The sequence below is a fragment of the Suillus plorans genome (assembly GCF_016647745.1).
Source record: "Suillus plorans strain S12 chromosome Unknown HD556scaffold_8, whole genome shotgun sequence".
NCBI lineage: Eukaryota > Fungi > Basidiomycota > Agaricomycetes > Boletales > Suillaceae > Suillus > Suillus plorans.
This window is the reverse complement of record NW_024537392.1, coordinates 1-465,657: the sequence shown is the minus strand read 5'-3', so window position 1 is coordinate 465,657 and position 465,657 is coordinate 1. Positions and strand designations below refer to the sequence as shown.

General features: G+C 46.8%; 151 protein-coding genes and 1 non-coding gene across 152 annotated transcripts in view; 71 read left to right on the top strand and 81 right to left on the bottom strand.

The window, feature by feature from the left end:
* Window positions 1-1,057, bottom strand: part of HD556DRAFT_1438879 (uncharacterized protein) — a gene marked incomplete at both ends in the record, with an annotated part of 3,534 nt that extends 2,477 nt beyond the window's left edge. The window contains 4 exons of the mRNA XM_041305892.1: window positions 1-10; window positions 70-441; window positions 493-705; window positions 764-1,057. The exon at window positions 1-10 is cut by the window's left edge and continues 184 nt beyond it. Of these exons, the coding sequence (XP_041164622.1) occupies window positions 1-10; window positions 70-441; window positions 493-705; window positions 764-1,057 (889 nt within the window). The remainder of the gene's footprint in view (window positions 11-69; window positions 442-492; window positions 706-763) is intronic.
* Window positions 1,058-1,227: 170 nt separating this feature from the next.
* Window positions 1,228-1,667, top strand: HD556DRAFT_1304865 (uncharacterized protein; the record flags this gene model as incomplete). Its single annotated transcript, XM_041299717.1, has 2 exons — window positions 1,228-1,482; window positions 1,530-1,667. The coding sequence occupies 2 exons, from the start codon at window positions 1,228-1,230 to the stop codon at window positions 1,665-1,667; spliced, it is 393 nt and encodes a 130-aa protein (XP_041164621.1).
* A 346-nt stretch (window positions 1,668-2,013) lies between these two features.
* HD556DRAFT_1438877 (uncharacterized protein) lies at window positions 2,014-2,816 on the top strand (the record flags this gene model as incomplete). The annotated part of the gene is made up of 3 exons (XM_041305891.1): window positions 2,014-2,041; window positions 2,107-2,638; window positions 2,693-2,816. 3 exons carry the CDS (start codon window positions 2,014-2,016, stop codon window positions 2,814-2,816), a joined length of 684 nt encoding a protein of 227 aa, XP_041164620.1.
* Window positions 2,817-2,851: 35 nt separating this feature from the next.
* HD556DRAFT_1438876 (uncharacterized protein) lies at window positions 2,852-3,336 on the bottom strand (the record flags this gene model as incomplete). The annotated part of the gene is made up of 2 exons (XM_041305890.1): window positions 2,852-3,235; window positions 3,292-3,336. The coding sequence occupies 2 exons, from the start codon at window positions 3,334-3,336 to the stop codon at window positions 2,852-2,854; spliced, it is 429 nt and encodes a 142-aa protein (XP_041164619.1).
* Window positions 3,337-5,799: 2,463 nt separating this feature from the next.
* On the top strand, window positions 5,800-8,968 carry HD556DRAFT_1304863 (uncharacterized protein; the record flags this gene model as incomplete). The annotated part of the gene is made up of 10 exons (XM_041299716.1): window positions 5,800-5,913; window positions 5,966-6,123; window positions 6,345-6,390; window positions 6,452-6,513; window positions 6,705-6,826; window positions 6,908-6,990; window positions 7,023-7,441; window positions 7,493-7,728; window positions 7,786-8,836; window positions 8,932-8,968. The coding sequence occupies 10 exons, from the start codon at window positions 5,800-5,802 to the stop codon at window positions 8,966-8,968; spliced, it is 2,328 nt and encodes a 775-aa protein (XP_041164618.1).
* Window positions 8,969-15,711: 6,743 nt separating this feature from the next.
* Window positions 15,712-18,383, bottom strand: HD556DRAFT_1304861 (uncharacterized protein; the record flags this gene model as incomplete). Its single annotated transcript, XM_041299715.1, has 8 exons — window positions 15,712-15,755; window positions 15,833-16,381; window positions 16,427-16,831; window positions 17,036-17,219; window positions 17,271-17,558; window positions 17,610-17,970; window positions 18,025-18,046; window positions 18,284-18,383. 8 exons carry the CDS (start codon window positions 18,381-18,383, stop codon window positions 15,712-15,714), a joined length of 1,953 nt encoding a protein of 650 aa, XP_041164617.1.
* Window positions 18,384-18,725: 342 nt separating this feature from the next.
* HD556DRAFT_1304860 (uncharacterized protein) lies at window positions 18,726-19,226 on the top strand (the record flags this gene model as incomplete). The annotated part of the gene is made up of 1 exon (XM_041299714.1): window positions 18,726-19,226. One exon carries the CDS (start codon window positions 18,726-18,728, stop codon window positions 19,224-19,226), a length of 501 nt encoding a protein of 166 aa, XP_041164616.1.
* A 7,674-nt stretch (window positions 19,227-26,900) lies between these two features.
* Window positions 26,901-27,954, bottom strand: HD556DRAFT_1304859 (uncharacterized protein; the record flags this gene model as incomplete). The annotated part of the gene is made up of 2 exons (XM_041299713.1): window positions 26,901-27,093; window positions 27,197-27,954. The coding sequence occupies 2 exons, from the start codon at window positions 27,952-27,954 to the stop codon at window positions 26,901-26,903; spliced, it is 951 nt and encodes a 316-aa protein (XP_041164615.1).
* Window positions 27,955-29,534: 1,580 nt separating this feature from the next.
* HD556DRAFT_1430227 (uncharacterized protein) lies at window positions 29,535-32,253 on the bottom strand (the record flags this gene model as incomplete). The annotated part of the gene is made up of 6 exons (XM_041304888.1): window positions 29,535-29,908; window positions 29,974-30,214; window positions 30,236-31,210; window positions 31,373-31,714; window positions 31,753-32,064; window positions 32,113-32,253. The coding sequence occupies 6 exons, from the start codon at window positions 32,251-32,253 to the stop codon at window positions 29,535-29,537; spliced, it is 2,385 nt and encodes a 794-aa protein (XP_041164614.1).
* Window positions 32,254-32,524: 271 nt separating this feature from the next.
* Window positions 32,525-33,531, top strand: HD556DRAFT_1304857 (uncharacterized protein; the record flags this gene model as incomplete). Its single annotated transcript, XM_041299712.1, has 4 exons — window positions 32,525-32,638; window positions 32,723-33,058; window positions 33,114-33,426; window positions 33,479-33,531. 4 exons carry the CDS (start codon window positions 32,525-32,527, stop codon window positions 33,529-33,531), a joined length of 816 nt encoding a protein of 271 aa, XP_041164613.1.
* A 457-nt stretch (window positions 33,532-33,988) lies between these two features.
* HD556DRAFT_1304856 (uncharacterized protein) lies at window positions 33,989-37,417 on the top strand (the record flags this gene model as incomplete). Its single annotated transcript, XM_041299711.1, has 9 exons — window positions 33,989-34,063; window positions 34,113-35,036; window positions 35,084-35,587; window positions 35,644-35,995; window positions 36,534-36,658; window positions 36,789-36,933; window positions 37,064-37,126; window positions 37,179-37,358; window positions 37,407-37,417. The coding sequence occupies 9 exons, from the start codon at window positions 33,989-33,991 to the stop codon at window positions 37,415-37,417; spliced, it is 2,379 nt and encodes a 792-aa protein (XP_041164612.1).
* A 3,206-nt stretch (window positions 37,418-40,623) lies between these two features.
* HD556DRAFT_966750 (Alpha/Beta hydrolase protein) lies at window positions 40,624-42,027 on the top strand. The gene is made up of 6 exons (XM_041312150.1): window positions 40,624-40,975; window positions 41,033-41,051; window positions 41,107-41,234; window positions 41,290-41,572; window positions 41,632-41,648; window positions 41,699-42,027. Exons 1-6 carry the CDS (start codon window positions 40,807-40,809, stop codon window positions 41,995-41,997), a joined length of 915 nt encoding a protein of 304 aa, XP_041164611.1. The 5' UTR covers window positions 40,624-40,806; the 3' UTR covers window positions 41,998-42,027.
* Window positions 42,028-42,056: 29 nt separating this feature from the next.
* HD556DRAFT_1230098 (PP-loop family-domain-containing protein) lies at window positions 42,057-43,951 on the bottom strand (the record flags this gene model as incomplete). Its single annotated transcript, XM_041297321.1, is given in 5 exon segments — window positions 42,057-42,799; window positions 42,854-43,039; window positions 43,059-43,200; window positions 43,253-43,797; window positions 43,852-43,951. The coding sequence occupies 5 exon segments, from the start codon at window positions 43,949-43,951 to the stop codon at window positions 42,057-42,059; spliced, it is 1,716 nt and encodes a 571-aa protein (XP_041164610.1).
* A 413-nt stretch (window positions 43,952-44,364) lies between these two features.
* HD556DRAFT_966706 (SRP40, C-terminal domain-containing protein) lies at window positions 44,365-45,599 on the bottom strand. The gene is made up of 4 exons (XM_041312149.1): window positions 45,296-45,599; window positions 44,663-45,246; window positions 44,487-44,609; window positions 44,365-44,431 (listed from the first exon to the last, which is right to left on the bottom strand). The coding sequence occupies exons 1-4, from the start codon at window positions 45,432-45,434 to the stop codon at window positions 44,399-44,401; spliced, it is 879 nt and encodes a 292-aa protein (XP_041164609.1). The 5' UTR covers window positions 45,435-45,599; the 3' UTR covers window positions 44,365-44,398.
* Window positions 45,600-46,191: 592 nt separating this feature from the next.
* On the top strand, window positions 46,192-47,215 carry HD556DRAFT_1502411 (6,7-dimethyl-8-ribityllumazine synthase; the record flags this gene model as incomplete). Its single annotated transcript, XM_041308975.1, has 2 exons — window positions 46,192-46,397; window positions 46,446-47,215. 2 exons carry the CDS (start codon window positions 46,192-46,194, stop codon window positions 46,870-46,872), a joined length of 633 nt encoding a protein of 210 aa, XP_041164608.1. The 3' UTR covers window positions 46,873-47,215.
* Window positions 47,216-49,768: 2,553 nt separating this feature from the next.
* Window positions 49,769-50,194, top strand: HD556DRAFT_1304852 (uncharacterized protein; the record flags this gene model as incomplete). The annotated part of the gene is made up of 2 exons (XM_041299710.1): window positions 49,769-49,915; window positions 49,967-50,194. The coding sequence occupies 2 exons, from the start codon at window positions 49,769-49,771 to the stop codon at window positions 50,192-50,194; spliced, it is 375 nt and encodes a 124-aa protein (XP_041164607.1).
* Window positions 50,195-51,148: 954 nt separating this feature from the next.
* HD556DRAFT_965861 (uncharacterized protein) lies at window positions 51,149-52,181 on the bottom strand. The gene is made up of 4 exons (XM_041312148.1): window positions 51,997-52,181; window positions 51,895-51,940; window positions 51,445-51,843; window positions 51,149-51,390 (listed from the first exon to the last, which is right to left on the bottom strand). Exons 1-4 carry the CDS (start codon window positions 52,018-52,020, stop codon window positions 51,380-51,382), a joined length of 480 nt encoding a protein of 159 aa, XP_041164606.1. The 5' UTR covers window positions 52,021-52,181; the 3' UTR covers window positions 51,149-51,379.
* Window positions 52,182-53,281: 1,100 nt separating this feature from the next.
* HD556DRAFT_1229973 (GTP-binding protein) lies at window positions 53,282-54,333 on the bottom strand (the record flags this gene model as incomplete). Its single annotated transcript, XM_041297315.1, has 5 exons — window positions 53,282-53,424; window positions 53,481-53,687; window positions 53,749-53,831; window positions 53,879-54,082; window positions 54,161-54,333. 5 exons carry the CDS (start codon window positions 54,331-54,333, stop codon window positions 53,282-53,284), a joined length of 810 nt encoding a protein of 269 aa, XP_041164605.1.
* A 916-nt stretch (window positions 54,334-55,249) lies between these two features.
* Window positions 55,250-56,340, top strand: HD556DRAFT_1229740 (Gtr1/RagA G protein conserved region-domain-containing protein; the record flags this gene model as incomplete). The annotated part of the gene is made up of 4 exons (XM_041297302.1): window positions 55,250-55,296; window positions 55,345-55,774; window positions 55,829-56,198; window positions 56,255-56,340. 4 exons carry the CDS (start codon window positions 55,250-55,252, stop codon window positions 56,338-56,340), a joined length of 933 nt encoding a protein of 310 aa, XP_041164604.1.
* A 234-nt stretch (window positions 56,341-56,574) lies between these two features.
* Window positions 56,575-58,626, bottom strand: HD556DRAFT_1229706 (Sodium/calcium exchanger protein-domain-containing protein; the record flags this gene model as incomplete). Its single annotated transcript, XM_041297299.1, has 15 exons — window positions 56,575-56,689; window positions 56,744-56,790; window positions 56,846-56,885; window positions 56,938-56,984; window positions 57,033-57,122; window positions 57,172-57,251; window positions 57,307-57,350; window positions 57,409-57,519; window positions 57,574-57,724; window positions 57,771-57,792; window positions 57,902-57,954; window positions 58,001-58,058; window positions 58,109-58,134; window positions 58,188-58,308; window positions 58,363-58,626. 15 exons carry the CDS (start codon window positions 58,624-58,626, stop codon window positions 56,575-56,577), a joined length of 1,269 nt encoding a protein of 422 aa, XP_041164603.1.
* Window positions 58,627-61,442: 2,816 nt separating this feature from the next.
* HD556DRAFT_1229811 (uncharacterized protein) lies at window positions 61,443-62,314 on the bottom strand (the record flags this gene model as incomplete). Its single annotated transcript, XM_041297306.1, has 4 exons — window positions 61,443-61,775; window positions 61,829-61,987; window positions 62,042-62,104; window positions 62,153-62,314. The coding sequence occupies 4 exons, from the start codon at window positions 62,312-62,314 to the stop codon at window positions 61,443-61,445; spliced, it is 717 nt and encodes a 238-aa protein (XP_041164602.1).
* An 854-nt stretch (window positions 62,315-63,168) lies between these two features.
* Window positions 63,169-64,339, bottom strand: HD556DRAFT_1304847 (uncharacterized protein; the record flags this gene model as incomplete). Its single annotated transcript, XM_041299709.1, has 7 exons — window positions 63,169-63,200; window positions 63,260-63,374; window positions 63,451-63,711; window positions 63,780-63,807; window positions 63,842-63,999; window positions 64,056-64,118; window positions 64,208-64,339. The coding sequence occupies 7 exons, from the start codon at window positions 64,337-64,339 to the stop codon at window positions 63,169-63,171; spliced, it is 789 nt and encodes a 262-aa protein (XP_041164601.1).
* A 555-nt stretch (window positions 64,340-64,894) lies between these two features.
* Window positions 64,895-67,136, top strand: HD556DRAFT_964734 (uncharacterized protein). The gene is made up of 7 exons (XM_041312146.1): window positions 64,895-65,244; window positions 65,295-65,384; window positions 65,449-65,554; window positions 65,613-65,894; window positions 65,942-66,205; window positions 66,258-66,548; window positions 66,598-67,136. The coding sequence occupies exons 1-7, from the start codon at window positions 65,038-65,040 to the stop codon at window positions 66,981-66,983; spliced, it is 1,626 nt and encodes a 541-aa protein (XP_041164600.1). The 5' UTR covers window positions 64,895-65,037; the 3' UTR covers window positions 66,984-67,136.
* A 1,883-nt stretch (window positions 67,137-69,019) lies between these two features.
* HD556DRAFT_1430216 (uncharacterized protein) lies at window positions 69,020-69,753 on the top strand (the record flags this gene model as incomplete). The annotated part of the gene is made up of 4 exons (XM_041304887.1): window positions 69,020-69,161; window positions 69,227-69,321; window positions 69,385-69,669; window positions 69,721-69,753. The coding sequence occupies 4 exons, from the start codon at window positions 69,020-69,022 to the stop codon at window positions 69,751-69,753; spliced, it is 555 nt and encodes a 184-aa protein (XP_041164599.1).
* A 139-nt stretch (window positions 69,754-69,892) lies between these two features.
* HD556DRAFT_1229935 (CTLH/CRA C-terminal to lish motif domain-containing protein) lies at window positions 69,893-71,307 on the bottom strand (the record flags this gene model as incomplete). Its single annotated transcript, XM_041297313.1, has 6 exons — window positions 69,893-69,959; window positions 70,013-70,167; window positions 70,218-70,656; window positions 70,712-70,812; window positions 70,860-70,991; window positions 71,047-71,307. The coding sequence occupies 6 exons, from the start codon at window positions 71,305-71,307 to the stop codon at window positions 69,893-69,895; spliced, it is 1,155 nt and encodes a 384-aa protein (XP_041164598.1).
* A 119-nt stretch (window positions 71,308-71,426) lies between these two features.
* HD556DRAFT_1502339 (uncharacterized protein) lies at window positions 71,427-73,077 on the top strand (the record flags this gene model as incomplete). The annotated part of the gene is made up of 5 exons (XM_041308974.1): window positions 71,427-71,597; window positions 71,650-71,786; window positions 71,838-72,356; window positions 72,413-72,492; window positions 72,553-73,077. 5 exons carry the CDS (start codon window positions 71,427-71,429, stop codon window positions 72,837-72,839), a joined length of 1,194 nt encoding a protein of 397 aa, XP_041164597.1. The 3' UTR covers window positions 72,840-73,077.
* An 854-nt stretch (window positions 73,078-73,931) lies between these two features.
* On the top strand, window positions 73,932-77,553 carry HD556DRAFT_964621 (telomere length regulation protein-domain-containing protein). The gene is made up of 6 exons (XM_041312145.1): window positions 73,932-74,645; window positions 74,694-75,152; window positions 75,205-75,288; window positions 75,346-76,035; window positions 76,084-76,213; window positions 76,269-77,553. The coding sequence occupies exons 1-6, from the start codon at window positions 73,991-73,993 to the stop codon at window positions 77,308-77,310; spliced, it is 3,060 nt and encodes a 1,019-aa protein (XP_041164596.1). The 5' UTR covers window positions 73,932-73,990; the 3' UTR covers window positions 77,311-77,553.
* HD556DRAFT_1340300 (Aldo/keto reductase) lies at window positions 77,549-79,263 on the bottom strand. Its single transcript, XM_041302067.1, has 10 exons — window positions 79,033-79,263; window positions 78,879-78,983; window positions 78,720-78,827; window positions 78,512-78,669; window positions 78,337-78,462; window positions 78,192-78,281; window positions 78,072-78,139; window positions 77,926-78,017; window positions 77,856-77,869; window positions 77,549-77,808 (listed from the first exon to the last, which is right to left on the bottom strand). Exons 1-10 carry the CDS (start codon window positions 79,075-79,077, stop codon window positions 77,616-77,618), a joined length of 999 nt encoding a protein of 332 aa, XP_041164595.1. The 5' UTR covers window positions 79,078-79,263; the 3' UTR covers window positions 77,549-77,615.
* HD556DRAFT_1438848 (uncharacterized protein) lies at window positions 79,259-81,572 on the top strand (the record flags this gene model as incomplete). Its single annotated transcript, XM_041305888.1, has 11 exons — window positions 79,259-79,435; window positions 79,485-79,683; window positions 79,833-80,010; window positions 80,067-80,193; window positions 80,405-80,592; window positions 80,644-80,731; window positions 80,787-80,862; window positions 80,915-81,074; window positions 81,122-81,230; window positions 81,282-81,405; window positions 81,457-81,572. The coding sequence occupies 11 exons, from the start codon at window positions 79,259-79,261 to the stop codon at window positions 81,570-81,572; spliced, it is 1,542 nt and encodes a 513-aa protein (XP_041164594.1).
* An 886-nt stretch (window positions 81,573-82,458) lies between these two features.
* HD556DRAFT_1286466 (NdufV2, NADH dehydrogenase 24 kd subunit) lies at window positions 82,459-83,602 on the top strand. Its single transcript, XM_041299341.1, has 6 exons — window positions 82,459-82,539; window positions 82,588-82,617; window positions 82,673-82,896; window positions 82,957-83,167; window positions 83,217-83,348; window positions 83,400-83,602. Exons 1-6 carry the CDS (start codon window positions 82,537-82,539, stop codon window positions 83,439-83,441), a joined length of 642 nt encoding a protein of 213 aa, XP_041164593.1. The 5' UTR covers window positions 82,459-82,536; the 3' UTR covers window positions 83,442-83,602.
* On the bottom strand, window positions 83,530-85,520 carry HD556DRAFT_1438846 (Bestrophin, RFP-TM, chloride channel-domain-containing protein; the record flags this gene model as incomplete). Its single annotated transcript, XM_041305887.1, has 15 exons — window positions 83,530-83,602; window positions 83,652-83,685; window positions 83,734-83,760; window positions 83,810-83,975; window positions 84,046-84,085; window positions 84,134-84,155; window positions 84,213-84,286; window positions 84,337-84,830; window positions 84,879-84,936; window positions 84,984-84,989; window positions 85,041-85,063; window positions 85,121-85,246; window positions 85,300-85,338; window positions 85,388-85,420; window positions 85,476-85,520. The coding sequence occupies 15 exons, from the start codon at window positions 85,518-85,520 to the stop codon at window positions 83,530-83,532; spliced, it is 1,260 nt and encodes a 419-aa protein (XP_041164592.1).
* A 280-nt stretch (window positions 85,521-85,800) lies between these two features.
* HD556DRAFT_1340242 (uncharacterized protein) lies at window positions 85,801-87,723 on the bottom strand. Its single transcript, XM_041302066.1, has 2 exons — window positions 87,134-87,723; window positions 85,801-87,083 (listed from the first exon to the last, which is right to left on the bottom strand). Exons 1-2 carry the CDS (start codon window positions 87,336-87,338, stop codon window positions 86,056-86,058), a joined length of 1,233 nt encoding a protein of 410 aa, XP_041164591.1. The 5' UTR covers window positions 87,339-87,723; the 3' UTR covers window positions 85,801-86,055.
* A 122-nt stretch (window positions 87,724-87,845) lies between these two features.
* On the top strand, window positions 87,846-91,608 carry HD556DRAFT_964196 (uncharacterized protein). The gene is made up of 12 exons (XM_041312143.1): window positions 87,846-88,027; window positions 88,076-88,300; window positions 88,355-88,379; window positions 88,440-88,543; window positions 88,617-88,696; window positions 88,748-88,782; window positions 88,833-89,067; window positions 89,121-89,238; window positions 89,289-89,522; window positions 89,574-89,699; window positions 89,755-89,779; window positions 89,832-91,608. Exons 1-12 carry the CDS (start codon window positions 87,914-87,916, stop codon window positions 91,349-91,351), a joined length of 2,841 nt encoding a protein of 946 aa, XP_041164590.1. The 5' UTR covers window positions 87,846-87,913; the 3' UTR covers window positions 91,352-91,608.
* A 1,428-nt stretch (window positions 91,609-93,036) lies between these two features.
* HD556DRAFT_1229679 (uncharacterized protein) lies at window positions 93,037-93,228 on the top strand (the record flags this gene model as incomplete). The annotated part of the gene is made up of 1 exon (XM_041297296.1): window positions 93,037-93,228. A coding segment is annotated over one exon (192 nt), but the record flags the coding sequence as incomplete, so codon positions are not given.
* Window positions 93,229-98,102: 4,874 nt separating this feature from the next.
* Window positions 98,103-101,764, bottom strand: HD556DRAFT_1430209 (uncharacterized protein; the record flags this gene model as incomplete). The annotated part of the gene is made up of 10 exons (XM_041304886.1): window positions 98,103-98,437; window positions 98,485-99,122; window positions 99,174-99,290; window positions 99,359-99,943; window positions 100,000-100,148; window positions 100,200-100,365; window positions 100,416-100,609; window positions 100,660-101,034; window positions 101,083-101,295; window positions 101,348-101,764. 10 exons carry the CDS (start codon window positions 101,762-101,764, stop codon window positions 98,103-98,105), a joined length of 3,189 nt encoding a protein of 1,062 aa, XP_041164588.1.
* A 281-nt stretch (window positions 101,765-102,045) lies between these two features.
* HD556DRAFT_1304836 (uncharacterized protein) lies at window positions 102,046-102,815 on the top strand (the record flags this gene model as incomplete). Its single annotated transcript, XM_041299708.1, has 4 exons — window positions 102,046-102,121; window positions 102,171-102,278; window positions 102,330-102,633; window positions 102,689-102,815. 4 exons carry the CDS (start codon window positions 102,046-102,048, stop codon window positions 102,813-102,815), a joined length of 615 nt encoding a protein of 204 aa, XP_041164587.1.
* A 100-nt stretch (window positions 102,816-102,915) lies between these two features.
* On the bottom strand, window positions 102,916-103,670 carry HD556DRAFT_1438841 (uncharacterized protein; the record flags this gene model as incomplete). The annotated part of the gene is made up of 3 exons (XM_041305886.1): window positions 102,916-103,315; window positions 103,366-103,461; window positions 103,591-103,670. The coding sequence occupies 3 exons, from the start codon at window positions 103,668-103,670 to the stop codon at window positions 102,916-102,918; spliced, it is 576 nt and encodes a 191-aa protein (XP_041164586.1).
* A 2,288-nt stretch (window positions 103,671-105,958) lies between these two features.
* Window positions 105,959-108,229, top strand: HD556DRAFT_1304834 (uncharacterized protein; the record flags this gene model as incomplete). The annotated part of the gene is made up of 7 exons (XM_041299707.1): window positions 105,959-106,192; window positions 106,249-106,646; window positions 106,705-106,833; window positions 106,889-106,992; window positions 107,044-108,015; window positions 108,063-108,153; window positions 108,211-108,229. The coding sequence occupies 7 exons, from the start codon at window positions 105,959-105,961 to the stop codon at window positions 108,227-108,229; spliced, it is 1,947 nt and encodes a 648-aa protein (XP_041164585.1).
* Window positions 108,230-109,698: 1,469 nt separating this feature from the next.
* On the top strand, window positions 109,699-113,818 carry HD556DRAFT_1340221 (uncharacterized protein). The gene is made up of 20 exons (XM_041302065.1): window positions 109,699-110,009; window positions 110,060-110,354; window positions 110,405-110,653; window positions 110,704-110,806; window positions 110,860-110,978; window positions 111,033-111,068; window positions 111,116-111,225; window positions 111,277-111,329; window positions 111,378-111,391; window positions 111,447-111,468; window positions 111,571-111,701; window positions 111,760-111,796; window positions 111,852-112,021; window positions 112,072-112,321; window positions 112,371-112,556; window positions 112,621-112,718; window positions 112,775-112,893; window positions 112,943-113,039; window positions 113,090-113,181; window positions 113,233-113,818. Exons 1-20 carry the CDS (start codon window positions 109,723-109,725, stop codon window positions 113,441-113,443), a joined length of 2,679 nt encoding a protein of 892 aa, XP_041164584.1. The 5' UTR covers window positions 109,699-109,722; the 3' UTR covers window positions 113,444-113,818.
* A 749-nt stretch (window positions 113,819-114,567) lies between these two features.
* HD556DRAFT_1230181 (guanine-N(7)-methyltransferase) lies at window positions 114,568-115,969 on the top strand (the record flags this gene model as incomplete). The annotated part of the gene is made up of 6 exons (XM_041297327.1): window positions 114,568-114,793; window positions 114,842-115,069; window positions 115,122-115,407; window positions 115,471-115,650; window positions 115,709-115,872; window positions 115,935-115,969. 6 exons carry the CDS (start codon window positions 114,568-114,570, stop codon window positions 115,967-115,969), a joined length of 1,119 nt encoding a protein of 372 aa, XP_041164583.1.
* Window positions 115,970-116,258: 289 nt separating this feature from the next.
* HD556DRAFT_1430206 (uncharacterized protein) lies at window positions 116,259-119,265 on the bottom strand (the record flags this gene model as incomplete). The annotated part of the gene is made up of 9 exons (XM_041304885.1): window positions 116,259-116,286; window positions 116,339-116,653; window positions 116,705-116,995; window positions 117,045-117,338; window positions 117,391-117,494; window positions 117,519-118,702; window positions 118,767-118,900; window positions 118,961-119,149; window positions 119,243-119,265. 9 exons carry the CDS (start codon window positions 119,263-119,265, stop codon window positions 116,259-116,261), a joined length of 2,562 nt encoding a protein of 853 aa, XP_041164582.1.
* A 724-nt stretch (window positions 119,266-119,989) lies between these two features.
* HD556DRAFT_963580 (uncharacterized protein) lies at window positions 119,990-121,125 on the bottom strand. Its single transcript, XM_041312142.1, has 6 exons — window positions 120,926-121,125; window positions 120,798-120,866; window positions 120,723-120,741; window positions 120,617-120,669; window positions 120,209-120,553; window positions 119,990-120,164 (listed from the first exon to the last, which is right to left on the bottom strand). The coding sequence occupies exons 1-6, from the start codon at window positions 121,037-121,039 to the stop codon at window positions 120,030-120,032; spliced, it is 735 nt and encodes a 244-aa protein (XP_041164581.1). The 5' UTR covers window positions 121,040-121,125; the 3' UTR covers window positions 119,990-120,029.
* Window positions 121,126-122,126: 1,001 nt separating this feature from the next.
* Window positions 122,127-123,821, top strand: HD556DRAFT_1438836 (uncharacterized protein; the record flags this gene model as incomplete). The annotated part of the gene is made up of 8 exons (XM_041305885.1): window positions 122,127-122,144; window positions 122,196-122,321; window positions 122,389-122,679; window positions 122,731-122,959; window positions 123,016-123,066; window positions 123,119-123,318; window positions 123,382-123,594; window positions 123,648-123,821. The coding sequence occupies 8 exons, from the start codon at window positions 122,127-122,129 to the stop codon at window positions 123,819-123,821; spliced, it is 1,302 nt and encodes a 433-aa protein (XP_041164580.1).
* Window positions 123,822-124,416: 595 nt separating this feature from the next.
* HD556DRAFT_1438835 (uncharacterized protein) lies at window positions 124,417-125,079 on the bottom strand (the record flags this gene model as incomplete). Its single annotated transcript, XM_041305884.1, has 3 exons — window positions 124,417-124,759; window positions 124,824-124,940; window positions 124,997-125,079. 3 exons carry the CDS (start codon window positions 125,077-125,079, stop codon window positions 124,417-124,419), a joined length of 543 nt encoding a protein of 180 aa, XP_041164579.1.
* Window positions 125,080-125,156: 77 nt separating this feature from the next.
* On the top strand, window positions 125,157-127,587 carry HD556DRAFT_1340130 (HEC/Ndc80p family-domain-containing protein). The gene is made up of 7 exons (XM_041302063.1): window positions 125,157-125,516; window positions 125,573-125,984; window positions 126,035-126,224; window positions 126,276-126,370; window positions 126,429-126,573; window positions 126,626-127,179; window positions 127,239-127,587. Exons 1-7 carry the CDS (start codon window positions 125,248-125,250, stop codon window positions 127,371-127,373), a joined length of 1,800 nt encoding a protein of 599 aa, XP_041164578.1. The 5' UTR covers window positions 125,157-125,247; the 3' UTR covers window positions 127,374-127,587.
* Window positions 127,588-128,748: 1,161 nt separating this feature from the next.
* Window positions 128,749-131,341, top strand: HD556DRAFT_962789 (uncharacterized protein). Its single transcript, XM_041312140.1, has 11 exons — window positions 128,749-128,778; window positions 128,832-129,245; window positions 129,303-129,489; window positions 129,545-129,589; window positions 129,644-129,935; window positions 129,988-130,102; window positions 130,155-130,316; window positions 130,364-130,472; window positions 130,526-130,649; window positions 130,700-130,953; window positions 131,012-131,341. Exons 2-11 carry the CDS (start codon window positions 128,992-128,994, stop codon window positions 131,012-131,014), a joined length of 1,545 nt encoding a protein of 514 aa, XP_041164577.1. The 5' UTR covers window positions 128,749-128,778; window positions 128,832-128,991; the 3' UTR covers window positions 131,015-131,341.
* A 40-nt stretch (window positions 131,342-131,381) lies between these two features.
* HD556DRAFT_1524668 (ribonuclease H-like domain-containing protein) lies at window positions 131,382-132,808 on the bottom strand (the record flags this gene model as incomplete). The annotated part of the gene is made up of 6 exons (XM_041309237.1): window positions 131,382-131,528; window positions 131,600-131,698; window positions 131,755-131,853; window positions 131,929-132,105; window positions 132,160-132,312; window positions 132,380-132,808. The coding sequence occupies 6 exons, from the start codon at window positions 132,806-132,808 to the stop codon at window positions 131,382-131,384; spliced, it is 1,104 nt and encodes a 367-aa protein (XP_041164576.1).
* A 246-nt stretch (window positions 132,809-133,054) lies between these two features.
* On the top strand, window positions 133,055-134,155 carry HD556DRAFT_1438831 (U3-containing 90S pre-ribosomal complex subunit-domain containing protein; the record flags this gene model as incomplete). The annotated part of the gene is made up of 5 exons (XM_041305883.1): window positions 133,055-133,270; window positions 133,327-133,477; window positions 133,533-133,607; window positions 133,657-133,926; window positions 133,977-134,155. The coding sequence occupies 5 exons, from the start codon at window positions 133,055-133,057 to the stop codon at window positions 134,153-134,155; spliced, it is 891 nt and encodes a 296-aa protein (XP_041164575.1).
* HD556DRAFT_1340088 (mitochondrial 54S ribosomal protein YmL31) lies at window positions 134,135-134,719 on the bottom strand. The gene is made up of 4 exons (XM_041302062.1): window positions 134,646-134,719; window positions 134,476-134,590; window positions 134,301-134,420; window positions 134,135-134,247 (listed from the first exon to the last, which is right to left on the bottom strand). Exons 1-4 carry the CDS (start codon window positions 134,693-134,695, stop codon window positions 134,215-134,217), a joined length of 318 nt encoding a protein of 105 aa, XP_041164574.1. The 5' UTR covers window positions 134,696-134,719; the 3' UTR covers window positions 134,135-134,214.
* A 71-nt stretch (window positions 134,720-134,790) lies between these two features.
* On the top strand, window positions 134,791-137,533 carry HD556DRAFT_962661 (Pre-mRNA splicing factor PRP21 like protein-domain-containing protein). Its single transcript, XM_041312139.1, has 5 exons — window positions 134,791-134,977; window positions 135,032-135,338; window positions 135,390-135,709; window positions 135,759-136,184; window positions 136,239-137,533. Exons 1-5 carry the CDS (start codon window positions 134,842-134,844, stop codon window positions 137,381-137,383), a joined length of 2,334 nt encoding a protein of 777 aa, XP_041164573.1. The 5' UTR covers window positions 134,791-134,841; the 3' UTR covers window positions 137,384-137,533.
* Window positions 137,534-137,805: 272 nt separating this feature from the next.
* HD556DRAFT_1200781 (uncharacterized protein) lies at window positions 137,806-138,096 on the bottom strand (the record flags this gene model as incomplete). Its single annotated transcript, XM_041296383.1, has 1 exon — window positions 137,806-138,096. A coding segment is annotated over one exon (291 nt), but the record flags the coding sequence as incomplete, so codon positions are not given.
* Window positions 138,097-138,237: 141 nt separating this feature from the next.
* HD556DRAFT_1340076 (UBC-like protein) lies at window positions 138,238-139,806 on the bottom strand. Its single transcript, XM_041302061.1, has 8 exons — window positions 139,630-139,806; window positions 139,497-139,573; window positions 139,413-139,424; window positions 139,212-139,361; window positions 139,137-139,158; window positions 139,040-139,081; window positions 138,886-138,988; window positions 138,238-138,827 (listed from the first exon to the last, which is right to left on the bottom strand). The coding sequence occupies exons 1-8, from the start codon at window positions 139,655-139,657 to the stop codon at window positions 138,500-138,502; spliced, it is 762 nt and encodes a 253-aa protein (XP_041164571.1). The 5' UTR covers window positions 139,658-139,806; the 3' UTR covers window positions 138,238-138,499.
* A 72-nt stretch (window positions 139,807-139,878) lies between these two features.
* On the top strand, window positions 139,879-140,740 carry HD556DRAFT_1286426 (uncharacterized protein). The gene is made up of 3 exons (XM_041299340.1): window positions 139,879-140,026; window positions 140,089-140,219; window positions 140,275-140,740. The coding sequence occupies exons 1-3, from the start codon at window positions 139,984-139,986 to the stop codon at window positions 140,344-140,346; spliced, it is 246 nt and encodes an 81-aa protein (XP_041164570.1). The 5' UTR covers window positions 139,879-139,983; the 3' UTR covers window positions 140,347-140,740.
* Window positions 140,741-141,130: 390 nt separating this feature from the next.
* Window positions 141,131-142,508, bottom strand: HD556DRAFT_1230190 (uncharacterized protein; the record flags this gene model as incomplete). The annotated part of the gene is made up of 5 exons (XM_041297328.1): window positions 141,131-141,266; window positions 141,317-141,582; window positions 141,631-142,183; window positions 142,231-142,372; window positions 142,430-142,508. Coding segments are annotated over 5 exons (1,176 nt in total), but the record flags the coding sequence as incomplete, so codon positions are not given.
* Window positions 142,509-144,634: 2,126 nt separating this feature from the next.
* On the bottom strand, window positions 144,635-145,390 carry HD556DRAFT_1229829 (uncharacterized protein; the record flags this gene model as incomplete). The annotated part of the gene is made up of 1 exon (XM_041297309.1): window positions 144,635-145,390. A coding segment is annotated over one exon (756 nt), but the record flags the coding sequence as incomplete, so codon positions are not given.
* A 1,304-nt stretch (window positions 145,391-146,694) lies between these two features.
* Window positions 146,695-147,270, top strand: HD556DRAFT_1229738 (limkain-b1-type NYN domain-containing protein; the record flags this gene model as incomplete). The annotated part of the gene is made up of 3 exons (XM_041297301.1): window positions 146,695-146,734; window positions 146,782-147,009; window positions 147,062-147,270. Coding segments are annotated over 3 exons (477 nt in total), but the record flags the coding sequence as incomplete, so codon positions are not given.
* A 2,971-nt stretch (window positions 147,271-150,241) lies between these two features.
* HD556DRAFT_962555 (S-adenosyl-L-methionine-dependent methyltransferase) lies at window positions 150,242-151,700 on the top strand. The gene is made up of 5 exons (XM_041312138.1): window positions 150,242-150,468; window positions 150,525-150,608; window positions 150,659-150,872; window positions 150,926-151,026; window positions 151,077-151,700. Exons 1-5 carry the CDS (start codon window positions 150,401-150,403, stop codon window positions 151,435-151,437), a joined length of 828 nt encoding a protein of 275 aa, XP_041164566.1. The 5' UTR covers window positions 150,242-150,400; the 3' UTR covers window positions 151,438-151,700.
* A 755-nt stretch (window positions 151,701-152,455) lies between these two features.
* HD556DRAFT_1213251 (limkain-b1-type NYN domain-containing protein) lies at window positions 152,456-153,030 on the top strand (the record flags this gene model as incomplete). The annotated part of the gene is made up of 3 exons (XM_041296608.1): window positions 152,456-152,495; window positions 152,551-152,775; window positions 152,843-153,030. Coding segments are annotated over 3 exons (453 nt in total), but the record flags the coding sequence as incomplete, so codon positions are not given.
* Window positions 153,031-154,892: 1,862 nt separating this feature from the next.
* HD556DRAFT_1340038 (YebC-like protein) lies at window positions 154,893-156,255 on the bottom strand. Its single transcript, XM_041302060.1, has 8 exons — window positions 156,096-156,255; window positions 155,964-156,035; window positions 155,884-155,905; window positions 155,725-155,831; window positions 155,595-155,671; window positions 155,477-155,542; window positions 155,257-155,422; window positions 154,893-155,205 (listed from the first exon to the last, which is right to left on the bottom strand). The coding sequence occupies exons 1-8, from the start codon at window positions 156,186-156,188 to the stop codon at window positions 154,966-154,968; spliced, it is 843 nt and encodes a 280-aa protein (XP_041164564.1). The 5' UTR covers window positions 156,189-156,255; the 3' UTR covers window positions 154,893-154,965.
* A 363-nt stretch (window positions 156,256-156,618) lies between these two features.
* Window positions 156,619-160,491, bottom strand: HD556DRAFT_1502235 (uncharacterized protein; the record flags this gene model as incomplete). The annotated part of the gene is made up of 5 exons (XM_041308973.1): window positions 156,619-156,974; window positions 157,034-158,463; window positions 159,507-159,784; window positions 159,837-160,127; window positions 160,192-160,491. The coding sequence occupies 5 exons, from the start codon at window positions 160,489-160,491 to the stop codon at window positions 156,619-156,621; spliced, it is 2,655 nt and encodes an 884-aa protein (XP_041164563.1).
* Window positions 160,492-161,697: 1,206 nt separating this feature from the next.
* On the top strand, window positions 161,698-164,066 carry HD556DRAFT_1304817 (uncharacterized protein; the record flags this gene model as incomplete). Its single annotated transcript, XM_041299706.1, has 11 exons — window positions 161,698-161,722; window positions 161,786-161,824; window positions 162,034-162,135; window positions 162,199-162,291; window positions 162,406-162,536; window positions 162,622-162,711; window positions 162,781-163,182; window positions 163,237-163,383; window positions 163,502-163,696; window positions 163,745-163,914; window positions 163,976-164,066. The coding sequence occupies 11 exons, from the start codon at window positions 161,698-161,700 to the stop codon at window positions 164,064-164,066; spliced, it is 1,485 nt and encodes a 494-aa protein (XP_041164562.1).
* Window positions 164,067-164,719: 653 nt separating this feature from the next.
* On the bottom strand, window positions 164,720-165,517 carry HD556DRAFT_1304816 (uncharacterized protein; the record flags this gene model as incomplete). Its single annotated transcript, XM_041299705.1, has 1 exon — window positions 164,720-165,517. The coding sequence occupies one exon, from the start codon at window positions 165,515-165,517 to the stop codon at window positions 164,720-164,722; it is 798 nt and encodes a 265-aa protein (XP_041164561.1).
* Window positions 165,518-171,646: 6,129 nt separating this feature from the next.
* Window positions 171,647-173,237, bottom strand: HD556DRAFT_961031 (uncharacterized protein). Its single transcript, XM_041312136.1, has 2 exons — window positions 172,092-173,237; window positions 171,647-172,033 (listed from the first exon to the last, which is right to left on the bottom strand). The coding sequence occupies exons 1-2, from the start codon at window positions 172,901-172,903 to the stop codon at window positions 171,997-171,999; spliced, it is 849 nt and encodes a 282-aa protein (XP_041164560.1). The 5' UTR covers window positions 172,904-173,237; the 3' UTR covers window positions 171,647-171,996.
* Window positions 173,238-173,571: 334 nt separating this feature from the next.
* HD556DRAFT_1438820 (sulfate transporter family-domain-containing protein) lies at window positions 173,572-176,304 on the bottom strand (the record flags this gene model as incomplete). The annotated part of the gene is made up of 10 exons (XM_041305882.1): window positions 173,572-173,913; window positions 173,971-174,052; window positions 174,112-174,913; window positions 174,965-175,219; window positions 175,277-175,428; window positions 175,481-175,773; window positions 175,822-175,884; window positions 175,935-176,017; window positions 176,073-176,127; window positions 176,188-176,304. 10 exons carry the CDS (start codon window positions 176,302-176,304, stop codon window positions 173,572-173,574), a joined length of 2,244 nt encoding a protein of 747 aa, XP_041164559.1.
* A 1,097-nt stretch (window positions 176,305-177,401) lies between these two features.
* On the bottom strand, window positions 177,402-180,443 carry HD556DRAFT_1339992 (sulfate transporter family-domain-containing protein). The gene is made up of 11 exons (XM_041302059.1): window positions 180,367-180,443; window positions 180,015-180,208; window positions 179,906-179,960; window positions 179,772-179,854; window positions 179,659-179,721; window positions 179,318-179,610; window positions 179,114-179,265; window positions 178,802-179,056; window positions 177,949-178,750; window positions 177,812-177,893; window positions 177,402-177,759 (listed from the first exon to the last, which is right to left on the bottom strand). The coding sequence occupies exons 2-11, from the start codon at window positions 180,135-180,137 to the stop codon at window positions 177,418-177,420; spliced, it is 2,250 nt and encodes a 749-aa protein (XP_041164558.1). The 5' UTR covers window positions 180,138-180,208; window positions 180,367-180,443; the 3' UTR covers window positions 177,402-177,417.
* Window positions 180,444-181,188: 745 nt separating this feature from the next.
* On the top strand, window positions 181,189-183,028 carry HD556DRAFT_1339984 (WD40-repeat-containing domain protein). The gene is made up of 6 exons (XM_041302058.1): window positions 181,189-181,215; window positions 181,265-181,664; window positions 181,727-181,993; window positions 182,048-182,406; window positions 182,471-182,476; window positions 182,533-183,028. Exons 2-6 carry the CDS (start codon window positions 181,411-181,413, stop codon window positions 182,604-182,606), a joined length of 960 nt encoding a protein of 319 aa, XP_041164557.1. The 5' UTR covers window positions 181,189-181,215; window positions 181,265-181,410; the 3' UTR covers window positions 182,607-183,028.
* On the top strand, window positions 182,887-184,594 carry HD556DRAFT_961622 (NAD(P)-binding protein). Its single transcript, XM_041312137.1, has 6 exons — window positions 182,887-183,702; window positions 183,756-183,881; window positions 183,939-184,066; window positions 184,121-184,270; window positions 184,326-184,394; window positions 184,445-184,594. Exons 1-5 carry the CDS (start codon window positions 183,226-183,228, stop codon window positions 184,357-184,359), a joined length of 915 nt encoding a protein of 304 aa, XP_041164556.1. The 5' UTR covers window positions 182,887-183,225; the 3' UTR covers window positions 184,360-184,394; window positions 184,445-184,594.
* Window positions 184,595-185,005: 411 nt separating this feature from the next.
* Window positions 185,006-187,293, top strand: HD556DRAFT_1430193 (uncharacterized protein; the record flags this gene model as incomplete). The annotated part of the gene is made up of 6 exons (XM_041304884.1): window positions 185,006-185,018; window positions 186,185-186,627; window positions 186,690-186,815; window positions 186,870-186,997; window positions 187,051-187,200; window positions 187,260-187,293. 6 exons carry the CDS (start codon window positions 185,006-185,008, stop codon window positions 187,291-187,293), a joined length of 894 nt encoding a protein of 297 aa, XP_041164555.1.
* Window positions 187,294-188,170: 877 nt separating this feature from the next.
* Window positions 188,171-191,995, top strand: HD556DRAFT_1230121 (uncharacterized protein; the record flags this gene model as incomplete). The annotated part of the gene is made up of 6 exons (XM_041297322.1): window positions 188,171-188,280; window positions 188,348-189,172; window positions 189,224-189,898; window positions 189,954-191,241; window positions 191,292-191,865; window positions 191,916-191,995. The coding sequence occupies 6 exons, from the start codon at window positions 188,171-188,173 to the stop codon at window positions 191,993-191,995; spliced, it is 3,552 nt and encodes a 1,183-aa protein (XP_041164554.1).
* A 491-nt stretch (window positions 191,996-192,486) lies between these two features.
* Window positions 192,487-193,166, bottom strand: HD556DRAFT_1430191 (nucleoside diphosphate kinase; the record flags this gene model as incomplete). Its single annotated transcript, XM_041304883.1, has 5 exons — window positions 192,487-192,550; window positions 192,600-192,690; window positions 192,743-192,895; window positions 192,954-193,068; window positions 193,125-193,166. 5 exons carry the CDS (start codon window positions 193,164-193,166, stop codon window positions 192,487-192,489), a joined length of 465 nt encoding a protein of 154 aa, XP_041164553.1.
* A 177-nt stretch (window positions 193,167-193,343) lies between these two features.
* HD556DRAFT_1339962 (cytochrome b-c1 complex subunit 7) lies at window positions 193,344-194,110 on the top strand. The gene is made up of 4 exons (XM_041302057.1): window positions 193,344-193,508; window positions 193,562-193,590; window positions 193,645-193,764; window positions 193,820-194,110. Exons 1-4 carry the CDS (start codon window positions 193,373-193,375, stop codon window positions 193,910-193,912), a joined length of 378 nt encoding a protein of 125 aa, XP_041164552.1. The 5' UTR covers window positions 193,344-193,372; the 3' UTR covers window positions 193,913-194,110.
* Window positions 194,111-197,183, bottom strand: HD556DRAFT_1339955 (Transketolase, thiamine diphosphate binding domain-containing protein). Its single transcript, XM_041302056.1, has 16 exons — window positions 196,987-197,183; window positions 196,881-196,926; window positions 196,764-196,829; window positions 196,707-196,712; window positions 196,535-196,656; window positions 196,352-196,480; window positions 196,205-196,293; window positions 196,136-196,151; window positions 195,982-196,084; window positions 195,802-195,932; window positions 195,219-195,745; window positions 195,100-195,169; window positions 194,588-195,045; window positions 194,504-194,533; window positions 194,376-194,451; window positions 194,111-194,327 (listed from the first exon to the last, which is right to left on the bottom strand). Exons 1-16 carry the CDS (start codon window positions 197,081-197,083, stop codon window positions 194,242-194,244), a joined length of 2,052 nt encoding a protein of 683 aa, XP_041164551.1. The 5' UTR covers window positions 197,084-197,183; the 3' UTR covers window positions 194,111-194,241.
* Window positions 197,184-197,426: 243 nt separating this feature from the next.
* Window positions 197,427-197,772, top strand: HD556DRAFT_1229640 (uncharacterized protein; the record flags this gene model as incomplete). Its single annotated transcript, XM_041297294.1, has 3 exons — window positions 197,427-197,457; window positions 197,512-197,624; window positions 197,680-197,772. 3 exons carry the CDS (start codon window positions 197,427-197,429, stop codon window positions 197,770-197,772), a joined length of 237 nt encoding a protein of 78 aa, XP_041164550.1.
* Window positions 197,773-198,076: 304 nt separating this feature from the next.
* On the bottom strand, window positions 198,077-201,854 carry HD556DRAFT_1517871 (OPT oligopeptide transporter protein-domain-containing protein; the record flags this gene model as incomplete). Its single annotated transcript, XM_041309100.1, has 21 exons — window positions 201,675-201,854; window positions 201,234-201,620; window positions 201,091-201,172; window positions 200,933-201,027; window positions 200,677-200,880; window positions 200,471-200,624; window positions 200,401-200,423; window positions 200,102-200,342; window positions 199,889-200,048; window positions 199,687-199,836; window positions 199,482-199,633; window positions 199,344-199,429; window positions 199,186-199,288; window positions 199,063-199,131; window positions 198,952-199,011; window positions 198,784-198,896; window positions 198,661-198,731; window positions 198,537-198,610; window positions 198,397-198,483; window positions 198,270-198,342; window positions 198,077-198,215 (listed from the first exon to the last, which is right to left on the bottom strand). The coding sequence occupies exons 2-21, from the start codon at window positions 201,387-201,389 to the stop codon at window positions 198,077-198,079; spliced, it is 2,292 nt and encodes a 763-aa protein (XP_041164549.1). The 5' UTR covers window positions 201,390-201,620; window positions 201,675-201,854.
* Window positions 201,855-201,944: 90 nt separating this feature from the next.
* On the bottom strand, window positions 201,945-204,342 carry HD556DRAFT_1502130 (pyridoxal phosphate-dependent transferase; the record flags this gene model as incomplete). Its single annotated transcript, XM_041308972.1, has 9 exons — window positions 201,945-202,447; window positions 202,507-202,533; window positions 202,588-202,785; window positions 202,832-203,289; window positions 203,341-203,790; window positions 203,844-203,947; window positions 203,998-204,179; window positions 204,240-204,275; window positions 204,328-204,342. 9 exons carry the CDS (start codon window positions 204,340-204,342, stop codon window positions 202,304-202,306), a joined length of 1,614 nt encoding a protein of 537 aa, XP_041164548.1. The 3' UTR covers window positions 201,945-202,303.
* Window positions 204,259-205,139, bottom strand: HD556DRAFT_960346 (uncharacterized protein). Its single transcript, XM_041312135.1, has one exon. The coding sequence runs from the start codon at window positions 204,957-204,959 to the stop codon at window positions 204,492-204,494; it is 468 nt and encodes a 155-aa protein (XP_041164547.1). The 5' UTR covers window positions 204,960-205,139; the 3' UTR covers window positions 204,259-204,491.
* A 650-nt stretch (window positions 205,140-205,789) lies between these two features.
* Window positions 205,790-208,203, top strand: HD556DRAFT_960331 (DNA polymerase alpha/epsilon subunit B-domain-containing protein). Its single transcript, XM_041312134.1, has 6 exons — window positions 205,790-205,996; window positions 206,053-206,246; window positions 206,301-206,422; window positions 206,473-206,732; window positions 206,789-207,014; window positions 207,065-208,203. The coding sequence occupies exons 1-6, from the start codon at window positions 205,977-205,979 to the stop codon at window positions 207,809-207,811; spliced, it is 1,569 nt and encodes a 522-aa protein (XP_041164546.1). The 5' UTR covers window positions 205,790-205,976; the 3' UTR covers window positions 207,812-208,203.
* A 168-nt stretch (window positions 208,204-208,371) lies between these two features.
* Window positions 208,372-208,847, bottom strand: HD556DRAFT_1304805 (uncharacterized protein; the record flags this gene model as incomplete). The annotated part of the gene is made up of 2 exons (XM_041299704.1): window positions 208,372-208,507; window positions 208,657-208,847. 2 exons carry the CDS (start codon window positions 208,845-208,847, stop codon window positions 208,372-208,374), a joined length of 327 nt encoding a protein of 108 aa, XP_041164545.1.
* Window positions 208,848-209,233: 386 nt separating this feature from the next.
* HD556DRAFT_1339883 (high-temperature-induced dauer-formation protein-domain-containing protein) lies at window positions 209,234-213,081 on the bottom strand. The gene is made up of 14 exons (XM_041302055.1): window positions 212,850-213,081; window positions 212,755-212,787; window positions 212,644-212,701; window positions 212,054-212,591; window positions 211,540-212,005; window positions 211,368-211,491; window positions 211,287-211,321; window positions 211,141-211,231; window positions 210,926-211,086; window positions 210,675-210,877; window positions 210,092-210,626; window positions 210,015-210,034; window positions 209,793-209,967; window positions 209,234-209,745 (listed from the first exon to the last, which is right to left on the bottom strand). Exons 1-14 carry the CDS (start codon window positions 212,961-212,963, stop codon window positions 209,524-209,526), a joined length of 2,775 nt encoding a protein of 924 aa, XP_041164544.1. The 5' UTR covers window positions 212,964-213,081; the 3' UTR covers window positions 209,234-209,523.
* Window positions 213,082-214,009: 928 nt separating this feature from the next.
* HD556DRAFT_1339875 (regulator of chromosome condensation 1/beta-lactamase-inhibitor protein II) lies at window positions 214,010-215,463 on the top strand. Its single transcript, XM_041302054.1, has one exon. It carries the CDS (start codon window positions 214,188-214,190, stop codon window positions 215,439-215,441), a length of 1,254 nt encoding a protein of 417 aa, XP_041164543.1. The 5' UTR covers window positions 214,010-214,187; the 3' UTR covers window positions 215,442-215,463.
* Window positions 215,464-215,786: 323 nt separating this feature from the next.
* HD556DRAFT_959949 (WD40-repeat-containing domain protein) lies at window positions 215,787-217,493 on the bottom strand. The gene is made up of 6 exons (XM_041312131.1): window positions 217,339-217,493; window positions 217,161-217,282; window positions 216,845-217,101; window positions 216,485-216,792; window positions 215,996-216,426; window positions 215,787-215,949 (listed from the first exon to the last, which is right to left on the bottom strand). Exons 1-5 carry the CDS (start codon window positions 217,396-217,398, stop codon window positions 216,178-216,180), a joined length of 996 nt encoding a protein of 331 aa, XP_041164542.1. The 5' UTR covers window positions 217,399-217,493; the 3' UTR covers window positions 215,787-215,949; window positions 215,996-216,177.
* HD556DRAFT_959973 (P-loop containing nucleoside triphosphate hydrolase protein) lies at window positions 217,120-219,487 on the top strand. The gene is made up of 3 exons (XM_041312132.1): window positions 217,120-217,656; window positions 217,717-217,966; window positions 218,017-219,487. The coding sequence occupies exons 1-3, from the start codon at window positions 217,590-217,592 to the stop codon at window positions 219,119-219,121; spliced, it is 1,422 nt and encodes a 473-aa protein (XP_041164541.1). The 5' UTR covers window positions 217,120-217,589; the 3' UTR covers window positions 219,122-219,487.
* HD556DRAFT_960009 (uncharacterized protein) lies at window positions 219,194-220,278 on the bottom strand. The gene is made up of 5 exons (XM_041312133.1): window positions 219,974-220,278; window positions 219,865-219,922; window positions 219,725-219,813; window positions 219,539-219,670; window positions 219,194-219,487 (listed from the first exon to the last, which is right to left on the bottom strand). Exons 1-5 carry the CDS (start codon window positions 220,092-220,094, stop codon window positions 219,267-219,269), a joined length of 621 nt encoding a protein of 206 aa, XP_041164540.1. The 5' UTR covers window positions 220,095-220,278; the 3' UTR covers window positions 219,194-219,266.
* A 967-nt stretch (window positions 220,279-221,245) lies between these two features.
* HD556DRAFT_1524646 (autophagy-related protein 8 precursor) lies at window positions 221,246-222,283 on the bottom strand. The gene is made up of 5 exons (XM_041309236.1): window positions 222,091-222,283; window positions 221,969-222,024; window positions 221,835-221,903; window positions 221,625-221,761; window positions 221,246-221,566 (listed from the first exon to the last, which is right to left on the bottom strand). The coding sequence occupies exons 1-5, from the start codon at window positions 222,122-222,124 to the stop codon at window positions 221,491-221,493; spliced, it is 372 nt and encodes a 123-aa protein (XP_041164539.1). The 5' UTR covers window positions 222,125-222,283; the 3' UTR covers window positions 221,246-221,490.
* A 75-nt stretch (window positions 222,284-222,358) lies between these two features.
* HD556DRAFT_1339845 (uncharacterized protein) lies at window positions 222,359-225,164 on the bottom strand. The gene is given in 16 exon segments (XM_041302053.1): window positions 222,359-222,379; window positions 222,394-222,406; window positions 222,427-222,814; window positions 222,866-222,949; window positions 223,001-223,089; window positions 223,143-223,301; window positions 223,351-223,432; window positions 223,486-223,507; window positions 223,562-223,609; window positions 223,662-223,817; window positions 223,871-223,939; window positions 223,994-224,213; window positions 224,264-224,417; window positions 224,475-224,504; window positions 224,560-224,994; window positions 225,060-225,164. The coding sequence occupies 13 exon segments, from the start codon at window positions 224,833-224,835 to the stop codon at window positions 222,488-222,490; spliced, it is 1,716 nt and encodes a 571-aa protein (XP_041164538.1). The 5' UTR covers window positions 224,836-224,994; window positions 225,060-225,164; the 3' UTR covers window positions 222,359-222,379; window positions 222,394-222,406; window positions 222,427-222,487.
* A 56-nt stretch (window positions 225,165-225,220) lies between these two features.
* Window positions 225,221-228,536, top strand: HD556DRAFT_1339843 (glycoside hydrolase). Its single transcript, XM_041302052.1, has 14 exons — window positions 225,221-225,444; window positions 225,496-225,693; window positions 225,746-225,831; window positions 225,884-225,956; window positions 226,009-226,125; window positions 226,181-226,390; window positions 226,442-226,766; window positions 226,814-226,864; window positions 226,916-227,544; window positions 227,598-227,654; window positions 227,705-228,042; window positions 228,101-228,165; window positions 228,220-228,257; window positions 228,319-228,536. Exons 1-14 carry the CDS (start codon window positions 225,252-225,254, stop codon window positions 228,336-228,338), a joined length of 2,400 nt encoding a protein of 799 aa, XP_041164537.1. The 5' UTR covers window positions 225,221-225,251; the 3' UTR covers window positions 228,339-228,536.
* On the bottom strand, window positions 228,514-231,098 carry HD556DRAFT_1339830 (cytochrome P450). Its single transcript, XM_041302051.1, has 14 exons — window positions 230,978-231,098; window positions 230,821-230,917; window positions 230,635-230,768; window positions 230,450-230,575; window positions 230,145-230,394; window positions 229,967-230,092; window positions 229,811-229,913; window positions 229,668-229,754; window positions 229,576-229,610; window positions 229,473-229,519; window positions 229,301-229,423; window positions 229,218-229,247; window positions 228,887-229,163; window positions 228,514-228,821 (listed from the first exon to the last, which is right to left on the bottom strand). Exons 1-13 carry the CDS (start codon window positions 231,001-231,003, stop codon window positions 228,968-228,970), a joined length of 1,380 nt encoding a protein of 459 aa, XP_041164536.1. The 5' UTR covers window positions 231,004-231,098; the 3' UTR covers window positions 228,514-228,821; window positions 228,887-228,967.
* Window positions 231,099-232,050: 952 nt separating this feature from the next.
* HD556DRAFT_1339815 (uncharacterized protein) lies at window positions 232,051-234,235 on the bottom strand. Its single transcript, XM_041302050.1, has 10 exons — window positions 234,176-234,235; window positions 234,019-234,127; window positions 233,916-233,965; window positions 233,733-233,868; window positions 233,237-233,678; window positions 233,054-233,186; window positions 232,803-233,001; window positions 232,492-232,752; window positions 232,341-232,432; window positions 232,051-232,284 (listed from the first exon to the last, which is right to left on the bottom strand). Exons 1-10 carry the CDS (start codon window positions 234,203-234,205, stop codon window positions 232,219-232,221), a joined length of 1,518 nt encoding a protein of 505 aa, XP_041164535.1. The 5' UTR covers window positions 234,206-234,235; the 3' UTR covers window positions 232,051-232,218.
* Window positions 234,236-234,553: 318 nt separating this feature from the next.
* Window positions 234,554-235,966, bottom strand: HD556DRAFT_1229902 (uncharacterized protein; the record flags this gene model as incomplete). Its single annotated transcript, XM_041297311.1, has 2 exons — window positions 234,554-235,005; window positions 235,144-235,966. 2 exons carry the CDS (start codon window positions 235,964-235,966, stop codon window positions 234,554-234,556), a joined length of 1,275 nt encoding a protein of 424 aa, XP_041164534.1.
* Window positions 235,967-236,134: 168 nt separating this feature from the next.
* On the top strand, window positions 236,135-238,168 carry HD556DRAFT_958158 (beta-lactamase-like protein). Its single transcript, XM_041312127.1, has 7 exons — window positions 236,135-236,344; window positions 236,394-236,507; window positions 236,561-236,655; window positions 236,703-236,976; window positions 237,027-237,336; window positions 237,463-237,655; window positions 237,683-238,168. Coding segments are annotated over exons 1-7 (1,176 nt in total). The 5' UTR covers window positions 236,135-236,343; the 3' UTR covers window positions 237,872-238,168.
* Window positions 238,169-238,715: 547 nt separating this feature from the next.
* On the bottom strand, window positions 238,716-239,776 carry HD556DRAFT_1304794 (uncharacterized protein; the record flags this gene model as incomplete). Its single annotated transcript, XM_041299703.1, has 4 exons — window positions 238,716-239,200; window positions 239,256-239,569; window positions 239,622-239,713; window positions 239,765-239,776. 4 exons carry the CDS (start codon window positions 239,774-239,776, stop codon window positions 238,716-238,718), a joined length of 903 nt encoding a protein of 300 aa, XP_041164532.1.
* A 2,526-nt stretch (window positions 239,777-242,302) lies between these two features.
* Window positions 242,303-244,496, top strand: HD556DRAFT_958938 (kinase-like domain-containing protein). The gene is made up of 7 exons (XM_041312130.1): window positions 242,303-242,719; window positions 242,821-243,020; window positions 243,148-243,231; window positions 243,286-243,634; window positions 243,687-243,880; window positions 243,932-244,118; window positions 244,170-244,496. Exons 1-7 carry the CDS (start codon window positions 242,617-242,619, stop codon window positions 244,301-244,303), a joined length of 1,251 nt encoding a protein of 416 aa, XP_041164531.1. The 5' UTR covers window positions 242,303-242,616; the 3' UTR covers window positions 244,304-244,496.
* On the top strand, window positions 244,497-246,939 carry HD556DRAFT_958492 (WD40 repeat-like protein). Its single transcript, XM_041312128.1, has 3 exons — window positions 244,497-244,934; window positions 244,994-246,544; window positions 246,600-246,939. The coding sequence occupies exons 1-3, from the start codon at window positions 244,689-244,691 to the stop codon at window positions 246,750-246,752; spliced, it is 1,950 nt and encodes a 649-aa protein (XP_041164530.1). The 5' UTR covers window positions 244,497-244,688; the 3' UTR covers window positions 246,753-246,939.
* A 687-nt stretch (window positions 246,940-247,626) lies between these two features.
* Window positions 247,627-249,257, bottom strand: HD556DRAFT_1502074 (Extradiol aromatic ring-opening dioxygenase; the record flags this gene model as incomplete). The annotated part of the gene is made up of 5 exons (XM_041308971.1): window positions 247,627-248,255; window positions 248,310-248,448; window positions 248,523-248,746; window positions 248,787-248,932; window positions 248,987-249,257. 5 exons carry the CDS (start codon window positions 249,255-249,257, stop codon window positions 248,079-248,081), a joined length of 957 nt encoding a protein of 318 aa, XP_041164529.1. The 3' UTR covers window positions 247,627-248,078.
* Window positions 249,258-249,685: 428 nt separating this feature from the next.
* HD556DRAFT_1339729 (uncharacterized protein) lies at window positions 249,686-250,771 on the bottom strand (the record flags this gene model as incomplete). Its single annotated transcript, XM_041302049.1, has 8 exons — window positions 249,686-249,957; window positions 250,009-250,048; window positions 250,096-250,185; window positions 250,235-250,284; window positions 250,337-250,443; window positions 250,499-250,546; window positions 250,599-250,651; window positions 250,707-250,771. The coding sequence occupies 8 exons, from the start codon at window positions 250,766-250,768 to the stop codon at window positions 249,949-249,951; spliced, it is 459 nt and encodes a 152-aa protein (XP_041164528.1). The 3' UTR covers window positions 249,686-249,948.
* Window positions 249,689-249,785, top strand: HD556DRAFT_t36. The gene has a single exon. It is a non-coding gene; the product is annotated as a tRNA-Leu (tRNA).
* Window positions 250,772-251,129: 358 nt separating the features above from the next.
* On the top strand, window positions 251,130-251,915 carry HD556DRAFT_1230178 (COQ7-domain-containing protein; the record flags this gene model as incomplete). Its single annotated transcript, XM_041297326.1, has 3 exons — window positions 251,130-251,396; window positions 251,452-251,651; window positions 251,708-251,915. 3 exons carry the CDS (start codon window positions 251,130-251,132, stop codon window positions 251,913-251,915), a joined length of 675 nt encoding a protein of 224 aa, XP_041164527.1.
* Window positions 251,916-252,007: 92 nt separating this feature from the next.
* On the bottom strand, window positions 252,008-252,448 carry HD556DRAFT_1438794 (uncharacterized protein; the record flags this gene model as incomplete). Its single annotated transcript, XM_041305881.1, has 5 exons — window positions 252,008-252,061; window positions 252,115-252,225; window positions 252,281-252,313; window positions 252,364-252,374; window positions 252,436-252,448. 5 exons carry the CDS (start codon window positions 252,446-252,448, stop codon window positions 252,008-252,010), a joined length of 222 nt encoding a protein of 73 aa, XP_041164526.1.
* A 56-nt stretch (window positions 252,449-252,504) lies between these two features.
* On the top strand, window positions 252,505-255,497 carry HD556DRAFT_1339701 (uncharacterized protein). Its single transcript, XM_041302048.1, has 12 exons — window positions 252,505-252,733; window positions 252,785-252,994; window positions 253,054-253,123; window positions 253,190-253,641; window positions 253,697-254,006; window positions 254,058-254,267; window positions 254,329-254,372; window positions 254,428-254,499; window positions 254,556-254,744; window positions 254,824-255,164; window positions 255,216-255,324; window positions 255,397-255,497. The coding sequence occupies exons 1-12, from the start codon at window positions 252,602-252,604 to the stop codon at window positions 255,418-255,420; spliced, it is 2,163 nt and encodes a 720-aa protein (XP_041164525.1). The 5' UTR covers window positions 252,505-252,601; the 3' UTR covers window positions 255,421-255,497.
* On the bottom strand, window positions 255,486-256,726 carry HD556DRAFT_957868 (phosphatidylethanolamine-binding protein). The gene is made up of 6 exons (XM_041312126.1): window positions 256,397-256,726; window positions 256,191-256,349; window positions 256,052-256,133; window positions 255,894-256,002; window positions 255,815-255,841; window positions 255,486-255,761 (listed from the first exon to the last, which is right to left on the bottom strand). The coding sequence occupies exons 1-6, from the start codon at window positions 256,626-256,628 to the stop codon at window positions 255,552-255,554; spliced, it is 819 nt and encodes a 272-aa protein (XP_041164524.1). The 5' UTR covers window positions 256,629-256,726; the 3' UTR covers window positions 255,486-255,551.
* Window positions 256,727-256,825: 99 nt separating this feature from the next.
* On the bottom strand, window positions 256,826-262,351 carry HD556DRAFT_1230122 (cytokinesis protein sepA; the record flags this gene model as incomplete). The annotated part of the gene is made up of 14 exons (XM_041297323.1): window positions 256,826-257,278; window positions 257,329-257,618; window positions 257,671-257,797; window positions 257,846-257,929; window positions 257,979-258,047; window positions 258,101-258,268; window positions 258,318-258,448; window positions 258,506-258,565; window positions 258,623-259,553; window positions 259,605-260,732; window positions 260,782-261,105; window positions 261,169-261,235; window positions 261,285-261,368; window positions 261,420-262,351. The coding sequence occupies 14 exons, from the start codon at window positions 262,349-262,351 to the stop codon at window positions 256,826-256,828; spliced, it is 4,848 nt and encodes a 1,615-aa protein (XP_041164523.1).
* A 1,411-nt stretch (window positions 262,352-263,762) lies between these two features.
* HD556DRAFT_957828 (uncharacterized protein) lies at window positions 263,763-264,523 on the bottom strand. Its single transcript, XM_041312125.1, has one exon. It carries the CDS (start codon window positions 264,277-264,279, stop codon window positions 263,812-263,814), a length of 468 nt encoding a protein of 155 aa, XP_041164522.1. The 5' UTR covers window positions 264,280-264,523; the 3' UTR covers window positions 263,763-263,811.
* A 1,054-nt stretch (window positions 264,524-265,577) lies between these two features.
* Window positions 265,578-267,939, bottom strand: HD556DRAFT_1430168 (uncharacterized protein; the record flags this gene model as incomplete). The annotated part of the gene is made up of 12 exons (XM_041304882.1): window positions 265,578-265,652; window positions 266,103-266,387; window positions 266,438-266,575; window positions 266,683-266,761; window positions 266,809-266,879; window positions 266,925-267,013; window positions 267,192-267,246; window positions 267,302-267,352; window positions 267,402-267,437; window positions 267,507-267,595; window positions 267,650-267,729; window positions 267,773-267,939. 12 exons carry the CDS (start codon window positions 267,937-267,939, stop codon window positions 265,578-265,580), a joined length of 1,215 nt encoding a protein of 404 aa, XP_041164521.1.
* Window positions 267,940-273,837: 5,898 nt separating this feature from the next.
* Window positions 273,838-274,035, bottom strand: HD556DRAFT_1229680 (uncharacterized protein; the record flags this gene model as incomplete). Its single annotated transcript, XM_041297297.1, has 1 exon — window positions 273,838-274,035. One exon carries the CDS (start codon window positions 274,033-274,035, stop codon window positions 273,838-273,840), a length of 198 nt encoding a protein of 65 aa, XP_041164520.1.
* Window positions 274,036-276,637: 2,602 nt separating this feature from the next.
* HD556DRAFT_1229814 (uncharacterized protein) lies at window positions 276,638-277,153 on the bottom strand (the record flags this gene model as incomplete). The annotated part of the gene is made up of 1 exon (XM_041297307.1): window positions 276,638-277,153. A coding segment is annotated over one exon (516 nt), but the record flags the coding sequence as incomplete, so codon positions are not given.
* A 976-nt stretch (window positions 277,154-278,129) lies between these two features.
* Window positions 278,130-279,723, bottom strand: HD556DRAFT_1304785 (uncharacterized protein; the record flags this gene model as incomplete). Its single annotated transcript, XM_041299702.1, has 7 exons — window positions 278,130-278,270; window positions 278,334-278,477; window positions 278,511-278,813; window positions 278,869-278,997; window positions 279,071-279,263; window positions 279,320-279,445; window positions 279,506-279,723. The coding sequence occupies 7 exons, from the start codon at window positions 279,721-279,723 to the stop codon at window positions 278,130-278,132; spliced, it is 1,254 nt and encodes a 417-aa protein (XP_041164518.1).
* Window positions 279,724-280,269: 546 nt separating this feature from the next.
* HD556DRAFT_1533987 (myosin 5) lies at window positions 280,270-286,188 on the top strand. The gene is made up of 15 exons (XM_041309555.1): window positions 280,270-280,507; window positions 280,576-280,705; window positions 280,756-280,993; window positions 281,053-281,074; window positions 281,123-281,317; window positions 281,365-282,048; window positions 282,096-282,149; window positions 282,203-282,996; window positions 283,049-283,476; window positions 283,530-283,617; window positions 283,668-284,823; window positions 284,881-285,412; window positions 285,466-285,587; window positions 285,640-285,741; window positions 285,789-286,188. Exons 1-15 carry the CDS (start codon window positions 280,367-280,369, stop codon window positions 285,993-285,995), a joined length of 4,893 nt encoding a protein of 1,630 aa, XP_041164517.1. The 5' UTR covers window positions 280,270-280,366; the 3' UTR covers window positions 285,996-286,188.
* On the bottom strand, window positions 286,189-287,405 carry HD556DRAFT_1339677 (uncharacterized protein). Its single transcript, XM_041302047.1, has 4 exons — window positions 287,036-287,405; window positions 286,659-286,989; window positions 286,533-286,604; window positions 286,189-286,479 (listed from the first exon to the last, which is right to left on the bottom strand). Exons 1-4 carry the CDS (start codon window positions 287,344-287,346, stop codon window positions 286,342-286,344), a joined length of 852 nt encoding a protein of 283 aa, XP_041164516.1. The 5' UTR covers window positions 287,347-287,405; the 3' UTR covers window positions 286,189-286,341.
* Window positions 287,406-287,521: 116 nt separating this feature from the next.
* HD556DRAFT_1430165 (vacuolar sorting protein DID4) lies at window positions 287,522-288,456 on the top strand (the record flags this gene model as incomplete). The annotated part of the gene is made up of 5 exons (XM_041304881.1): window positions 287,522-287,533; window positions 287,584-287,748; window positions 287,796-287,951; window positions 288,008-288,223; window positions 288,277-288,456. The coding sequence occupies 5 exons, from the start codon at window positions 287,522-287,524 to the stop codon at window positions 288,454-288,456; spliced, it is 729 nt and encodes a 242-aa protein (XP_041164515.1).
* A 98-nt stretch (window positions 288,457-288,554) lies between these two features.
* HD556DRAFT_1502040 (COG4-domain-containing protein) lies at window positions 288,555-291,414 on the bottom strand (the record flags this gene model as incomplete). The annotated part of the gene is made up of 12 exons (XM_041308970.1): window positions 288,555-288,647; window positions 288,699-288,830; window positions 288,880-288,981; window positions 289,030-289,209; window positions 289,262-289,432; window positions 289,484-289,762; window positions 289,811-290,047; window positions 290,094-290,273; window positions 290,329-290,534; window positions 290,586-290,817; window positions 290,867-290,992; window positions 291,049-291,414. 12 exons carry the CDS (start codon window positions 291,412-291,414, stop codon window positions 288,555-288,557), a joined length of 2,304 nt encoding a protein of 767 aa, XP_041164514.1.
* A 40-nt stretch (window positions 291,415-291,454) lies between these two features.
* On the top strand, window positions 291,455-292,271 carry HD556DRAFT_1339662 (uncharacterized protein). The gene is made up of 6 exons (XM_041302046.1): window positions 291,455-291,723; window positions 291,774-291,821; window positions 291,877-291,914; window positions 291,968-292,049; window positions 292,100-292,164; window positions 292,221-292,271. The coding sequence occupies exons 1-6, from the start codon at window positions 291,549-291,551 to the stop codon at window positions 292,242-292,244; spliced, it is 432 nt and encodes a 143-aa protein (XP_041164513.1). The 5' UTR covers window positions 291,455-291,548; the 3' UTR covers window positions 292,245-292,271.
* Window positions 292,272-292,375: 104 nt separating this feature from the next.
* Window positions 292,376-293,837, bottom strand: HD556DRAFT_1430162 (uncharacterized protein; the record flags this gene model as incomplete). Its single annotated transcript, XM_041304880.1, has 6 exons — window positions 292,376-292,671; window positions 292,726-293,389; window positions 293,442-293,541; window positions 293,589-293,651; window positions 293,703-293,774; window positions 293,824-293,837. The coding sequence occupies 6 exons, from the start codon at window positions 293,835-293,837 to the stop codon at window positions 292,376-292,378; spliced, it is 1,209 nt and encodes a 402-aa protein (XP_041164512.1).
* A 145-nt stretch (window positions 293,838-293,982) lies between these two features.
* HD556DRAFT_1502028 (carbon-nitrogen hydrolase) lies at window positions 293,983-295,643 on the bottom strand (the record flags this gene model as incomplete). Its single annotated transcript, XM_041308969.1, has 11 exons — window positions 293,983-294,294; window positions 294,351-294,406; window positions 294,456-294,484; window positions 294,540-294,609; window positions 294,658-294,736; window positions 294,789-294,863; window positions 294,916-294,964; window positions 295,023-295,093; window positions 295,147-295,215; window positions 295,274-295,433; window positions 295,479-295,643. 11 exons carry the CDS (start codon window positions 295,641-295,643, stop codon window positions 294,209-294,211), a joined length of 909 nt encoding a protein of 302 aa, XP_041164511.1. The 3' UTR covers window positions 293,983-294,208.
* A 339-nt stretch (window positions 295,644-295,982) lies between these two features.
* Window positions 295,983-297,211, top strand: HD556DRAFT_1430160 (uncharacterized protein; the record flags this gene model as incomplete). The annotated part of the gene is made up of 2 exons (XM_041304879.1): window positions 295,983-297,035; window positions 297,083-297,211. 2 exons carry the CDS (start codon window positions 295,983-295,985, stop codon window positions 297,209-297,211), a joined length of 1,182 nt encoding a protein of 393 aa, XP_041164510.1.
* A 412-nt stretch (window positions 297,212-297,623) lies between these two features.
* HD556DRAFT_957355 (uncharacterized protein) lies at window positions 297,624-299,314 on the top strand. Its single transcript, XM_041312123.1, has 6 exons — window positions 297,624-297,914; window positions 297,974-298,086; window positions 298,144-298,319; window positions 298,381-298,765; window positions 298,822-298,932; window positions 298,989-299,314. The coding sequence occupies exons 1-6, from the start codon at window positions 297,789-297,791 to the stop codon at window positions 299,218-299,220; spliced, it is 1,143 nt and encodes a 380-aa protein (XP_041164509.1). The 5' UTR covers window positions 297,624-297,788; the 3' UTR covers window positions 299,221-299,314.
* A 704-nt stretch (window positions 299,315-300,018) lies between these two features.
* HD556DRAFT_1230034 (fungal-specific transcription factor domain-containing protein) lies at window positions 300,019-302,260 on the bottom strand (the record flags this gene model as incomplete). Its single annotated transcript, XM_041297318.1, has 12 exons — window positions 300,019-300,147; window positions 300,195-300,299; window positions 300,352-300,449; window positions 300,504-300,645; window positions 300,694-300,798; window positions 300,848-301,021; window positions 301,073-301,096; window positions 301,149-301,687; window positions 301,742-301,914; window positions 301,964-302,008; window positions 302,064-302,128; window positions 302,180-302,260. 12 exons carry the CDS (start codon window positions 302,258-302,260, stop codon window positions 300,019-300,021), a joined length of 1,680 nt encoding a protein of 559 aa, XP_041164508.1.
* A 1,230-nt stretch (window positions 302,261-303,490) lies between these two features.
* HD556DRAFT_956420 (uncharacterized protein) lies at window positions 303,491-304,812 on the top strand. Its single transcript, XM_041312122.1, has 2 exons — window positions 303,491-304,081; window positions 304,140-304,812. The coding sequence occupies exons 1-2, from the start codon at window positions 303,842-303,844 to the stop codon at window positions 304,791-304,793; spliced, it is 894 nt and encodes a 297-aa protein (XP_041164507.1). The 5' UTR covers window positions 303,491-303,841; the 3' UTR covers window positions 304,794-304,812.
* Window positions 304,813-304,895: 83 nt separating this feature from the next.
* On the bottom strand, window positions 304,896-305,716 carry HD556DRAFT_1339554 (uncharacterized protein). Its single transcript, XM_041302045.1, has 2 exons — window positions 305,607-305,716; window positions 304,896-305,548 (listed from the first exon to the last, which is right to left on the bottom strand). The coding sequence occupies exons 1-2, from the start codon at window positions 305,670-305,672 to the stop codon at window positions 305,183-305,185; spliced, it is 432 nt and encodes a 143-aa protein (XP_041164506.1). The 5' UTR covers window positions 305,673-305,716; the 3' UTR covers window positions 304,896-305,182.
* A 20-nt stretch (window positions 305,717-305,736) lies between these two features.
* HD556DRAFT_1339545 (P-loop containing nucleoside triphosphate hydrolase protein) lies at window positions 305,737-308,858 on the bottom strand. Its single transcript, XM_041302044.1, has 17 exons — window positions 308,644-308,858; window positions 308,515-308,592; window positions 308,322-308,458; window positions 308,142-308,270; window positions 308,036-308,094; window positions 307,759-307,978; window positions 307,621-307,706; window positions 307,428-307,560; window positions 307,327-307,380; window positions 306,894-307,283; window positions 306,772-306,840; window positions 306,640-306,717; window positions 306,565-306,586; window positions 306,269-306,519; window positions 306,127-306,221; window positions 306,045-306,077; window positions 305,737-305,995 (listed from the first exon to the last, which is right to left on the bottom strand). Exons 1-17 carry the CDS (start codon window positions 308,798-308,800, stop codon window positions 305,947-305,949), a joined length of 2,040 nt encoding a protein of 679 aa, XP_041164505.1. The 5' UTR covers window positions 308,801-308,858; the 3' UTR covers window positions 305,737-305,946.
* A 17-nt stretch (window positions 308,859-308,875) lies between these two features.
* HD556DRAFT_956262 (uncharacterized protein) lies at window positions 308,876-309,771 on the top strand. The gene is made up of 5 exons (XM_041312121.1): window positions 308,876-309,117; window positions 309,166-309,250; window positions 309,299-309,502; window positions 309,549-309,619; window positions 309,668-309,771. The coding sequence occupies exons 1-5, from the start codon at window positions 308,953-308,955 to the stop codon at window positions 309,740-309,742; spliced, it is 600 nt and encodes a 199-aa protein (XP_041164504.1). The 5' UTR covers window positions 308,876-308,952; the 3' UTR covers window positions 309,743-309,771.
* HD556DRAFT_1339511 (Gar1-domain-containing protein) lies at window positions 309,666-310,640 on the bottom strand. Its single transcript, XM_041302043.1, has 4 exons — window positions 310,576-310,640; window positions 310,465-310,527; window positions 310,073-310,411; window positions 309,666-310,018 (listed from the first exon to the last, which is right to left on the bottom strand). Exons 1-4 carry the CDS (start codon window positions 310,610-310,612, stop codon window positions 309,801-309,803), a joined length of 657 nt encoding a protein of 218 aa, XP_041164503.1. The 5' UTR covers window positions 310,613-310,640; the 3' UTR covers window positions 309,666-309,800.
* Window positions 310,641-310,689: 49 nt separating this feature from the next.
* HD556DRAFT_1339502 (AAA-domain-containing protein) lies at window positions 310,690-314,832 on the top strand. The gene is made up of 14 exons (XM_041302042.1): window positions 310,690-311,011; window positions 311,064-311,598; window positions 311,655-311,785; window positions 311,833-311,909; window positions 311,957-312,271; window positions 312,323-312,525; window positions 312,580-312,773; window positions 312,828-312,984; window positions 313,031-313,188; window positions 313,251-313,420; window positions 313,473-313,714; window positions 313,768-314,146; window positions 314,196-314,419; window positions 314,470-314,832. Exons 1-14 carry the CDS (start codon window positions 310,778-310,780, stop codon window positions 314,685-314,687), a joined length of 3,237 nt encoding a protein of 1,078 aa, XP_041164502.1. The 5' UTR covers window positions 310,690-310,777; the 3' UTR covers window positions 314,688-314,832.
* Window positions 314,833-331,494: 16,662 nt separating this feature from the next.
* HD556DRAFT_1229931 (uncharacterized protein) lies at window positions 331,495-331,920 on the top strand (the record flags this gene model as incomplete). Its single annotated transcript, XM_041297312.1, has 1 exon — window positions 331,495-331,920. A coding segment is annotated over one exon (426 nt), but the record flags the coding sequence as incomplete, so codon positions are not given.
* A 641-nt stretch (window positions 331,921-332,561) lies between these two features.
* Window positions 332,562-336,842, bottom strand: HD556DRAFT_1430154 (uncharacterized protein; the record flags this gene model as incomplete). Its single annotated transcript, XM_041304878.1, has 15 exons — window positions 332,562-332,924; window positions 332,987-333,184; window positions 333,240-333,419; window positions 333,478-333,583; window positions 333,625-333,785; window positions 333,840-334,041; window positions 334,096-334,292; window positions 334,351-334,530; window positions 334,669-334,825; window positions 334,865-335,279; window positions 335,440-335,538; window positions 335,620-335,763; window positions 336,347-336,369; window positions 336,562-336,629; window positions 336,840-336,842. 15 exons carry the CDS (start codon window positions 336,840-336,842, stop codon window positions 332,562-332,564), a joined length of 2,496 nt encoding a protein of 831 aa, XP_041164500.1.
* Window positions 336,843-345,134: 8,292 nt separating this feature from the next.
* Window positions 345,135-346,463, bottom strand: HD556DRAFT_1438761 (uncharacterized protein; the record flags this gene model as incomplete). Its single annotated transcript, XM_041305880.1, has 2 exons — window positions 345,135-345,710; window positions 345,774-346,463. The coding sequence occupies 2 exons, from the start codon at window positions 346,461-346,463 to the stop codon at window positions 345,135-345,137; spliced, it is 1,266 nt and encodes a 421-aa protein (XP_041164499.1).
* An 11,868-nt stretch (window positions 346,464-358,331) lies between these two features.
* On the top strand, window positions 358,332-359,102 carry HD556DRAFT_1197282 (uncharacterized protein; the record flags this gene model as incomplete). The annotated part of the gene is made up of 3 exons (XM_041296305.1): window positions 358,332-358,565; window positions 358,621-358,791; window positions 358,842-359,102. Coding segments are annotated over 3 exons (666 nt in total), but the record flags the coding sequence as incomplete, so codon positions are not given.
* A 283-nt stretch (window positions 359,103-359,385) lies between these two features.
* On the top strand, window positions 359,386-361,232 carry HD556DRAFT_1304770 (uncharacterized protein; the record flags this gene model as incomplete). Its single annotated transcript, XM_041299701.1, has 9 exons — window positions 359,386-359,550; window positions 359,631-359,856; window positions 359,911-360,002; window positions 360,048-360,347; window positions 360,389-360,565; window positions 360,613-360,774; window positions 360,832-360,923; window positions 360,969-361,061; window positions 361,115-361,232. The coding sequence occupies 9 exons, from the start codon at window positions 359,386-359,388 to the stop codon at window positions 361,230-361,232; spliced, it is 1,425 nt and encodes a 474-aa protein (XP_041164497.1).
* Window positions 361,233-366,882: 5,650 nt separating this feature from the next.
* HD556DRAFT_1304769 (uncharacterized protein) lies at window positions 366,883-368,085 on the top strand (the record flags this gene model as incomplete). The annotated part of the gene is made up of 4 exons (XM_041299700.1): window positions 366,883-367,228; window positions 367,293-367,467; window positions 367,491-367,853; window positions 367,959-368,085. The coding sequence occupies 4 exons, from the start codon at window positions 366,883-366,885 to the stop codon at window positions 368,083-368,085; spliced, it is 1,011 nt and encodes a 336-aa protein (XP_041164496.1).
* A 248-nt stretch (window positions 368,086-368,333) lies between these two features.
* On the bottom strand, window positions 368,334-370,271 carry HD556DRAFT_1304768 (uncharacterized protein; the record flags this gene model as incomplete). The annotated part of the gene is made up of 11 exons (XM_041299699.1): window positions 368,334-368,435; window positions 368,472-368,540; window positions 368,670-368,881; window positions 368,938-369,028; window positions 369,081-369,127; window positions 369,326-369,351; window positions 369,487-369,621; window positions 369,679-369,763; window positions 369,817-369,860; window positions 369,946-369,997; window positions 370,187-370,271. The coding sequence occupies 11 exons, from the start codon at window positions 370,269-370,271 to the stop codon at window positions 368,334-368,336; spliced, it is 948 nt and encodes a 315-aa protein (XP_041164495.1).
* Window positions 370,272-373,470: 3,199 nt separating this feature from the next.
* Window positions 373,471-374,490, top strand: HD556DRAFT_1229992 (uncharacterized protein; the record flags this gene model as incomplete). The annotated part of the gene is made up of 2 exons (XM_041297317.1): window positions 373,471-373,884; window positions 373,945-374,490. 2 exons carry the CDS (start codon window positions 373,471-373,473, stop codon window positions 374,488-374,490), a joined length of 960 nt encoding a protein of 319 aa, XP_041164494.1.
* Window positions 374,491-378,996: 4,506 nt separating this feature from the next.
* Window positions 378,997-379,857, top strand: HD556DRAFT_1438753 (uncharacterized protein; the record flags this gene model as incomplete). The annotated part of the gene is made up of 2 exons (XM_041305879.1): window positions 378,997-379,371; window positions 379,426-379,857. 2 exons carry the CDS (start codon window positions 378,997-378,999, stop codon window positions 379,855-379,857), a joined length of 807 nt encoding a protein of 268 aa, XP_041164493.1.
* Window positions 379,858-383,068: 3,211 nt separating this feature from the next.
* HD556DRAFT_1229833 (uncharacterized protein) lies at window positions 383,069-383,803 on the top strand (the record flags this gene model as incomplete). The annotated part of the gene is made up of 1 exon (XM_041297310.1): window positions 383,069-383,803. One exon carries the CDS (start codon window positions 383,069-383,071, stop codon window positions 383,801-383,803), a length of 735 nt encoding a protein of 244 aa, XP_041164492.1.
* Window positions 383,804-384,343: 540 nt separating this feature from the next.
* HD556DRAFT_1438751 (uncharacterized protein) lies at window positions 384,344-386,334 on the top strand (the record flags this gene model as incomplete). Its single annotated transcript, XM_041305878.1, has 5 exons — window positions 384,344-384,421; window positions 384,472-384,675; window positions 384,707-384,748; window positions 384,808-385,322; window positions 385,620-386,334. The coding sequence occupies 5 exons, from the start codon at window positions 384,344-384,346 to the stop codon at window positions 386,332-386,334; spliced, it is 1,554 nt and encodes a 517-aa protein (XP_041164491.1).
* A 2,740-nt stretch (window positions 386,335-389,074) lies between these two features.
* Window positions 389,075-390,172, bottom strand: HD556DRAFT_1304764 (uncharacterized protein; the record flags this gene model as incomplete). The annotated part of the gene is made up of 5 exons (XM_041299698.1): window positions 389,075-389,161; window positions 389,596-389,666; window positions 389,823-389,889; window positions 389,957-390,005; window positions 390,099-390,172. The coding sequence occupies 5 exons, from the start codon at window positions 390,170-390,172 to the stop codon at window positions 389,075-389,077; spliced, it is 348 nt and encodes a 115-aa protein (XP_041164490.1).
* Window positions 390,173-390,429: 257 nt separating this feature from the next.
* HD556DRAFT_1304763 (uncharacterized protein) lies at window positions 390,430-391,291 on the top strand (the record flags this gene model as incomplete). Its single annotated transcript, XM_041299697.1, has 5 exons — window positions 390,430-390,517; window positions 390,565-390,666; window positions 390,715-390,875; window positions 390,911-391,067; window positions 391,089-391,291. 5 exons carry the CDS (start codon window positions 390,430-390,432, stop codon window positions 391,289-391,291), a joined length of 711 nt encoding a protein of 236 aa, XP_041164489.1.
* A 1,018-nt stretch (window positions 391,292-392,309) lies between these two features.
* On the bottom strand, window positions 392,310-393,799 carry HD556DRAFT_1304762 (uncharacterized protein; the record flags this gene model as incomplete). The annotated part of the gene is made up of 9 exons (XM_041299696.1): window positions 392,310-392,574; window positions 392,612-392,676; window positions 392,707-392,804; window positions 392,858-392,932; window positions 392,990-393,013; window positions 393,076-393,243; window positions 393,297-393,459; window positions 393,518-393,573; window positions 393,595-393,799. 9 exons carry the CDS (start codon window positions 393,797-393,799, stop codon window positions 392,310-392,312), a joined length of 1,119 nt encoding a protein of 372 aa, XP_041164488.1.
* A 3,910-nt stretch (window positions 393,800-397,709) lies between these two features.
* Window positions 397,710-398,808, bottom strand: HD556DRAFT_1438747 (uncharacterized protein; the record flags this gene model as incomplete). Its single annotated transcript, XM_041305877.1, has 4 exons — window positions 397,710-397,826; window positions 397,881-398,013; window positions 398,314-398,423; window positions 398,473-398,808. The coding sequence occupies 4 exons, from the start codon at window positions 398,806-398,808 to the stop codon at window positions 397,710-397,712; spliced, it is 696 nt and encodes a 231-aa protein (XP_041164487.1).
* A 13,813-nt stretch (window positions 398,809-412,621) lies between these two features.
* HD556DRAFT_1438745 (uncharacterized protein) lies at window positions 412,622-414,478 on the bottom strand (the record flags this gene model as incomplete). Its single annotated transcript, XM_041305876.1, has 4 exons — window positions 412,622-412,882; window positions 412,964-413,971; window positions 414,024-414,366; window positions 414,420-414,478. 4 exons carry the CDS (start codon window positions 414,476-414,478, stop codon window positions 412,622-412,624), a joined length of 1,671 nt encoding a protein of 556 aa, XP_041164486.1.
* Window positions 414,479-414,745: 267 nt separating this feature from the next.
* On the top strand, window positions 414,746-416,328 carry HD556DRAFT_1304758 (uncharacterized protein; the record flags this gene model as incomplete). Its single annotated transcript, XM_041299695.1, has 6 exons — window positions 414,746-414,941; window positions 414,991-415,323; window positions 415,389-415,464; window positions 415,587-415,774; window positions 415,984-416,019; window positions 416,075-416,328. 6 exons carry the CDS (start codon window positions 414,746-414,748, stop codon window positions 416,326-416,328), a joined length of 1,083 nt encoding a protein of 360 aa, XP_041164485.1.
* A 472-nt stretch (window positions 416,329-416,800) lies between these two features.
* HD556DRAFT_1438743 (Endonuclease/exonuclease/phosphatase) lies at window positions 416,801-417,800 on the bottom strand (the record flags this gene model as incomplete). The annotated part of the gene is made up of 3 exons (XM_041305875.1): window positions 416,801-417,223; window positions 417,269-417,628; window positions 417,693-417,800. The coding sequence occupies 3 exons, from the start codon at window positions 417,798-417,800 to the stop codon at window positions 416,801-416,803; spliced, it is 891 nt and encodes a 296-aa protein (XP_041164484.1).
* Window positions 417,801-418,440: 640 nt separating this feature from the next.
* HD556DRAFT_1438742 (uncharacterized protein) lies at window positions 418,441-419,433 on the bottom strand (the record flags this gene model as incomplete). Its single annotated transcript, XM_041305874.1, has 2 exons — window positions 418,441-418,741; window positions 418,793-419,433. 2 exons carry the CDS (start codon window positions 419,431-419,433, stop codon window positions 418,441-418,443), a joined length of 942 nt encoding a protein of 313 aa, XP_041164483.1.
* Window positions 419,434-427,246: 7,813 nt separating this feature from the next.
* On the top strand, window positions 427,247-427,987 carry HD556DRAFT_1438740 (uncharacterized protein; the record flags this gene model as incomplete). Its single annotated transcript, XM_041305873.1, has 1 exon — window positions 427,247-427,987. One exon carries the CDS (start codon window positions 427,247-427,249, stop codon window positions 427,985-427,987), a length of 741 nt encoding a protein of 246 aa, XP_041164482.1.
* A 591-nt stretch (window positions 427,988-428,578) lies between these two features.
* On the top strand, window positions 428,579-430,132 carry HD556DRAFT_1438739 (uncharacterized protein; the record flags this gene model as incomplete). Its single annotated transcript, XM_041305872.1, has 4 exons — window positions 428,579-428,989; window positions 429,053-429,784; window positions 429,840-430,032; window positions 430,089-430,132. The coding sequence occupies 4 exons, from the start codon at window positions 428,579-428,581 to the stop codon at window positions 430,130-430,132; spliced, it is 1,380 nt and encodes a 459-aa protein (XP_041164481.1).
* Window positions 430,133-431,330: 1,198 nt separating this feature from the next.
* HD556DRAFT_1208245 (uncharacterized protein) lies at window positions 431,331-431,612 on the bottom strand (the record flags this gene model as incomplete). The annotated part of the gene is made up of 1 exon (XM_041296513.1): window positions 431,331-431,612. A coding segment is annotated over one exon (282 nt), but the record flags the coding sequence as incomplete, so codon positions are not given.
* Window positions 431,613-434,104: 2,492 nt separating this feature from the next.
* HD556DRAFT_1438737 (uncharacterized protein) lies at window positions 434,105-435,036 on the top strand (the record flags this gene model as incomplete). Its single annotated transcript, XM_041305871.1, has 4 exons — window positions 434,105-434,133; window positions 434,197-434,257; window positions 434,309-434,496; window positions 434,787-435,036. The coding sequence occupies 4 exons, from the start codon at window positions 434,105-434,107 to the stop codon at window positions 435,034-435,036; spliced, it is 528 nt and encodes a 175-aa protein (XP_041164479.1).
* Window positions 435,037-436,360: 1,324 nt separating this feature from the next.
* HD556DRAFT_1438735 (uncharacterized protein) lies at window positions 436,361-437,645 on the bottom strand (the record flags this gene model as incomplete). The annotated part of the gene is made up of 3 exons (XM_041305870.1): window positions 436,361-437,185; window positions 437,235-437,363; window positions 437,412-437,645. The coding sequence occupies 3 exons, from the start codon at window positions 437,643-437,645 to the stop codon at window positions 436,361-436,363; spliced, it is 1,188 nt and encodes a 395-aa protein (XP_041164478.1).
* A 4,636-nt stretch (window positions 437,646-442,281) lies between these two features.
* Window positions 442,282-443,199, top strand: HD556DRAFT_1438734 (uncharacterized protein; the record flags this gene model as incomplete). The annotated part of the gene is made up of 2 exons (XM_041305869.1): window positions 442,282-442,686; window positions 442,744-443,199. The coding sequence occupies 2 exons, from the start codon at window positions 442,282-442,284 to the stop codon at window positions 443,197-443,199; spliced, it is 861 nt and encodes a 286-aa protein (XP_041164477.1).
* A 3,001-nt stretch (window positions 443,200-446,200) lies between these two features.
* On the top strand, window positions 446,201-446,624 carry HD556DRAFT_1438733 (uncharacterized protein; the record flags this gene model as incomplete). Its single annotated transcript, XM_041305868.1, has 4 exons — window positions 446,201-446,317; window positions 446,371-446,442; window positions 446,488-446,547; window positions 446,598-446,624. The coding sequence occupies 4 exons, from the start codon at window positions 446,201-446,203 to the stop codon at window positions 446,622-446,624; spliced, it is 276 nt and encodes a 91-aa protein (XP_041164476.1).
* Window positions 446,625-446,812: 188 nt separating this feature from the next.
* Window positions 446,813-448,571, bottom strand: HD556DRAFT_1430152 (uncharacterized protein; the record flags this gene model as incomplete). Its single annotated transcript, XM_041304877.1, has 5 exons — window positions 446,813-447,561; window positions 447,616-447,829; window positions 447,953-448,057; window positions 448,079-448,204; window positions 448,254-448,571. The coding sequence occupies 5 exons, from the start codon at window positions 448,569-448,571 to the stop codon at window positions 446,813-446,815; spliced, it is 1,512 nt and encodes a 503-aa protein (XP_041164475.1).
* A 1,107-nt stretch (window positions 448,572-449,678) lies between these two features.
* Window positions 449,679-451,689, bottom strand: HD556DRAFT_1304750 (uncharacterized protein; the record flags this gene model as incomplete). The annotated part of the gene is made up of 9 exons (XM_041299694.1): window positions 449,679-449,839; window positions 449,888-450,268; window positions 450,325-450,432; window positions 450,487-450,705; window positions 450,980-451,045; window positions 451,118-451,166; window positions 451,213-451,296; window positions 451,339-451,373; window positions 451,614-451,689. 9 exons carry the CDS (start codon window positions 451,687-451,689, stop codon window positions 449,679-449,681), a joined length of 1,179 nt encoding a protein of 392 aa, XP_041164474.1.
* A 584-nt stretch (window positions 451,690-452,273) lies between these two features.
* Window positions 452,274-452,722, bottom strand: HD556DRAFT_1438730 (uncharacterized protein; the record flags this gene model as incomplete). Its single annotated transcript, XM_041305867.1, has 3 exons — window positions 452,274-452,425; window positions 452,477-452,515; window positions 452,563-452,722. 3 exons carry the CDS (start codon window positions 452,720-452,722, stop codon window positions 452,274-452,276), a joined length of 351 nt encoding a protein of 116 aa, XP_041164473.1.
* A 10,559-nt stretch (window positions 452,723-463,281) lies between these two features.
* Window positions 463,282-465,478, bottom strand: HD556DRAFT_1339447 (uncharacterized protein; the record flags this gene model as incomplete). Its single annotated transcript, XM_041302041.1, is given in 11 exon segments — window positions 463,282-463,633; window positions 463,699-463,783; window positions 463,834-463,922; window positions 463,971-464,358; window positions 464,408-464,504; window positions 464,571-464,599; window positions 464,744-464,800; window positions 464,832-464,858; window positions 464,904-464,932; window positions 464,952-465,097; window positions 465,177-465,478. Coding segments are annotated over 11 exon segments (1,521 nt in total), but the record flags the coding sequence as incomplete, so codon positions are not given.
* Window positions 465,479-465,657: the final 179 nt, after the last annotated feature.

The following is a 465,657-nucleotide window of genomic DNA, read 5'->3' as shown; positions in this document are numbered from 1 at the left end:
AGTACCGATCCTGCATAAGACAATTATTTGTCAGTAAGATTTACGAACCAAAATCATATTGGAACTTACTTTGATAGGGGAAAGTCCAGTGTTATCACTGCGCCTGGCTAGACTGTGGTAGAATTCGTATGCCGACACCTTGGATTCAAAGGAGAGGAGGTGGTAATGCTCAAGTACATTAAATGTAGCAGCTGTCTGTGGGTCGGTTGTGGTTGCGGGGTACCAGCGTACTCGTAGCAGCTGCTTGAAGCGAATCTGTGCACTCTCACAGCCGCAAAAATCCAGTGCAATCTCTTGAATACCACTGACGTCGATGACGACAAAGTTGTTTCCAGACGAGGGACGTGGATTATGGCACCGATGACCAGGATTGTGACCCAGCTGGACTCGCATACCCAGAGACTTGAGAGTTGTGCGCCGGAAAAAACTCCCAGTCCACTCCTGCATTCAGGCTAGATAAGAGACACTTCACTGACACAAAATTAAGCTTACTTCGATTCTATGCAATGGCAGGCATGCGTGTTGTTGGACAATACAGGCACGACAGAACATCCCAGGTCCGAAACAATCCTTGCACCGGTAATTTTTATCGGAATTGCCGCAGTGACAGAGTGAGCAAATAGCTTCGTGTCCACGCCCTTCCAAAAAAATAGTTTCATCAAGAAATGTTTGGCGTTCAGGTATCCAAGCAAGGAGAGGATTATCCTGTGCGATCCAATTCTTATCAGATCAAATACTCAATTTTGACTGGATCACTGCTTACTGCTGCAGTCCGTCTGTGCTTTGCAGGTGGAAGGTCATATGCGATGGCATCTGTGTCCGTATCCAGAGGGACTTCATTGAAGAAGTCGTAAACCGGCCACTGAGTCTTGGGTGCTGACAATTCATCGATCTCCCCTTCCAGAGGGGCCTCATTATGTCGTGGTATATATGCCATTTGCAATGTAGTGCGCCTGGTTGTCAGTGTGTATTCGCGAACACGTTGAGGAGGTGTGGCTGAGGGCTGCTGGACAAAACACTCAAAATGCACCTGAAGCTTTTTGGTAGCTCGTGTCATGTCGGATGCACGGAAAGGCGCCTCATGAGAATGGTTATTACAATGCGGATCCCTCTGGAAATATATACATAAGGTTCTGAACGCACAACTCTGACTAACAACTGAAACTCACACCCGCTCTCAAATCTAAGACCGCAGGGTATGTGTAGCCTTGTCCCGCTGTAGACATCATGTCTAACATAATCCACTGTGTCCAGATGGACAAACAACAGGCCGAATTCCTGTGTACCAAAATTCCTGAATTCAGGAAACTTAAGCCAGGGTTTGTGGAAACAGACCTATTTATTGATGTTCTACACGAGGAGTATGATGAGATGTGGCCGTTGCGGGAGTTCCTCTGGCCAGGTTTTGATGAGGAACAAGACGTCCCGATCACATATTCAATGGCTGTGCAACTGTGCTGGGCACTGGAAAAACGTTGTGTAGTATGTGCTCGGGCTCGGGCTCTCCACTTGCTGACACGCGATGACAGGAAATCAAGTGTTTCTTCTTGTGGGAAATGCGACGTATCGTCAAGCGTGAGCTCCGAGAGACCGGTGTAGAGCCCGCTGACTATTGGACGTACTGGGGAGTGGGACGTGCATCGGATTGGACATACTGGGGGGTATAATACGGAGTACTCACCTATAAATGTAAGGCTGTCAGCCATGTGAAGACAGTTGGCAAATCAGCGCAAATCAAAGTTGGAAGAGAAGAGTTTGTGCTTGCTTGTTTTTGTTTGTCATATCAGAGAATGCATTCAATGATTCTGAATGCCTTTACTAAGTAACTAGCAACTTGGCCGAATTTCTCATTATTATCAAGACTTGAGCGTCAGCTCCAAGATTCTCTAGTCCGCAGATGCCTGTATGGATAAAAGGGCAGTTTTTCAATTCCTGCATCTCTTACACTCATACACCAGTACTGACCACTCTGAGACACTCATACACCAGTACCGACCGCTTCAAGCATTAATTATGTCCGCTATAACCAGTGACACAGTTGGTATGTCTAACGAGTCTGGTCTCCATGTTGTGTTCGTCCTACCATACTGACCAGGTTCAATTTAGCGGCTGTTGCCATGCTGCTATCAGCACTTCAACTCTCCTCCGCCGACCGCGCAAAACTGGCTTCCAGCCTTCTCTCTGACAACTTTGGTGCTGCTTCAACAGATTTGCAGGCCAAGCCCAAGTCCGAGTCCTCCATCTCCCGCCTTCTCTCCGACAACCTTGTTGCTTCAACAGATTCGCAGGCCGAGCCCGAGTCCAAGTCTTCCATCAGCAGTGATGAGGAGGCTCATGATGACGAAGAGCCTGCTGCCGCCATCACCACCACCAGCCTGACTGCCGGCATCAACACCAGCACCGCCATCACCACCACCACCAGCCTGACTGCCGGCATCAACACTAGCATTGCCCCCACCAACATTATCACTATTATAGATGAAACAGATGGCTATGCTAATGCAGATGCCGCTCTTGCCTTTGGCAGTATCCTCAATGTATACAAGGGAGTGTACTTCAATGTCCCAATCGCTCCTCCAGATGGCATAACCGTCTACTATATCACCAGGGGCTGCAGGATTGGAGTGTTCTCTGAATGGTAAGCTTCTCTGTTGTCCCATCTTCCTGACTTCTCTAATTTGACCGCCGACAGGAGCAGTGTCGGTCCCTGGGTCACCGGTGTTAGTGGTGCTCTCTACGCAAAGGCAAAGACTGTGGACATGGGAATCGAGATTGTCATCGCTGCGATTAACGCTGGTGCTGCTGTGAGGGTATGATATATTGTCTGATGTGTATCTATCTAGCATAGCAACTACGAACACTGCCAGACAAGCTTGTCCTCGAAGAGAGCTTGATTGAGTACCTCCGGCCCTTGGTCCATCAATGCAATTATCTGTTCTTCTGCCGCAACCCATAGCTGCATTCTGAAAAGAATTTGAGCACAATCAGTTTTGAGCCGATCTGAGTATGGACCCTCAAGATTAGTGACAGATTGCACAAGTGCCTCGGCATCCCTGGCTAACACTCGTGCTTCCAACAACTCTTTTTCACAACCAGGTCTAACATCATCCCACCCTATGATATCCACCTCCTGGAGGATAGCAATAACGTGGTCTTGATATCCTGCATTGGTACGGCAGCCGGTGTATGTACTAGCCCACAATGAATCTAGATTCTCGTAGGCGTTTAATGTAGCCTGTGAAGTAAAGTAGCATAAGGACAGTCAAGTGGTGATAATTTAAGCACACATACCTTGTTAGCACCCCGATTCTTTCGCCATCTCTGTCGAGATTTCATATGTTCTTGTCCTACATGACTACTACATGTTAATGCACGAAGAGCAAAAAGGCAAATAGTGTTGATAACAATAGATACTCACCGAAAATAATGCAGGTCTTTTGATTGTTTGCGTGCATTCTGACACTCTAAGGAAGACTTGCATTTCCGTCCCATAAGTGCAAGACTAAGTTGCAGCCACTTTGGGACAGTTATACGTCAATGCTTCACAACACAGTTTAGACTTCGGGACAGTTATTCAGCACGTCTTTTCTGACTCCCGTTTATTGTCTTCAAATACTTGTTATTCCACATCTGACCAGCCTCGCAAATTCAACCTTTCGACGTCTGTTTAGGTTGTGCTTGGAGCGAAGTGAGTTTTTCAAAAATTTCTTCAAGTCCCACGTTACAGCTTGTACTTACTACTACTCACGCTATGACAGCCCGCAACTGCATCCATCATCTGGGGTGCGTTTACTAGTCTAGTACCCCGAGAGTTAATACCCCGACTGTCATATCCCATATATTCACACTTCTCTTCCGGACTTCGGACCCTTAGATCCGGTCCGGCCCGATGCATAGATCCGCGTCCGATCCGATATCCGATAAGCTTCTTAATTCATTTCCTGTTCATATAATGTTAAACACAGCCTATTCGGTATTTCCTCTTCCCGGTGTCTCGGTTATACTTATTACCGGTATGATTACTGATCCATTATCCTATGCTTCATTTCCGACTCGCGTTTGATAAGCTTTGCATATGCTTCATACATAGCCTCAGACCTTTGCTTATTGATCCTTCCATTATCCTCTTAGTATATAAACCCATGTATATTTCCTGTAGTACCTCAGTTCGAATATCATCTTAGTTTGTCCTCTTTCTGTCCTCCGGACTTGAGTCTAAACAACTCTTGTCAATCTCTGAGACTTCGGATCGATTCCGATAGTCTACGTCTCCGCCTCTATCTTCGGATAGTCTATACTCTGTTTGTTTCTAGTCCGGATCCGTCCGGATTAGTCTTATACGCGTTTCCGATATCCGGAAGTCATCCGGTGTAGGACACGAGCTGGCCCTGGGCTCGTATCGAGCTATTTTACAGTACACGTCAAATACCCGTCACATGCTAATCACTTCCCGATGTTATCCGACGCTAACCCGCCAACCCGACGTTTAGGCCGCATCGGACCCGATGTTTTCCCGCGCACTTGTCCTATCCGTGTCCCGTCCTGTCTTGCTAGCCCCACTAGGTGTGTAGTTCATTATTTTGCACATTGCTCACGTCGTAGCCAGCGCTATTACATGTTTTCCCATAGTCCGCAGCGCCTCATGTTTATTTACATGTACTTTGGATCCGAAATACTCTGCCGCTACTTTCGCCTACGGGTTCCGCATTTCTACGTACTTACATATATATTGGACTGACCTCGAGCATTATTCATTATCCAAGTAGAGGGGAGCAGTCCCCTGACGCTTAGTGGTCAAACCCGATATTTCGTAGTTCTTAGTTGATATTGCGAATATCATCGCTCTTTCATTATCCATATCAGTCATTGTTATTATCGCGCACACCGCTCGCTCTTCCGACGCTCGCTATAGTGTTACTATTAATTTCCAACATCCCGAACCCGAACCCGATATCCCGAAACCCCGAAAACATCGGACCCGACGCTTTTGCGTCGGACATCGTAATTATACCTTTGGACATTGTTTCCCGCGCTCGGACTATTGACCCCACATCACTCACTTACCCCCAAGACTATTCCCAGACCGCAGACCCCTGGGTCGAACGCACTTGTCAGGCAAGTATAGCAGACTAGGCAGTGCAAAGACCACAACACAAATATATCAGTTTGGAGCCATCTTTGTTTTGTTCCTCTCAGTATTGTTGTTTCTACACCGGATATAACTACGAGACTCGTCTGGACCTTCGGACACATTATCGTTAGTCTCTGAAATAAGGGACAGTACTTGGGAAAGGGGCACAGTGTACGAGCTGAGGCCGAAGTCCTTCGGATCCGACCCTACGAGAGTACAACCTTAACACCGACACTTTGTATACTTCAAGTCCTATACTCTACTCTACTCTACCCCCACCCTGTCTAACCCCATGAGCTACAGGAAGGCATTAGTGGTGACTGCTCAACCACTCATCACCGATCAAGTGGCATCTTTGTGAGAGAAGCACGTTAATGTTGACTGCATGTCTTCCCTAAGGACCGTAGACGACTCTTGGGACGTCATGCGTCACCTTCGAAGCTAGCAAAAACCCGACATTTGCTATATCACTCCCAAAAAGCTACGCGAGAGCGATGCCATGCAAGATATTCTAGCCTAACTGTATGAAGAAAAGAAGCACGATCAATTCACTCTGACGAACAGGTGTGATTGGCCCAGAATGTTTGTTTAGTTCTGGGCAACCGGAGCATCCATATCCGGAGGAGCCGCGGACACTGACCTTTTCACCTCAATTGTTGGCGTTGACTATGGTGAGCTTGTACGCTCTGCCGCTGGTCTTTCTCATCGCTCTCGCCTTAGATGAAATTGACGAAGACGACGACAATGCTCATGCATTCGAGATTGATGATGCAAAAATTGACGTCAGTGTCTAGAAAAGATAGCTTCTTGTGGATCTCTCACGGATTCTTTCAGGACGTCAAGAAGCGGTGGAATGAGTTGGAATATCCAATGCTTGAGGAGTATGACTTCAGGAATGACACAGTCAATGCGAATCTGGACATTGACCTTAAACCGGCGACCGTCATTCGCCCATATCAAGAGACGAGCTTGAGCAAGATGTTCGGAAATGGGTATGTTGCGATTCTTAGTTGTCTAGGTACCTTCTGACCTGTGGACTTAGCTGCGCACATTCTGGAATTGTTGTTCTTCCATGCGGGGCGGGAAAAATCCTCGTCGGCATTACAGCTGCCTGCACGATTGAAAATCGTGTCTAGTACTGTGCACTTCTTCGTATGTCTGATAGCACTGATGCTGTGCCTAGAAACCTTCTCATGAAATCTTTTTCTTTCAGCGTGTCTCGCCAAATCGCCGTTTTTACAGCAGACCAGATAGAGAGAGTGAGTCTTGGCTATGATTTGTGCCTTTCCTTGGAATCTGATGATAATGACTTACGTGTAGTTCGCTAGAGAGAGTGGTATCGTCGTATCGACGTATTCCATGGTGGCAAACACGCACAATAGGTCCCATGAGTCCAAGAAGATGCCTCCGCAAAACTTATGTACCCAGAGTCGCATTAGAGTCAGCACTGCGCACGCAATATATCTATTTCTGTCACCCAATATCCAAAATTAACATTGCACAGAACTTGAAGCAAGACAGAAGTACTTACATAGTGACTGAGGGTGAAATTTTCACTGCCCTTTTCATGTAGTTGTCGCGCAGACGGGACTGTCAGACATAACCCCACCCACATAATTAAGATGGCCCCACGCAGCAAATATTCTGCTGAGCAGCTCGCATTCATGCAAACCTACCGGGAGCAATTTCTCCAGTGTAAAGCGGACCGAAACTATGAGCCATTATGGGCTCCATTCTATGAGGAATGGTCTAAGATGTTCCCAGAATGACTTGAAGTCTTCAAGGACATTCCTCTTGATCAGCCTTTGACCCCGGAACAATCAATAATTGAAGCGGAAGCGTGGAATTTACGAAAACAGGTGCGTTCATTAACACTCATTACCTCCATTAGACAATCCAAGACTTACATGCCATAAAGCGCTTGTTAGAGAAATTTCGTAATGACTACAGTGGTTCAAAGGCTGGTCGAGTTGCAAACTCCGCGAACACTGGAGCTATCAACAAGATGCTAGGTCGCATCTTGAAGAAAGGATCTGGCAAAAAGACCTCCCGTGTATTAAAGCCATGGGAGATGTATTCGAAAACTCACTACACAGCTAAGGTCAAGGATGGAGTCATGGCAGAACACTCTTCTCAGCCAGTCGGGAAATCATCTATCCATCTCATCATGCAACGCACTAAGAAAGCCTTCGAGGAAGAATCAGAGGAAGTTAGAGCGGCAGTTTTTGCAGCTGTGGAGGCAATGAAGGAGAAAAAGTGTGCCGAAATAGAGGAGGTAAAGGAACAGAGTGACACTGTGAGCAAGGACATGTGAGTTGTATGGTCTTCTTATGCATATCAATTTATTAACACATCACGCAGCTATGTATCCAAAATCGCTTTAATTCTCTCTCAGTTCTTCGAAGAGCTACATGAGATGACGGATTGGGTATTCACTGTTCTGATGGGTGGTCCGGACCCTGCCATGGGAGGCGCTTTGGACATTAGCAGCTTCCATGTTGGTACAACAAAAATTGGCAATCGGTTCAGCCAAACATATCCCGACTTTACAAAGGGTGTTATGGTTCCTTATACTCAATTTGTAGAGCGCGTTTTTCGTGAGTTTCGGTTCAGTGGTTCAGGTAGTATTGAATTCTAATATTTGAATTTACCAGCCAAAGCAGCGGTGGTTGCCAGGGCACAAGGTTCACTACCATCCACTCCATCTTCTTCAGAGCCACCAAGGACCACAGCTATGACCCCATCACGCACTAATCCTGAAACTATAGGCGCTGATACATCACCTATGTTTTCCTGGCCATCTGCCACTGCATTATCTGCTCCGCAATCAGATGCTCCTACAGCTATTATTCCTGATATACCACCCGTCTTTTCTGGGCTCACACCAGTGCCTACACTCAATACAGCCAGCCAAGTACCATTATTCAACCACAATTTTATGTTCAACCCTAACGATAATCATCCGGCTGCGGTGCCTGAGGCTCCCGATCACTCTATGTATGACGTCAACTTCTTCTCCAACTTTCCCCCCAACCCGGTTGACACAGATGAGGACATGGAGTTAATGCGACCCTTACTTCCCATGCCGCCTCAATCTCCCAATACAATGTCTGCTTCGCCATCCTTGCTCCAGTTCCTTCAAGATCCAACTTTGGAACCACACCTTGAGCAAGACCTTGCATTGCGCCATAGTTTGTCATCGCCTCCTCGTATCTGCTACCAATTCCAGAATCTGGATGGGATGACCACTGGCCATGAGGATGTCTCAATGGGGGCCACTCGTCTTCCATCATCAGCTTCTGTCCATGCACAAACTGCACCATTTCCCGCCCTTCCTTTGGTTCCTTCCCTGTCAGTTTCAGTTCCTGAACAGACTGCACCACTTCCCGCTCTTTCCCCAGCATCAGTCTCTGTTGTTCCCCCCCAGCAGACTCCTTTATGTCTTCCCACCCAAGCTCAACAGGCCACAGCTCTTGAAGGGCCATCCAACATTGCGAATCCTCTCGAACAACCACATAGGCCGTCAAAACGTCAAAAGACAAAGTATGCTGTGACCGAGGGAGATGGCAGACTGCCACCCATTGAAAACGGCCCAGAGTTGGAGGGAGGTTGTGGGAAACGCCAGTGGTTCCAGTCAAAACGTGCAGCAGCAGCCAACAATATCAGTCAAACTCAGGCTTCACGCAAAGGAAAGTCCGCACGTCAGTAAGTAGCAGTCTGGGTTGGGTTCATTTTGGTCGTATATCATTGTTACATGTATTTAGTCAATAATATGTGAATCACGATCCATTATCTTGCAGCTTTTGGGACGTGGTTGGAGACTCAGAGGTGGTGTAAGGATCTTCGTGGGGGCTCATGAAATTCTGAACATGCCAATGCCTTATTAAATAGCTATTCAACGCAACACACAATGAAGGACTCTGCTAATACTATGCCCGCTCGAAGGGGAAAATTTCAAAGAACTAACTAATTACAAGGGATCATTGTGAGTGTACGACAAGCAAAATTTCACTAAGTCCAAAAATTCCTAATTGGTGCAGGAAAAGTGATGACGTCACTCGAGGTCGACAAGCAAAATTTCTTCAAGTCCAAAATTTCCTAATTGAGAAACTTTCACACCACCGGTCCAGGATTCGAGTGCAAAAGTGATGACGTCACTCGATGATGTGACTTTGATGTTCAGAATTTGACCAATCGGATGTGGCTTGCATCATGTGACCAATCTTCGATACTTCTAAATTGCAAACGGTCTAGGTCAAGTCTAGGTGAGCCATTGTTTCGGATGATGTTGATCAGATTAGTAAGCTTATTTGACAGCCCCACTCAAAACCCCCAGGGACCGAATCAGAAAGAAGGATTGATGGGTGACAAGAAGCAAGGAACCAGGTCCAAAGAACCAATCCAGCTGACAGCAGGCTTCCAGGTAGGATCCTCCACTGATATATCAGCCCTACAGATTATAGGTGCTTATGGATTATGGTAAAATATGTATCACACATTTTCCACAACTTGTAATTCATTGATGTATCATTATCACAGTATGGCCTGATTGGCATGCATTCATCTGCGCTACTACTACTATTAACAATCAATACTACGCGAACTCTGTACTAAATGTATGATAACTTTCTTTATCTGCAAAGTTATTCAGAAAAAACCGGTCATAGGACTCCAAACACGTCGTCGCAGAAATGTCCTTGTTGACCTTCTCACCATATTCTGGTATCAATTCAACAGCATGTGTTACATCTGTCAATAACACCACAACCACCATGCCTATAGCGTTTGCCATGTTGGTCCACCACATATGACCGCTGTAGAAACAACAATACAGAGAGGAACAAATGAGGCTCCTGACTGTATCTATAAGAGCTAGTTCGGAAACTCGATATTGGCCAATATTCACTTTGGCAATGTTTGCAGAATGTTCATCGGCATCATTCCGAGATGTCAGAGCTTGAACCTTGCTTCTCTCCTTACTGTACATATTATCGATGGATGTCTACCCTCATCTTACACTAGAACGGCGCAAGAGGCTTTTTGCTGGTGCTGTTGCGATCACTGCGATCTGTGCCCAATACACTACTCTTCTCATGGCCCAACCTGGAGTTAATGCTCCCCCTCAGTTCAAAGCCCCCCCTGCCCAGTGGAATGACGCTGAGACCGCAGCCCTTGTGGACTATCTATATGATCATTGCTCAGAGGCTGAAGGGGCAGGCAACTTCAAGCAACAGGTTCTTAGCTCTGCTGCAGAGTACATCAACAACCATGAGGCACTTCAATCCACTCGGGCAGGCCCACTGAAGACAGCTAAATCCACTCGAAACAAGTGGACTTCAGTATGTCTGATCTGATCCAATTTGATCTAAGCTGATGAGTCCTCTAGCTCAAAACCACTTTTCATGCCATTGAGAAGTATCGCAATCAGACAGGGGTCCACTGGGACAATGAGACTGGAGGTGGAATTGAAGGACCTTCGGCTGCGACTGTATGGACATTGTATATCAAGGTATTTCCCCTCATTTTTATATTTATTTGAGAATTAACATCCTGTTAGACAAACAATCTCATGCGTCCATTCCGCAACAAAGGATGGGAGCATTACGAAAAAATGCAGACCATTATTCCATTGGGTGGCGCTAGAGGACGTCATGTTTTCCGTCCAGGTGGCGCTGCTCCCTCCATCACCAATCCTGACAGCGACCTCACGGATACTGCCCCACAGGCTGCTGGCTCATCAAGTGCTGCTGCTGGCCCATCAAGTGCTGTTGCTGGCTCATCAAGCACTGCCCCCACCACTACTTCCATCGCTAGCTCCACTCCTGCGTGTTCCACCGCTATGTCTGCCTCTACTGCTGCTGGCTCTAATGCCAGCAAGCGATCGTATTCAGATGTGATGGGGGACGTTGAGACAACGTCAATCGCCTCCACTCACATGTCGTCCATGCAACTTCCTTCTACCACATTGGTGTCATCCCCCCCATCCAAGAAACCATGGACGCCGGTGGTGTCCCAGAACAGCCGCATCACCAAGATCAGCAGTGCCGCCAAGGCTGCGAAGATCACACCGGCAGCGGCAGTTGTGGGGATGCAGGGCACCATTAATTGGCTCACAGACGTCTTCGAATGGTTCGTTAGAGGAGGGCCTGATGGTGCGCAAGTGTTAAGAACGTGCTCAAAGGTCAGATCCGAAGGGCTTGGCTTCAGCTCGTGCGCTGTGCCCCTTACCCGAGTACATGCCCCTAACTTCCGAGGGCTGTCGAACGATGTCCGAAGGTTACTGGACGATGTCCGGAGGGCGTCGGGCGATGTCCGGAGTCCGATGTCCGATGCGTGGGAATTCCGGCGGACGTTCGGGAACAAGAGATAAGACTAATCCGGACGAAGTCCGAACTAGAAAGGAAACAGCGGAGGACTACCAGAGGTAGAGGCAGAGGTGACAAGTCTATAGGAATCAATCCTAAGACGAGCGGAGGTCGACAAGAGAGAAACTCAAGTCGGATGGAGGAGGGAATGAGCAGAGTCTAAGATGATATTCGAACTAAGGATGTACATAGATTCTACAGGGTTTATATACTACTGAGGGCTTATTGGAGAACAGAGATGCGCAGTCCGAAGCTATACAAAGCTGTGGACGGAGCGTATAGAAAAGTCAAACACTAGTCTATCGGAAAATAGTAAATGAACCCAGAGATTAGAACAGATGAAAATAAAGGCGGTGAAGGTACAACAATTCAGAGAGTGAGTCTGAACAATGTTGGGTCTTGCAGAACCTAGCTGCTATTCGACCCTAAAGGGTTTCTGGACCAGGCTCAAGGCTCAGAGGAGAGGAAATGTCATAAAAACTGCTCAAGACTCAGACTCATACTGGTAACTGGTGAAAAGGTAACTTGCTTATGTAAGCTACAAAAGTGCCAACATAAGGTAAGGTAAAAACAGTCTCTACAAGCCCAGCCAGAAATGAATCCCTACAGCGGAAATGAAATGAGGTACGGAAAATGATATAGTCTAACTGGAGTAGGAACGTACAAAGGGATAAGGCACGGAAGTTAGATGCGGGTCGGATCTGGACTTCCGGAAATGATGTGTGTGATAGGTCTGGGTCCGGAACGTGGGATATGACAGCAAGGTAGTGAGGACTTGGTCATGTGAGCCATCAAAATCTTGGAAGGCGAAGACTCTGACATACCGCCGGACCAGCAGGCCGATTTGATCGCTATCATTGGCTCAAAGGGCAACGAACACTACCTCAAGTTCTACGTGACTCTCCAGGAGAAGCAGAGGAGGCGTGCATTTGTGGAGAAGCTGATTGGCGAGTCAGTTGCTGCTGGTGATGCTGCTGGTCCAGCGCGTGCTGATGCTGAAATGACGGGCTGAGTCGTCTCACTTGGACAATGTTTGTTTGTTTCCAATCATGCTGTGTTCGCTCGTTACTTGTTTTGCTATACTTTGTACTACTAGCTGTGACCGAATATCTTTTGTTTTGTGGCAATAACAAAGTGCTTTGTTCATTGATTTGGAGCAGACTAAGTACTAAGTATAACTACACATCACTAGCAGCATCCTCATTGTCATCAGCAATGTCCTCATCTTCATCGCCGTCCATGATATCAAGTCCTTCTAAACTACATTCCAGTACAACACGCTGATACTGAGTCCACATCGCTGCTGCAATGCGATCACGCATTGCAGCTCCTTGATGGAATTCATCCTCGTCATCCTCTTCAATAGCGGCCACATCATCTTCTGCAACCACGTCAGCATCAAGACCATCCTCAAAAAAGCCGTCTTCATCGTCTTCGTCATTAGCGGGTGGCTGACCATCACTAGGGTCATTTATATGTATGTAGTTATGCATGGCGCACAACGCGGCTGGAATTTGCACTTGAATCTCCATAGCGTATGCAGGTGGTAGGAGTAGTATGCGATATCGTTTCTTGAGAACACCAAAGATGCGCTCAACGATGTTTCGTGCTGACGCGTGACGCAGATTGAACAATTCTTCTTTATTTGAGGGCCTGTAAAATGTAGAACTTAGCACAACGTTTGCAAATCAATTGAGAACTTACCGTGTATTTGTGCGGCCCCATTCGGCAAGATGATAACACACACTTCAGTAGGGCACAAGTAGCCCGCGACGTAGAGGATATCCTGCGTCAGCAAGAAAAACTTTCCAGCGGGAGTGTGAAAGTCGAAAGAGCACGCATCCTCGTAGACACGCGCATCAGTGGCCGACCCTTCCCAGCCCGTGAGCGTGTACGTGAAGTTCAGATCAAAATCGCACGCGAAGAGGCAGTTCTGGGATACAAAGCCTTTGCGATTACGATAGACAGGACATTCGATGGCCTTAGGCGTGACGTGGATATGAGTGCCGTCAAGCGCCCCAATAGTGTCCTTGAAAAAGGGCCACCATTTGGGGTTCTTCCGAACTTTGCGAGAGACTGAACCATCTGGAAAGCGTACGTATTTTGGATAGAAAGGGTCAGACGTGAAAATGATAAGCATCTTGTGGAAATAACTGCATAACATCAAATACTGTCGCTCAAATTAAAATTAAAAACTTACCGTGAAATCATTTCGTTTGAGCATTGGAATCTCTCAGCAACGTGCCTGATTGATAGGCCAGTCACGGAGGTGTAGAGAAAAATCGCAAGTTGTTCCTCAAGGGACATGAACTTGGAGTCTGAATGGCCCATGGTGCGAAGCTCGGAGATAAGCTCCACAAAAGCATTGGCATGCATGCCAAGCTCACACCTAATGTGTTCTGGGTGACCTGTCAGCAACTCGATAACCCAGTCTTGCCCGGATAGAGCTGAAGTATGGTAGGGTTCCGGGTCTTTAGGATATATGGTCTGTAGTACACTATGGGTGGCAGCAACAACAATGCTGATGACTAGTACCATACATTTCAGTAGTCGTTCCCGGACCTCTGGCCGATTATTTGTCACGAGCGCAGCTAGGTGTTGACGATTCATTGCGAACCCCGGTGGTTGATCCATGAGTCAATAAAGGTATCAATACCCTCGCTATCACTTATCATATCGATAAGCGGCCAAATTCAAGCTCTGACATCTCGGAACAATGCCGATGAACATTCTGCAAACATTGCCAAAGTGTATATTGGCCAATATCGAGTTTCCGAACTACATTGCGCGGGAAAGCTGCGCCTCATAAGGGAATAGCTGCGGATAGCATACAGAGTGATGCTGCAAGTTTGTGCTGTGTACTCCCTAGTGAAAACTTCCATATCACACAATGAGAGGCATGAGTCTCTACACCGCTCTACTGTCCACATCGCGAGTTCAGGACGATCATTGGGATTGGCGACAAAGTCGAAATATTGTATGTAGAGGAGCGGACTGGAAAGGTATGTTGGAAGAACCAGGTTGGAAGCACGTGGAACCTTGGGCTGAAAAATAAGTTGAACTTGGGTGACACGACTTGCTGAATATCACCTTGTTAGTGTTAGAATATGACAGCAAAAAATATACGTACTAATTTGGCCGTCATCACCCGTAACATCGACAAGGACGGTATCACAGTTCCCGAGGGGAAATATGTCACTGGGCGGTGTAGAAACAACAATACAGAGAGGTACAAACAAAGATTGCTCCAAACTGGTATATTTGTGTTGTGGTCTTTGCACTGCCTAGTCTGCTATACTTGCCTGACAAGTGCGTTCGACCCAGGGGTCTGCGATCTGGGAATAGTCTTGGGGGTAAGTGAGTGATGTGTGATCAATAGTCCGAGCGCGGGAAACAATGTCCGAAGGTATAATTACGATGTCTGATGCAAAAGCGTCGGGTTTGTCGGGTCGGGTAGTCGGAAACGGGTCGGGTATGCGGAAACTAATAGTGACGCGTTATGCGAGCATCGGAAAAGCGAGCGGTATGCGTGATGACAACGATGACTGATACGGATAATGAAAGAGCAATGATATTCGCAATATCAACTAAGAACTACGAAATATCGGGTTTGACCACTAAGCGTCGGGGAACTGCTCCCCTCTACTTGGATGATGAATAATGCTCGAGGTCAGTCCAATATATATGTAAGTACGTAGAAATGCGGAACCCGTAGGCGAAAGTAGCGGCAGAGTATTTCGGATCCGAAGTACATGTAAATAAACATGAGGCGCTGCGGACTATGGGAAAACATGTAATAGCGCTGGCTACGACGTGAGCAATGTGCAAAATAATGAACTACACACCTAGTGGGGCTAGCAAGACGGGACGGGACATGGATAGGACAAGTGCGCGGGAAAACATCGGGTCCAATGCGGCCTAAACGTCGGGTTGGCGGGTTAGCGTCGGATAACATCGGGAAGTGATTAGCATGTGACGGGTATTTGGCGTGTACTGTGAAATAGCTCGATACGAGCCCAGCGCCAGCTCGTGTCCTACAGCGGGTATGATTGGATCACTCTGCTTGGCATGATCACTCGAGGCTGGAAGGCAGAGTGAAGTTGCAATCGAAATTTGTTCCACGCGTAAAAGTGTCCATGTTTGTGGTCCCAGTGAGTATTCTCGCCACTGGAGAGGGAAGAACACTGGATGAACTGGGAGACTGCGTGATCAAAATCAACGAGTGCGTATTTGGTGAGAATATCGATGGGCGACAGGGACTTGAGATCTGGTGTTGAAGTTGAATGGAAGGCAGTGAGAGTGTCTCCAGAAAGAATGCCCTTGTGAAAATGATTACGGACTCGTTGAGGTCCATGGACAGAATATGCTTCATCAGGGAGTATACGAGAAACCCAGGAGAGTGCTGGGTTGACAGTCGTCACTTCCTCATCTTCAAGGCTTATGGCGTTGATGAGCGATGCACCATGGGAAGTGATCAGCGCATACAGGTTGAACAATTCCATTGACTCCTGGCGATTGAGAATCCGTATGCACTGCTCCATGAAATCATTCACTCGTCGACTTGTTCGGGCAAAGAGATCCTTGCAGTGAGTGATGAGCAAGCACTCCGTCATATTGGCTGAAAACTGCATCAAGGTACCCAGTCTCTCAATTGTGCCTCTGAAGCTTTGGAGTAACTCGAGCTTGGGGATAAAAAAGTCTTCTTTGGCGCCCTTCTTCCCCCTCCTCGCCTTGGCCTCGATGATAGCATCCTTGAATGCATGAAAATCAGAGAGTGCCTGCACCATCGACTGTAAGGATTCGGGAGAATGGACTGGATTTTGAGCATAATAGATAAAATCTATGAGAGCGCGGATTGCACGAACGAATCTAGGTGGAGCAGCGCCTGCAATTGAAGCAACAATGGTGTGTTGAATATCATGATGCTCACACCCAGTCATTTGGTTGACGTGCATGATGCCTTTAGTAAAGTGGTGCGTCCCTACCTGTTTGTGCTGAATAATGAAGCGGGTGTCGAGCTCGGGTTTTCCTACTATCTCCTTGATCCATTTGAGTGGATGATCTGCAAAAAACTTATGAAGGGTATGTAAAACTTCGCCAGTGAGAAAGACAGATGGACACGAAAACAACCAATCAAGCCAATATGGCATGTGGACCCCAGACAGATGGGCAGCTTTTGCTGCCTTCTGAAATTTGTCGAGATCCCAAGGATCAATCTCTTTGGCGATCCCGTGTATAAGTTGTAGTGTGTGCTTCCCAGTATGAGGAGGATAGAGAATTCCATCACCAAAATTGTCTTGTGTCGCCATAGTGACAGGAGAGACATTCTTGCTGACTGCAGCGATCATGGAGGCCTCGGGAAGGTCGCATACATGGGCGATAAGTGGTGTAAAGACATATCAAATATGTCGGGAAGGATCAGGCATAAAATAGCCATCACTTGCTGCAACCTTCAGGTTGGCGCAGACGAGATCAACGCACTTATGCCATAGCCGCGCCTGAAGAATGGTCTGATAGTCAGGATGCACGCGAAACTTACTAACAGGCATGTAGGCGATACAGCACCAAGCTCGTAGGGTGGCCTTGGAGTGAACCTCCGAATCGATGTTACCGATGGTGATAAAAAGTGGGTGCATCTCGAGCCCTCCAGTAATCCGCGTGACAGGGGTCTTATTGGATCCCAAGATGATAGGTACTTGCGTAGCACCTACTGGCAGATAGTCCTAGGTATATAGAATTAACTTCACGTAGTAGACTAAAAGGGCCAAACTAACCTGGATTTTCCATGCCATATTGGCACTCATATAATCTCCATACTCGCGTTGACTTCCTGTATTGACTACGTGTGGCTGGAAGGTAATGTGATTGGCGAAAACCGGATCACTGAAAAGTTGTTTGACAACCTCTAGAGCATTGCGCAAAATAAGTTGCACGGGATAAGTCGTCTTGTAGCCCGTAAACTCTAGGTTCGAAACTTTCCATGGCACGAAAGAGGGCAGTGCATCGGTCCAATCTAGAAGTTGCTTCTTGGAGGTGAAGGATGGTTTTGGGCGAGTGTGAAACTGGAAACAACGGAGTCAGGCCTGTCGAGCAGCACTCAAAGTTTCTCCTACCCATTTTAACTTTAAAAACTTGTCAATCTGAGCTTGAGTTAAGTTTTCAACCAAGAACTTCGCCAACTCCCATTCTCCTTCATCATGGAAAGGGTAATACATATTTATTTCTCGCCGATAATTATACTGATCGTCTTGCAGCCTGTCAAACAGGTTCTTGCCAACACCAAAGACATATCCCGAGTGCGGATGACAATAACCAGTAGTGGTAGAAGGTTTTGATGATTGGGAACCTCGCAACCCAGGGGGAACAGGGAATTGATGCAGACATTCCTCGTGTGGCCAACAGGTAGACTGAGAATTCAAGTGCAGGGTAATGGCCTTGATTGTAGGAAACTCTCTACTGCAGTTGGGACAAAACCTGGTACAGGTATGTCCATTGATCAGCACCATTGAGTGACAATGATATACGCACATTTGCTGCCCCTTGCTGAGTGCTATGTGTTATGCAGTGCGCAAATCAATTCAGTCTTTTAGACTCTGCCGGCTGATGTCAACCTTGTGATAATCCAACGGGTCGCTCTCATATACTTAGATTTCCCAGTTAGCCTTCCGCAGGTTCTCCCAAGTCCACCCTTTGTACATGATGATTCATACAGTCTCTTCTCCACATGTCAGTTCCTCCCCCATATCTGGAGGCAGTAGTTGCCCTCCTCCATCAAGCAGTCCCCCACCTTCACCTCTATCAGGCGGACGTGCTACCACTCCTGGATCATCTCTTTTTGATTCCAGTCTCAAGTCAGAAAGCTCTCCCAATACGAGGCATTCTGACATATGTGCTTCACTAAGAAGCATATCCTCACTGGCAAAGACACCTCAGATTGCAGCTGCCAAATCAGAGACGGACAGCCTATTCTATAATCCATCTACACCTCCAAACCCTGCGCGCGCTTCTCAATGTGGCTTTATCCGCGAGAGAATGAGCAACAAGTTCATTCCGTACCCTCCTCTCCGGCTCCAATTGAGGTCCGTTATGCAGCTCATGTCTCCGGGCGAGAATGCAAACCATATGTATCCTCTGACTCACTTCTTGAGGTATCATGTATTTCTTTTATTTAATTGTAGAGACTAAATTATTGAAAGCATGCCGGAACATTGGAAAATGGCCTCACACAAATGCGTCTTGCAACCTTGTACAAAGGGTATCAAGCAAAGCTTGCTGCTCATGAGACTGCACGCCAGTGCATGTTGGTGACCGCATGGGAAATTGAGGAAACTGAGCACTTCCTTGAATTCCTTGATACTCTGCATGTCGACAATGAAGAACGGCTCGGATTCACTCAAGAAGACTTAAACATCTTTAGAAAGCTATTTTCTGAGCGTGACCGTTCTGATGTCAATGACGACAGAGATTATCTTCAAGCTGTGTATGAGGATGAAATGGAGATTCTTCGTGTTGTCTTGCTACAAGCTGAGCAATTCTCAAAGATCTTAGGTGCACGTGTCAAGAAGGATTTCTTGCAACCTGGAGCTAGAGGATTGGGATCCCCATCACCTGAGCCTGGGGTTTCGGTTAGAGATAATCTGGTATCCGCAGATCTGGAAGATAACTCACAGGTTTTGGTCAATTCGGCAGCACAGTCCGCACACCCTTCCCATACACCATTATTTGTATGAGCCCTGCACTTCTAATTTAGGTATGCTATACATGTGTCCGGTCATTATGCGCTCCACTGATCAATCAATAAGAACACATTGTAACGTGCATGCTACAGTTTAGCAAATCCATCATGGCCCCTTTCTCATTTGTATTCATTTTTCACATCTGCAGCTGTTCTTTTTACATCGTGCCCCTTCATTTTAACCCTTATCCTGCATCATCGAAAATTGACCTGATATTACCAGACCACAGGGCCCGCAAGGACATCGAAAGCATGTCGTCATGCAACTCAATGCCTGCCCCCCACACCACGTCTTCTCATTCCTGCTGTGACGCCCCCAACGATGACGGGGACAGTGGCACCTACGGAATCCATTGAAGGTTCCACCATTAATATCATTCTTGAGACACACAAACAAGCGATCTCGCTCTCGAAAGAGCGCATATTATCTATCGTCTTTTCTGAGGATGCATTGGCATATCTCGCATCTGACAAAAAACGCATCGTCAGAAATGTCATTTCTGAAGTAAGACTTGGAATACCAGCGCTTCTCGGTATGAATCAACATGCGCACACTAACTTATACTAATTATTTGATCCTACTAGTTGCGACTCAATGGACGGCTAATGAAAAGGACGTCGCAAATATCTGGTGCACAGTGACGAAATTTTGCACTTCGTTTGCAATGATCATCCGACATGCTGTCGTGATGGGATATTCCCTTTTCCCACCACCGGGCTGTGTTATCCCCCCAGATACTTTTCATGTTGATCGAATACGCCGCCTCGTCATAGATAATGCCTTAGTGTTCATGCATCAATACACGTTTACTGCAGTAAGTTTTTATTGATTTTCGAGAACACTTTTTTATTCTATTTCGACAGGATGGTGCGCTTGTCATTAACTCGAAATTCACCAATCCATTCATTCTTCACGTCCTAACGAGACTCATATGGTGTTCGCCCTTCAGGCTACACACATTTCTTGACGAATCCCCACGCCGTCAACTACGTTATGCTATTGGCGCAGCCGGTGTTAAGACCGTGCACAAAGGGTAGGACTGATTCCAAGGGGCTTGGCTTCAGCTCGTGCGCTGCGCCCCTTACTCAAGTATGTGCCCTTAACTTCAGAATGAAGTCCGGAGAAAGTCCAGTGAAGTCCGAAGGACTTCCGGAGGAGCGTGGGAAACGTCGGAAGGACTTTCCGGACGAGTGCAAGAAACTTCCGGAGGAACTTCCGGAAATTACGATGGAGTTTCGTCCTGACGGGGATATGTGTAATGGCTACTTAGGACAAGTCCTGAGTAGAAGCAAACAGAGGAAAGGCTGCAAGGACAAAGTCTGAAGCAGAATAGGTCCGGAGGACCGTGGGAAAGTTCCGGAGGAACTTCCAGAAACTTGGAGGAGCGGAGGAGCGGAGCTCCAGCCTAGGGAATTCCTCCCTAGGCCTGAGATGGATAATGACTAAGTCGGAGGACTAGAACTGTTACGAGGACTTAGGGTGAAGGCTAGTGCAAGGACTAATATGTGTAATATTCAGACTGAGGAAGTATAGAGACTTTACAGGGTTTATATACTACAAAGGACATAACAGAGAATCAGTCAGCGCAGTCCGAAGCTATGCGAGGCTGTGGACGGAGGGTATAGAAAAGTCAAACACTAGTCTATCGGAAAATAGTAAATGAAGACAGAGATGAGGACATAGGAAAATAAAGCCGGAAATGAAATGAGGTACAGAAAATGAGTAAGTCTAACTCAAGAAGGAACGTATAAAGGGATAAGGCACAGAAGATAGACGCAGGTCGGATCTGGATGTTCGGAAGTCCGGAGACAGGTGATTACCATAAGGGGATGGGCGCTGATTTAAGGTTTGAGTTCGGACATGACAGATAGGTCGGATCCGGAGATGTGGATATCAGATCTGGCGTCCGGATATCAGATGCAGGAGTACAGGGATCTGGACGGATAGAGGATTGGGTCTGGAGACATGGACAGGAGGTCCGGAGGTCCGGATGAGGCGTGGGAACATCGTCGGATGTTGGTCCGGAATGCGGTTTAGAAACAACAATACTGAGAGGAACAAATGAAGCTCCTGACTGTATCTGTAAATGTTGTGAGGTCGCGTGTTGCCTAGTCTGCTATACTTGAGACGACAAGTGCGTTCGACCCTAAAGGGGAAGCGAGTGCAGCAAGGATCTAGTAGTGCGCGCCGAAGGCGCTACTGGTCGGCTGATGCGAAGCGCGAGAAAGTGCGCAGGTGCGCGCGAGGCGCGGGAAAGCGAAGGTGCGCGCAAGGTGCAGGAAGCGCGCGTGAGCGGTAATGAGAGAGAGTAAGAGTGAGTTTGCTTAAGTGGTGATTAGATACTAGACAAGAGATACGAGCGCGAGGTGTCAAAGAATAGATTTCTACTATGTTCTCCTAAGTAGTATGTGGGTAAGTGGGAGGTAAAGTAATTCTCACCTGGTAGGTAATGCTGGCGCTTATATGGTGCCTAAGCGCTGTCATGCAGAGCCGAATCGCTACCGAGTAAGGTATGTAAAGATATATGTATGTAAGTAAGGGTCCATGATATAAATAAAGGTGGAATGATATGTAAATAAAGGAAATGGAAATACACGCACTAGAGAGCTTGGTGGACAGTGGATGGATGCTTCCGGATGGCGGGCGCTATAGGGCGATCAAGCACGGGAAAGCACGCGCGCGTATACATCGTAAGGCGCGGGAATGGTGCGCGCATGGCGCACATTGCGCGGGAAAGCTGCGCCTCATATAGGGATAGCTGCAGATAGCACACAGAATGGTGCTGCAAGTTCGTGCAATGAACTCCCTAGTGAAAAGTGCCATATCACACCATGAGAGGCATGAGTCTCTACAGCGGGATATGACAGCCGGCGCCATTACAGAGTCTGCATTGATGGAGCAGGGCTTGATACAACTCACGAAGGGTAGGATCACCCCCCAGATGATGTTTTCGACATTCACGAATATTGTTCTGAGCCTGGATCGGCTCGATGACACTGAAAAGTCTGTTTTTGACGAGTTTACAGATAGTATTGTCATTTGCGGGCGCTCACAACAAACCAACGACGAACTATCTGATTTTGTTTTTGAATAAATGCATGTACTATACCACTAATATATTCACATTCTAGTAGTTAATAGTTGTATCACTTGTGAAAATTTTGATTTTATATATTTGGACCATGTCCTAACATTTTTACTACAACGGCGGTCCCAGAATGGTATTTTTCTCTCGGTCGAGCAAAAACAACATTTACGAATGCGCGCCCTGCGCTAGACCGAATTCAAATTGTTCAAAACAATGTTTGAACTCGTTTTCGACAACTCGACTCTTTTAGATGTACTGTATCGCCACATAGACCTGAACTTAAAATAGAATATTACAGTAATGACCCGTCTGCCAATCGGCGGGCATCACTGTGGTTGCATATCTCGCTTGGCTGATTTAAAGCGCCGCCTATATATGTGCATGCCGAACGTACTACTATTGGTTATCACAACTTCAGTCAACCACTGGTTCAGACAGTCACACAATGTAACACGATAGTAACTCAATGTCACATCTGCCGAAACAAGTTCTGCTCGGCATCCAGTATCAGCACCTTCGAAGCTTCAAGTGCACAGGCCTCGTAGCATTCATTACTCTAACTAAAAGTTAAACAATCAAAAAGGTTATATTAAATATACACTATGAACTGGTACAAATTTATGAGGGGCTGTAGGAACTATTTAGATGACTGGGACAGGGCGGCGCCTGCCAGTGCGGTGCAAAAGAAGGTGCTGCAAAGGAGTTCCTTGAACTCCAGCAAGGGCTTCTTGAATCCGCAACTCGCGCTGGATCATTTTGCTCAGAGTTGGGGTATGGGCATTCTTGGCCTGAGCGCGCCCCATGCACCGTCCAAGACCCTATGAGCACACATCTGCTAATAGTGAGTGGTTCGGCAAATCTGAAACTCCGCCACGGCAGACTCAGTTTGGTGACAAGCAGACGTGATATTTGGCTCTGTCACACCTGAACAAGGATCTCAATCATTTCTCGACCAATTTTGATTATTCAACTTCGCAGTAGTGTATTATAAGTGTACAATGATATGTGGTTGGACAGAATATGATTTGAAGCAGAGTTAAGTGAGATATTGCAAAGTGTCTGAACCAGTGGTTGACCGAAGTTGTGATAACTGATAGTACGTACTCGTGTGACTCCAACATTTAGCCTAAAAAAATTTGAAATTCAATGAGCCACAAGGTAAAATCCTTTCTCAACTTGACCGATACAAAATAATACGATGCTAATATAAAAATTCAGTTGGCGATCGAAGCACAAAATCTTGATGCCATCATGATGCGCTGGCGTGAATGGCCAGCATCTGTTTCGAAAGAGGTTGCCTTGGACTGCAGTGTGAGTCCACGGAAGTTGTTATTCCATCAATGCCTGAGCGCTGAGCACGTTGCCTGCCAATAATTTTCTTCGCATTACAGGCCTAGTTTCATCATCCGAAAATGTATTGTGCAGTGCATTTCCACAGCTTTCACTTTCAAAAATAGCTTTCTCAATGGCATGATGCTTGCAAGATAATAAGGTAGAGATTCTCTTCAATGAATATCTGCCGATTGTTTTATTGAGGTCAAATATTAATCTTCCCCATCTTGCACTTGTGAATGACTTGTATCATGGTGATATTTGGAAGACCTCACTTGGGCCGAAAAAATCTCGTACCAGTTACCCTCCTAATGCTACTGCAATTACTAAGGATATCATTCATATCCTTACTGTGATGCGATTATGTGCATGTGTCACCTTTAAAATTTGATGTGTGAGTCTTATCTTTTTCTCACTGGTTTCCTGATTGGCAATGCAAAGCAATGTGACTACAATTTGTTTTTCATAATCTGCCCTATTTCACCCCATCGACGACATTACAAGCAGAAAATAAACAGATCTCATCGTACCACAGTGGGTTTTCACTGGGAACCTTGGACGAACCGGACCACGGCAGCACTAGTCACTGTGACCAGTGATGCCTTCGAGCACAGCAGCCCCTTGAGCCTGTGAATTGGGAGATAGGTTAACGAAGGCAGATATCCACTGTTGCAAGCTATTAGCTGCAATGGGAATGGGAGGAATGGGGAGAAGTGGCTCATCTGTTCAGGAAGTCTGGTTTTTCAACAGGCCAGCATGTCAGGACTCAGGACGGTGTTTCAACCAGCGGCAGAACAGCGGCAGCTCATGCTAGGCGCTTTCAGCCACAATTTATTCACGAGTCATCGGCATGCCCGAGGAAATGTCGGCCAAAGATACCCCAGTTCCTTATGGAACTGAAGAGGAGACATGCGTCAATGTTGCTCACACGTTCGAAACGTACATTACAGTGTGTTGCATATGAGATTGCTGCAGTAGGCCTCACTATCGGGACCAGGACTTTTACAGCTGTCATATCCTGCATTCCGGACCAACATCCGACGATGTTCCCACGCCTCATCCGGACCTCCGGACCTCCTGTCCATGTCTCCAGACCCAATCCTCTATCCATCCGGATCCCTGTACTCCTGCATCTGATATCCACATCTCCGGATCTCCGGATCCGACCTATCTGTCATGTCCGAACTCAAACCTTAAATCAGCGCCCATCCCCTTATGGTAATCACCTGTCTCCGGACTTCCGAACATCCAGATCCGACCTGCGTCTATCTTCTGTGCCTTATCCCTTTATATGTTCCTTCTCAAGTTAGACTATACTCATTTTCCGTACCTCATTTCATCTCCAAGTTCATTTCCTATGATCTGTCTTATTTTCTAATACATTTCCACATGCTCGTTGTAGAAACAACAATCCTGAGAGGAACAAAAGAAAGCTCCTGACTGATATATTTGTGTTGTGGTCTTTGCACTGCCTAGTCTGCTATACTTGCCTGACAAGTGCGTTCGACCCAGGGGTCTGCGGTCTGGGAATAGTCTTGGGGGTAAGTGAGTGATGTGTGATCAATAGTCCGAGCGCGGGAAACAATGTTCGAAGGTATAATTACGATGTCCGATGCAAAAGCGTCGGGTCCGATGTTTTCGGGGTTTCGGGTTATCGGGTTCGAGTTCGGGGTGTCGGAAACTAATAGTAACGCTATAGCGAGCGTCGGAAGAGCGAGCGGTGTGCGCAATAATAACAATGACTGATACAGGCGGTGAAGGAACGGTGATATTCGCAATGTCAACTAAGAACTACGAAATATCGGGTTTGACCACTAAGCATCGGGGAACTGCTCCCCTCTACTTGGATAATGAATAATGCTCGAGGTCAGTCCAATATATATGTAAGTACGTAGAAATGCGGAACCCGTAGGCGAAAGTAGCGGCGGAGTATTTCAGATCCGAAGTACATGTAAATAAACATGAGGCGCTGCGGACTATGGGAAAACATGTAATAGCGCTGGCTACGACGTGAGCAATGTGCAAAATAATGAACTACACACCTAGTGGGGCTAGCAAGACAGGACGGGACACGGATAGGACAAGTGCGCGGGAAAACATCGGGTCCGATGCGGCCTAAACGTCGGGTTGGCGGGTTAGCGTCGGATAACATCGGGAAGTGATTAGCATGTGACGGGTATTTGACGTGTACTGTGAAATAGCTCGATACGAGCCCAGCGCCAGCTCGTGTCCTACATCTCCTACGAACTTTGAATACTGACTGTCCCCAGTCAGTGTACTACTCAAGCGAAAGCGAGGGAAGAATAGGAGGTTTAAACATGATATGCGCGGGGAATGGATGTCTATGACTCTGATGCGACGAAGTGCGATCCGAATGTCCGAAATCAGCGGCCGATGTGCGGGAAAAACGGCGGGTTTGTCAGGTCCGAAGTGCGGATATGCGTGATTGTTTCAATATTTCGTGATGAGTGCGGCAACGGATAAATCTGATGAATGCGAGGTATCTCAAGCATAGGGGAAGTGATGCGAAGGTATGCGATGTGCGGGAATGTATCTGAGCGGCCGACGCGGCCGATGCGATGCGCGGGAACTTTCCGAGTGCAAGTCCGAAAATGCACTGATATGTGTCTGCTCGTGTTCTGACATCTTTTCCTACTTCTCTGCATAATCTATCACTGTTCTCTTCTGCACAAATGCGATGGATGCAAACAACTCAATGTCCGAGTGTGCAATGGTATCCGAAGTCCGAAATCGTCGGCCGATGCAATGTCCGAAAATCTGCGCTTGTCCTATGTGTCCCCTATGTCTGTATCTCGGATCCGATGCTAGGTGGTCCCCCACTAGGGTGTCTAATAAAAAACAATGAAAAAAATAATCGTAAGTGCCAAATGAATTTTCGGATAACATAGTCAAGATGATACTAGGGATGCAGATTACCATCTGACTTGACTTCTTCGTGCAACTTTTGACTGTCTTTCTTCGGGTTTTTTCGGGTTTTTCTACGTATATATAAGGGTGCGCGCGCGATGCGCAGTTCGAAGATGAAATGCTATATAAATAGGGGTTATTAGCGCGCGTTCGGATTCGAATGTCTGTGTACTATTAGTTTCTTCTGTAGGTGCGGATGTATGAGGATAGGGATTTTTCGGGTTTATTGAGATATGAAACACCGGCCTAAACCCGGGGTAAAACGTGCGAAGCTAGTATGCGCAAGCTATGAACATATGTGCGCATTTTCGGGTATCGCGTTACCCGAAATTTCGGGGTTTCGAACTATAGCTTTTTCCTAAGGTAAAGACGTCGTTGGCTTTCATACTGGTAAAACGCGATCTGGGAGTGCGATGGACGAGGGTATTGAAAGCGTCGGTAGACCGGATGATGGAGTCGGATAATTCGGATCCGATGCGACGGGTGACAGTAGGGCGAAACTCTGCAGGGAAACTGTGGGTAAATGGGGCATATCTTCGGGATGACGGGGAAATGTGTTTCGGGTGTTTCGGGTTTTGACGTGCGGATTTTCGGGTGTGACAATTCAAAATGATACCTAGACCAAGTGACATAACCGGTGAGAAATAAAGCGACGGCTACTGCGTGAACAAAATAATCAGTGCGATCTGGAGAAGGTAAAACGAGTTCGTGATCTAAACTCCTGGTACAAATATCCCATATTTCGGGGAATTCGTCGGCCGATGTTTCGGGTATCTCGGGTACGTTGTCTTCTAGCGACGTTAGCTCTGAATCTAAGACTTCTGATGTTAGTACGTCTGCATCAATGACTTCTACGAATACATCCAATTGTTCCAATGGTAACTGAACTTGTCCGAAGGTCAAGTCCGAAATTTCAGGACTTCGGACTCCCTCTGGGGCGTCGGATGTTGCGATAGGGTCTTCGGGTGCGGAGATTTCTATTTCTGAAGTTAGGCGTTCTTGTGCGGGTGTGTATTCGTCACTTAGGGGAAGTGTCCACCATTCATAACCATCAAATTCCTCGGGTTCGGGTATTTCGGGCTGCGGATCGGGTCGGGTATACTCGTGTATGCCTCCTTCTGGGTAGGACGACAGAATTTCGTTAGTAAAATCTAACCAAGATGTACCTCGGGCCTCAGGGCATCCTGCCCATAGTTCTTTGTGGTCGCATTGGATATACCTGAGAGTATACTTGATGAGCTCAGTGTCCGATAAATTGCACTTTTGTCCGAGTTGGTCTACAGATTGCAAAAATGCGAAAACTCCGTAAACATCGCCAGTGAATCTTGGGGCTGATTGTTCTGTCCTGAATGGCATGCCAAATCTGTCGGGCATGATGGGAAAAACTGCGGGTACGTCGGAAATATCGTCGGGTCGTCGGGTCCGAAGTACGGGTTCGTCGGGAAATCCTAAAATCAAAATCACTTAATCAAAACTAAACCAGATGGACCCCTCGCGGTGGGCTCCAGTTGTAGAAACAACAATACTGAGAGGAACAAAACAAAGATTGCTCCAAACTGATATATTTGTGTTGTGGTCTTTGCACTGCCTAGTCTGCTATACTTGCCTGACAAGTGCGTTCGACCCAGGGGTCTGCGGTCTGGGAATAGTCTTGGGGGTAAGTGAGTGATGTGGGGTCAATAGTCCGAGCGCGGGAAACAATGTCCAAAGGTATAATTACGATGTCCGACGCAAAAGCGTCGGGTCCGATGTTTTCGGGGTTTCGGGATATCGGGTTCGGGTTCGGGATGTTGGAAATTAATAGTAACACTATAGCGAGCGTCGGAAGAGCGAGCGGTGTGCGCGATAATAACAATGACTGATATGGATAATGAAAGAGCGATGATATTCGCAATATCAACTAAGAACTACGAAATATCGGGTTTGACCACTAAGCGTCAGGGGACTGCTCCCCTCTACTTGGATAATGAATAATGCTCGAGGTCAGTCCAATATATATGTAAGTACGTAGAAATGCGGAACCCGTAGGCGAAAGTAGCGGCGGAGTATTTCAGATCCGAAGTACATGTAAATAAACATGAGGCGCTGCGGACTATGGGAAAACATGTAATAGCGCTGGCTACGACGTGAGCAATGTGCAAAATAATGAACTACACACCTAGTGGGGCTAGCAAGACAGGACGGGACACGGATAGGACAAGTGCGCGGGAAAACATCGGGTCCGATGTGGCCTAAACGTCGGGTTGGCGGGTTAGCGTCGGATAACATCGGGAAGTGATTAGCATGTGACGGGTATTTGACGTGTACTGTAAAATAGCTCGATACGAGCCCAGCGCCAGCTCGTGTCCTACATCGTACATAGCCTTACCCCTCTGCTTACTGATCTGCACAGACTTGCCTCTAGTATATAAACCCCAGTAGATACTCCTGTATTTCCTTAGTCTGAATATTACATCCCTAGGCCGGAGCTCCGATCCTCCGATCCTCCGCTCCTCCGCTCCTCCGCTCCTCCGCTCCTCCGCTCCTCCGATCCACCATTCCTCCAAGTTTCCAGAAGTTCCTCTGGTACTTTCCCGCGGTCCTCCGGACCTATTCTGCTTCGGACTTTGTCCTTGCAGCCTTTCCTCTGTTTGCTTCTACTCAGGACAAGTCCTGAGTAGCCATTACACATATCCCCGTCAGGACGAAACTCCATCGTAATTTCCGCATCTGCAAAACGACTGAAATGAACGCTTAACTTACGCGCATTACGAACACTTACGAATGCTTACGACTTCAGTAGTGAACTCATGCGATTGGTGGAGATCTGACAACTCACTTAGTCGTGTCAAAATCACGAAATCAAGTCTTAGATTTAGTCTTAAATTGTTTACCGAATCTTATCTTTGTAAGATAGTCCAATCAATCAATCTAACATTGCGATGCACACCACAAGTCATCGAGACTTGAGAGAACTACATAAAGTCTGTGTGTAGCGTGTGATACCATTCCTTGTCTGAAAAATTGTTAAGGTAGAAGGTATCATAGCGTTCCAAACACGTCGAGGAGTCAACAGCACGATTAGCTCTGTCCCCGTAAACAGGAATGAGCTCGATCGCATGGGTAACATCGAGCAGAGGAATGATCATGCCAACCCACACTTGTGTGCCATCAGGACCGGTCACAAAACGGCACTTGACGTGGAACATCATGACTCCAACATCATCTTGAGGACGTGCGACGACTTCGAAGAGCTGTACATAGAGGAAGATTTGATCAAGTTCAGGAGGCAATGGTGGGCCTTTCTTTGACAAGCCGAACACCATGCAAACTTGAGCTACAATGGCGTCTAGTGAAGAAATGCATGAATACAAAGATACTGACCATAACTTCAAAACTCACCAAGATTTTCACCTTCTTCACCTTCACTGTGCATCTGCAGCAGGACAGCATCGCAATTTCCACGAGGATAATTGGTAGATGGTGGATATGCTTGTACCTGCTGGCTCGGCATGACGAGACGCGGACACAACATCGAATGCAGCTGAATACGAAACTTGTTCCAGACATTGAGCAGACGGTTCTGGAAACGAGTTGCGAGCATAGGGTTGACACTTTCAATGAAGGAGCGAAGCTTCAGAGGAAAGTCAGGAAGCTGGTATAATCACGCCAAAACAGGCGGTGTCTTGTTGGTGTGGTCACTGGATACAGTGATATGAAAGGCGATCCTGCTGTCTTCAGACAGCAGGCCTTTAAGGAAATGGTTGCGAACAGGGCGAGGGCCTTGCAGATGAGACAGTTCTTCAGGAGCGACGCGCATGATCCAACCCAACATCGGGTCCATGTCAACAACTTCGTCAAATTCATTGATGATCAGGTTGTTGAGGGATAAGCTGTTTGAGTGGAGGAGGGTGTAGAGGTCAAACTGGCGTGCAGTTTCTTCCCGGTCCAGGAGACGGACAACTTGCTGAGTGAACGTTGCACGTTGGTGGCTGGTGCACTCAAATGGATTCTTGCACTGTGTGATGAGCATACGCTCACTGACATCAGCAGTAAATTGTATGATGGAGCCAAGCTGGGGGATGGCTCGAGCGAATGATGCTAAGAGCTCAAGTTTTGGGATTTCAAAATGCTCAATAGGACCCGATGTTCCTCGGCGAGCCTTGGCACGGAGAATTGCATGTTTGAAGTCGTGAAACTCTTGGAGTGAGGAGATCATATCAGCGATTGACATTGGAGTGAAAGTTGGAGACTGTGCTTTGTAGATGAAATCAACCAGTGCACGAACAGCACGGACGAAATCAGGATCGACGACACCTGCGATTGTAGGTACAATTGTGCGTTGGATGTCCCGATGTTCCCAACCGGTCATCTGCTGGACATGCGAAACACCTTGCCCAAAGTGACAGGTTCCAATGTGTTTATGCTGCGAACAAAAGCGAGTATCAAGTTCATCAGCCCCAACAACTTCCTTACACCACTTGAGAATGTGATCGAAGAAAAATTTGTGGCATGTGTGGAGAAGTTCAGGTGCAAGGAAAATAGCTGGATCAGCGAAGTGCCAGTCACGCCAGAAGGGAAGCTGCACCCCGCTGAGATGTGACACTTTGGCTGCTTCTTGAAATTCCTGGACCTTCCAGGGATCGATACACTGACCAAGTTCTTCAAGCGTCCTGAGTGTGCCTTGGCCATCGCGAGGTTCATACAACTTTCCGTCCCCGAACTGTGACTGGATGGCTAGAGTGACTGGTGATGTATTCTTACTTACACATGAAATCATTTGTTGTTCGGGGAGGTTGGCGGTATATGCGACAAGGGGGGTAAAGCCATAGTGTAAGAGACCCAATGGGTCCACCATACTTGTGCCTACAGCGGCAGCCTGCTTGAGATTCCTGCAGACTATATCCATGCACCGATGCCACACACGGGCTTGCAAGAGCGAAGAGAACTCGGGGTTGCAAATGTACTGGGGAATGGGCATATACGCGATGCACGACCATGCGTGAGCTGTAGCCTTCATGTGAATGTCAGATCGGATGTTAGTGATGGTAAGGAATGTGGGATGCATCTCGAGACCTCCTGTGTGTCGAGTGACTGGAGTTTTGTCCGATGCAAGAACAATGGGTACAATGGTAGCACCTCGTGGAAGCTCGTCCTATGCATAAAAACTATTGTCAGAATTCGTATTCAAACATAAAAAATAATACAAGCCTGGATATCATGCACACGCGAACTCGACATCCATTCACCATATTCCCATTCTCCATCAACAAATATCTCATATGGATCGAATTCCATGTCATTGGCAAAAATTGGATTGCCGAATATGTGCTTCGTTACCTCCAAAGCATCACGCCAGATAAGATGCACAGGATGCGTTGTAACATAACCATCTGTCTCGATTGTTGTGCAGCGCCCCTGCGGTCCCTTTGGCAGGGCGTCCATAAAGGTTATCAGTTGGGGCGCAGTTTTGAATGTGGGTTGTTGCCGTGTTTCTGACCTCACCTAATAGCGAGGTGTTAAAATTTAAAAGTTAATGTAAAGTTCACTGACCCATAATAGCTTCAAAAAGCGACTTATTTGCCCCTGATTCAGATTCTCGATGAGAAATTTGGCGAGTTCCCATTCCTCCCTCCCAGAAAATGGGTAGTACATGTTATGTTCGCGAGCGGACTCATAGTCATGAGCCTTCATGCATTCAAACGTATTTGGCCGTTGAAACCCGTAAATAGACCCTGATTTTGTGTGATACTGACCCATGCGTTCTTCACCTGGACCAGCAGGTTGGTGAAGTGCATGCGGGATGGGTACAGCATTGCATTGTGGATCATCTGTAAGGTGAGTGCAAAGTTCTTCTACCCTCACAAATGGCGTGGAACAGGTGGGACAAGAATACTGGCTAGTACCACTAGTATATAGCCAGCTTGATCAGGACCATCGTGTAGGGTTTGATATCATCAAAAAAATGTACTCTCCGGCCCTAAAAAACGTCTCGTCAGAGATAAAGCCCTCTTCCACATTGGATGCCATTCTGGGAGCGTTCAACTTGAAGAGCTTATTGATACAGCCTCAGCCTGAGGTTTAAGATGGCACGCCGCACTGTGTATTCGGAATTCTGTTAAGTCCTTCAAACTCCGAAACTTGCTGACAAGTCTGTTGACAGCACCGCAGCGCTGAGGAGAAAACATTCAAATCCTCGAAGTTCATTGTTCATATCATGCTGGACACTTGTATTGCTACTATGCGCCCTTCTAGCCCAACCAGCTCTGCAACTTTCGTCGAACATTCCTCTCCTGCTTATAGAGCAGGTCTTAAGGCTCAGCATAGGTCTCGGTCTCTACGCAGGTCTTGGTCTCCCCAGGGGAACTACTCCTTACACTCTCCCCGGGCGAACTACTCCTTACGATCTCCCAAGGGGAGCTGCTCCTCATTTAACTCTGCTTTGTTTGACTCTGAGTCAGAGGGATATGATATCCCTATTGCAAGTTTTGTGTCCCTTGTAAGTCTTTTCCACATGTTTGCTGGTACTTATTGTATTGAACTCAATTGAACAGGCTCCAGAGATTCTGGGCGACACAGACATACCGCCTGAGGACCTCAAAGTGGCTGTTGCCGCTCAGTATGCTACTTGCGAGAAGCTTCGCCACCTTATCATGACCAGGATTTGGCAGGTAGAAGAGGCGAGCAGGTGGACTAATTTCTTGAATCAATCCATCAACAAGTTGAAGAAAGAACATGAAGCCGCAGAAGATGGGCTTCGACTCTGGATTGAAAACACGCAGAAAGAGTGCACAGAGGTTTCTGAACCATCCTCCAGCGTTACTACGAACCTCTTCAAAGCAAAGGAGTCCCTCAAGTTTGTGCAAGGTAAATACAACAATATGGAGGGATTACTTATCGCACACGGGGTCACCGACAGACTTGATCATGGCTAACAACGGTGGTGAAGACTCCAAAAGCGGTCGGGACTAGGCAATCAGTTAAGTTCATTTCTTATCTTGGTCAAGGATGTCACTGATTCATCGATTGCCGCTCTAGATCAACGGTGTACCAGTTTTATGTATTCAAGAGTTTTGTAGTAATGTTTGATGTAGCCTCGTGACTGATTCCTTTAACCTCGTGACTGATTTCTCTTCTTGTCACTATCGATATCATCCGCATTATCACATCTTTTTGCCTATTCTGTTCTTACCCCGCGTGAAACTGCGTCAAACATACTGATCATCATGCCATGAGGTTCACAGCATGCAGATTTCGGTGCGTCTAATACATAAATGTCTGCATTCGTGATTACTGATCGATCTTTCAATTGAATTGGCTGCGCCATGAGGCTGATAGAACCCTGGAGCCAATTAAATAACTCCGGCTGTTAAGCACCTGGACTCGAGCATACATTTTTCATATACATTTTCCACCCACCTTCATCATCATGCCCCCAAAGGCCAGTGCAAGTCGCAAGCACACAAAGATCATGAAAAAGCGTCCGTCGCGCAAGAATGCAAAGGTAAGTCTTGTGGTACTACGTACACATGTAACTAATATAATATTATTAGGCAATTAAAAAACCAGGGAAGAATTCGGGTTTAAACCCGTCTTTGAATTCAGATGCAAGCCAGATCGGCATCCGTGTCGAACAGCCTCAACCTCCGGCATCCTACCAGCCACTAATCTCGTTAATCGACTCCGAAGGCATGGACGAGGACAAGGACGAGGATGAGATGGAGGAGGAAGACGATATGGAGGAAGCCGATGAACATCTCGCACAGCCAGGCCCATTGCAGGGCTACCACCAGCCTTTCAGGCAGCTGGGTCCACCGCCAGACTCCTGGCAGCTCCAACGGCAACATCTTGGGCAGCCAGGCCCGTCGCACAACTACCCCCCACCGTTGATGCAGCCACGTCCACTGCCGGACTCCCGGCAGCTCCAACGGCAGCATCTTGGGCAACCAGGCCCGTTACACGACTACCCCCCACCGTTGATGCAGCCACGTCCACTGCCGGACTCCCGGCAGCTTCAACAGCAGCATCTTGGGCAACCAGGCCCGTCGCACGACTACCACTCACCGTTGATACAGCCAGGTCCACCGCCAGACTCCTGGCAGCTTCAACGACAACAACTTGAGCAACCAGGCCCGTCGCATGACTACCACCCACCGTTGATGCAGCCAGGTCCACCGCCGGACTCCCGGCAGCTCCAGCAGCAACCAGCCCCTTACGCCCACACTTATGGGCTCCCGCAGATTCCATTCACACCCCCGGAGCTCGTATCTCGTGAGGCACATCACTTTGATGTGCCCACACCGACGACCTTCAGGAATATTGGACGGATGCACGATAGGCAGAGGGAGGAAGAACGGACACGTTATCTGGGACACTTACCCATCGACTTGCCTGGAATTCAGAAGGTATTTGTATACGATCCTTGCCGCCCACCCGAAGGCCACCGGGGACAAATGTTCCCAACTGGGGTTATCAGAGTGCGTCGCTCACTTGTATCATGATCGTGACTGACTCTCTTCTACAGGCAACAGGAGACATCACTGTCACTGCACCGCTCCCGTCTCGGCGAGAGTTGCCTCCGGTATCTAGTACTCCTCCCTCTCCCATCACTACTGTAGCTGGTCCCGGGCCTGTGGCCAACAGTCCACGCTCCCATCCTTATGCTCCCCAATGTTCGACTAATGAGAAATTCAAGACCATGATGGAAGCCGCAAAGTCCAATATGCGCTGCAAAGTGTTATTAGAGAACGCTATGCCCGAAACAGGCGCCAACGCGACGATGGCGGAGGCGGCGCTGTCTACAGCTCGCTGGGACTTCATGCCTGACGCGGAGGTCCCCAACTACGAAACATGCCTTAAGACCCTCCGAACCCTCACAACGACCATACGAATGGCATTCAAGACGAGGGCGCGCCACGAAGTCCCAGTCCATTATGATCTTAACCGTCCATTGGACGCAAACATGGAGATCACACACAGGAAACAACGCGTTCCAACACTCATTGAGAATCACGCGTACTTGTTTTTGGTGAGTTCTTCTTTGTGTATTACCTCTTCTAATAACTAATCCTTTTTTTTCTCTAGCACGAAACAAACGATCCTGACTTGCTATCCCCGGTCAACCATCCTGGCGTACACGCCGTCATCGTCGCAGCTGTGTGGGAAACCGGTTTCCACACAGAGCTGGACATAGACGATGTGGACGCTCTCGATAATGTGATTTCCCTCGGCGGTGCCGCAACACACTCAGTCCTCATGGAGCATCTCAGCGGGAGACGTCAGACGGTGGAGTTTTCAGTGTCTTCGTCATCTGGAGCAGAGTATCGTTTCATTCAGCAACACAATCTCGCCATTCGTGAAGTCCCTGCAGTATATGACGCTTCCATTTCTTCAAAGAAAGATTTAGTTGAACGAGGTATATCTACTATCAGTGCTAGTATGTCTGATGCTGTAGATATGTAGATAAGATTTGATTACTTTGTGATAATCTTGCACTTTCATAAGATTCACTCAATATATCTTATTTTGGAAGTATTTGGGATGCTCGCTCACGCAGAAACTTTAAAGACGCTAAGCGGTCACCTAAAATCAAACACCGCTCATCGAGCACATCCAACTTTTAGATGCGGAAGTTCCTCCGGAACTTTCCCGCACTCATCCGGAAGTTTCTCGCACTCGTCTGGAAAGTCCTTCCGACGTTTCCCACGCTCCTCCAGAAGTCCTTCGGACTTCACTGGACTTTCTCCAGACTTCATTCTGAAGTTAAGGGCACATACTCAGGTAAGGGGCCCAGCGCACGAGCTGAAGCCAAGCCCCTTGGAATCAGTCCTACCCTTTGTGCATGGTCTTAACAAAAGCTCAATTAAGGGATTAGCGTTTAACATCTTGTATACTGTCCTCTGCGAGCATTGAGCAAGCTGAGATATTTCAAGAGCTGTGTGCTGTTCAGATATTCTGGCCCATTTCCTGGTTAGTGAATGGCCCCTATGATAATGAACTGGCTCGTTTCATCCTTAACCTAATTAGGATGCAGTTCTGGAGCACTGCTGCGCTCATACAGGTTTGGAGCTATTCATATCCTGCACTGCAATGGTTTGTTGTACGTTTAAGTTGGGGTTTATTGTGCTTCAAATTCAAGGCCAGACGCTATTGGCATTTTCTTTCCAGTCTTGCAGAAGTATAAGTATCTGGCTAGAAGCAGATAGTTCCCATCAACACACTCTCAATAGTTCACCAAATCGCCAGCCTCATACCGTCGCTTCATGGTTTTCTTCTGGGATCACTTCATGCTTTCATTCTGGAATTACTTCACGGTTTTTATTGTCACTTCGCCAGCTTCAGAACAGGGCAGCCTGGTATCACCAGAAACTCTGGGTAAGCGCTATTCATTGTCACTGTCATTGAGGACACGATGTTCTGACCCCCAGTTCAACACTGACACCACACAGCATGACCCCCAGCTTAGGATGAACCACTGGGCAAAGATGAAGACTGCATTTTTTAGATGCCAACTCGCATGCTGAGTCACCTACAATCAATTTCGACTCAGACAATGCAACCGGAGCAAGTGGGCGACACATTTCTGGCCTGTTACTGTCGTATGCTGATCAGTCCTCTAGGATACAACACTCCCGGGGCTAGGTTCTGGCCACAGCAACCACCATCTCCAGTGGCCTCAGGCTATTCCTCTCAAATATTAACTTGCCGCAGGAACTGGGAGCGTGTCACGTATTTGGGCCCTGGCTCTGTAGTGGGTAGCCCGACCATGAACATCCGATCTCCGCATGCTTCTGGCACCAGTAAGTACACACGTTAACGTGATATAAACTTATTGATTGGATTGCTAGCATTCCGTTGATACGGTCGTTCCTAGTCGCTACTGAACGCTTGAAGAGGATTATAGTTTAAAGGAGCTAGAAGAGTGTTAATGACCGCATGTTGAAGTTCTGCGTCAGATTTATTTGGGTCTTTTCTGGTTTAGTAGGGTCAATTCATTGGCAGCTGAATAAGGCGAGAAAATATAATTTGGATTGATAAATTTCTTTTCTATTACTTGGCTTATTGTTGAACATGGTGCCTTAAGATGAAGATTGACTCCGCATAGATATGTTCCCATGGAAAAGTTTGAATCATTTGGAAGATTGCTTGGCTGCTTGAGATCCTTCCATCAGAAACTTAGATGGTGGACGAGGCCAACTAGTGCATCCGTGTTTTGTTACTCAATTGATCATTTGTGCAAGATTAGAATCAGCGCTATCGTAGTGTATGACACGGATAAGGTTGTATACCCGTATACGCACCTGCAGGTGAATGTGAGTCAGGTGGTACAGGGTATGGGTACCTGTGTTTGGCCCATCTTTGGCACGGGCACAGGTACGAGGACCTACAAATCTTGGGTACCCTGGACCTAGACTATGGGCGCCTCAAAGACGGAGGGCAAATTTGCTCAAGTAACTATAAGTCATGGTAGCCGCTTGCTTGAAGATAGAGATCATTCAATTGACAGGCATCGAGAACAATGATCCCAATTTGGTCTACAAAGCAATCATCAGAAAACTGTCCCAGGCCAAGAAAACACTTTGCCTGTACCGTTTGTATGCCTCCAAGAGAAGCAGTGTACATGCACGAAGTGAGAGAGCCGTTCTTGTAGCTTGGTGTTGTATGTATCTGTGGGTGTGGCTTTGATGGTGAAAGATGAGGCAGAACCAGTAAGGACCGGTGTAGAGACTCGTGCCTCACATTGTGTGATATGGCAGTTTTCACTAGGGAGTACATGGCACGAACTTGTAGCATCACTCTGCATGCTATCCACAGCTATTCCTATACAAGGTGCAGCTTTCCCGTGCAATGCGCAACATGCACGCACACTTCCCGCGCTTCACGATGTATATGCGCGCGCGCTTTCCCGCGCTTGAGCGCCCTATAGCGCCAGCCAACCAGACACATCCATCCACTGTCCACCAAGTTCTCTAGTGCATATATTTCCATTTCTCTTATCTGTGTATTGTTCCACCTTTATTTTTATCATGGACCCTTACTTACATATATCTTTACATACCTCACTCGGTAGCGCTTTGGCTCTGCATGACAGCGCTTAGGCGCCATATATAAGCGCCAGCAGTACATAATATTACTTACCTACCAACTCACCAACACACTCACCCTCTTACTACCTAGAAGAAGATAGTTGAAATCTATTCCTTGGCACCTTGCATAGAACGTCTCTCAGCTTGCAACTCTCACCTCTTGTCTAGTATCTAATCATCACTTAAGCAAACTCAATCTTACTCTCTCTCATTTCCGCTCACGTGCGCGCACGCTTCCCGCACCTTGCACGCACCTTCGCTTTCCCGCGCTTCGCATCAGTCAACCAGTAGCGCCTACTACTAGATCTTTGCTGCACTCACTTCCCCTTTACTAGGGTCGAATGCACTTGTTGTCTCAAGTATAGCAGACTAGGCAATGCGCGACCTTACAACATTTATAGATACAGTCAGGAGCATCATTTGTTCCTCTCAGTATCGTTGAACCTTCACCAGCTCTATGAGTTGAAGGACATATGCAACCTCGAGACAAACTTGAGTAGAAAGATACAAAAATCAAGAAGAAACTCACTTGGGTATTAAACCAGGTCGGGATGCGGATGAAGTTAACTACTTCAACAGACAGGTCTTCAGATATAGATGGCACGAACTGTGCTCTTGTTGTATGTCACTACCAATTACTAGGCATATGCATGGGTTTTGAAAACCCGTGCGGGTGGCGGGTGCAGGTACCCCTCGGGTATGGGTGGGGGTCCGCATTTTGGGTACCCGGACCCTCACCCACACCCGTGCTCGGGTTTGACCGGTACATTACATAATCAAGAACTACAGCGGTACTTACACTTGTGCTAATGCTGACATCTGCCTACTACTTATAGTGTGCTATGCCCCTCCATCTTCTTCAACACAACGCCTACCTTCAAGCTCGAGCCATGCTGACCAAAGTCGTCGCCCACCGTTCGCAGTATGTGAGTATGCTGATTCTCATTCGAGCAAGAGCCATGCTGATCCAAGCCCCCACCATTCGCAGACTGTGAATCTGTCGATCCTCATTCGGGCAAGAGCCATGCTGATCTGAGTCGTTGCCCACCGTTCGCAGGAGTTGAGTCCGTCGATCCTCGTTCAAGCAAGAGCCATGCTGACCCGAGTCATTGCCCGCCATTTGCAGTTGGTGAGTCCGTCGATCCTTGTTCGAGCAAGAGCCATGCTGATCCGAGTCGTTGCCCACCGTTCGCAGGAGGTGAGTCTGTCGATCCATGTTCGGGCAAGAGCCATGCTGATCCGAGTTATCGCCCACCGTTCGCAGTTCGCGAGTCTGTTGATCCTCATCCGAGCTTGAGCCACGCTGATTCAAGTCGCTGCCCGCCGTTCGCAGGAGGTGGGTGTCTCATTTTTATATGTATTACCCGCGGGTAAACCCTGCACGGGTATGGGTAAGGGTATGGGCTTGCCATACCCCCCAAAAACCCGTACCCTTCATGGGGGTGCGGGTATACCTCGGGGTGCGGGTGCGGGTAAGGTCTCTGACACCCCGGGGTTTACCCATGTGGATCCCTACCAATTACCTGTGCAGAAGTCATCGTGACTCACCCGGAGGAGGCATTTCCAATCACTGCAATGTGCTTGTTCTGCAGATTTATTGAGCCTGGCCACTGTGCGGAATGAAACGATGCCCCCTGAGACTTGCGAACTCCAGGGGAATCATTGGGACCTCCAAAATACCAACAGCAGATATCATGACGTTGGCCACACTCGACATTCTCTTGCCTGAAGATACATCTTCCACGATGATGTTGTACTGTTGTTTGGCATAATCCCACTCGGCAGATAATACTTTTGTGTTGAATGCAATGTGTGTTAACTTGGACTTAGTGGTTGACGAGCTCAACTCAGAAGGAGCTGAAAGAGTGGCTGAAACCTTAAAATGTCGGTGAGTAGCTAGATTTTGTATACTCTACGTGTTTGCAACAACATCGACTTGCTCAAAATTTTCCTATACAAACGTGTCACACAACCCGGCAGAGCTCTCTGTGGTCATATCTTGGGGCTATTTGGTGATTTTATCACCGGCAGAAGGCAGAAATCTCGGAATCGACCGATCTGGATTTAATTGCGCTTCTATTACGTAACTCCGGCAAGCTATGTTACCCGGCACCTGGAATTCACGGTTTGAGGCGACTTGTCACAAGTCTGTAAGGCCAACATGAAAGCTTACTCCATTTTGCAACTTCCAGATGGAACCAAGTTAGCATACGAGGTACTCGGCTCTGACCACAAGCGGGCATCAGTGCCGCTCGTGTATGTCGGTGGGATGACAACCTGTCGGGGGGACTCGGAGAAAGTATCGTCGCTAGTAGCTAAACATCGACAAGGTACGTGGACAATACTAATCACTGAACGAGTGATGTGTATAAATTGACTCGATACAGTGTTGATATATGACCACAGGTGAATGTCAAGGATTGTTTTATTAACTCGTTGTTTAACCATGAGGTGGCCGCAGGGGCATGGGGGATTCCCGTGCTCGAGAAGACGACCCTTTCACTATCGAAACACTAGCAAGAGACCTTCTCTCTCTAATTCAGCATCTTCAGTGGAGCGAGGTCGCTCTTTGCGGACATTCGATGGGGGGTAGGTTCAAGAAAGGCGATTCACACCACGTCTCACATCTAACGTGTATTATAAGGCATTGTTGTTCAGAGTCTTTTATTCCTACCCTTTCATCGCACGAACCCGACTCCCTTACCTTTTCGTGTGACACATGTTGTACTCGTTTGTACATCATTCAGACCCAACCCAGAGCCATACGGACTCAAGTTACCGAAGAGACCGAAAGGGCCCTTGACACCTGAAATAATCAGGGAGACTGTGCGCCTCTCTTTTCCCCCCGCCCTTGATCCCGAGTGGTTTGCTAGTGAAGGCAATCAGAAGAGAATTGAAGAGCTCATAGATCGCGCGTTCATTGGCAGGTCGTGCTCTTGTTTTCATTTGAGGTGGTCAGTGCTGACCAAAATGATGCAATACTCAGACCCTTCAAGACATTGTGTAGGTGTCCTTCTTCGAGTCCTCTTAGCGTAACGTTTATCCTGTTACAGTACAACAAAAACGAGCAGCCTCTCAATATAATTTCACTGGGTTTCATTCCCACCTGTCGCCAGACACTCAATTCATGATTATCCACGGTGAACTTGATCAGGTCGCGCCTTTCACCAATCTTCAGGGCTTTTTGACGCGTATTCCATGGGCGCGTATGGTACCGGTAGGAGATGGACCAGGTTCACTACCAACACTTCGTTTCGGTCATGATTGGATCGAGTATTTTGATCCCCAGGTTTGGTGTGGCGTTTTCGAAGCGTTTTTGCAGACTAGACGTAAAGAGAAGGCTGTGCTGTAATAACGATTCGTCACCGTTGTAGTGTGTTGTAATATACTTGTAAAGGTATAAATTATGTGCTAGGTCGCGTCCAGTAGCCTTATGTATTCCATGTTTACCCAAGGCGCGTGTCCAAATGTGTCCATCTGTCCGTTGTCCATCAGTGTAGCATATGTGGTATCTGGATAAGAAGGCTTTCGCAACACCACCTTGGGCCAATAATACTTTGTGTGAGGCTTGATTCGCACATTCACCCCTGTCTCCTGGTACTTTCGTAGAGCTGCGACCAGTTCTTCTGGAATCTGTGACAGATCAAAACGCACAAGGAAACGGCAGTCAAATAGGACTTCCAAAGAGTCGTCGCCGCGACTCATGGCGATTGCGAGGCGTTCCGTGATATCGACATCCAATTTTGCAGATAATGTTGCAGTGTCCAACATATAGTAGGGAACAGCAGGCAGTCTAGATGCCATCCACGCAAATCTCTCGCCTGGTTGTAATTGGCGACCAAGACACTGGGTGCCCACTCGAAGTCGCTTCTTAGCGTTGAATATCGCAGGCTGCCAAAGTACTCCACCACCAGCAGTGAATGGTGGGGCACCGTCAGACTGCCACAAAGTGTCGATGATGCGCTGTATGCTGGTTCTGCGTCGGTTGCCGTCCGCACGCAGAGATCCCCATGGATGGAACGATACATAACGCATGACCCGAAGGACCAAAGCAAGACGGACAGTCGGATCCACGATAGCAGGCAGCGCATGCGAGGAGAGTATGAGAGTACTTGGAGGAGAAGGAAGAGTCAAGTTTTTAAGGTGGAACGTGACTAACAAAGCCATGAATCCCGATCTGAAGAGTATTTGGTGCAGTGATCACTCACCCTCGTTATCAACGTCCTCGAGTCGCGACGAAAGAACCTTCACTGCCCCATGAAGCTGATGCAATCCACCTTCGAGGTCCATTGTGGTTTCCTGGAGGTCAGCTGCAGCTATCTTTATTTTTTCAAGGGAACTGGAAATATGTGGTGGTAGTCCAGAAAGTGCAGACTGCATGATAATAAGTGATGCTGGACATAGATTAAAAACAAGATATCACCATATCTTTGCCCTCTTCTTGCAGAGTCAGCATTTGCCTAATCCCATTTCTTAAAGTGATCTCGGGCTGGAAGTTTGTCGGGTCATTCACATAATCGAGCCGGTGTTCTTCACATGTTGCAAGGATCCTGTCCTACAAGTTAGATCAACAAATCAAACTCAAATCCATGTTAAGTAGTCCTGACCTTCCTGACCTCAAGAAGAGGTCTCATAATCCAACGGTTCAATCCATGGTGACCAACCCACCCAAGTCCACCTTCCACATCACCAGTACCCATACCCCATCTACGGCATCGTCGCATGCCTCCTGCGCCGAGTTCGGTCGTTCCCCTTGCAAGACGCATCAATGAAGTCTCTACTTGGTCGTCGGCATGATGCCCAAATGCGACTGAGTGTGCACCAGTGCGTGCCATCCCATCAAATATAACATGATACCGTGCCTCTCGCGCAACTTGCTCCATCGACTGACTAGCGACAGGTTTTGCAGAAAACGGTGGTGTTCCCCAAGGTATGTCAAGCGACAGATGTTCAACCCCCATGGCTGCTGCATTCGCTGCAGAACGAGCTGCCATCGACTGTGAAGCTTCTTGGAGGTTATGGTTCACAGAGAGAGAAACAACTGAGGTCGGGATCGATTGTCTCGCCATGGTTTTTGAGCGCAGGTCAGTCAGCAACTTTTTGAGGAGGAACAGTAAGCAAGTGGAATCTGGTCCTCCCGAGTTGCCAACAGCTAAGGTAAAATGCGCTAAATTTCAAACACGAGATACAATGAAGAGTAACATACCGATCTTGGAATTCACTGGCCACCCATTTGGAGGCATGCACCTCATGAACATCTGGAAAAATTCATTGAAGAGAATTGGTGCAGGACCAATGCCCGCCATGGTGGACAGCAGTCAGATCTAGCCTTGAGCGGAGTAGTCGCGAACTTCTGCAAGCTAAGAATAACTCTTTATAAGGAGGGACGATTGCCTTCCTTGTTCTATCAAGGAGGCCGGAATTCATGCAATTGGTCTGTGGCTGTGCAACAACTACTGAAAAGTCGATCAATTCTCGATAAATCATTTAGCCAGTCCAACGAGCCATTTTACACCACAGTTGCGACGAGCTTTGAGCAAAAATGTGCACAATCAAAGCCAGTACATAGAACGACATCGGATTAAATCCGAGTTGTGGTCCACATCGACTCCACCTAATGTAATTTGCTACGTACGGTTTACTACTATGATGCACGAATGTGAAGCGATTGGCATAGTGTATTAGTGAGGAGAATGCGAATGAGGGGAGTAGCGAATGTAACTTATGCAATGTATATCCGACCATACATATGTCTAATCTGTGAACTTGATACTGTGACTTTGCAACTGCCACACCAATCAGGCGATGACCATATCGACACCGAAAAAAGAACATGCTCACAGTGATTTCTCCACCGCGGTATGAACCTCTCTTCTTCTTGTTCTTCTCCTTCCTGAATCCTGCACCCCGCGTGACAATCAAGTCCTGGTGTGCACGATTGCCGTAGTCATTAGTGACGCCACCCTGTACGAAGAAAGAGGGTTAGGTCTCGCAGGTGGACCAAAGATACACCCCACCTTTGCTTCGTACCCGTTGTCTAGAAGTTGTTCCGCAGGTATATTTTGGGGTTTTATCCTCGAAAATCGCTCATTCGCGTTTCGTGGGGTTTTGCCATTACCATTTTTCTGGATATTTCTGACCTTCGCTGAAACTTGCACATCATCGGTAGGATGTGTTGACACCGCAGCAGTGACTACAGCAGCTCCAGACTCAGATGTCTTTCGCTTTTTTGTTACCTGCATTTCCTCTTTGGGGATTGATGTGACGCCTGTATTGGCCCTAGATTTAGAGGACGCGACGCCACGTCCGACAGTGATCTCGGCTTCAGACTCAGACTCAGAACTCGAGGTAGTGGACTCAGAGTCGGACGATGTAGAGTCAGAGTCAGAGGAACTGGAGTCGGAGCTAGAGGAGCTGGAGCTGGAATCCGATGAATTAACATCCTTTTTTTGGGTGCCTTTGCGGGCTAGCTTTTTGTCGGACGCAGAATCAGTCGTGGAGTCATCAGAATCAGAATCAGACCCTGAGCTCGAGCTCGAGCTTCCCTTGACTGAAGGTTTCTGTTTGGTGACTTTAGACTTCACTTCAGGAACCTTGGCATCTTTGACAAGTCAGTACTGATAAAGCTGACGCCGATGATGGGAGCATACCAGAGGACAGGGTCGCACTCGTTTCGCGGTCTCCACATGAGAGGATTTCTGGCACCTTTTTACAGGCCTGAGTTCCTTTTTTACTGTCGCCCTCGCTTTCACTTGATGATGAATCTGTGGTCGTGAGGCGGCAATACATGGCAATAACAAGACATACATGCCTGCATCATCCCCTGAACTTTAGACTGACTTATGAGCAAAATAAATTATACATCTCAGGAACATACGTTGAATCGGATGAACTGGAACTGGAATCAGAGCTAGAACTTGTCGAGGAATCTGTCCAGAATTACATATCGGGGCCCGTTTGTGCATGATTGGGATAACGCACCATCAGAGGAATCATCTAAAGCTATATCACACTTAGCAATAGAGCTCGTACGACTAGCGACATAAATACACACAGTCAGAGTCAGAACTGTATTCTTGTGCTTGAGTAAAAGAATAGTACACGGGGAAAGTAAACACTCACGAACTGTCATTAGCATGCGACTCCTTCCATTGCTTAACTATCTCATCCAAGGATGAACCCTCGAGCTTCAAATCATCCTTTAAGACAATTATGTTCCTTGCAGCTTTCTTTACAGCATCAGCTGCTTTTGTCTGGGACTGCTGTTTCAGAAACGCATAGATTAGAGAATATGTCACTGCGAGCGACTTTTTTCAGTTCCTCATATGTACTATTGTGGCAGTGTGCCTACCTGCAAGGTTCGCGTCCGACATCACTACGAGGACGGCCAGCAACTTGTGATGAGTTGAGGAGACAAGAGTGAGACTCCCGCTGTCACGAAAGTGTACTACATACAAAATTTAGAGAGGTGCATAAACAATGTCAAATACCATCTCAAGTTACCTCATTTGTATCCGGGCCTTCCATAACAATAATGTCGTCAACCATGAGTTCAATCAAGGGACCATCCAGCGCTCAATTCGATGGCTCTAGTTTACGCATCGCCATCGTGCATGCGCGATGGAACAAGACTGTCATTGAATCACTCGTGGCGGGCGCAATCAACAAGCTGAAAGCATGCGGGGTTAAGGACTCCAACATCATTGTCCAGTCTGTCCCAGGTAGTTTTGAACTTCCTTTCGCATGCTCGAAGTACGTATCAGCTTTTCCATCTTATACAGCGGCTCAGCTATTCTATAGAATGATTGCAGGATCATATGTTCAAGCGGCCACATCTTCTCGTGATCTGCTTGGGTTAAACTTTGGTGGTTCTTCGACATCACTTCCATCCAACAAGGAACCTTCTGCACCCACTCCAACACTTGCCGACATGCCAAACGCTCCATTTGATGCAGTAGTGGCCATCGGTGTCTTGATAAAGGGCTCTACGATGCACTTTGAGTATATCTGCGACAGCGTTTCTCACGCTCTCATGAGAATCCAGATTGACACAGGTGTCCCTGTGATTTTCGGCGTCCTAACAGCACTCACAGAGGACCAAGCATTAGAACGAGCTGGTCTCGGCAGAGGGGCAGACAAGGGTCACAATCACGGCGAGGATTGGGGACTTGCAGCAGTGGAGATGGGAACACAGAGTAAACGATGGGCTGAAGGGAAATTTCTCTGATATGGGGCATCAGAGGACTGGTGAGCCACAGATATTGTCATGTATCCCGTTATATGATCGTATATAGAAAATGTTTTCGTTATATTGGAATATAAAGAAATACAGGCTTCTGATGAAACCACTCGGGAAGACCTCAGGGTCAATGGCAAGACCTGTTGTCATCGTGATAGACACGCTAGATGAGAGTGGTGGAGTCGAGGCACGGCTTCGCATTTTCCACATTCTTGTGGGCAAACTAGGCGTTCAACCAATCACTGAACTCCCAGCCAACTTCCGGATCATCGTGACCTCTTGCCCGCTTCGCGACATTGAAGTTGATCTCTCAGGTGCTCAGCATATTCGACGGATGTCCATGAACAACATTTCATCAGCCACCGCAGAGCGCGACATCCGCACTTACGTGTCGAAGGAACTGAAAGGGCATTTGGAGAACAGACAATTCACAACCCTCGCTGAAAAAGCCAATGGGCTTTTCGAGTGGGTGCGTCTCGCTTGCGCATACATCAAAGAATCCCCTGGTCTATCTCCGATGGAGTGCTTTAGTCACGTCCCATGATACTGCCGAGCGGGAAAACCTGTTGTATGATATGTATCACGTCATCTTGACAGGAGTTATGCAAAAGGATAAATCCACGCACTCCGCGTCTCAGCACAAACAGCTAGCGAGATTTTGTTCTGTGATGGGACAAATCCTTGGCGCAGCTGAACCCCTCTCTTTGGAGTCCTTGAATGTGATGCGGGACCATTTTCCAGACAAAAGCGAGCATTATGAGGTGCAAGTCATTGTCGAGCATATGGCATCCCTCCTCAGCGGCATCACCGACTCATCCACCCCCATCCGACCCCTTCATGCCTCCTTCTGCGATTTCATTACAGACCGTAAATGCAGCGGAGATTTCTGTGTTGACATTTCCAAGGTACAACGTGACCTTGCTTTCGCATCGCTTCAAGTGATGGGACATAAATTATTCTTCAATATCTGCGATCTAAAATCATCGTATCCCCCCAACTCCGAAGATCCCGGTCTGCGCGAACGAGTTCAAAAGTGCATCCCCCCACATCTATCCTATGCCTGCCGATTTTGGCCTGTCCACGTGCAAGCAACTGACTTCAATCCAAACCTCGCCAAAGAAATAAAATCATCCGAACATGAACGACTGTTCTTTTGGCTCGAGGCACTCTGCCTTATCAATGCGCTCGGGGGCGCAGTCCCCGTCCTTCCGCTTATTGCCAAGTGGTTGAAGGTGAGCACATGGTTATCGAGTGCAGATAACATGCTCGCTAACACGGAATCGCAATTACAGAGTGAGACCGGATACGAAGAAGCCTCGTCCGCTGCAATCGACGTGCGGAGATTTATTCAAGTCTTCGGCGGCATTATCTTGCACAGTACACCCCATATCTATGTATCAGCATTGCCATTCTCGCCCGTCAACTCTGCACTATCCAAAATGTTTTCTGCATGGTTTCCCAACTCTCTTTGTCTGGCATCTGGACGTGATCTCACCTGGATGGCTACGCAGACTGTGATTAGCGGGCACACTGCTGGAGTTAACTCAGTTTCGTTCTCGCTGGATGGGACTCTCATTGCGACTGGATCGCGTGATTGCACTGTGCGCCTGTGGGATATATTAACGGGGCAGCTAGTAGGCGAGCCCTTGCTGGGGCACACTCGCTCAGTTCGCTCAGGTTCATTCTCGCCGGATGGGTCACGCCTCGCGTCTGGCTCGGACGATAGGAGTGTGCGGTTGGGGGATGTAGCAATGCAGCAGCCTGTTGGTGAACCCTTATTAGAGCATTCTGGGTTGGTTCACTCAATCGCGTTCTCGCCGAACGGAACTCGCATCGTGACAGGTTCGACGGATACCACTATTCGACTGTGGGATGCAGCAACACGGCAGCCAGTTGGTAGACCCTTACTGGGGCACATTGATTGGGTTAACTCAGTGTCGTTCTCGCGGGATGGGACTCACATCGTGTCTGGTTCAGACGACAAGACTGTCCGGTTGTGGGAAGCACGAACGGGACAGCCAGCCGGTGAACCCTTGCTGGGGCACACTGATCGGGTTAGGTCAGTCTCGTTCTCTCCAGATGGGACTCGTATCGTATCTGGTTCGAATGATAGCACTGTTCAGCTGTGGGATGTGGCGACGGGGAAGCCTGTCTGTGAGCCCTCAGAGAGGTACATTTCTTTTGTTAGGTCAGTTTCGTTTTCGCCAGACAGAGGCCGCATCGTGATAGGATTGTACAATGGGACTGTCCGGCTGTTGGACGGAGCAACAGCGCAGCCAGTCGGTGAGCCCTTGCTGGGGCACGCTTCTTCGGTCATCTCAATCTCAATCTCTCCGGATGGGACTCGAATTGCGACTGGTTCTGCGGATACCACTATCCGACTGTGGGATGCAGCTACCGGGCAGCCAGTTGGTCAGTCCTTGCGGAGCTACATCAATTTCATTACCTCAGTTTCACTATCGCCCGATGGGACCCACTTCGCGACTGGTTCTTAGGATGGCTGTTGAATGCAGCGACAGGTCAGCCAGTCGGCGAGCCCCTGTTGGGGCACGCTGGTCGGGTTAGGTCAGTCTCGTTCTCTCCAGATGGGACTCTCATTGCAACTGGTGCTCAGGATAACACTGTCCAGCTATGGGATGTGGCGGTGGGGAAGCCTGTCTGTGAGCCCTTGAAGGGGCATACTGACTCGGTTTACTCAGTCGTGTTCTCGCCGAACGGAACTCATATCATAACAGGTTCGGCGGATGACACTATTCGACTGTGGGAGGTATTGAAATACCGCATTGCTCCGATTAAAACCTTGTCATAAGGGCATGAATAACTCATTCAGGACGTTTGATCTCAAACTACAAGGTCGTTATCCTAACTATTCAACTTTCAAAACATGTCAACTCTATCCGATATCCCTGTCACTACCCGACATCTTTCCTGCTTTGTTCATGGATGTGACAAGTCCAGCATGCCTGCGGAGCCGGATTGCTCTTCGAAGTTAGACACAGCTGGACGCAACCGGGAGCTCCAGGCGTATTTGGTACGTACGCGGGTTTCCTCGCTTCACCCAGCACTAAGGGTGATTTACCAGATGGGGCTCGACGACGTTGATTTGAACGAAGATGGACAGGACAGGCTGTTCACCGAGTTCACCATCAATACGGTGTACGCAAGTTATGCAGCAGCGCAGTCTCGTGTTCGCCAGTATACCCAACTCTTGGTGCTCCTGAAACGCGAGGAAGATGAGTGGGCACGGAAAGTGGAGAAAGCGAGCAACATCTTGCCGGACTACAAGCCCAAGTGGGTTTTACAGACGTAGTGAGGCTTTCTCGAGCGTGCCGCTGTCCTGCATGTATGTTGTACCCTCACAGTCTTCCTCATATTGGTTCTTGGTATTCTCAGCGTCTGTGTAAGATTCGATTTTATTCTATAATATGTAGTCACAGTGTGTTACCTCCGTTGCATGAATGAAAATCAAACCATTCATTCTATGAATCAATCGACGGATATGGAATTGACCAATAAAGAAATTCTGAGTCAGTGTTGTAACTTGTTGTCATTCAGACCGAGCGTAACGCCAAAGGTTGGCCAAAGGTGCCGGTTCCTGGAGGTACGGAAGGAACCGGCACCAAACGTCCAGCTAAGCGGCAAGCCTGTTTCTTCATCCTCTCGACTTCCGCCAATTCGCTACGACATATTAGTATACTACTCAGACATAGTGAATGATACGAACACGCGAAAGCCACTGCATCCCACGCATCAACTTCTCACACCGTTCGGAGTCGTGGACAGTAAGCCGAAGGCAATTTCCGCCGCGCGCTGCGTACGCAACCACATTCAATGGTTGCCAAGAACTCACGCTGGCGCGCACAGTACTTGACCTGCGGACCGATCCGTTTGCTCGCGGCCAATTATGTACGGCGTTGTCCAGGGTGAGGACGCGAAGGGAGCTGTGTTTGTTTGCAGAGACGAAAGGAGAGCAGGACTGCTGTCAGACGTCTCAGAATCGAGGCGCGACTCAAACAACAACTATAAAGACCTGAATACTGAAAGAATTGACCATTTAGCGAGTACTAATACATATCCGACGCCAAAAGATACCTGAAAGAATTGACCAGCACGACGTTAGGAAAAAAGGAGGAAAGCCGATTCTGTGAAGACAAATACCGAACAAGCAAGCTAGAACAAACATCGCCGTATCCCGTGACCGAAGTGGAAAATGTATGACAACTGCACGAATATCGCGTTTCCTCACTTGCTACTGTAAATACAATTTGTCGTCGAAGAGAAGACCAAAGGTGTGTCCTTATAATATGTAGAATAGAATAGAATAGAATATGCCGATATCTGAACGTATGTACCATACAATACAATGCCTGATATTGCATACTCAAACAACCATTTCGTATACTTCCACGACCTGAAGCAGACCAGAAGGAATCCACATTTATTGCCAGGACATCTCAGCTCCACTCCGCCCGGAACACTGTTGCATCGCCCAACATTAAGGTCTCGCTGAAGACGAGTAGATCAGCAGGATTGTTGCCACAGGATGACGGTGAAACATACGCAGGCGATTATTTAAAGTGATTTCGAGAATAGTCTTGGTTAACTCCGCCTTCGCCTGAGAGCACAAAGTTTCTTTCTCCCTCTGCTGAGAGCATTCAAAAGTTGCTCTTGCCTTCCTCTGGAGGCGTTCAAATAGTAATTTTGCCATCCAAGCAGGCGAGTTTCCTTGATACGTGTAGACAAAATCCTTCACAGCTTCTTCATATGCGTGGGCGGCAGTAGCCACAGCTTCTTCATATGCCTGAACGGCAGCGCTCACACCTTCCCTGACAACAGCTGCATGCTGGGATGCCATGTACTGCTCGAGAGCGACATAAAAAGAGGGAGCAGGTCGCTGGTCCTGAAGATAGCGTTGCTTGTCGAAAATGTAGAAAGAGTGTTCCAAGACAATGACATAAGCTAAATGATCAATGATGAGCAGGTTCATCGCAACGCAGCCTCCAAATTTACCAGAACCGAGCTGAACAATGTTCTCCAAGGGTGATGAGTCAGAAGCCTAGCACGTTCGCAACATCAGAATTGCATGTACAATCTGTGACAAATTGGACATACCGTAGAGAGTAACCTAGACCGCATCTCTGCACGATGACTCCAATCAAGCTGGTTAAATCATGATGGAAAATTGAACATCGTCCACCTCTGCTGGGGATCGATACACTCACATCCTGCCAATGCGTAACATCTTCGGTCAGTATGGCCCAAAGTCAAAGAAGAATAAAGAGACTGACTTCCTATTGATGAATCAGTGACGTTGTTCGCGAATAAGGCTCGAATCAAAATACTCACATACTGTTAAAGGATGTATGGTTCCAGTTGTAAGAAAGCTCGAGCTCGACAAAGAATGAGCACACTGACATTCTGTCAGTAGATAAGCAATGTCGTCGGTGAGGAAGGTCAGTGATGCTCCAATTCGACTGCGGGTCGATTCGCTTACATGCTAGAAATGGATGGGCGATGTCTTCAGTCAGCATGGCTTAAGCTCGACAATAGATAGACCGACTCACAATCTATTAATGGAGCAGCAATGTGTTTGGTCAGTATGGCGCGAGGGCGACGGAGAATCGGTAGACTCACACCCTGACAACAATTCACCGATTGCATCAATGAAGAAGATAGGAGGTAGGCAGATGATGATCACACTCACAAGCTGTCAACGGATCGAAAATTTCTTCAGTCAGTGACTCAAGGTCGGTAGAGGGTCAATGTACTGACCTCCTGCTGATATAGAATCAATAGCTTTGATCAGGAATGCTTGAATTTGACAAAGGATCCATGCACTTACGTGCTATCGATGTATGCGCAATGGCTTCACTCAGGAAGGTTCGAGCTCGAAGAAGGATTGACACACTCACACGCTGCGAACAGTGGGCAACAACTTCGATCAGCATGGCTCGAACTCGAACGAGGATCGACACACTCACACGCTGCGAACAGTGGGCAACGACTTGGATGAGCATGGATCGAGCTCGAACGAGGATCGACACACTCACGCGCTACGAACAGTGAGCAATGACTTCGATCAGCATGGCTCAAGCTCGAACGAAGATCGACACACTCACACGCTGCGAACAGTGGGCAACGACTTGGATGAGCATGGCTCGAGCTCGAACGAGGATCGACACACGTACTGTCTGTAGATAAACGCGTAACGTAATGAGAGCAACTTTCGAACTTTCTGACAATCTTACCAAAATATGTGGAAACCAGGCACCTGATACCGCTACCGTCTTCTCATAATCCTCGGATGTCGTTGCCTCAGCAAAGTCCAGACGTTTCATGAGTGATCTGGGCAATATCAGTCGCTAACGCTCGAAGCAGGCAATAAGATCATGGGTATTTACTTCTCAACTGCATATTTCATGCAGAGTTCCAAGTTGCTCTGCTGAGTCGAGACAAATATTTGCTTAAGTACTTCATTATCCAGGGTTCCCGCCGTTCGTTCGATGAGTGGCCCGCAATCTGCATCGTCCCTGTCCATGTCTAATAGATCAGCATCAAAATGCATCAGACTCATAAGTCGACAATCAACAGCTTACTAGGGAGGCATATGTGACATTTTGGAGGGTGCCGAATCTCCTTGGAGTGGTATAGAAACTTCAATTGTGACCCAATCGCAAATGACTCTTCGGCGTGCTTCGGCGCTAGTTCGGCAGCATCCTTCATCGATGCTCCCTTCGATTTCAGCTGGGCATATGCGTCATCGTAGAGGGCATCAAATTTTGTGAACAGTACTATCACTGGAACTGAGGATTGTGATTCTGCGCATCAGTCGAACGTCAACGATGGTCGGATGCAAAAGCTTACTGCTTCCAGTATCGCATTGAGAGAAAAATTTGACTTCGCCTGAGGTGAACGATCTACATGCCTCGTCCATTGGGATGCAATACCTATGTTAAACTGTGAGGCCGCGTCGCGATTGATCACCTGCAATTACCAGATAGCGTGGAGTTGATCTTTTAATTTGATTTCCTTAGAGCGGTCTGCGATGAAAACCTTGACCTTGTTGAATTCAGATTCGCCGCCTGCTTCAAACCCGCGAGAATCGTGAAAGATGAAACCCGGGTTGCTTTTAAACACCATTTCGTTTTCGATGTTATGCAATCCACGCTGAGAATGCGTCAGTTCAGATTGCCATTTACTGAAAGTACACGACACCTCTGTGGAAGCCATCAAAACTGTGGCATCGATCTGAAGTTCATCGCTCAGTCATCCCTACCATCCTCCTATTAGCATCGTGATGCCTACCTTTTTCCCTGTGCTATTATATATTTCTGGATTCTCCTGTGTGTTACAAACTCTCTGTAAAATGGTAGTTTTTCCTGCATTGGCTCTTCCTATCACGAGGATTCGAAAGCGATCGATTCTCTCTCTTATCTCTAGAGGATCCATGGGGAAAGGTAGATATGATAGAAACTCAGAAACGTTGGAGTAGCCTTATAATCATTGCAGTGTGCGAACTCGGTAGATTCTGCCCGAGTTGAAAATGGTCTAGATTCAGTGGGCAATGGGTATACGCAGTTGCATGCCATATGAGGCATACACGTGTACACGAGGATCGAAGTGATTTTGATCATTCGGAAGTGACGGAATATCTGTATTCCGGGGTGGTCACAAAGATCCGTAAAACGTCTCTTATACTAAGCGCCTGCATCAGTAAATTCATGAGTCCGAGATCCCCGACACCCACAAATTTAGTGGGCAGAGTGTTCTGTAGAAAATAACTTACCTTGCGAAGCAAGGTCAATATTACATGGACGATTTTCTGTGACGCAAGAACACGTGATAAGATGCATATGTCGCCGCAGAGACAAAGACAATAAGCTCAGATACAGCGAAAAAAGAATCCGAATCAATAATCGTAACCGTGACCCTCCGAGAGACCGAGATACAATCTTAACAGTGTTCAGCTTCGTCAATACTTTGTACACACAACCCTCACCTTCATAGTACTTGAGAAGAACTCGGAAAAGACAGGCTCGTGACGAGATTTTTTCACAAGAAAATACAACAAAAACGCACCACTATATGATTCAGAACTGTTAATGATTAGTGATTGGTCGCCATGAAAATTGAAGTGAAAGTGACATTGACTGGCTCCAAGGACCTGCTTGACTTGCCGAGCTGATTTTGAAACTGGCCTGTGTGACGTGACTGCCGACTTTTGTGGAGTGCCAATTATAGCGTTCCGAAGGGATATCATACCATCAACTCGTCAAGCAATATCGTTTCGAGATGAAGAAAAAAGTGGGCAAAGCTCTTACGTCTGCCGTGCAGGATAGTCATTGTGCAACTTTAGGTACTATTAATGGGAGCGTCTGGCAGTGGAAAGACTTCAATGCGGTCCATGATATTGTAAGATACCACCATCAGCCTCACTTGGACAAGCTCAACGCTCCTCAGCTCCAATAACCCAGCGTCCCTCACCTCCCGTCTTGGTGCAACAATTGACGTCGAGCAGAATCATGTCCGCTTCCTGGGCGATCTCATTCTCAATCTTTGGGACTGTGGTGGACAAGATGCATTCATGGATTCATACTTGAGTACGCAACGCTCAGTCATCTTCTCGCACGTCGGGGTCATGATTTATGTCTTCGACGTCGAGTCCCGTGAAATGGAGAAGGATCTAGAGTACTATCGAGATTGCCTGGATGGATTATCGCAGTTCAGCAAGGACGCCAACGTGTTTCTCTTGGTGCACAAAATAGACCTGGTGAGGGATACCGAACGGAATGCCGTCGTGCAACGCAAGGTAGCAGAACTTGAGAAAGCCAGCGGCGAGACATCAGTGAAGGTGTTTGGGACGAGTATCTATGACGAGAGTCTTTACAAGGTATCGTGAACTCCTCTTTTTCTCCGATCGATTTACCACTAAGTTTTGCGCAAGGCATGGTCAAATATTGTGAACACGTTAATTCCCAACGCTCGTAACCTCTCGAAACACCTCCGTATCTTCGCTGAAGCTTGCAGTGCGACTGAGGTGATACTATTTGAACGCACCACCTTCCTCGTCATCGCAACGTCATCGCGAACGGACTCCTCTGATGCTTTCCCCTCCGGCCCTGTTGTCCTTCACGCACTGGATCCAAAGCGATATGAAAGGACTTCAGAACTCATCAAAGCCTTCAAACAGTCATGCTCACGGCTCAGGGAGGAATTCCGCTCTCTTGAAATGGAACTGGCAGAGTTCACTGCTGTGCTTGATGAAATGACCAAAAATACTTACGTGTTGGTTGTAGTCCATGACCCAGTTATCGGTCAGTCAGTTCCTACTAAATGGTCGGCTTCAGCTCACTCACATCCACGCATACAGAGACGGCAGCCATTAAGATGAACATCTGCATGGCGCGCAAGAAATTCGAAGAACTTCAGGGAGACAGCCTTATCTCAGAAAAGTGAACGGTCACATTTGCGGGTTATTATTGATTTCCCTTCGATAATTTACTACATATGTTTAAGTGATGCCTAAATAGGGTGGCACAGAAAGAAATAGGTGGCACAGAAATCAGTTTGTTGGTAGCTGCTTTAGCCCCCCGCCGTCAAAGGGACTTAGGAGAGAACAGTAGGGAGAGGCGTCAGAAAATATTGTCCGCCAATAATCACGATCATAAATGGTATCTCAGGTTACCCAAACTATAATACGATCAGAATGTGATTAAAGGGTTCGAGGCGCGACTCACATGCAATGGCGATGACCAAATAGAGGGTAAGGAGCATGAGACCTTCCATATAATTCGATCTTCCGTCCCTGAAACAAGTGAGTTCAGTTTCGATGGCACTGATATATATGAGGGAAACTAACATGATTAATAGGTTGACAAGGAAGACAGATACAAAAAGAACGATTGTCTGAAAATTCGTCAGATACTTATGATCATGCGGAATATGCTCTGAACAAACAGACCTCGAAGTTGTGGAAGTGCAACGTCAAAGGTTGACCGACTCTAAACAAAAAAAAAGTGAGCAAGCCTCCCTAGATGCAATACATGATCATACATCCAACCGACGATCACAAGAAGTGGCACTACGAAACAGGCAATTTGCTGATCCATAGTCAGCACATCACAAGCTTACTATAAATCTACACTTACAATTGAACTCCCAATGCAGATGGTGATGGTGAGCTCGTATTTATTCTTCATTGCCATCCAGACTGAAGTGACGTGTTCTGCAGCATTGCCCTACAGACGATGTTGGGAGACAGTTGGCCAGATGCTGCTTGAAACATACCACAATCGGCAATAAGACAACACCGATGAAGACCTTCGGGATGGAATAGCGCACTGCAGTTTCTTCAATGGAGGAAACCACTGACACGATTGAACAATCGGACATCAGACCAAGGGAACAAAGTGGTAGACTTACGATACTCAGCACAAAATGCGATGACCACAGTTACCGATAAAAGTCTTGAGGAATAAGGATAAGTGCTGAATGTAGCGTAGCAAATGATAAAACCAAACTTACGCAACACCGGCAGCGGCTGTTCCCATACGAGGTACTGTTTCCTCCGTTTCCTCATTGTTTGATTCATCCGTAGGCGTAATGAAGAGTTTGGGGTGGGATTTTAACTGAACGCTTGGATGAGTACATTAGGTAAGAAAGAGAAAGATATTAGAACATGCCTGAAACCAAATGTAGGCACAGTAGACTCCCAGGAGTAATATGGCAGTTCCTCTGGAAATCAAGAGTAGACCCGCAGTAGGACATTCAGAAGAATCATCGCAATAATTCTCCATTCCAGCTTCTGTGGTACTTGCATAGGCTGCAGGAATAACAAGCGCTATGGAATATTAGCAAAACTTTCAAGTTGGAGAAAGTATTCGTACTGATGCACGATAGAGTCATAAGCTAGGCTTGGTTAGTTATCATAGCGATGGATAGGGGAGGTAACTTACGGAGGCAGATCTAAATATCATTGTAATTCAACAAAGGGTTTAAGGGGAAGAAAACATAGAACGCACGCCTGAGCCCCAGTACCATTGAAAATCCCTTCTTGATGATATAATCCACCTATGTCAAGTGAGCACACTCTCCTTCAAAAACAGAGGCTCCTTACCGGCAAGAAACGAACAACCGAGGACGAGTAGTATGTTTGATAAGATCGATCCAAGCATCTAAGCCAGCATCAATATATCGCAATCAGAGCCCGTATAAAGATACTCACAGACGTCTGGACGATTCGCAGTTGGCCTGGTATCATCGTGAGTTTACAAACAACTTGAACTATTGAGTGTTGGACAAACCATTGAGTAAAGCAGCAACGCCGACGATAATTTCTACGGCATTCCCAAAGGATGCATTAAGGAGACCTGACATAGTTTGTCCTAATTTAATAGACAGTTGATCTGTAGCCTCGCCCAGCAACTAAAAACGACAATGTCAGTCTTCCGATAATTTATGATTAGGGGTGGTTATCACCTTAGCCAAGGGAACGATGGCCATAAAGCTGAACAAGAATATTAGGCCAGCATCCCAGCCCAAGTTGTGAGATATGAAGCTCAAGGGTATGAATACGAGGAGGATATTGAACCATGTCCCAAAAAAAAAGAACTTGAAAGATTCTGCCCATGACGGCTCACCGTCGCCTTTCATGAAATTGACAACGCGACGAGTCAAAGAGACATTTCTATGACCTGAAAGACCGCCATTTTCGAGTAGTGGTGAAGATTCTGAAGTGGTCATGGATGATTGGGTAGAACGTGTTTTACGTTGTGAATTTGGAATGTTCTGCAAGAAATCACTTATATAAGTGTGTGGCACCTATTCATGCCATAAGCAGAGACTTGGCCAAAACTTGGCGATGCAGTCTTGCATCATTGTTCTTTTGGAAGCCTTCGGTCGATCCTTTGCCTTTACTTGGCTCAGTGGCGGAGCGCTGGCATTGCGCCCCATTGTGTAGTCAGCGCCTAACTCGTTATCAGGCAGCACAGGAACGACAAGCGACAGTTGCAGATACCCACGATAATGTCGCTCACTTTACCGAACCTGCTCGCAATGCCGTCCGAGTCATATCACCGACGAGCAAATCGTTTACAAGACAAATGTTTCACTCCGTTCAGATCGAGTCAACTACGAATCGGCATCGACCATTCGCCGAATGACGACGTATGATATGCATGACCAGTTCGATCATGTCTTGGGAGAGATCGAGTGGCACGCATTTACTACTACTTCAAAATTTCGTTTTTGTGACAGACCATTCCGAAGAGAGGCTAGGCTATCCTGATGGGGTCGGTGAGTAATCCGGGCCGTCATAATACAATTCTGGTAGAAAGCGCGTCTCCACAGGACCAGATGCGGCGGCCGTCCCTATCGCCGGTACACTTCCACTTGCTCCGTTTCTCGCATGACGACTCGAATTTCACCCTCATTTTCATAGAGCGACTCTCGGAATTATAGGAAGGAACCATAATGCCATGCTGGAAAGCATCACCTTAAGCGGCTCATATGATAGATACCGTCACCATGACGTTCATCTACGTTAAGAAGGTCTGGAAGTGCCTCGAGAAGAGCCGCGGCCTCGGGGGGTGCCGGTGATCCATGAAACGCAGTCGAGGAGCTCAGTGCTGTGTTATGATCGATACCCTTTGTGGTAAGAAGCTTTTCCTACAAGTACTAATACTTACAGTCTGCGGGAAGATGACGAAATCCTGGGCGGCAAGTCTGTTTTGATCTGCACATTCCGGAAAGGTGTAGTGTTATGATATAGCTATTTGAATCGATCATTCCTTTAGCCAACGACGGTGAGTTTGAGCAGTTCCCTCGAACCGTAACTTTGATCCCAAGTATTACTAGGCTATATGTATGCAGAAGGAGATTAGGTTCTGACCCTTGAGATTTGAAAAAGGAAAGTTCGGTTTCAGAATCTAGAAAGTTTGTTAGCTTCTTTCCATGCCAGAACGGCCGGTTCCGCACGACGATGTGCACACCAGCCAGAGCCCATTGCTCACTCATTTGACACATGACTATGTTTGGACCTGGTACTTACCAACGATGTTCCATTCGCGGAAAGGTAAGTTTTTACTCTCATGTCGCACAGCCAAACTCCACCGACCGCAGCAGCGCTAATGATTTGTAATTATGGACGACCGCAGCGACCCTAACTAAGAACTTAGATGTAGGTTTGGGTAGCCCGTGCCTTGCTTAATTGTCATCACCTTCTTGGCTAGTCCCTTTCTAGCATCGCCTTGAGATATGCATCACAAGCCATTCGCCTTTAAAGTTCGGACTCCTGGAGAAAGGTGTGTATGCACACATTGTTTTTTTCTGAAGACGGGTATCGCCTACTTAGACGTGCGAAGCACTATCACTCGACCAATGTGGATGCGGTGCGATACCCACAGTCTCGGCGGTGACAGAGGCTAGATCTCATCCTTTAAAAGGTCAAGGCATGTGCGCAGTCAGCTAAACCACAGACACCCCCACGATTACGTTCACTCTCTCGACTGAAGACGTTCGCAAGACCGTCATCACCAACCAGCAAATACAAATGATTTACTATTTGACTGCACTACGACGACGGGGTCGTGGTCTTGGTAAATTCGTTTGCGTGGAACTGAAGTAAAGACTCCAAAGAATTTCATTCCAGCTAGGGGCTGCTCGTCAAGGCAACCTACCATGAGTTTAGGACCATCTTTGTGAATTTCGAAACTTTGGCAAGAAGTACGTTTTTACAGGTCCAGATGGTCGTTTATATCGCCGAGATCTTCAGCGCAAAGTAGTAATTGTTAGTGCACTTCCACTTCTTCCAGATACTCTGATTTTCACAATTCGATTTTAGCTCTCGCGGAACGAAGGGTTTCAAGATGAACTCACTTGTTATCATAGGGCATTCTCGTAGGAAGGAAATGCAAAGCCACGCTGGAGGTATAACCTGAGATGGCTTGTATGATGAAGAGTCACCATCATCATGACATTCACCTAGGTCGAGAAAATCAGAAGGGAGAAAGAACGGCTACCTGTTCGTGACGTAGGTAGCCCACTACTAATGCAACTTTCAACACTCGACCAATGAACAGTTTTGATTGATCTTCACGCTAAGGTTACAGATCGCATCTAGAGACTAGAGGGCATATACTAACTATGAGCCCGACTAGTAACTATCTGACTATCACTAGTGAATACTACCCCTTCGGTCTGGCTTCAGCAAGGAAATTGTAACTCAAGTGAGTTGTCGCTAGTCTCAATGAAATGATATGCAATACTAGTAGTTGTACACGAATAAAGTAGGTATCAAAAATACAGGAGCACGCTAATGTCACACCAAATGGAAGAGAAACCGAGTCTAGACAATGTGGTACAGGATATCATTAAGCAGAAACCTGGGAAAGCGACGATATGAATTCTGATAAGCAAACAGACCAGCACAAGAGCTTACCTTTCTGGTTCGTGATGAAGTTGGCTTTGCTTTCGAGGTAGGCTTCTTGGCGGCCTTGGTAGCTGCAGCCTTGGCTGCAACCTAGGGTAAAGTGAGCTTGATCAAACATAAACTCAACTCGTTAGCCTACCTTCTTCTTCTCTGACGTCTTCGCGCTGGATGCCTTTTTAGCAGGTGCGGCTGATTTCGCGGCGGGTTTCTTGGTAGGAGCACCGGCGGTAGCCTTCTTTGGGGCAGCCTTCTTCGGTGCTGCTGCTGTGGCAGCTTTCTTGGTGGCAGCTGGGGTGGTCTTCTGTGAGGCGGGCTTCCTCGCCTTGGATGCGGCGGCGGGCTTCTTCGTGGTAATCTTCTTGGCTGGAGCATCAGGCTTCTTGACTGGAGCAGGGGCCTTCTTTGAAGCAGGCTTTGCCGCAGGCTTCACAACTGCCTTCTTTACAGGTACAGGCTTTGAATTCTAAGGCATGTGAGTGAGCGCTATAAAACAAGATCGTCATTACTACCACATACCTCATCATCAGATGCCTTCTTTTTAGGTGCGAGTTTGACTTTGCCAGAAGGACCCTTTGGTAAGGCAAAGACGCCCGCCATGACTCCAGATGCGATAGCGCGGTTGAGCTGGTACAAGTTTGTACCAGATACCTCGAGGCGGTAGGTTTCCTCGGCAAACTGCAGGTCATACAATATTAGTTATTACCAAACAGACATAAAATGTATGCGCACCTTCTTAATAGTTGCTCTTGATACGCCACTGCGAGCGTCCTCCTTGTGAGCAGTGATGCATGCCTGATGATAAAGTTATAAAACTGTATTGGTGCGATTGCACCGACAAACCTTGATGATATCTTTCCAAGAAGGGTGGGAGACGACCTTTGGAGCAGCTTTTGTGGGAACCTTCTTGGATGCAGGTTTCTTTGCTGCTGTCTTCTTGGTTTTGGAAGAAGAGGCAGGAAGAGTCTCAATAGGGGGTGGAGAAGCTGAAGTGTTGGAGGACATTGCTACTGTTGAGTGCGATCTAAGTAAAACAGATGTGTGACGATGAAATGCAAAATCCGCAGAATTTGAGCGTGGAGGGGACAAAAGATGGAGTAGGCAATCAAGTCAAGTTATCCACATTTATACCCAAAACGCGTTCAGTCACGTGTGGGCGCGTCTGCCTGTTTGTTGATAAACAAAACGCGTTCCGAAACCTTATTAAGATGGGAAATTCGGCACTGCCACAGGCTGCCACAAGTAGCGGAATCAAAATCAGGAACAGCCATTGTACTCGCCTCCCAGGCCGATCGTGTCATGCAGTAAAAACATGAGGTTGCCTTGCAACATCCAGCCACTAGCTCGATCACGAGGTAATATCATACTTCGAAAGTAAATTTAAATGTACAATACAGTCTCCGGTAGACAATAGAGAAAAAACAATGCACACATGAATGAATTCTGACATGAAATCAGGATTATGCTTGTCAGTATGTCACAGATACAGACGCCAACTGGTCACTATCGCCGGCTTTGGAAAATTCTCCACATTCCAAGTATAAAGTTCTGACGTCAGGCCGACTTTCACACAACTCCATGTTCCTGAGCAACCAGGCTGACATTTGTTGTTTCAGATGATACGTACAACTGGACTCAGACCAGGGCAACTGACAGTAGATAGCGTACGATAAGATAGGGCATAGTAGAATGAGATAGACGTAATGTTTCGTTAGAAGTAAAACTCGTAGGCAAGCATGAGTGGCACGTCGCGGAGGTACATCCAAGAGGTAAAAACAGCAAGATGAACGAAAAACAAACTGGAACATGAGACAAAAAGCAGCGAAGAAAAACCGTGTTTCTGAGGAGACATCAAGACGTTAGCCATGATTCGCCAGAAAGAGCCTGAAATCTAACAATATGACCATACCAGGTGAGCAATAGTGACATAAGTATTGAATCCGATCCTACCATGAATAACATGCGTCACTTGCGAGAAGTCTTCCGGGCCCTCTGCTTCGAAGCTGTGGCCCTCGTAGTCCTCTTCGCGGAGATTGCTCCCCGCCTGATCTTTGATGGTGTTGACCTTCCTGTGGCAGTCTGATCAACCACCACGTGTCAAAGATTAACACTCGTATTGATATTAGTAATTGTGCATATACCTTCTTAGCTGTCCCTTGTGCAGTAGCGGTCTTTCTTTCGACCGTCCTGCGAGTGGAGGAACCAGTCGTCCTAGCTTTCTTTGCAGCGGAGTGATATTTATTTTCAGCAGCTCTTGACTTTGGCGGTGTGGCGGGTACGGTGGTAGCCGCCGGCTTCGCGGCACGAGATGTCTTCTTCGCCGCGGTTTTAGTAGCTGCCTTGATTGGGATGACGTGACTTTCTTTGGCAGCGGTGGAACGTTTTGAACCTGGCTTTGCGTTCTACCAAATGAGTGGCCAGTTGAAGTAAAGTGGAAACTGGTGGCAAGAAGGAGACCAGCGTGACACACCTCTTTAGCCGCCTCAGTGTGCCTCCGACTGGGAGGTGCAAGTTTAACTTTCCCGGAAGGACCTATATGGAATCGCGTAAAATAATAAAGGCTCCGTGATAAAGGGAGGCTCGCCTTTTGGCAGGACAAAGGTCCCTTTATCGGCGCCATGATGGATTGCTCGGTTAAGCTGGCTGGACGCTAAAGGATTTATTTCGAGATGGTACTTTGAGTCGACGAACTACAGAACATCAGACGTAACTATGCAGGAGGCTGTAACATTGATCGTGTACTTACTTTCTTAATCGCTGGACGCGATACGCCGTGGCGGGTTCCATCGGGTGTTGTGGTGATACATTCCTGTGGACAGGGGTTATTTTCACACAACACAGATAAGCGCACATCATCCAAGACAAATTTGTGCAGTATTTAGAATGACGGTGACCCACGGTAATCATGTCAATCCAAGGGGGATGGGTCGTAGAATGGCGCGACTTTGAAACTGTCGCTTCCCGGGTAGATTTAGCGCTAGGCCTAGGCTCGGCGGCCTTGGTCGAGAACTTCTTCGTAGTAGCGCACATTGCGACAAGGGGCGAACACAAAATTAGACTGTGACTGAGTATAGTGCTTAAAAAAGACACGCAGATGGGGGAAGAGATGGTTGAAGAGGGGGAGATCCGAAGGATATGATATACGTCACGTGATGATCAATGTGCACGGACGAGGTGCACTGACCCGCCCCGTGGCGGAATATCGACAATATGATATTCGTCCTGTCGCAAGAACATTCTTGCACAAGACCCAAGAAATGTGGACTTGGTAAAGCGGTCCGAGTCACCTACAGTGAGAGATCGATAGATAGATAACGCGTAGTCGGGAGAAAGTTTTACTTGGTGAATAGAATCATTTGGGGCAAAGTTGAAGTTATACGCAGTGCATCGTTGAATCTGCAGCTTGGGCGGCGATTCTCATCATGAATGCGGCTAAGCAATGGCCCAAGCATATGCATGACTTGGACCTACTAGTCGTAGCATTAGCTGCTTAACTAACTGGTCATGCATACATGATCGATTGATCATCCATTCGGTATGCGTTCAAGTTATAGCTAGCTTGTAAACGTGAGAATCCGAGATTTGTAATGAGGAAGGACTAGTGTTGAACAAGTAATTGATGATGCCAGCTGCATAGCGTAAGTAGTATACGTACGTCGCTGACACGTCGACTTGCAAACGCCTTTCTTACAGCTAGCTCTCCTCCATCTCAATTTATTCTGGTCACTATGACCATCTCAGACTACCTGGTCACAGACGATCTCACCGTTCTTCTCGGCTTCATCGGGGTGTCTGTATTTCTCCTCCAGAACCTCTACAAACCACAGCCTCTCGTCCATCCAATTCTCCTAGGTCGGCAAAGTGATGCCGGGCGTGTGAGGAATCCAGGCGAGAGTGCGGTTTACCGCAACTATGGGACGGGGCTTATGGGCAGGGTTCGTAGACTTGGGTACTTTGCGTTAGGCATTCGTTGAACCTCTCACAGTTTCCTGTCCGACCTGACAAAGACGTGAATGTTGTGACTGATTTCGTGAAACCTGAATTTGATGCACCGCGTACTCTCTGGTCTACGAAAGTACGTTCGACTGCCTTTTCATAGATAATGAACAGACAGCTCATTGCGTTGTATTCACATTCAGATCACAAATACTCAGCTGAAAGCGCGAGTCTCAGCTTTTGGCTCGGGGATCGCTAAGCTTGTCCCAGAGGATTCAATTGTCTTGATATTGCTTAATGATTGCATCGGTGCGCTTCATCTCGTTTGGCGCATTTTGAGAATAATTCAAATCGGCGTGCATTCTAGAGTTCATTATCACTGACCTCGCACTCTCGGAGCAGTCCATTGCTTCCATTACTCTGAGCTCCCCCAAGTTACTCGCACGAGTCCTTGAGATGCACCCGCCCAATGCCATCATCACAGACAAGACTTTTCTGCCGCACGTTCTTAAGGCCACTAGTGATGCACACGAGCGCAATCACGCGCTTATTGTGGTTGACTGGTCTCAACCTTCGGAGATCCTGATACACTCCTGGAATGATATTGAATCTCAGGGCAAGGTACCTCAAGCCCCCAAAAATGCTCCTCGTATGTCTCTGTATTTCTACGCACCCATTGTCCTGATTACTGTTCAGAGCCCGGTAGCGCATACACCGTCTCATTCTTCGAGACTCCATCGGGTGGGGTGCAGTGTGTACAACTCTCGCACGAGAACTTCACTTCCGGGGTGACCGCGATCAAGGCACTCTTCCCCTCGACCATTAATATTTCTACTCTAGACACCATAGTCTCTAGCCATTCCCTGAGCACTCCATACGGACGTGCCATTGCTTACGCAGCTCTTTTCGAGGGCGCTAGTTTTGCAACTCTACCTTCGACAGGTACCTTCCATGATGGCGGTACGTTTGAACTGGAGTCTATACATCTCAAAATCTGACGGCATATGCACAGATACACCGGCTCTAGATGTAGCTGACATCCTCTCTGCAACTAAGTTCCCGATACCTTCTCCTACAGTCCTCTTCCTCAAGCCCGAACATGTTCAATCGCTTACATCTTCGGTGATAGACCGTGCGAAGAAGTCTTTCTTGTTCCCCCTGGCATGGCGGCACAAATTTGCTAGCCTTACAGAAGGATTCGTTACCAAGGACAGTCTATGGGACCGTACTGTCTTCGGTAGCGCGCGGGAAGATGTACTTGGGAAAATGGCTGACACAGTGAAGGCGGTTGTGATCAGCGGCGGTGTGTTTTGTTCCATTCCTGACGACAGTAGATATTTATCCAATTATAGGACTTTTACCGTCTGACGCGCTGGTGCCTGCTCGCTTGGCGCTCTCCATCCCATTGATTAACACATATACGCATGGATCTGCCACTGGTCCTCTCTTCGCTACGCATGCATTTGATCTGCAGATGCTCCCTTCCTCGTCTCCAGCTACCGAACCTGCACATGTTGGGGCACCAAGTGTCAATGTTGAGGCAAAACTGATCAGTGTCAAAGACAACGTAGTCGAACAGGGTGCGGACCCCATTGGCGAAATCTTGGTTCGAGGACCATCAGTTGGTAACATGCTGTCGGCTGATGGAGAGGCTGGCGAGAAAAATGCTTGGGTGCATACGGGAAAGACAGCACGCGTGATGACGAATGGTGCGTTCAAAGTCCTTGGCTCTATGTGAAATTATTGTTGTAGAATTAGTTTGTTGCTCGTTTTGATATCTATACAGTGCTGTTGTGCAATCCCACCAATGTACCCATACTTACATACTCTCCCACTAAAGTGCTGATTCTGATCCTTCACCGCCAAGACCATAACATAAGGTGATCATGCGCGAGCTGCGCAGCATCATAATGACAACTTGACCACTGCCTTCACCACGATGGTGTCTGCGCTTCCAAAGTCACCCGGGTCCTGAAAAGAGTCTTTACTTGGCAAAGGCATACCGGGGTGTCGTTTGCCTCCTCAGTCGTGCACCAAGGAATGACTCAAGCCTCTTGACACTCCACTGACGTCTTTATCAATATTGAACTGACTGGAGCCGACTGCCCCGATACCGCGGCTGCTATCGAATTCAGTATCGCGATTGATGTCATGATGTGGCACATGCACACCCGGCTCCACGTGTTACTAGCGTAGTAGGAAGTGCTACAAGCCCTAGGGCTTACTATGTGAGCCTAGTGTGGAACCACCTGATCACCCGGTGTCTTTATATATGCGGGACAAGGTCCCAATCTGGAGCAAGAGCAGTGATGTCATGTAGTGATCATTCTCCAGCTGGTTCCATACGTCATTTGGCCAGAGTTTATATAAAGCACGAAGCCAAGGACAGGTAGAATCCAATATCTTTCAATCCAACTTACTTGTGGATCATACCTCTTATTCATCATGGTATTTTATTTCTGACTGGTTTTGTCCAGACAAGGTCTAATATCGTTTGTTATACAGGGCTCAATAATCTCAGCTATTGGCGGTGGAATCAGCGCCATCATATTTGCCATTGCAGATGTTTTAATGATCATCGTTGGGGCTGTCACGACTGTATGTCTATCGTTTACTTGGTAATAAGCATCGCTGATTATCGCCATTCTACAGGTTATTGTCACAATATTTGACGTCATCCTCGATATCCTGTGTTGTAGATGCTGCGGCTCACGTCGCTCAGGCAGACGCACAGGTCGTCGACGTGGGCGCAGCAGTGGATATTAGGAGAACGCTAGATGTTGTTGCATTTTACCCTGGGTCTGCAAAAGCCACTTGCATACACGCTTGACTGTGTTCCTGTTATTAATCTATCCATCTGTCCTAATTATCATGCTATGTTGACGAGTTTCGTAGTTAGCCTATATTTCCAAGCAGTTGACTATATCACATACTCAGTTCGTTGGCACTGTCTTTGAAATTTGAGGTATCGGGTGGGCCTTCAAATGACGATGACAGAGAGCGATTCCGGAAGTGTCACTGATCCTTTCCATCATCGCACACGCTTGGAAAAGGATGGCAAGAGAAATGCTTGGTCGTCCGTCAGGACGCTTGGCGGATAATTATGAGCACGTCCGCACCAAGTATAGGTAGGTTGTGTGAGGAAGATCAAGGTATGATGAATATAGTCTGAGCAAGAACTTCCGTCTGACGAACAGGCTTTGCCTGCGAGAAATGAATTAGGATCTCCTCAGTCACAGTGGTGCACTGGTGATCAGCAGCCCGTCTGCCTTGATTCCGTACTACAATGGCAGTCTCTTCATCGAGCTAGACGGTCTGGACCGCGACTACGGCCCTGATCGCGCTCTGTGAGAAACCTTTTCCTTTGCAGTTGTTCTTGAAAGCACTTGCAAGTTGCAAGAATGTCCTGCGAGCTTCACTACTCTCAACCGTATGTCACTGAGGCGTAACACACTGAGGCAAGATGGAGAATTCAGAGTGCTTAGTGCTCACTGTGCAAACACTGGCTGTAACCGCTGAAAACGACGTACGACGCGCACAGAAAAGCCGATACATTCTACAACTCCGCGAGACCAATATGATCCGGGTCGAATGTAAAAGCTTCTGGGCTTGTAAGGCACAGTAGCAGGGAGTGTTTTACAGGGGAGCCTGGCTGGCATGTCGGTTCGAGTGAGAGAGAGGCTGCAGAAGTGTAGTGGTAGTATGTACTAGTAAACAACTGTCAATCACATACAATTATCATTCAGACAGTCATGTCATGCTTCAAGGTCTACCATGGGCAGTTCTTCATCTAAAGCAGCCCGTAAGCTACCCAAGGAAAAACCATCATGGGCAGGTTCTCGTACACCCTTGAAACCAGACGGCGCTCAAGAAATACGACGTCCAAGACCACTGGCGTTTGAAAATAAGACTGATGGTGCGTACTTATGCCGGAGCTGTTCGCGTCACTTATGCTTATGACCTGTTCAAACGTTGTACTAGCGGTCGAGGCCGATGCAAAAGACCCGCAGTTTATGTTCAAGCTAAACCAGCTAGGCCCTGTGCGCGTCGACCACCACATGCGGTCCGTCCGACCAGTGCGTGACCCGTCCGGTACCGAGTGCCGCGCTTACTAGGGTATTATATTGATTCCCTCACAGACAGACTATGTTCAGCAGATGCATCGTTCTCGCCTTCAGTCTGAAATGGAGGCTTCTCCGTCACATTCCACTCGAAATCGCTTACTGGCCTCATCGCTGAGCGAATTATTGGAGTCTCGGAAAACAGTCAAATCTCAAGCAGAACTTCAGGCCTTAGCAGAGCAGTATCATATCGACGTTACCAAGCTGGACGAGCTCGCGAAGTTTGTGAACACGCCCTCCATTGACGAAAGCACCATAGTAAAGAGCACGAACCAGGAAGGGGAGGAAACTCTGACAATGATGGTGAGTCCGTCAGTGTCCTACTAAGAGTACGAATGAAATTATTGTATTCAGGCTCGCTGGGTCGACCCAAAACTTGAAACGTGATGGAGGTTGACGCTCTTTTGATTATTCTTAGTCGTGCCACACTTTCTCTGATAATACAAGTCCTGTAGTACTTACTTACAAAATAGAGATGTCACAATGACAGAAAAATTACAATACAAATGGTGAATAGCCTTACATACTAGAAAAAAACGTGGTGAGCGTTCGCCTGCGTCGACTCGGTGGGGCAGTATGGACATTTGACACGTCTGAAACCATCATGAGTCAAGAAAACCAGAACCCGAGGAGCACAACGACGTACCCGTTGGACTTGCACAGTTTCTGCAGACTTTCCTTCGTTATGACGTGCCCACATGTCATCATCATCGGGGGGTTCTGCTCAGTAGATTGTTCCTTGGATACTGGGCAAGCAAAGATGGAATGATAACGGTTCTCTGGTGCGAGCTGAATTTCAATCTGGAGATGCAATGAGACAAATTGGTTTCAACAAAGGAAAAAGTACGGACAGGCAACTCGTCGCTCTGACTCCATTCACTCTTGCGCTCTTTCATTACCGTCCGAGCTTTCTCAATTCTGGCCAGGGCGCCTCCACCACCAATATCACCTATAACTCTCAGTGGTACTTGTCGACTCATGCCAAGATTCGTGCAGTATTCCTTGGCGAAAAGTGGCTCGAGGTCTGTATGCACCGAGTCTGAAGCCAAGTCTGCGTACGGTGACCGCTGGAGGCGTTCCTTCGGGAGATACAAAACGGAAGTCATGAGTCTTTGAAACTCTATTGCGTGCTCTGGATAGAAGCTGCGCAATGTAGCATTTGCGTACGATATGGCAGGGCCAGCATCTAGTGGTTCTGCCAAGAGGAGACGGATGAACTGAGAACGGTGCAGATAGAACTCCAGCGGCGACGATCGTTTCCGGAGAAAATCGCGGTTCTTCAGCGACCACCTAGAAGCAGTGCACATAAGAAAGGGTAATGTCGGAGCCACGAAACGTGGCGCACTCTAATGCAGGCCCTATATCCTGTCTCTTTAATGCCAATACTATGCGGTGCAAGTCCTGAAACTTGGTTCGTTGCTCAGGTTCGATGACCAACTTGCACTCCTGGGAACGATTTTAGCTAAATCTCAGACACCCCGACATTTGCTTACTTGAATAAATGTCTCCGCTGTTGAAAACTGCCCGGTGCGCAAAAAATGCAGGGCAATAGTTCTCTCAAGAGCCGCTTGCGCATCCTTCGATGTGAATAGAGGATCATACGTCGGAAGGGGTTGAGTGAATTTCTGTGTCGTGTGAGCTCACGTTCGCCGATATGGAGGATTAAGAGAACATGCAGACCTTATCCAGGGCCTTCCCAAGTCTTGCAATTCCGTTGTAAATCTCCCTCTGCTTCTCGTCTATTTCCTTCTTCTTTGCTTCGACAGTTTGTGCTAGAAGGACATAGGTATCCTCTGTAACGCTCCCTGCATTAATGCGATCCTTTACTTCTCGGAGAGATTGAAGAAGAGAGTCCAAAGAGTTCTCGATAGATGGTGTTTTCCCTTTAGCTCTCTCTGTGAGCCTTTCGAGCTTAAACAGTTCTTTAAGTGGCCCGTCCATGAAAGTGCTGGCGCTAAGCTGCGTAAGGAGGTTATCGAAATGCTGATTTACAAAAATGGTAATTTATGTAATTAGTCACAGGATATACATCGTCACGCGCTGGTACTGTCACTCCAATAATGCCTCGATTTCTCGTCGGTGATGAACTGGGCAACATAAAATCGGTGGGGTACAACCCAGCTTCGCAAGAGGAATCAAAAACAACCTTGAAAATTCTCCATGATGGTACTGTCACTGGCAGAACTAAAGCCATTCAAAAACTCGCGCTGAACGCGGGGGAGAAGACATTGGTGCGTCCAGACAGCCCTTCGCATTAGTAAAGCATCTAATGCTGAGGGATAGCTATCAGCTGCTCATGCCAATGGAGCGGTTTCAATTTTTTCTTCGAATGAAGATGATCAACTCGAGTTACTTCAAGAGTGGAAGGAAACTCGAATCAAAAGCGATCAGTCTTTCATCGGTCTTGCTGCTTCGGGCAGGTGAGTTTCTTGTATTCAAGTCACTTGCTTGATGGTTCTGAAGCGGCAAAGCTCTGTATTCTCCTGTACTACCAATGGCGCCCTGCTAATGTCGACTTTGAAGGATGATAATAGTGGTGTTAGCCATAATCTTGCTGCCTTGCCGTCTCGACTATGCGACTGGCGTCTCTCACATGACCAACAGACGTTTGCATACGGAGGCGACGAGGTAGAAGTATCTCTCTGGGATACAGAGCGTGCATTTTCCCGTCCGTCTGAAAGTTTCGCAAAAGGTGCACCAGTTAACGGTAGCAAAAAACGGAAACAAAGCGATACACTTTTTCTTGGGGAAATTTGGCGCGCCAAAAATGTCCCAAATGATTTTCTCGGACTGCGGCAGCCCGTTCACAATACATGTTTAACCTACCTCTCGCCATCAACATCTACGAGCCAACAGCATCTTCTTGCAGGCACACGTCTAGGTGATATGCGTCGTTACGACACACGTGCTGGGCGGCGACCTGTCGCTGTATTTAAGGGAGTAGGGAAGGTTGGTGGCATAAAAACAGTAGAGAAGGGATTTTCAGAACAGTCGGTGTTTCTTTGATCGACCCTCTGATTGGCTTTGCTGACCACTACATGATCAGTGAGGCCTTCATCTCAGACAACGGCTCAAATGTGTATGCGGTTGATTTACGGAATGGGAGTATCTCATATGGGTACAAAGGTCTGTTCTCCTGATTACGTTTCCTGCTAATTCTCGTTGACTGATTTTTTGGTATCCTAGGCCTATCGGGCACTGCCATCTCACTGGCTGCATCCCCAACCTATTTAGCTTCAGCATCGATAGATCGATATATACGCATACACAGTGTTGTCCAACTTCCTGATAAAGTTGGGCAGCACCTTGACAAGAAGGGCACGGTTTTAGAGCGCATTTTCATGACAACAATACCGACGGCTGTTGTTTGGGACCAAGAGCAAGATATTGCCCCCGTAAATGAGGATGAACAGGAAGGAGAGGATGTATGGGAAGGTATGAAAAATGTTGAAGAGGGCGATGGAAAGGCTTGAGTGGTCTACTCGTTTTTCGCAGTCCTACGTCTCATTCAGGAAGTTCATATTATTCTGCATTATCAATGCTTTACTTTCGTCGATAAGCAAGGTCCCTTGAAAGATGAAGCGACATTTTTCATCACACCTTGTATATCAGGCGATCCAAAGTATTGAATTTGACAATACATCCCTGCATTATCACTCCTAGGAAATGGTCCACTCGGTCCAATCGGTTGCTAACTCATCATATTTCCAAGAAAATGAGCTCCCGGCGTCCGTATACATGTACTCCACAGCCCCATCGTCGCCTAGTTCACACAGTCGGGACAAATTGCGCGTCAGGGTCTTTGTGCGGGGTGCGCCAAGTTGGCAATGCACAATGGGAAGTTGATCGACGAGTTCTTCCACAGGGTGAAACACTACTGCTTATAAGTATGCGCTGTTCGAAGAGTGCACGTCATCATGTGTCGTACAACTGCATGAACATGACTTCATGCGCGTGTCCCAGAAAGTGAAGTATTCTGCTGGACCTCGTGTGGCACCTCAAATTTGGCTCGCAGCAAAGGCCTTCATCGACTGGTTAACAATCCGCCTGCGTACTCCGACACCCGAGCTCAAAAGTCCCTCTCAATCTGGACATGAAGGCCACCACAACCTGACGATAGAAGATCTCGCCCCCCCCCTTTGGTGTCGGGTGAGTAGAGAAGGTTGCCGACGACCTCTGGCAGCGGTTGGGTCGATGGAGACGAGTCCTTCTGCAAAGAAATTGCTGGTGACCTGCGATACCAGGTAGGGAAGCGGTTCTGCGCGGGTATCACCTGGTTTGTCTCTATTTCGCGCAGTAAAGGAGGCGGGCTCCGTAAATTATAATGGGGTTCTCTAGCTCGTCCGAGTCCGCGTAGTATCACGAGATACTTGCGCGCATTGGGCCCGAAATGAGCGTATGTCTGTAGTAGGAACTCAACGTCATGCCGGCCTGCGGTAAGAGAGCACTGAAAATGATGTTCATACCAAACGTTAGCCTCCTACACGTACATTTCCCCTCATAGCAAGTGCCAACAAGTTGAAGGATCTCGTCCCGGTGCATGAGGCCGGGCTGCACGTGACTTGATGTTAAGTGTTTACCTAATTGTGAAACTGGCTGTCAGTGATTGTTAGTCACTGACTCTATGTTATATATGGAGGACGACACCCTCGCACAGATAAAATCTGTAGTCGATAGCCTGCAGTCTCCCATATCTGATCTCCAAATTCTTTTGTCGTTACTTTGTCGACCTTTGGACTACATAGGCCTTCTTCCGCCACAATGTCGCCGGTTCAATCTCGAGCCGCTCCAAGGATCGCGAGTCCTTGATATCGGCAAAGCCTTTCCTCCGCTTCAAAGAGTGTTAATTGAGCAAGTTTTACCTACGTGGTCGACAGTCCTTGCTAATGAAGGTCATCTGCTTCTCGCCGATCAATATTTCTGCCCCGATGCATTTTCTTTTGCACTATCTGCTGCAGGGGATGTGGTGCTCTGCGCTTATTCCACATTGCTCTCTTCAGTGCTCACAGAGGAATCTATTAGATTATTAGCCAAGTTGTCGACTCAGTATCCTATTGACAGACTTCATACCGCTGCTTTCGCTGGCAACGATCTATCAGCCAGGAATTCGGTCAGATGGGATGACTGTCTCAAAAACGTTTTTTCAGTCCCATTAAAAGCTGCCAACGCAGTTGGCACGCGAGATTTGCCCCCAGAACTTGAGCTCGCGACCTACTTTAATGGCTTCAGCAGCGGTACGGAACGTTTAATATCCACTCTTTCCCGTTCCCCGTCGCAGGGTGTGTTTTTTTCATGTTATATCTGATATACGTATGACGTATGTTCAGATAGGATAATGTCTGTCACACAACTTCTGATAAAACTCGTAAATGTCGGCGTGTTTCCATCTTCATCGTTCTTACCACTGTCCCAACCATCCTTCTTTCGTTCCACGCTAGTCACAATCCGCACGAAGTTTAAACTGGATGATGACCACAGCTACTCCAGGTTCTGGACGAATGTACTCATTGATCTCCCATCCACGGTTGCCCAGCAGACCATGTTCGCCTCATTGTGTTCTTCTCTGGCGCAGTTACCTAGTAACTTAAGTGTTACTGCGCAAGATAGAGGCATTGTCGTGCAAGAATCCTTATTGCTTCGCGCCATGTTCGGAACTCTCCAGCCAGAATCAGATGTATGGAATGCGGTATTGGGTGTTGTGTTATCCCGCGATTGGAAAGAGAGCCATGCCAGGATTTTCGTCAGCTGGGCGGCCGGTGCAAAAATAGGTCCAATAAACTCTAAAGGTCAGTGTTTTGATCAGACTCTCGTGGACACATGTCAACCGTGATGCTCCAGCACTCCAGGCTTTATTGTCATGTACTTTGGAAATGTGGTGCACTTCAGAGCACATCAAGCACTCACTGCTGTTGCGGCATCGTTGTGAGTCTATCTTGTTGTAAAGTCGATTTCAGTAATTGATCACTTCACATGGATCAGATGTTACATCACTGCTACTTCTCATTGTATCGTATTTCCCTCATCAATCAGAATATGTGGTATCAGCTGCGCTTTCGCCTAGCTTCGTGACAGCAGTTGGTCAATATATCAGTCATCTAGATCATAGCATTCGTCGATGTGGGATGCTGGCAGCTGAAGTGGTTGCAACGCGTGCAGGCAAGAGCTTGGATTTCGGAGACTGGGATGGAGACGCCGACGGGAAGCCCTGGGCCAGAGACCTAAGAGCACTTTGTTCGGCTCGAGACATTGATTTTGACCCCTGCGCAGTGGATGAATTGGAGGCCGCCACGGAGGAGAACGCCCTAACAGAAGAGATTATTACTGCTGGTGTCCTGGAAGATACAAAAATGTCAGCATTGAAACTCACAAAGGCTAGTGTCGCGACCGGCTACGACTCGGACGACTCACTTACAGGCTACGCATCGCCAACCTCCTCCCGTTCCGCATCACCCACGCCCTCTGAGCTCGACGAGATGGAGAAAGATCCCACTTTACGTGTTGGAGTCAAGAAAATTCCACGACCTGTGTACCTTGCGCAACTAGGCGAGATGGTGCGGAACGCTAGAGTGAAGCCCGGCGAAGAGAGTCAGGAAGCCGACAAAATCGAAATGGCCCTTAACGTTGCAGAAGAGCTAATCAGGAAAAAGAGAGATTATGGGAGTGAACTTGGTGGGTTCGGCATGGCATTACATACTTCAAGAACTGACCGCTACGCAGAGGAAAACGCTGCTAATTTGGTTTATGGGTTCACTTCGCTGAACGACAACTTCGAAATTGACGCCTTCGAGAACAAGCGCCAGCGTACCATCAATGCTCTGGTAGCGTGCTGCCCTCGAGTCTCTACTGGGTAAGTTTCTTTGCAAGCTATGGTCGACAAACACGTATGATGAAATTCCCCACAGGTGCATCATCGAAGAATTTTTCAGCAATCAGTATTCTACTGAGCAACGCTTTGTCATACTTAACGGCCTTGTACTTGGAGCACGGGAACTGGCGTCGCTCCCCGTCCATTCTGCAAGCTTGCAGCCTCTTAATAATCAACGCACCGCATTTCCTAGCAAAACTTTGCCTCCTGCCCTTCATCAGAAATATCTCACTGTCGATGGTCAAGCCAATGGAACTGTTCAAGGCTTGCTTGAGGGTGTCACACGGGCAGCAATTGACAGAGGAAAAGAAGCTACCGCCGACAAAGTGCCAGAGTTCGTACGAGAACGGCAGTTGCGCATAAGAAAATCTCCCAAAGTTGCTGAAGTGTCGCCTGCAGAAAGGCGAAGTCGAGCTCTCTTGCCAGGCCAAATTTCGCAACCTCACCGAACTGCATTTATAGACGTCGCAGCTGAATACTTCATCATGCCATTTATCAACCGTTTCTGGGCATTCCTCCGCAACGAACAGACACGCGAGGAGAGAACAGCACACCGTGATGCTCTGTATCGGTATCACGGTGCTGGCACAGGTCTTGTCCTCAACGCCGTTGTTCTGTCACAATTCATGAGCTCTCTGGCGTTGCTGGTACATGCAGCACAGAATGCTCCGCAATGGTTGTCTATTATTGCACCAGGTGCACTGGAGCTCGCGGTCACCTTGGGGACTCGACCGATCTCAAGGGCTGCTAATGATGACACGGACTCGACTGGACTAACTGGGGAAGCTCGGGGAAAGGAAGCTTCGGTCCTCACGGCTGCTCTTGAACTTTCTTTGATTGTCCTGGATGGTTGTCTCGAGCTTGATGGGGGACGCTCGCTCGGGCTTGAGCACACTACACTACTGTTGGGTGCTGGAGAGTGGGCTGGGAGGATTTTTGAGCTACTTGAGAAGGGCACTCTGGTAGAAGGTGGCGGGGGAGGGCATGAGGTTCGATTGCGTAGGGCTGCAGCAGGGGTATTGCTGAAGGTCGATGAATTGACCTCAAAATGGCGAAGGTCAATGGTGGATGTCCGATAGTCGATGCATGCGAGACATTTGTCTCCAGAAATCTCTTGTTAGTCCTACGGGTTGACTCAAGTATAGTACATCCGGGGCACAAATGTTGCTAATTTATGTTACTTTGTATCTAATGCCAGTAATTGGCAGAGATGGCCTTGACAGAAAGCCAAGCATCATCCAGGGCTTTCACAACCTCATCGGCTGTGAAGAACAGTTTAGTCGTACGACAAAATAGTAAGAGCTGTGTTGAGCTCACGTAAAGGGCCCTTTTCGAGATCCAAAAGGTTCTGAAAATGATCGATTCGTATGTGTTGAGCCAGAAATTATGTACATGACCATACCTGCTCCGTGTGCTTCGCACTAGATGCTCCGATAATCACTGCGTCGCCAGTTTCACGAGACAGACAGCTGTGGTGAGAGATCCACCGCAAAGCCACTTCAGGCACCGTCAAATTGTACGCTTCAGCAACCTCGCGGACCAACTTGACAGCAGCAAAGTAGGTGTTATTCCAATACCTGCACTGTGTCAAATGCAAAACCTCCTATCCTTAAATGAAGTTTACCTGTTACGATGGAACTACGAAGTACAAAATTAGCTCTGAAGACAAGATAAAGCAGAGAAGTAGAAAAGACCTTGCCCTGGATTCTGCCAGGATCAAATCGGCTACCTGCCTCAGCCTGATCGTCTTGGTTGATGTACCGACCAGTAAAGAAGCCTCCTGCAACTAAATCAAATGGCTCAGGCTCATGCGTAGCAATACTACAGGGGAAGTACGTACGAGGACTGAAGGCGTAGAAGCTTATACCATATTTGCGTAAGCAGCTGAACAGTTCCGGTTCTACGGTTCTATGGACCACCTGTATAAGCACAACAGAAGGCGAGATACTCAATAGCAAACCTTTGTATCGCATTGTAAACGCCTTGGTACACAGTAGGTTGGATATACCCATTTGACCTGCATATTTCCATTATTTGCGCTACTTCCCAACTATGCAAGAGGGGATTAGGACCTAGGATTGGCAATCACATTGAAAGATACTGACGACATATAATTGCTGATGCCAAAAGCTTTAAAATACCCTTCTTTGTACAGTTCGTTAACAGCTTTTAGAGTGACCTCGTATGGTATAGTGCGGTCGGGACCGTGGAGATACCACATGTCAACTTTGCTGAATGACATTATCAGGTCGTGGGCTTGCAATAGTGAGGATCACTTACTCAGTGTTCAGGGCCTTCAAGGATGCCATAAGATTCAGGCGCAAACCCTTGAATGTCCAAGCATAAATAATCATAGCAACGGAATGCAGGAAGCGGAATGGGTTCACCTCTGGGGAGTGATCGCACAACTGGCCCTCCTCAGTAGGACGGCCCATCCGCTAAGCGACCTGTTGAGCTGAGTTGAAAGAACAGAAAGGATGGACGTTACAGAATGAGGATAGTGCTTGGTGTCCATGATCAAACTCCGGTTCTGCCAGTTGATTTTTCCGAGATATTCTTCACTGGTACCGAATGCATAAATGCGTGCAGTGTCGACCTGAAGAAAATCAGTGTGTTGCAATGCATGGCTGACTGACGTAAGACCAACCTCATTGTGCCCATGGCTCTGAAAGATGTCGAGGATAGTTTCCACGTCTTTGAGTTCATGAACTCGAGCGCCTTCAGATCCTTCTACGCCAAACGTCATAGCACCCTGAAGATAACTTAGCACTGTCATCATGAACGAGTGACTAAATATTAACCATTACGATCTTCAAGGCGCTCTTTGGGCTGATAGTTGCAGACATGGTTGTTAGAATGTGAGCTGGACTAGTAGCTATGTGTGGATTGTCGTCCTTGGTAGGTGTGTTAAGTTTGAACTTATAAGTAGTGCCATGCCGAAAGGTGATACATAGCGTGCATAAGCCTTCGGCAAAAGATAGCTGGAATTAAAGTTAAATTGAGTGGACTGGTCAGACTTTCTGACCGATGGCAAGCCAGATTGATGACCATCTGACAAACCAACACGTTATTATTATTCCCGCTGCGTGGCTGTGCCATTCGTTATTGCAAGTTGATCAGGCTTCTCAGGCCCGGGAGAACTTTATGCCGCCCCTACGGTGTCGTCGCTCATGCATATGTGTCTTCATCTATTACTATGACTTCGTTCATCGGTCATCTTCCTGTTTCTGTCGCGTTTGATCTAACATCGCAGTGTTGTCTTGTCACTTCTTCAACTGCCCACTCGCTCGGCCATTCGGGTTTAGGTTCTCGGTTCACTGAAATCCGCACGGCCTCTTATGAGGGTCGTGCGCTCACAACCGATATCGAGTTCGAGATTGTGCCTAGTCTCGATGCCGATGTCTTGATTGGAATGAACTGGATTGCTACATGGCGCACGGTCAGGCGGGAAGGTAAGAATGCTGTCTGTGATCCCTATTTTCTGGCCCTCAAGGTGACGACGTCTTATTGTTTTCTTTTTCTATACCTTTGATCTTCTTCTAAATGTGCCTTGATTTGCAATGACGCAGAAAAAGGGACATTAGATGTCCACTCCCCTCAGCTCCCGCCAAGGACGAGAAGAAAGCAACAGACATCGAGAGGCTCGTTGCGCAGTCTCCTAAGAAAGACATGCCAGTTGCTCCCTCAAACGTCTCGAAGCTACCACTAGCCCCTGTTAAACCAGCAAAGAAGAGTATTACCTTGTGGGTCCTCTGGGTAATCTGGTACAATAGTTATAGGTATAGTATTATCCTCAACACATGTGATCGAATACTCACCCTTCTGATTTATTAAGGCGGTTTTTCACCATTGTGTTCATAGTTAATTTCATTGGACTTGGCTTTGCGATTGCTGGAAAATGGCCATACGCAGCAAAATATCCCGGTGCTTTGGTCGTTGGTAATTTAAACGTTGCGGTTCTTGTACGTAATGAGATTTTGGGACGTTGCTTGTATTTGTTCGTCAACGCCTTCTTTGCCAAGGTTCATGTCAAGCATTTTTAACATTTTCAATTGGTGTTGATGCATTTTCTATCATAATGGACTCCTCTGTGGTTCCGCCTTGCATGTACCTCCACTTTGCAGGTTAGTTTGAAATCCAAACAGCAATTTCAGGGAGCTCACTTCTCTTCAGAATCTTGGTGGTATCCACAGCGGATGTGCAATCTCCGGCATGGCTTGGATAGTCCTCATGGTCGTGCATCAACTCAAGGCAAAGCATATGTTCAACGACTCTATACTTGCCTTCGGTGTGATCACCTCGGTTATGTTGTTCATCACAATCTGTGCTGGTCTTCCGTGGATTCGTAACACGCACCACATGTGAGTATTCTTTTCGGTCATTCACCGCAGCGTTTTCACATCAGCATCTAGTGTATTTGAACTGAATCACCGTTTCTTCGGATGGACTTCCTTGTGCATGACCTGTAGGCTCGACCCTAATGTAGAAAAGCTTACGACTGTGCTAATTCTTGAAGGGGTATACAATATCGTGACCAATGGCTATGACACTGCAGACGGAAAGTTCGGCCACCTCGGGAAACACGTTGTCCAACAACAGGCTTTCTGACACACGGTCGGAATGTCCATCTTGTAAGTACTGCTTGACCTGCTTTTTTAATTGCGTTTCTCACAGTGGTTCCAGCATTGTTCTACCTTGGATTTGCACACGACACGTCAAGGTCGACGTTGAACTGCCCTCTTCAAAAGTTGCTGTTCTCCGTTTCGAGCGTGGATTGCAACAGGGTGCTTGCTCGTATCAGTCGCTCGGCCGTCAAGGAATATCACGATTTCGGTACCGTCTCGTGAGTCTTCGGTGTCGTCGCCATACGATACTACTAACTCTTTGCAGCGAGGGTACTCATGCAATGTATCACTACCTGATTTGTGGTGTGCAAGGCGATTTCACTAGGGGCCTGGTGAACGACCCACCAAGAAAAATCTGGAATCGTGAGCTGAAGGTAAAACGACCAAAACAATCTTTTTTATCAGATTGCCAAATTTTCTTTCAGTTCGCCAGTATCTCTAATACGTCGACCCTTTACAAGCGTGGAATCCGTATCTGCACTGGCACTGGTCTTGGCGTTGTCCTTTCTGCCTGCATTCAATCTCCCTATTGGTACCTGATTTGGATCGGTGCGACAACTTGGGCCTCTGGTATATGCATATCATTGACGTTTCCGCTAGGCTCCGATCAAGAGAAGATGTTCGGCCCAACCATTAATGGTCTCATTTACAAGCACATCGGTCCAGAGCGTCTCCTCCTTTGGGACTTCAAGGTCCGTGGTGGTCGTCCACCATGAAGATATTTAAGGAGGTATACGACCGCTGGCAAGCGGAGGTTGTCTTCATCACTTCCAACTACCTGGGTAACTTTGAGATCCAGCATGGTTGTAAGGAAGCTGGAATTCCTGCATTCGGAACTCTTTGGGACTTTGTGAGTGACTCTCCAGAATCTAGTTGCTGATGGAGCCTCTGAGGAGAATACGCTTTGTCAGTAAATTTTTCGCATTGGGGTGACAGACGCCAGACCACCCGAACCTTGTTTCTCATCCTTGTGTATCCAACACAATGTGAAAGGTGCCAGTTACTGAACGCTTGGAAGGAACTGACACCACACGTCCAGCTGAGCAATAAGTCTCTTCTTGCTCTCAGGTTTCCTTCATCACTGCATTAAACGGTCCACTCACTCTCACTATACTCTCGCTCGCTCGCATATTTTCGCCCACCGTCCACTCCCAGGATTAATATAATTCATCATCACGTTCTTTAATATATTTGAATACCCGTACACGAATACCCTCTCCTACCACTAGTAGCTTCGTATCTCAATATTCATGATGGTCATTCAATCAGGAGTCGCTTGTCGAGTTTTCTCGCGTACCCAGCAGGACACTCGCCAGCGTTCGAACAGAGCTAGTACTCGGTCCCACCCCAACCACTGTTTTTCTGACCTTAATGTATGTGTGATAGACGACACTGAATTGCAGCTGCTCATTCTGCACCTCCGGGAAATCATGTGTGAACTTGTATTCGCAGGATCATGATTGGTCTAAAGTATACATAGGAGGCAATATGCCGTATCCAGTCCAGATCGTGTGAATTTCAGGTCTCTCATCCTACTGTTCCGACAAACCTCATCACACTTCCGCTCGCTGGTGGACAATGCTTGCAACCACTTTATTGAGGCGTTCAGCAACTTCAACTCCTTCAGTTTTTGGGAGGGCCTTTTCGAACTCGTGCGCGCGCCGATCAGATGCATTGTTCATGGTAAGTGAATCTTCTATTTTGAACTGAAAAGTTATTAAATGCGGACAGCACCGCGACACGGAGTACAACAACCCAAAGGTATGTGTTCCATGTTGGCGACCTTTATACTTACTCAAAATACTTCTCTGAGCAGATACCCTTCGCGTTCACAGCAGACAACGTGAAGAGGGCCGAAGAGATCATCTCTAGATATCCTCCGCAATATAAGAAGGCTGCGGTCATTCCTCTCCTTGACCTCGGGCAACGGCAGAACAAGGGATGGACGAGCATCAGCGTTATGAACTATGTCGCAAAGCTGCTCGGAATGCCCCCAATGCGGGTGTACGAGGTCGCGACCTTCTATACCATGTTCAACCGGTGCGTCAACCACGCGGCACTAGTCAGAGGTCTGCTCTACTGACCACTGTATTGGCGCAGTGAACCAATTGGGGAGAATTTCGTGCAAGTCTGTACCACCACACCATGTATGCTGAGTGGTTCCACGGAGATTTTGAACACGGTTTGCAGTCAACTGGGTGGAATAACACCAGGAGCCACGACAGACGATGGTAAATTCACAGTTGTTGAAGTTGAATGCCAAGGTGCTTGCAGTAATGCACCTATGATGGTCGTGAATGATGATTTCTACGTTCGTCGCCTTTCCACTCCTAGCAAGACGTGAGCTGAACTGAGTCCAGGAGGATCTGACACCGGTAACCACAAAGAAAGTCCTGGAGGCTTTCGCAAGGGGCCAAAAACCGAAACCGGGACCACAAAGTGGGCGAAAGACAAGCGAAAACTCTGCTGGACTTACCTCGCTCACATCGAAAGTAAGTTCGCTTCGTACAGACAATATCATGTCATTGAATATTTGTTACTAGCCCTATGGACCAGGAGAGTTCTGCACACCGGAGTTTAGCTAGATATTCCTAGAACTATCTTTGATGGTAATGATTTGAAAAAAGAAATAAAGTGTGAAGTCCTATCACTGTTCAAAATTACTCGAGATGTTTAGTCGTCGCCCTCTCCGTCGTCATAACCATGTGCGCCGTGTCCACCCTCCGGAAGCCTTTCGATCATAAACCTGCCCAAGAAGTGGTAGTCGGAACATGAGATCAAGACATGGAACTTACTCAATCTCCTCTCTCAAGTCGTTACAGTAAGTGTCTGTACGCAAGTTAATAATAAAAGACGCTGAATTGCACCGAAACGCACCAAGAGGCAAGTCATGCGCGTCATATCCTAATGCTGTTTTCAGCAACATAATTGTTTGTCCGTGCAGAACACTTACCAAAAGGCATCTCGATCTCATCTGCGATACCCTCGATGCCCATTAATGTAAAGGCTACTACAGTAACGATGGGAATTGTGCTCCAGCCGAGGTCATTGACGAGGGTCAATGGCAGGGCAAACAGGTATAAAGTTACACATTGCTTTAAATGGATTCCATCTGAGCGCTATCAGTAATTGTTGGAGATGCCAATAAAGATTGAACTCGCAAGGCGCGGGTATAGGGGTATTCGCCACCCTCTCCATCGAAGTCATTTGGTCAACCATTGACTGCACCCTGGAGAAAGATGAGATAGTTTTCAGTGGACTAACACATCTGACTTACAACCCACTCATGGCATTCATACCTGAGTATCAGTACAACATTAAGCGTCAAGATTAAGAATCATGTCAGAGTATCTTACCTGCCGGACCAACAGTTTCAAGCAAACCTTCCCGCTTAAACCTGAAGATGGCACTAGACAGTTCATGAGCGATACTGTTGTTACTGGTCAGTTGTGGTGTGGCGTATTAAGTTTTATTACGAACAGGAGGGGAAATGGGATAGACATTCGATCAGCGTAGGGGTGGAACTCGACAGTTTGATGAGAATTCGAAAGCAGCGGGGTAGTCGAAGCTGACGCGGTGGCATGGCCAACGAGAATTTTCTTGCTGCGCTTCCGACGAACTCTCTTAGTGGCATCAGGGTTGTTGGGTGCACTATCCGAAGCTGATGAAGTAGCATCATAGGACTTAGGAGAGGATCTGCCTTGAGCTGTGGTATAACCAAGGTCGTGGATTCGCGTGAAAGATGCGGGAAGAATGCCAGTATAATCATCGTAATCAGGCCCATCTTCATTGCGGAGGTAGTGCTTGACAGCACATGCAAAAGCGACGCAAAATTGCAGGACTTCTATCTTCTGACGCTTGAGTTGAGCGGTGGTAAGTGCAGACGTCGGTGTTTTTCCGAGAACGTGGGCGGGATGATCTTCGGCAGGAGGTAACGAGACATGAATCCATATCATACGGGACAAGTTGCGGACCTAGAGAAGACTCAATGAAACTGAATACAGGCGATTATTCATCCCTACGTTAGACGTGATGGACGAGAAGCACTTTCGACCTTCCCAGAAACGGTCGTATGAAGTGCTAGGCAAGATCAAATACTGTCCTTGGTAACTTCATGCTTTACTCACCCATTTCTGTAGAGAGCTGTAAGCTGGTCAACGTCGTGGACTATGCATATAACTCACCTGAATACGAGAATCAAACCAACCTGGGGATTGTGACATGTCAGCATATTCATGGGTTGGCAACATTCGCTAGTACTTACCACCACAGACAACAGTGGCACGACCGAATTTGTCAAGACCACTCTCTTCCCTTTGGACCACGCATAGGCAACCAACGCAGCAAATATGGTGACAGTCAAAACTGGACCAATTATACGACTGATGATCTATATGATGAGCATGTTAGTCACTGCGTTTTCTCCTGCCAAACAACACGTACGCTGCCTTTTAATCGCAATACATCTGGGAGCCACGAGTACTGCACGACGTCAGCCAAAGAGAAGCGGAGGAGCGAAATTTCAAATAACCTTGCGTAGGTACTTCCTTTTGATCCTTGGGGACTATCATCTAATTGGTTACAACGGACAAAGACGGATGATCATTTTGAAATCTTACCTTGAAGGTTGCCAAGGTGAACTTCGAACTCTGGTGGGACTCCATGCTGTCTACTGGCAGATGGTCCAAATACTGTGGCAGACACCGCGAGAGTTGAGTTGGAGCCCGACGGTCTTGTGCACGTGCGACATATACTAAAAAGGCCCGCATTACCGTATTAATACATCATATCAAGCCAGCAAATCCCTCAGTCTACATATAAATATAAAGGCACCAGGTCTGCGGGCGTCAAAGCTTACTAAATTGAGGATCAAAAGTTATATGCAACAACTACGTCGGCTTCAAGTTCGTTAAACCAACTCTCCTCGGCAGCTTGCAACGTTTAGTTGAAGTGTCAAATATTTTACGCTGCGTCGATAATAATAATCCAATGAATCGTCCAGTTGAGGCTGACATGTCTATAACTATTTACTATTGCCCACAAGCTGTCCGAAGGGTGATAAAACAGTACTAGAACAGGAGTGCGATATTAATCTGTCGGGTATTAATGTGTCGATGAGATGTTTGCGAGTTATGCTATGACACGTTTGGGTGATCGTAAAAATAGTGACGAAGAAAACAAATAAAAACTGCAGGTGCGTTACAAAGTGGGGACGGGTGACAGATCCGATGTGTCATCTTCTGAATGTGTATACGCAGTGGGATATAGGGGAATAGGCTTGATAAGAGGTGTCGCAAGTGTTTCATCCGCATGTGCGCACAGGTCAGGAAGAAATCGAGGGTGTGTCGGTAGAACGTGCAGAAATCCTTGTGAAAACAGGTCCTGAGCGTACGAGGAGGAAGCATTGTAGGCATGAGAGTAGGACAGCCGCCGAGCGTGGTGCCGGTCCTCGCGCTCCGGGTGAAAGTCGCTCATAAAGTTCATGTTGAAGGAAGGCTCGCCACTATTATCGGAGAGTGAGAGCAAAAGTTCTGCAGTGTGCGCATGGGGTGTATACGAATCTGAGTCCGGAGGTGAGCCAGTTGTATGGGCATTGACCGGCCAGCCCCAGCATCCATCGACGTTCGCCGGAACAACCCGTCGTTTTTCGAGACGCGTGATCTGCGGAGGCTGCAAAGGAGTGTGGAGGAGTTGGTCTACTGGAGTCAGTGGATAGTTGCAGGGAAAGTCCATCATGGTAAGATTGGAACCATCGTGAGTGACAACACATGCAGGGGAGCAATGAGCTTCGGAAGAGTAGACGGTGGTGGGCCCTTCCAATTGCCGGCTGAGTGGGGCCAGCTTGTTGCCGAGTCGTCTCAAAGACAGCGAGAATTCAGAATCAGAGCTGACTGAATTTTCTGTTGGAATCCCCATCGGCAAAGTCGGTCCGACCTGAGGAACCATCGAGGCGTTGGATACCTTCTCTTGTTCACCAAACAAATGGCGTCTGTTGTCGGCGTGATAGTATGTGAAATAGGATTCGTTGGCAGAATTAGCAGACGTGGCACCTCGCTTTTGTTCTTTGAGCCCATCCCGGACGATACCACTGAAAGGTGAAGCCTGATCGGAGAACAAAGACAGAGGCGGGGTAGTATCTGTTTGGATTCCCGCAGAAGATAGCGCCGGCTCTTCTCGGTCAGAATGCTCCTCAATTAGCTGCGAGATCTCCAAGAACAATACGCGTTCTGCGAGGTGCAATTCAGTAGGAAAGCATACCGACACTGAGATAACAGACTGGTTGGATCGCTCTTGTACTTTTTCTTCAGTCGTTGAAGATGACTTGATACTTGCTTTCGAGTACGGTTCTTGCCGGTCTTCTCCAGAATGTACGACTGAATGAGTTGACACCGACCGAACGACTTGACGAGGTGGGACGACTCCGCGGTTTCATCTTGATCTTCCTTTAATATACGTACGTATCTGAGTCGCCGCTTACCCATTGGCGGGTAGATGGCAATAGCTTGAACATACTCTCAGCTACGATTCTACAAGAACGTCAATTTCGGTGACGGATGCGCTCCCTACCTTCCATGAATGCAGCGTGCACGTCCTCACTCCATATATCATCATACCGAGATTGCTTTAGTTTGACGTTCGACAATTTCGTCTTGACACCGAGAGCGGCGGGGACAACAGGTACCTCCCATGACTCGGGCAGGAGTAACAGTGGTGCGACTTCCCCCTTGATAGATTCCATTGATTGTTCCGGTTGAATTCCAGGTTTTAGGTAGCGCAGGAGTGCGGCGTGCACACAATAAGTATTACAAGAAGGCGCACAAGAAGGGGGTCAACCTGGAATTTCGTTGGCAGTTGGCTTGAAATACGTCTGCGCGACAATCAAATTTAAACTCCGCGACAATCACATGATGGAAAGACAAAATTATCACGTGATAATCAATATCTTGACGCGTGAAGTGCTTAATGCGGCTCTGCGTCTCCCACTGTGAACCCACGCGAGGGCGACAGACCAAGGATAACACCTGTGCTCATATTACTCCAAACTACTCTTGTGTGAATGACGGAACTTGACAAGGCTACAGAGGTGCTCAAAGCTGCCGTCAAGCAAAGCGGAATCGACAAGCGCGTCGGCGATGTTGTCAGCCAGTTTACTTCGTACCTTATTCTCTTGGTGAGCGATAAACCTCATATCGAAAACAGGCGCTTAAAATTATTTCAGAAATCGTCGTCTCCTTCCTCACAATCAATATCAAAACTTCGTTCTATCCTTCGTCGACCTCTAGTTCCCTTGTATGCTGCCGTTCCCGGACCTGCGCTCCAGCTTTCCTCTGCTGTACTTCGAAAAGTAGTCGATGAAAAACTGAGAAATGCCCTGAATACTCAAAATCTTCAACTAAGCGCCTGGTGGAATGACGTTGCAGTTGCGCTTTTATCAGGTGTCCTGGTATGATCTCACTTCTTGCAGTATTATGACCAGACTTATCGGGATTAAATATAGGATTTTCTTGATAAACACGGTGATGGTGCGATTAGATTTGGAATTCCTTTCTTCTAAGTATCTGCCTAAGCCCTAAATTTGGCAGATATGACCAAGGAAACCATTGCATTAGCGTTTTATCCGACTATATGCACGCTCTTCTTCTATCAGGACTCCTCCTTAACACTTTTACCACGAACACAAAGAACGGTGAGTGCTTCCCACTTGATAGCAGCATATATGCGCTCATTTATCATGTAATCTATGACGACTCTATTGATAGGCATATTCTCTGTTACATGGAACGCTTAGCAGACATCCAGGCAATCAACGGAGGCTGCGGGATCATGCTGTTCTTGGAGGGTAAAGTCGTCGCATTTTTTTAATTTGATCATGATCTCAGATAGTTCTTAGGTCGCTTATTGGCATAGCCATCTCACAGTCCAAGGGTAAGTCTGCATGAAGCGTTCTTGTAGGATGTTTATCTGACTCTACTTAGACTACCTTGTAATCGAAGCCCTTCTAGATATAGTGGGATGGTTGATCCCAATAACGAACCAAACAGAGAAAGGGACAGTGAAACGGACAGAGTTCATCAACAACCTTTTTGGTTCCGAGAAGCACTTCAGCTGTAGTTCAGAACTAGTCAACACCCTCCAATACATTAGCAGCTCGCACTGGGAGGATACGGTAATGAAGATCATGGATACTTTGGCCAGGAGCGATATCACCTTGTGAGTTTTTCGGTTCGGTAATGCAGACCAGACTAATCCACTCATTGGATCAGCCCTCAATCATTTGCCTTGGATGAAGTCGAAGTATGCGGCAAATGTTATCCTCAACCGACTGCATTTGACCGCTTGCACTTGGATAGAGAATATTTCCTTGCCAACGTTGTTGAGCAGGTGATTGTATTTATCATGCTGTCGTGGGCCTCGCTGACTATTGTTCCCAGGATGATGTCTGCGACAGCTTGAAGATCTCCTATGGTCATATACGCTCCGTCACGATCGACGTGTCAAAGGCGCCACCGCATGGCAAAGTCATTGTTCATGTCGATTTAACAACTCCACCAAGTATTGAAGACGTGTCGTTTGACATCCCGGCAGGTCAAAAGCTTTACTTAAAATTCGAAATTCAACGGGAGGATTTAAGCAGGCTCATGGAGGCTTTACGGAGGCGTGGTATAGTGAGTGCAAGGAGGCCATAGATGAACAATTTCACTAACAGCTTCAAATAGGTCAAGCTCAGTTTCATAGGTGAAAATCCCCAACAACAAGCTAAAAAACGGAGAAGTGTTGGTCTCGCACATAGCATCAGACTTTCGGGCGACTCTTCACCCTCACCACAAGGGTCACAGTATGAGGTTGTTATGTTAATCTAATTCTCAACCCTCGTACTAATAATTCTGCACGTTGCAGGATAAAGTTAAACATGTTCAAAATGGTGAAGTCCCTAGGTTCAGTTCTATATCAATATTTGACTTCAGAGCCGACAGTGTACGAAACCAACTTCCCGGATGATGCACGATCTATCACTGCCCACTCTGAGCAAGAATCCATGTCGGCGCAGCAGGCGCTACCCCGAATTCCGGCTAACCAGCCTGAGGTTCAGGAGTTCAAAAATGACGCCAGCGCTGAGCGTGCCCAAAAGATTGTCCCCAGACCCCGGCCTGTATCCAAGTCCGCGAAAAAAGTTGCGCCTCTTCCAATTACTCCGCCTCGCAAAAGTCCTGCAAAAGACGATCCCATTAGTGCAGTACACGTCTCCGTGTTTGGCGAAAGCGATGACGAGCTCCCCGAAATATCTGACGACGAACTTCTCAAACCTGTCGCCGACGTTCGCCTCATAGTCCATCCAGCACAAATTGTCAAAGCCACACCAGCTCACAGTCTTAGCGCAAAAAGCATCAGTTTTCAACCAGCGCCTCCGACCAAACGCATCGCCAAGCGAAGGTTAATTGTGGAATCCGACGAAGAAGAGATACGAGCCACGCCCAAGGCCGCTCAGAGGGCGACAGTTTCACCAGCTAAGCCAGACATTAACGTAAAGACGGCAACGACAGAACTTAGCAAGACACGCCGCATCGATGGCAAATGTTCTTCCACCCTGCAGTCGCCTAGCACTATCGATACAGATCCAGAAAACGTTCCCCTGGAAGTCAAAAGGCCGAGTACACTATCCAACAAAGAGACCAGTCACCCAGGACCAACCAATAATGTCGCCAGAACACATCTCGACGACGATGCCTTCTTGCAAGATGCTTCTGTTGTACCACCATGCAAGGCTATACCCGACGCGGAACTGACTGCACACGGAATCATACTAACTTCACCTATGAAGAATCTGGCGACAGGTAAAGAAACTATGAGGCGTGTGCTCCCTTCAAAACTCGCAGATTTAGCCAATATACCAGCGAAGCTGGCAGGCACTCGACGCAAACGGGATGACGCAAATTCCTCCACGAGAGCACCCAAGGTTCCAGAGGACGATCATCCACCCAAGAAGAAGGCCCGTAACACTGGCGACATCCCTATCAAGCGTGCAGCAAGTATACTTCCTGACCCTTTCGAACCGTCAACGATATCGATAACTATCGCGAAGGCTCCCAGGAAGTACGGAAAGAAAGGGAAGGCACTGTCACCTATTCCACCAGAGAACGTAGACTTTGACGAAGTTCCTGGAGCAACTTTGAGAGGGAAGACGAACGCGCGAGCGAAGCCAGTCAGGGCTTCCAAACCGGCCCCGAAGAAGGTTCCAACTCCGATTTCTGGCAAACAAACCCGCGCGGGCGTTATGCGACGCAGGAAGCCTGAATTCGAGTCGCCCGAAGAGATCAACCCGAAACTCCAGCCCTCAGAAGCTGGCACCGGGATAGTCGCTGCACCAGAATCAGTTGATCAAATTACGAAAGTAGAACCCCTTCATAACGATGCAACCAACACTCCCTCCGTGTCCCTTAAGCCAGAGTCGGCATCAAGAGAGCAAGCCAATAAGGTTTGTCGCTTCTTCCTTTGATCATCCACTCCCCTTATTGCATACAAGATGGACATGGACCGGACGGGCGCGAGCACCAGGACCAAGACTGGAGACACTAATGCAGTGGTACTAACCAAGGTGTCACTAACGCCCCAAAAACTATCATTTCAGATAACCGAAAAGAAACCATCAACTCCAGAGCGTGCTCATACTCCCAAACCAAAGAGGGCACCTTGGGAGGACCCGATATTCGTTGCACAACACGCCCCGGCCGAGGAAGTGAAGCCTTTGGGGGTCAGCCCCCTAGATGAGGATCCACTAGAGCCAATCCAGGATGTCGCATCGGGAGATATGGATGAAGCGTTCTTCGGCGATTTTATTGACTATTCAGTATCATTGAAAGGGAGCGAGGACCCTATTCTTGTATGTCACGCTTTTTGTGATATTATGTTAGCTGAGTGTTTTGCAGCCTGCCTCCTCAGATCCCCCTCCGTTACAGTTGACCCCACGTAAACCCCCTGTTTGTATCGACCTCACAATGGACCCAACTCCAGTAAAAGATTGCCACAACTCAGCAAAGGACCGTGGCGTGTCCAAGGATGCCGGAATACTCCCGAGTAAAGGCCCACATCCCGCAGAGAGCTTTATTGCAGTTCCAGTTGCCTTACACGTCACCGGACGTCAAGATGGACATGGAACATGTATCGGGGTCTCAAAGCCTTCTGCCGATGTTGCCATGGATGTCGTCATATCCCAAGATCCTTCCGTCTTGCCTATTCCCTCTCATAACGAAGAACGACGAGAGCAACTCGCAGCGTTGAATATTTCCCCCGCTCCCATCAGAACAAACGATGCCGAAAGTTCTTCGGCTGAGCCTCGTGATGTGAGGCCCTCACCTTCCGTTCCGGTTCGTCGGAGGCAATCGGTCGTTTCGTTTGCGTCACCACTGGTGACCCGGCCCAATTCCGATGACGCTGTCCAGATCCCCACCGTGACATATTTGAAGTCTAGTATTCGATCTAACAACCATGGTGCGTTTAGAAACGGTATTTCCGGAACCAACACCCGCCCGCCCAAGGGACCAATTCTGGACCGTGTCGTCTCACTTGTTTCTGATGACGAGTTTGAATCGTCATATCCTGTGCGGAAGCCGTCCTCCAATCGGGTACGATTTGAAAATGATGGGTTACCATATTCGCTGTCCCCTCTCGCTCTGAAAACGAGTGCCCACCCAGTCAAACAAATGCCTGGTTAGTACAGGGATGCGTGGCGTTTTGGAACGTCTGACGCGCTTTTTTTACTAGTTCAAAGTTTCCAAGAACAACGTGCAAAGAAGTCGCCAAGGGAGAACAGTCGCCGTAACATCAAGTCCGATGAGGGTAATGATATCCAGGACATAGTGGATGTGAGGAAAACCTGCTCGGTTTTTGCTACATTATTTATTTATTTTGCAGGTACTGAATGACATCCAGACTGTAAAGCTCCTGACTTTGTGACTTGACATACTCATTGCCTGACTTCTGCTTAGGTTATAGTGAAGGGCATCGCGAACAAGTTCAAAAGCGTCAACAAAGAAGCCCGCGCTGGGAGGGAGGAGCTCCTGCGTGACGCAGCTGAAGACTTACACGCGTTGGCAGATGCATAGTCAGTGATTCATTCCAGACATAGGTTGCTGACCAGAGTTCATTCCGCTATGATCGACCAGTGCAACACAATACACCTCGTTCATAGTTCTGGAGGAAAGTTATTCTAAGCACCGCGCGACTATGACACGTCACTGGGAGGACTTTATCAAGTCCAGCGAGCAACTTCAAGATAATCTGAGGAAGGCTCTCGAGACACACGACCGCAATGTTTCTTCCAAGACGTTTCCAAAATCACTATTTCCACCGAACTCCAGATTCTTGAAGCATTAATTTCGTGTATCTTGATGGTCATCGACATGTACTGTAACTACCCGCACCTTGCCAGCAAGGGGTTTTCTGTTGTTCAAGTACTGTTTGCAAATCGGAGTTCATGAAGTGTTTGTCTTGCTTGTGAGGGTCAAGCGACAGCGTGACACAGACCACATACGAACAAGAAGGACGACTCGCTTGAAACGAATGGTGCTATACTTGCCTGGTGTACACTCTGTCTGAACACGCTCATATGCTAGTTTACACCTGTAGGGATTACCGAGCGGTTGACGCCGGAAATAGCCGAAGTAACGCTCACCTCTACCATCACCATCAAAATCTTCAGCATGGACCTCGTCTTCATCCCATCCTTGTTCCCCATCAATGCCCCGTATACTCGACCCTTTATTATTCTCGTCTCCGTTATCCTGCTCGCAGCCGAACCGCCGAAAACTGTCAAAACCTATGCGCACTCTCGTTATCCTGTCAAACCATATCCATTCATACCTCCGCTCGCTCATTTTTCGTACTCTTTCGCGTTATATCTACTCTACCTTCTCGGAAGCGACAATTCTACCTTCGGACTCCGTTTTTCGCATTTAATTTCGGCCTAGCCATCAATAAGGACCCTTACTATTCTAAAAGTATAAGTAGCCCATGTACAGTCCATACTGACAGGCAATCACATCCAGTCACGAAGTCTCGCTCTCGCACTCATTGATATATCTATAAATCTCGTCTAAATGTCTCAAAATCATCACATTCCCTATTGTCCAAATGTTCGCTGATAACTATCTAACTCTTTAGCGCTCGTATATCCTCCAGCAGTCTCCACACCCCTTTGCACTCGCAAGTCGTACACTGACTTACACACCCACTGCAGGAGTACCCAGACTGATGTTGAGTATGCACTGACTGGCCCACAATCAGCCTCCTTGTCAATGAGCAGTCTGGCCAAGCTCGACTTCCATGGGCCTGCCTCATCTCACCAGAACGTACTGAGTCATAACTTTACTAACAAAAGGGTGCCGATGATAGCAAGGACAATAATCAATTCATTGCATGCTGTTCACAAGTAGCAGAGGAAAAGTGAGGATCAGCAGAAACGGAGCTCGAAGACGATAAATGAATACACCTGTAGTATATAGTATATACTACTGAACAGCGGCCACATAACATGATGATACAAGCAGTAGGCTCACATCTGAGCACTTGAAGCCTCCATTGATTTCTGGTACCATGCTAGATAGCGGCTATGGGCTGTGACTCCTGATGCTGTTTCTATCTTAGTCCATAAGCTTTGCCATGCAAAAGGGAAAGGGATACCAGAGTGTAACAACTGTGTTGTGTCGTAGTGAGGGTCCACCTGCTTGCAGAGGCTACCCAGACATTGTTTCACCAATGTGAGACCCTTGTTGATCATAGCTGTGACTGTTAAGAATGTGCTCAAGGGTCAAATCTGAAGGGCTTGGCTTCAGCTCGTGCGCTGCGCCCCTTACCCGAGTACATGCCCCTAACTTCCATAGGCTGTCAAACAATGTCTGAAGGTTGTCAGACGATGTCTGGAGTCCGATGTCTGATGTGCAGGAATTCCGGCGGACGTTCGGGAATGAGTGATGAGGCTAATCCGGATGAAGTCCGAACTAGAAAGGAAACAGCAGAGGACTACCAAAGGTAGAGGCAGAGGTGTTAAGTCTATAGGAGTCGATCCTAAGACTATTGGAGGACGACAAGAGGAGAAACTCAAGTCAGACAGAGGAGGGAATGAGCAGAGCCTAAGATAATATTTGAACTAAGGAACTACAGAGACTGTACAGGGTTTATATACTACTGAGGACATAACGGAGAAACAGTCAGTGCAGTGCGAGGCTATGCAAGGCTATGGACAGAACATGTGGGACAACTATCACTAGTCTATCGGAACTTAGTAAAATGAAGATGGAAATGAATAAGGGACGGAAAATAAAGCATACTAACTGATAAGGGAAATACCAAAGGGAAAAGGCACAGAAGATAGGAGCTGACCAGATCCGGAAGTCCGGAAGTCCGGAGATGATTGCATGATTGGTCCGGGTCCAGAATGTGGGATATGACAGTGACACTGGACATGTGTGAGTCAGGAAATAATGTCTGTAGAGCCAGAGGACAGGTTAGTAACCGAGGAAATGATCGAGAGAGATACTTACACCATAAGCTGTGCATTCCCCAGAGATGAGGTTCCTGGTTGATGTCAATGGGGCTATCACCACGCACCCAGACCCAAATCTCAACAGACTGGAGACTCGGCCAGGTGTGGTCTGCCACGACAATGGGATCAGTCAATTTGAAATCAGCAGGTTGCAATGCGAGGAAAGATTGGAGCAAATGAGCTGATGTTTTTCCTGTTGGGATCCGAAACGGCCGATCAAGAAGAGGAATGAGTATAGGCGAGCGCAACATACTAGCGAGTCGAGCGAGTGACGCATATGACGTCGGCCGATATCTTTTTCGTTATATTCCACTATATTCCTATGATACTGAAATTTTCCGTTCCTATGCACGCTAGTATAAAGGTTCGAGTACGAACGACATGACATCTCAGTTCTATCAAAGATACTGAGATGTACGTATATCTGATTCTATCTACCTTACGACGAACTCACAAAAGACTTAGTATCATCATTGTTTAGGTACTTGTCACGTAGCACACAGAGTTCTATCAAAGATACTGAGATTATCATCATCGTTTAGCGTCTCGCGTGTCCCCCGCTCGTCTCAACTCTCTACATTTCCCATACAGAGTGTTTTTGATGTCATTGAGGAGGGTTCTGGTGAGCGATATTTGCTTGACTCATGCATGAGAAACATTATAACCATCGAGATATCTGGGTTGGCAGCAACTTATTTCCTGAACTTGGTGGTGAGCAATTCTGTGTCCTGTGACCATGCAGTCTCTGCGAGAACAGGTATGACCTCCTCTAGGGGTTTATGAGTAGTGATGGCCAGGTCCAGTCCTGAACCACAGTTCGAACCCGAACCGTTTCGAACCTGACCAAAGTCCGGTTCAAAGTTCGGGCAATAGGGGGAACCGAACCGTCAGTCCAGTCCACAGTTCGAGGACTTGCAGAATTCTCGAACCTGGTTCAAACCGATTGTCAAGTAATAAGGGATGGTACAAAATTTTCGATCTCCAGACTTACATGGGCCAGGCGCAGTGCGGAGTGCATATTATGTAACACGGCTGTGCTCATCGTCGATGACAATGACAAGAAAATCAGCAATTTTCGAACACTGTCCTGCTCACCCCAATCGTATACCACCACAACGCCGGTGGCAACTGCGAAATGGCAAGTCAATGTTGGATCCAGACCTCTTGATGGGACAAACCTGTCAAATAGCTGACAAAAATATCCAAATCGATATACAGCCAGTAACTGGGATCATTGGAGGCGAAGGTCATGTTCGAGGGATGTGTGAGCGAGTGCGGAATTGTGGTGTATAACGACAGCATTCGTACTAGATATACTAATGTTCAGTGGGTTAGCAAATCAGACAAAAAGGGTAGAAAGACTCACCACCTCTAGGTCAACCTCACCTACTCCCTACATAGTGGACGCGGACCTGACTGGGCACTGACATCAGCACTAAAACATGTCATTTGCAGTGAATAGATGATGCTAAGTAGACCACGCACCTTAATAGACATTTCAAACGAATACTTGCCCGAATTCCTTGACTTGAACAAGCGGATGTTAGGAAGCTCGCGGGGGTTGAAGATTTACTCAATGCTCGTAGCAGTACAAGACCTAGTATAGCAATGCAAAAACAATCGGGCTGAATAGCAAGTTTTCGAGGCGCTGTCGAGAGTCAAATGGACATAGCAATAGTGGCCAAGAACGCGAGCCAAATGGCCCTAAACATGCATGAGTTATATGAAACATCGAGTCGAGACAGAAATCAACTTACATACAAGACTATGGGACAGAACATTTGTACTTAAGATATGTATATGAAGTTTGACATTTTTTGGGTCCGGTTCTCGGTTCAAACCCTTGCTGAACCGGAACCGGACCATTATCGGACCAAACCGATGGTCCGGTCCATGGTTCTGCTTACTGAGAGAACTGAACCGATGGTCCGGTCCACGGTTCTCTGAATTTCCTAGAGAACCAGACTGAACCGGACCTGTCCATCACTATTTATGAGGGAGTCCAGCAGTGAAGGTCATGGTCAGGTCTGGGACAGAGAAGATCATTGTGGGTACAACAATTCAGATGGTGTATACTGAACAATGTGTTGGGTCTTGCAGAACCTAGCTGCTATTTGACCCTAAAGGGTTTCTGGACCAGGCTCAAGGCTCAGTGAAGAGGAAATATGATAGAAACTTGCTGAATACTCAGACTCATAGTGAAACTGGTGAAAAGGTAACTTGATTATGTAAGCTAAGGTGCAAACATACTACTAGGTAAAACAGTCTCTGCAAGGCTAGCCAAGAATCATTCCCTACATCGTGTCCATTTCGATGTTGGCATTGAGAAAAACTTGTGTATCTATGTTTTCATGGTCGAACTTGAGGCTCCTCAGATAGGTGTCGAACCAATCTTTCAACACTGTGCAAGGAACCTCATGGATACGGCTCACCAGTCCCTGTAGCTATAATGCATCAAGTCTGCTAACTACAAGTCAGAGGTGATGCATCAACTATGCTACTTAGCCTTCTTGTGATGCATTACAACATGCTAGTTAGCAGTCCTACAGTATATATAGCTCGGTCAATTACTTTGCAGCTCGGTCATTTGTATTTCGGTCAATTTTCCAGTCGAGTCTTCGGCAACTTAATTCACTTCGAATGTCAAATAACAGCCGGTGATGGATTGAATATCAGGTACATCGATCAGGTACAGCGCAGAAGTAGGTTAGAGAATGTCGGGAATCATGAGGTCCGGTAACGAATGTTCGGCCAACTGAGGTGGCAGGTCAATGGGACCTTCCAGCGAAAGAAAGGGTGCCCACAGCACCCGAAAATGGTCTGCAAGCCTGCGACGGATGTTAGCCTGTCGGGCAGCATAAGCTCGCAAACCTTCAATGTCAGCGGCACACTCCCCAACGCATGCCTTTCCCTGTTCTTCCCACCGCGCCTGCTGCCAGGTAAAAAATTCCAGCACCCTGCGCATCTCTTCCATGAGTAATTCGACCTCTTCTGACCACCGCAGTGCCCTCGCACGGGTTTTGCACCACTCGATTCGTACACCTTATAGTATGTTAGTTCGCAAAATATAGACCACGACGAGTGCTTACCATCGTCGTCACCTTCATTGCCATGGTCAACGCCGTCCATCATCCAGATCCAGGATACATGACGTCTCCCTTCGCCAGTAGCATATGGGTCCACAAGGGGCTTGACGTGAGTGTCGGCCAATTCCTGCAACCTGCCCTGCCAACCGGTCTTCTTCATGATTGTAGCTAGGCTCTTGAGCGCCATCCATGCTGACCGATAACGTTTCACGCAGGCCGTACGCCTTCGGTGGATGCGGGCAAGGGCATTCTGAGCACGCGTGTTTGCGCCTTGCCCGCGCACCCATTCCCTTTTGAATGTCAGTAAGGAGCAGTGAATGCGTAGACACTGCCGCAATTCTTCTAGCGCATCGTGAGCCTGCGCGTAGCGCAATTCCCATTCGTCCTCTCGTAGGCGTGGATCGCACGGCTTGGTTTTCAGTTCTGAAGGTAACCAGAGGTGTATACATTCGGCGTTCTCGTGGCCTTCACGTGCGGCTGCCTGATCAATAAGGCCTTGAACGGCCGGGAGGTAAAGGACCTGTGTGCGTCGCCACATATCGATCCTACGACGAAGCGAGTTCCGCATCTGCGTGAGACTGCCTTTCTGCGTGTCGGTAGCATGTTGACCCATCGACTCGGCGATATTGGCCAGACGATGCCTTCGAAAGTATGTCAGCCTTGTTTGTGGCCGTCAAAGGGCAAATGCTCACTGTTCCTGCTCCAGGTCTATGCCTGAAGCAATAAGCACACTAGGCGAGATTTGTGGGTGCAACGAGGAGTCTATACCTCGCTGAAGGTCCTCGGCCTCCAGCTCCGCGAGCTTTAGCCTCACTCCTGCTTGCGTTATAGCTAGACAAAATCATTAGTCCAAGGTCACTTTAATAGCAGAAAATACTCGCCCATGGCTTTGGCCTCGAGCGGATTAGAGATCGATGTGTCATTCAGATTATCTTCCCAAGCTTGCATTTCTTCTAACCACGCAGAGCGGTGCTCGGGAGTGATGACAGCGTCAAATTCCTCGAATGCGAGTGCATGCGCAGCCTTCTCAGCTAGAGCATCCTTCATCTTGTACAGGAGAGACGTGCCCAACCCGACGGTCTTTTTCCAGTTCCAGTCTCCAAAGTGGTCATCCAGCGTGTCACGACGACAACCAGGACCCATCGCTTTCGTACTTGATGCCACAGGGTTGATATTCGACCAGCCCCTCTCCGGGGCTTCACCATCCGTCCGGCCAACGAAACGCGTGAAGTTAAACGAGAAGATTGTCTGACATTTTGAGACATGTGCGGGGAGGTGGAATTTTGGTACGAAGAAGCGTATATACTTGGTGAGATGGTCCAAGCGATGGGATTGAGGAAAGGACTTCATGCGGGCCCAGAGCTTTTTGTGCCATTGGCACGCAATATCGTATGACACATTGAGCATTTCAAGCTGCGTACCACGCAAAGTCGAGAAGAATAAATAATCCATATTGATGTACCTGTCAAGCGCATGATAAGACATAGTAAATACAAACGCAACGAGACCGTGACTTACTTCTCCCCCTTCTGCAAATCGCCGACACCATTTGGCCGTTTAAAATTATGACGGGCACAATCTACTGTGCCGACGCCAGTAGCAGCAAGCCCTTGCGACTGCTTTGTATCTGCCGTGTTGACAGCGTTATGGCTCGAACAAGTACTTTTCTGTAAGATAGTGTGAGTACACGTCAATTGATTAACCAATCAGTCACATACCTCCTGCGTCTCAGTGAGATGTTCGGCCAGGAAGGCCTTGTACTCTTTCTCCTCGACGAAGTATGACCAGCCTCTCGAAAGACTTGGGTCTGCGTGATCGCTCGATACGTTCCGTCTTTTCAATCGAAAATTTGCGTCGATCGCTAAAAATACTGCATACAACCACCTAAAAACACCAGCCTTACATAGTGGATCAATATCTGTGGTGCAACACACCGTTTTGCTTTCGAAGCAGTTTGCCAACCCTCAGGTAAATTCTTCCCTGGCTGCGGACATGCTGGACATAGCACCACGCATTCACCCTGCGATGTACCATTTACACCACTGGGATCGTGCCCACGTCCGAAACGTTTCAGCATTGTGAGATGGCGCCACATACGCACCATCCGCATGAATCCGTCATAGCGATCCTAAGGTAGACAGTAAGAGACTGAAGGAACAAAGGTAGATATAAGCGTACCGGCATGCGTTTCATCATCCCTGTATTATCCGTGAGTCGAACAAGAGAATGGTAGAATTCGTAGGCTGATGCCTTCGACTCGAAGGATAAGATTTGGTAGTAATGCAGAAGTCGAAACGTGGCCGCTGTCCTAGGGTCAGTTGGCGTGGAAGGGAACCATCCGTGACGGAGGAGTTGTTTAACATGTGTCTCGGATGTCTCACAACCGCAGAAGTCCAGTCCTAGTTCGTGTAGTCCGTTCGTGTCTATAAGCACAAAGTCGTTGTTAAACGCCGGCTGCGGGAGGATGCATGGTTGACCGATGGGATGCCCGAGTTGTACTCGAAGGCCTAGCGTCTTCAAGGAAGAGCTCTCGAAGAATACACCATTCCATTGCTGCAAATTAATCAATATATTTCATCTTTCTCGTAAGAGATCACATACCTGTATGCGATGGGTGGGAGACCGGGCATGATTTGCCAGTAAGCATGTACCACAGTACAGTTGCATGTCGTCGCAATCCTGACATCGGAATTCTGCAGGATTGGTGCAACAGCCTGCACATGAATCCCTTGCATTTTCACTGCGCCCATCCAACCGAATGATCTCCGAGAGATATGTATCACGTTCCTTTGTCCAAACATGCAGAGGATTGACCTGACGAAGACAGTGAGTAAGGAATGATGCGACAGAAATAAAGATAACTCACGCCAGCTGGGCGCTTGTGTTTCTGACTTTGAGTGATTGTTCCGTCTTCGCCAGCATCCATGGAAGGTTCATCAATCATCGCAAAATCAAACTCGGTGCTTCCGTCCTCAGGCCCTGCAAATTGGGAAGACTGCTGTGTGGACGAAGGTGACGGGCGACAAATCAGATGGGCAGCAGACACCTGCATATTCCCATCTCGACGTCCTGAAAACCTGAAGGCGGTATGGACCGTCTCTCGCAACTGTGAGGTAGGTGGTGCATAGTGATTGAGCTTGGGTCGTTTTCGATTGTTGACTTGTCGAAAGGTGATATTTAAAGGGGCACATTGGATAGTTTGATGACTGGTTGGGGCGACACGCTCGGTGACACCATCAATTCGGGTGGAGCCTGCATTTGAAGAATTTCTAGCAGGTAACATCGCTCGGGCAATGGGCTCAGGCAATGGGCTTGTGCATGAGAAGGTGTGACACAATGTGACATGTTAGCATGACAGAAGCTTGCAACTCATCGAAGTCCAACTCATCGAAGTCCAACTCATCGAACTACTCACTTACTCACTGCCAGTGCAATGCAAGAACTACGACTGCAGCGGCCAAGGCTACTGCATCACCCAATATGGATGGCTTTCCCTGTACAAAAAGCCCGAGGTCAGTTCCCTTTTCAACATCAATTCTCCTCCCATACTTACTACACCCAATGATGATCTCCCCCAGCACGATAATAGCTGCCGTGCCTGCGGCGCTCATCGCTGATGGTAATGATGGTAATGGCACTGGTAAGCAGCGATATCTCCGAGCGCGCTCTGGTACTTACTAGCAGGATAGATGACCACTCTGCGGCACCCATCACTGACGGTACTGGTGATCTTACTAGCAGGATAGATAACCTCCCTGCGGCGCCCATCGCTGACGATACTGGTGACAATGGCACTGGTAAGCAACAATATTCCTAAGCACGCTCTGCTTCTTACTAATGTTCCACAGATAATCTCATTGCGCTCTTGGCCCAGATGAATATCACTGGGCAGGAGGCATCTGACGTGACGTCCAAGATCCATGATGCGGTCCAGAACGCGCTGGTCGCCGCCGTTTCTGCTATCAGTGCTGTTTCGACCACTTCGGCATCAACTCCACTCATCCCAGTGTTGACTCCTTCGACCACTTTGACATCAGCTCCACTCATCCCAGCGTTGACTCCTGTTGTGAACTACAATGTGCCAGCGGCTGATGCTACGGGTCCCTTCTACTGGGTGACCCGTGGCCGCCGTATTGGCGTATTCTCTACTTGGTAAGTGATTCGCGTTATTTAGATTAACGGCAGCTGATTTGTGATCCGCCAACAGGCAGCAGACCTCGTCCCATGTCATTGGCGTGAGCAGGGCGTCTTTTTCGAAGGTCCGCTCAGTTGCCGAAGGAATTCAGCTGATGGAAGAGGCCATTGGCCGCGGCGAAATGGAGGTGTTGACGTAACGAATGTATACCTGAAGCTTTTACATAGTAGTGCAGCGTGAATCTCAATAAGAAATATGCAATTCAAAGTGACATTAGTGCGCAAGCCTCGCGAGCCTATTCAAAATTTGTTGTAGTTCTGGTACAAGAATCCCTTGAGTAAATGAACTACGGCTAACTCGGCGTCTCCATCGCTGAGCGCATGACAATAAATATCTTCCACCATAGCAATGGTGTCCCTCATGCTCGTGCACACTTGTTCTGCGGCACGCCACTCGTCACAAACCCCGCACAATTGGAGGATACCGTCTTGTCCTTGACTGGCCCTGTCAAGGAAGTCTTCGATGCTCGACATCGCGCGCTTGAGAATCTCTCTATCCCCGTGAGTTCCGGGAGCATCTGGGATAGACTTCGTGTATTCGGCAAAGACGCCCAAGGTGAATTTTTGCGGAGATTTGATGTGCGCCATGAAGTCATCTTTAGCATACTTCACCACGGCAATACATTCAGCTAATGTCCCTCTGATATTTATATTAAAAACACAGCGACAATAATAATATTCAGCACATACATTGATTCATCGGCATCGCTCGCACACTCGTCACTGCCGTCGTTGCCCTTATCCAAGTTGTCACCCGCACCCTTGTCACCCGCACCCTTGTTGTCGCTGCCGTCATCGTCCTTTCAACGGTTTTTGTTGAGGTGATATTTCTCTCTTCTTTTTGCAAGGATCTCCTCACGGCACCTGCATCTGTAATCAGGGCATCGTAGGCTGAACGAAATAGACGATACTTACTTAGCGTAGTACCGGGAACGCTTGGCTCTCATAGCCTGAAGCTTGGCCGCGTCGGTTTTATATTTAGTTGGGGGGGCCATAGCGAGCAACGGTGTCGTTTGGTGTGGAGGAGAGAAAAAAGAGGATGAGCTTCGGATGCTTCGATTCGTCGTCGGACTGTATTGAGTTAAGAGCCTCCATTGGTTCGTCGGACCGTATAGATTACGAGCCTCCGTTCAAATGTCGATGGCCCATGCATGTGCTGAGTACACGCTGTAGATAAAACGAACTGTAAGTGCGGTGCATGGCATGGATGATAATCAGCACATCTACTCATTGTGAGACAATGTGCACACACCTGCTAAATCATCACTGCCAGTGCAGCGCAAGTGGAGCGTTATTGGATGGACCTTAATCCGCAATTCAATATTGAAGTTTCAAGTGGAGTGAACTGACCTTGCCGATGTAGAAACAACAATACTGAGAGGAACAAATGAATGCTCCAAACTGTATCTATAATGTTGTGAGGTCGCGCGTTGCCTAGTCTGCTATTCTTGAGAAGACAAGTACGTTCGACCCTAAAGGGGAAGCGAGTGCAGCAAGGTTCTAGAAGTAGGCGCTACTGGTCGGCCAATGCGAAGCGCGAGAAAGCGCGCAGGTGCGCGCGAGGCGCGGGAAGCGCGCGTGAGCGGAGACAAGTGAGAGTAAGTGTGAGTTTGCTTAAGTGGTGATTAGATGAATAACAAGAGATACGAGCGCGAGGTGTCAAAGAATAGATTGCAACTATATTCTCTAGGTGGTAAGTGGGTGGTAAGTGGGAGGTAAAGTTCTTGTTGGAAAGTAAAGTGTCTAATAATATGTACTGCTGGCGCTTATATGGCGCCTAAGCACTGTCATGCGGAGCCGAAGCGCTACCGAGTAGGTATGTAAAGATATATGTAAGTAAGGGTCCATGGTAAAAATAGAGGTGGAACGATATGTAAATAAGAGAAATGGGAATATACGCACTAGAGAGCTTGGTGGACAGTGGATGGATGCTTCTGGATGGCTGGCGCTATAGGGCGCTCAAGCGCGGGAAAGCGCGCGCGCGTATACATCGTAAAGCGCGGGAAGTCGTGCGTGCATGCTGCGCATTGCGTGGGAAAGCTGCGCCTCGTAAGGGAATAGCTGTGGATAGCACACAGAGTGATGCTGCAAGTCGTGCTGTGTACTCCCTAGTGGAAAGTGCCATATCACACAATGCGAGGCACGAGTCTCTACACCGAGTCGTTATTCAGTGACTTACTATTGTGATACGAGTAGTCGTTAATCATCACCGGAGTAGGTTGGACATGTAGGTCAGACCTTAATAGCTTTACCTGTAAAGTAGTACTACTGAATCCTGATCTAATCATGGTAGGACCGCAATGAGTTTGAAGTTAAGTTTGTCCGGTTCAGAATGAACTATGCTCACTCACAATTTGATGCTGAACATGCAGCAGACATGACCGAGCTACTAGGACACATCATACCTCAACCGATTCCTTGGGCGATGATACGTCTGGAGGAGATATCACTGCATACTAGTAGCATGGTAGGACCGTATTGACTGCAATTCAATGTACCGATCACTGACTTTAATTCCTCACATAAGCAAGCGCTCTCACAAGCCGACTCAGATCCGTAAGTGAATGATTGTTCAAACACTGGCGCTCACAGAATATTTACAGGTAAGTATCATACGAACTAACTACTGGTATGCACCGACACTCACTAGGTTGAAGCACTGTTACCTTCCGGTCCAGGCCCTGCTTCGATGATCAAGTGCTTCCGAGTCTGCTTCGGTGGCGCTTCCTACAGCATCTATGTCCCTTAGGCCTCAGGTCCGCCTTGTGGCTTAACCGTATTTGTTGCTATGGGTCGGGCTGATCTTTTTCAGAACATTACATGTGAAGGTACGGACTATACATTTTTTCACCCAGTGATCACTGGTGGTCATCACGAGTTTTATATATTTCACGACGAACACTATGTACAGAGAGATTGTAGATATCAAGGTTGAAAATATCATTGTACTACATAGCATCATTTTGCGAGTCTCCCGGAGATGGTAATGTAGATGTCGCATCTGAGAAATGAGGATTCTCTGAATTAAATTAGATTCAAAACATCAAAAAAGAGTGACTGGTAGTGAAGGCGGTGATTCGGTCTAGCGATTCGGTCCAGCGATTCGGTCCATCGATTCGGTCCATCGAAATGGGCTCTATGATATTCAAAGGACGAAGACGAAGACGAAGGAAAATATCCCTCCCTAACTCACTACGTACTGAAATTATCACCCCATCCCTCAGGTCTGACCGCTGTATGTGCCAGGATGCTGTCCCTCTGCTCCTACTGATCTCAGTAATAGATGCCTCGGAAATGGACAAGCAAGGAGCAAGAGGAATTTCTCACCTCCATGTTGGGAGAATTTCGCATGCGCGCCACAGAGAAGAAATACGAGGAGTTCTGGAAAAAAGTCAACAAATTGTTTTTTGAGAAATGGCCAGAGCGAAGGGCCTGCTTTGGTGACTTGCCTGCTGACCACGTCCTTACGCCAGATCAAGTGAAAGATTTGGCAAGCGCTGTGGAAAGTCGTGAAGAGGTAAGCACTACCATCTGTGAGCATGCGAAACACACGTACCAACTCATTTTGATTAGCAACTAGCTACATGGTACCGTTGGCGGAAAAACCCTGCTCACCTGGGCCGCACGAGTGGTGTTAAAGGAGCTTTGAAGTTCGACGCTGTGTTAGCTGGTGGTGTGGAACTTAAGGGGACCCGCGCACCGCAAAAAATGGACATTTACTCCTACAAATACTATGGAGAAAAAGTCAAGGACACTGCAGATGCCGAAATCAGAGCACAGAATGTTACTGACCGTGGGCCAAAGCTAAATAAGCGCCGCGAGGTCACGCGCCGTTTGTACTCTGAAGAATGCGAGGACGTCAAGAATAAGGTTGAAAGGAGATACCAAAAGGCAAAGGCAAAGTATGCAAAAGCACGTCTACGCCAGAAGTCGGGGAAGATGCCAAGAAATGACGACGCAACCAAGATTAAGTACGTACTTCTGTCGTTGATCACATGGTTGTATCTCAAGCGCATTTAAAAACTGCAGGGCTATCCGTGAGCTTGGTCCTATGCTTGATCGGATCCTGAAGTACCTTGCACATGCCACGGGTGGGTGGAAGTTCACGATCCTTATGGGAGGGAAGGATCCTAGCACTGGAGAGGTGTCTGTGTTCAAGTGAGTGATGCGTGTTCAAGTTGATGAGGAAGTGCGCTTACCTAATATTATGAAGCTATCATATTGGCGAACTTGAGAGTGGGGCACAGTTTGATCAGACTTACGCCAATTTTGATGCGGTGCAGGGTGCATTCCTAGCCTTCGTCAAAGACGCTCTCGGTACGTCAATATAAGTGTCAGTTCGAAAGCATGCACTCACCTTTTCACTAGCATTTGAGTCGACACTGCCCCAAGACTCAGATGCTGAGGAAGCAGAAGATTCATCATCAGACTCGCATGACGGTTCAGATGAGGAGTGGGCGACAACGAGTGGCAGTGAGCATGGTGGTTGTCATGTGGAAGAAGAGGACTTGGATGATCTCCTACCAAACAGCGCCCATCGAATCAACACTGCGGGCATGTACTGGATGACTCCTCAGTCTGAGTCATCCATCGAAGACGATTTTGGCGCCGCCATAGCATCAACTGATGCATCACTTCCATGTGCGCGGGTCTTAGGTGATGCATCATCTGGTTCTCAGCTCCCGAGTGATTCCCACTTGGCTTCGTTCAACAACCCTCCAAACCTACCCGTGTTTGACCACGAAGTGTTTACTGCTCTCATCAATGACCTGAATTTTAACATCAGCATTTTGGACGCTCTCCCCGAAGCCCCCCCCTTCAATTCAATCCATATCCTGAAGTCTTTATCCCTCCAGCTCCTCGCACTGATGATGCATCATCTACACAATATCCTGAAGTTTTTATCCCTCCGGCTCCTCGCGCTGATGATACATCATCCATCCAACATCCCCAAGTCTTCATCCCTCCAGCTCCTCGCGCTGATGATGCGGCTCCTCACGCCCATGATGCATCATCTACTCAATATCCCGAAGTCTTTATCCCTCCAGCTCCGGCTCCTCACGCCCATGATGCATCATCTACTCAATATCCCGAAGTCTTTATCCCTCCAGCTCCTCTGGCTCCTCCCGCTGATGATGCATCATCTGCCCAATATTTGCAAGTCGTTATCCCTCCAGCCCCTCCCGCTGATGATGCATCATCTGCCCAATATTCTCAAGTCGTTATCCCTCCGGCTCCTCGTGCCGATGTTGAAAATATGGGAACACCCAATGAATCTGATGGTGCTGGCGCAGCACCAACTTCAGCAGTCCAAGCTGGAGCTCAGCGTCGTCGTGGAAGGTGCACACCACAATGTTCACAACTGACCGTGCCCACTTCCTCGGCAGATGAGATCCAACCACTCCCAGATGGGCATCGCCGAGTGCGCAAACCCTTCAATGCAAGAGAACGTGACAACGATATTGGCGGGCCAACAAAGTAAGTCGGTCCTTTATGTGCTTCAAGTTGCATCGCACTGATATGACTACATCCTAGGCATGCTCGGCATACATAATCAGTAAATAGTGTCTTATCTACATATCTTGTTGCGAGATCCATGTCAGTAATAGTGATTAAATTGAATGTTTCTTGTTGTACGAACGAAATGTAAATGTCCGCTATCATATTGTTCCGCATGCCCGGTGCAAGCAGACGTACAGGAAGACACTCAGTTCGAAGTTCATACATTCAAGGCACAGCGGTGTTTCAGTTCTGCGGGATAAATTCATCCTTGCATACATATTTTACAAAGGGAGCTGGACTTAGTGGTAAAATTTTGAAAAATGATGTCATGCACGTATTTGACTTGAGCGCAAGCCTTCAGTGAAGACTGTGGAAAGGTAAGAGGCCTCCCAAAAACGAGTTAGATAGCCGGATGGCCAGATGGATGCCTGGATCTAGTGTAAGTAAGCAAGGTACAGCATAGGTAAGCAAGGTACAGACAAGGGAAGCAAGGTACAGACAAGGGAAGCAAGGTACCAGGGTATAATGCCAGCGAACGGATGCTGGGTGCAGCCCAATTTGGTGCGGGAGGATGATGCATCACTGATGCATCACTATGCATCACATTCCCAATAGGGATGAGGTTGATGCACCACTGCTCGCTATCATAGTTGATGCATCATCAAAATATGCTAGTTAGCCTGTTTTGATGCATCATTATGACAGTATAGCCTGTACGGCTAGGTATCTCAACAAGGAGAACACAGTTGGTATGGTCATCAACCAATCAATACATGTCAAGATATCACATTTACCTCGGTTTAGAATCTATCTGAGCCTGGCTCTGTTCAATGATGCTCAATATTGTATTGTAATCGTCACAGTGTATATCAGAAAACTCCTGCTTAAGAAGATTTGTTAGGCCTGGGTGCTATCTACTGGTCTGATCAAAACACATACCACAGCCTTGTGCTCAGTATTTGTGATAAATTTGAGGACCGAGTTGCATCCACCTCAATGCTGGCTTTAAGTAAATGTGTTAGCTTATAGTGTCAAATTAAATACCTGTAGTAACTGGTCTGTTACTTTTAGCAGGCTCGCACAAAAGACCCCCTAAGTGATCCATTTGAATGCTGCAATGATTTGTTGGAGGAAGGTTCAGATTTGGAAGAAGCTGTAGGCAGATTGTGTCTGTTCTCCTGATCACCTTCTTCGAGTGCACCTTTGGTCTTGTATCGGGCTGAGAATGTGTTCTTGGTGACTGAATCTTCCCCCCTCCTGTGAGAGAAAAATGATTCCGACTCAGAGGCTTGTAATGATGTGGCTTTCGTGACAAGGGAGTACTTCTTGGAGTCCTGGTAAGAGTTACTGCGTCTGGTGTTTCTGGTGAGTTTCAAAGGAGAGATATCAGCGAGGACTATGGTGTTGTTAGGGGCTATCAGTTTCACCTATTAGATAAGCTGATTCGTCTTGACCTCCGGATTTTTCCGAATGTGATGCCATCGGACAAATCGGCACGGAAACGCGTGATGCATGAAGGTCGTCATCTGATTCGACGATCGATTTATGGCGTCGATTTTTGGTAGCCTACGCGCAGCCTTACCCCGCATTCGGTCTACACATGTGTCCCGGATCCTATTCACTGCTCGTAATCAGCTTCTACAATCATCTCAAATTCTACCAACAAGATATTGTTCAACAACTTCCGTGATCACTATGACCACTGACCTCGCGAGCACACCAACCGACTCGGGTGATTTCCGTCTTCCCCTGGATGTCAAGCCAACGCATTATGATGTGACTATAAAGACTGACCTGGAGAACTCAATATTCGAAGGCGTGGTAAAGATTGAGTACGTCCGTGCACACTGTCCTTCAAAACATCATTGACTAATTTCATCAGCCTTGATGTCAAGAACGAAACATCTACCATCGTCTTCAACTCAGCCGATCTGAAGTTGAACGATGCGGCATTATATTCCGATCAACTCAAGATAAAGCAGGTCGATCCTTCTCCGTCTTTCGATGACAAGGCGGAACGTTGTATACTTTCCTTTTCGACCCCTGTGCCCGCCGGATCAAAGGCAACACTGTCCATTGGCTTCTCCGGAGAACTGACCGGGGCCATGATGGGGTATTACAAGAGCTCGTTCGAGCAAGACGGAACAAAGAAGTACTATACACTGACCCAGTTCGAAGTGTGTATTCGATCCCACTAACTGCGCCTGCACTTACGGATTGTCGCTAGCCCACCGCCGCCAGACGTGCCTTCCCGTGTTGGGATGAACCGCTTCTCAAGGCCACCTTTGCGGTCACTATGATATCACATCCTGACACGGTCAATCTCAGCAACATGCCTATTACATCGGAGGAAATTTACCAACCGCAAACGACCAAAGTAGAAGATCCTTCATTGGAGGCGCTCTTTTCGGCGTTGACCACTCAAGATAGCCCCGAAGTGCAGTGGAAGATTTCCAAGTTCCAGACTACACCACCAGTATGTCGACGTCGTCTAACCGGGTTTTTAAACTAAAAATCAGTCTACAGATGTCTACTTATCTGGTTGCATATGCAAATGGACGTTTTGCACACCTGGAAAGCTCTTATAAGAGTCCTCTGAGTGGGAAGACCCGTCCCTTGCGCATTTACTGTAGGGATCCGTCTTCACAGAATTCTGGGTGCAGGCTGATGTGATTTGGATAGCTACTCCTGATGTGATTCATCAGGCTCAGTATGCCCTCGACATCAAAGCAAAAGTTCTCCCGATCTATGAGGAGATTTTTGACATCGAATACCCTCTCCCTAAGCTGGATACTCTAGTGGTAAGTGTCCTATGTAGAATCTCCTTCAGTCCGTTGATGATCGGTGGCCTGAAGGCCCATGATTTTGACGCAGGTGCTATGGAGAACTGGGTATGAACTATTGATTCCTACGTGCTTCAGTACTCACTTCTAGCAAGGGACTCATCACTGGACGTACTAGCGCCTTCCTGCTTGACCCTAAGACCGCAGACGTGGCTGCAAAACAACGTGTCACCGTCTTTCAGTCGCACGAAATCGCCCACATGTGGTAAGTTCATCTCCATTGTTCGAAGGATATGTCGCGGAAACTTTTACTTAGGTTTGGTGATATCACAACCATGGAATGGTGGGACTATCTGTACTTAAACGAAGGTTAGTCTCTTGCCATGATTTTGATATTGGTATTGAAATGTATTTAAGGTTTTGCAACCCTGGTAAGCTTAGCGGACATAAGCGTGTAAATCATCTGCTGAGATTACCCGCTTCAAGATGGGTGAAGTTATCATTGTTGGTATGTCTCGTGTCCATGCACTCACCGAACCCATTGACACCAATCTTTAGATCGGTAAGCCGATGCGCTCTTCTCTCAACATAACCATAACACCTTTTCCCAGTGTGTACCCGGAATGGAAGGTCGACAGCTCATTCATATCCGAGCATTTGAATGATGCGCTGGATCTTGATGCCAAATTATCTTCTCATCCGATCGAAGTGCATTGTCCTGATGCCAACCAGATCAACCAGGTATGGCTAGATTGGCATACCACATGGAGTGCGGCCATCTCATACAAGTGACCATCAGATTTTCGACTCCCTTTCCTATGCCAAAGCAGGTTCTGGTAAGGCATTTAATTTGTCTTGTCACCACCCCATCTCACGAGCGACGTTTTCAAGTTTTGCGCATGCTATCCAACTTTGTCGGCGAGGAGCGCTTCTTGAAGGGTGTTTCGATCTACCTCAAGAAGCATCTATATGGAAACACTGTCACCAAAGACCTGTGGCAGGGCATCTCAGAGTCCACTGGGGTAGATGTGCCGAGGATCATGGATAACTGGATTTCAAAGGCAAGCATGACAATTTGATCCACACTCCACTCTAACACGTGTTGTCTCAGATCGGCTTCCCTGTCATCACTGTCACTGAGGGTGAAAATGGTATCCATGTCCGCCAGGATCGTTTCTTGGAGTCTGGACCTGCAGAAGAAAAGGACAATGAGACGATATGGAACGTGCCTTTGGCCCTGCTGACAGCTACTAATGATAAAGTCAACATTGATAAGTCCGTCGTTCTTGACACTAGGGAGAAGACACTCGCCATTGATACCTCGAAGCCTTTCAAGCTCAACGCGGGGACTTATGGTGTTTGTAAGTCTGTTTTCTGGTTGATAGCGTTTGTATTCATGGATGATTATAGACCGCGTGTTGTACTCTGATGAGAGGTTCGCAGCGATTGCTAAGGAGGCTGCCAAGGGCGATACTGTGTTCTCGCTGAATGACCGCATTGGCCTTGTGCATGATATCATGACATTGTCCAAGGCTGGGTTTTGTAAAGTTAGCAGTGCGTTGACCATCGTCGACATTTTACATGACGAAAAGGAGTGTGAGTGTCCCACATTTCAATTGGGCACGAGTTTGATGAACTTGTTGAATATAACATCTTCCAGTCCTTGTATGGGACAGTATTGCTCGGAATATCACCACTTTGGTGTCAACTTGGTGGGAGCACGAGGTTATCGTCAACGATCTAAATGTTTTCCGCCGGGTGGGTTGATCATTTCAAATATCTGTTTTGAGTGCTGACTCAGTTTGTACTTATAGGAATTGTTTGCGCCCATCGTCAAACGCCTTGGCTATGAATACTCTCCTTCCGAGTCTGTGGATATCTCGCAACTGCGCACCCGCGCTATCGGACAGGCGGCTGTCGCTGGGGATCCTGCGTACGTATCTGTTGAATATTGATCTAGGTGAAATTTAACGAAGTCGCAGTGTCGTGGAAGAGCTCAAGATCCGGTTTGCGCAGTATATGAGAATGCAGGATGATTCGGCGATACCTGGCGATCTGTTCAGGACGACTATTCTCACTGTGCGTCAGACGTTGAGCGACGTTGCGTCTATGCTGAGTATTATCTGCAGGCTGTGAAACATGGAGGTCGCGAAGAGTATGAGTTTGCTAAGGCATTGTACGAGAACCCAACTACGCCTCCGTCGAGAAGTATCTCTGCCATGTAAGTCAGACCTGCTTTGTAAAATTTGTTTATTTTTAATACGTTTGTCAGAATGGCGATGTGCGTCAGCCAAGACGAGGCTTGTATCAAGGACACGTACACGTACATCATGTCAAAAGCGCGGACTCAAGATATTATATATTTCATCAACGGCTTCCAGACGAACTTCCGCACCAGGCGCAGCTGTGCGCAGTTCTTCCAAGACAATTACGTGGAGGTGAGCTGTCAGTTGAGACGCCGAGGAGTCCCACGCCGAACATGATCATTTGACAGTTGGCTAAGCGGTTCGAGGGGAACTTTTCGTTCAAGTATATTGTTTCGGTATGTTTCGATTTGCTGTTTGTGTTGTGACAGGCAAGGCTTAGCGTGCATCAGGCAAATTTTGAGAATTTGACCAAGGAGGAAGACTACCAGAGGACCGTAGACTTTTTCAAGGTAATGGTGAATTCAAACATCAAGGAACGAGCTAATGGCATGCGGTGATTAGGACAAGGATATATCCCGGTATAACCTTACCTTGTCGCAGACTCTAGAGTCGTTGCGTGCCTCAAGGGCGTGGATCGAGGTGAGAGAACTTGAGGAAATGTGAGAAAGCTGACTGATGTATGTGATATAGCGGTCCACGACTGATATTGCGGAATGGCTTGGCAAATGGAAAGGGGATCGTTGAACAGTTCACCGCCGAGAAGTTCACTGCCTATGCGTGAGACTGCAGCGAGCAAGGAGGATAGTTAGTTACGTAACTCAATGCCATGACTTTGTGTTCGTAAAAAGTTGTGTACTGCAAAGACGCCGAGCTCGCCACCATCAACGTTGACGAACGGCTTTTTGCTATAGCCTACCCGGTCATAATTAGCCATGCCAGCGTTTGATCCAGTACGAGATGCTGTCATGAATTCACCAGTCACTCAGCCACAATCACTTCCAAATCACAGTGATTATGGTCCACTCGAAATACCGTCCCCATCATCCTCACGTCCTTCATCATCGCACGCGACGTCTAGCCCTTCTTTGACACGTAGGGCAACAGATCTGGCCTCATTATTAAACTCTGAACCGCACGAACCAAGAACTCCAAGCTCTGCACGACCTTCAAGTCTCTCCCATCTATTACTGTCTGATGACTTTGAATCAGAAAAGCTGAACTCTGCACCGTCATTGGGACGGAGATTGCCCACGGCCATCGACATCCCCCGTGAACAAGATCCCTCGTTCTCACGGCAGCACCCTTCACGTTCTTCACTCTCACTCAACTCATCTTCCCCCTTTCTTTCTGATGTACCTTCATCGTCCTCTCGTACTCTTCCAACATCCCCCTTGACTCGCTCCCCAATGGCACCAACACCATTCGAAATAACGTCCTCCACGACGGCGACACCAACAACGATGCGCCAGACGCTGCCCTACAACCCACGACAGCGCTTGACTCCCGCAGGCTCCGTCCTCGCTCCCATGACACAGGATGAAATACAGCTCTACAAAAATTACCGCGGTATCGGTACCCAACGTCTCATAAACAAACGCAAGAGAGTACAAAGTAGAGAACCCGACGACTATCAAGAACGTCCAGCCAAGAGACACGCTGGCGACGTCGAAATGGTCGTTGATCACTGTAAGCGTCTTCCCGCCGCTTAACCTACCATTAACGCCGTCTTCCCAGACAATTTGCGTCCAGAAGTAGGCGTAAAACAGCGCAAAGAGTCTCCTATCATCGGCCTCAAGAATTTCAACAACTGGGTGAAATCGGTCCTGATTACGCAATTCGGGCATCCAGCCCTCGCCTCTAGTTCATCCAAAAAACGCGGAAAAGTCCTCGATATGGGCTGCGGCAAAGGTGGTGACCTCATCAAATGGGGGAAGGCTCGAATTCGAGAGATGTTGGCTGTTGGTGAGATCTTCCGCTTTAGTTCGCGCAGCCCGATCTGATCCATCTTCGATAGACATCGCACACGTGTCTGTTGAGCAGGCTCGACACCGGTGGGCCACTATGCGTCCACGGCGTTTTGACGCCTCGTTCGCTGCGTTGGATTGCTATACAGAACCACTTACAAAGGTCTTTACGCCCGAGCAGCTCGCACAGCCATTCGACGTTGTATCCATGCAGTTCTGCATGCATTATGCGTTTGAAACGGCCCAAAAAGCTCGATGCATGCTCGAGAACGTCAGCGAATGGTTAAGACCAGGAGGGATATTTCTCGGGACGGTTCCAAACGCCGACCAGCTCCTGTATGTCCATTTAAACCCAGATTCCTTCTCACGTCCGTGTTGCTGACTTTATCGCGTCGATAGCGCGCGACTGGACCAACTACCAGCTGACTCTGAAGATCTTTCATTTGGAAATTCGGTGTACAAGATCCGGTTTGAAGAACGCACCTCTCGCCCGCTATTTGGCCACCGATACTACTTTTATCTCCGTGACGCTGTTGATAACGTACCAGAGTACATTGTTGAATGGGATAATTTTGTTCAGTGAGTCTTTGTGTCATTTTGACATTCCCCCAAGTGGTACTGACATGAGTTTGTGTAGGATGGCCGCGCAGTACGGACTTCACCCCGTATTCAAGAAGGAGTTCCATGAAGTGTTTGAAGAAAACAGGGAGCATGAGGATTTCAAGCAGCTGATGGTCCGCATGAATGTATGCGACGCGACCGGCGCCAGCTCGATGGAGGATGAAGAGTGGGAGGCAGTCAGTAAGTTCCGACTTTTCAGTGTAATCTGTGACGTTGCTAATAGAATACATTTTATCCTTTAGACATTTATATCGCATTTGCCTTTGAGAAGAGGTGATGGTTTGACGATCTATGATTTTGATTTGTCTTTTGTGATATTTTATACATCCCTTTGACTGTCTGCCAGCCCATACCACGACTTATGTAATACGATCACTGATGATATATTGATAATTTCCGCACGATTTGCAATGTACAGACATTACATAAAAGCGGCGCTCTGTACATAAAGGCATATAGACACGGACTAACGAACAGCAAGGAATAAGGTGTCCCACTAAGATTACAAAAAGATAGCGTGACGTCGATTGTATGAATAAAAGCGAAAGTCGTCGTCGTACATAAAATTATTCCTGACCAAATCCAACAGTTTCCCTAGTTAAAGAGTTTAGCGTGACCTGACATGCGAGTTAGGAAAAGGACTCACTCTACAGCAAGCGTGAGTTTCTGCTCCAAGCTAGCATAATCTTTGTATGGTGGAAGATCAATACGATTGAAGCAGGTGTGACTCTTCGGTAGTTGTGAAGGGTCACCAGACTTTTCTATGGTAAAGCGGCGGGGTCCATCCGAGCCTTGAAGGTCCTTGAAGCCATTGACGGGAATCCTAGATGTCCCCGTAGCGAACTGAAGCAAGCGGGACTTGCGCTCAGGTGGCCAGCTGCGAATGCACTTCCAGAACCACTGAATGACCTCATCATTCATCTCATACCCGCGGTAGTCGGTGTGCTTAGTCCAGTCATCTCTGCAATGTCATTCAGCCAAACAGCCTCACGACTTCAATTAAGGAACGTACACGTCAATTTCCGACATACCACCGATCAGGAGCTCCAGTTCGCGTTCATCGAAAACAGTGATGAGGTCCTGTGGAATCAACTCGCTGAAACCCGACATGAACGAATCAAACTGTTCCTTGACACGTTTGGAGATCCGATACTCAACAACAGCGTCCACGTATTCCTTCTTGTTATCCTGAGTCACGTTGACATCTGCCCCCCCTGGACGAAGTTCAATGTTGACCAGTTCACCGAAGCGTTCCTCTGTCGTTGTGAAGGTCTCATCGATCACATCCGTGATGTCATTCTCCCTGAACAAGGGTTGGGAGAAATCATGACAAAAAGTGGCAAAGCACTTACAACATCCAAGTCAATCCACGGTGCAACTCAGCATCGACAGATTCAAGGTCCGCCAATGTCACCTTCTTCTTCAAAATCATCTTGTAGAAGCTGACAATGAAGTATGCATCGAGGAAACGACGGTGGAATATTCCAAGACCGAGACAGCGACCGATGAACTTGAAGTAGTTCAAGTGCTCCGGGTTGACGCCTGAAGCGGGATTGATTTGAAGCGTATAGTTGTCGTGGGCTGAGTATTCGAATAGACAGTAAAATGGGTTGAACATTTCGTGCGACAGAAGGAAGAAGAACTCTCTGCAAAGGAACTCAGCAAACGTATGAACTCTGATAGCTCAGTCCAACTTACCGCGATAAACCACCGTAATCGAGACCGTCCTCTCCATCAAACTTAATCATGAGTCGTTTCTTCAAATCATTGGGAGTCTGCCTCATAATCTCTGCATAACTATCCTCGAAGATATGGTTCCGCCGCACTTTGATCTGGCAGTTACCCGGCTGTGCACGCATAGCAGGTTGGCTTCGGAAGTAAATAAGCTTCCTCCTAAAGTCACGCTTGTACTGTGGAACGTTGGCATCAAGCGTGGATGGCATGCGGGGATCGTCCCATGTGGTCGTCTTCGTGTTGTGATCTACGAAATAAACACGCGCGGTAGATGTGAGGCGCATCTCCCAACCAGAGGGTAATGGACCAAGCTGGGATATGGTCTGAGACTGTGAGGACGTGTTCTGTCCATTAGGGCCCATGACACGGATGACAGTCTGGCGCCGGGGATCGACCCAGGTGGTAGTACGCGTGTTATGATCCACATAATAGGGTCGTCCTTCTGGAGTGTAGCGCTCCTCCCAACCGGCTGGGAGACTCCCAGTCCCAGCTGTGGTAGCACCTCCACCCGAACCCACGACTGCCGGTGGAACGTTGGGCGATGGGGATGGTGCTGACACTGACGAGTTGCGGTACGTGTTGGCACCCGCAGCACCCGTGCTGGCAGCATCGACCATGTCGTCGGCGAGTATGCGGCGGGAGTGCTGATCTCTCGCAGCATTTGTTTCACTATCCTGGTTATTGTGGTTCACAGTTTGGTTGGACGATGGTCGGTTCCAAGTTGTTGTCCTGGTATTGTGATCAACATAATATGTCCGACCAAGTGGATCGATGCGACGCTCCCATCCGGGAGGTAATGGTCCATATTGATCAACATTGGGGTTGAAATTCCTCTGCTGTGCATTAGTAACCGCTTGTCCCGGAGACGTGGTCGAGGAAGGTGCTACAGATGGGGGGGCAGCGTGCCCGCCACCTGAGCTGATAGGACGACCCGATGGAGACTGTGAAGACGACTGTTCTGCCTCAGTGCTAGTCACCGAAGGTGGTATGTGGGGCGTCGGCATCTGCATCAACGGTGCTGCGGCGGGCTCAGTAGCAGTGGCGTGTGAACTGGGTGGGCGAGACAAAGTATTACCTGTTGCTGGGGCGGCGTTGGGTGATAAAGAGAGACTTGATTCATTCATTCCCATGTCGGCCAATGCAGAGGTAACGCCTTGTACTTGGGAGGGTCCAGGGTTGCTCATGGGCTGGTTTACATTTGTTGACAGGTATATGATGAGCTTGCCATGGACCACGAGGTTATCATTGGACTTTTTTAGATCCAACGTCAGCATCTCTATCAAATTGGATAAGATTCGAATCAAAGTGCGTGTAAGGGTGATTTGACGATGGGCGCTTACCATGACCACCTAGTTCAAGATCGAGCACATCGCTAACTTTCACGTTGACCACGCCCAAAAATCCTTGGTCACGCCTCTTGAATTTCCTCTGGTCAAATATCTGTACAGCTACCACTGATGAGTCTTTGACGGTGCTGCGTACATGGGACATCAGTCATGCACTGGTAACTACACTCGACCGACACCAAACTTACATGTCAAAGCTCTCATTCCAGTAAGGATTCAGTGTCTTCTTTATAACGCTGGTTGTGTGAGTCTGCTCTGCATCAACGGTGATGACTGCAAAGGGGTCCGGTAGGCGGAATACATCACGCTTAGAGAGCCCATCTGCGGCGACAACTGCCCAAGATATACAAAATGAGCGTCCTTCGAGAACGATATAACTTTAGAATCATACCTGTAACCCTTATTTTCTTCTTGCTACAATGAGAATGAGAATGAATAGTTGATCGTGAGGTTTCGAATATCTGACTCACAGGGCATGCGCAGGCGTCGACATCGGGCTAGATGGCGGGCCCAATAAGGGATCAAAGCCTGAGGCGGTTTTATTCTTCTGTGGTCTGCGGTAAGCTCGCTGTGTCGGACGTTGACGACGTCAGAAAGATATGGGTAGGACAACGATTTTCAGATACCGACCGCACTGCTCACACGGCAAGCCCCCTCGGCAGTAAACGTGACCTCTGCACACCTGCTAGCTAGTCACCATGCCGCATCGATATTCATGGAGAATTAATGATCCCGTAGGCTCAAATACTGCAGAATATAATAAAATATGATATAAAAAGGTCAGTTAAAGAATAAAGCCGCGATGCCGCTCTTCATTTGAGTTGTCTTGACCCTCTACATGAAGGGGGGTCCCAGACTCCGCTGACTAATTCTCGGGTACTTTATGTCGTGGGCTAACTTCTCCCAGTATCATAGTTCCCCGTAGTCACATATGGGGAACGTGGAATCCTTCTTGATTCCAATTTGTACAGGAACGACTGCGGCCCAATCTCTGAGCTACATTTTCTTTCAACATTTCCAGATTCATATCGTTCAGTCTATTACTGGCCAGGGTACCAGTTTATGCAGTGCCCACCAAATCTTTCTATATCATCCAGGGTCTCGGTACGATGATCGACTCGAGCAAGCAAAATTTTATTATATGCGTTACGGTGTATGGCTTATCTTTTGCACATAGTCATGTTCACTACTTCCAGCAGAAATTCTCAATTAACAGTAGTCTGCTGACTCTGCTGAAGTTCAAACCACGTACAGGAGTTACCGACTGTTTGGGTCGTACATAATCCCTCCGTTCAGACTTCGAGCACGAGGTATGTCAACTTTAAGGCAGTCTATTGAGTCCTTGTCTTTGATAGGGTTGTCTTGGCTTCGCGTTCGCTGCGAGATAGCACCCTATTTTCAGGTCAGCTGAGCCTGGAACCACATCAGATGCTTACCTGCAAATAACTCCCGCTGGCACTTGACTTCAGAAAGAAATCCTTTGCCTGTGAAAATGTACCGCGACGAATGGTAGGCCCGGGAAAACCTCGACTTGGATTCACTATCTCAGCTCTTTCTGGCCATGCTCCGTTGATACCCGACACGCGGGCGACTCTGGGCTTATGTTCTGCAGTGACAACATGCGAGTATGTCGTGATATCGTGCATCGGATCTTCTCGCGTAGCAGAACTAGGGGTGTCCCCCGAAGGCGCAGCGTCGGCGAACGGGTTCTCGGGCATGCGCATGAATGTGTCAGCTAAAGAGCCCTTGACCCTCCGTGATGGCAGGGATGAATATTCATCCTATGAAAATGTATCAGATGGCCGCACTCGTAGTATGTCCGGAAATACGTATTCGCTACCTACAGTTTTGGAGAGTGCCCCACCGCTAACAGACAACTCCGGAGATGTATTTGGCTCTGAGCAGTGAAATGGAATGACAACTCCTGACTTGTGGATAGGAACAACTTACTGCTTCGGCGTCTTTCAGCCTATTCAGGTCAAAATGTTATCTGAAATCCATGGCATGATCAAGTCGAGTACTTACTTTATGTTCATCATATTCGTGCACGGGTTGGTCGCTTAAGTCTTGCTTTGTAACTCCACTTAAGCGAGACTAGTCAATCGGTACTACACGTCAGAATCATGGACGCCGGTGTATCGAGGACGGCGCACCGCAGCCTCAGGAACGAGCGCTGATTTGTTCTTCTGAAAAGGGGAGCTACGTAAAGCCATGGTGGATGATGGAGGTGGTGGATAAGGGGAATCACAGACTAGCCCCCATGGCATACCATACGCAGGTCGCCGTCGCTCATTCCAAACATGACCGTGTAGTCCAAATTGCAATTCAGACTCGCTCACCGATGATCATGTCCGCTCAGTTGATCATATTCAATAGGCACTACGCACATCGCAAGGACACTGCCTCTTAGTTCTAAACTTCAGCGGTCGAACGCATCATATGCTTAGCGAACAACATACTCTCACCCCATAGATTATAAAAGCACAATCTAAGATTAATTGAGGGAAAATAATTTCGGATCAACCCATCGGAAGGAACAAACTGCCAGAATTGTACAATGCGTCCCAGTCTTTGAGGATACAATCTGCGTGAGTGTTCTGCAATGCCAACCAGGACGCGTGAAGAAAATTCGGGTGGTGGAAGATTTGTTCGGGCTATCTGAGCACGCTGTCGGCACAAAATTAAAGCGGCCTGTGAACGTATAGGGCGCCCATGGAGTGAATGAATTTACAATTGAAGGCAATGTGATCCCTTCATTCGAGAATTTCATAGCATAAGAGGACTCCTTGGCAGGTTCAGGTAAGGTGCGTGATCCAAAGTACGTTGACGAAGCGAGGAAGTGGATGCGAAGAACCAGTTTTGGTGTGCTCCCGTTACAGCGTGGGCTGTTCACGGACGCCGTATAGCACCACAAGGAGCTTCATCCCCGGCTCCTCCCAGGTCCCTCTGGATCCCACGCAATGACCTATTGCCCGATAGGCAGTGAGAGTAGTGACCCGCTCCAATCATCACGGCAGTGGCAGCCATTGCAATCGAACATGATATTCGAAGTGGAAGCTCCATCTCCAAAAGATCGCGTGATAGACTTCGTTATGCACATGCACGAACTTCGGAAAAAGAAGTGTCAGCCTAGGACGTTGTCTTCATATTACTTACAATTACTAGTGTTTGTTGAACGAAACAAACATAAGGTGGCACGCGCTGATGCCACCGCCTAAAAAGACCCTTCATTAGGTCACTTCAGCCAATCTAGTTCCGCGTCAATAAACGAAAAATTCTGCACCCTACGAGGTCTTTGTAGTTAGTCCTCTTCACTCCTCTCCTAATCCAACGAGTAAACAAGTGAGCAAAAAGATGGAGTCATTACAAACGGTAGATGATTGTAAGGATATAATGCCCCTCTGGTACTGATACTCAGCACAGGCGCACCAACATGCGGCGAATGCAGAGGATTACCGCAACCAAGGGCTGCTCATCCCAGCTTCAGAGGAACACATGAAAGCTGCAGAAGCGTTTCACGCTTGCGAAGACAAGTCACAGGACGCAAACGTGCGTATGCGAGTTCATGCGTCATATCTAGTAACCTTAGTTATCTGCATTGTGCAATGCCTCTCAGACAAAAACGACGCTCCGCATGCTATACAACGAACACGTAAAAGCTGGAAAGGAACTGCAGAGGAGAATCGCAAAACTTCGTGAAGAGAACCAGGACCCCACCCTGCCGCAGAAGACCACGCCGAGGCATACGCAGGTTCATACACATAAGAACGGAGGCGGTTCAAGTGCTTCTCCTCACGCTCCCGCTCCTGCATCCTCCGCCCCACTGCATGCTAGTGCTAGCAGTTCGAGTCGGTTATTAGACTCCCATAATAACGTTGACGAATCATTCATGGTGCTTGGGCAACAGGTATGATTATATATATTCCATCCAATGACTTTCTACAACTTCGCACCATAGTCTGATCCGGGTGATGCCTTCAATAACTTTTGGAGAATCATGGAGGGGATGCTCGACAATTTGTCTCAGCCAGTTGCCTTCGCCACAGCCCCTTTGGGTACCGAACCAACCCCGGCGGGAAAGAAGAACTCACGGCGGGACGGAAACTCAAGTAGTGACACCGATATCGAACAGCCCCACACTTCCACGTTTTTTACACGGCTGGGATTAGATGGTAAATTTAAGTCAAGTAAGTGATCCCCGAAACCGCATTACCAATAACTGTTTTTTGACTTGCTCATTCAGAAGTGGACACCTTGCTCGAGGAGACGGATGAGGAAGTATTTGCAGACGAAGGTATGTTGGCACATTGTCAATGGACTTGACTTTACGAAACAAGTTCTCCAAGGTAACGATCTATCAGAATCCTTTTGCATGATTCCCTCGGATTCGGAACGGTCCCGGTCGGATTTGAAGAAAGAAAATGTATCACTGAAGCAAGAGCTTGAAGCGATGTCAAAACGTTTGGCGGCTGCTGAGCGGATCATGCAGCTGCGCAAGGAACAAGACCAGCAATTACGCGAAAGCATTGTGATGGCACGACACCAGGTGATCTTACACTCCTTTGCCGATCCTCCATCAGACTAGCTCACTGCCAATACTCTCTATCAGGCACAGCGAGCAATGGGTACCTCGACGGTAATAACAAGGCAATCCGGGCAACAACCGGTAGTAGACCTTAGTGCTCTGAATATCAATTTGCCAGCTGTTCCAGCACCGGTGACGGCTTTGAACGTCGGTCGTGATCGGGAAGCACAGCTACTTAGCCGCATAAGGGAGTTGGAAGAAGATGTTCGAGTTGTTCGCATGGAGAATGAGAAACAGGTGCATTGCAAACATGTGTGACGCCTTTTGTCCGCCACTGACTTCCGTCGCAGAAAATGACGATCGCACGCTTTCGTGAGCGATGGGAAAAGCTTAAGGAGTCGTCACGGCGCAAAAAAGATGCTAAGGCTGTTGAAGCAACGAAGACGGGTATGGGTGAACCTATCGTGGAGGAGCCTGAGGCCGAGCAAATGTTGGATGAGGCTTCAGCACGCCCGCCGACGTAGTTGGCGTTCACACGTGTCTCGCGTATGTGATCGCTAATGCTATCGTTGGTCTGATATACCATATAATCTCCGTTTCCTATTGGTAATGATATGTCTCATGAGTCTCACTGATAGTGCAACTAAGCGAGAACCCTACGATATGACGTATTGTCGTGGTGGAAGCACAATACACCCTCAATGATACGCCCAAACACATGGTTTCGCTCCCACTGGAGTCATGTTGTCAAAAATGGAAAGAAGTCTCTGTTCTCATCAGATGGCTAATTCCCTAGAAACTTTGAAAGTGAGATTGATGTTTGCCGGCTACATCCTATGATGTGGAAGGCGGCCCCCATTTCACGGTATGGAGCGGACACAAGGATACTGTGTATATCTTTCCACGAGGTGCTCCATTAGGAATGTGATAAGTTGGCGATAAGCTGACGATAAAAGGATGCAATTATAAACCGCCGATATATACTGGTATGAGATGTTTCCGAAAACAAAGTTTATAACACTCAGAAGATCAAACCCCAGATATAATTGATGTTAAGATCTAGCAATCGGGTCCGAGAAAGTCATATTGAACTGTAGAGTCCGTTATGTACTAGGAAGCCTAGACTGCGAAAAGGTTGTAATCGACAACTCTCAGAGAATCTACTGCCTTGAAGAAATCCGATACGATGAGCTGTTCCTGTTCCACCGTAACGGCTCCATTTCTTCCACGGCCTTGTCCCGTTCCAATCGGAATGTTGAACGAGACAACGACATCGTGGTTCTTTCCTTTGACTCGGAAAAGAGAAAATAGGGTGCGAAGGTGGTGGATTGACCCGGCCTTCTGTAGAACCTGACCTCCGTCGAGCAAAATTGGAGAAAGTTCATTGGTGATGGGTCTTTGAATAATGATGGAATTATGTTCCATTGAATCATTGTCCTCTGCTATTGCATCGAGGTGGAATCTGTGATATCCTGCATCAGAGCTTCTTGAAGCATATGCCATTACAATAACAGGAGAACACTCACTTTGCTGCCGCTTCCGGATCTTCGATATCGACTTTTTGGAGGATGTCGATAATAATGCTTGCACCAGAGTCACGGTACACGAATATTTCCTGGGAGTTTGGGATCTCCTGCGTGTCTCTGAGATAAATTTGGTCAGTCAGTGGGATAGAGCATTTAGCAAGAGTGAGCCATACGCGACATTGATCAGATTTATAGGTAGATTGGCCCTCATCCCATTGTCACCAAAAAGATTCACTGGAACATGGCGGTTGGACATGCTCTTGAATCGAGAATGTAGTAGATATCGATATAGATAAGATCTAAAGTAACAACAATATTTAAAAAGGGGTTTAGTGGCACGGTCACGTGCATGTGACAAACACTTGTTGACCGCGACGCACGACGCGTCTAGCGCATCGACTTGCTACAATTGCTCGTCGGCGACATGTCGGAACTCCGTCGCTCCACCATGCAACCTGCAACTGATATGTATGGCAACACTCGGTCAGGCCTACCAATGCCATCAACAGCAAAGAAAGCATCATCGTCCGCTATGCGCATGTCGCTTGCTGGCCCAGCAGCCCGCACACCCTATTTGCCCCCAGGAGCAGGTTCCGGCTCAAATACAGCACATTCCGGTTATCGGTCGCAGAATGTGAATCCACTGCTACAAAGTACAAGTAAACCAAATTATGGGCGTACCCCTTTAACCAAGTAAGTGTCTTCTCTGATCTCGCCAACGTTCCTTTCGAATGATATCCTACTCTCAGCTCTTCTAGGAGAGGTTCGGTATGGACAGGTGGTCCATCTCTTGCCCCTCCTTCCGGCAGTCAAACATTCAAGGACCCACGACCAATCCGCGAGCGCTCGTATCAATCGAGAATGAAACAAGACATATACTCTTGGCTGCAAGCGACAGAATTTGACATATCTGTTCAAACGCTATCAAACATCACCGGAAAAGATTACCGAGCCATGTTCCAACATCTTGTGACTATCGTAGATCCTGGATACCCGTTTGATCCTCGCCTTCGCTTTGAGGACGAACTTCAACCCGCTCTGAAAGCTCTGCGATACCCGTTCTCTACCCAAATTGACAACAAATGGCTGGCTGCTCCTGGAAGTATGCATTCGTGGCCTGCTCTGCTGGCAGTTTTGCATTGGCTGGTTGAGATGGGAAAGGTTATCTACACTTGAATCATAAACAACCTTGCATTAATAAATTACTCCAGGCTCGGCTGAACTACTTGGAGAGCGAGGATGATCCCACATTACAAATTGCCGATAGAATTCCCGAAGAGTTCAGCGACCCTATCCATCATCAGGCGCTTGCATTCAATTACTTTTCAGAAGCCTATGTCGCTTTTTTTCATGGCGCAGACGTATTCCACGAACAGGACAAAGAACTGGAAGCTAGTTACGGTACGGCTTCTATATTTTTAAAAGCAGCCTTTTCTGACGATAGAATTGAAGCGAAGAAGAACGAGAGGGTGGTCGGCGACTTAGAGAATAAGAAAGCACTACTAGCACAAGGAACAAAGGAGTTGGATGAACTTCGGTCATCAAAGGTAGGCCGCGTGTATGATCCTTTCGGCGAATGTCGTCTGCTAAGTATTGACCCGTTAGGCACCTCTAGAAAAACTCCAGAAAATTCGGGCTTGTATCTTGGATGATCGAGCCAAATTCGACGACGTTTTGCACCGCTTGGAGTCGCGAAAAAGACAGCTCACTGAATCTGTAGTTCGCGAGAAAGCGGAACTCGCTGCTCGATGTGCGTCATGCAAATTCATAGCGGGTGAATCATCGTGAACTCTCATCTTCAGCTCAGAACTTTGATCAACTCAAAGCCGAGCATGAGAAGCTTACGGAGGTGGTCAAAGTTCAGAACCTGACACCAGAAGAAGTCATTCGCATGAACACTGACCATGAAACGCTCGCACGCAATTTGGAGGACCTCAAATACAAGATTTCTGAAGCGCGCAAGACAGTGATGTCTTTGGAAGTCATAACAACCAACCGTGGAGCTGCGGCAGAAGAGGCACTAGATCTCTATGGTAATCTCCTATCTGCTGTGGGCTTATTTCCCCCACTACCGCCACCGTTCGACGACATCGATCTCAGGTTGGAGCTAAACACGGCCGCTGCGAATCCTCAGCAGCTACTGTTGGGTTCCGATATTCGCAAGGTCATAAAACCTACACTTAATAGTGTAGCCGAGATCAAGAGAACAGAACGAGCAGATATTGAAAGCGAGCGCATCAAAGTGGATAACGAGCTTGATCAACTGACTTTAGAATGCGAGAATGTTGATGAGGAGGTGCGAGAAATTGAGAAGAAGGTGATGAGCCTGAACGAGCAGGCGGATGACCTTCGGGATGTACGTGTATCTTCCCACTACTGTGTTATAGTTCTCATTTATACACCTTGCCGCTATAGGCTGCTCAGCAAGAGTCTATGGTCAGCAATGCCGAGGCTGCCCGATTAGAGAGAGAACTTGCCCATGCGCGCACGGCCGCCTTATCGAGTGGAATGGGAGTAAAATCAAGACTTCAGGCATTACAATTCGAGTAAGTTCCTTTTCCCACTTCAATCCAATCAATTTTTTCATTACCGTCTGCCAGCTATCGAGAGCAAATAGCGAAGGTCTCACGATTAAAAGACGAGACTATCAGAGCTATTGCCAAGAACAGCAATGAGATCGGTCTCTTTAAAGAAGAAGTTTCTGCGCAATTGCGGCGCCTGCGAGATTTTGTTGAGGAGGGGAACTGATCAGTACCCGCGTTAGGTAGTCACAGTATTTGACGTATTTGTTATATTCTAATTATATGTTAGTAGCGCTGTACCTTTCCGCAGGCGAATAATGCGGACCGAGTCCAAGTGCATGCAAGAAGTTATGTTATCCGCACTTCGCTAAACTGCGCGACCTGGTCCGACTGCCCGGGCAATTTTGGAGGTTCGGTGAGCCATCGGTGAGGCACATCACTTTGAGTTCTTCCGGCTATTCGAAGCTTCCTAAAATTAAGGAGTGTTCCGAAGATTAGATTTGGACTTAATTCTCATATTGCGCCAGATTGTGCCACGTTGCGAACGCACTTGAAGTGGTTGATCATGATGGTCTGATCATAATGATGGGTCTGACCATTGTACTGGCAAATGCAAGGTACCGGCTTTGGATCGGAGCCATTAATTATCTGATAACACCCACCCACGGGTAATTGTTGTTGATGCACTCGCAGGATGATATGGAACCTTTTTTTTGTTGCTAATTTACATTGTGATACAGGCTAGCAAGATAGGGCAATTGTCACTTTTTGCTCAGTCTGTTCAGGATTTCCTTTTTGGTCACGCGCGCAATTTGATGAGTCTGGTGTTCGCACGTGCACAGCTTAGAGCTAAACTTGTACTAAGATCATTAAAGATCACCCTAGATCACCACGCAGGTTACGAACTCATGTATGTTTTATTTGGTAGATCTGTGCCTCCCACTGACAAGCGGTTCTCAAGCAGGACAGGAGCGCGCGTTCTCAGCCCCGAGACTCCTGCCAAATTAAGCTTCCATTTCGACTCCCAGGAGTAGCTTGCTACATGAACACACGTTCCGTGATCTTGCATGTAGGCCTATCGGCGCTTCAGAAATGACATATGTGTAAGTCTCAATAATTTTCTGCTGGTAGGGACAACTATTTTGGTTACTATCCCGTGAACTGCTCCTACACTAGAGGAACCTTCCAGACTGCTGTCGGAATCATGCACATAGTTATCGAGTGAATGACACGACGCGCGGCGCCCTCCGACATCCAGTACTGAAAACAATGCTCTTCTAGGAAGATCAAGACAGTTAGTTGACCGGTCGCCATCGCCAGCTTCCATCGGGCTTTGATACTGTGATTGTGTTTCACGCCCTTCACCCGAATCTCCCTGAATGCCGGTAAGCCACTCAGGAGCCGGAGTCTTGGCTGTGAACATCCTGTGTCGTGTTGGTCCTATTTTTCAAATAATGTAGCGACAGACTAATTCCGAGATCTACAGGTTCGATTGTCTTTCTCACAAGTTACCTTCTTGGAAAATATTCGAAAGAATCCGCAGTTTCGAGACGATAAAAGGACTCAAACTGAATGCCTAAAACTTCGCGCTTCTTACTTCTTCTTCACCAAGCGGGTAGTTTCTCATCGCGACTTCGGAGCACACGATGTCTACCAAACCTGCCTTGGCTTACAATGATGCAGAGAAAGGGACACTAGATCTCCACTCTCCTCAGCTTGCCAATCTCGCAAAGGACGAGAAGAAGGCAGCAGACATCGAGGTGTTCGCCGTGCAGTCTCTCAAGAAAGATGCACCGGTTACTCCCTCAAACGTCGCGAAGCCGCCGCCAGCCCCTGCCAAACCAGCAAAGAAGAGTACACCCCTGTGGGTCCTCTGGATAATCTGGTACAACAGTTATAGGTATGGTATTATCCGACAACATATGTGATCGAATACTCACCCTTCTGATTTATCAAGGCGGTTTTTTACTGTGGTGTTCACAGTCAATTTCATTGGACTTGGCTTTGCCATTGCTGGAAAATGGCCATACGCAGCAAAATATCCCGGTGCTTTGGTCGTTGGCAATTTGAACGTCGCAGTTCTTGTGCGTAACGAGATATTTGGGCGATGCTTGTATTTGTTCGTCAACACCTTCTTCGCCAAGGTTCGTACCATGCATTTTTAAAATTTCAATTGATGTTGATGATTTTCTATTATAGTGGACTCCTCTATACTTCCGCCTTGGGTGTACCTCAACTTTACAGGTCAGTTTGAACTCCAGATGGCGATTTCAGGAAGCTGACGTTTCGTTACCACAGCATCTTGGTGGTATCCACAGCGGATGTGCAATCTCCGGCGTAGCTTGGATAGTCCTCATGGTTGTGCATCAATTCAAACAGAAGTATCTGTTCAACGATTCTATTCTTGCTTTCGGTGTGATCACCACAATTGTGTTGTTCATTACAATTTGTGCTGGTCTTCCGTGGGTCCGAAACACACATCACAAGTCAGTATTCTTTTCGGTCATTCATCACAGCGTTTTTACATCACCATCTAGTGTGTTTGAGCGTAATCACCGTTTCTTCGGATGGACTTCCTTGTGCATGACCTGTAGGCTCAACTTTGACTTAGGAAAGCTTACGACCGTACTAATTTTTCGAAGGGGTTTACACTATTGTGACCAATGCCTATGACACTGCGGATGGAAAATTCGACCACATCGGGAGATACGTCGTTCAACAGCAAGCCTTCTGGTATACAATTGGAATGTCCACCTTGTAAGTACTGCTTTACCTACATTTTCGATTACGTTGCTCACAGCGGTTTTAGCATTGTTCTACCTTGGATTTGCACGAGACACGCCAAGGTCGACATCGAACTACCCTCTCCCAAAGTCGCTGTTCTCCGCTTCGAGCGTGGTATGCAACAGGGTCTGCTTGCTCGTATTAGTCGCTCAGCTGTCAAGGAATATCACGCTTTCGGTATCATCTCGTGAGTATTCAGTGTCGTCGTTATGCGATACTCCTAACTCTTTGCAGCGAGGGTACTCATGCAAAGTATCACTACCTGATTTGCGGTGTGCAAGGCGATTTCACCAAGAGCCTGGTCAACGACCCGCCGAGAAGGATCTGGACTCGTGAGCTGAAGGTAAAATGACCTCAGCAGTTTGTGTCCGATCAGATTGCCAATTTCTTTTCCAGGTCGCTGGTGTCTCTAACACGTCTACCCTTTACAAGCGTGGAATCCGTATCTGCACTGGTACTGGTCTTGGTGCTGCCCTTTCTACTTGCATTCAGTCTCCTTACTGGTATCTGATTTGGATCGGTGCGACAATTTGAACCTCTGGTATATGCATATCACTGACGTTTCCGCAGGCTCTGATCAAGAAAAGACTTTCGGCCCAACCATTAGTGGTCTCATTCACAGACACGTTGGTCCAGAGCGTCTCCTTCTTTGGGACTCCAAGCTCCGCGGTGGTCGTCCACCCACCATGAAGATATTGAAGGAGGTATACGAATACTGGCAGGCAGAGGTTGTCTTCATCACCTCCAACTACGTGGGTAACTTTGAGATCCAGCATGGCTGCAAGGAAGCTGGGATTCCTGCATTCGGAACTCTTTGGGACTTTGTGAGTGACCCTCCAGAATTTGGTCGCTGATGGAGCTGAAGAGAATGCGCTTTGTCAGTAAATTTTCCAACTCGCATTGGGCGTGGGATGTGTCGGACGCCAGACCACCCACACCCTATTTCTCATCCTTGTGTATCCAACACACTGCTCATTCTGCGCCTCCGGGAAATCTCACAAACACGTATTTTCGGGAACCAAGTTAGCCGGCGTATCAAGGTTCTTTTTTCTCTCTAGCTGTGACCGCGAGTGGTACTTGCTGGCGCAGACGGCTTGGTCAAACAGAAATAGCACTATTAGTTCGCTCGCAGGTGAATGAACGCTTTTAATATTTATTTAGAAATAGATGTGTTTCAAACTTTACATCACTACTCTCGTTGTGCTAGAAATCAATAATTGGCGACAAATATTCCTACAGCAATCACATTGTATCATTGGAACACTAGAGTGTGCTCGAGAACCACCCCAGACTTTCCCATCCAATTCCAGCGACGATTTGGATTGATGGATGTCTTGGGTTCCAAACGGACTCCACGACGAGCAAGCTCAGTCATCACACGTGCGATGTTCCGTGTGTCCTGTGGGAGAAAATGACATTGTGAGAAAGAATATCAGCAAGGCAGAGTTGCATGTGAAATCGAGTACTGACGTCAATACCGCTGTGCAAACGGCCTTGAAACGCTGGCAACCCGAGGACTTGCAACTGCTGTGGTATGTTCAATGATCGAATGTGAGAACGTGCCGAAGGCTGATAAAAGAATCGTGAGTGAAAGTGAGTCCGCATCGACGAAAGTTAATAGGCACCTTGATTGTGGTGTCCGGGTTGCTAGACGCAACTGCCCAAACCGAGACAACTTTCCTGACGTCGAGAATATCCCCTTTGAGCCACAATGGCATAGGTATCTGATAATTGATAACAAGATAATGAGATCGATCGAACTTTCAATTGGTTCACGTAGACCTGCGTAGACAACTGACCTTCGATATAAAACATTGCTTCACGACGAAATCCCTTATATCGAAAGGTCCGTCGCTGCACCAACAGAAGCGTTGTATAGGTCTCCCGCTCTTTGGGTCGATTAATCCGTGATTGGCCAGAAAACGTGCAAACATCTTCAGAACCTTCTGGAAGGTTGGTGCTGTGTTGACTTGGACCTAATGTTCAATCATGGCATGGCATTAAAGCAGAAGTAGAAGCATCAGACGAACTTGCGTGATTCCTGTAAGTTGCGTGCAAAATTGCGATAGTTGAGGTCTCCATGTGGGCTTGACGAAGCTCCTAAACTCATCAACAATTTCCAGCTGGCAAGCTCTTCCTTGGTCCGATTTGTCCTTCCAGCGCATGAGACAAACAGGCCACTCCTATGTAAGTGAGACGTGGTCAGGAACTGGGTGTAAAAAGAATCATGTAATAGTAGATAAGACGAACTATGATTTCATTAGGCCACCCAAAGCCGGTCCCCTCTTCACAAGTAGCCTCGACGTCCAAAACAAGGAAGGCATCGTAGGGTGGCTTCACACGATGATCCTGCTTTTGAGCGCCTTTCACCATCAGATCTTTCTTTTGAGTTTGGGAAGACGACTTTGAAGTTGGTCTGTCAGATATTTGCGAATATGGATGATGATATATTGAAGGGATGTCTGAACCATTTAAGGGCACTCGAGAGGGAGGACCCTCAACCAGCAGCGGAGAAGAATCTTTCGACTGTTTTGCGCGGCGTGTAAAGACTGTAACAGACCAGATAAGAAACGAAGAGAGTAGAAGGACTTTCCAATTAGAGCCCAGCAGTTGAATTAGGGATAGGAAAAAGGTCGCAAAGGGAAATAACCCATCGAGGTCAGGGCTTGCAAGCTGCATGATGTTAGATTGACAGTACGTCCTGGGCAATGGACTCGCTGGTAACTTGTAAGTTTCAGTTCAACGTACATTTAATGGCCTGCCAACAAGTAATATGCCAATAGCAGACAGGGCTACTAGTATTTCGGCACCATCCGGCAATCATATCACGGATCGCGGAAGCAAAAAGTTTTCTTGGCTCTCGGACCATTTCTAAAGCTTGTTACCCGGCATTGTTCTCACCGCTACATCTTGTCTCACAGCAGCATGAATGGTCAACGAGGTGACGACTTGGACGATGACTTCGTACCAGATGAACTCGTTGCTACCTCTGGTGAGGAGGATAATGGTCCAGGCGATGATATAAGTGGTCTTCTTAGTGCAGATGAAGATGCTGAGGAAGCGGAGGTTTATATCAAGGAGAAATCAATGACAGAAAAGAAACGCAAACGGAGGGAGAAGGAGAAGGAGCGTAAGATCAAGGTTTGTGTCACCTATCAGATCATTGGTCTTTCACTCACAATCATTATCTTTCGCAGAAGAGGAAGTTAGCAGAAACAGTCGAGGTTATCGACCCTCTTTCAGTGGCAGCGCAACCTGCTCACAAACTCGCAGACTATGTCTCATCTATGCAGGTCAAAGCTTTCCCTGCAATGTCTGAGATAGAACTCAGCGACGTCTTGATACCCGGTAAGCTCAACTACATTAGTCCTCAAAGAATGATCTCAATTTAACAACTAGACAGAAGCATCGATCGCGGATACAGCGATATGGACGGGATCGAGAACATTAGATAATCTGGTTGAGTTCATTATCGAAGGTATGTCTTTTCATCTTACATGTTGCAAATGTACATTAATGTATGGTAGTTCTTCCGACACTGCACACCCGTCTGTCACAAAGATCCAAAGTGGCTGGAGCTCCCACCTTGCTGTTCATAGCCGGAGCTGCACTCCGAGTTGCTGATGCGACCAGAGTTCTCAAAGATAAGAGGCTGCGCCGTGAGAAGGGTGCAGATGTAGCAAAGTTGTTTGCGAGACACTTTAAACTGGAAGAGCACGTTTCTTATCTCAAGAGGTCAAAAATTGGTTCTGCTGTTGGAACTCCTGGAAGAATCGGGAAACTACTATGTGAAACCGGTGAGCTAGATACTATCCTGGCACATAAACGCACTCTCAATATTTCTCAGACGCCCTTTTGGTGTCTCAGCTCACACACATTATCCTGGATATCTCATATCGAGATACAAAGAAAAGAAGTTTGTTGGACATCCCAGAGACTCGGGACGAAGTATTCCGAACTGTTCTGGGGGCGCCGAATGTGCTCAAGGGTATTCAAGAGGGAAAAATCCAACTGGTGTTTTTCTAGTCGATCCCATGGGATTAAGTTAAAAGTACAATACTGCATTCTATATAAAGAGGCATCACTTAAAATCCCTTCGGGTTGACTCTTAGTGTGAGCTAATAAGTGAATATTTCAATATACCATGCGCAATTAATGATAATGAGCTCACTCTAGTCCATTTGGGCACTTTGTGAATGCCCTTTCGATAGCCTCGTGAAGTCGCACTGAACACCGTGTATTTATCCTTGGGATCCATCTCGTGCTCTTTAGGCAGCTGTAGTGCCTTCTCCTGAAAATACAAATTTAAACCATATGGCACAGGGAAAGCAAGTCGACTAGCTCACCAATGCACCGCATTGTATGCCACTTGCTCTGACCGTTTCAATGACTGCGTCTACTTTCTTCAGACGAGCACGCGCATTGGCTTTTCGTGTGATTGACAACTTCCATGGCGTTTTCCTGAACAGCAGCAGATATGATGAGAAAATGTTGCTGAATGAGCTGCACGGCTTACCATAGTAGACCGCCTAGATTTACCGACGTAGGTCGGAAAGCACCAAACATTTTGTATGCAAGTCAGTTGGTCGCCGTAGCTTAAGAGGTATTTGCCGACAGATGCCGAGCAGCATCATTTAGAACTCCGATCAGACTTAGTGAATGGACGACTTCAAGCCAAGGATCCATTAACGTCGCTCACGTCGACAACAACCATGGCGGTAGAAACACAAATAATGCCTGCCATGAACGGACACGCCTTTAATGGTGATGTCGAAATGGAGAATGGCATTCGGGATTCTTCACTCAGGTTTACCAGTGGACTCATCCTGCCACCTCCGGAAATCAAATGTAGGGTCTTTCATTATGTTGCGTGCGTTGTTCTGAGATTTGTTTTCTTTGCAGCTGTTATTGACAGAACAGCATTGTTCGTCGCTCGCTCTGCGAACCCGCCTCAGTTTGAGGATAAAATTCGCGAGAACCAGCGTCAGGATCCCAAGTTTTCGTTCCTCAACCCCGCGGATCCTTATCATGCTTACTATAGGCATCGCATGGAGAAGATAGAGGCTGGAGAGGAGCTGGATGACACTTCACAAGAAAAGGAAAAGGTGGACGGGGTAGAAGAAATACCAATGATTCTAGAGGATCTTGGCGTCGAACCACCTCAGCCGCACTTCGCCATGGACATGCCCAATGTCAGCCCTATTGACTTGTGCGTCGCCTGGTTATGTTCCACAAGAATGTGGCTAATGATTTATGCTAGAGATATCATGAAATTGACTGCACTTTTCACCGCCCGTCGCGGACGGACATTCTTGGCGACACTTTCGCAAAATGAGGGAAGGAACTATCAGTTCGACTTCCTGCGACCCACTCATTCTCTCTTCGGTTGCTTCAACCGTCTTGTGGAACAGTATCTTAAAATTTTGTATCCAAGTAAGGAGATGTTGGCGGAGTTGAGTAACAGAGCGCAGGAAGGCGCAAAGGGGGCAACGTTAGAGCAGTCCAAAAAATACGCCCGTTGGGAACGCTTGAAAAGGGAGAAGGATAAGAAGAGAAGAGATGACCAGGAGGCAGAGAAACGTACGTTACTTTTCCCTCCTCGACAATCAATTACGACCGTTTGCTTTAGGTGCATTTGCTGAGATCGACTGGCATGACTATGCAATCGTTCAAACGATCGATTTCACGGTTGCTGATGCAAATTCAGAGCTTCCTCCTCCAATGAGTGTGCAGGAAGTGGAGAGTATGACGCTTGCTCAAAAGAGAATGGCTGCTATGATTATGGAAAACACTGCGGATGAGATAGAAGCTCACAAGGCCAGACAGGCAGCAGCAGAGGCCGAAGCGGCAGCAGCTGTCAGCGGTGTTGGGATTGGGGCTGTTGAAGACGAGGACGCTGCGATGGAACAGAGCGATGATGAGGACGATGAAGCGCAACTAAGGAAGAAGAGTGAGGACGAGGAGAGAGTGAGGGAACTTGAGCGCGCCCGCGCGATGCAAGCAAGTGCCAGCATTTCTGGACCTATGAAGATTAGGACAGACTATGTTCCAAAACGTTTGTTGTCAGCATTGGTCTTTCTGATACTCAACTTACCTTTGAATATTGCAGTTGGTGCTAAGAAGGGAGCTACCCTCACGACGTGCACGATTTGTGGACAGCAGATTCCCGTTGACGAACTTGATGAGCACATGCGTATTGAGCTACTGGATCCCAAATGGAAGTCTCACCGTGACAACATCGAAGCTCGTAAAGCTCAGGCGTCTGAGCTTCTGCGCGGTGCAAACGTAGTATCGTCACTCAAAAACTTGGCCCGTACACGTGTGGACATTTTCGGTGCTGAGGCTGACGAGGAGAGGCGGAAGAAGGAGGAAGAAGAAGAGAAGGAACGCCGGAAAGAGAGGGAGAAGGTTGTGTGGGATGGTCACACTGCAACAAAAGTGTCTACGATGGACAAATATTCGACCAATGTCAACTTCGACGAGCAAATTGCTGCCATTCATCGTGCAAAGGGTCTTGGACCTCAGGATTCCAATGCGATCGGCCCTGGAATTGGCCCTGTGTCAGCACCTCCGCCTGCAATGACGGGTCTACCTCCACCTCACGCATCATTACCTGCCCCTCCTGTGCAATCATCCGGGTCAGCTTCTTACTCTTCCGCTACTATTTCATCTGGCCCGCAGCCGGCGTCAGCATATCCACCTCAAGCACCGCCTGTTATGCTCCCACCTCTTCACTATCAAGGTCTCGACTCTGCGCAGCCGTTCGGTTACCAGCCTCCTGCCGCTGGGATGCATCCTTCTCGTATGGCAGGAATGATGGCCGGTGGTGTGGGAACACAGCCACACGCGGGTGTGGTGCGCAGCGCAGACGAGATGGAAGGACTAGAAGAGCAGCCTGCTATCAAACGGCAAAAAATTGCGAAACTGCCGGGTGGTGCCTTGTATCCTGAGGCAGACTGGGTTGCAATGCATCCCTACACCATATCCCTCTTCGTGCAACTTCCGAATGATCCGTCTAAGCCGGAATGGAAACTTAATGGCCAGACGGTCACTGTTACAGACCTTCCTCTAACTTTGCTGGTTTCAACGCTGCGCGATCGGATAAATCAAGTCCTTGGCAGCAATCTCCCTCTTTCCAAAGTTCGAATATCGTATGCGGGTAAGATGCTGACGAACAACAGTACTATTGCTAGTCATAATTTGGAGGAGGATGATCTTGTTGTACTTAGCATCACTGCTGGTAAGAAGAAGTGATCGTTTGTACATTTATTTTTTGTAACATAGGGTGCGTAATTCTATGAAGAGATGACATATGTGATACCGATGCAAGACATATAGTAAGAGTGTATAAAATAAAGTAAAAGTCAACCAAGCGTGAAATAATAATAGGCACTACAGCGCGATTGATGGACGCGATAACAAAATAAGTTAAACCCGATGAAACTCAAGACCCAAAGAAACCTGAAACCCGATGTAACCTGAGACCCAAAGAGATAAAGAGAACATCGTCATGAATATTATGCCGTAAAGTCCGCGATGACGCTGGACCTATACTACCCGCTGTAGGCCCTGTCCAAGTCAGAGGGTAACACAGCGACGACAGATGATGTTGATGTTGAAGGAGACGACCATGAACGATGCATGTTAGGTCTCGGAGATAACGTAGCACGACCCCGGAACGACTCCTCCTGTGATGTCTCCCATTGCTTCTGGACTGCTACTACGACTGGCGTGACTGGTTGCGATGCGCTCAGAAGGTTTTCTTCAAAAGCGCCTTGCTCGCTGTTCATGGGCACCATGTCTCGTAACCACTCGTCATCCTCTTGGGAGGGGGTCTTCAGAAAAGCTGGTTGCCGACGAAATACGCTGTACGGCGACGAGAGGTGCGGTGAGTTTGTTAGGGATGGGGGTACTGGCGTGGGATCGCACTGCTTTGGGAGATGAAGCGATACGGACCTGCCCTTGCGCATTTTTGGTGAGAAACTGCCTGACATTTTTGATGAGAACGAGTCAAGAAACAAGTCGCAGTAGCAGACGAAATCGCCTGGTCTCCTTTGATTTTAAAAGCCAGGGGGGCCTGGTCACTTCATAAATATCATCACGTACAAGCCAGATATAGGATTAATATTCGATTATTATAAATAATTTAAGTTCAGGGCGTAACTACGAACAAGTCGCCGGCACGCAGCACTTCCCCAGGGAATCCCCGCACAGCTAGGGTCGATGACAAATCTGTGTTAACATAATGATCGAATCCTCGGAAAATACTTAGAAATGAAACCCGGTTAACATGCGTCAGGAAATCCATCTAGAACGTACACTAACAAAGTTCCGAATACGAAATAAATTACTAGCGCGTCATACCTAAGATCACAAAACTCGACGACAGAGTAACGCTAGAACCAAAACAAGTAGTACACAAATCGCGGTATCGAGAATTAGCGGAGGCCGGTGTGAACTACGATGTACGAGTTCCGCAGTTCCATGCATGTGCACTTGTCGCTCTTCTTCAATCCTATCGGACTGACGGACAACAGTGGCCGTCGAGCTGTCTTGAACAACTTCGACGTCCGCGGTGTCGGCAGGTAGACCTGACGGCGGAGACAATACGTTTGCATTCTTAGACGGCCCCTCCTTGGGATCAGGGAGATGCTCTAGATTACACTGATTACATTGTGGGCAAACCCACTCCCGTGACCTTAATGGGTTAATGGGTTACGTTAGATTTATTTAGTACAAACTAGGCCGAGGCTTACAATTGTGCCAGACGCTTGCGTTCCGATAGGGGATATTCGACAGAACCAACACCGGTAGCTGCCTGACCCTTCAGAGGGAAAAATCCTTGGAGTCCAATTATGGCTATGAAAAAGTTCAGGCACACTAATGCCGAACGAAAGCGTAGAGAATTACCTGTGCGAACACCCCATGCAGGCTGCCATTCCTCTTCATGGTCTAGGTACAACAGACATTAGTTAATTGACTCCACAATACTGCAGGAGTAACCAACAGTTTGTAAAGCTGATGCATATCTGATCCACAGAAGCTCGACGTAATTCTAACATCTGATTGGCAAGGGGCGTACCTTGGTATTTAGATCGAACCGTCCATTGGGCGTAAGCATCATTAGAGAAGGCGGTCGGAAGGGGTATTCTGCTGGAAGAACTATCCGGAAATGATACAGACCACCTTCAAATTCTGTACCAGCGGGGCCACGAAGTGTACAATGCCATTCCTATAATCTGTCATTCGATACGTCAACGCACTATCGGTAAGCGTTACATACAAAGATATCATCCTATGGTTTGCGGAGTCCGAACAAGCATGTGTCGGCGGTGATAAGAGACTCGTGCGTGTTAGGAGCACGCACCTCGAGAGGAACTGCATGGTAATCGGTGCAGGGATCGTTTGCGAGTTCCCTGGCCTCTTGCATTATCCGCTTCACAGCTATGTGGGTGACAGGTCAATCTACAGCCAGAGTAAGCAGACTAGTGTTGGCGCACCGGAATTGTTCTTGTTGAGTGCAGGCATCGGCGCCTCGGTGCTTCAAGCTTCAGCTGTAGCGAGAATATGGTACGGACTTGAAGTTTACAGACTATATACCGAGGATCAAACGGGCTGCTACTTGAAGTTAGAAGTAGTGGAAATCCTTCGAGATGATTGTAAACGTGGAGGGGTGCCACGGCTATTGACGCCGTAACGGCATCACGTCTGACTACTGAGGTCACGTGGATTGAATTTTCAGGCGTTAAGTTTAAGTCCTGGTCACGACGAGCCTTATTCTGCTTTCGCGCAAACTTACATCTGGGTTCTACCGTAGCGTGGGTCGAGTACTAGGTTGCTATTCTACAGAAAAAATGACGGTACACATTGCCAAGGTTAAGGTCAGACCTCGGAAAAGTGAGTCCCAAAATTATCCTTTCTGCGCAGGTCATTTAACTAATGCCACGGCCCACGCGTAGACTTACCCCCGAATGTCTGTGCAGTGGAGCTCTCAAATATGCTAGGGTGCTGGGCAGCAACAGGCGACATGCTATCCAGCAATCACTGTCAAGCGGCAGCCGAGACTTTGTTTCAATGCATGCGCACAGCAGTAAGTCTGGACATCCGTATCCAGTGTATAATGTGTTCACTGCGTCGCCTTGCAGCCTGTCCGCGGTAAACAACCTAGATCTTCGATAAATTACCACCTCGCTAGACTGGGCAGAAACTCCAAATAGTCTTATATGATATGCAGTTCCCCTTGCATCGCACACAGCTTCACGAGTTTCAGCAATGCCTGGCTTTCATTCAATGTCATTCTGAAGCGTCATACGTCAGATCATGACATGCATTTTCCGCTCTGCGTTCCCGTTGTGCTGATTTCAGGAACGTGTTGGATTTCTCCAACTAGAAAACCCTAGCTTCCTCTTGAATTTGCAGGGTCTTGTTTTGAAATGGCATTCGACAAATTGTCCGTATCTTTGGACGGTATGAGCGCCCAATGCATACATCTGTCGTGTTTCGCCCTGAAATCCAGTCCTCTGGGGTTCACGTGAGAGTGTTCAAGGCCAAAGCATAGATCTGTCAGGTTCCGTTCTGAACTCCACACAACAGCAGGAAAACCGTCATGCACAACATATTTAGCATTCCGCAATATCATGAACTGTGTGGTATTGTGTGTGTTTACGTTCGCTTTCGATCATCCCCTGACAGCCGGCGGCCAGGATAATGTGTACGTCTGAGGGTTGGTCCGCAGTGCACCAATGTCACTTAGTAACATGAAAGCATTCACGAGCCAGTCAAGTCCAAGAAGCAAGACTATAATGTCTGTACTTTATGTGCATAAGTTACTGTTACATAGAAAGCATATGCATGCAAATGCGACTAACTACGACGTTAATGTAGCATAATACAGAAAACAAAATCGCAAGAAAAGGAAAAACAGAAAGAAAAACGAGATGACGAACAAGATGACGAACGAGAACTACGCTAGACGAAAAATGCCAAAATAAAAGGGAAATACTATCGGGGACCTGTCTTCGAAGAAGACATTTGAGTAGAGGGCTGTTTCGCCATGTCTTGCTGCCGTTGCCATATTAACTCTGCCCATAATGGATTCGGTGGGATGTGCCCGACAAGTGCACGGAATACATCAAGCCTGGAAAAATATGTAAGCCGGATGGCGTGTATGAACGAGGTTGGACATACCACTTCGCCTTCTCATCATCCGAGTCTGCGAAGAAAAATATTTCTTGATTTCCAGGAAATACGAGACGGAAGGAACGCTCGACTGTGATCATCCCGTCGTAATCATTTACTGACCGAGCAGGACTGAGAGCGTCCGTACGCGTATCTTGGTTGTCCTCAACTGCGATGGCTTTCTTGAGGTTGATGGTCGCCGTTGCCTTCTTGGTGACATCGTTAAATGCAACAAGATTCGCGCCAATCACCCGAAGACGTCGCCGCCGCCATGTCTGCAGTGAAACTAAGTGACCGTTCAGTAGGTGGTAAAAATCGCGTACCATGCAATCCCCTCCATGCTGCGTTAGTGTACCCTCAAAGTACGTGACTTTATGCCAGGCGACGTGTCTTAAACCCCGATGACAGTCTTCAAGACTCTGTGGAAGCTGATTGCTCAAAACGCCAGGTAGAGGTGGAAGTCTAAACATCTGCAATACGATCTCTCCCAATTCCATGGTAGTTGGACCCCCGGAAGCTTCGATGCGCTGTCCGATTAGTGGATAACTAGTCTCGAATAGCCGAGTATCGCATCTCGCAGCCACATCTTTGAATGAAATCAATGCACGTGCGAGGGTTCCATCCTGCTTGAGATACCGTGCGAGATTATCTGGGAGTTTATAAGGAGGGGCAGGTGGAGGGGGTGGAGTCGCACGAGGCTGCTTTTTAGGTGATGACGAGAAGAAGCTGAGCATGCCACCCCTAGACTTGGGTGCGGCTGCTGGGGGCTGCACACGTGGCGCAGGCGGTGGCACAAGAGCCTGTGATTGGGCAGTGATATGTGCATCACGGCGCACCTTGAGGGTTAGAGTGAACTCTAACTTGTTGTGCTCGATACTGTCGCGGGATTAGCACAATCTACAAATTGATAGCGACAAACTTACAGCTCAAACTCTTGATCGATGCGCGAATCTCTGGATAGACGGGTTTCTGGAGTAGTAACAAAATGTATTCCGTTGTTCAAAGTACATGTAAGAGCTGTGGCTTGCTGGGGTATAGGCACTTGCAAGCCGCGAACACCAACGACTGCATATCAATAATCTGATGAGCTATAGCTTTCAAGGGTAATATAATTTTACTGACCTCTGACAAACACTTTGCCATGCGCCTTGCCAGGCTTTTCCATTGACCTATATTCCTTAATTTGCTTGGAATATTCATTCTAGAACATTAAAAATATTGGAATCAATTGAGGAAGAGGCAAAAAATCAATTACCATATCCGATGGTCGTCGGACGGCTTTCCATGCCTTTCCACCATTCACGTCACCAGCAAGTGACATATGAGAGACCTGCTCTGTATCGGCGGACGCAAAAATCGCCTCATGCTCTCGGATACGATATTTCTGCGTACAGATCAACGTGAGCACCTTAACATGCAACAAAAAACCAATTAGCTCACCCCTTTCCTATGTTCAGGGTCAAGTTTCTTCAACTCTTTCGAGATGCTGTCAGCTAGAAGGTCGCCTTCACTGTCAGAGATGCCGAGGTCAAGAAGCATATCACTTTTCGCCGGGGCACCAGCGTCACCAGTACTCTGACTCCGCCGACGTGAAGGTCTGCCAGCGGGAGCTGCACGGGGCGGGGTATAATATCCCAGTGATTCATCGTCATCTCGTCTTCGTGCCGCCCGACGCTTCTCGAGAATAAGCTCCTCTCTCTCACGTATCGCATGCTTCGTCTGCAACTGTTGCTCCTCTGCCACCACGGGGCTGCTGAACGCTGGGGCGGTGTACACTATCGAGTCTGTCGCCGCGCGCTGCAATGGTGCCGCCCGCGGTTGTACCACAAGGCTGTCCATGGACATCGACGCATCGAAGTCCGTATCCGTGCGCATAGAATCATCGCCCGTACCAAAGCTGTTGTCGAATTGGCCTGCTCTGATGCCCTCAGTGACTGACTCGACGCGCATGTGCGTGGGCCTTCTCGGGCTTTGGTTCCCACTCGCTGTGCCTTTGACATCATCCATGAGTCTGTCGAGTGCCGAGCGCATCTCGCTGAACTGGACGGAGTTCACAGAATCTCCGAGACCTGGACTAAGACCGAGGCTGCTGTTAAGCTCGAAACTCACATCAACAGACAGCCCGATGTTCGTAGGTGGTGGAGCAAGAAGGTCGAGGGAGCTCCTTGTAACGGCAGGATTCGGGGACCCCTGCTGACTTAGTGCAACAGCCGCAGAGTTAAGCGTGCATTTCTCTGCAGTTTGGATAGTTGCAAGCTCGGCGCTAATATCCGTCATCACCGACATTGACTCCACGGGTTTCTCCTGTTCTTTATCTTCTTCGGTCTCTGCATCACTGATGATGCTGTCCTCCTGGAGAAAGTCACAGGATGCAATTTGTTGGGGAGGCTTTGCATCAGCAGCTTGCTCAGCCACACCACCCAGCACCAAAGGACTGTCCGTACTGCGCTTGCGCGTGGGGCGCATCTGCATGACCTTGTCGAGGGCAGAGCTCATGGAGTCACCAAGACCTGCACTAAGATCAAAGCTGTTTGAAATGTCATACGTCGTGTCAGGAGATGAAAGAATGTTCGTAGGCGGCTGGGAAATAAGTTGAGTTGGGCCCCTCAGCGTCATAGCGTTGGGACTCGGTGACCCTCGCTCTCCAGCTTGGACAGTTGCGAGCTCGGTACTAATATCCATCATCACCGACACCGACTCGACGTGTTCCTCCTGCTCTTCAACTTCAACTTCTACATCGGCAACGTCGTTGCCATGAGACTCGGTTTGTTTTTGGAGTTGTGCATCTGCGTCTTGCTGAGATATACTGCCCGACGTCATAGGACTATCCGAGCTGCGTTTTCGCATGAGACGTGTTTGGATATCCTCTCTGCTGATGCGAGTCCTTGGGGAGCGTCCTGCGCTGCTATCGATGGAAAGGTTAGGCGAGCTCGCGGACTCGCAGAGCGGAGAGCCTTGGCGTAGGGCAGGTGAATCCCGACGGACGGCTGGGGGAACGATGGGTGAAGGGGGGTTCTGAGGGGAGCCTACGAACTCCAAGAGCGCAGAGGGAATTGGATCGAATACTGTGGCTGGCTGCTCGCTTTGACCAGGGCTGCGATGGTCATCTTCCTCGGAATAGAAGGTATCATGCCGGCCTTCCTCACAGTCCAATTCCAGGACATCAACAGCCGGACGGACGGTTGGCGGACTGATATATGACGGGAGGCTCGGAGGAGGGTCTACTAACTCTACGAACTCAGAAGGAAGGGAGCCAAATATTGCGGCCGCCTGGTCGCGGTGATCAGAATCAGGGGTACCATAGTCATCTTCATCCGAATGAAAGGGATCATTTTCCCCTTCCTCGCGGTCAAACTCAAGGACATCGCAACGCTCATCCCATGTTACGGTTTTTCGTCTCCGGCGCCTACGTTCAAGGGAGGGCTGGTCAGCAGTTCGAGGACCATGGAGGCGTTTGGTAACGAGCGATGGACGGGTGGGTGTAGCCGCCTTTGGTGGATTTGCACTCCTAGTATCAGAAGGCTCTGGAATTGGTGGGATAGGGATGGACTTGGAAGGTACTGGGGGTGGAGTTTCTTCCCGAGCGCCAGTAGGACGTTTGAATGGGCTCTTTGTGACAGGCTCCTTCTCTGCGAGTCCCTGGTAGACTTTCGACTGGCGGCGCTCCCGCTTGAGGGCAAATGGACGCTCGTTTTCAGCTTGGTCATGCATGGAGTCGGGGCGGGGACGCTTCTCGCCACTGACCCTACGCTGCGGGGGTTTAGGGAGAGGGATATTGCTAATTGGAGAAGTAGAAGGTCTGGATGGCGTTGGAATTGAAGACTTGAAAGGAGATTTGGAAACAAGATTGTTGTTTCTGAGATGTCTGTAACTGGACGAGGATCGACGGGCGACAAGGGGAAAGGCTGGTTTAGAGCTATCACGCTTTGAAATTCGAAGAGGTGTAGTGCCTGTGTTAGCAATCGGTGAAGAAGACTTGTTCCAGCCCATGGCAGAATTGCGACGTATGGATGATTGAACAGGATCAGACGAGTTGGAAAGGAGCGATTGTGGTGACGCTGTGGAATTTATATGTGCGCTCATTGTGAGCGCTATTATATGGTTCACCACCTGATGTCGTCGCTGTCGTGAACGTTGAGCTCGATAGTGAGCTGGTCGTTAGGGTCGTCGGCGAGAGTATCTCGGTTGTGGTAATGAACAAAGTGAATAGTCAACAAACACCGTGGGAATCTACGCGTACGCGTCGATGCATGTGATCGCGAAGTAGAAGCAAAACACCACTGGTCTGGGCTTCTAAGAATCTCTTTGGAGTGTTCTTGCAGCAGACTTAATTCCGCATATCTCGGCCGCATTATTTATCATTGCACATGATTCTGCCCTCCTCATGCACATGAACCAGACAGGGCTAGCCTGGCATATCTTGATTGGATGATTGGCTCGGTGGGGTGATGTCCTTCAAGTTGGACTTGATGATGGAGGCGAAGGTATTGAAGATAAAGTTGCAACCTAGCAATCCATGGGGATATCATATTATATATCTCCTGTCAATCATTGACATTTTCCCTCCACAGCCGATGGCATAAACCCACGTCTCGGATGGCAACGTCTTCAGCCTTCGGCTATTCCAACGTTGGTGAATTGTAGAATGTTGGGGCTCAACTTTTGTTGTCACTGATATCATATCTCCTTTCAGTGCGTGCTGTGGAGCTTCTAGGGTGTGGTGTCACAAGAGGTGAAATTCTAGCGAACGCCAAGCTGGATGCAAACTGCAGTAAGTGCTCGTATTCGATGTGTACCCAACCCGAGTCTGCTAGCTAGATCGTCGATAAATTACCATTTCGCTAGACACTCCAAATGCTCATCCTACTTCTATCTGTAGTTCCCCGTGCCTAACAATTCATGCACCATGCCACGACTTGGTGATTCTACAGCACGACTCACACGTGTTTTCCACACCTTTTACATAACATTCGCTTGCTAGGGGGACTGTAGCGAGAGCCGGGTGGAGGCCACACTCACACGGCTGTAGGTCACTGGGCTATTCTATTTTGACGCCGGAACAGATAATACAATTCGGGGGTTAGTTTCTCGTAACTACGCACAGCAGCGCGCACTCGTCGGACTTTGTTTTTCTCCGTTTTTATTACAGCGGCACAACAGCAAGTGCGTCCAAGGTAGGTGTAGAACAGATTTTCAAGTCGCATTTGCAGCATCGAGGTAAACATCCTTGTGACTGTGCAGATGAGTGCGGTGCAACACGCCCACTAGGCTGTGTAACCCCCAAAATGGAAGGCAGTCCACTTAACGGCATGCCTGGTCCAGTACAAATTAAGGGCTCCTGAGTTCACGAGACACCTCACTTATTCCCCCTCCCAAATGAGAGTCTCATGTCAAACAATAGAAAGGTCGCTATTTTCTGGGACTATGGTAAGCTTTCTATACAACTGCCTACCATAGCTCATGTCTTCTGTCAGAAAATTGTAGCCCTCCCTTGAATTCTCAAGGACATGCCATTGTAAATGGCATTCGACGAATTGCTCATGTCTTTGGATACGTAATATCGTTCAAAGCATACTTTGACATGTCCTCGCAGTCCTCCCAGAAGTCTGTCGGGTTTCGCTCCGACCTTCAGTCCTCTGGCGTGTCCATAATTGACTGCCCCCACAATGGCAAGAAGGAAGTCGTGGACAAGATGATTCTTGGTGTGTATTCCGCAAGGCGCCCGTAGTCTGCACTATGAACTTCATTTTTTAGTGGATATGATCACATTTGCTGTCGATAATCCCTCACCTGCCACCGTTGTTCTGATAGCCGGTGACCGAGATTACGCTTATGCCATATCAACCCTCCGCCTTCGACAGTATAATGTCGTCCTCGTCGTACCTCCAGCCCCAAATATTCCCCAGAGCCTGGAGTCTCAGGCCTCTGTAGTGGTGGACTGGAATTTCGCTGTTCTTGGAAAGCGCACAGAAGCCGATACAGCACCAGTGCGGCAACCTTATCCCAACCTTGACGAAGATATCGTAGAGCGGTTATCACGCGAAATTTGCGATTCGAACGAAGATCCTGCTGTCACTCTTCTTTCTTCGAATCTTCCCACAGCATCGGCCCATACACGGCGTGTCAGTGCAGCAGAGCTGCTACAGCCGTCAGTATTTGAACAGAGTTCAGACACAGCTCCAGGTGATGCTACTCAACCTGCCTCGACGTTGACGCCGAAGAAGGTTCCTAGCAAAATCCATGAGACGCCTGTACGTTCTAGATTCGGGTCTGTGGCGTCGCGGACTAGATCCGCGACACAGTCGACACAAAGTGTCTCAGACCTCGAACAAGGCTCGGGCTCCCCTCTCAAAGAGCACAAAGCACTTTCAAATGAAAGTCTCGCAGACAGTTTCGTCAGCTACGCCAACGAGATTCAGGATGCGACTCAAGATCCTTTTTCCAGAACCTTTACCGGTCTGGAACACAATCAGAACAGCGCAGAGTCTGGCCCACTACCGGCCACAGGCTCAAGTAACTTCCCACTATCTCCACCGCCCGCTGTCACGTGCAATGTTAATTCGAAGAACACTCCCCTCCCCCCTTTATCACACACCCGTACCATCTCAGGGGGCACCCCCATCTCATACGACGGCAAACCCCAGGACGCGGTGCCTCCTGCAGTGCCATTGTCACCTATATCCTCACGGGGGCGGAGTGATGACATTACTGCACCGAGCTCAACCAACATCGACCTTACCTCAGCCATGTTGGATGATCATGCCGTCGCGTCGGACAAAGCGGCACTCCAGGACGCCTTTGGAATTGATGACGAAGACGGAGATGACAGCAGCACTAGCGAGTTTGATGCCTCGGCTGACAGTCCAATTTGGACTACGGTCGACGTTACGAACCCTCTGTTTGATCCTCCGAGTCCCTTTACCCCTCCACATTCTGTAATCACCATGTCTTCGTCGACACCGTCTTCGCCGGCTCTGACTGCCTCCGATTCTGATGTGAGCACGTCTAACGTTGACGTTGACTCACAACAAGCATCATCTGTTATCAGTGATAACGAAGATAATCCTTCTGCGTGTCAAACGCCTCCTATCGAGTCCGTGGAAGATAAGATTCGACGCAATACACCTTTGAAGTTCCTCCCCCTGATGAATCGGCTTTTGCTGGCGAGGTCAAAAGGGGAAATGAAACCATCAAGGTCCATAATTGCTGCAGAGTTGATGCAGCATCATAAGAATGTGTACCTGAGCGCTGGAGTGACCAGGTTCGCGCAATACACTGCACTAGCAGAACATGCTTCTCTTATCCAGCTTGGTGGGCGGGAGGGCGACGCATGGATAACACTACATCCGAATTTGTTTAGGCAGGACATTGACTTGGATACACCTCAGTCATCATCCACTCCATCGACTGTCCACAACAACAACTCTCCTACGCCACAGGACAACATTCCTCATACCAAGACGCCAAGTCCGACTCCATCTCCATCTCCATCAGTTATGCCACCACCGACGCCAGGAACCACCAAACCACCCCCACTGAACCCAAACGCTGAACCTTTCAGGGCAATTGTGCCGATTCCGCTTTGCTTCCGGCCGCTCATTACCTGTCTGGCGAAGTTTCACACGGATGGGGTACCCAAGCCTGTTCGTTCAGTAGTTGGTCAAGGGCTTGGACTCGCGGCATATTCTCAAGCTGGCACATCCAGCCTGAAAGAATATCTGGCTCAAGCTGTGCACGCCGGTGTTGTGGAATGTGGAGGACATGGTGGTTCCGCGTGGGCGAGGCTTCACCGTGATGTGTTGAATGGAAAGCGTTCTTATTAGTTTGGTTTGTTGTTTATGTACGTTACGGTTCGAGTTTGTTACTTGTTGTACGAAGTGTATATCGGATATCGGGAATCAAGCGTTCCCTAACAGAGGGCTGTATTTCATTAACACGAAGTCAACACATAAGTGACGCCCTCGTCCCTCGACAAGATCTGAGACACCTATCCTTGTGGTTCCTTGCTCTTTCAGCGGCGCCCATGCAACATCTTTGAGCAGTATTTCAGCATTTGGGATTCTGTCAGGAGAGCGTGTCAACTTAGTACGACTTGATGGGCTTATCGGGCAGAGAAAATCAATGCTCACTATTCTGCGACAGCCATTCTAGTCATTGACCCATTCATCGAAATAAATGTATTGGACGGGCAACAGGTCATCTATGTCGAGAGTGATTGTGAGGTATCCTCGCTGACGGGACGTGATTCGGAACTTGACTGGGATTCATGATATTCCCAGTTCACGCAAGTTCAACCAGTGATACCACGCGGAAACCGTAAAGTTCCGCAGATGTTGTGCAATTCGCTCAAGACGCGCAGAAAACGCAAGATCTTTGAGAGAGGATGGAAGGGTCCGTGTTGTCTTCGAAACGGTATGTCGTGGAATGGATTGAAGATGCCCATATGACACGACGTGCAGGACCGCAGGTTACCAAACAGCATGACAGAGAGTAGTATCCAAGTATTATCCCCAGAAAAGTCGTCGAGAAACTTTCATTGCGACCCACCCGTCACTGACCAAAATTTCGAGCAGCTCCTTTGTGTGCTTCCCAATACTTATGACATCCTTCGTTACAGTCTACCACTGGCCCTGTTTATTTGATGCCATCGTAATCCATAACAACGAGGCAGTGAAATAAATCAATGAAGAGCAGGCTAGAGACTCCTCTGGACCTGATCAAACCTTCAGACAAAGTGCATGCAATGACTAAGCACTTGTAGTAAATTGTGGGTGTTAACCGTGACTTTGAGTCAAGACCTACCTGAAAAATGGGCTGATTTCGAGCTCGTCCTCTCTATCGACGAACACTCTCCGATGGAGTTGATAGGGTGCAGTACCGATTATCATAATTCATGCGACTGGCTAATATTTACATAAAAAATGTAGATAACCGTGCCATAGCCTACAGCTGTTCGGGCGAATGGGTTGCACGTAAGGCCAGTGGCCCAGTGGAACTAACTTTGAGGATCCGGCTTTTACCTCGTATAAGAAGAGTCAAGCCCTATCATTCGTTTTTGCATCTTTTACGTCTGGGTTAAGACTCACCTGCACCATGACGACAAGTGTGCATCCTAACGCACAGGCAGGCTTCGCGACTGGGACGAATGCATTATATGATCGGTAGGTGAACTATTTGCGCGGTCCGCATGCGTTAATTCTGTTGATTTGGCATCTAGGGTTCGCCCCATGTACCCAGCCGATGGTCTTTCTTATGTTTTCAGCCAGGTACCCAAGAGCACCATACCATTGAAAATCGTTGAGTGAGTTAAATGCATTACTCCTATACTTTCTCCCCTCAATTAGCTTTCAGGATTGGGGCAGGGACAGGCATGTTCACCCGTGCCTTGTTGGCTCACTCCGAATGGTCGTCGAGCATAGGCACTCTGCGAGCTATCGAACCAAGCGGTGGCATGCGTGATTTTTGGACGAAGTCTGTTCAAGATAATCGCTGTACTGTTGTCAATGGGACATTTGACGACACCGGCGTGGAAGATGGGTGGGCAGACCTCATTATAATCGCACAGGCGAGTGGTTCTAGACTCAACTAGATGCAGATGCTCATTCCTCAGTTATATAGGCATTCCATTGGTGTCTCGACTATGGGAAAGCTTTCACCGAGTTCGCTCGTATCTTGAACAAGGGCGGGGCAGCTGTATTTGCATGGTACCTTTCAGATAGGTTCTCTGTTGTAATTCTCTCCTGCATCAAATCTTCTGACAGCGTTGCAGTGAGGCTGCAGGTTGGGTTGCGCAAGTCCAGCACTGTGTTGAGGCCCGTGTGAATGGTAGTCCCCGATTTCGCCTCGATGTCTTGAGGCAGGCGTTCTCTACCCCTGAGTATACCTCGTTATTTCATCCCCAAGAAGAGAAACAATGGGCTCATTATGGTCTTGCCACCGACCAAACTGTCACGGATCGCGCCCTCAGTTGGAGTTACATTACGATGCTCCCTCCAGATGAGAAGGCTAAGGTAGCGGAGGGCATCAAAGGTATTCTTGAGCGAGGAGATGGTAAAGTCTGGATCAACAAGGAGCAGGGCACGTATCAGGACCCACATACGGCTCACACGATGATATCAAGAAAGAAGTAGAACCGTTGAGTAGTTGTCTATGGGCTTGTGGATCTTTAGAGGATCACCGGCCGGGACTATGTCACTTACAGGTATTTCGAAATTTGCTACGACGACCATTATTCTACCTATGTTTGTGTGGATCCCGAAGTCAAAGCTCTTCGCCAGCTTATGACTACATTTCGTACAGCTGAAATCAGGTATTAGACTACTGTGGCAATATGCACTGTGCTAATGGCAGTCGAGGAGCAAACCAAATTTCAGGCCAAGTTATCGGAAGCTTCAAAGTAGCTCAGTTTCCTATTGTAATTCCATTGATTCGCTGACCGACAACTCCTTCTTTTGTCAGGCGCTTTCATCTTTGAGGCTTTTATTAGAACTAATGACCAAGTCATTGGTCCTCCCACGCAATATAACATCCATCCAAATTTTTCGTATGAGCATCATCACAACAAGGATTTCGGCCAGAACACTGAAGAATAGAATCAGACGCAGCCACCAACTAGCACGTTGGTTGCACTCAGTCTTTCACCGATTAACCACTAGACCAGGGCACTCACGTGTGAGAACTGCACGGACAGCTCGCTCACACGTCGCATTTCCTTTGCAAGATGGCACCACCAGCGAACGCCGCACCTGTGTATACACCTTCATTCTACGTCCTATGGGTCACTGTAGTACTTAGTATTGACTTGACACCTATGTGATACCAGTGGGTGCCTCCGCGCTGGTCGGACTTTGCTTTCAAGTCAGCGACGTGGTAGAATGATACACTCGAATACTCCGTAGAGACGTTGTTTGCAGAACAACAATTCAATGTTCAATTTTGCATTTGCTCCTTCAGATATCTGCAAGCGCTGCCAAGCGAGCCTCGAGCGAGCCGCACTGCCCAGGAGCGGCGCAAAATTACCGCCTCCGAAATAGAAGGGGTTTATAAACTTACGGCACCTCGATTCCTCGAGTCTGGAATTGAGTGACTACGTACCCGTGCCAGCCTGAGTACACGACTTATACCCCCCCCTTCGCCAATGCGAATTTCATGTCAAACTATAGTAAGGTCGCTATTTTCTGGGATTATGGTGAGTTTCTACGCATAGTCGCCTCTGATAGTTCATCGGGTATATCTTCCGTCAGAAAATTGTAGCCCTCCCTTGAATTCGCAAGGACATGCCATTGTAAATGGCATTCGACGAATTGCTCATGTCTTCGGATACGTCACATCGTTCAAAGCATACCTTGATGTATCCTCACAGTCCCCCAAGTCTGTCGGATTTCGCTCCGACCTCCAGTCCTCTGGGGTGTCCATGACCGACTGTCCCCACAACGGCAAGAAAGACGTCGTGGACAAGATGATTCTTGGTGTGTATTTTGTGACTAGCGTCTGTACCATGCACTATATGCACTATGAACTTTCGTTTGTTACTAGTGGATATGCTTGCATTTTCCAACGACCATCCTCCGCCTGCCACCATTATCCTGATAGCCGGTGACCGAGATTATGCCTATGCCGTATCAACTCTCCGCCTTCGACGATATAATGTCGTTCTCATCGTACCTCCGGCGCCAAATATCCCACAGAGCCTGGAGTCTCAGGCTTCTGTTGTGGTGGATTGGAATTTCGCTATTCTTGGAAAACATACAGAAGCCGACACATCACCGGTACGGCAACCTTATCGTAATCTTGATGAGGATATCATCGAGCGGTTGTCGCGGGAAGTACGAGATTTGAATGAAGATCCTGTTATCACCCTCCTTTCCTCTTCCCTCCCCACACCGCCTGCCCATACACAGCAGCAGCCATCATCGATAGAAAGAAATACGGACTCAGGTCATGCTGCTCAGCCTGCATCGTCGTGCACGCCGAAGAAGGCCGGTAGCACAATCCCCGTGACACCTGTACTTCCTAGATTCGGATCTGCAGCGTCGCGGGCCAGATTCGCGACAAAGTCGACGCAGACGGTCTCATACGTCGACCGAGGCTTAGGTCACTCTCTCAAAACGAACGATACACTTTCAGAATTTTCAGATAATAGTCTCACAGACGATTTCGTCAGCATAGCTGATGAAATTCAGGATGCGAGTTACGATCCCTTTGTCACAACCCCCAGCTCAAGCTCGGGACTAGAACGCAACCATAACGGTGCAGAGTCTGACCTAACTCCTACCATGAACTTGAGGAACGCTCCACTATCCCCATTTCCTACCATCCCGTATGATTTAAATCCACAGAGCGCTCCTCTTGGCTCTCCGTTTCAGACTCGTATCATTTCAGGAGGCACCCCTGTCTCGTACGGCAACACACCCCAGGACTCTGTGCATGCTGCGGTGCCCTTGCCACAATCAATAGATGTCGACCCTACCTCAGCCATGTTGGATAATCGCATCGTTATGTCGGACAAAGCGGCAATCAAGGATGCGCTTGGATATAATAACAGAAACGGAGACAACAACAGTACCGACGAGCTTGCAAATGTCTCGATCAGTAGTCCGCTTTCAATCGAAGTCGATGATCCTTCATATATCGCACAGGTTGCGAACTCTGCTCTTGTCAATGATTGTCCGCTCACCCCTGAACCTTCTGTAATTCCCATATCCCCGACGTCATCGTCGACACCGTCGCCATCGACACCATCGACACCATCTTCATTCACACCATCTTCGTCCTCGATCGCCTCCGATTCCAACGTTACAATGGCTAACGTTAAGACCGGATCACAACAAGCAACATCTGTTATCACTGATAATAAAGACGAATCCTCAGGGTGTGGAGCGCCTCCCATCGACCGCGATTCCATCGAAAATAAGATTCGAAGCCTTACACCCTCAAAATTCCTTCCGTTGATCAACCAGCTTCTGCTGGCGAGGTCGAAAGGAACCCTGAATCCATCAAGGTCCGACGTTGCTAATGACTTAGTTCGGGTCGACAAGGATGTATACAAGCGCGCAGGCGCAACGAAATTTGCGGACTATGCGGTGCAAGCGAAAGAAGCTTCTTTGATTGAGTTTGGTGGGGGGACGACTCGAAGCAACTCATGGATAACGTTGCACCCAAGGTTCAGGCGGGAATTTGATGCACCAAAGTCATCAACCCCTTCAGCTAGTAATAACCCCCCTACACCACAGAATAATACCTCTTCATCCACGGCTCCGACGCCGCTGTCATCCACTGCATCACAAGGGACCACCAAGTCAGCTTCACTGAACCCTAGCCCTCCACCAGTTGTACCGATCCCGCCTTGCTTCCAGCCACTTATCACCAGCCTGTCTAAAATTCACAAGAATGGGCTGGCGAGGCCCTTCCCTTCAACAGTGGGCTTAGTGATTGGACCCGAGATATATTCTAAAGCTGGGGCGTCCAGTCTGACAGAATATTTTAGTCAAGCAATGGATGCTGGTGTTGTGCAATGCGGAGGAGATAGTGGACATGCGTGGGTGAGCCTCCATCCTGATGTGCTGAGTGGCAAGCGTTCCTGCTAGTTTGATCTATACTGTCTCCGGGCGTTACGGAGTTTTGTCTTCATTATCTGTTGTATAAGTATGTATTATAAATCAAGCGTTCCCGAGAAGAGAGCTATATTCCAAGGAAGTCGACACACAGGTGACATCCTCGTCCTCTTCTAAAGCTTCGACGAGATTTGAGACACTGTCTTTCTCATCGTCGGTGCTTCCTTGCTCTTCCAGCGGGGCCCATCTAACCTCCCTGACGAGTATTTCAGCATTGTCGTTCTGCTGGATGTACTGACGAAGTCCATCTTCTAACTTGAACAACTCGTCGGGAGAACATGCCAGCTAGTAGGACTCGATGAATTCAATTCTTGAAAACAAAATTTGAGGGCGTACCTCTATTCCGCGACTACCACTGGAGTCATCTTCCCATTCGTCGAAATCAAAGGCACACTGAGTCGACTCTGCTGTGTTGAACAGATCTTCTATATCGTTTGGGTCGAGAGCAATTTTGAGGTATCCTCGCTGACGGAACATGAACTTGACGGGAGCCTGTCGAGCACTGTAATGGTATTGAAGCAACATGTTGATGAAAAAAAGAAGAGGCTGGACGGACCCATGACGGTTGAGCACTTCCCTCACATTACTGAGGGTGCGGTTGATGTTATCAGTCCTACATTCTCTTCCCGCTAGTTTGGGTACAATATCATCGAAGAATTTTGGTAGGCACTTACATGATGATGCCCACAGAGCCGTGCATCATGGCTTCATAAGTGACAGCTTGACCATTGTTGTTCTTCCTTTTGAAAGCCTGTAGGACCCAGTGAGCCGCGACAGCAGACGGTGAGCGCGTGGAGGACGTGCCTTGAGCAAAGCATTCTCAATGTTCTCTTTCGGGACACCGGCGTCTTTTGCGCGTCGGACGGCAGTGGCTAACATAGAGTTCTCTTCAATAATCGGTGACCCGCCATCTAAATGCGGGACATAAGGTACTGAACAGGGTGCGCGTGGAAACATACATACTCCTGGCAGCGGCAAGAATGTCCTGTTAGCAAACGCGTGTGGCGCGTCCATTAGGAAGACATGCAAAGGAGGAGGCTTACGCTGGCGGCTTTGCCGTACAAGATGGATTTCTTCGCGTCTTCTGCACCTTTTCGTTGCTTTATTTTGGACCACTAGTAGGCGCGTTGGGTGCTATGAGTTTCTGAAGGCCAAGAGTTGGAGGTAGATCTTACTTTATTATGACCTGAGTACGGTGTTGAGCTCCTGGAAAATGGTCGTGCATGTGATGCGCGGGGCCAGGCAGTTGGTAGCCTCAAGCGGAGCATCCAGCAAACTCAAGTAAGTAGTGTACTGCCAGGCAGTCCAGTTATGTAACGTTCTACTAGTTACTGTGCTAGTTTTCGCTTGCCTAATACGTTAACAGTCCCTGAGTACAACGACACTTCAGATGTTGGAATCCAACTTGTCGGTGGAACGGGCACGGACTGCAAGGGAACCAAGGCCAGACCTCTATGGCGGGAGGCTACGGCTCTGTCTACGTCTACTATCGAGGACAGACTACGACACGCGAGGACTACTGTGATGTCTAGAAAGACGTTCACACGAGAAGTTGACTTATAAACATCAGGAAAAACCTCCCGAGGCTAAAATCACATAATTTTCATAAAACGATGTAGTTTAGATAGTTCTATGTAATTACAGGTATTAGGATAAAAACCGCTGCAAGATGATATAGTACGATGAGATTATTGATAATCATTTGAAGATACAAAAAGTATATCTGTCTATATATGAGTTCAACCAAAAAGTGTCACAATTATCGAGAACTGTATCACTAGTCCACTCTCGCGGGACAACAGCACCAAAATTCGGTATAAGATGGACACTACGTACGATATCTCCCAACGGCACGACACTTGCTATTTTTTCACCACCATGTAAGGCTCGCGAGATCTTGTAAAGTCCGTGGTGTTGATCGGGAGCCGAAGGAAATGGTGCGAACCATTCAATATAAGCCAAGTGGTCGGGAACCTTGACTGTTGGCGGAAACAAGAGTGGCAATATTTTCGAAGGTAACGAGAAAACGACTCGTACTTGCCCAACACGAACTCCTAGATTCAGACGACTGTGAGTGGCTCTATCCTTAGCAAATAGTAGTGGCTGAACGTACCTTCTATACCTCCACTAACAACATCTGGATTCCCACCAACACTCACGAGAGCCGTATCAGAACGGCGAGGCCGCAGACCAGAACCTGAACTCCGTTGTGGTCTGGCATGTACACAGTCCAACGTGGCTGTCGCATCGCCGTGACCACGAGCATCTACCGAGAGCCACTTGATCTTGTCAAAAACGGGGAGAGTTCGGAATGGGAAATGGACATCCCGTGCTAACGCATCTAGTGTTTGACTACGGAGGGGGATAGGATCGTTGGCATGGCTTATCTGTGTGATATAGCGTGCGAGTGCTTCACGGAAATAGGTAGCGCCGTAGTCTTCGACTAGCTTCTCTATACTGATGGCCTTTGCACTAGGGTGCTTCGCCACACTTTGAAGCCGACGAAAAGTCATATCGGGGGGGCGTGAATGGTAAGGCTCGGTCTCCTTAACACCAGCACGTCGCCAGTTAATATACTTGGCATGGCGCATAATCTTCTCCTTCCGCTCGAGCCAGCATGTCATCTGCACAAATTCGTCTTTGTGATTCGTAGCACGGTAAGCGTCCTTCGCAAAATCGATGTGAAGTCGTTCAGTGTACTCAGTATTATAATTGTCCGTCGTACCCATCATCATAATCATGGCAGAGTAGTGGCGAGTGGCGTGGAGTTTCGGGAGATTGAAATTTGAACGGATACCAAGGTCGATGAAAATGTCCTTATTCTCATGGAAAAGATTGAGTGCGTCATCCAGTAGCTGTAGAGTCTCGGAGCTATGACATGGATATTGAGCAAGATAAAGGAAGTCAAGTAGGCCCTGCACTGCTCGTAGAAGACGGCCCCCGTTTAGATTATTGGGCAGACGGATGCCAATCACGATACCGAGGAGAAAACGACAGATTTGTGCATGTTCTGTTCCGCTTATACGCGACAAGCCAGTGATACCCTTGCTGAACAGATGTATATGGTGGTTGGGAGGAAGACGGCGACAACGAGCATCAATTTCGGCCGCTCCACAAGCAGCCGACAACCAACCTAAGAGATGCTTTATCAAGCCTTGATATAATTGGTGCAACACGTCTGGCGTGATTGCACGGAATATATTGGCGAACGGGAGGTCTTCCCAGAAAGGATGGACAATAGGCTTGATGCCTGCTTCCGAGCAAGCACGAACAAAGGATAGGTTCCCTTCGTCGAGAGTAGCGAGGGCATCTAGCACCTTGCTAAGGTTTCGTAGGTGGAAAGGAGCTGTATTACTACCCGTTTCGCCAATGTCCACGTCGCATTTCGGACACTCTCCAAACTTGATCCCAGTAGCGAGAAGTTGTTCTGGGTAGTCACCGATGAAGCTGGCAAATAATAGGTGGCAACGGCGGAGGGCACCATCCCCACTAGCCATACGAAGCCCTTCTAGCCCTATAGATTTCAGTGGAGCCAGAATACGACTTAAGCATAGGCATATGCACGGGTATGGGTAACCCGTGCGGGTCACGGGTATGGGTACTACTGGGGTACGGGTGGGGGTCCGCACTTTGAGTACCCGGACCCACACCCCACACCCGCGCTCGGGTTTGACCGGTACATTACATAATCGAGAACTATAGCGGTACTTACTACACTTGTCCTATTGCTAATGCTTACACTACCTACTATAGCGTGCTATACCCCTCCATCTTCTTCAACACAACGCCTGCCTTCAAGCTCGAGCCATGCTGACCCAAGTCGTCGCCCACCGTTTGCAGTATGTGAGTGCGCTGATCCTCGTTTGAGCAAGAGCCATGCTGATCCAAGTCGTCGCCCAATGTTCGCAGGATGTGAGCATGCCGATCTTCGTTCGAGCAAGAGCCGTGCTGATCCAAGTCGTAGCACAACGTTTGCAGGATGTGAGTGCGCCGATCCTCGTTCGAGCAAGAGCCATGCTGATCCAAGTTGTCGCCCAATGTTCACAGGATGTGAGCATGCCGATCTTTGTTCGAGCAAGAGCCATGCTGATCCAAGTCGTCACCCAACGTTCGCAGGATGTGAGTGCGCCGATCCTCGTTCGAGCAAGAGCTATGCTGATCCAAGTCGTAGCCCAACGTTCGCAGTATGTGAGTGCGCCGATCCTCGTTCAAGCAAGAGCCATTCTGATCCAAGTCGTAGCCCAATGTTCATAGAACGTGAGTGTGTCGTCCTCGTTCGAGCTCGAGCCATACTGATTGAAGTCATTGTCTATTGTTCATAGCGTGTTGATCCTCCATCGAGCTCAAGCCATACTGATCGAAGTCGTTGCCCACCGTTCACAATGTCTTAGTAAGTTCTATTTTACAATCATTTTTTTCATATTTCTAACTTGATATTTATATGTACTACCCACGGGTAAACCCTGCACGGGTGCGGGTGAGGGTACGAGCTGGCCATACCCCCCAAAAACCCGCACCCTTCGTGCGGGTCCGGGTATACCTCGGGGTGCGGGTGCGGGTCAGGTCCCCGACACCCCAGGGTATACCCGTGCGGATCCCTACTTAAGCATGCGTAATAGAGGTTTGCCAAAGTTCGGCGACGCGAAGCTTTGTTGGCAATATGCTCAAGCCATGTACAAGGCAAATAAGCTAGAAGTATATGTGCGCCACGCGAAGGCTTGCGTCGAATTTCCTTCGGGATGTTGCCAATGGTGAGATAGACAGGATAGACGGACTTGTTGCGGAACAATGTTACTTGTGTTTTGTCGGATGAGATAATGATGGGAATAATGGTGCCACCTGGACTGTGCTGGTCGAGTTTTTTCTAAAGTATTGTAAGTATCATATCTCCTATGGACATAATCAATTATTCGTACCTGCGTATCCCACCACCATTTGCCGGTGTGCATATCGTGAAAGAGACGAATTGTCTCGTCTTCGTCAGAATAGTGCCGTTGAGGGGCAAATGCGAGATATTTGGCGAAGTCAGGATCACCATACAATGACTTGACACATTCGATCACATCGCGGTAATAGACGTCAAACGCTTCTCCAGCAACAACAATCTGCTCGCGTTTGAACTTTGGACGGCCTGTCGGAAGCTCGTGATCGACAATGGCATTCAACTCATTTGCATTCTTGAATGAGAGTGACAAGTGTTCACTGACCTGAGAATCAAAATTGTTCGCTATTAATTACATAGACTTTCGGAATAAATGGCATCCAACTTACCCCCTCGATTGCAAGCAAGTCTGACAATGCCGTTGAACTCACTCCACGAAGCTTAGCCCATCTCGCAACCTCCCAATCCATCTTGGATGCGAAAGGGTGATACAGATTCTCCTCCGCATTGGCCAGGTGCGCCCCATATTCCATGTTCGCAGCACGACAGTTGGTTATTTTTTGGCCAGCACACGGATCTGGGTAGGGCACGACCACACAACCATGCTGCCCTTGTGCGCGTGCTTGAATATCCTGGTGATCTTCCCGGAAAGCTTCATCATCATCAGCCAAATCTTCAATGGCATCCATGCGATCATGCTCGTCTTGCTCTTCAACGGGAGGCTCCCATTCAGGTTCGAAATTCCACCCCTCATCATCTACATCATCGTCTACATCACTACCGCCAGATTGCTCCTGAGCCCGCTGGAACTCGACCTCAGGTTCATCCTCTCCATCTCCTTCATCAGGATCCAAGTCAGGCCAAGTCGACTCGTCAGGCTCAAATTGTGGCCCGTTGGCATGTATTTCAAGTTGGGAGCGTGACTGATGGTACAGTGCTCGACAATGTGGGTTGCAGCTCTTGGCAAGATGTTGACTGAGACCAGTAACAGTGAAATTGTCACGGGAACAAGCAGGGCATCGAGTAGACATAGTGGCGGAAGAAAGTCGAGAGGACTTGTGTAGAAGGGGTGAATCAGCACCCGACCAACGTTACACGCGAAAACTTCCTGGGAGAAGTATAGAAAGCCTGAGGGGATTAAAGCAGCGCCTGACCAACGCTACACGCGAAAACTTCCTAGTAGGGTGAGGCAAATGTCAGCTTAATTAAACCTGGTTTGAATGGAACACACCTTGAAATGAACTGCCTCCGATACCATTTCAAATGCATTGTTGAATCTGCAAAGCACGGAAATTAAAGCACAGAAATTGTGAGGTGGTCGCTGTTCAGGCAGTGGAGATAAGTGTAGGAGAGGGAGTGAACTAGCGCGCCCGACCAACGTTATATGTGCAAACTTCCTAGGGTGCACCGTGCTACTAGTTGAGAGAAGTATAGAGAGGGGACCAAAGCAGCGCCCGACCAACGTTACACGCGAAAACTTCCTAGGGTGTGAGGCAATGTCAGCTTAATTGAAACCGGTTTGAAGTTCACGCACCTTGAAATGAACTGCCTCCGGTGCCATTTCAAATGCATTGCACATGCAGCAGTTCTAAACTTTTGTGAGGTCAGTGAACTGGCGCCTGACCAACGTTACACGCGAAAACTTCCTGAAGCCGTGCCAGTCGAGAGAAGTATGGAGAAGGGACCAAAGCAGCGCCCGACCAACGTTACACGCGAAAACTTCAGGTGACAAATGTCAGTAAATTTGAACCCTTGAATTGACAGCAACGCCCCTTGAAACTTGTGCTATGCACTAAAATTTAACGGTGCCCTCAACTCTTTCTCCTCACTCTTTCGACCTTGAACCTTCCTTCCAACACTCTTTGTTAGTTTCACATCCTTTCAATCTATATACAATGTCTGCACCTCTTAATTCTCGTGGTGAGTGACTCTGACAGCTCACCGTCTTCAAGACAGCAGAGTAGGCTCACTGGGCTTCAATAGAGCCCCGGAATGCGAAGAAAAAGGCTATGGAAAACGCAGGTAAGTATGCGAGTCTTCGCAGAAAACTTGTTGATGCTTACCTCCGACTTGAGTTTGGATGCCTAATAAGTCAGCGAGGAAAGGCGCTCGCCAAGCATCCCCAGACCCGCCAGTGTCACCTGTTGCCAACTTACCAGTCAAAGCAAAAAGATCAGCGCTGGTGATGTTTTTTTTCTACCATACGAGCCAAATACTCACCTTTGATTTAGGTAAAGTGCCGCGCACAAAAACAGATCCACCTGCGCCAAACTCCACGACCAAAACCAAGGTTCACAGTGACAGCTCAGCGAAGAATTTATCTTCTAAACTGAGTGCGTCACTAAGAGTCTATATAAAACATAGGACTCAGTACTAACCTTCATGGTACATGATAGAGCGTCAGCGTACCTTTGTAGACGACCCAGAGGAGGTCAGTGGTGATGAATCTGATGGCAGCCATGCGGACTTGCAACCTGTAAAGCCTCGAGGTTAGTTATTATGACGTCTCAAAAGGAAATCTTACTCATGTGACCGTGCACATGTGACAGTTATTTATCGTCCTAAGAAACTATGTCGCACTTACGCCATGTGTGACGTCTCAGCATTATTCGAGTCTGACTCTGACTCTGATCACCCCAAGGAGGACATCGCAAATGGTAATGATTCTGATGCTGACCGTGAGGAGAGTGAGGGTGAGGAAGCTGAGGCCACTGCCATGATGCTTTCAGACGAGGTTAGTGATAGTTTACTACTACTAGTACTTCAACTGGACGGTCACTGATACTATACTGACACAATAATTGACATCGCAACTCAAGGTCCCTTCGCTCGTCAGCAACAAGTCAAAGCAAGTTGTTCAATCTCGTGGCAAATCCCAGTCCGCCCGCGAAGCAAAACAAGCTGCAGAGGTGAGTGTATATATATTGAATTGCAGTGGCCCTCAGGCTGTATACTACTAAACCTGACATTATCTTTAGATTCCAGCCTGGCGCGATTTTGACAATGCTGTTTCAGAGTCCGTCGATGAAACTACTACTGCATGTGGCGAATCCTCCGAAGCTTACTCCAGCGACGTTGAACGTGCCCAGAAACTCAACTCTGGACGGACTCGATCGGCTCAAAGCATTGCTTCTCTCATTCGAACGGAGAAAGGACATATCAAATTACTTGATCAAAACAACGAGACTCAGCAAGTAGTGCGGGATGCGATTATCGACGCCAAAGGCTACATTATCTTTGTTGATGCTTATCCTGAGCTTGTCGACAAAAACCAAGTCTCACTGCAGTCTTTGCTAACAGTGGCCAGGAACCGTGGCATCCACGCCATTAAAGAACATCTTCAAACTGATGCGATGTATGCTGCGCACCTCGCCAGTTTGGTAAGTCCTTTGCACGTCTCAATTTGTTTTGACTAACTTTAATTACTACTCAAGGTGGAGCCACGCATTCCATTGTTGCGCCGTGACCTGAAAGTGGCCGCATGTACAAACATCGATAGCTACTTTCGTCTTGGCAACAACTTGGTCAAGGCGAAGAAACTTATGGAGCAGCATGCATATATATATGCCTTGAGGTTTGATGTAAGTACTGTCATCGTTTGTTCTTCACTCGATATCTCTTTGTCATATTCCCTTCTACATACTAGTATTATCGTTGTTTCTACATCTCAAGCCTCTAACTAACATTCTTCTTCAACAGTCGAACAACGACGCTTCGCCCATAGGGAAAAAACCCTACCAGGGTGACCTGCTGATCTTTCTCATATACCAGGAAGTCTTCAGCGGTGCGAAGTCTATCGGCATCAGGTTTTCCGAGCGCTTTGTCGAACTGGCAAACAATAAGGGCAATCACCCTGAAATACCCATTCCATTACTGGCACTCGTGGCAACCGCGGTATGGTCCTTTCTACTGAGCTTCATGCTGTATTTATTCGTTTTCAAGGTCTATGCGGCCCTTTTCTGGAAGACACTCGGTTCTCCAACAAAGTTCAGCTTTACAGGGAATCAATTCAGCGAGACATATGTGTTTCACACCAAGTTCCTCGAGGACTTGAAGAGGGACGCACCAGGAAAGTTTCACTGCATGATGGCTGACATCTACGAAGCTGTGCAGTAAGTTTCGCTGGTGTTCATGGTGCTGTTTCGACTCGGATACTGACTCTGCTACTTGAAGGACCTTGAGACAGAACGGGAATGAACATATCGCCAATGAGCATCAAGCTGCGCTAGGGCTGCTTGACCTGGATGGCATGGCAGAGGATTAGGTCCTGTAGTCACATTCATACCTATAAAAGTCGTAGATTCGTTGATTGCAGTCTTTGGCTGCGTGTTATGCATATGTTTTGATCAAATATTAGTCCGTTTTGATTGCAATGCTGTCCGATGCGCGTGATTCACTATGCAAAGTTTGAAATATACTCTCTGAAATTCACAATATTGTAGTCTAATGTCAACTAATTCGTGATAATTATCCTTTTAAAATAAGGCAGTAAGAAAGTCCTTCTAAAAAAAATAATCTTCCTAGTTGTTCTAAAGCCGATAATTTGAGATAATACACGATGATTATCAAGAATTATCGTAGTTTCAAGGAAACTATCATAGTTTAGAGGAATTAGCCCGGGGAGGTTTTTCCTGATGAAGTGACTTAGAGTCCAGCAGAAAGAACTGTTAGAACTAAGCTTGTTGCTTCGGGGAAAGGATCAACTACCCTAACAGTAGTTCTACGCGAGTTTAAATACTGTAGGGTACAGAAATCTATGGAATTGGATAGAAGGAAAATAAAGATGAGTAAGGAGAAAATGTAACGACGAGAATATTGGAGGTAGCAACCAATATTCGATGATGATTTGTTTACGAGTGTAACATACGCCCTCCAGGTCAACTCGACGAGGGGACCTTTACTTTTGGGGCATCCTTTCTAGGCAGGGCTGGCTCCTTCAGACACGGAGGCGAAGGCCGCTATCAGGACGAGAAGGGTTAGTGTGTTAACTAACAACAGGCCAACAGGGATGTATCTACCAAAGACGTCATCAGGAGTGATATCCAGGAGGTGACCAGACTGTTCGAGGTCGAGTTGCTCGGCAGCTGCGATGATCTCTTCGACGTCTGGGCCTGGGTCAGGGATGACGACTGCAGGTGCAGGAGAGGGTGCCAGGATGGCAGCGGCATTGTTTGTTACCTCGGCAATGACTTGGGCAGCCGTGGTGGGGCCATTACGGGGTGCACGTCCGGATGTGTGGCGAGGGGGTCGCCTTGTCTGTTCATTCCTGAACGGATGACCCTGGGGTGGGTGACGATTGTCGAGCTTGATGTTACGCCCTCCGGGACGGTAAGGTGAGAACTCACGGGTCCGAGCAGATCGCTCGGCCCTAAGGAGTTGATCAAAGGCATGGGCCTCCTTCCTGATCGCTAGTTCCTCTAATGGGTAGCGACGGGCAAAGTAAGCACCGGCAGGGATACGAGGTCCACTGGGGTACTCACTAGCTTGAGCTTCAGCTCGAAAGAATCGAGTGAAGGCACTCATGGCATCGGAGTTAGACTCACGAGCTCGGGGCGGAAGGTCATGCCCTCGACGCCCCCCACGGTGACGATAGCCTCGTCCATGGTGGGACGATCTTTCTCGACGAGGACCAGGTGTCTGCTTGGAGATTCGAGGGGGAGCAGGGTCATCAACGACCATGTCGTTTACAGATGGTCCGTGGCCGATAAGAGGCATAGGTAAGGCGATGGGGAGGCTAGTGGGGGAGGATGCTACAATCCTAGGAGACATGGCAAGAGGCTTTATACTCTGTACATCGGGGGTTCGGCTGACTTCGGCTAGGTCATCTAGTAGCAGATCAGATATGCTATTAACGAGGGTTCTTGCTTCTGCGAAGGTACCAACGGTTGCGAGTTGAATATTAGCGTGATTGGTGGGCAATTTCTTAGTCAGGTGCTTAATACCTGGGACTCCCAATGCCTCTAGATACTGTCCGAGAGCCTCAAGATGCGAGACAACGTGGTAAGGTAACCAAACGTGATCACCGGTCGTATAGACGACCTTGAAGATAGCATCAGTGCCCGCTCCGTGATGATCAGAGATGCGGGAGACTGACCACTCCTCGGGGGTGCCAATATCCGAGACCTGCTGCAGCTGACGACCCGGGAATCTTCGGTCGTCGTTTGGGACATGTAGGCGTGGAAGGCCGGGTGGATGCCACGTTGCTTTAGCTCGCTTGGAAGATCTAATAAGAAAGTATTATTCTTGTAGTCTTTGGCGATTCGAAAAGGGCCAATATACTTAGGCGAGAGTTTTCGGGCGCGCCCTTTGGGCAAAGAAAGGTTCTCAGTGGATAGGTAAACCAAGTCGCCCTCGACGAAGGGACTCTCCTTCCGTTTCTTGTTGGCGTTAGCAGTACTTTTGACGCGCGCAGCTATTATAGCATCGTGTGCGTTCATAACCGCGTCCTTCATTCGTTGCAGGAATACGCGGACACCGGGATATTCGGTCGCGGTGTTCCAGATGAGGGGTGGAGGTAGCATGCCGTAGTTTAGTAAGAATGGAGGGTACCCGGTCGTGCTAGAGCAAGCCGAGTTCATTGCAAATTCAATGGCGGGTAGCTTTATAGCCCAGTCCCGCTGATGAGAGGATACTAGGGTCCTGAGCATCTGAGTCATGGTACAGTTAGCTCGTTCAGTAGCTCCGTCGGATTGAGGATGGAACGATGACGACATGCGAAGTTCTACACCGGTCAGTTGGTGTAGCCTCTGCCAGAAGGTGCTGGTGAACAGAGTGTCACGATCGCTAACAATATTAGATGGCATCCCATGTAACTTATACACGGAGTGAAACATCACCTCCGCTATGTCTTTCGCTCGGTACGTCTGTTTCGTGGGGGCGAGATGGACCATTGAGGTCAAATGGTCTATTGCTACTAGGATCATGTCAAATACACCACTTAGCGTTTTTGATTCGGGGAGCGGGCCTACAAAGTCTATCCCTATTGTCTCCCAGGGACGAGTTGGGACTTCGAGTGTTTCCAGGAGCCCGTAGGGCTGGTGGTTCGACGGTTTTGAGACTTGGCAGGTGGGGCACGAGTTGCAGTAAGATTGCACGTCTGCGGCGATGGACTTCCACCAGACGTTTTCTCTGAGGTACGATAGAGTCTTTGAGGGTCCCAGATGTGCCAGTATGGAGTGGGCGTGAGATATGATTAGTTCTCTTATGCGCCTGGTGCCGATAATGATATCTGGGATGCACAGGATCCGCTTGTCTGAGTCTTTGAGGAATATGCGTCCATTACTCACTTCAAAGTTCTTAAATGCTCCAGGGTTACTTAAGACTTTCTCAAAGAACGGGTCTTCAGAGTACCGGTTTACTATACTGGCATGTACGTTGGTAGATGGGTCACCTAACATGATAGTTTCGGTGAGGATCGGAGGCGACTCTAATAGGTTTGAGGCGGAGTCTGTTAGTGGGCCGATGCCTACACTAATCACACGGTCGGCATTATCCGTGTTTGCGTCAAGGGTGACGTCACTCGTTTCCGTGTGGTTCTGGCCCAGATCTTGCCTTATGACGTCGTTATCGGTCACCTGGTTGCTTATGTGATCATCGGTCACATTATTCTGTAGGTCCATGTTTGGTCTTGCTGGTACGTCCTTCTCAATGTGCGTTTCATTAGAGGATGCCTCAGGTGAGTGTCTCAGTTCTTTTCTCGTATGTACTGACCCGCCCTCCAGTGATGCAGGGGGTTTCCCCAACCTCAGTATCACTTTTCGGTAGGCTGGCTTTGCTGGGCCGCCCTGGAGTGCTGTGCTCGCGGCAGGATGTTGCACCTCTTTGGGTGCCTCCTGGTGTGAGGAGCACCCACCCTCCAGAGGTGTGGTGCTTGCCTGGCCAGTGCCACTGGTGGGGTAATATGCATACGGGTACGCTGGTGAGTCCTTGACCCCACTTTGTACTGAGATCGGCCCTGATGTTGGTCCGCTTCGTTTCGCAGGTTGGGATCGGCGTGCCCTGTGTCCAGCTGAGTCCTCGCTCCCCACCACCCTCTGTCTGGCAATACGAGCAGATCGGCGTGCCTCAGTTGCCCCCAGAAACAATGGGGAGCCGGTATATACGGGTGCTGTCACAAAGTTAAGTAACAGGCCACGAGGTATGTCTTCTTCTTCGACGCCTACGTACTCGCTGGCTGACCTTACTGTCCCCTTAGGTTCATTGCTATAAATACGCGACAACGCATCTGCAAGCCCATTTTCCACGCCAGGAACGTAAGTAATCTCGAAATCGAACTCGCTGAGTGCTTCTAACCAGCGAGCCTGCCTAGGGGACAGCTTAGTCTGGGTGGATATCCACTCCAGGCCCTTGTGATCAGTGTAGATACGAAAACGGAATCCTATCAGTAAGTGACGGAACCGTTTCAGCGATTCTACGATAGCTAATAGCTCTTGCTCATGGACAGGGTAATTCTGTTGTGCAGAGTTGAACTTGCCCGACCAGAAGGCAATGACAGCTGCAGAGCGCCTGTCTGTACCTTGAGATATCACGCCGCTGGCTCCTGTAAGGGAGGCGTCTGTGGTGAGGTTGACCGGTGAAGGTACAACAATTCAGATGGTGAGTCTGAACAATGTTGGGTCTTGCAGAACCTAGCTGCTATTCGACCCTAAAGGGTTTCTGGACCAGGCTCAAGGCTCAGAGGAGAGGAAATATCATGAAAAACTGCTGAAGACTCAGACTCATACTGATAACTGGTGAAAAGATAACTTTCTTATGTAAGCTACAAAAGTGCCAACATAAGGTAAGGTAAAAACAGTCTCTACAAGCCCAGCCAGAAATGAATCCCTACACCGGTTGGGACCCATTGATGGCTGAAGGTAAGTCAATTGCTCTCCTGCTAATGTTTCGATGAGTCTCAATGCACGCTTTGACTAGGTCGAAGGCACGTTGGTCAGTCGGGGTCCACGTCCACCGCGTCGTCTGAGCAGCTACCTTGGACAGGTGTTGCATGTCGACGCGCACGCCAGCACAACCAGATGCTAGGTATCCCACTGAACCTATGAACTGCATCAGCAGTTCCTTAGATGTAGGAGTCTTCCAATTGACGACCTTGTCTACCTTGTGCGGGTCGAGGCGAATTCCCGCATCGTCGATGACATGACCAAGGATGTGCAGCTCATCCTTAAAGAACTGCAACTTGTGTTCACCCAGGTAAAATTGGTTATCCCTCAGCGTGTCAATGACAATCCTAACGTGTTTGACATGCTCCTCAGCGCTATCGGAGTATATCACTATATCATCAAGGTAGACGTCCATGAACGCTCCGATGTAGGCGCCAAAAACGTGGTTCATGAGAGACTGGTACGTGGCTCCAGCATTGCAGTCTCCAATTTGCATGACGTGACTGATCATCGTACCATCAGGCGTTGCGAAAAGGCTCTTAGGTACATCTTCCGGGACGATTCGGATTTGTTCATAGGCATCCTTGCCGTCTAGCAAGGAGCGGTAGGGATGCGACGATACGTTACGCAGTATGGTGTCGATATCGGGTAAGGGTGATGCTAATTTTCGAGTGTTCTTGTTACGCTGACGAGTATCCAAGACAGTGCGAAGTTTCAAGGATCCGTCTTTCATGGTCTTCTTCATCATGATCATGGGGACGGTGTTCGTGCCACTGAAGAACTCCCATCTACCCGGTCGCACATAATCGTCACGCTTCGCTCTCCATATAGGACGGAGGGCATCTGGGCACCTGGACTGTCTCCAGGCGTATACCTGGTCATCATTGATCAGGGGAATAACATGATTGATCGCGCGCAACGGAGGCAGAGGTGTGTCGATAGCATCCTTACAAATGTCCTTCGCATACTCAAGGAGTTCTCTACGATATGATTCGATCAGATTCGTATCCGGACTGGAACCTTTGAGTTCGAGGACTTGTGTTTGCGCACCGCAGATAGGTAAGGGTTCCAAACTCCTAATCTTAATCTCTGGCGGATTGAATCCGAGTAGCACTTGGTGTTGAAACAGGAATGGCATCCCTAAAATGACGTCATACGCTTCAAGATTGGCTATATCGAAGGTTCGTGGCCCAGACACGTTTTGGTAAATTAGGTTAACCGTAGTATTAGCCTTAACCACACTTCGAGATCCGGATACGGCCAATTGGAGGGGTATTGGTTTCTCCAGTAAGTCATACTTTAATTTCAGTTGGTCTACTAGCGTGCTTGACACGAAGTCCGTCAGTGAACCAGAGTCTAGGAGTGCCCTGCATGGACGGCCCTCGATCTGGACCATCACCACTAGTGCCCTGGGCAGTATCCGCGACGAGCTCTTAGGTCGTGCCGCCTGCCGTTGGAGCGATCGGATATCAGGTAGGTTCGTGGAGGTACCGCCACAGAACAACTGATCCGTGGAGTTGCGAGAGATATCTTCAATCTCCTCGACAGATGTGATATCTTCAATCTCTTCCGGGGATGTGATATCCTCAATCTCTTCTCCTGGTGTGATGTCCTCAATCTCATCTTCCTCCGAGGACTCGCAGCTAAGGAGATCAGGAGGGCTTTCCGTCTCGCCGTCATCTTGGTTTATGCTACACACGAACCCTCCCCAGGTTGGCTTGAAGGATGACTTGGTGCGTATCAAGTCTGAGTAGTTGTGAAGTTTCAAACTGACTAACCATGCTACTATATCGAATTCAGGGTCGCTCAACTGATCATAATACACGATGTAATCATCGTAGTTATGTTTGTCGCTGAGGAGGTAAGTATCTATACCGCTGTGGGTGGACAGGCTGAACCGGTCTTTTCCAAAGGCATCATAGATCGCATCCTGTAGTTCGTCGGTCGGTAATGGTATGGCTGACCGTAGCGTGGACAACGTGTTAGAGATTACAATGAGGCGCTCAGTGCTGGTAGGCTCTAGGTCCTCTCCAATACTGACAGCCATACCATACAGGCCTTGAGCTACCCCTTCTTCTATTGCGACGGCCCGGATGTCAGCGTCAGATATCCCAACAGCGTTGGCCCGGAGACTTGATGTTTTGGGGCCTGGCCTATAAGGGAGCTTGTGCCTTTTGGGGCAGTCTTTAGCTAGGTGGCCCTTTTGCTCGCATTCGAAACACTGATCATTGTCGCGTAGGCGTTTTATCACGTCCGAGCTTTTCTTGGTCTGACTACGACCGTCCCTGTTCTTCGGTCCTCTGGGCTGGCTGTTCTCACCTCTGTGATGTCTGTCACCGGCTGCTTGGACCGCGTTAGCTGAGAGCGAGTGAGTTTGTTCACGTCGGTTCGAACGTCTGTGCTCACGCCAGTCTGTAGAGTCAGATTGATGGTTTCTGCTGACGATGCTAGCTACTGCCGTGGGGTTCAGAGCAAGGAGAGCGTTCGTATCATGCGAGTTGGCCAGGAAGGCACGTTCTGTACGTATGGTCCTTTCTTCTAGGGTTTCGAGATCAATGGAGTTAGGTTCGTATCCTTTGTCTACCAAGGCCGCTCTGAGATAAGGCTTACAATGTACCCAGAATTGGAGCACGATGTCCCGTTCCCGAATATCACCAGCAGTGTCCGCGAAGTCTCGGAGACGTCTAAGATAGTCTTTCACGGTATGTTTAATGTCCTGCTTACATTCAAAGAACTTTTGACGCTGCTGCATCCTGAAGTCAGACGGGAATACGTAGTCGAACAATTCCTCAAAGAATTCAGTCAGTGAGTATTTCTTCTCGAGGTCCAGAACGTCGCGCTCATAGAACCGGTATGCTAGGCCTCCCAGGTATTTCCCTAGGAGGTTGAGGGTTTGGCCGGTAGTAAGTCTAGCACGCTTTTTCCAGTCTCTGGTCTCTCTGACCCATTTCTTGAAGGTAATGATGTTAGCCTCTCCATTATAGACGAATGGGGGTTCATTCTTAATGAATCCTTGCTGATATTTGAGTAGGGTAAGCTTGGACCGATATTTTCGTCTCGCTACGCGCTTAACTTGTTTAGTATCGGGCGAATCGCTATCGTGGTCCGATTCCGGCTCTTGGTCGAGGAAATCTGCTCCAAATTCGTTATCAGATGGTTCCTCTTTCAAGGTTTGTCTTTTCTTCCTTGATGTTCGCTTGGATGGCTTATCAAGGTCACTCTCCGTCGACGACCGTTCGTCGTCATCGTCAGATGAAGGGGGCTCAGGGTCACCGGGATCGTGTCCCTGTTTGGACGCTCCGGTCATAGCTCGTTTCACAGAGCTTTCAGTTGGTAAGAGTGATGACGCGCGCTGGTAACGGAGGTTGTTAGTCTGGTCACTCTCGATTTTGACGGTTTTTGGAGCTAACTTGGCTACGTTTGTCTTTTGGTGCGCGTCCCTACTCTGGACACTGACTCTTGGAGCACGGTGAGCATCTGCTACCTTCTGATTGGCTTCACTTTCACGCAACTGACTTAGACACACCAGTCTTTCGAGGTCGCAGATACGCTCTTTGAGAGCATCGACCTCGTCTACGCCAGTGGTAGGTCCTCCTTCGTCATCGCTAGATGCGGAGGGTCTTAGGGCCGTCTTTCCTTTCAGGTGCATAGGGATGCGTGGGTTTTGAGTACCCGTCCCTATGGTATTGTCCTGCCGGTTGCCTTTGAGGTCAGGAACGTCCCCGATATCATCATCAATGGGGAGATCGGCCCAAGAGGGCATTTCATTGAGTCCGTCACTATTTAACTCATCGTGACGTCTGTACTGGTACCTAAGACTGTCTAGTAGCCCAATCTGAGGGTACTTTCGACCCTGCTCGCTGTTTTGAGCCATAGGTGGGCTGATGCTCATCGCGACTGAGCCAAGCCCATCACCATCATCAGGTGCGGCTATTAATTCGTTCCCACCGTTATCCAATAACGGGGTACTTAGGGCAGTAGGGACACATGGTGTCCTGCCATCAATGACAGCGCCATCAAGATCAGACCCAGTCTGATTTGTTGGTTCGCCGGAGGGAGGCTCAGCGTGAACGCTATCACTCCTCTCTAACTTGGAGACGGATACGTCATCCAGGTTCCAGGCACTCTCGACACCCAGTTCGAGAGCGCCAGCGTCCATGCTCTCTTCACTCGTTGGAAGCGAGGTCAGAGGGGACAGGTTGTCTGGTGCGCTAGCAGACATTTTTAACTCGAGTTCGAGGTTTCTGAGATATATCTTGAGGATATTGAAGAGGTAAAGAAGAGTCGAAGTGTTGGAGGGTGATCAGTCCTCTGTGCAGCGACCGTAGTTGGTAGAAGGGGGGAAGGGGCTTAGTATTCGAAGTTCAAAATATGTGATGTCTAGAAAGACGTTCACACGAGAAGTTGACTTATAAAGCGACTTAGAGTCCAGCAGAAAGAACTGTTAGAACTAAGCTTGTTGCTTCGGGGAAAGGATCAACTACCCTAACAGTAGTTCTACGCGAGTTTAAATACTGTAGGGTACAGAAATCTATGGAATTGGATAGAAGGAAAATAAAGATGAGTAAGGAGAAAATGTAACGACGAGAATATTGGAGGTAGCAACCAATATTCGATGATGATTTGTTTACGAGTGTAACAACTACCGACTACGAGACAGGACTCCTGCCACCGCGCCCGGACCTCATGGGACGCCCCGCTCCATCGGAGTGCAGGCAACCTTCCTCTGCAATGAAGGTCATGAACCGTTATCGGCATGACAGAATATACAGATTACAATATTAATATACATAGGTATACCGGCGTGTGAATGTACATATTCATATTGTAAAAAATAAGTAGTGTCCCTTCGTGCAGTCGTCCAATCTTAGATCGTTCAACTTAAACCAATCAGATATATTTCGCCGGTGGAGTTTCAGCTCTCTCGTGAAGTTTCTCCACACCAGCCTCCGCGGCGCGGACAGCGCTAATGAGATCGAAATGGAAGAAGGGGGTTTCAACGGGGACAATAGGCACTGTTCCCGAAGTAGGATGAAGAGACTCGCTGTGGGCCTCGATGTCTTCGATGCCTACGCTGGAGGCACCATCTAACAATTTATCACGGTGACCGCCACGGTGGGGTACAACAGATGCGGTTTCGTGAGAAAGCTCAACTGCTGGGGTACCAATGCCGAAACCTGCGGCTACAAGAGCACGCCGGATCCAAGGGGACAGGATGGTAGCAAAATGGAACTGTAGTGTTGTATTACATTAGTTGTGCAGCGTGGTGGGATGAGCACTGTGACTGACCTCTACAGGACGGTTTGCCCATTTCTGGACCTCAGTCCGCGTGTCTACGAGGGCTTGGACAGATGTAGTGTCGATTTGAGATCTAGGAATAAGAAATGAGTGAGTTTGTTCGTAAAAGAAGACTGAGGGTAGATGTCTTACACTCCAGAGAAGTCTAGCACAATGGCATGAAGAGCAGGTTTTTCATTGTTGGCTGCTTCTGCACTCAGGGAGTTGCCACGAGTTGGTCCGGGATCGTTCCAGGGACGATCGGCCATTTTTATCGTGCTGAAGTCAATTCCACGTCGCATGTTTTCCCTCACATGATCGACAATGACGGAGTTGATGATGGCGCAGTTGGGGTATAGGTAACTTTCTTCGAAGCGGTAAACGATCACACCCGGAGTAGGAGGGTCAACCTTGACATATTGGTTTGTTACGCCATCCTTGCGCAACGGAACAAAGACTTCTCGTGATTCAGTTGAGTTGCGTGTCAGGGTAACCTTCCCGAGGAAATATCCTCTAGGGTGTGCGATGCGAACCAGAAGTAAGGCAAACGATGCCGAGATGGAGGTGTAGATGCCGTTCTCAATAGACGAAAAGACGGTGACCAGCACTGCAGCCAACCAAATAAGAGACTCGAGGGGGGAAACGCGCCAGTAAGAGTACGCTTGGGAAGGTGACGCGACAAGATCAGCGACCGCGTGGATGATAACGGCCGAAAGACCAGCGCTAGGGATCCAGTAAAAGGCTGGGGTAAGGCCATAGAGAGCAACGATGACAACCATCGCAGTGAAAATACCAGCCAGAGGAGTCCGCACGCCCGACTTCGACTTCAAGGCAGAACGGGAGAACGATCCTGTAGCGGGATACGCATGGAATATAGTGCCGAGCGTGTTCGTGACGCCTATAGCGATGAGCTCTTGGTTGGGATTGATCTTGTATCCATTGACCCGTCCAAATGCTGCAAGTAGTGTGTCAAAAAGGCATAACGGTCAGATGATCGGTGACTTACATCTGGCAATGGCGATGTGCTCAAGAAGGAGAATTATGGTGGCGACAGGGATCTGTGGCCCGAGAGCTTTGACGAGCTCGCTATCGATGACAGGGGCACCCACATCTTGGAGCCCTGCGGGAACAGTCTCCAAGATGGCAATCGGATATTTACCGGAGGCGGTTTTACGGTGTCGGCAGTACAGCCAAGAAGCTAGGGTCAACACTATCACCACAAAAGCATTTCTTGCAACTGAGATGAAAAAGAAAAGTCGGGCTGGAAAAGATACCATAAGAGTTTCGTCATAGGGAGACTACATAAACCACAGCTTACCTCGTCTGGGGTACCGTTTGGATAAGTGATCACAAATTATGCGAATTGCGTAGAGCGAAAAAAGGCCCGTGAGACCCCAGGCGGCATCTAGTTTCGTACCGGGAAGTCCCTTGAGAGTATTGATGATAACTTCGTACGTGGCAGCTCGAGTACTATGAAATATGTCACAAATTGCGTTTCGTTCGAAATGACTGGCACCCTTACCTGAACCCGGTAATGCCCATGAGGGCAGGAACCTGACCTGCAACTATATTTATCGCAGATCCAGTCATATACCCGCTGACTGCTGGTACGGGTATGAACTCGACGATCCAACCGATGCGCAAGAGGCCAATCCCGAGTACGATAAATCCACAAACAAAGGCCAATGTGGTGGCTATCAGTGGGCCAGCCCATTTACCAGGGTACTGTGCATCTACAGCAATGATGATTTGGGCCACGGTTTGCGACATAACTGCCACTGGTCCGATAGAAACATCTTTGGAAGTCGCAAAGAACTATGAGCAAATTTAGCGCCGCGATTATCCAAAGTAGCATGCACGTACGCAATATACAAGAACGCCAACGAAGGATGAATACAGACCGTACTGTGCAGGAAGCGAGGCAAGCTACGAAGGCTTGTCAATCAACGAGAACAAGGGTTAAGATGGAATATTACTATTGCATATGACATGCCCTGCGGGACTAGCACCATCCCTACGGTGAGGCCAGCAATCAGGTCGCCAGTGAGCCATCCCAAATCTGAAAACGTGTACGATTAGCCTGAGCTTGTCAAAGGGAGAATGAAGTGTCTCACTGTATCGGGTGATCCATCCAAAGATTGGAAACAGACTGGTCAAGTATTTCACCGCCTAGAATAAGACAGTCCAAATCAAATACTCAGGGTGAAGAAAAGTATAAGGATTCCGTACCCCATGCCTTGGATCTTTCACGATTCTCTTCAGATAGGTTTCAGTGGTGATTGTAGTTACTGTCTGTTCGGGATTTCCAATAATTCTATTGACAACACGCTTTGCTGTCGAAAGCATGGTCGAACTACTAGTGGCTCAGATGGGCCCAGGAATGAGAGGGTCGGGTAGATATTTACTACGGGTAGCTGGGCGCCGTGTGGACAGATGCAACAGATGTTGTGAAGAATGGCCACTGCGCGAGCAAACCGGAATAACTGGATGGCGGGTATCCATTTTATAGATGCGGCAGTCCAGATTGATCCGTTAAGTTACGTTCTTTCTGTGAATCATACCACGCTGATGTCGACTGAGCACGCCATTGATGGTCAAAGTGACGATAGCTCTGACTTTCAAGCTGATTTGGAGGGGGTTCACATCGGTCCACATGTACATGTTATATGCGCTGGGTTGTAATTCATCATCTATTCTCAGTCGAGCAATTGGACTTTGGATATTTACTGACCATGGAGTATTAATGTTCTTCCGATCCGCTTCCACGTTCTGGTCCACGATGGTGCCAATAGATGGTGCCATCGAATATAATGATCCAGGGTCAGTAGAACGCAGGTGCCTTGGAGCAGGTCAAGTTCGTGACGACTGCGGTCACTGCGCAGCCACAGCACTGAGTTGCGTGCCATCTTTCAGTCTGATTTCAAATTGGCACCAGTGACGAGGTCGCGGTAAGTGTACAACATAGCGGCTGCACTAGAGGACTGGTCCAGCCGTCCTTGTCATTTTGAGGCAACAATTTGCTGCAGTTGCAGCGCTGCAGTCAACACTGCAGTGGGGAGCCACACAATAGGCATTGCTGATGTAGAATTTTCGGTAAAGCTCGGTAACTTACCTAGCATGACTAGTTTTTTGGGGTCCTGATAGTCGGGGTGCCACGTGGTGCTAAACCAAGAAGCAATCCACCCTGACCTATCATATATCAGATTTGAACTTTGCAGATGCTTACAAATTATACCATCTACATGCAGGTATTTGCAATCAAATCAAGACTATCAAGGATGTACATTTGGCCGTTTCCACCCATGGTATGTAGTCCGGGTATTTAAAGCTTTGTGATGTGGAGTACAATTATAATACATATTGTAAGCATTTTATAAGTTTATCATTTTTGCGTCGGTTACCCGAGGTGGAACACATTTAGCCTAGCGAAGGAGTTTCCTGATGTTCAACTTGAACCAATCAGATAGATTTCGCCGGTGGAGTTTCAGCTCTCTCGCGAGGTTTCTCCACACCAGCCTCCGCGGCGCGGACAGCGCTAATGAGATCGAAATGGAAGAAGGGGGTTTCAACGGGGACAATAGGCACTGTTCCCGAAGTAGGATGAAGAGACTCGCTGTGGGCCTCGATGTCTTCGACGCCTACGCTGGAGGCATCATCCAATAATTTATCACGGCGACCGCCACGGTGGGGCACAACAGGTGCAATCTCGTTAGAGAGCTCGACTGCTGGGGTACCAATGCCGAAACCTGCGGCTACGAGAGCACGCCGGATCCAGGGTGATAAAATAGTAGCAAAATGGAACTGTAGTATTGCATTACATTAGCTAGGCAGCGTGGTGAACACTGTGACTGACCTCTACAGGACGGTTTGCCCATTTCTGGACTTCGTTCCGCGTGTCTACGAGAGCTTGGACAGACGTGGTGTCGATTTGAGATCTGGGAATAAGAGATGAGTTGATTGGTAGAAGGAGACCAAGGTTAGATGTCTTACACTCCAGAGAAGTCTAGCACAATGGCATGAAGAGCAGGTTTTTCATTGTTGGCTGCTTCTGCACTCAGGGAGTTGCCACGAGTTGGTCCGGGATCGTTCCAGGGACGATCGGCCATTTTTATCGTGCTGAAGTCAATTCCACGCCTCATGTTCTCCCTCACATGATCGACAATGACGGAGTTGATGATGGCGCAGTTGGGATATAGGTAACTTTCTTCGAAGCGGTAAACGATCACACCCGGAGTAGGAGGGTCAACCTTGACATATTGGTTTGTTACGCCATCCTTGCGCAACGGAACAAAGATTTCTCGTGACTCGGTTAAGTTACGTGTCAGGGTAACCTTTCCGAGGAAATATCCTCTAGGGTGTGCGATGCGAACCAGAAGTAAGGCAACCGATGCCGAGATGGAGGTGTAGATGCCGTTCTCAATAGACGAAAAGACGGTGACCAGCACTGCAGCCAACCAAATAAGAAACTCGAGGGGGGAAACGCGCCAGTAAGAGTACGCTTGGGAAGGTGACGCGACAAGATCAGCGACTGCGTGGATGATAACGGCCGAAAGACCAGCGTTAGGGATCCAGTAAAAGGCTGGGGTAAGGCCATAGAGGGCAACAAGGACAACTATCGCAGTGACAACACCGGCCAAAGGAGTCCGCACGCCTGAACTTGACTTTAAGGCAGAACGGGAGAACGATCCTGTAGCGGGATACGCATGGAATATAGTGCCGAGCGTGTTCGTGACGCCTATGGCGATGAGTTCTTGGTTGGGATTGATCTTGTATCCATTGACCCGTCCAAATGCTGCAAGTAGTGTGTCAAAAGGGCATAACGGTCAGATGATCGGTGACTTACATCTGGCAATGGCGATGTGCTCAAGAAGGAGAATTATGGTGGCGACAGGGAGCTGTGGCCCGAGGGCTTTGACGAGCTCGCTATCGATGACAGGGGCACCCACGTTTTGAAATCCTGCGGGAACAGTTTCCAAGATGGCAATCGGATATTTACCGGAGGCGGTTTTACGGTGTCGGCAGTACAGCCAAGAAGCTAAGGTCAACACTATCACCACAAAGGCATTTCTTGTAATTGAGATGAAAAAGAAAAGTCGGGCTGGAAAAGATACCATAAGAGTTTCGTCATAAGAAGACTACACAGATTACAGCTTACCTCGTCTGGGGTACCGTTTGGATAATTGGTTACAAATGATGCGAATTGCGTAGAGCGAAAAAAGGCCCGTGAGACCCCAGGCGGCATCTAGTTTCGTACGGTGAAGCCCCTTGAGAGTATTGATGATAACTTCGTACGTGGCAGCTCGAGTACTATGAAATATGTCACAAATTGCGTTTCGTTCGAAATGACTGGCACCCTTACCTGAACCCGGTAATGCCCATGAGGGCAGGAACCTGACCTGCAACTATATTTATCGCAGATCCAGTCATAAACCCGCTGACTGCTGGTACGGGTATGAACTCGACGATCCAACCGATGCGCAAGAGGCCAATCCCGAGTATGATAAATCCACAAACAAAGGCCAATGTGGTGGCTATCAGTGGGCCAGCCCATTTACCAGGGTACTTTGCATCTACAGCAATGATGATTTGGGCCACGGTTTGCGACATAACTGCCACTGGTCCGATAGAAACATCTTTGGAAGTCGCAAAGAACTATGAGCAAATTTAGCGCCGCGATTATCCAAAGTAGCGTGCACGTACGCAATATGTAAGAACGCCAACGAAGGATGAATACAGACCGTACTGTGCAGGAAGGGACGCAAGCTACGAAGGCTTGTCAATCAACGGGAACAAGATTTAAGACAGAATATTACTATTGCATATGACATTCCTTGCGGGACTAGCACCATCCCTACGGTAAGGCCAGCAATCAGGTCGCCAGTGAGCCATCCCAAATCTGAAAACGTGTATGATTAGCCTGAGCTTGTCACAAGTTGAAGGGTCTTACTGTATCGGGTGATCCATCCAAAGATTGGGAAAAGACTGGTCAAGTATTTCACCGCCTATAATAAGACAATCCAAATCGAGTACTCAGGGTGAAGAAAAGGATTTCGTACCGCATGCCTTGGATCTTTCACAACTTGAATGCCCTTCAAATAGGTTTCAGTGGAGATTGTGGTTACAGTCTGCTCGGGGTTTCCGATGATTCTATTGCCAACACGCTTTGCTGTCGAAAGCATGGTCGAACTCCGAGTCTGTGGCTCCGATTCAAATGGGCCCACCGGGAATGAGAGGCTCGGGTAGATATTTATGGGCAGATGGGCGCTCAGCGTGGACAAATGCAGCAGATTCGGCGCAAGGCAATCAAGACTGGCTCCAAACGACAAGTGATCACTACGTTCGCAACGTAGCACGACCGCCTATGATACAGTTTTCTGTGATGTTGCGAAGAATGGCCAGTCAAACGAAGGCGGGTGTCCATTTTATAGATGCGACAGTTCAAATTGATCCGTCAAGATACGTTCTTTCTGTGAAGCATACCACGCCTTGATGTCAACTAAGCACGCCATTGATAGTCGAATTGGCGACAACAAGCAGATTTGCAAAGGGTTCAGGCATTTGTCTACCGTGACATGTACATATTATATCCGCTGAGTTGAAATTCATCGATGATCTATTCGAATTCTGAGTGGTATTTATTACTGAGCATACAATGTTCACCGCGATGAATGTGATGGTGCCATCGAACACAATGATCCAGGGGCAAATAAAACGCGGAGCGGGTCATGTTCATGACATAGGCACTGACTCCGCAGCCACAGCACGGGGTCGGCGCCTTTCAATCTGGCTTCAAATTGACACCAGCGACGATGATTGAGGCCTGAGAGCGGCTGCACTACGTTGCAAGGTACAACTCTGTCAGAGTCGTTCCCGCCGCCCGGAACAGCGTGAGACTCGTGTAGAGAGCTACGCGACAGTCATTCACACACGGCGACAGCATACTCGTGGAGAAATTAAGTTATGTAAATCGTGACGTTAGTACAACGTGATGAAGTACAGGTACTAAGTACCTGCCAGGCAAGCGTGCACGCGACAATGCAAGTGCCATGCCATCCTGTGCTATCCACAAGGACAATGTTCCTCTCAGGGTATTGCTTGACAGGTTGTCAGAGGCTTCACCACTGGTACATTCGATGGCGACATACAGGCTAATTTGATAGTATTACGCCACGCCCTGGCTGTATCATTAACGATCAATTTGAGGGATATGTGCACTGACCTGAACGATTCTTTGTAATTTGCGAAAGCCTGGCCTCAGTGAGTATATGAGTTCAACTAGAAAGCTTCAAAAACTACAAGGTCCTAGGCTGCCGTAAATGGGTCACGTGTAGCAACTGTTTTGCACTGTCCGCTGTGTAATGTTGTACATACTCTCGTCGCTGTCAAGACCAGAGCGCAGTGCGCCTGTATCACGAACAGATATCACGAACCCATCAGTAACGATATCGATTTATGTCTATTCACCCAAAGCCTGTGCCTCTCGTGGCACCTGGTCATACACGCCCAGTAACTCACCTCTCTTTTTCACCACTCCAAGACGATGGCACCTATCTTCTTGTGTCCAGCTGCAAAGATGGCAATCCGATGCTTAGAGAATGGACCGGAGACTGGATAGGCACATTTCTGGGTCATAAGGGTGCAGTATGGTGCACAAAACTCTCTCCGGATGCTTCGCGAGCGGCATCAGGAAGCGCTGACTTCACTGCGTGAGTCTGCCGCTCCAATTGCCACCTTACTTCCTTCCTTGCTAATTATAATTAAAACCAAGGAAAATCTGGGACACCTATTCAGGAGATGTCTTACACTCATTCCCTCACAATCATATCGTTCGAACTGTGGCAATCTCTCCGACGTGTTCTCACCTTCTTACTGGAGGTCAAGAAAAGAAGGTCAGAATATTTGACCTTGCACGGCCAGACGCCGAGGCAGACTTCCTTGGCGATGTTGGCCTACCGTCCCATGATGGAACTGTGAAGAGCGTAGTTTGGGTTGGAGAACATACTGGTGTATCGGCTGGAGATGATGGTATCATCAAGTTTGTTATAATAACTAACTATGACAGAACGCCACTGACGATAATGTTGTACAGATGGTGGGACCTGCGAACACGAAAACTTACAACAACTATGACATTCCCTAATCCCATAACTTCGATGGAACTATCGCCGCAAACCAAGCGTCTGGTTGTGACATCGGGAAAAACTGTTGCATTCATACCTGCTTTACCTAGTGGTACTCCAACACATAGTCTCAACCTAGCGTACTCGCCATCATCCGCATCCGTTCATCCTATCCTTCAAGACCGCTTTGTCACAGGTAATCTCGGTGACGAGTGGGTCAGGGTCCATGGAATGGATGGTGAGGAGCGGGAAATCTTGAAGGGACATCACGGACCTGTCCACTGCGTCGAGTTTAGCCCTGACGGCGAAGTATATGCAAGCGGCAGCGGTGTGTTTTCCTCCTAACTGTAGGCATTCTTATCTGATTAGGCGTCAATTACGTTACTTTTCAGAGGATGGTGAGACTTGTTCGAACAGAATGGTTTGGAGGATATTGACAGGTATAATGTCACAGGTACGATTCGACTCTGGCAAACAACACCCGGGAAGGCATACGGCTTGTGGCAAGGTAATACTAACGGTGGTTAGGAGAGAGTGGGAAGGAGACACTGCACACCGTCTAACATCTTTAGGTCATACATTGTCGATTAGTTTGTGGAAATGTTCGTTGATCGAGCAAGGGGATACATCATGTAATGTCAAGAAGCTTACAATTCAATCATATCATACTGTTTCCAATCTGCATGACTATCTTTATTCAACAGCTAGCGGACTTGCATGGAATTACTCAATCATACTTCCACTGGGGCGCATACCAGGAGTACTCGTGGGTATTACGGTTGAGAGAGGCTGGGCAGTTAACTTCTTGCCTGCTGTCAAGTTGTGTGCCGGAGTGACTTGGTTGGAGAGATGATACCTTGATATCAATCTCTTCCTTGCGTGTTGCAGTCTTATTATTAGTCACATGCTCGTCCGAGACTATACTTAACGGGGATCATGTTGAACGACAATTTCAACTCTAAGCGGCGGCCGTTACATCGGACGGTACCATGGTTTCTGAAAGATAAGCAGAGCCAATCTATTTTGGACTCGGAATGCCAATTACTCCTGTAGGGGATAGGCTGGCGCTATTGCTCGTCTATACTAATATGCGCGAGCCTGGCATGCTTCATCTGATCCTGTATCCACGATAAAGTGACACCTAACAATGCTGAAGTCGATTACCAGCTGCTCTGGCAGCCTAGCAATCTTGCGGCGCTCATCTATTTACAAGAGTGGAGTCAGGTTAGCCTCCTTGCACTCTAGTACACCCGCAATCCAAAGAGAGGGCTTGGGAGATTTTGCATTAACAGACCGGGTTGCGATTGTCACTGGAGGCAACCGTGGTCTCGGACTCGAGGCTGCATTGGCGCTCTCTACAGCTGGTTCGCGTGTAGTATATTGTTTGGATCTCCCGGAGAAGCCAGGTGAAGATTGGAACGCCGCTCGCCAGAGCCTAGCAAAACTTGACGGTGCAGGAAGACTCGAATATGTGACTAATGATGTCCGTGATCAGAAAAAGCTGCTCCAAACGGTAGAAGAAATTGCAACAAAGGAGGGGAGGATGGATATTTGCGTCGCAGCAGCAGGGATCGCTGGAGCCGCGCGGCCTTGCTTGGAGTATACAGAAGAAGAGCTCGAAGAGGTGTGTCGACGTTCTGTATTTGATCGTGAGATCATAGCTCAACTTCGTGAGAGGTTTATGCTGTAAACCTCAAAGGAGTGTTCTTTAGTGCTCAAGCTGCTGCAAGGCAAATGCATCGGTTCCAGACACCGGGAAGCATTATTCTCCTGGGCTCCATCGCTGGCAGTATTGCTCTGAAGGTAACCATAGTTCAGCTCTTCTCGCTTAGTACATACCCTTGACTACTGCACTTGCAGCACACGCCAGTACTTCCATACAATACTAGCAAGGCTGCAGTGATACAAATGGCTCGTGTCATGGCATGCGAACTTGCACCAAACAACATCAGGGTGAACTCGCTATCACCAGGTTATATTGAGACACCGTACGTTCTGTGTTCAAGTTGTGTTCCAAAACCCTCTGACGCATAAGTTTACAGCATGACGACAGCAACAATTTCTGCGCGACCGGAATATAAAGCTATATGGTCAGAGCAAAGCGTCATGAATAGACTTGGAAAGCCTCACGAACTACGTGGAATTATAACGTGGCTGGCATCTGACGCATCGAGTTTTTGCACAGGAAGCAAGTGCGTAGAATGTTTGGTTTTCGGAGATGTGAACATTGACGTGAATATTTTCTAGCATTGTTGTCGACGGTGGATATACCGCATGGTAGAGCCGAATTGAGTTCTGAATTGATTCAATGTATATGTACTTGGAGTCGTCTAGCATTGCCACCGTTATCTTATCTTATCTCCGAGGTCTCTCCACATTGGGGTAGGTGTGGAGTCGTGTCTGCTTGAGCAGCTGCAAAGTTCAAACTCTCCAGAAATGACCACCTCACAGGAAACATCCGCTGTACACGCTACTTCACGCAAAAGCAGTGATTCAGCATCACCCACAATGATACACCACCGTCAGACATTGCAGCTACCTCTCCCGATTCCAGACATCTTCTACTCCGCTGCTGGGGGTGCCCATTACTCTGGAGCGCCTGTGTCTGAAAATGACGACCAAGTTATCGTGTCTCCTGCCAGTGGAAAGCCCAGCCCACCCATGGACGACATAATTCGAGATCGCATCATGGTTGATCTGAATGAGCTCTACTGTTGTCGGCCGTCAAAGGAGATTTTTGAGAGAACTTGGAGCCACGATGCAGTTTTTGAGGTCAGCTTCATACCATTATTCAACTCCACGATTCTCTCATTCTGGTAGGATCCTTTGGTCAGATGCGAGGGTTATGCGCAATATGCTCCTCAGGTGCGACTCTCTAGCCCATGATATACTTGCCAAGATCTGAGTCGTTCACGCAGTGGTTTGCCATGGCGAGTAATCGTGCGTTCAAGTGAAATGTCAAATCCTCATAGGTCTTCAGCCTAAGATTTTTTCAAAGTCAGAGACAATCTCGAGTCGGGTCATGTCATTTACTCGCGTGCCGAAACGTCTCATCTACTCGCAAACGCAAGAATATACTTTACGGTACATAGGATCCAAGAAGGTATACAGTGTCGGCTAAATTCTGAGAAAAGTACTCATGTTTTTCGCTCACTTCTTTCTAGCGAATTGAGTCTATCATCGTTGTAGATTTGGATGATGACGACAAGATAATACATATGGCAGACCAGTGGAACGGGGAGTCGTTGTCGTCTTGGTTTGGTGTCAATCTCCTCAGACGCGCAAATGCCCTTGTCACGCCATGGTTCGTTGGTACACCCAAAGCTTGATGCCAAGGTACAGAGGTCGTTTGGACGTCAACTTTGATGCTATATCGTAATTCGCTAAGTGCTTGTTTCTCGGTGTCCCTACTTCGTCTTCGTCTCTCAAGTTAATTCATTGTTACTTTTGCAGCCCTTGTAGTTGTTGTATAGGTGCCTCTCTCTTTTGCCTTTGTCGCCCAAGTTAATCCGTCGATGCTTTTCCAGCCCCTTTATTGTATGTACTATATCTGAGGTGCGTATCATTCATTATCTAGAAGTCGCACTGACCGTTCTTATAGGTGTTCACTAAGCTCCACACACGTAACGAGCCCCGTTCTTTCTAGTTACAATACTACACGCAGAGATTTGTCTTGTAAAGTACTACACTTATGGAAATATCATATGATATCAGATGCAGGAAGGAAGCCTTAGAATTGTACTATCAGATCAAACGCGGATAAGCGGATACTCCAATTCTTAGATTTCACTAGGAAGACCACTTCGTTCCGTAAATTAACACCTCCTGCTCATGTGGTCACGAAGTCATTCAGAATTTAGTACCAATTTCATTATTCATACGCCGCATCTTGCCTTGATTATGGTCAGGTGAGCTCACAGAAGGCCGCGCCTTATTGGGCGTGCAGTATAAAGACCCCTCATGTTTTCCCTAACGTTACTGGGACGAACCTGTCGCAATCATCTATCATGTCCAGGTAAGATGTGCCAAATGTTTATTTCAATCTATCTATCTAGAAATGTTGCATGAAACGGAAGCTGAATATTCCCATAGTTCTCAATTCCCAGCTCAATCTGCATCTCCTCTCGGTAAACTCGGTATCGAGGCTGCCCTCGAGGCTGCTGCAGACCCATCCATCACACCAAAGCCCAAGATCTTCGATGAGTTCGCGCTAACCGACCGCGTTGGGCTTATCTCCGGCGGAAATAGGGGCCTTGGCCTGGAGATGGCTCTTGCATGTTGCGAAGCTGGTGCACGTGTCGTATACTGCTTCGATCTTCCAGAAAAGCCATCAGATGAATGGATCGCAAGCAGAGATTATGTCGCGAAGCTAGGGAATAACTCGCGGCTGGAGTATTTCAGCGCGAACGTCACTGATCAGCAGGCGCTTTGGAAAAAGACGGAGGAGATTGGTGATAAAGAGGGAAGAATGGACTTTTGCGTCGCTGCGGCTGGTATTCTCAAGTCACACATAGACTGTCTGGAATACCCGGCGCAGGAGTACAGGGAGGTGGGTGATTGTCGATAAGCTGCTCTCCACTGGCAGTTTTTGAAATCAACCCCAATGTGAAGGTCCTGGATGTTAACGCCAGTGGTGTCCTCTTCACTGCGCAGGCTGCTGGCAGACAGATGTCGCGCTTCGGACGCGGTGGCAGTATCATTCTTATCGCATCAATGTCAGGCAGTATCACTAACAGAGTGCGCATCTCCCAAAACCCGCTATGGCCATGTTTGCATGCTGACCCTGTATAGGGCCACGCCTGGGTATCGTACAACAGCTCCAAATCAGCTGTCCTGCAGATGGCTCGTAGCATGGCTTGCGAGCTTGGCGAAAAGAAGATTCGCGTCAACTCGTTGTCTCCAGGACATATCTACACCAGGTTCGTCTCGCGATTAATTGCATTGCAATGCTAAATCATGATGGCTGTGATAGTATGACTGCAGCATATCTGGACAAACAACCGCACCTTTTCGATGTGTGGTCTAGTATGAACCCTCTGGGTCGACTCGGACGCCCTGACGAGTTGCGCGGTGTAGTGACGTGGCTTGCATCTGATGCATCGACATTTTGTACGGGTAGCGAGTGCGTTGATTCCGTTGTATTTCTTTGCTTAGCAGTGAAGCTAACTGTAAAATTCGCAGTATTATCGTCAGCGGTGGTCATCACTCCTGGTAATGGAGCACTCGAGGAAGAAGGGGTTGCTTGTGGGAGGCTTGTTGTATCTGTAAAGAAATGAGACTTGAACCTCGCATAGACAGTCACAGGAACTTCATATAGCAGTAAAGTACCCTTCCATACGTGTAATCAAGGGGATTGCTAGGCAATCTCCAGGGTGAGATTGGAAACCTCTTTCCGAGCAGCGGCGTTGTCGCGGGTCCATTCTATACGGCAGAGAGCACGTTATCTCCGCAGCTGACCGCAAAATTGCACCACCGTCAGTACTTGGTAATCACAAAGTGTAAATAGATGAACGAAAGGCAATTGACTGTGCCTGTGACCGGTTTGGACTCTTTGGAGATCCTTGACAGCGGTTGTGCGAGGCTGCGGACAGTGACTGCTGATTCAAATACTATCATCGTGATTGGCAGGAGATTTGCAACGTTGGAGTGGTGTATCCGCGACTGTGAGCCTGCGTGTCGGGAGTGGCAAGGCCAAAAGGATACTAGGACACCCCGTGACTGCCAAGCTGCGAGCCTGCGGCACTACACGGCTGCTACTTCGCCTAGAGGTCCTCGTCACATACTGAACCCAGTGGCAAGGAACTGGTACAAGTTAGCAGCCAAGTATTTCTTTGTATAAAGTGCTTGCAATTATCAATTGTTTGAATTTAAGAAAATGTTTTTGTGGTTGACAAAGTGCTAAATTTGGATAGATCTTGATCGGCGCAGTCAACGACTGCGGATTCTCGAAATGCGCAGTGGACAAGGAACGGTATGCCCACAGCGTTTACTCTTGCATTCCGTCCACTCATCTCGCAGTCGTACTAGAAGTATATCTTCACTTTTAAAACCTCTAGCAGCAGCACTTCTAGCTTTTCGAGCTGCTACAGGTCATGGAATCAAGCCATGAGCCAAAGCCTTCAAGGAGGCTAAGGGACCGTGATCCCGCTCAGCCAACCGATTTTGCAGAGCGTATGGTTGCCTTCCAGAGAAGAAATGCCGTGTATGTTTCATTTCTTTCCTATGTAACTCATCTGCTAAATTTTATTTTATTCATTCAACTCATCTAGTGCAACTCGTCCTCGCGAACGCCCTGAGCGAACGCCGTCATCTCCATCTACTTCTCGTCTGCAACCTCCAAATCCCAATCCGCCACCCGTTCCTTCCCGCAGCTCTCCCGCAGTGACATCTCCACGCAAGACTCACCTCGCACCTCATGTTATCGTGTCCCATCCAGAGGCAGACCCAGATGACTTCTCACGGCGCCTCAAGATATCTACGTCCCCTCGCCCCCATCATCACGCAAAGCAGACTCAACAGGGAAAATTATTCAATCCCAACACAGATCCCATTCCCATGAGACGGACAACTGAACCCGAATCAATTTCTGATGTAACAAGTAGTTCTTCCCCGCCGCGCAACACCCTCACTTCCCATCAGAGGGAGCCGCCAGCAAACCGTCAATTATTCGACCACAGGAAGGATGATCCTGTAAGGTTTGCTGTGTCGGTTATGGCCCGTCCATCCTCAAATGGTGGTAGGCCTCCACCTACACCTAAATCATCAGGAGACTATGTCTCCGCGTCCTCGACTTCCTCGTATGCTCATTCCTTGACATCAAGCTTCACCCTTTCATCTGGCACGACGGATAATTCATCTGCATCGTCCGCATTATTCGATAGCAAGCCCCGTGAGGATGCAGGCAATAATGCGTTCGCCGTTCAGCTTAAAAAGCTGTACCGCAACATATCCGCTCTAGAAACAAGGATCTTAAACGAGGACCCCGATGATCTCGTAGATGAAGGTCGCGTTGTTCTCCAAGGACGAGGACGCGAAGTTAGCGACGAAGACCTCCAGCAGCAAAAATGGACGAAGCTGATCTCAGACCATAAACGGTAAGTAGTTTTCCGGTTTTCATCATAATACCATTGATGGAGTGCGTACAGACTCGCTGAGATGATGCATAATCTGATGGAGATCTCCCTCGCACCGAGCGTTCCGGCGTCCCTCCGGGTAATCCCAAGCAAGTACAATATCATCATTCGCCTCTGGACACACGCATTCCACAAACTCCTAGAGGCCTTGAGGCGTGCCTCGTTTTCCTCGCCTCTCGCTCTTGAACACCTTCAAGACTTTATATATTACGCCTACACCTTCTACACCGGCCTTCTCGAGGAGCCGACTCTGCGTTCGTTCCGATCCGGTTGGCTCGAGGCTCTTGGCGATCTTGCGCGCTATCGCATGGCTGTGGCTGCAATGGTCACTAATAACCAATTGAAAGGCTCGGCACTAACTACAGACGCTGTGTCTAAAGCGGCCGCGGCATCCGCAGATGGCGAACCTGTGACAGCCAAGAGCAAATCACAGATGAGCGTCAAATCATCTTCCGATCATCCCGCTGCGCGGGTAGACAATTCACCGAGCCCGAGCATTGGCGTTGTCGCCGCGCGGATGATGGATGTCGAGCCAGAGAAGGAGCGCTGGCGAAGTATCGCAAAGGAGTGGTATGCTCAAGGCATTGCGGATACCCCTGGTGCAGGTAAGTTGCACCACCATCTCGGTTTGTTAAGCCGCGAGGTCGACAACGAGGAGCTACGCGCCGTGTATCATTTCGTCAAGAGGTTTGTTTTCGCGTCAATTCTCTCTGCATCATTGCTGATCAGTTGTTCTCCATAGTATGACCACCCTCCACACATTCTCAACCTCTCGAGAGTCCATTCTTCCCATCTGGTCGTCAACTGCGCAATCGCGGCGATCACAACCTGACGCCCGTGCACCCGAACTCTTCGTTCTTTTACATGGCATGCTATTCACTAACATCCAACTTGACGACTTCTCGCCGACCCTCGCTCGCTTCCTTGAGCGCATCGAAATCGAAGGAGCCGAAGAACGCGAGTGGATCATGATGGCTGTCGTGAACATCGGTGCCGTGCTTGAATATGGTCGTCCGAGCGGCGTGCTGCGTAAGATTGGTGGCGTAGGTGCTCGTGACACTGGCGCAGGTGTTCCAGCTGTAAAGGTTGCCAAGAAGTATCAAGTTACGCCCGCATTCCGCGACGAAGACGGTGAAGAGAAACGGATGGACGTGGATGACGAAGGCACCCAACAAACATCTCCAGCTCTATCAGATGCAAATATCCCTATGGAGCTGCCAGTGTCATTCAAACTAGCGTTGGAACTTGCATTTTCAATGCTCTCATTTGTTCTCCGCAATCCGACGCGGAAGGCCTCACATTTTGCTCGTTCAACTCTCAATCCTTATCTCTCAGTCATGCTCACCTTCTTGGCTACCGTCACAAAACATACAGAGACACTTTCCGTAATGGAACGTTCGATACCTTGGCATGATCTTGCCCAGTTTTTTGCCACAATTCCCCGCGATATCTTCGCCACGCAAGGATTGGATATCCCAGGTACTAGCGGCGAGCGGTGGGCGATGCTGACAAGTGGTTGTGCCCCGCCTCTCTCCGAGGACTGGTGCCTTCGTGGGATGGAGTGGATTGGTCGAAAAGTCTTCGAGCGTGGATACTGGAAGAGCGGAGAGGAGAGGCGGGTGGAGGTGGAGATTCTAGATGTGGAAGAAGGCGGTCAGCTCACCGATGGAATCATCGAAGATGAAGATGACGAAGAGGATGGTCTCTCCCGTGGGGAGAGCTTGCGTGGAGAGACAAGCAAGAGGTGGAGCCGACTTGTCCGCTGTGCGGTTTCCTTGTCAAGTGTTGTTGATGGGTTCACCTGGGTGGAGGGCACACGTGAATGGAGGGTTGAGGGTGTATTGGAAGCGAAAGTGACGCGATGGCTTGAGGAAGATCGTCAGGAGCGCGAGGAAGAGGAACGGAGGCGAAGTGGTCGTCGTTCGACCGACGATTCTATGGATGTCGATGCTGAGGATGTCGATGCCGATGAATCATCAGAACAGAGCGAAGACGACGAAAATGATTCTGAGGAAGTCAAGGAGCTCAAGGTTGGTTGCCTCGTTTTTGATTTTCGGACGGTATTTGATAACGTTGACAGGCACGCCGGAGGTACTTGCGGTCACTTCACGTTTCAGGTCAGCGTGCACCTGCCCACGTACCCAAACAGCGGTCTCGCCCAGCACGTTCCCGGAAAACCGTGTCAATGCCATCTCTAAACATCGTGGCAGGCTATACTATTCTTGTACTGGATACCAACATTATACTATCTTCCTTATCGGCCATCGCATCCATCATCGAGAGTCTCCGATGGACCGTCGTCCTGCCAGTTCCGGTTATCATGGAGCTTGACGGCCTATCATCAAATCCGTCTAAGCTTGGCGAAGCTGCTCAAGAAGCTGTTGCTTACATCACCTCACACGTTCGCTCGCACTCAACCTCACTAAAAGTCCAGACTTCAAAAGGCAACTACCTGACGTCACTGAATGTACGGACCGAGCAGGTTGATCTTACCATTGAAGATTCATGGGATCGTTGCATGGATGATCTGATTCTAAAAGCTGCGATCTGGCAAGATGAGCATTGGGTGGACCGCTCTGCACTGTTGAAGAATACTTCACCTGTGCGAGATGCTAATGCTGTCAAGGTGGTGCTACTTTCTCTGGATCGTCTCTGTGAGTCCTTGAATTTTTGATATCGCTCACAACGGCTCATTTTCATGTAGTGCGTTTGAAAGCGCGTTCACGCCAACTTGCAGCAGCTGGCGAGAAAGATCTTGCTGCTATACTAGCATCTGGAACGTAATGCATGCTTGTGGCTTCATGACATCGATGCCATGGGTTTTCTAACCTTTTACGTCTTGCAAGCGCTGCAGGATGTCTATCAGCGTGGTTGGGCCGGAGTTCCTCTTACGTAGTAGGTCACATGTTCCGGATCAAATGCCTAGGGTAGCTGGATCCTGCATACTATGGCACGCCGAGGAGTGTGTACTTAGTAGGTGTTCGCACACATTGGCAGCTGTTCTCTCATATCATCATTTCTTGCATACATACCCTCATTCTCATTGCATACAATACCTTGTTGCTCATTATCTTCATCTATTATCTACTCTGTTTTATTATTGTTTTACTAGTAATCTAACTGTGATGTCCTTTGATGGTCTGCATCTTAGTTGTCGCGCGAACACTGATTCTGATTCTCTGACGTTACTGCAACGGTCATTTCCACATTACAGTCGTAATGGTATCTAGTTTACAACATTTGGCAATTATTGTTGCTATCCTTTTTGTCCACGTCTAGATCTCGTAGACCTTTGCCTCATTGGAGCGCGAATATTGGACGAGGTCGTTAGGGAACCAGCTGCAAAGATGGTCAGACGGAATAAATTGAGGTGTTCTTGTGAGCTTACAGAGAGATCTCTTTTTCGGCGTTCTCGACGGAATCAGAGCCATGGCAGATGTTACGGCCAACGGCAAGGGCATAGTCACCGCGGATGGTGCCTACGATAAAGTGAGCACCTAAATGTAACTTGATGACTCATGATAGACTGACCAGGGCCTGACTGAAGGGGGTTGGTGGCGCCCAACATGACACGGCCAGTTTTCACAGCATCCAAGCCCTCCCAGACCATGGCAAAGACAGGGCCAGAGAGCATGTATGTGATCAAACCAGGGAAGAAGGGCTTCTCGCGGAGGTCCTCATAGTCTACAAACCGAATGTGATCAATCATCTCGTTGAAAATATGGTTGAATCCCAAACTCACGCTTCTCGAGATGCTGTCTGGAGGGAGAGATGAGCTTGGCGGCGATGAGCTTGAAGCCGCGCTTCTCAAAGCGGGCGGTGATCTCGCCAATAAGACCACGGTCAACACCATCGGGCTAGAAGATGGTGCGGTCGTTCAGCGGTTGATCATCTCGAGATGATAGATGGCTACCTTGACCATGATGTAGGTGCGTTCACGGATGTTGGGGGCCATTTTTGTTGTATCTGAGCGGAAAGATGAGGAAGTGATTCTAAATGATCGCAGTCAAGATTTGTTGCGAGTTTTATCTTACCAGATCTTATCTTTTTGAAAAATAAGTCTAAATAAAGCGGATGCAAATAACGCCAAATAACATCCCCGGGTGGTTCCGCTTCTTGAATTGTAGTTTCGTGAAGACACCATACTCAGTAGCCAACGCGATGAACGTGCTCGGCCCTTCCCTCGCACCCTACATTCGCTCCTCGCGGACGCTCAAGAAATATGTGACACCAGTCGCTCACTGGTATGCTAACCTCATGGGCTACCGCAAGATGGGCCTCAAGTATGATGACCTCCGTGCGTGTCATATGTTTAGTTCGGGGATGAACATGTTTATTGGATTCATGTAGAGGTCGAAGAGAACCCACAAGTCCAAAGGGTGAGTCGCCTATCCACTTTTTATGAACATATTTAACGTTGACTGGAATTACAGGCACTCGGTCGTTTAACTCCGCGAGAAACCTATGAGCGCTCCTACCGCTTCAAAATTGCAAGCAACTGTGATCTTCACCACAAACCTTTGCCAAAAGAACAGTGGTCTAAGCCTGAGGATGTACGTTGATGTCTCGCAGTACTAAAAAGTGGATTGACGCTGACCGCTGTTTCAGGACAAGCGATACCTCCAGCCTCATATTCTGAACGTCATTAAGGAAGAGGAGGAGAGATCCACCTGGGACACAATGACCGTCCAACGCAAATAGACATTCGCATCCATGTAGACTCACAGTTGTGACTATCCATATCCACACATATTGGCGATGACTTCACCTGAAGTTTTATACTGTTCACTTGAACTATAATCAATTGCAAGAAGGATGCTTCAATTTTGTTTGATTACCCTCTGCAACACCACGACTTTGATATATCCAATTTCTGTCCTTTTCAGAGCGACACTCTATGTAGGACAAAGCACCACAACTTGTCAATCATCAATCTATCTGATTACAGGATCTTTACATCGCTTTCTACAAGTAATCTAACCTAATTCCAGGACCGGCAAACTTTTTTAGTACTACTCGACACAATAAACCTACAAAGCCTTGACGAGAGGAGACACAACTTGGCCGCCCCTCTGCTTGTAGAACGCGATGACCTTCTTGCTAACGGCGGCAATGTCTGGATCACAGTTAGTAACATCACATTCTTGTGTATGCGCTAACTTACTAGGGCCAGTGATACCAAACTTCTCATACACCTTGAGGTACGGTCCTGAAGCACCCCATGCAGGTAGACCATATTGCTGCCAAATGTATGAGCTATTTAGCAAAATCGATGCGATCACAAAACCTTACCTCGTGGCTGTATTTTTGCCAACCAGCGGTCTATTTCGAGACAAGTCAGCCAAATGTGCCACTTCTTTAGCTATTCAAATTTACCGTGAGTGCCTCTAATGACAGAATTGGAGCACCGCTCCTGAGGACACTGAGCCTGTATTGCTCATCCTGCTTGTCAAACACCGACCAGCAAGGCAAGCTGACAAGCCGGACGTTGACACCCTCTTTCTTAAGCAAGCTCGCTGCTTCAAGGGCGATCGGAACCTCGCTGCCGCTGCTGACAATCGTCATGTCCTCGTTAGCGACCTCGTAGAGCACGTATCCACCTCGCGCTGCACGCTCAATGGTAGAGCCCTCAAGGTTGGGCAGGTTCTGCCGGGAAAGCGAGAGGACGGATGGTGTCTGCGTGCTCTTGAGAGCGACGAGATAGGCTGCAGATGTTTCGTTACCATCTGCAGGGCGCCAGAAGTCGAGGTTGGGAATTGCACGCAGGTGGATGGCAGTTTCGATCGGCTGATGAGTGGGACCGTCTTCTCCAAGACCGATGGAATCGTGCGTGGCTTGACAAATCATGAACATCGTTTCCTGGTTTCTGAAGGATTCTGTTTACTCACCGACCCAGATAACCTGATGCTTGCTGAGCGCGGACAACCTAACGGCACCAGCTGCATATGAAACGAAGTTCTAAGATGGGGTCAGCGAGAAACATCGGCTAAGGAACCACACTATTCACCATGAATGTAGCGACGAATGGCACAATACCACCATAAGCATGCAGACCATTGGCAATGGCGCCCATACCGTGCTCACGAACACCATATCGAATATACGTGCCAGCGTAGTTTCCGAGTCCGGTGCTAGGGGGTTGGAAGTCGACAGTTCCCTTGACCTTGGTCAAGTTACTGCCTGTCAGATCGGCAGAGCCACCCATGAGATCGGGGAGTGCGGGAGTAATCGCCGTAAGGACAAGCTCAGATAGCTTGCGAGATGCTTGAGCAGGATCGGCAGGGGTGTACACAGGGAGTTTTTGCTCCCATCCTTCCGGGAGTCTCCCAGAAATCCGGCGAGTGAGCTCGGCGTGCTCTTTGGGGTATGCTTTGGCATACTCGGCGAGAAGGCTGTTCCACTGGGACTCGAGCTTGGCGCCGCGAAGGGCAGCTGCTCGGTAAGTGTCATAAGTCTCCTTAGGCACGTAGAACTTTTGGTCAGGAGGGAATCCAAATTTGCTCTTCAGGGATTGAATGTCATCGGCCTTGAGAGCTGGGGAAAAGATGGTTCGCACACAGGCACTCGATATGTCAAAAAATCACACGCACGAGCGCCATGAACACCGTGGGTGCCCTGTTGCTTTGATCCGTAACCGATCGTGGTCTTGAGACAGACGATGGTAGGCTTGGTCTTCTCGGCACGGGCAGCGGCAATGGCACCGTTAATGGCAGCAAGATCGCTGGGCGAAAGTCAAACATTGAAAATATGAATGAGAAAATATCTCGTACTGGTCACCGTCATTGACGTGGAGAACTTGCCAGCCGTATGCCAAGAAACGCTGCTCGACATTCTCAGTGAAGGCGACAGCGGTGTCACCGTCAATAGAAATGTCTTAATGGGGATCAGTCACGGAACGGAGCCGCAAATAAGGAACCGACGTACGGTTATCATCATAGATCTGGGACAGACCGGTTAATCGAGGGGAAAAAGTTACACGTGAAAGGTACGCACGACGATCAAGTTGCCCAACTGCAAGTGACCAGCCAGGGAAGCGGCTTCGCTTGCAACACCCTCCATCAAACAACCATCTCCAGTGAAAACTGCAGGTACACACGGCTATGACATATTCCGAATCTCCGGAACTGGGAAAGTACTAACCATACGTGTAGTTGTTGATAAGATCAAACCCGGGACGGTTGTAAACTGCGCCGTAGTGTGCCTGAGCCATAGCGAGACCAACACCATTAGCGAATCCCTGACCAAGGGGACCGGTGGTGACCTCGATACCTGGCGTAGTGTCAGCGGTCCGTCAACATGGACTGTATCATAAATAGCACTTACCATCAGTATGGTGTGCCTCAGGGTGACCAGGGGTCAAAGAATCAAGCTGCCTGAATGCCTTAAGGTCATCCATGGAAAGCTTGTATCCCAAGAGGTGCAACAAGATGTACTGCAGTGCGCAACTAGATTGCCCATCAGTTAGCGATACACCAGTCAGGGGTCAAGTGCATACGCGTGTCTGCAGTGTTCATCAGCGAGCAGTCGAATATGAATATGAACACAAACTCACCCATTAGATAGAACAAATCGGTCGCGGTTAAACCACTTGGAGTTTTTTGGGTTCGCGTTGAAGAATCTAGGGTATCATTAAATAATCGTACGATGTGGACACATCGATATGACTTGCCTTGTAAAGAGAACATGGGAGACAGGCGCCATCCCCATGGGTGCACCTTAAAGATGGTCATCGTCGTTATCGTTGCACATGATGAAGTTGATCTAGTCGTGCTCACCTGGATGGCCAGAGTTTGCCTTGCCAACGACATCGGCAGCAAGAGTGCGGATGGTGGCAATGGAGGTGTTGTCTGTTGACTCCGGAGTGAAAGACATGATTGATGGATTTGAAGGAGAAGGAGTTAGAATTGTTCGGGTTAATATATACCCCTCAGAGATAACTGTTTCAAGCTGTACTGATGCGATTTAAGTTAGCGACCGGCTTACGAAGGCTTACGACCATGGAACCGTTTCACACGTCGATTCTCGCGTTAACTCTCTCGGACAGGACGGTTGCCTACGGAAAACATACAACCGGGACTTGACCGGAGCTCTCTTCTCATCTTGGTCTGTGCGTGTATCGTTAACTCGTCGACACTGGTTTTCGACAACTGTCTTGGATCCCACTGTCAGTCGGTGCCGTGTAGTCCTGTAACACTTTTCATGCAGCATTTCTCAGATGCATCCGCAGTTGTCTGATAAACGAATAGGTGCGGCGCACGGCCTTTGTGATATTCTTTCCTGTTCTGACCTAGCCATCAAAGTCTGCAGGGAATTCATCCAGGCACTGGATGCATGTCATGTCAGTATCTGGGCGCGTCTCACTGGTGGTTGCAATCAAGAAAAGGACAGCCTTAATAAGTGCCTTCGAAAAGAGGTTAGTTGCCTGCCTTTAGTACGCCCCTCCTAGCGCTGATATTTCCTTGGCTTAGCGCGTCGAGCGCTCGACTCGTAACCGCACCCAGGCCAAAGAGCAACGTTTGAAAACTGAACAGGTTTGGAAGGAACTTCACGAGGATGATTAATCTCTAGTCGTTCCTACCCAACCACACCTCTCACGTAGTCGACATACGCATGATATTTTCTGATGTCGTCAAAATTGTCTCACAAGAAACTTGGCCGGATTAGTTTAAGCATCTCCCACCTGTGGCGGGAAACGGATGGTCGCAAATCTCATAATGAGTGCGACATGTCTCCTCCCCAGCATCGAATTGGGATGGTAGTTCAGAAATCTCAAATACATGAACCTCTTGCATTTCAACCAAGCCGCTATCAAATACACTACGTCAGGGGAAGGAAGCCGATCACTGGTGACCACGTCATGAAGAACTAGTGGCCATACAATGGTCTGATTTTGGCAGATGAGTCAATCATCTTGACAAAGAATAATGTAGTCATGGTCTCACCGACACTAATAACGCTCGGATCCGGATTTCCCCACCACGTAGGGAAGCTTATGGCATTTCCGCTTGCCCCTTAAATGGAGTAAGTACAATTGAGGCGAACTTGCAAACAATAGAACTCACCGAACACCGCAAAATTAAGGATGAAGTAAATGATGGACGTACCTCCGTCCAGAGCGGCGGAGGTCAGATCTACATAGTCATCCCTAGTTGGTTCATCGTGATATCTCCAGCCAGATTACGCACAGTTGTATTTAATGTACCATCTTGGCTTCCTAGTCCTGACCCACCATTGCGTATACAACCCGATGATGAACCCTGGCCACCACATCCCTGTATTAATCATCAGTACAAGCTACGGAACATCGTACGATTCGTCAACGTACCATTAACTGAGTATGGAAGCCAACCAAGATACGTAAATATAATCGGCATGTTAAGGTAGGACCAGATTCGTTGTCTGTCGTCCCGAGTATCAGATTTCTATAAATAATCTGCAGAGGAAATTACCTTGGGAATAAGCGATGCATAGCATAGAGCAAGAAGGGAGCGAGGAACCCGTATAGAAGTCCGAGAGGAAGCTGGAAAGGGATTTGTGAATTTGTATTCGCAACAATCTACTTGGGAACTTACCTGAAAGTAGGTTTTACCTGGGCCGTATAGCTCTACACTCAGAGCGCCCCATGTAATTGCTGCTGAGTTGATCTCCTGTGAGCCCCACCCTGACCATATACGCGTTCCGATCGCTACAATCAATCTTGTTTGAGTTCGAGTAGAGACTATATGTATGATATAGCGCACGGTTTATCAAAACAGCTCTGTGCGCGTCTACGATGGACTTATAGAGGACATAATTGAAAACTCAACCAAAGCATTCAGCGAGATAAGCCTCGTAAAACGTCAGTTACTTACTGGCCCCAAGAATCGTGCCGCTGATTTGCGCAACAAAAGTAGCTCTGGGCGGTACCTTTGCATATTGTCCTTCGAAGACAAACGTTAGATCTTGAGTCGACCCATCAAAGTGGAAGATTGCACCTAGCTTCAAATCGGAGAGCATGGCAAATGTCTGATAAGCAGTGTTGTAACCGTACAACTTTGCATACATGTTCTGAACTGGTTGCTGAGGGTGGACGTATGCCTAAACATAACCTGTCAATGTTGACCGCTACCATTAATGCAGAAAAACCACCGACAGCAATGACTTGTACAAAACCTCCAGTGGGGATCTGGAATCCTGTCACAGCATATATGAAACCAAGGATGACGGCGATAATGAATGCTATGCAAGAGAACGTGAGGTGAAATTGAATCCCTTAAAGTCGGTAACTCACAGAGGATGGTAAAAACGATGAGAGACCACCATGGAAGGGTGTTGATGCCAACGTACGCCATACCAATCGCTAGGCCTAATGATACGATGAAAACAGAACCGTACCACCATTGTGGAACCTCTTTATACACTTTCATTCGCTGAAAGTGAACACTGGAATGCAACGTTGAAGAAAGTCCGAAGGTAAAGAAAAAAGTATAGCTCACTCGTCAAATTCCTGCTCTGACTTCAGGAAGTTGAAGCCTTTGAAAGCTCCCCATAGCTCTCTCCAGTGCCACAAAAGTATGTGGGAAAATGCTGCTCCCATGGAAGCATAGCTCATAAGGGTAGAAACTGCGTAGGTTGTTGTCATGAACCTGAAAAGCATTTTCATCACAAAAAGATTACTATGCCTGTTGATGTACGTACGGGGGTCCAACTTCAGCATACTTTTCCGGGTCGAGTGTATTGTCGGGGGTAAGGATCGCGGATTGGTTGTACGATGAGCCATTACCAGTGAACAGCGCAGTTGACATGAACGGTAACCCCCTCGAATACCCCTGGAACACGTCCCCATAATAGCATCCGGCTGATAGCGAATCGATGAATGATGTGACAAGGGAATGATATGACGCGACTCACTCATCAGAGCATAACCAAATGCTAGCCCAATCCAGGAAGAGACTTGAGTCTGCAGAGGCCAATATAAAGGATACGCTTGTGTGATCAAGCTCCAGTCGAAACTGAATGACAGCAGACCTAAACCTTCATTGGACCCTCCCCCACCAAAGATGTTGCGAACAATAGGTGAGCGACCATTATCAGCCAGGCAAATAATAGAGAACGCCGTTAGAAGGGGGAACATCCAAGTCGGAATGATTTCCTGTGGGTAGTAACATGAGATCAGCGAGGGTGAGCTCGTGTTATGTTGCTTCACCGACCCAACAAAAGATGGCCAAAAAGACTGAGGAACTCTTCAGCGTTCATGAAGTTCGATTTAAAAAGATTTACCGATCCAGAAGTACTTCATTTTCTTGCTGTTGAGTAAACCACCAAAGTGCATGGATTGCAGAAGAGAAATTGACGGGAGTTGGTTCGGATACAGTGCGTAAGTTGGCCATACGAGGAGGGTTCTTAAAAGCCCTGCAAAACCATATCCAATCGACTGAATCATGGGGTCAATTCCGATATCAGACTTAGCAAGCGGTTGGTAGCACCTGCGATGCGAATGTTTGGAAGATTGCCGCTCCAGGACTCAAGGTCACGCCGTAAAACAAATCAAGTGTTGCTATTATACCAATAGCAGTAGCTGTAGTTGACGCAGTAGATGCCATAATTGTGATGCACGTATGCTCCTTGATGTTGAACGGCCCAGGATTGAGATGGCGCCAAATCCCTGTCGAAGGCATAGCATAATGCATCTTCATACTCTCGATAAATTGAAACATGGTGAAGCAAACTGCAGAAACTCACTGCATTACCCAGAATGTAAGATATAATGAGTTGAAATAAGGCCGACACTGTAGCATTCTGGGGTTTCCAAAAATAAATCTCGGATAGAACAGATCCTGAGACAGATTGAACGTCAATTTGGGTCGATATCGAGAGTAGCAGGCTTCGTCCCAACTCACCAAAAGTCGCTAGCCCGGTACCAAGGACCCAAAATCGGAAGGTCAGTGCGGGGAGCTCAGGATTATCCTCATCTGATATGATCTAGAGACAATTCAACATATTAAGCCGACCGGTCGTCGGACACTCCTGTTGTTAGACCTACCAAGTTGGTGATATCTCCTGCCCCGCGGACGACCTGCTCAGACTCTTGAGAGGGGCTCTCTTCTAGACTCTTTGTGCTGTAAACACTGAAGCCCTTTAAGTCTTCCTCCCGATGCTCAAGCACCTTGGATGGCTCCGTAAGATGAGAATGGGCCATGACTCGCGCAGAGATTGTATAGGCAGGTGAGCTTCCGATGTTCCCTTAAATACGTGCACCTCGGGTGAAAAAAGAAGATATGATACTCAGATGGGATAACTCTGCTTGAGAAACGCAGACTCCCGTTGATAAGCAGGGTCAGACCGATTGCCGCTGGCAGGTGACGCATTCTACTAATACCCGGGAGCCCAAACAGAGTGTCACTACCGATACGTGGATCCTATGTATGACCTGGCAGTAGGGTTAGGTTGCGAAAGCTTCAAGGATACAGCTGACAACACCTACTGCTTGGCAAGCAGTGACTCTGGACCAGTGGTGCCATATTGAACGTTCGGGCCAAGTTCTGGCTAATGATTGATGAATTTCAATACTTTGAATTTAAGTTTCAATTGGTCGATACTCGAGTGTACCGTACGCGTAGTACATAGTACCAAGTTAGTACCTCCTACAATTTTAGTATCTTACTCTCACGCAGTCTCACGATTTCCATGTGTTCGCGACGGTCAGGGCTGCGCCGCTGTATAATAATATACCAATTTAATCTTAGATGTAGTATCTACACATGGCGCGGACAGCCTTTGGCCGACCATCGCTGGAAAAGTCGAGGTATTCGTAGTTGTTATACGTAGATATCGGCATTCACCCACACCTAAACTTCAAGGACTTTGTTCTACACGTGCTTGTCACTGGTCTATCGTTTATTATTGGCTGTAGACCAACTGGCGTAATCTCTCATTCGAGTGTCGACGACAGCGATTGCTCTTTCGTCGGACATAAGTGACCAGAACCTTTTGAAATTGACAAATGTCCTTATTCCTCCTACAATTGTACATCTGAACCGAGCCTTGGGCCAAAGCTTCTTTTCACAAATATCGATACGCCATGTTTTTACCGCTCTCTCACCTCAGCCATCTCTAGCACTGCCTCGAGTACGTACCAGAGTACTTCGACCCAGAGCCTTCCTCCATCTTACCAACATTGTCACGTCTGTGTTTTCCAAGTAAGGTGAGTGCATTTGTCGGGGACTCTTGTTTAATGATCTCTTGGGTAATCTCGATCTGAACAATCATTATTCATGTCAGCTCTTGCCCTAGCCAAAATATTCAACGTTTCTTACGATATCTCCCAACAGGCGCTCCACCAGCTAGACGATAGCCTCAATAAAGCTCGACAAGAAAATTAGGACAAGAATGCTCACCGCTTCAGTCGCGTTCTCCCTGATGACGACCCGAAGGATTTCAACTTTTTCCAAGTCAGGGGCAAGTTCGTAGTTCGGGACAATCCACCCTTTAGTTCGCAGAAGAATCTGAATCCATTTCTGTTGGATTTCAGGGTACGACTCTTGGAAGCTGTCGGAGAACCGGAATGTCACAACCGGAAGACCGTCTTCATAGTTCTGCGGAACGTCAGAAAGCGTTGCTACCCAGTGGTAGAATGCTAACCTCCGAGTTTTCTTCGTCGAAGTCGGTAGTCCCATGGTTATTCTCCTGAAGAATATCTTTGGCTTTTGGCCGGTGTATATCGCTGAGAACTGTGTACCAGCCAGACTTCTCGAGAGCACGACTCAAGAGCCTTGCATTTTTGAGGTCATCCTTAGCTACCGCACGGTATCCCTCAAACCCAAGGTGCACAAAGTTGAAGTATTGAGCGATGATGGGTGCGGCAGGACGGGAGAAGTTGAGCGAGAACGAGTACTCGACTGAACCAAGGTAATGCAACTCAAAGATGAGGTCCTTCGGAAGGTATGCCTTGGAGCGCCATACCACCCAACCGACACCTACGTAAGCCAGACCATACTTGTGGCCTGAGGTGTTGATAGAGACAACCCGCGGAAGCTTGAAGTCCCAAAGCAGCTTTGGGTGCGCAAAGGGCGCGACGAAGGCACCCGAAGCTCCGTCGACTAAACGGGAGTCAGTGACTATGAAGGGAACAGAATACAAAGATGCCTCACCGTGGATGGGGATGCTAATTCCTGTCTTCTGCTCGTATTCGTCGAGAAGGTCAGACATCTCCTTCACTGGTTCATAGTGACCGGTGTAAGTACTGCCGAGGATAACATAAACGCCAATGGTATTTTCATCGACATATTGCATGGCTTTCTGGGGGTCGAGTCTATACTTGCTCTCAACACTGACTGGTACGAGGCGGCATTCAACCTCGAAGTAACGTGCAAACTTTTCAAGAGCGACTTGGGCATTGGCACCCATGACGATGTTGGGGCCAGGCTCATGGATAGACTTGCCCTCAGCCTTGCGACGCTCTTGCCAGAGCCGCTTCATGGCAAGACCACCCAGCTGTATAGCTTCCGATGAACCAGTAGTAGCGGTCCCAATTGCCTGATGCGTCGAAGGTGCATGCCAAAGATCAGCAAGGATCGAGACACAACGGGTGTGAATTTCCTCTGCACGTGATCATGAGTGGAAATTGCTAGAATGGTGACTATTTGTGACATACGCGTCATGGGATACTCATCTTGATCGATCAAGTTTTTGGACATATTTTCCATCATCAACTTGTCCGCAGGCTCTGGCATCCAAGTGTTTACAAAGGACGCAAGACTTTGGGAAAGTGAGAAGACAACAAATAATACGAACTTCAAGAGACTGACTTAAGACTGGGAGATCCATCAAGGGCCAGTTCATCATGGATCAGCTGGTACGCGGTCTGCGCGCTGGTCCCCTTGGAAGGGATATGAAACTTGGGGATAGATGTGATTCCGTACCGCGCTCCATATGGGTGAGATGTAGAATCAGACTCCCTAGAACTATTCAGATGATGATGGTTGGAGTTCTTATCCTGAGAACATTCTATCAGTCAGAATATGATAGAATTCGGTGGCGAACCCCTAACCTTGGACTCGCGGATGAGTTTGCTAGGATTGATGTGCTATGTGGAGCTAAAGCGAAGTGTTCCACGAGCATGGAAAATAAAGACTCACCTTTGAGAGAGACATAGTAAATGATAGATGTGGAGAAAGCTAGAGATGGGCGGTCAATATTTGCGGTCTTATATGACGTCGGTCCCATTTAAGTGGTAGCGATGGACTCCACATGATGCGTGCAGAGAATGTTCTTTGGAGCGGCCCTCTGAGACTCACTTTTATTAAACATCATGCTCTAGATTTTCTATTCCTGGTGGCCGCAAGATCGGTACCATATTTAGTCTGGCCAGTCCTGTCCTCCCCGTTTGCTGTCCCCATCTCTGCGTGATCATCGTAGTCCTGGACTCTGACACGTGTATCGACATCGCGATATCGGTCCAAGTCCCTGTCCCTGTCCTTTCTGCTAGTCTCTTCCTGTCATCTCTGTCTCCCCTCCTCCTACAATCATCATCCCTCCTACTGCTCCTCCTTCTCTCAGGTGACCGTAAAGTACTCCTCGAAACAGTCGTGTTCCCATTGCTGCTTTCCTCCCTACTGCTCTCCTGTTTCACAAGCGGGATATGCCGCTTCTCATCCCCTCGCCGTTTCCGTTTCTTAGTACCGTCATACAGCACATCTTGTTCCTTTGCCCCAATTGCCAAGAGTGCAGGGCGCGATTTCGGTAGGTAAGGCTCCATCAGCCAGCGCATTGATTTTCGCTCTTTCCAAGCTTGTAACAGCCCCGCCGTCCACCCAGCCCATGCTGCAGAACATAGCAGCCCCAATGTGGTGTGGGCATGCGCGCATACTCATCGATAGTAGAAAATTAGCAACGTCTTGCTGGAGGGCGTCAGTTTCGCTGGGAGGAACGGGAATGGAATCGATCTGGTGTGCCGAGTCCATATCCCCAGCCAGCAGCGCACGAAGGGCTTTTTGGTCTTCCGTCTCTTTCACAAGAGCATGCTCTTCTACCGTCATATTCCTCCCTTCGTCGTGTTGCCACAGTGCTCGCACAGAATTTGACTTCTTTATTGCCGAACTGGATACCTGACAGCTGGGAGTCAGAGTTGATGGTGTCGCGCGTTCCAAGTCCTCCGACACTCCCGTCTGCACCTGTGCTCACTTTTGCAGAGTCAGGGATGAACTGTGCGGTCCATGCACGATATTTTCGTGCTGCCTCCAGCCAGTCAAAATTCGGCTTCAAAAGAATGACAAGTGGACCTGTAGGGACTTTGGTCCTGGGGTTTCTGCCAATTACACTAGTTGATGAAGTAGCATATGTACCTTTTGTTAGCTATAGAAATGGTGAAAACAGCGGAGGGAGACGCATTGCTGTTCACCAAACTTGTTGAGAGAAGTGATAAGCTTATCCTCGAGATGGTCGTCTTCATCATCGCTTGAGTCTGGCTCATCTTTACGCCCACCATCAGCAACCACGATCTCGCTCTTCTCTTCATCGTCGGGATCCTCTCAGGAGCTGAAAGTATGAGAATGGCCTGTGAGTGGAGTGCCATAAGCAGAGCTTGCGGCACTGACGAGGAAGCGCTGAGAGTTGAAATTTGTCGTTGGCCCTATCGTCGTCGGCCAGTGCTGGGGGTTTGTTTAATTTCGACATGCAGCATACTCGAATTAATTGCTTACAAACACAACCAAATCCAATAAACGCGTCGCGACTCACATCCCCAGTCTGAGGGACTCTAACCGCGCCTGGAATTTGAACATTCAACATGGCAACCCTCGATTCAATGTGGGTAACATTTTTACACATACATGGACCACCAGAGGTCTCATTTATCTGCACAGACCAACTCCATCATGTCCACTTGTCCGATCGACAAGCACCGTTGTTCCTCCAACTGAGACGACACCGTCTTTCTTGATAGACCCAAAGAACAAGTCTTACAAGCACCAATATGCAAACATATACTTTACACGTCTGACAATGCTAAGAAGTGCAGTGGAGGAGCGGGCAAGAGCTAGGTGGGATGGACTACAAAGTACGTGACAAGAACCTTTCATTCTTTTTGAATGCTCACAGCAGGTACAATTAGGTGAACCGCTCCATGTAGCGCGTGTCCTTGATATTGTTAAATCCCAACTATGCTGGGTAATAGGTACAGTCTACATGGATATGCCACTCAAGCCGAATGTTCTGGAAGACATTGGCCGAGATGTGAGTAACTTGCACACAAAACCGACCATTCTCAGTTGATATGTGTAAAGCATTCCATCCCGGCTCCACCTCCACGTGAGAAATTCTACTGCGATGAAGACAGCGTTATGTTGGAGGATGAGTCGGGTCGTATTAAATTGGTCGGTAACCGTGTCAGTGAGGAACGCTTAGTCACAGGCGTCATCGTCGCCGCTCTGGGCATGGAAACGCCCACAGGAGATTTCGAAGTTGTAGATATGTGCACTGCGGGACTTGCAACATTTGCGGAGGAAGAAATTCTTGGCTCAGACGCCATGGATGTGGATGTAGAGTAAGTTTATTGCTTTCCAGATATACAACTGAAGCCCAAGACGCTTTATGACCCAGTTTTTCACCCACACGAGATGAATATGTGGCCGTCATTTCGGGATTATCCATTGGGTCACCCTCACCTGCGGATGCGCAAATCCAAATGCTTGTAGAGTACCTCACGGGAGAAGCAGGCGGTCCTGAGGACCAACAACTGGCATCACAGATAACACGGCTCATCATCGCCGGAAATTCGCTATCACTTGAGGAATACAATGAGGAGGGTGAAGACGAGAAGAGACCAGTAAGTTAAGGTCCCTTCTTTGTAATGACAAATAACTCAGTAAATACCAGAGAAAATTCGGCGCATCAACACAGGCGAACTTTTCTCCTCATCCGAATCTTGCTCTTTCCGCTCATCTTCATGATTTAATTTCCGCACTTCCCGTCCACATATTGCCTGGAGAGGATGATCCTTCTGGAATCATTCTTCCACAGCAGCCTTTCCCCCGTGCGATGTTCGGAAAGGCTGCAACCTTCGAGTCATTCTATTGCGAATCAAATCCGGCCTGGCTTCGCGTAAGATGTGATGAGACCGAGTCATCGATACCGAACGAAGGGCGAACTTCGTCTTCTAAATCAAATCATCCGCCTGTCACTCGCAGCCTATTGGTGACCTCAGGACAGCCTGTTCTCGACATGTACAAATATCTTCCAACCCCGCCCTCAAGCCTCGTATCGATTGCTGCTTCAACCCTAAGATGGCGCCACGTTGCTCCAACTGCTCCAGACACTTTATGGTGTCACCCTTATCGAGACCGAGACCCTTTTGTTTTGCGGAAAACTCCGGATATATACCTTGTTGGCGGAATGCCCAAATTTGGTACAAAGCTGGTAGGTTCAGAAGATGGATCGGGCAGGGCAGGGAGATGTTGCAGAATTGTTCTAGTGCCTAGCTTCTCGCAGACGGGCATTCTAGTGCTTGTCAATCTGCGGACTTTGGAAGTGCAGTGCGTGGATTTTGGGGTCGAGGGATTGAGTGCGGGTGGCGGAGAGCAGCGGCCTTCAGGAGATGATGGAGATGCCATGGCAGAAGGCTAACAAAATTTTATTGATTTTTTTCTTCTTTCGGTCAACATCAAATCGCAATTCAGGCTGGAGATTCCTCGGGCCCCTCTTTCCCCTGAAGTCTTCACGAGCAGTTGTCGGTTTAATTTTGCGCCACATCTGGTTGAAGCCTATCAGCATCTTCTGATTCATGGAATTTAGATTGATTTGGCAGGTGTAGTGTTCAGGGTCACGTGGATAATAGTCCATCATCAGTTGTGATTGTGAAAGGCTGTCAAAGGTTGTCCTTTTTTTCATCCCCATTTATTGCTGAAGAAGCCGTTGTCAAGTATGACAGAACAAAACAAAAAACCAAAAGGCTCTTTTTTTATTCCGGGGCTCACTTCAGCTCTCCTTAGCCTCGCCTACGGTTCCCTTCTCAAAGTGCATTCAAGGATTCTTTAATCATTAATCCAACGACCTCGGAGGAACGTTTAAAAATTCTTATCGGATGGGGCACTTCCCTTTTATGACGCTTGTATTATGCTGGACTGCATTTGTTTGTTGTAGTGGGCGCAGGTTGCCAAGGAGTGAATGCCACACGCTCGACATAATTAAGCAAACCACTGATGCTTATCTGGGACGGTCTTCCTATTGATCATTTGATTTCCGATTGTCAGGATTGTGACTCCAGCCTTCCGAAAAATATTTCTTTCTAGACTTGTGGGCGTGTGGCATGTCCGCTTGAATCTTTAGGGTGGCGTTCATGCCACAGCTTCTCACTTTGACCTTGCTTTGACTTATCATCACACATACATAAGGTGCGTTGCTCCAACTCAGATCGACCTCATTCCTCTCTCACCTTCTCTCCCGTCTTAGACTTACTTCTACTCACTTACGTACGCGCGTTATAATCCGGACGTCCATCAAGATACTCGTCGAGGCTCTGGGCCGACATGCCCATCCTCGTAACGTTCATGCGCGCCGACACCGAGGTTTCCTCGTGAACGTCGAGCGCGCATGAGCCCGGTAGCGCTGCAAGAGCAGCAATCTTGGCGCTACTGTGCGCACGGGTGCTGAAGCCGTGCATCGCTGCAATACGGTGGAGGTTCGAGGAGCCCGGTAAAAAGCGCCACTCCCCTCTGGATCGTGTCGAACACCCTGGACGAGACTCTGGACCCCGCTTGATTGAGCTTACACTGTGTGACATGCAGTCAGCGATTGTCACGATAGTCTCCGGCCCCAATGTCTTTTCTTTCCTCCCTGTATTCTCTGTCATGTAATCTTCATACACAAGAGTGCTGAGGGCGGTAGCTTTTCCCCACTGGGGTTTTTAATGCACCCGTTCCGATGACGTACTCTTTGTGTCAACTCGGGAAAAAATAATCAAACAATCTTTGTACCATCATCTTCTGTGATGACGATGAGTGAAAGTCTAATTGGCTCTGAGCAACGCATTGCTGATTTTTCTACTCTGGCTCTATAATGTAATGTAAGTACATGCAAGTTGTTGAGCATTCGGTACTCAGTACCGGGCCAGTGTAAGCAACGTTGCAACGAGGACTATCTGAGATCCTGAATTCATCTGTCACCATGCTTAAAGGTCAAGTTGAGTCGGTATAGTCATAAAATGCCGACTAAAAATATGATAAGGAATGTTTTTTGGTATTTACACTGAGAAACACGTCTGGTATCATGTCCTTAAGGTAAACCTCCTGTAGTATTCACAGTACAGTACGCCAAGAAACACACGAAACAATGAAATATCACTGATTGGACGAACGCTCGAGTCTTTGTCTGGTGGGCGAGAACAGCCCTCCAACGACGCTTGACATCGTGTCCGTGATTTGCCGCTGTTGCGGTTGCGTGTGCTTGACGAAAAAGAGTTGCACGTTGGTGGAATTCCATATCCCGAGAGGTGACATCCCATGCACATAAACCCCTCCCCATATGAGCGACGTCAACCAGACAATTGATGCATCCGACCACTAATCGCTGACTGAGTATCTTCCGCAATTCATGAGAAAAAACATACCATAAATCGTCTCGGATATAACACTGGTGCAGGAGGTAGAACATCAGTCAATGTCACACTTTGCAAGAAATCAGTGATAGCGCCAGCTGAGTTAGCCTTCTGCCTGCCAGCCTGCAGATTCTGGATCTTTGGCAAGAGCTCCGATATGACCAGCATCACAGTATCCAAGGGTAACCTGTCAACATTTAGAAGACACTCGAACACCAGCGAGCAAGTGCTTACCCTTGTTGCCAAGACGTGACCTGGTTTCATGAAAGTTAGAGCCAGATAATGTTTTGTTAGTGCGAAATGGGGCTCACCCATTCTTGGGTGGGTAAAAACCCATTCCTACCAATGCCAGCCGCAGCCATGCGATCTCCATTAATCGTGTCCGACGACAATGACCGCCGAGCCTTCATCTTGCCTCTTGCCTTCTCTGATGTAGCTGTTATAGTACTGGTACTTGTTGTGGGGCTATTCTCCGAAGGTAGAGACGTGAGTGGGCGGGTCTCGGTTTGCTCATGGCCACCCAGGCCAGCTTCAAGGTCCTCACCAGAAAACGAAGTAGACTCTATGGTGAAGGCGGGGTCGCTTTCGTTCTTGAGAAGGCGCGATTTTTCCTGGTGTGCACTCTCCACGGACACGCGCTCCTGCTGTGGGCCATCCTTTCTGTCGCGTTCTGCCTGGCTCGCTTGCTCTTCCTTGATCCGTTGTACACGCTGGATCTCTCGAAGTCCGCGGGTAAGAGTGAATGTCCCTAGCTCTTCGAAAGTTTTTTGTGCGGTGATGATTGCATACAGAAGATTGGGGTTATCGGAAAGGTGGTGGAATACTACTGAGTTGAAGACCTCGAGCCTTGGGAACAAGTAAGCGTCATGCTACTCCCATATGACAACTACTCACATAAGAAACAGAAGTCTCGGGTGGCTCTCGTCGGATAAGAGGAATAGAGGGTTTGAGAATGAAGTGAAGAGCTGAAGTAAACGATTAGATGCAACAACAGACAGGTTCTTAAAATATGGAGCCGCATTCGCGAGCGCGATGATAAGTGCCGGGTATATGGAATTGAGGGAGCCTGAAGTAGTTGCAATGATGGAGTAAACTGACTACGAAGGGTTAATGTCCACAAATGTAAAAGTCACTTGTTCGCTCACAGTAATCATGAAATCTCCAGCAGTCCCATGAGATGCCCCCTGAGATACCCATTTTGTCGGTACCTGAATGTTTATTGGTAATGAGAGCTTGTTGCCGAATGCGGACTCAGCCGATAGCGTCTGAATAATGTATGAGAGCGCTCTGCAGAGACCGTGTTGCTCTAGAAATCCATTAAAATATATACCCGCTCGATAGATACCTACAGAAGACGTACGTGGCTTGTCTTTGATCTCGAGTGAATAGCACAGAAGATATGCAAGGACATCAACTGTTTTATCTGAGTCCAGTAGGTAAGCACGGAATTTCTTAAAGAAATGGTCAGACGTCAGATCGGCACGGCTGGGTAGACGACCTACTTACCTTGTTGAGCTCAATGATCTTCCAAAACAAAACAACTGTACGGGATCAGAAGAGTGGGGCGAACATAAAAGAGATGCGTACTAGTCTCAGGCACATAAGGAACCGACCTCCTGGATCCAGGGAGTAGATTGTTTGATATAGCTAGCTGCTGCTCTAGAATGGCAATGATGCCACTCAAGATAAAAGCGAAATCCTGCGTGCGATGCTATACGCCATGAACAATAGTATTCTCAAACGAGGAAGACAAATTTACCAATTTCGCCAAAAAATAGCGGAAAGCATTTGTTTGTGCAGTCGGGGATGATGAGGTAGCATCACCAGAATCTGAAACGATGTCTCTGGCTGGGCCACTCTGGAAATCCAATAAAACACATAAAACTTGTAGGCACATGCCCACAAGTGCTGTCCTGGAATCTTCGCCTTTGAAGACTAAGTGATTGTAAGGGACCTTGCCGGCTACACTGGCGATGGTCATATTGTTAGTTGTAGCGGAGTTCATCACGGTGTTTAGCAAGGAGCAAAGTAATGTCAAGACATCGCGTCGGGGCGTCTTTCGAACTACATGCAGAGTGTAAAATGACGGATGTGTGAAGAGAGCGGCAGGCGGGATGTATATCTGACGTGACAGAAGGACAAGGAGGAGCCGTAAAACCTCAGTTTTATTGGAGTCGTATGCATGATTTGGTCCAGAGTCAGTCGTCGAGCCTACACCCTTCTCCCTAGGGAATTGTAAGTCAGGCATTTGTTTTTGGACCAACAATGCATACCATATAACATAATTGATTTTGTAATGATCCACTTGTATCTTCGTTGGGAGACTAAAACCGCAACAAAACAGGAGATCGTTGACGCAAGTGAATAACTTTTCTCCTAACGAAGGTAAGGTTTTCGTCCGTTTCGGTTGAGGGATCTGTGATTGCGTGTTAGAGCCATGACCACTTTCACTCCCATCATCATCATCTTCGATGACAAACTGTGGTTCCTGTTCCGGAGCTGTGGGTACAATTTCGTCTTCGTCGACTTGAACCTTCTTCCACAACACCTCGAGCTCAAACGAGTTGGACTCTCCCTCAACCTCAAACACAACGGGTAGTACCCTTTGCAGGACTCGCAGACTGTTCAGGACCTCCTTCGTTGCGTTACGCTCTGTACTCGAAGTCTTCATGAAGGAAGTGGCATACGACGCCACAGATGTCGGTGGTATGGATGGGAAGGTATGGTCAGACACAAGATTGAACAGACGAGACGTCACAACTCTGATGAGAGTCGCTACGTTTTCTGGCGAGTCAAGTAGAGCTCTACGAACTTGGGAGGTCTCATTAGCCGCCCGCACTAAGAACAAAATGCTGGGACATACTGTCATGGGTTGATATGAGGGAGAATACATCAGACGGAGTGTCAAAGAGGGTGAAATACTGAGATATACTATTCAATCGAACATTTGGACAACAAACTAAGTATCACCGACCTGGTCCCAGTAGCTGTCAGTTTCGGCTATGTGCTGTAGTTGACAACTTGTCATTATAGTCAACGCCGAGATGGAAGCGGGTACCACAAACTCACCCTCGTTGTATACAGTTTAGATATTCCCTGGGGGCGACTGCGAAACGCCAGCTTCGCTTCGTCGGTCAATAGTCCAAAAGGTGCCGTTAATGTCTGTGGAAGTTTGGCGAACATTGTCGTATGGTAATCGTCAGAGAGATATGCAGGAAGTGCGATGTCAAAGGCCTGTGTAGACCCGCCTTGAGTGTGCCTGCAGTGCCAGGGTCACTTTCCAAGTCGGTGCCTTGTACAACACTTATTTGTGGACCGCAGTGATGTCGGATGCTTCCGAACTCCCGCATTGCTTCCGCAGTTTCTGCTCAGACACCGTGTGTCATTGCCAGACACCTACCAGACATTGAAACGAAGATATTCGTTCCTTCTTTGCTATGCAGTGCTAGCAGGTCTTCTCCAAATTGCCATGTCAACTAGCAACTACAAACCTTCCTGCAGCCAAGTCTTTGTAGCGACCCAGAAATTTTCTCCGTGTACGACAACATAGAGATAGCTACTGCAGACTGCAGTGGCAGTTCTTCTTATGACTCTAAGGGCATTCCTTCGCTGTTGCCGTGTGGAAACGTGGCACTTGTTTTTGCACTCAATTCCCATCCAGAGATCGAGATGACCCAGGCCTCGCTCAATGCCCATACGAAATGATTGCCTAGACTGCACATGAGGTGGACCTAACTGGACCCAATCACTACAATATAAGAGATACACCAAACACCCAAGCAGCTTTGTCACTGATAGAAGGTGTGTTCAGGGAAACAAAATCTTGGTGATGGCGAAGCCTTGCCTTCCAAATCATGGTTCCCGTTAATTGTTGGAAAGTCATTAAAAGACCTGACGAAGAACAAGGACGATGAAGATTTAAATAAATAGATCAATGACACGAACATCATTCTACATACCGCGCTTTCAAGAGTTTGATGTCGGCGTGACGTTCAAACTGCATTCTCCACAGTTTTATATCCTGAGTGTTTTCGTTCAGAGTCTATGCCACACGCCACACTCGCCAGCGTTACATACGAAGGACGCAAGTGTCATCTACCATGCATGAATGGACGGTGGACAATCTACAGTCACCTGCTGATAACATACAGCTTCAGCTTCGTGTAGATATTCACATAGAATTGTAATAACCGGGACGTCCGGGAACCACCGTCGTAGCCGTCTTGAGTCACACGCATGGATGAGCATCTGCCAGATTCTGCCTCCTTGTATTCAACATCCACAACGTCTAATTTACAGGACTGATTAACCAAAAAAATATCCATATACGTACAGGGTTTGGATTGATTGATTCAGATGATTAGTTTCTTTCGGTGATCACGATCAAGTTTTACATCGTGCGCATTCATGGAGACCCAGACTTCATATCTACGTCTCCTAGCTGCTGGCTCCAACGCTCGCGGTCAGCTAGCCAACGGTTCTGATTACGATTCACATACTTTCACAGAGTGCCACTTCATAAACTGCACACAGGGTACGCTTCCTCACAATACGCTCGGCATCTTGCAGCTTGCGACTGGAGCAAACCACACTCTCGCATTGTTGGAGTTTGGTGACGGCCGAAGGGAGCTTTGGGGGTGTGGAGATGGACGTAAAGGGCAGCTGGGTCCTGAATACATGGGACAGTTGACAGAATTCACGCCGATCAGCATACCCTTGTACCAAACTTATGCTTCCCAAGGATATACCTGTTGTCTCATCGCTGCCGCTTGGGAGACTTCATATCTTGTTTTGAAATCTCCTTCCCGATCAAACGTGGTCATCTCGATGGGTTCGAATGACTTTGGGGCACTCGGTGTGGGCACAAAACAAGCTACAGCAACTCCGGCGGTTGTTTCGTTTGATCACCTCACTATCGAGGGACATTCTACCAATCCCGATGAGCTCGTTGTCGAGTCCATTGCTGCAGGACCTCGTCATGTCATACTTCATGTGCGAGCCGGTTTCAATAATGAAGATACGCTCATCGGCTGGGGTTTGGCCAGACATGGCCAACTAGGGGACACGAAGATCGTAAACTATGACCGCCCTTACATCATTTCCCTTGATGTATCTTCAGATCCGGTGCAAACATGTTCTCTCGGTCTCCAACATACCATCATCTGCCACCAATCGGGGCGGACAACAGCCTTTGGATCTAACAAGAAAGGACAACTCCATAGGATGGATTCTTGGGGGCGTGTTCGACAAGTTGGATGCACGTGGAATGGGACATATCTTCTCAGAGACGATGATGAAAATACTCTTATATCAACGGGAAGTAATGCCCATGGTCAATTAGGTCGGGAGTCGCAAGTCGAGGAAAATGGGGTTACCGTCGGGCCTGTCGAATTTACCTTATCTCACGATGGCAAATTGCCTTCACTGAGATCCCTTGCTTGTGGCAGCGAACATGTGATGGCAGTGATCTCTCCATCTGGCTCATCAGACATGGAAGTTTGGGGTTGGGGGTGGAACGAGCACGGTAACTTGGGGCTGGACCATATGGATGATGTGTTGAAGCCCATCAAGATCTGGCCAGCAAGGGGACACGCGCTGGAGGGAAGAATTGCTCGAGTGTGGGCTGGAAATGGGACTAGTTGGATATTGTTACAAATATAACAATGAAGCTTTTGAAGTGCGATCTCATGAATGTGTGTTCCTACAGTACTGACTCTAAGTGTATTCCCCACCACTTCTCTGCTGCCTCGTCAAGTTCCACCAATCGCCTATCCTCGCCTAAAGATAACCATCGTGATGGCTCGTCAATAACTTTTCATCAAAATCCCAAAGACGAATATCATCTCGACCGTGTCCTCCAGACAATGCAACATATGCTGAACGGAGCAAGTTCTCCACTGCAAAGCTGAACTTTCAGAACTCTATCAACCCTCTCCGGCCCCAGCCTACGGGATTAACACGCGCTTTCAGGGAGATGGAACTCAGATTCGTGTCAAGTACAAGGCAAGAGCTGTCGCTAATGCTGTTCCCAGTGCGCATCTGGGAGGACCTCGGAGAAAGCCTGTGATTGGAACCAATATATATATATCGTTATGCAGTTCTCTGTTGATATCTACATTATTGAGGCAGAAGTCATTGCGCCTTATGCCTTCAGTCTTAGTCCTAGAGTCTCGTCCAGAATGGGTACAATAGAAAAGAGAATGGCTGGCACTTACTCACTGCTTGAGAGGATCAACACGAATGACGATGGCACATCGTGTCGGTGAGTGAAACTCGACACGTTTGACGTTGAACTTGACGGATAGTGAGAATATGTGCAGCGCACGCTTTATACATCTTCAGATGAGTGAGCCAACCTGTGCATTGCTAAAGTAGCATCTGATCCAATCACACATCTCTAGGACGACATGTCACTAACACACTCCCATATGCCTCGCAGATTCTCCTTCCACAATGTGACTTTCCCGTCGCCACAACTAACAGCAAGAATATTTCCAGCAAGACTCCATGATACACGCCATACGACATCAGGGAATTTGCCTGCAGTTGCCGCACTAGGTGCTCCTGAGGCAGTCGAAGGATCAAGGGCAGTCTTCACCCATGGTGAAGTTAACGAGTCTTTTGTCCAGATCAATACTGTCTTATCCTTGAAATCAAGATATCCTCAGACAAAAAATACAGGAAAAAAGTACTTTGTAACGAACCTGAGATGCTGTTGCAATATAACTCCTTGGCAGACCGATATTGGGTGCCCATGCAACATCACGCACCCAATCTGTGTGTCCATCAAGTGTCTCTTCCTCCACCCACGACTGCGTGTCTTCACGGTAGCCCCAGATCTTGACAAGATTGTCACAACCAGCGCTAGCAAAACGTTTGAAGGGTGCAGAAGGCTGTGCGCCAGATTGTTGCGGGTGAATGAGCGATCCGGGCTGTGTCGCGGGCGCCCAAGAAACAGAGTTGCAGCCGATGGCATGACCATTGAAGATGTCAGCACCCCACTGACCATCATCTGTTACCAAATGTTCGTCAGAGATGTCAGCTGTGAATAAAAGAGTGCACGCCTTTGAAGGTGAGTACAGAAAGCTTTCCATCTGATGACGCGCAAGCCAACATTGCACCAAGCTCATGAGGAGCCCACGACACGGAGTTCACTGAAGCGGCGTGTAACGTGTGCTCCTTCACCCTTGTCCACCCACCATCGGTCGTGCCTTGAGACCGTTCCCCCCATATCAATACTTTGCCATCGTATGAGCAGGAAGCAAGTATGTGTCCAAATTTCGGGTGTGCCCAGGCAACCTGCCACACTGGACCCGTGTGCCTGTCAGAAAGGATGCAGAATGATGAGAGGTTATTCAACATGTACATCAAACCACAAACCCCTTTAGAGTATGGCCACTAGATTTCAGTGGTTCCCCACCAATAACGTCAAAGACCTTGACCGTTCTATCTGAAGAACACGTCGCTAAACGCTTGCCATAGTAGTCAAGTTGCGCATCATGCTAGGGTTGAATTTTTGAGTACACGTTCAGGATGCGATGATGATGTTGTTGCATACAATCATGTCTTCATGAGCGGTTTCAATTGGAACTGCTTCGGTCGTGGTCGCAGACGGCATGTTTGCTCGATACTGCAGATGATTTTGGAATCTGGACAATGGTGGGGACGTGTCGTGACAGCAGCTAATCTGAGTTTGAAACCATCACAACTGTACCAAACCACTATGTAACTTATGACCTCGAGGTCAACCCTTATACGCAATCGACAAATGATATGACCTGCACACTTTCAGACTGACAACACAGAGAGATGGATTCCATCTCATTATCATCGTTATCCAGTCTCACCACACACCAAAAGTCTTCTCTTGAAAAAGGTGCGTCTTCAATGATCATTGCATGTGCGTTGGATATACAAATGAATGCAAACTTCATAGGAGGATACAAAAAATTATCAGACCTCTTACTCAGTACGTCAAGTGATATCTCGCGCACGACGCGCATTGCTCCATTAGAGGTCACCAGAATTCTCGAGGCTGCATGTCGAGAACACGCAGTGCCCATCAACAAAATCAAAGACCTGCCGATGGAAGGCGAAGAGAAGTTCACCAGTGGAGATGCTGAATTAGATAGTATGTTGGGTGGTGGAATTAGAACGGGAATGCTCTGGGAAGTTGTAGGTGAAAGGTGAATGCATTGGATTGCTTATTAGCACAGAAATTTGATATACTTTTTAGTGCTGCGGGCAAGACACAGTTAGCCCTTCAACTCTCGCTGTTTGTTCAGCTCCCTTCTAGGTTAGGAGGCGTTCTAGGTTCCGCTTTTTATCTGACGGTTGCGTCCCAACTGCAAACTACACGAATGGAACAAATACTCAATACCCATCCACTCTTGTCGCCTTCACTGTGTTCTTTCGCAAATATACAGCACACATCCGTTCCAACTATCGACAAACTCATTTTTGTCCTGTCTAAATCTTTGCCACAATATATATCTGCAAATAACCAAAACTCATCATCAAGACCTCTCAAACTGATTGTCATCGACGCTATCGCTGAACTTTTTCACACTTCCAAGAGGACCACCACACAGTTCCTAGTCGAGCGGTCTCGCAGACTATCTGAAATAGGGATGCTTCTGCATTCGCTCGCCAGCAAGCATCAAATAGCGGTCCTAGTCCTGAATGAGGTCAGCGATACGATCAACAGGGATACTGCTCCTTTGGATAGTGGGCAGATCGGCTACAAGGATCAGTTCCGGTGGTTCGGTCGTGCGGACAGTATCCTAGGGGAGGATAGGAAAGAAGCAACGCTCGGTCTAGTCTGGTCGAATCAGTTGAATGTCAGAATATTTCTCTCGCGAACAGGTCGCCGTCGATATCTTGAAGAGAGCGAGCACTCAAGGAAAATTCAGAAGTCGGTCTCAGCGACGTCGTCGAATATTTCAGCCGGCGATCAACAACCCGTGCTTATTAGGCGCCTAACCGTGGTGTTCAGCTCGGTGTGCGACCCTGCCTCTTGTGACTATGTGGTTACTGCGCAAGGCATTTCAGTTATTCCTGGCTCTGCTGTTCTGCTTACTGCTCGACCTGCAGTAAGTACAGCTACACCTCCAGGGACCACCCATGATTCGATGTCACCTCACGGGGACTTCACTCAAATGCAAAAGGCTCAATTAGCGCCGTTGGATATCGGCCATATTGTGGATAGCACAGCCATTGACAGTAGATATTCCACACCAGACAACGAGCCAGGGGATGACGAATGGGACGCTTTTTGGGAGCGAAATGCGTTACCGGAGTGTGTGTTTGAGGAAGCAGCGAATTTGACTGAATCCTCGTGATACCTAACGTTGTCTGCAACAACCGACCGTTTGTGCATACGCTGTTTTTATTAGCCAGTGCGACATATACATATATGTAAAATTCCATACTCATACAAAGCTGTCCCCAACATTGGCAATACAAGTACAAAACCAACATGTCTGTCTACAGAGGAATCTCGGTCCACCTTTCGTGGGTGTGTCCCTCCTTCATGTGTTCTGCCTTCTTGCTGGAGGACTTAGGGTACGCACTCTCCAACTCCACGTCCAGCGGGTGTTGGAAGGCAGTGAAATGTGAACTTGCTGCTTTAGTGATCGGATACCGAGGCGAGACCTTAGTGATACCGGGGTGTTTATCACAGGATGCTAATACGAGACCAACCAAAGCTGAACGATAGTAAGCGACTGGGTTGGAATAACATGATTCGCTGAACATACCAAAGATAGAAGCCATATAGAAAACAGCCAGGAGAACATTAGCCCTTGTGCAGTCACCAGACTGAGAAAGGTCATGACAAAGGGCGGTCGCGTGATTTCGACGTGCATGGATTGTCAAAAGGACACAAGATGCTGGTAGTATGTCAGAATGATGGCAGGTACGAGCAGCAAAGTCATGTCACGTACTGACATCCGAAAGCCACAAAGTGCCAAAGGTAGCAATATTTCTAGTGTTGCTAGATTCTGCATGTTGCCTGCAACACAAGAATGAAAAACTGCTCGAGCCGTCAGCTTTTCACATTTACAGTGTGCCATGGTGAACTCACGTAATGAGGAATACCAACAGAGCTACGATATTTGACGCAAGAGCAACGGCCTCAAAAGCTGAAACAAACTGGTGTGAATGAAGGCTAAACCTAGGTGTGAAGCACTTACGTCCTGCGGTGTGCGCAACAATATCCGGGCTTAGAATCACAATCGATATGACATTGCAGATACCAATAACGACTTGAAAGAAGCAGATGAGTGAATGCATCGTACGAGAAGAACAGAGCATGATGGCGTACGGAGTAAGAGTCTACAGGCAAGAGTGAATGGGAAAGGCATGGTGTCACAGACAACCGATGTAGATGGGGCGATGCAATGAAAGTGATGATGCACAAGAAGATCGAGCCTGCGGAGGAACGTTGTGTGATGTGCATTTGCCATGTGCTGAGGTTTTATATCGGGCCAGCTTGCCACAACTGAACTGTGGTCTCGTCGAGTGGCAAAAGATAAAAGCGGCCTGTGGAGGAAAGAAGCGAAAGCCAATGCAAGAACATAGTATCACCATTGTTCTCAGAGGTGTGGTCAATAGGACACGAAAGCTGCTTTTCTGTGTGGACCAACCTGCGGTGCATGGACCACCTTGCAGGCCCGGTTGATAATGCTCGGAGAAGATCACATGAGTTTAATTACATACGGTGAAACACATACCCGTGTTAAAATGATCAAGGGTGCTTTGCTATACCACTCAGAAACGTCACAAAGAGGCCAATACACCCGGACATCGACATATCAGAATCCGGTACTCCTCACGCACACAGTTAGGAGGGAAGTCGGAGTCTAGTAAAGTTAATAGCACAAGTGCTGCCATTTGCCCAGATTATAATATCATTCCGGCATTACTACTTACCATGAAACTTGAAACGCCGAATAACATCGATATTTACTGTTCCCCGAACGTAAGGACACTGTCTGTTCAATACCTGAATGTACGTTTGTCGTGCTGCACACTGGCACTAGCACTTAGACCACGGGTAACTGTTTGGCAGGGTCGACGCCGAATCCAAGTCTGCGACAAGTTGGAGGCTTTCGCGGGCCCATGCCAGCCGAGCACGGGTCACTTATGAATTTCTGGCTCTGCAGGGTTCCGGGCCATGAGCGAAATGCATTTTGCATGTGGCAGCAGTGCACAACTACGTGCACATTATGTGAATGTGACCTGCTGGTTGTCTGTGGTTTTTCAGTGATGGGTCAAGTTAACGCTAGTGCTGACCATCTAGGTCAAGTTCTATAAACATCCGAGTACAAATAATATATATAGAACTTGCACTGCAATCGTAAGTCATCTTCGCCGGCTTCGAAGGTTACTCACGACACCAATCTTAATAACCTCACCAAGGCCAGCAGCCTGAAGAGAACCTTACAGCTTATGGAAGATGCTAGTTGAATGAATGAAATATAATTATCCATATACAGGTGCCATCAATTCAATTTGAGACACCAAAGGCAACCGAGCCAAAAGTAACAACTAGAGTACAGACTATGAGCAAAGCGGACGTAGGAAAAGGGTATGGAGATGAAGACGTTGATAAAACTTTCGAGACAAAACCAGACGCCTCCTGTCCAGGACGATCTATGGCTCTCCGAGGGCACCAACCGCGACTGAACATGTGCCGTTGAATGCGTGCTTATAGTTCAATCAACCCCTCCTGCCCAAACGTATTCTCGCCCGAATAACTGACATAAAGGAAATTATCCTCATCCCTAGAAAACAATAGAAAACAATGAGATCTGACTTGATAGCATTCTGGGGTGCGCTCACTTGTGCTCCTCATAGATAGCGCTCATAAGAGCTGCCGTCGGTGGGAGAACCTCGTCAACGAAGATAAAGATGGCCTTCTCTGGTGCAAGCTTGATGCGCTTCCGGATGACGTAGACGAATTGGCCGACTGTCAGATCCTGTGTGGAGCAAATGTATAAAATCGATGATCAGCTATCCATCGGCACTCGTGATAAGCAGCACAATGCGCACTGAAGGTACAAGATACTTCTTCTTGTCGATGGTAGGAATGTCTGTTCGGTCGGCCTTCTCACAAATTACCTAGAGTCGATGCCACTCCTGTCAGGGACACTAAACGTGCTAGGGTATAAGAAGGAAATGCTAACAGGAATACGGTCAGGGTACTTCTGTCTGATGCGTTCAGCCTCCTGCTTGCGCTTCTCTGAGAAGGAGAACACGTTAGTAACTCATGACCACATGACGACTGCTGGGCAATGATAGTACGTACCAAACGGGTGCTCATCCTTGAATTTAGACCTCATGACGAACGTTACAAGCGATGATCGAGTTCAGTAAGTGGGAAGAGTTGACTTCTGAAAGGAAAGAAGGACTTTATCGTGGGTGGTGGTCAGGTTCAGGATGAAATGAGGACAGCTCGCTGTGCCGCAATATTCAAAGCCTCCTCGCGGCTGTGACGAGTGACAGCCGCGTGACTCAGCTGTGGTGACGAGGCAGCACGCTGACAAATACGACAAATATAATGTATTATAATTACAACGCGGCAGTACACCTCAGTAAGCCCCCGACGTGCCGAAACTACGATACGTATACTTAGTATTGGGTGATAATAGCTGACAGATTCTGTGTGAGAGAAAAAAATCGAAGCTCTGGAAGTAACGTTACAATTAAGCCTCATGGCCATTGGCCATTCCGGCAGCCATGCCCACTGCCATTGCGTTGCCCATCTGCACCCCAGTCCCGTCTGTAGGCACGAAAACAGTCTTGTTGCCAAACGCTTGGACACGCGTGACTTCCACTCTACGCATCTCCATCCCGCGTGCGAATTGGTCGGTGACCTTGGCATCAGCCGCCGCCCTGATACTGACAGCTTGCGCGTCGGCCTCAGCGGTAAGACGGATAGCTTCCGCTTCTGCAAGAGCCTCGATCTTTGTACGCTCAGCTTGGGCTTTGGCAGCGGCAATGACACTATATGCCTCGGAATCGGCTTGCGCCTATTAAAAAATGTTTGTTATGAACAGCTTAGAAAATAAATTGATACCGACATTACGGCTTTGAGCCTTGATGCGAGCAACAGCGAGAGCTCCTTCTTCCTGTTTGACTTTATTCGAGTTTTCTCGGTCGACATTCTGCAGCATATAAATGAAAGGAATGACTATATCAAAGAGGATGAAACTTACGGCAGCCTCGACCTGCGCCTGTAACGCCCTTGTTGTAAGCTTGTCCATGGTTGACGCAATTTCTCCCTTGAATTGACGGTCGATCACGGCTAGAGTACGGTCAGCTCCAAACGTCACTGGTATTGAAACACCCCATGCTTACCAAGATCCTTCAAAATGATTCCATACTCGAGTGCGGCCTCGTGCATCTCGTCCATGGCCCTGGTACGAAGAGCGTCAAGGAACGCAGATGAAGGGTCCGTGCCGTCTTCGAGGTTGTCAGGTCCAAGAGAGCGCTGCTTCACCATGGTGCTGTAGTCAACTACAGTGCGTGAGTCAAACTATCACACAAGAATAATCGATGGACATACGATGCGCGACAATTTGTGTGAGGATAGACTGGGTTTTGTCACGGAGCGCATCATAGGGGGTGTTGTAGCCATGTGTGGTGAGCTGCAGACGAAGTGAGCAATCGCTGACGAAAACCAATTTGTCGAAAGGCGCACCTTCAGGGGTTCCATTAATTGCCTAGCAGTTTTATGAATAACTCAAGTCATCAGATGCATCATTCTCACTGCTCACCATTTCAGATAGATCCTCAAGCCAACAGGCACTTGGTCTCTCGTGAAACTGGAAGCCAGCAACGTAAGATAGGGTATCAGTGACCGAGCGAACTACTTACATATCCTTTGTGGGCATCTCGAGCTGATTCTCGCCGAGCGTAAACAAACCACGCAGTGTGACGTTTGGATTTGTTATATAATGTTGTCCAGCAGGGAGTAACTCAAGATCGTCTCCACGCTGGAGAATGGCACAGTTATTTGCCGGGATGTTCAAGCTGTGCACCATAAACAATCAGAACAAGAATATTGGAATAGGGAGCGGATGAACAATAATGCCACAACGTATTCCTGTTCTTTGCCTGAAGCAATGTGACTCCGCATCTTGATTTCGGCAATCCTGATCGAGATTCAAATGAGCATCATGAACAAGATGGGATACAGAGGTACGTACGAGCCAAGGATAGCGCCTGTTACTGCGTCCTTGACCGAAGTAGATAAATGGGTCTGGTCGACAATAGCCAGAACGTCATATGTTCCATCAATTGCGTACGCAACAAAACCTGAGTTTTTAACCACAAAAATGCGATTTTGAGGATCAGAAATGACTGCCGCTTGGTTCTGGGACACCTGAACGACTGTTAAACCCTGAAACTGGATCGCGGTGTCCGAGACTGATGACCGCCTTTCAGTATGGCATCGTGTAGAACATCGGGGCACGCACGTCCTTTGGTACCACACCATTGACGGGCCCACCAATTACGGAGGGGGAATCCAGGGTATCGACCAGGCTTGGTCAATATCTTGGGGAGACCACCGTGATTGATTAAACCAAGGAAACCTGGAGAAACTTCCCTACCGGTCCACGAGACAGGGATCTAGTAGTGATATTTCGATGTAAATCGCAAATGTCACGGCGAGAAATCCAAGTTCACCTTGTTTGACAAGAGACCCGTTCGCCCGGACTGTTGTAGGTTAAGGCGGTGAATACCAGAATGATGTAGCAATCAGGGTACTCACGTCTCGAAGTTGCCTGTCAATTCTCTCTAGTGCGGCAATGATGCCGTCCTTAGCGATTGGTACGACAAACGGACGTTCTTCCAATGCATAGTCTGCGGTTTTGGAGAAGTCGTGCAAAGACACCCTTTCAAGTTTTCTGGGTTGGGTGCCAGTGGAATAACTGTCATAGCTTTCGTCGATGCGGTCGGATTTCTTGAGGCCTTTGTGTTTTACAGGGTAGGAAGAACCACCGACGACGGTGTCGGCATCCTCTTCGTCATTAATTCTGCTACTCATTTGGTCGGTCGGTCTGAGGTTGGTTGTGTGTTAGGATATATGGTGCAGTGGTCCCCTTTAGACTATTAATATAGGGGAATCTAAAACCTTGACGTGTGAAATCTGTATTTACACTGGCCCTGTAGTAGTCACAGCACGGATCTTACTACAGCTGGCAGGCTGTGGGGGCGTATATGTCGCTAGTCAGCGCCGCCGATGATCACTAAAGGACACAGAAAGCGTACTAGGCCTGCTGAGGAAAGTAACAGCAAGACTGTGATATCCATTCGGTGTAGTAGTAGTAGCGGTGCAGTCACTGCAGTGGTATGCCAGTGCGTAGCGGAAACTCCACGTAATTTTTGGCACGTGACACTCACATAGCGGATTTAATATAACTTTGTAACATATTGAATTCAACAACCATAGTTTTAGCTGCAATGCGGATTCTATGGCTATTCTTGACACTGCTGCCACTGCCATTGGTATACTCGAATTTTGTCAACAACACAGAGAACCTGCTATGGGGGGCTTATAGACCCAACTTGTACTTCGGCCTCCGACCAAGATTACCCCAATCCCTTATGACTGGTCTGGTGTGGTTCGGCACTCAAAACTATCAGTCTATAGCCAGTATGTGACCCAAGCATACAACTACAGCAAATCAGCTAAACACTTCATCAGAGGCTCGTCACGCATGTGACCAGGGCGATGGCCTGGACAGCTACACCTGGACGCACTTCAATCCACGACAGGGCGGTGTACAAACACTGCGCGACAGCCAAAACAATGTGGAAATTACAACCGAGTTTTTGAAGGTGCCTGGTGGCTCCCATGGTGGTAGTTGGATTGCGCGTATCAAAGGAGCACCTATCAACCCTAGTGTGTTTCTATTATGACCTGCCATGCACAGTCTACTAATACTTCCGAACAGTGTTTCCATCCAGAATTTCCACCATATTTTATCTCGGCCTAGAAGGACTAGGCGGAGTAGATATGGTGACCGATGAGAGCGAGAATGTGAGTCCTAACAAAGTGCACCCATGGCCAATCGAGTTAATTGAATCCTAAGGGAATCGATGGTCCGGTAGAGTTCTCCGGCACTACGCCTGACCTCGGTGATTTTACTATCCGCATAGTCGATGGTATGTTCGCTTTGTTATCACTTGATATAGAGCGTCGCCTCATCCTGTGCAGCCCCCGACAACGAGGCTGTTACTACCGGCCCTCACTCTGAAGCTTTTGAGGAACGGCTGGGAAAAACTCACCTGGCCGGCTTGCGCCTGCCACCGGGGCAACTATGGACCGCGAAAGGTGAGTCATCTCTCTCTCGGAGATTGTATCATTCCGTGACAACACAGGACATCAGATCACATCATGCAGAGCATCGTTAACCGTGCAAGCCCGATTGTTGAGAAATACCGCACTGCTGAACAGGCGCCTGATCCTTCATTTACCCTGCAGCTTCCTGATGATATTCTCACTGCAAGCAATCTTTTTGCTGTCCAAAAGTTTTTCGAGGGAGAGTTCCAGTTTGATGTCTTTTTCGAGAGTGCCAGTGCGAATCAGACGTTTGATGGTTTGATCTAAAGTACTTTCTATTCAAATGGACACTAAATTCCTACCACAGCGAGTACCATTGATCAAGGCATTGCGGCTGTCGTAGCGTCCTTCAATAGTCGCTTTGAGGAGACATTCCCAATCCCACCTTCATACCCAGCCAATGATGTTACACGTTTGAAGTCGTTTAGTAAGGCTATCACCTCCAACCTCTTCGGTGGTATCGGCTACTTCTACGGTACATCCATCATCGACAAAGGATTCGCGTATGAATGGGACCAAGATGATGAGATCGATGACGCAGATGATGGACAGAACGGCGCTCGGTTGACTGAACCCCGTGCTCTGTTAACTGCTACGCCTAGCCGCAGCTTCTTTCCGAGAGGGTTTTACTGGTAATCAAATAGTCGTTCAAGTCAAGTTCACTCATTTACTTTTACAGGGATGAGGGTTTCCACCTTCTACACATAGGCGCATGGGACACAGAGCTTAGGTATTCGACAATAGCCCTTTGTCCTATATCTCGATATCTGACTATTTGTAGTCTCGAAATTCTCAAGGGCTGGATCAAGCTCATTGATAACGATGGCTGGGTCGCCCGTGAACAGATCCTTGGCGAGGAAGCGCGCAGCCGAGTCCCTGCACAATTCCAGACTCAAGTGCCTACTTTCGCAAACCCTCCAACTCTAACGATGGCAGTAACAGCTATCATCAAAAAATTCAACGCTGCACATGATGGACCTTCCGCTGCAGATCTTGGGATGGACTACGGCATGAATGTACAAATGCCTGTTGCCAGCGAGCCGGAGTCCAGCGCGGCTCTCGACCGTGCTGCTGTGCAGTCTGTTCTGCGCGACATGTACAAGCCCTTGAAACGGCACTATGAGTGGTTCCGCCGGACGCAGCGTGGACAGATCAAGCAGTACGGCCGTCGGGCGCGGTCACGCACGGAAGGGTACCGTTGGCGAGGACGCTCTGAAGCACATGTTTTGACGAGCGGAATGGACGATTATCCGAGAGGTCCGCCACATGCAGGGGAGCTTCATTTGGATCTAATCAGCTGGATGGGCTTCTTCACCCGAACAATGAAGGACTTCGCACAGTTCATTGACGAAGAAGAGGATGCTGCAAGTTTTGCTGAGATTGAGTCAGCTATAATAAATAATATTGACGGTGACAGATTTCCAGTTTCTCAAGAGGCGCTGATTTGTTGTTGACTGACACAGATCTGCATTGGGACGAGGAAAGCGAGATGTACTGTGATGTTGGGATTGACTCGGACGGTGAGCTCTTCTCCTCCTGTGTGTCATTTAAATGCCTATATGCTCTCTAGATGAATCAACTCATATCTGCCATGCGGGTTATGTTTCACTCTTTCCCTTCATGCTCTCGCTGCTCCCGCCGGACTCCTCACACCTTGGGCCCATCCTTGACATGCTACATGATCCCGAACAACTCTGGTCAGAGTATGGTATTCGCAGTTTGAGCAAGAGTCATCCTGAGTTTGGGAAGGGGGAGAACTACTGGAAAGGTCCAATATGGGTACAGATAAATTATATGGTGCTTGGCGCGCTGCATAACACGTATGCACGTGAGGAGGGACCGTTCCAGGAGAAGGCCAGGGAGATATATGAAGAGCTGAGGAGAAATTTGGTGAATAATGTGTTTAAGGTAGGTCTCCCTCGAAAACCGTCTCAGGCGTTGTTCTGTAATGCTCATTTTGACTTAGGAATATCAAAGAACAGGATATGTATGGGAACAATATGATCCCCTTACCGGAGAGGGACAGAGGAGGTTCGTATTCTATCTGTGATCATTTACCTCTGATGCTAATCGTTCATATTGCAGCCACCCTTTCACTGGTTGGACATCGCTCGTCACGCTCAGTAAGCATTTCCGCTCTACCTTGGCCATGAAATTATCTAATGTCTACCTCTTATATAACAGTCCTCGCAGAGATATACTGACCTAGCCAGACATTGGCTGGGGAAAAATCGTTACATAGCGGTATATACCGTCGATAGAATCAGCTGGACATATGGCATGATATATAACTTTGCAGTACCGTACCGTGGAATACATGGTGGGAACTTTTCACTTTTAGACTCACTCGCCAGACGGCACAAGTCGTCCAGTTTACGTCCAGTCATGAACTATTTCCCGACTCCCACGATAATGTAAACGTGATATGTGACTCCAACAGTTCGTGAGCTTTGCTCAAATCAACCCGACACAAAACTGTTGGTGCCGAGCACAATCATAAATATTTTGATCGGGGTGCAGAGTTGTCAGAGTATGTTTTGAAATTCACTGAAAAAAACATTAGTGGCCCGCCTCGAGGTAATCTGGGCCTCTAAAAATTATATGATTCCTTCTCTACACATGTGTAGGAACGTAATAGACCTGCACACGATCTCCGAAAAGAAGAAAAACTCCACAATCGACGATATCTAACAACATACATTACACAACATAAACTTTGGACCGTGCTGAAAAATTGAAATATCATACATACTACAAGACAGAAATATTGGTGATTCATTCCGATTCTTCTTCATTTCCTCCTCAGTGGCGATGACACAGGCGTAGAGGCATCTCATTCCGTGTCAACCTCAGGATAAATACGCATGATGCGCCTGAGCTCCGCGTCTGGAACCCTCGGTGTGAACACAATAGGGCAAGAGACATGTGGCATCGCCACATGCATGAAGCCCACGTCATCCAACGGCTTCGTAGGATCTAGAGTGAGCTGGAAAGCCCAAAACAGAAGGGCTGAGTTGATCCACACTGATCTGCACCGGTCGGTATGAGCAGCGAGGATTATGTGCATGAAAGAATACATTTACCTGTTTGCAAGGTGTAAAGCGGGGCATATGCTGGAATGAATGACAATCAAAGAGAATATAACCCGAAAGACGACACTACTTACCGCCGACCATACCCATAGACAAAAAATGTGAGATCGTCTCTTAAGCCGCCTTGGTCATTCATCCAACGCTGAGGCTTGAACACGTCAGGATCAGGGTAAACTTCCGGATCTCGCGAGATAGCCCTGACAAAGTAATTGTCAAGACCTTCGCAATTTGAAGGACGATATTTACCAATTGCTACCGAGTACCGTAGTTCCGGCGGGAATGCAATAGTTTTCCTGCCCAGTGAATATCAGATTACCTTTCCCATGACAAATTATCAAAGAGCACTTACCCAAATCACATCTTGAGTTGTTCGGTGAGGAAACCCTGCAGTGTGAATGATGTATGAACTTCAGGTACGGGACCCACAATGAAGATACTCACCACTGGGACTCAGCGTTCTCCATCTTAAAGCCTCAGAGATGAAGGCGTCCAAAAGAGGAAGGGATTTTTGATCAGCGAAGGTCGGTGCTTTTGTGGGGAAATCATTGAATCAACAGGACTGCAAGAAAATACTACGGAGCTACCTCGGTGGCTTCCCACGACCGCATTAAGCTCAGCCTGGACTTTAGCTTGCTCCTCGGGAAAACATGCAGCTGCCATCAGCACAGTGCATATTGCTGCAGTAGACTAACACTCGATATCAGCCACATAACGTCAGATTCGGATAAACCAGGCCCCACCGAATCACCTCCAGCTGCAAAAAATGTGCCAGGAAGAAAATGCGCCTCCGACTCGGACAAGCCAATGAGACGTTCATTTTCTAGCACATATCTCCCGAACGAAGGACCTGCGTCCACATTACTCTGCTGTGAGACAACTGAGATAACATGTGAAGACTGGTAGATCAGAGACGCGTACTGATTGTTGTTTTAAGCGGTTCATCTGACTAACAAAGACTTTCCGGCTGCTCTCAAACTCCCTTTTTAGATTTCTGCCGTACCAAGGAAGGTATTTGAGCCAGGGGATCGTGTCCACCCAGTAAGCGCCAGGGCTTAGGACTGTCCGAAATACAGACATGAACTGACGAATCGCCCTGACTTCGGGGTCAGTTGCAGATGTAGGTGTATCCTTCCCATATGCCACTGTCAGAATCGTCGTCATAGCATAACTTTAAAATATTCGCAAGTCAAAATAATATGTCCTAGACCTAGGAAAGTGCTTACCTTATCACGTGGTTCTGGAAGTCGGATGGATCATCAAGAACATTAAGGACTGTGTTCTTCGCAAATGACATCTGCATAGGCTGATATGCCTCAGCTGCTTTAGGCTGGAGATGCGTATGAATCGCTCTGCATCACCTTGCGATGTCAGATAGCGGCTTTTTTGTCACAGTACGCAGAGTACGAACCTACGCATCCGACGGAACTTGTCCCCGACGCCTGTGAAACCAATGGCTAATCCGCCGGTAATCATTTGTCCAGCATTCATAGGAGGACGATCAGCAAGCACTCTGCCCTGCTTCTCCATAATTTCCACAGCTGCCTACAGCAGGACTTTGAGCCTGGATATGACAGCTGAGCGTGAAAGGACTAACTTTGTGGCGGCCGATAATGACAACTTTCTCAGTTCCTGCGCGAATGGTAATTACAGGACCATACTCATTAATCCATTCCGCTACAGTAAGAAATGAACTGACCACCGATAGAACATGATTAGAATTCAAAAAAAAAATCATGGATGAAAATCCTTACTTGCGAGGGGGAAGGAAGTGTCCCATGAGTCTCCAATTGGGAGGAGAAGGTGGGAGAGGAAGGCCACTCTTTGATCTAGGACGATAAGCCCGAGCAATCACTGCTACTCCCAAAACACAAGCTGCAACACCGAGGACGAGCTGCATGTTATCAGGAATGGGCATGTCAGACAGTAGTAGCATGGATGATTGGAAGAGTGGAAGATGAATAGGACAGACCTTATCGAAAGCGCATTTAATACCCTTCACCAATCGTGGCTACCGCACGATGCCGGAGGTAAGTTATACCTTTACTCGGACGCGTCAGTGCTAGGAGGCGCTGCAGCTGTGTGGGTGCTGGCGTGTGATTATTGGTTCACTGGTAACAGGCTGGAAGTTCGTTTAGCAGCTAATAGAACGACACGGAACCTTGACTCTTTTGGGTCTTTACGCGAGAGTACTGCAATTGAAATGTGTGAGCTCCGGACTTTCACAAAGTTGGTGTGTAATCGAAGCAAAGATTGGTAAAAGCGGTATCCTTGCAAGTAGATGCGGGTATGATTATTTATCGCACAATGGATTAAATGTTGGGTCCATTTGACAGGGGCCAGAGAGTTGTGCGCAGTCGTTGCACGAACACTCAGTTTGCACCATTATTACGCTCGATCGATGAGCCCGCGTAGTCTCCTTTAGGTAGACCTTTATGAACGATGGAATATAGTCGTTCCTCCTGACAGCACCTGTGTAAATTCTGTATCCGCTATGCGCATACAGACTTCGAAGTCCCTCCTGGAAATTCGTTCGTTCATACAATGTGATGAGTATTTAGTAGTTGTAGTCGCACCTGTTGAATGAATCGTTGCTCACACTAATATTGACCGCCACTGCAGTATGGTTCCCCGTCTTACAATCAAAGCACTTCCTGTTCATATCTGCACATGCCATCGCAATGTTAGTTTGTGATAAATTAACGCGGGAGGAAAGGATAAGATGAGGTGAGCGTGATGCGGCATGCCGCACTGCTCAACACATAAATTGAAATTACTTAAAGTTGACCGCCAATCTTACAGAAGAGTGCTTATGTCATCGGTAATGCACGAATTTGTTGAACTGAGCTCAAATACTGCGGAATCAGATTATGTAATCAAGATTGGGCCGCGTTGAATTTGCAAAACCTGTATTATGTAAATATGGAATGCCATTACTAGTAGGTGGTGTGCAACACATATCATCAGACCACGACAAGGGTAAATATATCGTAATCTAGAAGTGAATCGCTTTCCCGTAGGCAGCCATTGCTGCTTCCTTGAATGCTTCGCTCAGGGTAGGCTGTTGAAGAATGTACATTAGTATCACTTATTTAAAGGACATGGCAAAGTGCGTACGTGAGCATGCGTCGTCCGTGCAATATCCTCGGAGCTTGCACCGTATTCCATTGCCAGAACAGCTTCTGAGACCATCTCACCGGCATTAGGACCTAGAAAAGAAACATCGTGATCAGTATAGTACGATAAAGCCTCCATCTACCAGCCTTACCGATGATATGGACACCTAGAATGCGGTCCGTCTCCTTCTCGCTAATGAACTTCACAAAGCCCTCGCTGTCTTGGTTGGTCTTCGCACGTGAGTTTGCAGCAAAGGGGAATTTGCCGATATTGTATTTCACACCAGCGGCTTTAAGCTCCTGCTCCGTCTTTCCTACCCATGCTACTTCAGGGTGAGTGTAGACAACAGAAGGGATGCCGTTGTAGTTGACATGACCGTGCCCTGCGTTGATGTACTCGACAGCAGCAATGCCTGCCTTGTCATCAGTTCTGAGCCATAATACAGCACCGACGTGGGCTCACCTTCTTCCTCAGCCTTGTGAGCAAGCATAGGTCCGAAAGTCACATCACCAATGCACTTGATATTCTTCACTGATGTGTTGAACTGGTCGTCGATGACAATGCGGCCCTTGTTGTCTTTCTCGATACCGACAGCTTCGAGGTTGAGGCCCTCAGTATACGGACGACGGCCAACAGCAACAAGGACGACATCTGCTTCGAGCTGTAATAAACCATTTGGTAACAATTAGACTAACCCATAAACCACCACCCACCGTCTCCTGCTTGTCGCCTTTAGCAGACTCAGTCTGAATGATGACATTCCCACCCTGCTTGTCTGCAGAAAGGACCTTAGTATTGAGTTTGAACTTGATACCCTGTTTGGTGAGAATTTTCTGGAATTGCTTGCTTTGGGATGGTCAGTTTGAAAATCGTATTCTGCTTTCAGGAGAACTCACGCAACCTCCTCATCAATACCGGCACCTCCAATTGCCCCCAAGAACTCGACGACGGTCACCTCTGCGCCCAAGCGACTCCATACACTACCCATTTCGAGGCCAATGATACCACCACCGATGACGACCATCTTCTCAGGTACCTTTTGCAATTCAAGGGCACCAGTTGAGCTGACGATTTGCTTCTCGTCAATCTCAATAGCACCGCCTGGGAAGGGCGCGACCTCGGAGCCAGTAGCAATGATTACGTTCTTTGCCTCGACCTCGGTTGACCCGCCATCATTGAGCTGAACCGCGATACGCGTTGCAGATACAAACGATGCACTACCCTTGATGTAGTCGACTTTGTTCTGCTTAAAGAGCATCTCAATACCCTTGGTAAGGCCAACGACGGATTGCTCCTTGGCCTGCAGCATCTGGGGCAAGTTGAGGGAAACGCCAGCAACTGATTTCACCGTGAGCAATGAGTCAAGAAACGCGCGCGTGAGACTGTGCACACCATCAATACCACGCTTTTGGAGGTCATGTTTCGTTTGATGATAGAGATGAGAGTTGTTCAACATGGCTTTTGAAGGTATGCAACCGACGTTGAGACAGGTACCTCCAAGGCTGCCACGCTTCTCTATACATGCTGTCTGGGAAATCGTCAGTGCTTATCCATGTTCCGTCATCCGAACTATACCTTCAACCCGAGCTGAGCAGCCTTAATTGCTGCAACATATCCACCAGGACCTGCAAATTTTGTACTCATCAATTTCAATTGATTCTGACTTGCTGCAACTTACCTCCACCAATAATGACGGCGTCATAAGGACCTGAAGACGTAGCAAGCCCCCGGTGAGAGTTCCACGCGCCAAGCTGGACGGTTGCCTTGCGCAACCTCCGTGCAACGTTCTACATGACAGTAAGTAGTGCAGAGAGTTGGAAGGTAAAGTTGCATACCTTTTGAGTTGCTCTCTGAAGCTGGAGCATTGATGTGGTGGAAGCCGGACAAGTCCTTTGCAAACAAATTCTCTCGGTCGGAATATCGTGTAATCGTATTATTGTCACGGTGTCACATCACTGTCACATCCTATGTATAAGCAAGGGACCGATTATGTAGTAATGAGTGATTTTGATAAAGTCGCAAGTCCAAGAACTTAGAAGCGTGCAATATACGAGAATGTTCGAGGTCGGCATATAAAGTTGGTTGAGTTGTAAATATGGATCGATATCGTACAGGTCTTGAAATGAAGCAACGACTTGAACCCCGCCAGGCCAGCATAATCATATGTACGTGCTCTGCAAATTGTCACATTCACAATATATGAAAAGCGGAGATCACCGCCGTGAAATACCTAGCCCTGAGGCTTCCAAGTTCATGCTCACATCAAAGTCCTCAGCATTGAACGAAAGCGAGTCAAAGTGCAAACTGTCAAGCCGCAACTCGAAACTAATATCCCTTGGCCGTGAGGGCAAAGGCAACTCGTCATCGTCACCATCAAGCAGGTCGAGATTGCGACCATACTTGCCCTCGATCTCCCTTCCGTAATCATCGTCAACAAAATGCACCGCGGCGTATGGGACATCGGGATAAGAGTGTGTACTCGAGGTCGACGCGGATGTGGATGTGGAAGGAACCGTGAAAGAGGAAGGAGGTTCTGGAGAGAAGGAGAAAAGGCGGTGCAGCTCATTAACGGAGAAACGTTTGCGCGATGCTTGGGTAGAGGGGGGGTTGGGTGACGTCGGGCGCTCGTCGTGCTGGAAATCATCCGAAGATATAGGACGCAGGTCTTTCTGTGGACGTTGAAGATCCTGTGATGAGACAGGTCGCTTCAAATCCTTGCTGAACTTGGACTCGGGTGAAGGAGCTCGCTGAAAGTCTGCTGAAGACACTGGACGACGAAGACTATGGTCGTATGTGGGTGCACAGGGAGTGAGGGGCCGCTCGATGAACTCATACGAGGGCCGGATCTCAGCAATGGAAGGAGTGGTGTCAGAGCCCTTGAGATAAGGCAATGACGTAGTCGTCGAGCTCGAGAGGATTCCCTCCGAGGAAAACGGCTGTCTTTGGAAGAAGCTCGAAAGCTTGCGACTCGCCGTTGGTGGGACGTCCTCTTTGGAATGCAAAACGCCTCTGAAGATGCCTGGCATGCTCTCAGTGGATGTCCAAAGGTCCTTGACATGCGGTTTGGAGTTGTTCTGCTTGCCACGGGGGACAGAGACATTCTTTATGGATTGGAAGGCACGGGACGCACGAGCACGGAAAGTCTTTGAGCGCTTTAACTGTGGCTCTTGATTAGACGGGGACGGTGGGACGTGATCCGTGTGATTGGGTTTATTGTCCTTTGGACGTTTGACCTTGACGACCTCAATCACATCCGAATCCTCTCGCACATCATGCTGGACGATGCGAATGAGGTCATTATTGCGCATGGCAGAGATAACGATATGCTGTGGGTTCTGATGCTTCCCGCTCCTACTGCTAGATGTAGAGCTCCTAGACTGTGTGACAACCACTGGGCTTGCACTAGGCTGCTCGTGGTGGAAGGAAGAAGTAGATTCTGACTCGTGCAGCAAGAAGGGTACATCGGATAAGATGTCAGGCTGGTTAGCAGAGGACAACTCTACGGATCTGCTATTTTCTGGAGGCAGGTCTGCGTCAAAACAGCACCAAGGAGGATTTTGCGAGTGCTCTTCCTCGGGGGGTATAACGAAGACGTGGGGCACACGAGCAGAAGGGTCCGTGAACATAATGACAGTGGCTTGAATGAACGACAGTTGCGAGTTATAGCAAAACGATAGTAAATATTTGAGCGCAATAAGCGCAATAGCTTTGCGATAGCACTGGCGGTTCGATTGCAAACAAGAGTCAGCCCAAAGTCAGCCACAACAACTTGAACTTTCTCTGTTCAACATTCAACTTCACTTGCCTTTTACGTGAATATACTAGTCATGGCACGAAACATGAATATATCTTTCCTGGGCACCTCCAGCGGTGGTGGCCCTTCAATTTCTCGCAACTGCTCTAGTCTTGGTATGACATTTCACTTCGAGTCACTTCATGTCGATCTTATTACAGAGACCATCAATACTTAGTCGCAGACGTCATCGGCGACGGTTCGCTATGGAGTGCGCTTTATTTCTTTAGCGCTTGATTAAATTGACTAGCCGTCATCAGTGGTCGACTGTGCAGAAGGAACAGTGCGACAATTTCAGATGCAGCATCGCGGTCAAGGAGACCCAGTCCTTAAAGCGCTCAAAGTGGCCAAGTTATTTGTCACTCATATGCATGGTTTGTTTCACCAGATTTATGGAATTCTTATCTTTACTCCGGTGCCCTTTTAGCCGACCATGTAATGGGAATAATCACTTTCCTTAGACATGTCCTCCACCCGCCACTGATAGCTTCCTCTGGCGACCTCCCACCCTCAGACGGTCCTGTGTGTTATAAAGCTGTGTATGATATCCATGACTAACCCCTTAAAAGCCACAAATCGAACTTTACGGCCCTGCCGGCCTCCGTACATTTGTTCGCTCAATCTTTACCATGACCCTCACCCACACAGGAGAGCGCTACGTAGTCCATGAACTGCTAACATCATCTGACACGCCCACCTCATGCGATCCTGCCATGCTTCATCCGAGCGAATGCCCTGGTCAGAATTTCCTTTGTGACGACAATGGGTTCTGGAAAGGTGTCACAAGTGGTACGGGTTATTACGGTGAAGTTGTAGTTGATGCAGGGCCGATATTACATCGAGGTGGGAATTTAAACTTTTCTTATGCGCTAGTACTGAATGAATTCCCACAGACCCTTGCATAGGTTATGTCTTGCATGAGCCTAATCCTCCGCATCGCAAACTTGTCATTCTGGGTGATACATATGACGCATCACCGATTATCCCACTTATACAGCCTTCTGCAACTATTCCCGTATCACTCCTCATTCATGAAGCGACGGATACGTACATCTCTCGCCAAATTGACCCATCAGCACGACGAACCAAAGACGAAGTGGATAGCAAGGTTGCGGCAAGGGGTCACTCCACTCCGGTAATGGCGGGCACATTTGCGAAAAAAATTGGAGCTCAGCAAGTCGTTCTGAATCACATTGGTAGCCGGTGAGTACACCACATACTCTGAGATTGATCTCATTTAACTTGCTTCTACACTGTGGTATCATTCTTTTCAAACGTCATCTTCACGCCCACTGTCCGCCTTGCTACTCATTTCCTCAATTATCTCAGATTTCCAGCTCCTAAACAACTCAAAAATCCTCACGACTCCCGTTTCGCCGTCATCGCCGAAATTGAACGACAAGCAAGCGAAGCGTGGGGAGGTGGTGAAGCCGTTGTCGCATATGACTTCATGCGTATATCTATTGCTGCTGATCTGAATGAGGAAGAATTTTCGGATGTAGCAATGGCGCTGGAGGATGGGGTAGTATCACTAGAAGGAGTGGGTGAGGTGGCGAGAGGAAGAGGGCGTGGGAGAGGAGGAGGAGGGATGCCCAGAGGAATGAGCCGTGGAAGATGGAGAGGTCCGCAGTGGAGGGGACGGATCAGAGGTGGAGGTGGTGGGGATAGAGGTGGCTTCGGAAGAGATGACAGTAATAGTGGTCTCGGCAGAGGCAAAAAACGCAGGTTTGGGGAATAGGCTTCGCACTTCACGCCTTACACACGCGAGTTAGTATTTTGAAGGGCCACGTCATAAAGTAGCCATAATCTTAATTATGAGTTGGTTGTTACGTTTTTCTGGTGCATCCAAGGGGAAGTGTTACGGGCTTCATTACTATCAGACGTACGTGGACTATGCCACCGTTACTAATTTTTCTACGCTACGTCCGACAGCTTCTCCTTCTTGATTTATGACTTCGCGCCACTAGAAAGTCGGATTAATGACATCTTGCCAGAAGCAATCATTATAGCATGTGCGTTCGGCTCTCAGGCTGAGATCTCAGGCTGACGGTCACAAGGCGTGTATAGAGCATGGTGTGCGCATGCTAATCGTGATTTTGAGCCGTAATCGTACTTCTATGCACATAATTTCACCCTCGACTCCTGAATGCAATATAGCCTGCTAGGCTTATTTCTATAGGGCGCTTATTACTTCCTTCCAATCGCAGCACTCGTATGACACACTAGTGCGGCATCTAGTCTATAGATGCAAATCGATAACCGATTAGAATTAATTGCGGTAGGTCCATCACTGCACTTTGCTGCCAAGTTGAGGTTGCATGTCACTGTAGCCAGCTGCTTTCGAAAGGATTTGTGGGCTTCTAAAGGACTCGATACAGATGGAAATAGGAATTAGGCTAGGAAGCGAACAACTGTGTTCGTCGAGTAAGTATAGTAAGTACTGCAAGCCATCTGCGTACATACACAATGACTTGATGGGTTCGAGCTATAAATATATGGGAACTTTCAACCGAGAGAATTCCCAGAATTCCCCTTCATATAAGTGCACTAAGGGAGCTGTGTATCGGGTTTCTTCCCCCTTCTTACAGCCGTCGCGGATGAACATCCAGCCGTGGCAGCATGACGATCCTACCATCTCCGCAATCCTTGGCGTGTTTTCGGGCGCTATCATCTCGAGAATATGTCGACGAGCAAGTGGAACATTTCCACCGGACGAGGTGACCAAGGACATGCCTCTTAAAGCCCTCCTTGCGAATGCGGCTGTCACACTTGCCGTCCCAGCGACAGATCCAAAACTCCTCGGGACGGTCAGATCTTGCGTTCGCGGAAATGCGAGGGCGAACGTGCATGTAGGCGAAGTGCTTCAAGACGCTGGAGAATCCTCCTTCGATGAGCACTCCGCAAGGTTGACCTTGCACATGGTGTTGACACCGAAGGATATTCGGGTCACCGGATGATGCGGCGGGTGGCGTCAGTCCGCTGTCGCTCACATCACCACCGACAACGGCTGGACGGTGGGAGTCATCTGCACTCGAGACATGAGGATCTTCAAAAATGGTCACGGCATCTGCATAATAGCTATCATTAGATTCAATACACTGCTCTGAATTAGAGCACCTGACCTTGCCCATCATTCGCCAGCGAAAGTGAGCCATGGATATGTTGATTGCCTTCTGCGTCTTGGAAGGGAAAATTAAGCTCTGGAATGGAGTGTTTGTGCTGGAACCATTCGCTACCGAATGACAACAGCGAGGAGGGTCTACGATGCTCCCCGTCACGCATGAAGTTCTGATGAAAGTTGCTGATCATAGGAAAGCCCGCATCAGCGTATTCGACAGGCAGTGCGCATGCAGGCTGCGACATATATGTACGCAGCCCGTTACCCAAGGGGTCATCCTGTTCATAGCCAGGCAAACGCCAGGACAAATCGTCAAAACTGCTAGAAACAGTATGAGTTGAATGAGACGACCATCGATTCGGGGACAAACCTTTCAAAAGCAAGTTGGTTGTTGTCATCTAGAGCGACGGGGGTCATGGATTGTAATTCAACATCATCCTCATTACGAGGCGCGTGAACGTTCTGAAGAGGGCAGTAAGTATAAGACGCAGCAACCTCGCGGAAAGAGCTTACAGGGACTTTCATGGCTATAGAGGTGATATGAGTCTTCGCTGTCTCCAATCACTGGCGTTTTTAAAGACAGAAAGGCGCCTACAAGCCAGAAATTCTGAAAACGCGGTGGAGGGCGTGTTTACCAACTGGAATATTAAGCACCCATGATTTGGAACATCTCGACTTTTCACGTAGGTAAAACTCCCCGTGTTTAACGGCCCAGGTTCATAAAGGTCGGTAGGAAGACGGTGCGACTGGAGCAGCGGACAATGCTCATCTCGGCACGGCGATCGTCTTGCCCTAAAGCAGTCAATAAACGCTCACATCGATGTGGGATCACAATTCACCTCCCCACACTGCGCACGAGGAATGCACGCATACACTGGTTGCACCGGCCAAGATATGGGTTGATAGTACAACGATCGGTTTAAAAGGAGGTGTCGCTCTCGTGGTCCCGCAGCTATTATCTGACTACTTTGAGCCGCGTTTCATTCATTTACCCACCTTGCTGTACACTCACAGGGGAAAATTGTGCAAGGACATTACCCTGCTGTGTTTATCTTGAACGAATGAAGTCAAAGATTGGCCGTACTTTCCCACTTACTGGAGTTCGACAGATGTGTTTGAGCGTCTTCAGTACGCCAAACGTAGCCCACCGCTAGTCCTCACTTTTACCGACAACTTCGATCGCGCACCCTACCTGTACTGAAATCCAATAAAAAGTTGGTGAGTATGGGCAGGGGGAGCGTGTAGTTTGATTTTATTGTGACAATCTTCCAACATGCTTACTTAGATGATGTATCATAGCTGATTGTGCAGGAACAAATGCAAATGTTGAAAATCGATCGCAAACAGCGCCCCCCGGTTCCACCATAGGAATGAGGCTATTTACAATAAGTGCTTCAACGACCCGCGACCCTCTCGGAGGTTGAAGTGACCGAGAAAAACCAGGCGTTTTTGAATGCCAACTGTAGTAGTGGCTGCGTATCAGGGTTGTTCGATGAATCTGAATGTTGAATTGCCACGGAGAAACATACCCTGACTTTGCATCATGGTGATGCATGGAACGTAGAACGGAGGGCAACCTTGCCACGGAGGCACACCTGACAAGTTCCGTCGTTCAAAGATTCAGCAGGCCTCAACCTGTCCACGTGAATTGGAAGGATCTACCCCCTGCCACTCCCAGCCATTAATCACATTGCACAGCCTGTGAATCTACTTATCTTCTATCGAGGATATATCTGAAATGGTCGGTCTGTGGATGAGTCAGTGGAGTGGCTTGCGAGGGTGCTGTTGTATCTCTTAAGGACTTAAGGGGGAGCCCTAGTGAGAGGCAAGTCTCAGAGTGGGCTTCGTGCTGCAACGAAACAGTGAAAACTTATCTGGGTGACAGATTGGAATAAATTTCTATCAAGCAGTGCTCAGGGGATTGACCAAACAAACACCATTTTTGGAAAGCTAATCTCCCTTCTCAAGGAGGATATTCATCACGAAAATGGGCAGACTGATGTGTCTGAAATCGCATCAAAGGTGGAGCCTTTGAGCTTCCATCCTTGAATAAAGGACTTCATTTTCTGAATCTGAGACTTATTACCTTTGAGCAACGCGAACTTTGCAAGGAATCACTGTATGATCGACAGGTGCAATGAGCTACTTTAGCGTCCACTGAAATGGCTTGTACACACCATAATCCTGAGGCCGGTCATCCGAGAGACACGGAGCCCTGACAAATCGAAGCCATGGAACTTAACATTATTGAACCAACAAAACGATACCTCGATTAATGACAGGACAAGAAAATGATAGTGGCAGTTAGCACTGATCCGCGAACTTTAAGCGTTTCTTTGTGTTTCACATTTTGTGCTGATGATCAAATATCTGCGGAAATTCGCGGTATTTGAATGAGACGGGCTGTGTGGATGTTACGTACGGCCAGGTTCATCAAGAACAAGTCCAAACCAACTTACTTATCGGGAAACAAACCCTTGATTTGACTATGTAATAAGTAGAACCCGTGAGCGGGGCCTGTGACATACAGTCTCCGGTCATGTGTCAGGCGCCACTGCTGCGATAACGGGGTCTGAAACATTGGTCGACGCACAGACCCATTACGCATGGACAGCACGAATGTAGTGACCCCTAAATTGCCTAATTGGTATGCCTCGGAATGCGAGTCCGATGATGAGTCCAAACATAACGGAGGAGGTTGACATGAAAATCTCAGGTTGACGTACCCTGAAAAGGGTGCCACGAATGTTATCATGCTGTGGAATTCATGGATTCGCTGGTGGCATTGATGGCATCAAACACTGCTTCCGAAGTGAATGCAGTTCTCAGTAGCGCCTTGTGATGACGCTAAGGTTGGGATTCGGGCTGTCGGGCAGGGTCCTGGGAGCCGTTGTAACCACTCAGTCTGGAATACGAACATGAGGCTGTAATTGAGTTATAGAGAGGATATTGCATATAATACTGATGCTGACTTGTTGACAATGTCGAGCGACATTATTGTACAACTTGAATCCAGGAATTTTGCTGTTGAAGACCAAGTGGATGTTTGCGTCTGCTTGGCAGTCGCTGAGGATGATTGGGGTCACAGGATCTCAAGTCACCCTTTCTCCTGGTCGTTCACCTTCTCTTCTTCCCATCAACGATATATCGTTTCAACTCCCAACAAGCCTTCGTTAACATCTCCAGCACTAACTTCTAGTCCCCTTACTCTTTTGCTGTTTTTTTAGCCGCGAGTTTGCTCTAATTGCTTCAGTACTGCCGCATCATCAACATCAAGTAGGCGCTCGCTACCAGTCGTGCCACTTGTTCCTTCCGATTTCAAAGAACACGTGCGATTTCCTGCAAGGAACAATTCTTTTTCACAGATGGCTTCCAACGTTCCAATAAACGGTGTTAAGATATCTCGTACGTGCTCTCAATCAACCTCCACACTTTTCTACATCCAAATTTGGTCGCTATGTCTCTTTTGTAATTGTCATTCCTCCCCCGTCATTTCCCGTCTCATTCACTGCCTCCTTCTATCTCCATGTCCATGTCATCTTCATCTAACGACATTTCTACTCAAATAGCCATCGATGATCCCCATAAGGTTGTCAAGGTCATCGCAACAGACGGTAAAACATCAGAACAGAGGGAGATTGCCTACACAAATTGCAAAGTCATTGGAAATGGCTCTTTTGGAGTTGTATACCAGGCAAAACTCGTAGGAGAGTCAAAGGATAGAGAGGATATAGCCATCAAGAAAGTCCTTCAGGACAAGCGATTCAAGGTACGTAATCCTTTTTGTTTGTCACATTGCGCTTCTGCGCTGGTCGTGATGCGGACTGCTTTTCAAGATGATGCTGATGGAACGGTTTTTGTCGGTCGGCGTGATATCATCGATATCGCGCGAATAGAATCGTGAACTACAAATCATGAGACTTGTGTCACATCCAAACGTCGTCGACCTCAAAGCTTTTTTCTATTCCAATGGAGAAAAGGTTTGAAAGATCTCCCTTTCCTCATCTTGGCGCTGATTTCAGCTTTACTTTTAGAAGGATGAAGTTTACCTCAATCTTGTTCTTGAATACGTTCCAGACACCGTTTACCGCGCCAGCCGTCATTACACAAAGTTGAAGCAGCCTATGCCGATGCTTCAAATCAAGCTGTACATGTATCAGCTTCTCCGGTCACTTGCCTACATACACTCAGTGGGCATCTGCCATCGCGATATTAAACCTCAGAATCTCCTGTTGAACCCTGCCACGGGCGTTCTGAATTTGTGCGATTTCGGCTCAGCAAAAATCCTCGTCGCTGGAGAGCCAAATGTTAGTTACATTTGCTCGAGGTACTACAGAGCACCTGAACTTATTTTCGGTGCTACCAACTACACAACAAACATTGGTGGGTAACAATATTATTCCGTACTGTGTGGGGGAGAGTAACGCTGTTCTAGACATATGGTCGACGGGTTGTGTGATGGCAGAGCTAATGCTAGGCCAACCTCTGTTCCCTGGGGAGAGTGGTATCGACCAGTTGGTGGAGATCATCAAGGTTCTCGGGACGCCATCGCGAGAACAAATTAAGACGATGAATCCAAATTACATGGAGCACAAGTTCCCTCAGATCAAGCCCCATCCGTTCTCCAAGGTATCACCGCCGTTTTGTGGCGTTGTTACCTCGTGTACTTACGTACGACAGGTATTCCGACCACGCACTGCGCCCGAGGCGATTGACTTGGTTGCGAAGCTACTGGAATATACGCCGGGGGCACGTTTAAGCGCAGTAGAGGCTATGGTGCACTCATTCTTTGACGAACTACGAGTGGAGGGGGCAAGGATGCCGAACGGGAAGGAATTTCCACGTTTATTCGACTTCACACGGGAAGGTATTGTCAGTAGTTTTGGAATGTCAACGGCTGCTGACCAGTTGATGACAGAGTTGTCGGTGCGACCAGACTTGAACCGACTTCTGGTTCCGCCACACTGCGAGGCTGAGCTACGCTCACGGTCGATCGACTTGGATACCTTTGTACCAATACCTCTGGATCAGCTTAAGATCACGCTTGATTGAGAGGAAGGAGGGTAGTATCTGATTTGTGGGTATCCTATAATATTGATCGATGAGTGCGTGTATCCTGTCTGTGTTGTATTGATTCTGTATCGTGTTCACGTCATATTTTTGTTGAATTGATTTTCCACGGTCTGTTCAGTACCACTGTACCACTGTACACATGATGTCTAGTACTATTATGCCTGTCGTTGAGCAGATGTTTTGTTGCTGCTCCGAGCTTATGTTGGCTGAAATTGCGTGACACGAACTATTATGGTGTGACACGCTAGAGTTGCGTGATGTTGCGTGAGATGTTCGCGAGTGGGGCGAGTCTTGACTCCATTCGACACGATTAACAGTAGCATGAGATTATTATTTAATCCCTCAGTCTTTCATTTTTTCACCTATGGAGACCTCAACAACTGAATGCGATACCTTGCCTGCTCCACGTCTTGCTTCGGGTCTAACTCCTGATCTAGACCATAATCGATCTCCCTCACCTTTCTCAATTTCTGAGCCTTCTTCTTCCGGCTCATCTCCGCTCCCAACAATCTCAGACATTGAGATGTATACTACTCCAGCCGCTCAGAGAAAACTATGTGTTCGCCATCAGAGAATGGCAGACGAGGGTACCAATTTAAAGCTACAGCAGGTGTGTCTGATTAGCTGATCGTGAGTGAGTTAGTTCAGCTGCTGATTTAAGCTCTACAGGCTCTTGATGCTCTCCCCGTACAAGAGCGAGAAGCTGTAAATGCCATCTGGTCCGGTTTCTCCTCGTCATCACATCCCAGGCGAGAACTCATTCTCCAGGGCATTCTTACTATGTGCTGTTTTTCTCAGCTCTCCTTGCTAACGGAGCAGCTTGGTCAGCTAATCCGCATTGACCCATTCACCGTCCTTCCCCGAGAGGTATCACTCAGGGTCCTTGCGTATCTCGACGCTACCTCTCTTTGTCGCGCTGCTCAGGTGAGCAAGCAGTGGAAAAGCCTAGCCGATGACGACGTCCTATGGCGCGGAATATGTGAACAACACATTGGGCAAAAATGCCTCAAGTGTGGATGGGGGCTACCTATTCTCGAACGAAAGCGTGCTGTCCGCACGAGCTCTGCGTCTCCATCGTCGTCTCCCCCTTCATTCCCACCTCATCATACCCCTGACTTGTTCGTTTCCGAAATACCCGACGCCTTACCGTTCACACGGCCTTGGAAGGATGTGTATTCAGAGCGCTTATCAGTCGAGCGTAATTGGCGTCGAGGGCGATGTTCCGTTCGGACGCTACGCGGGCACACAGATGGTGTCATGTGTCTCCAGTTCGATGAGACCTTGCAGCATCCTTCTTTCCCAATCCTCATCACGGGCTCGTACGACCGTACTGTGCGTGTGTGGAACATTGAGACCGGCCTCGAGGTACGCTGCCTCCGTGGACATACGCGTGCTGTGCGGGCTTTACAGTTCGATGAAGCGAAATTGATCACAGGAAGCATGGACCACACCATTCGAGTGTGGAATTGGCGAAGTGGGGAGTGCATACGTACGCTCGAGGGGCATACGGAGGGTGTCGTTTGCCTCAACTTCGATTCCAACGTGCTTGCTAGCGGGAGTGTGGATACCACTGTAAAGGTGTGGAACTTCCGCACGGGCGAAGCGTTCACGCTCCGCGGGCACCGTGACTGGGTCAATTCCGTACGGCTATGGGAGTCTGAAGACCCAGCGGATGTTGAGATGGGCTGCGGATCGGGTAGTGAGCCAAGGATATGTCAAGGCACACTGTTGTTTTCAGCCTCAGATGACGGGACCATTCGCTTATGGGACCTTGCACGGCGGACATGCGTGCGCCAGTTCACGGGACATGTTGGACAAGTGCAGAGCCTGAAACTACTGGAAGTGGACGAGCGCTGTGATGAAGGCATCGGTCGCCAAGAGCATCGCATTGCGGACAGTAACATGGCCCATATCGCCCAAGTTGGAAACCCAACGAACCCCTTCGAAGTTTGCACGGTTATTACACACGATGCTAATAGCGAGAGCATGGAGGACATACAGAGCCTTGATCGTGTCACTAGGGAAGTGCTGGCAGGTAGCAGTCGGAAACGTGCCAAGAGGCCGGTGCTCATTTCTGGAAGCCTTGATAACACTATCAAGGTTTGGGACATTGATACGGCGAAAGCCACCCAGACTCTATTCGGCCATATTGAAGGTGTCTGGGCGGTAGCGAGCGATAAGCTGCGGTTAATCAGCGGCAGTCATGACCGTACTATCAAGGTCCGCCCTGTTCTTGAATAATCATATGCCTTGAAACTTAAATATCCGCTTTTAGGTGTGGAACCGCGAGGAAGGCCGATGTACAGCTACATTGGTTGGTCATCGTGGTGCTGTAACATGTTTGGGTCTTGGTGAGGACAAGATTATCTCTGGTAGCGATGACGGAGACATCAGAATATGGTCTTTTGCTGGAGATATCCGGCTTTGACAAAATATATGCTTTTCTTCTATTTCGTTGTCGTAATTTTCCTGGATCTCATTGCTTTCGAGTTGCTTGTGTATGACGCATTATTCCCGAGTTCATTATGTAGGACTAGAATGTCCATCTCGCAATATAGTCTAGCTTCTAGTACAAAAGAAGTCTATATATAGGATCAAATAGCGAACACAATAGTCCGAGTAGCGCAAGGGGTACTAAGCGCTGAATATGACAATGCCCTTCAGCTTGGAGTTCGACCTTGGAGCAGGTCCAAAATTTTCGCAAGGTGTCCGTCCGACCCCATGGCTGGATTCTTGGCCTATTCAGCCACGAGCATAGGGTAGCCATGATCAAAGAAGAATGCTCTGGAGGAGCGAGCGAGCCTAACACAGCTCGTCATTTCTGTGTCTTCGGAAACGACATTCTGGAATCAAAGAGAGAATGGGCGACAAGGTGGAAACACTGCAGTGCCTTACATAGTAATCACCGACCGGCCAAACCACCTTACAGAAGCGGCCACCTTCCGCATCCCTGCTGTTGACTGATGGCTCCGCGGCAAGATATCGCGGAACCGCGGAATAGGCTAATGTTTGAAATCGATTCAAAATCTTTGAAAAACGATGGTCCGTTCCGTTAGTAAGCCAATTCAGTAAATTAATGCATTGTGATGCTGAACCACGACCTACTACAGACGGCACACAGGAGCACACAGGTCACCATCTGTACCATGGGCAAGCGGAATGAGCGTGTGATCTGCGGTGTTGTCATCGGCTTCTTGCAAATAGACCTTGGGTGCCACCCAGCAGCGTTGGAGTTCGATCGTGGCAACTTGCACTTGTGAAGTTAGCAGAAGTCAAAAGCGGAAAGCCAGAACGTGCTGTCCGTTGCTTGAGATCACGAACTCGATGCCAGAAACAACAGATACCAATGAGTAATCTGATAGCCAATTACAAAAGCAAATATAATTTCGATATCAATATCATGGCGTGCCTGAGCGATGCTACGATGTGCAACCCAGAGTTTAATGACAATGGAGCATAAAGAGTTGCCTGTGCGTCATAATAATATTGTAGGAGACTCGTTGACGAGAAATGTCAATCAATCAAGGTCAATTGGAAGTTTTCGCCATACGTACCAGAATACCTCTCGGATTTGCAAGATGCATCAATGTATGCACTTGAACTTTATCCTTTCTTGTCGCCATATTGCTCCCTGGGCTTCTGTGTTTTATTTCTTATTGTCGTGTTTCATTACATATGCCAGTTAGAATATTAATGCTCATCTTGTTCGCGATGTAACGTGGCTTCTATGCAAAGTACATTCTTCTGCATATGATCAAATGCCGAATGCAATAGTCGGAGCAGAGTAAATGGCGCTGACGACCTGAACGCCCCCCTCCTCACCTGCGCCTGCCGCAACGTACAGCGGAACAAAATGCTCAACAGAGGGATGCGCCTGCGCGAAACCATCGTGCTTCATGAGGTCGAACAGCGACTGCTTCCGTTCGTCAAGCTGTCAAGAATGAAAATGAGCAATTCTGAAAAGAGATGAGTATGTAGTATAAACCTGGGACTTGGATGCAGCCACTGTTATTGCCTGATCAAACATCGTCACGTCGGGTGACGCTGACTTCTCTGAAAATTGCTTTCGATCATGAAGATTGTGGACGGTCAGACCACCTGCCAAGATGAGGATTCCATCTTCCCTATGAATGAGAGAACGTCAGAAATGTCGGCTCTTACTAGAAGATTTGAATATAAAGAAACCCCAGATACAAACCTGAGTTTTGATAAGGCCTTTCCGACCGCCCAGTTCTGTTCTGGATCACTAGACCTTTCGATGGATACTTGAACGATAGGCACGTCATCGACCTTGTCCCCAAACATAAGCTTGAAAGGAACAAAAACCCCATGGTCGAATCCCGGGCCTTGACGTGGCGGAGAAGTCCGGCCATCCCATCCGCGGTTCTCATTAATGCTGGAGAGCTTGGCTTTTCCGCCTACCTACAGACATATCAAAATCGGTATGAATAAAGTGAATGACTTTCTGTTGAGAGACCTCTTTATATAACAGGATGATGCGCTCAGCCAAAGCGCGGTTTCCTTTGGATTCGAATGTTTGTTGATAATAATAAGGCTCAAACCCGAAGTAGTCCATGAGTAAAGGATTCCTGTCTCCGTAATCCGTCACTGTCAGACCTGATGTCAGCTAAGGGTTCCTTGGGGGTACACTATAATCCTCACCATGACGTACCCCTATCGTTTCCCAGTGAGCGCTGAATACGACAATGCCCTTCGGCTTGTACTTGGCCCTCAAAGCTGGTCCGAGATCACGCAAAAAATTTGCAAGATCGCCCCCCGGGCCCATAGTACTTGTCATGGGTGAGTTCGTGACCTGCCTGGCAATGAGCATCGGGGACCCGTGCCCAAAGAAGAAAGCAGGGATTTTCTCTGGGGTAGAAGGAAGTGCATCTAACGCGGTTCGCCATTCGCTTTGTGTTTTCGGGAAAGACATTATAATGCTAGTTAAAGAGAAGGAATGGCGTCGTCTCCAACGTTATAGCTTGAACAGCATTGACGTGGCTATCCTTCTAGGGCTCCTCCATTACTTATCATACTTATCTGTCCGGCCAGTCAAAGACATGTCACGTGTCACATTATGTAGCGCATGTGACACATCGACGAAAGTGTGACATGACGAGGAGTTCCGAGTCTTGAACGGCTTTTTCAGAAATTTGAAAGCATATGGAAGATTGGTCCATATTGAATTTGCAGGTGTAGTTTGGAACGCGTCAATAGCGAGACAATTATATATATATAATTTAGTTTGTATTCTTTGCAACACAACTTGTTCTCTCATCGGCCAGACTTAGTATCGACGGCTTGCCTCGTAGCCCGGTAAACCTTGCGCTGATCAACATTTTCAAACATTGCAATCAGGTGATTGGTAGCGTGGCCGAGTTGGTCTAAGGCGTTGGATTTAAGAACTGATCTGAATCCCAATGGGCGAAAGTCCGCGCGAGTTCGAACCTCGCCGCTACCATGATTTTTTTTTTTGATCCTTGCCCAAAGAATAACGCGATAGTGCGCTGCCTTCACAATAAAGATAAAAAACCAACAGTATGATAATGATGGCTACAGGTTGTTGGACAAAAAAACAGCTTTGGTACATCTCGATTTCGTTTTGGTATCACAAAAAATCACTCTCAGAAAAGCTACTAGGAAATCAATGACACAAGTCGAACCGAATTGTGCCGCATACTCACCCCTTCGATGTTGTCTTCTCCTCCTGGACGCTGTCGCACCCTGTAGCTGGGATAAGCGGAGAAGACAGCGAAGCAAAAGGCACGTACTTGCGAGTGGGAATAAATTGAGCCTGGGGTGGTTCGCTTCCGAACAAATTGCCAATAGAGTCATGACCGCCCGGCTGCGTTCTTACGCGTCTAGTTGACTGCATTAGTTCGCACCACAAGACTGTTGGGTCTATGATACCTCGTAGGCTTGAAGTCATCCGGGCTGCTCGGAGAACTAGTTTGAACAGGCTGAATGCTTTACGTTAAATTTGGCAAAGGGAGCATCTGAATATCACTGCACCTGTGTCGCGGTTGGCGGCGGGGCAGTGGACAATGCATCATCTGTGAATTCTTCCGCAAGAAGTCTGTTGATTTCTGACGAAGAAATCGTGGGACTCGTAGCTGTCTCTGTTTATTCCAACTCTGTCAAAGACCAAAACCAGGTCACAAATGCCAAAATCACCAGGCAGCTCCTCTTCGGTGCTCGTTAGCTTGCCAAATTTGGCATATCCTGTGAATCAAATGAGCACTTCTCATTAAGAGAGATAATTTCGATTATTCACGAGGCAGCTTCTGAATATTGCTAAAGCCAGTATCAACAGTAGTCCCTGTGTATCTGGATGGATCCTGAGCCTCGCGGGTATCAGGAAGACGTTTGACAGGCCACTTACTTGAGGAACTCGACCAGGCTGCGCTTGGTGAAGACGATGCTCGTGTTATCCCAATCAAGCATCCCTATGATAATAAGTTGGGCGCGTTTCACGACGAGCCATGAATAAAAATACCGAGGTTCATCGACCAGTCCTTCTCTTTAGACATGTCAACAGCTTGCGAAGGGGTAAACCTGTATGAAGTCATGCAGCATGTTGAGATATAGCCGTTACACAAACACTTACTTCGATGTCATTTCGATCGCGCAGATATATCAAAATCAAAATCTTTATAAGTTTGTGAACGATGGTCAACTTGAAAGACGCGTTCGATTGTGATACGGTTGTTCCCTTTTCTGGCCATTCCATGGACCGTGGAAAGTAACAACTTATTTAAGTGCTGCCGTCAAAGTCACCAGCTGGCCTGCTGTGTGGAAACTACAGATGTTGGTGAGGTGCCGTTTCCTGGTTGCGAATGCTCTACGGCCCTCGACAAGAACCATCACATGCAGAGCATCCGATTTCTACACGGACCCCTCAAAGAACCAGGAGCCTGGGGTTTCTACATCCCCTGACATTTCCCCAAAGCAACGGGAAATTCTGGATAGAGCACTGCGCGTGGATCAGGCTGGTGAAATTGCGGCTAATTGGATTTATCGAGGACAATTTGCTGTCCTTGGCCGCGACCCGCGAGTTGGGCCCTTGATTCAAGTGAGCATCTCAAACAGCAATCCAACCATGCCCAATCAACTTATTCTGGCGGAAGGAAATGTGGGACCAAGAAAAATTACATTTAGAAGTGATGGACAAATTACAGCTACAACATGAGGTACGACCAACATTGTTGTCTGACGTCGCCAAAGTTGCTGGCTATGCACTCGGAGCAGCGACAGCCCTCATGGGCAAAGAAGCAGCCATGGCTTGCACAGAGGCAGTAGAGACTGTCATAGGAGAACACTACGATGAGTTTGTCCCTGTTTTTAGCTATCATATTCGCAAGTCTTACGCTCCAGTAAATTCAGCCAACTGAAAGACTTTGAGTTGTTGCCATCATCTCATCCAAGCATCCCACTTCTGAGGGACGTTATCAAAGAATTTAGAGATGACGAGTTAGAGCACTTAGACACTGCTGTTGAGCATCACTCTCAGCGAGCCCCTGCGCATGCACTACTTAGCGCAGTTGTTGCTGGTGGTTGCAAGGTGGCCATAGAATTATGCAAGAGATTCTGAACCATGCTGGCTTCGATAGAAATAGAGACATAATTGATAGTAAATGGGATGTATCTACCTCATAGTACGCGCTACAGACGATATGGTCAAAATCACGCCTGTGCCAATGCCTCCCCTTTTCTCTTGCCTGCCCAGTTCCATTCCAACTGTAATAACGACATCAGTGAATCATGTAATGAATGTAAAGGAAGCAGTGTACGTGTGTTTTGCTTGCCAGGTAATAGATCGCTCCAGGCACGAGTACGAACCCACACATCGTGACCCATGTTGTCCGTGGAGTAAATCTGAAATGCTTATACGCATCTTCACGCTAAAAACAAAGGAAACTTCAGAAAGACAGAGGCACGCGGTTGAACCCGACTGACCATACGATTCCATCTTTCAATTGCGGGATCGACCTAGAGGGCGTATTAGAGGATGAATATTGAGTTCAAGAGTACGTCCAAACCTTCAAAAAACCTTGATTCGTTTAGAAGTTGTCAATATATCTTCAAGCATTGTTAAATTATGAACTGCTCACTGGGTACTGCCATGGTCGTACTATTAAGAGGGAGTGGTGTTGTTGTAGCTTGTTTGGCCGCGCTTATTGGCAGCGTTTCTGTGTGCTGCGTGGTTCCTCGTGAATATCTTTTGCTTCTTGACTTTCATCGTTTTTCAAGGGAATTTGTGTCAACTCTTTTTATTCCATGGCTTATAACCGTGACTGGGATAAAGGAAAGGATAACTGGGGCGACAGTGGGGCATGGGCTACTGACAGAGGAGGTAGAGGAAGGGACGATGACTACGGGGATGGGAAGCGTAGGAAATTTAACAATGGCGTGCGTGGTCCTTCTGTTAAACTTATGCCTTTTCTCATTTGTGCTCATTAGGGATACGACACGAGCAATGCCTACCAAGAATACAGCTATGAGGCCTCCTACAATCAACAGTCTCAGAGCAGACCACAGGACTTTGCACACGATCAGTCTCACGACGACAAGCACCAGAAAGGCTTTCAAGGAAAAAAGCGTCTAGTCCCTAGCGAACCCAGTCCCCACGTCATCTTCCTAGGACTGGATCCTGACTTTTCTGAGGCGGATGTTTGTCGACGCGCTTTACATATCTTCGAGTACCGAGCTGAATCTATGCTATACTTTAGCTGCAGGCATACCTGTCCAACAATGGATGCAACATTGAAACGGTCACCATTATAAGAGACAGATCAACAGGCACTTGCCCATTCGTATTCATATTCATACCGTGCATTGACGTTTGTGGCCGTTGAATTTTTGAAGGTATCTCAAAGGGCTTCGGCTTTGCCCAGTTCGCGAGTGTTGAACATGCCCGTGCATTTGTGGATCCCATTTTCCCGTTTATTCAGGTCCCTCCACCCGCTTCGCATGGCGCTTCAGCGACAGCTACATTCTATAAGGCCCTTGAGACCGGCATTCCCCACAATGGTCGACGGGTCAAGATCGACTACTCGCAAAGTGCTTTGCCTGACAAAGCTCGTGGTCGCCAGAACATGAACGACGGCACGCGTGACATTGGCAATACCCAAGGGCCAGTGCTACTTTTCCGTGGTCTAGATCCGCTGTCGGGACCGCAAGCGATTGCTCAGGCCATGATGAACTCAGCAGGCCCCGGGAAAAATGGAGCTAAAGGCATGAAACGCATTATCCTCATCAAAGATAGGGTCACATTGGCCAGCTTCGGATTTGCATTTGTTGAGTTTGTCGACAATCAGGTAACGTGACGAAGAGTGATACAACATTAGTATCTGATCCTGGTTTCTTCTACAGTCCGCAGCTTCAGTGTTGGCTACTAGCATGTCTCCTCAGATTCATCCTTCAGGCTTTCGAATCTCCGACAAGCCTGTTGCCGCTTCGTTTGCTCATCAATACTCATTCCAACCAGTTGATCATATGCTGCGCGACGAAACTGCAATTCCGTCGTCCATCAACCTGGGTGGAGTTGAAGGCGCATTCGTAAAGTATTGGGATGACTCTGCCATGGTTGCTGTCTTAGAATTCAAAGTGGAAGAGCCTGCGCAACCCCAGGTCCAACCCTCAACTGGACCTGTCAAAGAGAAGAAGGAAAAGAAGAAGAAAGGTGCGCCAACGAAATACTCCTCTTTCTCTCACTAATCAAGTGGGGAACTAGATGATGCCTTGCACAAACCTCCTGCGCCTTCAGTATTGCCTATCTCGGATAAACCTGTCACACTCAACTTCAACAGAGGTGCTCTTGGAAATAAACTCAATGTATCGACTGCAAAGGCTCCGGGACAGCTGTCACTGGGATTTTCTGCTGATGATTTCGCTGATGACGAAAATGACGCCGAGCCGGCAACCTCAGCAGAAGATAACAAAGGTTCTTTCATATGTTGTCTGCAATTATCTGAGTATGGGAATTGACATTTGTCTTGTGGCAGTGACAGCGTCGAAGATGGTCGCTCCGCTCATCACAAGCAAGAAGGTTCGTTCGTTCCCGCAGGATTTATCAGAAATTTGATTTTCGGTCTTCGTATCAGACCGTCAGCAATATCCAGAAATGGAATCAGGTTCAAGAAGAACTCAAGGATGGCCCGAATGCCCATGCACCGGTTTGCAGATGTGCTGTGATATGAAGAACAAGCAGCTGATCATTTAGGTTCCACAGGCCAATCCCCCGGCTGTTGTGACGTCGACTGTAGTCTCAACAGCACCATCCCGAGCACCTTCTCCGGAACCTGTTGAAACCGAATTCGAGTTCTCTGATACCACTGCTATGACATGCTTACTTTGCGCCCGGCAGTTCAAGAGCCTTGACCAATTGAAACGTCACAATAAGGAGTCCAGTCTCCACAAGGCGCGCCTCTTGTTAATGCAATATTGTCAGAGTGAGCTAACGATTTCTCTCGTTGCAATCCATCTTTTCTGTCGTATAGAAAAATTTCAAGGACGCTAATCTGAGAGACGTTGCACGGGAAAAAGCTGTAACTGCACGTCAGACTGCTGACAAGGCTCCCGAGCAACCCAAATATCGTGATCGAGCATCAGAACGACGTATTATGCATAACCAGCCTGACGTACCTTTACCCGACAATATTGTCAGTACAATCGGTAAGAAGAGACGACAAGTTGAAGGCCCGCCCCCGCCCCCTTCACCCCCACCAGTGGTCAATCCTGGACAGGATGAAGCAAATGTCGGCAACAAGCTCCTGAAAATAATGGGTTGGAAGGAAGGTTCTGGGCTGGGCACCGATGGCGAAGGCAGGGTGGATCCAATGTATGTATTACTTATTTTATGGCCAGGCCCTACTGAAACGTGTAACTCCAGTCAAACAAATATTTATGCACAAGGAGTAGGCTTGGGCGCCAGCAAAGGCAGGGAGTTAGGGAAGTATACCGATGGTTATGCTGGTTATGTGCACATGGCACAGGATGCGGTGAGTGTAGTCACTTTCGGCCAAAATCAATATACAACATGGTGCCTTGGTACTCATCTGAATACCCTACAGGCGAGAGAAAGATTTGGAAGCTAGTGGCCGCGTTTCTCTCAGACGCATCTCAGCTTGGATATCCTGTCCCTACTCGTGATAATTTATGATTCATATGATTTGTACCCATCGAGTGACCAAGTGAAAGTGAAAGTAAAGGTAAAAGTGAAAAGTAACTATAACGCTAGAAGCCACAAGAAAGGCGCGAGCAAGATAGTCAAGTAATTGCCTGATGACGAGAATGCGCCATTGTGCTGAGCTACTGAACCGGTAGTTGACGCGGACGGACCACTAGACCCTGAAGCCAGCAGAGTAGATGTCACAACAGGAGATGTAGGAGAGGGCGTGAAAGTAGCCACCCCTTCCTCGACCGTGAAGTAGGTTCCCTTAATCAAATCATTAGTTAGTACAGAAGATGTATTACTAGCAGAATACACACGGCAATTAGAGGTCCAATGTTCGAGGCCTTATGAACGTTGTGTTAATGATAGATCTACATATGAGGAAAGCGACCACACCTTAACATAATCCGCGAGGTGGCAAAATCCTGGATTGTTGTGTAGGATATGGAACCCCTGCGGCGGAGAGACGGTTGGAAACTGCTGAGCGTAAAGTAAGATAACATAACTGCAGGGATATCAGTTAGTTTCCTTTTAAGGAAGAAAACAGTAGTAACCGGTGTGGTCCGCTCCCGGACGGTGGAGTTGGACCCCTGTACTGTTCTACTTCCACGCCCGCATGTGTTAACACAGAGTGGTCTGTACAGACAATATATAAACCACAAAAACCAGATGCAATTGGAAGCATATCCGTACCTTGTACAGTTACACCATTGGCAACCCAGTGACAAATCTGACCCCGCGGGTCAGTATTTCCTGGAGCCCAGGCATCCACCATCACAAGAGTGTATTTCTTATTCAACAAGGTTGTCATATTGACCGGCGTGATAGTAAGGTTCGGGGCAGTTTGCGTCCCTGACACGGGGATGAACAAATCCTACGGCGAAACACAATTCACTTACGAGACTTTGGAAGAAGTTGACCTGGGGTCACAATACCGCCTCCGGTGTACGTTGCGGTTAGAAGCGCAGTAGGAGTAAAGTTCGCCATTAAGTATGGCACCAGACCAGCCCCTTGAAAATGAGCGCGGATAATTTCGATTCCTAGAGTCGTGTTGTCGGACTGAGCTGCATGCACGAGGGGCGAAGCGAGAAGCAGCAGAGAGAAAACCATGCGTCCAGCGGAAGGTATCATTTTCGAAGGGTATGTTATATATGGAGTATGTAGAGTTATAAAGAGAATGGTTCAGAACTTGGAATTCTGAAAGTCGAACTTGATCGGATCCAACATTGACAAACAAACAGTCCTTCAGTGAGTTGCGTGGTGAGCGAGACTAAAGCAAAGAGATACGATACAGATAAAGAAACATCTAATGAAGGCAGACGGAGGAATTATGGCACATCCGAAAAATTCGAGTCCACTGTTATGTCTGGGCTGGGCAGATCTGGTAAGCTTACTGTAGGAGACAGGGCAGATTGTGAGTCAACACCACCAAGGTCAGTCCTTCGCCGCGTCCGCCGTCGTGGCGCAGAAGGGACAGTAGGTGACACCGTCCCGAAGCCATCGGCTTTGAGAGCGGCCAGCATATCTCGCGCGACGTCAACGGTAGTGTCAAGTACGAGAGGTCTAGCGTCCGGTTTTAGACGAGCCCTTCTTGCGCGACGTGTAACTGTGTCTCCACTGCGCAGCTTCTCCAGTAGATTGTCCAGAACCAACTCATCTTCCTCTCGTATGCTAGCATCCTTGGCATTTTGGCGCAATTGCCTTGTCTCTGCCATAGCTTGCTTCCGCTTCTCAACCGCAGCCTTCTCCTCAGCAGCGGTTTGATTCTCCATCTTACATTTCTGTAAAACGTTAGGTAATCCCATCGCACCAACGTGTCAGGGTCACTGACCTTGTAAGAAGTGACAAAGGTTTTGAAAACCGCAAAGAACTCCGGTGATGTAATGCTCTTTTCATCCTCGCCATAATACTTGACCACTTCCGTGAAAGTAGTTTCCGCGTGATTTACATCGTCGACGAGATATTCTAGCCTCGACGTTGCCTTTCCGACAAAGGTCCACATCTGGTTGCTGAACCCATCATTTTGTGCTAGGTCGGTATGATAGTCATTCAATTCTTGGCGAATACGTTTCAAACCATCGCGAAGTTCGGCAAGATCCTTTCGGATATCCTGAGTATTCACTGAGGTGAGTTATGTCAGTTAATCTACGTTTGTTGTACAGCAGGTGCAAACCTCGGTAAGCTTCTGCGGGTTTGGCGAGCTCGTCTAAAAACTCTTCCATGCTCAGAAAATGCTTGTGAATCGTCCGCTCGAGGAAGTGCAGTAGTGTGGTATTATTGACGGATTTAGTGTCAACAAGCTGTAGTGAGATTAAGTCAAGTCGAGAGAACAAAAGAGAGGGATATACCTTGTTAATACTGCTCACTCTGAAACCAAAGGCACCTCCCTTAATCCCTGTGCCATTCATGTAATTGCCGATCATGAGTATGAGCTAATATATATATGTTAGGTAAAAACAACACTTTGTGCTCAGCACCTACATTCAGAACTTCTTTGAAGTGCTTGGCATGCAGCAAAGCATCTCCTGCTTCGCTCACCTTCCTTGCGCCCTATGTGATGATGGTGAATAATAACTTAAAATGCCCAATCAATAACTACATACATCATCCAGGAGCAGCCACTGTTCCTCGAACTTGCACTTGTAAAGCATCCCCTCTATGCGGGGACCAAGACGATCAATCTGTATGAGTTTGACCATGAGCCGGTCGGAAGGGTGTAACCCAGCCAGTTCCTCAGCCTCAGCGTTACGGTATACATTGAGTTTGCCAATCTACACACGACTTAACCGCCAAAGCCCGAGTATTTAATGGGAATCGCACCTGTTCCGGGGTGGGAAGGACGCCTTTGAGTTCGCTTAAGAAGTTTTCGGAGCACATCTCCTGATCGAATTGCTGTATGCGGCGTGCAATTTCCTCAGGTTCCATCTTCTTCACCCGCTGTATAAGTATCTCTGGAAAAGAATATTTAAGTGGTATTTCCAGGATTTTCTGGCACTCCAAGGACTCACCAACTCGTTTCTTCGTCTGTGGGTCAAGGACACTCTTCAACTCGGCTTGCCTCTGTCGAGCTTTTTCAGGAGGGAGAGAGTTGTCAACTAGAATAACGAATAATGAAGATAACACACCCATAAGATTGATCATCAACTGCTTGGCTTTGAAATCCTCCTCCATTTCCATCCACACTCCGTCAGATTGTAATTTGGCGAGCATTTCTTTCTCTTTCTCAGGTTCTTCATCTTTCCAAAGGGTCTTGCCGACTTGCTGCTGCGGAAGCTTGTCCCACTGTAACTGCTTCATCTTGGCACTAGGTGTAAATGGCATATCTTTGCGAGCAGAAAGTAGGACATTGAGATTTGCACTGAGGAACATGGATGCCCGAGCTGAACTGGATGCAGAACTTGGGGCAGAAGTAGCACCCTTCAGGAAAGAGGGTGGCGGGGGTGGCGGCGGGGGTGGGGCACTGGGAAAAGTTGGAAGAGGAGGAAGATATCCAGGGGGTGGTGGTGGTGGTGGCGGCGGCGGCGGCGGCGGCGGAGCGGTAGATGACGGGGTTAATTCATCATCATCTTTCGGTGGTACTGGTGGAGGAGGCGGCGGTGGAGGGGGAGGGGGAGGAGGTGCTGCTGTGACGTCAGATTCCTCAGCGAGGGAGGCAAGCAGAGATGGCGTTGGACTACCCTCCGAGACAGGTGGTATTCGACCCCGGGATTGCAGTTTTCTAGCAAGCTGTTCAGTGAAGGACACAGTAGTGGGTCCACGAGAGGCTTCTGAAGAGCCGTCCGAGTTAACAGAGGTGGGTTGGGTATCATCGGTGAAAGCAGTGAATCCACTGCGTGTGGATTGACCAAATTCGCTCTCCGCATCAAGCTCTTCACGAAGTGATGACTCGTTATCACTGTAATCAAGTGTGTTGTCGTACCGAGGCGCGAGAAGATTATTAGCGCGATGTGAACGGGGTAGTGATGGTGTGTCATCGCCTGGTATCAGACGGTTTGTACGCCTAGGTGAACGATTGATACTCCGAGGACTAGCGACAACACCATCTTCAGGCGATAACTGTACAACGCCAATGAGCATTTACAAGCGTTGCTAATGAAAAGATCGTACAAATTTGGCATTCGCTGCAAGCTGATGGTTGATTTGTGCCCGTTCATCCGCTTCGTCAGCATCCATGAATTGCGACTCGTGACCGTTAAGGACTCCAGATATCCGGGGAGCCTTGGAATGTTGCGATCGGCCTCTTGAACCATTAGCGCCCCGTTGGACATCAGACTTCCGAGGAGTGGCGTCATCATCCAATTGGTCGTTTTCATCACTTTCACCGTCCTCCTGTTTGGTATCTTTCGTTTTCTTACCACGTCCCTCGAGGATGCTGATGGTTTTGGTTCGTTCGAGATGCTTGTTCAGGGTCTCTATTAAGGTCTTCCGGTCCATGGTCCCAGAACTAGAGTCGAGGATTTTCTCGTAACCCTTGCCAACCTCCCTCAGCATTCTGAACAGTTCCATGATCTGAGCTTCCAGTTGAGCTATTTGTTCCTCATACCCGGCTTTCTGCGTCTCAAGTTGTCCTTGAAGACGCTTCGTGGTTTCCCGGTGAGAGCCAAGCTTCTGTTCGAGGAGAGCGACCTGTGCCTTAAGATGGCCGACGAGACCGTCTGAACCTTGTGACATCTCCTCTTCAAGGGCCTCCTTCTCAAGCTTCAGACCCAGAGCCTGAGAACGAGCTTCAGCAGCCTCTTGAATGGCATCCTGATATCGCTGAGCATCGTTTAGCTGGCCAATAATCCGTTGAACGGTGTGCCCAAGTCTCTTCTCCGCGGAAGCAAGTTTCCCATCCATGACCACGTCCGTGACCAGCGAGTCCAACAACTGATAGAGGCGCATCATATCAGGACCTTCCTCCCGGATAAGTAGTAGATGCCGCATCATAGAGAGGAAGTACTCCTTGGCACCTGTGCTCTCCGTTTTGTGACGAAGAGCATTCCAAATGTCTTCAGCGCTATTGAGATCGCGAAGTATTTGCTGGTCGTACCGCTCCCGTAATTTTTGCTCATCTTCTTTCAGTATTTCCTGCAGTTCTGCGAGCTGTGCCTCCATGGGCTCAGTACCGATCTCGTGACATAGAGCAATGATACGCTGAAGACCAGCAGAGTCCATTAACGAGCGATGGTGCAGCCGTACGTCCAAGTCTTCTATGGCGTCTAAAATATGAACAATCACGAAAAGATTGGTTGACTAGAGACAAATTAATATTCTAGCTAGAGCGCAAGTAAAACATACTTACCGCATAATCTGCGAGGGAATTGTCATGTCCAGCGCCTTTGCGAACTTCTTCGCTAGCTCCGACCAGACTCCCCATCTTGCCCCTGCCCAGGAGCGCGCTCTCAAGAGACCTGAACCAATAATCATAATATCCGTGTGTCTCGCCATTGGCGCCACTAAGGGCTTCTAAAGCTGGAAATACTAATGAAAGAGGGTCTGTACCGTTGTAAATGATAGAGAGGAGGACTTCGCAGATCACTTTGCGATTTGGGAGATGAGGTGAATTGAGAGAAGACGCGATTTGAGTGACGACACCATTCAACTTTATAGCGTCGCGCACTCTAGACTAAAGCACCCGCGAGGATCTGAGCCCAATGAACCATGACGAGCAAATGAAAAAGAAACATACGGCGCTGTTAAAGATAATCTTCAAACACTTGGCGATCTCACCCTCGAGGTGCGTATCAGATGGGAGCCTATAAGAGGCTTTAGTGTATGGACCTGAATTTAAAACAACGGTGCTACCTCTTGGTACCTTTACGGCTTATGTGCATTAGCGCCTGCGCCAATACAGATGCGCCCTGCAGCTCAATGAAGCGTTCAAGCCAACTAAACAGACCAAGGTTATCAGAAATTACACTGCAAAGACTAACATCCCACCTCGTTTCATGACTCTTTAAAGATACCCAAACACTGGAGGCCTGTTTCGCAGTGATGGTGTTGTCGAGGAACTTCCTAATATACCAGTCTGGTGTTCCCTCGCCAAGAGAGCCTGCTGCACTTGAATCACCCTGCTTCCGAGCCTGTTCCTCTCGAGTCTTTTCCTCCTGCCATCGTAATTGTTCTGCACCATATACCAACTGCCATTTCTGTTCAATGGTGAGCTTGTTCACCGGAGGGAGGTCGCGAGTCGCTGATACGTGTTCAAAGAGAGCTTCGATGTCCTCATCTCTGTCTGGCCGGGGAAGGACAAATTCTTCCTGGTTTGAATGAGGTTTATGGAAGAAATGCGATAGATGGCTGGAATGAGTATCGGAACTTGAGAAGCGAGAGGCACGCTCGGCTTCCGACGAAAAAGGCATAGAGGAGCCAGGTCGAAGAGAAGAGTGAGATACGGCCGGTGAAGATGGGAGAGGAATTGAGCCAAAATCAGCGCCATTCGGACTACGTCTGCCTGATGAACCAGATGCTTCACTTCTACGAAGTTTATGGGTGGGAGTCTTGGGTCGCTTTCCGGTGGTGAACGAAGCCACGGAATCATTGTAAAGAGTGAAGGAATCTGCTGCGCTAACACTAGAATCTGGACGAGAAATGTTGGTTCGATCCCGTTCGAGTCTGCTGCGCTGGTAAGCAGTGAAGTGACTATAATTCATCTCGGTCCCATTGTGAGTAAGAGTGGGGTTTGTGAGGGGAGCTGAAATAACTGGATTTGAAGATGTACCCCGCAAGCCTTGAGACACGGTTCCGACAGGCATTGGGACCAGAGAGGCAGGAGCAAGCTTGTCATAGGGAATAGAATGCTCGGAGAGATCACGACCTGTAACCGAGGACTGGCGGGGCCGTCCTTTCTTCCTACCAAATACTATGTCCATTGTTAAGGACGTTTCTACTGGGCTGAGCCCGTCGACTCTGCAGAGACGAGGGAAAGGATATCCAGAAATAAAAAATAATTAAGTAGATGAGCGCGTCCGTGCTGTTGTCACTAATGTACACTAGCACATTGCCAGCCACTTCCAAATAAAGGTCAACAACGTGAGATTCTGAATCAGACCAAAGCCCCTATGCATCCATACATATTTAGTCGCCTTCACTGGTACTGACAATGAACAAATCACTTTTGCAACGTTACAAAATCTGTTACTCGTCTTGCATTCTTTTCTTTACGCACAATCGTTGACGTCCGTCTCACTCTTGCTGAGAACGATCTGTTGTTCATCCATGTCTGCGTCTGTCTCATTCAGCTTCGGTAAGCACCCGCGTATCAAACATATGGAACGCATGTTTATACAGTTCAAGGTACCATTGTCATGATCATATTTGTCCTCATAGTCATGGTCACCATCCTCGGCATACTCTTGCTTGTCATCGTGCGTATCCGTCGCCACAACAATTGCTACGCCTGCCACTCGTTCTCGAGATTTCCCCGGAGCAAGGAGAGTACGGACGATGACTCAACTGTCTCTATCTCCCCTTCCTGTCCGACGGTTGTTGGTCTTACCTCCACCAAGGGCTTTCCTATCATACATATGACTGTCACTCCACCTACCCCAGCGCAGGTTCTCACACGGTCAGACAAGCTTGATTCTTGCAAGAAGGATGAGGTTCACGAGTTGCCTTTCAACAGCCATAGCGATGACATAGTAGTGTATGGGTATGCTATATGATAATCACACCTATCAGATACTCTCATTTGTGGACATCTGTATTAATGGACACATTGCAGTGTAATCTGATTGCCCAGAATAGTGGTGGACTGAATGTCGCAAATGAAAACATTCAAAAAGAAAACCGTCACAAAGACGGGGGGGTATGCAAAAAATTGTTGGACTCCGTGGGTCACAAGGTTATCAACCTTCACCACTTGCCATCACTGCCGCTAACCCACAGCGCCCGTAAAGAGCTGGACTCATCCACTTTCGAAGCAAAAAGCTTTCCCCGCTCGGATCAATCCCAACCGCCGCGCACCGCGCCAGAAGGGTGGCAACACGTACTTTCACTTAGTCACTTCCCGAACTATCCTTGTCGTTTGCACAACTCGGACCGTCCATCCACACTCGCACATCGCCCATCACCGTCTCCACAACGTGCGTCGCGGAAGTCGCATCCAGTCCAGGATACGTCGTTGATCACTCAGCTATCGCTCGAGGTCTGGAACACACTCCTGACAACTTCCCAATCACCTTCTTGTTCGTACGCCAGTTGCAGTAAACCAAAACAGCCACAGCCTCCATGAGCCCTTCACCCATCATCAACATGATCCCTCTAGATCTACCTGTCTTGTGTGTAATCTTGTCATCTGGGAAAGGAGCATGCACGCCCAAAAGCCGTCCCATCACCGCTGAACTTGAGAATAAGTCTCTGTCACTGATCCCGAAGGAAGGGTGATGCAGCGGAATGACAGTAGACTTGAGGTGTGAGAGCCAAACCCATGGTTAAAGACGAAAGAAGACAGGATCGAACCAGTTGAACCTGCGAATAGAGATCCCAAGTAACCCGCAGGGCGGACTGAACATGGATACGAGGGACAGACCGGCGAATCGAAGGAGGTTGAAAAAGCAGATGCGCATTCGACAGACCAGGTCTTGGCGATGATCCCACCGACATAAGTCAGTTTCGAGCGAATGACCTTGAACATAACCTGAACCTTCAAAATGACAACGGTCAGCAGCGTCGCAAATACAGTCACAGAACGCGTTAAAATGTGGAATAAGTTAATCATATGCGGCAACTCCGTAGCATGCCTCTGACATATAGGGTAGGAGAGCCGAAGCTGCGGGGACGACAGCAAAGTTGTACCCATAACGCTCTAGCCGAAACAGTCTTTAGTATCCCTTTCCTGTTCGTACCACATTCGCGACCAAGTGCATTCCAGACCAGGCTCCACCTCGCAGACCACCGCGAAGCCAGGATGATGTTTGCTGCGCACGCCGGCGCTTTGAAGCTACGCACATTTTCCCGTTCCAAAGGACGACAGAGAAAACAAACATTGCTCACGGCGAGCAAATTCTAAGACGCCGAGGATGAGGAGCGGATGATCCCAACGAGACCACACACAACTCGAGGAAAGAGTCAAAGACTCGGGCTACGGGAATCATGTGCGTTGACCTGCTAAAGAATATGAACCACGAGGGGTGAGGGCAATGGCGCAAGTCAAGATAACCGATCTTCCAAAAGCGGCCCTGGGCAAATTGATCTCTACAGAAATCTGTGCGTGACCCAGAATGCACGCCACTGGCAGTTAACCACAGAATGCGAACCAGTGCGTAATCCGCTCCCTCTCTTGAAAATCACCAAATAAAATCCCGCGACACCTCTCTAGCACTCGTTCCGTGGTTCAACCTCTGCCCACGACATGAACCGAAGCATTCCCGGCACCACCTTCCCTTTGACCGCGGCCATGTCAGACGTACGAAAGTTATTAGCTTTCTGTGCGTGATATCTAGACATGTCCGCAAAGGGTTCCCGAGGCGGCACATGCGTAGGTCTGTGCGTATGCGTGAGTGGAGGTGATTCCATGGTCGGTTACGAGCGCGTTCCGAAGAGGCGATGAAGGTGGTTTCAAAAGAGTTCATCACAGGAGAAATCAGCAGCAAGCGGGCAAACGCGCGAGGCGTACATGGAAGACCATCCTCGTAACGCGGCCCAACCCCAGAACAATGCCGCATTGTTTGTGGTCCATGCAAGTAGAAGTGTATTCTCCCCGTAGTCGAAAATCATTAGGGTTAGTTATTCATCCGGTTAGGATGGATGTTGTGGCTGGAAGCAGCGATGAGCTTGATGGTGGTCTGGATAGCATAATGGTGCGAATGGTCTCCCGAAGTGGCCAGGGTGATTGGAAAATGGACAGCAGACGCTGGACATAGTAGAGTTTGGTATAGAGAAGAGAAAGAGATGTGTCACTTGAATTTATTGACATGGTGTTGTTTGGTCGAATAACAACGCGTAAACTGTGGTGACGCCACTTCTCCTTTCGTCCTCGTTACATTTACATAAATAAATTCGCGACATATGCAATCGCACACAATAACGCTAGCTACCATTACCCTTAAAATCACATCTATGCTACATGACAAGCCTCTAAATGAGATAGTATCCTTTCTACATGCGTCCCACTGTACTAAACCATCCTTCACTGGGTGTTCCAGGTCCTTCATCAGCATTGTAAACACTTGTCTCTGGCCAGGTATGTGTACGAAGGCTAGAACGAAGGTCTCAGCATGATGTTAGGACAATGCTAAGAATATATTCAATACCTAGAACGAAGGTCTAGATAGTACATGAGTGAATATGAGTATGTGCAAGAGCTGCTAAGTGGTACTCACCTCAGCGTGATGTTAGGACAACGCTGAGGTGAGATGACGCAAACAGCGCTACTGATATACGAACATGGCAGATCTGTGGCTGAGTGTCGAAGGTGGTACTGTATAGTATGTAGCACAAGGTCCAAAGAGATAACTAGAGATAAGACACCGGTAGCATATGCTGCTACCGGTGACAATGATACCGGTGCAGAAGAATGGACATACGATTACCAAACATACAGATCAAGAAGCAGACAATGTCATATCAAACATATGAGACATATGGGCAAGAAGCAAGGAAGCGGAATGACGTATGACCAACAGTATGGGTCAACCACGCTGATGTACCAAACAGCTGGCGGCACAGCTCCAATAAACCCTCTATGGTATCAACCATATCCTTCATGACCTCACCTTCCGCAACTGAGTATGCCAGGGAGATACCCTTAACCAATACATCCGAGTCAATACCCCATCGCAGAGAGGCTTCTATTCTTGATTCGAGTGTTTCAAGTGCTTGTCTTGCAGATGGGAGGAACTGCGGTAGAGGTTGTCGAGCTTGAAAGATGTGCTGACACGCAAACAGCGAGATGCAGATACAGGATATCTGACAAGGGCATCTGATGCAGTTCAGTAGCCGAGTTCGTTGGTACATACAAATTCCTTCCGTTCTTTCATGACTGACACGATAGTCTCCTTTTGGGGTATATTTCCCCATATCTTTCTAAGACCAGTCATCAAGTCAAGAATCTTCTGTATTTTGAGGACAACTTCGCGGTAGTGATGCATTGGTTTCTGCGGACGACTTAATTATGAAAATTGAACCGCGTGATTGAGCCTACCGGCACTAGACTGAGTTCGTCATTCATGGTAGTCAGCAGCGATGATGATCAATGAAGCACATTGCGAATTTGAAGTTCTAACTTGAACACCTCTTGTTTGTCATGCGGCGTAAATGGGTATATACTCCGGAACATCCCCCTAGAATTAATTTAGGAGGAGCACATCATGAACGGAGGATAACGTACTGTACAAGGAGAAGGTATAACTGGCTGAGTAATCTCAATGTCGTGCTGGTCTGATTCAGAAACAACACCTTCTGGATGTTAGCAAATAAGGTCGATAATAGACAATATTGCCATACCTGGCTGTATTGAGGAAAGACAAGACTATTCATTATCAATGCGGCGATGATGCCCAAAGCAATCATTGAGGCCCTCATCCAAGCTAAGTCTGCACAATCGTAAGATATATTCATACCAGGCCCACGAGTAAAAATCAATACCTCGTGTAGACACTCCTGAATCCAGAGTTAGGTATTGGTATAGCATGACAGGAGGGAGCATAACAGACCTGGATAACGATCAACATCATGCAAAGCAAGTCAAACGGAGACATTATGCGACAACACCCAAGGATGGAATCCTGCTTTTCATGACAAGCCACGTAATGGGTATATCAAACAACTGGTAACATTAGTCAGTAAATGCAGGGTGGTGTCAATTCATCAGAACTATTTACTGTAACCATTGCCACTATGCCAATGGGATTTCTCCCGCAAATAGCCCATGTCTATGCAAATGCGGTCAGCACATGAAAATGATGGTATCACAGGACGCACAATATAAGCATAGGTAGCTCCTAGAATGGTCCCTGACTATCAAATACATGAACATGTCGTCGCAGTTTTTGATCAAATGGGATTTATGAGACACAAGTAACCAACGCGCCAGGTCACTCCAGTATTGGTTTCAAGGACCCATACGTAGCTGATAATCATCCATTGGCTGTGGATCCACCTGAACCACTGAAAACCTAACATTGATGCCATGACAATTCATACTTGACTAGGGATGCGAATAGACAAACCTGCTGAGTGAGAAGGAAGAAAAGCCAGAAAACTTAACATGGCCACCCCAATGGCATTTTTTGTCGCATGCTGCAAATGACTGGAACATTGCGTGTTGCGGATTACTCTTGATTAGCGATAACTGTGGGACAGTAGGTATGTTTCTGGTGGCATGGGAATAGGAAACCTCTTGACTCATTGTGTCATCCTGTTGATCAACAAAAGCAACGCCTTGATGGACTTCCTCAGCTGATAGTGTTGTTTCTGCTTTGAAAGCATCATGGGTTATAGGTGCCCCATATTCCTCCATTATGAAAGTTTGGTGTAGGAATACAACACAGAGTGGGGCTATACAAAGATGGCTCCAAACTGATATCTTTATGTTGTGGTCTTGCACTGCCTAGTCTGCTATACTTGGTGAGACAAGTGTGTTCGACCCAGGGGTCTGTGGTCTGGGAATAGTTTTGGGGGTCAGTGAGTGATGTGTGGTCAATAGTCCGAGTGCGGGAAATAATGTCTGAAGGTATAATTATGATGTCCGATGCAAAAGTGTTGGGTTTGATGTTTTCGGGGTTTCAGGTTATTGGGCTTGGGTTTGGGGTATCGGAAACTAATAATAATGCGATAGTGAGCATCGGGAAAGTGAGAGGTGTGCGCAATAATAACAAATGACTGATACGGGCGGTGAAGGAACGATGATATTTGCAATGTCAACTAAGAACTACAAAATATTGGGTTTGACCCCTAAGCGTCGGAGAACGGCTCTCCTCTACTTGGATGATAATAATGCTATGGGGAGTCCAATATTTATGTAGATATGTAGAAGTCTGGAACCCTATAGGCAAAAGTAGTAGCGCAATATTTTCAGGTCCGATGTCCTATGTAATAAGACATGAGGTGCTGCGGACATGTAATAATGTGGTCTAAAATGTTAGTGATGTGAAAACAAGTAACTATGCACCTAGTGGGGCTAGCACAATGAGACAGGACATAGGTAGGATGAGTACACGTGAAGTCTGATAGTCTGATGTCTGATGTGTGAAGTCCAATGTCCAATGTCCAATGTCCAATGTCTGATGTGCGAAGTCCGATGTCCGATGATTTTCGGGTTTGGTGCGTATTGAGTTGGATATGATAGGGGAGGATTTGGGTAATGATTAGCATTGATACGTGCATCGGAAATTAGACCTCTACGAGGCCACGGAGATGTCAGTCTCTACATTGGGGCACAATGTTAAGAACATGCTCAAGGGTCGGATCCGAAGGGCTTGGCTTCAGCTTGTGCGCTGCGCCCCTTACCCGAGTATGTGCCCCTAACTTCCGAGGGCTAATAGACGATGTCCAAAGGTTGTCGGATGATGTCCAGAGTCCGATGTCCGATGCGCGGGAATTCCGGCGGATGTTCGGAAACAAGTGATAAGACTAATCCAGATGATGTCCGAACTAGAAAGGAAACAGCGGAGGACTACCGAAGGTAGAGGCAGAGGTGTTAAGTCTATAGGAGTCGATCCTAAGACTATCGGAGGACGACAAGAGGAGAACTCAAGTCGGACGGAGGAGGGAATGAGCAGAGTCTAAGATAATATTCGAACTAAGGAAGTACAAAGATTCTACAGGGTTTATATACTACAGAGGTGGAATCCCTCCCTAGAAAGTAGCACTTACATCTCATATCTCTATATACGCACGTGCACCTTCCCGCGCCTCACGCACGCCTGCGCTTTCCCGCGCTTCGGATCAGCCAACCAGTAGCGCCTACTACTAGATCTTTGCTGCACTCGCTTCCCCTTTAGGGTCGAATGCACTTGTTGTCTCAAGTATAGCAGACTAGGCAACGCGCGACCTTACAACATTTATAGATACAGCCAGGAACCTCGTTTGTGCCTTGCAGTATCGTTGAACCTTCAACAGCTTTTCACCCAACCAGCTTTCAGGATATCTTGTTAGTTGTGTCTCTATGGCATACAGCGGAAGACAAACCGAAAAAGCTGATTATCACAAGGAATACAGCTGGTATGAAATGGGATGTTACCAATCCCTCCTGCGGAATAGTTGCAAGGTATTTGGCGAAGGTCGATATGCCAATACCTGCCAGGGCACCCGTGATGTTTATAATAGTGATTTCAACCTGCTGTGCCAGATCCTCTTGGACAGAGAATACCAGCTCTTCCAAGCTCAACACAAGGAAAGCCAACGATCCCCCCAACTGGGAAAACAGATGAATGGTCACAAAAAGTACGCAGAGAAAAGTAGAAACGACCCGGGCCAATGCACGATGGGAAATACACTGTTTTACAAACTTATACAGCATCCAAGTCGACTGTGTATGAAGACAAGTGAAAAGACTATACCTGAAATGAGAGCTTATAAAGGGCTCCACATGCCTTCAAGTCACAGCTAAATTTGTTTCTTGCGTAAACAAAGAGTAACCGCAAGCTGGCAGGAGTCAGCCAAGAGTAGTACCCTGAGTCCCCCAGCCGCTGTCCAGACTTGAACTGACCTTTTACATAAATATATTTGACCTGCATACTGGATCCGAGTCTGCGTCAATTGAGCCACGGAATTTGAATTGCGTCGGGCTTCACCTCATTATAGTCCTATGGACTACAGGTTGGGCCAAAAAAACTGGTTTCGAGTCACCTGAACTGTCTTCAGTGGCGGTGTAGGACACGAGCTGGCGCTGGGCTCGTATCGAGCTATTTCACAGTACACGCCAAATACCCGTCACATGCTAATCACTTCCCGATGTCATCCGACGCTAACCCGCCAACCCGACGTTTAGGCCGCATCGGACCCGATGTTTTCCCGCACACTTGTCCTATCCGTGTCCCGTCTCGTCTTGCTAGCCCCACTAGGTGTGTAGTTCATTATTTCGCACATTACTCACGTCGTAGCCAGCGCTATTACATGTTTTCCCATAGTCCGCAGCGCCTCATGTTTATTTACATGTACTTCGGATCCGAAATACTCCGCCGCTACTTTCGCCTACGGGTTCCGCATTTCTATGTACTTACATATATATTGGACTGACCTCGAGCATTATTCATTATCCAAGTAGAGGGGAGCAGTTCCCCGACGCTTAGTGGTCAAACCCGATATTTCGTAGTTCTTAGTTGATATTGCGAATATCATCGCTCTTTCATTATCCGTATCAATCATCATTGTTATTATTGTGCACACCGCTCGCTCTTCCGACGCTCGCTATAGCGTTACTATTAGTTTCCGACACCCCGAACCCGAACCCGATAACCCGAAACCCCGAAAACATCGGACCCGACGCTTTTGCATTGGACATCGTAATTATACCTTTGGACATTGTTTCCCGCGCTCGGACTATTGACCACATATCACTCACTTACCCCCAAGACTATTCCCAGACCGCAGACCCCTGGGTCGAACGCACTTGTCAGGCAAGTATAGCAGACTAGGCAGTGCAAAGACCACAACACAAAGATATCAGTTTGGAACAATCTTCGGATAGCCAAACTCAGTATAGTTGTTTCTACAGCGGCAACGTTCACTACGTTGCAACATGTTTGTATATATTTGGTGGGTGTGAAATTTGAACGCACCCAGATCTACATCATAACCCTAAGCAGGTTAACAGCCACAGCTGTCACACTTCGGATCGACCTCATCGACATCGGGCATCAATATTGTATGTATCCCAGTGCTTATTGATATCCCCCTTTGAGCTGATAGTTTTAATTATTTGGTCTTGTGACATCCCAATATTGAGCATGAGGCTCCCATTGGAGTATAAGTAGCTCTGGCCTCATTGGTAGGGTCAATATTGCACAGACTTCACTGCATGAATTTCCTGCCTTCCCTGCAGGTTTTTTCTGCATTCAGGTGAATCATGTTATGATTTGTGTTCGACCAGTTGACAAAGCCAATCTCACCAAATTTTACCAGATCTTATCATATTGCTGTCTGCATTGTTGGTTGCGAATATGCCGAGGCTTATGGCAACGAGCCCTTGTCTGTCCGAAATCTCAGTGATGTTTCAAAATTTTGTAGGTACTTCGCTGACTGCACCCAGCAAGTTGAGTTATTTCAGTGACTGTTGAAAACACCAGATGCTTGTAGTCCTCTCTCATAATTGTTCCATGAGGATAGATTGTAACAGGTCACACAGCAAACATTCAAAGGGCATGCAACCAGTTGCATCCAAATTAAGCTGAGTGGACATTTTTATGCAAGTAATTACGAAAACTAATGTTCGCTAAGCAGCAGGCTAGGTAAGGTTCAGGTACTATGTAAGGTTATTACATGTTATCCTGGTAATGTGTGCGATGGGACCTGAGGCCTGAATTGCTTCATACTTACATATGGAGGTAAAACCTTTGCAGGCAAAAAGAGGCAAAAGCAAAGGATACATACTATTGGTTACTGGTTTACCACTTGCTCGTGCACACCACATTTCGTGCAGTCACAGAAAAGTCACGGAAAGTCACGGTTTAGTCACACTGGCTTTTTACAGACCGACTCGAGTGCGTGCCATCCTTGCACGTCTGAGTTGAAATTTGAAACTCCGCTGCGGCAGCGGACGGCAGGTGACAATGGAAGTGACAAAAGCCTTTGTCACAACCAAACATTTATTTCTCTTGTTTCTTGTCCGAATGCATCTCTCTAAGCTCGTAATAGGTTCTTGTGTATTATTATTTCAAATAGATGTAGTAGTTTGACAAGTTGTAGTAGGAAAAGTGTGGTTTTGGAGGATGCACGAAGTGTGGGGATGCACGAGCAAGTGGTAACCAATAGTACTTACACATCGGGGGTTTCAACATTTCACCTCTTCAAGTTACAAGATTTCAATCAAAGCAGATCTGGACCTGGCTAGAGTGTTCCAGAGCACCCTAGATTACCTTTCGAATGTAATTTCACTGGCAGCAAAAGGTGGTAAAGTGACAGTTTCCCCGCTGTGTTAGTGTGCTCTATCTTCGCAGCTATAACGGTCACAGTCACCGTGCTAGATGCGGCGTCGCCGGTTTTGCAATACGCCAAACACTGGTGCAACAGAAAGTGCATATTACATCTTCGGCCACTACCTGGCCTTCGTGGAGATCCGTCTCGCAGCTTTAAGTGCCCATGCAACACAGCTTTGCATGTTCAAGCAGGGGAAACTAATTCTGACTTTGGCTGGGCTGTAGATTCTTTGTTGTCTGACCATGAGAAGATATCATGACCTGAACGTTGAACTTCTATGCGACTGTCTTATCTGGGTTCCCCATAGGTAATCAAACAAGAAAATATGAGTGTCGCAGTATCCCCACGTTCCCTGTTACATGTTGCTACATACTTACATAAAAGCTGTTCTCGAAGATTTTGCAGGTATGATACGTATAGGATCCATAGGCGCACTACAGATAGTATCTGGGGATAATACAAATGGTGATATACATTACTACGATCTGCTTCCTGGCAGTCTGTTTTTCTTACCACTAGCTCTTATAAGATGGGTTTTCCTCGTGGGTTCCATCCATTCAATGCTAGCGCTTGTGTCTCACTTGTTGTTTCTTCATTTGTCAAACATTCTTGTCACACTGAAATTTCATTGTCAATTTTCACCTTCATTGCAAAGGGGTGAATGCTTGAGCTCTGGGTACTAAAATGCATTGGAATATGATACTGCGGGTATCTCCTAGTACACCTATGACAGTCGATAGTTCGAAAATTACCTTGTTTACCAAGGTCACCCAGAGGTATAATTGTGGCGCGAGTGACCTGATTTTGACACTCCAACTCAAACCTGACTTCTGATGATTGAAGAATTCCGCATCATGGCATGACGCCTTACCTATTGCTGCGGCTTTTCCATATCCCTCCTCTCTACCTACAGTTGACCACTTCTGCCTCAGGTGGAGGCAGCTCTGGTTCTACATGCGCCTGCCTCAGGCGGGTGCTTGTATGTCCATGTTTGTATAGGTGGAGCCCTACCCGTGCTGATCAATATCCTCCCGGCTGCATGTGTACATTTGTATCTTATGTGCTACATAGGTCAGTGCTTTGGCAAATCTCGTTCATGTCGTCAACTTATTCTAAATGATCACTTCTCAAGTCTCTGCTTTTCTTCCCACCAACACTTCGTCTCTTTATCCAACCTCTCCAACCTTTCATCCTACACTCTGAGATGTTCGCATGGATGTGTGGTAAACAGGCACTCGTCGAAGTCTCGCAGTAAACGGATGTGATCCTTGCCATGTCCTTAGGATAGTGCAACATATGCATTAAATAGTGTGAGTTTTGCGCTGGGTGGAGTGCCGATATATATGATTGAGTGACTGATTGTTTGTCCTTGTGACCTGTAGTCAGTGAATGCATAGGCAGATGTCAGCGGCAGCTGGCTATGGGTGACGGTTTTCTTTTCACCCCCAGGTCCATGGATGCTGAATGATTTTTGCATCGGCATTATTGGTATCACTCCTTGCTCCAGTGTTTCGAGTCTGGCTGCTTTCGTGCAGTCCAGCTTCACAAGAACATATGCTGGAGGAAATCATAGTTTGACCCTGGCACTCGTCTCTGAATATGCTGTCTCTCTCTCATCCAAAACTACATCCACAATTTCACCCTGTGCACCATTTGCCACATCAAGATCTGTCTCGACGTTGAATGTGACCATCACCTTTAATCCAATTGCGAGTTCAACCTTGTGTGGCAGTCCTCCCCTTGCCTCTCGCCCGCTTCCTTTCTTCGGCTTCATTGCCACCGCAAATCACTCTTCTAATGTCAGTGGGCGTCCATGGATTGTGTCATATGCAGCAGATACTAATAGTTGTCTGTCTGTTCTCTTGCAGAACTCTTGGCCCATGGCAGCATTCCGCTGTGTGCGTACAGCATGATGAGGGGTTATGAGCACTGCATTGTTCCATGGTGCTGTACTGAAACTCGTTGGAGGACACTCTGGATTGGTGATGATAAGTGAATGAAGCAGCTTGATGTGGTGTTCACGACAATTCCCATAGCAAACATGTTGCAATAGATCTTGCCATTCCAGTGTAGAAACAACAATACTGAGAGGAACTATACGAAGATGGCTCCAAACTGATATATTTGTGTTGTGGTCTTTGCACTGCCTAGTCTGCTATACTTGCCTGACAAGTGCGTTCGACCCAGGGGTCTGCGGTCTGGGAATAGTCTTGGGGGTAAGTGAGTAATGTGGGGTCAATAGTCCGAGCGCGGGAAACAATGTCCAAAGGTATAATTACGATGTCCGATGCAAAAGCGTCGGGTCCGATGTTTTCGGGGTTTCGGATTATCGGGTTCGAGTTCAGGGTGTCGGAAACTAATAGTAACGCTATAGCGAGCGTCGGAAGAGCGAGCGGTGTGCGCAATAATAACAATGACTGATACGGGCGGTGAAGGAACGATGATATTCGCAATGTCAACTAAGAACTACGAAATATCGGGTTTGACCACTAAGCATCGGGGAACTGCTCCCCTCTACTTTGATAATGAATAATGCTCGAGGTCAGTCCAATATATATGTAAGTACGTAGAAATGCGGAACCCATAGGCGAAGATAGCGGCCGATGATTTCGGATCCGAAGTACATGTAAATAAACATGAGGCGCTGCGGACTATGGGAAAACATGTAATAGCGCTTGCTACGACGTGAGTAATGTGTGAAATAATGAACTACACACCTAGTGGGGCTAGCAAGACAGGATGGGACACGGATAGGACAAGTGCGCGGGAAAACATCGGGTCCGATGCGGCCTAAATGTCGGGTTGGCGGGTTAGTGTCGGATAACATCGGGAAGTGATTAGCATGTGACGGGTATTTGACGTGTACTGTAAAATAGCTCGATACGAGCCCAGCGCCAGCTCGTGTCCTACACCGGATCCGTGACTCGTACTTGTTCCTTCAATCGAACCACCACTGTGAACTCCTCGTAAATTTTCCGACCCAGCTGCTCATCTGTGGTGTCTCTTGCAGTGTCACATGGCCAGAATAATGGAGCGGATCTGCGAGTTGCTACAGGTGGAAATTGATGGAAATCTCCAACAATAATGACATGAACTCCTCCGAACGCCTGGTCACTATGACTGCTGCCAGATGCAGACTTTGCAACTGAGAGTATGCGTGACAACTTCGCAAGAAAAGCACGACCGACCATTGAAACCTCATCAATGATAAGATATAGCTTGTCCGCCCAGAATGCTGTAAGCTTCCTCTTTACGCGAGCCAACTGGTTTTGATTTCCATTGACCGGTATGCAGGCAACGACATGCAATGTTTTCCCCCTGATAAGAGATGCTGCGATACCTGTGTATGCAGCCTTCACCAGACAACCTCTGGCTCCGTGAGCAACAAAGTTCTCTGTGATGGTTTGAATAGTCTTTGATTTGCCTATGCCTCCCTCACCAGGTATCATCATTAGTAGCTGCGGTGGATGCTGGCCAGCGAGAGTTGCCCTCATATGCCAATCAATGATGTCGAAGGCTCATCGCTGATCACGATGCAGGCAAGAGGGGTCTACAGGCGTAATGGAGTCTTGGAGAGATGATGCCGCATGCAAATCGGCTAGTGCTTCAATGCTCCCCATGCCATCTACATCACTATCATTTGTGTTGTGTGTCGAGTCCATCATCGTCACATCGCCATCGTTATCCACTTGTTCATCCAACCTGTCTCTGTCGTAACTGTGGTTTGCACTGTCGGCTGCCAGCTGCTGTCGCCAATGTTCGAGTTGTGCAAGATCATCTCCAGCAGCTATGCCAATACGGTGAGTTTGAGACACTGGCCACTCATTGTTATGCACAGCACTAAACACATTCTTTAGTTGTCCGATGTTGACGGCTGCCATGCCATGCCGTTCCTCACGAGCAGAGACTTGAGACCTCTTGTACTCCTCGAGATCCTCCTCTGTCAAGCACACAACCTCGTCAATGGATTCTTGTGGAAATATTTCGGAGTCTGATCCAAGTTCATTGGTAGACATGGATGAGTTGTGACATTGTTGTTGTGATCCTGGAACAACTTGGCCTCTTCTGTTCCTCTCTATCGATTGTCGTTCGGCAGCTGTCTTGCACTCATAATAATACTGAGCACCAGCGATGACATCTCGTTCCCACACGCTGGAAGTCGTTATGAAGGCTGAGAATGCTTCCTTCCATGTTTCTTGCTCGTTTTTCAGCTGAGCCAACTGTCGCCAAGGTTTCAACAAGGAGAGCATCGATGCACAGTAGTATTCATGGATATCTTCATCATCACTTCGAGGAAACCAGGCCCCCACTATATTGGGGAGAGTATTATGCCCTTCACAGTGTGTAACTCGCCTGTGCGTTGAATGTTTTGGATGGTCAGATAGGTAGTAGGAGCGAGGATTCCGTGGTCTCCCTCTAGGAGCTGCAAGAGTCAACTCTGATGTGGACGAAATTGCTTGCTGCTTTGGCGCACTGATTCTTTCCTCATACGTGTTGATCAGGAATGCCAGGATTGACACATCTTCTAATTCCTCTCCTCTCAGCTGGTAGTCGAGTATCTGTGAATGTGTGGACAGCTTGCCATCGGAGTCCATTGTGAGGGTGATATTTTCATTGCCCATGATAAAGATAAAGGTGGAACGATACACAGATAAGAGAAATGGAAACATACGCACTAGAGAACTTGGTGGACAGTGGATTGATGCTTCTGGAAGGCTGGCGCTATAGGGCGACCAAGCGCGGGAAAGCGCGCGCGTATACATCGTAAAGCGCGGGAATGGTGCGCGCATGGCGCGCGTTGCGCGGGATAGCTGCGCCTCATATAGGGATAGCTGCAGATAGCACACAGAATGGTGCTGCAAGTTCGTGCAATGAACTCCCTAGTGAAAAGTGCCATATCACACCATGAGAGGCATGAGTCTCTACAATGAATTCATCAATCTGCCATGCGCCATGAGTAAATATCAGCCTATCAAGGCCACATAGTAGTAGGTGATGCAACAGGACCATTCACCTTTTATATTCGGCATCTGTGCCCTCTGTGATTCCCTTAGAAGCCTCCATGAGAGTCACCTGCAGTTTAGCAAACTCAGAAGCATCCATTGATCTATTCGCCGTCATTGTTGGGGCACTTTGTTCAGGGTCGATTAGGGTTTCTTGTTCTGCTGCCACATCCTCTTCAATATTGGCATCCATCTCGAGGTCAGTGGTAAGTGGAAGCATGCTATGCAAACCAGCGAAGTGCTGCATGGGGTCAATCACTGTAGAGGTCATGGGTGAATATTTGAATGGTCAATAGAGAGTTTGCGGACTCCAATTGCTGTGCTGCATGTGTGGTGGTAGTGACAAGCTTTCGGTGCCGAAACTTGTATTATTGGCTGCCATATCCTAAACTTCGTATGCACAAGATAAATGTACAGTTCCTATCCATGGCACTTCATGCTAGACCTTTCCAGTTAACTCAGTGTACCTTTTCGCAATAGCAGACACCTTCGTCATAACATGCTCTTGTCCTCCCCTCTGGTAGGTAAAATGAGCGTTGAAGGTGGCACCAAACTCTCTGCGCGCCTGTTATGCAATGCGGGAGTCAATTGACATGCGCATGTCACGCAGCTTCTGGACAATGGTGGTATACTTCATGCGCTCTCCTTTGGCACTGAAGGTAGCCCAGAACTGCTCAGGGCTGTCTTGATGGTAACACTTGACAATGACCTGGGCACCAAGAGAATAGAAAGGTCAGTCAAACGTAGTCAAACATCCCAAGGCCACACTCACCCGCCAATCATTCCATTTATTCTTTGTGCTCTGCCACTGCTGCTCTTTGCCATAGCGATATAGTAACGGCCAGTATTCAACTGTGATTGGGTGACCACGGATGACAATGACAGACAGACCTTTCCAGTGCTCAGTATGGTCATCCTACATGCTGTTGAGGCGCGGGATATCATGCACAAAACTGATGGCAGGGGGATCAGGAATCTCGCTGGCATCCACTTGCAAGACGGTGCCATCTCCAAGCTGGAGTAGCCGTGGCTTCCCTGTCGAGGATTCTCTTGGTGCCCCACATTCCGATGCAACGATCTCGGCACTAGAGTGAGTGATGCCTTTGGCACTGGAGTGAGTGGTTCCTTCGGCACCAGAGTGAGTGATGCGCTCGGCATCTAGTATAGGTGGGGACTGAGCAGTGCCAGGCTCATGGAGGGCATCTTGAACAAGGCTGACAATCTTTGCGCTCACATTTTGGATGATGGCATCCTGCAACTGTTACACGTTAGCTCATGGCAGGAGAGATAGTGGTGAGGAAGCGCACCTCGTCAATGTATGGAACAGACAGTGCACTTGTATTGGTGGTCAGAAGAGTATGACTGGACTCGGCGCCAGCAACTGGAGGCACGAGATCCATTGGCTGGTACGGATACTCTCTGGCGATCATCTCAGTCTGCCAAGCCAGGAGTCAGCCATTTCAATGCAACAGGATCAATGAAGGAGGAAGGAAAGGAAGAGCGGCTTACCCACGGCAACAGTGCTGCAACTTTGGTTGAGGTGTGTGTGTCCTTGGATCTGTCAGCGACAGCTGTGGCAGCAGTGGTGCTGACCAGCTGCGCACAGCGTTGTGTAGACTGCTTGGTACGGCCTGTCCTGGCCATGTCTGTAGGCCTACTTGCTCGAGGACCCTTGTGGGACTTGCAGGCACCTGGACGGAGCCTCAAGCAAGAAGTCAGCTCCCAGTCACTGCCACCCTAGCGGAGAGATCTGCGCACCTGTCCCATGAATCAGGTTCACGACTGAACTCCTCCAGCTGTTCAATCAGCATGGTCTTGTTGCCCGTCTGGTGGAGGTCAAACTCATTACAGTGCTGCCTCAGCACTTTCACTGTCATATTGTAGCTACAGTACCAATATCAGCATCGTCACAGGAAAGTGAGCGAAGCAGACAAAATAACTTACATGTAGAGACGTTGAACCAAGGGTTCTCCTTCCCGCCTGAATCGCCGTGGGAAGGGAAGCGATTGCTCATGAGAGGAGGTTGATTCCAGTGCGCTATTCTGAGGGCTTCCCAGAGTGGTGTTGCTAGTCGTTCGGTCGTGCATGCCAACACCAGGGCTCCAGAATGCCTCATTGTCATCCGAGCTGGGATGTGATCCAGTAGTACTGACCACATCCATGTTCAAGAAGCTCGGAATGTTGTTGTTGTTGATGCTGCTTTCGTCGTCCTCAACGATGCAGGACAGGCCTGGCAGGCGGCGGAGAAATTTCCTCCACAACGGATATGTTCCTATGAGAACGATGAATGCTGAGACGCCCAATATGACGGCAAGAGAGCCGGCCTCGTTGAGTTTGTCCGGTGGTGCTAGAGCATCAGGGGTAGCGGTTGGGTCTGCTGCAGCCGAGCTGGAACTGTTTGAGAGCTGGGTGACGAGTGAGCTGAAAGGGTTGGCTGGCAGTGAGTGCTGGGAGGGTGCGCCAACGATAGCAGAGGCAAGCACACGCGCCACATGCTCAGCATTAGGCAGTGGGATCTGGGGGATGGGCAAGTCAGCAATGCGAATGCCATAGTAAAGCACAAGTGAGTGACAGGACAAGGACTGTCGTCGCTTAGGTCAGCGTGCCTTGGACGGCGTTTGCCGAAGCGTCACGCCCACCAGCGGACGGTGTTGTTTGCGAGAGAAGTGGCATCACGGACCGTGGGACAAATTATTCAAATGAAGGTCCCTCAATACTCTCAGTGACCACAATTCGACTGCGTTGCACTCCAGCTCTGGCGCACGGTTAACGTAGCTCACGATCGTTACCCACGACGCCTTGGCAATGGCTGAAAACATCTACAGCAAGGGAACGAGAGTCTGGTTCGAGGACAAGGATCAGGCATGGATTTCTGCAGAGGTCACGGCTGTTACCAAAGGCGCTGACGATTCGATAAAACTGGCGTTTGTCGATGAACGAGGCAAGGTACGCGTTATATTTCTCACTGTTCAATTTACAGAATTCGCCGACATGAGTTGCAATGTGAATGACAGGAATTTGTCATTAATACCACTGGCAAGGACATCAAGGCTGGAAAGGAAGGCTTGCCTCCTCTTCGAAATCCTCCCTTACTAGAAACAGCAGATGATTTGGCTACCCTATCGCATCTAAATGAGCCTTCAGGTATATTCTTCTATGGTGAACGTCGGAATCAGTGCTGAGTGCTATTCAAGTCCTGCATACCATCCGCAATCGCTATGCCCAACATAGCATCTACACCTATAGCGGAATAGTGCTTATTGCCGTCAATCCTTTTCAACGAGTTACTCTATATGGCCCCGAGATTATTCAGGCTTACAGTGGACGGAAAAGAGGAGATCTTGAGCCTCATTTGTTTGCTATTGCTGAGGATGCATATACCGCGATGGCGAAGGAGGGCATGGGCCAGACTATCATTGTGTCGGGTGAAAGGTAATCTCCATGCCTCTGTAGCTTTATTGTAATACTGATTTAACTCTGTCGTCGTTCAGTGGAGCTGGTAAAACTGAATCAGTGTGTGCAGTGCTTCTCCCTATTATTGGAACTCTAACCTGTTTTCAGGCTAAATTCATCATGCGATACCTGGCATCAGTAAATCCTCCTGAATCCCAAACGAAAGCGAAGACAAAATTTTCTCTCGACGAATCCAGTGAAATTGAGCGCCAGATACTCGCCACAAACCCGATTTTAGAATCGTTTGGAAATGCCAAAACAACTCGTAACGACAATTCTTCGCGATTTGGTAAATACATTCAGGCGAGTAATTCGGATTTAGGCCGCTGAATATCTAACATGCGCTGTAGATTCTTTTTGATGGCAAACAAGAAATTGTCGGCGCCCGAATCCGGACTTACCTGTTGGAACGATCACGCATTGTGTTTCAACCAACGACCGAACGGAATTACCATATCTTTTATCAACTGTGTGCTGGCGCACCGTCGAAAGAACGAAAGGATCTCGGCCTTGACCCTGACGTGACTAAATTTCACTATCTGAAACAAGGAGGACCGACGTCGACACCGATAAGTGGAGTTGATGACGCGGAAGAGTTCCGGGCGACGCAGCAAGCATTATCGACAGTTGGAATCAGTGTAGAGAAACAGTGGGCGGTCTTCCGGCTTCTCTCAGCCCTGCTCCATCTGGGCAACGTGAAGGTTACCCAAACACGAAACGATTCGGCCATAGATGATGCAGATCCTGCCCTTCTTCTTGCTACTCGCTTCTTGGGAGTGAACTTCGCCGATTTCAAGAAGTGGACTGTCAAGAAGCAGATCGTTACGCGCTCGGAAAAAATCGTCACTGCACTCAACGCTGCACAGGCGACAGTGGTTAGGGATAGCGTGGCGAAGTTTGTTTATGCATGCTTATTTGAGTGGTTGGTAGCCATCGTCAATGAAAGTTTGGCCGGTGAAAACGGAGATGCCGCCGAGCGAGCTGAGATGTTCATCGGCGTGCTGGACATTTACGGCTTTGAACACTTTCAGAAGGTTACATCCCGTCCTTCGGTTAATTCATGACACTCACTTGTTTACAGAACTCCTTCGAGCAGTTTAGCATCAACTACGCTAATGAAAAATTACAGCAAGAGGTGAGTGTAAAGTATCCGCAACGTGTTCATGGCTTAAGATATCACTGTCGTAGTTCAATTCTCACGTCTTCAAACTCGAGCAAGAGGAGTACGTTAAGGAGGAGATTAACTGGACTTTTATCGACTTTTCAGACAATCAACCTTGCATTGATGTGATCGAAGGGAAACTGGGCGTCCTCGCGCTCCTTGATGAAGAGTCGCGTTTACCGTCAGGCAGTGACGCATCTTTTCTTCAAAAGCTGAGCAGCCAACTTCTGAAACCTTCCAACAAAGACGTCTTCAAGAAACCTCGGTTTGGAAATTCTGCGTTCACTATTGCCCACTATGCCCATGATGTCACGTACGAAGTTGAAGGATTCCTCGAGAAGAACCGCGATACAGTTCCTGATGAACATATGCTTTTGCTTGCATCCACGAAGAACCCCTTCTTGAAGGAAGTTCTCGACGCTGCCCTTGGATCTGTGAAAGCAGCCGAACCTCCACACCCTGGGTCACCCTCTCTATCTGATTCCGGCAGTGGAGGTTCCCGTCGTTCATCCATCATTCCTGATCCTGGTCGTTCATCATTGGTCGCAGCGAACGCTGGCCCCAAGAGACCAGGAGCTGCCATCCGGAAGCCCACGCAAGGCTCTATCTTCAAAGCCTCCTTGATCACCTTGATGGATACCCTCAGCATCACAAACGTCCACTATATACGGTGCATCAAACCCAATGAAGCCAAAAGACCTTGGGAGTTCACACCATCTCAAGTTTTAGGCCAGTTGCGTGCTTGTGGTGTTCTCGAAACCATACGTATCTCTTGTGCTGGATACCCTTCACGTTGGACTTATGAAGAGTTTGCTGAGCGGTACGGCCACTACTGTAGCTCTCCGCGTTATTAATTGTTGATCATTACACAGGTATTACATGCTAGTACCCTCAGCGGATTGGCAGCCAATGATACAGCACATGGAACTCAGGCCTCTCTGCTCACTTATTCTTGAGAGAACTATCAACGACCCTGACAAATATCAGAGTGGTCTCACAAAGATTTTTTTCAGGGCTGGTATGCTCGCAGCATTGGAGTCCCTCCGCTCGGAAAAGCTCAATGCTCTTGTCACGATTGTGCAAAAGAACATGCGCAGGCGCATGGCTGTGAAGAAGTACCAGGACTTGCGCCGAGCTACAATCAAAATCCAAACTTGGTGGCGTGGTATATTGGCCCGCAGGCTCGTGGAGAACATTCGTAGGGATTTTGCCGCAAGACGCCTTCAAACCGGTATTCGCCGTTTCATTCAGAGGTCCAATTTCCTGCAAACAAGGCAATCTATCGTCTTATTCCAGAGCCGTAGGTTTTTTTTTATGAATTCGTACAGTAGCATATTGAAACTCTCGCCACAGGTATCCGCGGTGCCCAAGCCCGACGGCTGTACAGAGAGAGAAAGACTTCACATGCTGCTATTCTCTTGCAATCTCTTTTCCGTGGAGTGTACGTCCGTAATAGTCAACTGATAATATCTTACCAAAATTTCCCCCTAGGCTCTATCGTCGCAGTCACAAGACAGACGTCAGGCATGTTGTTTATTTGCAATCTTGTGTCCGTCGGCGGCTTGCTCGGAAACAACTGAAGGCTCTCAGAGCTGAGGCCCGTTCAGTCTCAAAGTTCAAGGAGATATCGTATCGGTTAGAAAACAAGGTAGTAGAGCTCACTCAAACACTTCAGACACGCACGGAGGAGAAGAAGGTACTGCAGGCGCAGCTTTGCGAGTTGGAGAAACAGATTCAGCAATGGACATCGAAATACGAAGAGGCCGACACAAAAGCGAAGTCCTTTCAGACTGCACTGTCAACAGCCGAGGCTGAACTATCACGCCGTGATGAGCTTCTTTTAGCAAAGGCTGATGTAGAGAAGCGATTGGATGAGGCTGTTGCCAAAGCCGCGGAGAAGGAAGCAATGATACAAAAGCTATCAGACGAGCTCGTTGCACAGGCAGAGAAGCTGCAATTCCAGGAGAAGGCATTTGCCCATACCCCGTCACGTTCTGTCGAGGATGGGTCCGTCATACTGACTCTCAAGAATGAAGTTAGTAGCCTGCGGGAGCAACTAAACCGGGCCAATGCCTACAACGCCCTCACGAGGAATGCTCGAGTCGAAGCTCCTGTATCACCCACCTTTGCTCCAGCGTTGCGTATGCCTGATTCTGGTGGTCTCTCCAACGGCACAGCTCTTGTCCCGCCCTCGAGCAGTCGTCACCAACGAAGGCACAGTTCAGCAGGCGTTGTTCAACTCAGCCCAGCCGAAACCCGCACGTCCGTTGATGAACTCATGCTCGACGTCAAGAAGAATCAAGCTCTCAGCCATCGCGCAGTATCTGTCGCATACAATGGCGAAGATAATGTCCTTCGCATGCGCAACAACGGCCTGGCAGATGTTCGCTCGTATGACGACCTTGCTGAGGAGAAGATCAAACTCATGCAGGACACCAAGCGACTGGATGAGGATGTTCTTGTTGGTCTCATCAGAGGCCTGAAGATTCCAGCACCAAGTCTCACTAATCCGTCTGCTGTGAAGGAGATCCTTTTCCCGGCGAATCTTATCAGCCTTGTTACCAATGAGATGTGGAAATATGGGTTGATATCGGAGAGCGAGCGTTTTTTGGCAAACATTATGGAGTCCATTCAAGCCCATGTGATGGTAAGATCGTTGTCTATCATCGGGTGATTTCATTCACTAATATGTTGGATCTTAAAGTCGTTCAGCGGTGAAGATTCCATTATACCCGGAATTTACTGGCTTTCGAATGTCCACGAGATGCTGTCATTCATCTATGTGGCTGAGAGCGACATGCTACAGGGCATTGGCCCTGGAGAAGAGAATGCTGTCCGAGAGTTTGACTGGAATGATTACGAACGGCTTGTCACGGTCGTCAAGCATGACCTTGGCAGCTTGGAATATAACATATACCACACGTGGATGCTAGAGACCAAGAAGCGCCTTGCGAAGATGGTCGTACCTGCTTTAATAGAGAGTCAGTCTCTGCCGGGATTCACGACGAGCGATGGCGGTGGTCGGTTGTTTAATCGTCTCCTCAATACTAACAGCCAGCCAGCATACAGCATGGACGACATCCTAAACCTTCTGAACATGGTCTGGAAGAGTCTGAAGAGCTATTACATGGAAGATTCAGTGGTGCAACAGGTCATGGCTGAACTTCTCAAGCTGATCGGCGTCACGAGCTTTAATGACCTTTTAATGAGAAGGAACTTCTCCTCTTGGAAACGAGGTGTGTCCCTATCCATCGCACGGCGTCGTTTCATTGACATAAAGTTACTCAAGCCATGCAAATCCAGTATAATATCACACGCATAGAAGAGTGGTGTAAGTCTCATGACATGCCCGAGGGGACGCTCCAGTTGGAACATTTGATGCAGGCCATTAAGCTTCTGCAACTGAAGAAGGTGCGTGCTACTTTTACATCCGAACAACCGTTAATTGACGCCTGTGGGATAGGCAACACCCGCAGATATAGAGATCATATATGATGTCTGCTGGATGCTTAGTCCGATGCAAATACAGCGAATGTGTACGAACTACTACGTAGCAGAATATGAGGTATGACACACGCATTCCGCATTCATTTTCTTCGCTGATTTCTCTAGAACCCCATTTCTCCTGAGATTCTACGTGTAGTAGCCTCACGCGTTCAGGCAAATGATCGGAACGACCATTTACTATTGTCTCCCGAGTCGGAAGAAGTCGGTCCATTCGAGCCTCCCTGGCCTCGCGAGGTGTCTGGCTTGGAGACATACGTTCCAGCATATCTCAATGTGTCTCATCTACGCAGATTAGCTGCATTAGTAGCTTGATGTTTCGCCTGCGTTTGACCCCCAATGTTCCTATAATACTATACCTTACGCTGCCAACTTTCGTGCTTTAGCTACTTCAGGACCTCTGTTAAGTCAGTTTATGTATATGGCATCCCCGACTCCTGACATTATAGTGGAGGAGGGTTTTCAGTATCACTGCCTTTTGGAATAATAGTTAAGCGGACGACAGTCTTTGACTGACTAAGTTACATCGATGGACACAAAATATGCCAGGAATAAGTAAGTCGGGTGCCGCCAACGCCATTACGATTCAATAGGCTTGTGGTCCATGAATAAATCTGGCGTGACCTTCAAATTGGGGTGAAAGTATTATGACAGACATTGATCAATCACTTCGACTATGAGGAAGAGCCGACAACACGACTGTGCATGTGTCCTCCACTTGCTCAGACAACAACAGATCATTCTGGAGGGGTGAGCAACTTAAAGGATCTGAGCCTGATGTCTTTATGAGGCACAGTGGCTAACAGAATGATGAGGTTTTCGAGATCTGGTTCTTGGGCAAATTTCACTAACTGTTTGATACGAGGGAGGAACTCCAAGATTCGCCGAAATCAGGTCCAATGCCCTGCCTGCAGTGACCACAGACTACAAGCCAAAAGTGAGATAATCCACATAGCCTATCAACAAGATAGATGCTACCTTTCTGAACCAAAGTACGCGTTCTTGCACGGGCCTTCCAGTCACCTCCAATCGAGCTTTGATGTGCAAGCGTTCATTGACAGGTACGGTGGATGATTTGTCCCTAGGGTCCCCCGCAGAAGCACTATGACGCATCTTCATGAGTGTAACTTTCTGTATCTGGGCTAATTTCTTGGGGTCTGTGGGAGGCTTGACTGTGCGTCGGACAGCCATGGGAGTATGTGAAGGTGGGTTGGAAAAATGGCGGGCGAGGATATCTTGAGCATCCTTCTTTTCATCGGACTCCTGCTTCTGCAGACCTGTACATGAATGCAAATCTGGATGGCGATGACTGACCAGTTTGAGCTCCTTGTATAAAACGATTCCAGAAAACATACTCGATACAAAATGACAGAAGGCATTTCGTGCATGCCGCAGATGAAGTTGGTTTCGTTTCGAGATTGACCTCTTGACTGATAACACTTTCAAGGCTCGGTTTCTTGCAATCTCCAAGAGCACATCTCCGGTGTTTCACGATGGGAGCGCGTTCCTCGGAAGGCCCACTGGCATCTAGTGACGCACAAGTGTGCTTATCAAGGGGGATGTGATACCTACAAAACACCTTGTTACAGTGACATTTGATTGGTAGGAAATCGACCTCATTGCAGGACGTTAGGTCGCAACGCAGACCGACTGCATCAGGCTCCATAGGATATCAATTATATCGAATGATCACTATGCAGTGTCACACAGTGTAGTACTACTGAGTGTAACGTAAAAGTATTACGTAATTAAATTGATACATCTAACGTCAAGCAAGAGTAGCAGGCGCCCAGCTGCAGCAATCCTGTGACTTCTTCACCACCACCCGGACACAAATTGTCATGAACATCATAGTGCGGTCTCCATCCCAATTGTCGCTTAGTATCTGCTAATATTCACAAAGGAAACTCTGTTTGGAAAGACAGTTACGCCTGCTGAGCGATTGCGACAGCATCAGCGTGCATTGAACAAAGCACAACGAGAGCTTGACCGTGAACGGTCAAAGCTTGAGCAAAGCGAAAAGAAGCTTGTGGCAGACATCAAGAAAAGTGCCAAAGCTGGCCAAATGGTACCTTTCTTTCCCTCGTCGTGCATCAATTTCAATGTTCTCAGTAGAATGCGTGTAAAGTGATGGCGAAGGACCTCGTTCGCACCCGGCGTTATGTCCAAAAGTTTTACCAAATGAGGACACAACTACAAGCCGTTGGACTGAGGATACAGACTCTAAGAAGTAATCAACAAATGGCAGATGCCATGCGCGGAGCCACGAGGGTACGTTGCAATTCTTCACTTGTTCAACCCTGCATCCTCATTGACGCCTTTTCCAGGCCATGGCTTCCATGAACAGGGGATTGAACCTCCCAGCTATCCAGAAGATCATGAATGAGTTTGAAAAGGAAAGCTCGATGATGGATATGAAGGAAGAAATGATGTCGGACGCTGTGGATGATGTTATGGAGGATGATGCTGAAGATGAAGAGGAAGAAGGTGATAAGATATTACGAGAGGTTCTTGACGAAATAGGTGTCAATCTTTCTCAGCAGGTGACTATGATGCCATCCCTATCTCATATATATTCATCCACTTTCGTTTGCAGCTCACGGATGCACCTACTGGTCTCGGTTCAATATCATCACCACTGACAGAACGCAGACCGGTGGCATTGGGGGAATCGATTGGTGGAAGTGGCTCTCCCAAAGGCGATGACACAGCAGGGGGTGGCCCGTCAGATGAAGATAGCCTCCAAGCAAGATTAGACGCTTTAAGACGAGGGTGAACTCCAACTCATACATCCCGCCCTTCACTTTCACACATTCTCATCGACTGCCTAGCTATCTCATCACGGAATATATATCTGTTTTTCCTCGCGTGAATTTATACCTTCAATGCCACGACATTTTTTGCATCCTGTAAACTGAAAGACCAGGATATGCCTGATCCACTGTAGAACCCATCCACGTCTTCTTCCTAAAGAGCAGGTTGATGACCGAAATGACATTCGATTCGGAATTTACTCACATTGTCCAGGTTCAGTAACGAACTGATCTGCTGCAAGCGCACAAACTTTTCCCGGATGTCTCCAAAGATCGTTTGGGACGAGAGATATGCCATTATTGATCGAAGGTCACGGTCGAAACGCACGGCACCCAGCTGTACTAACGTTACCTTCAAGATGATCACGGAGAAGTATAACGCCTACCTCAGAGAAATGCAGCGTCAAGATATACTTCTCCCAGGGTCGGGCGATAACATCGAGTGCAAGCCCAAACAACATGCGATAGTTATTGTCCGTGAACGCATCCTGTACAAATATAAATATATGCACTAGATGTTGTGGCGGAAAGCTGACCTTGTAGCCATCGACCAATCCCTCCCACGTTTTAACAAACCGCTTCCGAACCACGTCATATTGTTCTGCGGCGTTATAAGAGTCTTCGTCGAGTACATATGATACGTCTTTAAACACGTCTGGAATTAAAGTGCGCAACTTGGGTCTCATTAGCTGGTTAAAAAGCTGCTCCACGCCTGCCTGAAATCTAGTTCAGCGAAGCGATCCTCGGTGAGAATAAGCAAGTACATACTTTCAGCGTCGAACGGAATTTAGCTACAGATCCTGTTAAACTGGAAATTACCCTTTTCACGTGTGATTGTTCTGCATCCAGAAAAAGTTGAGTGATGTTTTGGTGACCAAGAAGATCCTTCGTCAATCGCTCCATGTGCGAAGAAGATAGATCAAGGTCATTGAGGAGAATCTTGTACACAATATGTCAGCGTAAAATCGTAGTTGACGGGAAGGTACCTACGATGAACGATGTACGACACTCTCGCTCAGATTTCTCCCCACGTCCGCCACCGCCGGTGTTTGCCGCCGTTCGATAAACATCATCAAGTTTCCGCTTGATGCCGCCAGCATAATCATGATCCATAAAGTCCTTCAAGAGATCAGTCATTCGCTCAATATGCTTGAGTGAGCCCGCAGACAGAACTCGCGAGTAGACTGTCTTGAGAATGTAGAATACATCGTCTGGTGTTGTAGTAGTGACGGGCGATTGCGAAAAGTCAGGAGACGATAATCGGTGAGCCTCCAAAATAGTTCAGTTTAAGGTTCTGATGTGTGCGAGAACAAATACCTTGTCGATGATAGTACGCATATACCATGTCTCCATCGGAACATAATGAGTCGCGAGAAGTTCGTCGAACTCTTGATGAGAGCGACTAGATTCCACAAGTTGTAGTAGATCTGGTTGAATTCCAGAGCCCCAAGCATTCAGATTATTGTCGATCTGTGACTTATGTCCTTCATGATCGGGGCCTCGTGAAACAGGAGTGACCCGGCCGCTCTGAGCATCTTCCTCGACATCTTCATCCTTGGCGTTGTAAGCGCATGTGTTTTGCATGGATGAGGGTACTCACCTGCAGTTGCTCCACAAGAAACTTGCGGAACAGGAACCATCGACCACTCATACCTGCAATTTCAGATAAGAGTTTGTCGACCTCGCGAGGGTCCAATTCATCGTCATCTTGTGATGAAACCTGGGATGATTGCTTGCGGGTAGGTGCGATGGAGAAGGAAGAGTTGGCCACATCTAGAAGCTACTGGGCACTAGTCTCGAAATCATCATCCGATCATATGGATTAGGTACTTCACCTTTCTTTTTATTGACCTATCTTCTCTCCAGCTATCCAATGTAAGCCGCACAACACGGTCGCATTCATCGAGTAAGCGTTTGATGACGGTTGTCATCTTACCTGCCCCATAATATTTGTCAACGACCGGTTGGTGGTGGTCAACTATCATGGCAACACTTTCGAGTAGCGCTGTAAGTGCAGTCACAAAGTATAGAGGTGAAGAGGCTAAGTGAGATGTAAGAATGTGAAAGTTGTCCAAGCCTGATTATAGCGTACTTTTGGCTGACGTTGGAGCCCTCACTCGCACAAGATCGACCACGAACGATGCATAGGCCTCGAGGCCTTCTGCCTCCCAACCAATGGTAGGAAAGAGTTTGAAATAACGAGTCGTAGCTGCAGCATCTCGCGAGCGAGATGCTTCTTCGAAGTGACTCTTGAAAATGGATAAAAGTTGTTCTCGTGCAGCCTGCAGGGTCTGTGCTGGGGGCAAATGACTCTCAGCTGTAGGCTGTTCAGGTTGGTGAGAGGAGTCTGGAATGTTTCGGATGGTTACTCACAACAACAGACTCTGCAAAGGGTCCTGAAATGATTGTAAAGGACAAGGACATGGCGCGCGCACAACATCTGGCGGCCGACTCCCAGTCTTGGTTTTCGATGCAAGATTGTAATTGAGCAAGAGAGGACTGCATGACAGCATCGGCTGAATCTAAATGTGGACGGACGACATTTGAAGACATACTTTCAGTTCCATGACTTGTCCGACCCGCTCAGCAGCCTCTCCAACGCGTCTCATTTCCTCATCAAGCGAACGTACACGTCCACCCACGCGTTCTGCTGTCTGTGCAGTAGCTGAGACCTTGATTGAGAAGTTTGCTGCTTCAATCTGAAGGTCATCGAGACGCGGAACGAGAACCTCTAACTGCTGGAGTGACTTGTCAATAGATTGACGATTTGAGAGAAGTTGTGTCAGGGAGTTTGAGAGTTCCGTTTCAGCAGATTGATACCACGACAAGCATGATAGTATTTCATTTAGAGAAGTAAGAGTTCGTGGATCTTTTGGGGATTGGAAGTCGTCTGGTGCTGTATTGAGGATACTCTCAGACATTGGAGGTGACTGCTATTATGATCTAATACAATTGGATTATATTGGACTGGGCCCGATGCAGTCACTACGTATCATAACACTGACTGACTGACGCCGTGAACTGTTTCCTCCAATTCTTCCAGTATACTCGCAAGATGTCTCATGAAATTTCTGATGTGCTCACAAACGTCGCTCTCCCAAAAACTCAAGCGACCATAACTCTTCGAGTAATCAAATCCTTCGAATACCGCACGGAACGCAGTCTCGTCTTACACATGTTGAACCTGGAGATCACAACAGTTGGCGAGCTCAAGGATATGGCTCGGCGAGGTATGCCACTCTGTTTAGCATACCCCAACTTGTTCCATCCCTTCCTGCAGCTATTCAGACTAGTTCAGGATGGAAGCCGTATCGGAACGTGCATCTAGGTTAGCATCACGGCCTCTGCCCTTCATAGGAGAATGTTCAAATTTTCTGGCACAGATACACTCAAGTTGTACACCAAAGCTCACGGTGCTAAGGTATGGTCCCCGAATCGTACAATTCTGAGAATTGGCCTAAAACCCCCTGTCAGACAACCAATCTGATCATCAATATGGACCACGACGACTGGATTTTCGATGATGACGCCCGCACCCTAGCTGAACTTGGTATTGGTAAGTCCTTCTGTAAGGATACAGGTCGTCTGTTGAAAGTCACGCGCTAGAAAACGAGACAGAGATCAGCTTCTTTAATCGTGTAGCTTACAATGCCTTCAAGGAAAATCCCGAAGTACAATCTCCTCTCATCTTGATAAAGTCCTTCCTTCTTACTGCCGTCAAACTCAGATTCGATGGGACATTCCTCCGTAATGCGGAGAGCCAACCAAGAAGTGAAGAAGTGTTAATGAAATGAAAATGCGTATTAAATGTAACGAGTGTAACAAATGCGAGTCTCTAGCGCAACAGATATCATGCTAATCATGCTAATGGACATGCGCAAATCACTGATTTGCGCATTGAACACGCGGCTCTCCTTCATGATCCTCGTCCATCGACTCATCTGACATAGCATTTGCCTTTGACCGCGCGTCAGGCTCATCCAGATCCACCTCCTCGAGATGAATATTCTTAGGGAACTTCTCGATCTCTGTTCGTGGTGGTAGTGCCCTCTCAAGCAAAGAGATGACGGCTGGATCGATATGTTCGGGGAAATTCACAGTGAACTTCACAAACAAATCTCCTGGCTCATGATGTCGCTGAGAGGGCATTCCCTGGCCGCGTATGACCTTGACAGCATCTGCCACAAATATTAGCGTCATGTTTTACCACCGCGCTCTTCATAAATGCTTACCATTCTTGACAACCTCGCCAGGAACAAAGTTCACAATGAGGGCGCGATCGTCGAGGTGACGAATCCCAACTCGTCCACCGCCAAGGGCCGTCAGTAGATCGATCTCCAGTTCTGTTATGAGATTCGTGTCTTGACGTTTGAAGCGGTCGTGCGGTTTCTCTTCTATGACGATAACGACATCTCCTGAGTCGGCGTTTGGCGACTGATCACTTTCTCCGCTGAACACAATCGTCTGGCCGCCCTTCATGCCCTTGTCTATGTGCACTTCCAAAATCTTCTTCTCAGGCATGACTTTCTTGCCTTTGCATTGCTGGCAGCGATCCTTTATATTGATCATCTCTCCCGTACCCGAACATTCCTCGCAGGCGGACTGTATCTGCTGGATCATGGGGCCCATCTGGCGTAACGTGACCTTGATACCACGTCCATTGCATGAAGAACATGGTCGCACAGCACCCTCTTTCCCACCGCGACCGTGGCACTTAGAGCAAAGTGCGTTGCGAGTAAGAGCAAGTTTAGTTGTCTTGCCCTTATAGAGATCCTCGAGTGTCACGTTTACGCGATGTACAAGGTCCTTAGTCTTGCGGGCAGCCTGCTGGCGATTGCCGCCGCCGCCGCCAGCACCAAAGAATCCGCCGCCGCCAAACAATTGACTGAAAAGGTCCTAGGGGTTCAAGTCAGTCTGATGCCACCATCAATGTCGAGCAAAGCCTTACCTGGGGATCCATCCCACCCATTCCGCCCTGCTCGGAAAGACCAGCTTCACCTCGAGCATCATATATACCACGCTTTTGGGAGTCGGAAAGAATCTCGTATCTACAAAATGAGACAACAAAAATCTGTACATGTAATGTAAGACATACGCATGTGTAACTTCCTTGAAGAGTTCTGGGTCACCACCTTTGTCGGGGTGTAGTCTCAAGGCTCTGCGAAACGAATCAATATGACGTTCAGACTCGCCACGATTCTTATCTTACTTTTTCCTGTATGCCTTCTTCAATTCAGGCTCTGAAGCATCTACTGGGACTTCCAGGAGATCATAAAACTTCCTGCACTGAGTGTTAGCATACAAATTGGTTTGAATATCACTAGCCGCACGTTTCTTTGACCATGGCGGAGGAAGGATAATAAGACAGCGATGTGGTTGACACAGAAGTGGACGCTGTTCACTTTTCTAAGGATTCCACCCGCGCTCAAGAATCCTGTGGAACCTACCAGAATTTTCTCTAGCTGTGCCGGCTTCTCTCAAAATGGAAGCGGTCCTTTTTCGATCATTTTTCACTGCCACCTTGCCATCAGCTCACACAGCTTCGTAGACACAGCTCGATGAGTAGTACTAATCTGGACCCTCTAAAGTTCTTCTACTAGGGTTGTAGTCAAAGAATCACGAGTCATGCTTCAACGATCCCCCTTTTTCGAAAGATATTGTCGATTATCGAAAGACTACATAGCTACATTGTTGCCCTATGTTCTCCATACCTTATCAAGCGCTCACGTCGGGATAGACATCAAAGCGACGCTGTTTTGTGACTGGTATTCCAGCTCTTACCTCGTGGAATGGTTCAGGATCTAAATCCCGTGTGAAATCAGCAACTTGTAAATAACGAGCACGATGTCAAATTCACCGATATCGACATGCAGAATCGTCTCGTTCTCATCAGCCTCCGCAAGTACATGGCCACTGATAGTTGATTTAGTGCGATCAGTGTACATCAAAGGATATGCCTTACTATGGGTCAACGACCATCGAGTGCCCCCACTATCATGATAGTTCAAATCTCTTGGTTGCACAATTATTGTGGCGGTTCACTTACTGAATGGTACCCAGCGGTCATATCCCGTGCTGGACTGCACATGGAAAAGAAAACCTGGTTATCATTGGCCCTGAAGGCTACGTCAGGAACTATTGAGCACAGTTGGACAACGCGCTACCGAGCTCGTTGAAGCAGTTCCCAATGCAAAGGTCCAGTGGTGAGGTTAAATGCCCCAGGATAAACCATGGCATGACAACCTTAAGAGGTTGTGCGTTTTTCGTTTTTCGTATAAATCATGTAACCACGAACCTCGTCGTGCCGCAATCATCGCTAGTTCCGGGAACCTGACGTCGTAGCATAAACCGAGCCCAATACGTGCAAATTCTTAAGATACTTTTATCGAGTGTGGCGCAGGCACGTTGAATGAGGTTCGTACCAGTGTCAAAATAGTTCGCCGTCGTTCCTCCTGTCAACGTTTCGCTCTCCTGTAGGTACGATGAGATCCAGAAAAGACGCTAAAGCGAGAACTAGTAAAGGGTATACCTTGAATTTTATCTTCCCAGGGATATCGATGTCAAATAGGTGAACCTTGCGATGTGATGCAACAAGTGCACCTCCATCCACGTACATCAGTGTTAATTGGAAAAAGTTTCAGGGAACTTGACACCTGTCGGAGAATACACAGTGCAGGTGTTGTAGATGTTGTTCGTCTCCACATCTCTCTCGGGTATCGAACCTGTTAAACAAAATATGAACTTTCTATCCCTTTGCCACACGTTTGAGCGAGGTATGACCTCCGATGAGCCAGATTCCCGCCTCCTTCGCAGCAGAAGACAGCATCTTCACACTTTCGCTTACACTCGCTTGAATATCATACTCCTTGCCAGCAGTGTAGCTAATGCTCTCGGCATACGCGGGGAAGTGAACAAAGCCGTACGGTGAGTTGAAACATTCCTGAAAAATGAGTCAGAGCTAGGTGAAATAAGATTAATTCCATACCGGCAATACAACAACTTGAGGCCTCTTGTCTGAATTGCTCTTTGCTGCCTTCATGATCATCTCGCGAGCATGGTGAAGATTGGCTGCCTTGTCAGAGCCGATAGAACCAAGTTGGATAAGCGTGAGGGTGAATGGCTTGAAGACAGGAGGAGCGACTGAAGTCATTGTGCGGCAGGCAGAATGCTTGAGATTGTGGGATAATGGCAGCAGTGCTCCGGATAAACGCAACATATACAGCTAATTAAGTCTGCCCAAGTTGTCGCTGGCTTCCAAGTATCTTATATCAATCACTACCGGGCCGAGGCCCGGTGTACCGTAAGACGGTCTTATCAGGGTCGTTACTAACTCGTTAGAGTCAGAAAGCCAGACAGACCACTCCAATATCAATTATAACATCTTCAGGTTTGTGAGCTAAAATCCAGCTTGTGACCGGCATTAAAAGGAATTCGTTATTGACTACATATTTATCAGACTATCATGGCGAGTTGTCCACCAGTGCTAGTGATGTATAATCCCGTCTGTGGAGATGGCACTGCCGAGACCTTTTTCGATGAGCATGTCTTTCCTCGTCTCGAGGAAGCACATATCCAAGTTACCCAAAAGATGGCAACTGGAGCCGCTGGACATGCGGGTACCATAGCGTTCGACTTTCTCGAACGATATGAGGGCAACGTGACAGTCATATTGGGCTCCGGCGATGGAACGTTGCACGAAATCATCAACGCCCTCTCACTCGTGGCACTGAATGGTGTACGCAAGAATGTTGTATCATCCTCAGTTCGTGTAGTTCTTGTCCCATGTGGGACGGCAAACGCTCTCTACTGCTCATTGTTCAAGCCAATCTCCATGAATGAGGGCCCAGCATACAAGCTGAAGTCTCTTGAAGCATTCATCATGGGTTCGGATGTCGTTCCCCTCACACTGACTGTCACGACCCTATCTGCTCCACCGAGCTCAAAGCAAAGTTGTTCCAAGGTCGCTGTCTCAGCGGTAGTGACCTCTACTGCTTTGCACGCATCTATCCTCCATGATTCCGAGAGTCTGAGGAAAGAACTGCCAGGCATTGAAAGATTCAAAGTTGCTGCGAAGAACAACATTACACAATGGTACAGCAGCCATGTCAAGCTGTTGCCTGCGCCATCTGCTCAGGCTGTGGAGATATACGATCCAGACCAAAAGACTTTCGTAATTCACAAGGATTCAGATGCTCATGGAATTGTGGATGTGCATGGTCCATTCGCATACTTTCTTTCTACCGTCAATGTCGATCGTTTGGAACCTGCTTTTAGAATCACCCCTCTTGCGTCCGACTTTGTTTCGTCGGAGGTCTCACTAGACCTTGTCATGGTTCGACCTCACCGTGATCCCACCTTTGTCATGGATACCATAGAAGCTCGAAATGCCTTTGCAGAGAAATCAGTTGCTGTGCTGACTGCAGCATACCAAGATGGGAGCCACATCAACTTGAGATACACCGACGATGGAAAGATAACCAATGAAGGGACAGGTCCCACTGTGATAGAATATATCCGATGCAAAGGATGGGAATGGATACCTGTGAGTTTTCCCCGCCTGATCTTTATACGCCATCTGATAGTGAGTAGGATGAGGTCGATGAAAGGGCCCACCTTGTATGCTCAGATGGAGCCATATTCTCAATTGTGAAAGGCGGAAAGGCAGCATGCAGTGCAGCAGTACCAGCCGATGGTGCAGAATTTTCGGTATACGTTTAATGGGAAGCAAAGTTGTTACAATTTCAGGAGTAAAGAAAACAATACACTCCGGAGCGCGTCCCGCACGATTTCCTCAGTTTGTATGTATTGTACGGAAATTGGGTTGACGATCGTTGCGGTACGAATTCTCATCTTCACGTCCGCCGGTCACAGGTGCATCGCCCTCGGCCCTATTAAATTAGATTTAGGCATAGTGAAAGGAGCACACCACTCCAGTCTGATGGAAGCCGTAGTAAGCTTACCAAGGTCCATGCTCTTCGCGTAGAACACTGGGTCTGCTCCCGTCACCCTTGAGCTTGCGGTTCAAGGCAGCAAATGCATCAACAAGCTTGCTACGTGCACCTTCCCTTGCCCTTCGGATGCGGAACTTTGAATGAATGTACTTGCTAGCGGGAACCGGTACTTTGAAGGACACCCGGGGTCCTCGTCGCAGGCCCATAAGCAAGTGATTACGGCAAGACCAGCACCGTGACGGTCTAAAACTTCTGTTTCATACTACATTTCATTTCCAGCTGTACTGTAAACCTTTGGCAGAAAGCGGATCCTTTTGGATCCATTCACCGCACGTTCCGTGAGCATGGATAGCGGAGTAGTGAGAATCAATCATGGATCAGACGTCTTTGTTGTTCGCGCATGCTCTAATGACGATGGGGCGGACTTGTTGGCTATAGCAGGCGAGCATTCAGTGGAAGTTTTCCGTGTGGTGTGTGTGTTCCCAAGCCGTACGAGCTAGGCAGTTGATCACATCTTTTTCTCATTAAGAGCCCACCCATTAGTGAAAGGGTGGCGTCTTTTCATGTTGGGAGACGCATAACAGCTCTAGCGTGGTCGCCTCGATCCGTTTCACCTAGTTCAAGTGATGACTGGGTTATTGAGTAAGGCGGTCCTAGACTCCCTACTGTCCACAAAGCATGAAATTGACGCTGTCTCAGAATTACTGCTGCTGCTTCAGACTTCAGTCTTCACCTACTCACAAAATCTTCAACATCTTCCGAGAACACGTTCGCGTTTGGTGGGGGTCTCAGCGGACACCACGGCAAAGTCAATGATATGTGCTTTTGTGGAGGACGTGATCAAGACAATGCAAGATATGTCGCGACGGTGGCAGGTGCATCACTCGTTCAAATTGCGTAATGAGCATACTCTGAACATTGAAATATTGCGCCCAGATGACAAAATGCTGATGGTTTGGGATCTACATCCAGCACTGGATATTTCTTCTGGAATCCCTTCTCCAGAGAGGTCACTGGGTACCGACGCGTCGCCGTCGCCCCATCCCCGTCCTCAACCAACTTCATATGTGATTTCGTTTCCCCACCCCCTTGTTACTGTAAATTGCCACCAATCCAGCAGCAAAGAATTTCTCGTATCAGACTCCCGAGGTTCCGTCTTCTTGACGGACTGGAGGTCTGATCCAGAGCAAAGTGAGCAGGGGAGCTGGAGGCATTCCAGTGTTATTGAGCTCGTTGAACCACACGGGCTGTCCAAGTCATTGATGGGTATTTCATCACAGTGGACGGGATTTGCAGCTTGGCGTCAAGATAACATTGATATGTCGGTGCACAATTGATTCTGAGTTCGACTTACAGCTGACTTTATATGTTATTTAGCGTAGGGGCAACTTACGGCTCCCGCTTTTCCATATGGGATTTGTCCAAGTCCCAGGGTGGAAAACCTTTACAAACAGGTATAAGTTTTCCTGAAGGTGGTCACCAATTCCGGTACGCCTTTTGCTCTATTGTTTTTAACTATCGAGACCCTCACATCGGCCTACAAGATGGTGCCCGACGAGTCCGGATTATTTCGCTATTGCGTCCCAGTGCGCAACCAAAGGAGCGGTTATTCATATTCACGATATGAATTATGTCCATGCACAGCCTCATGTTATTAACATTGCTCCGCGCCCCCATCGCGTCCGGGATTTCGATTTTATGGCTAGGAGGGGTAATCCAGTGCTTGCGGTTGCATACGGTGTAGAAGTCGTTGTTTTCCCCATTGGTGTCGAGTGACATGTCTAGAGAACTAACCATGATGAAGTCATTCATAAACCAATACTACTGCTGTACTGAGGTGCTGCCAGAAAATTCCGTGTATGAAGAAAAGTGCAAGATAAGCAACGCTCCTATCAACTGGTTCCAAAACCATTTGGGCCGATAGGTGCTATGTGTACGTATGGATGGTGGGAATAAGAAGTAGATGTGTCTCCGTAGGCAATGTTGCGGAAACCGTCGTTGGCGGGTACGGTGTTACCGTTCTCTCCAAAACCAAGCTCGACTAACATACTGCGGTAGTAATGAAAGTCGGTTTCTGAGACATGCCCGAGGTTGTAACCTGAGAATTGACCTGAAGGGCCATACGAGCCAGAACCACGACCTAACGCATCAGTATAGTTCGGTCCTCCACAAGGTGCGTTTTGGCCATTCATATCAGAATTCTGCGTCGGATACGCAGAATATGACAGTAAGGAAGAGGATGATGGACATGCAAATTGCTCAGGTGGGCATGGAGCAGTCGGTGTATATGGACCTACGAATGAACAATGAACTGTCAACATATACATTGCATAGCGTGAAGACGATTTACTTTGAATGTTTGGGTCAATGGGGATGTCTTTTTGAGCGTTTTGTCGAGCCCGCTCTATATCATTGCGAACAAGACTCCACAGAAACCGAGCGTGGTAGGCAGCTGATGTTGAGGTGGGCGAAAGGTGAGAAGCTTCTTGATACGCATCGGCCGTTTTCGTGATCGCAGTATGAATCTGATGAGCTGCACCCTCTGGCAATTCTGATTGCAGGTCTGTGTGAGTATTAGAGCTCCGGAGTAGCTAAGGCCAACACATCAACTTTACTTAGATTTGGAGGCAGGGCACTTATTACCTTCAGCAGAAATATGGCAGAGTATGCAGTCATAACGGAGGTTGTCTCTTGCCCGTAGCGCTGGATAAAGTGTCAATGAGTAGGAATTGCACTACAGCAAGACTTACCAAAACACCAAATTCCCTAAAGTCTTTGGATGCGATTCCCAGCACATTTAATGCATTTTCAAAACACGCAGATAAGGCGCGAACATGACTATTCGTGCGGTTTGCCTGAGGGAGACAGTATAGGAATGATGCGTCAAAAACAAAATTGCGGACTTACAGGTGGGACACTGGATTGAACACCAAAACTATTCAAGAAAAGGCTCGAATAGAGGCAGAAGAGATTGGTAAAGGAAAAGTGGAAAGACTCTCCGTTAGCTATCAGCAAGATATGAGGTCATGCATCGGAATATGAGATGTCGTGTTCGTCACCTTTTCTCATCTCATGGTCCCAGGTACTGGTCCACAGTGCAAGCTTCGCGTTGCAGTTTTTCAGCACCATATCGATATTGACTTGACTGTTTCCACCGTCCGAAAGACTCCGATTGGTGTGGAACATGTCTGTAGCCTCGGTCTAATACCATTGGATTATGTCACGCAGGTGTTGAGAGAAAAGTCTCACCGCTATACGACGGAGCTGTGCGAAAGCAGAAACGATGACATCTTCGCATCGAATGGGGGTCCCACCCTGCTCATGCCAGGTGTCGGAGTGCCTTATGAAGTCATCCTGCAGCGTGTGTGAACCGTCATATCTTGAGAAAATGGAAAAGATTTACTTCAGGGAGCATCCAATGCCGACCTGTCTGCATGCTAAGACTCCGGTCATGTACGAAGAGGACGAGGTATGTCCTCTCTCGGTTTCGCCTTTCACGAAGCTGGAACTCGGTTTCGTGAGCAGGAGGTTTTGCATGATATCGGTTGAGGCCAAGTTCCACAGCCATCCGACACGCCTGAACAAAATCAGACAATAATTCGAGATTGATGAACCCTGAAGCACTCACATATCCAATATACATCCATGTCCGCTTCGATGAAATTAAGCTTAAGTAAGTTGAGACGAGCCCAAAACACACTCACGTTGTCCTCTTGTTCTCTCCAATAAGTGAGACACGAAAATGCTTGGATCACTTCTACTCGTTTCCAACCTTCTGCGAATGCCCGGACCGCAAGATCGTTAGCAAGCCTCAGGCATTCCTTGTATAAGCTTGGTTCGAAGAATTTGCAGCCAGCCATTATCAAGGTAGTAAATAACAAAGGGCATTTAGACCGCACATAGGCAACAGAATGCAGAGCTGGATCGAAAAGATTTATAAATGGATTCAGTCGAAGGAAGATTGCATCGAAGAGGATCTTTGCTTTGTTTTCGTTGATTAAGCCGGCTGTGATTGGATCGTTATAGCCGATCGGGAGAGGCGCCGGGCGCAATGACTGGGGGAGGTAAGGATTTCGAGGCACATGAAGCATTGGCGACTTGTGTTCTGGGTTGAGGATAGTCCTGAAAAAGGAGTTTTCCCTTCTGATTAATTTGGCAGGAAATTTCTCGTCACTCCTTTCCCCGTCCTCTTCCTCCTCTGGATCAACAGTACGTGAACTGACGCTTGAAGCCGCATATCCGTCTATGATAATATGTTTTGAGTCACAGTTTGTACTCTTGGCACGAAATAAATTACCAGCGGAACCATAAGCGTCAGAGGACTGGAGTCCGCCAAACTGAGTATTATCTGCTTGAGGAGTACGAGGGTCGGCAGGGAATACTGTCGACAATGATGAATCACTTTGCTTGAGTTTCGCTGTGTTCAATCCTTTCTCTAAGCGTCGGAGCATTTTAGACGCTTCGGATAGCCTTGGGACATTGTGAGAGGCGATAGGCAAAGCAAGAGAAGTAATCTGACTTTGATCCAGGTTTTCGCCCTCTGCGATGCTTCTCAAAGACACATCTTATAGAAAAAGGGTTAACGTCTTGGCAGACTATCGGAGCAATTCATTACTTACTCCACACCTGTTCTTGTACACCTTTGACAAGACTTGAGACCGTCCTCTGCCCCGACGCATTTCATCTATCAGGGATTCAGATGTGAATTCTTTCTCTTGATCTGTCGACCACTCACCTTCGCTGCCCGACAAACGGTGCATGCTCTTGGATTGCGCACGATAGGCGCTTTTGAGCTGGAGTGAGGCTTGGTAAACATTCTTGATTGACCAGATTGCCGTCATAGAATGTCTTACGCTGCCCTTGACTGCTCGTCCACAAACTCTGAAGTGCCTTGCATTCCCACTTGAAGTCGATACGGTTATCAACGTCAACGGTGACTCGGCGTCTCTTTATCGACCGGGGAAGGCCGGTTAATTTAGACTGAAATTAAGGTGTAGAGGTGTTAAAATAATAGTAAGGAGGACGAGGAGACACTTCCACAGACAATAGAGGGGAGGACAACGAATAGAGGTAGGAGGATGAACAATTGGAAGTAGTAATACGCTGCGATATCGATGAGGCGGAGAGAGATGGGGAAGGGCACAGTCGCAGTGGGATCTGTTGCAAATAAAGCCGAGCGGCAGAAAGAAGTCGAATTGCCGAACGCGGCAATCATAAAAATATCCGATTATTATACCAAACAACAAAATACAGAACAAACCTGATAATTAATTGAAGACTTGGACTACGATAATTAGTCTAGTAGAGTAATCTGCTATGTTCGAGCATATAAAGAACTGACCTTATAGATGAATTATACTGTGATATTTGACTGTTGAATCTGCTGTACTCACGGGTATCTAGGCGTTATCCTCGTGTATCGCCTTATCCCAACATCCGAAAAGGGAGGGAACAAATAGTTCAATGAACGCAGGTTGCCGAGCTTAGGTACAGGTACGCTCCCTCCGGACTATTGGTTATTTTTGGTTGACCGAAATTAAACGTTACACCATGTAAGTCACCTTGCGGTAGTACTGTGTCGTGATTTTGAATAACATTTAGGTCTTAGGGATATCAGGCCGAGACAACGTGCACGTCTATTTAATTGAATAGACACTAGCACCAAACAAGCAAGGTGACTCTCAAAATAACGACCAAAGCAACTCCAACACGACTGTAACAGCGGCTGAATTCAAACTCCGACTTGCGAAGTTATTTTCATACTCCCGTTGAGTCCGATACTTATTGCGGGGTTGGGGGGGCTTGCGTCTCACCGCTTTTCCGAAATAAATTGATTGATTTCGACTCTAGATTACATAAATAACTTGTTTTTCGTGAGCCTTCAGCGCAGCCGCGACCGAACCGTACAGGCATGGGTATGTGTTCTGACGGGTTCCGGCCACGCACTAAAAATATAATCAGGTCATTCCCAAGTGCTATCTCCAACTACTCCGACTGAGTGAGTACTGAGCGTTTGATGTGCACGCAAAACACGACTTCAAAGGCCTTGCGGATACTAGATTAGACTGGCTGTATACTGTTTTGTTGAAAAGTGTCGTGAGCGCCCTGCCATTTCACCAGAGTCGATCGCGCTACATTATATGGCACAGAGCAAAGAGTGTTATCAGCATTCTTACTGCCTAGGTCAAAGATGACGCAGATGATCTTGTCGTATGACAATCATGAATATGTGGAGTTACGACTGCTTATGGATACGCCTCGTGCCTAACACGTTCTTGCGTCTAGATCTATTCTTCGCGAACGTCACCTTACGTGGATTAGCCCTTTGTGGTACCTTGTCTACGACATATACAAGGACGGTATGCTCAGTCGATAGCAATCCTCGGTTCCCTTCGTCATGCCCCCACTCACTGGCAATATTAACGTGGCTATTCGCCTTATTGGCGAGGCAACAATTTCAACGAATTCTAGCACAGCAACGCCTAGCACAAACACCGAACACGCTACAAGAATCTCCATCCCAGCAATCGTCGGCGGTACTGCCGCGGGGATTGCGCTTGCGGTGGCAGTGGCAGTTGGATGGAAATGGTGGTCATCGATCGTCAGACATTCCGACAAAAAGCGCCGCTCGCGAAGGGTATGGTCTATGTAATTCTCGACTTTATGATATCTTTGTCATTCATCGTGCTCAATAGCAAAATGTTCTCAGGAGACATGACCGAACCACTCCAAACAAACCAAACGAGGCAGGTGGCCCCTCGAGCAGTTCGGACAGTACTGGGTGCTCAGACGCGAAGAAGAGTCTTGCAGATTCATCACCAAACACAATGGGCGCTATATCACCTCCCCCAACTCCCATTCAGCATTCCTTACGCATGCCAGCTGCTCCGTTGCCACTGCCCCCAATAAAACCCCCGCGGAATCCAGCTCGCGCTCTGAGACGTCCTTCAGGCCAATTCAAAGAGAGCCTCGCGCGTGGAAGCAGGTCATCATTTGCCTGGGCTTCGAACAGGTTGTCTCATAAATCAAGCATCAGCACTGCTTCAATGTATTCTACCCAGACTTATGAGGAGCAACAAGTGCGCGTGCCCCCAGCTGTCATAACAGCAGCTTTGGGTGGCACTAGACACCTTTCAAGACTTGGTCATAGTGCCGACCCCTACACCATCGGTGAAGAGCAGGCAGAGTTGGTAGTTCCTAGCTCAAGCCTGCGGCCTTCTACGCATGTCGATGCAAACATTGCCCAATTACATCGAGTCTCAAACATCAGTGCTGGGTCATTGTGCCTGCAGCAGGAGATACAAACAGCCGATTCAATTGGAGTAGCATATGGGGGTGAAGAGTCGTGATAGACTATGAAAAGCTTAGTGCTGGGAAGCCATTGGGCTAGATGTTCCAGAGGGATGATTGGACTATGAAATCAATACTACTAGCCATAAAATAGGATTTACACACTACTAGTCTATGAAAAAAACACGTCATGGACCATGATAGAAGTGTGGTGAATCTTCGCTCTTGACGGTACCTACCTAAGAGAAGCGAGATGTTGCTGGTAGGTGCATGCAGGACAGTGAGTTGAGAACCGAATGTCAGAATGAGTTTGCCTACCGATTCTGCTTGAGCTACACTAGCGTTAAACTCCCTCACTTCTCGCCAGCAGTCCAATGGCGCGGTAGGATTTTGTCTATGGGAGCGACAAATGAGTGATCTCCAGACGGGATAAACAAGTGACATAGGCTCACCTATAGCATAACACCACTGCTTCGCCGCTTTCCTTGACCGCAGGATAATCGCTGAGCTGTCTCCTGGTCTGGAATCTGTCCACCTTGGTACGAATCTCTTCAAGATCCCCCATCAACGTCATACTATTCTTGACATCGCCCTCGGCGACCTCTCCGCCTGCCGAGGACTTCTCCCGGTCAATGTTCTCCCTTTCAAGAGCGAGTTCAATTTCCCTCTGCACACTTTCCTCTTCCGCTCGTAGATGCTGCAGCTCCGCCTGTATGCGAGCACGTACGTGGGCATCAAGTGTGGATTGCCGTTCTGGCGAGGTGTCAGGTGATATTGAGCGATCTGAAAGATGGTTCACAACATCCTGCGAGAACTTGATATTTGCACACAACTTCAGAAGACTAGCCTTTAGGATAGGAAGAAGACCAAACCTGTACGGGCGTCTCGTTGTAAAAGACCTTTTCTTCTGTGTCCGCTTTGGACTGGCCAGCGCCCATGATTGACAAGGATTTCAGCAATAAATGTTAGCGTTTAACTTTCCATGGCGTTTCGGACTTTCAACTCGGGAAAGCTCGGCAAGCTTTAGTAAGTTACGGATGTATATTTCTATCGGTAAGTATTTACAGCTCCAGGTCTCTTGGCACCCTCAATGCTACCTCACGATACAGGTACAACATCACGGTATTCCAGGCGAAAATTGTCGAATGTCAACGTTAACAGCAGAACGACAACATTGACTGACCACTACAACTAAGTACCGTCCACATCAAATTAACCCGCAGCATGCCTATGTTGGTATTTATGACCGTAATCGAGTAGCCTTCACCAGTTGAGCGAGTACAGAGTCACAGAGAAGAAGCTCGACTCACCAGTCTGGTTCGATTTCTGAAAGTATTCTTATCCTAACAAAAGATGAAGTTTATGGCCCATCATACAAGTAGGTAGACATACTGTGTCCTCTTGGTTTCTTCCACTTCGTGGAAGACCACCCATCCGGTCCGCGGCTTCCGAGTGAAGAGCACAGATGTTGGGTGAACATATAGAGTCTGCTTGAGTGAACAAAGGTGAATATCGTACATTTAGCATTGCTTACTTTGTTTCCCTTCACCGACCGGTACGTTCCATCTGCAACCCATCGGGCACCGTTGCGCCAATACCCACTGACCAAACATTGCCGAAGTCGCTTAGCATCACCTTCGCAGCTCTGGAGTGGCAAGTTGAAGCGAATCATGTACTTCTTCAACTGAGACCGAATCGACACCGCTCTGGACATGGCGCGGAAGTTGAGAGCATGAGCTTTGCACCACGATGAAGATCGACCGTATTTAGTGAAAGCATTGTATGCTACCGAACATAAGCAATCAACTTTTGGGTGTAATGAGCAAATACCATTCAAAAGCGTCAGATGGTCCTGGTCCAATATTGTCAGTCTGCTGAATTGAGACGAATCAGGATGGATCATACCCCTTCCTCGGTTGTGAATTTTCGTCTCTCCAGTTCTGCAATTGCTCCGGGAGCACCATCAGGTATGACAAATGCATCCTATGATGTAAACAGGTGAATATGATGGTTACGCCAGTCCCATGAGGCACTCACTTGTATTGAAATCATGGAAGCAATTGTAAGAATTTCTTCACCGCAGTTAAAGTCCTTCGAAGTGAAAAGCTGCCTGTACATCAAGCCGTGCAACAAAAGTCGATATTGGTAGGAGAGCGCACCATTCTAGCTATATTGACTTCGATGGGGCATTCTGCAACTCGCTCGCCGATCGGAGTAAGGAGACCATTGTCGCCAATCATTCCTGCAGCAAAGAGCCCCTCAAGCGCACGGAGAATACTCTCTGCTGGAGGTGCAGAGACCCATTCAAACTTCATAAGGTCATCTATACCTAGAGACTTCAATTGCAGAATCGGAGTGGTCATATCAGTGCGGGTGATCTCAGGCGGCGTGCTTGTAGGAAGGGAGGCGAAAGCGGATTCAGGATATAATCGATAGCAAATTCCTGGCGATGTCCGTCCAGCGCGGCCAGTCCTCTGTATAGCAGATGCTTTGGAAACAGGAACTGTAGACAGTGAGGCAAGGAAAGTAGTTGGATTGTATGTCCGTATCTGGGGCCCATGAGAATGCGATCAAGACGGCAATGAAACTTACCTTTACGAACCCACTGTCGACAACAAACTTCACCCCATCGATGGTGACGCTGGCCTAATTGCATCATAAGACGCCAAGTTACTAAAAATGGCGCGACTCACTTCTGCGATGTTTGTGGCGGCGATAACCTTTCGCGTCCCTCGTTCTGCAACATTGAATACCCTAAGCTGTTCTTCCGTGCTCAAGCCAGCGTGCAGTGCAAGAGGGATTATCTGTGTAGCTCCTCGCGGAAGTCTAGAAAACATCATAGTTTTCATGAGTACGGGGAAATATATAAGGAAACAGAACGCGCACGTAGGAAGAAGTTCTGTAAGTTCCTCTAAGCATCTTTCTATTTCTTCCCGTCCCGTCAGGAATATCAAAATGTCACCAGCGCCGTGCTGCGTAATAGGAGGTGTTGTGGTAAAGGGCAAGAAGGGACAGGGGACGCACCTGCAGGTTAATGCTCCATGCAACTTCCACTGCTTTCCTCACATAGTCCGGAGCGGACTCTTGAAGGTAAGCAACTTCAACAGGAAACATACGCCCTTCCAGACTGACAATAGTGGCGTCGTCTGGATGTGTCCCCGAAGTGAAGTATTCTAAGAATGCTTTAGCATCCAAAGTAGCTGATGACACTATCAGCCGAAGCGATGGACGCTTGCGCCTAATTCTGCAAATTGCGCCATCTTAGTAGTCAAGGGGAAAGATTAGAGCAAGTTTAACCAACTTCTTCAAGATACCAAGCAGTAGATCTGTGTAAAGACTTCGCTCATGCGCCTCGTCAATCTGGAAACCCACTGAGCATATGCCGACAAGAGTGATGCAGGACTAACCATAATAACGTTGTAGCGCGAAAGGAGAGGATCTATCAGTGTCTCTCGAAAGAGCATGCCGTCAGTCATGTAGCATATCCGGGTTCGCTCTTTGTCGCTGACATCTTCAAAGCGAATAGTATATCCAACCTATGAGAATATTTGTGAGCGATGCAGAGGCACACCAGCTTGGCGGCATACCTCATCTCCAAGGAGGGTACCAACTTCTGTTGCGACTCTGATAGCGACAGACGTTGCTGCGACGCGTCGTGGTTGGGTGCAGGCAATAATATTACCTTCTGATGCCCATCCAGATTCTAGGAGATACTGTGGTAGTTCTCAGCCTGTAGTGAGATGGAACTGGGATCATCGATGAAATTTGATGATTGCTCACGAGTTGTTTTTCCTGAACCCGTTTGTCCGACAACGATTGTGACGCCATATTTTTCTATGCAATGCAAAAGTTTTTGTCCTGAAAAAATAGAGTTGGGTAGTGCTTAGAACACAACGACAGTGAACGTACGGTGTTGCCAAATGGGCAATCGTTCACGCTGCGCTTGTATAGAAAGGAAGCCATGCGAAGGTGCAGATTGAACGACATTTCCTTCCTCCTCTGTTTCCCTGTCATGTGTGCTTCCAGGTCCAGCAGTTCCTGGCTTCCAGAACGTCAAAGTGGACATGACGGTGGGTGGGAAGTGTGATCTAAGTATAACGATCAGTAGATGGTTGTTTGAATCCGAAGGCTTTGCGGCACGCAATTGTTCAAACAACCACCAATAACGCGTCACATTTCTTGTTATTACAATTAATCGTCACCTTTCCTCCCTTGCAAATGGATGCCCGAGAAGATCTACCTAAAATATCAGTGGAGACTGAACAGGACTGGCGACGTCTTCAGCGAAATATATCAACTGCTTTCCTGGATAGATTGGACTTGGAACTTGAATCTCAGGGTGTCAGCCAAGACAGGGAATCATTTCTGCCTCACATAAATCAAGTGAGTAAAGCATATTACATTCAAATACGATATTCTGAGATTTGTTAGTTCCTTGACACACTTTTTGCGATAACTAGACCAAATCTTCGTATCAACGGACGCACCACCGAAGAACCATACGATGACGACGAAGGTGAGGGCTACATGTTCGACAAGGAATTAATTTACTTATGAATGGTAGGGATGGAGCCTTTTGACGAAGCTCTTGATCGACATATTTGGTCGCTTTCCGATCAGCGACTGAAGTGGGATAGGGAAATTGGAGGTCGCCGTCGGACGCGTCCCACCGAAGTCGAAGCCATGATTCAGGGGGTTTACACTCAGCATCGTGACGCTGACATGAATATCGATACTAACCAGGAATCATATCTCTCGGATATAGATGGTACGTGCAGACGTTGAATGGGGGAACACATCTAACCGACCAATAGGCAGCCAACTTGATCCTGCGATAGAAGAGACTTTCGTGAATGCTGTTACTATGTCGGCTCAGCTTTCTCAGGTAGGGGTCTTCCAGTGCATAATTCAACGAACTTCATGATCTCTGTAGTCTATTTCCATGCAGTATGAACGGGCAAACAGATTTTCTGCTGTTTCGACCGAGGTCAAGGCACTGAAACCTTGATATCTACACACGTACGACGTGACGCACACTGGGACTAACACAATACAGAGCACTATCATCATGATCCCCTGAATCCGCCTCTTCCACCTCGAGGTGCAAAACCTCCACTGCTACCACGATTACTTCCTCCTCTGAAACCTCCTCTAAAACCACCCCGGTCGCCACCGAAGCCACCTCTTACCCCACCCCTGCTTGTTCCTCGTCCTCCCCGTCCTCGTCCCCCAGGGGCACCCCGTCCCCGCGGCCCACTGCCCCTTGCGGTACCGCGCCCGCGTTCTGAAGATGATCTACAATGAATCGGAAGCATATATAAGAGAGGAGAAAACGTACTTGTTACACCTAGAGAATAAGGCTCAGGCGCAGAAGTGGAAAGACCCATAGAATAGAGCATACCTGCAACTTTTGGTTTTGGGAGGAAACGCTCGATGGGTAGCAATTTATCGCCTCCAATATATACTTTATCTCCTTGCTTGAAGCTACTTGCAATCATACCTTCTCCCATTTTGACTGAGAAATAAACTTCATTGATAGGGCCAAGGATCTCGTCAACCTTGCCAATCACAGATTTGTTTTGGAGGTAAATGGGAGCGTTAAAGTAGGGAACCCTGTCTGATATGAGAGAGGAGCAGAACATCTCATCCTCTACAGCATGCATGAATGTCCCCATTTCTGCAAACCGTGAAAACGGTGACGCGAAATTGCAAAGATAATGAATAGCTTACCGACGACTGTAGCTGGAGGACCAAAATCACGCTGCTGGAAACCTCCACGTCCCCCACCGCGTCCTAGAAGAATTAGCCAAATTGGTCGCTCAATAAGAATTATACGCGTACCTCCTCCTCTGCTAAAACCTCTTGCTCCTCGACTCATGGTGTGCGAGGAATAAAAACAATGTGATTATGTAAGCGGATAGTTACAGCTGTACAGTTGTATGATATATGCTTAAGCTTGGCATATGCACATCGTGTTTGTCACATCCAGCTTGTAGAACACTGGCCAGCAAAGGCAACGTCCTTCGACAAGCTTTGGAATTCAATGAGCTTATTCTTCCGTCACTTGCCCAGCGTAGAAGGCGAGTTCACTCTCGAAGATCCTCCAAACAAGGCTGATAGCGATACTGTGCTCCTGAGCTCCCGATTGTGGGCATATTTATCTACACCGCAGGATTCACGCATTCTCATCCTAATATCTTCGGGCGACTCAATCGCATCCTCATTAATATCCCAAGACTTGGAATGCTTGACTTGTTGGGCGAACGAGGATCCTGATGTGCGTCCATTAAACCTGGTCATGTTTTGTTCCACCTATTCATTGTCACAAGATCGAGTGCATCACAGTTCCACCTCACTGGCCAGACCTGTATCCTCATATTTTTGGATCATTCAATGGCCAGCGGAAACTGCGAGTGTCTCGTGCAGAAGATGTCGTTCTCTCCGAAGTGGTTTTGACAGCCCAAACTGCCGATGCATACAGTTTTGCATTGTCCCACAGTTTTGCCTTCGAGGAATGGCTTTTCCAGTCGTCGCCGATCATTCGAACTGGTGAAGAACTACACCTTCCCGGAACGTTATTTCTCTCAAATGGCGACGTTTCTGAAGCGTTGTCCTCAGCGCTCCGCTCGTGTCGCTACAAAATTGATCTCACTTATCCATACTCTCAAGGGATTGTGGAGCGCAATGTCACACAGTTTGTGGTAGCTTGTTGCGACGAAGGAGCAGAAACTGGATGCACATCGGCTGTTGGCGAATACCCATCTGATGTTGAGATAGCTTCGGAGCCACTGGAGATCAGCGAGTCTTTTCTCATCACTGCTGCACTTCCAGCAACCGTGGCTCAACATAAGGGCCCCTATGAGGGCGAGTGTGTGTGTGTGTCAGTTTGGATGTCCTGCTAACGTAACTGAATGTTGCAGCCGTCGCAACGAATGCCTATTTCCGTCTTCAGCCAATTTCGCGAGCGACTGCAGATATCTTTAACCATGATGTCGCTCTGTACCTGCGAACATCTGATTTTCGTCGGGTTGGCATCCTCGATGGAGACTGGGTACATCGTTTGTCTTATTTTGCGCGGAGCTAAACTTGCTGTCTCAGGCTATCGTGAGTGATCTCAAGTCATCCCAGGCAAGATTGGTGCAGGTGTTTGCGCATGATTACAAATCAGTCCCTTCGTATGTTTTTGATATGTGATCTTATTCCAATCTGAAGGGATTTCTAGTGGTGTTGTGAAGGCCTCGCCGTCGCTGATTTCCAACATCCATGTAGACTCTTCTAGTCTGGCATGGATTCGTCCGAGCCCGTTTGGTAACCGTCAACCAGCAATACCAGTGGCTCGTGCACTTACTCTCTCTCGCATCGCATCTCCGTTTTCCACCGGACGCAAGTTCGAGACTCTTTTTCTTCAAGAAATACAATCCTACTTCCGTTCCTGTAAACGCTTGGTCAAACCAGGAGATTTCATTAATGTGTCTATTGATGCCGACGACGCAGAACTTGCTGACAAGCTTGACAATAGCAAGCTCCCGATCCATCGGTGAGCTAAGGTCTACACAAAATATCCGAAGCCTACCTCATTCTGACACAGGCTGTCGAGCGGTAATGCAGTGGTGTCCTTCGTCGTGGACAAAGTTGACTACGACCCCACCAGTGCTGTTGATGAGTATTGCAGCCATCCGCAGTTTTCTCGAGGCGACTACGGCTGTTTCATCGAATCCCAGCACACTCAGATTGTGCAACTCGGAATACAACATAAAGGTGTACCAGACATACACAACTGCAATGCCTTTCGTGAGGACTTTAGCTTTTGCAGGGTTGAGTGACGTGTCATTGACAAGCGAGTAGAGAACGCTAGTGCTAGATCAGGGGAATCACCTTTCACAATGGATGCAATGACTCGTTTGTCGGACGCGCCTCAATTCAAAGGAGCTGCGGAATTTGGTGTCTGGCCACTTCTGCTTATTTCAGGAGCTCGAGGATCTGGGAAGTTTACAATGGCCTCTTCTGTAGCCCGACGCCTTGGAATACATATTGTGGAAGTACGATCAATCACTGAACTCATACTTCACTAGATTCATTCATCCCATCGATAGATCAACTGTTTTGCGATAGTTTCGGAAAACGAGATCAATACAGAAGGCAGCTTAAGAGCTCGAATTGAAATGGCAATTTCATGCGCGCCATGCGCGATCGTGATTCGGCACATAGACGCGCTGTCCCAGTCTACTGCAACTTCGGAACCGGGAAAAGGTGTGCAGATATTAGTATGATATCATCTTCTTAACCAATACCATAGGTACAACAATGTCACATGCGCTGAACGATTGTCTAGCGGACGTGGAAGCCCATATGCAATCTACGGGTAGCCAGATTTTCGTTATCGCAACAGCGAGTGACACATCCAAGGCCCCTGCAATCCTCCTCTCGCGCTTTACAAACGAATTCGTGCTAAAGGTGCGACCGCTATTGATTGCTTACACAGACGATCTATATAACCTTCGGTGCACCTCTTACAGGCTCCGACTGAGGCAGAACGATTGAGCATAATATATCATCGCATAACTGATGTCACACTGGCTTCTGATGTTTCAGTGGCTTCTTTTGCCACGCAGACTGCTGCACTAGTTGCCATTGATATAGCCGATTTTTTGACACAAGCGGAGGTTATTGCTGTCAGAGAGTCACTGTGCGGTCAGAACTTTTCGAGTTAATAATCTCGCTGATCACGATGTTTGCAGTGACAAAATTACTTGCCGGACACGGTCCCCAAGTACGATAGCTATTCGAGCAAATCAGGTGGAATTGTCACTTTTGAAGGCGAGGACAACTTTCTCTCAAAACATCGGGGCTCCGAAGATCCCTGCCGTCATGTGGGAGGACATTGGTGGACTGTCGAGAGTAAAGAACGAAATATTGGACACTATCCAACTTCCATTGGAGCACCCTGAATTATTCATCGAGGGATTAAAGAAGCGTTCAGGTGCACTCATTTGCTAGTCTAGTCACCCAGCTGCTGAATTAGGTGCCACACAGGAATCTTGTTGTATGGACCTCCGGGCACGGGAAAAACGCTGCTCGCAAAAGCAGTGGCAACTTCATGCTCGTTGAACTTCTTTTCAGTGAAAGGACCCGAACTTTTGAACATGTATATTGGAGAGTCTGAGGCAAATGTTCGACGAATATTTCAACGTGCGCGTGATGCAAAACCATGCGTCATTTTCTTCGATGAACTCGACTCTGTGGCGCCAAAGCGAGGCAATCAAGGGGACTCGGGTGGTGTTATGGACCGTATCGTAAGTCAACTTCTTGCAGAACTGGATGGTATGTCTGCTGGAAGTGGAGGTGACGTCTTCGTCATCGGAGCTACCAATCGCCCCGACCTATTAGACCCAGCTCTTTTACGCCCTGGAAGGTTTGACGTCACATTTTCTTATGAAACTAGCCTTACGTTCTTTCCTTAGGTTTGACCGAATGTTATATCTCGGGGTCAGCGAGACGCACGAAGCTCAACTTGATATCCTTCATGCGCTCACAAGAAAATTCAAGCTCGATCGTGATCTTAGTCTCGCAGACATTGCTAAAGAGTGCCCGTTCCACTACACGGGAGCCGACTTCTATGCTTTATGCTCTGATGCAATGTTAAATGCACTAAACAGGAAGGTTGCTGAGCTGGATAGCAAAATAGGTCTGTCGGGCCCCATGATGTGTATGACATTCTAACGATACACTGAACAGCACAACTCAACAAACAGTCAGAATTTCGGCAGCATCCACTGACACCTCAGTACTATCTCACTGAAATAGCAGGATCAGGCGACTTACACATTTCGGTTACTCAGATGGACTTCATCCGTGCTCTGAATGAACTAGCCCCTAGTGTTAGTGCAGTAGAGATGCAGCACTATGCTACTATTCAGAAGAGATTCATACAGGAGATAGTGGAAGATATGTAACTGATAATGCTGTCTGGATGTCATAAATACCTTCTTGCATGATGACCTATCAGTAGTGCTGTGGGCAGAACTATTTGCAGGCAGTTCTGCTGGCAAAACCGGCAGAACATGGCAGAACTAGGGTTGTGCCATGGCAAAACCAGGCATAAGGTAAATTATTTGTCGACTACAAAAAACCATTTGTCGACATTAACAATGCGACATCCCAACCACTCTCTTCGCCTCTCGCACCATGATCAATCACCAAGAGCTCCTCATCAATGGACTTTGGCACCATACCGGTGTAGAGACTAATATCTCTGTGGGCTTGTAGGGACCTAAATTCCTAATGTTCCAATCACTTCCTAATGTAGTGCAACTCATATCTCACCTCAGTGCAGTTGAGTGCTTTGTTGGCCGCTTGTGCGCATGAGCGCTTCGATCGCGCATTGGCGCGCATCCTCGGTTCCGTCGCTCATCCTCCGTCCATCCATTCCATGTCCGTTTGGTTCGTTGGTGCGTGTTCCCATCATATTCCCTTTTATTCTGACATATCTCCGGCGCTTATGGACATATTCCGTATGTTTTGTCATGGACTCTTATAATTACATGTTATCACGTATCTGCTTCGCTTCTCGGTTCGCTGTAGAAACAACAACACGAGTTTGGTTATACGAAGATGGCTCCAAACTGATATATTTGTGTTGTGGTCTTTGCACTGCCTAGTCTGCTATACTTGCCTGACAAGTGCATTCGACCCAGGGGTCTGCGGTCTGGGAATAGTCTTGGGGGTAAGTGAGTAATGTGGGGTCAATAGTCCGAGCGCGGGAAACAATGTCCAAAGGTATAATTACGATGTCCGATGCAAAAGCGTCGGGTCCGATGTTTTCGGGTTATCGGGTTCGGGTTCGGGGTGTCGGAAACTAATAGTAACGCTATAGTGAGCGTCGGAAGAGCGAGTGGTGTGCGCAATAATAACAATGACTGATACGGGCGGTGAAGGAACGATGATATCCGCAATGTCAACTAAGAACTATGAAATATCGGGTTTGACCACTAAGCGTCGGGGAACTGCTCCCCTCTACTTGGATAATGAATAATGCTCGAGGTCAGTCCAATATATATGTAAGTACATAGAAATGCGGAACCCATAGGCGAAGGTAGTGGCCGATGATTTCGGATCCGAAGTACATGTAAATAAACATGAGGCGCTGCGGACTATGGGAAAACATGTAATAGCGCTTGCTACGACGTGAGTAATGTGTGAAATAATGAACTACGCACCTAGTGGGGCTAGCAAGACAGGACAAGACACGGGAAGGACAAGTGCGCGGGAATTTGCATCGGCCGATGCGGCCTAAACGTCGGGTTGGCGGGTTAGCATTGGATAACATCGGGAAGTGATTAGCATGTGACGGGTATTTGACATGTACTGTGAAATAGCTCGATACGAGCCCAGCGCCAGCTCGTGTCCTACATCGCCTTCGCACTTGACAGTGCTTAATGTTACTTAGTATATATACTCGTGCCTAAACTGTATAATGATCATCTTTCTGCCCACACATCGTTGGACTCTAAGTCTAAGTTCTCCATCATATCTACCGACTGAAATTAAGTATTTAAGTACCATACGAGCACCTGCCGCCGTACATTACTAGGAACTCTGTCAGTTTGTTTTCTGACTCATTAAGAGTCACTCCGCTCTACCACCCGAACATGTGTGTTACCTCCGCTCAGCGCGCATTACTGTTTATAGTCGCTCGTCATCGCTCATTAGCGCTTCACGTCGCTTTCGCTCGTTCACGCTTCGCTCATCGTCGCGCGCCTTACCAGGCTTGACCAAGCGCCCGGTCCTGTTACAGTAACATTTAACCCCTATCTTCATTTCCTTTATTGCACTTACAAACGGGCCGTCCGTATCATGCTTATCTCTTATCTTTGCCAAGTGGGCTGTCCGCCTTATCTTTTCTCTTATCATGCTTCTATCTTGATAAACACTTTCAAGCTCTGCTAGAAACACTTGTATATTAACCTAGCTATCTACGGTTGTATTCTTTACTTTAATCTACTGGGTTTTACCTGGAACATTGTCCTTCAGTAAGGTCTCCAACCTTACTGTCTAAAGAACCACTATTCTAAGGGAGTCAGCGACACTCGCCTTAGCCAGAAACCTTGATCTCTCATTCGAGAGCAGACCTCCGTCTATCTGGCATTCTGCCGATTGTCTATTCAGACATAGATAGCTCGACTCATCCCAGTCGTAACACAAGATTAAAGTCTTATCAACTGAACCGTTGCCATCTGCAATGAAATCGACACCACGACTTCGTTAACTCCCTTGATCGGAGCCCTGAACTTAGGAGCCTTACCAAATATCCCTCCTTTGAACACCATGACGACCAAAGCCAAAGATATAGAACTCAAGATCGGCTCCCCCCCCAAATTCGATGGAGACCGAGAAGAATCCAAAAGATTCATGATGAAATGTCACGCGTACCTTGATATTAACGATCAAGTATACAACGAAGACAAGAAGAAGATCATCCTAGTGTTATCCTACATGACAAAAGGAAACACAGCGATATGGGCGGAAGACTTCATGGAAGCAGCTCTAGACCCTAAGAGGAAAGACACCTCTGGCCAAATGATTGGTTACGGAACCTGGGCCACTTTCAAGAAGGACTTCGACGAAGCCTTTAAACCCATGGATCCCGCCGGAACCGCCATGATGAAGATCCGAGGATTGGAAATGAAGGGAGATCTTCACACCTACATCTCCAACTATAAACTCCTCGCACACAGGGCAGGAATGTCCGAACAAGCCCCCCTTATTGAATTCTTCAGACAAGGCTTAGATTACGGGCTTCAAGACAGCTTCCACCACACCGGTGAAAGCCTTGACAACTTCGATACGGTGGTTAACACTTGTATCAATCTCGATAACACCTTCCAGAGATTAAAAGCCATCAAGAAGAAGGAAAGGCCCAACCAGCAGAAAAAGAAGAACTTTGGGAACAGACACTATGTTCCCAGAAGAAGCGACGACATGGAAGTCGACCGCATAAGCCGTCTATCGAACGCCGAATTAAAGAAGCACCTCAAAGAAGGAAGATGCTTCAAATGTCACCAAGTAGGACATCGTGCCAACGACACCTCTTTCCACCCTAGAGAAAGAGATCAGATCCGAAGGAACAAAGAAGAGGAAAGCAGCAGCGACAACGAAGTCGAAAGTCGCGCCTCCTCCTCCAGAAGAACACCCATCAGAAGAAAGAAGGAGAAGGACGAAGAAAACGCTCCAAAGAGAAAAACCCCAATCCGAAGGAAAACCATGAAAGAGAAGACAAAAGAAGCTGAGGAGGAAGAAGATAGCAACTTTACAGAAGTAGAACGTCGCTTCATGGAAGTGGATTTTTAGAAAGGGAAACTGCCTCGACGTCAGTACTCCCTACCACTGTACGACTAATACATTCTATCGGAACCAGAAATGAATTGAGAATCCCTGCATCCATTCTTTCCGATAGACACGTACAAACCGTCGAAACTTCCATGATCATCGATTCCGGAGCATCCGGAACCTTCATAAGTGATGCCTTTTGTAAAAGGCATAAAATCAAAACCCATAAACTATCTCGACCATTCCCCGTCATCACCGCAGACGGATCAGACGCTCAAGGAGGGCTTATTACCCGCTATTGCATGCTCACGATCAAAATTGATCAACGAACCATAATCGGAAAGTTCAATGTAGCAAAACTCGCCAAGCAGGACAAAATCCTCTTAGGATTCCCTTGGCTTGTGGCATTGAAACCTCAGATCGATTGGGAAAACAAGACAGTGTCACTCCCATCAACGAAGAGATCATTGGCTATAGAAAAAAACATCGATAAAAGACAGCAGAAGAGATCCCTCCCACCTCTTTTCAAAAAAAAGAAGATCGTCAAGAAAGAAGCCTCTCGAGTTTGGGTAAACTCTAAACTGCGGAAGCCAGTACAGGTGAAGGTGGTGACTGATGAAACCACCTCCCCCTATACCGCTTCCGTAGAAGAAGAAGTAATAGATGAAGAAATCCCCAACTATGACACTAAAGACGACGTTTGGTCAGAAAATTTTAGACCCCCGGTCCTCGACCCTCTAGCCTATCAACTAGCCAACGATGAAGTACTCGTTGAGTACGCCACTGACGGATCAACGGTGCGCATCATCGAAGATCTATCTTTCGATACCCCGCTCGTTCGTGATGGAACGTCGAAGAAGGAACAAAACTTTGGAAAAACAAGCAATAAAGCCCAAGAATTCGCAGTCGCAGGAGAAATGGAAAAACAAAAGAAAACTTTTGAAGAGCTCGTTCCCCCTTTCCTACACCCATACCAAGATGTTTTCGCCAAAGACGGCCTTAACAAACTTCCACCCGAAAGACCTGGAGTAGATCACTGCATCGATCTCAAACCAGGATTCATACCCAAAACCTCGAAGGTTTATCCGTTATCCGGGAAAGAACGGGAAGCCGTCAAAACCTTTATTGAAGAAAATACCAGAAAAGGGTTCATTGTCCCATCCAAATCTCCCCAAGCCAGCGGATTCTTCTTCGTAGGAAAGAAAAGCGGAGAATTACGCCCCTGTCAAGATTACCGATATCTTAATGATTGGACTATACGGAACCAATATCCCCTCCCCTTGCCGAAATCCCTCATCGAACGACTCTATGATGCCAAGTACTTCACGAAGATCGACATAAGATCAGGATACAATAACGTCAGAATCCATCCTGAAGACCGCTGGAAAGCAGCGTTCACTACGCAGGAAGGATTGTTTGAACCAACAGTCATGTTCTTTGGACTAACGAACTCCCCGGCAACGTTCCAAGCGTTTATGTCAAAACTCTATCAGCAGCAGATAAATGAGGGATGATTGGTCATTTATATGGATGATCTTTTAATTTTCTCGAAGGATCTCCGGCAACATCGAGAACGCACAATTGAAATCCTCGACATCCTTCGGAGGGAGAAACTGTTTGTCAAGCCGGAGAAATGCACCTTTGATGCTCAAGAAGTAGAGTACCTCGGAATGATAATTCGACCCGGCGAGGTGGGTATGGAACCTGCCAAAGTGGACGGGATTAAGCACTGGCCAACCCCAGAAAACCTGAAGGATACACGATCGTTCCTAGGGTTTTGCAATTTCTACCGAGCATTCATTGCTCATTACTCCGATATCGCCTGACCCCTCATTGACCTTACAAAGAAGGACCACCCTTTCCTATGGACGAACGACTGCCAGGACGCTTTTGACCACCTTAAGAACGCCTTCTTATCACAACCAGTGCTACGAAACCCTGACCCAACTCGACAATTTGCAATCACCACTGACACGTCGCTTGCAGCAACTGGAGCAGTGCTGTTACAGACCGATGAAAACGGGATGTACCATCCATGCGGTTATTTGTCTCAATCATTCAACTCCGCAGAATGAAACTACGAGATCTTTGATAGGGAATTATTGGCAGTCATCCGAGCACTCTCTGAATGGCGCCACTATCTTGAAGGAAGCCCCCACACCGTAATTGTATTCACGGATCACATGAATCTCCTATACTTCCGCTCCGCTCAGAAATTGACGAGAAGACAAGCGCGATGGCAGCTTATCTTGTCAAACTTTCAGCTGGAATTGCACCATGTTGCGGGTACTAAATTAGCTGCCCCCGATGCACTGTCGCGACGTCCTGACCACTCACTCGGCAAGGATGATAACGAGAACCGCGTTCTCCTCCCTGATACCATGTTCGTGCGATTGATCGACAATGACCTCTCCGACAGCATCGCCCGCAACTCCGTCGATGACCCCACATATCAGAAGGCCATGCAAGCGTTGGATGGAATATGCCTTCCCCCTATGAAATCTGCCCTCTCCGATTGGACATGCACTGATGGCATTCTCTTTTACGAAAAGAGAGCCTATGTGCCAGTGGCCCAACGACATGATGTGTTATTCAAACACCATGATCACCTGACAGCGGGACACCCTGGGAGATTCAAAACTGAGGAATTGGTGAAGCGGGACTTTTGGTGGCCCGCTATGGGAACTTATATTCGCAAATACGTTGATGGATGCGCGCTGTGCCAGCAGATGAAAGCTGACACTCACCCAACTACCCCACCTTTACGCCCTATTCCCTCCACTGCCACTCGCCCCTTTTCTCAGGTCTCCGTCGACCTTATCACTGATCTGCCATTGTCCGGAGGCTTCGACTCTATCATGATCATGGTAGACCATGGGCTTACGAAGGGGGTAATTATTTCGCCATGCAACAAAAACATTACCTCGGAAGGAGTAGCCAAACTATTTCTTAAGAACGTATTCAAGAGATTTGGCCTCCATGAGAAAGTAATCTCCGACAGAGGACCACAGTTTATTTCTAAATTCTCTCGAGAACTCGCCAGACTTCTTGGATATCAGATCGCCGCATCAACCGCCTATCATCCCCAGACAGACGGACAAACAGAACGTCTCAATCAGGAACTAGAAACCTATCTTCGAATCTATTGCAGGAGTAACCCGTTAGAATGGGCCAACCATCTTCCCATCGCCGAGTTTGTCCATAACCATCGGAAACATGACGCCAGAAACACGTCCCCATTCTTCCTCATGATGGGCTATGAGCCACGAGGGATTCCCCACATCTTACCCGTATCAGACACGCCAGCAGCAGAAGAAAGACTCAGGAACCTCCAGAAGATACGTGAAGAAGCACTCGCTTGCCATAACATTGCTATGCAGCGAATGGCAGAAAGATCTCACCATGGGAAGTATCGACCGTGGAAGATAGGAGATAAGGTATGGCTCACGGCCACCAATCTCCTAACATCTTTACCATCTAGGAAACTTGCGCCCAAGCGATACGGTCCATTCGTTATCACCGCAGTCTTATCTCCCATCACGTTCACCCTGAAACTCCCAGATCAATGGAAAGTTCACCCCACATTCCATGCTTCTGAACTATCCTCCTATCGCGAAACAGAGATACACGGACCGAACTATGCCGAACCTCCGCCTGACGTTATCAATGGCGAAGAAGAATACGAAGTGGAAGCTATTCTTAGCCATAAGGGCATGGGTAAACGAAGACGCTATCTCGTATCATGGATAGGCTACTCTTCCGGAAGCAACGAATGGATACCCGAGGAGAACTTGCGGAGTTCGAAAGAACTCTTAACAACGTATAAAAAGAGACACAGATTGAACTGACAAACCATTCCCCTCGAAACAAACATCCCAAGTATCATGACTCCCCCATTGACACCCTCTCCCACTGGATCATCCTCCTCTGCCTTCTCCCTCGAAAACTCCACGTACAAGAAAAACATCATTGACCTCGACGACGACGCCATCGTCGAAACAACCCTGTTGTCTCTCCCTCACGCAGTTGAACTAGAAAAACAGCTCGCCAAAGAACCCGCGTTCGTCGCCGCCCCCATTCTCTCCCAGATCCACGTTATACGCGCCACAGCCGCCCTTGAACTCAGATTCAAGGAAATTCAGGACGATGCCCTCAGACTCGCCTGCCAACACCTCCAAAGACAAATTCGCAGTCTTGAGATTCAGCTTCTTCCTTCTGCTTTTAGTACTGTCTGCAAAACAGTTATATGAACTGTTGCAGAACGGAACAAGACCGAAGTCGGTCGCCCGCCAAGCCCTTCTACTAGCACTCCCCCCAGCAGCGTACCTGCTGCAGATACGACTAGAGAAGAAACTCAGCCTGCTGATCAGCCAGCACAAGCTGAAAAACCATTACCCATCCCCGAACCCACCGTCGTCTTTAAACGAAAGACCCGTAGAGGAGCTACTGTGCACGGAGTGTCGAAGATTAGAGCTTCTAAGGGAAAGAAGCGTGAAGTCATTGACCTCACCGAGACCCCCGACGTCATCACAGTAAAACAACCCCAGTTCTCCGCAGACAATTTCGTCTGTCGTGTCTGCAAGAAACTCGGGCACCGTCACAAGAACTGCCCCGAATATTATTGCCGCGTATGCCAAAGCCAGAAACCTGGCCATCTCTCCATCTACTGCCCTTACGCCGCCCAGAAGGAACTATTTCCATTGGTTTACACTGATGAAGGCTTCTATGAAGCATTGTCAGCATGGGAGGCGAGGAAAGATGAAGAACTCCAGGAAGAAATAGACCGAGCGAATTGGGAGTATGCCACTAAGTATGACGAACCGGAGTTCTGCAACGCTGACGCAGACCCAATTTACTATGACCACATGGACGAGTATGTCAACACCGAGGAATATTGAAGTCGGAGACTTCAACCATAGCAGTGGGGTAATGTTACAGTAACATTTAACCCCTATCTTCATTTCCTTTATTGCACTTACAAACGGGCCGTCCGTATCATGCTTATCTCTTATCTTTGCCAAGCGGGCTGTCCACCTTATCTTTTCTCTTATCATGCTTCTATCTTGATAAACACTTTCAAGCTCTGCTAGAAACACTTGTATATTAACCTAGCTATCTACGGTTGTATTCTTTACTTTAATCTACTGGGTTTTACCTGGAACATTGTCCTTCAGTAAGGTCTCCAACCTTACTGTCTACAGAACCACTATTCTAAGGGAGTCAGCGACACTCGCCTTAGCCAGAAACCTTGATCTCTCATTCGAGAGCAGACCTCCGTCTATCTGGCATTCTGCCGATTGTCTATTCAGACATAGATAGCTCGACTCATCTCAGTCGTAAGAGGTCCAGTGTTTCCCTCCATATATAAACTTAGAGGAACCTTCTCAGTAGCAATCCCCTTGGGTCGACACATAACTTGCTCATCGAGGACTACTTGAGTACATCTCATATCACCCATTTATCTACCCTACCAATTCCTCTTCTTGTTAAGACCGTGCACAAAGGGTAGGACTGATTCCAAGGGGCTTGGCTTCAGCTTGTGCGCTGCGCCCCTTACCCGAGTATGTGCCCTTAACTTCAGAATGAAGTCCGGAGAAAGTCCAGTGAAGTCCGAAGGACTTCTGGAGGAGTGTGGGAAACTTCGGAAGGACTTTCCGGATGAGTGCGGGAAACTTCCGGAGGAACTTCCGGAAATTACGATGGAGTTTCGTCCTGACAGGGATATGTGTAATGGCTACTCAGGACAAGTCCTGAGTAGAAGTAAACAGAGGAAAGGCTGCAAGGACAAAGTCCGAAGCAGAATAGGTCCGGAGGACCACGGGAAAGTTCCGGAGGAACTTCTGGAAACTTGGAGGAATGGTGGATCGGAGGAGTGGAGGAGTGGAGGAGCAGAGGAGCAGAGGATCGGAGCTCCGGCCTAGGGAATTCCTCCCTAGGCCTGAGATGGATAATTACTAAGTCAGAGGACTAGAACTGTTACGAGGACTTAGGGTGAAGGCTAGTGCGAGGACTAATATGTGTAATATTCAGACTGAGGAAGTATAGAGACTTTACAGGGGTTATATACTACAAAGGACATAACAGAGAATCAGTCAGCACAGTCCGAAGCTATGCGAGGCTGTGGACGGAGGGTATAGAAAAGTCAAACACTAGTCTATCGGAAAATAGTAAATGAAGACGGAGATGAGGACATAGGAAAATAATGCTGGAAATGAAATGAGGTACGGAAAATGAGTAAGTCTCACTCAAGAAGGAACGTACAAAGGGATAAGGCACGGAAGATAGACACGGGTCGGATCTGGATGTTCGGAAGTCCAGAGACAGGTGATTACCATAAGGGGATGGGCGCTGATTTAAGGTTTGAGTTCAGACATGACAGATAGGTCAGATCTGGAGATCCGGAGATGTAGATATCAGATCTGGCATCCGGATATCAGATGCAGGAGTACAGGGATCCGGACGGATAGAGGATTGGGTCTGGAGACATGGACAGGAGGTCCGGAGGTCCGGATGAGGCATGGGAACATCATCGGATGTTGGTCCGGAATGCGGGATATGACACTTCTACACCGGCCTCAACTTGCTCCAGCTCATTGAAGTTGTACATATTACCTTCCAATATCTTGAGTCCATTGATATCAATATCAGTAATTTTCTCAACCACATTCTGCTTCTCGAGTGCATCAAACTCTGCATCAATCTTGTCAACTGAAATGACTTCTGGGCCAGCAAGCAGGTCATCGATATTACTTTGGATTGTAAGTGGTGGCTCAAATGCAAATGTGTTTTCGAGGTTATGCGCTGTATCGAGGTTGATAACACCTAATTCTTATGTTCATTTATTGGGTGGATACAATTAAGATTTGTGTTGACGACTATACAGTTTATCATATATGATAGATTCATCTCAGTGATGTGTGCTCCGGTGCCTATTCAAGTTCTGCCAAGTTCTGCCCCAGACCTTCTGCCAACTGCCAGGTTTTGCCAAGTTCTGCCACGGCAAATGGCAGAACAGCAGTAATCTGCCAACAACACTACAGGCTATCAGAGGGGCTCAATTGAACCTGTGACTCCCACGTAACTCTTGTAATTAAAGGTGGATGTTGGTTGTCAGGGCACTTCTAAGTACAGGCAGATACAGCAATGTAGTGCTTGGATGGATAGTTGCTGGGTATTTATTGTGGGTACTTAGCAAAAATAAGCAGTAGTCGGTAGTTAGGCACCTCAGCAATGTCCCAGCATGCTATTAATATTGTACCCTAATGTTTTTGGCTTCAACAATGTTCAGCAAGTCCTGTAAACCTTTGTGCTCGCTGTTTGCTACAACAAGCTCACATTTCAAGTGTTTCTTTCACTGTTTTGCATCAGATCTTTTTTCAGATGATCATATTAAGCATACTCTACACAATTACCTCTAAAACATACACAAGTACAAATAAATTAGTCCGCTGAGACCTGTAAGACATCATGTAGGGCCTGTACAGCCACCTCTACCACCACCACCACCACCACCACCACCACCTCCTCCAGTTCATTCTGGGTCTCTAGGACATCTGTATGAGATGGGATACTGAGAGATTGAGTAGTGCTATGGTGCACATGAATGTGAGTTGGAATGACAATGTGTGATGCGCTGGCACTATCCCTAGGAGAAGATCCAGCACTGTCTCTAGGTATAATACAACCGCTGAATCCGGAGAGCTTGGCAATGTGTGCCAAATGCTACAAGAGATGATCATTAGCTGTAATGAAGAAGCTAAAACACTATCTTGTCTAATATATCATTGGTGATATGGAGAAAGAGCTCTTTGTTGAGCTGTTAAGACTATGCACAAATGATAGGACTGATTGACTAAGTGAACTATATTATATTATTTGAGACTCCATATACACATGCCTTTGTCATGCAGAGGGATATCCTCTATGTTTATCAGTGTACCTTACTTCCTCTGGAAGTTCACAGTCACATCTCTTACTCACCTCTTAATTACCAGTGATTGCAATATTAACAATATTTGCCAAGTAGTGAATTTTGTAAGCATTGATCTCAGTTCTTTTCCAGCACTTTTTCTTCATATGTTGTGCATATCTCTAGCTTTGGAGAAAGTGAGCTTTGAGTGAGGGCTCAGCCTTCGGGAACATGGTTCTGGTGTATCCTCAGTCTCCCCCTCAGAAGAACTATAGTTGTAATTCAGTTGTAGAAGAGCTTTCTCCAGTAATCCACTACCTCTATGCTAGTCCATTTCTAGCTTCCTACTTCTTTGGAATATACCAAAATCCAATGAATTGCTCATTGCATTCATCCTTCACTTTTGCTAAGTATCCTTCACAAATAACTAAAGCAAGAGTTTCCAAACCACTAGCCCTACAGCAGAGTCCCACATAAGAAGCAGAGTGTGAGCAGTGCCCTCAACTCCACTCCAGACACTATGGAAGCCTGGACACTTGTGCTCGATTACTAAGCTAAAATACAGTCAAGACCATGGACACTGCTGATGTGGATCTATTGATGAATAAATAAAGATTACTACCATGATATGTATAGCATGAGTGTCTAAGGTGTGCAAGCACCTGTTCATAAGACACAAAAATGATTTGACCAGGAAATATAAGAAATATGATGATACTTATTGATGTAAGTTACCAGTCAGCATCTGGCTCTGATGTGTCTTTTGAGTCACTGCTGTCTGAGAACTCCCACACAACTAACCCTGCATGATCCAGCCTGATATTTTCATCAACACTAAGTTCAGGCTCATCATTACAAGCAAAGTCCTTGAGCTAATTCAAATGCTCGATACCTATGTCAGAAATATATATTTTGGGTTGGCATGCCTTAAAATGGATTGAAAGGCCTCAATTTGCTGGCGGCATTACGACTGACTTGCAAGAACACCCGAAATTGCCATAAGCCGGTTGGCAGTGACCCATTTGGTCTTGCGTCTGCCTTCCAAGGCAGTGCTAAAGTGCCAAGACCCCATGCCTTACAAGGCATTAAAAGACAGTTCCAAGCGCGAAGATATCTTCCAATAATATTTTATTATTTCAACCAAATTTCGACATATAATGCTAGTTTCAATCACACCAATAAAATTCCAATGATATAAACTGAATTGAAACTACTATGATTAAATTGCATAAAACACTGAATTACAAAATGTACAGATTTCGATGGCGTCACAACTCATCTACCAGAGCTCCTGACGACACCTGATTTCTGTTTGTCTTGAGAGTGCTGCGTGTGGCTGTCGCTGGTTGCAGGAGAGGAATAGCTGAGTGGCGGGAGAGGCAGCAATAGAATCGGTGCACGAGGGTGCTAGATGCATTTCAGAAGGAGGACTAATGGGTGTTGTGGCCTCGAACAAGGTCAGTGTTTCGCTCCGAAGTGAGTCAAAGCAGGTAGAGAGTGGAGGCGCTTGCGCACATGATGGGATGAGTTGGTGGTGCCGCTGAGGAGGGAGTCCAAGTCTGAGGGAACGACAGCGTCGCACGAAATGTTTCAAACACGTTAGCACTCGATATAGATTGGACTTGTGACAGCAAACATACCTGTAGTCAACCATATATCTCATTATTACAGTCGTAATAGCCGTATACCCCAAGGCGAAGTGCTGACGGTGGGAGTCTCAATGTCAGAGGCAAGATAATAATCTTCGAAAAAAAAACCATACCTGCGCTGCCGTTGCTGATCCCATACAAGCAGAGTTGGTTTTTAATGCTGGAGAACCCCACTCGTCTGAAGTGGTTTGCTTGTCTGATTTGTGTTCATACCAGCACGAGGTCACAATGGAACCATCCAACATCGTGTCCGACGTGGTGACAAATAATGGTAATGGTCCAGGTGAGAGTTAATACGAGAGCTAATAAGTTGTGGTTGGATTTCAAGAGCCAAAGTCAAGTTGGCATGACTGGGAATGTAATTAGCTTACTCAGCTGTTTGATTATGTGTACTTCTGACCTAATTTAGCAATGATTGTGACATTGCCGACGGCGAGACTGAATGTTCGAAAAGGTCCAATGATTATTATGATTCACAATTCAAATCAAAAGGCACAACGGCAAACAACGAATATAATTGCAGAGACAATTCAAACGACGAGAAACTTCACTAATAGTAAAGAAGATATCTGAAAATGCGTGTGATAAGTGAGTGCAGAGTAATATTCAGACAAATAGCGCGTGATATATCACTTCTTTCGGCCAGACCTGCGAACCTCAGTGCCTGATTCATCTGCCTTGGCTTTGGTTTAGGTTTCAGGGGGACAGCCCCAACCACATCAGGCTCTACAAGGGGAGGACCACCTGCCAAGGTAAGGTCTTGCATTGCTGAAGAGATGGTGTCAGATGGTGCCGCGATGATAGGAGCAGCCGAGGGCAAAGTAACAGGGGCAGTCACAGGAACAGGTGGAAATGCAACAGCAGGAGCATAATATGCTGGCAGTGCGACAGAGGCAGATGGCGGGCGTGTGACAGAGGCAGAGGGTGGGTCCACGATGGACTCAGAACACTGAGTAACAGGCGCAACGACAGGATCAAATTGAAAAGCTGGCCCGTTACCTCCCTCTTCCATGGCACGCTCAAGTTCCTCTTCCCAACTGTTGTGGGAAGTGCCTGCATCTGTCGTGTCTGGACCGACATGTGAGGATGAGGTTTCAGGGAAGAGGGCATTGTTGAAAAAGGTGAGGATGTCTCGCGCCCAGGCGCCTCCGGTCATTAGACGTTGGCAATAGTAGTTATGATATTGGTGGTACAGGATATTGCTTTTTTCACCCTTCGCGTACAAATCCTTGTCGCCCGAAAGAACAAATATTGCCTGCCAGTGGCACAAACATAATCAGTACACACTCAGAGATACGATATTTGACGAAGACTTACAACAACAGCGGCAGCAGCAATTATACCTGGAGTGGTATTCCGTAATTGCCAAAGTTTGGCTTTAGTATGGGGGCTGGAGCGTAGGTGGCAGAAAGGGAGGATTTCCCAAAAAGCGCTACTTTTAAGACCTAATAACTAGATGATCAAGACCGCGCACATGTACATACTAATAAAAACAATGCACCCGAACAAGCTTTGCTGTTTTGAGAAATTCGTCTTTGTTGGGACGCTCTGGATGAAGAAAGAGTACGGTGAAGGTGAGGAATCTTGACTGTGGGTGAAAACACTAAAAGTAAGGGGGCTCTACAGCAAGACCTGGATACGAGAATACAACTCGACCCAAAGGACAGCTACTGAGAGAAGTTCCTCGCGAATAAGGTGGAGGGAAACTCTGTCAACTAGACAGGCGCTGGTAGGCGTGAGAAGATAACGCGCGTAAGCGATATGAAGGTGCACGTGAGCAATGCGAGGGGCGCGCGCGTATGCGGAAGTGCACTTATGAGTGATAAGGGATGTGGTTTCAAGTATAGTAGAGGCGCGAGCTGTAGCAGATGGAGAAGTATAATCAGATTTCTAGTACTAAGGTGCACTATACAACTTGCAGTATACTGAGATAAATGGGGGGAAAAGTAGTAACCGAAGTAAAAAGAACTTCCCTCTATTTAAGAAGGGAGATAGCGCTATGCGGCGCTTCCGAGCGCGGTACCGAACCGAGTAACCATATCAACTCTAAATATAATCTAAAGTCTAAGATAGACTTTCTGTATGTAAGCGTGGGGATCGGACCGAGTGCACGTCAATTCAGTGAAAGAGATAAGAATAATGCACCAGTAAATCAGTGAGGACATAGGACAGATGGACGGACGGGTAGGCGCGAGAAGACCTAAGGGGAGGCGCACGGAAGCGCGCGAGTGCGTATAAGGCGCGTGAATGAGGCGCATACATAGGGCGCGCGCGCGGGAGCGCATATGACTGATCCTTCGGATAAGAGCTGGAATATGTAAGGAATATGTGGTTCATGGGGCCATATGTCCGGCATTGAGAGGCGCGAGTCTCTACAATGGGAGCAAACTTTGTGTATTCACCATGGGGATTCACAAGCATAGTATGGCATTCTGGCTGAGTATCGCGAGGGTAGCCTTGAACAAAAAATTCGGGATTCAACCCAAATATAGCACCTGCACAAGACTTGACGTCTGACACCATTTCCAAGCGAATGCCACTGACGCCCTTCGCAAACTACCACAATTGGAGTCAGTTGAAGTCAGCCTAACTAAGCTGAGAGATTACTTACATGCGGTGCAAAGTTCTTGTAGCCCATCAACTCATGATCGACTTCTGGGATAAATTTAAATAGCTCTGCCTTTACGCCATCCTCTATTGACTGTGGCGACAGCCAGCACTCGCTGCCAAAGAGTTCGATGTTGGGAGGCACACGTAAGGGAAAAATTTCCGCATTGATCCATAGACAATGCATCATGGAATATTTGCGCCTGTGAGCCCATATAGTATCTTCTTTGGCAGAGAGTGCAAGATCCTTGGCAGTCAAGTTCTTCCGCTTTCGTCCTTTGGCTGTAGAAGCCTCGAGAAGTGCATTCCATTTCAGTAGTTCTCGACATTTGCCACGCATATTCAGTAGCAGGTTCTGTGCAATTTCAAGCGCCTGGATGTATGTGAGTAGTGCAAAACGACAACATTAACAAGAATAAGACACACCTGGCGGACTTCCTGAACAGTTGCACCGTCTCTGGTAGGTGCAATAGCAGTGCGTACCTGCACGAGATCTTCATCGGAGTCATCAGAGGAATCAGAATCCGTCAAGTCCTGTGAACTTTCGAAGTCTGAATTATCTTCAGCTTGAGCTCGCCGTGGCTGAGGCATGATTAAGAGGGAGGTGATGAGATGCAACTTGGCCCGAGGTCTTCAAATTTCCCATGAGACATTTATATAAATTTTGATTCAGACACTTACCTGCTGCGCTCTCGCACACAGTATACAAACACGTACTATTAGTAACTTACCTCCGTGAGTCCTGACCGGACACGTCTTATCACTGGCAGGAGTATTACGCACAACGTAATTGATCGTCAGGTGAGGTCCAGGTGCTGTCTGAACCGATCTCAAATTGGGTGCCTGGCAGATTCAGACATAATTATTATTATTAATACGTCACCATCACTGAGTAATAGATAATAAATGGTTCAGACACACCTGATTCACTGCAGAAATGAGAAATTCACCTGATAGGGTTGATGTAGAAGTAGTGATGATAAACGTATTAGATACAAGGACTCGGAACAAGATGCACGATTGACAAGTCACCTGACTGACACGACGAAAGTTACTTCCGTCGTGTCAGGTGACTTGTCAATCGTGCATCTTGTTCCGAGTCCTTGTATCTAATACGTTTATCATCACTACTTCTACATCAACCCTATCAGGTGAATTTCTCGTTTCTGCAGTGAATAGGTGTGTCTGAACCATTTATTATATCATTATCATTACTATTACAGAAACACTGACGGTATGGAGTCCAGAAAGACCTCCTCCTTCTAGACCCTCGGTATCCCTACCAAGATCACTCGTGGTACTATTGAAATCTCGGCTGAGGTCCAGGTCGTTACTGCCGCCAGTAGCCATTACAGTGTTGGCCCATCCGAGGCTAATACTCTCCTCAATATGTTGAACATCTCACCGTTCACATACAGTATGACTGCCGTCCAGACCTTCGACTCTGGAAATGTGTTCTCTCCCGAAGTTCTTGACATTGACGAGAAGGTGCTCATTGACCACTTCTTGTCCGGTATCCAGACCATTGCTGCCATCTCACTTGCCCTCAACTACCCCACCGTCGTCTTGGTTGCGCACTCTGAATCCCTTGTCATGGTCAATTCATACAAGAACCTCATTGCTTTGTGCTTGTCCACCGACTACATCTTCGAGGGTGTCCAGAAGGTTAGCTCAAATTTGATTCATTATATTTAATCGTGTCGAGCAATGAAGCTAATTCTTCTTGCAGGCAAAGGATTACTTGGAGAACCCTGAAGCATTTGCTGCTGTTGCTGCACCTGCTGCTATGGAAGTTGAGGCTGAGGAGAAGGCCGAAGAGAAGGAGGAGTCTGATGATGACATGGTAAGTTGCTCTTGGTTTGCACAAATCTTACGCGCTGGTCTACAGGGTTTCAGTCTCTTCGACTAGATTACGCATCATGCCATGTTATGTACTGTCATGTTATTATGTACTGTCACATATCTACATATTGTAATATAATAAGAACAGAGAGATTTACAATTGCAGTTGGGGAGAGACAGACAGCACCAAGAAAAGACCATGAGTTCATTAATTTCCTTCAAACAAAAACTGCTGTGCTATTATTTATTATCTATTATCCTACATCCAACTGAGTCATTCGTCCATACATGAAAAGTGTTATGCAAGTATACATCTACATCCTTTTACATGAAATGCATCTTCTTGGCCAAATACGTGTGTGCATACATTATAGTATAATATATTATTTGAAGTCTATGACAGGTTACACATAATCATTCTGTAATAACTATTAGTATCATCTAATAATGCGCATGCAAGCTGATAAGACTCACTCGTGTTTGTACCTCTCTACCTAGGAAGACCTCAAACTCTTCGCATGGAGGAACATATCCGTGTCAACAAGATCAACAAGGAAAAAATCACCATTGTTATCATAATCTGTCACCAGTAAAGCACCGCGAACAATAGATTGTAAGGAAATAAATTCCGTTCGGAAATCCTGAAATGCGGGGTTTGATGTGTTGCCTTCCTCCACTGCAGCGAGAGTGACAGGAATTTGAGGAGCGCCGATGTGGAGATGGCCCAAAAACGGCTGATCATCTAGCGTATCGTTGTCTTCGAGTTCTCCCTGTGACATCGTGCGTTTGCACCGATCTTCATCGAGGTGGGAAATACGACTGCGGACCAATTCAGAAACTACACTGATATGATCAAGCTTGAGGACTTGTATAGTAATATGTTAGTATCGCAAGCAGTTTGAATTAAAGGACAGTGTACCTGATTGGCAACATCTTTACGATTCATTTGACACAAGTATGCTCGCTTCAATGGTCCATGTTGCTTCTTGTTCGGTCGAGTACTGAAGTTGCGTGCTGCTCCTTTCGCACGGATGTCAGGGAAAGCATGTGTCAGGGCATGCACCTTCGGAAAATTCCAGTTCTTGGTTAAATCTTCACCCTGGATGTCAATATATGCCTGAAAATGTATTAAGATATAGCTGAAAGTTAAAGGAAACATGATATATAGTTACATGTAGGTGCGTTTCGAACACTAGAAGCTCCGCTTCTCCAGCAGCAAGTGTGGCTTCAGTGTGCACATCGAGCGCTATGTACATGGTCAGTTGTAGGTAGCTGGCTATACACTGCAACAGCGCATAGCCAACAGTATCTTCATTACGTGTCAATACGTTTTGTGCTGCATACAGCATTTGCTAGAGTGCAGGATGTTAGAAGGTTGATTGAAACATAACAGCGAATAATAGTGCTCACCTTAGTGATATCCCTAAGTTTGTTGCCATCACTAAACAATATCTTCATGACAGACTTGAAATGGTTCAAATTACGCCATCGCGGAAATGTGTCGAACCTGCAGAGTCTTGGTACAGATATAATGCACCAAGCAATGACAAAACGTACTGTTCATCAATCTTCGCCTCAGCTTCACGACCGAGAGCCTTCACACGGATTTTGAGCTCCTCAAAAAAGTGGGTGCCCCAGTGACCGATATCATTGACATGTAAGGGATCAAACGAGAGCGTCTCGTGAGGATTAGAGTTCTCAACTTCCCAGAGCGCATTCTGACAGTAGTATTAACTAAGATAATAGCTTATGAGAACAATTAAAATACGAACCGCAATAGGACGTAAGCCGTGTGCCTTCAGTACTGCTTCTCCAGCAACACGGTCCCTTGAATACAACTCTAAGAAAGCTTTCGCATCCTCGATGGTTCGAGTAGGATACACTGTGCTGAGATCGGAAAGTTTGGTTGAGGGAACAAGACAGATAGGGCAGGGACAATTTGAATGTAGCCCGCGTATTAGCACCATAATACATCTGTCAAGACATGAGCTATCAAAACATAATGTAAGCCTCGAGAATACTACATACTGTTCTTCGTAATCTGCAGATAGAAGTAGAATTAGTGGGTATAACCACCGCATGACAGCATCGAAGCATATATGTGCGAAACCTGTTTTGGAGTACAGGATGATGGACTCCAACAACTTGATGAACGCCGCATGCCAGACAACACATTTGAGATTCGTGTAGCTGAGCTTGCCATCCTCGCTAGAATCTGTAGGAACCTTGTGCATGTCAATACAAAGGACGATGAGTATCTACTGTTAGTACTCGAACACGTACAATTGGTAGCCAGCTGACCACACGGCCTCCTCCAATTCCATCGCCATTTCTTATGTGAACAGGAAGATTCGCACAACAGGCGATTACTGGGTATGCCTTCACATGTCCAGACGAGGTTAAATGGGTTTTGTCAGCGTAGAGGATGAAAGCAAACGGAACACCGTTGTTTGGCAATGATGACTACAATGAATTGAGTACAGATATGATATATTTATTAGCAGCACAATACAAAGCACAAATACATGATAATGCATACTTGAATTCACCACCAGCGATCTGCCGTCCAAGGCTCATGAATAAACCGTTTGAAATTGGTACCATTATGTTTGTACAGACGCTGCACATCCCATATAAAGTGTGGTGCCAGTGACGGATCTTGCAACAAGTCCAATGCCCAATCCCACAGCAGCCGTGTATGTACGTCGAATTCGAGTTCCTCTTTCTTGTATGGGACAGAGATGACGTGCTTCTCGAACTGTACAATAGATTATACCTAAATACTCAGTAACACGACAGATAAGTTTGGAGATAGCTTATGGGCGTCATCTGAGTGGCTGCTCGATCCCAGGCTTTCGACACTTCAGCATGAGATTTGAATGTAAACTTTGCGTGACCCTCAGCGATCTGCCATATCAACGCCAGCATCTTGTCGGTTTGGTCCTTATTGAGTGCTGCTTGGTGTGCGAGCTCTGCAAACTCAAAGTCCACACGGCACGTAAAAGGTTGCCACGGTTCATTGTTGACGATGGGCAGGGACCTAGCCTCTGCCTCAATGGAGTGTCCAAAGGCAGAGAAGGTCTCAATGGCTGGGGCGCGTCCGCTGTTTGGGTGATACTCGGTTTTGAACGTATCACAAGTAATAGGGACTGTGGCCGCGGCCGCAGTCCCTATTATACCTGTTGACATAATACTCGTGTCCGAGCCCGATCCTAATAAATAAAACATGGTTAGAAACCAAACGTGCAAGAGAAATATATGTACGTAGCCGTGAGTCTCCCCCAATGCTCATGACATCGTCAAAATTGCCATGCTCCACATCATCGTGGGATCCCAATACATTGTCGGCACCTTCGACATTTGTTGTGTCACTGACGTGTTGATCATCCGCCGATTGTGAAGGTACATTGATATTACAAGTTGCAGCTGCTTGATGTCCCTTTCGGAGGCGCTGTCGATCCTTACGATGCTCTGATCATTGCAATATAGAAATTTATGTGCGACATTTAAATTAGACAATAAGTATCAAACGAATTTATTGGCATGACATACCTTTCTTTTGAGCCTCGACTACATGAGCCGCAATCTCAGCAAACTCTTTATTGCGCCGTTTCTTCTCCCGCTTCCGCGAACAGCTCCCCTCATGCGACTTGATACCACGAGTAGAGAAAGGCTCATTACAAAACTTACATTGCACTTGTGCAGATGATGTTGAGGACCGTATATATGCACGTCTGTTGGTATATGACGGTCCAGACATCTAGAATACAGGATGGAACAACAGTCAGAGACGCAGATAGTGGTTATTATCGATGGCAGTTGTATCGGAGTAGTAATAATAGGCGTGATGACTGTAACAGTCCATTATTAAGATTTCCAAGCCCCTTGAAACTTTGTCAGCTTGCCTTGGAATTCATATGGCACCTTGCGAGCCACTGCCTGACGACTCGGTCCGACTTGCAACTCGGATGCAATACGGTTGGCAGGCATCACAATTCGGTCTAAATATAGCAGCCTTGCAAGGACCCTTTAGAAATTTCCGACATAGGTAAATGTTTGGCATCAATTCAGATCATAAAGAAGATCATATACCAAGTCCAAGACCTCCACCTACTCCACCCATGTAGTAGGTGCCATTACTTTCCTCATGATATGACAACTAATTATGGTCCTCCAGGAGTAGTACTGCACTGAGATCTTCCTCTATGTCGCCAAGTTCATTAATGTGATACGGTATCTCATCATGAACCTGCAGCATATCAAGCAAGCACAGATAAACTTTCCAGACAGTGTGTCTTGTAACTAATGGACACCCTAGTTCATCATAATAGCGCTGGATACAGTTACTGAAAGGCTATAGAACCAGATTAAAGACAACATGAGATGGTTTGCTGTAGATGTTGCACAAATGCTCCAGTGCTTTGTGTTCCACATTAATCTGTTAAAAAAAGTCCTATCATACCAGACAATGATAGCATATAAGATGTTACTTACTTTGAAGTCCAACACACCAAAATTCTCTGCTGACTGGTATATGAGGTTTGGCATGCTACGAGGAAGAACTTTGTTTTGGTCTCACCTTTTAGCAGTGTTATTGAGTTGGTCCTAGTATATATCTAATTCTCGCTGTAACCAACCAAGGTATTAACACCCATCAAAACAGCATCCTAATATTAAAATCCCAACCCAGTATCAGTGTGAGATGAATAATAGAACAAAATAGACATACAGCTAGAGAGTGTTATTGGTATCATACCAGCCTGACAGGACACCATGGTCCAAAAGTACTTTGAATCCTAGTGTGAAATGGTGTTGCTTATGACCATGTAATCTCAGACATTATATTTTTCTTACTCTGCATCCAGCAGTGCTACAGGGTACCCTGTAGGGCAGGATCATACCATTGGCAGAGCATGGTATGAGTGTTGGCAAATCTGAAATTTTTGGATCCAGGATTGCTCTGAGTTACCATAGGTATTTTTTTTGGTCTAGTTTCTGTCCATTTGGGGTGTGCTACTCTATGTAGGACATTGCTATCTAGGAAAGAGGGACACCTGTGTCCTCCACCGCATCTCGGATTCTGCAAATGCTCCGGTGTTTCCATCTGTCCTCCATTCCTGCCGGCAGTTTTAGACACACAAATCTTTTTACTCCATGGGCCAGTGTAATATAGGGTATTTGGTATTGTGTCGCTGGTGTGTGTTGGTGGATGTGACATGTACTCAGAGCACCTAAGCATTCGTGTATGAGGGGATTTTAGGGAGAGTGGAAGTGAAGGTAATAGTAGGATGAGTTGGAGTCATTGCTGCTGGCGCTGGGGATGAAGTGGAGTACACTTGATGGCGGTGGCACAGTCACGATTCTTTTCCATACTGTGATCTCTCTATGAATTCAAGCCTCTATGATCCTATTTCATCCTCCTTCTTTTAACCAAATTCTAGTTGGACCTATGGTCAGGTCCGATTTCCCTTTGACAGTGAGCAGATAAATATTATAATAAATATGTGTTGGGCATAGGTTGTGGCTTGCAGTATGATTTTCTAATGTTTAAATTATATGATCATTACTTTTCTTTTCAAAATGAGGGAGGGACATCACCAAAAGTGGGCTTCAATCTGCCAGAGCTATTTATGAAATTGATGAGCGGGTTGACGGCCTTGGCATTACTTAGTAGGTAGGAAATGGAGGTAGCACTGCATTTGAGGATGTTGGTGAGTAGGACATATTGCGGGCAGTCCAGTAGAAAGTGCTTAACGGTGTAGAGACTGACATCTCTGTGGCCTCATAAGAGGTTTAATTTCCGATGCATGTTGAAATGCTAGTCATTACCCAAATCATTCCATATCATATGCGACTCAATATGCACCAAACCCAAAAACATTGGACATTGGACATTGGACTATTGGACTTTGCATCAGGTTTTGCATTGGCCTATCAGATATCGTGCGCACTTGTCCTACCTATGTCCAGTCTCATTGGGCTATCCCCACTAGGTGCATAGTTACTTGTTTTCACATCCCTGACATTGTCGACCAAGTTATTACATGTATTCCCATAGTCCACAGTACATCATGTCTTATTACATAGGACATTAGGTCCGAAAATATTGCACTACTACTTTCACCTATAGGGTTCCGGATTTTTACGTATCTACATAAATATTGGACTCCCCATAGCATCATCATCATCCAAGTAGAGGAGAGTCATTCTCTGATGCTTAGGGGTCAAACCTGATATTTTGTAGTTCTTAGTTGACATTGCAATGTAGGAATAACAACACAGAATGGTGCTATACAAAGATGGCTCCAAACTGATATCTTTATGTTGTGGTGTAGAGACTTGTGCCTCTCATTGTGTGATATGGCAGTTTTCACTAGGGAGTACATGGCACGAACTTGTAGCATCACTCTGCATGCTATCCGCAGCTATTCCTATATGAGGCGCAGCTTTCCCATGCAACATGCACGTGCACATTCCTGTGCTTCATGATGTATATGTGTGCGCGCTTTCCTGCGCTTGAGCGCCCTATAGCGCCAGCCATCCAGAAGCATCCATCCACTGTCCACCAAGCTCTCTAGTGCGTATATTTCCATTTCTCTTATTTGCATATCATTCCACCTTTATTTTTATCATGGACCCTTACTTACATATATCTTTACATACCTTACTCAGTAGCACTTTGGCTCTGCATGACAGTGCTTAGACACAATATATAAGCGCCAGTAGTACATACCAGAAGGTAGTTTAGCAACCCCCATGTTCATACCACACAACTCAGCTTAGTTGGAATCCCTCCCTAGAAAGTAGCACTTACATCTCTTATCTCTATATACTCGTGCACACTTTCCCGCACCTTCGCGCCTCGTGCGCGCCTGCGCTTTCCCGCGCTTCACATCAGCCAACCAGTAGCGCCTACTACTAGATCTTTGCTGCACTCGCTTCCCCTTTAGGGTTGAACGCACTTGTCATATCAAGTATAGCAGACTAGGCAACTCGCGACCTCACAACATTTATAGATACAGTCAGGAGCCTTGTTTGTGCCTTGCTGTATTGTTGAACCTTCATTGGGTTTGGGTTTGGGGTATTGGAAACTAATAGTAACACGATAGCAAGCATCAGGAAAGCGAGAGGTGTACGCAATAATAACAATGACGGATACAGTGTCTTAATAACCGAGGGTCTTATATAAAGTGTGTAAGAATGTAATGACACCACAATTACACTTGGATAAGACTTCTTGCCAGTCCTCGATTAACATGGTCTATGACTTTTCTTCTTTCATGGTAGATAACGTGTGAGTTCTTGGGAGGCTTGCTAAACCAATCAGGTGATCAACTTAGCCAGAGCTTTTTATGTGTACCTCCAATTGCTTTGTCTAGGATTTGCTACCTAGATTCAGAACTGTGGTCTAAAGTACAAATAACTTTGCCTAGATTGCACGTTGAAGGTACAACAATTCAGAGAGTGAGTCTGAACAATGTTGGGTCTTGCAGAACCTAGCTGCTATTCGACCCTAAAGGGTTTCTGGACCAGGCTCAAGGCTCAGAGGAGAGGAAATATCATGAAAAACTGCTTCGTACTCTGACTCCTACTGGTAACTGGTGAAAAGATAACTTGCTTATGTAAGCTACAAAGGTGCCAACATAAGGTAAGGTAAAAACAGTCTCTACAAGCCCAGCCAGAAATGAATCCCTACAACGTTCTAGACACTAAAATGAACTGGGTAGATTTGACCAAGGCACGAGTTGGTCAAATAGGCACGAATAGTAGTAGAGACAAAGGGGTCTCTGAAATATCACGTTGACCAAAGACTGGTTGGTCAAATAGGCACAAATAGTACGGGTGAGACAACGGTCTCAAGAACAATCACGTTGACCAAGGCACGAGTTGGTCAAATAAACAGTAAAACAGGAGAGACAACGGTCTCTTAAAATCACGTGGACCAAAGACTGGTTGGTCAAATAAACAGTAACGTAAGCTTCTTATCGTAAGAAACTTGTATTCTCAAGGGATATGTTTCCCTGCACTTGTTCTGCTACAAGTGGGAGATCTTGACAAGTGAGATGTCTTGTTCAACTGAGGGGTTTCTCTGAGGAGGGATCTCTATTTTTTGGGGGGGAGAATGGGCTCTCCTTATATACATTTTGTGTGGGAAAGTAATGTAGGTTCACAAGCAATAAAATAAAGAGAGAACCAATCAGAATATTGGGTGAAACCCAATAAAAGATGGAGCAATGACATCAGAGATGACATCATAGTGAAGCTAGAACATTCTAGGGCCTATGACATCATTATGACTTCATACATTACATCATAATTTCCAACAGAATCATCTAGAACTTTCTGTGGAGTTATATGACATCATACTCAGAAATAATATTTTCTGGAGTATCTGGTAGGTCATAGCATCCTAAATAAAAGAAAATAAAAGAACAATGATACAAATACAATATGCAAGACACGGGCTTTTTAGATAGGTTTTTGTGAGGCTTTGAGCTTTTCTCAATGGTTTTCTCTAGCCAAAGTGAATAAGCCAAAGGTAAGGCAATACCTTAACCTTCATTTTACTTCACATATCAGCTAGGTCATTCTGTGATTCCCATTTCACATATGACTTTTTCTTCTTCTTCCATATAAAACTTGAAATATAGGACCGAGGTTTGATACCAAGGTATGGGGTGACTAGTCTGAGGACTGTGCTAACAGACATAATATTTTTGGGGTTATTCCTAGTAGTAGTTATGTCCATGCATGATTCCCGTATCATGCAGGACATCCACGGGGCAGTGAAATCACAACTGTCCCCAGTTGTGTGCTTAGTTGCAATAGTAGTGATGATGTGTGTCATGAATATGATGATGGAGTTGTAGTAATAACTCCCGAGTGGATATGCTATGGTTTCCAATTTTGTAGCGAGGATGGAATTGATTTGTGCTCTTTGGTTTGTAGTAGTCTCCATGATTGTGCAATCATATTTCTCATGTGATGCATTCTCGATAGATAGTGTTGTCACAGTGGTCTCTTTTGTTTGGGAGGGTTGGGTTGGGTTATATGAGTCAATCACTTTGTGAGATTGGCTCATCTTCACTGGAAGTATTGGCACTTGGTTGTGACAGTATTTCGTCTTCATCCTCAAGGGGGTCTGCTAGTGATGGTAGTATTGATAGATCTCTGGAGATATATGGTACAAGTCTAAATGCAGCTACACCACATTTAGATAAGACACCATTCATTTCTCTCAGAACATATGAACCTCCCTTAGTTTGTCTTTCTACAACAAAAGGACCAAGATAGCGTGGTTTTGTTTTTCGGTTGAGTTCTTTTTCAACTCTAGTGTTTTGAACAAGGACTAAATCTCCTTTTTCAAAACTAGTGCGATGCATTCGTAGACGGAATTTGTGTTCAAATTGAGCTTTGGATTTGAATCGTGCCTTCTTCAAAGTTTGTGCAGCGTGATCCAAATCTTCTTGTCTCCTTTCGATCTGCTGGATACGTAGGGATAGGAATTCTGCTGTGTCCATATTAGCATAGAATCCTTCTACCATGAAAGTAGCTTCTGTCAAGTCAAATGGTAGAATGGGATGGACTCCATATAACAAATAGAAGGGTGACCATCCAGTGACACGACTGGTGGTTATGTTCTCTGCAAACAAGGCCTGTCGAACCTTTTCAGGCCATTTTGTAATATTCTTTTTACAACTTTTTACAATAGCTTCTCTGATATTGAAATGTCCACACTCAACAACTCCATTTGCTTGGGAATTGTAGGGTGAAATTTTCACTTGGGGAATATCAATTTGCATGAGCAGTTGCTCAAATGCTCCTTTAACTTCTGGTCCATTGTCAGTCACAACTTGACCAATGGCTCCATATCTGCAATACAAATCCTCCCAGAAAAACTTGGCCATAGCTTTGGCTGATGGGGATCGTAAAGCTCTTCCTTCAACATAACGGGATAGATTGTCTCTAGCAATCACAAGATTTTTGTGGCCTGCAGCTGAAGGCATCTTCATAATATCCACATAAATCTTTATGAATATAGTCGTGGGGGTAGAAACAGTGATGGGGATATGCATCTTCTTGACACTGTATACTTGGCAGTCATGACAAGATTGCACATGGTGTTTAACATCGGTGTACAAATGAGGCCAATAAAATCGGTAGTGTATGGTCTCAAAAGTTGCTTGAACTCCTTTATGTCCTAGTTCTTCATGAGCAGTATGAAAAATTGAAGCTCTTTTGCCAGCTTCAAATACCACAAGTAGAGGTGGTCTGCCAACTAATCTCTTGAACATTTGGTCCCCTCGGACAAAAAACTGTGTTGCCCTATTAATGAACTTTCTTCGCTGGGCTGTCCAATCAAAATGGGGTGCTTCAAATGTGCTGAGGAATTTGTATATATTCCTCAAAGTCTTTTCTTGAGTAGTGGTTGCAGCTAGGATAGATGGTAGGGTAGTTGGTTCATAGGAATTTTCAGTGTAGGAAGGGGATAGTGAATGGCGTCGATAGTGTTCCTGAGAGATTCCAGTAAACAGGGCTATATCATCAAGCCAAGAATCCTCATCAGGTAGTATTTTTTCATCATCTGCCAAAGGTCTCCTTGATAGTGCATCAGGTCCTTTGAATCGTGTGGCAGGTACATGAACAAGAGTGAAGTCAAATAGAAGTATTCCTTGAATCCAATGGTTTATGGTAGTGTTGGGTTGTAAATCAGGTTCATTTAGCATTCCTTTTATATACTTAGCATCGACTTCCACAATAAGGGTCTGCATGCCAATAATGTGAAGTCTGAAATGCCTAAGTGCTCGAAAAAGTCCATAGAGTTCTAGTTTTGGCTGGGAATACCTTGATTCAGTGTCTCCCATAGGTAAGGATCCATAACGTGCTGGTCTTCTTCTTCCTTCATTGTCCATTTGTGACAATATAATTCCTACAGCCATAAAACTAGAGTCAACTGATAGAATCACGGGGTTTGCTGAAGTATAGTCAATACTTCGCATTGCAGGGGCAGTACAAATTCTTTCTTTCAACGTCTCAAATGCTCTGTCTTGTTCTTCTCCCCAAACAAAGGGTTCATCTTTTCTCCATAGTCGGGTAATAGGTTTTGCTAGTTCTGAAAAACCTAGAATCCATATGCGAACTGTTCCACAAAGGCCCATGAAGCCTCTTGCTTCTTTGATAGTGGTAGGAATAGGCCAATTGAGGATTTTGGAAACTTTTTCCGTGTCTGGTAATCTTCCTTCTGGTGTACATCTTTGTCCGACTATTAGGACATCTGGCAAACATAGCTGAATTTTAGTTGCAGAGAAAGTAGCTCCAACATCTTTAATGCGGTGCATTATCCTATGCACATCAACAGCATGTTCCCAAATAAATCTTCTGATCCCAGGGTTTTCTTTTAACACCTCTGGGTTTCCTTCATCGTCAGGGTAGATAGACTTAGGTCCTTTGACTGGTAAGTCATCAATAAAAACATTTGCCACATGGGGAATTTCATCTTGTAAAATGAAACTGGTGCACTTCTGAAATTCTGCAGGTGCATTCATATATCCCATTGGTAATGCAGTCAACCGAAGCAATCCTAAGGGTGTAAGGAAAGCTGTCAAATCTCTACTGTCTGGGTGCATTTTTCTTGCATCGAATACCCAGAAGAGGTCAAATGCTGTGTAGCATTGCCAGCCTGCAAATGATTCTACGAAATCATCTACAATCAGAATAAGACCAGCATCTCGAATAGAAATTTTGTTAAGCGGTTGTAAGTCGTGGACTAATCAGAGTTTTCCGTTCTTCTTCAATACACAAAACCAGCGTGAACAATAGGCTGATTGACTTGGTTCATATACTCCTGCATTGATCTTGGTACGTAATAGATCAATGACTTTTTCTCTGATACCGGGTGGAATAGGGATATTTTTGTATTCCCAAGGCACATGGGGAATAGTAGGGATAATGTATGGTGAAAAGTATGATTCCTTGAGGATTCCTTGGTCGGTTTCCTCAAATGCTAGTGCATCTTGATTCAGGTGCATAATGTGTTGGAAAAGTTTGACCTCCTCAGGCCAAAGAAATCCAGTAGAGTTGAAATTAAGACTTTCCATTCATTCAATAGTAAGTCTTCCATCTGGGATAAAGTCGGGTGATGGGGTGTCAAGGGAATCATAGTTTCTAGTGGATTGTGTGGAAATTGTCTCAAGACCCGGGCGTCTTGGGGAAAAGTTCCAGAAACGGGCTTGACCTTCTTGTCAACTCGTTTATACATAGTAAGAATTGGGTTGTAGGTTGGGTCAGAAAGGGTTGATGCTTGATAGCTGAGATACAAGTCATCATCATCATAGTCCAGAAAATCATCATCAATTTCCTTGTCTGAACTAGGTGGTTCCCAATCAGAATCTTCAGTTATGTCATCAAATAGCTCTTCAAAGCATGTTTGATGGTCTTCTTCTATAGCAAGATTCAAACAATACTTGTCAATTGTTTGATCATTGCCTAAGTCCTCAGGAAAAACAAGCAAAGGTTCTTGACCAGATGTCTCAGTGAAGTTTTCACTATAGAAAGTTAGACAAAATAAGTCTTGACTTGAATTCATTCCTGACTCAGGCTGAACACAAGGATAATCATATGTAGCATTTTGAACTATGCTAACACATGCTACCATCCATGACAATGGTAGTAGTAGGGGAAAGTGTGTTCTAGGTTCTCGAACCTGGAACTTTTGAGGTACAAATACACAAAGGCACAGGCCAATAATAGCACAAACATAAGCAAACTCAAAACTAAAAATAGCAAAATAGAAAAAACAGGTGGAAACACAATACAAATACAAGGGTGTACAAACAGTAGCACAAATGAAAAAGAAGTGAAGCTCAAAGCTAAAAATACATGTAAGAGAATATGAGACAATTTTTTTGTGACTTTTGAATAGCAAAAATCGAGAGAGACAAACACAATAGGACAATGAATAGAAATACGAACAAATAAAATCAAACTCGATACAAATACAAGGGCTGTGTCTAGATGATGACGTCAGTGTACATCTGTCATAGACACTCTGAGGGTTCACCTCGTTGTTAAGCCAAAAAGAATATGTGGGACGCGTCTGGTCCCTGTTCATCATCATCGCTATCAGAGTCTTTGTCGAGCTCGTCATCATCAAAGCAGATGGTAAAATGAAGCTGTGATGTATCAGCAAGAGTCGAAGACCGAAAAGGATGATATGCAACCATGAATAGACAAACTCGTTGTATCCCTAGTGCACGATCTCGAGCACGAGCGAATGAAATTACTTGACTCTCACTGTGTCCATCGAGTATTCCTTCCTGGACTAGAGCATGCACGATGTCAGGATCAGGATATGGCATCAATAGAGCTGCTTCGACGGAAGTTGCAAGTCTATGCTCTCCGTGGAATTCAGCTACAGCTGCAAGTGAGTGCAAATAATCAGTCTCGTCGAGAGTAAAAAATGGATTGATAGGGGGATGTTTAGCTTGGTAGTGTGTTGGTGGTATGTGGGTGCCAATGCGTTGATTGGGATCACATGCGAGGACTCCAGGACATCGAAGTCCTTCTTCTAACATGCGAGACGAAATATTGTCTTCGAGCATTGCAATGAGGGCACGACTATGAACACGATGATCGAGAAGGTCCTGTGCACGATCCTCCCAGTCTCATTCGGATCTTGGTCCTGCAGAAGGGAAGGATTCAGTGACCTTGTTGATGAAAGGGTGTGTTGACAATGTTCTCGAGTCCCAATCTAAGGCACAAAGGTTGTCTTGACATTCAGTATAGTCTTGATAAGCGTTGGCGACTTTGTCTAGCATAGGAGTGTGATGGTCCGACGTGGTAGGTAAGTCTGTCACAAAATAGTCCAAAAGATACTGGTGGTTGTCAGGTACTGGTAGGATAGTAGTAGTGCGAGTCGCGTTCACGTCCGCGTGATGCGAAACATAACGTGGAGGAGGACTAGAGTGAATAGACTTAGTGGGGGCTTCCAATACACGGACTTGGTTGATAAACGGTACTTGGTGTGGGCCATCAGGAATAGTAGTGACATGGACGACACGACGCGCATCAATCCAAAGTTCATTGCTAGGCGAGTCTACCGAAGTGTGGACATGTGTTTCGTTATAAGGTTGGGGGATAGGATGGTCTGATATAGCTGATGTAGATAGTGGGGATACTGGACGCCATGCAGCTTCACTAAAATGGGGAGTAGGAATTGGAAGCGGCGTGAAAGGATTAGGGAAGCTCGTAGTAGCGGTACCAGTATTTAATATAGTACTGGTGGGATAGGTAGTATGCATAGGGGTTAGGATGTTAAGCACTGTAAAAACTTGAGGCAGCGGCTTCAGAAGGACATTAAGCACTGATAAAACTTGAGGCGGCGGCTCGCAGTCCATAGCGGAAGCGTTGAGAGCTGAATGGGGTGGGGAGCTCGTCAACAAAGGGCCTTTCTGTCGCCTCTTGCAGTATCTTTGCCCCAATCTTTCTGATAGTGCCATTCCTCACCGTACAAAAACCCGTGAGGAGATCCTCAAAAGAGCCAGACTTGCTGTCGAGACAATCAAGGACAAGCTCGTGCACATTGACAGCAAAATATCGATGATGTTTGACTCCTGGACATCTCTCATAGGCGACCCTTTCTTATCAGTCACAGCTCATTATATCGATGCTCCCGCTGACAAGCCCCAAGAGTGGGAGCTGAAGTCTGATCAGCTTGCTTTCAGGTATATTGAAGGAAACCATAGTGGTGCCAACATTGGGCGCATTTTAATGGAGGTTATTGATGAGTACAGTGTTCGAAAAAAGGTGCATTTTTCTTCCTCATTTTAGATCACACCTCACGACATGAAATTTAGCTTGGTTGGTTCACTGCGGACAACACCACAAATAACGATACTGCTATCCAAGCAGTCGCAGATAAGATTGATCATCTGCAAGTGGTATCATAAAACTGATGACATGGACATGTACTTTGTCTGTCTCAGTGAGTTTTTTCTTTTAAATTCATCAGATGCATCTACTGATTCAAACTATATAGCTTTGGATCCTAACTACAAACTAGCATATGCAAAAGACAAATGGGATACACAGTACTTCAAGGATGGGATGGCCCACCTTGAAAACCTAGTAAGTGCTTATCTACCCTTATGCAAACTTGTTTGACTGACAACATTTTTTTAGTTTGATAAATATTCAAAGTCAATGCCAGTGGTTGCTTCTGATGTGACAAAGAATGCACCATGTGCATTGGTGCGTGAAGGTTCATATGGGCATAGTTGGATGTGCGATGCCATCAAATCATGCCTCACTACTGACGCCGCACACCAACACCCATGACAAGAGCTCACCAATTACCTTTGTGCTCCTCTGGAGGATGTCAAGAACCCAGTCACATGGTGGGGGGTGTGTTATATTTATTTACTTGTTTGTTTGCATGAGAGGCTAACAAAATTAAATATAGCATCACTCTTTGCAAATTTGGAGGTCTCAAATTTTGAATTGTGAGCTAACACCCATTCGTAGCCACCCCCCGATCTTTCCAGCATGTTCTTGAGGGTGTTGTGCATCTCATGAAAGGACTTGCCGATGGCCAGAAACACAGTGTCGTCGACAAATGCAAGGGTGTGCTCCTTCTTCTTATGGCCTATTGCGATATCTACTAATTCAGAATCATATATGATGTAAAGGATCATTGAAAGCAGGTCCCCTTGCCCGATGCCATTGGTTATGGGGATCCAATCCAAAAGGTGGCCATCAAATTTCAGTTGCATGCATCTGCCTGAGAGCAGGCATTCCGTGAGACTTACCAATGATTCTGGTGGCTTGTGGCTGCGCATATTGTGAAGCAAACAGTCAGTAACTGCATTTGGGAATGCTGCCTCAATATCTAAGAAAAGGATTGAAATGACTTTACCCTGACACCATGCATCTTTGATGGTTGCTTCGATAAGATGGAGTGAGTCAGTGGTAGAGCACCCTGGGTGTCCTCCAAAATGTGTACCAGGCAATAGGTTGTGGTGTTCCAACAGGTACATTATTTGGTCAGCCACTACTGCTGTCAAGAGCTTGCAAGTAGTGTTGAGTAGGGCAATCGGTCTGTAGGCCTTTGTCATGGAGTAGTCTGGCTTGCCCGGCTTGTGGAGGACGACTGTCATAAAGTCTCTCCATGGGTCATAATACATCTTGAGCATATAGACTGCTCTAAAGAGGGGAAGAAGGTAGGGTGTCATATCCCGCGTTCCGGACCCGGACCTATCACACATTCATCTCCGGACATCCGGACATCCGGATCCGACCTGCATCTATCTTCTGTGCCTTATCCCTTTGTATGTTCCTTCTTGAGTTAGACTTCCTCATTTTCCGTACCTCGTTTCATTTCCGGCTTTATTTTCCTATGTCTTCATCTCCGTCTTCATTTACTATTTTCTGATAGACTAGTGTTTGACTTTTCTATACCCTCCGTCCACAGCCTCGCATAGCTTCGGACTGCACTGACTGATTCTCCGTTAAGTCCTCCGTAGTATATAAACCCTGTAGAATCTTTGTACTTCCTTAGTTTGAATATTATCTTAGACTCTGCTCATTCCCTCCTCCATCTGACTTGAGTTCTCCTCTCGTCGTCCTCCGCTAGTCTTAGGATTGACTCCTATAGACTTGTCACCTCCGCCTCTACCTCTGGTAGTCCTCCGCTGTTTCCTTTCTAGTTCAGACATTGTCTGGATTAGTCTTATCACTTGTTCCCGAACGTCTGCCGGAATTCCTGTGCATTGGACATCAGACTCCAGACATCGTCCGACAACCTTCGGACATCATCCATTAGCCTTCGGAAGTTAGGGGCATGTACTCGGGTAAGGGGCACAGTGCACAAGCTGAAGCCAAGCCCTTCGGATCCGACCCTTGAGCACGTTCTTAACATAGGGGGTCAGTAGTGTAGCACAGCAGATGAATACTATGTTGCAGATACCGTCCAGACCTGGGGCCTTGTAGGGTCCTAGTTTCGAAATACTTTTCTTGACCTGTTTGTTTGTTATTGGTGCAGGTGTTGGAACAGCCTCTGGGTAAGTAAAGTCCGCTGGCACAGATGTGGCAATGGGAGGTGGAGGGAAGAACACTTGTGCTAGCGCAGCGCTCTTCTCCTCATTAGTCTCTGCAGTACTGCCCCTGATTTTCTTCAAAGTCGGGATTCAAGACATGCCACCATCCCCCACTGCGGCTGTGAGATAACTGTTAGCAACTGTTAAGAACGTGCTCAAAGGTCGGATCCGAAGGGCTTGGCTTCAGCTCGTGCGCTGCGCCCCTTACCCGAGTACATGCCCCTAACTTCCGAGGGCTGTCAAACGATGTCCGGAGTCTGATGTCCGATGCGCAGGAATTCCGGCGGACGTTCAGGAACAAAAGATAAGACTAACCCGGACGAAGTCCGAACTAGAAAGGAAACAGCGGAGGACTACCAGAGGTAGAGGTGGAGGTGACAAGTCTATAGGAATCGATCCTAAGACGAGCGGAGGTCGACGAGAGAGAAAACTCAAGCCGGACGGAGGAGGGAATGAGCAGAGTCTAAGATGATATTCGAACTAAGGATGTACATAGATTCTACAGGGTTTATATACTACTAAGGACTTATCGGAGAACAGAGACGCGCAGTCCGAAGCTATACAAAGCTGTGGACGGAGCGTATAGAAAAGTCAAACACTAGTCTATCGGAAAATAGTAAATGAACCCGGAGATTAGAACAGATGAAAATAAAGGCAGAAATGAAATGAGGTACGGAAAATGATATAGTCTAACTGGAGTAGGAACATACAAAGGGATAAGGCGCGGAAGTTAGACGTGGGTTGGATCTGGATGATAGAGAGAAGTCGGCCGGATCTGGAAGTCCGGAAATGATGTGTGTGTGATTGGTCCGGGTCCGGGTCTGGAACACGGGATATGACAGCAACCCATATATCATTACCTTTGATGTCTTCCAACCAATCGATCCAATGTTTCTTCTTCATTAGTTTGATCAATTCAGAGTATTGGTTTCATTTGATACAATGATCTTCATGGCAGGAGTGAAGAGGAGTGTTGTGAAAATGATATGACAAGTGACTTAGCTTCACAACTTTGTGTCTCATAACAGTTAAGTCGTGAGTCCACCACTGTTTAGAGTAGGGATTTGGCTTGGACGTGGGGACAACTTGCTTAACTAAATTTTGAATGGTGGTCATCAGATTAAGTGCCTCTCTCTGCAATTCCAGGTTGGTTATGAGTGGTTGGGTGTCAGGAATCTTCGTGAGTTCTGTTTCTAATCTATCGTTGAATGTTTCCCAGTCAACCTCGTGGTAGTTATGTTTTGTCTCCTTGGTGGCTTGAGGGACTGTGAGCTCTAAGATGCTCAGTATTGGGACATGGTCTGTGGCTGGCCCTTGTAATGCGGGGTTGGTGATACAGCTAATAAATAAGTCCCCTGTGTGGTTAGTATAGAAGATGTTATCCGGACATGACCATTTCTTGGTAGTAGACAGTTGCAGGGTAGTGTTAAGACTATGCACAAAGGGTAGGACTGATTCCAAGGGGCTTGGCTTCAGCTTGTGCGCTGTGCCCCTTACCCGAGTATGTGTCCTTAATTTCAGAATGAAGTCCGAAGGACTTCTGGAGGAGCATGAGAAAGTTCGGAAGGACATTTCAGACAAGTGTAAGAAACTTCTGGAAGAGTGCGGGAAAGTTCCAGAGGAACTTCTGGAAATTACAATAGAGTTTCGTCCTGACAGAAATATGTGTAATGGCTACTAAGGATTTATCCTGAGTAGAAGCAAACAGAGAAAAGGCTGCAGGGACAAAGTCTGAAGCAGAATAGGTCCAGAGGACCGCAGGAAAGTTCCAGAAACTTGGAGGAATGGAGGATTGGAGGAGCGAAGCTCCGGCCTAAGGAATTCCTCCCTAGGCCTGAGATAAATATTGACTAAGTCAGAGGACTAGAACTGATATGAGGACTTAGTGGAAGATCTAGTGCAAGGACTAATATGATATTCAGACTGAGGAAATACAGGAGTATCTACAGGAGTTTATATACTGGAGGCAAGTCTGTGCAGATCAGTAAGCAGAGGGCTATGTATGAGCATGTGGAAATGTATTAGTAAGTGAAATGGATCATAGGAAATGAACTTGGAGATGAAACTCATACAAGGATCAATAAGCAAAAGGGAAACAGAGATAACTGAGGACCGGAGACAGGTGATTACCATAAAGGGATGGGCACTGATTAAGGTTTGAGTTTGGATATGACAGATAGGTCTGATCTGGAGATCTGGAGAAGTGGATGTCAGATTAGATGTCTGGATATCAGATCCGTGAATTAGACAGATAGAGGAACTGAAGGTCTGGAGACATGGATAGGAGATCCAGAGGTCCAGATGAGGCATGGAAACGAGCCCCTTCAGTGACAAATTCCGTATTATACAGGCCACCCGACCTACATAATATCCCGTATCAGACGGGCCAGCGGACCATGGGCCCATGTTGTGTATATCCTCGATGATGACGGATGGGCCGGGTAACATATTATTTCCGATGGAGACAGGTGGGCCCATGTATGCCAATGATATATATATCCTTGATATTGATGGATGGGCCGGGGGAATATGATCATTCATGGAGATGGGTGGGCCCATCTGGGTAATATGTAGAGTAGGATATTATAGACAGCTGGGCTGAAGAGAGAGGTAAGGCAAATATTGTTATATAGATGGGTGGGCCGACAGGGGTGTATTACATATATGGGTGGGCCGGGGTAGTGGAATATTACATAGATGGGTGGGCTGACATGGGGCATATTACATATACGGGTGGGCTGACGTGGGGAGTATTACATATATGGGTGGGCCGACATAAGGGATATCAAATAGACGGGTAGGCCAAGGGTGCGACAAAATATTTATTACATAGACAGGTGGGCCGAGGTGGTGGAATATCACATATACGGGTGGGCTGACATAAGGGATATTAATTAGACGGGTGGGCCGAGGGTGTGATAAAATATTTATTACATAGACAGGTGGGCCAAGGTGGGGTATAATTATATAGATGGGTGGGCCGACGTAGGATGTATTACATAGACGGGTGGGCCAACGTGGGGGATATTACATAGATGGGTGGGCTGACGTGGGGGAATTGTACATAGATGGGTACATATATGGGTGAGCCTAGATACATTTCATCAAGACATACAGCTGATGTAGCCACCAGCAAATCAAACATGTAGGATACATGCACACTATGAGTGCATATACCTACCATCGACCACCGAAATCTAAACCCATAAGCACAAAAACATGAATTGACCATGTGTGGCATTGACCAATAATCAAGTACTGAAGTGGGAAAACCCCACACCTGAACCCTGGTGTGCAACATATCCTATTTCTACACACAGACACCAGAAGCACAACACTCGCAAAAATATAAATGTCAAATTTTCACAGTGCCGAACCCCGAACCCTGAGATTTTACCAACTCCCGAACCCCGAAATTGTGGACTGCCGGGTCTCGGGGGTCGAGGATCGGCACTCGGGACTTGGGAAATTTGGGGAGATCAATAAAATTTGATCTACAATAAATTTGATTTACAAACAAATTGATTTACAAACTTTTGAAAGATATCTGTTGTCTCACATATCGAGTCCCAAGTTCCGGGACCCCCGAACCCTGAAACCTGGGACCCAGCAGTCCACAATTTCGGGGTTCGGGGGTTGGTAAAATGTTTATGGATATATGAAAGGTTGATTCAAACATGTTTGAAAGATGTCTTTCATCTCAAAAATCGAGTCCCAAGTTCCGGGTAAGACATCTTTCAAACATGTTTGAATCAACCTTTTGTATATCCATAGACATTTTACCACCCCCGAACCCCGAAATTGTGGACTGCTGGGTCTCGGGTTTCGTTCCGGGGTTCGGGGGTCCCGGAACTCAGGACTCGATATGTGAGACAACACAGATATCTTTCAAAAGTTTGTAAATCAATTTGTTTGTAAATCAAATTTATTGTAGATCAAATTTTATTGATCTCCCCAAATTTCCCAAGTCCCGAGCACTGACCCCCGACCCCCGAGACCCGGCAGTCCACAATTTCGGGGTTCAGGAGTTGGTAAAATGTTTATGGATATACGAAAGGTTGATTTAAACATGTTTGAAAAATGTCTTTCATCTCAAAAATTAAGTCCCGAATTCCGGGTTAGTGCCGAAGCTTGAAACTTGAAATCAGTGGAAAATGAAATCTCGCAACAATGTACACATGAAGATGTTTTATTTCCTTTGACAATTCACCGAGTGTCTTGTACTAACCTGACAACACAGTCTGGGCTTCAGACTTCAGGGCTCGGTACACGACACTCGGGGAATTGTGAAATTTCTATTTCCTTGGACATTTCACTGAGTTTTGAGTTCCGGGTGCCGAATTCCGAGTTCCGAGCTCCGAGTGCTGAGTGCTGAGTGCCAAAGCTCAAAACTTGAAATCAGTGGAAAATGAAATCTTGCAACAATGTACACATGAAAATGTTTTATTTCCTTTGACAATTCACTGAGTGTCTTGTACTAACTCAGGGAATTGTGAAATTTCTATTTCCTTAGACATTTCACTGAGTTCTGAGTTCCAAGCGCCGAGTTCCGAGTTCCGAGTGCCGGATGCTGAGTGCTGAAGCTTGGAACTTGAAATCAGTGGAAAACAAAATCTCACGACAATGTACACATGAAAATGTTTCATTTCCTTTGACAATTCACCGAGTGTCTTGTACTAACCTGACAACACAGTCCGGGCTTCAGGCTTTGGGTTTCGGGGCTCGGTACATGACACTCGGGGAATTGTTTATGGAAATGAAACATGTTCATGTGTACATTGTTGCGAGATTTCATTTTCCACCGATTTCAAGTTTCAAGCTTCGGCACTCAGCCACTGGTCAGTAGTCAATATAGGCAAATGGTAATGAAAAATGAAAGTTGTTATTACGCTTAACTTCCTTACCAAAGGTTGTAGTCCGAGTCTAGGGGAGTGTATTGGTAGTCTTTTCTTGTCCATCAGTTATCATTTAACCGAGATATAAGCTAAAGAAATCTGAAACATCGGCAATAATGAAAAATGAAAGTTATTATTATGTTTAAGTTCCTGAACAAAAGTTGTAGTCCGAGCCAAGGTGAGTGTATTGGTAGTTTTTTCTTGTCAATTGGTTATCTCATTACTCGGTACTCGGTACAAGGGAATCAGTACTCGGTATTTGGTTCTGATACTCGATACCCGAGAATCAGTAGTCGGGTACTCGGTACTCGGTTCTGATACTTGGTACCCGAGAATCAGTGGTCAGGTACTCAGTACTTGGTTCTAATTCTCGGTACCTGTGAATCAATAGTTGGGTACTCCAGCCAATAGTCCCGAGTCCCGAGTACTGATACTTGGTATTCAGTAGTCAGGTTTGGAACTTGGGTCTTGGTTTGGTTATCATTTGACTGAGATATTGGTAGGCAATATTGGCACTCGGAGCTCGAATACTGACTATCAACTATCAAGTGTCGGGACTTGGTAATCGGTAGTTGAGACTTGGTGCTTAAATGGATATTGCATATATACATAAAAATACAAAATATGTTCCTATGTGTTCATTTCTAGGTGAATAGACTTTGAAATTATATCTCAATCATCTATTCAACAATAGAAACAATGTATCAGGAGCTCAGGACCATAGGGTAATCCTTTATTGTATAGTGTACCTCCCCCTCTTCTGGTGGTTCACCTGCTGGGGTTTTTTCCCTGTAGGACTGGACCTCAAGGACTGTAGGGAGTCTATTCCTGAGCATATTTGGAGTAGATATATCATATAACCAGCCTAGGACACACAGGATCCTTTTCCAGGAACAAAGCATAGACAATTGCACTTGTGACATTTTTTCACGATTTTCAGTATCTTGCCCTTGCATCCATGATCCAACCTTTTAATATATAATGAGCATAGCTTATATTCTTGCTTCTTATGACCAAGATCAGCTCACAATAGGCTGGAGTTTGTGAGCTAGTGTGTATACTTGCCATTTCGCCTGATAAGGGACCCATGCCTTCAAAACATTGAATCTTCATAATCAGAAACCTGGGGTACATTTCAAATATCTTAAGTATCATAGACATAAATTTACAGACAAATCAACCAAGAATTGAGTGCTGAGGAAGTGAAATGGGTAAGAAATTGAGTGTGGGAAACTTCAAAGACCCAAAGCATCGAAAATGGTTAGTTGAGCAGTGGTAGGACTTTAATGCTGGGTCAACTCATATTTTCACTATATCCCTTCTACCCACCCCCTACCCTCAGGGCAGTAGGCAGTATGGGTTCCTTGGGTAGTTTACGATCTATCCTACATATTTGTAATGATATTTTCGGCCTGAATCATATATAAATGTGACTTTGTATAAAAGATGTCTATTGTCACTCTCCACACATATGTCATTTTGCCTATCATTACATCAATCCTTCATGAATCTTTCTAAGCTTTTAAGCTATTATAATGGATGTATATGGGTGTTATTCCAGGTCTCTGATCACATCACAGGCTTGTTATGTTGGATATCTCGACACAATGTGCAAGTCTCGCTATTAATATTCATTCTTTTATCTTTAGACTCACTTACTGCACACATGTATTTCATTTGTCATTATTGATGTTTCGGATTTCTTTAGCTTATATCTCGGTCACATGGTAACCAATGGACAAGAAAAGACTACAAATAAACTCACCTAGACTCGGACTACAACCTTCATTAAGCTGACTACTGATTCCTGGGTACCGAGTATCAAAACCAAATACTGAGTACCAATTACCATGTACCGAGTACTGCGTAATGAGTAACAAGATAACCAATTGACAAGAAAAGACTATCACTACACTCACCTGGACTTGGACTACAACCTTCGGTAAGGAAGTTAAGCATAATAACAACTTTCATTTTTTCATTATTGCTGATGTTTTGCCGAATGACAAGGAAAGACTACCAAGACACTCACCTTGACGTGGACTACAATCGTCATTTTTCATTATCATTTGCCTATATTGACTACCGAGTCTCGAGTACCGACCACTGACCACCGATCACCGAGTACCGAGTACCGAGTGCTGACAAATACAATTCCCAAGTTATTTGAACCCTACACCAATGGATAATACATACAAATACAATTCGTGTCCATTTGAAGTACTGGGTTTCAGGTTTCGACACTCGACACTTGGTGATTTGTGCAATGAGTGAAAAATGGACATGTTGTGTACATGATTTTGGGTTTTGGGCTTTGGGTTTCAGCCCTCGGCACTCGGAACTCGATGATCTGTGTAATGTAAATGAACAATGAACATGTTGCACACCAGGTTTCGAGTTTTGGGTTTCGGCACTTGAAACTCAGTGATTTGTGCAACAAGTGAAAAATGGAAATGTTATATACATATTTTCGGGTCTCGGGCTTTGGGTTTCGGCACTTGGCACTTGGCACTTGGTTATTTGTGTGATATAAATAAAAAATCAACATGTTGCACACTGGGTTTCAAGTTTCACGCTTTGGCACTCGAAACTCGGTGATTTGTGCAGTGAGTGAAAAATGAACATGTTGTGTACATATTTTCGGGTCTCAGCCCTCAGCACTCGGAACTCGATGATTTGTGTGATATAAATGAAAAATCAACATGTTGCACACTGGGTTTTAAGTTTCACGCTTTGGCAGAACTTGAAGCTGTTGATTTAGATATCACCCGAAACCTGAACACCTGAATGTCAAATTTTCAGTGCTGAGTCCCGAAGCCCAGAACTCAGGATTTGACATTTGAGACGAATGAAATTTTTCAGACATGTTTGAATTAACCTACGTATATCTATAAACATTTCACTAACCCCCGAACCCCGAAAGATATTTTTATTGTCTTACATATTGAGTTCCGAGTTCCGGGACCCCCGAACCCCGAAACCCGGCAGTCCACAATTTTGGGGTTCGGGGGTTGGTAAAATGTGTATGGATATATGAAAGGTTGATTTAAAACCCCCAAACCCCAAACCGAGATTTACCAACCCCCAAACCCCGAAATTGTGGACTGTGTGCAGTGAGTGAAAAATGGACATGTTGTGCACATATTTTTGGGGTTTGGGGTTCGGGTTTCAGCCCTCGGAACTCGAAACTCAATGACTTGTGTAATATAAATGAAAAATGGACATGTTGCACACCCGGTTTTGAGTTTCGGGTTTCGGCACTTGAAACTCAGTGATTTGTGCAACAAGTGAAAAATGAAATGTTGCATACATATTTTCGGGTCTCGGGCTTCGGGTTTCGGCACTTGGCACTTGGCACTTGGTTATTTGTGTGATATAAATGAAAAATCAACATGTTGAACACTGGGTTTCAAGTTTCATGCTTTGGCACTTGGTTATTTGTGTGATATAAATGAAAAATCAACATGTTGAACACTGGGTTTCAAGTTTCATGCTTTGGCACTCGAAACTCGGTGATTTGTGCAGTGAGTGAAAAATGGACATGTTGCGCACATATTTTCGGGGTCTGGGGTTCGGATTTCGGCCCTCGGCCCTCAGAACTCGATGACTTGTGTAATATAATTGAACAATGGACATGATGCACACTGGGTTTCGAGTTTCGGGTTTCGGCACTCGAAACTCGGTGATATGTGCAATGAGTAGGAAATGGACATGTTCCATACATATTTTCGGGTTTCGGCACTCAACACTCGGAACTCGATGATCTGTGTAATGTAAATGAACAATCGACGTGTTGCACACCGGGTTTCGAGTTTTGGGTTTCGGCACTCGAAACTCGATGATTTGTGCAGTGAGTGAAAAATGGACATGTTGAACAATGGGTCTCGGGTTTGAGAAATAGCATAATAACAACTTTCATGTTTTCATTATCATTTGCCTATATTGACTACTGAGTCCGATAAGGGACCCCTTGGATGATCCATTGCTCAATGAAATACTACCTGATTGGAAGTGTGCTGGTTATCAGATATTCATTTGTCGACTCCCGGGTCCCTTCAACGACTGATTTCAACATCATCACCATCCCAACTAACTATGCATGTGACACAAGATTCTCGCTATTGCACGACCAGCAACAAAATGTGGAGTGGACTAATGCGCAAAGGGAATTGGCGGAAGAGGGAGATGATATGGAAGATATAGAGGACATTCGCCTCAAGGTATGTAATGTCTATAATCGCCCTTTTATTATTTGTTCAACTTCTACAGCTCCAATTCTAAGATACTCTTCAGGGATTCTTTGAACCTGTGGAATGCAGACGGAACACTCATGGCTTTCATATGCCCATCCATGCCTGACACCATGAGAAAAACCCTGTTCTCAAAACTCCAGGGCTGTTTCAATGGCGTCAACATCTTTAAGAACAAAATGGGTGACCCAGAGGAGGATAAGTCAGAATGTCCTTTCTCAACTGTGCTTTTTTCTTGGTGGAATCGCTATGGACTCACAGTAAGTTGTTATATACGGACACCTTGCATGTACTGACTTTTCCTTTAAATTGCAGGGTGTTGATGCGCCTGCAAATGTCCATCCACACTACTTGCAGGCTAACGGCCATGCCATCAATTTCACTCAGTGCCTGCCTTATCCTGACAAGGATATGTTCCAGCACGAACAGCTCTACTTAAACATTCAGACCACCTTTCAGAAAGAATTTGAATGGATTGAGGCCGTAGTATGTTACATGCTAAATTATTTGTCTCATATCATTCTGACTATTTCAAGCTTAGGAGAGCATTCCCAGAAGAACACCAAGTTCTAGTAGAACTGGTAAAACTACTCCCAGGCAAAGCAGACTCACCTGTGGTGCCTTTTCTATCTCTTGTTCTAAATGTTAACATCTCCACATTGGCTCACAGAGATGATAAAGACTTGACACTATGTTTGGTTCTACCTATTGGAGAATTTGTTGGAGGAGGTTTGGTGCTTGCTGAGCAGGGTCTGGTCATTGAAGCCATGAACGGTGACTTGTTGGCTTTCTGTTCCAGTGATACAACTCATTTCAATCTTAAATACTTAGGAGAGAAAGTGTCTCTAGTCTTTCATACTTACAGAGAGTTCTTGAAGTGGAAAGAGAGTCGGAATGGATGGGTTGATCATCCTTCCTTCCTTTAATGTTACACCAATAGATTACTACTTTGCCTTTTTGCCAAATGTATATAAATGTCTACTTTATGCTTACTGACTCAATTCTTACATAACCTATGAATGAGTTAATTTAAATGTTATGGGACGTAAATTTTGGTCCTTAACCTTTTAATATTCTATCATGGCGCCCAGAAAAGCAAAAGCAAAAAAGGCTCCAGCTAAAAAAGCCTTGGCAAAACCAACTTCCACTTCCAGTACTTTCACTGCCTCTCAGGCCAAGGAGCTGGAAAAGCTTCTGAAAGCGAAGAATGCTGCAGAATCAGCTCAAGAACAGGAGAAAAAAAAGGTAAGTTGATTTTCTAATGAAAACATACCACTAAATATGTTTTGATAGTCACCAGAAAGCATACAGCTGCTATGCTCCAGGAAGAGGAGATGGAAAGTGAGAAGGAACCTGATATTTCTGAAGACGATAATGTTTCTCCACCGCCTTCTGAGCCTCGTAATCACTCACACACCAGAACTAGTCCTCCATCCTTGATAGGTGGTCCCTCCAAAAAGCCCCACTTACAAACATTGTCCCGTCAAAAGGTCAATACTATTTCAGACTTACTTGCTCATAATGGCTTTTCCTTGGAGGAAGAAGGGGGCGGTGATGATACTAGGATGGTATAAGATGAGGATAGAAATGAGTGTCTACTGTCAGTGGTACCATCTAGAGATGAACAGGAGGAGCAGGACACAGAGGTGAATGTTTCTCTCAAAAAGAGAAAGAATACAGTTTTGGAAGATCAAGAGGTAAATCAAGTTATCAAGTATTCTATTGACTAATATCTAGTATAGGTAGAAGTGGGAGATGATGGCGACTCTAGGAATACTCCTACATCAGGCAGGACATCAAACTGGAAGGCCAAGGTCAACTTATCTGAGTTTTCTACACCTCATGTTCGCCACATCGCGCAGTTGGGAAACAGAGATATGAGACATCATGGAGTACTAGTTGAAGGTTTTCCTTCTACTATTTACAAAGAGGATAAATCTTGGGAAGTGCTAACTCTCGCAACATCGGCTCATAAGAATCTCCAGATTCGTCTTAAGGAGGTGGAAGATGATTTGGATATAAAGGATATGTTGGTTAATTATGTGAGTGATATATACGGAGTTATTTAGAAAACTGACACTAGATGAATAGGCATGGGCAAGGTCTGCGTTCTATGAGAGCAAAGCTCATGATCAAAGCTAGACAAAGAGCACCCACATGGTACGGTCTTACCAATCTTGAGCCTGGAGAGGAGATTGCTTCTGCTTGTCAATGGCTTTTGCAAGAAAACAGATTCTTATATGGAGGGGTCGATATCAAGGTGAGTAGTACATATTGTCTTTCGGCTTCTCTTGATGTTTTGAGCAGGAGAGAACTTATGATCGTACCAAACCTTGGCTAAATCTTGGTCTTGTGTATTTGATAGGAGATCAGTTCTGGACTATCAAGGGAGATGCAATGAAAATGGGTAGGGACAATAATAGATACATAGATTTTCCAGATCCTTTATTGGCTTTGAGCGCCAGTGCAGTAAGTGTTTGATTTAATCCTGGTTCCATCACTAACGCTCTTCAATTTATTTTTTAGATTCAATGCTCTCTAAAAGGCTTCTCCATCAATGGCAAACTCAAAGGCTCTGGTAGTGTGGTGGCTTTCACCGATGAGAATTTTCACTCTGAGTAAGATTCCGAGACCGCCAGGAACAAATATTGATGAATTTTTAGGTGGATGACCTACATCACTCTTCTAGGAGATTTCAAGATCAAGACACCCTCTTTCTATAAGCTTATGAAGATTGATATGTTAGAGGTGCTAGTGTAAGTGAAGATTCCTAAATATGCCCTTTTGGTTTAACATTTCTTTTCATCAGTAAGATGTCCTCTGAGGCTGCCAATATAATGAAGTATTCCACCTCAGTAATGTCTGTTGATATGGACGCTCTTAAAGAAGCCGCTAAGCAGAGGCTGGCTGAAAAGGAGGTTTATTAGATTACTACTAGTTATTTGTCCATCTGTCTCTCTCATATTGTGGTGTTTGCATGTTCTTTTTGTCAATATATGAATATTTTGCATCATTGATTGTTTTGCATCTATGAGTCAGAATGAATCATTATGACTGTTATAAGCTAGAATGGCGAGGTTGGAACAATAATTGAGACCCTGAAATTATGACTATAATGACTCAAAATAGCTAGATTATATGTAAGACGGAAAAGTAAGATCCATAATTGCTGTTAAGATTGGCACCTTGTCATTTTAGCCATAACTGTCATTCTAGGATATATAGCTATAATGGACCATTTTGGATCATAATACAGTACTTTCTTCCATAATTGCAGAGTACACATTTCCTGATGAAGGCTATCTCTAATTCTAGTGAATTAATGTATGATTGAGATAAAGAAGTCTGGTTAGTGACCTTTCTTGGCTTTAATTACTACCTGTATTCTTCTAGGTATACTCTCAAACAATTTCTAGCAATCCTATGCTTTAGCTGAGATATAAAGTGAATAAGGTATTAAAAATGATTGAGATTAATCTTTACTGTATAGCATTTAATTCTAAGTAAAATAGAATATGTATCAAATAAATTAAATAGTAAATAGAATGGTAGTATTGTGATGATAGCAATTTGTCATATCCCGCATTTTGGACCTACATCCAACAATATTCCCATGCCTCATCTGGACCTCCAGACCCTCTGTCCATGTCTCCAGACCTCCAGCCCTCTATCTGTCCAGATCCCTATACACCTAGTAACCTATACCAAACTGATTCAGTGCATGCACAACAAATACTTTCCCATGAGCCTGATACCTCAAAACATTATTATGAAATAATCTCTTTCTGTCCTGAAGTCAGACTAAGGCTGAGGCAATGCCAAGGTCTTCTGTACCTGATAGGTTTTAGCTATTGAAGTAGTGCTGCTGTTGTTTGGTTTGGTCCGGTTCAGAGTGCCCTGGACGAGAACCAAGAACCAGAGCATTGAGAATGGTTCTTAATAGTCTGGTTTAGTTTTTTTGTGGTTTGAACACAAAACAAACTATATATTTTTCAAGCACAAAAAAACATTGACAATTCATGTACATGACATTGAGTAGCCAATCTAACTACCTAGCAGCTGCATACCTCTCTACCTCTAATAGGCTGCCTTCATCAATTATAGTGCGGTGAATGTGGATGGCATAAGGAAATTGTGGCGCAGAGTTGATGTAATCCTCGCACTAGAGAAAGTGCACTTAGATGGAACAGCACTGCCTTAAATAGGCAGATAATCATATGCCATACGAGCTAGTATCGGATATTGCAGCAAGTGTAACTAATTAAGAATATAAGTGGGGAACTGATGAATTTAAGGGATGACTTACACCTCACCATGCCACAATATCATCTGTCTCCTCCAATCATGAAGTAAGGTATGAGGAGAGCTTTTGATGAGGGTCATGCATGTGATGTTCTGTGGCCTGACATTTCATGATAGCATCTCACATCCAGGAATCACTGTACCGAGTCGAAGCTTTTATCATTAACATGGCCATTGGCTCCTTGACAAGTAGTCCTTGTTACGACTAGGATAGGTCGAGCTCTCCCTAGGCGGATTGCCTAATCTGATAGTGGGCTCGCTACTGGAGAGACGGGTTCACAGCTTAGCGGAATGCTAAGGTATCCTCCGACAAGCTTGGTAAGCGCGGCGGCTCGTCAAGCTGTAGGGCTAGCGGAACTATACGACTAAAGGTAGTGTCGGCTTGCCTTTAGGTGCGACTAAGACTGAAGGACTGGGACGGTCTTTCAGAGGAAGTTCTGGGGAAAACCTAGTAGAATCAAGTACAGAAATACATGATCCTGTCTGCTCTATATACTATCGTCCGTGTGCACAGACCAATACTACGTTTGGTAGGTAAGTATGAGTGTATCCATACACGGGCATGTTATCAGATGCCATACAGGCGATTATCTATGCATGAGGCGTACCATGCCTCTTCTATTAGTCCTCAAGGCTAAACATGCCTTGTAGTCTAACTGCGCATGCTGCGGCATGCGGCTTCTCTTCTGACCATGAAGCAGAGCTTCTCCATGATCCGGGTCGAGGACCATCTAGGTCCGTCTAGATGTTGCCTAGGCTGATCTAGGTCACCTAACGGCATCCAGGCCGTTTCTAGGTGTCTCTACGTGTCTCCGTTGAGTCGGTATGTCTTCCAAGACGGTGCATATGGTGGGATAGGGGCTAAGGTCAGGATGACCTCCATACACGGGGTTCTCGGTTACATGTTATTGTAACAGTCCTGAGCCTGGAGGTGCTTCATAATACTTATTAAACCAAGCATCCATCTGAAGTTAGAGACTGGCAGGATACTTAAAGTTGAATAGTACTTACCACTGCTTGAAAACAAGCCCTCCTGCTCGCAACCTTCATTCCAGTCCATTGTTGTTCAATATATGCTAACTTGTAGTCGGAGTCAAGAACTAGCAAAATGAGACATAGACTCAAGAAAAAAAAATGATACTCACCTAGACAGATAAAGTAGATGTCTTAGTTGCTAGCTTTCTGGTAGTACTTCTCAACATTCTTGAGACCCTTCCTAATGGTATCCATGATAAGTGCATATTCTGAATTTGCTACCATCATACACCACATGTTAGCAAGACACTCTAGTGTAGGTATGGTCTGCTAGGCTGTTGGGTATGCGACCGAAGAGAATGATTGTTGTGCAGTCGCAGGCTCCTATAACAAACAATCAGTAAATTTAAAAAAATGAATATACAAATAACTATCTTAAGAACATTATGCACTAGCTGTATCTTTCTCCAGTTGGCTCGATCAAGCTTGAAGTCACTATAGGACTTGTTGCGCAAATTTGAGACTTCTGGACTCTCATCGGCAAGAAGAGTGAAGTGGTTGACAGCCTATGAAAGATGTTAGATACTAAACAGGTGATTGTATGTCTCACTTACCAGGCAAAGAGACAAGAAGTGCTCAAGGCACTTGAACAGGGACACCTAGTGTGTTCTTACTCATATCAAAATCTTGCGAACAATAATACCTTCTTTCTTGCATGATTTCTTGAAGAACACTTGGGCTTGCAGTGATTTGCAAATCTAATTTGTGTCAATAAGAACAATAAGAACTTAAAAACAAAACAAAAGCGACAGGCAATGTCAGCATCTTCACCGTAATCAATAGTGTGACAGATCTTGCATAGTAGTGTTGCTTGAGAGGTGGGTATGACTCCATTAACAAAGTGTTGCACAGCAAGATTCAAAATATGTTCTTGACAGTGAATGTGATGGGGACCTAGAAGCCAGTGGCTACCATCCTCGTCTATGGCCTTCACCACTTCACTCATAGTAGTGTCGTTATTTGAGGCATTGTCTGACATCATCCATCCAACCTATGCAAGCGAAGTCAATACACAGCTGAAGCAAGACTCCGGAAAACACACCTTATTGCGAATACCATATCTGTCTATCATCATCATGAGTATATTACTGATATTGTGGCTACTATCATTGCCTTCAATACAGATGAAATTGAGCTGCTTATTTTTGAGCTCCCACTATAGCAGCTTGTTGGGGAGGGGGGCTCCAAATGTAATGCCCAGTAACTGAAAAAAATGTTCACCGATGATTGATGTCCATGAATCAAATGTCATAGAAACTGTGCTGTCAATATGCTAATGAAATGTTTCAGGACTGGCCACAATATAAGTAGGTAAAAACTCACCACCAGACACTCCTTAATAGTTTTGACCACAGTCATTGCCCAAGACTTAATGGTATCTGTTAACTTGGTGCAATGTGCAATATCTTTGTTAGTCAGGAATAGACATGCATACTGCAATAAACATCGAAATGCTGGCTTATCAATTAATTGTATAGCCTGGCGCCATCTAAATAAATTGGGAATGAATACAAATATAAAAAATCATACCTCATCTTCCATCACAATGAGTTCCATGATGTATTCAAGTTGGCATTCTTTGATAAATGTGGGTGGTTTGCAAATAAGTTTGGTATTGAGAGTTGTTTGTGTGATGGCGAGAGTTTCTCCAGGTGGAATCATGCAAGAGTGCATTGTAATGCCTACAGCATCACAATGCTCCTTGTATACTTGAAAATGTGACTGTTTGTGGTGAATAATGTGTGTGTGCTGTCTTACTAGGATGTGCAAACAGTAAAATTCACCAATTTTCAATATGCTACCATGGTCAACAGTTCAGACAATACCAACTGTCAATAATGTGGTCATTCATGGGGAAAAGTGTGTTGAGTTTTCAAAGGAAGTACTCAGTGACTAAAAAAAAGGGAGAACAGAATCAGTAACTGGCTTGATGCAGTGCTATGATCCTAAAGAAAGTCAACAACGGGTATGATGTAGTGCTATGACTTCAATGAATACAGATGTATGTCTATGCAATGATTCTCAGAGCTATAACAATACTCCCTATCTTCACAAACCAATTGGAGATCAAACTAAGCCTCTAACACGGATTAGCCTGAACTAATACATGGCTTTGAAACCTACTCTCTGCTGCTCAGACACTACATGATGAGTTTGATGCAGGACAGAACAGAGTACACCCTCTTGATGTAGTCTTAAGTGGGCCAAGTTCTTAATATTAGTAACTAACTGCTAGTCTTATTTGTCTTCCCTTGCTAATGAAAATATGTATATTTTCCCCACAGAATTGATTTCTTATGTCTGAAAGAGAACTGGAATATATCTGCACTATATGACTGATAACCATGTACCAGCTAGTGTAAAATGTATGACTCAATGGTGGCCTCAAATATCCTTCTGTATGTCATGGGAAATAGTGTCAAAAAGTGGAATGAAATAAGTTAATATTTCACTCAATAATCTTTGAAGTGAGATTTCAAAAAGAGCCTTATGGTCACTTTTCTTATTTGTCACTCAGTCATTCACACTCAAACTTTAGAGGATACTTGAAAATGGGCTCTGAGATGGAGCTCTCTTTTATTAGAGGGGAAAATGGCCCCTTATATACTACTCTACTAGTGGCTGTGCTACTGATTACTAATCTACTACTAAAGTTTCAAAGAATGTCATAGAATGTTCCAGACTATTCCACCAAACTCCAGTGTTGTCTAATAGAATATTCTAGAATCTTTCAAATCAACATTAGTGGCTGTGCTCTGTGGCTATGCTAACCTGTGCTAGCAAGCTGTGTACACTGCCTCTGCACTGCCTGAATGCTGTACTTCAAAGCTGTGTTCAAACTTTGTTGAGATTCTTACAGTCTGATGTTAACTTGTTAAATACCATAGTGTTGGTCTTGTATATTTGTTATAATGAAGTCTCTGCATGCTTTGTCGTCGTGGGGCATGGGGGTATGGCAGGGAATGCTTACTAAGTGCGTGCCCCGAGGCACAATGGCTGTGAGAAAGACCCCGCAGTCCAGAAAAGGGAGGTACTGAGATTCTGTGCCGGCAGCAAGGATGAATTGGGCGTGTTTGGGTGGTCTTGCATCATGCGTGGCGTGTGTCGTCAAACTCATTGTGGTTTCTCGCTGTGTGGCTTCTCCATCTGTACAAACTGCAAATAAAACTCGTTCCCACCTCCGTCGTGATGTGTTAGGCTGCTCCTGACACCTTTATTTGCCCTTTTCTTTGGCTCTCAATGGAGAACATCTGCGAGCTGCCTGATGGCTTGACTGCAGCTTCGTTGAAGGTGGCCAGAGGCTCGGAGATTGCATTCTGGATTGCGTGCGCCAATGCTGCCGCAGGTAAGAGAGTGATGACGAAGAACAGCCACGTCGATGACCAGCGGCAGAGGCTCGTAAAGTATTATGGTTTCGAGCTCACAGATGGCACTGCCAGTGTGACCGGCCTCATTTCCATTGCCCTGAAGACACGAGAAGAAGATATCAAGGAACACCAGTTGAGCTGGCTTCGGGAGCTCGGGGACGAGTGGAGCAGGACTGCCGCTGAGGGAAAGGAGTTCACACTGTGTGACAGGTCTTCTGGTGAGTCTTTTGTTTTGCTTCCTATTTTCTCGAGTTCACATCAGCTCGCTCCCCACCTTTCTAGAACTATGCAGCACAGACCTTCTTCGGGAGGCTGTCAGCCTTATTGCCAAGCTTGCTGTGCATGCTACGCCATCCGCTGCCATATCCAGCGCTCTGCTCTACCTGGATGGCCAAATGCAGACCGAGAACAACAAAACTGTCTCTGCGCTCATTGGAGCACCCGTGGTGGGGACTCTGTCGCAATCTCACGTCTTTCCAGCTGGAGCAAGCTGCAGAGTGCGACCACTGCATTTGCAGGACCAGCAGCTCCTCTGCCTGTCCTGCCCCATGTCACCAGCGATGCGGCCGTTCTCGACAGCTGCCAGCTGGATATCGAGAGCATGCAGCGTGCCCAGGACCTCCGTGACGCCATCGAACAAGTCGAGAATGGAGCTGTTGGCTGCATCTGCAAACGTTACATCCCCAGAGATGACAGAGCTGCAAAGGCCATGTGGGGCCATCTGAAGGGCAAGGTCACCAAGCACGGGCGACTGTATGGCCTGCTTTCTGGCACTTTCCAAGCTGACAGGGACAGTTTCTTTCAATTTTTCACCGTCTCTGCTGCCATGAATGACAAGAAACGGTGATTGGGCAAGCAGAGCAAGCCCAAGCTGGTCACCTTGAGGTTGGTTGTCGAAGCCATCCCACACTGCCAAAGGGACTTGGCAGATGAGAGAACGAATGTCAGGTATATTGACCCAGTGAGTGGCCGGTTCTCCGAGCAGCTGTGGAGGGCAGTCTGGGGAGATCAAAATGACTGGCACGTCTGGAGGGAACTCGGAAAGGAGTGGTATGAGGGCAGGAAGGCACTCTGAGGGAATTTGGACGAAGATACTTGTTTATTAGGTGATTTTTGGTACATAATACACAGAGTTGAAGTTCAGATCAGCTAGGCCAAAATAAAATGAAAGGAACTGTGCTGAGTATGAGAAGGAAGGGGAATTAGGACTAGTTCAGGTATAAGTGATTGTATTAGAAAGAAAGATTACTGAATATGAGAAGGAATACGAGTGTACCAAGAAATAAAATGGAAGGAACTGTGCTGAATACGAGAAAAAATGAGTTAGAACTTTACCCTCTTTTTATCATTTTGGTCATATTCCACCATGTGCTTGTGGTTGTCATTGGGGGAGTAGAAGTACTGAAACATGGTCAATGCCTCGACCTGTGACCAGCCACCTCAAACAGCAACCATGCTCACATCAAAGCCATAGTTACGGATGTGGTGCTGACAGCCACCTCGTCGGAATGAGTGTGTACCATATAGTGCCTAGGATGAGTATGCAAGACCCTGAAAGTTACCTGTCAAGGTATGGCTGAGAATGCTGGTGGACTGTGACACATAGCATCAACTGCCAGTGTATGAACAAGATTTCTGTGATCCCAGGCTACTCATCACAGGCTGATCATGCAAGACATCTCCTAGCTTCCCAATGCGCAGCAAGAGGGGACCCTTCAATGGGCTGTGAGCTCCATATAGGCTTGCAAGGTGGACAAGGGCTTGCACAGGGCAGAGCCTTGCATCAGCATCATTTGCCCAAAGACGCCAAACATGCAGTACACCAGTCTGTGCTGACTTTTGAGTCTTCAGCCAAATCTCTATGTATGCTCCTACAAAACATTATTTGATTGGTGCTTTCAAGAAAAGAAGCAAAGTCAACACCCACGTTCACCTGGGATGATCTCGACACTTGTGAATTCAAGGGTCACTACCTCCTCAATCCGAAGGAGCATCAGCCATGCAAAAAGATAGGCTGTCTGAAAAAAGGCCACCATGAGGCAAGATAATCATAGGCAAAGTCACACATACATAGCGAACAACCCCCCATCTTCTCTCCTCTAGTGTGTGAGTACTATCTATGCAGTAATCATAGAGCCAGTGCATGTCTTCATGCAGGAGTGCACGTGCAGACTGTGAGACCTCACCAGACCGTGCCTTCATTTTTTCCAGTCCAATCATGAATTCAGACACAGCTCGAGCTCATGTTGGGAGGCCATGGCTGTTGAGAGGTAATTTGTGGATTGACAACCACAGAAAGATGTACAGGTACTTACCAGATGCCAGTATTTTTGTCACAGCGCTACTCAGTGACACTTTCATTTGGCCGACAGTGCCAGTACCAGTAACTCAGTGCTGCATGAGTGGAGATGGCAGTGGAGAACTTTGAAGACTTGTTAGATGCTGACAAACAAATTTGAAGGTACAGAAAACATACCCTTTTGCCCTTGTATCCCTTGTCTTTCTCACCACATTTGTGGGTAATGAAGGCACAGATGTCATAAGGTGTTTGGCATGTGACAGTGGTTGGGCCTCATTCGGTGTTTCACTGCTTGTGGAACACAATATAAGCCTTGATGATTCTGCCAGCACAGTAAGTTACAATCATGAGTGATGAGGTGCCACTCACCTGGCATGTCCATCTCGTGTCCGATCTGTGATACTGCTTCGTGCAATTCCAGCTGCATAATCTGCTAGCTCAGATACATCATTGTCTGGGAAATCTTTGAGACAGCTTGTCATCAGACTATCAAGGTGCTCATCACACCATACAGCCTCTTTAAGGTCCAGCCGGACTCGCTCATCAGCAATCTGCAGTGGGTCAGTTCAAAAAGGTTCAGCCAGTTATTCAGGAGATAGAAATTAATTGAATTTGCCTCACTCTCCACAACCTCACTGTTGTCGTTTTGCATCGTCTTCACTTGAGGCTTCCATTCCATTGTAATAACCTGTGAGCAAAAGAGAGTATCATGTGTGATTCAGTCATTGTCGTCAAAGGCAGTAGGACAGATGTTATTATATTATTTACATAGCAATAATAAATAATTTACAATTTGCTGCTGCTGGAGAAGTCCAGCAGTGAAAGAATTCAGTTTGTAATGAAAAAAGGTGGGACTGTCAAAGGAACAAAAACATACAGTAGAGAAAAACTTCAGCTATGAGGCTCGTAGTGTAGGCCGCTGGCTTGAGCACCCGGTGGACTGTAGGTCGTGCTAGTTGCATTTTTGCATGAGGATGGCATGTTCGAGTTCGAAAGAAGTACACACTGTGTAGATGTGTGCAAGACAACTCCAGTATCAAAGCTTGGGTGATAACGGGAAAGGGTAATAGTGTTGGTCAGCAACAGAGTCATGTTGCGAGGTACTATCTAGCATGCACTGGGACGACTATTGAAGTGGTAGGCAATCTGTCCCTCGCAGCGAGCAGAACATGTGGCAGAAAGTTGTTGTCGGTGGTGGTGGTTGGTAATGGAGCTGTGGGTCAGCCTGGGCACCATCTGTTGACAGGCCGGGTGCCTGCTGAGAGCTGTGGGATGTGATGTGATGTGAGTGACGAGGTGCACGAGTGAAGTGCAAATGAGAGAAACAGAAGGATAAGTCATGGGGCACGGTGTCTTGCCCTCAGTGTCTGTCATTAGTCCATGAGTAGTTGACACAAGGGGAAACATTGACGGCAGTCGGGGGGAACAACCAGAGACAACCTCTGGTGCCCTGCTTCAATGAAGCAAGCAAACTGGTGTCTAATCAAAGACACATGAAAACACTGATAAAAAAAACAGGTCAATATCAGCGTGTTTTCACACGCAATTGGTGGAGCTACAGACTCACCTGCTTGATACTGGCACTGGAGAACTTTTGTGAGCTGCCGCAACTCGCCAAGCGATTTTCGGAGGACGTGTCACTCACATGTTTGCCGTCAAATGCCACCATTTCCTTTTATATTTTTTGCTGTGCCCCAGCTCAATCTAAAGCTTGTCATTCCCAGTATGGTATGACAAGCTAAGTAGCTCAGAAGGCCTCACATCTCTATACTGCCAGTAATTGGCCCAATAAATGTTTTTATTTTCCCTTCAGACTTAGCCTTACTGCGTGACTTGAGACGAGCATGACAAACAATGCTCAAGACATACCCAAAACAGCAACAACGTCACCCAACGCTGTTTGTCATTGCCAGTAACATCCAAAACTTTCGTGCTCATCATTGTTGACAACGAGCTCAACAACTCCCTTGTTTCTCACTTGTTTCCTTTGCTTTTTCTTACCACTTTGTTTATTATATGCACCATCACCTGCCCTAGTATTCATACATTGCCAAAAAATGCAATCAACACGTCATTGTAATTCAACAACTGCCACCATGAGGTTGCCACCCCTTGGTTTTCCTCCCTCCTCCAACAATGACTCCAGCAAGACGTTGGAAAGGCGGTGTATCTCACACTCTCAACATCATTCAAGCCTCTTGAAGGAGCTACATACAATGAACTCTCACCCACAATGGTGTCCAACAAGAACGGTGACATGCACAAAACTTGTTTTGTACATGAACATGGCAAATATTTAGCTTGTAATACCCTTCATAATAGCCTATGATGCTATCTAGAATTTTCAGTGTAGTACCTATATTTTATTTGAGTAATTTCAGATTCAAAAATGAGTGCACTACTACTTAACATTCAGAATAATACTTATCTTTCTGAAAGATTGGTGTCAAACACAAAATTCTTCACTTAGTCAGCAATTTCTCACACTTCCTATAATTTTCTCACACATTTTCACATGTTCTGGAACATACTTTGTGACATATCCTGACATCATATTACATAATCAGTATGTTTTGGGTCACATCCTGAACATGTTCGCTTTTACACGAGCCTCTTATTTTTCACAATACTCAGAGGAAAGACTGAAAGACTTCATACCTCATTACATAATCGGACTCATGTGACTTGGTGACACATTAGGAAACCATGCAGAGACTTCCTTATGACAAATATGCAAGACCAACACTATGGTATTTAACAAGTTAACATTAGACTACAAGAATTTCAACAAAGTTTGAACACAGCTTTGGAGTACAGCATTCAGGCAGTGCAGAGGCAGTGTACACAGCTTGCTAGCACAGGTTAGCATAGCCACAGAGCACAGCCACTAAATGTTGATTTGAAAGCAATACTGGAATTTGGTAGAATAATCTGGAACATTCTATGGCATTCTTTGAAACTTTAGTAGTAGATTAGTAATCAGTAGCACAGCCACTAGTAGACTAGTATATAAGGGGCCCATTTTCCCTTTTAATAAAGAGAGCTCCCATCTCAGAGCCCATTTCCAAGTATCATCTAAGTTTGAAAGTGAGTGAGTGAGTGAGTGAGTGAGTGAAAGATAAGAAGAGTGACCATAAGGCTCTTTTTAGATTCTCACTTCAAAGATTACTGAGTGACCCACTGAGTGAAATATTAGCTTATTTCAATCCATTTTTGACACTGTTTCCCACGACATACAGAGGCATATTTGAGGCCACCATTGAGCCATACATTTTAGACTAGCTGGTACACGGTTATTAGTCATCTAGTGCAGATATATTCTAGTTCTCTTTTAGACACAGGAAATCGATTCTGTGGGGAGAATATACATATTTTCATTAGCAAAGGAAGGAAGACAAATAAGACTAACAGTCAGTCACTAATATTAAGAACTTGGCCCACTTAAGACTACATCAAGAGGGTGTATTCTGTTCTGTCCTGCATCAAACTCATCGTGTAGTGCCTGAGCAGCAGGGAGTAGGGTTTCGAAGCCACATATTAGTTCGGGCTGATCCATGTTAGAGGCTTAGTTTGATCTCCAATTGGTTTGTGAAGATAGGGAGTATTGTTATAGCTCTGAGAATCATCGCATAGACATACATCTGTATTCGTTGAAGTCATAGCACTGCATTGTGCCAGTTACTGATTCTGTTTCCCCTCCTTTTAGTCACTGAGTACTTCCTTTGAAAACTCAACACACTTTTTCCCACGAATGACCACATTATCAACTGTTGGTATTTGTCTGAACTGTTGACCGTGGTAGGATACTGAAATTGGTAAATTTCACTGTTTTCACATCCTAGTAAGACAACGGGTATGCGCGCAGCAATGATACCTTCAAGATATCACAGGTGTGCCTCTGTCTCTAATTTACAATACATATCTCAACTCTTCACACAGGTCTTGCCACTGAATCAGTGTCTAGTCTCAACAATATGCATTCTCAACAAGACTCAATGCAGACCGAAGCTGAAGATGGCACATGGGTGGATTGTGAGGAAGGAGATGTTGTACATGATGACGGGCAGTTAGATGGGTCAGAGGACAAAGTATTCGTGAATGCTGTCTGTGACTATATCAGTTCTCTGTGAGTCCTACTTTCATAGATTATTTTTAACACTAATGTTGCATAGATGGGCTCAACACCGATATCAAGACAAACAGACCTGGCGCAATCGCTTGGACAGCCTACATGCAAACTGGGCACCTCTCCTTGCTGAACTTACGGACACCTACCTTCAGTGGAAGGCATTATCTTCTAGTCACCAAGATGTTATCTCTGTTGATGTTGATTATTCCTTCACCATTCCGACAATCGACATTTTCACACTCAATCACGAAGCTACTATTCCTCACAGTGCAGATAGTATATCTGTCGTGGATTCTCTCTTACGCGCTGGCTACCTGTCCCCCACACCCATCACACCAACGATCGTGATCTCATTACGCACCCTCGAACACTATCGCCTCCTTCACAACCGAAAGTTTTCACTCAGTATTGAAGCATTTGCTAAGGTACTGTGCGACTCCTACAGTGTGAGTTACTAATCTACTATTTGCTCACTATACTATTCACTAACTTATGTACTTCATTAGTTGCCCTTCTGCCGAAGGTACCGCATCCTTCTTTCAGATGCCTTCGATGTGTATCTATCTCTCCTCAGGAATGTTGAGAAGTGTGTGTTAGCAGCCCTAGGATGTGACACACCCAACTGGCAGGTCTTAAATGCCTGTCCCCCCTGCACTTATGAAGTAGTTGATGAACCGCCTCTTCATTTCGGCCGATTCTATGTACTTGATGGGGGAAATTCTGCGAAGCGCATGGCATCAGTAGGATCTCGTGACATTGCTGATACACGGCATTTTGTCGAGTCCGACTATCTCCTTCCACGGGATTTCATTGATACATTCACACGCGATGTACATCGCCAAGATGCTGTCACAACTGCAGAGGCTGACATCAATGACATGACTGACAACCCACCCGAACCAGAGAATCCAATTGCTGCCAACTGCACCAAGAACTGGAAAGCAACAGTGGGTGACGAGAAAAAACATATGTGGGGCATCTTTGAGGAGGCTGGGATCTTTGTCGCCATATGTCGTCATGGCTTTTTGTTGTGGTATGCGGACATGGTATGAAGTGACAAGCTAGCCAAGTACCCACTTGCGATGATCTCAAAGGTCATTCAGCTATTCGGTGCACGGTCTCTTGGTGCATATGATATTATTCGTACTGTTTGCTCGCTTCATGGTACTTCAGGGCCTTAATTTTGCTGCTCGTGTGCTTATTTTTCGCTTCTTTGGGGACTTTAGAGCCTTGTTTTTGCTGTTCAGCTGTTCATTTTTCACTCGCAGTTCATACACACTACTACTTGCTTTCGCTATGGCTAATACTCTGTCTCCTTCTGACCTTAAACACTATGCTAAAGAAATGCAAAAGTTGTCAACACAAAGGGTTCGGAAACCTTGGTGTCGTAGTTTTCGCCCTCGCATTAAATGTACTGCAGCAGAAAAATCAGCTGCCAAAAAGCGATGCAAGGAATTTCGTACACAGTATTCAGCCGCACTTACTACAGCATGAGACATGATCTAGGAACAAGCTGTACAGTTGTGTGAAAAATTTGGCCATCACTCGGTTGACTACTATTATGAAGCGATTATGCAACACTCGCGCAAAGCAGTTACAAAACGTCCAGCAACTCGCTAGAATGCATTTGTGCGACACAAAGTGAAGCATGCTAATGATGGCGAGTCAGTTTGCAGCTTGCTATTTATATTTATGCGAAGTCAAGTCATCTAACCTACTCTTAGCACTTCCACCTGGTACTGAGCGTCAGAAGGCCCCTGCAATGATGAGAGGATTATCAGAACGTTGGAAGGAGATGTCAAAGGATGAATGTGAAGCCATAACTGAAGATGCCGTTGGAGACCTCAATGAGCATCAAGAAATGAGGGAGTTATCTCGGCGAAACATGGCAGTAAGCTCTTTTCAAGATGCTAAACACACATTAGCTTCAATTGATCATGAGGTATGTATATGAACTTCAAATCTTTGCACAACTGCACATCTGACTCTTGCTTGAAAATTTTAGCTGGCTGCTTTAAATGCATGGACCGGCATGGAAATAATCGTACTTGCTGTGCGCTCGGATGTTGATCACTTTAACCAACCTCACATATTTCATACCGAACATGCTCGCGACTTCTTCACCGCATGTTTGAAATCTTCAGTCCATGATGTTGCCTTTAGACTGGAGGGTTTTGTATCACAGGCGTGCAAGGTCAGCTTAATATTATTCTGCATTGTTCAAGACTAATCTTCAGTATTCTAGGTCTAGCCAAAACACACATTGAGGAGGTCATGGCGTTAAAGAAGGAGATAAGCGAGTTAGTCTTGCAAAAACTTCGTAAGTTTCTCATTATTTAACCTGTATTGTGGTAAACTAAGAGCCAGTTAGGATACTCCCTGTAGCCAACATTTGATTGTAAATGTTGACACCAATTCATCGGCATGTGAACCTGAGATATCGGAGCTTGAACCTTGCCTCCCTCATACTTGTACATATTATCAATGGATTATACTACTCATCTATCCCTAGAGCGGCGGCAGAGGCTTTTCGCTGGTGCTCTCGCGATTACAGCCACCTGTGCCCAATACACCACACTCCTTATGGCCCAACCAGAAGTCCATCAAGCTAGGGTCCCACATGCTCAGTGGAACGATGGCAAGATCGCCGCCCTTATCAATTACTTATATGATCACCGCTCGGATGCTGAAGGAGGAGGGAATTTCAAGACTAAGGTTCTTGCAGATGCTGCAGACCACATCAACAGTGATGAAGATCTGGCAACCACTTGGATGGGTCCACCAAAGACAGCAAAGTCAGTGCGCAACAAATGGACATTGGTATGTCACATATGATATCTGTTTTTACCCAATCATAAGCTGATGACCGATCCTTAGCTCAAAAGCACTTACCATGCTATCGAGAAGTATCGCAACCAGACAGGAGTCCATTGGGGCAATGAGAATGGAGGTGGGATTGCAGGACCAGCAGCAACAGCTGTGTGGGAATCATACATCCAGGTATTTGCGCCCTCATAATTCTAATGTATACACGAGCTCATATATTACTAGAAAAATCCTTTGATTTGGCCATTCCGCACCAAGGGATGGGAGCATTATGAAAAAATGCAAGCCATTATTCCATTGGGTGGTGCCAGGGGCCGGCATGCTTTTCGCCCAGGTGGCGTTGCTACTCCCATCGCCAATCCTGACACTGAGCCTGGAGGGACATCCGATGCGGCTGTCCCAGCTGGTGCTGTAGCTGGCCCATCAGGCAGCACCACCACTGATCCTCATCCTACCGCTATCGCCTCTGGCTCTGGCTCTACCTCCACCACCACCACCACCACCACCACCTCTACTACGGCTACCTCTGCTGCTGCTACCTCTGCTGCTGCTGCCTCTAGCGCTGCTACCTCTAATGCTGGAAAACGCCCACATACTGAAGCTGACATGGAGATCATGTCGTTTGGGTCTAGTCATATCTCCATGCAGCCTCCCTCTACCACCTTGGTAGTATCCGCCCCCCATCCAAGAAGGCGCGTACACCAGCACAGTCTCAGAACAGCCGTCACATGAAGATCAGCAGCATTGCAAGGGCTGCAAAGATTACACCGGCTGCTGCTGTGGTGGGGATGCAAGGCAGCATCAACCGGATGACTGATTCCTTCGAAGCGTTCATGAGAGGAGCAGTTGATGATGACAATGTCACCCACGCCGTCAGACTCTTAGAGGGTGAATGCCGATATCCCACTGGAGCAGCAGGCTTTGCTGGTCAGTGTCCTTGGTGCGAAGGGCAATGATCATTTTCTTAAGTTTTACGTTACCATGAAGAATAGCGTCAGGAGATGTGCGTTTGTAGAGAAGATGATTGGTCAGCGAGTTGGTGAAGAGGCGCATGATGCTGATGCTGATCTTGATCTTGATGAATGAACTCAACAATCGTTTACTGCACTTTTCCAAATCGTTTACCGCATTTTTCAATACCATGTATCACCGTTGTATACTTATACTATCAAAAATGTTGATTCGATGTTTCATTTACTTGTAAACTAAGTTCAGAACATGGCCTTGTCATACAGGCCCCATCTCCTCATCATCAGCAGTGCTACCCTCGAGCTCGTCCTCCTCATCATCTACAGGATCAAGTCCTTCTAAGCCATGTTCCAATACGACACATTGATATTGAGCCCACATCGCCTCAGCGATGCGATCACGCATTTCGGTGCCTCGACGAAAGTCACCCTTGTTGTCTTCTTTGATAGCAACAGCCTCCTCGTCAGCAGCTACGTCAAGGTCAGGGTCCTCCTCCAAAACTCTGTCTCCATCTCCATCATCGACAGGGGGAGTACCCTCGCTAGGGTCATGCACACGAATGTAGTTGTGGATTGCGCAAAGAGCGGCTGGTATTTGGGCCTGGACCTCCATAGCGTAGCCAGGCGAAAGAAGAAGTATGCGGAAGCGTTGTTTGAGGACACCGAAGATGCGCTCGATGACATTCCGTGCTGATGTGTGTCGCAAATTGAATAGTTCTTCCTTGGTTTCTGGCCTGTAAAACTTAGAACAATGTTTGCAAAATAATTGAGAGCTTACCTTATGTTTGCGCGACCCCATTCAGCAAGGTAATAACGCACGTTTCGGTAAGGCATGAGTAGCCCAGGGCGCAGAGGATACCCCGCATCTGCAAGGAAATATTTCCCTGGGGGAGTCTTAAAGTCATGAGCACAGGCATCCTCATAGACGCGTGCATCTGTTGCTGAGCCTTCCCATCCTGTGAGCACGTACGTGAAGCTAAGATTGAAATCGCACGCAAAGAGACAGTTTTGCGAGACAAACCCCTTCCAATTACGATAAACGGGACGTTCAACGGCCTTGGGCGTGACGTGGATGTGGCTCCCATCAAGTGCCCCAATAGCGTCCTTGAAAAACGGCCACCATTTCGGATTCTTGCGGATTTTGGGGGGAATTGAATTGTCCAGAAAACGTATGTATTTTGAATAGAATGGGTCGGTTGTGAAGATGACAAGCATCTTGCGGAAATAACTATGTACTATTAGATATTACCTCCCCCCCAAAAAAAACACTCACCGTGAAATCGTTTCATTTGAGCATTGGAACCTCTCTGCAAGATGCCTGATTGACAGGCCGGTGACGGAGGCATACAGAAATATTGCCAGCTGTTCCTCGAGCGAGACATACTTAGAGTCCGAATGACCCATGCTCCGAAGCTCGTTGATAAGCTCAGAAAAGGCACTGGCATGCATGCCGAGCTCGCACCTGATGCGTTCAGGGTGACCGGTGAGGAGCTTGATGACCCAGTCCTGTCCAGACAGTGCCGATGTGTGATAAGGCTCTGGATCTCTTGGATATAAGGTCTGCACTGCGCTATGCGCTGCAGTAACAAGAATACTAAATATTAATGCTGAAAATTTCAAGAGTCGCTCCTGGACCTCTGGTCAAGGATTCGTTAGGAGTGTAGCTAGGTGCTGTGGATCCATTGGCTGAAGCTCATCCATGCCTACTAGTCACTACGATAAGCGGGAGCTGCAAGATTTAAGCTCCGATATCTCGGATTCACGATGCCGATGAATTTGGTGTCAACATTGACAATCAAATGTTGGCTGCAGGGAGTATCCGAACTGGCTCTAATACTCAAGTCAGAGACTGCAGCTGCGCCACAGAAGGTTTCACGAATGTACTATCAAAACTTTGACACCAACATTACTGCACGGTACCATGTCATTATCGAAAATTGGCCGCTAGTGAAATTCTGCGCCCCCAGTGATATTAGCTCGCGCAATGAGCTGTCCGTCCTGAAGTGTGCTTGGGAATCCAATGCTACTCAATTCCGCCGCCTCACTGACACTGAATTTGAACTTTGGGAGGAGGATTGGTTCCAGGCAGCATTAGCACTACAGAACGAAACCCCTGTGGAGGACACTCAACCAAGCGAGGTAAGTTTTAACACTTGTTCCAACTCTTTTTGAAATACAATTCCTGATATGTAGAGCTCTCCCAAGCCCCCTCTCAACTTGTCATTGGTCACAACAAACACTACATACCCTGACAACACTATCCCACAGCCAGATACCAACACTTGTCCTTCCGATGCCAACATTCATTCTTCTGATGCCAACACCCGTCCTTCTGATGTCAGCACTCATTCTTTTGGTGCCTCTCAACCTCATAGATGCAAACACAAGGCTCCATCCACAGAGGTCCTAAACACTGTGTTCTCTGGCAGTGGTGACAGTATCCCTATCCAGAAAAAGGTTCGGAAAGAGAGATCTGACAAAGGGAAGGCACGTGGACCACGAAAGAAGGCTACCACCAAAGCCATGCAAGAATCTGCGGCTGTTGTCAATAACTCAAGCACTCCTGACATCAATTCTCCTCCTAGCACTGCAGCTCATGTCATGGGCACTGCATCTGCAGAATGATTTTCATCCCAGAAACCGTCATATTTTGTCTTGCGCTAATACATCATCTCAAAATTTCTCGCTCCCTGATACTGGACCATTTTTTCATGGTATGTTAATTACTATATATGAAATGACATGTGCAATGCGTAATATCAACTATATAAATGTGTAATAAACAAAGTGGTAAGAAAAAGCAAAGGAAACAAGTGAGAAACAAGGGGGTTGTTGAGCTTGTCATTGACAACGATGAGCACGAAAGTTTTGGATGTTACCGGCAATGACAAACAGCATTGGGTGACATTGTTGCCGTTTTGGGTATGTCTTGAGCATTGTTTGTCATGCTCAACTCAAGTCACACGGTAAGGCCAAGTCTGAAGGGAAAATAAAAACATTTATTGGGCCAATTACTGGCAGTATAGAGATGTGAGGCCTTCTGAGCTACTTAGCTTGCCATACCATACTGGGAATGACAAGCTAATTAGGTCCGCATTATGTGATGTCGAGGTGATCTAAACATTGCTTTCCTGATGTGCCACTAAGTCACATGATTATGTAATGAGGTATGAAGTATTTCAGTCTTTCCTCTGAGTATTGTAAAAAATGAGAGACTCATGTAGTAAAATGAAAGGCTCATGTAAGCGAACATGTTCAAGATGTGACACAAAACATACCGATCATTCCCAACTTCCTAAGGAGGGTTCTGTGGCAAACATATGCCTAATTCTCTACCAAATCGACTGTGGGAAACTCTTATGTCAGCAGTTAGATACCGTATGCATTGCAGCGACTCTCAGCTTTACCTGCTTTTTTCACGTGAATGCCGATCCTAGGGCTCACTTGTCTCACTTTCCCTCTCCATCATTGCCATCTCTTTCTTTGACCAGCTCCTTGGTGTGTGTTTTCTTCTTTCCATGTTCCATGCTCACATTTTCTATAACAGTATGTTCTTGGTGAAGGCTCCTTCATGTGTTCCTCGTGTGTTAGACAAGGCTCGTTGCCCACCATCCACTGCACACAATATATGTGATTATCCTGATTATTATGATGTGCTTTACTATCCTCACTATCATCCTGTGATATTTGCCTCTGCTGAGTCATTTTGTGCATGGCTGTTGAAGTATCTCGTGTCTCATCATCACTCTTGCTTCTCATGCCTCCTAATGTTCACTGGTTGCATCTCATATGATGGCATTGCTGTTGTGATCACCCAGGGTGACGTGTTGGTCTCACTTTCCTTGTCAGTTTTCAAGAGCTCGTTTTATCAGCACTGTCAAGTAATATGTATGCTGTCTGTTGCTTCCCCCTCATCCTATGATGTCTCAGATATCTTTCAACATCTTCCCCCTTGGTTTATGGCTACTCCACAAGCAGTGGAGAGTAAATTGAACTCTCTATTTGTTCCTGCTATGTCTTGTGCCGTCTCTTCTATCCCTGGGCTCTCTGTTCCTCGTCGTACTAAGTCGCACTTTGTTCATGTCATTGCCGCACACTTTGTACAGTTGCAAGATGCCCTTCTGGCCAAACTGTTGGCTGCTGTGGTTGATGAACTCACGTCCATTGAACTTCCTGATGCTTGTCATCATCTATTGCTCCCGCTATTGTGTGCCCGGTTGGATGCCATCTATGGCTCTGAAGTGGCTGTCATCCTTCGTTGTCCTCCCCCTCCAACGTATTTCTATCATTCTGTTACCCATGATCTGTTGCCTTGGACATTATTACCTACTGAAGAATTGGTCAACTGCTTACGTCGTATCTCGATTGATGATTTATCCAACTCCATCCACAGTATACCCTTTATCCAATGTCCTGTGTTGCATGCTCATTCGCGCCTAAAAACATTGAATGGTTTGGTGTTGCACATCTGCGCCCACATTTTATACCTGCAGATCATGGGAGTACCCATTTTGCAGGACATCTTACTTGCGCATTCGCCTTACACTGTACATTTTCCCTTGAGCCGCTCACAATTGATCACAACCATTTTGGAATTGGAGTATGGGTTCAGACATTGATTTGTGAGCCCTTGTCTCCTTCTGATAGACACAAACTCGCCCACCACGAAATGAAACAGTCACTTGTCACTGCCGCAGTAGTGGATGCCATCAAGCAGCAGAATAAATGGCCTGTTGTGATCACCAAAGAAACTGTGCGCGAATGCCAGATTGCATATTGCAAAGGTTAGCGTTGGACAGATCCTCCTGTGTGCACTGTTTGTGGACAGTATCAACGTGATTGCAAAGTCGTTGCACTCAACGACAGTGACACATCGGACCTGCATCTGGAATCCTTCCGCCTGACTGACTCATTCATCATTCATAAATGCATTGTCCAGGGATTATCTAACTGATTTACCTTTGGCAACCTGTTGTTGGATGGCCTGATGCTGGACAAAGCTGGTATAATATCCATTGAGGAGCATCGTGTCAGTTTAAACATCTGTGGGTCCCGTCATGCTCCCCTGTGCAAACCAGACAGGATTCCCCGTCTTGCTCTTCGCAATCACTTGTTCTGTGGTGATCTTCCGGATCAATTTCATGACTTGACTTGGATTGAAGAGAAAATATGTGCCATTTACTGCGTCACAGCTCACGTGATGTGACTATTCCAGTCCACAGATCCTGCGCAACCAAAGACATTCTACAGAAACACGTGTGCACATGACATGAATGTTGTCTCGACTGCATCGGTGTTACCATGCTCTCCTGCGGATGTTAATGGCCTTCTGAGTGTCATTTTCATAGGACCCAGGAAATTCAATCCCAATGCACTTGGCACTATTTTTCATGTCCATCGGAGCAAGATCTGGGCTTTTCTGGTATGATTGAGACATCATAACCATCTGTATTCATCCATTTCACTGGACGCTGAAATTGCAGCACTTTATCCCAAAAATGATATTTTGCCCGGCGTACTGGACGGCGTTATTGAGGACCACAAATCGGATGTTCAGAAAGTGTTCAAAGAAGAGACTGCAGGCTTCTCCAAACATCCTGCTGATATGTTATGTGAAACTGGTATGCTCACTGACATAGTTGGTGCGAGTTCCCCTGTTATCATGTTTGAGAAGATGGGCGTCTCTGATCCTGAAAGTGACAAAATCAGTGGGTGTGCATGTACTGCAGCTGCTATTCGCAACTTACATTCACGGAGTGGTGACCAACCAGACCTTGTCGTTCATTGTGGCCTCAATGCGATTGTGGAGTACAAAAACCCAGATCTTTTACCTGGCATGTTTCGCACCCTCTTTCCCTGTGGCATAGGTGGCTTTGAGGACATTGCAAGACAGACTGCCCTGTCTTTTGAACATCAAGCAGAATATTACCTCAACCTTCCTGATCGTGCCTTTAGGTACCATCATTTGTATTTGTTCATCGTCCTCAACATGCTTCAATGTCGTGCAGCACATCTTCATATGTTCTTCACTGTGCGAAAATTGAATTTTGACCCAGTGGCCTGCAAACTGACACAGGTATCTCCTGCTGTATTAGAGAACCTAGCACAGAAACTGGAATGCAAGCACCAGATTTCAGGACTGACGGGTGACAAAAAAGGTGCACTTGCTTTGCTCCAGCAAGTAAACACAATATCTGCCCGCATTCCAGGCTCTCATGCCTCGAATATTTATGTCTGCAATGAAATCCGAAGTTATTTCAGTTATTTCGGCTTGCCTCATCTATTTTTCACCTTCAATCCAAGCCCAGCTCACAGTCCAATCTTTCAGGTTATGTATGGTGACCACACTGTAGATCTCTCTCAATGTTTTCCTTTTATGGTCAATGGATGCAAATGTGCCCTTCACTTAGCTCATGATCCTGTCGCTGGCGCTGACTTTTTTGAATTTATGTGGCGGGCATGTTTTAGCCATCTCCTTGGGTGTGATTTCGATACTCAATCGTCTTCAGACAAAGGAGGCATATTTGGGCGCATACGAGCCTTCTACGGCTCCTCTGAATACACCGAATGAGGTTCTCTCCATGCTCACTACCTCATTTGGTTGGAAGGTGCATGTAATTTGTCCGAACTCCACCATAAACTTCTGGACAAAGATTATGAAAGACATTTCTTTGCATTCTTTGAGGACATTATCCATCATCATTTGCCAGATATCGAGGCCAACATAGATTCAAAATTTGAGCCCCATGTCAAACGACCCCCTCAACCCCCATCGCTTGGTACAGACAACCAGAAGGAATGGGAGTCCATGTTTCTGATGGAGATCAAACAGTGCGGTGAGGCTTTGCAATGCCATACATGTTGCGCAGTGTGTCACAAATATGAAAATGAGGATAGATGTCATTTTCTGTTCCCTCACAAGGTTGTCAAAAGTGCACGCTTTGACACCGCCTCGAACTCAGTCATATTTAAATGTTTAGATGGCACTGCCAACTACTTCAATCCAACCATTCTGGTTTTCGTCGCCATAACCATGACTTCAAGTATGTTTTGTCAGGCAAAAGCAGCCATGTTTTAAATCTCCAATTACATCACTAAAATGGATACCAAAATGTACGAAATGCTTTCCCTCCTGTCTCGCGCCGTTGCCTGCATTCCGATGAACCAACCCTCTGAAACTCCCTACACTGTAGCAAAATTGTTACTTCATAAGTGTCTGTCTCAGTTCACTGCCAACAGCAAATACATGCACAGCAAGCTGCACGTTATGTACGTGGCCTTGGAGATGGTATCCCTTCGCATGAGACTATGCCGATGTTGTCGTCCCTGTTGATGTCATATGTCAAAGATTTGATGCAAACAAGTGGAGGATGTGATGAGTCAATGTCTGATGCTGGCAAAGACAATTCTGAGGAGCCCCTCAAGAGCGAGGAATACAAGGATGTGCATCTCTGAGTGGCTACTGATCACACAGGACAGATTGTCGAATCCACCCAAATCCATCACTACATTTATTGTGCGCATACATTGGCTGATATGTGTTTCTATGACTTCTGTTGCTGTGTCCATCTGCAGTCTAAAGCCAAAAGTAAAGATGTCAAAAACATGCATGAGACTCATTTGGGTGTGTTACAGCGACATGCACTTATGGGTGACCATCCTCTCTGGCAAACCCACAAACTTTTGGAACATACCAATGAGGTCCATGGTGATGGATCACGCGAACTCATCCCATGCATTGTAGGCATGGCTATCCCTAGACGCACTCACCCCAACCAGTGGCAGCTGTTCATGTTAGCACATTTTAAGCCATTTAGTCATACCAGCCCACTGATTCCCAAAGACTCCTCCATCGAAGAGGTGTTTGAGACATACACATTTACCCCACGCTCTCATGCCATCATGCAGCATTGGGAAGCTGTCCATGAATGTGAAGACGAGCAAGACACAAACTGTTTACAAAGACAAGCACAGTTGACCACTCCGAAGAAAGGGATTGGCAACTTGCCTCTGCAGCTTGACAACAAGGATGAGGTTCTGCCTGGTCCAGCATTGGGTAGGACTGCTCAGGAGGAGTTCAAACATGCTCAGTTAGTTCTGTTGCTGAAACAGGCGTGATGGCTTACTGCTGGAGATGCACCTGCTGACTTAGCCAGATTTCCTTCACAGAGTGACCATGTGATGACAGATGCTCGTTTATGTGAGTCTTTGAATCCAAGCCATGATTTTGGTCCTTGCCAGCTCAAAAATTGGCTCGCTGAGATTTGCCAGCAAGAGACAGCAATCACTGAGACTTGACGAAATGCCCTCAATCCTGACCATCAACTCGAACACATGGCTGTAAAGGAGACCTCTGTCTGTGACACCCCTGCTTACTCATGTGATAGGACACCTGCAACAGAAACACCATCTACACCCACAGAGACATTCTCTCTGGCGGAGGTCATAAACATGATTGGAATTGAGTTCCAGTTGAATGATGCCCAGTGGGTAGCCTTCTGCATTATTGCTGACCATTTTGTGGGCGCCTTTGTTGAGAAACATGCGGAGCCATGTCATCAACTAACCATGCTCATGACCGAGCCTGGAGGAACTGGTAAAATGCATGTGGTTAAGGCTGTTCGAGCTGTCATGGAGTACTATGGATATGGGCATGTGATCCAATTTTTGGCTCTCACCAGCTCTGTGGCCTCCCTAATTGATGGTATGACCATTCACAAAGGTCTCGGCATCAAGATCAGGGCCAAGAGCAAGGGCAAAGGCAATCGTGCGCTAGGCAAGAGCATGGAGGATTATTCTGTGATTGTAAGCAATCAGAGTAAGACTCAGCTGCATGACAAGTGGAAAAACATGGCCTTCTTGTTGGTCGATGAGGCATCATTGCTGGGTTTGCAATTATTGGCACAACTTGATCATGCTCTCCGTGTAGTCAAAGAGCAGCCTGACCTGTGGTTTGGGGGTATCACTCTGATCCTGTCTGGCAACTTTTTCAGTACCCGCCTGTTGGAGGAAGCCCATTGTACATGCCCATTTTGCGGTATGCTGGACAGACAGACGACGAGGTACAAAAGCGATTGGGTCATCTCACTTGGAAGACCATAAACACCATTGTGACCCTCAGTGAGCAACAACACATGAAGACAAACTGTTAAGAATGTGCTCAAGGGTCGGATCCGAAGGGCTTGGCTTGAGCTCGTGCGCTGCGCCCCTTACCCAAGTATGTGCCCCTAACTTCCGAAGGCTAATGGACGATGTCCGAAGGTTGTCGGACGATGTCTGGAGTCTGATGTCCGATGCGCGGGAATTCCGGCGGACGTTCAGGAACAAGTGATAAGACTAATCCGGACAAAGTCCAAACTAGAACGGAAACAGTGGAGGACTACCAGAGGTAGAGGCGGAGGTGACAAGTCTATAGGAGTCAATCCTAAGACTAGCGGAGGACGACGAGAGGAGAACTCAAGTCAGACGGAGGAGGGAATGAGCAGAGTCTAAGATAATATTCAAACTAAGGAAGTACAAAGATTCTACAGGGTTTATATACTATGGAGGACTTAACGGAGAATCAGTCAGTGCAGTCCGAAGCTATGCGAGGCTGTGGATGGAGGGTATAGAAAAGTCAAACACTAGTCTATCGGAAAATAGTAAATGACGACGGAGATGAAGACATAGGAAAATAAAGCCAGAAATGAAACAAGGTATGGAAAATGAGGAAGTCTAACTCAAGAAGGAACATACAAAGGGATAAGAGGTCGGATCCGGATGTCTGGAGATGAATGTGTGATAGGTCCAGGTCCGGAACGCGGGATATGACACAGACCCTACTTATGGTCAAGCTGTCAGCTGTTTGAGGGTGAGACAATGCATGTTCGAAGATGTGGAATTGTTCAACTCTAGAGTTATAAGATTGCCACGGCATCCATCCGGTGTGGACATGGGCAAGTCAGGCAATATAACTGCTGCCGCTATCATGTCAACTAACAATCTCCGTGAAATGCTGAACACACAGAAAGCTGTGGTGGCCTGCAGGAGACAGGCATTGATATATGGACATGTGTTGGATAAATGCACTCACCGTTCATTGAGCCTTGCTGACAGACATCAATTGATAGCTGTCAACTTCAGCAATCTCAGAGGCACAAACTCCTTGCCTGGCACTGTGCCGCTGTATCTTGGGATGCCCATCATCTTACGCGTGCGAAACATATCAACAGATCTGGGTGTCACAAACAGCTCCCAAGGCATAGTACGATACATTGACACAGGGGAGTGTCCCGCCAGACTTTCTTGTGTGAGATGTGCATTGGTGGAGTTTCCTGATTCCAAGATGCAGTTATTGCACTTGCCCCCTAAATGGTTTCCCGTGGTACCTGTCACATGGACATTCACCACACTCCTCCTCGATGAGCACGGTGTTGAGCAGAAGCTTTGAATCACATGTCATCAGTTGCCTATACAGCCAGCATTCGCTGTCACTGGTCACTCCGCCCAAGGCAAGACACTTCCCAGCATCCTGGTGGACCTGCAGGAAGGAGGATTTGGCACGTATGTTGCCGCATAAAGGGCACAGACTCGCGAGGGTCTGTGTGTGACCCAAGCTGTCACTCTGGATCACCTCAACAAGTCGCTTTCTGCTGACCTTATTTGTGAGATGCACCGGTTTGAAGCCATTGAGCACAATACATATGTTTGTCGTGGTCTCTGTGCTGGCAAATTGATTCCTGTTCCCAATGCCAAGGCTGATAAGTTGATTCAGCCCACACCTCTCAAGGCACATTTTGCACCACAGCCATCTCGCACCTCCAAAAAACATACCAAATGTGATGGACCACTAGAAGCCTCGGGAGTACATGAAGATGATATACATCCTCGCAAGTTTGCAAGGAAGACTGCAAATGGCGCACACATCGTGAAGTTGCGTGAAGGCCCCACCACTTGAAGACAGTAGGAAGACACACAACTTATTCCCCACAGGGTGTTCATGGGATGCGGCCAACTGGTCTTGTGCATATGATTGTGTATTCATGATCATGTATGGCATCTATGCCACTGCGAATTGCGAGTGGCGGGAGCAATGGGTGAAGTTGTCACCTCTGACCACAGGACTGGCAAATGACTACAAAGAATTGATGATATCACATGATCCAGACTGCTCTCATTTCAACCAGCATTGAGATACTTTCCGTGATGCTGTGACCTGACTCTACCCAACCTTTCCTTGTTATGGTCAAGTAGGGTGTTCAGTGGGCACCGTGCTTGAACATTTACAGTGGCTCAAAAAAGTGTCTCAATGTTTGTAACTTTTCATGTAATTGCTTTATTATGAGCCAGGGTGTAGGAATATGACTAGGCTGTAGGGAGCTGTCAGAAAGCTATATTTCCCAGCCTCATTTATGTTCCCTATAGCGTGGGAAGCTGATGTCATCATGTGCAGATATGGCTATTTCAATTTGGTGACTCATTGAGATACTTTTTTGACTTTCAGTTTGATCAATACAATCTCTATAATTATAATACTTTGTGTGACCTCCTTTTGCTTAATCACTTCTACCACTCGTCTAGACATGCTATCTATTAATTTTGAACATTTCTTCTTAGCATTGCTTCCTCACTCTGCTGCAACTCTATCCTATAGCTGAAATAGCCCCTATGATGAATTTTGATAGGCTGCAAGCAATTTCTTGAGTATTTTCCAGAGACATTCAATAGGGCTGAGGTCCAGGGACTGTGCTAGACATGATAGAACATTTATATCATAGTCTTTGAGTTGTTGGTGACTAAATTGAAAGCTCACTCCATACACAGTCCCTGGACCTCAGCCCTATTGAATGTCTCTGGAAAATACTCAAGAAATTGCTTGCAGCCTATCAAAATTCATCATAGGGGCTATTTCAGCTATAGGATAGAGTTGCAGCAGAGTGAGGAAGCAATGCTAAGAAGAAATGTTCAAAATTAATAGATAGCATGTCTAGACGAGTGGTAGAAGTGATTAAGCAAAAGGAGGTCACACAAAGTATTATAATTATAGAGATTGTATTGATCAAACTGAAAGTCAAAAAAGTATCTCAATGAGTCACCAAATTGAAATAGCCATATCTGCACATGATGACATCAGCTTCCCACGCTATAGGGAACATAAATGAGGCTGGGAAATATAGCTTTCTGACAGCTCCCTACAGCCTAGTCATATTCCTACACCCTGGCTCATAATAAAGCAATTACATGAAAAGTTACAAACATTGAGACACTTTTTTGAGCCACTGTATGCTCGGGCATAGCATGTAGACCTGACATGTCAATGGTCTGTTTCAATGGATGTGATGTGTGGGACTCAAGGGTGGTCCGTTCTGCAGATGCCTTACCTACTACCTGTGGGCCATGGATCTGGTCCATTATCTTGTTGGCAGTCTCTTTGCCCCCTGATCCTTCTGGTGTGTCTGTGCAAATGTGGGTTGTGAGCTTTTTGCAATCAATCATCCACAGAAACAAGCAACTGTGGAGTACCATGTCATGCCCAAATTGTCACACTGCCTTGCTCAGCCCCATGATATATCTCAAAATGCCTCTGCCACTCTTAATTTTCGAGGACATACCTGGTACACTACCACAGTTGCTTGCCTCAGACACCTTCATGTTGCCTATGTCTGACCATGATGCAACCTATGACCTGTGAGGAATCATCTATCTACAGAACTTCCACTTCACTGCCCGCCTGTTTGATGCTTACCCAAGCCGTACACAGTGGTCCTATGATGGTCAGCACAACCAAGGGATACCTGCGAGAAACTCGCCATCTGTCAATTCAAGTCCTGGATGTGGATGTTTATATGTCTATGTCGTACAGACTTGCTGCTGAGGTTTCGACTCACAAGAGAATGCTGGTGTGATAGACCTCCATATGGCATCCGTCAGTAGCAGAGACTGTCTGAGCCGTGAGTGGCATGTCTATCTGGCCGATCAGTCAAGTTTGATGCTGACATCATCTGCCTTTTGTAGTTGCCAAGCTGACCCATGCTGATGCCCATATTCAGCCTTACTATTTACCTATATGTCTGACGCAAAGCATAGTATGTGCCTGTCTCAGAGCGATCGACTGTAATGGTGGTGTCCAGCTTTATGAATCCCAATGACCTCTCAACTCACGCAATCCCGGTCCATACCATCCCTGCGAGTTTGGGTATTTTCACAACAATGGCAAACATGTGCTCCACCAGACATCCCACACTGTCTGTGGCTACTGATGACAGCCTGTTGTCGCTGCAGCTTACTATGGTTCATTCCATCCATTGTAAGAGCCCTGTCATGGTGTGTTTCATGTACTCATACTCTTCTCAGTCACCCGGACTCACGATGACGCGATGAGCATCCTGAAGATGTTGATGATAACCGATCTCCACACCATCGGTGGCACTTGTCACACCCTCAGAAAACTGGCTTGTGAGGTTGTCAGGTGTCGCTTCTGTCGCCTCCTTGAACCTTTTGCAGGTCCACACCTCTCTCAATTTCTCGATGTCCTCAGGCAGTATGGCGGTGGGATCACCGGTTCATCGGCACATGCCATGGTGTTAGGAAGCGAGGGCTGTGTTCCTCATGACCTGAATATCCTCGTTCCGCACACCTCCTTCAAAGCTTTGGACATTTTCATTGTGCAAATGCTGCGCTATCTCCCTGTATCTGACAGCCCCATCCAGCTATTGTGCCCGTCATCGGCCATTTTCAGATCTATGCGTGTCATCAGCACATCATCACCTTGTCTTCCTCCCTCCAGCATCAGAGCGTACTGCACATCATTTTAAATGCTCCTACAACCGCAGACATGGTCTTCATGACAACTGGAGGTGTGTGTTGATTCTATCCAGTGTGGCTTCAACAAGCCATCACCATAGAGACATGCACAGCTGGTTTGGTAATGTTCGACCAGAAACTTGGTTGTGCAGATGACTTGAGCGATAACTTGTGGGTGGAGCAAGGCCTTCATTTCTCGGGCCAGACCTGTAGGCAGTTGTGTCCCATGTTTTGGCATCATGTTGAAGACACGGCTCTGCGTCAATTCATGGATTGAAATATCGAGGACTCCGTAACCCATGTATTCCACTGAGTTGACCTGGAATGGTGATTGTCACCAGAATGCATGAACAGGCATTGTCCTTACTGTGCACCAGTGATGGCTCACAATGTTATGGGGTGTGGCGCTGTCAATCGTATGTTGCATCTTTGCTACCAGGCTACACAATTTTAATCACATGTCACACTAGGGCATGATGTAAGATTCATCCCTGCTGAAATCAGATGTCGTCAGCCGGTATGCATGTCCCTGTAATCTTGTCAGAATCTTCAGCACTCACAAAGCCTCCCAAGTGTTTCTTGCAACTGATCAAGGGTATCTTCTATGGTGTCGCCTGCTATCGGCCATTCCTGGTCCCTGTTCCTGTGCAGACATTGGAGCCCCCAAATACCATCATGGACATGACAAAAAATGATCAACTCATCGTGAACTTCCTGTTATTGAGACCAGTTCCAATCTCACAGCACCATGCTTTTGCCCTGACACCTCTCACAGTGCATTGCATTTTCAGGCTTTCGGGCCATCTTGCACAGGCAGATAGAGAAGCGACTGTAATTGATGGTGGTAGTCACACACTTCACAAGCATGTCAAATTGGTGGCAGTCTTAATAATTGCATCTGAATAATAAACCATTTTTTCGTGTCCATCTGTGCAAGCCCTGGGTTTGTCTAGCCTGGTTGAGACATCATGGCAGTTTGTATTCATGCACATCATTGTGTGTTGAATGCCCGTGTATACACAATTGAGGTCTGACAATGGGAAGAGCTCCATCCTTCACACTTCAGGCCAAAGCCAGCTGCATCAAGAGCGACATTTTATAACACATAGGTCACAAACCACATACACATCATAATTTACAAGTCTGACAGAATAAATCGAATCAAGAGAAAATGAACCACAAGCCAGGGATACTATACAAGTCAGAGAGAACAGTTTGAATACAGAGAAAATTAACCAGCAGGTAAGGTGTTGGTTCTGGGCCACTTTGGGCCTCGTTTGCATGGAAAAGACATGTTAGTCATCACCGACTTCCATTTCCTCAAGCTCTTCGATGTCAAGGTCACCATCCTCAGACGTCCTCTTCCTTGCCTGCGACCCATCACCGTCATCAGTGGCCTTGCATTTTCCTTTCTTGTTTGATGTGGAATCATTCACTGTGCTCGCAGTGATGGATGTGTCAGGGAGTAGCTTCATTGACTTCAGCATCACCTGGTACCACTTGGAGCCATTCCTGTCGTCCTGTGGAGCATTGTCTCTTCTATTAGGGGCAATGTTCCACCTGCATGCAGACATGTCAGTTTGTGCCCCGTACTTACAACTTCAGCTGGCATTCAAACATCGTAACATCGCCACTAGTGAGGTTGCTGGCATATTTGCTGGGCTTGATCAACATGCCATCTCAGTCCCGTACATTGGGGGGGACCACCACAGCATTTTGCAAGTTGTGTTGCATGATCAGGCCGGCATACTGCCCAAGGGGGTCAGGCAGAGCTGACAGAAGGTCATCCCCTGTAAATTCATGCATTCACATTGATTTTGTGATGGTGTATGTGAAGATGTACTGTTAGCTGCAGTGGATGAGCCTTCTCCTCCTCCTCCAGGAGGGCCACCTGCCATCACAGCAGCTTTGGCCTTGGCTGCACCATGCGAGTATAAGTGATCGGAATTGATGCAGATGGAAGAATAGAACTCACATGGACTCTGCATGGTGTCTCTTTCTGTGCACATGTACAGTTACCCGTCAGTCAAGGCATGCAAAGATATCAAGTGGGCTACATACTGCCAATATAACCCCGTTTGAGATGCAGCACTGAAGATCGTGAGGGGTCTGGAATGTTTTGCACCAAAGGGTCAGTTATCAGTATGACAGAGAACTGTTCATTCTGTGCTTCAGTGTATCGACACCAGAATGGCACATTGTGCAGATACATAGCAGGGTTGGGCAACACTATTGAGATGTGAGAAGTCTGATCAAGGTTAGATGTCAAGGCAGAGACTCACGGGTGTTTCTGGTGTTCTCCACTTCCCCATGCAAGACATTTAACATGTCCATGGTCGCAGAGCTGCACCTTATGGCCTCCTGTGGATACAGGTTGGTCGCATTGACATCGAGCGGGCAAACCTCAAACTGGGCGCACATTTTCTTCAATGCAAACAGATCGAGCTGGGCAGGGCACACAATCATCAATATCATATACAAGCATGATCAACATGGGACTTACACCAGTATCCAGTGTCACAGGAAATTTGAACGTGAACAGCTCTCCAGAGTCATTGACTCAGTATTCCACATTGTCACCCATCATTCTCAAAGGACGAGGGTTGTTGGCGATGGGGACACTGGACAGTGTGTCCACATTGACAGCAGATTGAGCCTTTGTGAGGACATACAATGACCTCCACAAAGGAGATTTCTTATTCTCGGCCTTGGCATCTTGAGAGATGAGAGAGTCGTCGGATACGTGAGATGATTGCAAGTCTGTGTCGCTAGCAGGTGAAGACATGTTTGAGGGTAGATGGATTGGAGAGGCTGGTCGAAGCAGTGTTTGACTGGAAGTGTTGAGAATTACAAGTCAGGGCGATCTGGTTTTGTCCAAGCGGGTGTCTATATGTATGTTTCTTCCTCACTTCCATGACACCAAAGAGATTCAGCCTCCTGGTGAGGTGGTCATTATGTCACCCAATCTCCCTTATCTTTCTGTGTCACATCCAGACCAGTTTTTTTGGACAGCTGGAGTGATCACCATGTCTCGGACTTTCTCCTGATCCAGGCCTGTGTGTCAGTCGCACGGGATACCATGTCTTGGCTGAACCGGGAACTAGTACCTGCGATGGGCCTTTGGGACCAAGCCGTGCTGAGCAGGTCGGCGGCATGTAGTACTATTCCAAGCAAATTGACAATTAGATTGGCAATGCCTGTTGATTATGTCATCAATCAATGTGTCCCATGAATAACACACGAGCACTTGGCTCATGCAGCCTGGATGTCAGAACGCAGCTCTGCTTGAGGCTTATACTCTGCATTGAGACCTGTATCTGTCACTCAGTCATGCTTGCTAGCATAATGCATACTTGCTTCACCCCCATTCCTATGGTAAATCATCCTTGATTTGCCTTGGAGTCTCTGAAACACAGTGAGTCAAGCTGGCCAACTCCCTGCGGCTGATAGCCCCCAAAAAATTCACAACCCCAAGCCATGGATCGATCAAATCCACTTCTTCCATGTCACACCTGCGACCACTGCCGATCCGCCCGAATTCAAGACAGGGGATGTCTGGGTCATGTATTTGTAGCTCAGGGGCCTCCTTGTCCCTCGGGTGACAACAGCATGCGGTCTTAGCATGCATTGGGGGTCATATGTTGAGCTGATCAACAACAACATATAGCTCACAATGCAAGACATGATTCCTGCTAAGATCGCAATGGATAATAGTATGTGGCAGGATATGGGCGCCTTCATCTTCGGTATGGGTTTCCCTAGTCAGTGTGAGATGCGAGCTCAACAGAGACATAGCTGAGCACCAACAGAGGGGTCTGCTGCTGTTACATGTTCTTCTGTCTGGAGACTTGAAATCTTCTGACACTCCAATTGAGAGACATGGAGCAGCAGGTGATGGTCTGATAGTTGTGAAGCATGCACACTGCCACTTTGCTATAGTTCCAGGTATGTTTGCCCACACAATGCATATGTGTGGCTCTGATCTCATATAGATAAAACGATGTCCCTTGCCCGCCATTAATTTGCATGCACAGTCTGTGAAAGCATCAGGTTGGCAGTGTATGGCTACTGCTGCTGCAAGAATGTGGGCTACTGTATAAAGTACTTGGAGTCACTATGTGATGTTTCTAATGTGTTTGTTTTCTATTGAGCCATTCGAGTTTCGGCTGTTCTGTGGATGAACTTCAGGTCAGAACACAGTATGTTTAAATCACATAAGTTTTCTGTGAATGGATGTGGTTCCGGATTTGCATTGAAGGATGTTTTCCATAACTACCTCTAACATGAATCAACATGTTGGTGAACATCTGCCTGTCCATTGTTCGATGGCCAGGTAAGACACTTTTTTCTGCACAGAACAATGCTCATCTATTTCACCGCTAACAGTGCTAGAGTCACACAGAATCTTGCAGGGCTTGTATCAGAACCTATCACAGCTTGAAGATATCCTCAATCTTAGATCCACAAGTTGCCTTGCCAGAGAAGTTGGAACAGCTGTGGTCAGATGTCGTTTTGAGCACATCTTGGAGCCATTGTTGGTTCCGACTTTTTGGTATTGCATCATGTCATGCACATTGCCCTTGCAGTGATAACTGGTTCATGTGTCAGGCAGATGATGTGTGGGGAGAACAAGCCCACAGATAACCTCAACTTCCTCGTAGTACAAGGAGGGTCTGAGAGACTCCACGCCTTCATTGTGACCATGCTTCAGTACCACCGCATTCAGCATGCCCGAGCAGGGAATTATGCATTTGATTGAGCCAAGGAATGCTTTGCCATATTTCAGCGAGGCAAAAGTACATCACCGTGACTCATGCCACCTCAGATGAACTGTTCAAATTGGTGGTATCAGCACACACCACTGCAGACATGCTCGTGATGACAGCCGGAGGGCTTGCGGTGTTTTATCCCACTTGGACGAAGAGAGGGGTGACAGTCAGGAATCACAGCCTCATTTTGTTGGCAACCAGTCTAAGAATGGGCTATATGAAGCACTCTTGAGTGGCAGCTCAAACTCAACACAGCTTTCCTCAATCAGCTGTGTGAGTCTGCATGCCCCACCTTGTGGCATAAGGTAGCCAATTGCGGCAAGCATTCCCTCATGCTAGAGTGGGACAGTGCTTTTTCAATGAAGGCTTTGCTTCAGCATTCCAATACGATATGGCAACTGGCTCTACAGTGTCACAATGCAGCATGTATGCACAGCCATGGCATGGGAAACAATCAAACCAGGATGACACTGCCTCCAATGGGGTATTCTGTGGTGGTTGAGCCGATGCATGTGCAATTCTGATAGGTTGAGAAACAGGCTCGGGAGATGGCAGTCTGTACTATGGGACATGTTGATTATACTGCTGATCCTCAGAGTTTGTGGGTGGTGCTGGGTATGATGGCTGTATTCGACTAAACTGTGTCTCGGTCTTGGTAGATTGTTTTCTGTGGTGTGAGGGTCCACAATTTCGTACATTTGGAAGAAATATGCAATTGATTGGGCTGGACCGATCATAGAGCGTGTCTCACTAATCTGGCAGTACCGTCGATCATTGGCGAGCGCTGGGCCTGGGGCCCAACATTATTGTGATATGCTAATACCAGTGCTACCAGGCCATCATACTAGTGTCAATTCTGGACATCCTCACTGCACTCACAACAGCATATCATGCCTGCCTCGCATACTAACAACTGTGTGAGCTCCTCACTTTCCGTGCAAACTGTGACCACAGCAGGGTCATGTGCTATAGAGTGTATGACAGCTGTACATATAAGCACAGGTGACAAGCGACATGATGACGGACATACTTGTAAATATGGTGGGATGCATGCATACATGCTCGTTGACCACCAACACACTGATAGCGGGCTCATGAGCTGCAGACTGCAATGGCGAGTTGCAGATATTGATGCAAGGCACAATGTGAAACTATGGCGGAGCCTGCACTTGCCTCTCTACTGCTAAAACGTCAGATGTGATGTGTGTGATGGACTGACTGTTATACGTTACCTACCAAATATGATTGTGCCTGCGCCATTGAAGAGCTTGATGACTTCTAGCAGGGATACAGACATTGTGATCGAGATGATGGGTCATATGCAAATTGGGAGACGGGGGTGGCCTGGACAGATACTTTAAGAACCAGGGGGAGGCTTCTCAGTGACAAACACCGCAGTCTTGTCTTGCATTTGATTTATACAAACATGATACTGATCACACAAGAAACAGTGTTCTGTATAATGAATCTGATCATTGTCAGATGCCTTGCCGAAAATCATATGTTTTTATGAGTCGCATCAATCGAGAGATACAGTAAGCTAGATGAAAATTAATTTGTACCCACACTGATGCTCCAAGGGCCTCCGGTGAGAGGCCAGGTGAACATCTGTTGCTGGACCTATGTCACAGCTTCATATTTGAGCAGCGTGGTGAGGAATTATGCAGTTGTGAATCTCGCACACTTCTATGGCCTGCTGTGGATGGGTGCCATGAGGATCTGATGGGGTCGGTCAAAGGTAACTTACCTGCCATGTAGCCAAATTCCCATATGATCTGCCATTGGTTATGTTGTGATCCAGTATCGTGTTCAGATGAGGAACCCGCTGCATCTGTCAAGAGTTAATGCCAATTGACTGAACAGGCCAGATCACTAACATACAATAGGTTCTCCTTTGACAGACATATCCACTGTGCACAGACTGTCTCAGATCAAGAATGACATATAATATAGATTTTCCACTGATTGGGTGAAGCTGGTGGGATTGACAATGAATTGGAAGAGATTGATGGCACCTGTGGTTCTCAAAATGTCGTGCATTTCCTTAAAAAAAAAATCTGAATCAGTTTGCATTGCACGTCGCACGCTTGAACTCACCTCGATGACAGACAGGTCGCGCTCTTCTGACTTATTGTTTAACAATGCTGATCTGGTCATGGATGGGGTAAGGGATTCGTGTGCAAGAGGGTGTTGACCCAACACTGCATTACTGATGGAGGGTGGTCCTTCCCTGCATCCCGGTTTGAGTAGCAACAGTCTGAGAGACAAATGGTCCATGCACTTGATAGTTGGAATGGACTCTCTGTGACTTTCAGAATGGAGCTCATCAGATGTGCACCTGTGGCTAGTTCGACACATTTGCCATGGACATGAGTGGCATACAAGCCAGCGTCATATCTTGCAGGACTAGACCTTGATGGCACACACCTGCAACTTCATGAGGGATGTTGGCTGACAGGTGAGAGTTACATACATCATGGTCGGGGTTGGCACTCTTCGACTCCTGGCTAACACTCTGCGTCCCACATACTCCCACCCACAACGATTGGCAAGCGCGCTGCTGCTAGGCCCTGGGTTGACATGCATGGCCAACTTTTCGATGAAGGCATCAACAGCGAATGATGTGTTCTCTTCAGCCATCTGTGCAGTTTTGAGTGAACTACAACTATGTGGTGAGTGGAGAGCATACAGTGTGACCCATCTGACTTGTGACACAATCGATCAAATGGATTTGATCTGGGAGTTGCCAACCAGAACCTATGGGCGCAAGACATTGGATGCAAGCCGCCTCTGATTTCGTGCCTTCATCAATCATTAAAGTGGCACATAGGAGTGGTGATACATACTGTGGCACTCGGCTCCTATGGGCACAAGCTGGAAAGACATATGCTTGCTCGTCTGCGAACTGATTCATTGGGTAATGAGGTAGGACAGGAGTTCCATCATACTTCTGGCCATGGTAGGTGGACTGTCTGATAACCCATGTTTCGGGGTAGTACTGGTTTGGCAGGGAAACATTGAACATTGAACACTCACAGGCAGCAGAGTACGTGATGTCAACGGTCAACGAAGTTGGGAACTGGTGTGTCCACGGCCTTACGATGTAATATGTATGTCAGGATATGTCACAAAGTATGTTCCAGAACATGTAAAATTATGTGAGAAAATTATAGGAGGTGTGAGAAATTGCTGACTAAGTAAAGAATTGTGCATTTGAAACCAATCTTCCAGAAGGATAAGTATTATTTTAAATGTTAAGTATAGTAGTGCACTCATTTTGAGTCTGAAATTACTCAAGTAAAATATGGGTGCTACACAGAAAATTCTAGATAGCATCATAGGCTATTATGAAGGGTATTACAAGCTAGGTATTTGCTATGTTCGTGTACAAAACAAGTTTTGTGTATGTCAGCGCAGTGTTGAAGTGCCTCCATGAAATGTGTGTTTCTGTGCTGGTTCACCAGTGTCTCTTATTTGAAAGTCTGTAATAGAATTATTAAGGACAAGGCAGGTGACTTACTTGCACAGGGTACAGACCTACCCATAAGGTATATGAGTGAATATAGTCCTAACATCAGCCATATGTTCACTTTTTGAAACCTAAATACAGGTGTTAGTCAAGGAAGACAATAAACATGAGGTCCATATAGTCAAAATGGTGCCAGTGCCCTTGTTCTCGGACTTAGCTTCATCAGCCTCATCATCGTCCTCATCCTCAAGTTAGGGGATCAGCTCATCAGCAGATGGGTATATAAGGGATATCTTCATCTTTCAAGTCAAGAGGAGATAAGATTTGCATAGCAACTTTCTTAGGTGCTGAATAGTCCATAGTGGTTGACAAAGCACACCTCCTGGTACCCGAAGATGAAGACATCCTATAGATATTGTCAGCATCATGTATATGAGCTAAGAGTTTTGAGGGCCAGCCAGAGCACTGAGAACCAGCTGTGACTGTTGCTAGGGTGTGTCCAGCCTTGAGCAAAATGGAGAAGGCATCTCTTGTGAGTGCAGTTGAAGATGATGGCTGGGTGGAAGAGGGAACCTATGGCAATGGTACATTATTATCAGGATCATTATAGAATGTGATTTTGGCAGCATCCTTGAGGGAGCTGTCAGCATTGAGAGTACAGGAGTCTTCACACATTATCAGAGAAATAACTCATGATTTGGTTGGTGACACCTCATTTTGTACATAGAGCAGGGAGCAAATACCTGTGCATCTCAGAACAATGACATCCAATGAGATTAGTTAGAGTTGACAGCTAGTGGAGAATCACAACTACCCAGGAAGTGTACAGATACATCATACCTCTATACCTCTGCAGCTAGCCTGCATCATTCATCCTGTGTCCCATCTGCCCTGAGCACATTCTGTCTAATTCCCAGATCCAACCTATGCTTCATATCCAAACCCACACCTCAAATCAGTACCCATTCCCTTATGATAATTCCCTGGCTCTGGTCTTTGGTTATCTCTGTGACTGTTTTGCTTATTGATACTTGTATGAGTTTCATCTCTGAGTTCATTTCCCTATGATCTGTCTTAGTCAATATTCACCTCAGGCCTAAGGAGGAATCCTTAGGCTGGAGCTCCACTTCTCCAATCCTAAACTCCTCCAAGTTTCTGGACATTCTTCCAGAACTTTCCTGTGGTCCTCCAGACCTACTCTGCTTCAGACTTTGTCCCTACAGCCTTTCCTCTATTTTCATTCTACTCGGAATTCATCCTGAGTAGCCCTTACACATATCCTTGTCAAGTGGACAAAACCCTATTGTAATTTCCAGAAGTTCCTCTGGAACTTTCCCACACTCCTGTTAAGAACATGCTCAAGGGTTGGATCTAAAGGGCTTGGCTTCAGCTCATGTGCTGCGCCCCTTACCCGAGTACGTGCCCCTAACTTCCGAAGGCTAATGGACAATGTCTGGAGTCCAATGTCCAATGCGCAGGAATTCCGGCGGACGTTCGGAAACAAGTGATAAGACTAATCCGGACAATGTCCGAACTAGAAAGGAAACAGCGGAGGACTACCAAAGGTAGAGGCGGAGGTGTTAAGTCTATAGGAGTCAATCCCAAGACTATCGGAGGACGATGAGAGGAGAACTCAAGTCGGACGGAGGAGGGAATGAGCAGAGTCTAAGATAATATTCGAACTGAGGAAGTACAAAGATTCTACAGAGTTTATATACTACAGAGGACTTAACGGAGAGTCAGTCAGCGCAGTCCGAAGCTATGCAAGGCTGTGGACGGAGGATGTAGAAAAGTCAAACACTAGTCTATTGGAAAATAGTAAATGAAGACGGAGATGAAGACATAGGAAAATAAAGCCAGAAATGAAACAAGGTATGAAAAATGAGGAAGTCTAACTCAAGAAGGAACATACAAAGGGATAAGGCACGGAAGATAGATGCGGGTCGGATCCGGATGTCCGGAGATGAATGCATGATAGGTCCAGGTCCGGAACGCAGGACATGACAACTCCTCTGCAAGTTTCTTGCACTCAGCTGGAAGATTCTTCTGAAGTTTACCACACTGATCTGGAAGTCCTTCAGACTTTCTCTGGACATCATTCTGAAATTAAGGGCACGTACTTAGGTAAGGGGTGCAGTGCACAAGCTGGAGCCAAACCCCTCAGAATCAGTCTTGTGTGTGGTCTTAACACAATTTGACTAAATTGACTTAGTGAAATTTTCACATTTTTGTCATGTGACATTGAGATATATTGGTATTATTCTTAAAATATACAAATGGTCTTGTGGCTTAGTGGTAATAATGTTACAGTTATAATTGCTAGATATCCGTGGTTCAATCCTTACTAATCACAATTATCCTATATAAAAACAATTATGTGATATGATGTATAATATAATATGGTGACATATCTTTTGGTATTTGTGCTTTGAAATCCACAAGCTTTGCAATGTAGAGGCTTTCTTTAATAAACTTGGTCACAGTAGACTTGTATACATCAGTTCTAGAGGAATTTAATAAGCAGAGGCTAACATAGGATAGAAAGAGAATATTATTCCTTTGAGCAGAGAAGATAGCTCTCATTGTGTTTATGACTATGTCACATGAGATATTCTAGGTAGTTGGATATAGTTTCAAAATGACTCCACTTTATAATTCATATAATGGTGGTATGATTTTTGTGGTGTCATAAATAATGATTTATATACTTTTAATATACACTTAAAAAACTGTCTACATGAGTCATTGTTATGTAAGCATCATATCTCCACCATATGTCCACTAATTCTTATAGTATAGTGCTCAAATGGAAGCCCTAAAGCAGCACTACAATATAGTACTAGTATATTCTTGAAGTGTTTATGTAATCTCACACAACATCATATGAAAAATATGAAAACATGCACATATTTTTTAAACTACTATAGAGTTATAGAGTATTTCTACAGAATCCAAATGTCTCAGCAAGTTCTGTCAGCTTAATTTGTCGTAAATTTGAAAACCACTTTAGTAAGGAATTCAATGTTTATATTTTTTTGGACAGCCTACACAACTCATGCCTAGCAAAGTGACTGATTCCAGAAACACCATGTCTTTGTCTATACTTGGTTGCACAATTAATAACTATTGAAATCAAATAAGATAATAGCATAAAATACCTGTTCTGAGTATTGTATTGAAATAAAGACAATTGCACTAAGAGTTCTCCTAGGATATTTACTACATGAGATAGCCAATCACATATCTTATTCCCTTGTGATATGTAGAACACAAAAAATCCAATACAACCAAATAATGCATAAATAACAATATTCTATTAACATTCAAACTTCCTACTAATATTACTGTGTTTGAAACTGATGTGCCTACTTAACACCCAATCTATTATTTTTAAGCTTTAAGCCATATTTTTAGGTCAGTTTTTATTTATTTACTAAATCATTTCTTGTTTGAAAGTTATTGTGTTAAAAGGTCAAGAATGTGCTATACAAACTCTGCAAATTGATATTATTGACATCTTCCAATGATTTTCATGATATGGTCACTGCACTACATATTTTCTATATGTTTCTGCTTCTATCCAGCTTAGCTGATTAACTTGGTTATTAAATACAATGTTTGTTTTATTTTTTTTATTTTTTTTTCCAGCAACTGGCAGACATACCCATGACTGAAATCACATACACACTAGGAGCTAATAGGACATGAGGTATTTTTTGACCTTGTTTATGTTCAAGTGGTACTTAACAATCATTATTGGATTGTAGCTGCAAATGAGCCAAAAATTCTGATGTACTCAAATGACTGTCAATATCTGACAGGTTGTAGTGAGTATTGACATGTTATTTGGTAGAATAGAATGAGCTGGTTCCTTGTTAATGACTAGAATTTACAACCATATAGTGATGCTATCAAGCACTTCAAGGAACTGAAGTTTGCATAGATTAGTAAGGGCTGCAAAAAGCTAATGTTTAAAATTCTAAATCAAAGAGCTGTATTTCATTACACTGAACATTTTATTTCTGAGACTTATCATTCTCTAGTCCAAAGTTGATTTTTGAGTCATGAATTTGATAGAATTACTATATTATATCAAGATCATCTGGATCATGACCAGTATTTTATTCCCTAAATCTAGCATTGACAGCTACTGCTGGACCTGGGGCTATATTATAATAATGAAAACCTGCATTGAATGCATATGGGAAGTGTGAAAATTAAACACAAAAGCTTTATTCAAAAAAAATAGTATGCAGGGTGTGCAAAAGTCTGCAAGGTGCAAATAATAGATGTACAAATATAATATCATACATTAGTTTTCAGTGACTTAGGATATTTGAGTATGTCTGATATTCACCTTATTCTTCTTGTTTTCTTTGAGTCACTAATGGCATGTCTGGCAGCACATACAGAAGTGATTTATACATACACATTTTGTCCCAACCACTTTTTCATTAATATATTTTGTGATAATGAAATAAGTATTGAAGAAATAAACTCCATGATTAGGAGGTACAGTTCTACCTTTACAAGTAACAATAAAAATGGATACAAAGTTTAGAGGTAACAACTATGTAAGATCTGACACTAAAATATTTCCATAGCATCTAACTTCTACAAGAGTCCTTAAAAGTTTGGCCTCAGGTATTTTTGCCTCTGACAGTGGAGTTTGGTTAATGATAGTGTAGTCTTATTAGACTTTAATTGTAAGGAGATAACATACATCAATGATGTAAGCTACAAAGATTATCAAAATTTTGTTGAATTTTCTCATGTAACAACCCAAAAGCTACTTGAATGTGCTGTGGAAAGCCTTGTGTTGGGTGCCTTTATGCCAGACCAAAGTCATCCACTGTGAGTAATAGATCAGCAGCATTGCATAGAATCTGGCATAAACACATCAAACAACAATACCAAATCTTAAGCTGTGGGCCACAAGCACTACAGGCATTTTCCCATTTTCCTCCACCAGACATCCAACAAACATTGATTGAGAAGATAGAAAATTCCTCTCATTTTTCCTGTCAAAACATTGAAAAAAAGAAATTTATGTTTTAATGATGTTCTATGTATAGGACATAATACAACAATTGGTCATGTTCCTTCAAGGATAATGCTGTATTTTCAATATATTGTCTTTGAAACAACAGCTTAAAATAATGATAATTTTCTTCTCTATATCTTTCAAATATATTATGTTTTTCAAATGTTCTGTATATATTTGAAAAACACAAAGAAAAATAATATTATTTTAAGCTGTTATTTCAAAGACAATAGATAGAAAATATAGCATCATCTTTGAAGAAACATGACTAATTGTTGCATTATGTTCTGCATACAGAGCATCATTAAAACAGAAATTACTTTTTTCAATATTTTGACAGGAAAAATGAGGGAAATTTTCTATCTTCTCAATCAATGTTTGTTGGATGTTTGATGGAGGAAAATGGAAAAATGCCTGCAGTGAAGGAAGAAAAGGACTACAAGTAAGATTACTAAGAAAACATGCAGTTTTCTGTGACCATGTCCTAGTCTACTACTTACTAGTATACTCGTAGTATTGAAGGACTAACTGCTAGTTGGTTCCCTTAGGTAGGAAATAAGTACTACTAGACCCACTAATGTTGGCATTAAATCAATAATACATAACTTGAAGTAAAAAAAATCAAACATACAGGGTAGGAAAACTCAGCTAGTCCAGCAAGGGCTGCTACTAACTTATTGTGCTCTGCTACAAGCCACCCCATTGATTGATTGAGTGCCCATCAATGATAAGATTAAATTACAATGGTTCTATATTCAGAACTGTGTCTAGATGCAGCACATCAACCAACTGTATGTATTATATGTATATAAATAATGATATAATTAGAAACAGTAGCCCATTTAGAAAATACCATATGTATTTTTATTATTTTTATAATATAATTTAATGACAACTCATCCACCTATGTGTGTTTCACAGGGTTCTCATGTGTATGTGTGTCTACACAGATATATAATAACACAACCTTATGCCCCAGCACATGTGTTTATATTATGAGAATTATGATAATATAGATGAAATTGTATTATATTGTATTTTAAGATACAAATAAATGTGATATGTGCTATTTTGATAAGAGCTAAGATTAAGATTGGTGACAAATATGTTTGAGTGGACTTAACAATATGAATAATTATATACTCCATAATATACATAAGGTCATGAGGCAGTTCAGGGCAGGGAGAGGAGTTATAATTGATTAAGATGGAGTCATTAATTAGATAAGAGATTTGAAAACCTATAACAAGCATGTCTTGCCTAGATCACAATGCTGTGTAAGGAGGAAAAAGGCTGATAAAACATCTATATGTGAAATACAACAAGCTCGAGAATCTTGCAGAACTCAGTGATGATAATATCACAGAACATGTAGAGCTATACATGTGTCTGTCAGCAGTCAAAACCCATATAGAGACTATATGATATTGGGATGTCATATTGCAGTAGTACTAACTACAATAACCCAAAGTCCACGTTCAAAATTTTGGTTTCAAAAGCCATGTGACTATATTGATTCATGGTAACAATGTGTCAATAACATCATTATGTAATTATTATTTGACCTCATCTCAATTACTTTTCATATTTATCCTTCACATTAATACCAATCACCATTAATGCTGCCAAAATGCTTGAGGTCGTCATTTTCCTTGAGATTGACAATACTATTCCATCCTGAGATACTTATTAGTTTTGTATTGATGTTGACTCTCCTGGTTGCAAGATTCAGTTTCTTTTCTTTTCTTTTAACACTTATTTTATAGGTGCTATCTAGAAAAGTGTAGTACACTTTAAAGATGAAGAGAAGAAAGTGGTAGATACTTCAAAAGGAAAAGAGAAGGAGTTGTCAATAGTTTAGATGGAGGACCAGAAATCTCCAGTGCTGATTAAGATAAAAGATGGAGGAATTCTACTATAAATCTTATGTTCCGGTCTTATTTTTTTTCCAACTGTCTGACTATTATAGCAGTGCATCTTCATGCAGACTTCTTAGCAGGTGTGCCAGCAACATAAATGCAGATCCTGAAGATTCCACTATCCTTTGGCACTATTCTGTGTATCTCATAAATAAGGCTATTATTAGTACTAAAGCTGAGAAAATAGGTGCCAAAGAGCCAAAACTCTAGGAGAGGTTTATAAAACAATGTAAAGCTTTAATTTTTTCATTTCACTCTTGTTCTTTTTTGCTCTTGCATTGCTCTCATGTTATTTTGCAGTTTTTATACAAGATATAATTACATGTATTTCTTATTATACCTTAATATCATGATAATACATAAATGCCCTACATAACATCTTAACTCTAACTACTATAATATGTTACAAGTGATCTCTAAGTCTTCCTGAATCTGAAAACTCAGGATTTTCTTTAAGCAATTTAGAGGATTTGCAATGCTCTCTATGTCTAATACACAAAAACTAAAAAAAAATGCTTGGTCAAGTAGATCTGTTCAAGGTAGAGATGCAGAATCAAAATATATTATATGGTATATTCTCTTAACACTTACATTACTTCTAATCTGATAGCAAAGTGAAGATATCTAAGAATACTGACCGAGATCTAGATGAAGAGTATTTTGTTATTATACATGCTATGACTTGTTTTGTAAAGTTGAGAAGCTCATCAATGTCAGATGTCTTTTGCAGCAAGATAAGGCTGCTGATAAGAGAAATCTTGAGGAAAATAAGACCAACAAAGTGTCTTTCAAAAAGAGGCCTAAGTGCCTATAAGTTTGGTTTATTGCTAGGCTGTATATTGCTAATCTATTATTTTAGTTCAACTTATATATGTGATCATTACAAATAGAGCTATCACTAGCACTTATCAACAACAAGAGCATATCTTAGAGATGAATAGCATTATTAGTTGAAGATAAGATACTTGAAGTCAGTACCAATAAGAAAGAAAAGTCAGCTGGGAAAAAAACCAAGATCACAGCTAAGGTTGCAGGGAAAAAGCACATCATAGAATCAGAATAATTATTTTGATATCTCAAATAAAAAACATGCCAGAAGGATGTATTTTCTTCTAAGGTATGTCTCTGTTATGTCATAGACTGTGACTGACATTGATTTCCACTTTAATTAATAGTATTCTAGTGTTCTTAATTTGCATTACTGTTATTCCTGCTCTCCTCTATGCTTTTATTTTCATACAATTTTATCTTGATACCTTACAATATATTGCTCCTCTACCTATTGATGAAGTTGACCATTTTATACTTATATTCTTCAGCTGTCTAATGTACTTTACAAATGCCTATACATATTTGGATGCCTATAATTCAAGTTTCCCTATATTCCATTACATAATGATACTTTATACTCTTATTACTGCAGACAATATCATGTAATGTTTTTATTATCTAGTTGACTGTTAATGTCTAATAATCTCTGAAATAACTATATAAGACACTAAGTCATATTCTCATCTATAACATATAGACACTCATTCATTAAACCTTTTATTCCTAGTATTACAAGATATACTGGGCCCTAAATCTAACACTGCTGATATTGTAGATAGTAAAAATATAACTATATATTGGTCATGCAATTTTTGTGATGCAGAGTTCTCTATTAGGGTGTTACATTCTCTCTAACACCCCACAAATCTATTCACTTTATTTAGAGAGCTAGAAGCAGCTACAAAGATAGCATAATATAAAATGCAGATGGAGGCTGCTTGATAGAGGGTGAAATATTAGCACAAAGCTTGCTAGATCTTATAAATGTATTTTACTAATACCTCTGCTTCTACATACCAAAGAAGAATAAGACTCAGTCTTTGAAATCCAAAATCAATAGGAAAAATACATTTTTGACTATAAGTAAAGAGCCTGACTTATAGTAGATAGAAATGTAGGTACAGCATAAGTTTAATGTAAGTATTAACTTTGTTAGGTCAGGCACAGCACATAGATAGAGGCTTATACAACCTTACACTTTGCTATGTGACAAAGTGCTTTGCTTTCCACTTTACTATATAATATAATATTTTGTTCTTCACTTTGTTTTCTCAAATATTCAAATGTCTCCTATGACTAATATATAGATATCTCTGTCAGCAAAGACTATAGCCAAGCTTATAGAGATGTTACCTAAAAGTTATTAGAGCTAACCCAGCATCTGATATTCTAGCTCATTTTTATAAATTTTTGATATATAACTCTGAATAGCCTGAACATGAGAACTAGCTTTCTTCTCCTGCTTTTACTATTCTCAAAAGTCAGAATGTTGAGTCACAAAGTGCAAAAAATTAGACTAGATGAAATCCATACCCCAGGACCAGTCTCATCCACCACATGTAAGTAACTAACTGTGCTGATAAGTAACTTCTCTTACTATCTTTTTCTAGCCTTCAAAAATACTATACAATAAATAAGATCTCTAAGTAAACACTTTTTAGATCAGCCACAGATGCTAAATAAGGCCTCTACTGCAGGAATAAAGAGAAAGTGAAACTTTTTGAGAATCTTTCTAGAAAAAAAAGCTCACATAAATAATAAGAAAGAGAAGCTTGGTCTATCTTTCTGAGATAGCTGAATAGTTGCTTTAATGATATTGTTCTGAAATTTTCTGACTTAGCAAGATGTGATAATTGACTATCAGTCTTTTCTTTCAAGTATGTTTTTTTTTGCATTTTTAACTAGTTTTATTAATAGAAATTTAAGCACTTATCATCTTTCTGCAAGAGATATAGATATTTGATATTCTCTGCTATTTGCTGACTACCTCACTTCTAGTAATCATCTAGCTATAAAAATCACATCTCATCAGTTTATTAACACTACATTCCCTCTGAGTATGAGTAATTTTGGAAGCTCTCCTATCAATGGAGAAAACTATTCATATTTGACTTCTCAGAAGTATATAAAGGCCACCAGCACTATTAGGGTTAGTGATCCATAAGACATTCAGCCTAAGATAAGATCTTAATTATGCTTTAATTTAGTACTGAGAGTTAAGTTTTGATATTAATAAATGAAGTGTTTGCTGGTGGTATTTGAAATGATAATCAGTATTTATATATCACTAAGAAATCTGTCTAGAAGTGAGTTTAATCATTAGTTATTTTTATATATTTGTTACAGCATTTCCAGCTAAGATATTGAGTTTGTAGACAGAAATAGGAGGTTCTTAGGCCTTCTGATCTCACAGGCCTCTCCTATCATTCATCTTCACATATTATGTATTTTAATCTTCACTTTTCTGGCTTCAAAGGGTCCCTTATCTTACATTCTGATTGTCATATCCCGGCATGTATAGATTTTTGGATGAATCATAGGAATAGCTAGGAGAAACACATGAATACAGGTTTCAATTCTTTGGCTCTACTCTAAAGTGCTAAATATTTGTATCTTACACATTCAAGCTCTGTTTTCTGAAATATATCATGCATATAAAACTGTATATTTTAAGGATTATTAGTAGGAATATGCAGCAGGATATTGAGTTTCTTACTTATACAACATGTTACAATAGAAGTACTGAAGCATAAAATATCAACTGCTCAATAATAAAAAATATTTAATAGATTCATGCATTTTGAGTAGCAGCAGTTCAAAGGTTAGCAGATGGTTGGGCACTTCAGGCAAAACACTAAATCACCCTACTGAAGGGCTTGCAAACTAACCCTGGAGTTGTTGAGACCTATTACTTGAAGGTGTGAAAGAGAATAACTATAATGATTAGAGATGATATGTGACTCTAAAAACAAAAGTCCATATATTGTGACTAGCTGCATTTCTCCTCTCTCCTATATTATAAGAGGGTCTAAATGACTTAGCTTCAACCACTACCAGCATGTCTTTGGAAAAGAATAGTTTTCATCTATTCATAAAACATAGAGTTAATGTTATTATTAATAAGTAATTTAATTGATGGTGATCAAAAGATATAGAGGTTGTAGAATACAAACCAACTCATATGTCAGTTGAGTATATGAGTTTTTTAGTGACATCTGTAATTATTTCAAGCAGCTTGTCCTTGCTGATAGCTCTAAGTGCTTAAAAATGCAAATTTACAAGAAGTAAAGAGGTTGTTGGAGAGATACATACATCAAGAAGTTAATAGAGTAAGCTGGGGGTAAGTAGGCATAGGCTAGAGTGTGTCTTATGGAAGCCCAGACAATCATGCTCAATTACTAAGCTAGAATTACTATATATGGTAGTCAGACCTCTAACATCATGGTTATGTATTTGTTTCTGTTGAACTAGTGCATACCTGATTCTCTAGAGAATACTTATTACATGATACAAACTATCTGTGACAAAATATACAAAATATACTTCAACAAGTTCTAGTACAATCAAGCAAACCATATACATGAAAAAACCATCAAAGTTCAAGCCTCAAATGCTTCAAGCACAAACCTCAGCCATCTGCAGAAGTCATTGCAAATGTGATGCTTCTCAAACTCACTAACTGCCTTGCTAATGTTCCCCTCCCAGAAGATATCATCATCATAACGCGCACGAAGGCGCGCGTGAGGCGCGCGTGAGTGATGCGAGGGCGCGCGAGATGCGAGGGGCGCGCGCATATGCGGAAGCGCACTTATGAGTGATAAGGGATGTGGTTTCAAGTATAGTAGAGGCGCGAGCTGTAGCAGATGGAGAAGTATAATCAGATTTCTAGTACTAAGGTGCACTATACAACTTGCAGTATACTGAGATACATGGGGGGAAAAGTAGTAACCGAAGTAAAAAGAACTTCCCTCTATTTAAGAAGGGAGATAGCGCTATGCGGTGCTTCCGAGCGCGGTACCAAACCGAGTAACCATATCAACTCTAAATATAATCTAAAGTCTAAGATAGACTTTCTGTATGTAAGCGCGGGGATCGGACCGAGTGCACGTCAATTCAGTGAAAGAGATAAGAATAACACACCAGTAAATCAGTGAGGACATAGGACAGACAGGTAGGCACGAGAAGACCTAAGGGGAGGCGCACGGACGCGTGCGGAAGCGCGCGAGTGCGTATAAGGTGCGCGAACGAGGCACGTACATAGGGCACGCACGCGGGAGCGCATATGACTGATCCTTCGGATAAGAGCTGGAATATATAAGGAATATGTGATTCATGGGGCCATATGTCCGGCATTGAGAGGCGCGAGTCTCTACAGCGGTCCATGTTATGAATAAACTTAGTAAAATCATGGCTCTCATCTCTGCATTCAATAACTTCCTCAAGGAGGAAAGCTGTATGTGTCGTGTCAGTCTTTGATGAAGGCTTGCCACTACCTAGAAAGAAAGATAGTGCAAGGCTAGCCTCAATGAAGTGTACATGTGAGATATTGAATGGTGGAGACTTGGATGTACTGACCATAGCACGATCAATGAAGCCGTTGGATTAGGGGTTCCAAGGGAGCAGAGATATGGATGAGGCAGCACTTAGGCTTAGTCAAGGTTCAGAGGCAGCATTTCAGGTTTAGTCAGGGTTCAGACAAAGCTTAGTTAGTGGTAGAGCACATATTTGGAGCAGGTCATAGTATCATCATCATTTTGCCACACATTGTCTTGAGTCACTTAGTCCAAGTTCATTGTAGTGAATAAAGCAAATTCAGCTCAACCCAAGTTCATTTCAGCAATTAGCATTAGCCTGCAGCCTCAGTCACAGCCCCGCTCCTAATTGACTAATTAGAAAACACAGAACCTTTGAAGCAGAAACATCAATAGCCTTTTCAGAAAGGTCTAAAGACAAAAGGCAGCTTAATTATGTTGTGTTACATCCAAAAGACCTAGCTAGATGGCAGGTGTTCCCAGAACACCTGCATACATCACAAAAAGGGCTGTGTCTCACTCCATCTATTTTATGTGGATTCCCATCAGAAACTGATGTCTAGTAGCTTAAGACTCAGAGCAAAATCAGGTCTTGCAATAACCAATGTTCATCAAAAGATTAACTGGTTGAACTGATCAACAGATGTATCCATAGAGTCTTCTCTCTTAGACACGCCAGAATGTTCTCTCAGCCCACCTTTATATCAGTCCTCAGAATAAAACTATAGCCAATTTTTTTGAAACTAAAGTCCCCAATCTAAACATCCCCATCCTAGACTTTGAGCTACTACTCTACATTCTGAAATAAAGACCCCATGAGGACACAGATCCTCTCACTCCACTCACCGAGTTAACAGACTATGATATTGACTGCTTCTTTAAGCTAGCAAAAACCAAAGCCATCATGCCAACAGAAACATTGCAAATCTTCCATGGCAATGATGCGCTTCAGAAAACCCAGCCAATTTTTTAAAGTTGTTCAACCGGGCTATGAGACAACAATCCATTATGACAAGCACAGACAAGTTAAATGCATTCGGCAACTACCTCAGTATGAGATCAGAAGCAGAAGTGTGGTTCAAAGCACTCCTTCTAGCGTTGCAGAAACCAGGATAGTCAATGTTCATGACAGAGTTCAAGTCACGATGGCCACCAATAGTCATAGCAGAGAAAACCAAAGCAGAGTATGAGAAAGAGGTCCACCCTTCAGGTGCTTTTTCAGGACATGGAGGGATAGCAAATTCGGCAGAGATATTATGCAACAGGAGCATGGAGTTTCCATCGCTGACATCACGATGCAATACCTGCCAACGTTCATAAGCATTGCAATGACCTGAGGTGAATGTTAGAAACGATAATTTTAAATCAGCAAAATTTTATGATACCGTGAAACATTTCTCATGCAGTTCCAAACCACAAAATGTCCACTCCACAAGTAGTAAAAGTAGTACGGGATCGATGTTGTTCTTCAAGTTGGCGATCTTTTGGAGATATGTTGACAATCTTGGCAAGTCTGCTGCCGGGATCATGGCAGCACAGATGGAAGTGACGGACATATGAGGAAGCGGAGATTTGCTGAACAGACCAATGGAAGGGTGCATGTGGTCTTCCATAATGGTAATTCCTTGGAGGGATTTCATATCGTCCCAATATAGATTGTGGACGCGGCAATAGACTCCATCCAGCTTCTCCGCACACTCTCTGTCTGAACGATCACCATGATCTTGCTCTTTGGAGGTCTTGAGAAGACCCACGTGCCTTTGCCATACAGACCTAACCGTAGGTGTCAAGAGAATGTAAGATTCGAATACGAATAACACACCGATAGATCGATGAAGGTTTCCAACTAGGGAAAATTCTTCATCTCCTGATTCGTCTTCGTCTTCATCCTCCAACCAATGTGGCTTGTCGTCCCAAATCTGAAGTGTGGCATGACAGAATATGTAAGTGTCGTATCCCAGCCATGAAAGTTCTGACTCCATAAAGTAGTTCATGACCTTAGAGAACAATTTTGGGTCTGCACCCACATTGAGAGGTAGGGAGTGAACACTTCCACCATGGGTGAATACAGACATGTGAAGTGCTGTTCCACACAAGCTGAGAGAAGGGAACCATTGACATTGTGGTTGGTGATGGAAGATGAAGGTTGCCTTATCACTGAGTTGGTCGAGTGCACTCCAAAAAAGCTTAGGCGAATCTTTCCACTTCACCTCCATAGCAGAAATAACTTGGGACCATTTGACCTTCTCCGAACTGTCAGTGATCAAGATGATATCGGGACTGCAAACACCTTCAACTAGGTCCCTGCTAAAGGCCTTCCACATGCGCTGGTTCCCAACGATGGTAGCACCCCTCGTTACAGAGCTTTTGAACTTGCGGCATAACTCCTTGACCTGAAAATCAAAATCAAAGGTAATGTGCTAAGTAGTAGTGCGAGTCGCTCACCTCATTGAAGAAATTGGAAAAAAGAACCTCATGGGACAGATAAAAAGGTGTGCCAGGCAGCTCCACCCAATGTTCGCGTTGCAATGGTGTCGGTGCTTTTGAAGGCCCTCCCCATTGATATGCTCCAGCAGGCATGGTCTTGAGAATTCCATCTACAATCCAGTTTTCTATCATCCTGTCGCGCCTTAAGGGTGAAAGGAAGCCATCCACCTTATCAATGAGACGATTATTGCTCCAGTGACGATTGCAAATCAAGAGTTGACCTATCTCTTCCTTCATGACTTCATCTACAAATTTATGCTTGAAGTGATGCTTCATGTCTGCTCCCCCAAAGGGAACCAATCTGCAGTTGACGAAAATTGTAGCAATATCTAGGGAACGGGCATTGGAACTTACCCTGGTGCGCAGGTTGTGCGGTATTGAAGGATGAAGCAAAATCCTTTGTTGTCCCTCATAACAGCTATCACTAGCGCCAGTGGCTGTGGGATTCTGCGCTTTCCTTTATGTAGTAAGTCATTTTAGCTGTAAGTCTGAATATACTCACCTTTGTCCAGTTCATATCTCGGTGGATGCCCTGGGACAAAGGAGTGGTGGGTGGCACGAGTTCACTTCAGGAAGGTCCCAAATTTCAGATGTGACATTGCAAAATATTGGTGCTGGGATGAACCAATACAATTTGTGTTTGGTGTTACTTGTGCCTGGCGCTTGTGCAAATCATTCGCATGTGCGCCCACCCGACTCCTGTGGGAATTTTCCCTCAAAAACCAACCGTCCACGCAATGGACTTCAACTTATCAGAGAAAGAGCTGTCCCTGGCTATATACGCCCTGCTTCAACTTAGAGAAAGGGATGCTCACCTTCTTGCCCTGCGCCTTCAACATGCTGTTGCAACAGACCTGGAACTTGATCAAGATGAAGGTAAGATCCGGTTGCTTAGCTAGCAGGAAGCACTCACCAATTTGAGTAGGTGAATCTTATGATCCTAGTGGAGAACAGGAATTCCAAACCCATCACTATCACTGTCTCACTCGCAGCATCGCCCACAGATCACGCCATCACCCTTATGTGGAGGGAGAGAATTTGGATGAAGGCCAGGAGGTTGGAGCTGGAATAGCTGAGCCGAGATCTAAACCCAAGAGGAAATGCAAATGTAATGGTGCAGCCCTACAAGCAGCCGTCAACTGGGAAATTGGTGAGAATATGGCCAAGACTTCCAATGCTTCCTGTGAGGCCATCATATCTGCCTTAGCAGTCGCCCATCCACAAGTCCTGCAGCAAGACATAGACACCTGGATCGCTAGTATCAAGGACGCTCTACTACCTGATACCTCGCCTGTCTGGCTGCCATTTTAAAACATTGTCAAGGCTTGGCGACTGGAGCCACACACATCACTTTCCTTTCAGTGGTGAGTCAAATCCAACTTGCTGTCAAGTGCCAGAGGTAAGCTTGAGCTTCAATGTCAATGGTGTATTCTCATTGTTATGTAGCATGATCTCACCCACCGGCATGAGAACACTTTGAAATGTGTACAATGAGGTAGTTGGGACACTCACTTTCCCCAGAGTCCCCACCCTGCGCACTTTCGTCGAATGGAACACATTTGGCAGCAAGTTTGCACTCCTTGCAGGGGGAGGGACGCTCTATATATTGCTCATCATCGCAGGGCTGGATCTTCGCTGGAGTGTGGCGAAAGCACATGGGAGAGTGCTCTGGGAAGTTGCCAAACTGCTGAGGGCGCCGGATGATAGCTGTGAGTTCATCATTTCTCATTCGCTTGATAGGTACTGAAATTTGCAATTGTTACATCCAGCATCTGGTGACTTAGTTTGCACCAACATCATATATATCATCAATTTGCTATATCAGAGCAAGGCTGCCATTCTCTTTAGAGAACTTATTTGCGCCTGAAGTGACACAGTTGTACAATCTGCCGGCGGTTCTTGACTGTACCTGTCTCAGTGATTCTGATGCATTCTTCCAATCTATCAAATTCAAGTGAGTTGTGTCTGTTTTGTGCTGCTTTTCAGTTGATAATATAATCATGCTTTAGCAACTATGTACTACCCTCAAGATCCCCATCATGGGAGAACCACGTCTTTATGGACGTCCAGAGCTCTTCTTCATCTCCCTAGGTGGTCCTGGAACTCGGAAATCGGTACAGTTGACCCAAATTTGGGTGGTCGGAACTTGGCGTCTCGTAGGGCAACACAAGCTTCACACCCCGGATTCCAAATTTTGCAAGACAACCTGTGCACCATCAAAGGCCATGTCAGGAGATCACCTGCTGCTCTGGGAACTTGGTAACTTTGATTTATTACCTCCTCTGATTTGGTTGATGTACAACTACCTCAGCTCCATCATGTCTACAATTATGATACACATGGGCCCACCCATCTATATTTTATACCACCCTCGGCCCACCCGTCTAATTAATATGCGTCTGGGCCTACCCATCTAATACAATATTTTATAATACCCTCGGCCCACCCGTCTAATTTAATATGTGTCTGGGCCCACCCATGAATGTGATAACAAGTACCTACCCATCTATCTCATACACATCTACCTTAATACACCCATCTGCATAATATCCAACTACCTCGGCCCACCTGTCTACCTAATATTCATGTACATCGGCCCACTCATCTACTCTATATATTCCCTGCATGGGCCCACCCACCTCCATCGGAAATAATTTCCCTCCTGGCCCATCTGTCATAGTCGAGGATATTTTTATCATGGGCCCATGGTCTGCTGGCCCGTATCATATGGGATATTATGCATGTCCGTTCCCTCGTATTATACGGAGATAGGTCACTGTAATATGTGTGGAAACATTGTTGGATGTAGGTCCAGAATGTGAGATATGACAGGTAGGTAGACCTTTTGGGAGCATCACCAGCATGCCATAGTCTGCAAGAAGGTCAAGGAGTGGTTGCGCTGCGTCTAGATAATGATTAGTGAATAAGTGTGTGTTATGGTCTTCATCCCATAATAAGTGATGTTTGTTAAAGTCCCCTAGCCAGATCATATGATTGTCTGCCGTGGGGCGCAGACATGCAGCTTCACAGTCAAGGAAGGATGCCAGCACATCCTGGGTCTTTGTGTGGACACAGTCATTGTAGATATTGAATACCATACAGCGACCGAAGGAGCCTTGGAATTGGATAACGACAACATCAGGTGAAGGGAAGAGTATCTATTGCCATGAGTTGGTGTTGAGGAACTTAGATACCAGTGTTACTGTACGTGATTTGGACTTTGGAGAGGAGAAGCAGGTGGACGGGTAGATAGCATGAAAGAAGGGGGAAGAGATTGTGTTTTTCATAGAATTCATGTGTGGCTCCTGGAGTGCTATAATGTCCCAGTCACGAGCGATTGGGCCATTTAGCAGGGAGTGTTGGGCAATGAGCGAGTTGTTGAGATTTTGCTGCCATATGCATAACTGAGTCATTGGTTTGTTCTGCTGTTCAAACATTACTGGGGGTAAGATCTGTGGAGTTGAGGGACTTGGGGAGGTGGGAAGGCTTGAGGAGGAAGCACTGACATTAGTGGGAGCAGGAGAGGTCGGTGTTAAGGTAGTTGGGCCAATGGAGGGAGTAGCCTTGGCAGTGGATAAGTCATGGCCTCCCCAGCCAATTGAAGATGGGATAGAGTTGGGATCCGACGGAGTGAAGCATGGGGTCCTTAGTATTAGAGATGCAACGGTGCACCTCTGGAGCGGTCATGGCTGCCTCTGGGAGGGCCTTGAGTGTTCCTGCCTGGTCATTGAGCATCAAAAGGGAGGTTAGTCTGTTGAAGGGCGTTGCCTGGGAGCATCTGTAGGGTGTTGTGGTGCTGGTTTTCAATAAGGTGCAGGTTTGGGGGGTAGTGATACTTGAGTCCAGTCATCATTGGTGGGGAAGAAAGGCATTAAGTTTTCTGGATGCTTGGTGTTGATGCCTGCGCATTGGTTTTCAAATTCCAGGCAGTTCCTGTCCCAGCTGGCATGGTTATGTGAGTTGCAACTGACACAATAGAGTGTTTTATATGCATGGCATTCGCTTGTGCGATGATTGTTACCGCACATGCCACATGTGTCCCAGTGTAGGGAATGATTCCTGGCTAGGCTTGCAGAGACTGTTTTACCTAGTAGTATGTTTGCACCTTAGCTTACATAAGAAAGTTATCTTTTCACCAGTTCCACTATGAGTCTAAGTTGTCAGCAAGTTTCTATCATATTTCCTCTTCCCTGAGCCTTGAGCCTTGTCCAGAAACCCTTTAGGGTCGAATAGCAGCTAGGTTTTGCAAGACCCAACACATTGTTCAGTATACACCATCTGAATTGTTGTACCCACACCAGGGTGCATTGCAATCCCTTGCGATATGGCCCCAGAGTTGACATTTGATGTGGCACACTGGCTCTTTCTTGTCATTTCAAGGGTGAAGTTTTTCTTTGTTGATATATATGCCATCCTGTAGTGCCATATTAGCTGCATTGGAGTCTGCAAAGTGAAAAATGGCATGAGCGACTGTCTGGTTAGGTGCTCTCCTCAGTTTTGGTTTGATCCAATGAGCTGATTCTATTGCTCCATTACTCAAGTCATTCTCTTCCTCTATGAGCCATAGCCAAACAGAGTCCTCTACATCAGAGGAGATTAGTAGGAATGGTATGATGATGGAAAATCGTCTTTCTTTGATTGATGTGGGTAGGTCGAGTGCTTCAATGATCTTGAGTCTGTTGTCCAGGATACAAACCCATTTAGCTGCGTCTACTGAGGTCAGTTACATGATGAGTCTGCCATTATGTAGTTGAATCGTGGCTTTTACATTGATAGTAGGTGAGCCTTTGGTTTGTATTGCTGAGAATGCCATCTTCATTTTGGTTGCAATGTCTGCCAGGCTGGCGTTGGGGGTGAATAGTGTTTTTCCTGGGGCCGGTTCAAATAGAATTTGGCATTCTCTTGTAGCAGCACAAATCAAAGCTGCCAAGATTGGGGCAGAAGGTGGAGCATGTTGTTGAACAATAGCACTGTAGGGTTTTGCTTCGCTGGGTGGGTTAGGGACTGGTAGGGTAGACAACTGATTAATACTGAGCTGGGTAGTGCTCAGAGATGGGGTTAGTAATTCAATTGCGTTTTTTTTTACGTTTGAGATACTGCTTAACACGGCATCCACTGCGTATTCTGTGAGCATTGCTGCTTCTGATGCTGCATTAGGGATGTTTTGGGAGTCTTCTAACATTAGTTTCATTTGAGCTAATTCTTCGGCTCTTATTTTGATTAATTCAGAGGCTGAGAGGACAGCTGCCACTTGGGGTGAGATTGCTGCAATAACATGGGCTGTGAGGGTGTTAGTCAGGGAGTCGAATTCCTGCTGCAAGATTTCATCTTTTTTGAGCAATAATAATACTATGTTGCAAGCAGACATTTGTGTTTTGGCTGGAGGGCCAGTAGGACCGACCAGTGGGTGTAGGAGTGAGGGTGTGAGAGACCATATTTCCTGAGCCTCATCCTTTCTCAGTCGCCATTGGTGCGGGAATTAGTGAAGGAGCATTGGGTTGCTGCTTTGGTGGGTATAGGTAGTTATCTTGGTAGGTAGATTAGATGGTGTCAATAAAGAAATGATTTTATAAGACAAAAAAGCCTTATGTCCAAATGTCTTGAGCGTGTCAAGGTAATAGCTAAGTATAAGCTGCAGGTTTTGGTTTGAGTGCCAGACCCTAATCCACATGATCAAACCTGAAAATGGCTTGATGCCAGTATGGAGGCCAAGATTGTACTTGAGCCATTTGTCATGTTGATCGACTGCAAATATGTTGTTCACACCTACAGCCCAAAATTGCTACCTTCGAAGATAATTGGCCTTACACTGCCAGACAAGTTCTGGCTCATGTATAGCAAAATAAGATATGACCCCACTCCTACACAGTATGGGAGTCTGTTAAGAACGTGCTCAAGGGTCGGATCCAAAGGGCTTGGCTTCAGCTCGTGCGCTGCGCCCCTAACTTCCGAAGGCTAATGGACGATGTCTGATGCACGGGAATTCCGGCGGACGTTCGGAAACAAGTGATAAGACTAGTCCGGACGATGTCCAAACTAGAAAGGAAACAGCGGAGGACTACCAGAGGTAGAGGCGGAGGTGACAAGTCTATAGGAGTCAATCCTAAGACTAGCGGAGGACAACGAGAGGAGAACTCAAGTCGGACGGAGGAGGGAATGAGCAGAGTCTAAGATAATATTCGAACTGAGGAACTACAGAGACTGTACAGGGTTTATATACTACTGAGGACATAACAGAGAAACAGTCAGTGCAGTGCGAGGCTATGCAAGGCTATGGAGAAACATATGGGACGACTATCACTAGTCTATCGGAACTTAGTAAAATGAAGACGGAAATGAATAAGGGATGGAAAATAAAGCATACTAACTGATAAGGGAAATACCAAAGGGAAAAGGCACAGAAGATAGGAGTTGACTGGATCTGGAAATCCGGAAGTCCGGAGATGATTGCGTGATTGGTCCGGGTCCGGAACGCAGGATATGACAGAGTCAGTGAATAGGTTCAATTTTTTTTAAAAGAAAAACATTACCTGGCTACACTCATGAAACAACAAGTTCACAATTTCATGTGCTCCTGCATTTAGATATGTTTCACACAGGTCTGCTATTGCATCATGGACAGTGTCGACCATATGGCCTTGCTGTCATGTTCAACGAAGGCCCATTGCATTGCAAATATCGAGGAACTTGGTGAGTGTTAAGACCCCGCACAAAGGGTGGGACTGATTCTGAGGGGCTTGGCTTCAGCTCGTGCGCTGCGCCCCTTACCCGAGTATGTGCCCTTAATTTCAGAATGATGTCCGAAGAAAGTCCAAGGACGTCCGAAGGACATCCAAAGCGCGGGAAAGTTCGGAAGGACTTTCCAGACGAGTGCAGGTAACTTCCGGATGAGTGCGGGAAAGTTCCGGAGGAACTTCCAGAAATTACAATGAGGTTTCGTCCTGATACGGATACGTGTAATGGCTACTTAGGACACGTCCTAAGTAGCAGCAAACAGAGGAAAGGCTGCAAGGACAAAGTCCGAAGCAGAATAGGTCCGGAGGACTGCGGGAAAGTTTCGGACGAATGTCCGGAAACTTCAGAGGATCGGATAAGTGGATGAGTGGAGGATCGGACAAGCGGAGCTCTGGCCTAGGGAATTTCTCCCTAGGCCTGAGATGGATATTGGCTAAGTCAGAAGACTAGAACTGATATGAGGACTTAGGGTGAGATCTAGTGCGAGGACTAATACGATATTCAGACTGAGGAACTACAGGACATATACAAGAGTTTATATACTAAGGAAATAACGGAAAGATCAGTAAGCAAGCGTCCGAGGCTATGTATGAAGCATAAGCAAAGTTATCAAGCGCGAGTCGGAAATGAAGCATAGGTTAACGGATCAGTAAGCATACTGGTAGTAAGTATAACCGAGATACCGAGGACAAGGAATACCGAATAGAGGAATAGGCTGTGTTAACGTTATATGCACAGGAATGAATTAGGAAGCTTATTGTATATCGGATCGGATCGGATCGGATCGGACTGGACCGGACGTCCGGATGAGATACGTGGATATATGGGATATGACATTAGGGTGATGGGACAAAGGATGACTGATGCAGGCTAGGTGAGGTATGGAGGTAAAGGGATGTAGATGTGGATGTACAGGGGTGCAGGGATCCGGATGAATAGAGGACTGGAGACATGGATAGGGCGTCCAAAGGTCTGGATGAGGTGTGGGAATATTGTCGGATGTAGGTCCGGAATACAGGATATGACAGTGAGCCTAAATACAATCTTTGTAAGACTATAACTATGGGCCACCTGAACATTGATACATCTTCTGATAGTATCATTAGGATAGGCAGATTCAAAATAGCCCATAAAGGACAACTCACACAGACACTTTCTGCTAGCTTAGATCTTGGATCAGAGACACTTCACATTGTAGTTGTAAAACATCCATTCTACAGGGTGCATCCACCAGGCATGCCTGCTACTAGTATGAATTTCAGAATCAGATGCTTCATACTTATAGATGAGATGCTGAGGCTATTTAGAGAGGCGAATGTTTTATATTGGGCAAAGGCCTTATTAGGTCTTGTATACGGTGAACTAGGACTAAGTGACTTAAGGCAATGTGTGGCAGAATGATGATGATAACACTATGACCTGCTCCGAACATATGCTCTACCACTGACTAAGCTTTGTCTAAACCCTGACTAGTCCTGAAATGCTGCCTCTGAACCTTGACTAAGCCTAAGTGCTGCCTCATCCATGTCTCTGCTCCCTTGGGACCCCTAGTCCATGGGCCTCCCTTAAAAAAACCGGCGCCATCCTCATCGCTGCTACTTTCACTCCTTGACTCTGTCAACTGCTCTTCTTTATTCACATTCTTGTCTTTGTCATCCTCTTCTTTGTCTGTGTCTTCATCTGCTCTCTCTTGTATGCTTGCACCCTTCTGGAGTTCCTTTTCATGTTCTCACTGGTTTGCTGTGAGTTGAGTGCTGTCATGTGGGGTGAATAAGTGTAGACATCTGGCGCTGAACTCTCCCAGTAGGGGATTGCCTTTGAGGGTGTTGAGTTTGTAAGAATTTAATATTCTCAACTGGACTCTGTGAGGGATTAACCATTTTGGAACAAGCTTGTGTTCTGCCTTGAACGTGTAATCTAAATCATTGTGGTAGGTAGCGTGTTGACTACTAGACCTATTAGGAGCTCTTTGGGAGAGAATTTTAGTGCTGGGAATAGATGGTAGTTTAGGGAGTGGACTGCATTGTCTAAGTGCTCTGGCCAAGAGTTTGGGAGTCTTTCCCATGATGTGGGTTGTGTATTGTCCTCCTCCAGGTCTGGTATGCATAAGCGCTTCAAGATGTACAACAAGAGCTTGCTGGTTCCTTCCACTAGTTCATTTACCCACAGTGAATATGCTGCAACAATATGTAATTTACATACTCTAGATGTGCAAAAATCTCTCACCGCATCATTATTGAAGTGTTTTCTGCCATCTGCCATGAATGTCTCTGGTGCTACAAATGTATTGGAGATGGATGTGAGACTATTGATGGTAGTCTTAGCACTCCTGGCTGTTTTGTATTTGAACACCCAGACATGTTGTGAGAATGTATCTAGGTAAATGCTGAGCATGCTGTATCCACCATTTCCTTTGGACAGGGTAAGATAGTCACTAGCAGTTCAAAGGGGTGACATCTGGTGATGGGGTCTAACAGTGAGTGTAGGTGCATAGGGCCGAAATTTTTACACGTAGCACAGTTTTTAATGACCGTTAGGATTGACACATCAAGCTTTGGGCTGCAGATTCTGTCCAAGAGTGCAATCTTGATTGTATCGTGGCCCCAATGGCCACCTTCCGTGTGGACTCTGGCTACTAGTTCCTCAGCTTCCTCTTTGGTTATGCACTCCACTTTGGCTCTTGCTTGAGTTGTCATGCTCCCCTTAAGTCTCCAGAGCTTTCCATTTTCTATGATGTACTGGGAGGCTCTGTGGCATGCTCTCTTCTTCTCTTGAAGGTCTTTGTCTCTGTCGAGGTTGAAGATGACCTCTATCACCTCTTGGAATATGGGCTTGTTTGCAAAGTGTGCTTGGAGTTTTTCAGCTATGGTATTAGCTTCCACAATGTGCATTATGTCGTTTGTGAGTTCTGTGCGTGCTTCCCAGTTCTCACTTACTGTCCACTCGCTTCCATCTCCAGGTGTTGGTGCTATATCTTCCTATTTGCAACTAAGACTGTCTGCTATGATGTTTAACTTCCCGGTACATGCTGTATATCTACAATATTGTAGGCCAATATACTTTCTTACCAATGTGCATGTGCTGCATCTAGGCTTGAGTTGAGTAACGTATCCTTTAAAGTGTTACAGTCAGTTTCAATCACTACTAGGAATCCACATACAATGCTCGAGAACTTATCCAGCCCAAATTTGAGTGCTGCAAATTCAAGTAAGTACAATTTATATTTTTTCTCTGTTGTGGATGTTTTCTTTGATGCGAAGGTGATGGGGTGCATTCATTCACTCCATTTTCCCATTGGTGACTCTGTTCGAACCCATTGGAATAGAACTGCTGCGAATCCCTCAATGCACCCATCCAAAGTTACCACGAATGGTGAGCTGTCATAATGTGGAGCTTGTAGTATTGATCTTAAGGTGATTGCAGTTTTAAGATCTAAAAAGGTGTGAGTCTGCTCCTCTTTCCAATATGGTGCTAACTTGAAGCTGGACATTGTTCTTTGATACACTATTTTGTTCTGTAAGCTATCGAGTGGGACATTTAGAAGGAGATCTCAAAGCAGCCCCTAGCATTTCGCATATGCCTGTATAAGAGTTCTGTAGAAGCCTGTAAGCCCTAGAAAAGAAACTAGACTTAGCACATTGTCCGGTTGTGGCCAGTCAATGATTACTGTGAGCTTAGTTAAGTCTGGTTTGGCATCATCTTGTCCTAATGTTCCTTCTGCAAATTCTGTCTCTGAGATCCAGAAGCATGTTTTACTCGGAGCTATTGAGAATTTGCATTCTCTGAACTTAGTGAATATAGCTTTTAACTTGACCATCATTTCCTGAAATGTGTTAGCTGCATATGCTCCATCATCCATAAAGAGTTCCATATAATAAGAAACGAGGAATTCATATAATCTTTCTGCTAGAGTGTCACAGAATATTGTAGGTGCTCTTGTGATACCCATTGACATGCACTTGTACCAGAAATACCCTCAGCCTTTGATGTAGAAGGCCAGGTAGAGACACCATTATTCTGGGACTCTAATTGCATAAAACCCAGAGGCAAAGTCAAATACAGAAAGGTAATGGTGGCCACTGAGGTGTTGTTGCTTGGCGAGGATGTTGCTTTGTGGCATTGGGGCTATTTTCATGACTTTATTAAGTTGGGCAAACTTTTGACATATTCACCACTTCCTTGGTTTCACATTAGTAGGTCGCCCAATAGTTCCACTGTTGAGTTTGAGGTATCTGCTGATGTTGTGACATTGATTGACTCTGGTGCTATCAATAAGTTCTGCTGTGGTTCCTCCTTCCCTTTGTCTGTCTCCCATTATTCCATCGAACTAATTAAAGCACTCTCTACCCTCTTCCACATCTGCTTTAAGCATTTCTGATCTTGGCATTTAAAGTTGAGTATTGGAGGTCTCTATTGACCGATTGGCATTTCTGATAGTTTTGCAGTTGGGACGTGCAATTTCTTAGGTATGTAGTCAGTTTTCTTTGATGTGAAGTTCTGGGGCGGCATTGGTGAGACTTGCCTCGAGGGGGGTGATTGTATAGTGCCCTCCTTTTCTATTTCTTGTTGCTTGATATCCATCGTTAAGCTGATATCTTCCTCCATTTGGTTTAATGTGCTTGGAGACAGTATTGCATTCTGTAGTACTGTTGATTGTACTGCGTCTAATACCATAATTGAGTTTGTGGTGTAGTCATGGATGGCATTGAATGCTATCAGTGTCGGTTTGCCAAATAAGAAAGCCCATCCTCCTGCGCTATCAAAGACCTCAAATTGTCCTTTTGCATAGACACCATTGAGTTTGATCATTCCTGACCACCTGGCTTCGGAGTTGATTATTGTTCTGTTGGCCATGCAAAGTCATTTTGAGAATGGGTGGATGTTGTCTAGCTTGTGTTTGACTTTTGTGAATATTGATGAGCACACTGTGGCCACCATAGCGCTGTTATCAAATAGTGCTCGAACCTGAACCAATTTCTCTTTTGGTCCTTCTAACTTGATTTGATGTAGGAATGGAATGGCCTCTCCTGTTTTCACTTAAGCTTTGTTGAGTAAAACATGTCCTACTGCGTACAGGTCAATAATGCTTACTGTGCTTTTAGCAGATAGTACAGGTACACTAGTAGGTATAGGCAAAGGTGCAAGAAGGAATTGGGAGCTTGGTTCCATCATTTTGTCCTCACATGATGCCTCCATGCATACAAGGACCTTCTCTCCATCTCAGGTTTCTATCCTGCTTTGGGTTGGCATGATACACTTTTCTACACCGACTCATTCTCTTTTCCCTCCTCTTCTTCTACTTTTATGAAAGATGTTGTAAGGTCATATACTAATGAAATTTGGACCGCTGTTGCTTGATTGACTGCGCCTAGGCACTTGTGAGTAAGTGCTCTCCAAACAGACTCCTTCCTGGGTAGCCTTGTGAGGTTGTCCGTTGGTAGCACACAGTTCTTGCTGCTGTGCCTATGGGTTTTGCAGCTAAAGCATTCACCTGAGCATATTGCTGCAGTGCCTAGCTTTACTGGGTGGCCTAACTCTGGCATAACATGGGTGTTCTCTCCCCACCTCATGTTCCACTGGCTCATCTGGGTGGAGTAGGCTGCTCGTCTGATGTTTGTGTCTGGGTGATGTGTAAGGTTGGAGATTGCTTGTTGTACGGCTGTTCTGATGTCTTCTGTGATGGCTAATGGTTGCTGAGGTTAAGCTGGTTGGCAACTATACATTGAGCTTGTTGTGCTGGGGCTCTGGTGTAGGTGGATGAGTTTAAGGTTACTTGGGTTCCTTGCTCCGTGTTGACCGACATTTGAGTGAATTGGTTCTGAAGGGAAGTGACAGGGTTTGGGGTTGGGGTACACTGTTGAATCCGAGCTAGATCTGTGCGCAATAGTGCAACTTCCTATTCTCACTTCATATGCTGGTTCTTCTTTTCCAAAAGTCTAGTACTTTTCAAGTCCGTGACTTTCTTTGTAAATGCTGCCCCAGTCCTTATATTCTTTGTCTATCAGTAAGTCCTTGATGATGCTTGGCAAGTGTCTGTGTACTTGCCAAATTATCAAAGTGCTTGATGCTATACCCACGCTTGTTGCAAGTTGGAGCGCTTTGGCTGTCCACACTACATGTGTCCAGCACTTTTTGTCATAGATAGTGGTCTTAGTTCTGACTACTGCATCTGGTAACGGGTGCTCTAGTAGCTCTACGAGGGATGGGATAACGCCTGATTGGGGATCTGCTGCAGACTGTACAGATCTTGTGAGAGAGGAGCATCTGCCACGCACGATAAGTCACTTTCTGACCTTTGATCTCAATCCTGATATGACAGACAGGGGACACTTCCCTTTGAGTCCAACCAATCGATCATTGGGGGACCCGTAGAGTTCCATCATGACCTACAGTCTTACTTCTGGTTGGCCTACCTCATTACCTGCAACTGTGCAGGTCCATTCAACATGTGTCGTGACTGGGACGGGGAAATGAAGCTTTTTAACCTGTCCAAATCTATCAAACCTTCGGACATCCAACACATGGCTGAGATCAAGACTTACAGAAAGGTTTTGGACTCCAACCGTGCTTCTCTTCTCCCCTCAGCATCTTCTGAAAGACCCTTCACGCCCCCGTACTTATTGTGGGTCTGTCCAGGAGTCTACACACTTCCACCCTTAGAGATCGTCCAGCAGAGGTGTGGTATGACCTCCATCAACTTCACCAACCTCATGACACCGTACTTTGCACGACATCAAGTTATTCAACAGGGGATGCTTGAGTTGTGGGACCTTTTCTTGGGCCATGATGAAAAGGACTTTGATGGCTATGGACACCGTGTAGACCCTCAACCAGTCACACATGAAAACATGCTTTTGGTACTGCATCGCATCCGCAATGGAATCAACCCTGCCCTCGATCCCTACCCCAAAGATGGGGAACTTAAAGAGGCTCATGTTCGTTATCAGCGCTATCTTGAAACAGGTAATCATATACCCTTACTTGTAGATGATGATGGTGATGAAGAGCGTGCGGGAAGTAAGAGAAAGGCTGCTAAGATGCACTCTGATGCCTTACACATTGAGGGATCCACCAAGTGTGCGAGGGGACCAAGAGCCAGTGAAGCAGGGCTTGGTGTGCCACAGGCTGGGGGATCTGGAACGCGGGGGGGCAAAAAGGCTAGATCCAAAGCTAAGGCAAGTGCTTAGCCTCTCATTTTTTGTATCGTGATTCTGTATTTTCATCACTTGGCCAACTACCTATATTTTTATCTCAATACCCGGATACCACCTTGTTGTTTGTTGTCTCTTACTAGCTGTACAGCAGTTATCTCTACAGTTTTTCTGATCAAACACTGTCTCTCAATACCATTTGTACTTCAATTGAATGACTTTCATCATTTGCTCCATATGTTACATAAGTCAATGTAAGATGGCTGGTGCAAGGCATATGTCATTGATTCGTACTTGCCCAATCTGAATCTCATCCCAGACATCTCACTCTATCAAAGCATCATGGTAGGCTTACACTCTGCTCTTCAAGCATTCAGCAGCCATAATTTCATAGAGGCTGAAGGCAGTGATCCAAAAATTGTCCAGCATGCGAGAAGATATTTAAGACTCCAAGTGGAATGTCCTCTCACCTTAGTACAGCACAAAGTTGCAAGTGGTATAAAAAGAGGAAACTAAAGGGGCTTGCTATCCCAGGACAGTTCCAGGAGCAGATGGTATCCGAAGAAGTGGATGAACCTTTACCCGCTGACCTACTCAGGAAAAAGAGAACCAGAACCCGCCTCAATCATGGAAGACTACCAGGATATGCTCTATGAGCTCTTACCTTTCCCTGAAACCGGGGATCTGGAGACTGAAACTCAGGCTGGACCTTCTCATGGCTATCGGACAACAGTGGAGGATGCTGAGGAAGATGACGAGCTGAGGAATGAGGTTGATGAAAGAGTTAAGGAAGAGAATACAACTGCCGGAGCGTCTATCAGATTGGTGGAAACACTTCATGAGTGCTGGAGGAGGAACTTTGGACCAGAGAAAGATAGGAATGGAGACATCAACATGTTGGACATCTCTTCTGAACTTGAAGCTGAAGATGGTAAATTCGCTCCATTCAATTCAGAGTTGGACTGGAGAATAGCAAGATGGGTGATTCAAGATGGAATTGGGCATAAATCTTTTGATAGGCTCATGGTCATACCAGGGGTGAGTACCAGTATTTATATCTGAGGTGAGATCATAGCCTTGACTTGATTCAAATATGGTTAGGTTGTCGATAAGCTTGGGCTCTCTTTCCATAATATCAGGGAACTTCACCAGGTAGTAGATGGTGTTCCTCCTCGGGCTCAATGGAAGACTCGCCAACTATGGTACAGAAGCAATCCTGAAGACAAGCACACTATCTACTATAGGAATCCCTGCGAAGTCACACAAAGCCTGCTAGGCAACCCTGCGTTCGCCAACGAAGCACCTTCTCGGAGATCTGTGGCGACATGGATATCAATGGGGTTGGCTATTGAGGAGGCTCAAATTGCATTGCTCATCGAGGTCCGAAGAATTGGAAGAAGAACTACGGAGACACAGAGATTAGACATTGCCTGGAAATGTGATCGTCTCCAAGGCCAGATAGATGGATTTACTCAGTCTGCTCTCATGCATCTCGGAGAGGGATTTGATGCAGATGATGATCCTGACAACTTGAACATAGACATTCTCGATGATCTCGATGATGACCCGGAAGATTTCACCAGGACATCTGATGATACATGGACAAACTCCCCCCAGCTCACTGTCATTCCATTGCCATCAAGCCTTGGGGTAGATCGATGCAGACGCTTTATGGCAGAGGATCTCATTCCGCTGGTGATGTCACTTTGTGAAGGGCAGGCAAATGATGCCCTTCACAACCTCCGAATTCACTTGTGCAACAAGGCGATCCTGTTCCGAACAACAGTTAGGCAAGCCAAATCTCAAGCCCTAAAAACTCGAGCTTGGTCTCAGGTGACGTCAGTGCAGCAGGCGGTGTCCCTCCATGCCAGTATATATATATACCAAGACCCAGAAGCAAATGATGAAACTTGAGCCTGGGCAAGACCAGCTTCAGAAATACAAACCCCTGCTGCATGATCAGAAAATCAGCACTGCCGTCGGAGATCCAAATGCCCGAGGTCAGCGAAACGAGTCCCTCACTTGGTTCTGGTCTGTCAAAGTAGAGTTGGGGGGTCCTGATCAATTGTGGAATGAGGAATGTGAGTTCGAGCATGCTCGACACATGTGACATTGAGCTGACCGGACCCATCTCAAGTTTACCGAGTTCCTTGGCTTCGGGCAAAGGCACTACAGGACTGATGGAAGGAAGAAATGATATTGGTCCAATTGGAGATGGATTGAACATGCAACTTTTTTATGTGGAAAGCAACACAGTGGGGTGACAAAATGCAGGAATCATTAGTGAAACACCTTCCGGGTCATGCATCTTACTCGGGAAGGCAATCCAGAATGTATTCATTACTGGCGCAGGATGAGACTGTGTTGATAGATGCTTTAGATGAATGAATTTTTTTGTTCTGATGATATGAAACACCTATTTCAACCCACAAATGTAGTCTCGGGAATTGGCCAGGTCAGCCCATGTCAGAGTTTGAAAAATTTATCCATCCATCTATGGTGGGCCAAATGGACAATAATTAAATCACATGCATGCGCAGTTTTCACGCGCACACACAAAAATTGCATGCACACAAGCAGGAAAAGATTGCATGAAGGTAACATTGTATAAATTTTGACAGAGTCAAAGATAGCTATTAGTTGTATGTATACGAGTCCAAGTGAAATTGATTACGAGGTTATTGTAAACTGAGGAAAATGAATGAAAATTGACCATTGATCTATTTCCTGTCCCAAGGGTTGTGCTTTGGTTTGACAAGCATGTTAAATCCTGAACAGGATGACGAGAATCGCAGGGTGCTGCGAAATGCCTGTGGCTGACCTCGTGGAAGGCCGGAAATTTTCACTTATTTTTGGCGGACCTTTCTATTTCTTAATGCATAGTCTCCCCTAGAGCATAAATCCCATCATCAGGCCTTCCAATGCCTGTGATCTTCATCACTGAAGGTGAGTACATGCTGCTCATTATCTGCTGTCTTTGCTGATCATTTCATTACTATCAAGTGGGTGAACTTCCACACATTCTACTGCTCGTAGGATGGCTCTAGTGTGATCTCCGTCACTTCAGGTGGGTACAAGGTGCCTATTGTTAACTGCCGACCTCGCTAATTGCCACACAAAAGGGAGAAACATACAAGACAATACAATCTTGTCAGTGCATTCAGAGTCGTGCGTCTGGTGAGGATTTTAATGCTGATTTTGTTGCGAAAGTCTTACTACAACACGCCGATCACAGCAAATGCCTGCCTCAATATATCAAAAACAAAGTATGTACACCGTTATTCGCCCCCACATCGCCCACACACTACGCCTCCCCGTTCTCACTGTCGATGTCAGTGTGCTGTGTGTCTTCATCGTCTATGACCTCCTTACTTTTCACGCCTTGGCTTTTTGCACTGGTGGCCTTGGTGCAGCGCTTTCGGGGTTTATACACCTTCTCACCGCGAGCCTGGCGCTCAATATTTTTCTTCACATGTTCAGTGAGTTCAGTATCAGTGAGTTTGACCCACTCGCAACTGCCATCCATTAGGCTATCGAGGAGTCGAACAAGATCCTCCCGGCGTCCAACCTTGCCAGGATTCACCATGGTTCCAAGTGGAAAAATATTGAGGGCGATGCTGTAAGTTTCCACGATCTTCCGTTCATAGTTTTCGTAATTCATTATAACCCTTTTCTCTGGCGCAGGATTCAGTGTTGCGGTGATGATGTCTAATAACTCATGGTCAGTACTAGCTTGCAAAATATGATTACAGAACTGACCAAGTCCATCCTGAATATTTCGGTGGCACATACTCACAAGTTTTGTCATTGTGAGCCGTTTGCTCACAGTGCCAGCACTGTCTATATTTAACATCGGTATGTCATCATTTGTTTAATGGCTTTGTAATATTTGCTTACCGAAATCGCTGACAACCCAGGACTCCAGTTTAAGCGCAAAGCGTTTTGGCTCCATGCCAAGGACATCCTTAATAAATGATGCGACTTTGGAGGTGTAGAAGAGCTTTGGTTCGTGGTACTGTTCGACATCACCTCAGACAGCAAGATACATCCCTTCAAAACCTGTTCGAACTTGAGGTTGTTTGGCAGCATCTAGTCTTATCAAAAGTGTAATTGTGGTGTCATTGCCTTTTGACCACTTTTATATAAGACACCTCAAGTAAGAGACAATGTTCAAAACAGTCCAAGGACTGCTGAACTTTGAACTGAACACCCGGTTTGGTTCTCCCCAGCCATCAAACGTCAGACTGGACCGCGGTTCAGTCCACTAAAAATCCAGTTCGAACTGCGGTCCAGGACTGAACTTTTACATCACTACTGCCAAGACTCACCAAAATAAATGAATTGATCTGACCACTTCCGGCCAGCAGGATGGTGAGTCTTCAATACCTCGTTTCCTGTAAGTCCCTCTTGACTACTCTTTACCATATTCTTGCCACTTTTGACAATCAAATACCAGTAAAACCCATCTTCACTCATCGAGTTCAAGTTGGCAACATTGTGATTCTCAAGAAAATCAAAAAGACAAGGGAAGAGGGCATGTAGGTATTCATCAATATCGCTCTTTGTCATGCTTGGTGCAATCTGTAGATCCTTGCTGTCAGTTCCCTTGGATACAGCAAGCTTGAATGTTTGGAGCTCTTCAATCTTTGTTGTGTCAGGTGCGATCTTCCGTTTCATGCAACCCTTTCTATTCTGACCAAAAATATGTGATTTCAATGCCAGTATTATACCGTGAGGTACTCACAGGTCCAACAGTCACCATTACAATAGATCCAATACCTGTCTTTCGAAGGTTCGCAGCAGTCGTCTTCTATACGTGAAATTTGATCAATGAGTTGCAGTATTGATATTCTAGGAAGCCTTATTACCTTAGTAGCATCTTTACTACTACCAGAATGCCCTCTGACTTTTGCCATGCGACTCGTTGAAGCCAACAAGGCTATGTCCTGCTTTTGGAAACCTGAATTTGTCTCGTGACAGGCAACATCTTCGCAAGCACCTCTTTTTGACAGTAGGTGAGAGTATTTGGATATAATGGAACCAAAGCTGGAAGACATTGATGGCGGCTGTTGCAGAACGGCTTCCTGTGGATGTGCTGTGTTGTAATGACCACAGTTTATACATATCACAGGCTCATCATCCTTCTGGTCCTTCCTTATCATCAGGCGGAGGCATGGACACTGGGAGCCGTCACTAGTTTTTCCTCAACATGTTTCATCTATAGTTGGCAGAGGCATAGTACTGATGATGGTAAGTAACAAGGTGTTTTTGTGTCGAAATTGGCATTAATCTAATTTGTCCAGGCCACTTTATTTCATACAGATGAGATGTTCCATAGCACTATCATAATTCTAGCAAGTAATGTAACACCAAAAGACCTTGTGCCCATTCAAGAGCTCGTGGCATCCATATTTCAGGTGGAAGGTACATGACTAATGACTTTGTCCTTCGAAAGCCGACAGAAAGTCTGATATGAAAACCTCTCTACTGACCAGTGGAGATTGGTTTTGTGTTGTAGGAGCCTACCTCTACCCAAAGATGTTCCATTCTGGTGTTATGTGTTGAGCTATGTGAACATAAGAATCACCACTGAATCAGCTTTTAAAAATGTGCAGCTCACGATCCCCATAAGAATGTGTTAAGATGGGAGTGAAGTGGGCCGCTTCTAGAGGCTACTGAGAGACCAGAAGAGATCAGACTAGAGTCCAGAGTAAGTTGCCAATCTATTGAATGGTGTAGTAAAGTTGTACAGTACCTAGAGTCCAGAGTAAGTTGCCAAAGAGGCAGGGAGCACTGGACTCTGGGATATGGGCGACATATGGTAAACAAATGTAAACAGACAACCCACAATGAAATAATAACTCGACCTAGGGACGTCCTAGGGAGGTCAGGAAGTCATGTCAATGGTAAGTAAAGTGTCAGGAATAATGCTATGAGTATGAAGGCACAATAAGACACATAAAAGACATAGAAATGCGTACTGTAGAGGTGAATGATCATATAACTAACACGACGGCCTTCTGACATGATGTGTAGCCTGGCCAAGACTTGGAAAATACTGAGTTTGTGTGACACAAACCATCAACACCTCAACATCATATGCTTCAAGATTTTTTTTTTCATTTCAAGGCTTTGTCGAGACTCGACACCAGAATGAGTTCTGTAGTGTTTGGCACACAAAGGTAAATGCAACATCACTTCCTCCGTATGGAACATTGTGCTGATTACTATGACAATATCAGTAGGTTGAACATTCCACAACATTCAGCAGCCCATTACTACAGCAGTGAATTTGTTGTTTTACAGGTATGTTATACTATATGTTCTATTGTTGAATCATACTCTCACTGCTGCTAGGTTCAGTCACAGCTCTATCATGTTCCAATCGACCTTCTTGCAAGACAGTCTCATGTGTTTGCAAATCTATTTTCATTGCCTCGCACTGGTGTCCATCAAAATGAGGGCTATTCAGATGAAGCCCCAATTGTACTGCACGGACATTCTAGTGCTGACTTTGATTGTCTTCTCGATCACATTTTTGGAAGGTATGTTGTTTCGAAGTGGCAGCTACTAAGAGCCAGTTCGGCAATGAGATGTTGACCGAGGTTTGGCAAATGTCAGGTGAGGCTTCTCGGCTTGAAGCGTCCCAGACGTCGGAGCTCAAATTATAGCTGTATTCGTCCAACCCTAATGCCAGCTGTTATCGATACGCTATACACATCGTCCTTGATTTATGTCCTACAGCAATGAGTGTTCAATCGCGACTCCCACCTTATGTGCCCCAACGCCCAGAAACTCGATGTCACCTTGTCCAATATTCGATTCTTCTTGTTAGTATTCTGATCAGCGCTACAGCCAATATATTAGAGTCCGTGTATGCAAAGGATCCAGAGCCCTATCACACGTCTGCCCTCTCCGGCGAAGCCTGGGTTATGGAGCTATTGTCTGGTCATCCAGAACGAATTCGGTGCGAACTTGGTGTGCATGCACACGTCTTTGCAGAGCTCATCTCTGAGATTCGTGCCCTTGGACACACTGCCTCCAAGTTTGTATCGCTAGAAGAGCAGCTTGTGATTTTCCTGTAAACATCTGTTACAGGTTTGTCCCTCAGACACGTTGGCGAAAGATTTCAACGCTCGAATGATACGATTTCCTGGTAAGTACTATGCGCTAACAGTTTTTATATTGTCTCATGTTCTATGTAGTTACTTTCGCAAGATGCTCAACATCTTCTCGTTGTCCCCCTTCTATACAAAATATGTCCAGTTACCAGATGCCTCCGTTCCCAACAAAATCTGCCATAACCTGAAGTTCTGGCCGTTTTTTAAAGATACCATTGGCGCCATCGACGGAAGCCACATTCACGCATCGCCTTGCGCATTCGAATGAGGTCCCTATCGTAATCGAAAGGGATTCGTTTCGCAAAACTGCTTGTTTGCATGCGATTTCAACCTCAACTTCATATACGCCCTCACTGGCTGGGAGGGGTCAGCTACAGACGCGCGTATCTACGAGGCTGCAGAGGGCCATGACCTTTGCATTCCTGTAGGGAGATATTTCCTTGCAGATGCAGGTTTCCCTCTGCGGCCTGAACTACTCATTCCCTACCGTAATGTGCGCTACCACCTTGCAGAATGGGGTCGTGCAAGTGTAAGGCGAGTTGTACCAGCCTTTTTCTTTGTGTTATGTGCTAATTTTTAACAGGCCAACTACGAAACAAGAGCTGTTCAATCTACGTCACGCATCCGCTCGAAACGTCATCGAGCGGATATTCGGTGTCCTCAAACGACGCTTCCGGATCCTCCTGCTGTCCCCACCATACGCTATGGGCGTACAAGCTCAGATCCCAGCTGCGTTGTGCAGCGTCCATAATTTTATCCGCTTACATGATCCTGCAGAAGGCAACCTGCCTGATGCGGACCACCCCATTGGCGATGCGCACACCGCAAACTGGGAGCAGGAGCCAGCAGAGAATCATCCGGCTAGACACGACGACGTCCATTTGATGCATGATCGCATTGCCGAAGCGATGTGGGTGGATTATCAGCGCATTTTGCAGGAGAGAGGAGATGATAACGACGATCTATCAGAAGGTATTGCAGAGGAGGATGAGGACGGACTGGACTAGTACTAGTATGCACTTGTACTTTACAATGTTATATATCAGCAGCAGCAACCACAACCATCTACTCCTGATCCGCTCCCGGTCCTGCAAGTTCCTTCTCACTCTCATACTCACGCTCAATCGCACCTATACATCGTTCCTGGTCCCGCAAGTTCCTTCTCACTCTCATACTCACACTCAATCGCACCCGCGTACTCATCATGATGTCATATAGGATGTACAATACAGATACTACATGTTGATACGAAAATGTAATGAGAAGTGATACAAATGGTATGGTAGTTCTATGTAGACACGAGGAGCCCAGAGATAAACGCGCGGCGCATCTCAAAGTCATCCTCCAGCTCGACATAAGCGGCAAGATTGTTCTCCCCTCCTGCACGGGTAAATATCCGCAGGAGGGTGGCTCTCTGTTCAACTCCCAGATCCGCATCTGTGCTGCGCATGATTGCGAGACCGCGGGAGATCATGGTGGGTGGAGCAGGAGGAGGAGGAGGAGGAGGTGGTGGTGGTGGCACCATTTCAAGCGGATGGGCCAAGCTCTTTTCAATAGCGTCAGTGAGGCGATTGATACTACCTTGCATGTTCATGACGGCAGCTGCTGGAGTTATCTTCGCAGCGACTCTGGCAGCACTGCTCGTCCCCATATGTGTGCTGCCATGTGCCGACACTCGAGCCTTCTTGAAGACCTGAGTGGAGGGCACCAATGTCGTTGAAAGCGGGAGAGTTGACGACTGGGGAGTAGCGGGATGGGTAGATATGGGGACGCCACTGGAAGGGAGAGACGATGTCTCCACGGAGTCGAGTAGAGTGTTGGTGCGCAGGCGTTTACTGGACTGGGAGCCAGTAGTAGCGGAGGCTCTGATGCTGAGTGGCATCATCAGGTCAGCGCTCATGTCTGGCACACTGGGGTCCACATCCATGTCAAGAAGGTTGAGGCCCCCGTCAGCGTCATCGAGCACATCATCGATACTGATGGAGGCGGGGGCTGTAGTAGCGGGGTGGAATGCATGCCTTCCACGAGCACCACTGTTCTCGCCTAAGATGGCCTGCATGTCGTCGTATGGGGGCCACCCTTTGTTGCGCAAGGGGCGCATTGCGATTCGTGACTAGCTCAATGTTAGTCAATGTTGCGCAATATATTTAATAATGACATACCTTTGCTGCAACATATGTATCCCAAACGCTCGCAGCAGCAGTGCCCTCAATTCCAGCTCCCCGCACATTGTCCCAATGGAAGCCAGACACGTTGCGGTACACCTCAATTTGATTGAATGTTTTTTTGAGCTAAACCGATCTCATCAATTCATGGTCGATCAATATAAGATAACATACCGAGGTCCACTTCGTCTTGACCATCTTGCCCGTCTTCGGTGGGCCTATTGTCTGAATCGTACCATCGGTGTTGATAGCAGCTGCTGCACTGTTGTAGGTAGGCATTGAGACATTTCCGCCATCACCACCTGATGCCCGATTCTCAATCAGGTGGTGAAGCAGGACTTCCACCTCCGCATCCTGCCAATGTGCCTTTGAACTGTCAGTCTGCTGTGTGACCTCTGGCTGAGCCATGAGAACTGTCGTAAAACTAGCACAGATAGCCGCAAGTGCAATAACGCTAGTATGAAGTCTTTGTCGTCGATGACAATCAATAAGATAGGGATGCATGGTAGATGTACAGGTAGGAGATGTTGTACAGGTAGGAGATGTAAGGTTAGAAGTCCGACGTCTGGGACGCTTCAAGCCGAGAAGCCTCACCTGACATTTGCCAAACCTCGGTCAACATCTCGTTGCCGAACTGGCTCTAAGTAGCCCATAAAATTTGCTGAAATATTCAAGACTTCTGTCATATCCCGCGTTCCGGACCCGGACCTATCACACTCATCATTTCCGGATTTCCAGATCCGGCCGACTTCTATGTATCGTCCGGATCCGACCCGCGTCTAACTTCCGCGCCTTATCCCTTTGGTATTTCCCTTATCAGTTAGTACGCTTTATTTTCCGTTCCTTATTCATTTCTGTCTTCATTTTACTAAGTTCCGATAGACTAGTGATAGTCGTCCCATATGTTTTCTTCATAGCTTTACATAGCTTCGCACTGCACTTACTGTTCTCCGTTATGTCCTCAGTAGCATATAAACCCCTGTACAATCTCTGTAGTTTCCTCAGTTCGAATATCATCTTAGACTCTGCTCATTCTCTCCTCCGTCCGACTTGAGTTTCTCTCTCGTCGACCTCCGCTCGTCTTAGGATTGACTCCTATAGACTTATCACCTCTGCCTCTACCTTTGGTAGTCCTCCGCTGTTTCCTTTCTAGTTTGGACTTCGTCCGGATTAGTCTTATCTCTTGTTCCCGAACGTCCACCGGAATTCCCGCGCATCGGACATCGGACTCCGGACATCGCCCGACGCCCTCCAGACATTGTCCGGTAACCTTCGGACATTGTTCAACAGCCTTCGGAAGTTAGGGGCACGTACTCGGGTAAGGGGCGCAGCGCACGAGCTGAAGCCAAGCCCTTCGGATCCAGCCCTTGAGCACGTTCTTAACAACTTCAAGCTAATACAGACTCTGAGCCTGCTACTCCTGCCAAGGACTGCCAAGAATCTATTTCCTTTCTCATCTCGCTGCTCAAAATGGGTTCCGTATTTGACATTGATGTTGCAAAGTCTCATGCCATCTGTCACCTCGACACTCATCCAGATCTTGATTTGACAACAAAGCTCGAACTTTGCCATCATTTCTGAATCATTTCTTGGCTTTCTCCAACATTCAAAGCACTTGTATCCAAACCCATCCAAAGCCTTGATCCATTGGGGTTGGGACAGATTCCAACTCGTATCTTGCATGCTCTAATTCAAGTCAAACACTGGATCACCACTCACAGATTCACACTGGCAGCTGTGCCTCCTCCTGCAATAGCAGGATTTTCGTGCCTCATACCAGCAACATGTGCCTTTGAATGGGAGTTAGTTTGGAAGGAAGGGCCAGCTGAGATGTTGTGCCATCCAGACATCTTCTATGCAGGTCGTGATATCCTTGCTGAGCTCATATCTGCTGATCTGCCACCCGTTTGTCAAGACTGTGGGGAGATGTCCATTTTCAATGTCCAGGACAGTGGCAGTCTGCTTATGGATGAAGCTTTCATTGACGAAATCCTTGGGGAATTGAAAATGTGCTTGATGGATCAGTAGTTCATAGTTACCAGCACTTTCAATTAATATTATAGTGTTACATGAAAAATGTTGAAAAGTATGTGCACAATCTTTTCCTGCTTGTGTGCGTGCAATTTTTGTGTGCGCATGAAAACTGCGTGTGCACGTGATTTAATTATTGTCCATTTGGCCCACCGTATTCATCAGTGACTGATATCTTCACATCTGAACCAACTCTCATTGTGCTTGCCAGTATCATACTCCTGCATAAGCCATGCCTGAATTACATCCTGCTCCTGCATCCACAACTGACACTCAGAATTCCCTGAATCAATACTGACCCCTCACTCTCACTCTTGCAGACATTTCAGCTACAATGTCAATGTCTGCATCGCGCATCCGAGCATGTGTCTCCCAATATCAGTTGTAGGTTTCAAACAACAATGTTCCTTCTTTGGCTCGGATCATGCACTTCAAAGCCGGGTTGCAATGGGAGATCACTGTAAGACACTGATGACTCTGGCGGTTAATGCTGACATCCCCGACAGACTTTTGTGACACCGATCCTGCAGTACTCAGCTGCAAGGAACATCATTTCGGTTATTCCCAGCCTGGTCGCTCACATTCTTTAGTTGGTTCCCAGGCACACCTGGAACATGGTTCCCCGTCAGGATGAAACCTCGTTGTAATTTCCGGAAGTTCCTCCGGAAGTTTCCCGCACTCATCCGGAAGTTTCTCGCACTCGTCCAGAAAGTCCTTCGGACTTCACTGGACTTTCTCCGGACTTCATTCTGAAGTTAAGGGCACATACTCGGGTAAGGGGCGCAGCGCACGAGCTGAAGCCAAGCCCCTTGGAATCAGTCCTACCCTTTGTGCATGGTCTTAACACCCACCCGTGTATGTGATAACAAGTACCCTCGGCATACCCGTCTATCTGATACCCACCTACCTTGGTACACCCATCTACATAATATCCAACTACCTCAGCCCATCCATCTATATAATATCCATGTCCATTGGCCCACTCATCTACTCTACATATTCCCCACATGGGCCCACCCGCCTCCATCGGGAATAATATCCTTCCTAGCCCATCTGTCATAGTCGAGGATATTTTTACCATCAGCCCATGGTCTGTTGGCCTGTATCATACGGGATATTATGTACGTCTGTTCACTCGTATAATACGGAGATTTGTCACTGTAGTATGTGGACCACAGACTTGTACCTGTTGTAGGTGAGGAATGTAAAGTGATGAAAAGCGGGTGGTGTGAGATGCACTCAGATGGTCCTCTGTGCACAAGCTAATGTTGGCCCAAGGGATTGTTCTAACAGGAACAAAAAAAAACATATGTATATCATTCATGAGGAAATGTCAAGGTGTGATTTCATAGAATAAGACTAAGACCAATGAAGATCAGCATCTGGGATGCTGTCTATGAGCAAATATTCAAGGCATGTTCTAATAGAAAAAAACACGTGACATTCAACAGGTTTCAAACCTGTTGTACTTCAATAGAAACAGATTTTGATTCTGTTATGACAACCACTTGGCTAAACACAACTCTGACGAGCTTATAAGTAAACCAACCATGAGCATATGTCAAGGTGCATTTTTATAGAAAATGAAAATTATCCTTGGCAGGTTTTAAACCCACACAGTCCAAGAGAAACAGATTTTGACTCTGGTGATCACTTGACAATTTAATCTTTGGTAGGTTTTGGACCCACACAGACATATTTAGATTCTGTTGTATTGACTGCTTGGCTGAGACCAGTTAGATTCACTTCCAATGAACTCATTCAGAAGTGAATCCTCAAGGCACATTTATCTGCATTTTGTGAGTTCTTTCAATAGCATGGTTGCTGTTGATTCTTTTATCCTGCTTTTATTGCAAAAGACATCAGACTTCTTCTGGAACTCTTGATTTGAAGACCTGTTTACCTAGCAATTGCTCCAAAAAAGTGCTGATGGCAGACCACCATGGTGGGCCCATGATGTTTGTGATGTTTTGGTGTCTTGGTATTAATGTCTGAGCCACAAGTGATAAATGACAATGGAAGGATCACATATGATTGAGCCCAAGAGGGATGTCAGAAATTAATGTCTGCATCCAGTGTGAGTGCAACAAGTTTGAAACTTGTCAAATGTCGTATTTTTTCTCTAAGAACATGTCTTGAATATTTGCTCATAGACAGCATCTCAGACATTGATCTTCATTGGTCTTGGTCAAGTTGTCGCCAGATTCAAATCTGTTTCTCTTCAACTGTACAGGTTCAAAATCCGCCAATAACAACATTTTTATTTTATGAAATCCAAAATGGTGGAATGTGATGAACCACGAGTTAATGCTAAAGACACATTATTATACAGATTAAAAACCTGCTTAGTTCAAGAGAAATATATTTTGACTCTGACAATCACTTGAATAAGCACAATAAAGCATCTCAGCCTTAATAGATTTGTATTTTTCCTAATTCCCCAGGTTATTAGGATCAAACTTCAAAGTTTGATGTGTAATCTGCTCTTTTTCTTCTTCAACCAAGTCAAGACCTTTAGAAAGAATGATATGATTATTTTACTTATCCTTCCGAGTTTGCATCAAGATTTTGGTCATATATTGAACTCTGCATCAAAAATACACTGTGTGATCCTTTCATTGTCAGTTTTCACTCATGGACCCCCCGTGGTGGTCTTCCATCAGCACTTTTTCAGGGAAATTATTAGATAAACAGGTCTGGAAGTCAAGAGCCCCAGCAGGAAGTCTGTGTCTTTTGCAATAAGAGTAGGATAAAAAAAATCAATAGTGACCATGCTATTAAAAAGCTGACAAAATTAGGGTACAGTTGAAAAGTCGATATTTTTCAACAGCTGTTTATAATACCTGTTAATAACTGTTAATAACACTGTTGAAAAGTCATTGTGTCCCAAGGTCTGTTGAAAATTATGAATAAATCCAGAGCATATGGGAACATTTTGAATGAACTTCTGAGGCTCAAAAAAGTACAACCAGACCACCCTCTCACCGCCAACCTTATTTTTGACACCCTAGCTATGTCATTCCCTGCACCCGAATCTCTCACCCCTGCCAAGTTTCAGGGTATACTTGAATACTTGCGGATATTGCTACAAAATCTGCCAACTGCCTTGCCTGTTGGTTCTGCTTTCACATCAAAATACCTTGCATTCTTGACATTCATGATTGACACTGAGCTGCTAGATCGTACTGGAAGCGAAATAGGGGCCTTAAATGAACAATTCAAACAGATTTTCGGATGGCAAACCCGAACAACAGGATCTGGAATTGTGGCAATTGAGGAGCGAGGAGAGCCTATTTGCACAGTGGTTGATGTACTTGAAGACTTTCATGTCAGATACCCTACAGATAATGTTATCAAGAAGTGGGCAGTTGACATTGGTATTGAAGTACAAGAAGTCTACAGTCAACACAACATCGAGGTACAGTTGCGGTGGTAATTGAATGAAATGAATGCCGTCACCTGACATTTTTCGCAGCTCCCACCACAGGGCACAGCTACAAAGCAACAAAAGCAGACATTGTTAGACTCTGTGTTGAGTACATCCAACACTGCAGTCAACAATCCCCAGACTGTTTTTGAATCATCCACGAGTTCGAGGGGCTGTCCTGTCCATGCCCTAATGCAAAAGCTCATCATCAAGACTACCATCATGTCCAAAGACAGCAAACCAAAGGTTTCCTGGAAGTGCATTTTATGTGACCATTCGCAAAAAGGGTCGCCACAGGAGAGTTGTGTTCTGAAGCACTCCGCAACCTGCAAGAAGCTTCCTGTACATCTTCAGAACGAAGCTATCACTGCTTTGAAGGACACATCACTTGGGGCACAACTCATTGAACTCGATGATCAGTGCAACATGGCACCATCAGTTGAGATACAGCCACATATGGATGAGCCACCAGCAAAAAACGGCCTAAAAACCAGGTGGCTCTGAATGTTGCACCATACCGTGATGCAGGGCGAAAGAAGTGAGAGGAGGAACATCAAATTTTCCAGATGAAGGCTGATCATATCATCATGTGTCTCATCTGTGTACATGGTTTTGTTCCAACCATCATCGATTCTGATGAATGGAAAAAATTGATGGTGCATCTGAACCCACATTATCATGCCACGTCCTGTAATACATTCACCAACAATTATATACCAAAAGAGGCCGTCTTCGTTCACCAACAGTAGCTCAAGGAGTTGAAGAAGCAAACCAACCTAACACTTACATTTGATGGTATAAGCACACGAAAACCACAGTCTCTCTATACTGTGCACGTGACTACGCCAGACTGGACAACACACTTCTTAGATGACCATGAGGACTCTACTGCCAGTCACATAGCTGCATGGGTGAAAGAGAAGATGCTTGAGGCCAGTATCCTCTATTGTACATACACCGTTGCTTGAACTAATGCTCCAGTTCTTCAACAGACTATCTATGAGGTCAGAGAGGACAAGTGGGCTGCTATCTGCTCAGATAGCACAGCAGTTACCAAAAATGCTCGACATGAAGTCATTGATACAATCCTGACAACATTAGACTTATGTGATGCTTGTCATCATTTGCATAATACCATCAAGAATGTCACCCTATTACCAGAGTTTGAACAGGTATCTTATCTGAACTTTGATTGTCCTAGATTCACGATTCATGAATAATGCTAGATGCTATCACTACTCAAACCCATCATCAAGCATTTTAGCAAGTCCACGATCTCCGCCGCACATCTTCGAAAGGAGCATCGGTGTCATGCATGGTATGTGATTCATACCATGTCAGATATATATAGAGAGTGATAAGGAAGATATGAGAGACTGTCTAGCCCTCTGTCACTGAGTTACCTCTCTATTTTTCCTCTATTTCATTGTCTTGTATTTTATTTCTCAGACTTATTTTACCTTGTATTTTTTAGAGCATGTGACCTTCTGTTTATTTCTCATTATTTATTTTTATTTGGCTTCTTTCAGCCACAAATTTGTTTGTCAAAGTTTTGTATCTCTTTGTTTATGTCTGACTGTTTTTTACTTTTATTTGGCTTCTTTCAGCCACCAGATTTTATTTGTCATCACATCATGTGACTGGGAAATAATCTGGTTTGTAACATTATTAAAGCTGATTCAACATGTTTAGTCATGATTGGTCATGCTTTGTAACAACATTTAAACATGACTCAACATGTTCAGTCATGGTTGATCATGCTTTGTAAGTTCTTTGTAAGACACTGAACTTTGTTTGTAATGTACTTAGTAAGAAGGATGATTCAGCTCACCCAAAGGCTTGGTTTGTCAGCTTCTGCATGACCAATCCCTGAGAAGAGTCAGCACCTTTCTGTCACGCTTTGTAATTTCTTTGTAAGATTACACAGTATTTACAATGTATATTAGTAAAAGCTAATTCATCACCTGGTTTGTAAGCCACATTCTTACCAATCCATCTGACAGAATCATGCTTAGTAAGGGGATTCCAAAAGGTATAAAAGGACCCCATTTTCACCCATGAAATATAACTTCCCATTTTTCATTCTTCTCTCAAACTGTGTGAGAGTACGTAAGAATGAAAGTGCAGGCAACGTGCCTTGAAGTAAGACTAAGACACATCATTATTCTATTCTAAAGTTATATACTACCTTACAGGGGTTGACTATATAACTTTCGTTATCGTTATTTTACTCTAGGTTATATACTACCTTACAGGGGTTGACTATATAACCATCGAACAGCTCTCATTCTAAGCTTCACGTGTATACATAAGACTCTTTCTTTCAACGGAAAGTGAGACACAAATCTAAGGACGACAAAGTTGAAACAGACTTTCATAGGTTGAAACACGACCTACTAGGCTGAAACAAACCTAATGAATTATCCAGAACACAGAACAATCCACAACACTTCGTATAAGACTACACAAGAAGAGGACAACAAACTAAATCCTCCCAAGAACTCACCATGTTACCTCCCACGAAGTAGAAAAATCGGAGACCGTGGACTTAAGGACTGGCAAGAAGTCTTCACCATGTATAATTGTGTTGTCATTATACACAACTTTTATATAAGACCCTTAAGTAACAAGACATCGGGTTGATGACAACGACGAGACTGTGAAGGCCCTTCAAAAGATTGGCAAAACAAGGTTTGGAACTCACTGGTCAGCTGTAGCATCACTTGAGCAGTGTCTCCCAAATATACGAAATCTCATGGAGAATCGTGAGGGAAGATCATGCGGTGAATAAGAGTGCTCTATATGAAAGTTAATATCAAAACATCTTTAAGAAAGTAGAGAAGACATACATCAGAATCATGTTCTTCTTGGACTATATCAACATCGTCTAAATAGAGGCGGTGATACCGAGGAAACTCCTGATGGTGTATCAAGATTGCCTGGTACAGCTATCAAAATGTGGTAGAAGGGAAGAGTGCCGAGAGTGACTGACGTCGAGTTCCACACGCTTCACTGATCGATAAGGGGAAGATAGTGACCTTCTGAATTTCATTCAGTAAGTGCAAGGATGTTTTTGGACCTTCATTGGGATAGAAGTAAGTACTAGTCTCGAGGAGCGAGAATAATTAAAAATAAGGTTTGAAGTAGTGGTGATGCAATACTGATGCCGCAAGTGTCTTAAACACTGGGTATGGACGTTGTGGGAACTTATTCAATGAACTGACTCACGACGTGAGATGGGTAGCTTGGAGTGAATCTGCTTGAATCAGTGTATATTATAAGAGACAATTAAACAAAGTGCCCAACTTGAATGTCTTAGTACGATCCTTGGCCTTTGTTGTGGAAGAGGTGATTCAGTCATAGTATGTTCATTGTTCTAGATTTCCCTTTCATTTCTCCACCCAAAGCCGGCGGTATCTCGTGCTTAAATACTGTAGATGTACTGTGTATGTGTTCGAGCAAAAAATATTCAAAACCCAATATCTTTTCTTCTGTGCTTTCCACTATGAACTGCCAAACCGTCCAGGACCGTGACGCTTTGGAGGACCTAACTCTTCGTGTTCCAAGTTCTGAACGCCACAGAAATCAATTCTTGCATAACATCCTGGCTCTATCTGACCGAGTAAGTGGTGCGATCTTCAATTTGGAGGTGTTGAATTTGACGGAACCCCACAGCTTGATGTCGGATATTCTGAGGAAAATCAAGTCAAGCATATGCTCGACGGTGTTTCATCTGTCGTCAACGAAGTAAATATTAGACTTGAATCGGGACTCATGCTAATGCACATACAGCTCAGCAAATCTCCAAAAGAGGTTTTACCACTTATCCTTCTCACAATTGGCATTGCAGCAGTCAGTGATTCGATCGACATTGAGCTAATGATTTACTCACACAGCTACAGCTAGAAAAGCGCTTCAGGAATTCTTAGGAATGGTAGGCACCAAGAAGTTTGTTGATATAAGGGGAATACTTTGAGCACTACAAATAATATTTTTGTCCAGTAATGACTCCAAAATGTAACCTTTTGAACGACACATTTATCTCACCACTATACAACCCAATTTAACTCTGTGATGTCCATGAAGTTAGCAAAGCGATCATTTTTGATGCAAATCATCATACCCTATCAAGTGAAAGTACCACACGACAGCGTTCATCCAGACCCTCAATCTCTGTAGGACAGCTAGCAAAGTGGCTAATGATGTCAATGCTTAAAACAACCAATTCATCAGGTTCGAAATCATCCAGGCACAACCGGACATCCATTGCTGCAAATTGTTGATAGGGATCCAGGGCAGCCTGCGCATCACTGAGCTCTCTGTACCACCTGACAACACAGAAGGTATCAGTTACGTTTGATCCTCTGCCAGGGCATGTATGCAGAAATATCTTCTGAATCTGCGCTGCACACGAAATCGAGCTTCCTGCAGTTGGGCACAACAGGACCTGGCTATTGCCAACATGCCGCCATGCAGGAGTGAGGTTCACGCCTTTGAACTTGATAGACCTCTTAGGCACAGCGTGCGGTTCCACTTGAAGATACTGAGAGACTGCAGGCTTGTCATAGTGCTGGTATTGCATGCCTTCATCCAAGGCGTTGAGACGTGAAATGAGACTTGAGTACACATCAGGGGACAGCTTGATGCGTTTCTTTGTTGTCTGCGCTGGTGATTTGGGGCCATCGACGCTAAATGCCATGGCGCTCAGATCCTGATGTAAAGTTCCCCTGAAATCTGCACCGAAATAATCCAGTGCGATGTGTTGCAAATCTGCGATGGCCTCAGGTAAGCTGTCGTGCGTAAGGGAAGCTCTGAGGTTGCTTCCTCTACAGAATGACTTCATGAACGATCGTTCCATTTGCCCTCCTATAATGACATATCAACGAACAATGACAGTCATTTTAAAATACAAACACCAACCAAGTCGGCGATTGGTTCTGGTTCGCTGTATGATTCCATTGAAGCGTTCAAAAGGAAAGGCCCACCAGCCATGCACAGGCCCAAATGAACGTAAGCACTCCAATAAGTGCTGAGTTGCATGGTTGTTATTGGTGCGCATTGCGTTTTCTCCAAATAACTTGATGGCGGTCTTCAGATAATACATGTAGTAGTTATCTACAAGCTGAGTATGAGTCTCTGACGTGGAGTGAGTAGTTGCCCAGCAAACAGTAATGACAAGTGAGAGGTAATTTCATAAAATTGTGTTGTTCTTCTCCCCCGCGCTGGATGTGCCCCACAACCGGCCAAGGGTGATGACAAGGTTGACCAAGCAGACAGTGCGCCATTGGTTAGCTTTGATTTTGCCATGGGAGGCACTGCCAAAATTTGCGGGTGCGCGTTTCAACCATGAAGGCATAGTTGTCTTAGCCATGTCAGACCATACCTTGCGCAAAATTCCTCTGTGGAGGATGGCAGGATTGGAAGTCTTGGCTGATGCGGTAGAAAAATCAGTGATTGGATGAGGAAGCACAGGAGGACAGCGGATTTCAACCTGCGGATGTGTTTTGCACTGGCATTATTTCAGAAATTGAGTATCACGAGATGCCAAAGGTACTCACCCACTCAAGCAGTGCATCAACGTAAAATGACTTTGGAGTCCTCGCTCTCTCCACACATCTGGCGGAATTGACATTCAAATTTATGCGTGGGGTAACATTGTTAGCCAGTGCCAGGGACGCAATGTATCCCCTGCGGAAGCGCATGAGACCTGTTCTTGAGCCTTTTTTGAGTGCATCAATGACGCCATCAAGCTGAGCCTGTTGTTCTTCTGGGATGTGGGGCCGGACATGCTCCTCTCCTGGTGGCTGAGCATCAGCATCGATGCCTAGGACACGCTGAACGTGATGTGCCAAATCCCCCAGGAAAAGATTATGCATTGAATCCAACACGGTGAATCGTGTCGGGTCCCAGTATGGTAAACGCAAGAGTTCCAACCAACGGATACTGAATTTGTTGTATAGTGCGTCCCTTATTTCTGTTGACAAGGCATCTCTCCACCGTATGGCAATGGAAAGGTGTTCTTGATAGGTACGATGCGACCATGTCGAGACATCGGTGTTCCAGATATCCTTGAATGACTGAAGGCAAAATGAGCAATATCTACCCGAATTGAAGCCGTGACCAGCAAATCCTGCCGTTTTCCGTGCAGCTGGTAGATCACATACAAGGGGGATGATAGCGGCTCGAATGACAGCACCAAAACCACGATTAAGCAAGCTCTTCATGAGAGTAATCCCAGGACTCCAGCAGCACAGCATGTCATCTATAAGCGGCCGTAGTAGATGGTTGAGGTGATATTGGTAAGGTTCACACAGACCTGGTATGATAGCGGCCAAATACACATTCTCTATTTTATAACGCAGGTGAGCGGGTAGGTTATGGCAAATGAGGTAGATAGCGCCGATAGAAGTGCTCTGTCCACCCTGCTTGGACCCAAACAGATTAAACCAGTCGATGAACATACTGAATATGAGATGTAGCTCCGATTGTGGGTTGTTGGCCTCGCCAACGAATGGTCTTCCATCAGGACCCTTTAAGTTTCGAAGGACAGCGCCATCCCAGATATCATACATACAAGAATCAGCTGGATTGAGAGACCACCATACATCACAACAAATATCCGGGCGCCTGAAAAGCCTGCCCAGCCATGATTTGAAAGGTTGGTACATATACAAGAGCCGTGGCTTGCGCTCTTCGCCAGATGTGGATTCGTCAAAGAGATTTTCTCCGCAAGGCTTATCGGATGGAGTTTCACGAAATGAGCATCTGTCAGGGATTGTATCACCCTTTTCTCGACCCTTCGGCAATGGGCCGTAAATGCTATGGTCCTTTGGGCAACAGACATACTCCTCTATGTCTGGATCAATGTCGATCATCTCCATAGCAGTGCGAATATCAGTTGGCCAGTGATCAGAGGCGGAATTTATGGTTTCAGGTAGATGTTTGTGATCTTTTATGTCGTCTTTAATGTCTCGGAGAAATCGTCAAAGACTTGAAGTGACTATACGACCCATAACGATGAGGAGAAATGACGCATTCTGCCGAGAGAGAGAGCCAAGTACATGGAGGAGTACGCCAATGAAAACACAAGACAGAAGCGAAACCGCCAAACTTTGAAGCGGGGCGGGTATATCGAAATGATGAGCTATTGAAAGTGTTAACAAACAAATTTGTCTCCGATTTTCGTACTTACAGTTATCATGGACAATGGGAAGCTGGCGCCGAAACTCCGTAGAAAGAACAGTGTTACTGGTTTTCTGGCGTAGCCGATTCTCACAAACAACCCTGTCTAAGTAAGCCTGGTGATCTTGAATTTCCTGCACCAGTGCCTTTCTAGTTGCCTGCACCAAGTCGTCTCCATCGCAGACAATAGCGTCTACCATTTCCAAAAGGTTATCTATGGCTAGCTGGTGCTTCAAAAACCGGCTAGAAACTGACGGATCCAAGGGGCCCGGGGTGGAGCTGGAATTTGAAGAGGGTTTTTCGACAAAATTAATGATGATAGGTGACGGCAAACGATGAATATGAGTGTGCAGGAGTTCTCGCAAAGATTCGAGTGTATTCATTGATGCACCTAGTATCGAAATCGATCATAAACACAGTACATAGCATAGAGAATTCCAGACCTACTGTGTGACGTTGAGATGCCCGACACATGACTACTGACCTCCAGTCCCTCACTCTTGGATGTCCCTCCATCATTTGTGAGCGCAGGCTCCAGTGGTTGGGCATTTCCATCTGACAGAATATCATGATATAAGATTTGCGATGACATTATATACAAGTACCTACCATGTTGTGACCGCCCTGTGATGAAAGTGTCCTCGTCAGTAAGCTTTTCAGCAAAAGTGGCAGCAAAGAATGTAGCATCAATATTATTTTGCTTCTTTTTAGCCTGGTGTATTACTTCTTGCTGCTCATGAACCTGGACGCTTGGCAGTGGGAGGAGTCTTCCTGGTCGCTCAACCTGGGTAGCGGGGTCTTTGTGTCGTTCATTGATGCAGCCAAGAACTTCACAGGTGCAAGGCTTTAGTTTGACCGGTCGCTTAAAGCTCTTCATGATACAGTTCATCGTGACGAGTCATAGGGCAATCCAGTAGTGGGTAACCCCAGATTTCAGAAAAGGAACAAATTCCCGCAAAAATTAACAAAGGCGTTAACCAACTTGAAACACGGATTTATAACTTGGGCGCAAGATAATTGCACAGCATATTGTAATCGTATCTATTTATATGCCCAATCGTCATCGAGTAGGTCATCATCCTCAGCGACATCCTTGACACACCACCTGGGGCCTGACACCGAAGTGTCAAGCTGGATGAACCTACTGCGTCCCTCTGGGGCCCGGGTACTAGGTATAGCGTAGTAAATGTGAGTCCAAGGATAACTCTGATCCAATATCGATACGAACGTGTTTGCATACAAGTAAGAATGCCTATTAGAGTCTCGATAGTAGTATCATCCAGCTGCGACTATATGATAGTAATTGGAATCCTTTTATAATGAAATACGACTTACTGCTTCAAACACGACAAAGATATCATCCAACAATTGGATGCCCTGCTGTCCTTCTGGAGGCATACGTACATGGACTCTATGGAACTGTGATGTGAGTTTGAAGCCTCCTGAGATTATGTGACGTACCACGTTGATCATCACCACCACAAATCTCAAGAAACCTGGAGATCAGCGAGTTAGTTTGTCCAAATACATGACTGTCCTCATTATGTGATTGAAGTCTATGTCATTCGAATCAGAATCAGAATCAGAATCAGAATCAGAATCAGAATCAGAATCAGAATCAGAATCAAAGTCTATGTCATCAGAATCAAGATCTATATTACCATAATGGTTTATGTGATAAATCACATACAGTGTGAGTATGGTATTACGCAAAAATTTAGTGAGTTTTCTCTTACCTGCGTCTTGACTGGCACTAGTATGCAGGGGTGGCGGCATGTTGGTACCATCATCTGGAGTAGCCTGGCAGCTCATTGATATCAGCAGAGATCATGAATATATGATGTGGGTTTGCCCTGTGTGTGCGAGATCGAAACTGAGTGAATCGACAACCATTCAATGTTGATACGTACCATATTTTATAGATTCAAGAATCAAAGGGGATTCATATGGAAACGAACAGAATACAAAGAGACAAAAAACCATTTTAAGGTATAAGGCGATCACAATGATGATATTATACTTAATAAGAAAGTGGTGCCACTCATTCCTGCATAAGCGCGTTGGTGAAAATGTGAAATGATGCCGAGAGATTGATGCTCAACAGACCCTCGAGGAATAACAGGGACGAACAAAAATGTGGACACTTCTTAGTTGAGCTTTGAATGCCCTGGAGTGATAAGGCAGCACAATAGAGCTTGACACAAGATGAATACTCTCACCTATGTGAATGGATAGGTAATGCCTTCTATCAGCATGAGTCGAGCTCGACGAATTAACCCACTCACAATCTGTCATGTAAGCTGATCAGTAGTGTCTTCCGTGAGCATCGACGAAGAATGAACACACAATAGTTAACTGTGTGTCACTGTTTTATGAGCAGTGGGCCAAGTGCATCCTCATTCTAGCTTGCGACTGTCCGTGGACTTGTGGAACACCAACGTGTCTACCATGAGATACTCCCCGGCGGTGCAGATACCAGCTGACCAAACCAATAATAGAGAAGTGATGCAAAAGAAACTAATCGATTGCCCAATCTCCAACCACGATCCTGTGTCATATGTCAATTCGATATGATCTGACCACCAGCTAGCCTACTCACCAGTATCCGTGATGTTCCGGAAAAACGTCATTGTCATTCCTGATCGAGATATTAGTGATCAGTGCAGGTCAAAAGGAACAACCCACCATCAGTGAGCATCAGAGCAATGAGGAATAGTGAGAAGGGTGGTAGGTGGAGTCTTGCATTTAAAGTGGCAAAAACAGCTGATAAGATCACATATGGAGCGACGATTTTGAATATCTGGCAATATTTCAGGCTTCCAGTGTAGAGACTCATGCCTCTCATGGTGTGATATGGCACTTTTCACTAGGGAGTTCATTGCACGAACTTGCAGCACCATTCTGTATGCTACCTGCAGCTATTCCTATACGAGGCGCAGCTTTCCCGCGCAATGCGCGCCATGCGCGCACCATTCCCGCGCTTTACGATGTATACACGCGCGCTTTCCCGCGCTTGAGCGCCCTATAGCGCCAGCCATCCAGAAGCATCCATCCACTGTCCACCAAGCTCTCTAGTGTGTATATTCCCATTTCTCTTATTTACATATCATTCCACCTCTATTTTTACCATGGACCCTTACTTACATATATTCTTACATACCTACTCGGTAGCACTTCGGCTCCGCATGACAGCGCTTAGGTGCCATATAAGCGCCAGCAGTACATATTATTAGGGACTGGACCTTTGGACTTGACTTTTTACTTCCCACTTTAGTTTCCACTTTACTAGACTTTACCTCTCACTTTATTTACCACCTACCACCTATCAGAATATAGTAGAAATCTACTCCTTGGCACCAAGCAAACTCACTCTTACTCTTTATCGTCTCCGCATACACGCGCGCACTTTCCCGCACTTCGCGCAGCACGTGCGCGCACCTGCGCTTTCTCGCACTTCGCTTCAGCGCACACTACCAGATCCTTGCTGCACTCGCTTCCCCTTTAGGGTCGAATGCACTTGTCGTCTCAGGTATAGCAGACTAGGCAATGCACAACCTTACAACATTCACAGATACAGTCTGGAGCATTGTTTTGTTCCTCTCTGTATTGTTGTTTCTACACCGGTATGCGAAGCAATGTTTGAAAAACCCACCAATAACGCTGCCATCAAGAATGGATTAAAAATTGGCACCAGACGGTACACAGGTTCCAAGTAGAACGATCTACAAGAGGTGAGCAGCAGAGCTGGATCAACTCGTCGGGGAAACTCACAAAATTGAAGCAACACTGGACATAGTCGATCATCAACATCAGCAACACGAGGGTCAGTCCTGTCCATCACTCACTTGCCGGTTCCAAAGAAAGCCACCTGAACGAAAAACAAGAAAAAGAGTGCTATTCTGATATGGTCAGTGTGAAACTCGTATCCTTGATTCTGCGACACGGCCCCAGCTCGATTCGACTGGACGATCGTTTCGACTTCTATCCACAAGAGTAAATTGCATGTGAAAGCGGCATAGAATAGGCCTTCAACACTGATCGAAAGAATAACGAAACAGACGCCAAAGCCCAGGAAAAGTGATATGATTCTTGAGGTTGGAGTGCTGTGCTGTGCTTTAGAGATGAATGGATATATCGACGATATAGCTGAGAAGTATAAAAGTCAGATGAATAACTGATGTCAGTTGATTAGCAAGGGTACCGAGTATGAGCCATGCTGAAGTTTGGACGTTAGAGGAAAACTGACGAAACCAAAAATGAAAGTAGATAAACAGACTCAACGCGATTCGAACTTGGTAAGATTTGACATGTGGAAGCGTCAATTATGACTCAGCAAGTAATTTACATAAGCACTGGTCATCCGGAAAATGCCGGAGACACTGTAAATAGATCGCTGCCTAAATCTGGGCGCTACTAAGTACACTTCGCAAGGTGATACAAGATCAAAGGTCAGTCGGTACACTTACTCATTCTCAATGATCGCTGATATCTACCAGTATGAATAACCACATCGGCGCAAATGTCAGAGGAGGCGGAAATGGAAACAGAAACGAAGGCAATCAGGTGCGTCGAGTAGCCATTTGTCATTTGCTTGCTCACCAAAAATCTCTGGCAGATCCCTCAGCACTTATTGCCACACGCACAACGGCCTTGCGACATCTCATTCAGGATGGCTGACGTGCACCTAGTGAGTAATGCACGTGTTCACGAATACGATATTAACACCATTCGAGGAATTATTATACATTACATGGGCTGGCGCGCGAATGCGCGTGCGCCAACAGATATACCAACCCGACGTACCGCTACTTCCCCACCTGCCGCCTCTGAACTGGTCAAACAAAGTACGGGCGATGATGGTATTGTGGATCGCAAGGGAACATCGCATGTCTGAGATGGAGATCCGAGAACTGGAGTATCTCCTAGGACTGAGAGGCACGTGTTAGTGCTTATAGGTAAGTCGTTTTGAAACCAAAAATTACAAATGGACTTACCCTCGTACAGAGGAAGGGCATCGAAAGATCCAGAGGTGCTGAGAGTGGGATTGAGAGTAGCTGTCATATCCCGCATTCCGGACCAACATCCGATGATGTTCCCACGCCTCATCCGGACCTCCGGACCTCCTGTCCATGTCTCCAGACCCAATCCTCTATCTGTCCGGATCCCTGTACTCCTGCATCTGATATCCGGACGCCAGATCTGATATCCACATCTCCGGATCTCCGGATCCGACCTATCTGTCATGTCCGAACCCAAACCTTAAATCAGCGCCCATCCCCTTATGGTAATCACCTGTCTCCGGACTTCCGAACATCCGGATCCGACCCACGTCTATCTTCCGGATCCGACCCGCGTCTATCTTCCGTGCCTTATCCCTTTGTATGTTCCTTCTTGAGTTAGACTTCCTCATTTTCCGTACCTCATTTCATTTCCGGCTTTATTTTCCTATGTCTTCATCTCCGTCTTCATTTACTATTTTCCGATAGACTAGTGTTTGACTTTTCTACATCCTCTGTCCACAGCCTCGCATAGCTTCGGACTGCGCTGACTGACTCTCCGTTAAGTCCTCTGTAGTATATAAACTCTGTAGAATCTTTGTACTTCCTCAGTCTGAATATCATACACATATTAGTCCTCACACTAGCCTTCACCCTAAGTCCTCGTAACAGTTCTAGTCCTCCGACTTAGTCATTATCCATCTCAGGCCTAGGGAGGAATTCCCTAGGCCAGAGCTCCGCTCCTCCGCTCCTCCGCTCCTCCGCTCCTCCGCTCCTCCGCTCCTCCGCTCCTCCGCTCCTCCGCTCCTCCGCTCCTCCGCTCCTCCGCTCCTCCGCTCCTCCGCTCCTCCGCTCCTCCGCTCCTCCGCTCCTCCGCTCCTCCGCTCCTCCGCTCCTCCGCTCCTCCGCTCCTCCGCTCCTCCGCTCCTCCGCTCCTCCGCTCCTCCGCTCCTCCGCTCCTCCGCTCCTCCGCTCCTCCGCTCCTCCGCTCCTCCGCTCCTCCGCTCCTCCGCTCCTCCGCTCCTCCGCTCCTCCGCTCCTCCGCTCCTCCGCTCCTCCACTCATCCACTCATCCACTCATCCGATCCTCCATTCCTCCGAGTTTCTGGAAGTTCCTCCGGAACTTTCCCATGGTCCTCTGGACCTATTCTGCTTCGGACTTTGTCCTTGCAGCCTGTTAAGACCATGCACAAAGGGTAGGACTGATTCCAAGGGGCTTGGCTTCAGCTCGTGCGCTGCGCCCCTTACCCGAGTATGTGCCCTTAACTTCAGAATGAAGTCCGGAGAAAGTCCAGTGAAGTCCGAAGGACTTCCGGAGGAGCGTGGGAAACTTCGGAAGGACTTTCCGGACGAGTGCGAGAAACTTCCGGATGAGCGCGGGAAAGTTCCGGAGGAACTTCCGGAAATTACGATGGAGTTTCGTCCTGACGGGGATATGTATAATGGCTACTCAGGACTCGTCCTGAGTAGAAGGAAACAGAGGAAAGGCTGCAAGGACAAAGTCCGAAGCAGAATAGGTCCGGAGGACCGCGGGAAAGTTCCGGAGGAACTTCCGGAAACTCGGAGGAATGGAGGATCGGATGAGTGGATGAGTGGAGGATCGGAGGAGCGGAGGAGCGGAGGAGCGGAGGAGCGGAGGAGCGGAGGAGCGGAGGAGCGGAGGAGCGGAGGAGCGGAGGAGCGGAGCTCCGGCCTAGGGAATTCCTCCCTAGGCCTGAGATGGATGATTACTAAGTCGGAGGAATAGAACTGTTACGAGGACTTAGTGTGAAGACTAGTGCGAGGACTAATATGTGTATGATATTCAGACTGAGGAAATACAGGAGTATCTACTGGGGTTTATATACTAGAGGCAAGTCTGTGCAGATCAGTAAGCAGAGGGGTAAGGCTATGTACGAGCATGTGGAAATGTATTAGAAAATAAGACGGATCATAGGAAATGAACTCGGAGATGAAATGAGGTACGGAAAATGAGGAAGTCTAACTCAAGAAGGAACATACAAAGGGATAAGGCACGGAAGATAGACGCGGGTCGGATCCGGATGTCCGGAGATGAATGCGTGATAGGTCTGGGTCCGGAACGCAAGGAAGATAGACGTGGGTCGGATCCGGATGTTCGGAAGTCCGGAGACAGGTGATTACCATAAGGGGATGGGCGCTGATTTAAGGTTTGGGTTCGGACATGACAGATAGGTCGGATCCGGAGATCCGGAGATGTGGATATCAGATCTGGCATCCGGATATCAGATGCAGGAGTACAGGGATCCGGACGGATAGAGGATTGGGTCTGGAGACATGGACAGGAGGTCCGGAGGTCCGGATGAGGCGTGGGAACGTCGTCAGATGTTGGTCCGGAATGCGGGATATGACAGTATCCCCCCTTTAAGGCCGAGCCCTCGAGGCTGAAGACTCAGGAAGTCCCGAACGGAGATTGCTGGTATATGGCAGAGGACAATGATGGATGGATTCCGGAGGATTGGTTCCTATGAGCTGAAAATCTCCGGAGGTTTCGGAAATGTTCCTGACACACACATGGTTCATTATGATGCCTAGTACTTCATCTGGAAACTGGACGTCATAGACGGTGGTGAAGAATGGTGATGTGATGTGAGGACAAATAGGTTTCCGGAGTGGAAGTCTGGAACACTTTGAGGATAATTCCGAAGGTGACTGGAAGTCCGGAAAATGCGTGGGAAAATCGGAGGAAGCTTTCAGAGCGGAGGAGGTTGTATCAGGACAGTGGAAATGCAGCGAGTGCAGGACAAGAGGGCAAGAGTGGATGCGATGCAGGCCTCTTTCTGATGTGACGGAGGAGTCCTGTGAGACATATCTTTCTCCATGAAGCAGAGCTTGTACTGAGGTACAGCTAAGGATAAGTGCATCATCGGAAATCCGGAAATTAGCCCCTATGACCGGAAAATGATCGGAGATGTAATCGCATGATGACTGATGAACTTCCGGAGTGCAGGAAGTGAGAAAGGAGTGCTATGAGGCATGATTTCCTTTGTACGGAGGTCTGAGGTTGAATGGATTTCGATCTGCGATGTGTGCTATCACTCGAGCCGGAAGTGCGTCAGAGGAATCTGCTGGATATGACTGTGAGCTTCCGGAAATTAGCCCCTAAGACCGGAAATGTTCCGGAGCTTTGGTTGCACACTGCGAGAGGTCATGGGCGGAGTTTCCAGGTGCACTGAAAGTTAATGCAAATAGCAGGATTTTGCACACGGTGTGAGGCTTTTTGATAAACACGCATGGTGGATGGAAATCCTGATGATGGGGCGGATGGATCCGAATGGTTCGGAGTAGGGCTATGGCGTGGGAACCAACAGGAGTCGGACGGAAGGATGATGATAGCAGAGGAATGGGTCGGAAACACGGAGATCAGAAACACAAAGGGTCAAAAACGCGGAGGGTCGGAAATGCAGAGGAAGGATGGGAGTGCAGAGAGGATGTCTTTCCGGAATATTCGATATCCATTGGTACAGCTGCTAGAGCAAAAGGATAGCTAGTGTATAGGCTCATAAAGGACGGAGCAAGCTGTTTGATGGGCCGGAGATTGCGTGAATTGACAACATCTGCAAAGACGCGATTTTCCGATGGAACTCCGGAAATGCTTTCCAGGAGGTTTCGGAAGGGATGCAACAGACCGGAAATCAATGGTCCGGAGGTCAACACTGGTCAGGTGGAGGTGGATACTGAAATGGGCCGGCTCCTTCTAGCTCGCAAGTCCTGCAACAGGCGACTGCGTTAACTAGGGATATATAGTCGGTTTTATCGGTGGAGGTGACACAGTGGACTTGGAAGTGGGTTTGTCAGATTAGGGTCGGATGTGGTCGGAAAACATGATAGGAGGTCCGGACGTAAGTGTTTGGCAATGCCAGGGTCTATGGTGAAATATCCGATGGGAGTCAGAACGGATATTGAGTCGGAAAAGCGGAGGAAGAGAACAGATCATCGGAGGAGATGTATGTGATATGACAGAGGTGTTTGCAAGTGGTTCGGAATTCCGGAGTTCCGGATGATAGGGGCTATGGCGTGGAAACCCATAGGAGGTGGATCGGAACATAGAGGAAGTGAGGTGGAAGTGCAGTCAAACACGATGGTACACTAGGCAGTGAAGTCAAATGCATCGGATGACTATCAATGGCCTAGAAAGATCATGGATGAATAGTTCCGGATGTATTCCAATGATATGCAATGTAATGTGCGCTTTTCCCGCGGTTTTCCGGAGCTGATCCGGCCGGAAATACGACTGAATGGTCCGGATAGGTTATGGGTCGGATAGGAAAGCTGCACATGCATGGATGATTGTGCAAGACAGTGGAAATTGTTCCTTTATGGGACGGAGCAAGTAAATTCCGGTGGAACACAAGCTGAAGAGGGTGAAGTGAATACTCAAGCGGAGTCCCTATCCCCCCTTTTGGAAGATGTTTCCAAACATCAATGGAGGAAAAATGGGCACAGGGTTCCGGCAGGAGCTTCGGATTTTCGGAGGAAACTGGACGTGAGTCACAAGAGTGAACAGAATGGAACGGAAGATACAATGCAACGCAGGACTGTAGTGCTAAAAACTTCGGAGGTATCACCAGTGCTTTTCCGGATCCGAAACAGATTCCAGAGAAGACACTATTGAATGGTGAGGGATTTTAAGACAGGAGCGGAAGCGGGTCCGAAGCAACTCCAAGCTATTGCAAAGTATATCCATTCCAAATGGAGGCGGTCCAGAGACAAGGGGTGCATTGGAGGTAGGAGTAGGAGCTTCCATGAAGAAAGCCACCGGAAATCCGGAGTATTGAGCTCCGGAAATAGGGGTAAAGGTCGGACATTGGTATCCGGAGAAAAAAGGACGGGAGGACAGATGGAAGGATTGCAGAGTGGAAAAGTGAGGACGGAGGATGGACAATTGTATAAAACATGTCCGGGCTATGGCATGGAATACCCATAGGAGTGTTTCGGATCCGGAGCAGGTGTAACTTGTCCTGGAGCGGAGGAGTGAACAGATCTTTTGGAAACATGGAGATTTGACAATGGAATGTACGGATGAGCTATAACGCGAAGGAATGCTTTGGTACTGAAAAGTCCGGACGTCCGAAGATATCCAAAGATATCCAGAGCTTATCCAAAGCTATCCAAAGCTATCCGGAGCCATAACACGAAGGAATACTTTGATACTGAAAAGTCCGGATGTCCGAAGATATCCGAAGCTATCCGGAGCTTATCCGAAGCTATTGGAGTGGACGTGGTATCAGTAACAGTAAAGAACAATCGCAAAGCATGTTTATTCTGATCCGGAAAAGTTCAGAGATGACAAGGAGCAAACCGGAGTTATAGATCGGAGGGGCAGAGACCTTCATCAAGAAAGCCAATAGAGATCCGGAGTTACAAACTTCCGGAAAATAGGGGTAAAACGCGGAGACGTTCGGAAAGTTGTTGATTCGGACGGGATGTCGGATGTAAGAACTGACAGGCTTCTGGAGAGGAACAGATGGTTTTCCAGGACCTACTTCCGGAGAATGAATCGGAGGAGCTCCGGAGTTTTGGTTCGAAGGTCCGGAGGTGGATAATGAAGCCAGGAAATGGTCAGGAATTTGCATAGGATGTAACGGAAGCAAAATTCCTATTTTCCCTTTCAGGAGACATTCCCAATGTCGGAGGAGAATCAACAAAGAATTTCCGGGCGGTGGAAGGGAAAATAGGGGCTAGAGCGGAGGAAAGAGTGCCATCCGGATTCGGAGGCAGGAACCTGAGCGGGCCTTTGTCAGAGGAATCAAAACCCGAACACTTGGCAGGAAAATCATCATGAAAGACGGAGTTCCTCTACAAGGAGGGTAGTGGAGACCAATACAAGGTGAATGCTAATCAGGTTGCGGATAGGAATGGTAGATAGGGGTCCGGACTTTGACCGGAGGAGGTGCCATCCAACATGGAGGCGGACTGGAAATCAACCAGTGGAAGGAAAACATGGCTAGTCCGAAGATAGGGGTTCCGCAAAAAAGCGGATTTGACGTCGGAGGTCTAAGGCATTTCCTGTAGTACCAATCGGAAAGGAGGTCTGCAAAATACCCTATTGATCAACGGATCATGGTGGGTGAGCAAGTATATTCTAGGTGGTACGAGGAGAATCCAAATGAGTTGAATGTTTGGGACATTCCGGAGTTGACTTTGCCAGTTCAGGAAATAGTTCGGAAACGGAAAACATCGGAGTTACAGGGAACTGTGGGGCGTCGGAAAGATAGGATTGGATCAGGGAATTACAGGACATCAAGTCCGAAAACCTATTTGTTCTGCCACGGAGGTGACAATCCTGTTTGGTTTCAGGACCGGAGTGTCATGATACTGAAGTGGAAATGACAGCAGAGCATGAAGGGTGGAAATTGAGCATTCCGGCGGATGTTTACAGATGCAGGGAATGGAGAATGAGCTCCGGAAAATCCGGAGTTTTCATCGGAAATGGGATACAGGAAAATGGAGGGTTCGGAGGAGGAATACACAGTTTCCAAGGGACGGTGTCGGATCCGATTTCAGGTATGATCTAAGGATTCAGTATACTCGGTAAGGTGTGAGTCTGAATATACTGTTAAGACCATGCACAAAGGGTAGGACTGATTCCAAGGGGCTTGGCTTCAGCTCGTGCGCTGCGCCCCTTACCCGAGTATGTGCCCTTAACTTCAGAATGAAGTCCGGAGAAAGTCCAGTGAAGTCCGAAGGACTTCCGGAGGAGCGTGGGAAACTTCGGAAGGACTTTCCGGACGAGTGCGAGAAACTTCCGGATGAGCGCGGGAAAGTTCCGGAGGAACTTCCGGAAATTACGATGGAGTTTCGTCCTGACGGGGATATGTATAATGGCTACTCAGGACTCGTCCTGAGTAGAAGGAAACAGAGGAAAGGCTGCAAGGACAAAGTCCGAAGCAGAATAGGTCCGGAGGACCGCGGGAAAGTTCCGGAGGAACTTCCGGAAACTCGGAGGAATGGAGGATCGGATGAGTGGATGAGTGGAGGATCGGAGGAGCGGAGGAGCGGAGGAGCGGAGGAGCGGAGGAGCGGAGGAGCGGAGGAGCGGAGGAGCGGAGGAGCGGAGCTCCGGCCTAGGGAATTCCTCCCTAGGCCTGAGATGGATGATTACTAAGTCGGAGGAATAGAACTGTTACGAGGACTTAGTGTGAAGACTAGTGCGAGGACTAATATGTGTATGATATTCAGACTGAGGAAATACAGGAGTATCTACTGGGGTTTATATACTAGAGGCAAGTCTGTGCAGATCAGTAAGCAGAGGGGTAAGGCTATGTACGAGCATGTGGAAATGTATTAGAAAATAAGACGGATCATAGGAAATGAACTCGGAGATGAAATGAGGTACGGAAAATGAGGAAGTCTAACTCAAGAAGGAACATACAAAGGGATAAGGCACGGAAGATAGACGCGGGTCGGATCCGGATGTCCGGAGATGAATGCGTGATAGGTCTGGGTCCGGAACGCAAGGAAGATAGACGTGGGTCGGATCCGGATGTTCGGAAGTCCGGAGACAGGTGATTACCATAAGGGGATGGGCGCTGATTTAAGGTTTGGGTTCGGACATGACAGATAGGTCGGATCCGGAGATCCGGAGATGTGGATATCAGATCTGGCATCCGGATATCAGATGCAGGAGTACAGGGATCCGGACGGATAGAGGATTGGGTCTGGAGACATGGACAGGAGGTCCGGAGGTCCGGATGAGGCGTGGGAACGTCGTCAGATGTTGGTCCGGAATGCGGGATATGACACAGCCTTTCCTCTGTTTGCTTCTACTCAGGACTTGTCCTGAGTAGCCATTACACATATCCCCGTCAGGACGAAACTCCATCGTAATTTCCGGAAGTTCCTCCGGAACTTTCCCGCACTCATCCGGAAGTTTCTCGCACTCGTCCGGAAAGTCTTTCCGAAGTTTCCCACGCTTCTCCGGAAGTCCTTCGGACTTCACTGGACTTTCTCCGGACTTCATTCTGAAGTTAAGGGCACATACTCGGGTAAGGGGCGCAGCGCACGAGCTGAAGCCAAGCCCCTTGGAATCAGTCCTACCCTTTGTGCATGGTCTTAACAAAGTCAATGTGTCCGTCAATCACCCGAACCCCAAAATTGTGGACTGCCGGGTTTCGGGGTTCGGGGGTCCCGGAACTCGGAACTCGGTATGAGACAACAAAAATATATTTCGGGGTTTGGAGGTTAGTAAAATGTTTATAGATATACGGAGGTTGATAGAAACATGTTTGAAAAATGATGTTCGTCTCAAATGTCAAATCTGAGTTCCGGGCTTTGGGACTCGGCACCCGGCACCCGGCACTCGGGGTTGGCACTGAAAATTTGACATTCGGGTGTTAGGGTGTAGGGTGATATCTACCTCAATCTACAGTTTCGAGTTCTGGATATCGGGACTGATTATTGAATCATTCAATTGTGGCATAGGTAACATGCATTGAAAAAGATTTATGTACATCTATCACTGAGCAATTATGTAGCCATTGCAACCTCCTCACCAGGAAGATCAACCTTCCCCTCAACATCCATATCCTCATCAGAGGAATCATATTCTGGCAGGAGGTTACCTGGTTCATTAGGGACCACAATATCGCCGGAGGATTCTGGCAAGAGGTTGCCTGGTTCATCCGGGAGCACAATTTCGCCGGAGGATTGTGGACCCTCAGGCTGAACTTGGGTGGGCTCAACCATGAGACCTACCATAGCAGATCCATCCTCAACCATCAAGGGTGTGGGTTCCATGACTGACATGTCCAAATCAATGAGGTTGGAAAGTGTGGAGGGGAGGGGTGAAATGGACGGGGGGGACCAGATTGATCAAGCAAGATTGTTGCATCGGCCGGTGTGTCCGGAAGTGAAAATGAAGGGTGCGGGTCGACCATCGTGCGCCGGGGCTCTCATGGAGGCGTTGCAGGGTATCAATCTTAGCATCCTGCTCCTGCACCCGAGCCTCAAGAATAGCGATGCGAGCTGCACCATCCCGAATCGCGATTGCCATGGAATGGAGATGCACGGCATGGGAAGACCGAACAGCTAAGTAAAAATAAGGTCAGCCGGTCATCAAAAGTGTGGGTGACTTACGAGCTGGCGCAGGTGCAGGTGCAGGTGCAGGTGCAGGTGTCTTCTTGGTAGTGATGGTCTTGCTGCGACCACGTGACTGCACCTGGGGTGTACTTGCAGCAGGGATGGCCGGAGTTCGGGACGGGCCACGAGATTGACTACGAGTCCGGGCCCTTGACCGGGAGGGAGACGGAGCAGTGGATGGAGCAGGGGCAGGTGTCTTGGAACACGTCCGTCCCGTGGTAGACTTCCCTCGGGTCCGTTTGGGCGGGGATCCCAGAGATGCCGGGTTGCATTTGATCTTCTTGGTGGAGCAGCGGATGCAAGACAAGCAGGGGAGGCTGGACCTCTTGTCCAAACGAGTCGCACAGGGCCAATTCTCCTTGACGCAATAATGGCAGGGGTTGTTCTGTGGTATCCGTTAGTAGATGGACTAGGGGAATTAATTGAGCACTCACTGGGCCGGGAATGGTGATATCAAATGTGGTAGTGGCCGGAGGGTCACCGTCCGAAGCGCTGGAAGTATCACCAGTGGACTCCTCAACTTCCGGACGACTGCCGGAGGTTGCCTGATAAATTGTAAGTACACATGTGAGTTCCGGGCGAGCTTGTAAGACTTACCCGAGCCTCGGACGACTGATGGGAGATTCCTAATGCGATGGGCATGAGTAAGAATGATACATGCGAGTTCCGGACCTGTCCGGAAGACTCACCATGACCTCCAGATGCTTGCGGCAGTCAGCTGTGGACACATGAGCATATATATGAGTTCCGGACGACTAAATCAGACTTACCGAAGCAGGCCCAAATGATTGCTTCTTGGGGGAACCAGGTGAACGAGGCAACTGGGGCTTACAACAATGGTGGAGAGCTGGGAAGGACGACCTCCGGCACTCCACGCGAAATCGGCTACAACAAATTGAGAGCATGTCACAAATGAGCCAGAACACATACCTGAACAATTGGGTCTTCATCATCTTCGACTCCACAAACGGCTTTGACTTGGGGGTCCAGTTGACTTGACACGCTTGTGACCCTTCATCGCCGACTTCGGAGGTTGGGAGGAGTGTCCAGAAATCATGGGGGACTTCCTCTTGTTGCTCCCTCCGACTTCCGGCTCCAAGTCAACAGAAATGGCCTTACCTTTCCTTTGTCCCGGAACTCGGAGGTCGTCTTGCCGGAAGGTCCGGCGACATTGCCGGCGACGACGGGAGGGGAGTGAATGACAGTGGCGGGGAAGGGACAGGTGCGGGGGAAGGGACAGGTGGAGACGGAAGATTGACAGTCAGTGGGCCAGTGGAAGGATTAGAAACAACAGGGAGATCACAGGAATTGTCACCCAACGCCTCCCAGGCACGGACCTGCTTGCGCCAGGCGTGTCTAGCCACCCGGGGATCATCATGGCCAATGCTGTGCCAGTTGGGCAACACCTGGGGAGTCATGGAACGCACCCTCATCAGCTCCTTAGAACAGGAAGCCACAATGCCAGGGATGTAATCCCCTTTCTCATGCACCCGGATGATGTCAGCCTACCCGGATATTAGAAACATCAATGGTAAACTAATTTAATAAGTGCAACTTACCAACGATTGGTGACCTGCCTTGCCAGAGCAATGTGGACGTGCACTGAGCCGGCCGGGACGTGCCGGCGCCGGCAATGACGCCCACAAGTTGAGCAGTGGATGCCTTGAGGTCGGCCAATGAAGAT

What these genes read in the sequence shown, in the direction of transcription:
- HD556DRAFT_1286426 (XM_041299340.1), top strand. Translation starts at nt 139,984, where the DNA reads ATGACGGTACACATTGCCAAGGTTAAGGTCAGACCTCGGAAAA. An exon ending in TAAGGTCAGACCTCGGAAAA is followed by an intron (nt 140,027 to 140,088) that starts GTGAGTCCCAAA and finishes GCCCACGCGTAG; the next exon opens with ACTTACCCCCGAATGTCTGT. An exon ending in TTCAATGCATGCGCACAGCA is followed by an intron (nt 140,220 to 140,274) that starts GTAAGTCTGGAC and finishes GTCGCCTTGCAG; the next exon opens with CCTGTCCGCGGTAAACAACC.
- HD556DRAFT_1339962 (XM_041302057.1), top strand. Translation starts at nt 193,373, where the DNA reads ATGAACGTGCTCGGCCCTTCCCTCGCACCCTACATTCGCTCCTCGCGG. An exon ending in AGAACCCACAAGTCCAAAGG is followed by an intron (nt 193,591 to 193,644) that starts GTGAGTCGCCTA and finishes CTGGAATTACAG; the next exon opens with GCACTCGGTCGTTTAACTCC. An exon ending in AGTGGTCTAAGCCTGAGGAT is followed by an intron (nt 193,765 to 193,819) that starts GTACGTTGATGT and finishes CCGCTGTTTCAG; the next exon opens with GACAAGCGATACCTCCAGCC.
- HD556DRAFT_1339883 (XM_041302055.1), bottom strand. Translation starts at nt 212,963, where the DNA reads ATGTTCGCCAAACTTCCACAGACATTAACGGCACCTTTTGGACTATTG. An exon ending in CCTCATATCAACCCATGACA is followed by an intron (nt 212,592 to 212,643) that starts GTATGTCCCAGC and finishes AGACCTCCCAAG; the next exon opens with TTCGTAGAGCTCTACTTGAC. An exon ending in CCGAGACTTCTGTTTCTTAT is followed by an intron (nt 210,627 to 210,674) that starts GTGAGTAGTTGT and finishes CTTGTTCCCAAG; the next exon opens with GCTCGAGGTCTTCAACTCAG.
- HD556DRAFT_962789 (XM_041312140.1), top strand. Translation starts at nt 128,992, where the DNA reads ATGTCTACCAAACCTGCCTTGGCTTACAATGATGCAGAGAAAGGGACA. An exon ending in CACGCTTTCGGTATCATCTC is followed by an intron (nt 130,317 to 130,363) that starts GTGAGTATTCAG and finishes AACTCTTTGCAG; the next exon opens with CGAGGGTACTCATGCAAAGT. An exon ending in CTGGTATCTGATTTGGATCG is followed by an intron (nt 130,650 to 130,699) that starts GTGCGACAATTT and finishes ACGTTTCCGCAG; the next exon opens with GCTCTGATCAAGAAAAGACT.
- HD556DRAFT_1533987 (XM_041309555.1), top strand. Translation starts at nt 280,367, where the DNA reads ATGGCTGAAAACATCTACAGCAAGGGAACGAGAGTCTGGTTCGAGGAC. An exon ending in GCTTTGAACACTTTCAGAAG is followed by an intron (nt 282,049 to 282,095) that starts GTTACATCCCGT and finishes ACTTGTTTACAG; the next exon opens with AACTCCTTCGAGCAGTTTAG. An exon ending in AGCTTCTGCAACTGAAGAAG is followed by an intron (nt 285,588 to 285,639) that starts GTGCGTGCTACT and finishes CCTGTGGGATAG; the next exon opens with GCAACACCCGCAGATATAGA.
- HD556DRAFT_956420 (XM_041312122.1), top strand. Translation starts at nt 303,842, where the DNA reads ATGCCCCCACTCACTGGCAATATTAACGTGGCTATTCGCCTTATTGGC. An exon ending in AAAAGCGCCGCTCGCGAAGG is followed by an intron (nt 304,082 to 304,139) that starts GTATGGTCTATG and finishes CGTGCTCAATAG; the next exon opens with CAAAATGTTCTCAGGAGACA.
- HD556DRAFT_1339545 (XM_041302044.1), bottom strand. Translation starts at nt 308,800, where the DNA reads ATGTCCACTTTGACGTTCTGGAAGCCAGGAACTGCTGGACCTGGAAGC. An exon ending in TCGACAGTGGGTTCGTAAAG is followed by an intron (nt 307,284 to 307,326) that starts GTAAGTTTCATT and finishes CATGGGCCCCAG; the next exon opens with ATACGGACATACAATCCAAC. An exon ending in CTTCCATGATTTCAATACAA is followed by an intron (nt 306,718 to 306,771) that starts GTGAGTGCCTCA and finishes TTTACATCATAG; the next exon opens with GATGCATTTGTCATACCTGA.
- HD556DRAFT_966750 (XM_041312150.1), top strand. Translation starts at nt 40,807, where the DNA reads ATGAAAGCTTACTCCATTTTGCAACTTCCAGATGGAACCAAGTTAGCA. An exon ending in TTGCGGACATTCGATGGGGG is followed by an intron (nt 41,235 to 41,289) that starts GTAGGTTCAAGA and finishes GTGTATTATAAG; the next exon opens with GCATTGTTGTTCAGAGTCTT.
- HD556DRAFT_1340300 (XM_041302067.1), bottom strand. Translation starts at nt 79,077, where the DNA reads ATGTCTGCAACTATCAGCCCAAAGAGCGCCTTGAAGATCGTAATG. An exon ending in AGAGCCATGGGCACAATGAG is followed by an intron (nt 78,828 to 78,878) that starts GTTGGTCTTACG and finishes GATTTTCTTCAG; the next exon opens with GTCGACACTGCACGCATTTA. An exon ending in CTTCTACGCCTTCAGTCCTC is followed by an intron (nt 78,018 to 78,071) that starts GTACGTACTTCC and finishes CATTTGATTTAG; the next exon opens with TTGCAGGAGGCTTCTTTACT.
- HD556DRAFT_964734 (XM_041312146.1), top strand. Translation starts at nt 65,038, where the DNA reads ATGACCATCTCAGACTACCTGGTCACAGACGATCTCACCGTTCTTCTC. An exon ending in GGACGGGGCTTATGGGCAGG is followed by an intron (nt 65,245 to 65,294) that starts GTTCGTAGACTT and finishes AACCTCTCACAG; the next exon opens with TTTCCTGTCCGACCTGACAA. An exon ending in GGCGGTTGTGATCAGCGGCG is followed by an intron (nt 66,549 to 66,597) that starts GTGTGTTTTGTT and finishes ATCCAATTATAG; the next exon opens with GACTTTTACCGTCTGACGCG.
- HD556DRAFT_958492 (XM_041312128.1), top strand. Translation starts at nt 244,689, where the DNA reads ATGGAGACCTCAACAACTGAATGCGATACCTTGCCTGCTCCACGTCTT. An exon ending in CCAATTTAAAGCTACAGCAG is followed by an intron (nt 244,935 to 244,993) that starts GTGTGTCTGATT and finishes TAAGCTCTACAG; the next exon opens with GCTCTTGATGCTCTCCCCGT. An exon ending in GTCATGACCGTACTATCAAG is followed by an intron (nt 246,545 to 246,599) that starts GTCCGCCCTGTT and finishes ATCCGCTTTTAG; the next exon opens with GTGTGGAACCGCGAGGAAGG.
- HD556DRAFT_958158 (XM_041312127.1), top strand. An exon ending in ATTTGTCACTCATATGCATG is followed by an intron (nt 236,508 to 236,560) that starts GTTTGTTTCACC and finishes GTGCCCTTTTAG; the next exon opens with CCGACCATGTAATGGGAATA. An exon ending in TCCCACCCTCAGACGGTCCT is followed by an intron (nt 236,656 to 236,702) that starts GTGTGTTATAAA and finishes ACCCCTTAAAAG; the next exon opens with CCACAAATCGAACTTTACGG.
- HD556DRAFT_1339845 (XM_041302053.1), bottom strand. Translation starts at nt 224,835, where the DNA reads ATGAGTAGCAGAATTAATGACGAAGAGGATGCCGACACCGTCGTCGGT. An exon ending in TTGAGGATCTATCTGAAATG is followed by an intron (nt 223,508 to 223,561) that starts GTGAGCAGTGAG and finishes TAAAACTGCTAG; the next exon opens with GCAATTAATGGAACCCCTGA. An exon ending in AATTAATGGAACCCCTGAAG is followed by an intron (nt 223,433 to 223,485) that starts GTGCGCCTTTCG and finishes CTTCGTCTGCAG; the next exon opens with CTCACCACACATGGCTACAA.
- HD556DRAFT_959949 (XM_041312131.1), bottom strand. Translation starts at nt 217,398, where the DNA reads ATGCCGTCTGCGACCACGACCGAAGCAGTTCCAATTGAAACCGCTCAT. An exon ending in AGTGGCCATACTCTAAAGGG is followed by an intron (nt 217,102 to 217,160) that starts GTTTGTGGTTTG and finishes CCTTTCTGACAG; the next exon opens with GCACACGGGTCCAGTGTGGC. An exon ending in TTCTGTACTCACCTTCAAAG is followed by an intron (nt 216,793 to 216,844) that starts GCGTGCACTCTT and finishes ATTTGGTAACAG; the next exon opens with ATGATGGTCAGTGGGGTGCT.
- HD556DRAFT_1340130 (XM_041302063.1), top strand. Translation starts at nt 125,248, where the DNA reads ATGTCGGAACTCCGTCGCTCCACCATGCAACCTGCAACTGATATGTAT. An exon ending in GGCTGGTTGAGATGGGAAAG is followed by an intron (nt 125,985 to 126,034) that starts GTTATCTACACT and finishes AAATTACTCCAG; the next exon opens with GCTCGGCTGAACTACTTGGA. An exon ending in AGGCGGATGACCTTCGGGAT is followed by an intron (nt 127,180 to 127,238) that starts GTACGTGTATCT and finishes TTGCCGCTATAG; the next exon opens with GCTGCTCAGCAAGAGTCTAT.
- HD556DRAFT_964621 (XM_041312145.1), top strand. Translation starts at nt 73,991, where the DNA reads ATGTTATATATGGAGGACGACACCCTCGCACAGATAAAATCTGTAGTC. An exon ending in ACTGCTGTTGCGGCATCGTT is followed by an intron (nt 75,289 to 75,345) that starts GTGAGTCTATCT and finishes CACATGGATCAG; the next exon opens with ATGTTACATCACTGCTACTT. An exon ending in TGCCCTCGAGTCTCTACTGG is followed by an intron (nt 76,214 to 76,268) that starts GTAAGTTTCTTT and finishes AATTCCCCACAG; the next exon opens with GTGCATCATCGAAGAATTTT.
- HD556DRAFT_961031 (XM_041312136.1), bottom strand. Translation starts at nt 172,903, where the DNA reads ATGTCTGCTAGCGCACCAGACAACCTGTCCCCTCTGACCTCGCTTCCA. An exon ending in CAAAAGACAAACGTAGCCAA is followed by an intron (nt 172,034 to 172,091) that starts GTTAGCTCCAAA and finishes CTCCGTTACCAG; the next exon opens with CGCGCGTCATCACTCTTACC.
- HD556DRAFT_1286466 (XM_041299341.1), top strand. An exon ending in TCGTGAATGATGATTTCTAC is followed by an intron (nt 83,168 to 83,216) that starts GTTCGTCGCCTT and finishes AACTGAGTCCAG; the next exon opens with GAGGATCTGACACCGGTAAC. An exon ending in TTACCTCGCTCACATCGAAA is followed by an intron (nt 83,349 to 83,399) that starts GTAAGTTCGCTT and finishes ATTTGTTACTAG; the next exon opens with CCCTATGGACCAGGAGAGTT.
- HD556DRAFT_958938 (XM_041312130.1), top strand. Translation starts at nt 242,617, where the DNA reads ATGGCTTCCAACGTTCCAATAAACGGTGTTAAGATATCTCGTACGTGC. An exon ending in TTGGTCGCTATGTCTCTTTT is followed by an intron (nt 242,720 to 242,820) that starts GTAATTGTCATT and finishes CTACTCAAATAG; the next exon opens with CCATCGATGATCCCCATAAG. An exon ending in TCTATTCCAATGGAGAAAAG is followed by an intron (nt 243,232 to 243,285) that starts GTTTGAAAGATC and finishes CTTTACTTTTAG; the next exon opens with AAGGATGAAGTTTACCTCAA.
- HD556DRAFT_959973 (XM_041312132.1), top strand. Translation starts at nt 217,590, where the DNA reads ATGGATTCCATCTCATTATCATCGTTATCCAGTCTCACCACACACCAA. An exon ending in AAAGTCTTCTCTTGAAAAAG is followed by an intron (nt 217,657 to 217,716) that starts GTGCGTCTTCAA and finishes CAAACTTCATAG; the next exon opens with GAGGATACAAAAAATTATCA. An exon ending in TGGGAAGTTGTAGGTGAAAG is followed by an intron (nt 217,967 to 218,016) that starts GTGAATGCATTG and finishes TATACTTTTTAG; the next exon opens with TGCTGCGGGCAAGACACAGT.
- HD556DRAFT_1339677 (XM_041302047.1), bottom strand. Translation starts at nt 287,346, where the DNA reads ATGGAGCCTGATGCAGTCGGTCTGCGTTGCGACCTAACGTCCTGCAAT. An exon ending in GCGTACTTTGGTTCAGAAAG is followed by an intron (nt 286,605 to 286,658) that starts GTAGCATCTATC and finishes TTTGGCTTGTAG; the next exon opens with TCTGTGGTCACTGCAGGCAG. An exon ending in TTCCTCCCTCGTATCAAACA is followed by an intron (nt 286,480 to 286,532) that starts GTTAGTGAAATT and finishes TCATTCTGTTAG; the next exon opens with CCACTGTGCCTCATAAAGAC.
- HD556DRAFT_966706 (XM_041312149.1), bottom strand. Translation starts at nt 45,434, where the DNA reads ATGTATTGCCGCCTCACGACCACAGATTCATCATCAAGTGAAAGCGAG. An exon ending in GAGTGCGACCCTGTCCTCTG is followed by an intron (nt 45,247 to 45,295) that starts GTATGCTCCCAT and finishes GACTTGTCAAAG; the next exon opens with ATGCCAAGGTTCCTGAAGTG. An exon ending in ACCGCGGTGGAGAAATCACT is followed by an intron (nt 44,432 to 44,486) that starts GTGAGCATGTTC and finishes TTGGTGTGGCAG; the next exon opens with TTGCAAAGTCACAGTATCAA.
- HD556DRAFT_1340242 (XM_041302066.1), bottom strand. Translation starts at nt 87,338, where the DNA reads ATGGGTAAGCGGCGACTCAGATACGTACGTATATTAAAGGAAGATCAA. An exon ending in GTACAAGAGCGATCCAACCA is followed by an intron (nt 87,084 to 87,133) that starts GTCTGTTATCTC and finishes TGCACCTCGCAG; the next exon opens with AACGCGTATTGTTCTTGGAG.
- HD556DRAFT_965861 (XM_041312148.1), bottom strand. Translation starts at nt 52,020, where the DNA reads ATGCGGTCTAGGTTACTCTCTACG. An exon ending in GGTCTAGGTTACTCTCTACG is followed by an intron (nt 51,941 to 51,996) that starts GTATGTCCAATT and finishes CGAACGTGCTAG; the next exon opens with GCTTCTGACTCATCACCCTT. An exon ending in CATTGTTCAGCTCGGTTCTG is followed by an intron (nt 51,844 to 51,894) that starts GTAAATTTGGAG and finishes TTGATCATTTAG; the next exon opens with CTTATGTCATTGTCTTGGAA.
- HD556DRAFT_1339992 (XM_041302059.1), bottom strand. Translation starts at nt 180,137, where the DNA reads ATGCTTTCGACAGCAAAGCGTGTTGGCAATAGAATCATCGGAAACCCC. An exon ending in CAAACGGTACCCCAGACGAG is followed by an intron (nt 179,057 to 179,113) that starts GTAAGCTGTAAT and finishes TATCTTTTCCAG; the next exon opens with CCCGACTTTTCTTTTTCATC. An exon ending in GCACATCGCCATTGCCAGAT is followed by an intron (nt 178,751 to 178,801) that starts GTAAGTCACCGA and finishes CACTACTTGCAG; the next exon opens with CATTTGGACGGGTCAATGGA.
- HD556DRAFT_1339701 (XM_041302048.1), top strand. Translation starts at nt 252,602, where the DNA reads ATGGCTTATAACCGTGACTGGGATAAAGGAAAGGATAACTGGGGCGAC. An exon ending in CTCAGCAGAAGATAACAAAG is followed by an intron (nt 254,268 to 254,328) that starts GTTCTTTCATAT and finishes GTCTTGTGGCAG; the next exon opens with TGACAGCGTCGAAGATGGTC. An exon ending in CGCTCATCACAAGCAAGAAG is followed by an intron (nt 254,373 to 254,427) that starts GTTCGTTCGTTC and finishes TCTTCGTATCAG; the next exon opens with ACCGTCAGCAATATCCAGAA.
- HD556DRAFT_1340221 (XM_041302065.1), top strand. Translation starts at nt 109,723, where the DNA reads ATGGCGTCGATTTTTGGTAGCCTACGCGCAGCCTTACCCCGCATTCGG. An exon ending in CTAAGCTGGATACTCTAGTG is followed by an intron (nt 110,979 to 111,032) that starts GTAAGTGTCCTA and finishes GGTGGCCTGAAG; the next exon opens with GCCCATGATTTTGACGCAGG. An exon ending in TCGAGAAGTATCTCTGCCAT is followed by an intron (nt 113,182 to 113,232) that starts GTAAGTCAGACC and finishes TACGTTTGTCAG; the next exon opens with AATGGCGATGTGCGTCAGCC.
- HD556DRAFT_1524646 (XM_041309236.1), bottom strand. Translation starts at nt 222,124, where the DNA reads ATGAGGTCTAAATTCAAGGATGAGCACCCGTTTG. An exon ending in AGTACCCTGACCGTATTCCT is followed by an intron (nt 221,904 to 221,968) that starts GTTAGCATTTCC and finishes CATCGACTCTAG; the next exon opens with GTAATTTGTGAGAAGGCCGA. An exon ending in AGAAGTATCTTGTACCTTCA is followed by an intron (nt 221,762 to 221,834) that starts GTGCGCATTGTG and finishes TGCTCCACACAG; the next exon opens with GATCTGACAGTCGGCCAATT.
- HD556DRAFT_1339955 (XM_041302056.1), bottom strand. Translation starts at nt 197,083, where the DNA reads ATGTCTTTCACTCCGGAGTCAACAGACAACACCTCCATTGCCACCATC. An exon ending in GGCAAACTCTGGCCATCCAG is followed by an intron (nt 196,927 to 196,986) that starts GTGAGCACGACT and finishes ACCATCTTTAAG; the next exon opens with GTGCACCCATGGGGATGGCG. An exon ending in TGAGGCACACCATACTGATG is followed by an intron (nt 196,481 to 196,534) that starts GTAAGTGCTATT and finishes ACACTACGCCAG; the next exon opens with GTATCGAGGTCACCACCGGT.
- HD556DRAFT_1339830 (XM_041302051.1), bottom strand. Translation starts at nt 231,003, where the DNA reads ATGGGACACTTCCTTCCCCCTCGCAA. An exon ending in AAGTTCCGTCGGATGCGTAG is followed by an intron (nt 230,576 to 230,634) that starts GTTCGTACTCTG and finishes AAGGTGATGCAG; the next exon opens with AGCGATTCATACGCATCTCC. An exon ending in ACCGCTTAAAACAACAATCA is followed by an intron (nt 230,093 to 230,144) that starts GTACGCGTCTCT and finishes GTTGTCTCACAG; the next exon opens with CAGAGTAATGTGGACGCAGG.
- HD556DRAFT_1340076 (XM_041302061.1), bottom strand. Translation starts at nt 139,657, where the DNA reads ATGCCTGCACTCAACAAGAACAATTCCG. An exon ending in ACTCAACAAGAACAATTCCG is followed by an intron (nt 139,574 to 139,629) that starts GTGCGCCAACAC and finishes TCACCCACATAG; the next exon opens with CTGTGAAGCGGATAATGCAA. An exon ending in TGCATGGGGTGTTCGCACAG is followed by an intron (nt 138,989 to 139,039) that starts GTAATTCTCTAC and finishes ACTTTTTCATAG; the next exon opens with CCATAATTGGACTCCAAGGA.
- HD556DRAFT_1339843 (XM_041302052.1), top strand. Translation starts at nt 225,252, where the DNA reads ATGCGGATTCTATGGCTATTCTTGACACTGCTGCCACTGCCATTGGTA. An exon ending in AAACTATCAGTCTATAGCCA is followed by an intron (nt 225,445 to 225,495) that starts GTATGTGACCCA and finishes ACACTTCATCAG; the next exon opens with AGGCTCGTCACGCATGTGAC. An exon ending in TACTATCCGCATAGTCGATG is followed by an intron (nt 225,957 to 226,008) that starts GTATGTTCGCTT and finishes CATCCTGTGCAG; the next exon opens with CCCCCGACAACGAGGCTGTT.
- HD556DRAFT_962661 (XM_041312139.1), top strand. Translation starts at nt 134,842, where the DNA reads ATGGCGGTAGAAACACAAATAATGCCTGCCATGAACGGACACGCCTTT. An exon ending in GCCACCTCCGGAAATCAAAT is followed by an intron (nt 134,978 to 135,031) that starts GTAGGGTCTTTC and finishes TTTTCTTTGCAG; the next exon opens with CTGTTATTGACAGAACAGCA. An exon ending in AATGTCAGCCCTATTGACTT is followed by an intron (nt 135,339 to 135,389) that starts GTGCGTCGCCTG and finishes GATTTATGCTAG; the next exon opens with AGATATCATGAAATTGACTG.
- HD556DRAFT_956262 (XM_041312121.1), top strand. Translation starts at nt 308,953, where the DNA reads ATGGATGCCCGAGAAGATCTACCTAAAATATCAGTGGAGACTGAACAG. An exon ending in TTCTGCCTCACATAAATCAA is followed by an intron (nt 309,118 to 309,165) that starts GTGAGTAAAGCA and finishes GAGATTTGTTAG; the next exon opens with TTCCTTGACACACTTTTTGC. An exon ending in ACCATACGATGACGACGAAG is followed by an intron (nt 309,251 to 309,298) that starts GTGAGGGCTACA and finishes TATGAATGGTAG; the next exon opens with GGATGGAGCCTTTTGACGAA.
- HD556DRAFT_964196 (XM_041312143.1), top strand. Translation starts at nt 87,914, where the DNA reads ATGACGGAACTTGACAAGGCTACAGAGGTGCTCAAAGCTGCCGTCAAG. An exon ending in GCCAGGAGCGATATCACCTT is followed by an intron (nt 89,068 to 89,120) that starts GTGAGTTTTTCG and finishes TCATTGGATCAG; the next exon opens with CCCTCAATCATTTGCCTTGG. An exon ending in AGTTAAACATGTTCAAAATG is followed by an intron (nt 89,780 to 89,831) that starts GTGAAGTCCCTA and finishes CAGAGCCGACAG; the next exon opens with TGTACGAAACCAACTTCCCG.
- HD556DRAFT_1339815 (XM_041302050.1), bottom strand. Translation starts at nt 234,205, where the DNA reads ATGCTCCAGCTTCAGAGAGCAACTCAAAAG. An exon ending in CTGCTCAGCTCGGGTTGAAG is followed by an intron (nt 233,869 to 233,915) that starts GTATAGTTCGGA and finishes ACGATTTCCCAG; the next exon opens with ACAGCATGTATAGAGAAGCG. An exon ending in CCAAAAGCGTGGTATTGATG is followed by an intron (nt 233,679 to 233,732) that starts GTGTGCACAGTC and finishes CGGTGAAATCAG; the next exon opens with TTGCTGGCGTTTCCCTCAAC.
- HD556DRAFT_960331 (XM_041312134.1), top strand. Translation starts at nt 205,977, where the DNA reads ATGGCAACCCTCGATTCAAT. An exon ending in ATGGCAACCCTCGATTCAAT is followed by an intron (nt 205,997 to 206,052) that starts GTGGGTAACATT and finishes TTATCTGCACAG; the next exon opens with ACCAACTCCATCATGTCCAC. An exon ending in TGGAAGACATTGGCCGAGAT is followed by an intron (nt 206,423 to 206,472) that starts GTGAGTAACTTG and finishes ATATGTGTAAAG; the next exon opens with CATTCCATCCCGGCTCCACC.
- HD556DRAFT_957868 (XM_041312126.1), bottom strand. Translation starts at nt 256,628, where the DNA reads ATGATACCTTCCGCTGGACGCATGGTTTTCTCTCTGCTGCTTCTCGCT. An exon ending in ACCTCGCGGATTATGTTAAG is followed by an intron (nt 255,842 to 255,893) that starts GTGTGGTCGCTT and finishes AACGTTCATAAG; the next exon opens with GCCTCGAACATTGGACCTCT. An exon ending in ACATTGGACCTCTAATTGCC is followed by an intron (nt 255,762 to 255,814) that starts GTGTGTATTCTG and finishes GATTTGATTAAG; the next exon opens with GGAACCTACTTCACGGTCGA.
- HD556DRAFT_962555 (XM_041312138.1), top strand. Translation starts at nt 150,401, where the DNA reads ATGACGACAAGTGTGCATCCTAACGCACAGGCAGGCTTCGCGACTGGG. An exon ending in ATACCATTGAAAATCGTTGA is followed by an intron (nt 150,609 to 150,658) that starts GTGAGTTAAATG and finishes ATTAGCTTTCAG; the next exon opens with GATTGGGGCAGGGACAGGCA. An exon ending in ACCTCATTATAATCGCACAG is followed by an intron (nt 150,873 to 150,925) that starts GCGAGTGGTTCT and finishes TCAGTTATATAG; the next exon opens with GCATTCCATTGGTGTCTCGA.
- HD556DRAFT_963580 (XM_041312142.1), bottom strand. Translation starts at nt 121,039, where the DNA reads ATGCCATGGGGGCTAGTCTGTGATTCCCCTTATCCACCACCTCCATCA. An exon ending in CGCTCGTTCCTGAGGCTGCG is followed by an intron (nt 120,867 to 120,925) that starts GTGCGCCGTCCT and finishes CCGATTGACTAG; the next exon opens with TCTCGCTTAAGTGGAGTTAC. An exon ending in GTGGGGCACTCTCCAAAACT is followed by an intron (nt 120,554 to 120,616) that starts GTAGGTAGCGAA and finishes ACATTTTCATAG; the next exon opens with GATGAATATTCATCCCTGCC.
- HD556DRAFT_1339502 (XM_041302042.1), top strand. Translation starts at nt 310,778, where the DNA reads ATGAGCTTATTCTTCCGTCACTTGCCCAGCGTAGAAGGCGAGTTCACT. An exon ending in GCATCCTCGATGGAGACTGG is followed by an intron (nt 311,786 to 311,832) that starts GTACATCGTTTG and finishes TTGCTGTCTCAG; the next exon opens with GCTATCGTGAGTGATCTCAA. An exon ending in GGGATTAAAGAAGCGTTCAG is followed by an intron (nt 313,715 to 313,767) that starts GTGCACTCATTT and finishes GGTGCCACACAG; the next exon opens with GAATCTTGTTGTATGGACCT.
- HD556DRAFT_957828 (XM_041312125.1), bottom strand. Translation starts at nt 264,279, where the DNA reads ATGGGTACAACTTTGCTGTCGTCCCCGCAGCTTCGGCTCTCCTACCCT.
- HD556DRAFT_1339662 (XM_041302046.1), top strand. Translation starts at nt 291,549, where the DNA reads ATGTCTCATGAAATTTCTGATGTGCTCACAAACGTCGCTCTCCCAAAA. An exon ending in CCAAAGCTCACGGTGCTAAG is followed by an intron (nt 291,915 to 291,967) that starts GTATGGTCCCCG and finishes ACCCCCTGTCAG; the next exon opens with ACAACCAATCTGATCATCAA. An exon ending in CCTTCAAGGAAAATCCCGAA is followed by an intron (nt 292,165 to 292,220) that starts GTACAATCTCCT and finishes CGTCAAACTCAG; the next exon opens with ATTCGATGGGACATTCCTCC.
- HD556DRAFT_1339554 (XM_041302045.1), bottom strand. Translation starts at nt 305,672, where the DNA reads ATGGGCGCTGGCCAGTCCAAAGCGGACACAGAAGAAAAGGTCTTTTAC. An exon ending in ACAACGAGACGCCCGTACAG is followed by an intron (nt 305,549 to 305,606) that starts GTTTGGTCTTCT and finishes GCAAATATCAAG; the next exon opens with TTCTCGCAGGATGTTGTGAA.
- HD556DRAFT_961622 (XM_041312137.1), top strand. Translation starts at nt 183,226, where the DNA reads ATGCTGAAGTCGATTACCAGCTGCTCTGGCAGCCTAGCAATCTTGCGG. An exon ending in CAGAAGAAGAGCTCGAAGAG is followed by an intron (nt 183,703 to 183,755) that starts GTGTGTCGACGT and finishes ACTTCGTGAGAG; the next exon opens with GTTTATGCTGTAAACCTCAA. An exon ending in AGTTTTTGCACAGGAAGCAA is followed by an intron (nt 184,271 to 184,325) that starts GTGCGTAGAATG and finishes AATATTTTCTAG; the next exon opens with CATTGTTGTCGACGGTGGAT.
- HD556DRAFT_960009 (XM_041312133.1), bottom strand. Translation starts at nt 220,094, where the DNA reads ATGCTCTGTTCTTCTCGTACGATGCATTCACTCATCTGCTTCTTTCAA. An exon ending in TTTGTGGCTTTCGGATGTCA is followed by an intron (nt 219,671 to 219,724) that starts GTACGTGACATG and finishes ACATACTACCAG; the next exon opens with CATCTTGTGTCCTTTTGACA. An exon ending in CTATATGGCTTCTATCTTTG is followed by an intron (nt 219,488 to 219,538) that starts GTATGTTCAGCG and finishes ACTATCGTTCAG; the next exon opens with CTTTGGTTGGTCTCGTATTA.
- HD556DRAFT_1340088 (XM_041302062.1), bottom strand. Translation starts at nt 134,695, where the DNA reads ATGTTTGGTGCTTTCCGACCTACGTCGGTAAATCTAGGCGGTCTACTA. An exon ending in AATCTAGGCGGTCTACTATG is followed by an intron (nt 134,591 to 134,645) that starts GTAAGCCGTGCA and finishes GCTGCTGTTCAG; the next exon opens with GAAAACGCCATGGAAGTTGT. An exon ending in AAGTGCCCAAATGGACTAGA is followed by an intron (nt 134,248 to 134,300) that starts GTGAGCTCATTA and finishes TTCACTTATTAG; the next exon opens with CTCACACTAAGAGTCAACCC.
- HD556DRAFT_960346 (XM_041312135.1), bottom strand. Translation starts at nt 204,959, where the DNA reads ATGCGCTGGCTGATGGAGCCTTACCTACCGAAATCGCGCCCTGCACTC.
- HD556DRAFT_1339511 (XM_041302043.1), bottom strand. Translation starts at nt 310,612, where the DNA reads ATGAGTCGAGGAGCAAGAGGTTTTAGCAGAGGAGGAG. An exon ending in AGGTTTTAGCAGAGGAGGAG is followed by an intron (nt 310,528 to 310,575) that starts GTACGCGTATAA and finishes TAATTCTTCTAG; the next exon opens with GACGCGGTGGGGGACGTGGA. An exon ending in TTATTCTCTAGGTGTAACAA is followed by an intron (nt 310,019 to 310,072) that starts GTACGTTTTCTC and finishes GATCATCTTCAG; the next exon opens with AACGCGGGCGCGGTACCGCA.
- HD556DRAFT_1339984 (XM_041302058.1), top strand. Translation starts at nt 181,411, where the DNA reads ATGTCTATTCACCCAAAGCCTGTGCCTCTCGTGGCACCTGGTCATACA. An exon ending in GGAAGCGCTGACTTCACTGC is followed by an intron (nt 181,665 to 181,726) that starts GTGAGTCTGCCG and finishes ATTAAAACCAAG; the next exon opens with GAAAATCTGGGACACCTATT. An exon ending in GGAGATGATGGTATCATCAA is followed by an intron (nt 181,994 to 182,047) that starts GTTTGTTATAAT and finishes AATGTTGTACAG; the next exon opens with ATGGTGGGACCTGCGAACAC.
- HD556DRAFT_957355 (XM_041312123.1), top strand. Translation starts at nt 297,789, where the DNA reads ATGGATAGCGGAGTAGTGAGAATCAATCATGGATCAGACGTCTTTGTT. An exon ending in CAGTGGAAGTTTTCCGTGTG is followed by an intron (nt 297,915 to 297,973) that starts GTGTGTGTGTTC and finishes TTTCTCATTAAG; the next exon opens with AGCCCACCCATTAGTGAAAG. An exon ending in AGTGATGACTGGGTTATTGA is followed by an intron (nt 298,087 to 298,143) that starts GTAAGGCGGTCC and finishes ACGCTGTCTCAG; the next exon opens with AATTACTGCTGCTGCTTCAG.
- HD556DRAFT_1339875 (XM_041302054.1), top strand. Translation starts at nt 214,188, where the DNA reads ATGGAGACCCAGACTTCATATCTACGTCTCCTAGCTGCTGGCTCCAAC.
- HD556DRAFT_1340038 (XM_041302060.1), bottom strand. Translation starts at nt 156,188, where the DNA reads ATGCTCCGCTTGAGGCTACCAACTGCCTGGCCCCGCGCATCACATGCA. An exon ending in CGTACTCAGGTCATAATAAA is followed by an intron (nt 156,036 to 156,095) that starts GTAAGATCTACC and finishes CGCGCCTACTAG; the next exon opens with TGGTCCAAAATAAAGCAACG. An exon ending in GAAGTGCTCAACCGTCATGG is followed by an intron (nt 155,423 to 155,476) that starts GTCCGTCCAGCC and finishes ATACCATTACAG; the next exon opens with TGCTCGACAGGCTCCCGTCA.